Source organism: Homo sapiens, chromosome 1 (assembly GCF_000001405.40).
Source record: "Homo sapiens chromosome 1, GRCh38.p14 Primary Assembly".
NCBI classification, from domain to species: domain Eukaryota; kingdom Metazoa; phylum Chordata; class Mammalia; order Primates; family Hominidae; genus Homo; species Homo sapiens.
In genome coordinates this window covers 33,003,689-33,432,803 of record NC_000001.11, presented here as the reverse complement: position 1 = coordinate 33,432,803, position 429,115 = coordinate 33,003,689, and the positions used below count along the sequence as shown (strand labels likewise).

Genomic DNA, 429,115 nt, shown 5'->3' with positions numbered 1-429,115 from the left:
AGGCTGAGGCAGGAGGATCACTTGAACCCAGGAGTTCAATGTTATAGTGAGCTATGATCACACCACTGCACTCCAGCCTGGATGACAGAGCATAATTCTGTCTCTAAAAAATAAATAAATAAATAAAATTAGAGAATCACTGAGCTAAACAAGTCTGTACACAGATGTTTGTGTTTTTAAACTACTGTGCCTTTAGCTAAACTATCAAATCCCTAAGGTAAAAATGGAAAGACAGGCATAAGCCGGACGCGGTGGCTTATGCCTGTAATCCCAGCACTTTGGGAGGCCAAGGCGGGCAGATCACCTGAGGTCAGGAGTTCGAGACCAGCCTGGCCAACAAGGCGAAACCCTGTCTCTACTAAAAGTACAAAAATTAGCCGGGTGTGGTGGCAGATGCCTGTAATCCCAGCTACTCAGGAGGCTGAGTCAGGAGAATAGCTTGAATCCAGCAGGCAGAGGTTGCAGTGAGCCAAGATCGCACCATTGCACTCCAGTCTGGGTGACAAGAGCGAGATCGGACTCAAAAAAAACAAAAAACAAAAAACAGACAAACAAAAAAAAACAAAAAACAAAGGAAAGACAGAGAATTCTACAGTGCCCCTTACCTACCTGGTGACTCTATTCTCTTAATATATAGCCTCTGTGACCTTAACACATGTCACTTGTCACAAGGTATATTTGCTGTGGGATTAAGACGTAACACCATCATATCTTGAGAGGAGACAAAATTCTATTAGAGAAGGGATTCTAAGTCCAATCCTAAATTAAATAAATCTGATACAATGAGACTAGCTTTGGGGGCCAGATAAACCTGGATTTGAACCCTAAATCTGCTACTTACTAGCTGTATAACGTTGGGCAATTTGCTTAACTTCCCAAAGTCTCGGTTTCTTAATCCATAGAATGGTCACAGTAATTCCACCATGTTGAGAAGACTGAATTTAAAAGTTTCTAAAGTAATGAGCTTCAGTATAAATCAGTGTAACTCAGCATTAGCTCTTAATAGCTGTTTGACCTAAATTATGTCACATGGCCTCTCTGAGCCTCATTTTCTCTCCTTTGTAATACAGGCATAACTATTCTGCCTATTAATCTCAAAGGTCACTGTAAGGAAACAGTAAAACGCTGTACAAATTATGTACAAGGATTTTCTCAACTGCACAGCACACCTGAAATTGTGAGGAGGTGCTAGGAGACCCCTGCTGGATTTGAAAAAACTGGCGATTGTCCCGGGTCTGAAGTCAAAAATGATCTTAGATCTCCACTTTTGCCATTTAATGTTGTTGTATGATCTTGAGCGAATGATCTAACCTCTCTGAGCCTCCACTTTCCCTACTATCTAGTGGGGTTAATAGGACAGACATCACTTTCTGCAGCAAAGTGTTAAGGCACGTGGTAAGTGCTCAATAAATGTTGGCTGAATCTGGATCTCTCTGGCTGAGACAAATCTCTCCATCCGCAAGGTGGGAAAACTGCGCGTGGTCGCCATGTGGCGCTCAGGTAGAGGAGATGCTCCCGGGGGCACCGGGCTCCGGCACCTCCCCACTCCCCCGCCCACCCGCCCGTTGCCATGGCCACCGGTTCAGGCTGGGAGCAGCACTAAGGCGTGTTCCGCCCAATCCCCGCCCTTCTAGGGTGACCATTGGCTGGAGCGGCCACGTGACGCGCGCTGGTATGCTAATATATGGTAATAGCGCCCTCGCCCCTCCTCCGCGGGCAGCGTCCGAGCAGCCAGCAGGGTGCGCGGCGCCGAGCCGAGGGGGCGGGCTGAGGGGCGGCCCCCGGGAGAGAGCGGCCAGGTGGAGGAGGAGCGCGGAGGCGACCGCAGGTAACGGGCGGGCGCGTGCGCGCTGGGGCCAGCTCGCGGCTGACGGGCAGCGCGCGGGGGACACCGGCCGCCGCGCTGCCGGCTTAACCCTTTGGGCACCCAGCTGTCACGGTCGGGCCGGAGCGCTCGGCCGGGACGGGCCGCGCGGGGCGGGGCATTGCCATGGGCACGGACAGGCGGGCGGCAGGCGGCCTGACCCCTGGTCCGCGGCGTGGGGCCCGCGCTGGGAGCCCGCAGTCCCGGCCGGCGACCGGCAGAGCGCGGCGCCCCCGGGCCGGGAACGCGCAGCGAGGAGGGCTGCGGAGAGCCTGGGGCCGAGGCTTGCCGGGAACGGGAACCGGAACGGGAACGGGCCAAGGTCCCGTCAGTGACTCGCTTTCTCCGGGGACCGACCCCCCTCCTGCGGAGAGGCCCGCGCCGCGGCAGCCCGTGGTCTTGCGCGGCCTGCGCCTGCTCCGCTTGTCCCGCAGAGTGCGGTGAGACCCGGGCGTCGGGCCTGACCGGGGCGCCCGCTCCCCAGCCGCGGCGTGACAGCGCAGCCGCTGGCACTTTCGGCCCAGAGTCAAGCGTGGCGTGGGGGGCACCAGCAGAGGGAACCGGGGGTTGCTGGAACTGGGAGGAGAGAACAGTCGTCTAAAGGAAAAGCGGGCCCCAAGGTTGGAGAAGGAGGGATGCCCTAGAAAGGCGCTGGTCCCTTGTTTTCTGTGCTGAGTGATGACCTGACACCCATGGGAAAAGGTCGCTGCTGGACACCTGGATCGGGTCTGTCATACACGGAGGAAGCGGCTGTTCTACGTGAGTGTCTAACAAATTTCTTATAAGGCGAGGTTTAAATTCATCTTCCCCCCTCCCCAGGTCTGCTACAGAAGTGTCTTCTTGTAATTATCCCCCTCCCCCAATTCACTAAGACTGGTGGCAGCTTTAGGCTCACAGTGTAATTTAGCTTTTGCGACAATAGAAATGGTAGGAGGAGAGATGCGCCACTGATACTAAGCTTGCCCTGGGAGTTTCTTGGAAGTGTGGGGTAAAAAATATTTCTATCACCAGTGGGGATGAAAAATCGGCTAATGCGCCCGTGATATCAATAGAGTTTCTTTTGTGAGTCTAAAGTCGTTCCTTCTAAATCAAGAGAAAATGCGGTTACAATTGAAAAGTACCAGAAACCAATTTGATTTTGCAAGTGAAGTGCAAATTCCACTTCCACGTTGCTCTTGATGTCTTTTATCACCCAACAACAAATACTTGGCATATGCCAGGCACTCTGCTATGTCTTGGGGATGCAAAGATGAATAAGATAATTAGTCCTTGTCCTGAAAGAAGTGGTAGGAGAAACAAATGAAATTGCTAGTAAAAGTGATTAACAGCATAATAGATGTGAATGCAAAGGGCTTTGGAAGCACAGAGGAGGGAACAATTAGCTGTCTGAGAGGACCAGGGAAGGCTTTCCAGAGAACACATTTAAGCAAGGTGTTGAAGGATAAATAGGAGTTTACCTTGCAGAGAAAATTGGAAAGGACTGAAAAGGCAGCCAAAGCGGGGGAACAGCGAATGCAGCCACATAAAGAATATGTTATCTCTAGGGAATGGCTTTCTATTGTAACTATGGCTTTTTTTCCTTCCTCTGTAATGTAACTTTCTAAAAGTAGCCTAGAATTTCTTATTCCCAGCACAGTTGTCCAGTGATATTTTTCTTATTGTTTTCTCCCCCATATTTTCCCCTCATCAGTTTTTCTGAGCCTCATTCCTGGTCTTTGTCACCCATATCTTCCCAAGTAAGGGTCCATCATGTGGAGGTTGAATAGGAGTAGTTTTCAGTTGCTCCAAGGGAGAGGGCCTGAAACTGGGCATAATGTTTGGCACTAGAGGCAGCATCTGAGAGGGGCAAATCTAAATCATACAAAAAGAGAATACATGACCATAACTAGGGAAGCAATGCTGAATGTCAAATTTGTGAGACCTGGGGAAATAAGTAGTAAGATCAGAAGCTGGAAGGATCTGGATTAAGAGAGGATTGGAGTGTGAGATGGGTCAGGGCAAGTAGTCCAGGATTGAGACCATGAATCGTGCACATGCAGCTGAGCCCACTGTTGCATGGTGCCAGCTGTGCAGAACAGCGGTGGATCTGCCAGACTGGGCCAGGCCCTCCATAGGCTTTCCAATGCCTCCTCCTTTCTGTTCACCCTCCCTCCTTACTATTATCCTCTTCTCTTCATCCCAGTTTCCACCCATGTCTCATGCATTGGGCTTCTTTTAATGAGGTCTTAGCTAACAGAGCAGAGAAAATCCCATTCTGCTGTCTTAGCATCTATCTCTAGAACTATAAATAGTCCATTTAACCTCATTAGCCATCAACTAGCCAGCCTATTTTTACTTCCTGATCATTTAGAAGCTGAGCAAGGTTGGGCCCAGAGTAGCAAAGTGGACCTCATCCCCAAAACTCTTCTAATATTTGAATCAGATAAAGGCCTTTTTGCTTTGCTTAGACCACATTTATTTTTAGAATGGATTATGGTGAGTTTTTGGCAAATTTCCTGTTTTGAATTATATTACAGATCAAGTCGTGTAAAGAAGGTGTCACTGGGGTGACATGCTTAATACGGTCTGCTAAGATTGATGATACTGTAAGTGCTGGAAAATCATGGGCGGTATTTAAGCAATCTTCTCAGTCAGTGTATTTACTGAACACCTGCTTGTGTGCAAATACTATCCTGTATTTGTGATGTGGAGGAGACAGGAAAATGAGAGTGGTGGTGTAGTATGGGGGTTATTCTCAGCTAAACAAAGATTTGGATCCCAGTTCTACCAGGTACTTGCTACATGACTTTGACTTCAGTTTCTTCATCTGTAATAATGCCACCTACCCAATATAGTTGTGAGGACTAAATGAAATCACAAATGTATAGCAGTCATTTAGTACCTTTTTGAGATGCTTAATGCGTGGTATTATAGGAGTTGAGAAAAGAAAAAAAATGGTGATAATTGAAGCCATATGATTAGCTGAGTTCACTGCTGGTAACAGCATAGAAATAGAATAGAGGATGAAGGACTGAAGCTTGAAGATACATCCCACATTTAGGGAGGGAGGGAGAAGGCATGGAGTCCGTATGGTAGAAAATAAGAAAAGAAGCAAGAGAACCATCTAATGTATTTATCCAACAAATGCATTCTATTCACCACCATTTGTTGTGTACCTGACAGATGCCAAGGCCAGTTAGACACGCTATTAACCATGAGAGTGTAGTATCACAGAAGTCAAGAGAAGAAAAAGTTTTGAGCTGCAGAAATTCGTCAGCAGTTTGAAATTGTACAGAAAGAGTGGGAAACATTCATTATACTTAGTAAACAGAAGGTCATTGGTAACTTTTTGAAAATGATAGCTTCAGTAGAGTGGCGGGGGTGGCCATGGGGATATGAAAAGCCACATGAGAGAGAACTGTGGCATGAGATGCCGATAAGAAGTGGAGACAGCATGCGGATCACCTTTTGTATGTTTGGCAATGAAAGGAAGAAAAGAAATAGAAAAGTGATTAGTGAAGGCAGCACAGTCAAGCGGAAGATTAATTTTCCCTGTCTGCTTCATTATTTTCGTTGACCTAAAATATTATTCTTTTTATTTCATATCCTTAATAGCAAGTCAGCAGTTCATTTCTTAAACTTACTGCTTTGATAACTACCTGAATGTTTCACTGAACAGTAATAGTGTAGCTGTCGTTTATTGAGTGCTCACTATGTGCTAGGCATCGTGCTAAGCTCTTTGTATACATTCTGTTCATTATCCCATTTAATCTTCCCAGCACCAGATTATAACCACACAACCTCTTGGCAGCACGGAAAGACTAAGTAAATTGCCAGAGGTCACATAGCTAATGAGTGGCACAGATGGGATTTGGATCCAGCTCAGACTCTAAAGCTTTCCTGAAGGATCATGCTATACTGTCTCTGAAGTCAGGGCCAGCTTTGTGGGTATGCAGCCTGTGCAGTCTCCCAGGGCCCTGTGTTTAGAGGGGCCCCATGCTTGGTTTAATACTCTCTTGTTGCTGTCTTGAAATTCTTAATGATTTTTAACAAGGGGGTTCTACATTTTCATTTTGCACCAGGCCCCACAAATTATATACCCAGTTCTGCCTGAAGGTATCTGTACTACCTCCTGAGGGTATCTGTACTACCTCCTGAAGGTAGGAAAGCATTTTGTGCTGTGGCCTTTGGTTTGGGTAGGTGGCCTAAGTCCTTGCTATGTCATGCTGCACAATCACACTTTCCTATGGTCCCCTCATTTTGGACTCTGTGAGTTTGCTGGTGTGAAGGGCAAAAGGAAATGCCCAGTCAATATGAAGAGAATAGAGAATAAAGAGGCAAGGAATTGCTTACTTAGACTGACTTCTGGAAACTCATCCACCATGTTTTGAGGGTATTACTGGAGAGAGTTATAGTCCTGATGCTATTGTTACTCCCAGTTTAAATACAACACAAGTTCATTTCTATTCCTTTTGTAGTCAGGTATACCCATTTGTTCATGGGAAGATATGGAGACCATTTTTCAACGTACTGAAACAGAAATTGGAGTGGAACAGGTACACTACAACTTGTCTGCCCTCATCTGGTGCCTTTTTAACCACGTTGATGCCACCCTTTGACCCTCAAACCATGGACCCCCCCCCAGCAGCTTTGAACCCCACTGGTTGCCACCATTGTCTGGAATGCTTCTGTTCTGTCCTGCCTTTGTTGCTTACTCTGTTCCTTCATCTACCCACATGAATCATGAAAAACAGAAACTTCTATTTTCTCTCATTTTTGGCTTTAGGAAAGAAATAGGAAAGTGATTAGTGAACTGAGAACCAATTAGGTTTTTCTGGGTTTCATGGTTATGGTTCTCTCAGAAACAATTTTTACTCATCCTCTTGCTCCTCTCACTTCTGGTCTCTCTGAGTAATGATTTGACCAAGTCCTGACATCACTTGACACTTACCACTTGACCAAGTCCTACGCCAACCAACCTGGATTCCTTTGTGGGGGAAATCAGACAAGACTGAGATTGTGTTGCCTCCTCCCATTACCTGTCTCATCCCCGTTCAGAGTGTTTGTTCTCATTTTCTATGCCCAACATGGACCAGGTAAGCCTAAGAAAACGTGAGAAGAAAAATATGAAGAGATGTCCAATATAAACTGCAGTATACATCATGAAACACAGTTTACATGGCTGGGCTGGGTCTTCTCCATAGTCTCCTAGTTATGCTGTGGCATGGTCTCCATAAGGCACTGTAGTAGTTATCCACTGCTGTGTAACAAATTACCCCAACATTTACCAGCTTAAAACAAAATTTTCTACTTATCTTTTAAGACTCAATTCAAGCATTACCTCTCAGAAGGCATTTCCCAGCTTGCTTTTTAAGAATTAGTAATCTTCCTCTTTGATATTTCTTCGTACTTCAGCATCTCATTATAGCATTTACCACATTGTTATAATTGCTAGGGACCATGTCTTTTTCATACCCTTAACTTCAGTTCCTAAAACTATTTCTTGAATGTCACAGATGCTCAGTAAATGGTTGTTAAAAGAGCTTAAGAATAACTCATACCTTTATCGGCTTTCACTTTATTCTTTATAAAACGTAGGTATATTGCAAAGTATCCAGCCTTGTTTCCTGTGATAGGCTCATATATCGTTGTTGAAGGTTAAATGTAAAGAAACGTTGTATATGTCCAAGACTGCTTGACTTGCCAACTTATCTACTCCAGTGAAGACTTCTTGAATTTATCTTTATCTATAGGTCTCTGTGCCATTCCTAGTCTGAAACCAATTCTGGCCCTTATAGGAAATTATACAGTGAGCACCCCTAGTCCAAAGATACTTGGTTCAATAATAAAATCAACATTTGTTCACTATTCAGATATTTGACTCTTAAATTTTATGAGGGTACATCTGTGTCTGGCTTATTCACTGCTCTTTTCCCGACACCATGCCCTAGTAGCTGCACAGCAAATACTTAGTGAATGAATTAATGAAACTCAATTCTTGATAATTCATGTCCCATTCCTGTTATCCAGGTCCTGACCTCTGATCACCCAGAATCTTAGGCCTGATTCATCATTTCATGTGACCCAGACTTTTTGTTTTGGTCCTTGACTTTTATCTTCCAGGGCCTTATTATGGCTGGATAAGAATCTGACTCCTTGCTTACTCAGAACTAAAGTATCTCTTTGTTTCTTGATCGTCCTAACTAATAATATAGGCCAGATGCCCTTAGAAAAATATTATTTTCTCTACCTGAAGCCAGAAACATTCCGAATACATATTAAATGTATTTAAAAATATTTAAACTGAAGATAATTACATTCAAATTTCTAAAGAAAGTGAACAGGCCCTTTGAGAAACAAGTTTTGGGCAGAGACCAGCGTCTAAAATTTTGTGAGTCTATTAGAATGATTAACTTGTAAGCTTCAGCAAATCAATGCAAATTAATTTTTATACCCACCAGTGAATCAAAGGAGGGGAGGGAATTGAGTGAGTGTGTAAATATGGTTGCTAGGGAAACTTTTCCTGACAGAAGAGAGAACCTCGCAGGAATTTTTACAGGCCCACAGAAGCAATGTAACCTGATCTTTCTCTGTTCTCTTTCTAATGGGGGAAGAAAAGATGTAGAAACCATGGGTACAGATAAAGGTGGCTTTAGACTTTTCAAGAGACTTGAGGAGTAAGTTCTCCAGAACAAATGATGACTATTATAAGGCACCCGTTCGTTTTAAGGAACCATCTGGAAATGAATCTATCTCTAAAATAGTATTAATGAATCAATCTCTATAATAGTATTAATTTACTCAACAAATATTCAGCACTTTCTTTTTTTTTGTTTTTTGTTTTTTTTGTTTTTTTTTTTTTTGAGACGGAGTCTCGTTCTGTCGACCTGGCTGGAGTGCAGTGGTGCAATCTTGGATCACTGCACCACCTCCGCCTCCCAGGTTCAAGCGATTCTCCTGCCTCAGCCTCCCGAATAGCAGGACTACAGGTGTGTGCCACCATGCCCGGCTAATTTTTGTATTTTTGGTAGAGATGTGGTTTCACCACGTTGTCCAGGGTGGTGTTGAACTCCTGACCTCGTGATCTGCCCTCCTCGGCCTCCCATAGTGCTGGGATTACAGGCATCAGTCATGTGCCCGGCCTTATTCAGCACTTTCTAAATAAAAAATATGTATTTTCATTGTCCAGAAGGAAATACAATTATAAGCAGTTGATAATTTGAAAGTACTGCATTACACCTAGTTCTTCCAAGTTTTGCCCCAAATTAATTTTTTTAGTATAGGGTAATGTGAACTTAATTAAATATTTAATGCTGTTTCTAGAAATAAAATTCTGCTTCTGTACAAAAAGCTTAACAGGAGTGTATCTTCTGTTATTTCTATTCTTTGGTTGCTGCTCCTGAGAAAAAACTAATTCATTGGTCCATAAAGCCATACCCCAAAGTAGATGTTCATCTAGTGACAGTGTCATCTTAATTTTAGATATAGTACCAGTGTAGGACACATCCGTCTCCTTGATGGCTAAAATCATGAGATCCTTCTTATTTTAGCTGTACGGGATGGATGGTTTCAGGTCTTAAAATCTTGGCTGTAAAATGCATTTGGATTGAAATATGGAACACTGTCCCATATCTGAAGCCTACCATTCAGTGTCTCCATTCCTTCTCTTCCCACTTTTATTTTGTTTTCAGTTACAAATAAGGCTTGCATTTGTTTGAAAAAGTATATACTTTTTAAGCCCTTTAATACTTCAATGTGCTAGAGTTATGTTCCAAGCACAGTATCTTCCGCTGGCCTGCAGAGAGGCAGTTGGAGGTAAGGGTTCACTGCAGGGACACTAGAGCCATAATGCTGGGGTTCCAGCCTTGCCTCTGCCACTCATGAGCTGTGAACTTCCCAGCCGCCTTCCATCTGTACTCTCTCTGCTCTAGTCTTCTTGGGTATAGTGGGGGAGAATCACAGTCCCTACCTCGAAGAATTATAGAATTAAACAGGTTAATAATGTGAGGTACATAATAAGAATTGTGTAGGTTTTACCTTTCTTTATTTCCTGGGGCCTCCTAGATAGAATTGATATTTGAAGGAAGAGAAAGTTGAGATGTATAAAGGTATAATAACTTGCCTAAAGTATACAGTAAATTTAGGCTCAGACTATTCTCATTCTTAAATTACCAAGGAAGTTTTCCATTCCGCCTAGTAAGAGAGAGAGAAAATGAGAATTAGAATAAGAGGGCAGAACTTGGCTTTTAGGGCATTTTGAAATAGAGGTTACTTCACATAAGATGGTGACACTAAAGCCCGTGAAAATGAAATTGCTTTCTCAAAGGCAGAGTATTAGAAATGGTTTGGAATAATATAAGTAGGGAATGTGGTACTAGGTCAGGCCCATTGTATAACCAGCCAAAAATTTGGTTTCTGATCATGATAACAAAGCTCAGTTGGAAGGGTGTATTGTAGCTTCAAGCCATGACAAAATCTTCTGATTACAGGGATGGGCTTGCCCATCCTTTTAGTATCCTTCTGTCTTTGTTTACCTGAGTATTTAAGCTTTATTTCTATTTTTGGCCTCTACAATCATATTTATTTATTCAACAAACATTTAATAAGCTTCTATACCTCACTCTAGCAGCTGGGGGGATTCAAAGATGAGGAGAACCCAGGCCAGGTACTACAGAGGTTTCTAAAGAAAGAAAGACATGGAAACATTAATTATGGTATTGTACTTAGTACCATAATAGAAGTATGGTCCCTGCTTAGAAATGTTAGGAAAAGTTTTCTGGAGAAAGTGACAGGGTAAGAGGAAGCTTCTCAGCCAGACAGAAGCAATGTCTGCAAAGGTGAGGTTGTATTTGCTTGAGAGAACACATATGGGGGGACCTCCAAACAACCTTTCAAGACCACAGCAGAACATTTGAGGAGGGTCATTGCAGAAATAAGGCTGAAAAGTAGGCTGGCATCAAATCACAAAAGGCTTGGTTTACCAGGCTAAGGAATTTGGACTTTATGGTGGAGGCCATAGGGAGCTGTTAAAGCCCTTAGGAGTAACGAGATCAGATCCGCCTTTTAGAAAGAACACATCAGCAATGTGAAGGGTGGTTTGGGCAGGAGTGAGACCAGAGACGGAATCATGCAGTTAGCGAAGAACCTTTAATGAGCCTTCTCGTCTACTGCCAGTATGTTTACTCTTGAATATATATGTTTGTTCATTCAACCCCAGTTTGTTAATGGCATGTGAGATACTAGACTCACTGCTGGAAATACTGAGAAACAACACACCACCCATGTCTTGGAGTTGCTTGCAGTGTTTTATTTGTCCTAAACACAAACGTTCTTGAGTTTTCAGCTTCTCTTGTCTATCCTCTGTTTCATCTCAGTCCCGGGACTGGGGTTCTGGTATGTTGAAATGAGCTCATTTGGGTTTATCTTGTCTGTACTCCTCATGACATCACCCATAACTCCTTCCTTTCAGCCTTCATATTTCCAGAGTGCAAAGTTCTAATCATTTAATAAGTTCCTGTAGAGAATGCATCCATTTTACATCCCTTTACTTAGACTTCTGCTATTTAAATTCTTATTTTTTTTCTTATTTCCCCCAACCTCAAGTACTGTGTGTCAGCGCTCTTAGTCACACACTTTGCCCTACTTCCTGTCCTTTACTAGCTTACAAAGTCCCGTCTTTATTCCTCTTTTCCTGTTTCCCCAAGGATATGCATACCAGAATTGTAGACTACATTATTTTCTTTGCTTTTCTCATGTGGGTGCCTTTCCCCCATGAGATCACAGTCCCCAGAGGAATAGCTCCTGACAATAAAGAAACTGAAGATAAGACAACATTTCTCCTGAAATAGAAGAGATGGAGTTGTATTAGAAACGGTAGTGTTTATTGCATAATAATAATTGGAATTACAACTTATTGAGTGCTCATAGATGATAATTGTCATGCTAGAGCATAACGTTAATTCTTATTTAATCCTCACAGCTACTCTGAGGTAAGTACTCATGTCATTTCCATCTTACAGATGAAGAAACAGGCTCAAAGAGGTGAAAATAGTCTGGGCACAGTGGCTTACACCTGTAAACACAGCACGTTGGGAGGCTGAGGCAGGAGGATCACTTGAGCTCAAGAGTTTGAGACTAATCTGGGCAACGTGGCAAGACCTTGTCTCTACAAAAAAATTTAAAAATAAGCCAGGTGTGGTAGTATGCACCTGTGGTCTCAGCTACTCAGGAAGCTGAGGTGGGAGGATCACTTGAGCCCAAGAGGTCAAGGTTGCAGTGAACTATGATCGTGCCACCACACTCCAGCCTGGGTGACAAAAAGGAAAGAAAAAAGAAAAAAAAAAGAGGTGAAATAACTTGTCCGAGTTCAAATCATGAATACATTAGCCAGATTTTGAACTGAGGACTGACTCTAGAATGGAAGTTCTTCATTGCTGTGTAATGTAGGGTGAACATGCAGGCTTTGAGTTCCAGTACCTGTGGTCATTAAGAGTGAGCTGATTTTTTTCAATCTTCCTTTAGTTATAACTGCCATCACCAAGTCTAGTTTCTCTTTATCTTCTTGATTCTTACTAGCGACCTTAGTAAGCTGTTTTATTTGAATCATAAGGTCTAGGCGCGTTTCCCTCCCCCAAAGTTTGTGATCAGTTTCATAATTGTATAGATTTGAGTTTGTATGTTAGCACTATTGTGGTGTTATAGTTCATTGTAGATACAATGCTTACAGTTTGGGGACCTATCTCTAGGCGAATGGATTGTGCCTTGAAACATGGTTGCATAACAGGTTTGTTGTAGAGAGAGCTAAATATCCTTTAAAAATAAATGTTGTTTATGTAATAATTTCCACACCACATCAGCCTTCCCTAGTGATAAATAGTAGGCTGAATAATGACCACCCAAATATATTAGCTCCTTATCCCCAGAACTTGTAAATATTACCTTATAAGGAAAAGGAATATTTGCAGATGTGATTAAATTAAGGATCTTGACATGGGGGGGTTATATCTGGGTGGGCGCTAAATACAATCACAAGTGTCCTTATAAGAGAGAGGTGGCCGGGCGCGGTGGCTCACGCCTGTAATCCCAGCACTTTGGGAGGCCGAGGCGGGTGGATCACGAGGTCAGGAGATCGAGACCATCCTGGCTAACACGGTGAAACCCCGTCTCTACTAAAAATACAAAAAATTAGCCGGGCGTGGTAGCGGGCGCCTATAGTCCCAGCTACTCGGGAGGCTGAGGCAGGAGAATGGCATGAACCCGGGAGGTGGAGCTTGCAGTGAGCTGAGATCGCGCCACTGCACTCCAGCCTGGGCAACAGAGCGAGACTCCGTCTCAAAAAAAATAAGAAAGAGAGAGAGGCAGAAGGAGACACAGACAAGGTGGAGACAATGGACATGGAGGTTATATCTGGGTGGGCCCTAAATACAATCACAAGTGTCCTTAGAGAGGCAGAGGAAGACACAGACAACATGGAGACAATGTAAACACAGAGGCAAAGAGTGGATAGATTCTTCCGTAGAACCTCCTGAGGGAGAGCACAGCCTGCTGACCCCTTGATTTCCACCCAGTGAAGCTAATATTGAACTTCAGGCCTCCAGAACTGTGAGAGAATAAGTTTCTGCTGTTTTAAGCCACTAAGTTTGTCATCGTTTTTATGGCAGCAACAAGGGACTAAACAATGAGGGTAGTCACTTATCATACTGCTTAGCTCATTTTGAGAGAAAATATTATGACTTAGTAAAGACAACAACCAACTAATATAACATGTATAATAATAATTTCGGCAAACATGTATGTAGTCTTTACTATGTGCCAGGCACTGGTGTAAGCATTTGAAATGTATTTACTCATTTATTCTTCATAGCAACTCCCATAATGGGGGTTCTGTTTTAAATGGGAAGTGCACAGAGAAGTTAGGTAACTTGGCCAAAGTGATGCAGTTAGTAAATAATGGGGCCAGGACCTGAACCAAGGCAGACAGTTTGATTTCAAAAGGCCATGCTATTAAACACTATGCTATACAGGGCTTTACACTGGGCAAGCATTCCACAAAGGACAAAGTGACAGTGTCTAAAGTCTTTTCAATCTTCTAGCCTCTTCTCCATGTTTTCTGCTGTGTTCACTGTTTTTACCCTTTTCCATTAGGTAGCCTTTATCTTTAATATTTTTTCTCTTCTAAATATCCTTGTGTAGTTTTGGTATCAGGGTAATTCTGGCCTCATGAAATGAGTAGGTAGGAGTTTCTTTTTCTGTTTTCCAGAAGAGTTTATATAGTATTGGCATTGTTTCTTTTTTTTGAATATTTAATGGAATTCACCAATAAAGCCATCTGTGCCTGGAGTTATCTTTGTGAATAGATTTTAAGCCAAGAATTCAGCTACTTTAATAGCTATAGGGCTATTCAGGTTATCTATATCTTCTTGAGTGAGCTCTGATAGTTTGTGTCTTTCAAAGAATTTGTCCATTTCACCTAAGTTGTTTAAGTTATTGGTATAAAGTAGTTCATAATATTGTTTCATTATCCTTTTCATGTCTATAAGATTTCTTTCATTCCTATCACTGGTGATTTGTGTCCTCTTTCTCTCTCTCTCACTCTCTTTCTCTCTCTTGCTCTTGCTCCTTTTTCTGATCAATCTGGCTAGAGGTTTATCAATTGTATTGATCTTTTCAAAGAGCCAGCTTTTCATTTCATCAATTTTCTCTCTAGTTTTTCTGTGTTCTATTTCATTGTTTTCCACTCTTTATTATTTCCTTCCTTTTGTTTGCTTTGCATTTTATTTACTCTTCTTTCTCTAACAAAATAGAAGCTGAGGTTAATGATTTGAGATCTTTCTTCTTCTCTAACACTAGTGTTTTAATGCTGTAAAATTTCCTTTAAGTACTACTTTAGCTATATCCTACAGATTTTGATACGTAATGTTTTTGTTTTCACTAGGTTTAAAATATTTTCTAATTTTCCTTAGGATTTCTTCTTTGACCCATGAGTTATTTTGAAGTGCATTGTTTGGTTTTCAAATATTAGAGATTTTCCTAATGGCTTTCTGTTATTGCTTTCGAGTATAATTCTGTTATGCTTAGAGAATATGCTTTATATGATTTCAGTTCTCTTAAATTTATTGAGACTTATTTTATGGCCCAGAATGTATATTCTGTTGTCATTAGGTGGAATGTTCTATATATCTAAATTAGGTTTGTAGTGTTGTTCAAGTCTTTTATATATGTATTAATTTTTACATCTACTTGTGTCATCAATTACTAAGAGAGGAGTATTGAAGTCTCCAACTATAATGGTAAACTTGTGTTTTCCTCCTTTTAGTGCTATCAGTTCTTGCTTTACTTGTTTTGAAACTCTGTTACTAGGTACATACACATTTAGGATTGTGTGTTCTCTTGATGAACTGCCCCTTTATCATTATAAGATTACCTTCTTTTTTCTGGCAATATTCCTTCCTCAGTCTATTTTGTCTGATATTGATATAATCATTGCAGCTTTCTTATGGTTATTGTTTGCATGGTGTATCTTTTCCACCATTTTACTTTTAGCCAATATATGTCTTTATTTTTAAAGTATGTTTCTGTAGAAAGCATATCTTTGGTTTTTAATCCAATATAAAAATTTCTGCTTTTTAATTGGGATGTGTAAACAATTTACATTTACTATAATTATCGGGATAGCTGGCCTTGAATTGACATTCTTGCTGTTTGTTTTCTATTTGTCCTATCTGTTCTTTGTTCCTTTTTTTCTCTTTTTTTTGGCCTCATTTTGGATTGTTTGAGTTTCTTAATCTTGACCCCATATTGTCCTTGTTATTGCATTATTGCTTATGTGTCTTTGTTTTATCTTTTCTTAGTATTTGTCCTCCTGTTTATAACATATGTCTTTAACTTATCCCTATCTATCTCCAAATAATATATATCACTTTATATATATTAGAGAAACATTAAAACTATATACTTCCATTTTTCCCTTCTGGTCCTTTGAGTTATTGTCATGTATTTTATTTAACATGTTTTATTATTACTTTAAGTAGTCAATTATCTTTTAAAGATATGTAAAAAATGAGGAAACGTGACCTTTATATTTACTCACCTATTTACTGTTTCAGATGTCCTTTTTATTCCTTTGTGTTTCTCTTATCAATTTCTTTAGACTAAATAACTTTCTTTAATATTTTTGATAGTGCAGTTATACTGGAATTATTTATTTCAGTGTTTGTCTGAAAAGTTCTATTTTACCTTTGAGAGATATTTTTACTAGGTAAAGAATTCTAGGTTAATAGTTTCTTCCAGGACTTTAAAGATGTCTATCCATTGCCTACTGGCTTGCATAGTTTATGAGAAGAAATCTGCTGTAATTCTTTTTTTTTTTTTTTTTTTCTTTTTTTTGAGACAGAATCTCACTCTGTTGCCCAGGCTGGAGTGCAGTGGCGTGATCTCGGCTCACTGCAACCTCTGCCTCCTGGGTTCACGCCATTTTCCTGCCTCAGCCTCCCGAGTAGCTGGGACTACAGGTGCCTGCCACCATGCCTGGCTAATTTTTTTTTTTTTTTGTATTTTTAGTAGAGACGGGGTTTCACCGTGTTAGCCAGGAAGGTCTCAATCTCCTGACCTCGTGATCCACCCGCCTCAGCTTCCCAAAGTGCTAGGATTACAGGCGTGAGCCACCGCTCCTGGCCAGAAATCTGCTGTAATTCTTATCTATGTTGCTGTAATGTCTTTTTTCTCTGGTTACTTTTAAGGTTTTCTTTTCATCACTTCAGCAGTTTTATTATGATGTTCCTTGGAGTCACTTTCTGTATATTATGCTTGGATTTATGGATTTCATCAAATTTGGAAAACTTTTAGCTATGGTTTCTTCAAATATTTTTTTATGTTCCCTTCCTCCCCACATCTCTTTTCCTTCTGGAGCTCCAATTTCATGAATATTAGATTGCTTGATATTGTCCCACAGGTCACTGATGCTCTGTTCATTTGTATTCAGTCTCCTGTGTCTCTGTGCCTCATTTTGGGTAATTTCTAATTCTGTGTCTTCAAGTTCACTGATCTTTACTTCTGAAGTTTACAATCTGTTGTTAATCTCATCCAGTCTATTTTTGGTTTCAGATGTTGTATTCTTAGTCTCTAAAAGTTTAATTTATGTCTTTTTTACACTTTCCCTTTCTCTTGTCCTCATGTTCATGTTTTCCTCCACTTCTTGAACATGTGGAACATATTTAGTAAAAGTATTTTAATATACTTGTTTGCTAGTTCTTTCATCCATGTCATTTCTGAATACGTTTTTACTTATTTATTTTTTCTTCTGGCTAAAAGTCTGATCTTCCCATTTCTTTGCATGCCTGGTAATTTTTTATGGGGGACTAGGTATTGTTAACTTTATATTCTTGATGATTAAATTTCATTATATTTCTTTAATTAGTGTTGGCTTTTATTTTGGATGCAGTTATGTTACCTAGGATTACTTTGATCCTTTCAAACGTTGCTTCTAAGCTTTATTATGGTGGGTCCAGAGCAGCCGTTGGTCTAGAACCAATTTAGCCCTCACTACTTTGTCAATATTCTTCTGGGGGTTGTATCTAATTCCTTGTCTATTACAAGGTCTTTCTGCTCAGATAGATGTGAACACAAACTATTTACAGCCCTGTAAGAACTCTGGGAATGGTTCTGCCTGCTCCCTTCCAGTAGTCTTGAGTAGTTTCCTATCATGCATGTGCAGACCAGTGCTTAGTCAAAGACTCTAGGGAGGCCTGTCGATAGAACTCCAGAGTGTTCTATCTTCAGTTCTCTGTCCCACAAATTCTAGTCACTTTGCCCTCCTGGATGTCTAATCTCAGTCACCTCGACTCGGTGAGATCCATTCCCCCTCCCTGTACTGCATCCAGGAACTGTCTGTAGGCAGTAAACTGGTACACTCGTAGGGCTCACTTTGTGTCCCTTTTCTTAGCGATCACAGGCCTGTGTTGCCTGTCAGCCAATGTATGAAAACCATTTCTTTCTATATTTAGTCCAATTTTTTTAGTTGCTTAAGGCAGGAGAGTAAATCTGGTCCCTGTTTCTTTAACTTCTAAATAGAAGTTTCAAACTTATTTTTTAGAGAACTTACATATTGACTACTAGTAGATTCCTTTCTTTAAAGAAATTCTGTCATTTAAAATATGGCTTGTGAATAGTTAAAAAGTAGATCTGCATTTAAAGTAACAAAATTCTACGTGATAAATTAAAAACAGGATTTAGGAGATTTAGATCTTCCCCACCTTGCTATCTAGCATACAATTAGAGAGTAATTCATTGCTATTAGAATGGCAGAGGGTTGAAAAGGAATTTCAAAATAAGGCTAAGGCAGACCAGAGTGTGATTTACTGCAGATCCATGGTTGTACAGAGCTGTAACCAGTTACTGAATCTTGGCTATAAACCCTTTAACTGCCCTACTGTCTATTTAAATTCTTTGTCAGTGGGCTTCAGTGTTTAAATGTTTGCTTTGATAAACATCCCAATATTCAAACAAGGAATAAAACATTCAGAACCATTGAGATAAAGATCAAAACAATAGTGAGAACATCTGACAAATGCTAACTTTTTAAACTGTAGAAGCCTCCACTAACTACAGACTGTCTGACCCCAGAATTAGGATTTTGCTCCCTGTCCTTGCTGGCCACACTGAAAATAAGTGAGGCTAATTACAATAATCTATCCTGGGGCAGGTTATTTGGGGCAATAAATCAACCTCAACTGTTAACCTTTCTTGTGTGTGTGTGTGTGTGTGTGTGTGTGTGTGTGTGTGTGTGACAGAGAGAGAGAATACATATGTAAACATGATGCATGGGCACTTATTTATTTAGTATCTTATATATGCCAGGCATTTTAATCTTCATAACAGCCCTGCCAACTCAGTTTTTAGATATACATTTAAGGGATTTAATGAACAAGCTGAGATCTAGAGATACTAAATGATGAGTTCAAGTTTTTCCATTATACCATGCTGTTTCTCACAATGCCATGCTGTATTACCCTCAGTAGCACCATAACTCAGTTGTCAGTAGACCACAAACACAACATTGGGTCATCCATCTTGCAGTCATGTACTCTGGGCCACAGGAGGCATTCGAAGACAGAGTTTGATGGATAATTACAGCTTTTTTCATTAGGAAAATAATTTGAAGTTCATGGTTTACATACAGTGGATCAAAACAACAATAAAGCAGTGAATACACTTTGTTATTATCTATATAGGCCAGTTTTACTGAAAAAGACTGATACATCCCCAATACCATACCACCTGCTGCTCAAAGACAAGCCTTTTAGTTTGAGGTTGTAGTCACTATTGGCAAAGTCTGACTGTGTTTGCAACTGTCTTTTAAACTTACAATCTTCATAAAGAGCTTCACTTTTGAGATTGTTGCCATTGAATGATTTTTCTGTGACTGTTTACTAGCTGGGCCTGAATAATCTCCTGCACCAGCCACTTTGCCTGCGGTCTCCTTTATTTCATTCATCATGAGGAAGCCACCTCAGGCTCCTGTTGTCATTTCTCTCTGCCTATATGTCAGTATCCAGTGTCAGTGGACTGGCTATATTTCAATACTTCAGTGTTAGATAGTAGCCCTAATAAATGCTTGTCAATTTAGCAACAGTAGTTATCCAATTATTTCTGTTGTCGTGGTACAGACAACCTTGGTTATAACTACTTAAAAGTCCAGGCCGGGCACAGTGGCTCACACCTGTAATCCCAGCACTTTGGGAGGCCGAGGCGGGGGGATCATCTGAGGTCAGGAGTTCGAGACCAGCCTGGCCAATGTGGTAAAACCCCATTTCTACCAAAAATACAAAAATTAGCCAAGTGTGGTGGCACATGCCTATAATCCCAGCTACTTGGGAGGCTGAGGCAGGAGAATCACTTGAACCCTGGAGGCAGAGGCTGCAGTGAGCTGAGATTGTGCCACTGCACTCCAGCCTGGGTGACAAGAGCGAGACTCCATCTCAAAACAAACAAACAAAAACAAACAAACAAAAAAAAAACAAGTCCATATGTAAGGTCCCTGATGATAACCCTGAGTTTCCTATAAAGACAAAAATGCTGCCAGCCTTTACTTTGGCTTGTGACTAATTGGGCATTAGTGCCTTACTTTTGAAATCTATGTCAAGCTTTTAATTCTGTTTCTGAATTTTTCAATAACCATGCTATCCTTCAATTACAAGATTTATGCTCCTGATGCATCATCAATACTCTTTCAAGTTTTGTTTTCTAGTATTAGAGATAAGTTGCACCGAACTTGAGAATTTGCCACTTATTAGGGTAGGGGCTAGATAGGGTACATATATCTGGCACTGTATTAGTGAGGGGTTTTTTCAGTGTGAAATGTGCTGGCCTGTGCAAGGATTAAATCTATAACTTTGGTTTTATTAGGGCAATCAGTGATCATGCTTTCTATATACAGAATGAGGATTCAAGATTCAGGTATTGTTTATTTATTCCTCTTCACCAAAGTTTAGGGTAAAGCTGGTGGTAATTGAATAGAAAAGGAAAAGTGATGTTTAGTGTTTGAATGCACGCGCACGCACGTGTGTGTGTATTTGTACAGTAACACTTTGATTTTTAAGTTATCATATAATTAATAGTTAAGAGAAAGGCTCCAGGGCCAATCTAACTAGAATTCTGGCTCTTCCAGTTACTAATTATAATTGTAACCCTGGTCGAGTTACTTAACCTGTCTGTGTTAATGTATCTTGTGACCTCGATCAATTTACTTTAGTTCTAGCAGATTTTTTGTGGATTCCTTAGGATTTTTTACAAACACAATTATGTTGTTTGCAAATACAGTTTTACTTCTTCCTTTCTAATCTTTAAACCTTTTTTTACCTGCCTTATTGCACTTCCTAGTACCTCCAGTATGATATTGAATAGACAATTGAATGGCCATTCTCAATCTTAGGGGGAAAGCATTCAATCTTTCCCTTAATAAATATGATGTTAGCTGTAGGTTTTTGTTAGATATCCTTTAAGAGATTGAGGAAGTTTTCTTCTATCCTGGTTTGTTGTGAATTGTTATGATGGTTGAGTATTGAATTTTGTCAAATGATTTTCCTTTGTCTATAAAGATGATCAGGCCCGGTGCGAATGGCTCATGCCTGTAATCCCAGCACTTTGGGAGGCCGAGGCAGGCAGATCATGAGGACAGGAGATGGAGACCATCCTGGCCAACATGGTGAAACCCCACCTCTCCTAAAATACAAAAAATTAGCTGGGCGTGGTGGCGCGCACCTCTAGTCCCAGCTACTCGGGAGGCTGAGGCAGGGGAATTGCTGGAACCCAGAAGGCAGAAGTCACAGTGAGCCGAGATCATGCCACTGCACTCCAGCCTGGTGACAGAGCAAGACTCCGTCTCAAAAAAATAAAAAAATAAAACTAAAAGATGATCATATGATCACTTTCTTTATTAATATGCTGATTTACATTGCTAGATTTTTTTATGTTAAACTTTGCCTTAATATAACAACAACAACAACAACAACAAAAAACAGAGATGTTCCAGTATGTTTCTCTGTGCATTTTTGGGGAACTAGCAGTATCTTAAGGTAGTTTAGAATCTCTAGGTTTATTCTCTAGTTGTCTCTCAATTTAAAGACTAAATGTTAATGATATAATAATCAACAGCAATATTTCTTCTGGGAGAGAACAAATGATTATATTGAGATTTCTTGATTAGTGATTTAAGTATATTTTAGTGAAATATAAACCAGTACAAGGAGAATATCATATTTATACTAGCTTTCAGATTATTTATTTCTCCCATAATTCACAGAAAAATAATTTTAATTCTTTTGAGAACTTCCTTTTTAAAGAAATGAATATATTGGGTAATGAAGCTGGCTGGCTAAATAAGACATATAATTATCGAAATGTAATTCATTCCATATTTAGAAATTATTTTGCACTAGTAATCATAATAAATGGAAGTCTCCAGGTGAAGAAAGACTTGGTTCTTCATTGGGTGATAAACAAAACAAGGACCCCCATAGTTAGTGCCTTGATTTATCATGCTTGCTATTTAACTGTGACCATAATATGATGTTTGTTCTCTTTATATAAAGGAAGGTTTTTGTTGTTTGTTACTGAGTATTTCCAGTCCTGTTTAATTATAATGGCTACTATTTTTGTAAAGAAGGTATTTTAAAATCAATGCTTAAATGTAGTAAAAATGATTCATTCCCCCAATGCCAGTTCCAGTCCTACAAATGGAAATAGCACTGAGGAGGACATCAGCTGATTTAATCTTCCATTAAGGTTTTATTTGCATAGCCCTTGATCCCTAAAGGCTTAGTCTGCCCATTGCCTCAACAAACCCTTTGTACAAATAAAATTGAATCAAGCAGATGAGTGAGTAAGTGTGTCTGGATAGCAGCCCTGGAATATCGCTACCCTTCTCATTTGCAAAGCTACATTTCCCAGTCCTTTCTGCATACACACAGGCTGTGGGGTCAAACCCGATTAGGTGCTCTCATCAACTCTTTTACAGGATTGGCCTTTTCAGCTTCGAGAAGCAGCATGACCTGTTCCATTCAGCGGCTGTTCTTAGCCCATTCTTTAGCTCTGTCTGTTACGTTCCCATGGAGTGAGGCTCTGGCTTCTCCTGCACATGCTCCCTGAGAGAGTCATTCACAAAGACAATCTGCTCTCCAAGGAAAAGCAGCAAAGCCAGCTGAGGAAAGAGATGATGGATCATGCCAACCAGAGGGGAAGAGTAAGGCATATTAAAAATGACATCAGTGCAGTAATCCCACAGGGATTAATACAAATTGAACTGGTATGTTTTTCCTGGAAATTCCAGCTCATTCCAGGCATTCATTTTTTCCATAAAGGAGTGGGGGCAGGTTTGATTCTCTCCATGTGACAAGCAATTCAGCAGCAGAGGCAATTAAGCCTTATTGACCGGCACTATACAAAACTACTAAATATTCAACAAACAGACCTTCCAGAGAAAATACATGAGGTCATTATAGTAATAGTTTCCCCTTTGGGTATTCTTCAAAATATTTTTATTTAGTTTGAGTGTGAGAGATAATATAATGCCTATAAGGATAGTTTAAAATGGTAGAAAACTATCACGTTTTAAGTATGTGACATTCTGTTAGCATTATGTGAATAAATTTCTGTCTCTCTGCAATCAGTTCAGTTCACCAAATATATATTATGAGACACCTATCCAATGATGGATGAATGTTACTCTTCTGGTGGCTAAAAACCTATGTATGGACCAAGTGGGACAGACTATAGAATTGGAAGAATGTGGACTTCTCTGCCAACCAGTGATAGATAGATTGGGCCTGGAAAGGGCTGGTCTGAGGTGGCCTATTAGATATGGGAACTCTAGTTTATTTTTTAATAATGAATGTTATTTTTATTACAAAAGTATATATTTTCATTATAGAAGATTTGGGGGAGAGGAATAAGCATAGTCAAGAAAAAACCTGTTATCCTAGCACCCCGAAGTAATGCTGTTAATGTTTTGTTTTATATCCTTCTAGTTTTTTAAATTTATGAGTGCATACATTTTCTTATTTAAAAAAAGATCTTGTTACACACTCTTTCTTAAACTGATTTTATCACCTTACTATGAACCTTTTTGTGTCCTTAAATATGATATTCTATTATATGAAAGTACAATTACTAATCCTTACCAATGGGATTTTAAATCTTCAATTTCCCCTCTTGTAATGACCACTCAGGTAGCTGAATCTTTGTGAACCCCTGGGATTATTTTAAAGATAAATTAATAAACATGGAATTACTGGGTTAAAACCTATGTAAAATACTATGGCTCTAGATGTATATTTTTTAAATATACCCCAATTTATATGTCTTTCAGCAGTGAGTATATGAGAAAATTTGACTTCTAAGCTACTCATGATTGAACAGTATCAAACTCTGTATTTGTATTTACTTACTTGTATATTCTTGCACTCTGATTAAGTTCTCAAACTTCATGTAAAGTAGTTCTCATTGTTCTCAGTATTCAACTAGTGGTCTACAACAAGTAGGTGGGAGATGGGGAAAGAGATGAATTCCTGAGAGTCTGGTTCTCTCCTGGGGCTCTCAAGCCCTGGGATGGTAACAAGGAAGTCAAGAAGACTGGCATTTTATCTTTTTGTCCCAGGTCCTAGAGAAAGGATGAGAGATATACTTAAAACCTACTAAAAACAGGCCAGGCGCGGTGGCTCATGCCTGTAATCCCAGCACTTTGGGGGGCCGAGGCAGGCAGATCACAAGGTTAGGAGTTCGAGACCAGCCTGGCCAACATGGTGAAACCCCGTCTCTACTAAAAAAACAAACAAAAAAATTAGCCGGTTATGGTGGCACATGCCTGTAGTCCCAGCTACTCAGGAAGCAGAGGCAAGAGAATCGCTTGAATCTGGGAGGCGGAGGTTGCAGTGAGCCGAGATCGTCCCACTGCACTCCAGCCTGGGTGACAGAGCGAGACTTCATCTCAAAACAAAAACAAACAAAAACAAAACAAAAAAACTACTAAAAACAGAAAGGGTATCTAATCTTCAAGAGCTTACTGTCTAGTCAGGAGAAAGAACATACATCCATGTGAAGCAAACTAGTGCAGCTCCATTTGAAGCAAACTAGTGCAAATAAATTCATACAATTCAAACTATTTTCTTATTGGTTGATGATTTAAATATGTTATTCTTTTTGCTTGTGAACAGATTCTGACGTGATGTGACAAAAATAGACTAACTGATTCACTCCCTCTCCAGCTTTCCATCACACTTAATCCAGAAACTTTCACTTCCAGTAATGGCGAGCTAGATAATTAGGATGACAAGGACAACTTAAAAAACTGAGAGAAATAAATTTTTTAAATTTTCTTACATGTACTAAAAAGGTAACAAAATAATAAAATAGGCTTGGGCCAAAATCTAGGGTAAAACAAGAACCCACGAGGTAAACTCACCATTCAAAGCCTCTTTCTCCCCCCTCACACCTTGTTTGTGCTCTAGACCCACATGATCAGGGACAGGCCAGAAACCTGACCACAGGTATCAGGAATGCCAGCTCCTGAGAAAGCTAACCTGATGACTACTTCATTGTTTTTAACTTCATCTATTTCTATGAAACACATTGATTGTACCATTTTTTTAAAGTGTTAAGATTATTAGGTATGTAAATTTGCTGCAATTGTTTTTAAATAAAAATACTATCTCTTAGAATAATGAATTTTAAAAATACCTCTCTCTCTGAAGGCATTTACTAGTCTGAATGAAATATCTGTGTAGTCAGGCTGAGTTTTTGGTAGTCTTATAGGGGAAGGAAGACAGGAATCAAAGCTGAGAGCCTGCCCAGGGTAAGAAATCTGATAAACCACCTCCCTGTTTAATCCAGGAATCTCAAGTGCTCCACCTTCAAAGTAAGAGTGAACTAGAAGTAAACCATTACTGGAGCAGCTCAAGTTTGTGTTACTCAGGTAGTCCAGGGAACCTCAAACTTTTGACATAGATAGACTAGGATGGTTCCATACTAGTAGTGGTTTCTGGTGCTTGACAGAATCAAAAAAAAATCATTTCTAGAGAATGGAGCCATTATCTTTGGACATTTATTAACCTTGAAAATATTTATTTTCTAGTATAATGACCAACAGTCAAAGATAACACTTTCACAGAATAACAAGATACCCTGAGTAGTAAACAGCAGAAACAACAGAGTCCCACAGAAACTTCAGAAATTGCAATCATGAGACAGACTGTAAAGTAACTATCCTGACTATGTATAAAGAGATTTTTAATGAGCTTGAAAATATCTGCAAGAAGGGAATCTATAAAAAGTATTGTAACAGATTGTTTTAAAACTAAATAGAACTTACAAAAGTGAAAAATATAACCATCAAAATTATGAACTCAGTGAACATATTAATCAGTAGATCATATACAGCTGAGGTCAGAACTGAAAGATGAGTCTGAAGAAATCATCCAGAGTGTAGCAGAGAAGAGAAAATGATAGATCATATGCAAGATAGGGTAAGAGACATGCAGGTCAGAATAAGAATACCTACTAACATACCCTTATGGAAGTCCCAGAAGATAAGGAAAGAGAGTTTTGGGACAGAGGATATTGGAAGAGATGGTAGCAGAGAATTTTCCTTAATTGATAAAAAACAGCAATCCACAGATTAAAGAAGCCTAATAAATTTATTCTTCTGACAAGTAGACCCAGGCAGAAGGAAAATTTATCTCAGATGGGTATCCCAGAAGGAAAATTAAAGGCATTTTGAGGCAAACAAAAACAGAGTTTGCCTCTATTACATCAAATGTAAATGGACTAAATGTTCCCATTAAAAGACAAAGATTGTCATACTGGATAAAATAATACTATAACTCTCTGCTGTTTACAGAAGACACACCTAAAATATGTCAGTAAGTTTTCAACTGTGGGTGATTTTGCCCTCAAGAAGATATTTAACAGTGTCTGGACTTATTTTTGGTTGTCATAACCTGGGGAAGTGCCATTGTAAACTACAGTGCATAGAACTGCACCCCCCGCCACACACACACAAGGAATTACGTGGCCCCAATATCACGATTGGAGAAATCCTGATGTAAGTAAACAGAAAGTTAAAAATGAAAAGATAGTAAAGAAAATATATACCAAAAGTAAGCCCAATTGCTATGTTAATTATAGACAAAATTATAATGAGTCAGAAAATACTTCTAGAAATAAAAGGGATTACTTCAAAATAATAAATGTCCATTTACCAGGAAAATCTAAGAATATTAAATTTTTATTCATCAAATAAAATGACCTCAAAATACTTAAAGCAAAAATTCCACAACTCTAAGGAAAAAGACAAATTCATTATCAAGGTGTTTTATATTTACATTCTTCTCTCAGCATTTGATATAAAAAGCAGACAAAAAGCCCCAGTAAGAATATGTAAGATTTGAATAACACAATTGTCAAATTTCACTAAGGGACATATATATAACACTGTACTTAACAACTGCAGAATATTATTTTCAAGCATACATGGAAGGAACAGTTATAAAAGTTGACTCTATACTGGATCACAGAGCTAGTGTCAACAATTTCATAGAATTAAAACCACACATAATTATGCTCTCTGACCACAGTGTATTGTTAGCATTCAATAAGAAAAAGATGACTAGAAATACCAATATTTGGAAATTAAGCAGTACACATATATAATCCATCACAGTGGAAATTAGAAAATATTCCTGACTGATAATGAAAAATACTATATATAAACTTTTCAGTAAATAAAGCTGAGCTTAGAGGAAAATTTATGGCTTTAAATTCATCTAAAGAAGTTAGGGGAAAAAACAACAAATTAAATCTGAAGAAGGTAGAAGGAAAGAAATAATAAAGACAAGAACAGGAATTAATGAAATAGAAAACACTTATAGAGAGGATATACAAAGCCAAAAGGTGATTCTTTTTAAAGACTGATAAGACTGCTGCCGGGTGTAGTGGTTCACGCCTGTAATCCCAGCGCTTTGGGAAGCTGAGGTGGGTGGATCACTTGAGGCTAGGAATTCAAGACCTACCTGGCCAACATGACGAAACCCCGTCTCTACTAAAAATACAAAAATTAGCCAGGCGTGGTGGTACATACCTGCAGTCCCAGCTACTTGGGAGGCTGAGGCACAAGAATTGCTTGAACCCAGGAGGTGGAGGTTGCAGCGAGCCAAGATTGCGCCACTGCATTCCAGCCTGGGCGACACAGAGCGAGACTCTGTCTCCAAAAAAGAAAAAAAAAAAAAAGACTACAAATCCTTATAAAGACTGATTGAGGAGAAAAAACGAAAGACAGATAACCAAAATCAGGAATGAAAAGGAAGACATCACTGCCGATCCTAGAGGTATTATAAAGAATACTTTTTTAAATAAATGAACTCCAATTTCTTACTCTGGGTAAACAAAGCCCTGTCTCATCTAATTCATACATTCATCTCATTTTATACAGTTTTCTCTCTCATCTACTGTGCAGCCATTAAACATGCCAAGTTTGTTTCTCTCATAGGGTCTTCATTACCAACTAATGCAAAGTAATGCAATGACTGTCTCCTTGTCTCAGATTTAAATATAACCTCCTCAGAAAGGCCTTTCCTGACCACTCAATCTAAGAGAGCAACCTGTTATTCTTCATATCATTCAATTTTAATTCCTTAATTAGCTCATGCTATTTACTTCATAATTGTTTGCTCCCCACTCCAGACATAAAACACATCAGAGTAGGATCTTTATCTTGCTCATCACTCTATCCCAGAGTGCTCGATAAATATTTGTTGATTGAAGTACCATCTTCTGATTCAGTCACAGAGAGGTAGGCCATGAGGGAAATAAGGAAAAAAGTAGAAACAAGAAATAAAGAAAAATCAGAAACAATTTAAGACCCTATTGTGTGCAAAAGGGAAGTGGAAAGAAGAGACAAGAAAATACATAAAGGGGTTAAAAGAGAGGAAAATAATTAGATAGTATTGCTGTTGTGTTTTGGAAAAACTCTTAATTAGAAGGAAAGGAACTAACTTTATTAAGCTACCTCTATGTAGGAAAACTAAATTACCAGGTGATGTGGGGGTTTTTTTTGAAAGATTTTATTTCAACTTACAGGCATCACCAAAATTATTTTCCTCATTTTCAACCTTTTCCTAGGAAGAAAAGAAAGTGAGTTATTTTATTCTATAGATGGAAAAACAAAAGCCTATTTGTTTTAATCAAGTAAAATTGTCAAGGATGACTGGCAGTGCCATTCACTGAGAAGGAATATTAGAAGAAGTGTTTTGGAGGGAAATCATGAGTTTCAATTTTAACAGGTTAAAATTTAGATATTTTGAAATATCCAAGTAGAGGTGTTGACAAGATAATGGGATACTTCACTCAGAGGAGAGGTCTGAGCTGAAGATCTAAATCTTTGATGTATGGATGGTAATTGAAGCCATAGGCATAGATGTGAGTGTCTAGAGAGAAAGAACAGCATATGAAAAAATGGGGTTTCATGGATGTATCTTAAGGAGCTCCAATATTCAATGGTTAGGTGGTACGAGACAAGCCTTTGAAGGAGACTGAGAAGGAATGGTCAGGAGAATATGGTTTCATGAAAGCCAAGGGTATTTACTGTTTCAAGGAAAAGAATGGTCAGCAGTGTTGAATGCTGCTGAGACACCAAAGAAAATGAGAATTGAAAATGTTTATTACCTTTAGTGACATTGAAGTCTCTGACCTCAGTGAAAGTAATTTTAGCAGAGTGGAGATGGAATCTGAGTCATTTTAACATCCACAGTACCTTTCCGTAGAGTAGATATTTGATATGATTTTTCATTTTCTTTACCATGAAATGTATAATTATGCAGAAGAAAGTATAATGTATATGTAGTATTTGAAAAATAAAGTGAACAACATTTATCCATAACCCAACTTAGGAAACAGAACTTTAGAAGACACCCATATGCTCCTCCCTGTTTGCATCTACCTTCTTCATCTGCCCAGATATACCACTCTTAAACTGTTGTAATAAGTTTTCCCGCCAGGTGCAGTGGCTCACGCCTGTAATCCCAGCATTTTGGGAGGCCGAGGCGGGTGGATCACGAGGTCAAGAGATCGAGACCATCCTGGCCAACATGGTGAACCCCTGTCTCTACTAAAAATACAAAAATTACCTGGGCGTGGTGGTGGGTAGCTGTAGTCCCAGCTACTCGGGAGGCTGAGGCAGGAGAATCTCTTGAACCTGGGAGGTGGAAGTTGCAGTGAGCCGAGATCGCACCACTGCACTTCAGCCTGGCGACAGGGTGAGACTCCATCTCAAAAAAAAAAAAAAAAAAAAAAGTGGGCCGGGCGCAGTGGCTCACGCCTGTAATCCCAGCACTTTGGGAGCCTGAGGTGGGTGGATCACGAGGTCAGGAGATCAAGACCATCCTGGCTAACACAGTGAAACCCCATGTCTACTAAAAATAAAAAAATAAAAAAAATTTAAAAAGTCGGGCGTGGTGGCAGGCGCCTGTAGTCCCAGATACTTGGGAGGCTGAGGCAGGAGAATGGCATGAACCCAGGAGGCGAGATCGCGCCACTGCACTCCAGCCTGGGCCACAGAGCAAGAATCCATCTCAAAAAAAAGAGTTTTCCCTTGCTTTTCTTTTATAGTTTTACAACATATGAGTGACTTCCTAAACAATATACTGTTATTTTTACAATATACTTTTTTAGTTTTAACTGGTTTTGAACTCTGTATAAATGGAATTATACTGTATTCATTCTGAGTCTTGCTTCTTTTGTTCAGCATTATCTTTTTGAGATTTGTCTGTGTTGATACCTGAGATTGTATGTCATTTTCACTGTTGTATAGCATTCCATTGAATTAACATGCCATAATGTATTTTTACATTCTGCTTTTGATTGGTATTTGGGTCATTTCCAGTTTTTTGGTTTTTTGCTTTAAAAAGCAATTCCACCGTGAACATCATTATCATGTCACCTTATGAATATGTGCAAGAGTTTTTCTAAGATAGGTGTATAGATAAGAATAGAATTGCTAGGCCATATCATATGGGTATGTTCAACTCTATTGTGAAATACCAAACTGTTTTCTAAAGTGATTGAATCATTTTTTACTCCTACCCATTCCATGTGAACATAACCATTGCTCTGTATCCTCCCCAGTGTTTGATATTGTCAGTCTCTAGAATTGTTGCCAATTTCATGAGTATGAAATTTTATCCTATTGTAGTTTTAATTTGCATTTTCTTGATTATTAATAAAGTGAAGTTTTTAAATGTCTATTGGCCATGTAGAAAATTCAATTCAAGTGTGATGCCCATTTTTCTGTTGTGTCTTTTACTTTTGAGTTATAGGTATTTTTAAAATATTTTTGATGCAAATTCTCTTTTTGTTATGTGTGATAGAAATATTTTTTCTCAGTGTAAGGCTTGTTATTATGCCTTTGACGAACATAAATTTTTTCTTTTAATGTAGTCAAATGTATCAGTCTTTTCTTGTTTAAAATATCCTTTCCTACTGTAAAGTCATTATTTTGTCCTACATTTTCTCCTAAAAATCTTGTATTTTTGTCTATTCCTCTTAAATATTTAGTTTACTTTAACTTGGGAGGTTTGCTGTGAGGTGGGAGATCAATTTCATTTTTCTATGTGGATGCCTGGTTTTCCCATACTGTTTAATGAGATGTCCAGTCCTCCCCTACTGACCTGATAAACCCATCTGTCATATAGCAAGTGTTCATAAATGTGTGGGTCTATTTTGGGAACTTCTGTTTGGTTCCATTAAGTGGTAAATGTTTAGCAACTAGCTCTTCCCACTCCTTTCCTATACACAAAAAGTCCCGATTTGTAGTATTTGCTGATTTCCATGGTATAAATACTCCCGCAATGACCAGTTTCAAGCTTCCAATGTGATATCACTAAAATGCGGAGTTGGTAAGAGGTGCTAACAGTTAGAGGTCAAGAATAGGGTCTATCCAAAAGATAGTGCTAATGCCAAACTTTCTTAACTAGTAGAGCTCGATATCAGGGCAATTCTCACATTGTCTTCTTTAGGAGTGATCTGCCTATTCTTGGTCTTTTGCATTTCCATATATATTTTAGAATTAACTTATAAAGCCTCTTTTTTTTTTGAGACGGAGTCTGGCTCTGTCGCCCAGGCTGGAGTGCAGTGGTGCAATCTCGGCTCACTGCAAGCTCCACCTCCTGGGTTCACGCCATTCTCCTGCCTCAGCCTCCCGAGTAGCTGGGACTACAGGTGCCTGCCACCACACCCGGCTAATTTTTTGTATTTTTAGTGGAGACGGGGTTTCACCATGTTAGCCAGGATGGTTTGGATCTCCTGACCTTTTGATTCGCCTACCTCGGCCTCCCAAAGTGCTAGGATTACAGACGTGAGCCACCATGCCTGGCCCAAGATGGATATAATTTTTATGTTACAAAAAGATTTATAATTGTACTGGAGTCTGTTAACCTTCAGACAATTCCTTTAATGCTTTTATTTATTTATTTATTTATTATTTTTAATGTAGACAAGAATGAGATGATGATGCGTTGACATACCTCCTTTTTTACTAACACAAAGGGCAGCTATCTGAAGCACATTATTCCAACATGGATCTTTTCAGTTAATAATATATCTCAGAGATCTTTCCTGTCAACATGTACAATTCTTACTCTTTAATGCTTTTGTACTTACTATACTATTTTAACTGCTTCAGAGTATTCAGTTATGTGCATATGTATAGATGTGGATGTGAATGTGTGTGTGTGATAGTGGTTAAGAGCTTGAGTTCTGGAACCAGACTGCCTGTCCCGGAATCCTTCTCTGACACCTTCTATGTGACTTTAGAACAGTTTCTTAACCTCTGTGAGTCTCATTTTCCTCATTTATAATATGGTCAAAGTAGCAATGCCTATGTCATGGAATTGGTGTGAAGATTAAATGAGATAATTCATGTCAGGCATTAGAGCCTGGCTGCTACACAGTAAGTGCTTAATAAATGTTAACTGCTAGCGTTTTCATTCTTGCCTTTGCTGCTATTATTACTCCTAGTACTGCGCTACTGATAAATACTTGATTTGTTTCCAGGTTTTTGCTATGACAAACAATGCAGTGGTGAATATCCTTGTACATAGATCTTAAAATAACTTGGGGGATGTGTATCCCTGAGTGCAAACTCCTATAAACAGAATTGTTGGGTCAAAGAGTATGCAGCTAAAAATATTGCCAAATTGCCCTCTAAAACAGATATTCCAAATTATATTCTTACCAATTGTATAAGAAGTATATTACTCACCTTACATCAGCCCTCCGTATTATTAAATTTCTAAATGTTTACCAATCTTATACTTAGTTTGTCCTGCATCTCTTTAGATATGAATGAGATTAAACATCCTTTTATAGGTTTATCACTTTTTTTTTTTACAAATAATAATGAACTACTTGCTCATATCCTTTGCCTATTTTCTACTAAGTTATATCTCTCTCTTACTGATTTCTAAGAGTCCCTAGTGCCTTATAAATAAAAATACTGACCTATCAATTTCCAGAAACATAGTTTCTATGGAAATTAGATATAACTGAATTACTTATATTCACTTGATTTTTTTTTGTAAACATTTTAAAGCTCCCCCAACCCTGCCCCCGCCAGTCTCTTGAGCATTCCTACCTAAAGTCACTTGGGGTCAGGGACTATAACTTCTATTCCTTTATTTCCACTTGTTCCCTGTCCCTCTAGTAGCACCGGGCTTCTCTGCCAAATTCAGTGACTGGTGGAGGGGCCTTACTATAGAAATTTCAAAAGAGTGGATTTGAGTCATGGTCCTGAAACATAAGCCACACATTAGGTTATGTGAAGGCCTGGAAAACAAGAAAACATGTCCAGAGGCTAAGCAGGCTCCTTCTATTCTAGGCACATCTCCAATGGCAAGATGCTTAAGTCTATTTTAGCCAATAAGAAGATTGACCTGTTCACATGGCATCTGACAGGAAAACGTGGAGCCAAGAACTTGGAGCTTTTTGGAATCCATTCATCTATAAATCTGTGGCGGCTCTTTAGAACTTTTTCCAAATGGGGGCAGTGATAATGATAATGTGACTATAATGTGGCCCTTGTGAGCTCAGTGTCCAAAGTAATAATACTTCCAGCACCTTTTGTAGGGTACCTGCTGTGTGTGAGTACTATTCTAGAAGTCTTACACACATCCTCTTTATTCCTTGTAGGGTCCCTTCAAGGATTGTTCTTTCTGCTTTAAAGACAAGGAAACAGTGACTCAGTGTAGCATAGCACCTTGTCCTAGTCACACTCATAATGCAGGACAGAGGTGGATCCTATTCAGGCCTGAATACCCCAACCCCACACACTGTTTTGTTCTACTGTTCACTTTGTACATCTGTAGTAGAATTTTTCACATTTTGCCTTGTATATAGTTTCATTGTTCTTCCAATACTGTAAAACTCCTTGAACTCTGGACCCAGACTGCCTGAAGAAAGAAACCGTGTCTTTTTCACCTACCCTCCAAGCAACAATCAGCGAGGCTATCGAGGTCAACTGGACTTGCCCCAAGAACACTTCATGGTCAATGTCTGGGTCAGGAATTGACTTTAGCCAACTGTGCCCTCTGTTGTGAAGCCATCCTAGAAACCAGTGCCTCCCATCTGTGTGTGCTTTCTAGCTCTGAAAACTACCAAAAAGTCCCTGTATCTACTGGAATATAGCTTTGGGAAACCAAGAATGCCTGCAGCCCCTCGTTCAGCAGGTACTTCAATGCAGAGGACCAATGTGGGCAGAACTGCACTACCAGCTTGTGAATGAATGTTCAGATGGGAAGTGAGCATCTTTTCCCTTATGTTTTGTGCTAAGAATACTGTGATGTTGAAGCCCAGATACTTTAAGATACATAGACATTTGGAAAATAAAGAAAAGGATAAATGAGAAAATAAAAATCAGCAGTAACACTATCACCCAAAGCAGCCATTGTTAACATTTGGTATCTATCCTCCCAGCTAAGCTATACATTAAATAACATGTACTTAACAATGGGATTATATTATGCATATTACATTTGTAACAAGCTTAGTGCCATTTTGATTGGTTATTCCAAATCTAGGGGAAGCCTATTAGACAAAAGTTCTCTCCTTCCTCTGGCTGTGATTTACTGGGGGTAGAGGTGGGGTTTAAATCATAATTACACTTACTTAATGTCATTTAAAATGTTGCAAAGCATTTCACATCCTGCTGAGGAATCTGATAGTGCTGAAGCAAGACCAGAGTCTACCTCTGCACTCAAGCCTTAGAGCCTTTCCACAATGCTTTTCAGTTTCAGGTTTCAGGAGGAAAGAGAAGCAAAAAGCAGTGCTATCATAAGCAGGGCTAGATGATCTAATGGCAGAGCCAGATGGGGTCTTGTTTTTAGTTGCAATCTGTCTGAGGCATTCTTGTAATATTATTTAACAATTAATTTTTAAGTATTTTTTTACATGCACAGGGAACAAAGTCCAAAAGATTCAAAAGAGTATACGGTGAAAAGCATGCCTCCCCCTACTCCCCGGGAGGCATCACTGTCTGCGATTTCTTGTGTATCCTTATCTGAAGCATTTTGAGTTCAAAGGGCAGGCAAGCATTTGCAGAGGTCATCAAGGGTATTTTCCTTTGTCGCATCAGTATTCTCTGCAGAGGTCATCCTGGTAACCAGGCTTCATAACCCCCAACAATATTCCAAAGGAATATCTCCTTTCAAAGTGCATGGTGGATGTACCCTGAGGCAGAGCCAAAATCACCCACTGAGACCACCCCAAACAAAGAGGGCAGAGAGCTGCCGTGCTGCCAGAGGAACAGACTCAGGAGGGCCACAGCTGAATCTGGACCAGTCTCAGAGTCAGGAGACCGAGGCCTCATCTGGTCTCTGCCATGGATGGACTGTAAGCAAGTTACTTAACCTTTCTGCGAAGTCTCCTCCTTGTCTAACAGGGTAAGATTATAATTAAGAGGATGGCTCAAAACAATTCCTCTTAAGCTTTAATGTGCACGTGAATGACCCAGAGGATCTTGTTGCAATGCTCATTCAGATTCAGCAGGTCTGGGGTGGGGCCCAAGATTCTGCATTTTCAACATGCTCCAAAGACTCAAGAAGTGGCCCTCAACTACTGGCCTGTGACCTGTTCCCGGGACTAAGCACCTGGTAATGTTTACTTCAGAGCTGAGCAGCTCCCTCTGGAGAACCCTGGCATTCAATTTCCTAAGATTTTTATTTGACCTCTGGTGCCTGGTGATGGTGCTGCTGCCAGACCCTGTGCTGAATGCTCTGAATATATGGTTCCTCTCATTGTCCCAGCTACTCAGTGAAGTAGGTGTTGTGATTATCCCCATTTCACAGATGAGGAAACTAAGGCTTAGAGAGGTGAATGTGCTCAATATTACACAGCTGGTAAGAGGCAGAGCAGGCCTTCCCACAGACCATCTGATTCCAGACTCCTCGTGTTAACACTAAACCAAAGAGCGAGTGGCATTCTCCATTTCAGCCTTGAAAGTGAACACCATAGGAAGTGCTGTACCAAGGGGCCTCCTCTTGTGTCTGTGTGGGAGGAGGACGCTGCTGTCCGTCAGCTCAGAGTGTCTCCTCCAAAGAAATGCATCTCAGCTTGCAAAGCCTCTACCTCAAATTTTTGTGAAAACTCTTCAAGGATTCTGACCGCAGCTCTTATCAGTTACGGGGCAGGAAGCCGCCTTCCACAAGCCACTCTCTCCCCATACCAGAGGGTTCCTTGGCTGTGAACAGCACTTAGATTGTGTCAGAGGAAGGCCATGGGCTTTAACAGGCCACATCCATTTTCATTTACCTTCTGAAAGAAGATTAAGGAGAAAATTCAATTTTGCCTAATGCCTCCCCCAAATGGCTAATTTATATGCTAATTAGCAAGATAGGGATCGATGAAACTGGTAATCAATATGATATCCAAGGCAATGGTAATGAAATTCATTCTGAGATGCACTGGCAGTGGAAATGAAGCAATTATGCAGAATAAATGGGGCAGCTCAGGGAATAAGGGCCCCAGATTGCACTTGACTGCATTATTTCCCCTTTTACCCCTCCCCTCACCCTTCCCCACCCCGTTAAAATCAACTGTCCATTCAGGTCCTTTGAGGTACCACGTGCCAGCTTCTCCCTCTCCAAATACCTGATCCTGCATTAACCCTGTGGATTTGTGGCCCACCATGGGGAAATGGAGCTATAGAAAACAGCAGGCTCTGAGAAGACTAGGGATACAAACCCTGGAGGAGAAGCAGGGGCTGAATAGAGGCTCTTAAGCCATAGACTGAGTGGTGAATTCGTACTTTACTGTCACACCTACTGAGGTTGGCTTAAGGTTTTTTAATTCTAAAGCATTATAGATACCATATTGCCCAAAATTTCCACGACTGTCCTAATTTCAAATATTTTGTCCCATGAGGCCATATGTTAAATGACGTGTCCTACATAAGTCCAGTGATAAGTAGGCCACAGTGTTTTTGTATGATTTAGTCTAATACTAGGAAGTCTTGTTTCAATCTGGACATTTATTCCAATGTTTCAGATATTTTGGAGGAGAGGGGAGAGGTGTGATTGCCATCATCTCTGGAGATTTAGGGACCCTATAGTATTCATTTCACACTTTTCAACTAAGATAATTGAAATTTGTCTTTTACCCCAATGTCTGCTCATTGGAATCGCCTGGGTAATTTGTCCCCAAATTTTCTTATGAAAAGTTCTGAACATACCAAAAAGTTGAAATAAGTATACAGTGAATGTCACATGTATCCTATCCAGATTCTACAATTAACATTTTACCATACTTGCCTTATCACATATCTGTCCAACTGTCCATCCCCCATCCATCATCAGTTCATCTTTTCTTAATGCATTTCACAATAAATTGCAGGCATCAGGATACTTCAGTCCTAAACACTTCAGTATGTATAGCATTAACTAGAGTTCAATATTTATTTATTTATTTATTTATTTATTTTTATCTTAAGGTAAAATGTATATACAACAAAATGCACAAATTTGAAAAACACTATTCTGTAAATTTTGACAGAGGCATGCATTGATATAGTACAAATCCCTATCAACATCACCCCAGAAATTCCCTCTTCCCCCTTCCCAGCCATTCCCCACCCCGTACCCCACAGAGGCAACCACTGCTCTGATTTTTTTCTATCATAGATTAACTTTATTCTAAGAACTCCATATAAATAGAACCATGTAGTATGTACCCTTGTATAAGGCTTCTTTTATTCAGCATAGTATTTTTTAAATTCATCCATGTTGTTGCACATATTAATATTTTGTTTCTCTTTATTGATGAATAGCATTCCATTGTGTGGATATACCACAGGTTTGGGGGCTATTATGAATGAAGCTGCTATGAACGTATTTGTACAAGACTTTTTATGAACATATGTTTTCATTTTGCTTGAGTGAATTCCTAAGGATGGAATTTCTGGGTTATAGGGTAGATGAATGTTTAGTTTTATAAGAAATTGGCAGACTGATTTCCAAAGTGGTTGTGCTATTCCTGGGAAGTGCTTTAAAAACGCTGTTTTGGCTGGGCGTGATGGCTCATGCCTGTAATCCCAACACTTCGGGAGGCCAAGGCAGAAGGATCACTTGAACCCAGTAGTTCGAGACCAGCCTGGGCAGGAAAGCAAGACGCCATCTCTACAAAATAAAAAATAAAAAATTAGCCAGGTGCAGTGGTGTGTGCCTGTGCTTCGGAGGCTGAGGCAAGAGAATCACTTGAGCCTAGGAGTTCCAGGCTGCAGTAAGCCATAATTGTACCACAGTTGTACCACTGTACTCCAGCCTGGGTGACAGAATAAGACCTTGTCTCAAAAGAATAATAATAAAATAAAAACATTGCCTCTCTGCTCCCCCTACCAAAAAATTCTTAGTTAATTAGTTGATCAGGAGTGGGGCCCAGGCATTGGTGTTTCCAGCATGCACTGCTGTGGTTCTGATTTGCAGCTGGAGGAGAGAGTCACTGAAGGTTTAACATTTAACTTTAGTTTAAAGACCTTTTGGTGCCTATGATAAGTGCAAAAAGTTGACTTTTTTTTTACTTTGAAAACTGGCTTTCTGTTGCTGTTCCCCTTTTTCCTTTACTTTTTTTTTTCTTTTGCTGCTATAAAGACTTGATGGTGTTCTTGGATTATTTGGACATCAGAGTTCACTTGAGTCAAAAGATCTGCTTTTTAATCCCAGTTTTGCCACTTTGTAACTGTATAAGTTTGAGCAAGTTACTCATCAGTGTCCTTTTCTGTAAAATATGGTTTCTGTTATGTATTCCAAGGCTATGAGGATAAAAGTGCCTGACTCAAAAATTTTCTGAAATTTATTATAGGACAGGAGTGGAAATAGAGTTATCCATTGCCCTCCCCAACCCCCAGGATACATGAGATTCCTTAACTCTGCCTTTCTGAACAAAGGCAGATTGACAGTTCTTTTCTTTGGTTCTATAATATGGCTCTGGATGTGAGGCTGTGAATGTCAGAGGTTGGAGAGCTGTCACCACTTCCTTTAATGATTCGAGTATAATTACCTCTTGTCTTACAAGTATGTAAAACTCCAAATCAGTAGGATAGGGATTTTGAATTGGTTTTCCATTCCTGATGGTGATGTGGGCTGATCCATCTCTTCGTTGTCCCCATGTAACCCACAACACATCTTTGCAAGACTGCTGGGTAGAGTTTATTCTTGCCTTCATTGGCTCTGGATTACTGAGCATCAAGTCAATAACAACAATGACAGCAAAATCAACCTACCTTCTGAAGCCTAGCCTGCTCACTCTGAGGAGACAGGCTTGGAGACTATCTCCTGAGTCCACTTCATATGGTTCTGGTCCACACAGACTGCACTGGTCCCTGAGCACAGAAAGTTGGTGTGTGTGGCTCCTGACAAGATTTACATCAAATGCTCAGTACTTGTTGGAAGAAAAAAAAAAAAAAAAAAACCTCTTGAAAAGGTCTTATAAGTGATGTGGCTTCTCTCATTGTTTTGTTCAACCATTTAAATGAGGATTTTCCAGTCAGCACCAGGAAGAATGCACTTGAGGCCAGCATGGGCACAGATGAGGCTTCTAAATCAGGGTAGAAGTGCCAGGCTTAGCTCCTTTCTAAACAGGAGGGCTGAGGATTCTCTATCGCATCCTCCCAGACAACTACTGAGCATGCAGCATGCATTCTTTGCCTTCCTAGGAAGGTAGGGTTTTCAGAGTATTCGAGGTTGCTCTGGGCGCCAGTTATCAGTGATAACTAACAAAGATCCAGGGAAAATGATGGCTGCTAATGAGCTTCTTTTCAAGTTTATGGCCTCCCTGAGTGTCTGTCTGTGGAACTCTCATGCTTTTGTAAGGGGGTACAGGATAGAGGGGACAAGGGAAGGGATCAGATGGCCTGCTATCTGAAGCATGTGCCTGGCTTCAATAGTCCCCTTTTGGGTTGGTTTATTCTGTAATGTGTCCCCTGAGAAGACAGACTAAGCAGCCTGGGTTACCCTGCAATTTCTCCAAACTATTTGCATGAAATACTGCAGGCAAAAAGCCCAGCCCCTGATTGGCTGTTGCTAGGTAACAACATAATCATCAGGAAATTAGGCTGTCCTTTTTTTTTTCCCAACACGGAGTATGTGTGTGATTGCAGTGTTGTGCAGGAAGAGAGAGGGAGTGGAACAAAGACAGATAAATGGGATGATCTTGAAGGCGGGGACACCACAGCCACAAACCTGCATCCCACGGTAGGACAATCTGCTTTGGGTTGGGCTCTTTACTCAGTCAAACCAATATTGGTACATTTTCCTTTTTAGAATAATGGCAAAGCTAGGAGGGCCCTGCAGACAGCAGGAACAGGAGCTATAATAGAAGCAACTTTGAGATTTGAAGTGCTTTTTAGAAGCAAGAGGTAGTATTTAATATGTGGGAATGACTCTAGTGAAGTGAATAAACGAGTGTGTCTGGAGAATGTATACAGGCAGATAAGAATCCATTAGTATGGCCGTAGAGCACCTGCAAGGAACAGAACGTGAGAACGCGCATGTGAATGAGGCATAACAGAAAAAAAAAGCATGCTTTAAGATAGGAAAGGGAGCCCATAAACTGAAGTTTAGAACTGTATCTGTTATGACTCCGCCAGTGTTTAGCATGTGGACCTCGCGTTAGGACCTCACAGACTAGACAGGTGGATGAAGAGGCAGCAGTCTAAAGAGAGCATTTGTGTATGTGCATGTGCATGTGTGTGTGTGTGTGTGTGTGCACGTATGTGTGCACACAGCTGAAGCACCTAGTTCATTTTCAAGATTGTGTCCTGAATAACAGTGTGCAGAGCCCTGGCAAGTACACAGCCACACCTGGACGCTTCCACTGGGTAATGAATATCCATGAAGACCGTTAGCACTTTCCTTTCCCTCTGTGCTAGCCCCAGGTGGCTTTCTCGCCTCTAACCTCCCTTATCTTGCCTTCCTTTTGAGCTCCCTAGCAATGACCCTGCCCTTACACTAGAGCCTCAGTTGCAATACAGCATACTTCATTGGCTTGCTACAATCCCAGCCAAGCTAATTGCCTTTTGCCATTCATTGTCTGCCAGATTAACGACTCCTCATGTGTCTGGTTGCCCATCGCCTCCTCTGAGATTCCTCTGTGTACTCTCTCTGGCTTGTCTTTCCCTTCTTCTGTCTCCTCAGCTCAGCCTCTCTGAGCTCCACATCTGAATTTTTAGAAGGCATTTAATTTAAATGATAAAATAGAAGCACTGCCTTTTTTTTTTTTTCCTATCAAAGGGAATAGTATTAGGCATGATGCAGAGGGGACCATTTTGTAGGAGTGGTAAAAAATATGCAGATGTATCAGAAACAAGGCAGAGTATGTGCCAATAACCAAGACTCAGAAGAAAAGATCTTCCCAAGCATACAGTCCCGTACAGTGATTTGCTGTCTCCAGTGGGTGAGCCTAACAAGGCTCAAAGCTCCTGCCCGAAAGAAAAAAGCCATCACTAACGTACAGTGGCTCAAATCCCCTTTCTGAGTACATGTACTAAATGGAATGAACTTGATGCTCTGCAAAGCCTTTAGGACTTGAAGTGCAGATCATCTTCCTCTTCTCCAGTGGCGACTTTCATTACCTTTTAGTTCTCAAACATTAAAATAGAGCACAATCTCTGTTCCACTTCTGCTTCCCCACCATTCTCCAAGACAGTGGTTCTCAAAGTGTGGTCCCAGGACCAGCAGCCTCAGAAGTCTGGGGATGGGTGAGGCCCAGCATTCTGTTTTAACAAACCCTCCAGGTGATTTTGTTGTGTGCTCAAGTCTGAGAACCACTGTGGACCTGAAAATTTGCATTTTTAATAAGACCTCACTCTTTGAAAATCTCTGCTCTAAGAATAGAAAAGAGGGGACAATGTGTGATGAGAAAGATCTCATTCCACCTAGAAAGCCCCCTCCCCATTTCCGAAGTCCCAATCGAACCTGTCTTTAAAGATCCACCCAAATGAAACTTTAGCTGATGCAAGTGAAAGTTATCCCTTGACAGCTTCCTGCATTTCAGGGGTGCATAAACCAAGGGCCAAATCCAGGTCACAACTTGTTTATGTAAGTCCCTCAAACTAAGAATAGTATTTACATTTTTTTAATGGTTGGAGGGGGTGAGGAACCGAAGAAGAATGTGCAGCAGAGACCATATGTGGTGTACAAGGCCTAACCTAGATACTCTGTCCCTTTACAGAGAAAAAAAAAAAAAAAATGCTGACTCCTGTTATATTTATGTGCTTTTCTTATTTTTCCTCTTAAACTGTTAACTTCTTAAAAATAGAGTCAATATCCGAGTCATGTTTGTATTGCATTCAGTACCAAACATATAGTAATTGTTCAATAAATATGGGAAGGGGCGGATGGTGGTGGTTGGGCAGCTGACAAGTGTTGTGGGAATCCAAAAGAGATGGACTTTTATACTTGACCACTTTGTGGCTGTCCTATCCATAAAATAAGAACAGTGTTTTTCTCCACCTTAAGTAGATGATGAACATCCAGAAGTTCGTACTAATGGAATTTACTCTAGTAACTAGATGGTGAAAAGCAGTTGGGAGCTGCCCTGCATCTTGAAAAACAAGATTAGTATTGAAAATGTCCATAAATGGATAAGTTAAAAATAAGCAAAAAGCTTAAAATTTCAGGTGGATTTCTGATGTCCAGTAAAAAGTTTTCACAGAATTATATGCTACCATGGTTAAAAGAGCCCCTAGTGATGATGCTGCACGAATTCCACCTGCCCCATGGTTGCCCAGCCTCTGCTTGAACCCCTCCACCGACTAGGAACTCACTTCCTCACAGCCAGCCCCACTCTACTTTTTAAACAGCTCCAGTGATTAGGAAGCACTTTTTTTCTATTCAGTTGAAATCTATCTTCTTATAATTTCCACTCTGTAGTCCTAGTTCTGCATACTTTAATTTGAAAATTAGCTACCTACGTTTCATAAATATGATAAAAGAAGTAGGGTAGAGTTATGCTTGACTGGAAAGAATGGGAGGTTGAGGGGGACCTATCCATTTAGATAATTTTCCCCTGCAAATAGGGAACAGGTTAGAAATACAAGAAGCTAAAAGCCAAGATGTATGCTAACAGAGGAAAGGCAAACTTACGAGTATAAAATGGAATAGAACATTCCAAATACGGCAGGAAGCAAAAGGCCGGTGGTCACAGTAGATCACAGGCTGACCACAGATGTGCATGCTATGTTTCTGCTAGAAAGGAATGTTAATAGCAATTAAAGGCTATTATTTGGGGCAAATGAGGGTAAGGAGGCCCCAGAGCTAGGCCCAGGGGACTCTGGAATTGCTTTGTGATTCCAGAGCTATGAAACAGCTGCCAGGACAAGTTGCCAGGGCAGAAGCAAGCAGGAGGAAATGTCCTGGGAAGGGCTGGGCCCTTTAAGTGGTGGCTGGGCCAAAGCAATGAGGCCTTCAAAAGGGAACGGTCCCAAAGAAGATGGAGGAAAGGAGTAGAGAAAGGAAGCTGGAAGTTCAAGTTATACTCCTGTTTATAATGTAATGTAGGCTTAAGATTAATCCAAACACCCTGAGAACTGATGAAGCATTGCATGAACAATATCCCCAAGAAGAATGTGTGTTGAACATTCACTGCTCTGGATTTCTAAAATGCTTTTACTGCACAGAGCTTGGAGTTGCGTGGGGGATTGAATCTAGTAATAGCAATCACCAACTAGCTTCGTCTCTTTCGCACCCCCCACACCCTGCCAAACACCCACCACATGCACAACCCGTGGCTTACGTCTGTCCTGGTTGTCACTTCTTCCAACTTCATCTGTAGGTGAGGGGGTTTTTTTTCTTTCTTTCTTTTTTTTTTTTTTTTAACAAGAACATTTCTTGGACTTGAGAATGGGGCTTTTGGGAGCCTGGTGGAAAGTTTGTGTCCAAGCCAGGACTAAGAGTGTAGTCAAAAATTGTAAGGGATTAAAAACCCACATGTTTGAGAATCTTCCCTTCTCCACATTCAAGGCACTCCCACGTTACAACCTGGACATGAGCTCCAGATTCAGACTATTCTGATTTATGCCACTTCATAGTTTTATGATCTTAGAAGTTACTTTACCTCTCAGAACCTGCTGCCTCATGTAATCACTGATCTAAAGCAATGCTGGAAGGATTAATCAGGCAGAGGAGACTTGATCATGATAGAATGATGCCCATTCTGTGCTGCACATGGTGCTGGGTGTTTTCTTTCTACGTATTTTTTAGGTGCTTGCATTTTCTTATTTACTTTTCCCAATAACTCTTCATAATTGCTGTCACTGGGCTGGGTGTGGTGGCTCATGCCTGTAATCTTTGGGAGGCCGAGGTGGGCAGATCACCTGAGGTCAGGAGTTCGAGACCAGCCTGACCAACATGGTGAAACCCTGTCTCTACTAAAAATACAAAAAATTAGCTGGGCGTGGTGGCGCATGCCTGTAATCCCAGCTACTCGGGAGGCTGAGGCAGGAGAATCGCTTGAACCTGGGAGGCGGAGGTTGCGGTGAGCCAGGATCGCGCCATTGCACTCCAGCCTGGGCAACAAGAGCAAAACTCTGTCTAAAAAAAAAAAAAAAAAAAAAAATTGCTGTCATTAGCACTGTTTCCCAGATGAGGAAACAAAGGCCTGTGGAGGTTAAGTAACCTGTCTCAGGTCTTCTAGCTGGGGCAGAGACAGGAATCAAGACAGCTTTCTCCAACTATGAAGCTCCTCCTCTTTCTTATAAATTATATTGCCTCTCTGAGCTTGTGCCCAGCATGTGGTGGGCATTCAGGAAAGGTGGGCATCCTCTATCCCCTCTCTCCTGTGGGACAGTTGTTTTTGTTTTGTATTACTTTTCAATTAAATGATTGCAAATGATTTTGTAAACATTGCTAACAGGACCAACCTTATGTGTAGATAATATATGTTGAAATACTTATGAACAGGAAAGGCCTACAAATGTTAGACATGCCCTAATTATTACTCAGAGTGTGATTTCAGGGATACCAGGCAGGGCCTGAGAGAGTTCTAGTTGACACATTTGCCTTAGACTGACGCTGCTGCGGGAGATGACTCTTGTGAGATAGGCTAGTAAACAGAAGGCTATGGGAGCCAAGTGAACTTCATAAGAACTGACTGGCCCAGAGAGGCCTGGATCGGAATAAGCACAAGTAATTCTGCCTCTTGTGCATGGACTTTGAAACCTGTGTTTCCGATCCTACACCTGCCATTTGCTAGCTCTGGGGCTCCGATAAGTTACAGGGCCTCTATGAATCTCAGTTGTCTTGTGAGAAAAATGAGGAAGTAGTGTCTGTACCAGAGGGTGGTTGTGAAGAATAAATGATATTATGTCCCTGAGCAAGCAATAAATGGCAAGAATTATTATCATTTACCAGTGGCTGGCCTGAAAATACTGGCCTCCTAATGGATAAAAGACCATCTACATACCTAATTAAGGCCCTTGTGATGGGAGACACCCCATCTATCCCTGGCAGTCTCTCTTTAGAATATATCAAAGAGCTTAAAGCCCCATTCCTTTAGTCTCCTTATAGGAGATGTAAAGGGAAACTCCAAGGGAGGTAGGCTGTATCCTTGGAAGAAGCTCTGGGGGGAGCATGCTCAGATCTTCACAAGAAAACAGGGCACCCCGTACAGTCACTGCTTCTCTAGGGCACTCTCAATGCTAGTGTTCATGAAAGTCAGCAAAATCCTTGACCCCAGAGTTACAAAGAGTTAAGTGGTACCTGTAGGGCCACTGGTAGGCCTAAGATACAGCCCGATTTCAGGGGTGGAGGAAGAGAAAAAGAAGGCCAGTAAAAAATTTCTAGATAAGTTTTTAGGCCCTTGAACTTTATTCTGAAAGCCTGATAATTAGCCACTTCCCATGATCCCTGTGTTGGCCTAGTCATACTTGTCAGGACATAGCAGCGGCAGAATGGCCAGCATACTACGGTTTAACCATCAGGCCAGTTCAAGGCTGAGCAGGAGCAGGAGAAAATGGCCAACTCTAGAAATAGTAGCTGTGTGTATGTGTATGTGCACATGCACATGTGTGCTGTGTGTGCACTTTGTGTATGTGCTGTGTGTGTGCTTTGTATGTGTGCAGGGTGTGTGTGCGCACACTGTGATGTGTGTGCGCACTGTGTGCTGTGTGCTTTGTGTATGTGTTATGTGCACTTTGTGTGCACACTGTGTATGCACTGTGTGCTGTGTGTTGTGCTCTGTGGGGAGATTTAGTATGGAGAGATTTTGTTTTTAAGATGAGGTCTCACTATGTTGCCCTGGCTGGTCATGAACTCCTGTGCTCAAGCAGTCTTCCCATCTCAGTTTGGGTAGCAGGGATTACAGGTGTGCGTCACCACACCCAGCTTGAAAAGATTTTTATAGGGATCTTTTTTTTTTGAGACAGAGTCTCACTCTGTCACCGAGGCTGGAGTACAATGTCATGGTCTCGGCTCACTGCAACCTCTGCCTCCCAGGTTCAAGGGATTCTCCTGCCTCAGCCTCATGAGTAGCTGGGATGATTATAGGCGCCCACTACCACGGCCGGCTAATTTTTGTATTTTCAGTAGAGACGGGGTTTCACTATGTTGGCCAGGCTGGTCTTGAACTCCTGACCTTGTGATCCACCAGCCTTGGCCTCCCAAAGTGCTGGGATTACAAGCGTAAGCCACCGCACTCAGCCAGGGGTCTTTTTTTTATAGCAGTCTTTTTCGTGACCTTGGTACTGAGATTTCTATGTATAAATCCCCAAAATGCATACCCTTACAAAGGCTAAACAAGGAAGAGCTGACTGAGATTATAACATAAAAAAATTTACTCTGGGCCGGGCACAGTGGCTCACGCCTGTAATCCCAGCACTTTGGGAGGCCGAGGCAGGTGGATCACCTGAGGCCAGGAGTTCAAAACCAGCCTGGCCAACATAGTGAAACCCCATCTCTACTAAAAATACAAAAATTAGCCGGGTGTGGTGGTGCAGGCCTGTAATCCCAGCTACTCAGGAGGCTGAGGCAGGAGAATTGCATGAACCTGGGAGACAGAGGTTGCAGTGAGCCGAGATCATGCCACTGCATTCCAGCCTGGGCGAGAGAGCAAGACTCCATCTCAAAAAAAAAAAAAAATTTTTATTCTGTTACTAGACCCAAGAAAGTTACTAGACCTGAGAACACTGTGCTGACTATAACTGGCTTGGATAGTGATCTTATTATAGGTCTCTGTTGCCCACAGGGCCTGAGACCAGCCGGTCTCAAAATCTAACTTTGAGTTTATTGAAGGAAATGATAGTATCTTTTTTCTCTGAGGGAAAAAAAGTCAACTTCTGTCCTACCTTAATGTACTCTCTTTGTAATCCATGCTTAAGCTGTGCTGGATGTTTTAAATGCATTGTTTTACCTATTATTTAAAACCAATGAAGTCTGCACTCTTGTCCATTTTACAGAGAGGCAAATGAGGCGCAGAAAGGTTACGTAACATGGCCAGGGTTGCATTCCTGTATGTAAACCCTGCCCTGGCAATGTTTGCTCATTTTTATGGAGTAGAACGTCTCTCCCCTTTTCTAAACTCTCTCTCATGATACTTTGCCTTTGTGTGATTTTTGTTTCCGAAATGCTTTCTCCTATTTATGTTGTTTCATTTTCCGGAAGCTCTGGGAGGTCGGGGTAAGGTATTATGATCTCCACATAATGCTGCTGCCTAGCTCCCACCTAGTCAATGTGTGACTGGGTCTAGTCCCAGCCTTTTGGCCAGGACCTTCTACATCTGCTTTTTGCAGTGACCACAGTCCCACACCCATCACTTCAACACCACTCATCTTTCATTTCCCCTCTCCATTCCCAAATCAAAATTTACATGTCCTAGGCCCTGTTGAGAGTAGCCATCTGGACCCACAAATTTGAGTAAAGGTGCTAATGGCTACTAATAGTTTCAAAGGTCCCTTCTCAGATAACATGGTATTTGCACAGTGTGTTTCGGTATTTTAACCTTGGGTTCCTCATCAGGAGGTGAAGAGCTTCCCAAAGAGCTTCAAGCTTTATTCATTCCTCATTTAACAAAATCTTACTGTTGCTGGCTCGGCACCATGTTAGGCATTAGGAATCTAAAAATAATGGAATCACTACCTAGTAAATAAAATCAGCTGTCCTGCTATGCTATTAAAGTTCAGAAGAAGGCACCAAATCTAGGCTGGGGTACAAAAAGGAAGTCCCTAAGAGGAACAGACGTTATAGCTGAACTGCAAAGGGTGAATGCGCTCCGGCCAGGGAGATGGAGAGTGAGGGGCCTGGGGAGTGGCCCAGGCAGAGGGAAAGGTCTGGGCAAGGGGTGAGACAGCATATGACTAATTCTGGAATCAGCTGTGTGGGAGCACGTGGTAGGCAATGAAGCTGGAGAGAAACAGGAAGATCCCTAAACAGAGTGCTGCCAACATTTTCTTTCCACGTGGAGGTATTTTGAGGTTTCAGCAGGGAAGAAACTATGTTTGGTAACTCTTCCCATCTCAAATTCTAGCCCCTTTTTGCAGGGACTTCATTATGACCATCTTATGGCATCAATGATGACTGCCCCTTTTAAATCTCATATTCAAATGGATAGTGGGGCCCCTTAGAGCAGTGGCTCTCATGCTTCATCAGCATCAGAATCTCCCAGAAGGCTGTGAGAACACAGGCTGCTGAGCCCTGCTCCCAGAATTTCTGATTCCGTAGGTCTGAAGTGGTGCCTGAAAATTTGCATTTTTGGAGAGTTGCCAAGGGACCACATTTTTGAGAAGCCTTGCCTTGGAGCATACAAAGCCATGATATTAACGAGGCTGTTTTTAATGCCTTTGCACCCTTTTTTACCATTAGTTTCAGTTGACCTTTTTAGGCTGGTCAGGTTGAGTATTAGGCAGCATAATAGTTCCCTAAGGCCGCCTTAACAAATTACCACAAACTGGGTGGCTTAAAACAACACAAATGTATCATGTTACCGTTCTGGAGGCTGGAAGTATGAAATCCAGGTGTCGGCAGGGCCATGCTCCCCCTGAGTCCTTCCTCGCCTCTTCCTAGCTTCTGGTGGCTGCAGGTGTTCTTTGGCTGGTGGCAGCATAGCTCCAATCTCTGCCTCCATCTTCACGTGGCTGGCTTCTCCCCGTGTGTGCCTGTTTTCACATGGCGTTCTTTTATAAGGACACTGCTTATATTTGATTAGGGGCCCATAGAAGACACAGAATATATTTTGCTCTGCCTTACAGCAGTGAGTCCAGGGCTGCCCAAGTCTAGACAAACTCATCCATCCCGTCCCCAAGCATTCAGCATCTGCACAGTGTGGCTTTCACTGTACATCCCTTCCAAAAGACAGCAAATCCTTCTTTTTCCTCCTCATATTCTTCAACCAACCAGCACCACCTTGTTATAGAAATACTTGATATAACCTGCCTTTTATAAATTAGGAAGAAAACAGTAAGGTTTCAGAAAGTTTACTCATTTAAATTTATAGTGTTTTGCATCACAATGAAATCATTCTGTTTGGATTGCTAGGACTATATGACCAGCTTTAATTCCTCATCCTTCACTTCTATTTTTGTTGGCCTTCATTTACTTACTTTGGTTTCTAGAGACACTAAAGGTGGCAACATGCAGAGGACAGGGGAGAGGGAGGGACCTTTTGAGATGGTTTGAGCTGCATCCATTTGGACTGCTCCCAGTGAGTCAGTGGCTTCAGACTGGAACAAATCAGGACACTTATGTTCATGCAGCAGCCGAGAGGTGTAAGGAGGCCTCCCCCAGGTCCCCTAAGTCTAGGGAGTCTGAATCTTCTGTTATTACTGCCTTATGCCTCTGGCGGAGGGGCATCCAGAAAGGAGAAGCAGAGCCACAGCAAAGGAATATGTTCACCCATCTCTTCAGACTCTCCATACCAAGCCGCCTCATGATAATACCAGCAGCCACGATGGGGCTGACGAGACTTCTCATTTCCTGCCCAGCTCTGATTCCATTAGGAAAAACCTCACCCTGCCTTACCCCAGGGCTTTAGGCTAGATTTGGAGAGAGGTTTTCAGTATCCTTCCCCTCTGCTTTCCCGGAACCTCTGTCACAGCTGTAATCCACAGCAAATGGATTTCCCTGACACTGGGGACAAAGGCCTAGTGTTTCGTAGACTTGGCGGCTCCTGGGAGGGCAGAACCATCAGCGTTTCTCCAGCTGCTGGTCTCAGGCCCTGTGGGCAGCAGAGACCTGTAATAAGATCACTATCCAAGCCAGTTATATTCAGCACATCATTCAAAGTGGCCCATTGCAGTTAGGAGGGGAGAAGTGACTTAAATAGGAATCATAGCCCTTCAGAGCCCGGGCTCATACAAAACCACACAGTGAGTAGGAACCCAGAGAAAAACAGACTTCTAGTTCTTGATGTTAGCCATTAATGAGATTTGGCTGTGATTTATAATGGGAGTCCGCAGGGATGGGTGGCCTTGGGGAAGAAATAAAGAACTAGTTGGAAGAGAAGGAAAGAATAAGAGTAGGAATTAAAAGGAAATTGAAAAGGGGTGGGTAGAATACTGAAAGCCTAGATACTGTGAAAGTTTAAGGATTCAGATTTTCTAATGTGGGTCACCAGAGGGAAGGATGTAAGGAGAGTCCACAGATGCCTCAGTAGCCCTTACTGAGACTGCAGAATGCCTCCGCTACTCTCCAGCAGCCAGAACTTTGAGCGGAAGGAAGGTGTGAAGGGGGAGATATGAAAGCTCTGGTTCAAAAAGGGGAACTGTAGAAAAAAAAGTTTTAAAGCTGTTATATGGGTCCACACTTACTAATTATGTTTTCTTCCAACTCAAGTTCCCTTCTACTAGGAGACCAACAATAAAGTGACATATGGCAGGACCCTAGCTTCTGGTTTCTCTGCAGGGCAAACTTCACCTCTCTCGTTGATAAGTCACCACCACCATGCGGGCAGGAGGTTTCCTGAGGTGCCTTCCATGGTACTGGATGAGAATCAGGGGAGCCATATCACCCCAAGTCACTTACCTCCCCCACACTGGGTCTCCGTTCTTGCATAGAAAAAACAAGGGAGATTATGGTAATTTTTGATTTCTCATACTGGTTGATGGATACACAAGCATATTATCCTTTATATATATATTACATAGAATATTTTGTAAGTATAAATGGACATTAATTAACAATTAGGGAATTAAATTCAGAGATATCAGTTCGTTTTCAACTGAAAATCTAGTATGCTTTGACACGGACTTCACCCAGTGTGGCTGAAATAATGGCTCAAGGTGAAGTTGCAGAGAGGATCATGGGAAGCGCTCTGGCTTTGGAGTCGGACTTGGTTTTGAATCCCAGTTCTATGATGACCTTACATAAATTGCTTAGATATATTTCTCATTGACAAAATTGGGATAATCATACCTATACCATAAGGGAGGTCATAGTATCTATGATAGTGCTTGACAAGTAGTAAGTGCTCAATAAATAATCACTATTATTAGTATAGACACCATTGATGGAAGGTACTGAAGTGAAATCACAGGTGGCTGATGTTTTAAACTAGTTGGTGAGAAATTTGTGGATGAGGTAGAGATTAAGCTTTCAGATGAGGAGTAGGATGGAGTATGGTGCATTTCAAGCAATTTTATTCAACAAACATCTATGGAACGAAGCACAAGGTATTATGGGAAAATATGACATGATCCCACCCCCAAGCAAATCACTTTCTTGTAAGGCTATGTTGTAAGTGCTAGGAGACAGGCAGGCACAGAGTGCTCTGGGAGCAGCCTTTAAGCTGGATGGCTTAAAGGAAGACACTGGAACCTAATTTGAAGGAAGCAAGAGGAGAAGAGTTGGGGGGGTTGCATTCAGTGCATATTTCACAGGAGAGACTCAAGTTGTTTTGAAGATCTAAGGAGTTGGTTACATGAAAAATTGAAGGAAGGCATTTCAGGGGAGGGGAATAGCGTGAGTGAAACCACAGCGGTAAAAACCACAGAGGTAGGAAGTAGCAAGGCAGCCAAATTCCAAATGACCTGGGCACCTTGGTCATAATGCTGAGACCAGAGAGAGTGCAAGTGTGGAAAATGAGGCCAGGAAGGCAAAATGGGTCAGATCATGGAGGGTTTCACATCCCACATGGAGCAGCTTGTGGGGTGGGGGCACTGGGTGGGCCCAAGAACAGAGGTAATTCAACACATGATGCAGGGACAAATGGATATTCACATGCCCAAACATGGAATAACATATGACCCAGAGATTTCACTGCTAGGTTATACCCAACAGAACAGAAGCAAGGACTTATATGCCGTGTTCATTCCATTGCAACATTATTCACAATAGCCAAAAGGTGGAAACCACCCCAGTGTTCATCAACAGATGAACAAACACAATGTGGTGTGTATGTAGGTATACAATGGAATACTATTCAGCTATCAAAGGGAAAGAAATTCTCATACATGCTACAACATGAATGAACTTTGAAAACATTATGCTAAGTGAAACAAGCCAGACACAAAAGGACAAATATTAATATGCTTCCACTTAAATGAGCTATCTAGAACAGGCAAATTCATAGAGAATGAAAGTAGATTAGAGGTTAGGGGATAGGCAGGGGACAAGGGGGACTGAGGAGTTATTGCTTAATGGTTACAGAGTTTCTGTTTTGGGTAATGAGAAAGTTCTGGGAATAGATGGTGGTGATGATTGCACAACAGGTGAGTGTAGTTAATGGTACTGAATTGCACACTTAAAATCTAGTCATATTCTGAACTTTCCTTCTCTATCCTTTACATAAGTGATTGAGAGAGAGAGCAGTCAAGAGAGTGAGAGAGCACACTTGAAAGACAGCCACAGCTATCAAAAGTGTGAGCTAGAACAGAGGGTGCAAGCTGGGGACAGAGAGCAACATGAGCATGCACTATCCAAGAAGTAAGAGAGAGTGTCTGTGTGAATTGAAGAGACAGACCTGCTGATCAAGCCTGGGATGGCAGATGCTCAGGGAGGGGGAGACTACAAGCGACAGGAGAGAGAGCTGGAGCATGTGCAGCAAGGGTGCGGGCACTTGGGAGAGCCACGGGGAGCCAGAGGCAGGAGACTGGTCAAGGGCGAGCAGCCCAGGAGGCAGCAAGAAGGTCGAGTAGGGGAGAGAGCTCATTAGAGGGAAACGGAGCTACCAGTCTGGATCAATCACAGCGGGGCAAGAGGGCAAGAGTGGGAGCAAGAGCGAGGGGGAGGACGTGCTCGTATTCCAGAGAGCCAAGGCAGAGTGAGGGAGGGTGAGCACACTGAGGATGGGCCCACCCAAGGAGCAGCTCTGAGAAATCAGTGGTGAAAGGGAGCATGGGCACAGGTGTGAGAGATGGCAGGGACCAGGGGCAGGGAAAGAGTGGGAAAACCAGGGACTGGGGAATCAAAAACTACTGACACAGAAAAGACACGGGTGGTTGGGGGTGGTAGTGGGAGGAGGGGCGGGACAGTGGGTGGGGGGATGGTGGGGGGCGGGGGGGATGGTGGGGGGACAGGGGGAATGGTGGGAGGGCAAGGGGGACAGTGGGCAGGGGAGACCGGGGGGAAGGGGGGGACAGGGGGGATGGGGGGGGCAGGGGGCGGTGGGGGGGTGGGGGGCAGGGGGGCAGTGGGGGGGTGGGGGGGCAGGGGGGCGGTGGGCGGGGAGACAAAGCCTAGAACTGGAGAGAGAAGAAAGGAAAGGCATGCTTGCCCACAGGAGGAGACAGGCGACAAGAGTGTGGGAAGTGCACTGTGCCCACGTGCCCAGGTTGCTGCAGTAAGTCTCTCTCCCCTGCATGGGGAGCAGTGGCTGTCCTGGCCTGTACAGTTTTTCTGTAAAGGAATGCCATGCTCCCTCAAGACTTTTGTCTTATTTCTTAACAAGATTTGAGTGTACACTCTCCACAGTGTCTGCCCTAGCTGCTACAAAAGGAAAAAAGAAATAGAAATGATAACCCCCAAACTGAGCAGTACTGGGGAGATAGCAACAGGACATTAATGATGACTTTGGCTTTTTGCACTAATCATGCTCTCATTAATGTGAAAAATTATATTTTCTTCCCCTCTTAAATGGGTATACTCTACAAGCAGAGGACTGAATGTCTGTGATGGGATGACAAATAAATATTATTTTTCCATGTAGGAAGGAATGGGTAGAAGGAACAGCCTCTACACAGCCTCTGTTCTAGCTCATGCTTTTGATAGCTGTGGCTGTCTTTCAAGTGTGCTCTCTTACTCTCTTGATTGCTCTCTCAATCACGTGAAGGATAGAGGAGGGAAGGTCAGAATATGACTAGATTTTAAGTGTGCAATTCAGTATGATTAACTACACTCACAGAAATAGAACTGAGACTTGATCATCCAGGATGTAGATTATTCTACCCTCTTAATTTTCTGCCCTATTTTCCCATTTTATTTTTTATATTTATAAGTACTTCAGTTGAGATTTTCCAGTGTGTAATGAAAAGCAAGAAATGAAACCCAATTCTGGCCAACATTTGGGAAAAGGGAGGTGAGACTTTGAACTAAGAGAAGATGTTGGGATTCTGTGAGGTAGTCTGTGTTTGAATGGAACTATCATTTACTGATTTGTTGCTTGATGATCCTTATAATTTCAATTGCACCTCACCTTTACAATTAGTTTTTCAGTTTCTGTGAGATCAGGAATTATACCTCCTACCACTTTTTATGCAGCCTAATTTTCCCTCCCTAGAACATAAGATAAAGTGGATTTTGACAGCGCCAAGACATAGGAAGTACTTGTTGACTTTGCTGCTTCATTGATTCCTGCATCATCATTATCATCATAAGCATCCTTAGCAAGTCAGTAGCCATAATAAGGCCCAGCACTGCGTGCAGCTCAGGACAAAGGGAATTAATTCATGGACAAGCACCTTGCTCTATGGCAGTAAAAGCAGACATATGAACATAAGGAAAAATCACTGCTTAAAGAGTAAGGTCAAGAGTGCAGCTTGCAGGCTGCTACACTGCCTTGGAAATCATAAGCAACTTGCTGCCTGCCACCTGGGAGTGGCTTGGGTTTCCAGACTCCCAACATTCCTGTCTTTTAGACTTTACCCACACTTTTTTCAGCCCACAGTGAAATTCCCCCAGTCTGAAGAAGGCAGCCTGAGCAATGATAACCCTGAAACTGAGCAGTATTGGGGAGATAGCAGCAGAATAGTAATGATTACTTTGGCTCTTTGCACTAATCATGCTCTCATTAGTATGAAAAATTATATTTTCTTCACCTATTAAATGGGTATACTCTACAAGCAGATGACTGAATGTGTGTGATGGGGTGACAAACAAATATTATTTTTCCATGTAGGAAGGAATGGGTAGAAGGAACAGCCTCTACACAGAAATGAGGATTTTTAAGAAAAGCATGGAAAAAGAAAAAAAGAGGAACTTAAACTCAGATCTGGGTGTGCCTCTCCCACCACCCTTTCCTTCTTTCCCAACCCCTCTCCACTGCCAAGCACACAGCCTCAAGGGAAGGTAGAATTTCCAGTTCTGTATTCAGACCATAGGATGGGCCCTGAAGGAATTTATGGCCCTCCTTACTGACTGGGATAGGAGATTCCAGAAGGTTCTGCCATTTCTGTCTTAGGAGAGACCCTATCTATTGGATCTGGGCAGTGTGAACCAGGCCACAAGAGCCAGTGCTTACAGAGCACACAGGATATGCTTGGCACTCTGCTGAGCACCTTTCATCATCACTTTTCTTTATGTTCACCACAGCCCATATCCTGTCACATCTAATTGATTAAGAAACAGGTCAGACAGGTGTGACATGCCAGGATTTCCTGGCTAGAAAGTGGCAGAGCCAGGACAAAGCCAAGTCTTTCTGATTCCACAACCTGAGATTTTAACCAGATTGGTCAGTATGGTACCCTGCTAAGCGTTAGATCCAGAGGGCACTCAGTAAGTACATACCTAATAAAGATAGATACCTCAAACACACTTGAGCTCTTCTGGCTTTGAAAACTAAACTAAATAAACACCTCAGTTTATTTGATTGCCTTCTGGTTTTGTCACCAGGCTGGAGTGCAGTGGTGTGATCTCAGCTCACTGCAACCTCTGTCTCCTGGGTTCAAGTGATTCTTCTGCCTCAGCCTCCCAGGTAGCTGGGACCACAGGCGCACACCACCATGCCCAACTAATTTTTGTATTTATAGTAAAGATGGGGTTTCACCATGTTGGCCAGGATGGTCTCGATCTCTTGACCTCGTGATCTGCCCACCTTAGCCTCCCAAAGTGCTGGGATTACAGGCATGAGCCACCGCACCCGGCCTTCTCTGTAGATTGTTAGTCCTGCTTCTTTCACTAGGTGGCTGTATAAATATGGACAAATAGTAAATTCTCTGATGTTCAGTGTCCCCACCCCAACGATGAAAAGGCTGATAGGGTGAGAGGTGATCCATGAGATCACTGCTAGGGAGAACGTTATAGGAAGTCTGCCTCCTTTCCTAGTTTTGCTTCCTCTGGCAAAATAAACAGGTCATAGGCTTTAGAATCAGCCAGACCTGATCTCAAATCTCACCTAGTGAACCAAGTCTGCCCTGTCCTTCTGAGGGCAAGTGTGTCTTAAGACCTCAGTTCCCAAGTGGTCGGGCATGGCGGCTCATGCCTATAATCCCAGCACTTTGGAAGGTCAAGGCAGGTGGATCACTCAGGGGCAGGAGTTCGAGACCAGCCTGGCCAACATGGCGAAACCCTGTCTCTACTAAAAATACAAAAATTAGCTGGGTGTGGTGGTGGTCGCCTGTAATCCCAGCTACTCAGGAGGCTGAGGCACGAGAATCGCTTGAACCCGGGAGATGGAGATTGCAGTGAGCCGAGATTGTGCCACTGCACTCCAGCCTGAGTGATAAAGCAAAACTCCAGTCTCAAAAAACAGAGACCTCAGTTCCCAAGTGGCCCCACCACAGACTGGAAAGCTGATGTATATACTGCATAGTCGTCACCTGGTATCCACTGAGGACTGGTTCCAGGAACCCCCTTGGATGCCAACATTCATGGAAGCTCAAGTCCCTAATATAAAGTAGCATAACATTTGCATATAACTGACCCACATCCTCCTATATACTTTAAACCATCTCTAGATTACTTATAATACCTCATACAATGTAAATGCTATGCAAATAGTTGTTACACTGTATTGGTTAGGGAATAATGACACAAAAAAAGTTTACGTGTTCAGTACAGACACCGTATTTTTTGAATATTTTTGATCCTGTGGTTGGTTGAATCCATGGATGTGGAACCCACAGATACAAAAGGCTGACTTTGTGAACATTCTCTAGTAAGCGTCTGTCAAAACATTCACTTCTGCCTCTTCCCTCCTAGCATCTGCCTGCCCTTCTGCCATCCGAGCGCCCTGACTGCGCCACACTGCAGGCCATGGAGAATGAGCTGCCAGTCCCACATACATCTAGCAGTGCCTGTGCCACCAGCAGTACCAGCGGGGCCAGTAGCAGCAGTGGCTGCAACAACAGCAGCAGTGGTGGAAGTGGCCGCCCCACCGGGCCCCAGATTTCTGTGTACAGTGGTATTCCAGACCGGCAGACCGTGCAGGTAAGAGTCTAATTGATCTGGGAATTATACTCCTTAATCATCTCCAGGGCTAGCAAGGAGGAGGTGTTGGCATGGTCTGGTGGGATAATCTAGATGTGGACTCTAGAACGGGCATATGGGAGTGAGTTCGTAGATACACATTTGTGTATAGTTACAGGGGGTGAAGGATGCAAAATGGCCCAATCAAGGAGTTTGGAGGACACGTGTGTGAAAGTATAAAGGGCAGACAAGTAACAATAACAAATAATACATGACCAAGAGCTGCTCAGCCACAACCCAGACCCACTCTCTAAATGACCATTGCCCGGTGAAGAACACATCTCAGTTTTTCAGAGACCAAAAGCCAAAGAGAACCCCCAAATAATCCTTTGTCATTGCAGCTTTTTACCTTCTCCCTTAAAGCAGCAGTTGGCAAATGTCATCCAGAAGGCCTTCCAGGTGGCGGCTCACTGCTCCTAAATGCAGTCAGGGCCATGCACTACCATCTGCTGTGTGCCTGACATGGTACTAAGCATTTTGCACGCTTATCCTTTTGGTTATTATTAGGCACAATTCTGTAGTTGAGAAAACTGGGGCTCAGAGAAGGTAATAACTTGTTCAAGGTCATTCAGGTAAAGACAAAAAAATTGAACCTCTCACCCCAGACCTGTGTTCTTAATCACTACAATGTTTTTTTGAGGTTCCTGGATAATACAGGCAGAAAAGAGAGACCACAGCTGAGAAGTGTTTACTCCCAGTGACTTTGCTATTACAGTTTGGATATACTAGAAAAGTGACCTCATCCTGCTTTGAACTTAGGCCCAGATAAGGGAACAAGGGAGAACCCACAACAGACAGTAAGAGGGCCTGAAAACCCAAGTTAAAGAAGATGCCATCAGATACCCTGGACTCTTCCCTCTCCCACTTATTTCTACCTCGTGCTTAGTGAATCCATGTTTCCTGCCCCTACCCTTGTCCCTAGCCCCAGCACCTGGCCCTGGCCCATCATGCATGAGAACCTTAGCTCTGATTTATAGCCACGGCATTCAGATATACCCACTCCTGCCACTCATCACAATTCTAGGCAAAAGGGGGTCTGGGGTCCTGTTCTGGCGAGTGGAATCACCCAAGGTTGCATGCAGAACCATCCTGGGCTCCTCCTGTCTCCCTTCATTGACATCTTCTCATGAGGAAGGGTCACAGGATCTCAACTACATGGGCTGGACTGCTGGGGAGGTCACTTTCAGGAGTCTAATAGAAAGGCCTAGGCAAAGGGAATACAGACAGATAATTCTGAGAGAGCAGGAGAGAAAAAGAATAGAGTTAAAATAAAACAGGGTATCGGAGAGGGGTGTTCACGTCAGAGGAGTGGAATCTGGGGGCAACATGTGGAAGAGTTGGGATGGGGATGTCTGGGGAGACACCAGAGCCCACGGAGGATCTGCTATAACAACAGGCTGTTTTTACAGAACCCCAAATCTGAGCCAGAGGCTGTTTTGTCCTAGAGCTGTCAGCCCTAGAAGTCACACCAACCTGGGGAAAGCCTGACCTGACCCTGGGCCCCGTTCTGGCAAGGCTTGCTCGCCGGGACAGGGCCCAGGGTCAGGAGCTGCCTGTGGCCAGGGATTCAGCAGAGGTAAGGGTAGAAAATAGGGGGAAGCCTGGTGAAGGCCAGTGCAGGGCATCAACTGGGAAGAGATGGCAGGAGGGTGACCAGTGGGAGAAGGGAGGAGAAATGTCTCTGGGACTCACAGGAAGAAGACAGAGGATCTTAGGGCTGGGGAAAGGCACTCGCTGTTCTTTGTTCCTGGGGATGGGGAGGATCAAAGGACAGCCTTTTGTCCTTTCCAGGAGATTGGCCAATCCCATCAGGAAAGAAGGAATAAGCAGTAAGGCCAGGGAATGGGAGACAGCAGCTAAAAAGAGGGAATGATGGAGAGAGAGAGGAAGGGAAAGAATTAAAGGGGGCCGGGCACAGTGGCTCACGCCTGTAATCCCAGCACTTTGGGAGACCGAGGTGGGTAGATTACCTGAGGTCAGGAGTTCGAGACCAGCCTGGCCAACATGGTAAAACCCCGTCTCTACTAAAAATACAAAAAAAATTAGCCAGGTGTGGTGGCGGGCACCTGTAATTCCAGCTCCTTGGGAGGCTGAGGCAGGAGAATCACTTGAACTAGGGAGGCAGAGGTTGCAGTGAGCCGAGATCACGCCATTGCACTCCAGCCTGGGCAACAAGAGCGAAACTCCATCCCCCCTCCAAAAAAAAGAATAAAAGGGGAGTGTGCTGTCCCTGTGGCACTGGCCTGCTCTGTAAGGCCCAGACAACCTTATTCTAAGGGATTGATGGGACTCTGAGAGGCTGTGGGCAGAGCTGGGGAGCAGCCCCAAGTCTGCCTTGCAGCCCCAGCCTCAAGAAGGAGGCATTGCCTCCACCTAAGTTTGCCTGTGGCTGGCTGTTGCTGAAGCTGGAGTAGGCCCCCTGCTGACTTGGCTCTTCCCTCCACCCCCATTCTTTTCCCTGCCTTATTGAGCTTCACTCTCATCTGAGGCTGCAGAGTGACAGAGGGAGAGGAGTGCCTGACAAGCCTGGTGGAGACCCTTCTGTCTCCCTGAGCCTCCCTACTGCCCAAGAGTTGGTTAAAGCACTGGCGTGCGGCTCTGATTCTCCTCACCGAGGCAGTTGATGCAGGAGCAGGCCGTGCTGGGGAGGAGCTGCAGAGAGAGGCAAGATAGACAAAGTTAGACATGATGAAGAAGCTCTGCGAACAGCTGTCCTCCCACTGCCCTAGAGAGTGGCCACAATTGGCTGTGGTGGTGGTCACAGATCTTGGTGTCTCCCGAGCAGTTATAGAGACCTGGGGTGGGCAAGGCATTACTGCCAAAGGGGTGTTCTGTGTGGCAGCTACCAGCCTGGCTCTTCCCCCTCCCTCCCTTCTCAGGTGATCCAGCAGGCCCTGCACAGACAGCCCAGCACGGCCGCTCAGTACCTGCAGCAGATGTACGCCGCCCAGCAGCAGCACCTCATGCTGCAGACCGCGGCGCTCCAGCAGCAGCACCTCAGCAGCGCCCAGCTCCAGAGCCTGGCAGCCGTACAGCAGGTGAGACTTGGGAAGGACCTTGAGGCTGGTGCCAGGCATCCTGGTTGTGGAAGCAAAAGGGAGAGGAAGCAGGCACCGCACCTGCGCTTCACATCCTTCTCTTACCTGCAACCTAAAGAAGTCCTTGTGACACGAGCACTACTGTCATTATCTCCTTTTGGCAGATGAAGGACAGAGCCCAGGGTCATGCAGCTAGTGACTATAGCGGCGGAATGCTAGCCCATGGAAGAAGTGCCGGGGAGCCCCTCTCCTAACCACCTTACCGCAGGTCTAGGGAAAGGACTGTGGGTTCCAGGGAAGCGTTCGTGAACGAAGGGCACTGCCTGTTTAGCTTGTCTGCCCATTGTTGCTCTCTCTCCTCCTTAGCTGAGAAGAACACATTCATTTATCCATTCAGAAAAACATTTTATGTACCTTCTGCATGCAAAGTTTGTATCAAGCACTGGGTATACTGAGCACCCTGTCTTCTTGGCACTTACAATAGGAGACAGCAAGTAAACAGGAACCAGAATAGCCAAGGAAACAAAATATTTAAATCTCTAAGTTACAATAAGCGCCATGAAAGAGAAGAACAGATTGTTCTGACTGAAGGGCAAGGTAGACGGCCTTGCATTGCATGGTCAGGAAAAGCCTGTCTGTTGGAGTAACACTGGAGCTGACACTTGAAGGATGAGAAGCCGGCCATGGGGAGAAGGGCAGTTTGGACACTCCAGCTCATGTCTGCAAATTCTCTGTGGGGGGCGGTGGCTGGGTGTGATGGCAGTGGCCAAGTGTGATGGCGGTGGCCGGGTGTGATGGCGGTGGCCAGGTGTGATGGTGGTGGCTGGGTGTGATGGTGGTGGCCAGGTGTGATGGTGGTGGCTGGGTGTGATGGTGGTGGCCGGGTGTGATAGTGGTGGAGTGGAGGGCTCCACACACCGAAGGCGGTGGCCTAATAGTTGGAGTGCTCAGTGGCAATGCCTTGCCTTATTCAGTCCTCTCAGCAATCCTATCAGGCAGGTACTGTTAGCATCCTCACCTATTCACAGAGGAGGCGGGATACTTGCTGTGGGCCACATAGAGGCAGGTTGGGGGCTGACCTCCAGAGGCTGTTGTCCTTAACACCAGCCTGCAGCACCTCCTGTGGATGATGAGAGCCCAGGAGTGACTGGGGGAGGTCTGGGACTCTAGCAAGAGGAGTTTGTTCTTTCCTAGGCAAGCCTGGTATCCAATAGACAAGGAAGCACTTCAGGCAGCAATGTGTCTGCGCAGGCCCCGGCCCAGTCATCTTCGGTGAGTAGAATGGGGGAGCAGCAGCAGAGTCCACAGCCCCAGGACCAAAATGCCCAAGTTCCCAGACCCAGTTGTGGTGAATCCGTGGCCATGTAGCATCATGGCTGGAATCTATTGCCCTTACCGGGAAGAAAAAGAAAAGGGCATGTCTCTTACTGACCTTTAGGTTAGTAACTCCCTGTCATCCTCCCAGTGTCAGGGCTCTCTGTGGATAGCTCAGTTCTCTCAACATGGGATCCCCCTGCAGCTCTGCACCAAGGTCAGAGATGGGACAGGGCTGGGGGATTGCTCCAAAGCCAAGGACCACAGACGTTCCTGAAGGAGGCTGAATAAACCAAGGAGCAAAAGAGGGGGGAGAAAGAAATGGATGAGGGGGACACAGCTCACCAACAGAACCTCCTATCTCCTACCGCACATGTCTCTCTCATTAGATCAACCTGGCAGCCTCCCCAGCAGCAGCCCAGCTCCTCAACCGGGCCCAGAGTGTGAACTCTGCAGCAGCCTCAGGCATCGCTCAGCAGGCTGTGCTCTTGGGCAACACGTCTTCCCCAGCCCTGACTGCAAGCCAAGCACAGATGTATCTGAGGGCACAGATGGTGAGTACCCATGGCCAGGGCCATGGCTCAGAGGCACCAGGAGGACAGAGGCAGAGAAGCTGGGAGCTGGGAGCTGGAGAAGGGTGGGGAGGAAGCACTAGGGGCAGGGGCAGGAGATAAGGGGTGGGATAAAGAAGGGGGCCTGGAAGGCTGAGTGGGAGCTTTGGTACAGCCTCGAAGAGTCATGAAGGGTGGGGCTCCAGACTGAAACAGAGAAAGTTCCTGCGATGCCACCTTTCCTTCTCCTCCTAGAGTGAAACAGAAGTGTCCCCTTATCAGAAACTCCTCAAAATTAATCAGGATGGGCAGAGTGGTTCATGCCCAGGTGGTCCTGGACACCCAGACATCCATATACTTGACAGAAATGGAGTCTTCCCCTTCCCACCATCCTTACAAGGACTGGCCACCTCTAACTCAAGGGCCAAAGATGCTTTCCAGCTTCAGCGTGCCTCCATTGCCCTCCCAGCGGCCCCCATTCTAATCAGGGTCAGGTGAGCTTGTTTGGGCAGGATATACTCAGGATAGCACCAACTCTTTCCTTTGCACCTATCCCTGAGGGGTGCAAAGGTCCTTAGGAGCCTACCAGGTCCCTAAGATTTAGGAGAATGCCCTGGGAAAATGGCAGCATACTCCCTGGGTGGCAGTAGCATGCAGCCCCAGCTAGGGCTCAGTCACTGTGGGTCGTGTCTCATACCTCCCATTCTGAAGTCTGCTCCTTCGGGCTCTTGACACACTATCCCGAAAGTAACACAGTCCCACCCCTCCCTTTGCTCTTATGGCCAGGACGTGACCCTCGGAGCTTGTCTGGTCTTGCTCCCGCACATTTGTTCTTGGCTCTGAGTTCATCATTTGAGGCGCATCTCTATCCCCAGGGAACAGCCTCTTAGACACAAGGCATGAAATAGACTTCCATCTCCTCGGGAACTGGACAGCCACACTGTGATGCTGCTGCCCAAAGCTGACTGTGTCTGCAGGTTGCTTGTCCCTATGTCCTACTCCACTGGGGTCGTGATGCCTGCCTGTCTGCCTCCCTCCCCAGAGCAGGGCATACACCCACAGAGGAAAAAGCACAGCTGCGCTATCGCAGAGTTCTAGGGAAAGCACCCTGTCAAGGCACCAGCACATCCACACTGATGCAGAGCTAGACTCCCACGGAGGTCGAGGTGTCATGCAGAGAACACCATGGATCCTGCACCCTGCAGGATGGGATTCAGACATGAGGACGGCTCCAGGCGGTCCGCTTCCTCTGCTGTTGTTGTCTCTAGGCCCCTCTGAATCTAACTTTGACTAGAAAATGACCAAAAGGATACATCGAACTTGATCCCCTGGAGGGCAGTCTCATCTTGGCTCAGCCCTGGGTTCAGCAGTGGGTTAGACCTGGAAGGTGGTCCTAGGGCATCCATCTCGCTTCCCAGGACGCTAAGGAGGTGGTGGCTTCAGCGTATCCTGGGGATATCGGTCTCCTCTAGGATGAGCCCCTCACAGAGGGTTCTGAAGGGAACTCGGCTTTGGTGTAGCCCCAGAGCGGCTCTCCCCACCCACCCCTGCACCCAGCCTGGGTCAGGATGCAACGAGCCTCTAGAGAAAGGCAGGCGCTCCCCTTGGACTCCCCCTTCCTTTCTGCTTCTACTGTCCTGCCCTTCCTCATAGCCGCTCCTGGGCTAAACAGTTGTGTCCTGTGGCTGAGTCCACATCGAGCAGGTAAAAGGCGCCTCGTTTCCTGTGATTCCAGGCCCAGCCAGGTAACCTGGTGCAGGTAGCTAGGAGCCTAGGCGGCACTGTTCCTTTGTCCCCTCAGCTCATCTTCACGCCCACGGCCACCGTCGCTACTGTGCAGCCTGAGCTCGGCACTGGCTCCCCCGCCCGGCCCCCCACCCCCGCCCAGGTGAGGACTCCATGCTTGTGGGAGGGCAGGGGGGTGGGCACCCCTGTAGAGGGGCACTGATACTGGGGAGGGGCACAAGGAGAGGCCGGGATCAGCTAGGAAAGCAGGCGGGAGACAGGACACCCCAATGCCCCCAGGCCTGCGCGTCTACCCTGTTCCAGAAGGCCTCAGTCCCTCCTGGCTCTGTTTCGTTCCCTCAAACACAGGTCAGGAGCCAGAGGGCAGCCTGCTGAGGCCAGCATGATTTGCCAGGGAGGGGTGGGCTGTGCTACCCTCCATACTTTACACCTGCCCCAGCATAGCTGGTCTGGCTGCTGCTGCTTCATAAGTGGAAAGTCCCGCTCCGGTTACACACGGTAGTGCTGCTAGGACTCGAGAAAAATGACATGTAAGAGGGAGCAGAGACGTGTCCTGCTCTGCTAGGAGCGCACAGATACTACCGTGGCTGGGAAGATTCTGTGGGCAGCCGGGGAAGGAACCCCTAGCACTCGCATCTCCCCATCCTCATCTACGGAATGGGGAGGGTGATGGGACAGGGCTGGTAGCCGGATTTTCAGAGTCTGGCACAGCCTCCCTGTGTCCAGCAGAGGGCGCCAGGGACCGGGCTGAGTAAGCATGCCGGCCGTCTTGGAAGAGCCGGTGGCAACCTTATTCTGAGACAAGATATTTGCCCGGTGGCCTTCCTGGTCAGTTAACTTCCACTTTTGCCCTGGCCTTTTCCAGTGTGGGAAGCCCCATGCTCCCCCTCACTGGGAATTATTTCTGGGTGGTGTGCATCCAATCCTGAAAGTGTTGGGGAGGAGGGAGGGCAACAGAAGGGACAGAGCCTGGCCTCCCCACCCCTGCCCGCCCAGCTGGGCAGCAGGTCCTTCTCAGAACTCAGCCTCTTCTGCTGCTGGATGCAGTCACAGCGAACCCTCTGGCCCTCTTTAGCAACTCCACGTGCTTCTGGTTCCTCTTCTAGCCCCTAACACATTCTCTCTCTCTGATTTGACAACCTCCTGTTCTATTCAGCCATTCCTGGATCCATCCCTCTCTCCCTCTTAGTTGTATACTGGCATTGCTCCTGCCACATTCTCTGGACTCCCACAGACCCCTCTTTTCCAGGTACAGAACTTGACCCTCCGAACACAGCAGACACCAGCGGCAGCAGCCTCGGGCCCCACCCCCACTCAGCCTGTCCTGCCCAGCTTGGCCCTGAAACCCACGCCGGGCGGTAGCCAGCCTCTGCCTACCCCAGCACAGAGCAGAAATACTGCTCAGGCTTCCCCTGCAGGTGCCAAGCCTGGCATAGCTGACAGTGTGATGGAGCCACACAAGAAAGGAGATGGCAACAGCAGTGTGCCAGGGAGCATGGAAGGCCGGGCTGGGCTCAGCCGGACGGTTCCTGCTGTGGCTGCCCACCCCCTCATTGCACCAGGTAAGGTCTTCAGGAAGCAGGAATCCTTTCCCAGAAAACTCAGGGCCGTGAGTCAGGAGGAGACTTTCACACTTTCCTTTTTCCCATGGATTTGCAAAGATACCAGCCATGGATCTCTCTCTCCTCCCTCCCTATCTCAAAATGTCCATCAGCTCCTGGCTCTGTGCCATGCTTCTGGTCTAACTTTACGCAGGGCAGCCATGTTAGTTGGAATAAAGGAGTCCTTCTGCACTGTAGGCACAGCGATGAATCAGGGTACGCAGCCACAGCGGTGGAGCTGTGGGCACAACCTGGAGTGGCTGGAGGCAGGCAGTTGAACTATTTTGAAATTCTCCAAGACTCAGCAAAAAGGCCAGGGGCTAGCCAGAAGCATGTAAGAACCAGACAGAGAGATGGGAATGTAGGAAGTTTATTTTTCTCATCATTCAGCAAGCATTTGTTGATTAGTATTTGCCAATCATGTTGCCAATTCTAGGTGTGCAGAGATAAATGAGACTCAGGTCCTGCCCTCCACAGTGTAGCTGGGGAGACAGAGAGTGCAGTGCATATGCCATAATAGATCTAAGCTCTGAACACTGTCAGAACAGAAGAGCTATGTGGCTTGAGGAGAGGAGCTAGGAAAGGCTTGCTAGTGAGGGTAACACTTGAGAATAAATCTAGGAGCTTGCTTGTGAGGCAGGTCCGATGAATCCACATGCCCTGCTAGACCCCTTTCCCTGCCTACTAAAACTCTCCCTGTGCTGCCCATTGTAGGCAATCTTTAATGGGAAAATCTGCCAAGAGCCCAAGAAGCCAGGCCTATCGATCTAGGTAACAAGACCACCCTGTTTTACCATAGAAATAAATAGAGTGGCGAAGCACATGGCTTTGCATTAAAGAGAGGGTCACGCTGATCGCATCCCTGAGACAACCACTAACCTCAGTCCTCTCTCAAACCATTTTACCATCCAATCTAATCTGTGGGGTTTTTTCTTGAGAAAATACATCAAGAATATATCTCAATACATCTTTGTCAAAATAAGATAGGATTTTTATTTTTCCCTAGAGTGTGCAGTCAAAAGAAGGGAACCAGATATAGAAGCAAATCCATTCCACTTCATAAATTCTATTTTAGGACTAAGTACCAGGTACAGTGTGGGCACAGATGGTCAGCTGCCTGTCAGGCAGAATGGGTCAGAGATGCCGTCCTTCAGAGGACATGGCACATGAGCCTTGCGGCACGAGCATGTGACCTGACAGACAGAGTGGGGAAGGTTCCCAGGCAGAGAAAAGCAAAGCAGCGCACATGGCACTGAGTTAGGAGGAAACGGGGTCAAAATCCCTCATTCACCTTCTTGAGGCTTCAGAAGTCACCCAGGGGCAAAGGGTCAGTCGCTGCATTCCAGTGGTCACCGCTGAGCCAAGAAAGGCACCTCCCCACGGAGGCCTCACGGCCCTGTGGCTTCAGATGTTTCTCACTGTCTGGCATGGCTTTCTCCAGAAAGTGGCCCAGCCTCTTCCTTTTATGGAAAAAGAAAGTGAGGCTCAGAAGGGTAGACTGGGGGCTCTTTCAATGCGTTGAAAGCAGCTTGGACTACAGCTGAGACCCCAGATGAGCACTTCTTCTAGTTTCTCATTCAATCCGCATGCCCTGGCGGACCATCTGCGTCTCAGGCCTTCCTGAGAACCCCCTTCCAGCCCAGGCCGAAATGTAACCTCTCTCTAAATCTAAGCCAGCCCCCCAAGTTCTAACACTGTTCAAAAGAAAGACTAGTTCTTGGGTTCCTCCTAAGGCTGCTAGGCAACTCAGTTCTCAAGAAAACTGGACAGAAACGGGACCAGCACTCACAGGACGTCCGTCGTGTGCTAGATAACGTGCCCTGCATTGTATGCATCACGCTTCTTTAAACCCTGGAAAGATCCCTGTCCGGTAGCTGTCTTTATCCATTTTACAGATGAGCAAACTGAAGCTCAGAGAGGTTCTCCAGGAGCTTACCACATCCGTCACGCACTCAAAGTCACCTAAGTAGTAAGTGGCAGGACTGGGGGCCATAGCTGGCTGAGTCAAACACTGTTCTTCATCTCAAGCCAGATCGTCCCTCTCAGTTCTTACAGTAATCTGGGGCCTCCTCAGCCTTTCCTGTTTCTGACCCAAAGCTGAAAGTATCTGGGGGGTCTAAGCCTATTGAGGGTTTGCAGAGTCTGGTGGAGACCCCATGTAAAGGTAAACACCAGCAGGTGACAGGCTTGAGGCCCGAGGGCCTAAGGCTAACAGTGCCTGGCTAGAATGCAGTACAGAGACCAGTGGCTCCACAGAACTTTCTATGGAGCAGCTGTGAGCTGCAGCTCCACAAAGAACCTCTCCCCAGAGACACAAAGCAGTGGGCCTGCATTGTTCCTGCCTCCCACCATCCTGTTCATTCTTCCTCTCTCCCACCCCTTCCTCTCTGTAAGCCCAGAGATGGCGCTGCCCCACTCCCACCTCCCATATGGAAGGCAGCTGGGGAGTTTTAGTAGGGGAAGGTCCTCTCAGGGCCTCTGGACAAAAAGACTGAAATCATTCTTAGGACCTAGTGCACGGCAGCCAGGAGCAGCACCTGTCTTGGGCTATACAGTTCCCTGGGCAGAGGTGACTTCTGGCCTCCTGCCCAGCCAACCCACTGTCAATGAACCAAGGGATCTGAGAGCAGGAGAGAAGAGCGTGCTTGAGCGTGTGTGTGTGTGTGTGTGTGTGTGTGTGTGTGTGAAAGCAAGTGTGTGTGTGTGTGTGTGTGTGTCTGGGAGAGAGAAAGCAAGCGAGCGCGCACACATTTTTTGTTTGTTATTGGAGCATTTTTTGAGCTGGCTGGCTGGCTGCCCCCAGGGAAAGTAACCAGTGGAGACTTGCAGTGGGCCAGTAGGAGGGGGTATGGCAGTGAGGAATGTGTTCTCCTGGGGGCTGTTTCCTCCCAGAGCAGGCAGACCCTCCAGTCCCAGCTGGGACTGCTCCCACTGACAGCTGTTTGGGGGCAAAGCCCCTCCCCCATGGCAAGCTCCCTGCTGTTCCTGCTCCTGTCACCTTGGCAACCGGCTTCTTCAGGCTCTGCAAATAGAAAAGGTCCCTTATGCCGAGAATAGGGGTGGGGGAGCAGGTGGGGGAGGGGAGTAAGGGGCGGAGAACAGAGCCTAAGAGGTTGGGCTTTGGAGGGGAAGGAGAAGGGCCTGGCTTGCCCTTCTCACTGACATGAGGACTGAGCAATGGAGGGCAGAAGAGAGGCAGGCAGCAGGGGTCCCTTGGGCCTGGCCTTCAGGGAAGCCGAGTCCTAAGGGAGTGGGCCACAGCCCCAGATAGGAGACTTGGTTCTTGGAGTCCTCATTCTAGTGGATAAACTCCAGGCTTTGGGTGCACACTCAGGCCCAAAGGTGAGGAGAAAGTTGCTGACTGGGAGGGATATGCTGTGATAAAAGGGAACTGTCGGGTTGTTGAAAAGCCAGGGCCCTTTCACCCAGTTGGGCCTCCAGATGCCAGGTCTTTGTTCTGCATCCTCAGCCCGCCTCAGGTCTCAGCTGAGGAGCGAGAACTCTGCTGGAAGGCCACACAGCTGCTTTGTTTGAACACAGAGAGCGTTTTGTGCAGGGGGCAGTGATTTCTGTCTGTGATAGGCTGGACAATGCAGTGTTGCTGATTCCAGGATTCTTGGGTACCCTATTTCCCTCCCAAAGCAGCCTCCAAACTGCAAGCACACTTTTACTTAGGGAATCCAATAAAAACCAAAGCATACAGGTGGGACTGTCATCTGCTAAAATCCCCAACGATTTTGATGAAGGTCATTTCAGCTATCCACTGTAGCACCAAATCTAGATGACTAAGAATCTCTTTTTATGTTAGGAGAAAAATCCACAATCATCAGCTATCAGTGGAGGGGCTTTATATTTTGCTTAACATCTTTGTGTGTACGAGCCTGTGTGCACGTATGTGTGAGAGAGAAAGCAGACTGACACACAAAGGGACTTGGCCTTGCTGGACGTTTCTTCTTTCCCGAAATTCTTCATCCTAGGCTTCTGTTAGACTATTTCCCTGGTTGCTGTGGGCTAATAGTAATAATTACCAGTTAATGAACAGCCATGTTCCACATACTGCACTAAATGCTTTACCTACATATCTCACTTAATCTTAACAGTGATTATTCCACTTCACAAATGAAAGAGGTATGGCTCAGAGTCACTGTCATCCCCAAACCATTTGTCCCTTTAATTATGTAGCTCAACAGATACTCATTTAGCACCTCTTATGTGCCAAACATTATGCTGAACACTATGGGTGTTAAAGAGATGAACAAGAGTTTAAATTCTAATGGGAGCTGCAGACATTTGAGTTGTGCTTTGAAACATGATTAAGTTTCAAGAATGGAACAGGAGGAGGAGTATCTCAGCTGGCACTGGGAAGCACCTAAGCCCAGAGGGGCTGTGTGCGCGTGTGACCATCTGTGTGTGTAAGCGGGACCCTCCTTCCTTTTCCCTTGCCTCTGCCATTAGCTGTGGGTCTCCTAAAACTCAGTCCTGTGCCCCTGTGTTTCACTTACAGAGGAGTTTGTCAGTTCATACCTTTCAGACATCCACCACCTGTCTGCCAGTGACTTCCTAATACACATCCATCCCTGTCCTCCTCTCTTCTCCCCATACATTTCAGCTGTCTATAAATAGACATCACCCCACTGCATACAAGTTTTTTTTAATCTGGAGAATTTGTAAAACAAAAACCATGCATCTTCCTCTCTGGAAAGGCCCCCTCTACCAGTTTCCTGAGCACTGTCCACAATTGCGAGGTCCTCCTGCACCCCAGACTCACAGAGTTATTTTGACTTCACATTCAGATAACAGGTAGTATTTTTAAAATAGTTACCATTTACTGAGCATCTAATAGGCATTGAGCAAAGGCAGTGAACCTCTTTGTGGTTTAAACAAAATACTCCATTTGATACTAACAAGTATGTGCTATGTATCACCATTTACAGAACAGCAAGTCTAAATCCAGAGAGGTTAAGCAATTTATCTAAGATTGCACCACCTGTTGGTGTCAGAGCTACCAGGGAGGCAGAGCGTTACAGTGGGAAAAGCAGTGGGCTTCGGAGTTAACCTGGTTTCAGACCCCAGTTTCATCACCTATTAGTTTAATGACTATGATCAAGTTACTTAAGCTCTGTAAACCTCCATTTCCTCATCCGTAAAACAGAGGTGATTATATTTCCTATGGGCTGTAAATGACTGAGATGGCCTGTGCAAGTGACCGGCACAGAGAAAGCCCTCCCTCATTCCCACGCTCCATCACCACCCAGCTTATCACCAGTTTGTCACCAGGTTCTGATGAGACTTCCTCTTGTTTTGGCTTCCTGCTTTGCTTAAGGCCTGCTGACGGGATGAGGCTGAACTGATCGCCAGGATATCCTACTCACAACTGCTAGAATTATCTCCCTCAGAGACTGTTATTTCCTTCTTGTTTAAAAACCTTCACTGTGGCCAGGCACGATGGCTCACGCCTGTAATCTCAGCCCTTTGGGAGGCCCCGAGACAGGCGGATCACTTGAGGTCAGGAGTTTGACACCAGCCTGGCCAACATGGTGAAACCCCATCTCTACTAAAACTACAAAAATTAGCCAGGTGTGGTGGCTCATGCCTGTAATCCTAGCTACTTGGGAGGCTGAGGCAGGAGAATTGCTTGAACCGAGGAGGCGGAGGTTGCAGTGAGCAGAGATCATGCCATTGCACTACAGCCTGGGCGTCAAGAGCGAAACTCCATCTCAAAAAAACAAAAAACAAAAACCTTCACTGTGTCTTTATGTCCTCCTTGATCAGCTGGAATGCCTAGTCTATAGTAAGGGCTCACTCAATATCATGTTAATGACTTCTGACTATCTGACTTCATGGGGGACCTTAAAGACCCTCCCCCCACTGCCCACTGCACCTGACTGCTCGTGGTGTCCTCATGCAGACGCTCTGTTATGGCCAAGCAAATATGCTGTTGTCTCTTCTCTCCCACTCCTACCCCTTTGTGACTTTCTTGGCCTGTCATATGCCCTTTTCCTCCCTGCCTCCTGGCGTTAACAATCCCTTTTTGTTGTCCATACCTCCAAGATTGCCTCCAGTATTCTCAACTGCCTGCAACTAATACTCCTAGGCTTGCGGTACTCGCTCGTCCTTACTGACTTCTGTTATTCACTTGGCCATCAGCATTTTTGACCTTTTTTGTCCTTACTGACTTGTGTTATTCACTTGGCCATCAGCGTCTTGTAATATGCAAGGCACCATGCCTCACCTGTCAAATGAAGTCAAGTTCCCCTTCACTTACTGCATTGTACAAGTCACTTGGAAACTACTCTCAGCTCTTGCTTGTAAAATAAAAACACTTCTCAATTGCCTCATGGGCTTCTTGTTAGAAATAAATTAGATTTAAATGATAAAAATTCTTTGAGAAGTTCAAAGCAACACACAGATAACAGGTAGTATTTTAAGAATAGCTACCATTTACTGAGCATCTACTAGGTACCAAGTGTTGAGCAAAGGCAGTGAATCTCTTTGTGGTTTAAACAAAATAGTCCATTTGATACTAACAACTATGTGGTATGTGTCACCATTTACAGAACAGCAAGTCAAGATACAGAGAGGTTGAGCAATTTATCTAAGATTGCACAGCCTATCAGTGTCAGAGCCAAGATTTAAACCCAGATCTGACTGACTCTAAAACCCATGCGTTTATCCACTTATGCTATCCTGCCATCCTCTGCCAAGGGCAGGGTAGGGGCAGAGATGCAGATAACATTTTCTTTTATAATGCTCCAAGCTGCTTAGCAAAGTATCCTGTACACAGCAAGTATTTGGTAGTTTTTCCAGAGGGCTGCAGAACAGGCCTAAGAACCTTCAAGCATAATCAGACTATCATAGAGTGCCCCTGCAGCTGGCAACCCAACACCGTTTTGCAAGTTTCTTACAGGTAAACTTCCCTTAGCTCTACTTCCCCTCTCAAACTCCTCCTGACCCCATGCCAAGGGAATGCATCATGGAAAATTTGTGTGGCTATTGCTTTAGGGTTTTCTAAAAGGAGCTTCCTTGTCTATTCTTGTGTATGCAGAGCACTGACCTCTAGAGCTAACTCTAACCTTAGTTACCTCATGAAGCCTAATCACATGAGACATCTTTAGGGATAAGCAGCCCCTAGAAGGTGCTAGCGTAACTTAGACCCAGCCAAAAACTGCCTCCTTTCTGACTCCTCTCTCTTAGACACCTTGGCTTTCAACTATACATGATGCCCTGGAGATCCCTGAATTCACCATAGTATTTTATGCCTCTGAGTCTTCCCGAATGCTGTTCCTTTTGTCATCTTCCTAACTCTGAATCATGTTAAACACTTACTTGCTCTGGGAAACCTTCTCTGCTCTCCTTCCAAAGCTGAATCCCCTTTTCCGTGTTCTCAATATTCTGTGCTTATCACCTATCATAATATTTACCAAATTATGGTGAGAGTATCTGTCTTCCATCTCTTTTACTAAACTGTAATCTCTTCTAGGGACCATGTCTTAGCCAGTACCAACCATAGTACTTGGTGTGTGGTGGGTGCTTAATAAATTGTTTGTTGAGTGAGTGAATGGTTGAAAGTGTATCTTCCCTTAAGGGTAGTGGCTAGTAAAAAGATCTGCCATTCCTCTCCCACAGGCACATTCTCCTTGCTGGTAGGCCAGGTAACATCAAACTCTAGTCAACTATAGTGGACTTCTAGGAAAATGAGTGCATAAGTAGTCCTGTAACTATAACTGGTATGCTTGCAGCTCCCATATACTTTGCGGCAAGAGTCCCAGCATTTCTGGGACAGTGAGTCGTTTCCTGCATATTTGAAGCCTTGAGAACAAGTCTTGTAGGATAAACAAGTCCCACCATGTTGTCTGTCATTCATTCATTCATTCAGCAATATTGATTGAGCATCTACTAAATTCAAGATATTTTGGAGGAAACAAATGTCTCACATAAATTCTGCCTACTAAAAGAGATAAGTCACTTACTGAAATAACTCTGAGATAGGTGTCATCCTTACCTCCATTTTAAAGATGATGACATAGAGGTACAGAGAGGTCAGGTAACTCACTCACCCCATGTCACACAGCTGGTAAGCAGCAGAGTTGGAATTCAAATCCAAGCATTTTGACTCAAGAGCTCACACTTGACTTCTGGGCACACTGCTTCTCTGAGGGCAGTGCAAAGCAAAGCGGCCTGATTGTCATCTCAGAGAAAGGGGAAAGTCCTGTCAGCTGTAAAGACCAGAGAATGGTGACTAGAATTTGATTTGTAGCACTCTAGACAGTATGAGAAAAGGCATATACTCTGTACAGGGTACAGTGAACAGTAAAGATTGCTTGGGTCAAAGAAATAATAAAAATTAAAAGGTTGGTTTATGTTGTAAAGAGATCCTGAATGTCTGCCAGGGGCTTTAGACAACCGTAGACAAAGGAGAGTCCCTGGCGGTTTTTAGTGAGAGATCAGATCTGTGCACTAGGAAGATTAGTTTGCTCTCTCTAAGCTGGATTACAGAGAGAAGAAACTGGAATCAGGAAGACCCTTCCTCTACTGCAGTACTCGAAACAAAAGGATTTTTTTTTGATCCAGGATAATGCTGGAGTTAAATCATGATCTTTGTTTTTATTAACCTCAAAAAGTTAAGGATGTATTAATATATACCCCAAATACCTTTGGGTCTCTGATCTATAAATTGATTCAAGCCTTATGAGCTTGATTTCCAGCCTTGGTGTATAGTAGCCTCGTTTGTCCTAAAACAATTGCTTTCAGTTTTCCATGAGCAGCACAGGGTGGGGAGGGAATGGGATAGGAGAGGAAGCACAGGAATAGAAGCCAGGCAAGCAGTCCCCTTTCCCAGTCTTTTGGGAAAACAAATGTGTGTTGTCCCTACCTATACTCTTTATGCTGTAGAGATTTAGAACCTTTTCCCTCTGTAATCCTTTTTCCTCCTTATTAACCCTGAATTGTAAACTACTTTTCTGCTATAGCCACTCCATCAAATTCTAGATGTGGAAGAGATTTATGTGATCACCTAGCCCAGACCTCCTCTTTCACAGATTAAACTCTGAAGCCCTGAGAAAGAAGAGTACCTTGTCTCAGGCCGCACAGCCAGCAAGTAGTGGGGCATGCCATTGATCCTCTTAGCCTCCCTGACCTGGAACCATCTCCAGCTCCCACCTCACATAGGCAGCCCCTAAGAATGATTCCACATCCCAGGAGCAGGAATCCATGATTTTGCATTACAGGAGAAAAAGTTTTGGTTGCATTTGCAGTGACATGCCCAACATTTGCAGATCATTTTGGCTGTGGGGGCCTAACAAAGTCCTGTGTGGCCTCTTCAGTGTCTCCCAGGTGCCTTATCAACAGTCTTCTCAAAAGTGCCTGATTGTTAAATTCCGACCTATTCAATGTGAGATAAGGAGACACAGCTTAGATTGGGGTCAGTTTATAATCACCAAATGTCTGCTGGCATTTCCACAAAGGTTCCGCCATCAACCCAAACCCAACACACTTCCCTCAACATCACACTGGTGTCCAAGTTTCCCAAACCTGTCATTCAGTATCATCCATACTAAACCCCTCTGGGCCATCCATAGTCCCTCTCTCTCTGACTACGACAGTCAGTCACCAAGGACCATTTTGCTTTTCCTTTGTAACACATCTTATTTCTGTCCTTTCCATTCCTATTGGAATTCTGCTTGGAATTTCACGTTGGGCTGGGATGAGACCATTCAAAACTTGCATGTGAACAGACAAAATTCAAGAAGGAAGGCACCTCCCCTAACTCAGTTTGAAACCTGCTTACTTTGCACCTGTTGCATCACAGGATCCATTTAAAACGTGAGCTCAGGACCCAGAATTCACCTTTATCCTTACTGGCATGAGGCTTTAGTTGTAAAAATCCATTTGCGGGCCTCCAGCTGTGGCCTGCCATGCACTTGGCTAGCTCTCCAGCCGTGGAAGTCTCTGTGGAGGGCAGTTTTTAAACAGGACAGATTCAGCTGAGCTGCTTCATCCTAGGCTGGCCTGGCACTAGCCAGAGAGTGATCTGTGCAAAGACAATCTCTGAGCTGAATTTCCTGAATCCCTACTCCAAACAAGGCATGAGCTAGACACTGAAGGGATACTAAAAAATATAAGAATTTTCGCCCCGTCCGGGAGGGAGGTGGGGGGCAGCCCCCGCCCGGCCGCCGCCCCGTCTGGGAGGTGGGGGGGCGCCTCTGCCTGGCCGCCCTGTCTGGGAAGTGAGGAGCCTCTCTGCCCGGCCGCCACCCCGTCTGGGAGGTGTACCCAACAGCTCATTGAGAACGGGCCATGATGACGATGGCGATTTTGTCGAATAGGAAAGGGGGAAATGTGGGGAAAAGAAAGAAAAATCAGATTGTTACTGTGTCTGTGTAGAAAGAAGTAGACATGGGAGACTCCATTTTGTTCTGTACTAAGAAAGGTTCTTCTGCCTTGGGATGCTGTTAATCTATAACCTTACCCCCAACCCCGTGCTCTCTGAAACATGTGCTGTGTCCACTCAGGGTTAAATGGATTAAGGGCGGTGCAAGATGTGCTTTGTTAAACAGATGCTTGAAGGCAGCATGCTCGTTAAGAGTCATCACCGCTCCCTAATCTCAAGTACCCAGGGACACAAACACTGCGGAAGGCCGCAGGGTCCTCTGCCTAGGAAAACCAGAGACCCTTGTTCACATGTTTATCTGCTGACCTTCCCTCCACTATTGTCCTATGACCCTGCCAAATCCCCCTCTCCGAGAAACACCCAAGAATGATCAATAAATACTAAATAAATAAATATATATATATATATACATATATATATATATATATATATATATAAGAATTTTCACCTCAAAGAGTCAGCCTGCTTAAAATAGAAGAGAGAAAAGCTAGCATAGCAACACATGCCAAAAAACAAATTCCTGTCAGGCACTGTGGTAGGTTCTGGAAAAAGAGATACACAAAGTTTCTGACCGCAAGGAGTTCATGATCTGGAAGACAGATAAGAAACAATTACAACTCACCTTAATAAGCATTATTATGATAGAGGTAGACCCTGGATACTTTAAGAACCTAAACCAGACTGATATAGTAGTTATAACTAGAAATGACTGAATATGACCATGTGCCAGGCACTGTGCTGTGCACATTAAGTCATTTTTCTGTCATTTTCTTCTCATTTCATCCTTTTAGCAACTTCTGTACAGAAACTATATTTTCAATTTTTAGATTGGGAAGCTGAGGCCCAGAGAGTAGTTATTTCCAGGTCCCTTGGTATATAACAGAGGGAACCAGTAATCCAGCCCTGGTCTGTCTGATGCCAGGATCCAAGAACCACCGTTGTCTACTGGCTCTTCCTGGAGAAGGCCTCGCCTGAGCAGAGCCAGAGGCTGGATGAGGACTAGCCACACAGAGCTGGGTTGGGTGGTGGAAAGGTTGTAGCTGTTGCAGGCACAGAGAACAGCAGGTGAAGGGCATGGAGGAGAGCGAGAGCATGTCACACTTAGAATCCAGTATTTCTCTGAACTGCCAGAATGGCCAAAGGGCATCACAGAGGAGGTGAGTTTTTAGTTTTGAGGAGTTGAGCTTTGGGGATGGGGGACAGCTCAAAGAGCCCAGTGTTCCTCCAGCAAAGGAGGAAAGCAGGAATAGAGTGAATGTGTTAGGCCATGGCAATGAGCAGGCCAGGCTCAGGGTGAAAAATGAAAGAGATGAAAACAAGAGACATTGAATTTGGGAAGCCATTTTTATTTGGATGCGGGAGGGGCAGAGTTGGAAGACACAGCAGAAGAGAAGGTCAAGCCATGCTCTCTAACCTGGCCTTTCCCCTTTCAGCCTATGCTCAGCTGCAGCCACACCAGCTCCTCCCACAGCCATCCTCAAAGCACCTGCAGCCCCAATTTGTGATCCAGCAGCAGCCACAGCCACAACAGCAGCAGCCGCCGCCCCAGCAGTCACGGCCTGTGCTCCAAGCTGAGCCCCACCCCCAGCTCGCCTCAGTCTCTCCAAGCGTGGCCCTCCAGCCCAGCTCAGAGGCCCATGCCATGCCACTAGGCCCGGTTACACCCGCCCTGCCACTCCAGTGTCCCACTGCCAACCTGCACAAGCCTGGCGGCAGTCAGCAGTGTCACCCTCCCACACCTGATACTGGGCCTCAGAATGGACATCCCGAGGGCGTGCCCCACACCCCTCAACGCAGGTTCCAGCACACTTCAGCTGTCATCTTACAACTGCAGCCTGCTTCACCAGTGGTGAGTAAGCCAGCCCCAAGGTCCAGGGAGCACACGGGGTGGCCACAGCTCGGACGACCCCACAGCCCCGTCAAGAGGTGCTTCTGGGTAGGCTGACGGGTGAAGTCATCTTTGGGGATTCCAAGAAGGAAGAGAGGGCCTTCCCCAATTTGAGGATGACTGAATCTTAAGGTCCTTACCTGCTTCCCAAGCTCCATGGAAACCAGGGAAGTATCCAAGAATGCAAAGGCTATTTCTGAGAGGCCCCCCTCTCTGTCCTGTCCTTTGACAGCCCCAGCAGTGTGTCCCTGATGACTGGAAAGAAGTGGCACCAGGGGAGAAAAGTGTGCCTGAGACGCGGTCTGGCCCATCACCACATCAGCAGGCTATTGTCACTGCCATGCCTGGTGGCCTGCCTGTACCCACGAGCCCTAACATCCAGCCGTCCCCAGCTCACGGTATGAAGCACAGTGGGGCCCTGGGGGAGGGGAGGAAGTTGGCCTTTCTTGCCATGCCCTGGCACATTTCACTTGGGCATCTGGAATGGGAGGGTAAACTATTACAAGCAAGGAAGCTGGGGGGTTGGAAACAGAGGAGGGATGTGAGAAGATGAACCAGGGATAAAGTAATTGAGACACGGAAGATATTAGAGCAAGAGGGTGGAGACAGAAGAGGTGAAAGTTCTAGAGCCAGACACTGGGGCCTACCTGCATGTCACTGGTGTCAGATGCATCCACATAGACATATGCCAAGTGGAGAGTGGAGGCAGGTGGCCAGTTGTCACAGTTCTCTGCTTCCTTTGGTATGAAAGGGGGTTCTTGATATTGGAAATATGGCAAAACGGCTACCACATCTCAAAAATAAGGGAAATGCCAGGGGGAGGCAGAAGGGGACTCAGATGAGTTCAGCTCACAGGAAGCATCTCTGAGGAAAACTGCTCAGCTCTGGGATCCCCATCTGTCCATCTGTGCGGGCTCAGTTACAAGTGGACTTCTCCCTGCCTGGGGTTCAGGAGACTCTGCTGGGTCCCTTCACCCGGATGGGAGAGGCACAGCAGTACCTCCGCCTTCTGCAAAGATCTATTTGCTTCCCTTCCCCTCTCTGCCAGTTTGCACAGCACTGTTGGCCCAGATCTCAGTGACATTCTGAGCCATGGACCACCTGCAACTCAGGGAGGCAGTTCCAGTCATTGTGCTGTGTTTGCTGAGGGGGTAGGGGCGGGGAACAGGAAAGAGAAAAAGAGTTTAGAAATTGATGGAGAAATAAGAAAAAAATACCTTAGCACAAGGCAGGGCAAAAAGAGTACGAAGGTTCTATAGGGAACAGAAGCAGGATCAAGGAAGAGAATATGGAGAAAGGACAGCAGGAAAATTAAAGGATGGGAAGGAGGTCATCTCTTCTCTCTTTGCACACTTGCAGATGAGAAGGGGTTTTGAACAGCAGTCCATTCCACTGTAGATTTGCTCTAATTATCAGAAAGTTGCTTTTCAAATGAAGTCAAAACCTGCTCTCTTGGAATTTGCCAGCATTGGTCATGATTCTGTCTTGTGAATTATAAGAGTCCATCTTATACAGTGTTTGTAGACAGTTGTCGGACTGTCTCTTGCCTCTCCCCCCATTAAAAAAGAGAAAATCTCCAGGCTAAACATCTGAGACTTTTTTTCATTTTTTACCTATGACAGATCAAGACCTCCATTCTCACCATTCTGGTCAGGCTTGTCTATCTACATTCTACCTTTTCATTAATTTTCCTAACGTTTGGTCCCCAAAATTGAGCACATTAATTCCAAATATAAACAGCTACTAGTCTTTAGAGGCCTGTTTCAGGGGCAGGGCTGTTCCCTAGATCCATGTTTTACGGTAGGGAGGAACCAAAATTTGTTGAACACTTAGTATATGCTGAGTACTGTTCCAAGTCCTTTACTCACTCACGACAGCCCTAGGACATAAGTAGAATCGCCCCATTATTCAGAGGCAGAAACAAAGGCTGAGGGGCTCCAGGTCCCGCGGCTCTGAAAGGGCAGCGCCATGACTCTGACTCCTACGGTAGTCACTCGCTCACCTTCCTTCATCAGGATGGTGCACGAATGGCCCCCGTGAACTCTCCCACCCTATAGGAATGACACTGTTGTTCACAGAGCACTGTCACCTGAATTCCAGAGAGCTGGGTTTCATTTTTGTTTCTGAGGTTTCGTCTTACCTGGAACTGCTGTCATGCCAGCTCTCCCTAGTCTCAAACTTGTATAATTTATAGTTTGAACCAAAATATAATTGCTTACATCTGTTAAGTGTTACCTTGTAAATTCAGCCCATAGTTCCAGCCTAGCAAGAAAACAGTAATGATTAATAGTTAATATTTACTGAGCCCTCTCTGCTAGACTACACATATTTCCTCATTTAATCCTGACAATAACCCTCTGAGGTAGCAACTTTTATCATCCTCATTTTAAAGGTAAGACCACTGAGGCATAGAAAAAAACAAGTGGTGGGGCAGGAATCTTTTCTATCTGAATTCTGCTATTCATTATACTAACACCTCTGCTTAACTTTGCCACCTGTAAATTATATAGCATGTTTTATTTGCCTTTTACCAATTTGCTAATAGAAGTACCATATGGGACCCCACTGAGTACTCATGCCCTGTCTCCGCAACAGTGGTAATCAACATTTTTTGCTCAAGTGTTTGTAATCCAGAAACCCCTAAATGAACTGACATTTGCCTTTCTCCTCCATAAAGCTCTCAAAATTTTCTTTCTGAAATCTAATCATGGTGATATACAAACAAGCATCCTCCTCTTGAGGTCCTATCTCATGAGAGAAGTAAGCTTTACACAGTGGAAACAACTGTCAACCACCCAAGACTTAAATATCCATTCTGTGTATGTCTTTTTTTTTTTTTTTTTTTTTGAGATGCATTCTTACTCTGTCGCCCAGGCTGGAGTGCAGTGGTGTGATCTCAGCTCACTGCAATCTACACCTCCCGGGTTCAAGTGACTCTCCTGCCTCAGCCTCCCGAGTAGCTGGGATTACAGGTGCACACCACCATGCCCAGCTAATTTTTGTACTTTTAGTAGAGACAGGGTTTCGCCATGTTAGCCAGGCTGGTCTCAAACTCCTGACCTCAGGTGATCTGCCCGCCTCGGCCTCCCAAGTGCTGGGATTACAGGTGTGAGCCACTGCGCCCGGCCCATTCTGTGTATGTGTGAATGCCTGCTCTGTGCAAAGCACTGTGGGAAGGGAGGTAGCACACTGAGAAACACGGTCTGTACCCCACCTCAAGAGCTGAAGGTCTACTTGAAACGATGAAAAATGCACAGGAAAAAAATTACAATAGAAAGTAAAATGCGATAAATGCCATAGATGGATTTGAGGTAAGTCATTTAAAAGCTACAAAACAGGAAAAGTTACTGCCAACTAGAGATGTTCAGGATAGATTTCAGGGAGGACGAGGCATTGTTCTAGAGCAGAGGTTGACAAACTACAGCCCAATGGCCAAAACCATCACATTGCCAGTGTTCGTACAGCTCGCAAGCTAATAATGATTTCTACATTTTAAATTTTTTTTTGAAAAAATCAAAAGAATTCTATTTCATGATACATGAAAATTATCTGAAATTCCAATTCTAGTGCCCATAAATAAAGTTCTATTGGAACACAACCACACTCCTTCACGTACATATTGTCTGTGGTTGCTTTCCTGCGGCAACAGCAGAGATGAGTTGTTGCCACAGACCGTGTGACCTACAAAGTCTAAAATATTTACTCTCTGGTCCCTGGCAGAAAAAGTTTGCCAACTGCTGTTCTTGAGTCTGGACCTTGAAGGATAGGTAGGACCTGGACATGCAAAGTTGAGGAAAGAGCATTCCAGGAAGAACTGGTGGAACTTAAGAGAGGGAGGCAGGAAAGTGTGGGCATGTTAGGGAACAGGAGTTGAGGATACAATCCTGTGTTACCCTAGTTTATAAAACAAAATATAAGTGTAAGAAATGCAGAGGCAGAGGAGAAGGAAATATGAATATTAATGAAAAGGGGGGTTGAAAATTTGAAAAATAGAGGAGAAAGGGAGCTAAGTAAATATTCGGGGAATGTAAAATAAATGTAAACAAAGAAGATGGGATGAGGCCTGAGAGTGGAAAGGGGTGGGGGGAGAAGAAAGGCAGGCAACGAATATGAATACTAAGGAAGGCAAGAAAATGGGACCATGTTGGGAACAGAGGGAAGTCAAGAATGGAGAGAAGTGCCTGGCGTGTGTCCAGCACCTTCCTGCGCCTCGCGCTCCTGAGGGTGGGGACTGTGTCACGCTGCACGTCTCTGTACCCCCGCAGCCCCTCGCGCGCGTGCTGAATGAGTATGCTTCGCCACGACAGCGCAGGTTCACCCGGTGCGCTTGGGGAAGATAACCAACACTTACGGGACTCTGACCGTGTGCCAGGCACGGCGGGCCGCCTGAACCCACTTCCTCAATCAGCCTCAACCGCGAGCCCGAGGCCGCTCACGGAGGTGTGACCGGGGCACTCGGGCCATGACTTCCCTCTGATCCTCGGTTCCCAGTGGGAAGGAGAATGACTTGTAGGGTCGTTGTGAACAATAAGTCGGGGACAGCGCGAGCAGGGTTTGGCACGAACTGAGCTCTCGGTGACTGGTGGTCGTTAGTCTTCTGACTGACCCCCAGGCCCCTCAGGGAGTGAACGGTCCAAGGCGGGAGTCGCGGGCCGCCCCGCCAAGGAGCACTTGCACCGGCTATCAGGGCAGCCTCCTCGTGGCGTGGCGCCCGCCTCCCTAAGCTGAGCCCCGGGCGTCCCTAACCCGCCTTCCGGAGGGCGCGAGGCGGGGCTCGCCGCACAAAGGAAGCGCGCGGCCCGTGTCCGCCCCGCCCCTCCCGCGGCCCCGCCCCTCCCCGCCCCGCTCCCTCGCCCCGCCCCCGGCGGAGGCGGCCGCGGGAGCCGTCCCAGACTCGCCGCATTGTCTCCGCGGCGGCTGCAGCCCTCGAGCGCCCGCCGCGCGCGCGCGCGCAACCCCGGCCGCCGCCCGCGCTCCCGCCCCGGCCTCGCGCCCCCGTCCCGGCCTCGCGCCCCGGCCGCCCTTTGTTGACGCCGGCCAGGCCGGTGCGGTCGGATGCGCCGCGGCAGCCCCGGGCCCCGGCTCGGAGGCTCCCGGCGGAGAGGAGGCGGCCCGCCCGGGCCCGGGACCCCGCGCGAGTCGGCGCCCGGCCGAGGGGCTGCGTAGGCCCCGCCCGGCCAGGCCCAGCCGGGCCCTGGACAGGTCAGTGCCGGGGCGGGGGAGGGGTTCTCGCCAGTAGGGAGGCCGGGGGCCGCGCTCGCCGCACTGGAAGTCGGGCACCGCCCTCGGTGCCCCTAACGGCCCGGGCCTACGCGGCTGCCAGGCCGTGCCAGTCGCGGCTCTCGTCCGCGCGGCGCCTGGGAGGTGCCCTGCTCCCCAGCCTCGCTCGCCTGGGGACCCTGCGCGCCCGTCGCCCCTGGAAGCCGTGTCACCTCGGCGCGCCGCAGCTTCCGCGTCCCCAGGCCCCGCACACCCCACCCCAGCCCCAACCTAGGACCGGCCTCCCCGCCGCTGCGACTTCCCTGGGACGGACGGTGCGTTCGGGGACGAGACTGCTGGCATCTGCCGTACTTTATTGGTGGTGGACTCCCTATCTTGGAGGCGCCTGCGGCTTCGCTGGAGAGTTTTGTTTTTAATCTAGTTCAGTCTCACGAGGTTTTTAATTGGATGGAAAGGGACAAGCTGTTCTGTGTCTTTTCTTCCATTTTTAGAAGAGCGTTTTCTCTCCTTCCTATGCCAAATGAAGGTAGACTATATTTGTTGCTTCTTTACATTAAAATCGGGATTTGTGAGATTCTGTATTTAAACTGAAGTCCACAGACAGGGAAATAATTGGCCCAAGGTCAGGTTGCAAACCAGTGGCGACGCTACCATCTGAACTAAGCCCTGGGCCCCGTGTCGGATACCAGTCAGTGCCCTGCTACTGCCCACCCACCCGTCTTCCATAACCTGAACTGATCTCACCCACATACTTTCGGTTCTGAACAACTTTCCTTTCCTTCCTACTCCATACCTACGATATGTACCTTCATGTGCTGTGTACGGAACACACTCTTTTCATCTTTTTCTTCCCTTACAAATCAATGACAGCCTTCCCCTCGGATATCTCCCGTGTTTGATCTTTAATCCCCTCTCCATTAGCATATTGGGCCCAGAGGATCCCTTGCAAAATAAGCTACCTACCTAAATCCATCATATGTCCCTGATTTTTCTAGGACAGCCCCAATTTAAACTATTCCATCCCATTGTCCATCAGCCTGAGTATCTCCATTTTTGGTTTAAAAAATAATGTCACTTTGTACCACAGCCTACTGACCTGGCCTTTTCCAGCCATTTGGCTCTGGAGCATAACTGGGTAATCCAATTATCATTCACCTGGGATTTTTCTTCCCCGCCTGAGTCAACCCAAATGTTGGAACTGCCAGGATTTCTAGGTCAGCATGAACATTACAGGCTAATGAGGCAAGGAAATTCCTTCTTGCTCTTGTATTTCTTCCCACCTCCCCCACCCGCCCATCTTTTATTCTGGTACAGGGCAACAGACCTGTGGCAGACCCTATTGATTAGGATTTAGGTTTAGGTCACAAGGGATGTAGGGCTTCCCATCGTTTTGACTTTAGAACAGAAATAAAGTACCTGACTGTGTTGGTTATCGGGCAAGAGGCTGTCTTGAACCTTAAGATAACCAGCACAGCAAAGCAGTTCTGGTTTCATTCAGTTAGATTTAACATACTTTTATTTGGCTCCCATTTTAGGTAAAGTACTGCCCTAGGCACTGGGGAATATAAAAGTGATTTTAACAAATAGCTCCCAACATCTGGATCTACATTTGGGAGTATTCACCCTTTCTAACCAGCTGATAAACTGTGTTTTCCACTGGTGATTTCTCTGTACCTAAGTTCCAGCCCCTGCAAGGCGGGAACTGGGGCCTCTGGCTTGGCTCACTCACAAGGGCGGGCTTGTTTCGCAGAAGGTCGGGCAGATGGGGAGTGGTGCTCTTTTGGCACCTGCCCTTTCCAGGCACTCTTCATCACATGAGCTCTGCTTCTCAGCCCACCCAAGATCTGTTTCCAGGCTCGTCCATGCACACAGGGAAGAATAGACATCTTTTTCCTCCAGCCTGAATCTTGAGAAAGGGGGTAGTTTCTTAGTCCTTTCTGTTGTACTTGAGTCGGTTTCTCAGTTGTCCAACTATGTTTTCTCTCCTGTTTTCACCCCCTTCTTTTTTCCCCCAAACTGTTCTTTACTGACATGTGGCACAAAGGTGCTTAATGAATGTTGGTGTTTCATCATGTCCCCACCTCCTGGCCCTTTCCACTCTCTCCCAGGTCCTGGGTTAATTTTTAATTTACCTTTGTCAAGCTCACTCCATATATATTATTTACTCTTCCCTCTAAGTAAAGAAGGACCTCCAGCCCCTTTTCCTTCTGTCACAGTCATCATTCTCCTGGCTGTGGGTCTCATCATCTCATCAGCCATTGTTTCTGCATTCTCTGCCTCCTTCAGGGAAGGAGAGCCTCTTAGGAAGGCACTGTGCTGCTTCCCCTGACATACCTGCTCTGTCATTGACTTTCTAGTCTAAGCGGACTGACCCTGAGATTTCTCTTCCTGCCACCAAGCCCTTCCCTCAGCTATGACCCTGTGCCTGTTCCTTGCTCTGGCTCAGCCCCAGAATCCACTCTTTTTCAGACCACATCCTTTTTCCTGTGTTACTCATTTCCTGTCTCAGATACTTTGGATCCCTTGGTTCTGATCTTTCAGGGGGAGAGGGCATGTTAAGAGGAGTAAGTAGATGGATGATCTTACACAATTGAACTCTTCTTACCTCTGGCCTTGTATGCTCTTACATAGGCTGTCCCCTCTCTACATTTTCTTATTTAAGGAAAAACACAGAACATGATTATTGTCTCAGAATTAGGAACCCCTACTGGTGTGCTCGTAGGTGTCTTTTTGTCTACTTTTCTCTATTGTGAATGTGTAAAGGGGATGACCTCACTGCCTTAAACTCTTCCCTTAAGTCTCTGTCCTCCTTTAGGCTGTGGACCTCAGGCCAGGCGTTCAGTAACCATTTGCCAAGTAAAGTTCCCCCACCTCCTCACTTTCATCCAGCATGGATCAGCAAGCCAAAATAAAGTTAAAGTTTAAAAAACCTAGGGAATAGGTTGGTGACTCCAGTTCCTGTAATGCTGCTCATCATTAGTACGGTGTTTACCAAGAGTTTTTCCCTCTTCTTGAGTCAGTCTAAATTTATATTAAACTTCTCCCAGCTGTTCAATATTTAATCTCCAGACAGATTTAGTTCCAGCCATAGAAAGATTCTCTTCTGAAAGGACACCTACTGGAGACGAGAGTAGGGAAATGAGAATGAGGAGTCTTCATAATTGATAGTTTCTCTTTTATTCCCTTTGTTTTGTGCCATTTTGCTACTGAAAGATGATCATGATGATGACTTTCTGTGGTCAGGAGGAATCTCACAAAAGTGGTTGTAGAGAGAGGCTTTTGTGTACCCCTCAGGAGACTGTCCTGGAGTGAGGTGCCCCTCTGAGCCTGCCCACCCTCCCCACCTCCCCCCAGTCCCCAGCCCTATGGGAAAGCAGGGTGAGAACTGACTGCGTTATGCAGTCTACTCTGATGGGGACTTTGTGCCAATGACAGAAATGGCTCTCTCTTTGGGGACTTAACACCTTGTTTCATGGAACCCAAAACTGAACTACCCCTCAAGATGGGAGTCTGAACACATAGATTTATGCTTTAAATGTTTTTAGGGCATGGTTTAAACTATGAGTCACCAGTTAAAACCCTTTTTGAATATGTTTTCTGTTTTTAAAAAAAGTTGCCTATTTAAGATAACTACTTATTCACAACTCAAACAGAGGTAGGCTTCACTTGAAGCAATGACTTATTTAACATTTTTCATTTGAATTACTAGCCACATCAGAACACTGATTTGATATTTCTAAAGGTATTGAGAGGCAAACCATCTTTAATTCTGCTTTATGATGTGGATATTTTGGGAATTGTTAGGAAAATAATCAACCATTTGCATATCCAAGACATAATTATTACAAATTCTGGATTTTTCCCCATCAGTAACAAAAGTCCAGTATAAATGACATGGTCAAGAAATGGGCTCTTTTATCATAGTCAAGAATTATACAATTTAGAATTACTAGTTTTTGAAGAAAAAGTATGCTAAGGAACACAGCATATAATTTAAGTCATAAACCGTTGCTCTGAGATTCATTGTAAGACCATGTAGACCAGCATAGAAAACTTCAAGGTTTTTTTTGTTTCCTTCTCCTTCCAAATTATTTTTATAGTTAGTGAAAAAGGATATGCTTTCCTGTTCTTCCAATTTCCAAATGATATTTAGGTAAGTCCAAAAGAAGAGAACATTCTTTCTACATCTGGTAAAGACATGACTGCTGTTAAACACAGATTGCCAGTGCTCTGAGATGAATCCAGATGTTGAAGAGAGCCCCAGTTTGCTATTATGACTTTAAAACATAAGCAAATGTCTGTTTTTTTCAGATGATTGTCGTCTTAGCAGTGAAATTTATTATCATTTGTATTAAGAAGAGATGACTATTAGATGCCATGCCATAACCAACTCTTCTCCAGTAGATTAGGAGGACCAGGCCTGATACTGAATATTGGAACTGTTGGCAAGAAAATGAAAGTTCGTGACTGCTTGAGTTATTTTTAAAACTCTAGTTGCATGGCTGTTATGTCTCAAATACTATATAATTATCCCTAGTTACTGGTATCTTTAGCATATTTGAAACCATCCATATGTGACCTAAAGCCACACAGCTATATTAAGACATTTTTGAACAATCAAAGCAAATGACACTTTAAATTAAAACAAAACTAATATGAAGCAACTACTTTAAAAAAAAAAATTGGGACCAGGCACGGTGGCTCATGCCTGGGGGGCCGAGGCAGGAGGATCACTTGAGCGCAGGAGTTCGAGACCAGCCTGAGCAATATAACAAGACCTCGCCTCTACAGATAATTAAAAAAAAAAATTACCTGGGCATAGTGGCACACGCCTGTGGTCTCAGTTGCTCAGGAGACCGAGGTGGGAGGATCGCTTAAGTGTGGACAGTCGAGGCTTCAGTGAGCCATGATCGTGCCACTGCACTCCAGCCTGGGTGACAGAGCGAGGCCTCATCTCAAAAAATAAAAAATAAAAAAATTTGATTAAATCCATATTTTGAGGCCTCCAGTAATCAGTATTAATCTGTTCTATCAGTTGACTGGTGGCAAAATAGGGTTGACTGGAAGCTTAGACAATGGTTATAAGGAGGAAAGGAGTAATGTTTCCATGAGCAGAAATGATCAATAGAACTGATTTGCAAGGTATGTAGTATGTAGTCCATAATATAGACAGGACAACTGAGGCTTAGTGTTCCCTCCTCCCAGTCTCCCCTGACATTTATCTAACAATATTAGTGATGCTGCAGTTGATAACCAAAAAAATAGTCATCATATTGGGGAACATGGCTGCCTTTCCCTGTTATCAACCTGAAAATAATTGGAGAGTTTACTAAACATTTCTAGATTTCTTTTGTAAACCGGTAGAAATCCATCTTCCATGAGTTTATCTTAAACTGGGTTTATTTTTAGCCTTTTAAACTAATTTCTTTTCATAAGCTAAATCATCTGGCATTACAAGTTACATAAATTTAGTATTTTCTAAGTAAAGCAGTGCTTCCTTTTATTTGTCTTAAAGTTAACCTTTCTTTTGGTTTCTAGGGTTCTTCTGCACTGTCTGCTTAAAACCCCCCTTTATGAAAAAACTGCATAGAAAGAGAATCTGGTGCTTGTCTTCTTGTCCTTTAGATTAATAGCCATTGAAGGTGACTTGAGACTTTGCTTTGCCCTTTAGGACAGAAGCATTTCTGTTATGTTGCAGTCACAGTGGAGGTAACATTTCTTCCTGAAGCCTGACCTCAACAGTGCAAGGACAGGACTACCGACGTAGACCAAGACGTCTGAGGAACACAAACCTCAGATACCTCAGTTTGGGCCACGGAAAGATTAGCCCTGCTCTGGGGCTGTAAGAGGCCAGACTCAGTGAAAGAGTGAGATTAGAATGATTTCCTAATCTTCTCACAGGTCTCAGTGACGTTGGCACTCCTGTGTCCAAGCTCAGCCTAGTCCAGTGTGTTGTGCCTGCATTACATTATTTAATCCTCACCACAGCTATATGTAAGACAGATATAAGTATCCCATTTCATAGATGAGGAAAGAGGCCTAGAGTAACTTGTCCAGCATTACAGGATAGGATTTAAGCCTAGAGTCTTTTTTTTTTTTTTTTTTTTTTTGAGACAGAGTCTTGCTCTGTTGCCAGGATGGAGTGCAGTGGTGCAATCTCGGCTCACTGCAACCTCTGCCTCCAGGGTTCAAGCAATTCTCCTGCCTCAGCCTCCCGAGTAGCGGGGACTACAGGCGCTCGCCACCACACCCAGTTATTTATTTTTTTTTTTGTATTTTTACTAGAGACAGGGTTTCACCATGTTGACCAGGATGGTCTCAATCTCTTGACGTCGTGATCCACCCACCTCAGCCTCCCAAAGTGCTAGGATTACAGGCATGAGCCACTGTACCTGGCCGCCTAGAGTCTTTCTAATCCCACAGTCTTAACTGCCATGTAGCACAGCTTCTGCGTGTATTCAGTGCCAGGCATTTTACATATATAATATTTACTGAAACCTCCCAGACAGGTAGGTAGTATGAGCCTCGTTGTTACAGATGGAGAAACCAAGACTCAGAACAGGCAGTGAGTGCTTGAAGCCACACACCTTTGATTAAAGGTGGAACAGAATATGAGTCCAGGTCTGGCCCCCAGAGCCCATGCTCTTTCTACTCTGCCATTCTTCCTTTTATCTCCCCTGATCTTAGTGTCTACTGTAGAACCTCTCCCATTGGTTCTAGACATTTTGCGTTTTGAAATCATAGCATGGGCCGGAGCACTATGATGTGAGACTATCTGGGAGCCCTTGACCCTGGCATTGGATACCAGTGGACTGGCCTCCATCACCAGGGTTAAGTAGAACTCTTTGAAAACTCCTCCCTGACTCCCTGCAGCCAGGGCCAGCTATTATTCCCTGGTGTGTTGACCTGGTGGAAGTCACTCTGGTCCTGCAGGTGCTGCTGCTGAGTTTGAGCTCAGGCCCCTCTTGCAGTCCTCAGCCTGTGGGCTGGGAAGCGTTCAAGCAGCTGTTTGGAAATCCCCCACTGCTCCCGTTGTCCTGAACTGCATGGGGTGGGGGGAGGGTGGCTGTTCGCTCCATTGATTCCTTCCTGCATAGCTGGGGGTGGCAGCTTGGAGCACATTCAGCTGTTTACAATTCAGCTTATGTACACTTTAGCTGGGGATTGTGGGTGAGTCAGAAGGGCCGTTCTCTTTGCCTGTGTCCTGAGAGACAGCATGAAAGTCAGCTGTATGGTAATGGCTGCCAGCATGGGAGGAGCCCCCTCCCTGCCAGATGCCTTAACGGGAGCTGGTCAACACAGATGCTTAAAATCCAGTAAGCTCTCCAAACCTTTCAACCCAGACCCAGCAAGAGCATTTTGCAGTGACGCTGAGGGCAAGGCTGGAGGGTCCCCTGGCTTGGCCTCTCCTTCATCCTGCTGGCCAGCCCCCTGCAAGGAACTCAGGTGTGGATCTCAGTCATCCGCAGCCAGTGACCCTCCTGTGCCTGAAAAGCTCACCAGTTTTCTCAGCAAAGAGCCCCACAGGGTCCTTCTGTCACTGCTGTGCCTTCCCTTCTCTGGGAGAGGTCCTTCAGAGGAGGTGCTTCAGAGAGGTTCCTCAGGGAGCCACAGCCTGCTGTGTCAAGGCAAGGAGTCCTTGTCCCTTTGACAGCTCTGCCCTTAGCAGATTTGAAAAGGCTGCAGACATTGGATGTTCCCCCTGCCTTCTGGTATTCAGAGGACCCCAGGTGGGAAGGGTCTATAATTTTCCCACCACTAAGAGTTCATTTTGTGCATGTTTTACAAGATACTGTCTTCCAAATAAATGGCATTCGTTTGTTTTATTCTAAAATGCACACTTTTACAATCTGTACTTGAGACGCACACGTAATCAATGTGTAAATTCGTTGTGGGGGAAATGGGTCATCTTAACAACTGACTGCATTTTAGAATTTGGGAAACATGGTAACATGATATTAAATAATAGCATGTTTTGCCCTCCTGAAGGTATATATTATGTGCTGTTTCCTTTTCGGCTTCTTCAGATATTGAATCCAGCTTGTGCGTCCTGATTAACTAGATTCAGGGATCCTGCTTAGTCATCCAGGAATCCCAATTTGGGAATCACTCATCTAGATCATCCTGTGCTTCCCAACCCAAATGCTCCAGCCCACATGTGATATCTGGCCTCTGCCTCAGAAGGTCCCAGAATACAGTTTACATGTCTTGTCCTCTTTTCCCAAGTGCCCTCGTGCTATCCACGGCTAATCAGCGCAGCCCTCCCTCCACCTGTGTGGCCCACCCGGAAAAGTCTAAAGCACTGGGTTCTAGTGTGGGTTCTGCCACTGCCTGTGTCCAAGCTCAGCCTAGTCCAGTGTGTTGTGCCTGCATTACATTATTTAATCCTCACCACAGCTATATGTAAGACAGATATAAGTACCCCATTTCATAGATGAGGAAACAGGCCTAGAGTAACTTGCCCAGCATTACAGGATGGGATTTAAGCCTAGAGTCTTTTTTTGTGACCTTTTGTGACCTTGGGCAAATCACCTCACCTCTGAGGCCAAGTTGCTTCATCTAGGACATTTAAGATGTTAAACTCAGGGCCTTTCTAACTTTAATCCTCTGGGATCTAGTGCCCCGTGATCCAAAACAATCACTACCCACCCCCTCCCCCACCCCATCCCTAAATTGGGAGGAAAGCAATCTGTTTATCTGAGTCGAGTAATTCACAGTAAAGTGTGAATGACTGTAAGATGTATACTTGCATTTTAAAGAAATTGTTAACCAAATGAATCTCTAATTGATGGACTCTGTCAGGGTCCCAGATAGAGCTCAGCCTGCCTGTTCCCCTCCCTCCTCCCCGCAACTCCCTCTCAGTCACTTTCCTACCCTTCACTTACCCCGCCCTGGGGGAAGGTGTCAACAAACAGGTGTTTGTGAAATCTCTTGCCTTCCTCACTTTCAGTGGCATTAATTTCTTTGGGGGCCCAAATATAACCAAAGAAATTGTAAAGCGTGGCCCCAGATCTTTCCATGAGGACTGGGCACTCTGTCCTCAGCTTACCGCACTGCAGTACGGCCTGTTGCTTGGACCAGGTATGTGCTGTGTTTGCTGCTGTCTCCTGGATATGGTTTAACTGGGCATCACTCTGCAGTGCTCCACTGAGGCGGTTTCTAGAGCAAATGGTTCCTTGGGAACCCTGCAGAGACCACCCTGGCCACATGGCTGGGCCTGCTGAACTGCAGCACAGTGAGCGTGACTTCAGTGCTGGGGGCTTGGAGAGTGTGCTTTGGGTTTTATAGGTGACCTTGTTTGCCATTTGTTGAGCAGAATTTGTTGTAAGAAAATGAGCCATGTTATCATCTACTCTGCTTCTTTAAATTCTTTATTCATTTCATTAGCTCTGTCATACTCCTACTGCAACCAAACAGTAAATAGAAGTCTTTTAAGTTAAAATACATACTCCCTTCTCATGATAAGGTGGAAATCAGCCATTGACCAAGGTGAGGGGGTAGAAGGAAAAGCTCCGTTTGGTCTCCATTGCCTTTGAAGCCATGTCTTCAGGCTATCTTAGGGTCAGATAGAATGAGTGCTAGGCCATCTGAAATACCTGTTGCAGATGTTAGTACAGATTGAGCATCCCAGATCCAAAATGCTCCAAAATCCCAAACTTTTTGAGCACCTACGTGATACTCAAAGGAAATGCTCATTGGAGCGTTTCAGATTTTTGGATTTGGGATGCTCAACCAGTAAGTATAATGCAAATATTCTAAAACCTGAAAAAATCCAAAATTAAAAACACTTCTGGTCCCAGGCATTTTGGATAAGGGATACTTAACCTGTACTAAGCTGTATTCCAGTATAACAAAACAAAACATCAGCACTGGCTCTGAAGTGGCCCAATTGTGCATAACTGGCACCAGCCTGACGTCTGTCCTCAGCAGGCTGGAGAGCCCGTCAGCTCTGGACATCAACCCACTGGTCCTAGGAGCCTCCCTGCCTCTGCCTCTAGAGGTCATCCTGCCTTGCCAAGTGCCTGGGTCTGGCAAAAATGTTTCAAAGGGGACAGGGAATTCAGAGGTCCACCTGTACCTCTTTTCTGTTGAGGAAATCCCCACTGTAACAGGAAGACATGGGCCAAAAAATAGCTCTTATTCTTCATAATCAGGTATCTAGAAATGCCGCTCCGGTAGGCAGGTACCACCAGCCTAGCTGCTCTCAAAACATCATAGCTTCAGAAAGCAACTTGTAAATCTCAGCTAGTGCCAAATTGCTTATCTTGGCACTAGGCAGCCCTGTATTCTATATGTAGACAGTGAAGACTGAGATCATGGATGCCACACATTCCAGTTTAGTGGTCATTAAGCACCTGTCATATTTTGGACATGGGGTTAGCCCCTGAAGATCTCGAGGTGACTGAGTGAGTGGTAGCCCCCTGCCTAGAGAAGTCTGCTCTGCTTAGGAGACGTGACCAGTCCCAAAGCAGATAATTTCACAAACAGGAGCTGAGTAGTCCTTCCTGTTTTCTCCCACCCCTGTAAGGGCTGTTTGTACCAGAGCCTGTGAATGAGACCAGAAATGAGAAACAGCCTAGAAGTTGAGACATATGTTAGGCAAGACTCCGTGGAACATGCTGCTCTGTTCATTCTGACCGGAATACTTGGCCCTTTGTGGTCAGCGTCAACTAAAGGCCAAGATTTTACCTCCCCCTTCCCCCACCGAAGCCTAGCTTTACTCCCCTCCCCCAGCCTCTCCCATCGGCCTTATCCTGCCTCCACCTTTCGGTTTCAGGTGCCTGACTGTATACAGGCATTTGAGACCTGTGGGAATGCCCGGCAGCACTTATAGCCTCTGAACTGGTCAAGGGAATTGAGTAAGGAACCAAATTCAGAGTATTTCTTTGTCTCTTTTATCTGGCCTCAGGGCCAGCAGGGCAGGTTTCTGCAAGTTTCACTGTTAAGCTGCTTTTCCCCAAAGGCCGCAAAGCAGTCTGGGAGAGCGGGAAGCAGATTAAATTAATCTCAGTGTGCTGAGCTTGGCAGGGGGCGAGATTGTGTTCGGTCATTCCAGGAATAGCCCAAACTCCTTTGTTACTAAAGCAGATGAGGAGCTATTGGTCTACAAGATGACTGCAAAGCGAAGTAGCTGTGAACCTTTGTATATTCATAAAACACTCTCCCATCTGTCCCTTGGATTCTGTCTCTCCTTTGATCTGCCCTGGGTTACAATGGGGAGTGGTAGTTTCTAATGTGGTGCAAGAGTTTTTTAGTGTGTTCTCTCTCTTAACAAGATCTTTTTTAAAAAACAACCTCAAATTCCAAAAAGTTTTGCTTCCCAGAGTTAAGCATTGGCTCTGTAGCCTTTGAGCTGGTGACCATATCTGCTCACGAATGTATCTGGCATGAAGACAGACTCTGACCTCAAGAGTGATCTTCTGTCTTGCAGTGAACATTAATAGGCATAGATCTGAGACAGGAGTGGGGGATGGAGGCAGGGAAGTCAAGCAAGGATAGAGGGATCCCACAAAAGACAAGGTCAGAGGGGGGCTGTTTTCTGATGACTATCAGCGAAAGAGGCAGGAGGTGGGAGTGATCCCAGAATTAAGAGGAGAATGGATTAATTCCATGGAAGAATTCATTAAACTGAAACAAGGGAATTAATACTTTCTACCTATGCTCTCAGTCAGAGATGTGACTGTCTTTAAAGCAAACACAGAAAACCAAAAATCTTACCAACCAGATCTCTTACATGACTACACCTGACAGATGATGCTTAGTATTAACTAGGTACCTGATGTTAAAAGATGTGGGCAGAGAGGGCCTAGGATGATTACGAATTTGTAGCCTTTTTATGTAAGAAATACCTGAAAGAACAGAAGGGCTTTGTCCTGGAGGAGAGAAGACTGTGGTCATGAGTGACATCCTTCATGACACCAGGAGCATTCTCAAGCATTTTCTCGTAAGCTAGCACGCACTGCCTTTCACTGGCTCATTAGTCCTCACAGCAGCACTCTAAGGTAGGCGTAGGATCCTTATTTCACAGCCAGTGAAGCTGAGGCTTAGAGAGGGACAATGACTTGCCCGCAGTTGACTCAATGATAGAGACCAGTCTCTAAGCCAGGTCTAAGCCCGTGTCTCTGCCTGTTAGACAAATCTGATTGGCCTTGTTCTCTGTGAGTTTAAGGAACAGAACGAGGATAACTGGGCAGAAATTAATAGAAAGACAGATTTTGGGCTCGTTATATAAGGAATCACTAATGAGCCGTCCAAGGTGGGAACAAACTGCTTCCAGAGTAGTGAGTTTCTTTGTCGCTGGAGGTATTCAAACAAATGCCAGAAAATCATTGGGTGGGCATATTATAGAAAATTTTCAAGCATTGGCAAGAGATCGAACCAGACTTTCCAATCCTATAATTGTATAATCTGCAGTTCATTAGACTCATCAGGGAATATTTTTTACCAGGCTCTAATTGGGAGGAAATAGCCATCATCTAAAAAACAAAATTTTAGCTTTCATAGTAATCTATGTTAGTAATTCATTTTAAATAAAATAGATGTTTCTTAGCATATGCAAAACATAAAAGCAGAGAAAATGTAATTGTGTAAAGGCAGAGTTAAATATTTAAAATTTAAAAGCACAGAAACTTAATTTGATTGAATCATCAACTCAGTCCTCCTAGTTATTCATAGATTGTGAGGGAAAGGGGTTTTTTCTACGTTCTCAAACATGGATGTGAGGGCCATCTGGCTGCAACACCTGTCACCCCATTGATCGGCAGAGTTGATTCCGCTGATCTGGCTGGCTACGCAGGTGTCCCCTTCCTCCTTCACTGCTCCATGTGCGTCCCTCCTGAACCAGCAGCTGGGTCAAAGAGGACGACCATCCCGTAGAGGAGGGCCGTCCCTCAGTCAAGGGCATACGAGTAGCTGCCCTCCCCTGCTAGAACCTCCAGACAAGCTCTCAAGTTCTCAGACACCTTTGCAATTGGAAAGACTAATTCTAAAAGAAAGGAAATGTTTCCATCTCTACAGAAAAGCCAAAGCTGTTTAAAAATTTTTTTTCAAGTGAATATAGGCACTTAATGGAAACTTTCTAACTTACTGGTATAACTGTGTCTCAAACAAACAAAAAAAACTTCATTGGTCCTTTCTCTTAGATGGCCCCTGCTCAGCTCAGAAGTTTATTATGTAGCTGAATTATGGAGGACTGAGTACTAAAGACATGAGTCATAGTCAACTCTTGTTCATTAAAGGTTTATCCTGGTTTAGTTAGCATTAGAACCACCAGTAAGAACATGAGCTTGAGGCTGGGCGCGGTGGCTCATGCCTGTAATCCCAGCACTTTGCGAGGCTGAGGCAGGTGGACCACCTGAGATCAGGAGTTCGAGACCAGCCTGGCCAACATGGTGAAACCCAGTCCCTACTAAAAATACAAAAATTAGCCGGGTATGGTGGTACGTGCCTGTAATCCCAGCTACTCAGGAGGCCAAGGCAGGAGAATCGCTTGAACCTGAGAGGCAGAGGTTGCAGTGAGCATAGGTCGCACCACTGCGTTCCAGCCTGGGTGACAGAGTGAGACTCCATCTAAAAAAAAAAACAACAACAACAACAACAACAAAAACATGAGCTTGAGTGGACCAAGACCCATTATGAACTAGTCATAAACCATCTTTTCTTTCCCCCCCTCCCCCCCCAAGATAGAGTCTTGCTCTGTCGCCCAGGCTGGAGGGGGGTGGCGAGATCTCAGCTCACTGCAGCCTCCACCCCCTGGGTTCAAGCAGTTCTCCTGCCTCAGCCTCCTGAGTAGCTGGGATTACAGGCACGCACCACCATGCCTGGATAATTTTTGTATTCTTAGTAGAGACAGGGTTTCACCATGTTGGCCAGGCTGGTCTTCAACTCTTGACCTGGTGATCCACCCGCCTCGGTCTTCCAAAGTGCTGAGATTACAGGTGTGAGCCGCCATGCCTGGCCCTAAACCACCTTTTCTCAAACGTGTCTGTTTTGACTTTTCCATACTATATAATTAAGCACAAAGAATTCCTATTCTGTGGTGGTATTATGGATCTTTAACATGAAATATGAGCATCTTCATATAAAGTTTTATGCAAAGATTACTTAACAAGTGTGCTGAAATCACTTTTAAAGTATATATCACTCATACCTCACTGGGGTATGCTTTATATTAATGGACTTGTTGCAATAAAGAAATGGCTTTTTCTTTTCTTTTTTAGGAAGTTCCAGGTTAAAGGCAGCCTCAGCTCACGGGGCAGTTGATGGTGGTAGAGAACAGCCCTGGGAAGGGGGCGGGAGAGAGTTACAGAAGTGAGGAGATGAAGTCTTGCACGTCTAAGACAATGAGACAGCTCATGAGAGATGCTGTTTGAAGTGGAAGAGAGGAAGTTCACTGTCGTGTGGTTGTGTATAGGCATGTAATCTCACTTTCTGGAGCACTCTGTTAGGTCTTTTAGAGGAAGGCTAGCAGGCCCATGGGGAAGGAGAATTAGGAAAGGTTGTCCACAGAGAGACAGAGGATCTATGATTTGGTGAGGATCAGATTAGATAAGAAGCTGACATCTGGGCATGAGGACTGATTTTGAGAGCACTCAGCTCAGCAGAAACAGCAGAGAAAATCTCAGCCTCTGCCTAGCAGCCTTCTTAGCAGAGAAATGGAATTTCTGCATATTTCAATGCACTGACCCCAGATGACCAGTCTCTGAATAGTCAAATATACATGATAGCCTTTACTTGGGGTTCAGCACCCACATTCCCTTGGCATCAATTTCTGGGGTTCAGTGTTTTGACATTTCACAGGGCTCTTAAAATCCCTCCTCTAAGGAACCTCGTAGAAGCTTCTCTTTATCACACTCAAAGCCCTATACCTAGCTCAGCTTCTTGTCCTGGTTTTAGATGTCACCTTGAATACTTTTCTCCCTCAAACTGAGTATTAACCTTATTTGTTCAAATCAGTATCGACCAAGGTCTTAACTCCTCAAAGATAGAATTCCCGTCTGTTTATCCGGGTTAACTGTTCATAGCACGGTTGGGAAATGAAGAAACACTGCTAGCTGATTAGCTGCATGCGTTGTTGTGGAACTGACTATACTCATACTTGGTGATGTGTCCATTGAAACTGTGCCACTTTTAAATGGGTCACTGAGGGGAGGGGACTGCTTGGTTTGCATTGTCGCTTGGCCCCACGGTAAAAGCCGGGCGCAGTTTGAGTCCTTGCTGTCCCTCCCTGGGCGTGGACTCTGGTTCTGATCTCCCCTGCTTTGTTTTCCTACTCTCTCTCGTGCAGAGACAGGGCAGGGCATTGTTCATGCACTGACCGACCTCAGCAGCCCCGGCATGACCTCAGGGAACGGAAACTCTGCCTCCAGCATCGCCGGCACTGCCCCCCAGAATGGTGAGAATAAACCACCACAGGCCATTGTGAAACCCCAAATCCTGACGCATGTTATCGAAGGGTTTGTGATCCAGGAGGGGGCGGAGCCTTTCCCGGTACGGACTACTTCTTTTCCCCTTTTTTTTTTAAGTATATTTTGGATGTGTCTTAGAATATTTTTACATTTCCATGTAAAATTTCTGAAAATGTGAACAATTTGCTCTTTCCTTGCTAACTTCCTCCCCCAAAGAATATAGAGCCATTTCTTTCTAGGATTATCTTTCCAAGGTCCAGAAGAGGGGGGTCAGTGATCAGGAATAATTGACAAGACCCTTGGTTAGAAGTTTCCCACACAAACTCAGGTGTGTCCCTGCCTGTTGATGTGTGAACCCTTGGTTAAAAGGGAGTTCACTGTGGGATATTTGGTGAGAGATGATGGGTTTTGGGAAATTAGATTTCATTGAGTTTTGAATGCCAAAACCTCTGAATGGCAAAACTTCGGCCAGTTAGGAACAAAAGGAATTGCACAGAACAGAATTCTCCAGATACGTGTATCAGAAATGAATGTGAGGAAACAGGGTCACAACCTGAAGCTTGTTTTCTGGGGACAGAGCCTTGAAAGGGGAGTTAATGAGATTGAGGGGCACTCAGAAAGGTCACGATGGAAGCCTAAGACTAACAAGAAATATCCACGAGCCACGAAGATGGGTTATTGACCAAAGCACCCAGAGCTGCTTCTGTGCAGTGTGCACTGGAGACAGTGGTGCTGCCCTGTGGGTGTGGAGGAGCCCAGAGCCAGCGGCACACCAGCCTCTGTTCTGATGAAAAGTATCTGGCTGTTGGAGAAGACACCTTTCTGGGATACCATCTGCCTTTTCCTCATTCTTTGGTTCCATGAGTGGTTTGATTAGTCTGCAGAAGACGCGGAGCTTGATTAACTGAGATGGGTGAACTGCTCCTGTAAAATGCCAAAAGACACATAGCTTCTTGTCTTCTTTCCCACTGGAGGTTGTCCAAGGCCAGTGGCAAAGAAATCTGCCTGGAACACCTTAGCTAGAAGTGGCTCTCGCTCTGTTACATCCCTTCCCTGTTAGACTGGGCCTCCTAGAGTAACACTAGAAACCACCTGATCTCATGGGGTGGAGGCAGATTGCATAGCACCCCCAGCATTGCCCTAGAGTCGGTGCCACGTGACTGGCTACCAGGCTGCCTAAACACAGGCCACAAAAGGAGATCTAAACGCGTAAATAAGCTGCTCTGGGGTTCTGACAACTGAGAGTTCATTGGCTCTGTGGCCCAGGGTCTGTTTTTTCCTGCTATACTCTGTGGCGGCCTGTACCTCTGGCTTGGGTCAGGCATTGGGGTAAGGTGGAGAACAGTAAAAAAATCAGAAAATGGGTGCTGAGTCTCTCTCTCGTATGTACAGCCTCACACAGACTCCGCTCTGTCCTTGCCTGGAGATGCGTGGGTACTGGGTCTTGGTGCTTGATCTGGCACTGTGGGAAACCTGATCTCAGCCCTTAGACTCTTACTGGAATAGACATTTTCCTAATCTCCTGAGCCATCCGTTGGTCCTGGACAGAAGCCATCCCTGTACTTTGCCCATTAGCATCTTACCTCGTGAGCCAACCAGCAAAATAGGGCCTTGAGCCCAGCACACTTGGATGATGACATGGGGGAAGGTTTGAGGAGGGCTGGCCTCTGTGCCTGGATACTTTATACGTGTAATTGTGATGAGGATGGATAGCAAGGAAGCCGCTCCCACCTGACCCTCACGGCCTCCGTGTTACCTGTCCTCTAGGTGGGACGCTCGTCCCTGCTGGTGGGGAATCTCAAGAAGAAGTATGCACAGGGGTTCCTGCCTGAGAAACTTCCACAGCAGGATCACACCACCACCACTGACTCGGAGATGGAGGAGCCCTATCTGCAAGGTGGGCATCTCAGACCCTGAATCTCTCGGCCTCCCAGCGTGGCTGGAAAGGCAGGCCTCACACACTTCCTCTCTCTGTTTCCCCAGAGGAACCCTGAGCCAGCGAGTCTGTAAACATTTCCCCCAGCACCTCCTCAGCCTCCTTCCCTCAAAAAGAGGGATAGGGGAAATCACGGGAACCATGTGTCCTCTGCTCCCCCAATCCCCCTCCAGCCAACCACAGGATCCCAAGAATGGCTTTTCCTGTGGGAATCATTGGCAAGTTTTAGGCATGACTGTAGGAGTGGCCCCAGGCAAGTCCTGCCCTTCGTCCCTGCCTTGAGACTGGGGCCAGCTCTAGGTCACAGCAGAGACCAGGCAAGGCTGCTCTTTCCACATGAAGCACTGACAGAGCTGCACAGCTGCAGGAGCGTGGGCTCCTGAGGTCTTTTACTGGGTCAGCAGCCAGCTGCATAGATCAAGGTGTGATGATGCCAGCGGAGCAGCTGTGACAGCATCCAGAGTATTTCCTGGGGGCTCCTGCTTTCTTCCACAGTCATTTGATGCTGATTCTTCCCCACCTGTGTTTTGCCTCAGACTCAGACCACGTGGAAGAAAAAAATGTCAAGTCTACAAGGGGCATCCCCAGACACCCTTGAGTGCATTCCAGGGGTGAGAACCACTGGCATTTTCCATGCTAGAATGCTGCTGTATGTCACAGCTGTGGGAGCAGGAGGACCAGGCAGGATGGAGTAGGGAGGCCCCGTGGTGGGGCTGGCCACAGTCCTGCAGGAATTTCTCATTCTCCACCCTACCCATTTCTATACTTTTCAGAATCCAAAGAGGAGGGTGCTCCCCTCAAACTCAAGTGTGAGCTCTGTGGCCGGGTGGACTTTGCCTATAAGTTCAAGCGTTCCAAGCGCTTCTGTTCCATGGCTTGTGCAAAGAGGTGAGTGGCCCCAGCCCCCTCCATTTCCCCAGGACTGCACTTTATGTCCCACCTCCTGCCATTAATAGTCTACCCCAGGAGGTCCATAGGGGTGGCTTCTCCAGTTTCCTAGTTCCTCGACCCACCTGGAAGCAGGATGGCATCCCTAATTCAACAAGCACGAGAAGCCAGAACCCCTAAGAGCAGGTGGGAGAGAGCAGCGGGAGTCCAAGGAAAAGCCGCAGTGCTTTGGCTCGGCTGGCCCTCCTGGGCTCCACTGGCACCCATTCGCCTTTCCTAGCATTGACAGCCCCTGCCTTGTTAGGGTAAGCCTTACCCAGAACCACAGCTATAGTGTTCCCTTGGTGAGCTCTCGCCCAGCATAGATCACTAATGGTCATCATAAAAACCACTGCCATTTCCTGAGAACCTGCTGTGTGCTAGTCACTGTGCCAGTCAATTGATACGATTATCTCATCTTCAAAATAACTCCCAAGACAGGTATTACTATTGTCCCCTTTATACAGGTTAGGAAGCCAAAGTACAAAGGAGTAGTAGTGCCTCAGATAACATAGCTAATAAGCCATGGGCCTGGGGATTTAGGCTTGTCCAATTCTAAAGCCATGTGTGGTCTTTGTACCACAATGGAAGCAACAGCTGACCTTGAAGCCCTGAAATCCCAGAAGAGAAGAAATCTCTAGGTCCCAGACAGAGGTGTTCTGCATGCCAAGCTAGAGTTCAGCTATCTTCAGCCCTCATTCCCCTCAGGCTGTTGGAGCAGCCAGGCCACTCCCCAGCAGGACAGTGGACAGTAGTTTCCCGTCACAGGGTAACATTTATAGTGGAATAAGTCAGGTGTGAGCTTTCGCCCTGGTCCAAGTCCAGGTGTCTCAAACATTTTACAGACATTATCTCATGTTGTAAGACCAGACCTAGAAAGTGAGTGGTATTACCCCCAACTCCAGATAAGGAAACGGAGGATCAGGGCTTAAGTGACTTAAACCCAAAGTCACACAGCTAGTAGTTAGTGATGGAGTTAGGATCTGAACCAATAGATGGACTCAAAATTTGTCAGACAGCTTGGCTGTGCTCATTCTGCCTACGGCCCATAAGCACAATGACTACTGTGACATCCCCTGTTCCCCTGTCCCTGAAGGTACAACGTGGGATGCACCAAACGGGTGGGACTTTTCCACTCAGACCGGAGCAAGCTGCAGAAGGCAGGAGCTGCGACCCACAACCGCCGTCGGGCCAGCAAAGCCAGTCTGCCACCACTTACCAAGGATACCAAGAAGCAGGTAAGAGGCGGGCAGAGCCTGAAGCTCCATCCCCACAGTCCCCACAGCTTCCCTTCCATGGCCCTCGACACCACGGTCCCCTCCAGCTGCCGACTTCAGCGCACTCTGCTGTGCTCTCATTCCTTGTAGACCTGTCCAGTCGAGCCTTCTGCACCCCAGTAGGTCCCTTCATTTAGACCCATGGGTGCTTACAAGGTTCCCTGCCCCCTTCCGTGGCCTTGCCTCAACATCACCCCACCTTCCAGTTTGCCTCCATCCTTGGCTTCTGGGGCCACGGAAATGGGGTCTCCCCTGGGCTGCTCAGGTAACCTCCTGCCTTACGTGGAGGGCTGGGTGAGAAGGCAGCCTCCACCCTTTGTTTTGCCACCTTTTTGCCTCCCTGAACACGCGAGCACAGAGTTCTTGAAGGTCTCTACCAGGAACATGGGTATTCAGTCATTAAATATTTTTTAGCACCAGCTGTATGCCAGAAACTCTGTTAGGCACTAGGCTCTAAGGACACAGTCTCGCCTTAAAGGAACTCCACAGCATGGTGTGATGTTTTATAACCTTATGTATAATTTTGCCTTATTTTTTTTTTGTCTTAAACCTCCTTAAGAATGGTCCAAAGCTGTGTACGTACAGAAGAAATGTTACATGCTATTTCAAGTGGCTCTGTGATCACCTCCTAGAACTCAGAGCCCTGCTTTAAAACTCATGTTTAGAAAAAGATAATTGCAGTATTGTGTGGTAGACACTACAATACTAAGAGGGACTAACTCTGCCTAGGGTAGGAGACAGGACAGCATGGAAGATGCTGTTAGATCTGGGAACTCAGATGTGTAGTAGTAGGCCAAGTAGAAAAAGGAGAAATACCTCCTTTGTTCATCACTGCTGCTAGAGATGGTTTGTTCCCCCATCCTGAAGAAAACTCTCTGCTCCCAGCCAACAGGCACTGTGCCCCTTTCGGTTACTGCTGCTTTGCAGCTAACACACAGCCAGGAAGACTCCAGCCGTTGCTCAGATAACTCAAGCTATGAGGAACCCTTGTCACCCATCTCAGCCAGCTCATCTACTTCCCGCCGGCGACAAGGCCAGCGGGACCTGGAGCTCCCCGACATGCATATGCGGGACCTGGTGGGCATGGGACACCACTTCCTGCCAAGTGAGCCCACCAAGTGGAATGTAGAAGACGTCTACGAATTCATCCGCTCTCTGCCAGGTAAGGCCCTTGGAAATTCCATGTCTCCCCGGAATAGCAAGGAAAGAGAAAATGAGAGACCCTCCCACCACCAGGAGGATTAGGTAGTTTAGTTAATGACTCAGGTTCAGGAACTGGGGTGCAGAAATGAGTGAGATGAGCTCCCTGCCTATAAGAGCTTGCTTATATTCAGCATAGAATGCAAACTATAAATATTCCATAGCTGTAATTCTGTATATTTTCTGGCATGGGAAGTGATCTGTGTGAAATACAGAGATGATAATGTAATTAACTGTCTCTCTCTCCTGGGAGAGATTAGGAGGGGAGTCAGGTAGAGTGTAGGATATGTGTCAGGAACATCAAAATTAAGAAAATAGCCAGGTGTGGTGGCTCACACCTATAGTCCCAGCACTTTGGGAGGCTGAGGTGGAAGGATTGCGTGAGGTCAGGAGTTTGAGAACAGCCTGGGCAACATGGTGAGACCTGTCTCTACCAAAAAAAAAAAAAAAAAATTTAATTAAGAAAATGTAAACTAAATGACAGTAGACAGACAAGTATGCCTTTGCTGGATGGAGAGACTGCAAGAGGGCGCACATGCAGAGGCATGAAGATAGGGAAGTCTGTGGTATGGCCAGACATGGCACAGAGCCCTGCGTGGTGGAGCACAAGTGGTGGTGAGGCCCGGGATCTAGGAGCCAGCTGTAAGAGGCAAGCCTTACATCATTCACAGATGCCTTCAGTGGGGCCTGGATGCATTACTGTTTTTCTGCCAGTCTCACTCATACACCGACCAGGTCAGGTATTCATGGTAACCACAAGCCTCTTTCTCAAGAGACTGCAGTGTGGTTAAGAGCACAGACTTCTGAGTCACACAGAACTGGGTTCAAATTCTGGCTCTGTCACTTAACCTAGTATGTTATCTCTTCATCCCCAAAATTTTTATTACACAGTTGCTGTGGGTAAGGAATTCAGGAGTGGCTTCCTGGGCCGTTCTGCCTCAGGTGTCTTATGAGGTTACAATTAAGATTTATCAGCCAAGGCTGAGGTCACGTGAATACTGAAGAGCTGTGGGATCTCTTCCAAGGTGCCTCACTCACGTGATTTGCCCTGGGCTGGCTGTTGGCAAGAGGCCTTGGTTCTTGTCTATATGGGCCTCTCCAGAGGGCTGCTCGAGTGTTCTCATGATATGCATGGCAGTGGGATGTCCCCACAGGTAGGGATCCAGGAGTGCAAGGTAGAAGCCACTGTGCCCTTTATGATCTAGCCTCTGAAGCCACGTACTGGCATTTTCACAATATATTTTTTTAATTAAAATTTTTCACAATATCTTATGGGTCACACAGGTCAGTCTTACTCATTGTGAGAGGGCATGAACTGGGAAGCAAGGATTATTGGGAGCCATTCAGAGACAAGCCATGTAGTTCACCATGACCCCCAGAAATTTGTGTTCCTTCCTCATGCAGAATACCCTCACCGCCACCAAATCCCCGACAGTTTGGTCCCATGACAGCATCAGTTTGAAGTCCAGGCTCTCATCATTGAGGTGAGATGAGGCTCCTGGGGTCCAGTTCTTCAAGTATAGGTCCTCTCAGTCTGAAGATCTGAGAACTAGAGAGAGAGGCTATCTGCTCCCTTCCACAAACCCAATGCACAGTGGGACAGCCATAGGATAACCATTACAGACATGCCCATCCAAAAAGGGAGAAACAGGGAGCGTACAAGAGTCGCTGATCCATTCCAGTTCCGAAATCCGCTAGGGTTTATGGTGGCATTTCCTCAATTGGGACTCAAAGCCTGGGAGTGATTTCTGTCTTGGTTCTGCCCTCTGAGTTCTCCTTCCTTTTCTGTGAAAAGTAGCCTGTATTTTCAGTGTAGTCGTTTTCTCAGCCTGCTTCCTCCTTTTTATTTTATATTACCTTTGACTTTTTTGTTTTTTGTTTTTGAGATAGAGGCTTGCTCCATCACCCAGGCTATTGTGCAATGGCGTGATCTCGGCTCACTGCAACCTCCGCCTCCTGGGTTCAAGCAATTCTGCCTCAGCCTCTTGAGTAGCTGGGATTACAGACATTCGCCACCACACACAGCTAATTTTTGTATTTTAGTAGAGATGGGGTTTCACCATGTTGGCAGGCTGGTCTCAAACTCCTTACCTCAGGCGATCCACCCACCTCAGCCTCCTAAAGTGCTGGGATTATAGGCGTGAGCCACTGCGCCCGGCCTACCTTTGACTCTTAAAATCAGTAATTCAGTATTTCTTAAAATAATTGTGGGTTTTCTGGGAATCTTGTTGGGGTCCATTCCATTAGACAAAAACCACACCCAGAATTATCTTCAAGGGTAAGCTGTTGTCTGCATTGGTATTCTTCTGAAGCTGAGGGGCAGCATGGACAGTGCCCTTCACATTCTTAGAAACCCTGCTGTTGAAAAGAGGATCTGCGAGGCATGCCTAGAAAATCCGTCGAGAGCCTTTGGATTGAATAGCTCTTTGAGGCATCACTTTAGATCTTTCTGAAGTCTTCACAAAAAGATTTAAGTCACATCCTAAGTTTAATCTGTAGACCGTGTTTTCTTGACTGTGCCCTGAATTTGATCTTTGCCTAGAAACCATTTCTTAATGTTAGCATCATGTGCCATCTGGAGAGGCTGGGCATTTTTAAAACCGGCAGATCCCGGTTCCTTTATGTTGAACAGTTTTGTTTGTTTGTTTTTACCTTCTCTCTCTCCTATTTTACTGTGAGCAGCAGTAAGAAGCCAAGCAACACCTTCCACATTCTGCCTGAAAATCTCCTTAGCTAGACCACCCACTTCATGAGGTACATTCAACTTACATTTCTGCTACCAACCACATTTTTACAAAATGTTCTTTTATTTCATAACAGAGACCCTGTTTCTTCCAATCTCCACTAAGAGTTTCCTCACTTTCCTTTAGGCCTCCCCAGCAGCTTCCCTAAAGGCCATGAGACTTCTATATACAGTCTCTCAAAGCACCTTAGACACTCACGCTTTCCACAGAGTCCTTCTGGCTCCTGCCTGTGGCCAGTTCTGAGGCCACGCCCACATCTATAGAGCTGTTTGATGTCAGCACTCCTTTTCCAGGTACCAGAATCTGCATTAGTTACCTATTGCCATGATGTAAATTATTCCAGAACTCAGTGACTTTAAGCAGCAATCACTTGTCATCTCAAGGGCCATGTGGGTCAGGAATCGAGTGGCTCGGCTGGGCAGTCCTGGTATGAGGCTCCTGGTGTCCAGTTCCTCTTAGTCTAAGAACTAGAAACAGAGAGGTTATCTGCTCCCTTCCACAGACCCAGTGTATGAGTTTGAGGTCATATGAGGTCTCAGGGAAGACGCCATACAGGCTGCAGTGTCTGAGGTCTGGAGCCAGAAAACCCACTTCCAGCACGGTTCACTCACACGGCAAGGAGGCCGGGGACCACCAGGGCCTTGGCTGCTCTCCACGCATGCCTCTCCAAAGGGTTGCTGGGGTGGCTTACTGGTAGCTGGCTTACTCTGCAGTAACCCAGGCAGAAGAGTGAGGTGAGAACTGCTGTGCCCTTTATGATCTAGCCTCAGAAATCACACGCTGTCACTTCCTCAGCACTTTAGTGGACATGGGTCCGCCCAGTTCATGGAGCAGGGGTCTGAACAGGGGAACATAGGAGGAGGCCCAGATCGCGGCTGCTGTGGGTGAGTTGCACAGCCTCTCTCAAGCTGCAAAATAAGAACAGCAGCGCCTTCCTCAAGGCGTGGTTATGAGGACTAAAAGAAATAATGGATGCAGATAACTAGATCTAGATAACTAGATGCAGTGGCTGCCAGAGGTGAACACTGGCGGCTTGGATTGACACTGTCTTTGGTGGTACCCCCTCAGGCTGCCAGGAGATAGCAGAGGAATTCCGTGCCCAGGAAATCGACGGGCAAGCCCTGCTGCTGCTCAAGGAGGACCACCTGATGAGCGCCATGAACATCAAGCTGGGGCCCGCCCTGAAGATCTACGCCCGCATCAGCATGCTCAAGGACTCCTAGGGCTGGTGGCAGCCAGGATTCTGGCCCAGGGCGCCTCCTCCCGACTGAGCAGAGCCAGACAGACATTCCTGAGGGGCCCAGAAATGGGGCCGGTTGGAGGGCAGGGGCTCTCCCTAGGGGCATAGCTGGTGAGGAGGTCTGGGCACCTCCTCCATGGCTCTCAGGGGCCTTTCATTTCTGTGGGAGGGGCAGAGAGGTAGGTGGCACAGAAGATGGGGCTTTATGCTTGTAAATATTGATAGCACTGGCTTCCTCCAAAGTCCCAATACTCTAGCCCCGCTCTCTTCCCCTCTTTCTGTCCCCCATTTTCCAGGGGGTATATGGTCAGGGCTCCCCAACCTGAGTTGGGTTACTTCAAGGGCAGCCAGCAGGCCTGGATGGAGGCCTAGAAAGCCCTTGCCTTCCTTCCTCCCACTTCTTTCTCCAGGCCTGGTTAACTCTTCCGTTGTCAGCTTCTCCCCCTTCAGCCTGTTTCTGCAGCAGCCAGGGTTCTCCCCCCTACACCCTCTGCAGGTGGAGAGAGAGAAGCTGGGCCCAGCCGGGCCGTGCCTGCTGGCACAGACGCCTTAACGCTGTGTGTATGACTGTGTGACTGTGTGGGAGCCTGGACTGACAGATAGGCCAAGGGCTACTCTCTGGCATCTCCAGGTGTTTTGTAGCAAACAGCCACTTAGTGCTTTGTCCTGGACTCCACTCAGCCTCAGGATGGGGAATAGCCAAGAATGGCAGCCTCAGCGCAGAGGCAAGGTCAGAAAGAGACGGCGCTTCAGAGTTTCCTTTCCAGACACCCCTCCCCGCACTGTGAAGTTCCCCTGACCGCCCTCCTGGTTCACAAAGAGCATTAAGAAAGCTGCGGTGGTCTGAGCAACATAGCCCAAAGGGCTGAGCCTCCTGGCCTGCCTGCCCGCCCACCCTGGGAGTCCCAGTGGTGAGGCTCAGAGAACTGCTAAGGGGAAAGAACAGCTGGAGTTTCTGTTGATGTGAAGAAGGCAGCTCTTGGCCTCCCACTCCCACACTTCTTTGCCTATAAATCTTCCTAGCAGCAATTTGAGCTACCTGAGGAGGAGGCAGGGCAGAAAGGGCGAGGGCCTGCCTCTGACCTGCCGTGTCCTTTGCAGGAAGGAGGTAGGCACCTTTCTGAGCTTATTCTATTCCCCACCCACACCCCCAGGCAGGGTTGGAAATGAAGGACTTTTTTAACCTTTGTTTTGTTTTTTAAAAATAAATCTGTAAAATCTGTCTCTTTGGTGCCTTTCTCCCCTAGGAATGCCTGTCTCTGGGCCCAAATGGCTACTTTTCACCCATACAGACAGGTGGGTCCCTGGGCTGGGGAAGGGACCTTAAGTGGATGGCATATCCTCCACACTTTTCTGGAGCTGGGTCATTTGAGGGTGCCCTCAGCTGCAGTTCACACGGTAGATACCAGCTTTCTTCACACGGTGTCCCTTGGAGTGAGAGGGTCCAGAAGCCCTTTCTGCTCTGCGCCCCCCTACCCGCCATTCCCACTTGGGAGATGATGACTGTTGGGCTAGCAGCCTCTGGACACCTGGGGCAGAACCCAGACTCTCCCATCTTCCAGCACACACCTCTCGATAGAGCTGCACAGCATCCAGAATAGCCTTGGGATGGCTTTGGTTCACTGAGCACTTTTGCATGCTCAAATAGAAAATGATTAGGGCAGAGATGAGGCATCTAAGCCTTGAATAAAGAAGGAGAAAGGGCATTCCAGACCGAGGCATAAGTGCAAAGGCACAAGCATGAACGTGGAAGTGCAAATGAGAGGCAGGTGAGCTGGCTGGATTAGACGTGTGTGCTGCTAACCGTGACCTGTGTTGACCACATGCCTCTGAACCAGGCACTGTGCTAGAAATGAGACTGGGGTGAAGCACAGAATAACCATGTGCCCTCTTGCGTGGAGTGAAATCTACCCCACATCTATGGGGGGAGGGGAAAAAGAGGCAGCTTGGCCTTACTGCTCCTCCCCCTTCATCAGGTTTTTCCCTAAGGGACCATTTCTACCTGTTAAAAATTTAGGTTATGGCTGCTCACATCTGTAAACCCAGCACTTTGGGGAGGCCGATGTGGGAGGATTGCTTGAGGCCAGGAGTTTGAGACCAACCTGGGCAACATAGAGAGACCCCATATCTACAAAAAAATACCAAAAAATGGCAAGGTGGTGCATACCTGTAATCCCAGCTATTCTGGAGGCTGAGGTCGATCACTTGAGCCCAAGAGTTCAAGGCTGCAGTGAGCTATGATTGCACCACTGCACCCCCAACCCAGGTGACAGACAAAAACCCTATTTTTTTTTAAAAAAAAAGCAGGGGTGGGGGTGGTTTGAGGGTCAGGCCACAACCTACTGAATCACAGTCTCTAAAGGACAATTACTTACTTGAAAGTAACTTTCAAGAACCAACACTCACATCTTAATAACTCCTCTTTGGAAAGCCTATTAAAATGGAACTGTCTTGGAGGAGAAACACACTGATTAGTTGATCCCCAGGGGGTAGAACTAGGGACTGGAAAGCCTGTCCCAGGAGGCAGGGAATGGCTGGCAGGACCCTGAGCTGACGGGAGGAGGAGGATGCTGAGATTGGGGAGTGAGCCCTGGGGAGCCCCCAGGCAAGAACGAACGCCCCATGTGCTGCCGCCTCTCCTGCTGCTGGAGTGCAGGCCACGTGCGCAGGTGCACCACTGGCCTATAGGACTCTGGGCAGTTCTTTTCACTTTCTGGACCTTAATTTTCCCTTTATGGAAGAAAATGAAAACCAGGCCCCACCTGAGTTTGTTGTGTGTAGCAAAGAGGGAGGGAACCAAACCTACTCCTAAAAGAAGATGTGGTGAATTTGATTCACACCAATAAGTATCCATCTTCTTTAGATGAAAAGCTCCAACCTGCTGCAAGTTTGCAGGGTGCACCTGCAATAGGCATTTGCTATTCCTGTTGTTTACACTTCACACTGAATTTCACAGACCTATTTCCATCATGATCCACAATTTAAAGAAATATTTCCCAAACTTGTATACACATTTCAATATCTATCAACTGAAACAAACATTTCATGAAACAAAACCTACCCTTACGTACAATATAGAATATTTTCCATTGTATTCCTGTTCGTATTTTAAAAATCTTGGTCACGACCCACTAAACTCATTACACGGCCTTCAGATAGGTCACAACTGGAACTTTAAAAAGCACTGCCCAGAGTAAATCACAACGGTTCAACATCCACGAATTTACATGGTTCTCTCTCCTGGGTGACTGGTGTATGTACTGGTGTACATTCTACTGAGAAGGTAAAGGGCTCCACTAGGTGAACTGTCCAAGGTCACAGGTGCCGAGTGCCCTTCAGATCTGGCTGAGGCTCTGTGCAGAACGGCTTTTCCTGCGTGGCAAACACCATACCTTGATTGCCAGCTGTTCCCAAGAACCAAAGACACTTCCCCTGGGGAGGGAAGAGGAGTCTGTACAAAATGACAGAGCCTCCAGCCAACCAGAACTGGCCTACTCAGACCCACCCTCTTCCAGGTGATTGGCCCCAAAAGGGTTGCCAGCCCCACTCCACCTTGGGGCCAGCTTCCCCCAAAAGGTTGCATCCCCGGCAGGTCCCTCGCAGGCAGTCCATCCTGACTGCTCCTGTGGGTGCAGCTCCTCAGGTAAAGGGGGAGGAGCTGCTTGTTCCAGATCTCCAGGAGCAGGCCATTTCTTCCCCAGCTCTAAGCTGGGAAAGTTTGCTCCAGGCCATCCTACCTGCTTCCCCATATGGCTCTCAAGGAGGGACTCAGGTGAGGGGGGACAATGGTATGGAGAGGAAGAAAGCTTGGGGACAGCTGAGCTAAGAGGGATCCAGTCTGATGGCTAAAACAGTACCAAGGGGAGGCACCAGAGTGAGCCCAGGAGTACCAGCTGAGCCTCCAGTCCTGGGGAAAGGTGGCTCCGAGAGGGGACATTGCCCCAGGAGAAGAAAGACAATCCGTGTGCATGGACACCGGGGTGGGGGAGGTTGTATTCCACAAGATTTTGTAGCCAATGAAAAGCTGGACTCCCCTTGCTTCCCTTAACTCTAAACCCCCTTGGCGAGCCGGAAAGCAGAGACCCGGGGGTACATTCCCTCCCCGACTGTAACTGAGAGCTCCCTCTATCCCCACTGGGACTGATGGTCCAGGACTAGGAACCTGTGCCCCCTTAAGACCTAATGGCTGATCTTTAACCCTTTCTTGAAGCCAACGAGAGTGGGGAGCAGGGCACAGGGTGGAGCTTGAGGGACCACCTTCTGCAGGTAGAACCTGAACAAGAAATGTGGAGGAGTGGACTGATCAGGGGCCTCCACAGACCACGGGCTCCCAGGCTGGGGCATAGGAGGGGCAGGAGGAGCTGGTGGGTCCCACCCAGTCCTGGGTCTCAGCACCCTCCCAGGCCTGACCACAGGAGTTCACAAGACCAACTCTGCCTGTGTGCCCTGGCTGAGGCCCAGAGCCCAGAATAAGCATCGGTTTGCCCTACCCTGGTTGGGAGGAGGCTGGTGAAGAGGGTGGGACAGCCACAGAGGGGGAGAAAGCCCCTCCAGCCTTTTCCTGCTCCTGTAGTACCTTACGCAGTACCTCGCACACCTCCCACAGTGCACCTCCCGAGGCAGCCTTGCCAGCTCCCAGTACGGGGTTTGACCAGGCTTCTAGGAACCAGAGAAGCCCAGCTGCAGCCAGCCCTCCAGGAGCTCAGACAGGAGCTGAATAGAGTGCGAAGGGAAGAAGCCAAGCCCACGGGGAGAAATAACAGGGCCGAGAACCTTGTGAGATGAGCCTCAGGGCTGAGCTAGGCCCAGGTCAAATGGAACCCAAATGCCATGCTGGAAGCTCTGGCTGGGGGATCGGGCAGTCCTACTCAAAGCCCAACCCCACCCATTACCCGCCGTGCAAATGCCTTGGTGTAAAGTGTAAACAGGAATGGCAAATGCCTACTGAAGGTGCACCCTGAAAACCTGCAGTAGGTTGGGGCTTTTCACCTAAAGAACACGGATACTTATTGGAGGAGAAACAAGCTGATTAGTTGATCCCCAGGGGGTAGAACTAGGGACTGGAAAGCCTGGTGCCCCAGGAGGCAGGGAATGACTGGCAGGACCCTGAGCTGACAGGGGAGGAGAGGATGCTGAGATTGGGGAGTGAGCCGTGGGGAGCCCCCAGGCAAGAACGAACGCCCCATGTGCTGCCTCCTCTCCTGCTGCTGGAGTGCAGGCCACGTGCGCAGGTGCACCACTGGCCTATAGGACTCTGGGCAGTTCTTTTCACTTTCTGGACCTTAATTTTCCCTTTATGGAAGAAAATGAAAACCAGGCCCCACCTGAGTTTGTTATATGTGTAGCAAAGAGGGAGGGAACCAAACCTACTCCTAAAAGAAGATGTGGTGCATCTGATTCACACCAATGAGGCCGCCCAGCCTTGCAGAGGTGAGCTGTCACTGAGATCTGCTCCAAGCCTCCATGCATCCTCTCTCACACAGTGACCCTGGCCCAGCCCCCTTGCTGAGCGCTGCCCTGAGGTATTGTGTGTCCCCTGGACAGCAGTATTCACCTGAGTGTCCCAACTCAGTGCTTCTCAAGCTGCAGTTTGCATTTCCTTGATCTTTCCTTCTATGTTCTCAGCGATTGATCCCAGTGACCCAAATGGACCCCTGCTTTCTCCCCTGAGCAACTGCAACCCTAAGCAAGTGATTTAACCTTTCTAAGCCTCAGTTTCCTCATTTATAAAGTAGACATAAGCACAGCATCTCCTTCAAGGGGCTGTGGTGTGCCTTTAACAGGACAGGCACATAATACACTTGGCCAGGTATCCGTCTCAGTGTCTGGGATTATGCATAAGGAGTGCAGACTTAATCTTGAAGAAAATGGAGTTTTAAGCAAAGGAGTACCAGTCAACTTGGAAGAGAGAATGAACACAAATAACTCATTCGTTGTTTCATTCATTTGCTGAACAAATAATTATCAATAGCATGAATTATGAGGCAGAGGCATAATGAGTGAGGCAGACAGTCCCTAGCATCGCTTGGCAGGTACTGGAGGAGAGGTCTGGGAAAGGGACAGAGGCACATCCTGGGGGAGGGACCTAACGGAGGAGATGTCAAGGCCAGCTTCAGACAGGAGGAAGCTGGGTGCTGAGGAATGATGCGGAGCTTGTTGGCTGATGGAAGGAAGAGTGCAATCAGAACAGAATACAGAGGTGGGGAAGCCTAGGAGACTTCATAGTGAAGGGTAAAAGATGGAGACTCGGAGGCAGGGTCAGGAGGCTGTTATAGGAATCCAAGTGAGAAACAAGGAGGCACAGATAGGACAGTGAGGGAGGCCAGGAGGGGAGTTTTGGGCACTAGGAAGGAGGCAAAAGCAACAACTTGGCTGTCGGGAGAGAAAGCAGGGGTCCCACTTGGGTCACTGGGATCAATCGCTGAGAACACAGGAAGGGGAGAGTGAATGGCAGGATGGGGGAGGAGTGAGTAGGGGGACGGAGGAGAGTGAGTGGGAGAACCCCCAGGGTTTGCTGATGGGCTGCATGTGGGGCATTAAATTATTTGTAACAATATTTTTATTTAAACCAGCACATCCGAATTTATACCTGTTTCACTGTTTTAATGTGGCTACTAGACATGTTTAAATTACATGTGACTCACACTATACTTCCACTGGATGATGCTATTCAAGATCTCTTCCTACACTCATGAAAGAACGCGGCTATACGTGACTGCAAAGGCTCGAGTGCACAGGCACAGATGCTTCCCCCTGCCAGAAGCAAGGTCTGCCTCTCCGTATTAGTTATTCCTTCCTTTTCACCTTAACACATTAGGGTCTGTTTTCCAGAGAGTACATATAAATCTACCTCACCCTTTTCAATAGCCATGTTGATTTCTATTATACAAGTTGAGCACCCCTCATCCAAAAATCTGAAATCCAAAACGCTCTAGAATCCGAAATTTTTTGAGCACTGACAGGACATTCAAAGGAAATGCTCCCACTGGAGCATTTTGAATTTCAGATTTCCAGATTAGGGATACTTAGCCAGTAAATACAATGCAAATATTCAAAACTCCAAAAAAGTCCAAAATCCAAAACACTTTTGGTCCAAACTTTTGGATAAAGGATACCCAACCTGTATAGAGATGCCTAATTCATTGATCCAGTTCCCTACTGATGAACCCTGGGGTTGTTGCATTAGTTTGCTTTTTCAGAGAAGGCTATGGGAACATCCTGGGACTAGTCACTGCAGAGTCTCCATTCCTAGCTGCAGGCAAGCTGGCCAGGGGCTGTGAGCACTGACAGTGTTACAGTGGAGGAGCTGGACTTGGGAGGCTTCTCAGGCATGGTTAAGAGATGTGGACGGTGTCCTGCACTCAGCAGGAAACCACAAAATAACTTCAATTTTTTTGTGTGTAAATTGCTAACTTTGAATTTTTCCTTCATTAAAAAAGCAACCTACTGTAAATACATTACAGAAAATTGAGGAGAAAATAAGAAACTAATTTTATTGCACAAACACATTCTTCCTTTTAGTCTTATTTTCTGATGCACGTTTTTATTCTTGCTTAAATTGTAATCAGAGTGCACCTCAATTTTAGATCCTGCTTTTTTCCTTTCATGTTCCTGTATGAGCATTTTTCTACGTGACTGCAGAGTCTTCCTAACACGTTTATTTGCCAGTCCCTTCAGCTGGACACTAAAGCCTTCTTCAGTTATATTTGAGGAGCTGAGATAATGCCTCTCCCTGTGACCCAAAACGCCTTCTCTGTGGGTGCTTTCCAGGCAGCATTCAACCAAGCTCAAGTCTCGCTTGTGTAAGGGAAACAAGCACACACCCATCAATACAACCACCCTGTCCCCTCCAGTTGCCACCCCATCTCTGTCCTCCTTACAGCCCGACTTCTGGAAAGACAGCCCCACTCCCACCCAACCCATGTGCCTCTCCTTAAGTCCTCTACCTCCTCAGTCTCCCTCCCATTCCCACCTGGTCTAGGCCTGGGCCCTGGCCTCCTCTCCCTCTGTACTCTCTCCCTCTCTCCCATAACATCCCTGCCCTCCTGGCAAATCCCAGAACTTTCTCCTGAGCCTGCCTGCCTTCTGGGCTCCAGCCCCCTTCCTCCAACCAGACAACCAGGCATCTTCTCCTTTCTGGTACCTCAGCCCCGTCCCTCAAATCCATGGCCAAGTCTTGCCCATGTGCCCTCCCTGACAGCCCCTCACCACCTATTCCTCCCCATCCAGCTGCCAACTCCCTGGTGTTGCCCCTGATACCTCCCAGGGGCTGGCACCTAACTCATCTTCCTGCCTCCAGCAGTGCCCTCCCTGCCACCCCACCATGGCCAGGCTCCAGATTTCAGCTGGAGTACTTTCAGGTTTGTGGAGGGTTTTTTTGTTTGTTGGTTTTTGGGTTTTTTGTTTTGTTTTGTTTTGTTTTTTCAAATAAAAATCTGACTGAGTCACTCCCCAGAGGAAATACCTTTCAGGGCTCCCCATGACCCTCAAGATGAAGTCCAATTCCCCGAGCCTGACATGCGGGCCCTGGGTGACCTGGCCCCGGCTCACCTCTGCAGCCTCATCCCTCCCTCCTCATCTGCTACTACACTCCACCCTGCAGTTCCACAGACATTCCAGGAGTGAGGCTTCCTCACTTTTGCATACTGTTGTTTCTTTTCCATGGACCTCTCTTCCCCCTCCATGCCTTCTTCACCTGAAGAACTTCTATTAATAATTTTTTAGGTCCTACCTTAGAAGTCAACTCCTCCTCCAGGAGGCCCCAACTACCTCCTCATCTACGAAGGCTCAGGTGCTACTCTCCAATTTGCCTCATAGCATCTGATACTGTTCCCAATCACAGCATTCATTGTGCCGTGTTCCACACATCTGTTTTCAGTGTGTCATGTGACCCATACCCTCACCACTGCCCCCCCGCCCAACTACACCCACATCTTCCTGACTCCGCACCCTGAAGACAGGGTCTGTGTCTCATTCACCTCTGAATCCCTGACTTAGCACAGTGCTTGACGCTGAGCTTGTGTCCAATAAATATACGTTGAATGCACGACTTAACAGAAACTGATGAACATCTTGATGCATAAACTTTTCTCATTCTGAAGATTATCTCCTTTGAACAGATTCCCAGAAGCTTGGAATTATTGAATCAAAGTGGATGAATATTGAACACTTTCAATTCCCATAGCTAAGTAGCTTTCCAAATGGCTGTAGCAATTTACACTCCCACCAGCAAGTGTAAGAGCACCAATCTCACTGCATTCTTGCAGCTTGGCTATTCTCATTATGCCTTTTATTTTTAAAATCAAGACAGGGTCTACCTCTGCCACCCAGGCTGGAGTCCAGTGGCATGATCATAGCTTACTGTAACCTGTAACTCCTGGGCTCAAGCGATCCTCCTGCCTCAGCCTCCTGAATAGCTGGAACTACAGGTGCATACCATCTGGCTAATTTTTTTTTTTTTTTTTTTTGAGACAGAGTCTTGCTCTGTCACCAGGCTGGAGTACAGTGGTGTGATCTCAGCTCACTGCAACCTCCGCCTCCCAAGTTCAAGTGATTCTCCTGCCTCAGCCACCCAAGTAGCTGGGACTACCGACGCGTGCCACCACGGCCAGCTAATTTTTGTATTTTTAGTAGAGATGGGGTTTCACCGTGTTGGCCAGGATGGGCTCGATCTCTTGACCTTGTGATCCACCCGCTCGGCCTCCCAAAGTGCTGGGATTACAGGCATGAGCCACCACGCCCAGCCCCGGCTAATTTAATTTTTTGCAGAGGCAGGGTCTTGCTCCGTTGCCCGGGCTGATCTCGAACTCCTGGCCTCAAGCAATTCTCCTGCCTTGACCTCCGAAAACACTGGGATTACATGCACAAGCCCCTCCCAGCCCTATTATGTTTTTTTTTAAAAAGTGCTCATTTTATAGGCAAAACATACCACCTTGTTCTAATTTGTATATCTTTGATTGCCAGTGAGGGTGAACATTTTTCCATATATTTGCCTACTAAATGCACTTCTTCTTTGAGGATTTACCTGTTTGTGTGACATGGAAACTGTTAAGGCAGGCTGACTTGTTATGAGATGACTCTGGGGTTGTGGAGGAAGTGACCAGGAGCATGAAGAGTGCTGCTGCAATGATCCCGTGACGGAGGAGCAGGCGAGGGTCACTGTGGGGCACGGGGAAGAGCAGGGGGAGCAGAGATCAAGGAGACCAGGTCAACCCGGGACTGAAAGCAGACAGCAGGTGCAGAGCAGGAGGGGTCAGGGTGCACCCAGGTTTCTGGCTTGGCGCAGTGAACTGGAGGAGGGGCTGTGCTCAGAGACAGTGCCCAGGTGGATCCACACACCTGCAAGGCAGTTCGCAGCACTCTTTACTAGACACACCTGCTGAGGAACAGCGACGTGGGGCAGCAGGAGAGGCAGGGGCAGGAGGGTCTGAAGCTGGCGGCCTTCTTGAAAGAGACCAGGGGAGCCAGGTTTTGAAAGGATTTGTAGGCCGGACACGGTGGCTCACGCCTGTAATCCTAGCACTTTGGGAGGCCGAGGTGGGTGGATCACCGGAGGTCAGGAGTTTGAGACCAGCCTGGCCAACATGGCGAAACCCCGTCTCTACTAAAAATACAAAAATTAGCTGGGCAAGGTGGTGGGCACTCGTAATCCCAGCTATTCGGGAGGCTGAGTCACGAGAATCACTTGAACCCAGGAGGCAGAGGTTGCAGTGAGCTGAGACTGTGCCATTGCACGCTAGCCTGGGCTACAGAGCGAGACTCCATCTCAAAAAAAAAAAAAAAAAAAAAAAAGAGGAAGGAAGGAAGGAAAGAAGGATGGATGGATGGATGGATTTGTAGGGGCAGGGAGTGGAGTGAGGAGGCTGCCCAGGTGACGATCAGGGTGTGTTCAGGAAGAATGGTCATCACTAGATAAAGCTGAGTGAACTATTGCAACATGAGAGGCCTTGTTCTCAACGCTTAGCTTGTGTGAAGGCAATGACAGCCCTAAGGCAGGAGTTCTTATTACCCCATCCTATAGATGAGACTGATGTGCAGAGGACCAGACCTTGCCCCAGGGTCAGAGAGCTAATGAGTGGTGGAGCTGGGATTCGAACCCAGGGCTCTGGCCCCCGTGTCTGTGCTCCTTACCACGTGGCTCCAGTTGCTCTAGATACGTGAGTACTCAGGAAGGTGGGGTGACAGTGGAACAAGCTCCCCAGAAGGAGCTTATTAAGATTCTCAGCATTTGGAGCCCTTCCTGGAAAACGAAGTGTGGACAAATCCCAAAGCCCACCTCTTCTGAGCCAAGAATTGGGCTGCTGAGCTCTGCTTGGAGGAGTTCACCTGGCCTGGTGACTGGAGCCACCACAGACACCTGGTCTCTGACCACAGCCAGCCCAGTAACTCTTCTCTAAGTCCCAGACAGCTTTTAACTCCCAGTGACTGAGGCGGGAGGATTGCTTGAGCTGAGTTGGAGACAAGCGTGGGCAACATAGCAAGACCCCATCTCTAAAAAAAAAAAAAAAATACAAAATTAGGCGTCTATAGTCCCAGCTACACAGGAGGCTGAGGTGGGAGGATAGCTTGAGCCCAGGAGTTCAAGGCTGCAGTGAGCTGTGATCACACCACAACACTCCAGCCTGGGTGACAGAGTGAGGCTGTCTCAAAAAAAAAAAAAAAAAAAAAAAAAACTCCGTCACTGAGCCACAAACACTTGTGCATCCTCTCCTGGCCTCTCCTGTCCAAGGTCAGTCCCACCTTCCACCCAGGATAAGTAAGTACCTCAACCCCTAACGTTATCATCCCCGCAACCTGCCCAAGGTCATGCCCCTGCACAAGAAACTGGTAACACTGGCTACCTTCATGCAGAAGAACCAGCTGGCTGGAAGTAAGAAAGACTTTTCATGTATGTGTGCATATAAATATTTGTGTCTATACATATAAATGAGTTACTGATGCCCCCCTCCCGCCCCCAGGGCCTGGAAGAGAATCTTCTGGCGGCAGATCCTACTTACACTTGGCCTCTTAGGCCTGTTTCTGTATGGCCTCCCTAAATTCAGGTAAAAGCCCCTTTCCCCAGCACTTGAGGTAGGACCACAGTCAGGTTTAAAGGGGATCTGTCTAAGTGCCTCCTTGAGGGATGGAGGGCAGTGGCTAACTCAGCTCAAGTGTCCTTGTGAGCTCTCTCTCCTTGTAAGAAGCAAAGCCAGAGGGCTCCTGGCCAGGCTGACATGCTTCTCACGGCTGCCTGCCCCCCGCCCCTCAACCCACCACAGGCATCTGGAAGCCCTCATCCCCATGGGCGTCTGCCCTTCGGCCACAATGTCCCAGCTGAGAGACAACTTCACAGGTGCCCTGCGTCCCTGGTAAGAAGCTCCCATCCCTCCTACTCCAAGGGCACCCCCAAACCCTACACAGCTCTGCCCCATGTCCCTGCCCTCCACACATCTCCCACCCCAGCAGAGCCAGGCACTCTGCCACCAAGTCCAGCAGCCCCATCGGGCCACACATCTCCCAGTCCTCTGTGTTGCTCTGAGCTGGAGGCTTCCAGGGGCAGCAACTAGGTCTCATCGGTCTATGGGTCCCTAGGGCTCAGCACTGGGGAGGTGGCAGTGAACATGCACCAAGTGGGTGGATGAATGGAGCTATTTCCATTTCCCATCCCTGCCCTGGCCAGGGCCCGGCCTGAAGTTCTGACCTGTACCCCCTGGGGGGCTCCCATTATTTGGGATGGCTCTTTCGACCCAGATGTGGCCAAGCAAGAGGCTAGACAGCAGAACCTCACCATTGGGCTGACTATCTTTGCTGTAGGCAGGTAAGGCCTGGGAAGGGGAGCAGTGCTGTCAAAGCTGTGAGTGGGAGGGGTGTGCATGTGATGAAGGAGGCGGGGCACCCTGCTCCCCTGTGCCATGGGATCCCAAAGTGAAGCGAGAAGCAAAGACAACACTTCTTGCCCCACACCCCCAGATGAGCACAGGACCATCCTTCTCCTCCTCCCTGGACACCAACACCATAGAGCCCGCCCAACACAGGCAGCCAGGGCTGTTCTAGAACCACATCTGGAAGGGACCTGCCTAGGGGCTGGGACTCATCCATCTGGAGGCACTGGTTTTGTAGTGAGAAAATGATGGAGTCTTTCAGGTGAGAGTGGTGAGAGGAGGGGAGTGTGACTGGGTAAGTAGAGGGATGATTCACTGCATTCGGTGCCCATTGGAGGTCAGCAGCTCAGGTGCAGGTACATAGGATTGTGGGGGCAGGTGCCAAGCAAGTCTGATGAAGGGAGAGGGGCTGGGGAGCTGAAGGATTGCAAGGGAGTGAATCTGAACTGGGCAGAGGGAAGTGAAGAGAGGAAGGGGGTGACAAATACTGAAGTGGCAAGGTCACCAGATTAGAGGATTCAGTGAGGTAGGACTGTTTTGGGTTGGGGGTGGTAATCACAGTAAGTGAGCTAGAAGAACGAGGTCCTTACAGAGTGGGACAGACACTGATGAAGATCAAGTTGAGGGAGTAGCCATGGGAACAGGTAACTGTGAAGGGAACAGGTGACCGTGGAGGGCACGGGAAAATCACTACAGGAAAGGAGGTCAAGAGAAGAAATGGCAGCGGGGTGCTGACCTCCCCACTATGGATGACAGGGAGTGTCTAAACTGGGTGTCGACCTTCCTGAAGTGACACGAAGGGGACTCTTGGCTGACAGTGGCAGTCAGATCCTATAACCTAGTTTCGGGCAACTAAAAGAGGCATTTCTAAAAGTGGAACTAGTTGCTTTGGGAAGGTGGTGAGAGCCTCCCATTCAGGAAGGATGGGGAAGGAATTTTGTTACCAGATACCCCAGACAACTGTTCAAGGCTCCTCGAACTCTGTCCCCCACACCCTACAAGGGAGGGAAAGCCAGGAGTGCCACTGACAGGCAAGGGGATGAAAAGGACCAAGGGCTGCCCCGTGGACCAGGCGGGCAGAACTGCTGGGCTACTTGGGCCTTCGTCTCTCCCAAGGCCTCGGTGCTCCCACTTCCATCACACATGCGGAGTAGGGCGTTCCTGCCCCAGCCCTAGGGTCAGACACTCAATGTACAGAAAATTCTGGGATACTGAGGTCCTGAGTTCCAAGATTCTGAGTCCAACACCACGAAATGCTGAGATTTCCTAGGTCTCTGATTCCCATTTCCCACAGTCACCAGGAATAGAGCAAGTGCAAGTAAAGGTACAGGCTCTAAGGCCAAGCTGGGTTCAAATCCTGGCTCAACCACTTACCAATGGTACATACAAGTTTCTAACGCTCTTTAGATGAGACAATGCACATTGACATAGAAAGCAGTGGCTGCCACATGATAAAAGTTCAAAGTATTATTAGGCACTGTTACTACTATTTTAAAGTCCTAGGATCCCAAGGTCTGTTCATACAGTATTCCAGGCAGCCTCGTTATCTATATAGTGAAAGACAGTGACTTAAAACAACTTATTATTATAGCTCATAAAATAATTCCCCTCTCCCTCTCCCCGGTCTTCCTCTCCCTGGTCTCCCTCTCCCCGGTCTCCCTCTCCCCGGTCTCCCTCTCCCTCTCCCTCTCTCTCCACGGTCTCCCTCTGATGCCGAGCCGAGGCTGGACTGTACTGCCGCCATCTCGGCTCACTGCAACCTCCCTGACTGATTCTCCTGCCTCAGCCTGCCGAGTGCCTGGGATTGCAGGCGCGCGCCGCCATGCCTGACTGGTTTTTGTATTTTTTGGTGGAGTCGGAGTTTCGCCGTGTTGGCCGGGCTGGTCTCCAGCTCCTGACTGCGAGTGATCTGCCCGCCTCGGCCTCCCGAGGTGCCGGGATTGCAGACGGAGTCTCGCTCACTCAGTGCTCAATGTTGCCCAGGCTGGAGTGCAGTGGCGTGATCTCAGTTCGCTACAACCTCCACCTACCAGCTGCCTGCCTTGGCCTACCAAAGTGCCGAGATTGCAGCCTCTGCCCGGCCGCCTCCCCATCTGGGAAGTGAGGAGCGTCTCTGCCTGGCCGTCCATCGTCTGGGATGTGAGGAGCCCCTCTGCCCGGCCGCCCAGTCTGGGAAGTGAGGAGCGCCTCTTCCCGGCCGCCATCCCGTCTAGGAAGTGAGGAGCGTCTCTGCCCGGCCGCCCATCGTCTGAGATGTGGGGAGCGCCTCTGCCCCGCCGCCCTTTCTGGGATGTGAGGAGTGCCTCTGCCTGGCCGTGACCCCCGTCTGGGAACTGAGGAGCGTCTCTGCCCGACCGCCACCCCGTCTGGGAGGTGAGGAGTGTCTCTGCCCGGCCGCCCCGTCTGAGAAGTGAGGAGCCCCTCCGCCCGGCAGCCGCCCCACCTGGGAAGTGAGGAGCGTCTCCACCCAGCAGCCGCCCCATCCAGGAGGTGGGGGGCAGCCCCCGCCCGGCCAGCCGCCCCATCCGGGAGGGACGTGGGGGACAGCCCCCGCCTGGCCAGCCGCCCCGTCCGGGAGGGAGGTGGGGGGCAGCCCCCGCCCGGCCAGCCCCCCGTCTGGGAGGTGGGGGGGCGCCTCTGCCCAGCCACCCCGTCTGGGAAGTGAGGAGCCCCTCTGCCTGGCCGCCACCCCGTCTGGGAGGTGTACCCAACAGCTCATTGAGAACAGGCCATGATGATGGTGGTGGTTTTGTCGAATAGAAAAGGGGGAAATGTGGGGAAAAGAAAGAGAAATCAGATTGTTACTGTGTCTGTGTAGAAAGAAGTAGACATAGGATACTCCATTTTGTTCTGTACTAAGAAAAATTCTTCTGCCTTGGGATGCTGTTAATCTATAACCTTACCCCCAACCCCGTGCTCTCTGAAACATGTGCTGTGTCCACTCAGGGTTAAATGGATTAAGGGCGGTGCAAGATGTGCTTTGTTAAACAGATGCTTGAAGGCAGCATGCTCGTTAAGAGTCATCACCGCTCCCTAATCTCAAGTACCCAGGGACACAAACAGTGCAGAAGGCCGCAGGGTCCTCTGCCTAGGAAAACCAGAGACCCTTGTTCACATGTTTATCTGCTGACCTTCCCTCCACTATTGTCCTATGACCCTGCCAAATCCCCCTCTCTGAGAAACACCCAAGAATGATCAATAAATACTAAAAAAAAAAAAAAAAAAAAAAAAAAAAAACAACTTTGACATGACAAAAAAATAATAATAATAATTCTGTGGAGGGCCAGGCGTAGTAGCTCACACCTGTAATCCCAGCACTTTGGGAGGCCCGAGACGGGAGGATCACCTGAGGTCAGAGTTCGAGACCAGCCTGGCCAACACGGTGAAACCCCATCTCTACTAAAAATACAAAAAAATTGGCCGGGCGTGGTGGTGGCCACTTGTAATCCCAGCTACTTGGAGCCTGAGGCAGGAGAATCGCTTGAAGCCGGGAGGCAGAGGTTGTAGTGAGCTGAGATAGCGCCACTGTACTCCAGCCTGGGCCACAGGAGCGAAACGCTATCTCAAAAATAATAATTCTGTGTGTCAGTAATTCAGACAGGGCTCAGCAGGAAGGGCTCCTCTTCTCATGCTCTCAAATGTCTGCGTCTCAGCTGGGAGACCAACTGCTGAAGACTGGTGGGGGCCAGCTTAGGCTTCCTCACTCATGGCAGCACCCAAGTTCTGGGACTTCTTATATGGAGGCTTAGAGCTCTAAAGAGAGAAACGCTGCCAGTCGTCCAAAGGGCCAGTATGAGGCAGGAGTGGCAGGCAATTTGCAAGCATCTTCAGTCCAACCTGCCCTGCCCCATCTAAGTTGAAAGATGCTAGGGCTAGAGGGTCCGGAGTTCCAAGGCCGGGTGTGGGGAGGACCAGGCAGCACTGGTGGGGTGGGGGTAAGGTTGCGGTGGGGGTGAGGTTGCGGTGGGGGTGAGGTGGGTGAGGTTGGGGTGGGGTAGGGGTGAGGTGGGGTGAAGTGAGGTTGGGGTGGGGGTGGGGTGAGGTTGAGGTGGGGGTGAGGGTTGGGTGGGGTGAGAAGGGGGTGAAGGCTGGGTGGGGCAGCAGTGGGGGTGAGGTGGGGGTGAGCTTGGGTTAGGCGCGCTGAGGTGGGGGTAGGGATAAGGTTGGGGTGGGGTGAGGTTGGGGTGGGGGTGAGGGTTGGGGTGGGTGGGTTGAGGTGGGGGTGAAGGTTGGGTGGGGTGGGGGTGGGGGGGAGGTGGGAGTGGGGTGAGGTGGGGATGGAGTGAGGTTGGGGTAGGGTGAGATGGGGATGACGGTTGGGTGGTGTGGGGTGGGGGTGAGGATTGGGTGGTGTGAGGTGGGGGTGAGGGTTGGGAGGGGTGGGATGAGGTGGGGGTGAGGGTGGGGTGGGAGTGGGGGTGAGGGTGGGGTGGGAGTGGGGGTGAGGGTGGGGTGGGAGTAGAGGTGAGATGAGGTGGGGAGGCCGGGCCCGCCTCGCTTCACTCTCAGGCTGACGGTGGCGCCGCGCCCTTAGATACCTGGAGAAGTACCTGGAGCGCTTCCTGGAGACGGCGGAGCAGCACTTCATGGCGGGCCAGAGCGTGATGTACTACGTGTTCACCGAGCTTCCGGGAGCGGTGCCCCGCGTGGCGCTGGGCCCGGGACGCCGGCTGCCCGTGGAGCGCGTGGCGCGCGAGCGGCGCTGGCAAGACGTGTCGATGGCGCGCATGCGCACGTTGCACGCGGCGCTGGGCGGGCTGCCGGGCCGCGAGGCGCACTTCATGTTCTGCATGGACGTGGACCAGCACTTCAGCGGCACTTTTGGGCCCGAGGCGCTGGCCGAGTCGGTGGCGCAGCTGCACTCCTGGCACTACCACTGGCCGTCGTGGCTGCTGCCCTTCGAACGCGACGCGCATTCGGCCGCCGCGATGGCGTGGGGCCAGGGCGACTTCTATAACCACGCGGCGGTGTTCGGGGGCAGCGTGGCGGCGCTGCGCGGGCTGACGGCGCACTGTGCGGGGGGCCTGGACTGGGACCGCGCGCGCGGCCTGGAGGCGCGCTGGCACGACGAGAGCCACCTCAACAAGTTCTTCTGGCTGCACAAGCCCGCCAAGGTGCTGTCGCCCGAGTTCTGCTGGAGCCCGGACATCGGCCCGCGGGCCGAGATCCGCCGCCCGCGACTGCTGTGGGCGCCCAAGGGGTACCGGCTGCTGCGGAACTAGCGCCGCCGCCGGTTCCCGGCCCTCCGGCTTCTCCGCCGGCCCAGCCGGCCCGGCCTCACTCCCGCTCCGGGCGTCTTCGGCCCCGGGAAGGTGTGGAGTGGGAGTCACTAGAGGAAGAGATCCTGAAACCGGGCGGGGCCCTTCTGGACGCTGATGGCGCTCTGGAGAGCAGAGAGATACTGGATACAAAAGCCCTACCCGCTTCGTGTGCGCCAGTCCGTGGGAGTGGGAGTAGGAGGGAGAGCTCCTCGCCTTTGGGGAGCTCCTCACTTCAAGAGAAAAATCCCCTTCCCTTAGCTTAGCAGTGAGCGAGGCTCAACTGCAGTAGAGCCCCGAGCTATCAGCCTATAGACCTTTCACCCCTGAGCCTGCAGAATGCAGCTGGTGTCTCTGGAGATGTTTTAGTCCCACCTGCAACCCCTTTTTTAAATGAGGAGACTGAGATACAAAAGAGGAAACATAACTGCCCAAGGACACAGAGGGTCCGAGTCACTGTGATGTCAGCGGCTGGAGAGGCGTGGCTGGCCCCTCGGGATGTCTCTGGGCAGGAGCCACAGGAAGAAACACAGGGGGCACCCCGTCATTCGCTCTGCCCTTTTACCTCCCCTGCTCATAAGCATGGTTTGTACATATTTCAGTAATATTATGATAAATTATTCCTGTGCTGCGAGACAAAGTAGCAAACATAAGAAGCCATGTTTGCTCCTTTCCCTTGCCAGCATAATTTCACAAAACCCTAACTGTGACAGCATATAGCTGTCAAAACAACACAGCTCCCCACGTCCCTTGCCAGAGTCACTATATTCCCTAAAAAAATAAGTGACTCTAGATATATCTCCATATAAGATAATGTCAGTTGGGGTTAATGATCATGCTTCTATAAACTATAACCAGATACACTCTTACATACAAACTTAGATATAATTTTACGCATACTGAAGCTTCACCACCTATATCTAAACTCTAAACTAAAATACTACATTCAGGCCGGGCATAGTGGCTCATGCCTGTAATCCCAGCACTTCGGGAGGCTGAGACATACAGATCACTTGAGGTTAGGAGTTTGAGACCAGCCTGGCCAACATGATGAAACCCCATCTCTACTAAAAATACAAAAATTAGCAGGGCGTGGTGGCACACACCTGTTAATCCCAGCTACCGGGGAGGCTGAGGCACAAGAATCACTTGAACTCGGGAGGCGAAGGTTGCAGTGAGCCGAGATCGTACCACTGCACTCCAGCCTGAGTGACAGAGCAAGACTCTCTCTCAATAAAATAAATAAAATACTACATTCAAAGCGTCTGATAGAACCTTCTAAAGAGCTCCTCCCGGGCCATAGGCCTTGGTCGATGGTCCTCAATAAGACTTCTAAGTGACACTAACTTTAATTATTTAAAAACTTACTTTTATTCTTTAGTTGACATTCCCAAATTGTTATTATGGCTTTTTCTCCTAGACAAAGTCCAAAATGACATTTTCTGGCCTGGGGGCGATAGCAGGGCGACATTTGGCCACAGTATCTGGGAGGGAAGTTTCCACATCCGCGGCAGCTGTCTAGACTTCTGATCCCCAGTGGGGAAACACAGGCTCTGAATAGGAGTGTGAAGGCGTCAGACCCTCCCAGGAAGGTGGTCACAGAGCCAAGGAGATAGGGAAGGTAGCCACTGAAGCCCCTGAGATTTTGTCTGACATTTGGGAAAACTGGGGCCCTGAGAGACTGGGATTTCACCCTGGCTCTCCTGAATCTTTTATGTAGTATTGTCACCAACCTTGCATTTTAATAGCCTCCACTCCCAGGTAGGGCAGCAATTCTTGCTATTTACCAGGCCCAGCTATTGACAATAAGAGAGATCTGTCCTCTCAAAAGCAGTTCAAAATGTCTCCTGTCTAAACTAGATTAGCAAAACCCAGAAGGTCTTCTGGACTCAGGATTAGAGATGAGAATGGGCCACGTGTGTCAGAACAGGCAATTTGGCCGGGCACAGTGGCTCACACCTGTAATCCCAGCACTTTAGGAGGCTGAGGCAGGCGGATCACAAGGTCAGGAGTTCGAGACCAGCCTGGCCAGCATGGTGAAACCCTGTCTCTACTAAAAACACAAAAATTAGCCAGGCGTGGCGGTGGGCACCTGTAATCCCAGCTACTTGGGAGGCTGAGGCATGAAAATCACTTGAACCTGGGAGGCGGAGGTTGCAGTGAGCCAAGATCGTGCCACTGCACTCCATCCAGCCCGGATGACAGTACGAGACTCCGTCTCAAAAAAAAAAAAAAAATTTCTGCCTGTGAGCTGGGGAAGATGTGTGTCCTCCACCTTACCCTGCAGCATTCACTGAGGGCCACACGTGCTGACCCTAACAATTGCTGCAGACCCTAACAATTGCTGGGCCATTCAATACCTGAGCATGAGCCAGCAAGAGATGATGTGAACTGGCTCTTCTTCTGTGTGTGGGTAGACAAGTTCCTTACCTTTGCTGGCCTCAGTTTTCTCATACGTGAAATGTGGATGCCACTCTTCCTCCCTGCAGGGGTTGTGGTGGTGCTCTAGAAAACACAACTTGCCTTCCTCTCCGTGCCTGCCCTTTCTCCAGCATGCTCAGAGAGTGCAAAGGATTTGCCAAAGAACAGTCATTTCCTGTTTTTTGTTTGTTTGTTTTTGAGACAGCATCTCACTCTGTTGCCCAGGCTGGAGTGCAGTGGCTATGATCATGGCTCACTGCAGCCTCAACATCCCTGAGCTCAGGTGATCCTCCCACCTCAGCCTCCCAGGTAGCTGGGACTACAGGCATGCACCACCACACCAGGCTTTTTTTTTTTTTTTTTTGTAGAGGCGGGGTTTCACCAAGTTGCCCAGGCTGGTCTCGAACTCCTGGGCTCAAGGGATCCACTTGCCTTGGCCTCTCAAAGTGCTGGGATTCCAGGCATGAGCCACTGTGCCCAGCCAGTCATTTCTGTTTTAAAGGGGGAATAAATGGCATGCTCAGGAGTTTCCAAGGCGTGGACTGGAGGCAGCCTTGCGTTGTTGGGGATCTTCTTGAGGAGGGAGGGGTTCCAGGAAGCTGCAGGGTGGGCAGCCCTTGGGAATGGCTCCCCTCCTAGTGAGCCCAGAGGCCTAAGGAGGGGTTGTGGGGGTGGGTACAGAGGGACTTGGATCTAAAGCAGGAATAACAAGAGGGCTAAAGCTCCTTCTGCAGTTGCCTCCATTACCATCAACACTGTCCTCAGCACCTATCCTGAGGCTCCCCCAGGGGCAGTGGCACTCACTCCCCACGTGAGCAAGTGAAAATCAGACTCAGTCCCCTCAGCATCACTGCTACATGCAAAATCTCCACCTGTCCCAGCCGCCCCGCCTTGCCATGCAAGCTCAAATGCCACCCCTAGAAATTCCCAAACATCTTCAGCTCTCAGTCAGGGATCACTGATCATAAGGATCATAGATCCCTTAGGGCTAAGGCAAATAGCAGCAATAATGATGTGGACATATATTGGGTCTTACAACGTGCCAGTTCTAAGCATTAGACAGGTATTGATTCATTTAATCCTCACATCCACACTGTAAGTTGGTTACTACTGTTTACCTCATTTTACATATGAGGAGATCAGGCACAGATTTAGTAACTAACACAATGTCACACCACTAGCAACTTAAACTCATTGAAGTGAGAACAAACAGGAGATTAAACATAGCCAGAGGATGAAGACGGACAGGAACAGAGGTTACCACTAGCTCTTGGTCTCCTTGGTCCATTTCTGCTCTTTCTCTGCCGGCTTTGTTCTTCTGCTTGTGTCCAGCTCAACACAGTCACCCCAAACCGCAGTCTACAGGGTTTTCCAGTTCAGGTACCCACCATCTCCTAACTTGTTCCTAATTCATGGAATAGAGAATCTGACAGGAGAGTCAGCTCCGTCCGGTGGTGTGCTGGTATAAGTCTAGCAGTTGACTGGGGAAAAAGAAAGCCCTGATTTATAGTGTTGGCCAATATCCATGGTGTAAATCCCACCATGGCTGATTTCAAGCTACCAGTACTCCCTGAATGCAGAGCTTGGAAGAGGTGTGCACAATTTTCTCACATGAATCAGGACAGCCATTATGCACCACTGGCTGCACCTATGTATCAAGTCAGAGTCAGGTGTCCACCCCTGGCCAATCGGCTGTGGCTGCAATGGGGTCATGTGACACAAATATGGCTGCCAGAGCCCATCCTTTCATGGCAAAGCAGGCTATGGGAGGTCAATTTCAGAGAAAGAGATGAGGCCCCTGAGATTACTGAAAACATGCTGGTTCTTGGCTACCACACATCCATTTCCTCTTCTGATAGTAACACACTCTGGTTTCCTGTTAGGGAACCTCTTGTGCTTCAGAAAGTAAAGAAGGTGAGGGCTTCACCCTCTACTCCAGGCTTAGAGCATGGGCCCTAGGCCCAAGCCAAACAAGCACACAACATGATGCAGTTAGAACCAGGAAGACCCAATTAGACTTTTGCTGGGTGCTATGGTTTGAATGTGTCCCCCCAAAAAAACATATGTGTTGGAAACAACCCCCAGTGCAACAGTGTTAGGAGTTGGAGCCTAGTGGGAGTTGTTGGGCCATGGGGGCTCCACCCTCATGAATGGATTAATGCTGATTATAAAAGGATATGAGGCTTCGAGTTCCATTTTTCTCACTCTCACCCTCTTTTTGAGATGGAGCTTGTTCTGTCTCCCAGTCTGGAGTGCAAATGGTGCAATCACGGCTCCCCACAGCCCTGACCTCCCAGGCTCAAGCAGTCCTCTCACCTCAGCCTCTCAAGTAGCTGGGACTACAGGCGCATGCACCACCACACCTGGCCAATTTTCTTTTTCTTTTTTTTTGTGGAGACAAGGTCTCCCTATGTTGCCCAGGCTGGTCTCAAACTCCTGGACTCAAGTGATCCTCCTGCCTTGGCCTCCCAAAGTGCTGAGATTACAAGCATGAGCCACCAAGCCTGGCCTCACCCTCTCTTGCTCTTCTGCCTTCTGGCATGAGATGACATGGCATGAAGGCCCTCACCAGATGCTGGCACCATGCTCTTGGACTTCCCAACCTCCAGAACTATGAGACTGGAATTTATCATGAACAGAATGAAATTTCTGCTCATTATAAATTACTGAGTTTGTGATATCCTGTTATAGCAGCATAAAACAGATGAAGACACTGAGGCTTTTGTCAGAGAGACAAGAGGCTTGATTGCTGGAACCCTGGGGACTGAGAGACTAGAGCTGCTGACCCCACAGGCGCCTCAGGCTGAAGCTGACTCAGAACAGAGTGGAGAGCTGGAGACACATCCTTTGAGCCCTGAAGCTGGCCTGACCACTGTCCTGTTACATAAGCCAATACACCCTTGTTTGGATTGGACTTTCTATCACTTGCAGCAAAGTCTTGACACATGAGGACTGTGAGGACTCAGGGAAACGAGTTCGAACCAATGATGACCTCCATGGTAGATGACCTCCATGATGACCTTCCATGGACAGTGGAAGCACTGTCCCCCTCACAGTGCTTCCACAGGGCCAGACATGATAAGCTTTTGGGGATTTTATTACTAAATTTCCTTCCTAGGCAGTCAAAACATTGACTCCTATGGGGAAAAAACAATGTATGACAAGGATGTCTTGGACTCCCCCTCCAATCACTAGAATCACTTCCACAAATCAGGCACTCATGATGGACCCCCCCCCCACATAGGTGGGGTGCCCCCTCAGGGAGCAGTGGAAGTGAGACTTATTGGTGGACCTAGTATATCCAAGAAGGCTCCAGAACTAGGCAATGCTGGGTCAGTTTATGTCACTGCCACTATACTGCAGCATGATCCTTAGCAAAGGGCCTCTCTTGGTTTGCTGCCCACTTCTTAGGGAGTTGTGAGGCAATCAACATAAAGCACTCAGTTCAGCACCTGGAGTGAGGCCAGCCCACAGTGAGAGGCCACTTTCTTCCTTCTCCAAGTCTGGGGGGCGGGGGAGGGGAGAGGAGCAATGGAAAGGTGCCCCCCAGCCCTGCCCTCGCACAGAGCACGCCAAACACCACCGCCACCCGGGTGCAGGTACAGTTTATTCTTCACAACAGAGAAATACAAAGAGCAGAGGGTTTGTAATTCCTTTGTTTCTTGCCCCCTTTAGTGTTTTCCCCCCACATTTGATTTTCATTTGCTCCCCACTCCCTTTTTTAAATAGAATGCAAACTACCTTCCTGAAGTGTCTGAGGGGCACCTGCCCTCACCTCCCTGCCTCCAAGATGCAGACTGAGAAGCCAACAGACTGTTTTTTCTTTTTTAATAAGGTAACTAGTTCTAAATATGGTGGCCTGGAGGTCCCATAGAAAAAGCAAAGGGGTGTTAACAGTATGTATAACAGCGTATTTACAGGGAGTAACATGCGGACAAAAAGCTACAATACTGAGTATCAGACGACGCAAGTCAAACAAAGGGCCGGGGGTGGGGGCAGAGAACCCCATGGGCAAAGAAACCCCAGGAAACGTTAAACTGGTAAATCAATGGCGAGTTAAGGCTTAAAAAGTGTATAAAAATAACACAGTTAATATTCAAAACGGAACTCCAGATACAGAATATATAGATGAGTTTCTGTCTAGTTTTCTTTTTTTTCCCGGGGGGATGTAGGGGGCTTCTCTGGGCTCTGTACATGGTTCCTATATACACCGACACGCATGGCTTTCAGATTGGGGTGTGTCTGTGGGGGCTGGGGGCAGGGTCTGCTCCTGGGACCTGCCTCCCCGGGGATCCCTTCCCTGCTGAGGGGCCTAGGGCCTCGGCTGGGGATTCCCACTCCATGGCAGGGAAGACAAATAACCCCTCCCTGGGCACTGCCCCCATCTGGAGGAAATTCTGGAGGGAGGTCCCAGATCCAGGCCCACTCCCTCCCCATCCCCCTGCCCACAGTCTGGGATGGTGGGAGAGGTAGCCGAAAGGTTTCCTGGCCAGCACCGAGGTAGACTGGGGTGGTCTTCAGGGCAGCAGGGGAGGGCCAGGTCTTACCCAGCCCATCCCCACCCCATTTCCCTGGGCCCGCCACCCAGCCCATCACTGCACCCTTTGGTCCTGTGGATCTCCCACCCCTCTCGTTTCTGCCTCCTGAAGCTGCCGCACCCCTCTGCTCAGTGATGCCCAGGGCACAGCTCGAGAGGTGCGAGCCAGGCACTCAGGGGCGAAGGGCTCACTCCGGCTGCTTCCTGCCCCTCCCACCTGGGGGTCCCCTTTGCAGTCCAGAAACCTAGGCCCGAGCCTTCCCTCAAGACCTGAGGCCATGGCAAGAGAAGGTCCCACATTGCCCTCTGGTTCTCTGCGTCCATCTGTCCGATTCTTTAAATTTCTCGGTCTTAGCAGCACCAACTTCCTGGCCAATAAATATCTTTTCTGTTATTTCCAAAACAAACTTAAAAAAAAAAAACGAAAAAAAAAAAAACAGTGAAGCAAGTGAAGGGTGGGGAACAAAAAGAAAACTCAACAGAGAGGTTCAAAGTGCTCTGAGATCGTCTTTGGATGCCACCAAAACAGTCCAGAATCTTGCAGTTGGCCTGGCCGCCCCCGGACTGGACCAGGCAGGGCTTCTGCGGACCAAGCTTTCTGGAAGATTGGGAAGGTCGTGAGAGAGCTTGGTGGTTCCTGGAGGGCCCCCGGAGGGAGCTGGGGCCTGGTGCTGCCTGGGTCTGTGTCTGCCAGTGGGCCGGGTGGGGCGGCGCCTCCAGTGGGCTCAGATGAGAGAGATTCGCACCGGGATGCCGGGGGACTCCGTCCTCTGGGGCGAGTGATGGCTCACCAGGTGCTCCACCACCGTGTGTTTGGACATGTGCTTCATCAGGTAGGTCTCCTGTGGGCAGGGATGAGATTCAGAACAGGGAACCACCAGCAAGGGAGGGAGAAGAGGCTGCAGTTCCCACCAGCAGCCACTGGAGGGCTCTTGGTAGGCGGTTCAGAGGGTGGAGGACAGCCACAGTTTTGCAGGGTCAGATGGGCGTCGGCCATTGGTTCTAGAGACACTGCACTGCTGCCAGTATGAGTGCTGGCTGGAGAGCTCACCCCTCAGCAATGCCCACCTGTGGCTCTCCAGGGCCAGGCCCCCAGGCCCTTGCCACCTGGATGTAGCTGGGTATACTGGCTGAACCTCAGCCCTGTCTGCCAGGTGAAGCACTGTGCCTGCATCTGGCTGGTGATCCCAGTGACAGTGAGGCAGCAGGACTGGGTCTGAGCCTAGCTCTGCTCTTTCTTAGTGGTGAGAACTTGGACAAGTCATCTTGTCTCTCTGAGCCTCAGTTTCCTCCTCTGTAAGCAGGCATAGGGGAGGAACAACCTCAACAGGTTGCTGTGGTGACAAAGATCAAGCCCTTAGCATGGAGTAAGGGTTGAAGGGTCCACTCCTGCCCCAGTCTCTACATTTCCTTTCCTTCCTTTTCTTAAGGTCTCACTGTGTCGCCCAGGCTGGAATGCTGTGGCACAATCACAGCTCACCACAGCCTCAACCTCCTGGGCTCAAGCAGTTCTCCCACCTCAGCCCTCCAAGTAGCTGGGACTACAGGTGGGTACTATCATGTCCTCCACTGGCTCTGCTGGATCTGACCTGAGGCACCAGGACTGGGTAGGTGAGGTTGTGACCCAGGGCTCACTGCAGGCCCAGAAGCCCTCACACTAAGCCACATCCTTCCAATCGCCTTTGCCAGAAGCAGAGGCGGTACTCCCACCTGCCACTCCTTGACTTCAGACCTCAATATGCTCAGAACCCAGCAGAGGAAGCCCTCAAATGTGGCGGCAACATGCTATCCAATACCAGAGGGAAGCAACCTGCAAATTCCTAGCTAGGAAACTATTCTTCAGTGAATAAATAACAAAGAAAAAAAGTGGGGGTAAGGGGACCTAGAGATTAAAAGATCTACTGAGCTACTACGATGCAGGAATCTTATTTGGATCTTGATCTAAAAAGAATAATGTAGGCTGGGCACGGTGGCTCATGCCTATAATCCCAGCACTTTGGGAGACTGAGGCGGGCGGATCACCTGCGGTCAGGAATTCGAGACCAGCCTGGCCAACATGGTGAAACCCCGTCTCTACTAAAGATACAAAAACATTAGGTGGCCATAGTGGCACATGCCTGTATTCCCAGCTACTCGGGAGGCTGAGGCAGGAGAATCGCTTGAACCTGGGAGGCGGATGTTGCAGTGAGCTGAGACTGTGCCACTGCACTCCACCTGGGTGACAGAGCAAGACTCCGTCTCAAAAAAAAAAAAAAAAAGAGGAATCATGTAAATACACCAAATCATGGCATTCGTGACACAAATGAAAATGTCAATGCTGAACGGGTATTTGAGTATCTGATGATGATAAGGACTTTGGTTAATTACTTTTTGATATTCCAAAGGTATTGTGGATATGCTCAAAAAAGGAGTCTTTATCAGAGAGATAAAGTGCAATTTTTAGAAATAGTATGATGTCTGGATTGTACTTCAAAAAATAGGAGTATGGATGAGGCAGGATTGGTTGATGGTGTAGGAGGTTATGGAAAACTTGAGCCTTGGAGAGAGGCAGGGACTGACTGGAGATCAGCTAGCCAAGCGAGGGCTCCTGCTCACCCCTTTGGAGCCCTTTTCCCTGCAGATTCTGTCCTCTTCGCCTCCTGACCCTCCTCTGCCCTTTGAACTCCAGGGAAGAATAAATGTTACAGACTCAGCACTTAGCAAGTGGCAGCCCTGCCCGGCACCTGACAAGTACTGCCAACAACCCCACCTATGATCCATGAACAGCCTCCAGCCAGAGTGACCTTGCAAAAATACCTTCCCTGCCAGGCACAGTGGTGCACACCTGTAGCCCCAGCTACTCTGGAGGTTGAAGCAGGAGGATCCCTTGAGCCCAGGATTTTGATTCCAGCCTGGGCAACATAGCAAGACCCCGTCTCTAAAATATACCAAAAAAAAAAAAAAAAAACCCTTCCTGACAGTCCCCTCCCTGTAGCTTCCCATTCCACCTGAAAAAATATCCAAACTTTTCTAACAGAGCCCCAAGGCCCCAACTGACCTAATTTCCTTTGAGTTCTTGTAACGTGCCAAGTTTGTTACCCCTCAGGGGGTTCGCACTCAGTGTTCGCCTGCATGGAAGCTTCTTTCCCCTCTTTCTCCTCCTCATCCAATTATCCTTCAAGGCTTCACCTAAGTGTTGCTCCTCCAGGTGGTCAATCTGGACTCATCCCCCTTCCCAGCTCCATTGTGTCCTCCCTGCTGTCTTTCAAAACACACTTTTATCACAGTGGTTCTCAATTGAGGTGATTTTGCCCCCCAGGGACAAAGAGCCAGGATGAGAACCCAGGAGTGGCAGGGACAAAAGGAGCTCCCAGGGAGGACACAGAGGGACAGAGCTTCAGGGCCATGCTGTCCCCCAGGATGCAGGACTCCAGAATGCAGGACGGCATGGCCCTGCAGCTCAGCCCCTCTGTGTCATCCCTGAAGACATTTTTTGGCTGTCACCACTTGGGGAGCGGTTGCTACTGGCATCTAGCGGATGGAGGCCTGGAATGCTGCTCAGAGCCCTGCCACGTGCAGGCCAGCGCCCACAGTGGAAAGGTCCGGCCCAAATGTCCATCTGGACTAGGGCCGAGAGTCTCTGCTTTACAGCAGCTACACAATTTCCCGTCAAACAGTTACGTGTGTACTTGTTTAATACTTGTCTCCAACAGTTCTTAATTTCCCTGGGGACAAAAAATAGATCTGTCTGGCTCATCCCAATGCCCGAGCACCAGGCAGAAGTGTTTAGTAAAGACTGAGTGAATAAATAATGGTACTAGCTCAGGTTGATTTGGCACCACTCTGCCAGCCAACAGCCCTGTGAGTTCATCCATTTGACAGATGAGGAAACTGAGGCTCAGTGACCTCTATGTCGGGGATACGGGGTCTGTTAACTAGAATATTAGATCAAACAGAAGCACACACTCAAGCGATTCGCCTGGGGGTGAATGGTATTTCTGGGTGCCAAAAGGCCCTCGTTTGGGGAAATTCCCACCCAGGGACGGGAGCTGAATGCTCTGAGCTTTCCGGGCTGCTCAGGCCTTTCCTGAGATGAGGGTGGCTATGGGCCATGTCACTGCGCCACCTTGTGGCCACAATGGGGGTTGCAGCTTCCTGGGTGACAGGAAGGCGCTTCTCTCTGTAGCTCTGCGGAGCAGGTGAAAAGCCTCCTGCCACTGCTGTGAGTACTCCAGGGCCTCGGAGACTCAGGCTAAAGGTGAGCAGGAGGCTAGGGGCTTGGTCAGGGGTAGCTGAAACCAGAAGTGGGAAGCAAAAGCTCTGGTTCTCCCCTTCCCTGTGATCTCAGGGTGTCACTTCCCTTCTCTAGGCCTCAATTTGTCTGGAAAATGGGAAGAGTCGACACAGATCTGACAATGGGGAAGCAACTGAGGCCTGGAAGACGAAGTGGCTCCCCCGGGGCAGGGCACAGGCCGACCGGCACTCACCGAGGTGTAGGCCCGCCCACACATGCTGCAGCAGTAGGCCTTGGCGTGCTTGATGGCGTGGGCCGAGAGGTGGATCTGCAAAGAAGCGGAGTCCGAATAGGCCCGGTAGCAGTTGGGACACTTGTAGGGCTTGTCCTTGTTGTGCTGGCGCTGGTGAGACTGTAGGGGCACAGCAGGGGGTCAGGAGAGGAACAGGGCTCCCTCACCCCACCCCCTTCCTACGCTTCCTTGTGGGGGTGGGTGGGGGGGCACCAGAGCACCTGGTGGGCAGGAGGCAGGCAGGCACTCACCTGGAGGTTGGAGAGCTGAGTGAAAGCCTTCTCGCAGCCAGGATGTGGGCACTTGTAGGGTCTGTCGCCTGTGTGGATTCTGTAATGGGCAGCCCAGTAAGGTCGAAGTCCCTGACACACACCCCAAGACCGCTCCAGTTCCCAAGTCCTTACTCTGGCCCCTAAGCCTCTCGGTCCCTACCCTGCCCATGCTCCCCAAGGACCAAGAGTGAGCCCAGGCAAGAGCTGGGGACTTCAACGGCCATGGCTCTTCCTTCCTTCTCTGGCCTCCACTGCCAGTCTGACCAGAGCCTCCTACTTCCCACAGGTCCCAGCTGTCCCCAGCCCACCACCAGAGCCCTTGCAGCAACCCAGTGCAGGCCTCGGAGAGGGCCTGATTTGGCTGCCCCTCTCTTTGAAAACCCCACACTACGGACCACATATTGCAAAGAACACAGATGCACAGCTTTGTCGGGACCTTCCCTGCCCACCCAGCCTCCTTCCCTAAGAAGAAGGAGACATCTCCCTCTAATTGGCCCCAGACACTTATTTCCTGTCCCTACCCCATGTCAGGCACATCTCCGTGACAGCTGCATGGTCACCCCAGTAAATGGGAGAATGTGGGACAGCATGGCCCTGAAGCTCAGCCCCTCTGTGTCCTTCCTGAGAGCTCCTTCTGTCCCTGCCACTCCTGGGTTCTCATCCTGGCTATTAACCAGCTGGGTGACCTTGGACAAACCACTGAGCATCAGTTTCCTCATCTGCAAAATGGGTATAAAAATACAGTTCCTATCTCATCGGGCTTTGTGAAGATAACATCAGATAATGCATGTAAAGGGCTTAGCCTAGTGTTGGTACAAAGTAAGCACTCAACGTTTGCCAGTTATCGTTATTCATTCACATTCATTACATTGGGTACCCATGCCCCAGGCACTGTGCTAGGTATTTGGAATATATCATGAACAAAACAGACAAAAGCCACTGCCTGGAGGAAATAAGCAACAAGCGTGAAATAAGTAAATCACATGTAGAAGGTAGTAAGTTCTGTGGGAAAAACAACAAGATGGGGAGACCATGAGTGACGGGAAGGAGGGATACAGTTTTAAACGGAGATAAGGGCCTCATGAGGAAGGTGACACTGGGGCAGTGACTTGAGGGCTGATGACCCTGTACCTGCCCAACAGCCCAGGTGAGGATGGAGCTGTGGACTGGGTGATGATGTCCACAAATGGAGCTCAGCAGCCTGGCATGCACTAATAGTGGCCTTCCCTGCTTTCCACACTCATGCCTTTGCACCATCTCCCTGGGCGTGTCTTCAAGCATCTGTTTGGGCAAATCTGCTGTACCAAGCAGGTGAGCAATGAAATGCCAGCTGGGCCTGCACCTTGTTTGCCTAATTTGTTGAGGAACAGAAGTGGAGGGGAATATCCAGATTTTATCAAAAGGGTGTCCACTCCTTCCTTCCAAGGCCCCAGCCCCTCTCACTGACTGGGTTTGCCATCAGCCCATCAACAAACTCATCAAAGAAACTAAAGCCCCTCTGGCCAGGCCCAGTGTTAGACTTAGAGACACAGGGTTGAGTAAGAAACACTCCCTGCTACCAATAAGCCCATTGGCTGCCATTATAAACACTGACAAAGTCCAAATTCCTTATATGTCATTCAAGCCTTCACCAGGTGGTCCAGCATCCCCTCCCTGCTCGTACGCACCCTACGTCCTGGTCAGATAATGATTCTTCCCTGCCAGCCATGTCTGATAAGTCTCCCCACACCTCTGCTATGTCTGCATCCTCAGCACTGGGACCTCCCCAGCTCTTTTGCCCAGTAAATGTCAGCTCATCCTTCCAGATTCGTTGGCGAGTGGGGCTCTGCGGAATCTCCCGAGCGAACTGCTCACCCCACAGGCTTCCAGAGCACATTCCTCACCACAGAGCCAACCCCACTGGACTCTCAAGGCCTCCCACACTTCTCTCCCCTGCTAGATGGGGAATCCCGAGGGCAGGGACGGGCCCCAGTCTCAGGATCAAGGCCTGGGGTCTGGCCTTCCACAACAGCTGTGCCAAGAGAAGCTGGGCTGACCCAGTTCTGAGCACCCCTGCACATTTCTGGATGTCACATGTTTCAGGATCCCATCCCAGGCTGCTGCACCGTCTCTACAATGGAAGGACCTTAAGGGTCATCTGGACCAACTCCGCCTGAGGCCAGCATCCTCTTCACTTCATCCCATCCTCATTCTCTCTAGGGCTGGGGAATTCGTTTACTTAGGCTCCCCATCACCTAATCCTTAAGGGTCCCCAGGACTCACACTGCCTTTGTTTTAAACCCCACAACCAAGTCCAGGACCAGACGGATTCACAGCCGAGTTCTACCAGAGGTACAAGGAGGAGCTGGTACCATTCCTTCTGAAACTATTCCAATCAATAGAAAAAGAGGGAATCCTCCCTAATTCATTTTATGAGGCCAGCATCATCCTGATACCAAAGCCTGGCAGAGACACAACAAAAAAAAGAGAATTTTAGACCAATATCCCTGATGAACATCGATGCAAAAATCCTCAATACAATACTGGCAGACTGAATCCAGCCACACATCAAAAAGCTTATCCACCATGATCAAGTGGGCTTCATCCCTGGGATGCAAGGCTGGTTCAACATACGCAAATCAATAAATGTAATCCAGCATATAAACAGAACCAACGACAAACACCACATGATTATCTCAATAGATGCAGAAAAGGCCTTTGACAAAATTCAACAGCCCTTGTTGCTAAAATCTCTCAATTAATTAGGTATTGATGGGACGTATCTCAAAATAATAAGAACTATTTATGACAAACCCACAGCCAATATCATACTGAATGGGCAAAAACTGGAAGCATTCCCTTTGAAAACTGGCACAAGACAGGGATGCCCTCTCTCACCACTCCTATTCAACATAGTGTTGGAAGTTCTGGCCAGGGGAATCAGGCAGGAGAAAGAAATAAAGGGTATTCAATTAGGAAAAGAGGAAGTCAAATTGTCCCTGTTTGCAGATGACATGACTGTATATCTAGAAAACCCCATCGTCTCAGCCCAAAATCTCCTTAAGCTGATAAGCAACTTCAGCAAAGTCTCAGGATACAAAATCAATATGCAAAAATCACAAGCATTCTTATACACCAATAACAGACAGAGAGCCAAATCATGAGTGAACTCCCATTCACAATTGCTTCAAAGAGAATAAAATACCTAGGAATTCAACTTACAAGGGATGTGAAGAACCTCTTCAAGGAGAACTACAAACCAGTGCTCAATAATAAATAAATAAAAGAGGATACAAACAAATGCAAGAACATTCCATGCTCACGGATAGGAAGAATCAGTATCGTGAAAATGGCCATACTGCCCAAGGTAATTTATAGATTCAATGTCATCCCAATCAAGCTACCAATGACTTTCTTCACAGAATTGGAAAAAACTACTTTAAAGTTCATATGGAACCAAAAAAGAGCCTGCATTGCCAAGTCAATCCTAAGCCAAAAGAACGAAGCTGGAAGCATCACGCTACCTGACTTCAAACTATACTACAAGGCTACAGTAACCAAAACAGCATGATACTGGTACCAAAACAGAGATATAGACCAATGGAACAGAACAGAGCCCTCAGAAATAATGCCACACATCTACAACTATCTGATCTTTGGCAAACCTGACAAAAACAAGAAATGGGGAAAGGATTCCCTATTTAACAAATGGTGCTGGGAAAACTGGCTAGCCATATGTAGAAAGCTGAAACTGGATCCCTTCCTTACACCTTATACAAAAATTAATTCAAGATGGATTAAAGACTTAAATGTTAGACCTAAAACCATAAAAACCCTAGAAGAAAACCTAGGCATTACCATTCAGGACATAGGCATGGGCAAGAACTTCATGTCTAAAACACCAAAAGCAATGGCAACAAAAGCCAAAATTGACAAACGGGACCCAATTAAACTAAAGAGTTTCTGCACAGCAAAAGAAACTACCATCAGAGTGAACAGGCAACCTACAGAATGGGAGAAAATTTTTGCAATCTACTCATCTGACAAAGGGCTAATATCCAGAATCTACAAAGAACTCAAACAAATTTACAAGAAAAAAACAAACAACCCCATCAACAAGTGGGCAAAGGATATGAACAGATACTTCTCAAAAGAAGACATCTATGCAGCCAAAAGACATATGAAAAAATGCTCATCATCACTGGCCATCAGAGAAATGCAAATCGAAACCACAATAAGATACCATCTCACACCAGTTAGAATGGCAATCATTAAAAAGTCAGGAAACAACAGGTGCTGGAGAGGATATGGAGAAATAGGAACACTTTTACACTGTTGGTGGGACTGTAAACTAGTTCAACCATTGTGGAAGTCAGTGTGGCGATTCCTCAGAGATCTAGAACTAGAAATACCATTTGACCCAGCCATCCCATTACTGGGTATATACCCAAAGGATTATAAATCCTGCTGCTATAAAGACACATGCACACGTATGTTTATTGCGGCACTATTCACAATAGCAAAGACTTGGAACCAACCCAAATGTCCAACAATGGTAGACTGGATTAAGAAAATGTGGCACATATACACCATGGAATACTATGCAGCCATAAAAAATGATGAGTTCATGTCCTTTGTAGGGACATGGATGAAGCTGGAAACCATCATTCTCAGCAAACTATCGCAAGGACAAAAAACCAAACGCCGCATGTTCTCACTCATAGGTGGGAATTGAACAATGAAAACACTTCGATGCAGGAAGGGGACCATCACACACCGGGGCTTGTTGTGGGGTTATACCTAATGTAAATGACGAGTTAATGGGTGCAGCACACCAACATGGCACATGTATACATATGTAACAAACCTGCACGTTCTGCACATGTCCCCTAGAACTTTAAGTATAAATAAAAAAATAAAAAAAAACCCACCCAGCCACAGTGGCCTTGCACTAGCTCCTCCAGCACTGAGCCCTTGCCCACCTCCAATCCTTTATCCAAGCTGTTCCCTCTACCAGGAACACCTGTTCCTCAGTTAACACCTGGCTAAAACCCAACTCCTGATCTGAGCATACAAGTCCCTTTATCAGGGCAGCCTTCCCTGACCCCCTAGACCAGGTCAGGCTCCCTGCGGCCCACCTCGCAGGAAACAAAGACATCGGCTTCCCAGAAGTCTCTGCATGGGTACTTATTTTCTCCATGTCTGGTCACTGTGTTCCTTCAGAGGAACTCCCTTGGGCTCATTCCCCACCATCACCCCAGCGCCTGGCATGGGCTCAGCACAGAGGGGATTCCATAAATAGACACAGACTGAATGAAGGAAAGCAAGTTCTTTCTCCCTGAAGTCAATCATTGACAAGAGAAATAGGTTCCACATTATCAGCGACTTCCATGCTCTGGGTGTATTTCATGAGGGTTTGCTCACTGACTGACCGACAGTCCTCCAGTGGATTCAGCTCCTTCCTCAGGAACCAGCCAAGCCCTCTTGACCAGTAAGTTGCCCCTCTGGCCTCCTCCCATGCACGTGCAACAACTGCCCGGCCTCCCCCTTGACTCCCAGCCTCAGCCTCTCTCCGCCAGGCCTCGGCACGGCTGAAGCTGCAGGGCTCTGACCTGGTCACAGCCCAGTCTGGCAACCTCCATGGTCTCCCTCTTTTTCCAGGACAGAGTCCATATCCCCTTCCCCAGCTTGCAAGGCCCTTCACATTCTGGCCTTGGTTTCTAAGGCCTCCTCCTCTGCCACTGCGCTCCTGAGAGGAGCATCTTACCAACCTCCCCCAACACACATGCAGATGCAGCCTCCCGGCGGGCCTCGAGCCTTTGCTCATGTCGTTCTTCCTCTGACTGGGGAGGGCTGTGGACCCCTCTGTACTCAACCCAGATGATCCCCCGCAACCTCCACCTCCTACTTCCCTCTCTCAAGGAAGTTTCCACATCTGCCATCCTCCTAGGTCACAGTGGCAGGGGCCTGCCTCTGCCCGCTCCTGTGTCCCTGTGCATGGCACCCAGCATGGGGCTGGCTCAGAAAAAGCTTCAGGGAGCAACTGTTGGATAAGGAAGGACCAGGCTACCTGTTCTTTTAGCCACAAAGCTCTTGTCTTCAGTCCCTGAACTTCAAGTCAAGCCTAAGCCCTCAATTCTAACATCAGAATCCTCTCTCTGTAGGGCATCTTCCCACTAGGGGAGCACCCAGCCCCAGCTCCCACATCTGCGGCGATGGGAAGTCCACCCCTGACTCTAGGTGGTCACGCTTCTTTTTTTTTTTTTTTTTTTGAGACAGAGTCTCGCTCTATCGCCGAGGCTGGAGTGCAGTGGCACAATCTCAGCTCACTGCAACCTCCGCCTCCCCAGTTCAGCGATTATCCTGCCTCAGCCTCCCAAGTAGCTGGGACTACAGGCCTGTGCCACTGTGCTCGGCTAATTTTTTTGTATTTTTAGTAGACCACCATGGTTCAAGACCACGTCAGCCAGGCTAGTCTCAAACTCCTGACCTCAAGTAATCCACTCACCTCAGCCTCCTAAAGTGCTGGGATTACAGGAATGAGCCACCACCGCACCCGGCTGGTGGTCACTCCTCTTTAGGCAGCACAAGGAAGCTGAGCTGAAGCTAGTGGCCCTGGACTACCCCACTTCACCCCCCACTGTCCCAGTCCCACCCAGGGGCTCCAAAGACTTGCTCTTCTCTCTTGCCTGGCACTGCCATCCCCAAGTGCTTCTTCTGCAGCCTGATGCCCCAGCCCTTCCTTCTTTCTGAACTGGGCTGCTTCTTGGTGCTCTGCACTCAAATCTTGCTTCTGCCACCTCTTAGCCGGGTAACCTGGGGCAGGTGACTCTGCCTCCCTCAGCCTCAGTTTCCCCCTCTCTAAAATGGGGATAATAGACTATAAGAATTTAATGGGTGTTCATAAAATATTTTTGCAGTGTTAGTTTTTAATACATTAATTTCTATTTAAGTTAAGCAACTTATGAAAACAGAGGAAACGTATTCAATGTTTCAATAAAATTATTAAGGATTCATGAATTATCACTTTTATTTCTCAGCCATGATATGGCTTTTGGCATGTCGTGTTTTTTAACTAAAACAATGGTCATAGATATATGAAGGTTAAACATTCCTTGAGAGGATTCCCCCTCTGTGGCATTTTTCAAATTCATTATCTCTTATGAAGAAATAACAAATTCACACTGTACAGGGATTTTATGGACACCTTGTATATTAAAACACCTTAAGCAGGACCTGGCACACAGAAGTTCTTTAATAAGGAATAGTTGTCGTTGTTATTAGCATTATTATCAGACTTGAAAAAACTAAAAGGACACTTTCCCCTGCTGCAATGATCATTAGGCATGTACATAACATCACTCTGTCAGGAAAAGAAAAACAAAAACAAAACCCCTTTGCACCCTGAATAAACAGACAAATCCAGAGTCACTCTGTCTAGTTCTAGTTCCACAAATAGATAAAACTTTCAGCCATTTCCTATAACTTAACTTCCTCCCAAAACAATGGTTGGTTTGTTTGTTGTTTGTTTGTTTAGATAGGATCTCTGTCACCCAGGCTGCAGTGCAGTGGCGTGATCTCAGCTCACTGCAGCCTCTACCTCCTGGGTTCAAGGAATCCTCCCACCTCAGTCTCCTGAGTAGCTGGAGCTACAACACATGCTACCACACTCGGCTAACTTTTTAATTTTCTGTAGAGATGGGTCTCAACATGTTGCCCAGGCCAGTCTCAGACTCCTGGTCTCAAGCCCTGACTCCCACACTGTGATATCTGCAGGTACAGACGACCCTTACACATACACTAACTGCACGAGACAATGCTGGTTTTCTACCATGAACAGACTAACAAGAACAGAAAATGTTCTATTTTCTCTATAAATCCATGTGGTGTTTATTATGTAGAGGGCTGATCCTTCTGAAGCCTGGACTTGTTCAACACTTTGCAAGTCCCTCACTTTGCTTGTGCCTTCCTTTCACGCTGCAGGCCAATTAAGATGCTCCAACGCCACTCAACCGCCTCACTCCGACCATGCTCCCAAGCACAACCTTCTCAACTCCCAGGGTGGATCTTGCTTGCCCTCTTGCTAACTCTACCTCTATTGCTTGACCGGGGCTGGCTCTGTTTTGGACATGACCTTCTTTTATGCCCTTCATTAGTGGCTGTAACATTGGGAAGATGGATTTGATTATATGATCTGATGCCTGGTTCTCTGCCAAGGGACAAATAAGTAGGAAAGGGCCTCCGTCAAATAGCAGAGGACAAGGAATCTGGAATCTGGTTGTTTCTTCAGCTTTGGCTTTGTTTGTTTGTTTGTCTAAAGAATCCTGGGAGTTCTGGGCATGTGGGACACTCGCCTCTTTGCCACTGAGTTAGGACATATCAGTTTAATTATATGTGCAAGCGTCTAGTGACTTATAAACTGTCTTCCAAATGTTGATAGAATCCTCTTTTGTTGTTTGTTTGGTTTCCTGCCATTATGAACTCAAATTAGTCCAAAAGAGAGAGAGAGAGGGAAAAAAAAAATTGTGCCCTCAGGAATGGAGAATAATCCCTGAGTCAAAGAACATTCTGGCAAAATATTCTCCTCTCCTTCAAAGGCCTGTTAATTTTTTGTTGCTTTTTTTTTGGTCATGTTCTCAAATAATATTTTTAAACAAAGTCTACTTCTTGGAAAAAAAAAACAGAATTCTTCATCATTATTATCACTTGCTCTTGTGTTTATTAGCTTGCCTGTTCTGTCAACTTTGTGCTGTCGCCTTTCTCAGATCCAGGTCCCCACTCAGAAAGATAAAATTGTCAAGGTGCAAATGCAAATACAATTGCTCTTGGCATTTCCAGACGGCTGCTGGGCAACACCAAAGATTTGCTCCCTTGTTTTACAAAAGGAGGGATGCTTACAATGATTGGGTTTTGTATTCTTCTTTTTTTGTTGTTTTTTGTTTTTTTGTTTTTTGAGACAGGGTCTTGCTCTGTCACCCAGGCTGGAGTGCAGTGGTGCGATCTCAGCTCACCGCAACCTCCGCCTCCCAGGTTCAAATGATTCTCCTGCCTTGGCCTCCTAAGTAGCTGGAATTACAGGCACCCGCCACCACACCTGGCTAATTTTTGTATTTTTAGTAAAGACAGGGTTTCACCATGTTGACCAGGCTGGTCTCAAACTCCTGACCTCAAGTGATTCACCCACCTTGGCCTCCCAAAGTGCTGTGATTACAGGCGTGAGCCATGGCACCCGGCCTATGTATTCTCCATGGTTTTAATTAGCCAAACACTAGAGTGACAGCTGCCCTACAAAGTTTGTAGCGTAAGAAAGTTGGCAAATAAAAAGAGAAACTCAACCTCCCTGGGTTAATTTTATACATACATAAACATATAATATGTATAACATATAATATGTTCTTGTGCACTTTTTAAGATGGACCAAAAAAACCTAATCTAATGCACAGAGGCTGGCATAACAAGCATCAACAAAGACATTTCTTTAAGAAGATTTTGTCTCTAGATTTAGAATGCCCTAAACAATTAGTGATAATGCTTTATGGGATTAAAAGACCCTGAAGATGGGCCAGTGCGCTTGCTGCCAATAACATTTTTTTGTTGTTGGTGAGATGGGGTCTTGCTCTGTCACCCAGGCTGCAGTGCAGTGGCATGATCTCGGCTCACTGCAACCTCTGCCTCCCGGGTTCAAGTGATTCTCCTGTCTCAGCCTCCCGAGTAGATGGGACTACAGGCATGCACCACCACACTCGGCTAATTTTTGTACTTTTAGTAGAGACGGAGTTTGACCATGTTGGCCAGGTTGGTCTCGAACTCCTGACCTCAAGTGATCCACCTGTCTCAGCTTCCCAAAGTGTTGGGATTACAGGGGTGAGCCACCGTGCCAGCCTACCATGTTTTTAATTTGAAAAATTGATCATGATTATACCTTAATAGAGGACTCCATTGTCCTCCATTGTGATATTGTTGATTATTACAATTAACTAAGCAGAATCATTTGTTCTAGTCAACAGGTCTGATTTTTACCCTCACACTTGCTTAATTAAAGGCCTCTGCTTTGAGCTAGAAAAGACAAATGCATACAGGCTGCCACGTTGACATCCTCTTCTTGACCAGACACTGCCAGAGGCCAAGGTAGGCTCCAAGAGTCCTTGCTCCAGAAGTAGATAACTTTGAAAGCAGGCTAACTAACCCAGGATCAGAGGAACAGGAATTTTTCCCCAGGACTGGATGAAACTGATTTCACCCTTAATGTTCTAATTTTCTAAAGGTCTTTTTTTTTCTTTATTACTGTCGCTAATCCTCAATTTAGGAGGCTGTATTCAATAAACTGGAATAAAATATTCCTAAAATGGTGCCTTCTTCCTTCTTCCAACTAACTCTTCAGAATTCTGGGGGTGAGGGTGGGAGGGGGACTATAAAAACCTAACATAGATATGAAATAATAAATCATCAAGGAAATGTTCAAATAATCATTCTATTGAAAACAACAAATGTAATTGGCCTTATCTACAAAACTACTAGGAATAATAGCTAAAAACTCTTCAAAGTACCTTTGCTGAGACCCTTTTCTTTTACGATCATTAGTTCTGTAAACAGGATCTGTAAGAATCTGTCCTCCTTCCTAACAGGATATAATTGGGTAAATCAAATTTGTAACCATGGCTGTGCCAGAAATGTCACAGTTAAAGACAAATTTCATTTAATTAGGCATGACAAGCCTGAGAGTAAGAAACAAGGACTGCACTTCAAAAGTGGGAATGAGGCCTCCCCGGGCCTCCAGGAAACCGGACTGGACCTGCTTATGGCTTGTGGAATTTCAGCCTTTAAGGTTATAAAAAGACATCAATCTCTGCTTGTTCAGAAACACTGACAAACGAAGATTCTCCAAAAAAAGGGTAACCGCCACATTACACGTTGTATAGGCACAATCTGGCAGAGGTGAATTGGATGGTTCTAGGTTCCTGATCTCTAATAATATAAAATTTTTTCACATACATACACACATACACAATTCTGGCCTGGAGGCCTTACAAAGTCTCCTAACAGAGTTAACTCTCAAGCTTTTCTATCAAATGCTCTTTAAGAACCATACAACTGGGAGGACTTTATCAATCAACACCTTGTTACATACATCTCTGTACATAAACCTGGCCAAATTTTTTAAAAATCAAAGTAGCAACAAAATCAGAAAATTGCTGAAACTAACTTACATGGTCAGACTTGTGCCTTGGGAGGCATGGTAACGAGAAAACAGACTGACACCTGGCCCTGCTGCCATTGTACCATTTTATTCTTTTATTATTTTTTTTCTTTTGAGACAGGGTCTCACTCTGTCCCCCAGGCTGGAGTGCAGTGGTGTGACATCAGCTCACTGAAGCCTCGACCTCCTGAGTTCAAGCAATCGATCCTCCCACCTCAGCCTCCCAAGTAGCCGGGACTACAGGCATGCACCATTACTCCCAGCTAATTTTGTATTTTTCTGTAGCAATGGGGTTTTGCCATGTTGCTGGTCTCGAACTCCTGAGTTCAAGTGATCAACCCATCTCAGCCTCCCAAAGTGCTAGAATTACAGGCATGAGCCACTGAGCCCAGCCTGCCATTTGATTCTTACTATCATACCCACATATCATGTCCCAAAGTCAGAGAAATAGACAAGGTAAAACATCTTGCACCCAGGGATAAAGGATTCAAAGACAATGGAGATAAACGAATAAATGACAAAAACAAAAAAAGCAAATAAAAAATAGAGCCCTTCTCATGGTGGCACACGCCTGTAATCCCAGCTACTTGGGAAGCTGAGGAGGCAGAGGTTGCAGTGATCCGAGATCATGACACTGCACTCCAGCCTGGGCAATAGAGTGAGACTCTGTCTCAAAAAAATAGAGCCCTTCTGTATAGTATTAGTCCTCAAAACAGAAAAAACCTTGAATTCTTTCTGTAAATTACAAACTCCACAACAAAAACCAGTTTTATCCCTGACTTTTACAATGCTGATATTGGCAAACACGTGACAATGCTCACACAGATGATCATCGTCATGTGAGAAAACGGTGCTGCTTCCCCTCTGAACAGAGGGACTGCAATCTTGGTAATCTTTGGCTTGTTTTTAAAAATACCAATGGTATTTTTATTTGGTGAGCCAGTCTTTCTGATGTCTATACCCTCCTGCACAAACTTTTTTTTTTTTTTTTCTCTTGAGACAGAGTTTCACTCTTGTCATCCAGGCTGGAGTGCAATGGCGCAATCTCGGCTCACTGCAGCCTCCATCTCCTGGGTTCAAGCGAGTCTCCTGCCTAAGCCTCCCAAGTAGCTGGGATTACAGACGCCCACCACCACACCCAGCTAATTTTTGTATTTTTAGTAGAGATGGGGTTTCGCCACGTTGGCCAGGCTGGTCATGAACTCCTGACCTCAGGTGATCCACCCGCCTCAGCCTCCTAAAGTGCTGGGATTACAGGTGTGAGCCACCGCACCCAGCCACAAATTTTTCTTAAAGCATTTATAGCTTTGAGTCTCCCTTTCACACACTCAACTAGACTGTATGCCCCACGAAGGCAGAGATTTTCGTCTGTTTTCTTCCTTGCTGTATCCTCAACATCTAGAATAGTGTCTGGCATAGAGTAAAAGTTTCTATAAGTATTTGTTAAATGGATGAATCATATGCTCTGTAAAAACCAGTTATATTTATTCCAAAATATTTAATAATTGCTTATTTTGTGCCACAAACTGGGGATATGGAAATGGAGGAGACTGAGCTCTTGCCTTCAAGAACTCCCAGTAGATTGAGTGAGGTGGGCAGATAAAGAGACACGGGCGTGACAGCCTACCACTGCTATGATGGACATGCACAGAGCCCTGTGGGGACACAGAGGTCGGGTCCCTCACCCAGCTAGAGCAATCAGGGAGGGCTTCCTGGAGGAAGCTAGACTGAGAGAGGACAAGGGGATGGCCAGAGAAACAGGGAAAAGCGGGAGAGGGGTGTCTCTCTGGTAAAGGACACAGCATGTGCAAAGACCTAGAGATGAGAAACAGTGGGGACGGGGTGCAGTAACAACAGCTGAGGCCAGTGAGGTCCACAAGGGCCGTGACCCCGAGGGCAATGGGCACCTGGAGAAGGTCCTTGCCCCTCCTTGCACTGGCTCCATGTGCCAGGCCACGGGTGCTGAGCTGAGTCGGGCTGCAGCAGGGCAGCAGGCAGGCCACTCACCTGGTGTGCTGCTGGAGGTGGGAGAGCTGCCGGAAGGACTTATCACAGTAGGAGCAGTGGTAGGGCTTGACGCCCAGGTGGATGCGCAGGTGCTGGGCCAGGTAGGAGGCGTTGGCAAAGGACTTGGAGCAGTGCGGGCACTTGTGGGGCTTGGCCTCTGTGTGCGACTTGGAGTGGATCTGCATCTCTGACTTGGTGAAAAAGGTCAGTGGGCATACCTTACACCTGCGGAGCAAGAGACAGGTTCACGTGGGAAGATCCCCCAGACTGTCCATCTCAGGGGAGGCCTTCTACATCAGAGAGACCTTGCACCTGGGACAGGTCTTTCCTGTGATGAGCCCAAGAAGCACAGGACCACCTGGGAAAGACAGGGGACAGTCTCCCAGCCTGGGCACCCTTAAATCTGGAGGAGGAAGCTCTTGCCTGGGGGAACATTACAGAGCCTGGAGCATAGGTTACACCTCATAGGGAAGACAGGCCTGATCCTGGTGAGGGTTTGCCCAGGGCTATATCCCACGGTTCTGGGCAGGAGGCGCTACCACGTGAAGTAGTTCTCAACCAGGCTGCTCATTAGAATCATCTGGGGAGCGTCTAAGAAATACCAACGCCTGCCCCACCCTCCATACTTTCCATCCTCAGAAAATTAACTCAGAATTCCTGGAGATGCAGCCCTGGCATCCGCATTTTCTGAAAGCTCTTCAGGTGATTCTTTAAAATTGTTGTTGTTGTTGTTGTTGTTGTTTGAGACAGAGTCTCACCCTGTCACCCAGGTTGGAGTGCAGTGGCCCGACCTCGGCTCACTGCAGCCTCTGCCTCCCAAGTTCGAGTTATTCTCTTGCCTCAGCCTCCTGAGTAGCTAGGATTACAGGGGCGCACCACCATGCCCGGCTAACTTTTGTATTTTTTGTAGAGACGAGGTTTCACCATGCTGGCCAGGCTGGTCTCAAACTCCTGACCGCAGGTGATCCACCCGCCTTGGCCTCCCAAAGCGCTGGGATTACAGGGATGAGCCATTGTGCACGGCCTCTTCAGGTGATTCTAAGGTGGCCAGGGTTGAGAACACTGCTTAAAGGGAGGAGGAAACCGACTCTCACAACCCCAGGCTGTGGGGGTGGCTGCCAGCCACAGACCACACCTAAGGGTCCAAGCCTCTATTCCCCTCCCCAGCAGCCCTCCCCGAACTGGGACTTGGGATGTGGGTGGGGCTCTCCAGAAGGCCCCGCCCCTCTGGACCCTAGCCCTGCCCCTCAGCCCTAAGGGTCCTGTTTCAGCCCCGCTGCTGGGCTCCTGGAGCAGCCCTGGCTCAAGCCCCAGCCCCAAGCCCACTCGGACCCCATCCCGCCAAGACCCCCACCTGTACGTCTTGCCCTCCTTGGCAGTCTCGCCCGAGGCCAGGATGGGATAGGGGACTACAAGGACAGGCGGACCCCCCGGGTTCTCCGCCTTGATCTTTTTGCGGCCGCGTTCGGACTTGGGGGGGCCAAGCAGGCCGTGGCCCTGGATTGTCTTGATGGAGTCCAGGAGAGGGGGGCTGGTGATCCCTGAGATGAGGGTGGGGGACGAGGCGATGAGGCGGCTCTGGCTGGTGGTGGTGGGTGTGGACGGGGTGCTGGTACCCGTGCCCGTGCCCGCGCCCGCGCTTGACTCAGAAGTGCTCACAGACGGGGTCCGGGTGGACAGCCCCAGACCTGCGAAGACAGGTGGGTGGGGGCAGGGGTGAGCGGAGCTGCAGAGGCCAGCTCAGCTGCCCACCCAGCTATGTGATTTTGGCAGGCGAGCATCCCCTTAACGTTCATAAGTTATTACCCAGGGGTAACTAAATGAGACCTTGTGCATGTGTAAGATGCCTTAGACACCTTAAGATTAAATTGAGTTAGATAACAGGGGCACTTTGGAAAAATTCAAACTATAGAAAAATACTGAGGCACAAAGAAGTTCACTGCCGTCTTATTTATAACAGCAAAATTTTAGAGGCAACTGAAATATGCAACATTAGGGAAGGATTCGGTAAACAGCAATTAATTGCCTCTACTGAACTGCCCATTGAAAAGGAGGTTATGTTTGTTTAAGCAAACTACGTATGTATGCACACAAAAAAATAAGTAGGAAAGAACGTGCCAAAATGTGATATGGATAGTAGATCAGGAGTAATAAAAAAAAAAAAAGAGGCTTAACTGTGCTTGATTCTTTGACAATGAGCGTTTTAAAAACTTCTGTAATAAAAGTTATTCTTTTAAAAATGATAGGACTAGAAACATAATATCAACTGAAGCAAACAAAATCATGAAAATGGTACCTATTGTGTGGTTCTATGTTTTTTTAAAAAAAAAAAAACTAAAAATTTGTGCATTGAAAAAGATAATGTCAAGTTGGCAGGAGAATGTTTTATATCATACACTGGTGGTGGGAGTGTACATTTGCAAAGCCTTAATGAAGCCTTAATGTTAATGAAGGGTAGTCTGGCAACAGCCATTAAAATTTAAACATGGCCAAGCACGGCGGCTCACGCTTGTAATCCCAGCACTTTAGGAAGCTGAGGTAGGAGTATCACTTGAGCCCAGAAGCTGAAGACCAGCCTGGGCAACGTGGCAAAACCCTGTCTCTACAAAAATTACAAAAATTAGCTGGGTGTGGTGGCGTGTGCCTGTAGTCCCAGCTACTAGGGAGGCTGGGGTGGGAGGATCACTTGAGCCCCAGAGGTCGAGGCTTCAGTGAGCCATGATCACACCACTGCACTCCAGCCTGGGTAACAGAACAAGACCCTACTCTTAAAAAAAATAATTAATTTAAATAAATTTTAATGTATACAACTTTTGGCCAAGCAATTCTACTTCTAGAAATTTACAATAAAGAAATATTCCCACATGAGCACAAAGATGTGTGTACATATCCATACAAAATTGTGATCAGACAAAATTGGACACAACCTGTTTGTCCTCAGCATGAGCTTTGTAAAGAGCTGTGGTCCACTCTCATTAGGGAGAACTGCACAGCCACTAAAACAAGATCGATGTGATACAGTGACACAGAGAGAAGGTCGAAATGAGCTGTCAGGTGAAAAAAGCAAATCACAGACATACGAGGCCATCTATTTTAAAGAACACACACTCAAACTACATACGTAGTTTGGACAAGATATATGTGCATGTAAACGCACAGGAATAGATCTGAGAGGAGACACATCAAACTGCTAATTGTGGTTCTCTCTAGGGAAAGAGAATAATTTTTTGGTAAAAGGAGATTTTCATACTTTGTCTATCTGATTCTGTATTATTTGAATCTTTTACCTGGTGAATTTATCCATTTTTAACATCTGTGATTAAAGGACAAAATAAAATAAATTATAAACATATGAAAATTCTTAACAATAGTAGGATTAAGGCTATTTTTTCTCCTTTCAGCTTATCGGCAATTTCCAAATTTTCTATAATGACTATGTATTACCTTTATAATAAAAAGTGGAACATATATGTTTATGACAGAATGGTGAGTAGGAAAAGCAAGTTAAAATCATGGGTACAGCCCTACCACAAGCTCAGCAAAACACACATGAACATTGAAAAGCCAAAAATATGGCAAAGGAAGGAAATGGACCAACAGCCTCTCTGAGCTGCTCAGTTGGGAGCTGGGGATTATGAATGATTTTTTTGTTGCTAGTTTCTCTTTTTTCCAAATTTCCCTTAATATGCTTATATTACTTTTTAATATTACTTTTATAATGGAAAAAATAAATTTAATAAAATCATAATAACAGGGGACATACAGAGTGCGGCTGGGGCCTGGAGAGGTTTACCAGGCCCTGTAATTCTTGGGTCACTCTGGGAAAATGCAGGAGAGAAGGAGAGAGGCAGAAGCACCTGCCTAGCAGCAGGGGCGACAGGGGAGGAACAAAGGCCCAACCACTGAGGTCTCCCAAGAAAGCCTATCCACCAAGCTCCGAGGAGGCCTCCGGTGGCTCCAGCCCCTTGACATTATCCCAGGATGTCCGCCTGGCACCCCAGCCTCAACCTATCCAAGACTGAGCTCACATCTTTCCCCAACCCTGTTCTTTCTCCGGGGATTCCATCACAAGGGCGGTGCCCTGGGAGTCTCCCTCACCTCCTCCCTCCCCTCATGCTCCTACATCCTGTCCTCTCTTCTCCCACAATGTATCTCATATCTGTCCACTTCTCTCCATTCCCACTACCACGGCATTGCCCAGGCCACCACACTCCTGAAGGTCTCCCTGCTTCCATGCTTACCCCCTGACAACCGGGTCTCCACCTAGCAGCCAGACTCGGTTTTCTCAACCCGTATCTGAGTGTTTCCTCCCCTACTTAAAAACCTTCAGTGGTTCCCCACTGCCCAAGGGTCAAGTCCAAACCACTGTGTGGCCTACAGGGCCCTTTTTAATCTGGTCCCTGCTTCCTCGAAGCCTCAGCAGAACTCAGCATCAAAACAGAGTGAAGATACAGGCTCTGGAGCCACACTGCCGGCCTCTGCCTCTTACTAGCTGTAAACCGTGGTTGCACGTGGCTTTACCTTTCTCTGCCTCAGTTTCCTCATCTGTTGAATAGAGACATTAAGGTGAACTGCATGAAACTGCTGTTTTTCTAAGTCAAAACGGTCCAGTGTTCCACCTAATACCAACAGCACACACCTCACAGGCTGCTGGGAGTACAATGAACACTGGTGAACAGACACAGGCGCTCGACTGGAGCTAGCTGTCATCACCACCATCTTCCGGGCCTCCCCACCCCAGACGGTCTGTCCTACTCTTGCTTCCTACACACATACTCCCTCCGCCTGTGCGGTTCCCTCTTCCTGTCCCATTTCCCTGGTTTGCTGCCAACCTTTCCTCGCCTTTTGGCTCCTCCAAGGAAGTCTTCTCTTACCCCCTAAATCTGGTCAGGGTCGTTCTCTGGATTCCCAAAGAATCTCGTGATTTCCAAAGTTCTCTATGTGAACCTAACTTTCCTGGTGAGCCCCATGGGGCAGTGACCGGCTCCTGTCGTGTCCACTGGGGGGAGAAGGGTCCTTCCAGTACTGGGTCGTTGGAAGTCCGGTGCTGTGGCTCGTCGTGGCCAACCCCGCCACTCCAAGCTTTATGCCCTACCCCTAGGCCCTGCCCGCCCTGCTCTTACCTAGCCGGGTCCCATCCTCACCAAGTCCCCCGCTACGCCCGCCCCCTCCTGCCCAGTCCTCACCGGCCCCGCCGGCCCCGCCCGCTCGGCCTACCTGTGACGGTGCTGGTGGCCGGCCGTGCGTGCAGCGCCACGTCGGGCTGCGGCACCGCCTGTGGATGCAGCCCCGGCACCTGCTGCAGCTTGGGCAGCGACATGACGGCCTGGCTGCTCTCGGCGGGTGCCGGCGGCACTAGCAACGGCTGCTGCGACGAGGCCGACGTGGGCGGCAGGTGAGGCGGCCTGATCTTCTCGGCCATCAGCTGCTCCTTGATCTTGTTAATCAGAACCAGGTTGTCCAGCTGCGGGAAGAAGAGGACGGGCTGAGGAGGTCTGGACCACCTCCCGCCCCTTGCCCAGGCCCGCTGGTCCACCCGCGAGCCCCTCGCTCCTCACCCCGCTCCCCGCAGGCCACAGCCAAAACCCAGGGGAAGCGAAGCAGCGCCAAGGAGGGTAGGGCAGCCGGAGGGGCGACGTCAGTCTTACCTGGCTGGGCATGGTGGGAGGAGGGGGCCAGAAGTAGGGGTTGTTAAATCGAGGCTCGGCCATCCTGCGGGAAGAGAGCGACTGTCACCGGGAAGAGAGCCCTCCCCAAGGCCTGGGGCGAGCACCCCTCAGCTGCGCCCACTCAAGTCAGGGCCAGTGTCTGGGATCCATGTCCCCGTGGGTCCCCCAGCCTCACAGCACAGCAGGCCTCCCACCAGGCCAGGAAGCCACATCTCCAGGCTGAAAAACCTGGAATTCAGTGACACCCCCACCACCCCCCCTTAGTGGGCCCCATAGGGCAAAGGTCACATCCAGACCAGAGTACTCTCAACCAGCTCCCACCCCTATCACCCCAGTGCTGGCCAACCAATCTCCATCCCCCAGGAGGGCCCCAGGCTGCTGTGCCAACCCCGTAGGTTCCATACAGAAGGCCCCCCAAGTCCAGAGACAAACTGGGGAGGACTGCAGCAAATTTGTAAATGCCCATCCCTGATCCCTGCTCTTCTGCCCCCTGACCCCTTGAGTACGGACATCCTTCTCAAAATCAGGGGGCAACATGAGGTCACCAGATATAGCCTTTCTGAGGGGCAGTTTGGCAGGACAATTTACAGTGACCCAAATGATTATTGCCCTTTGACTCAAGAAATTGTACTTCTGGAAAGTTATCTTCAAGAAACAGGCCACGTGTGGTTGTTCAATGTCACGTGCAACATCTGACCTACAACGACGTGGATGAGAATGCTGTGGTTATGGAGGGGGCTGAAGAGGCTGAAGCTAGGGCAGTCTGCGGCTCTTTGGTAAAAGTGTGTGACAAACTGTCTGGTGGCCCTCACCTCTGGCAAGTTCCATGGCAGGCCTGTGCGGTTAGAAGGCCTTTTCAACCAGGGCAGTATGAAGGATGGGCCTTCAGGGCTATCTCAGTCTTCCAGAAGGTTTGTCTTCCTGCTACCCTAGAGTAAGTCAAGAAGTGACTTACAGGGACCATGCCTCACAGAGGGTTTCCATTAAGTCTTGCTCCCTGTCAAGTTTCTCGTATCTCTCTCTTACAGAAATCACTTGCCTAACTGGTATTATTGCTTAAATGAAATTGTTTATTTTGACAGGAAAGACCAAAATGAAGTGCTTTCAACCTCTTTTCCTGATTCTATGAGCTTGAGAAACCCCTATTGGAATGGTAGCTATAGGGCTTCGGGAGAAAACCCTCAATAAGGACACAATCTAATCTCAATATTTTAAGAAAGAAATTTTAGATGAATTATCTCTTGTGATCTTTACTTGAAAGTAGGCACAAGAGGTATTATTATACCATTTTATCAGTGAAGAAACTGAGGCTCAGAGAGAGGGGAAGGAGGAGACCTGTCCAAGGCCACAAAGCGAAGGTGCCACAGTCAAAACTAGAAATCAGATTTGCTCAAGCTGGTTCCTCTGGGGAATTTGCTTTGCAAACCCTAGTCTTTGGAAGAGCAAATGCCCATATGCAAATGGCTCAATATCTATATGCAAATGTCCTTACCCCTCACTCCCAGCCTGAGGGCCAGTTTGGGTCAGAGCACCCTCCTCAGGTGGCTGGGGCAGCTCCTGCCCTCTATCAGCCCCCCTGCTCCTCCATCCACAGGCACCAAGATGCTCTTCCCTCTGCCCACCAATCCCTTACAGCCCAACACAAGAAGTACTTCCTGCCTGGAGTTCTCCCTGAATGCTCCAGACCCCTGGGACATATCCTTTCCCAGAACAAACTCGAAACAATAATTATGGTGAGGAGGCTGCAAGTTACCAAGTGCCTCTCTTGTGCCAGGCACAATGACACTGAAAGGCAGGTAGGTACTCTTATCATTCCCATTTTATAGCTCAGGAAACTGAATTCAGAGAGGTGGAGTGACTTGTTCAAGGTCACACAGCAAGTAAGCAGAGAGCTGAGATTCCCACTCTAATCTGCCTGACTCTGAAGTCCAGCTCATCAGTCCCTTACGTATTCAGGGGAATGACGCATCCTGACCACAGGCTTGTGAATAAACCCTACCTTAGGATGACACGGCTGCGACCCCACAGGTGAGCACCCGCTCACACAGCAGTCTCAGGACCTGTCCCAACCCTGCTACTGTCCACAGGGGGAAATGTGGAGGGGACCGAGATGTAAAGCCAGGGTAAGGAGGCTCCACGGCTGGGGGCAGGGAGCTTGAGAATTGGATACACCTGTCCTGTTCATCTGGGTATCCCCAGCACCCAGGCCCAGAGGTTATCAATAATGTGAGTTGCATAATGGAATGAATAAATGAAGTAATAATAATCAGAATGACTTTAAAGACAATCCCATACAATTATCTAGCACTGCTCACAGTTTACAAAGCTCTTCTGTGCCCACTGGCATTCTCATCAGAACCTCAGGAGGATGGCAAGCAAGGAAGAATTTTCACCCTGATTTCACGGAGGAAGAAACAAGGGCACCAGGAGGGAGGCACCTTGCTCAGGCCACATGCATGAGAAACAGGAAGCAGCACTGTGATGTGATGCTGGGTGCTAGCTCTCTAAGCCTCAGGTTTCCTCCTCTGTAAAATGGGGTGAAACAGGCTACCCTGCCTCACTCCTGCCCTGGCCCAGGACTCTGCCCACTGCACCTCGCTGCTTCTCAGACAGTTCTGGGAGATCCGTCTTTTCCTCCTCTTCAGTTCAGTTCAATGCCAAGTTCAGAGCCACTACCCTGATCAGGAGGCTATGGGAAGAGGGGGTCTTGCCCAGGGTACCACAGCTGGGATAGAACATCCTGCCACTTATCAGACCCCTGGTCAGGCAGGGGCCACCCTTCACCCTAGATGGGCCCCAGATCACTTAATCTGATCCACACCACCTTTGCCTGATTTCTCTGCATCATTTTCTGGCTGGTTCTAAGTAATTTAATGATTCAGTCAGTGACCCTAGTCCTGGTATCTACCTACTGTGTGACAGGCACAGGGAAGGCAGGGCAGGGGCCAAACATTTCCTGAGCTCTTCCTGCGTGTCAGACACACTGCTAGGTGCTCATCAACAGCATCTCATGTGAGACTCCCAACATGCCTTTGAGGTGGGTATCCCCTGTGCAGCCCTGGGACCTGTACAAGAGGGTGGGCCCTGGTGAGAGGTGAAGGGGTAAGACAGCCAGGGCCAGGCCAAGCCACTCAGACCTTGTCTAAGGGAGGGGCTTGAAGCCAGAAAGAGACATGGCCAGAAGTGTGTTCAGGACAGAGGGACAAGGCAGAAGGACATTCCTGGAAGAGGTCACAGCTTCAGCAAAGGTGTGGAGATGTGAAAGCACAAGGCAGGCTTGGGACAGTGAACAGCACCCAAAGACACCAAAGAGAGCTGCAGACCAGGGAGGTGGGGAGACACAGGGCACTGAATGCCATGCTAAGATGTTGGGTTGGAATGCTGGTGGTGAGAAGGTGGCAGGAAGCATGCTGGGCCAGGGGAGCAGTGAAGCAGAGGGGACTATCTGAGGACCTGGTGAGGGCAGGGGGTGGAGACAGAACAGCCACCCGGGGGTTGAGTGTGCATACCAGAATGGGCAGAGGAAACACGCTGGTGGCCAGGCCTCAAGCACGACAAAAGCCAAGACTCTCTACTGTGAGCCCCAAGACACAGGGCTGATCCTTACAGGGGAGCAAATGTCATTTTGTTTCTCTTATTCTAAAAGGTGAAAAACAGTGGATGGGCGGATGAACGAAACGCCCCTTCCAGAAAACGGCCTGCTGATGGCAGCTGGCCCATCTATCAATCTGTCCATCCATTCATATTGGACAAATCCTCTGGGCCAAACTGGGACCAGCGCTGGGGAACCTGAGCCAACTGGAAAGAACTCTGCCCTCCCCGAGCCCCAAGCTAAGTGAAGGAAGCAGACAAGTGAGCCATAAGCTTCTGCAAAGAACTCTCACCTATAAGGCCAACCACACACCACCGTGGCCTCCCTGAGGTCAAAGCTTATGGCCCACCTTCCAGTCCTGTCCTCCATGGCCTCCCTGCCACCTGGCCCCTTGGAGAAGGCCTGTGTACCATGACACCTGGCTCCTCACTTTCTCAGCCTCCTTTACAGTCCCTAGCCTCTCTTCCCCACCAATTCAGCTCCTCAGGACAGAGCGGGAGCCCCCTCTCTCCCACCAGCCTCAGTTCCCTGGGTGGCCCAACCACTTTAGAATCTAAATACCAGCCAAGCCCGAAGTCCCCACCTCCAGCCAGGCCTCTCCCTGACAGTCCCTTTGGCCGACTCCTGGGCTGCTCAGACTCTGCAGGCCTGAGCTGGACTTAGTCTTCCCCTATGCCATGCACCTGGTCTGGTCACCCCCAGCTCACAGCGGGACATCCCCATCTGCCCAGATGCTCCTGCAGACACACAGTGATCTACCGCACATCTGCCCAGATGCTCCTGCAGACACACAGTGATCTACCACACATCTGCCCAGATGCTCCTGCAGACACAAAGTGATCTACCACACTCGCCCTCCCTCCCCACTCACCTCACACCCATCTCAGCCATGTCCTCAGGATTCCAGTTCCAAAATCTCTCTCAAGCCCACCCACTCTTCTCCAACAGTCCCAGCCACTGTCGCCTCACCAGGACTGTGGAACAGCCCGCTCTGTTTGCAGCCCAACATACCCGGGTTCCAATCTTTACTCCAACTCACCAGCTGTGTGATCTTGGGCAAGGCACTTGCTCCTGCCCCCCATGTAAGGGATTAGCAGCCCAGAGCCAGGGACCTGACCCAGCCTGGAGAGGATCAGGGAGGACTTCCCAGGGGAGGTGATGCCTGCCTTGGGTCTTAAAGGATGAGTGGGAGTTAGCCAGGCAGAGAAGAAGTGGGAGCATTCCCAGCAGAAGCAACAGCTTGAGCAAAGGCCCCCCAGGCGAGGAGCCCAACAGTGTGAGGGGAGCCACGAGCGTTCGGTGTTGCCTGGCAGATGGGAGATGAGGCTGGAGCCAGCAGCTGGGGCCAGACCTTAAAGGCTGCTCCCTGACTCCTAGGCCTGAAGGCTAGACTTGAAGCAGTGGGTGATGGGACAGAATCTGTGGTTGAGAAAGGCCCCTCTGAGTGCCCAATGTAGAGGGGACTAGAAAGGACAGGAGAAGAGGCAGTGGGAGGCCCCTGGGGAGCAGAGCAGAGAGGCAGGGGCTGCGCCTGGGCCAGGGAGGAGAGCGGCCAAAGAGGCCTGAAGCTGGAGGCCAAGGAAGCATGCAAGGTGACCCCCACAGTGGAGCCCAGGAGGCCCACTGCATACCAATGCTGACAAACACAGCCACAGGAACATGCGGACAGACAGCACCAAACCCAGACACAAATGACAGATACAGACCTGTGGCCCCAAATGTGGACTGATGGGGACCCAGCAGCTGCCGTGAGGAGGAACCCACAGCCACCACGACACAGGAGGCCGCTACAGGAGGGTAAGCACACACCTCCCCCAGGGCAGACCCAGAGGGTAGCAGCGGGGGCACTCAGGGAAGGTGGGACGAACACAATGCTTTAATCCCCCAAAGAACAAACCCTCATTGACAGAGTGCAACCTGGAATCACAGGCTCCTTACCTAGAGTGTCCTTTCCCACTTGGTGAACTTCTACTCATCCTTCAAGACCCAGCTCAAGTGTTCCCTCTTCTACGGAGCTTTCCCTGAACCCCCAGCCAGTCACTTCCTCTGTGTTCCCAACAGCACCTTGTATATGGGAATAACAATAACAATAATAACAATAATAATAATAGTAAAGTGCCAGCTACCATTGATTTCAACATCTATGTGTTGAATATGTCATGATTCATGTCACTGAATCTTCCCAATGACTCTGAGATGCACGTGCAGCACAGAGAGATTGACCAACTTGCCCCAAATCACACAGCTAGTAAGTGATGGAGTTAGGATGCCCAGCACTGGCCCAGCACTACAGGGCCAACTGCACTCCAGTGCAGTTATATTTTCCCGGGTGTCCTCCCCACCAGACTTCAAACTCTTCACAAGTAGGGTTGGTGCTCATTCATTTCTGCCAGCCTCTAGCCCAAGGTGGCCACTTCCAATGGACTGGGAACTGTGTCAAGATATTTACAGCCATTATTTTACTCTCACAATAAACCTGTTGTACAGATGAGGAAACTGAGGTCCAGAGAGGTTAAGCAAGTTGCCTTAGGTCACAGAGCTGAGTCTGAACTTGAAACCGGGTCTGTTTATCACTCCGTCCCAGAAGGGTGTCTCTGAGGCCAGCCCAGCAAGCTCCAGAGAGGGGAACTGAGGGAGGGGGTACTGAGGAAGGTGTACATCAGGTGCCAGGCCCTGCCACCTGGAGACTTTCAGACCTAGACAAATGGACAGAAAGAGGACAGGCAGCCCAGGGAGGAATGTCACAAGACTTACCCACTGCAAGGCAGAAGGGTTCAGTAAAGCAACTTACGGCCATCCCCCAACCCCCGCCCCAGCCCAACCCACAGACATTAAAAAGTGAGATTTGACTGGGCTGGGCATGGTTCATGCCTGTAATCTCAGCACTTTGAGAGGCTGAGGCAGGAGAATCGCTTGAGCCCAGGAGTTTGAGGCTGCAGTGAGCCATGATCACACCACTACACTCCAGCCTGGGTGACAGAGTGAGAACCTGTCTTTAAAAAGAAGACAGTTGCCCAGACCCCATGGTCACATGGGAACTAGCTCTTCACAAAGCAAATGCGAGAGAGCAGGACCCAAAACTATCCGGACACTATGATTACAAAGGAGGCAAAAATAAAAACCTGCGTCAGAAAAAGAAAGCTTCAGGGAGCCACACCCAGAGGGAGGCTGGGAGCAAGGCAGGAGGCAGCTGGGGCCAATCTTGGTCTTTGTCTTTGTTTCTCTGATTTCCAAATTCTCTGTAATGCTGTTCAGCTGCTTAATGAAAACAATAAATTTATTCTTAAAAAATGAAAGAAAGTAGTTGGTAGCCCAGTGCGGGGAACAGATGGAGGGTCCAGAGGCATGGGGCAGGGGGAGGTCAGGGTCAGCTGCTGGTGGGCAGGCAGTTGACTGTTGCATGCCAGGCCCTGCACAGCCTCAGCCTCAAAGCACAACTTGGAGGGTGGGTGTCAGGAAGGGCTATCCGGAAGAGGTGGCATTCAATCTGTACCATGAAGCTGATTAGGATCCTACAGGGTGGGGAGAGAAGAGGGTCTGCACCACCTCCCCTGCCCTGATCCAGGCCCCCTTCAGCTCTGGCCTCAGCTGTTGTAAGAGCCTGCTCACAGGTTCCCCCACTCCACCCTCATCCTCCACTCCATTACTGCAGTCACTGTGATTTTAATAAAATAAAAGATCATAACCCTGCCCTTCCTAGGACCCTCCATAGCTCCCTACTTCCCTCCAGACAATTTCTGGATTGCTTAAGCCTTACATGTGCGGCCCCTGCCAATCTCTCTGGCTGTTCTACTTTGCACTGCCCAGCCAGACTGAACATCTCACAGTTCCCCCAGGGTTCTGCTTCCCTTCTCACCTTCCACAGGCTGCATCCTCTCCCTGGTGCTCTCTGCCCTCCCCATTTCACTAGTGAATTCCAATGCATCCCTCAGGCCCCAGCTTACAGGCCACCTCTTCCTGGAAGCAATCGGGGACTGCTCTGCCTCCATGCCTGAGCTACACTGTGTGCTCTCCTCTCTGCTCCCTTTGTACCCTGCCTTTCCATCATCAGAACCCCTCTCACCCCATGTTCTGTCTGTTTGCTCATCCATCTCTGCTGCCAGACAAGCACTCTGATGGGGAGGGATCATGGCTGAATCATTTATCTTTTAAGCCCTGCACAGTACCTGATAAAAGTTTGGATTAATTACTTACTTAATAATCAGGTGGGGGGAACTGAAAGGGCTGTGGCCTGGATGGAAGGAAGCCCCCTCCCCCTCCTCCAAGTCCCCTCCACCCACTCTGGCACTGTGCTGTCCTCTGTGTTAACACTGTTTACTATTTCCTGTGTCTAAGTCCTGTCTTCCTAATTGACCCAAGTCCTGTCTTCCTAATTGACCCAAGAAGGGGCTATGTGTGTTCTCTAAAGACGAGCCAACCCAAAAAGGATGTTAACAGCTAATAAACACAGAAAATGGTTCTGCTTCCATAGCAGTGAAAATTCAATGAGTTTAACCTGTCAAAATAGGAAAAAGAAATAAGAAAATGCTAACACCCAATACTGGTGAGGGTATGGTGAAATTGGCACGCTCATGTATTATTGGTGGGAGTGTAAACTGTAACAATCATTTCTGAAATAAATCTGGCATGAATTTGTCAAGAGCTCTAAAAATGTCCAAACTTCCTGGCCTAGTGATCCCATTCTTGGTCATCCATCCCTAGAAAAATATAGAAAAAGTTATATGTACAAAGCTGTTTGCGTCAGTGGTTTTTTACAGCAGCAAAAACCTGGAACAGCCGAAATTTTAAACAGGTTCTGTTTAAGTCATGTTACCTGGTGTCATAGTCTATGGTCGTTAATAACAGCTAATGTTACTGGCCTTGTAATGACTCATTTAACACTCACATTGGCCTGTCAGGAACTGAAGGCACAAAGAGATCAGGAAATTTGCCTAAAGTCAAGCAGTTAAGTGTAGGATTTGAATCCAGACAATCAGGCCCTAAAGCCCATACTCTCCACCCTGACACTGGATCCATTAAAAGGAAGGATTGAAACCACTCTGCAGTCATTTAAAAAAATACTTGTGATACAACAATAGTCAGGGGGGAAATGGGAAGATTTTTAAAAACTGCATGTATAGATGGAGCAAGGACATCTATATAAAAACTGGGTGCTGAGAGAAAAGAGGGGAAGAAAACACCAAAATGCTAACAGTGGTGATGCTTCCGGCTTGGAGCAGGGGCAGAGATGAGGTGGGTTTTTACTTATTTCATATCCCTGTTTTCTCATTTTTCTCCATGTCACAGCTGATGGGGCGATAGGCCTGGAAGAGTATTCTTATGTGACTTTTTAAGGGAATATTTTTAATAAAACCAAAAGTTAAGCAACCTTTGACAAAGCAAGACACCCCAAACCCCAGCCTAAGGCCCTGCAAGTTTACCCAGGAGAGTGGGGCTCAGGGAGGGACAGGGGCCTGCTCAAAGTCCCACAGCAAAAGCCTCCAGCCCCACCCATGACCCCAGCCAGGAGAGCAGTCAGGAAGGGACTCCTGGTCCCATCCAGGGGCCCCAGCGGGGAGGACCAAGCCGAAGGAGAGCCTTCCCAGGGCGCTAAGTCTACCGCTTAAAATCCTTCTTGGATTCCCATCACTTTTGGGGTATAGTTCAAACTCCACAGTCTGATGCTCGGGTTTTCGCCAAGAAGGTCCCCTGGCCACACTCATCTCACCAGGTGTGCTCCTTGGCAGCATCCCTCCAGCATCAGGGCCCCCAGAACAAGGTGATCTGATGTGCCATGGCTTTGCACAGGCTGAGCCCCTCCATCTGGGAGCCATACCACCCAGCTGGAACCCTGCCCTCAAAACTCTGCTCAGCTGGCACCACCTTGAGGAACTGTCTGGTTATCTGGTTATTTGTCCAGTCCCCCATGTAGGCTGTGGGCTCCCCAAAAGCAGGGCTTGGTCTGGTTCTTAGTTACAACCCCTACCCCAACATAGCCCCACAGCTCACCCAGGTCTTCCCTCCTGTCTCAACTTAAAGGTCACTTTTGACGTTTCCCACATAGGAATTGGGCTACCCTGTTATACACTCCCATGGTCCCCTGCCTTCTCCCTACCCCACCTTTGTATTAATACCATGCACCTAAATATGCTTTAGGCCTGTCTCCCCATCAGCCGTCACTGCTGCAGCCCCAGAGCCCAGCGCCAGCCATGCAGTAGGGCCTCAAGTGCCTAGTATACACTGGGTACTCAACAGATGTTCACTGAGGGAATTGATGAGGAGGGGTCTTTCCATGTGAGCCGTGAAGACAGACGAGTTTGCCAGGAGAGCCACTGCGGCAGAAGGGCAGCATGTGCAGAAGCTGGAAAACTGTTAACTCCCTGGGAGAGCAAAGGTTTCTCAAACATAATCCCTGCCCCCAGAGAGGGGCAACAGCTACTGCTGCAGTCAGGCTGGGAGGGAAGGGAGGGTAGTGGCAGCATTCTCAGGAGGGTGAACTCATCTCACTGTGGGAAGAACAGACTTCAGGAAGGTGGGACTTACTGATGGGGGAAGGGGAAATTGCAAGAGGGAGATGCCAAAGGAGAGTATGGCAGGTGGAAAGAACTGCATGTGCAAAGGCCCCGAGGCAGGAAAGCACACAGCATCACGTGGGTCAGGGGTATAGTGCAGGAATTCACAAGGGAAGAAGGGTGGGGTGGCTGGAGCCGTTCATAAAGGACCAGAGTTGCAGGCTAAGGTGCTCCGGTGAAAGAACATAGGGGGGACATGGGAGGTCCCTGAGCAAGGGAGGGCCATGGCCAAGGTTTTCAATGGACAAGCTGTATGGGGCCAGAAGGATGGCCTGGAGAGGATAAGCAGATGGTCTAGGAGAGGGAAACTGAGGCTTCTCATGTTTTAGGCTCCTGAGACACGCTCAAAGTTTGCCTCCCATGGCCCCTCTGCCCTCTGCCACTCCAAGCAGCTAGAACCCTGAGCCCCAGCCACTGCACCCCACCCCACTCTCAAGACTTTGGGCAGTCCTGGCCAGCACCAGAAACACACTCCTGGGAACTTCCTTCCCCGGAAGGAAAGAGGCTCCCAGGGTCCTGGATCCAATTAGACCGGGTTTCCGCAGCCCCACGGGGCTGGGAAGGGCTGTTTTCATTGTGATGGCAGGGCTAATCAGAGCAGGAGGGGTTGCTGTCTGTGCCCAGGTCAGTGGGAGCTGGGAGCCTGCCCCTTCCCCTCACTGTCCCTCCCCCTCCCCAACACCCTCAACCTCTGGGCCCCCCATTCCCACCTCCAGCTACCCAGAGACACTGAGGGCGGTTGAGCCTCTCTGGGAGCCTCAGTGCCCTCATCTAGGGAAGGGGCCATGACACTCTCTCAGTTCTGAGAGAATGTTCTACAGGCTTGGAGCACATCCCCCTCCCTACTTCTATTTCTCCTGGGGACCCCCAGCTCCTATCCCCACAGGGAACTCCTTCTGCTTGTATGAAATGATGATGGCAATAATAATAATAGTTGCTTCCTCCATGCCAGGCACCTTAAGATACTTTACAAGCATTTCTCACTCTGGCTCCTAACGACCCCATGAGGTAGATGCTGTGAGTGTTTTGAAATATAACATATATTCAGAAAGATGCTTAGAACATGAACGGACAGCTTAATCACTTACAAAGCATGTATCAGGAGACCTAAGAAGCCCTCACCCTGGGTCCTTTCTCAATTTCAGTCCCCATGTGTCCCCCAAGCTTCTATGGTCATCACTTCTTTGTTTGGGGTCAGGAATGAGGCTCAGAGAGGTAACTAACCTGCCCAAGACCATGCATCTGGTGCAGGCAGAGGTAACAGAACCCTCTGTCAAGTCCATTTTCTCTCTGGGCCTCCTTTCCTGCCTCTATAAGGTGAAGGGGTTCAACCAAATCATAGTCTGGGCTCCTGGACCCTTAAAGGGGAAATGTGACAGCTCAAGGGTTCAAAGTATGGATTCTGGAGGCAGATAGCCCCAGCTCAGGCCTTTGGGATTGTTACCTAAATCTCCAAGCCTCAATTTTCTCATCTGTAAACTGGGGATGATTATGGTATCTCCATGGGTTGTACTGAGGACTAAGTTAGCTAATATGGATAAAATCTTTCGAACACTGCCTGACACACAGTGAGGACTCCTGAACAGTCAGCTGCCATTGCTGTTGCTAGGTTCTCTAAGGCCTAAGGGAGCCTTTCCCAACATTCCAAAGACCCACATGGAAATCTGACCAGCCAGTAATGCCATCTAGGGGGTGGGGGGTGGCAGTAGCTCTGGGTGGCCTTCAGGACCCACAGGGACCATTCTTCTGACTGGCAAAGATCCAGGTCTGAGATTAACTAAAAACAGGAAAGCCAACTGCTGGACCCTGGCTCTGGCCCGGCCCCCAGGAGCTTTCTAGACAGGTCTCAGGGGTCCTGGACAGGGAACCCCTGGCAGGCAGTGAAGCCTGCTTCCCTGCTATATCCCAGGACCTCCAAGGCAGGCAGCCTGTGGGGCAGGCCAAACAGGCCTCCAGCCTGGGGTGCAGGCCAGCAGACAGAGCAGGCCCCAAGCAGGCCACAGCAGCAAAGGGAAGGCTGAGCTGGGCTGGGCAGAGAAAGGAGTGGGGAGGGTGTGGGGTGGACAAATGGCTCGCGGGGAACAGGCCAGGGAAGACCGGCTACAGGCCCCACCAGACTCAGCCTCACCTGCTGCCTCATCTCCTGCAACTTCCCTAGGTCCCAGTGCCACCACCTTCTCTTTGTCCCTGAATTTCTCACCTCCGGGTCTCTGCCCAGGCTGTTCCCTCTGCTCCTCCCCCATCATCAGTCAACATAGTGACCAAAATCTCTAATCTTAATCATCATGTGGCTGGGCACGGTGGCTCACACCTGTAATCCCAGCACTTTGGGAGGCCAAAGTGGGTGGATCACCTGAGGTCAGGAGTTTGAGACCAGCCTGACCAACATGGCAAAACCCCATCTCTACTAAAAATACAAAGATTAGCCGGGTGTGGTGGCACACGCCTGTAATCCCAGCTACTCTGGAGGCTGAGGCAGGAGAATTGCTTAAGCCTGGAAGGTGGAGGTTGCAGCGAGCCAAGATTGTGCCACTGCACTCCAGCCTGGGTGATAGAGCGAGACTCCATCTCAAAAAAAAAAAAAAATCATCATTTGTGTGATCTTTTATATAGTGCCTGTCTACCTCCGCTAGGGCAGGGACCTATATACATCAGTTTTCCTCCCATCTATCCTCAGCATCTAGCACAAAGCCTGGATATAGTAAATGCTCAAGAAATACTAGTGAATGAAGGCAGGAGACAGAAACGGGCTGCCGGCTCCACCATTTCCAGTAGATCCAGGCCAGGTGTAGGTGCAGGTGTGAATGCAAGGGTGTGTATGAGACACACTGCGCAACGGCTAGAATTTGAGGCTATGTTATCTCAAGTGTAAATAAGCATGTGCATGCAAGACTCATCTACATGTAAAAACACACATGTGCACAAGGAGGCCTGAGTGAACAGAGCTGTGTACAGATGAACACCATGCGTGTGGGAGAATGTGCAGATGATCAGGCATGTGGCTGTGTGCTGTTTCCCAGGAGAGTGCACGGTGTACGCTTGGGTATGTGGTCCTCCCAGTGGCAAGAGCACATGCACGTGCTCCTATGTGATGTGCATACCGTGTGTGCATGCACACTCCAGCAGACATGCTTCCTGAACTCCTGGCTCCTAGGGATCCAGTTTAGGACACCTGTGGTGGTATTTCTGAAATAGCAGAGGAGTGCTCCACATTGGCAAGGATGGTGCAGGAGGGAGGGTCAGGGGTGGTAATGGAAAAGGTAATAGTGTGAATATGTATGAATGTATTTGAGTGTGTTGAAGGGTTGTGCCCCCTCTCAAGCAGGTGTCCCCCGACAGAGCCCCAGAACCTGGAATGGCTGCCTAGACTGTCCCCTCAAGAATCCTAAAGCCGGCCAGGTGCGGTGGCTCACGCCTGTAATCCCAGCACTTTGGGAGGCCAAGGCGGATGGATCACAAGGTCAGGAGATCGAGACCATCCTGGCTAACACGGTGAAACCCCATCTCTACTAAAAATACAAAAAAATTAGCTGGGCGTGGTGGTGGGCACCTGTAGTCCCAGCTACTCGGGAGGCTGAGGCAGGAGAGAATGGTGTGAACCCAGGAGGCGGAGCTTACAGTGAGGGGAGATCGCGCTACTGCACTCCAGCCTGGGGGACAGAGCAAGATTCCATCTCAAAAAAAAAAAAAAAAAAAAAAAAAGAATCCTAAAGCCTTTGCCCAAAGTTCAGAAAAGGACCCCAGATGGTGGAGACCCCACCAAGAGTACCCTTGTGGCCACATGCATGAGGCAGGGAACAAGGCAGGACCCCTTAGGCCCCAGAGCCAAATCCCTTGGCCTTCCCTACACACCTTATCCACTAAAGACACTATTCAGCCACCTCCCCCAAATTCCACCCAGCCTCCAAAGCCCAGTTCCAGCCCCAGGTTCTAGAAAGCCATCCCCATCACCATAGCCCCAACCAACTCCCAATGCAGCTGGCTTCCTCAATCTCCCCCCAAGTGCCAGGCACACCCTGTGCATCCAAAAATGTTGCCCCCATTGTACAGGGGTAGCTTCTGCACTAGAGAAGAAGTAACTGTCCCATTGAGCACTTTCCCCTGCCTTTGATCCCCAAGGCAGATACTGCAGCAGCAGCCTGTTGGCCTCTGGGTAGCAGACAGAGATGCACGTGGCCTTGGATAAGGCCTGCTCCTCTCCCTTCCCACTTCAGTTTCCCCAACGGGTAGAATGAAGTTTGGCTAGATGACATCCACCTCGCTCCGAATAGTGCATGATTTTAGATCTCACATGATTCTCCAAGAATTGCATACATAAATGTCATCAGATACAGACTTTATTGGAGAGATAACGGTGTCTCCTTTTCCTGAGTACACCAAGCCTGACCAATTACCCTGGATGAGTGCCGAGCACCAGGCTAAAGAGATAGGAACTCAGAAATCCTGAGGGTTCATGCGGTCTTTGTGCACCAATTTATTCATTCTTACATTCAACAATGCACCGAGGCTGTCTGCCTCAAGGCTGTCTGCCTTTCTTCCCACAACCCAGTGGGAAGAAAGAGGCCACTGAAACCAGGAATCCACAAGGTCAAAGGCACTGGGAAACCATGACACTAACACCACTTCCCAGGCGTTATTCACAAGGGAGGTGCAGCACTTTACACATTGTCAAGAAAATCTTACTAGCAATGAGAACTTTCTGACAGCAGGAAGCTAGGTGGCCTGGTTAGGAGGGAGTTCACTGGAGGGGGGTTTTTTGGCAGAGATCAGAGGCCCTTTTGACAAAGGTGTGGGAAAAGGATTCCTGCTCTGTGCAAGGGTCAAGTGAGGTTGGGCTTCCCCTCAACAGTTGAGGGATTCTAAGGAGTCCCAGAGTGCTAGGTTCAAATCCCAGCAACTGCTCCATGATACCTAAATACCTCTGTGCCTCAGCTTCCTCACCTGTAAATATGTTAATATTTATAAAGGCTTTTAGAACATGGCATGGCACAAAGCGAGCCCTCTGTGATGCTAAATAAGGCAGTGAGAGTCCACTTTGTAAGATTCTAAACCTAAGACTGGATCATCCTATCATGGTAAGATTCCAAGTGTCAAAGGTTCTGAGCTGGAAAGCTTCTCAGATGCTAAAGCTCTGAGACTGGAAGAGACTGGGATTCTTAGATTCCATGATTTAATCATCTCATTATTTCCTGACAACAGCCCTGAGTCTCCCGGGGTGGGAGGAAGGAGAAGACAGCCCTCAGTGTAACTTTATCTCCCAGGCAATGCGCTGCCACACCTGGACTCCCTAGCATTTCCTCACCTCTACAAAAGCCCCAGCCACACCACACCAGAACCACCTGCTCACTCACACGCATGGCGCTTCAGCATGTTCTAATGGTGTAGACAGGCAAGAAATGCGAATAATGAGAGGGTTTCAGATACTGGTGACAGCCACAAGAGAAAAGAAAAAGCAGCTGATGTGAGAGAGTGAGAGTAGGAAGCTATTTTAGAGCAAGTGGTCCAAGCAGACCCTCTGAGGAGGTAACATTCAAGTAGAAACCTGTGAAACAAGAAGGTGCCAGCCATGTAAACACTCAGGGAAAAGCTGTCCTGGTGGGGGAATGTGCAAAGGCCCTGCCACCAGGCTTTGTAAATTCAAGGTGTAGAATGAAACTGGTGTGTGGCTGGAGGTGGCAATGGGATGCGGGGAGCCAAGGTTGAGAGGTGGGCAGAGCCTGGACTATTAAGGGCCTTGTAGGCCCAGAAAGTACTTCAGATATTTTTTCTTATAAATGCCTAGGAAACATTAGAAAAGTTTCAGCAGGGGAATGACAAAGCAGACCAGGGCTTTCAGGGTGCCCAGATCATTTGCCTCATTCTGAAACCAGCATCACGGTTCTCAAATTCATGGCAGGGCCTAGGACAGTCATCAGCAATCCTTATAACTCAGTGGGTACGTACTGAGCTCCCACCACATGCCTGGCCAGGGCAGGGAGACGTGTCATACACTGTCTTGATATCACTCCCAACAACCCATGAGAGATTCACAGAAAGTACCCCATTTTAGAGTTGAGGAAACTGAGGCTCAGAAAGGGAAAGAATGTGCTGAAAGTCACAGAAGCCATGTGACACAATGGGACCTAATCTCAGGACCCAGGTCTACCACTGTGATGGTTTATGGAACTCCTTTGGTGTCTTCAAGCTTTCCATTCTCTGAGAGACCTCCCCTGGGGACTCATGGAGGCACTCAGCAAACACTGCCCTGGCTAGTGCTTCATGCACCTGCAGTCTCACCTCTTCTTCCTTGTTGGCTTTAGAGCCCTGGAGGACTACACTTGTATCTCACATGTCTGTCCAGTGTGGGCTGGGTGAGCTAAGGATTGCATAGAAGGACAGATGGGTAGATTACTGAGATGACTAACCAATAAACTAATTAATGGATAATGAAAGAATAAAGGAATGATCTGGCAACAAATGAATGAATAAAATAGCCCGTGGCAGAAGAAGGAATGAATGGCTCCTCATTTTACAGAGAGATAAGACAGGAAAGTGTCTGCCCAGGGAAGGGCTAGGGCCAGCCTGGCTTCAGACCCGGTCCCCACCTTACCCACACACCTGCTTCCTCCTTTCCATGTGGGACCAACTTGCCTCCACCCCCCAAGACTGCAGATAGCCTATTCCTCAGTCCCTGGGATAAGTTCATGTCTCCATGGAGCGCTGGCCGTTATTCCATGACACCATCACCAGCACCACCATCCACTAGCAATTCCTGCCATCCTGGGGCCCGTGCAGCCTGGCAATGGGTAGAGGGGCTCATTGTCCCTCTGAGTGTCACAGAGGAAGGGAGGCAGGAGATCAGGGTCTGGTTCTGAGACCCAAATCACTGACTTCCAGCCAGTAGCTTCCCCTCTCTGAGCCCAGGTGACCTCCTGACATCTGAGCCTTTTCAGTCTGACATTCTTTGGGTGGGGTGGGCCTCTGGATGTTTACACAGTCACTGGGTTCAGCAGAAGAATTAGAGAGTCCAAAACCTAGAAGAGTCCTTCCCACAGCACCAAAGTCCACCTGGGAAAAGGCCAGGCGAGGAGCCTGCAGGCCTGAATTTAAGCCTCCTCTGCCACTGTTCAACCTCTCTGAGTCTTGGTTTCCTTATAATGAGGTTCATAATCCCCATTAGGACAATTTAACCCTAACTGAGTTTCTGGGAGAACCTGATGTGATAATCACCACACCATACTGTGAAAACTGTGAAGTTCAATTCTCTCAGGAAAGATTATGATGGCGGGGGTAGGAGGGGGTGAAGGGATCGTGCTGTCCCATTCTAGTCCAGTTCTGTTCAAAACGGATCTTCCAGGGGTCCAGGCCCGTCATGGAGAACAGTGGAGGGAGCCCAGCAGTGGAAGCCTGAACACCCAGGTCCCGGTCTCAGTCTCCTTCTACCTGGTAGCGTGACTTCAGGCAAGTCACTTCCTCTCTCTGGACCTCAGTTCCTCCATCTAAAAACCACCTGGCTTGGTACCCTCTGGCCAAGACATGCCATGTTCCACAGCCCTGAACCCCTAACCCCAGCTTTCAACCCCCGACTCTGGCTTCTGGGAGCTCACTCTGTCTAGTGGAGCCAGGACACAAACCAGGAGTGAGACTAGAAGGGTCTCCCCTCCAAGAAATGCTGGGGTAGGGGACACATGAGAGGCTAGGCCCAACACTGCCCCAGTGCCTTGGACAGCACCAGTCACCCCAGACCTTGTGGGCCTGGCCTTCAGATCCCCCTCGGCAGCCTGCGGAGCCAGCAGGCCCTGACCTGTCCAGCAAGATACTTCAGGAACTTAACCGAAGTCCAAAGTGCTTCTACCTCCCGGGCGTAGGGCAGGAGTGGCAGAAAGGAATAAGAGCATACTACAGGGGTGAGGCTCACACCGAGGAGGTCTAGCAAACCAGACTACCTTTCCTGCCCCTTCCCTCAGACGGGACCCACTGGGCCGCAGGCCTGCACCCAACCAAAAGTTCATCATAGGGTGGGGTCGGGGAAGACATTACCACCAGCTGCCACCTCTGGGGGCAGGAGGACCACCAGGTTGGGGAGGGGGCTCTCCAACTGCAAAGGGCCAAGCTCACTTGCCTCAGGGTCCAAGGGTCACCCCAGGGCTTGGGCGAGATTCCAGCCTACACGGGGGGTCCTGGCCACCCATGAAGGAGACAGGCCCACTGCCACACACACAGCTCCCGAAGGTTCCACACTGCTCGAGGGCAGGGTGGTGGGACAGCAGGATTATTTCCTCATGCCAGGGGTCTTTGCTGGAAATCCTGGACCCATTCTGAGCCCCTCTTGCCGGCCCTCTCCCCCAGATCTGAGGATCTAGCTCCTTACAATGCCATGTTTATAGAGCCCCTTCCAAATAAATGTTTCCCAGTTCCCCCAAAACTCCCATCCTCAACCCTCCACATCCGCCCCCCCACCCCCATCCCGCGCAGCTCTGAGGAAACCGGCAGTTAACTTTTCCCAAAAATCCTGCAAAGGCAGCTGGCTGGGGGAGAAATGGGCCTCGAGATCCTTTCGCGGCATTTCACCGCCTTCCAAAAAAAAAAAAAAAGAAAGAAAGAAAGAAAGAGAAGCAAAGCAAAGCAAACTTTCGGAGTTAACTTTAAATTCCCAGCCCTCCCCCCTCAAATCGCCCGGCAGCTTCCCTTTTTTTTTTTCTTTAAAGTGCAATTGCATTGTGTCTCACCTCCCCGAAAGGCTCGCGGCTCTCGCCAAAGAAAAGGAAAAAAGCCAACCCTTCGGGTGCCCCCTCTGCTTCCAGCCGCCTCTCCCACATTCTCAGACAGTTTTATTAAAATTTTCAGACAAAAGAAAAACAAAAATGGCAGCCTGGCTTATTTTTAAAACAGGACAGGGACGCCATATTCTGCAGATCTGCAAAAAAAGGGAGAAATCCGGCACTGGCTGCTCCACCGGGCCGGCTGCAAAGTGCGCGAACCGCGCCGTTTGCAATCCGTTTATTTGCATTATGCCCCATGAATCATTGTTTACCGGAGAATTGCAGCAGGGTTTGAATAGCCCGGCTTAAGAAAACACACACACACGCGCGCGCACACACACACACGCACACACACTCGGAGACCAGCCCCAGACACGCCGCGGGAGACACTTCCTACCCCGCGCGCCCCGCTGCCGCCGCCGCCGCCGCCGCTCTGGGCCGGGCCCGAGGCGCAGGCGGCCCCGGGCCCTCGGAGCGCCCCGGCCCGCGCTGACAGCGCCCGCGCCCCGGCCCGGCCCCCGCCCGCAACTCGGCGCAACTTTCCCGCGGGCAGGCGCCCGCCGCCGCTGGGCCCGCTCCCCGCGCGCCCCGGGCCCGCACGGACCTGGCTGTGCTGGCGGCGCCTCCGGGACGCGGCCGCAGCCCCGCGCCCGGCGGCCCGAGCAGGGCCGGGCTGGGGCTCCGGCACAGGCTCCGGGCTCGGGCTCCGGCTCTGGCTCGCTGCGGAGCCGCGCGCAAACCTTCCGGGTCGCCTGCTGTTCACTTCTGGGTTCTGCAAGCGCCGAGGCGGCGGCGGCGGCGGCGGCGGGAGGCTGGGTCTGCAGCGCCGCGCGGCCCCCAGTGCGCTCGGCGAGCCCCCGCGCCAGGCGCCCGGCTCCGGGGGGGCCGCGTCGGGCCCCCGCCTCTCCGGCTGCGCAGCCCGTCCGGCCCCGGGGGCTCCCGCGAGTGGGCAGCGCCGGGCGCTGGCGACTGCGCGAGAGGGGAGGGGGCCGGGCGGGGGGCGGGGGCGGGCCGCGCGCTGGGGCCCCCACTCGGGCCCCGGGGCCTCGTCTCGCGCTCGCCGTCGCCGCCGCCGCCGCCGCCGCCACCGCCTGGCAAAGTTGCGCTGCGCCCCCCGCCCGCGCCGCGCCGGAGGCAGAGCCACAAAGGAACTCCTCGCCCCCCTCCGCCCGCCTGAGCCGCGCGGGGAGGGCACCGGCGCCCGGCCCTAGGACAGCCCCTTCCCCAGCGCGGGGGCTCCCGGGGCCCCGGCGGCCGTGGCCATTGTCCTGCCCAGGCCCGGCGGCCGCCTCGCCACCCCACTCCTGGGTGATGGCAGGCTGGGGACTTGGGCCTGGCGGGCCACGGCCCTGACCAGGCCGAGCCCGCGCGGTGCCAGGCTGCCCCTGGGGGTCTCCCTCGAAGACGGCCGCCTGGAGGGGACCCCCAGGATGGACCCTCACCCCTGATAACGACCTGCTCAAAATCCAGGCCGATTTTTTTTTTAAGACGAGGACATAGGGGTGGGGAGTAGAAGTTTGCACAGGCCCAGCCACCCCTCCCTAGCCCTAGGCCGGATCCCCGACGGATGGGGCGGCCCGAAGCTGGCAGTGGCTCCTCTCGCAGAGTCTATCAGAGGTGGCACCGGCTGTCCCCCGGCTCCAGACCTCAGAGCCATCTGTGTGACTCCTCCTCCCGCCTCACCCTCCCCAGCCAATCAGTCACCAAGTCCTCCTGATTCGGCCTCCCGAGCTGTGTCAGCTTCCAAACTTACACTTCTACCTGAGGAGGCAGCCGGTTCCAGGATCCCTTCACCGGCTTAGATTTCTATGGCATCCACCACCCCCCGACCGCTGGGCCAGGATGGATCAGGGCTGGCCCTGCCCTCAGGGAGCGCACAGTCCCCCGGGAAGGGCACAGAGATAAACAATCATCTGCCAGCGTTTGTCCTCCAGGAAGCATTTCCAAATTCAGTAAATATTCATAGAGGACCTAGTAAACATCAACCACTGTTTTTAATAGCTGGTTGGCTGGAGCACAGCTATTAAAAAACTGGATAATGCCCCTGCCCTCACGAAGATTCTAGTCCAGCACAGGATGGCAAACACTGTGAGCAACTCGAAGACAGGGCCCATAGGGACTGCTTGTTCTCAATCCCCAAGCACAGTGCCTGGCACAGAGCAGGGGCACAAGAAATCTGTGTGGCATGAATTAGTTGGAATGTTAAAGCATGGCGGGAGAGCACAGAGGAGGCCACTCTTTCCTGGAGAGGTGGAGAGGGCTTCAGAAATTGGCTCTGGGGTGAGCGAGGTGGGGAAGAAAGGAAGGCCTTCCAGTTTCCAGAAATGACGATAATCAGAGGACCAACCCATTGTTGAGAAATTCAATGAGATAATAAATTAATAAACGGGAGAGAAGAGACAAATTGTCTGTGCAGAAGAATTCCAAATAATTTATGTAGACAATCAGGGAGGGGGAGCATCACTCCCTACTCTTTAGGAGTAGGCTGCAGATAGTGACGTCCTCCCCAAGCGCACAATATGGAAAGGGAGAGGAAAGGAGTAACTTTACAGGGAGAGAGCTGATGACTGCTACTCAGACAAGTGATCAAGGCCAAGATCAACAGCCACAAATCATGTTGATATGTGCTTGATACTATGTGATGAAAATGACACTTTACCTTTGTGGTCTTCCTCCCAATAACCCATAACCCCAGCCTTGTGAGAAAAACAGACAGACTCCAAGAGTGGGCTATCCAACAAAATTGCTGGCTGACCAGTACCCCTCAAAACTATCAAGGTCATCCAAATCAAGGAAAGTCCGAGAAACCATCACAGCCAGAGAGGAGCCTAAAGACACGGCCGGGTGCAGTGGCTTATGCCTGTAATTCCAGCACTTTGGGAGGCCGAGGCGGGAGGATCACCAGGTCAGACTTTAAGACCAGCCTGACCAACGTGGTGAAACCCCATCTCTACTAAAAATACAAAAATTAGCCAGGCGTGGCACGTGCCTGTAGTCTCAGCTACTCAGGAGTCTGAGGCAGAAGAATGGCTTGAACTCCAGAGGTGGAAGTTGCAGTGAGCCGAGATTGGGCCACTGCACTCCAGCCTGGGCAACAAGAGTGAAACTCTGTCTCAAAAAAAAAAAACAGACGAACTACTAAATGTAAAAGATATTAGGTAAAAACAATCTAAATAAACTATGGAATTTAGTTATTAATAACAATAATGTGTCAAGGAAAGTATCTACCAAGAATTATAACAAATCGTAACAAATAGTAACATAAGGTATTACTCATAGGAAAATTAGAGGAGGTATATATGGGAACTGTCTGTAATATCATCTCAATTTTTCTATAAATCTAAAAATGTTCTAAAACATAAAGTCTATAAATTTTAAAATTAATACCTTTAATTAATTAAGGCATTAATTAATTTTAAAAGGTATTAATCACGGCATTGCTGAGCAGTTCAATGAAATAATGCCCATCACAGCACCTAACACATTCTAAGCGCTCAAAAAAGTTATGTTATCATCAATATCATCATTATCATCATCATTCTAGGCACTTAGAACAGCACATGCAAAGGCACAGAAGTTTAGAATGGAGAGGCAGATGGGAGACAGGATCCTGAAGGCCTTGAGTGCTGAGCTGGGGCCTTTGGAAGGGATTTATGGGGGAAGGGTACATGCTGGCCCACCTTTGCCCCACGAGTCTCCTCCCTAGCCACCTGGAAAGCTGTGCTCCAGCCAGCCAAAGTGAGCTGCCATCTAAGGCCTTGCTATCTCACTTCTGAGGACTTTGCATATGCTGTTCCCTCTGCCTGGAACACCCTCCCTTGCCCTTTCGCCTCACCTTTTCTGACCACCTTCAATTTATCCTTCAGGTCTTAGCTTAGACATTTTCTTAAAAGCCTTCCAGAACCTTCCAAGATGCTATTAATATGATTTGGTTGGAGGCAGTTGGGGTGAGGTGCAGGAAGCTAGGGATGGAGAGACTGAGCTCAGCTCTTTGCCACTGGCACCCATCCCCCTTTCCCCCCAAATCCAGCCATACTAGATGCTGCCCTGTCTCTGAACACACCATCCACCTTCATGATGCCTGGCCTCTGCTCATGCTGTTCCCTCTGTCTGGTATTCTTAGTCCTTTTCTCCTCATCTCATCTCTGTAGTGAATACTTACTTATCAAGTCAGCTCAAACATCACCTCCTGTATGAAGCCATTCTAGATCCTTCACATAGAAAGGGCACTTTCCTTTGGTTCCCAAGGTGTCCATGGTCCTTCTGCCACACTGCTGGCAACACACTCATCACGATGCATCGGAATAAATGTTTGCTGAATGGATGGACAGCAAGCCCACTGTCATCCTCTCCAATTCTGCAAAGCTTTCCTCTAGGAGGCCCTCCATGGCAGCTCCAGCCCATTAACCCCTCTCCCTTTCTTTTTTTAGCAGTTAGCCCCTAATTGTATTCTAACTATTGTGTGTATAAGAATCAATCTCTTGGATTAGAGTACATTATTTAAGGAAGGAACCATGTCTCACACTTTCTGTTTTTTCACTCATTCAAGTATTTACAAAGCACCTACTCCAGTGTTTCAGTTAGGGTCCCAGGCTCTGGAGAGGCAGCAGTGAGGAAGACCCCAGCTCTGCACAAATAGAGCACTGTCTTAACCAGACTATGCCGCAGTAACAAAGAACTCCAAAATCTCAGTGACATAGCACAAGAGTCATTTATTGCCCACTTGTGCCACATGCCCATCATGGTTTCTCTACTTTAGTCACTCAGAGACCTAGACTGAGGAGTCCCTTCCATTTTGGAGCTGCACCCACTGGAACTTGTGACCTTCTCAGTTACCATGGCAGAAGAAAAGAGAATAGATGGTTTTTCTGGTTGTTGTTGTTGTTGTTGTTGTTGTTGTTGTTTTGAGATGGAGTTTCACTCTTGTTGCCCAGGCTGGAGTGCAATGATGCAATCTCGGCTCACCGCAACCTCTGCCTCCTGGGTTCAAGTGATTCTCCTGCCTCAGCCTCCCGAGTAGCTGGGAATTACAGGCACATGCCACCACACCTGGCTAATTTTGTATATTTAGTAAAGACGTATTTCTCCATGTTGGTCAGGCTGGTCTCAAACTCCCGACCTCAGGTGATCTGCCCGCCTCAGCCTCCCAAAGTGCTGGGATTACAGGCGTGAGCCACCACGCCCAGCCGAGAATGGATGATTTTTTTCAGGCATGGATTTTTCACTGCTTCTGCCTGGAGGTGACACACCCACCCCTTCTCACCATCCATTGGCCAAGACTAGTCACATGGTCCTGCCTACTGCAAGGGAGGCTGGGAAATACAGTGCTCCTCTGGAAAGAGAATAGACTGGACATGGGTGAGCTCTTCCACTGTCTGTCCCAGGAGAAAGAATTTAGCAAATAATTACTGAAGTAATGCTTTAATTAGGTCTCATACGAGGCTGGAAGTGTCTGAGAGAAGATCAGGGAGGGATTCCCAGAGTAAGGGACAATTAAGCTGACACCAGGGAAGAGTGTTTCCAACAGAGAGAACAGTACGTGAAGGTTCTGGGGCAGGGAGGAGTTTGACACATTGAAGGGCCAGAAAAGAGAGGGGAGCTGTGAAGTGACACTCAGGGCTAGATGTCGTAGGCAGGCCCAGATAGGTAAGGGTTTAGGATTTTATCTTAAGGGTAAAGGAAGTCCCAGGAAGGTGTTAAGCAGAGATGTGATATGGCAGAGTTTTCTCCAAAAGGTCCATGTGGTTGCTGAGGAGAGAATGGGCTGGAATGGGCAGAGTAGGGAAGCGGTGGGGGTGCTGGGGGCAGTGAGGAGACTTTCAGAGTCCTACAGGTGAAAGGTGGCAATGGTTTGGACCTTGGCATTGGCAGAGGTGGAGAGAAGTGGACAAACATGGGATTTATTAAGGAATCAGCCCTACCAGGACTTGGTGACTGATAGATGTGGGGAGTAAGAAAGCAGGAGGTGTCCAGGTGACTCACAGGTTTTGCAGCCCTCATAGTGCCCAGCACAAGGCTGGCTCCACTACATTGTATCCCCAGCATGTTCACCATGGGACCTTGACCCTGGACTCATCTGGGACATCTAGCCCTCAGTGTCATTTTGCAATCCCACCTCATTCCACTCCAGATTCCCTGTTCTTTCTGTCCCTTCAGTGTGGCAAGCTCCTCCTTGCCTCATGGCCTTCACACTCCATTCTCTCTTTTGGAAATACTTCTTTCAGCTCCTCTCTCATGTCGGCTTAAATGTCCCTCTCTGTCATCAAGCTAGCTAACCACCTCCTCATTCTGTAGGAGGAGGGGTGTACCTCCGATCAGAACTAAAAACGCTCTCAAGCATCAACCATGCACCTTCTTCTTCTCCTTCTTCTTCTTCTTCTTCTTCTTCTTCTTCTTCTTCTTCTTCCTTCTTTCTTCTTTCTTCTTCTTTTCTTCTTCTCTTCTTCTTCTTCTCCTTCTCCTCCTCCTTCTCCTTCTTTCTTCTTCCTTCTTCTTTCTTCTTTTTTTTTCTTCAACTTTTCAGTTCCAGGGTACATGTGCAGGATGTGCAGATTTGTTACATAGGTAAATGTGTGCCATGGTGGTTTGCTGCACAGATCAACCCATCACCTAGGCATTAAGCCCAGCATCCATTAGCTCTTCTTCCTGATGCTCTCCCTCCCCCTGCTCCCCAAATAGGCCCCAGTATGTGTTGCTCCCTCACTACGTGTCCACGTATTCTCATTGTTCAGCTCCCACTTACAAGTGAGAACATTCAGTGTTTGGTTTTCTGTTCCTGCATTAGTTTGCTGAGGATAACGGCTTCCAGCTCCATCTATGTCCATACAAAGGACATGGTCTCGCTCCTTTTTATGGCTGCATAGTATTCCATGGTGTATATGTAGCACATTTTCATTATCCCGTCTATCATTAATGGGCATTTTGGTTGATTCCATGTCTTTGCTACTGAACACATGCACTTTCTACTTGGACCCCCTACAGTAGTCTTGAGAGGGAGGCTGGTAGGAACATTATCCCCATTTCACAGTGGAAAAAACTGAGGCCAGAGAAGGGAAGTGGTTGGCTACATCTTGGGGCCAGGCCTCTAGCTAAGGTCCTCTAACTCCTGGTTCAGAGTTTCTTTTACTGCAGTGCCTGGTGCATAGTGGGTGCTGTATGGCATTTGCCAAGAGAATAAATGAATGAATGAATGAATGAGCACATGACTGTCTGCCCATTCACTTCTTTACCTTTGCTCATTTTGTTTCCCTCAAAGAGGCTGTAGATTGAGCTAATAGATTAGGTTTAAGAGTCCCAGAGAGCTGTTTGAACCCTAGCTTTGTCATTTAAAGATAGTGACTTTAGGCAAGTTTCTTCCTGTCTCTGCAAATTAAGGATGCAAATACCTACTTTATAGAGCAGGTATTAAAAGAGAACGTGTGGGTTAGGCCAGAGTAATGTTGGCTGCCTGTTCTTCAGGGACCTGTTCCCACCTTGCCTCCCTTGGAAAATCTTCCCTGAGAACACCAGCCTGCACTTACCCACACCCAATAAGAACCTCTCAAGCCCTTCTCATCTGTACCTCCCAGGTTATGACCCAGATGAAAAGTGTCATTTAAACCGCAAACTAGATGCTCTGTCTTCCAAGGGCAGTGGCATAATTCACGTCGGTGTGAAACTCAATCTCTCTGTACTCTCCTTTCCACTTTCTTGGGGGAGTGGGGCAGGAAGGGGAAAACTTCTATCACTTTCTCTGGGGAGACTCTGAGTATCATTTGGCCCTGTTAAGCAGAGATATGAATGGAGCTTTGGGTAAACCAAAACTGTCCATGAGCTGAGCAGGAGATGGAGATCTAACTTGCTCTACATGATAAGCTGATGGGGATAATGGCGTATAAGTCTCTACATGGCATGGTCGTTGCCAACCCTTTCATCCCCAACTAGAACTGTTTTCCCCCTTGGCCTCGGTGCTCCAGCCACACAAGCCCCCTGGAGTTCACAGAAGGCATGCTGATTCCTCTTGCTACAGGGACTTTGCACAGGCACTCCTCTCAGAATGTGCTCCCCAACCATCTCTGCCCTGTCACCTAGCAAGCTCCTCCTCACCCACCATGTGGCTCACAGCCACATCCTGAGGGTGACCTTCTACCATCTTCAGGATACTCTCATAGCTCCATGGACCTACCTTTCCTTTTTTACAGACTTATCTCAGCTGTAATTATTCATTCTGATTTCTAATTGTTTGCTTTGACATCAGATTGTAAGCTCAATACATATCTCTTCCTTCATACAATAAAAAATGACGGAGATTGAATTTTTGAAGGTGAGGGGGCTCAGCAAATGAACAGGTTGAAATATTTGAGCATTATCTTGAAGTGTGGGGGTGATCCATAAAATGGGAGAGCCTGAGAAGAGCAGTGGCCGGCACTGGTGGCTGAAGGACTCTGAAGAGCAGAGCTAGCCATTATTCAACTTGCTCCCCTTTGCATTGCTATGATACAACCCATCTCCTTCAATCTCAGTAAAATAACCTGCATACTGAACGTGAGGTTGGCACAGGGTTGCCTGGCTTGGCACTGGGCAGAGAGGAAAGATGAGCAGAGGAGGGATGAAAGGTGTGCCGGGAGGAGAAAACTGGGGCTGAAAGTAAGCACAATTTTGCAAGTCACTGGAATTTGAAGAAATCTTGGGGCCATCACTGGATTTCTTCAAGATGTGAGATAGGAAATTCCAGTCCATTTTTATCTAAATCTCAAAGGACTAGTAATCTGGGTTCTCAGCAGGAAGAATGCTGTGACTGATTAGCAATGTCTGTTATAGGCAGTGACAACTGGTTACATAGATCTGCAGTTGAGCTTAGTGTTCTCTTAGCCAGAGGGTGAAGACTATGTCTTAGTCATCTTTCACCATCAGTCACCATCAGCAGTGAGCTGGGGGTTATGGGATGGAGGGAGATAGCAGTGAAATGGGCAGGAGGGCAGAGCCTTGACCAGGCAGGGCAGGACATGGGGCACCAGGTCCTGACAATGTTAAATCCTACAGTGAGCTTGGGCAAGCCATGTTGCATCTCTGGGCTTCAATTTCTTCAACTTTGAAATGGGCCAGTAGTACCTGTGGCAAGTTATAAGGCAAGAGCATTAGTGCTTTGAGGTCAGATAGATATACAGGGTTCAAATCTTGGTTAGCACTAGCTTTAGGATCTAGAAAGATCTCAGTCTTCTCATTTATAAAACTTCACAGGTCAGTGTGCCAGGATTAGAAGCAGTACACACCAACAATTAGCAAGCATTTGCTATAAGCAAGGCACCTTGCTGGACTTCTGGGGACTTGACCTCACCCAGAGAAGGGAGAGTGCCCAGCACAGTGCCCAAAAGACAACCAGTGCTCAATGACTGTTCACTCCTTTTTCCTACCGAGTCTAAGGAGCTCATGGGTGTGGAAGGGCTCTATCATCCATAAATTGTCTTCAGAAAGCGAGGCCGATGACAGTAACTACTTACAGCCTTTCCCCCATCTGGGCTGACAATCCTCCCGTGCTGGATCCTCGCAGCACATCTGGACCCAGCTCCCTTTCAAGACTGGCCCGGGGACTGCCAGAGGAAAAGGGCAGAAGTGCCATAATGAAAGGGCTGACAATTACCTTCCCTCTTAATTACCATTTGCAGTAATTAAATAATAATAGCCTTTTGTTGGCCCTGAGAATTCAAAGCAGCCCACATCATAACATCTGGTTCGGCCTTTTGCCAGGAATTGAATGCCCATAGGGACATGATGGGGAAATTGAGGCAGAGGGGGATAAGGCTAGCCATTCTTAAGTCACACAGAAATCAGAACGCCAGCGTTAGGGCAAGGTCCTTAAAGAAACGACTCCAAGTGGAAGATAGCCGCAGCCCTGCATTTTGGGTGCTGGCTCAAACCATTCACACGCTGTGTGGTTTGGGTGGTTCACTCCCCTCTTTGTGCCTCAGTTACTCTATATGTAAAATAAAATGAAGTCAATACTTGACCTGCCCTGAGCATATTTTTCTAGACTTGACTTTGTTCATACATAGTAATGGGAAATTCTTTTTGCAAACTTTGGGTTGCTAGAAATAGAAATCCACCATAGACCAGCAAATAAACAGAAAAAAATGGGTTACCAGTCTACTAATTCTAGAAAGGGTTGAACAGCCGGAGGTCCTGAGACCTCTGCTTTTTGTGTGTGAAAAAAGCAGAGGGCTCAGGAACAATTAAACCAGAGACCAGGACATCGCAAGGCCTCCTTCCTCTCTGCACCTCTTGAACATCAGCTTTATTCTTTCTCCACCTTTCTTCAGAAGGTAAGGAACATAGAGCACCAACAGCTACTCCAACCTTCAGTTCAGACTGTCAGCCACCTACAGGCATCTACCCTCACTGGTCTGGCTTGAGCCAGGCAGCCACCCTTGAACCAATAACTGCATCCAGTAAGGCAGGGTCTATAATGGCCTATAGCAACTTCAGGGATGGAGTAAGAGAAGGGGCCAGTCACAGAGTTAGTAGGAGCCACTAGGCAGGCAACATAATAGTCATCCACTAAAACAAAATTCCTGCACGTGGCCTGCAAAACACTGAAGGGAAAGTTGCTGTAAAATCAAAGCAATGGCATAAATCACCAGGAACAGAGAAATAGCAGAGGCTTCCCTTGGAGGGGAAGGGGAGAGCTGTACCATCTCAGGTGGGCTTGACTTCAGACCTCAGCCCTCTGAACTGGGGACCCAGTCCTATGTGAGCATCCACTCTGATCACTACACCCACCTGGAAAAAAGCAATTCCCAGGCTTTTCCATGGCCTGAGTGAACATCGATTGGTGCTGCCTGCCAGGCCCCTTCTTTGGGAGTGTTCCTGGTGGGGACCAGCGGGTCACATAACCCAAGCCAGGCCAATCAGAATCCTTCTCCTGGTCTTTCCTCGAGAGACACCCAAGGCCACGGCCCCACCCAAGAGAACAGACATCCCATGACAAGAGGGCAGCATTCCCCTGCCTGGTCCCAGCCACCCTGGAGTTGGGCCTAACTGCAAGCCCTTCCCTTGGTTTGGCTATATTGAGTCAATCAAATCCCCCTTTGAGTAGGTGTATTCACTTCCTGGGACTGTTATAATAAACTACCACAAACTCAGTGGCTTAAGACAACAGGAATTTATTCTCTGGAGGCCAAAGTCCAAATAGAAGACATCAGCAGGACGATGCTCCCTCCTCCTAAGGCTCCTAAGGCTCTAATCCTGTCTTGTCCCTTCCAGTTACTGGTGGGTGCATAACTCTGATCTTTGCCTTTGTCTTCCCACAGCTGTCTCTCTCCCCCTCCCTCTCTCTCTCTGTTTGAGATAGGGTCTTGTTCTGTCACCCAGTCTGGAGTGCAGTGGTGCAATCATGGCTCACTGCAGCCTTGATCTCTTGGGCTCAAGTGAGTCTCCTACCTCAGCCTCCTGAATAGCTAGGACTACAGGCACATGCCACCATACCCAGCTAATTTTTAAAAATTTTTTGTAGAGACAAGGTCTTGCTATGTTGCCTAGGGTGGTCTCAAACTCCTGGCCTCAAGCGATCTTCCCGTTTGGGCCTCCCAAAACACTGAGATTACAGGCATGAGCTACTGCATCTGGCTTCCTTCCATCTCTTATAGGGACACTTGCTGTTGGATTTTTGTTCACAGTTGTATGCCTACCCAGGTAGTAATCCAGAATGATCTTCAGATCTCATCTCACGATCCTTAATTATACATGCAAAATCCTTTTACCAAATAAGGTCACATTTACAAGTTCTGGGAGGTAGGACATGGGCATATCTCTCTTTTTTTGGTGGGGGGTGGGCACCATTTAACCCACTATAGCAAGCCTATGTCATTTGTAAACCAAAAAAAAAAATCCCTCGTATATGCCTCAGGATTAGGCATGGATCAGTCCTCCTCATTGTGTTCTGGTCCTGAACTCTGAAGCAACATTTTAATAACTAACTCCAATCCTTTCTGAGAATATGATCCATCTCTGAGCCCCAGGTTTTGTTTTCCACCTGTAAAAATGGGGCAAATACCATCTAAATGGTGGTTGAGTGGATTAAATGAAGGGTCATCGGTCAGACCCAGCCTCACACTTTAAACATCAGAGCTTTTTCCCAGCCTTGATGGTGGACCTGAGCACTCAGGCCCCTGCGAAGGAGAAGCCCTGCTTACAAATGAGCCACCTGACACCTGGTTCATTCATCAAATTCCCAGGAGTCCTGGCAGCCTGAGTTCACCCAGACTAGACCCTGTGCACCTGACAAAAACAAATTTCTGCTTCTGCAGAGCTGAGGGCTGGAGCCTCTGGCTAAGTCTGTCAGCCTTGTAGAATGACAGGAATCCCAAGGCTGATAAAATGAGGTTGGCAGTCCCATGAAGAAAATCCCAGCGATTAAACCCAAAAAACCCAACACAATATTAATAGCTGTTCCTTACTGTGTACCTCCTCCAAGCCAGGCCCACACTCAGGCCCTTGCCCCCACTCCCTTTTAATCCTCACCACAATCCTATGAGGCAGCTCTCATGATCTCCATTTTACGAAGTTGTTGAGGCTCAGAGAGATGAAGCCAGTGATCTAAGGCCACACAGCAGAGTAAATTGTGGAGCCTGAGGCAACTCTGTAACTGTCACCTCAGCCATAAGTGCCTTCCCAGTCTCTCCTCCCCACAAAGGGTGGCATCAGAGCAATTAGCACCATGGTGAGATAGGATTCTGAAATATGAACTGAAGGACTTTCGCTCACAAAATGTCCTTGTCCCCTTGGTCATTCCTCCATGGACTTTGTCTTGTTCACAGTAGTATGCCCAGTGATTAAAAGAGTGCCTAGCACATACTCTGTACTCAATAAACATTTGTTGAATGAATGAATTCAGTTAGTGAGGGCATTCCGGTGGTTAGTGCCTCAGGGAAGAGATGACGTGATAACACAGACAACAAAGGGATCCTGGTCTGGCCTTTAAAGTGTCAAAACCCTAGGCCCAGACAGAAGACTAAAGAGTTGGGAAAGCATGTGATATATAAGGAAACAGTTCATCCCTGATACTAGAACACACATCTCCTGGCCCTGCCCCTCTGGGAATGACGGGAAGGGGAAGGAGAATCAGAGAGGAAGCAAAAACCAAAAACAAAGCTCTCTGCTTTGTAAAAGCACTTGAAAAACAGAAAGTACTGTAGACATCATAGTGATTACACAGGGGAACCTCAATCCTGCTTCCCCCATCCCATCCCTCCACTGACAATTCTTTCATCAGTCTCCAAATCCATGGACACTTTTCCTTTTTTCTGTAAATTACACATATTTTTTTCCATTCTAAAAATGATGCATGCTTATGATAGAAAATACATAAAAGTCGGCCAGGCACAGTAGCTCACGCCTGTAATCCCAGCACTTTGCAAAGGAGGCCGAGGCGGGCGGATCACGAGGTCAGGAGATCGAGACCATCTGGCTAACACGGTGAAACCCTGTCTCTACTAAAAATACAAAAAAAAAAAAAAAAAAATTGGCCAGTTGTAGTGGTGGGCGCCTGTAGTCCCAGCTATTCGGGAGGCTGAGGCAGGAGAATAGCATGAACCTGGGAGGCGGAGCTTGCAGTGAGCTGAGATCGCACCACTGCACGCCAGCCTGGGCGACAGAGCGAGACTCCGTCTAAAAAAAAAAAAGAAAAGAAAATACATAAAAGTCGAAGGAAAACAGGAAGAATCTCCTTCAGGTCCATCACTTATAATAACTAAGATTTTGATGTATTCCCTCCAAACACTTTTAAAAGTTGTGATTTGGGGCCAGGTATGGTGGCTCACACTTGTAATTCCAGCACTTTGGGAGGCCAAGGCAGGCGGATCACCTGAGGTCAGGATTTCAAGACCAGCCTGGCCAACATGGTGAAACCCCCATCTCCGCTAAAAAAAAAAAAATACAAAAATTAGCCGGGTGGTGCGGCGGGTGCACCTGTGGTCCCAGGCACACCTGTGGTCCCGGCTACTCTGGAGGCTGAGGCAGGAGAATCACTTGAACCCAGGAGGCGGAGGGTTTCAGTGAGCCAAGATAGCGCCACTGCACTCCACCCTGGGCAACAGAGCAAGACTCCATCTCAAAATAACATAACAACATAACATAACATAACATAACATAACATAACATAACATAACATAACATAATAACAGTTGTGGTGATTTGGTAATATAAAAGCATATATAATTATTTTGAATATCTCTCATTATAATACATTGTCATTGCGAAAAAAATAGAACAGAAAGAAAAAAAGAAAGAAAACATAAATATTAAACAGAATCCCCCAATCTCAGACACAATCCAGGTTCCTCCCTCCACCTCCTACTGTTTTCTGGGACTTGTGGTTTTGGTATGAATGTTTTTTGAAGGACATATATGGGGAAGGGAGGAGAGGAAGCAGCACTTTGGCTTGTCCAAAACAGGATTTATGACTTAGAAACACAACAACTGCCCATTTTTCTGGTTGCAGCATATCTTCAGTTTCTGAACCAGGAGCAGAGAGTGAGGGGAAAATGAGATATTTACACCTTGCACTTTCTTATCAAGTACAACAGGGGGTTTAATTCCACTTCTCAACCCACCTCCATCGCTTCCTAATCCGTGGGAAGTCTTGATTCTGGCCATGGGTTGATTTTCAATGCTGGTTTTCCGTGTCTTTCTTAGAGAGTTTTTGTCTTTTTCTGGGTCTTCACAGGTATGTTAGTGGGTGTATCACTAACTGCTTGCTAGGATCCACTTTATGTATTATTGACAAATTATAATTTCGTATATTTATGGGGTATAAAGTGATGCTATGTGCAGAGAGTGTGGAATGAGAGAACCCACTTTAAAAGTTCATCCTTATCCTATGTGACTTCTCATGGCATTTCTCCCCAGCAACCACTTCCTCCTGCTCAAAATGCTCACCTCCCTTGATTTCTGTGACACCACGGTCACTGTACTGTCCCTTTACCTTCTGATCTGTCCTTTTCTGTTCATTTTGCTGGTTCCTCTTCCTCGGCCATCTTTCCCTAGGGTTCATTCTTGCTCTCTCTTCCATCCCCTCCATGACTTACACAAGGTTAATTCTCCCTCCCTGATCCACCCCTGCAGCCTCAGGACCACATACTCAGTGGCTTGCTGCACACCTCCCCCTGCTCATCCCTCAGGAATCTGAGATTCCACGTGTCCACAGCCTCCTCATCGCCTTTCCCGGAATTTGTTCTTCTTGCTGGACTGATGCTGTCTCATCCTCTTCCATTCACCCACAAGGGTTGGCTCAGTGTCATCTTTAGCTGTCTCTCCCCTTTACCCCACATACCACTGAGTCCAGCTTAACTTGCTTGGTTTTGGGGTTGGGGGTTGGGGGTTGGTACATTTTCATTGTGAAATAATTTCAGGGCCAGGCATGGTGGCTCACACCTGTAATCCAGGTACTTTGGGAGGTCAAGGCAGGAGGATGGCTCCAGGCCAGGAGTTCGAGACCAGCCTTGGCAACACAGTGAGATGTTCTAATATTTCCCTTTTATTTCTTCTGGCAGCATAAGACCGGCATCTTCTGTTGTTTCTCTCAACTCTCTTCTTTGAGATTTGATCGTTTTTTCTGTGTAAATACTCATTCCTTTATGATTTGTTATTGCATAGTTAGTGGACTTTTCCATGATTTCTATACACCAGTCTTCAAGGAGAAATATTTATTTATTTGTTTATTTACTTATTTATTTTAGTGTAAACATAACTTTGTAAAAAATTTTATTCGTACATCTTTTTTTTTTTTTTTGAGATGGAGTTTAGCTCTTTGGCCCAGGCTGGAGTTAAATGGCATGATCTCGGCTCACTGCAACCTCCTCCCCCACAGGTAGAAGAGATTCTCCTGCCTCAGCCTCCCCAGTAGCTAGGATTACAGGCACCCGCCCCCACACCTGGCTAATTTTTGTATTTTTAGTAGAGATGGGGTTTTGCCATGTTGGCCAGGCTGGTTTCAAACTCCTGATCTCAGGTGATCCACTCACCTCAGCCTCCCAAAGTGCTAGGATTACAGGCGTGAGCCACCATGCCCAATCCATACATAATTTTTTAAAGCTTGATATTTTACTCTCCAGTGATCAGGACTGATTTTTTTGTGTCAGATTCACCTTACCTAAAACTTCACACTTGAAAAGGACAACTCAGAGTGGGGCGGGGCGGGGGAATTGTCATATACAGCAGAAAGCAAAATCTCAACAGATTCCCCCTTTGGATTACCCAGCACTTCAAAGGTTGGGGTTCACTTTTCAAGCACCGTCTCTACTGCATGCACAGCTTCGTGTGGTGCAATCATTTTGCGTGGGAAAGTCTTTCCACTGTCACACCCTTATTCTGCAGCGTCTGCCACCAGCAAAGTGAGATTGAAAAGCATGGGCACATTTTTTCCAAAGTTCTGTAAAGTGTCACGCATGGGGGAAAACGCCAGGTAATCACATAGAATGTCAGAATTGTACTCAGGATCAGTTTCTTTGCCATCACTCTGCTATCACTGCTTGTTTTGAGCCTACTATTTAAACACAGGGATATGGGATATGACGGGTTGGAGGTGCAGACTGCACCAAAGTTAGCTTGAACAAGAAGAACCAAAATGAATGTACTCTGTAAACAAACAAATACATTTTGCAGAGTCTACATATACCAGGGCAAAATGTCTACCTGGGAATTCTCCAGATAAACTTCCACTTTGAACCTAACATTTACGAAAAGATAAGTAGTAAGAATTTGCTCATGTGAATTGTACATATGTATGTGTCTATGTATGTGTGTTTATGTATATATGTATATGTATACTGAATATATAATTATATCTAAAAGCAATGGGAGCAATTGCTCAGATGTTTTAAGGGAAGACTGTTTTATCACTGAATTGTTGGCACATGGTGATAATAAAAAGCACCTCAATTTTAGTCTGTTTTACTACTTTTAAATTCTTAAAAAGCGCGACTCGCTGCCTGCACCCAGACCAGATGATTCCCGCCCTTGGTATGTCACTAATTCAGTGCCTCATATCAGGAAGCAGGTGATTGTCAGTTTGTTCCAATATAGGCTGTGTTAACTTTGATCACTTGATGAAGTCCCCTGTAAAGTTACATGTTTCCCTTTGTCACTAATAAGTAACATGAGGAGATACTCTAAGACCACACTAATGTCCTGTTCCTCATCAGGCTTTCACCCGGGAGTTCTACCACCCTCTGATGATTTTCCAACTCTCATTTCTATATTTAGTAGTTGGCATTCTACTGTAAGAAAAAGCATTCCCTTCTCCCTACTTTATTTCCTTATTCATGTCAGTATGGATACATAGATTCATATTTTTTCAATGGGTGATAGTCTGTTACTATCATTATTTATTTTGGTTTTCAAATTATCCCTGATTTGGCCAGTGGGAGCGTTTTCAGGTTGGTTCCTATGTCCTTCTGACATGTTCCCATCTGATATGATTTTGTTCTGTGTCTCCACCCAAATCTCACCTTGAATTGTAATCCCTGTAATCTCCACGTGTCAAGGGCAGGACAAGGTGGAGGTAATTGGATCATGGGGGCGGTTCCCCCATGCTGTTCTCGTGATAGTAAGTGAGTCTCATGAGATCTGATGGTTTTATGAATCTAGCATTTCCCCTGCTTGCACTTACTCTGTCCTGCGCCCCCGTGAAGCAGGCGCCTGCTTCTCCTTTGCCTTCCGCCATGATTGTAAGTTTCCTGAAGCCTCCCCAGCCATGCAGAACTGTGAGTCAATTAAACTTCTGTCTTTTATAAATTAGTCAGTCTCGGGTATTTCTTCATAGCAGTGTGAGAACGGACTAATACACTATCATTCTTTTGAGCACTTCCCTACTTTCTGATGTGTACCACTATGTATTATTAAAAACCCATGTGAGTATATGTACCAGTAAGTATATGAGTACCAGGAAATGATCTAGGGGACCCCAGAGGGAACATTTGGGGCCCCTATTAGGGCCCACGTTTGGGGTCTTGCCAACAACATTGGAACAGGAGACAGCAAATCTGAGATCTACCTTTAGCATTGTCTGCAACTCCCCACCAGAGTGAGTGTGCTGCCACTGTCTGTCCAGTATAAATACTCTGGCATATAATAATCTATTATTAGTGGTATTTGATAATAGTGCCACAGACACAAATTGGGGGATGGAGTAGGTGTTATCTGGCTCACAGCGGTACTCCCAGAACTAATTCACTGTGTTGGTAGTCTCCATGCCCTCAACCAGCACCTTCTGGGAAACCACTCCTGCTGGGGCTGCCATAACAAAATGCCGTAAGCTGGATGGATTAAACAACAGAAATTCATTTTCTCACAGTTCTGGAGGCTGGAAGTCCAGGATCGAGGCACCTGCATGGTCCGGTTCTGGTGAGGCCTCTCTCCTCAGCTTGCAGAGGGGGCTTTTCATCGTGTCTCCACATGGCCTTTTCTCTGTGTGCATACGTCGAGAGGGAGAGATAGAACGCTCAGGGGGGTGTCTCTTCCTCCTCTCATAAGGACCCCAGTCCTATCGGATTAGGACCCCACCCTTATGACCTCATTTAACCTTAATTACCTCCTTTAAAGGCCCTGTCTCCAAATCCAGTCACATTGGGGGTTAGGGCTTTAACATATGAAGTCTGGGGAGACACAATTCAGTCCATAACAACTCCCTTCGCTCTGGCTACATGACCCTTCCTTTCTAGCTGCATTGATTGGCTGAGGTGCAAGCACCTGACCTAGGCTTGGCCAATCACAGCACCTCACTTTCCTCAGCTATTGTGATTGGTTCAGCCACGGTCACATGACTCAAATGGGCTTTCCAAGGGATTTTATTTTTTAGTTTGAAGCAGAGATCTCTTTTTTTATTTTATTTTATTTTATTTTATTTATTTTATTTTATTTTATTATTTTATTTTATTTTATTTTATTTTATTTTATTTTATGTTATTTTGAGACGGAGCCTCACACTGTCACCCGGGCTGGCGTGCAGTGGTGCGATCTCAGCTCACTGCAACCTCTGCCTCCCAGGTTCAAGTGATTCTCCTGCCTCAGCCTCCTGAGTAGCTGGGATTACAGGTGCCTGCCACCACGCCTGGCTAATTTTTTTGTATTTTCAGTAGAGACAGGGTTTCACTATGTTGGCCAGGCTGGTCTTGAACGCCTGACCTCTGATCCACCTGCCTTGGCCTCCCAAAGGTGCTGGGATTACAGGCGTGAGCCACTGCACCCAGTCACAATTTTTTTTAAATAAAAGGCTAGATAGTAAATATTTTCAGCTTTGGGAGAGAAGGAGTATATGGTCTCTGTCACAACTATCAATCCTGTGTTAAACTCTGCCCTTGCAGGTAAAAGCTCTATGAAGTGATTCATAGATTTCATAGATGCTCATTTTTATTAGCATGTGGTTCCAGCGTCTTTAACACAGCCTTCGAGGTTTCCCTGTCCTCAGCAGCTGACGGAGTAAAGAAAGAGAAACCTCTACTCACATACCATTGGCCAGAACTAGTCACATGGCTCCACCTGGCTACAAGAGGCCTGGGAAATGCAGTTTACTTGTGGGCCCAGGAAGAAGAAATGGGTCTGATGTACATCCAGCCATCCTCTGCCAACGACTCCACCACAGATCATCATGAGGACTGAGGGGAAGAATACTATAAAGACTTAGGACAGCGTCTGGTCCACATAAGCACGCAATAAATGTTAGCTACGATTATTACTGAAGCTTCAGGGGGAAAGAGAAAGCACTCTTTTCCTTTCTGGTAGTAGAGCCATATCGATGTCATCTTGGAGCAGCCTGCAGCCATGGCTGCAACTGTGAGGAGAAGGTCAGCGTAGGGAAGAGATGCTGACACACAGAAAGAGACCAGTGAGATAGTCCTGACTGCACAGAAGTGTCTGTTGCAATCAAGCCTGTCCTTCTGCAGCCTTGGTCAGTCTGCTCTTAACAACAACAACAGTAACAGTACCTGACATCTATTAAACTGTGCTATGTGCCAGATGCTTCATTAAGCTCTTAACAGATAATATTTTTCTAATTCAAACCACAACCCATGGCAGGGGGAGGAGTCATTAAATCATTTTAAGGAGTTGATACCAGCATTTAATAAAAATTTTTAAATTTTATTTTTAATTGAAAAAATAATTGTATATATTTATGAGGTACGATGTGATGTGTGGTTTTGTTCTGTGGAGTTTTTTTTGAGACAGAATCTCGCTCTGTGCCCAGGCTGGAGTGCAATGGTGTGATCTCAGCTCACTACAACCTCCGCCTCCCAGGTTCAAATGATTCTCCTGCCTCAGCCTCCCGAGTAGCTGGGATTACAGGCATGTACCACCACGCCCAGCTAATTTTTGTATTTTTAGTAGAGACAGGGTTTCATCATGTTGACCAGGCTGGTCTCGAGCTCCTAATCTCAAGGGGTCTACCCACCTCAGTGCTGGGATTACAGGTGTGAGCCACTGTGCTTGGCCACAATGTGATATTTTGATATATGTTTACATAGTAGAATGATTAAATAAAGCTAATTAACAAATCGGTCACCTCATGTACTTATCATATTTTTGTGGTGAAAACATTGAGTGTCAGCATTTTTAAGAATAAACAAAATAGACTACACTAGACTAGACTAAACTACAACATAAATTATCAGAGTATATTACATATAGTAGTAAGGGCAAATATTGTGTGTGTGTATGTATATATATATATATATATATATTTTTTTTTTTTTTTTTTTTAAGAGGCAGAGTCTTGTTCTGTCACCCAGGCTGGAGGCTACAGTATCTTGAACTCCCGGGTTCAAGCAAGTCTCCTGCCTCAGCCTCTTGAGTAGCTAGCTAGCTAGGACTGTAGGTGCACACCACCACACCTGGCTAATTTTTTTTCATTTTTTGTAGAGATGGGATCTCACTATGTTGTCCTGGCTGGTCTCAAACTCCTGGCCTCAACCGATCTTCCCAAAGCCTCCCAAAGTACTGGGATTGCAGGCATTAGCCACTGCAACCGGCCTGTTTTATGAGCATTTGTCTTCGATTTATGTGTGTGCTGGGTGATGATATAAAGTATGTTTCTCAAGGTGGGCTGCAGTCACTGTGCTAATTCATTGCGCTAATCCAGCCTTCACCTAGTGAAGGAGGTATTACTATGAGCCCGTCCTATAAATAGGGAAGGTGAAGCCCTGAGAAGTGACCTCACTTGCTGTGGGCTGCACAGTTAGAAGGGGCAACAGTCAGCACTTGCACCCCCAACAGTCTGGCTCCTGAATCTCCCTCTAAGGTCTACCCTAACACCCTTCCAATAAATCAGTAACTTCTCTTTCAGCTTAAGCATCTTTAAGTTGGATTTCTGTGCTGTGCAAACCCAAGAGTCCTGACCAACAGAAGGAGGGAGGAACAGCATTGACAAGACTGACAAAGGTCCGCTGCTTGACCAAACTCTAGTCAGGCTTCTAAACCTTCTCCTAGGTCCACCCCTATGCCCACCCTGGCCTGTCTTCAGCAAGAATCCTGTTAGGTCAGTTTAGCCAGAATTTCCCTTATCTCTGATGTTTCCTCTTAGTAATTTTCCATGCACTGACCCTCACCCTGCTTCCGGGCTATAAATTCCCACTTGCCTGTTCTGTATTCAGCATTGAGCCCAATCTCACTCCTCCACTACAAAATCCTATTGCAGTGGTCCCTACACCTATAGTGACAGTCCTGAGTAAAGTCTGCCTTACTGTGCTTTAGCAAGTATCCCTGAAGAATGTTTTCTTTAACAAGGCACAGATGTGGAGAGAGGAGGCCACGTCCTAGGCTAGGCTTAGCCTGGAGTTTGCTGGAGACCTTCAAAATGACACCTCACTTTTCCAAGTATCTGTTTCCTTCTCCTGGCAAATGAAGATGGCAATAGTGTCTCCCTTACAGGCATCGTGAGGAAGAGAGATAACCTAGGAAAACTAATCATGTGTCTGGCCAGGAGTGCCTGGGGGGCGGGGTGGGACAGGGACAGCACATGCAAAGGTGTGGGGAAAGCCTTGAGCAAGGAGAAATCAGCACAGGAAAGCGGTATTGCAGGGCCTCAGAGGCTGGATGACGAGGAACATGGTCCATTACCAAGCAGAGTCCTGGGAGGTTCCAGAAGAGTAAAGTGAGGAGTTCCCAAGTGTCCTAAGGTACAGACAGACATTTCCTACGAATTAAACTTGAGGAACACACAACACGGTGCCTCCATCACAGGTGACTAACAGAGGAGAGTCAAGCATCTTAAATCTATGACCCGGGACTGCAGGGGGAGTGAGGAAGCCCAATGATCGACCTCAGCTGAGGCCTCAGCCATTCCCAGGGCTGAACAGCAGGCTCCATGCAGAGCAGGAAGCCAGGAGCTGCTCAGAGGGCAGGCAGCTGTGAGGCCTCCTCTGGGAAACCACTCTTTGATCTCCCTGGCAGCAGAGGGGTCCCACTTCCTGCATCATAGAATGCCTGCTCTGGAAGGGACCTCAGAGTACGTGGACCCGACCCCATTGGACAGATGGGAGCAATGCTGCCCTGAAAGGTGCAGGCTTTGGTCAAGGCTGCACAGGGAGCCAGTGGACAAGTCAGGACCAGCATCCCAGCTGCCGTGCTGGTCCTAGACCTCCCTGTTCCTCCTGCTTCCTCTCGCTCAACGGGAAGGCAGCAGGGAGGGCCTGCTCCTTCCGATCTCTCTGATGCGGAGGGTCCATTTCCTGCCAAAGCTGAATGAGTTCAAAGGCCCCTGGATGGTCGGGGGATCTGGTCAGTACAAGATGGGGTGGGGGGTCTTTAAATCACAAAGATTACTTTCTCCTTTGAGATTTTTTTAAGTGGAAAGAAGCCAATTTCCTAGCATTTGTTCTTCTGATGTAGCCCTTGGCAAAAATGATGACACGGCGTGGGTGGGGAGGGAAGGAAACTTAAGGTATTTGAGCTCCTACTGTATGCTGGGCTCTGTGCCATGCGAATATAACAATCTTTCATGGCAGGTGTTAGTTTACTCATTTCAAAGTTGAGGAAATGGAGATAGAGGGAGGTGAAGTAACTTGTGTAGGGTCACACAGCTAGGATTGGAGCCCAAGTTTCTCTGACTGAGGAGCAGTATTTGACTTTAGGCCACATCAGTACCCTAGGGGTTGTATTCTGGGTAATCCAAGTTCCACTGCCCCATTCATTCTTTCAACAAACACTTGGTGAATGTCTGGCAGACAGCAAGTGCTTCAAGTACAGGAATAATCATAAAAATAGATGAGATTTATTGAGTACTTCCTATGTGTCAGGCCCCATTCATCCTAAGTGTTTACATGCAGAAACTCATTTAATTCCTGCAACAGTCATGTAAGGTGGAAACTATTAAATATCCCCATCTTAAGAGTGAAAGTGAGGCACACAGAGTTGAGAGGAGGCATCCCAGTTCCATATTTAGGAAGTGATGGAGCTGGAAGTCAAACTCTTGTGTGCCAGAGTTCACTCTCTGGACCACGGCACTGCACTACCCTGCCAGGCTCCAGAGGCACAAAGTCTCAGGGGAAGACAGACATGACTCCAGGTAACTATAAGAAAGTGTAAAAAGGGGCCAGGCTCGGTGGCTCATGCCTGTAATTCCAACACTTTGGGAGGCCGAGGCAGGCTGATCATTTCAGGTCAGGAGTTCAAGACCAGCCTGGCCAACATGGTGAAACCCCGTCTCTACGAAAAATACAAAAATTAGCTGGGCGTGGTGGCATGGACCTGTAATCCTAGCTACTCAGGAGGCTGAGGCAGGAAGATTGCTTGAGCCTGGGAGGCGGAGGTTTCAGTGAGCCGAGATTGCACCACTACACTCCAGCCTGGGCGACAGAGCGAGACTCTGTTTCAAAAAAAAAAAAAAAGTGTGAGAAGGGATGGGTGAGGGAAAAGCAGGGCATTGCAGGCATGCAGAGAAAAGGCAGGCTAAAGCCAGAATGGGTGGCCAGGAAAGGCCTCTGAGAGCATGTGACAATGCAATCAATGCCTAAAGAATGAACTGTAGTTGGTCAGGCAGAAAGTAAATAGACTATCTTAGGCAGAAGGAGCAATCAGGGGAACTAAAGGATTTTGGTCTGCCCAGGGCTTAGAGTGAGAATGGGAGTACAGAATGGGGACATCTGAAGCTGAGGAGGATGGAAAGGAGCAGAGAGCCTGAAGAGTACTGAATGCCACATTAAGAAGTTTGATTTTTATCCTATGGGCAACTGAGTCTCAGTGCGTGACCCTGGACAAGCCACATAACCTCACTGCATTTCAGTTTTCTTCTTAGTAAATTGGGACTAAGAGAAACTATTTTGCATACCTGTAGTTATTCAGTGGAAGAAATGAGATGATGCATTTGTAGTAAGAACCTTACAAATGTTAGTTTCCAGCCTCCACCTCTGCACCACTGAAATGAAGAACACAGAGAGGCAGTTGAAGAAGCAGACAAGTGTCACAGGAGTGGTGCCGTGTGCCCATCAGGAGGCTTCAAGCAAGGAACAGAAACCCCAACTAAATACGGCTTAAGCCATAAGGAGGTCATTTTCTCACATAATAACAAGAGTATAAGTTCTGGGGTTTGGAAATTCGGTGGCTTAATGATGTCTTCAAGCGGTGTCAGCTTCCTTCCCATATTGTCAATGCCTTGCCTCATGCTAACTAGATGAATGCAGCAGTGCCAGCCACCATCCGCAGACATGACAATGTCCAGTGAAAAATGCATTTCTGGCCGGGCGCGGTGGCTCACGCCTGTAATCCCAGCACTTTGGGAGGCTGAGGCAGGCAGATTACTTGTCAGGAGTTTGAGACCAGCCTTGCCCACATGGTGAAGCCCCGTCTCTGCTAAAAAATACAAAAAAAAATTAGCCTGGCATGGTGGCGTGAGCCTGTAGTTACTTGGGTGGCTGAGGCAGGAGAATCGCTTGAACCCAGGAGGTGGAGGTTGCAGTGAGCTGAGATCACACCACTGCACTCCAGCCTGGGCAACAGAGTGAGACCCTGTCTCAGAAAAAAAAAATACATTTCCACTTACGCATCTTTAAAGGAAGAAAATCTTTTCTGTAGACCTCTTCATCAGACTTCCCCTTAGGTCCCATTGACCAGTATTGGCTTGCATGCCTTTTGCCAAACCAATATCTGGCAAGGGGAATATAATCATGATTGGCTTAGACCAATCGTGACTCATGCCCCAATACTGAGGAGTGCCCTGTCCTCTGAGTGCTTGGCCTCAAGGGAAAAGGACCCAAGCAAAACAGGCCTTTCCAGCCAGGAAGAAGGAGGGATGGATTTACATAGGTCATCAACATCATCTGTGACTCCAAGAACCAAGTCCAGGCTCTGGCCAATAACAGTAATTTCAGTTCCCACCTACTGATGGGCTTAGGCTCCAGCAACCTTCTATAGCCCTTGATGTCAGGACAGGATGAGAAAACATCCTGAGCCTTAGAAGCTGCCTTAGTAGGGCTGAGGGAGCTGGGGTGTGTCCCTTGTACCCCCTTGGTCCAGCTCAGTGCCTCCAGAGGAATCCATCATTCGCTCATTCAGTCCACAAATATTAATTGGACATTTATTTTGTAGTGGGGACACAATGATAATCAAAACCCAGCATGGACCCTGCCCTTACTGACCTCACTCTCTAGTTGGGGAGACAACAAAATAACTACACAGGCATGTGTAAAATGACAACTGCGTCAGTTGTGGACTGACAGGTAAGTGGTGCTATGGGAGGAAATATCAGGGGACTTGACCCCAGCAGGGAGATCGGGGACTGTGGATTCCACAGGTATCTTTTGGAGCCCAGGGTCAGTCACTTACTGGCTGTGCAACTTTGCAATGATAATTTGTTTGACGTCTCCGTGCCTTGGTCTTCATTGGGAAATAGCTAAAGCACGAGAAAATGTCTCTTAGGATTAGTAGAAAAAACAAATGAGATGATGTGGCCATCATGCAATAACTGCAGTTCTAAGAAACCTCATGCAATCAACAAACCAGTAGAATAGCACAATGGTTGTGGCTCTGGCTCAAGCTAGACTATACGTGTGTGAGGCCCAGCTCCGCTTCCTTCTAACTGTTTGACACTGAGCAATCGTCTCATCTCTCTATGCCTTGGTTTCCCTATCTGTAAAATGGAGCCAATAACAAAGAGCATTGCGTGAAAATTAAATAGATCATTATGCAAATCTCTTAGCACAAAGCCATCACACAGTAAGTTCAATAAGCGTTAGTGAAGTTTATTATTATTGTTGTGGTGGTTCTTTTGAAATTAATCATAAAAACGAATGTGAAAATGTGGTTGGGTTAGAGATTTTCAGTCTAGCAACTGCAAAGTCATTCTTCTTGTTGATACCTTAATAATAACAGTGTTTGCCCTAGCAATATGTGTATGGTTATGAAAGTTTTATATCCCTGAGCATCTCTGAGCTTCGATTACATCTATATTTTCTTTCAGAGTGCTGGCCTTCCTATTTCTAGCACCACCAGCACCATCAGTAACACACCTTGAGAAGCAGCCATTGTTTGGATAAACAAAGCAAAACCCAGGCAGCAACCTCACGGCAGCCCAGCCGCAGCTTCCAGGCTGCTTCCAGCTTGCGCTGCTGTATAACCAATCACAAGCCGCAGGATGCAAATCGTGTTCCCTAATTGATCCATCAAGGTATGCACAGATCAGGTTATGAAAACTGGCACTGTGGGAGGAATGTCTGCACGTGCGAACACTTAGCACTGGGCCCGACACATGTGAAGTATTCGGTGAACATCAGCTATTGTTATTAGTATTATGTATCCTACAGATGGTGGGAGCATCAGACTCTTACAAGCTGGAGAGAGCCATGACTGGTTTTGCTTTTCCTTTCCTTGGTAAAACGACTGTAGCCTCTTTAGGTTATCATGTTATTACTACACCTGCTTCATAGGGTGGGTATGAGGATTCCATGAGTTGGTGCGCGGATGTATTTGGAATGGTTCCTGTACAGCATAAGCACTCAGTAACAACAATAATATCTAATACTCATTGAGAACTTTTCAGGTTTACTTTCCAGATTTAATCCTCACCACCCACCAATGAGGTGGGTATTAACACCATTCCCAGTTTACAAGTGAGGAAACTGAGACATTGGAATGTTAAATAACATGCTTAAGTTACACAGTAAACATAAACATCAGCTGCTATGGTTATAGGTTTTTTTCAAAATAGGGCATTAATCTGAAGAGTCAGTAGAAGCACAGCTATATGTTAAAAAACAAACAAAAAAATCCAGCTTTTGCATAGAAGAATGCTTCAAAATGTAAATAGTGCTTATCTCTAAATGGTATGCATGTGGGTAGGGATCCCACCTTTTTTCATCTATCTGTGTCTTCAAAGTTTTCCATTAGCAACATGTATTACTTTTATATTGGTTAAAAATAATAATTTTTAAATGTATGTGGCAAAAGCCTAGATGGACAGAGAGCAGAGGGAGGGACGCGGGTTACTAGACAATTGTAATCGCTAAAGGGGAAGAAGGTGGAGTTTGAACCAGCTGTTGACTGGGGGCTAAGGGGAGGACAGTGTGGATGCAGGTGATTTTAAGAAGGCAGAATAGGGCCGGGAGTGGTGGTTCACGCCTGTAATCCCAGTGCTTTGAGAGGCCAAGACAGGCAGATCACCAGGTCAGGAGTTCGAGACCAGTCTGGCCAACATGGTGAAACTCCATCTACACTAAAAATACAAAAAGCTAGCCGGTGTGGTGGTGGGCACCTGTAATCCCAGCTACTCAGGAGGCTGAGGCAGGAGGATCACTTGAACCCGGGAGGTGGAGGTTACAGTGAGCTGAGATCATGCCACTACACTCCAGCCTGGGCAACAGAGCAAGACTCCGTCTCACAAAAAAAAAAAAAAAAAGGCAGAATAGAAATGACTTTTTGACTGATTGGACATAAGTGAAGGAGCTGCCTGGGATCCACTCATTCATTCCACAGATGGCTAATAAGCTCTTTCTAGAATTCTAGGCACTGTTCCAGGAGCCAGGGTTGCATAAGACAGATAAATCCCAGAGCTCATGGAGCTTCCATTTAAAACTGAGAAAAGATGTCAGTGCGTGTGGGGTCAGATGTTAAGGGTTGTGGAGAAAAGGAAAGAGAGGGGCTAGAGAGTCCTGGGTGGGGTGGAGAGTAGTCAGGGAACCCCACCCCCACCCCCAACCTTCCTGACCCTTAGAAACATTTGAACAGAGGCGGAAGGAAATGTGAGAACAAGCCCTACAGATACCTCGAGGAAAACCACCCCTTGCAGAGGAAACGGCAATCACAAAGGCTTTGCAGCAAGAGCATCTTCAGGGAAGAGCAAGGAAGGCTGGGGTGGCTGCAGAGAGGGAGGGACCGAACAAGCAGTAGGAGATGAAGTTTGTTAGCCATTGCCAGGACTTAGACTCTTATTCTGAGGCATGTGGGAAGTGGCGGAGGTTTCCAGTAGAGGAATGATAGGCTTGACCTTCATTTTAAAATGATCACTGAGGCTGCTGTGTGGGAAATAGACAAGGCAAAGTTGGAAGCAGGGAGGTCTGTTAGGAGGTCTTTGCAATAATCTTGGAGAGATGGTGATGGCTTCCAGAGTGGCAGAGTCACACTGAGGAGTGATTGGATTCTGAATCTTTGAATAGAGCTGACGGCATTTCCTGACTTCTTGGATTGTGGTGCAGAAGAGGAGTCAAGGGTGAGTCCCAAATTTGTGGCCCATGCAACTGGAAGAATGCAGTAAACATTTCCTAAGAAGGGAAAGACTGCCTGAGAACCAGATTTGTGGAAGGCAAACCAGAGTTTGGTGTTGGATATGTTGAGTTTGAGATACCTTTTAGATGTCTGTGTGGAGAGGTCAGCTAGACAAGTGGATGGACTGGAAAGAAGTTCAGAGGAAAAGTCAGGACTGGGGACAAAAATTTAGGAGGCCTCAAAGTATAGATGATATTGAAAGCCTGAGTACCAGATAGGAAGGTCTAGGAGTGAGCATAGCAAGGGAAGGATGACTCCTGGGTTTCAGGCTTGGGCAACTGGAAGGATAATTTTCCTTCTTCAGAGATGGAGGGCACAGGAGCAGGAGCAGGTGTGGAGGGGAAGATGATGTGCCTACTTGTGGACACACAGATTTGGGGTCCTGGAGGACATTACAGAGGGGAAGGGAGTAACCTGGCTCTAGTCGGATGTAGAGGTCATGAGCTCAGAAGAGAGGGCTGGGCAAAAGCCAGAGCCAGGGGGCAACTGAGGTCCCAACAAATTTATGTAAAAGAAATGCAAATCTCCATAAACCTGAGCCCTTTTCACAATTCCGAGTCAGGGCAAACAGGTGTCAATGCAGGTGTTCTAGGGATTAACAGGAATTTGAACTCACAGGTAAATTTCAACCTTTTCTGAGGAAACACGCTCAGTAAATAACTGAGTGGGAAAAAAAAAAGATCCCTTCCCTCTCCATTTCTGAGCACCATCTGGCTTCTCTAGGGCACCTGAATGAGGGACTCTTGAGAGACTGGAAAGGGATCCAATGGGATAGAAACAGGAATGGTAGAGCCAGGAGTAGGTCTGGTGGCCTCTACAATCTGTTGCTGCATAGCAAATACCCCCAGCTTGGCAGAACAAAGCAACATTTTTATTAGGCTCATGGATTTGGCAGTCAGGAATTTGGACAGAGCACTGTAGGAATGGTTTATCTCTACCTCTTGATGTCTAAGGCGTTAACTGAGAAGGCTCCAGTGGCTGGGGACTGGAGTCATCTGGGGGTTCCTTCACTCACACGTCTGGCTCCTGGCCTTGGATGGCTGAAGGCTGGGCTTAGCTGGGAATGTCTCCTTCATGGCTTATATATGGCTTGGGCTTCTTATAGCATGGCAGTTGCGTTCTGAGCAGGAACATCTAAAGAGTCAGTGTCTAGAGAGAGCCAGGTAGAAGATGCCCAAAGGCCTAGCCTCAGAAGTCACAGAGGGTCACTTCCACCATACTCTATTGGTCAAAGCTGACACAAGCCCACTCAATTCCAGGGGATGGGGCATCGACCCCACTTCTTAATAGGAGGAGCTTCAAAGGATTTGTAGCCAATTTTCTTAGTAACAGTTTTATTGAGATATAATTCACGTACCATACGATTCACTCATTTAAAGTATATAGTTCAATGAATTTTAGTATATTTACAGAATTGTGCAATCCATCACCACAACCAATTTTAGAACATTCTTATCACCCCAAAAAAGAAACCTTGTACCCTATAGTTATCACTGTCCCCAGTATTCTCATCCCTTCCCTCAGCCCCTGGCAACCAGTAATCTACTTTATATCTTCAGGGATTTGCCATTTCTGGACATTTCATATAAATGAAACCATATAGTATGTGGTTTTTGTGATTGGCTTATTTCACTTAGCATAATGGGTGTCTTGTTTTGTTTTGCTTTTTGTTTTTGAGACAGAGTCTCAGTCTATGGCCCAGGCTGGAGTGCAGTGGCACAAACCAGGCTCACTGCAACCTCTGCCTCCCGGGTTCAAGCGATTCTCATGCCACAGCCTCCCAAGTAGCTGGGATCACAGGCATGCGCCACCATGCCCAGCTAATATTTGTATTTTTAGTAGCGATGGGATTTCACCATGTTGGCCAGGCTGGTCTTGAACTCCTGACCTCAGGTGATCCACCCACCTCAGCCTCTCAAAATGCTGGGATTACAGGCGTGAGCCATGGCGCCCGGCCTCATTTAGCATAACGTTTTCAAGGTCCATCCATATTGTAGCAGGAATCAGCACCTCGTTACTTTTTATGGCCAAATGATGTTTCATTATATGAATACACCACATTTTGTTTATCCATTCATCAGCTTATGGAGATTTGAATTGTTTCCATTTTTAGGCTATTATGAATAATGCTGCTATGAATATTCATGTGAAAGTTTTGTGGCCAATTTTTAAAAACCATCACTGACTCATGGGCAGGAGCTCCAAGGCTGGTGGACCCCAGACAAGATTTTGACATGTCTTAGCTCTATGCCCTTCAGAAAAATCATTCAATATTTCTGAGCTCATCTGCAAAATGGGACAACAAAATATTCCTGGACAGGTGAGGATTAATGAGCTCAAGGCTGTGAAGTAATTTTTTAAATCATAAACTGAAAAGCTTTGTAAGAGATCTACATGTTGCCATCCCAACAGCACTCCCTTTCTTGGTAAAAGAACCCTGATTTTGGTCAGGTATGTGCCTCCTGGGGGCTTGACACCCACCCTCCCACCACAGTAGACAAATCATAATCAGTCTAAACCAATCACAATAATCCATTGTCTTTGCCTATTTATGGTTTTGGAATGACCTAATGATGCATTACTGGTCAATGAGACAGAGGGGGTCTGCTGGGGAACACTGCAGTAAATGGGTGTCTTAGACCTAAAAATCATGCAAAAGAAAAAACCATCCCTTTTTAGCAAGACATCTTCATGTCTGCTTGTGAAACTGCATAGTAATCAGCTTGCTGAGTGAGATAAAATCTGAAGATTGACAACAAGTTGATGTCAGCATTGAGCTAACCCTGGAGAAGTCTTGCCTCTGGATGACTTATGTGAGGTAATAAATGTCTTTATTCTTTAAGTCACTTATAGTTGGGTTTCCTATAACTTGCAACGGAAAACATCCATACTTAAACACATCTCAGTATCTGTCTGTCTGTCTATCTACCCCATCTACTTTCAGAGAGGATTAGTCTTACCTTACAATAAAAGACACAGGGAGAAATCAATACAAGGGTAAACAAGCAACGATGGGAACTCATGCTTCTGGCATCATGGCATACCAAATACCCTGAATGACCCTTCTGATTAAAAGAGCTGTAGTTATTTTAAATACATATATATTTTTTAAATAAATCAGTTACATGAATCAGCTTACATTTAGGTAAAAGGAGAGCAACAACACAAAAAGTATAAGTAAGTAAAATATATAATATGTCAGAAGGTAATAATGCATAAAGAAAAATAATTTCAGGAAGAAGGATGAGGAGTACCAGGTGGAATAAGTGTGTTACCATTTCAAAGGGGTGGCTAAGGTAGGCCTCATTGGAATGGTGACATTTGAGAAAGGACTTAAAGATGATGAGGGCAAAAGTTATATAAATGTCTGAGAGAGAAGAATAATCAAGTAGAGGAAACAGCCAGTGTGAAGAGTCTATAGTGTGAATGTGTCTGGGATGTAAAAGGAATAACAAAGCCAGTACGTCTAGAATTAAATGAGTGAAGGGAAGAGCAGAAGATCAGTTCATAGTTGTAATGGATATGGAAATCTAGATGGGCAGTAGTTGTTGTCTTCTGGCTCTTGTGGTTTCTGTGGAGAAGTCCACTGTCAGTCCTATTGTAGATTCTTTGAATATATATCTTTTTCTCTCTGGCCTCTTTTAAGATTTTTCTCTTTGTCTTTGGCTTTCAGAAGTTTGACTACTGTGTGCCTGAATATGGTTTTCTTCGTATTCATTCTGTATAGAGTTCATAATTCTTAATGCATCTTATGACTTGATATCTTTCTTCAGTTTTGGAAATTCTCAACCATCATCTCTTCAAATATTGCATCTGCCCTATTTTCTCTTTCCTTTCACTTCGAGATTCCAATTATACATAATTTAGACATGTCCATGTGTTTCATGTGTCTCTTTCATCGTTATCTCTTATAGATCTCTTGCAATTATAGGTCTCTTCAAATTATACATAATTTAGACATGTCCACTGTGTTTCACATGTCTCTTACATTGTTATCTCTTATAGATCTCTTGCAATTATAGATCCCTTCCAATTATGTAAGAAACACATGAAACACAGTGGATACATTTAAATTATGTATCTCATATAGATAGCAATGTAAGAGACACAATGTTATTTGTATTTTTGCATCCTTTACACTCTCCTTACTTAGGTCTGGAAATTTGATCTATTTCCAGTTCACTAATTCTCTCTTCAGTTGTGTCTGATCTGTTGCCAAACCCATCTATTGAGTTTTTTATTTCAACTGCTACACTTTTTAGTTCTAGAGTTCATTTTTGATAATTTCTATAGTTTCCAGTTCTCTGTTGAAATTTCCCATCTTTACATTTAATTTATTTATCACTGTTACTTTAAAGTCAGTGCCAATATCTGGACTCCTATGGGTCTCTTTCTATGATTTTTTTTCTCTTGATGTTTTGGTAAATTCATGTCTCTTTGCATGTTCAGTAAATTTTGATTAAATTTTAACATTGTGTATGAAAAATGTAGAGATAATTTGAAACTCTGGATCATGTTCTTTTTCTCAAGAGAAGATACACTTTTATTTGTGACAGGTAGTAGAGACAGATCACCTTAATGCAGTCAGGGACTAAGCTGATCCAAAGCTGGTCTTCAGTCTCTTTTTTCTTTTTTTTTTTTTTTTTGAGATGGAGTTTCACTCTTTTTGCCCAGGCTGGAGTGTAGTGACGTGATCTTGGCTCACTGCAGCCTCCACCTCCCTGGTTCAAGCGATTCTCCCACCTCAGCCTCCCAAGTAGCTGGAACTACAGATGCATGCCACGATGTCCAGCTAATTTTTGTATTTTTAGTAGAGACAGGGTTTCACCATGTTGCCCAGGCTGATCTTGAACTCCTGACCGCAGGTGATTCACCCGCCTCAGCCTCCCAAAGTGCTGGGATTACAGGCGTGAGCCACCATGGCCAGCCTGGTCTTCAGTCTTTATGATGGCTAATCTACTTCTGATTCACCCAAAATTACAAACTCTGAAAAGTGCTATGAAGGAGGTAAATGGTAATAGAACAGAGAGTAATTTGGGATGGGAGAGAGAAATATATGCAGCTTTAGCTAAGTGTATTAATCCATTTTCATGCCGCTGATAAAGACATACCTGAGACTGGGCAATCTACAAAAGAAAGAGGTTTATTGGACTTACAGTTCCACGTGGGTGGGGAGGCCTCACAATCATGGCAGAAGGTAAAAGGCACATCTCACAGGGCAGCAGACAAGAGAAGAGAGCTTGTGCAGGGAAACTCCTGTGTTTTTTTGTTTTTTGGTTTTTGTTTTTTTGAGACAGAATCTTGCTCTATCACCAGGCTGGAGTGCAGTGGCTCAATCTCGGCTCACTGCAAGCTCTGCTTCCTGGGTTCAAGTGATTCTCCTGCCTCAGCCTCCTGAGTAGCTGGGACTACAGGCACACGCCACAACACCCAGCTAATTTTTGTATTTTTAGTAGAGACGGGGTTTCACCATGTTGTCCAGGATGGTCTTGATCTCCTGACCTCGTGATCCACCCACCTCAGCCTCCCAAAGTGCTGGGATTACAGACATGAGCCACCGTGCCCAGCTGGGAAACTCCTGTTTTTAAAACCATCAGATCTCATGAGACTTATTCACTCTCAAGAGAACAGCACAGAAAAGACCTGCCCCCATGATTCAATTACCTCCCACCAGGTCCCTCTCACAACACATGGGAATTCAAGATGAGATTTGGGTGGGGACACAGCCAAACCACATCACTAGGGTACTCAAAGAAGGCCTCTATGAGAGGTAACACTTGACTGCCAAACTGAATGATGAGAAGGAAACAGCCATGTGAAGATGTAGGTTCTTCCAGACAGATTAAGCAGCAAATGCAAGTGCCCTGAGGCTGAAATGAGCTTGGTAGCTTTGTGCAATAGAAAGAAGGCAGGATGACACTACAAGGTAGATAACAGCTAGCTATTAGAAGTCCTGGCAAAGAGTGTGGATTTCAGGCACAGTAGGAAATTACTGGAAAATTTTACACAAGCAGTGGCATGATGTGATTCATGTTTTTAAAAGATCACTCTGGCGAATGTGGAGAAATATTCATGGGAAGCAAAACTTGAAGCAAGGAGATCAGTGATATGACTATTTGCAGTAATGTAGATGAGAGATGCTGGCAGCCTGGACTAGGGTGCACTGCAAATGAAGAGAAATAGATGGATCTGAGATATATTTTGGAGGTAGGATGTACAGGGCTTGTTTCTAGGTTAGAAATAGGGTTGGTGGGGGGCCAAAAGGACTTGAGCAATTGGATGGATGGAGATGGGGAAGTATGGGGAAGGTATAGTTTTGGAGATAAAGGTCAAGCATTCCATTCTGATGCCATTTCCATGGTATACAAACAGCATTAATTTGATGGCTTTTGGTTGCAAGTGTCAAACTGGCTTAAGCAAACATGAGAAATTGTTGGCTAGTACTCTTGGGAAATACAGGCTCATGGACAGCTCATGAACCTATACTGGGCACCGTAACTGTCCTCAGAACACACATACTACCTCACTCTTTCTTTCTGTCTCCTTGTCGCCCTCTTCCTCCTCCACCTGCTTCTCCTTTTTCTCTCTACCTTCTTTGCTGGGATGATTTAATCCTCCACCCATGGAGGAAACTGTCTACAGTAGGAAGAAAGGCAGCCTTCCCACAGCCTATCCACTGCATCCTACTGCCCATCCACTGCATCCTACTGCCCCATCGTTCATGCTGGGTGAGATTATCCATCTGTTTAACCCTCTAGGAACAGATCAGACACACCTTAAAGTTAAGGACCAGTTCTTACTCCCTCTGAAACACCAGCTTAGTGAAATGAAAAATGAATTGTCTTTGGAATGAGCCAGTACCTGGCTCTGACATTTAGTAGTTGCTTGACCTTGGACAGCTCACTTAACCTCTCTGAGACTTATTTTCCTTATGTAAAAACTAGTGATTACAAATATATACTTGCGCAAGCTGTGAGGATTAAATAAGATCTTGATGAGAAATGCCTGGTATAGTTTGGGCACTCTATGTTTTGAAAACTATGGATATACAAAGACGGCAGCAACCCTGTGGGTATAATCTTGGTGATGTGGGTGTGGAGGAGTGAGGCTGGACTGGTTCCTGGCAGCAGGGAGGAAAAGCCAGTTTGGGACAGGGGTGCCTGAAACTCACTGTGCAGTTTCCTTGGGCAGGCCCACCCCAAACCTGGCTTCAGCCCAAGCCTGCCTGATGGGGGCCCTTCCCAGGATCCCCACCCACAGTCAGGACAGGTCCTGGCCCGTACCTCACTCCTCTGCCTGCGGCTGGGGTTTGCTTAAGCCTCTTACATTCCGGAGGGATTGATAGGATTCCAGAAGCCACACCCACCACCCACTGCCAATCCCAGGGTTAGGAGAGAAACACCGGGTCTTGCCCTCCACGCCTCGGGCTGATGGTCGGCACCCCGCCCCCCAGCACCACCCTTCACATACACACATGGCCCTGTCTCTTCTTCACAGAACAGCACAACTTTAAGGAACCCCAAGGAGCCCTGCCACCCTCTTTCTGCTGACCCTTGCCCTGTCAATCTGATGGGCCACACCCTTCCACATTCCCCACAGAGCATCAACCAGTTTCATTCCTTTCCTCCCTACGAAACCCACAAATTCAAAGAACTTGCCCAGAATTCGTGGCATTAGGAGAACCATGGCTATAGGGTGACCTAACGGTGGCTGAATGTACCCACACCCGCTGGGTTGCTTCACCCAGATTATAGCTCCAAAGACTCTGGGTTCCTGGGACCCCATGTTGGAAAACACTGTTGGACAGATGGGGAAACTGAGGACCAGAGAGCAAAAGGAACTCACCCAAGTCATAGTCAGGCCTGGCTGGGCAGTGGTAGAACCCAGGCCTGCGATGCTGCAAGCCAGACAGACTCCTGAGGCCTGCCCTCAGGACAAATCAGCCACAGATGGCGCCTCCACACCCACAGAGGCACCTTCTGGTGGGTGCATGACATAGTCCAACATGACTGTAGGGGGGTGGGTTTGAAGGAACTGGGGACAAACAGATGGCTCTGCCCTGACTCCCTGACTCCTCAGTGTGGCCTAGGACAAGTGGCTTAACCTCTCTGAGCTTCTGCGTCCACATCTTAAAGTGGAGATCAATCACAAGGTAACTGAGGGTTAGAGGATGTAATGCTTGTAAAGAGTTTAGCAGGAGGCCCAGCATATGGTAAGCAATCTACAAACAGCTGTTATTGCTATCATTATTAATAAAAACAATGGAATAGAAGTCTATAATCCTGCCTTAGCCATGGCACCAGATTGGAGATTGAGGGAAACTCAGGACAGGCCCCCAAACCCCCCACTGCAGAGTCCTGTGACCTTACAACCCCTTCCCTGCCCACCTTTCCTTCCCTACAAAGCCCACAGCCTCCGGGGCCTGGGCCCAGCACTCACCTTCTGCTCCACTGCGCTCTCCCTCTGCTGGCTCTGATGATTCATCCACCCCCAGGCCATAGTCATGCCCATCAGAAACCCATTTTTCCAGTTTCCCCTTCTGAGCCAGGGGCCTCTTCGGCCATGCCTTGTTCCCAGTATAAGGGAGGAGTAGGGGGCCCTGAGCTGGAAAAGGGTATCTAGGGGGAGTTGGGGTAGCAAGGAGGAAGACGGGAAAGGAAGTAAGGACAGAAACAATTTCCTCCCTTGGCTTGAATTAGTCTAGAGCAGCTCTGATCCCTGGGCAGGGATAGACCCAGGTTTTTCAGGTGTGAGAGATGGGGAGAGGTCAGGCTAGAGCTGTGATTTGCCACTGCTGAAAGCATCCTGGAAGTCCCTCCAGCACCTCAAACTCAGCAGAATTCAAGCAGAACTTACCCCATGTCAAAACTGCCCCTACTCCTTGGCTGTCCACACAGTCCCTCAGATAGGAAACCTGGGCATGCCCCGTCTCACCCCTCTCCTGGCCAGCACATCTCACCCACGGCCATGTGCTGGCCTTTTCTGCCTGGGAACACCATATCTTCCTGTTGGGCCCTGCTGCCCATGCTACCTGGTTAGGTCTTCACGAGTCCTCCCCTTCCTCGCTGGGCTCCTGCCCTGCAATCTCCCTCCATACTACCCAGTGAATCTTTCTTAGACACAGAATTAATCAAACATGTGGGCAGGCTTGAGACAGCAGGAGCCAACTTGTCTCTGGTCCGCCGATGAATGAATGGCGGGCAGAGGTTGGGAAGTGGGCTGGGCAGGCCCACTGTGGGCTCACACTCACTGAGCGCCAACCGTACACTTTACCGTCATCATACCCAGTGAAGGTGGGTACCACTGGACCCATTTCACAGATGGGGAAATTGAGGGTACAGAGGTCATGAATGTCACACCCAGCCCCCAGCCAGGAGATGACAGAGTTGGATTTTGAACTCCAGTCTAACTTCAGAGCCTGATTCTCTTCAATGTTTAGAGGTTATCTCTAGAGACTAAGGGGAAATAATTTGTGTTTGGGGCCCTTAAGGGTCAGTGAATCAAGTGGCTTCCTGAGAAAGGAAGGAAGTCTCTTGCGGGGGGGCAGGGGGTGGTGTATGTGTGTGTGTGTGTGTGTGTGTGTGTGTGTGTGTGTGTGTGTGTGTGTATGTCCAGCTCCTGGGCAGACCTGTGCGTCCAGCCTGAAAGTGAATGTTGCTGCCACTGCTGCCCTCCACTGACCAGAGGCAGAACTGTTCCAATCTCTTGGGAATCTGACTTCACAGGGGACTACATTGCCCAACTCCACGGACCCTGAGAAACCAGATGGGTTAAGGTTAAATCCCTAATATACAAAGAGTTCTTAAAAAGCAATAAGAAACAAACAAATTTAATCCAACAGAAAAAAATAGACAAAGGACATAAACAGGCCATTTCACAAAAGAAAACATCCAAATAGCCAATAAGCAGATGATCAATTTCACTAATAACCAAATAAATGATAATAAAAACAATAATGACAAGTTCACCTGTTAGATTACAAATTGACAATGCCTTCTTTTAGAAAGAGTGCTGAGAAACAGGCATTCATGTATTGTCAGTAGCAGTGAGATTGGTACTAGCTTTTTGGAGGGCAATATCAAAAATTTTAATATTCACATTTTTTTTTGAGACAGGGTCCAGGCTGGAGTGCAGTGGTGTGTGTAATCACAGGGCACTGCAGCCTCGACCTCCAGGGCTCAAGTCATCCTCCTGCCTCAGTTTCTCAAGTAGCGTGGACCATAGGCATACACCACCATGCCCAGCTAATTTTTAAATTTTTTGTAGAGGCAGTATCTCCCTATGTTGCCCAGGCTGATCTTGAACTCCTGAACTCGAGTGATCCTCCCACCTTGGCCTTCCAAAGTGCTGGATTATAGGCATAAGCTGCCATGCCCAGCCCCTACATTTTTCTACCTAACTGTTCTGCATCTAGAAATTTATCCTAAAAATGCAAAAGAATATATGTTTAAAGGTGTTTGCTGCTACAGTGTTTATGGTCCATCTATGGACTATAGAGAAAAATAGGGAGCCACTAAAAATAAAGACGTAACTGGATTCTGCTCATGTTCATGCTGATCACGTTTATACATTTATGTAAATTGTATATTTGTATGTGAGTATGTAATCAAAGTAAAACTTTGACAGTAATAAGATAAATATATTTTTTACATAGATATCCATGACATATTATGGAGTGAAAAACTGAGATTGCACCATAGTTAAAATACTATGATCCAGTTTACATAAAGTTGTGGGTGTGTGTTTGTGTGTGTGTGTGAACATAAGGAGTTATCTTGGAAGACTGTTACCAAAATCTTAATGGTGGCTACCTTTGTATAATAAGATTTCACTTAAATTTTACTTTCTCCTGTATACTTCTCTTATGGTTTAAATTTCTTTTTAATGAGTCTATATTATTTTAATAATGAAAACAATAAAGTTGTTTTCATTCTGAAGAAAGAGAACAGTCAGAAGATCTTGCTTCCCCAGGTGGGGGAGCCCAGTGGTAGGATGGGGGTGGCCCTGCTAGGACAGCAAGCTGGTGGTTGGGATATTAAGGTGGGGTGCAGAGATCTGGAGCTGCATCTGACCCAGTGTAAAGTTGCCTGGAATGAGTCCTAGATGGTCAGAGAGGAAAACGCCTGCTGGTCTAACACCCTCTGTGTGAGGCAGGAGTGACAGATTACATGGCTCAGATTGGGCAAGGGAATTGGCCAAGGTTACACAGTGAGCTAGTGCTGAATTGGGCACCAAAACCCAGGCCTTCAGACCCTAGGCCAGGGCTCCTTCCTCACTGCTCTCACTTCATAAGGTGGATCTGAAGGTCAGAAGTTAGATCAGGTTAGGCAGCAGGTTTCCACTGAGATGGTGCTGTTACTGATTTGCTGGGAGTACAATTATCTCCAATTTAGCCTCCTTAGCACTGAGCCAGGAAGTCATTGCTCCCTGGGAACATCTTTGTGCCACGTGCCTGTTCCTGATGCTGAGCTGGAAGCTGGGTTGTAAGGGATGGATGGTGGCCTCTCTCCATCCCCAGTCTTCCTGCCTCCAGAACCGCCTCAGCAATTCATTCTCTACACCACCCTAGGGGGATTCCCTGAAAACTCTACTCCCACGCGTCGCCTCTGCTTGGAAAAGCTCTCTGTGGTTCCCCACCGCCCTTATTCAAGGCCTTCAGTGATGTGAACCCACCCTCCATTTGCAGCCCTTGCCCAGCCCCTCCAGCCACCTGCACAGGGGGCCCATCCTATGTGCTGACTCTACCAAGTCTTTTTACCTTCCTGTACCTTGGCTCATGCAACTCTTTCTATTTATTATTATATTCCTGCCTTCTATAAGTGCGAAGCTTTTGATCCTTCTTTAAAATCATCCTAAATAAATGTTCTTTCCTCCAGGAAGCCTTCTTTGACTCCCAGAGGAATTTTTTTTTTCCTGTTTCTTTTTTTTTTTTTTTTTTTTGAGACAGAGTCTTGCTCTGTGGCCCACGCTGGAGTGCAATGGCACAATCTCGGCTCACTGCAACCTCTGCCTCCTGGGTTCAAGGGATTCTCCTGTCTCAGCCTCCTGAGTAGCTGGGATTACAGGCGCCTGCCACCACGCCTGGCTAATTTTTGTATTTTTAGTAGAGATGGGGTTTCACCATGTTGGTCAGTCTGGTCTCGAACTCCTGACCTCATGATCTGCCCGCTTCAGCCTCCCAAAATGCTGGGATTACAGGTATAAGCCATCGCGCCCGGCCCTTTTTTCTGTTTCTTAAGAGCATACTTTATTCATCTTTGTACCGTCTGTGGCTAGCCCTGTGCTTAGCATACAGTGAGCAGACAAGAGATGCTGGTCAAATGAAGAGTCAACTGCATTTAATTAAACTGTCTCATTTTCCCCTCCTCTCCCACCCCTTTTACTTTAGAATGCAAGGGATGGAAAAACTCTCTAAACTTTTTCAGAGGAGAAGAATATAGGAGGTCTTACATTTCACTTTCAGTATAAGTACAGCACTGGTCTTAGAGTTAAAGTATTATGGAAACGTTTGTTTTTATAAATATATCACAGGTTGGAGATACTGACATATAATAAGATAAAATTATTAGCCCAAGGTTTAGTTGGCAACACCTTGACTGTATTTACTTTTATAATCATGAGAAACATTGCTTCAAACCATGTTTGTTATACATAATAAGCATATATAGGCCCCTGGTTTATGGCAGAAAACCTTTTTCAAAAAATTCGTGACATTAAGAAAACATTACAAGCATCAGCATATTCCTATATATGTGTGCTCAATTTCAAAATTTATTTGAGGATTTGTAGAAAATATCACTCTGAATGTGACTGTGAACTTCATTTTTGCAACACTACCAGGGTACAGAATTTTTATATTGATTTTTAAATTTTTAAAAAATGTTAGTGACTATGGATACTCCATATTCATGGAGTACATAGGGCAATGTACTGATCCAGGCACTCAATGTGTAATAATCACATCAGGGTAATCAGGGTATCCATTGCCTCGAGCATTTATCATTTCTTTGTGTTAGGAACATTCCAATATCACTCTTTTAGTTATTTTTAAATATACAATAAATTACTGTTGACCATAGTCACTCTGTTGTGCTATCAAATACTAAAATACTAGGATATTATTCATTCTATATAAGTATATTTTTGTGCCCATTAACCATTCTCCCCTACCCCACCCTACCCCAAGCTTCCTTCTCAGCCTTTGGTGACCATCATTCTACTCTCTATCTTCATGAGTTCAATTGTTTTAATTTTTAGCTCCCACATATAAGTGAGAACATGAGAAATTTGTCTTTCTGTGCCTGGCTTATTTCACTTACATAATGTCTTCCAGTTCCATCCATGTTGTTGCAAATGACAGAATTTAATTATTTTTATGGATGAATAATATTCCACTGTGTACATGTACAACATTTTCTTTATTTATTCATCTATTTGGGGACACTTAGATTGATTCCAAATCTTGGCTATTGTGCACAGTGCTGCAATAAACATGGGAGCGCAGATATCTAATCAATACACTACTTTCCTTTATTTGGATGTATACCTACTAGTGGAATTGCTAGATCATATGGTAGTTCTATCTTTAGTTTTTTTGAGGAACCTTCAAACTACTCTCCATAGTGACTATACTAATTTACACTCCCAACAGTGTACGAGGGTTCCCCTTTCACCATATCCTCACCAGTATTTGTTATTGCCTGTCTTTTGAGTGAAAGCCATTTTAACTGGGGTGAGATGATATCTCATTGTAGTTTTCATTTGCATTTCTCTGATGATTAATAATGTTGAGCATTTTTTTCAAACACCTATCAATCATTTGTAGGTCTTCTTTGGAGAAATATCTATTTGGATCTTTTGCCCACTTTTTAATCCAATTACTTCATTTTTTCTGATCAAGTTGTCTGAGCTCCTTATATATTCTGGTTGTTAATCCCTTTCAGATGGGTAGTTTGCAAATATTGCCTTTCATTGTGTGAGTTGTCTCTTTACTTTGCTGATTGTTTCCTTTGCTGTGCAGAAGATTTTTAGCTGGATGTGATCTCATTTGTCCGTTTTTGCTTTGGTTGTCTGTGCCTTTGAGGTATTATTTGAGAAATCTTTGCCCAGACCAATGTCCTAGAGAGTTTTCCCAATGTTTCCTTTTAGTAGTTTCACAGTTGGGGTCTTAGATTTAAGTCTTTAATCCATTCTTACTTGATTATTGTATATGGCAAGAGATAGGGGTCTACTTTCATTCTTCTGCATATGGAGATCCTGTTTTCCTAGCTCCAAATATTGAAGAGACTTTCCTTTCCCCAGTGAATGTTCTTAGCACCTTTGTGAAAAATGAGTTCACTGTAGATGTCCCATAGGAATTTTTAGGGGTGTGCATTCAGCTATTCCTGTATGTTTTCCCATGGCTTCAGCTTCTATCTTATTTTGTGTCTTTCAATTTACATGCTTTTTATTTGCTTCTTTTTTCTTATTTCACATTTTTAATTGGATTGATTTCTTTTTAATTCTATTCTTTTTTTCCCTGAACTAGCATGAAGTTAAGTATACATCATGCACTCTTAAAATCTAGAACTCAGTAAAATCCCTAGACTTTTCCAAACCAATACAAAATCAGGTGTTTTCGTTCAATCTTGTTTTTTGTTGTTGTTGTTGTTTTGTTTTTTTTGTTTTGTTTTGTTTTGGTTTGCTTTGGTTTTTTTGAGACAGAGTTTCTGTCTGTTGCCAGGCTGGAGTGCAGTGGCGTGATCTCAGTTCACTGCAACCTTTGCCTCCCGGGTTCAAGCGATTCTCCTGCCTCAGCCTCCCAAGTAGCTGGGACTACAGGCACATGCCACCACGCCCAGTTAATTTTTATATTTTTAGTAGAGATGGGGTTTCACCATGTTGGCCAGGATGGTCTCGATCTCTTGACATCGTGATCCACCCGCCTCGGCCTCCCAAAGTGCTTGGATTACAGGCGTGAGCCAACACGCCTGGCCTCAATCTTGTTTTAAAACCCCCAAAATAGTAATTATTATTATTATTACTATAGTAATCAATACTTATTTAAATTCACCAACACATTTACCAGCTTCTTTGTTCACTTTACTGCTTCCCACCCTTCTTCTGGGATTTTTTCTAACTGATTTATTGAAATACAATTGACAAACAATAAACTGCCCATACTTAAAGTGAACAATTTTGAGAGGTTGTTATGTATATATGTATGCATCTGTGAAATCATCGCCGTGATTAAGAAAATGAACTTCAGGCTGGGCGTAGTGGCTCATGCCTGTAATCTCAGCACTTTAGGAGGCTGAGGTGGGTGGGTCACCTGAGGTCAGGAGCCAAGATCGCACCACTGCACTCCAGCCTGGGCAACAGAGTGAGACTCCATCTAAAACAAAACAAAACAAAATTCTAAAAATTTATATGAATAGTATAATACATACATACTCTTTTTGTCCATCTTCTTTCACTCAGCACAATTATTTTGAGATTCAGCCATGCTATTGCACATATAAAATTTATCCTTTTTATTGCCAAGGAGCATTTCCATTGTATGGATGTGCCACATTTAGTTTATTCATTCATCCATGGATTTGGGACATTAGGGTTACTTCTAAATAAATTGTGACTATTATAAATAAGGCAGCAATAAACATTTGTGTACAAATCTTTGCATGCACGTACGCTTTCATTTCTCATATAGTTCGGCTGTCTTCTCCAAATCTCATGTTAAAATGTAATTCCCAGTGTTGGAGGTGAGGCCTGAAGGTCAGAGATGTTTGGATCATGGGGGAGTATCCCTCATGAATGGCTTAGTGCCATTCCCTTGGTGATGAATGAGTTCACACAAGATCTGGTTGTTTAAAAGTGTGTGGCACCTCCCCACTGCACCCCACCACCTCTCTGTCTTACTCCTGCTCTTGCCATGTGATAGGCCAGCTTCCCCTTTGTCTTCTGCCATGATTGTAAGTTTCCTGAGGCCTCACCAGAAGCCAAGCAGATGCCTAGCGCCATGCTTCCTGTACAGCCTGCAGTACTGTGACTCAATTAAACCACTTTTCTTTATAAACTATCCAGTCTTGGGTACTTCTTTACAGCAACACACCAATAGCCTAATATAGGTACCTAGAAGTGGAATGGCTCAATATACGTTAGAGATACCTAGGTAAATTATTGAGAAACTGCCAAACTGTTTTCCAAAATGGCTATCATACTAGTCATTCTCACACTGCTATGAAGAAATACCTGGGACTGGATAATTTATAAAGAAAAGAGGTTTAAGTGGCTCACAGTACTGCAAGCTGTATAGGAAGCTTGGCTGCATCTGCTTCTGGGGAGGCCTCAGGGAGCTTTGACTCATAGTGGAAGGTGAAGGGGAAGCAGGCATGTCTTACATGGTTGAAGCAGGAGGAACAGAGAGAAGGCGGCGGTGCTACACACTTTTTAACAACCAGATCTCATGAGAATTCACTATCGTAATGACAGCTCCAAGGGAGATGATGTTAACCATGAGAAACAGTCCCTGTGATCCAATCACTTCCCACCAGATCCCACCTCCAACACCAGGGATTACAATTGAATGTGAGATTTGGGTGGGGACACAGATGAAAACCATCTCAGATGTACATTTGATATTCCCACCAGCAATATAAGAATTATCAAGACCAAATCTCCTTTGGATTGGTGTACCTGAAAGTGATGGGGAGAATGGAACCAAGTTAGAAAACATTCTTCAGGATACTATCCAGGAGAACATCCCCAACCTAGCAAGGCAGGCCAACATTCAAATTCAAGAAATGCAGAGAACACCACAAAGATTACTCCTTGAGAAGAGCAACCCCGAGACACATAAATGTCAGATTCACCAAGGTTGAAATGAAGGAAAAAATGCTAAGGGCAGCCAGAGAGAAAGGGCGGGTTACCCACAAAGGGAAGCCCATCAGACTAGCAGATCTCTCTGCAGAAACCCTGCAAACCAGAAGAGAGTGGGGGTCAATATTCAACATTCTTAAAGAAAAGAATTTTCAACCCAGAATTTCATATCCAGCCAAAATAAGCTTCATAAATGAAGGAGAAATAAAATCCCTTACAGTCAACCAAATGCTGAGAGATTTTGTCACCACCAGGCCTGCCTTACAAGAGCTCCTGAAGGAAGCACTAAACATGGACATGAACAAACGGTACCAGCCACTGCAAAAACATGCCAAATTGTAGAGACCATCAACGCTATGAAGAAACTGCATCAATTAAACAGTGAAATAACCAGCTAGCATCATAATGGCAGGATCAAATTCACACATAACAATATTAACCTTAAATGTAGGCCTGGCGCGGTGGCTCACATCTGTAATCCCAACACTTTGGGAGGCTAGCGAGGGCAGATCACAAGGTCAGGAGATTGAGACCAACCTGGCTAACATGGTGAAACCCCATCTCTACTAAAAATACAAAAAATTAGCCAGGCGTGGTGGTGGGCACCTGTAGTCCCAGCTACTCGGGAGGCTGAGGCAGGAGAATGGTGTGAACCTAGGAGGCAGAGCTTGCAGTGAGCCAGGATTGTGCCACTGCACTCCAGCCTGGGTGACAGAGTGAGTCTCTGTCTCAAAAAAAAAAAAAAATTAACCTTAAATGTAAATGAGCTAAATGTCCCAATTAAAAGACACAGACTGGCAAATTGGATAACGGGTTAAGACCCATCGGTGTGCTGTATTCAGGAGACACATCTCACATGCAAAGACACACATAGGCTCAAAATAAAGGGATGGAGGAAGGTCTACCAAGCAAGTGGAAAGAAAAAAAAGTAGGGGTTGCAATCCTGGGTCTCTGATAAAACAGACTTTAAACCAACAAAGATCAAAAGAGATGAAGAAGGCCATTACATAGTGGTAAAGGGATCAATTCACCAAGAAGAGCTAACTATCCTAAATATATATGCACCCAATACAGGAGCATCACGATTCATAAAGCAAGTTCTTAGAGACCCACAAAGAGACTTAGACTCCCAGGCAATAATAATGGGAGACTTTAATACCCCACTGTCAATATTAGACAGATCAATGAGACAGAAAATTAACAAGGATATCCAGGACTTGAACTCATCTCTGGACCAAGCAGACCTAATAGACATCTACAGAATTCTTCACCCCAAATCAACAGAATATACATTCTTCTCAGCACCACATTGCACTTATTCTAAAATTGACCTCATAATTGGAAGTAAAACACTCCTCAGCAAATGTAAAAGAACAGAAATTACAACAAACTGTCTCTCAGACCACAGTACAATCAAATTGGAACTCAGGATTAAGAAACACTCAAAACTGCACAACTACATGGAAACTGAACAATCTGCTCCTGAATGACTACTGGGTAAATAATGAAATGAAGGCAGAAATAAAGATGTTCTTTGAAACCAATAAGAACAAAGACACAACATACCAGAATCTCTGGGGCACATTTAAAGCAGTGTGTAGAGGGAACTTTATAGCACTAAATACCCACAAGAGAAAGCAGGAAAGATCTAAAATTGACACCCTAACATCACAATTAAAACAACTAGAGAAGGAAGAGCAAACAAATTCAAAAGCTAGCAGAAGGCAACAAATAACTAAGATCAGAGCAGAACTGAAGGAAATAGAGACAAAACAAACCCTTCAAAAAAAAATCAATGAATCCAGGAGCTGGTTTTTTGAAAAGATCAACAAAATTCATAGACCACTAGCAAGACTAATAAAGAAGAAAAGAGAGAAGAATCAAATAGATGCAATAAAAAATGATAAAGGGGATATCACCACCGATCCCACAGAAATACAAACTACCATCAGGGAATATTATAAACACCTCTATGCAAATAAACTAGAAAACCTAGAAGAAATGGATAAATTCCTGGACACATACACCCTCTCAAGACTAAACCAGGAAGAAGTTGAATCTCCAAATAGACCAATAACAGGCTCTGAAATTGAGGCAATAATTAATAGCTTACCAACCAAAAAAAGTCCAGGACCAGACGGAGTCACAGCCGAATTCTACCAGAGGTACAAAGAAGAGCTGGTATCATTCCTTCTGAAATTATTCCAATCAATAGAAAAAGAGAGAATCCTCCCTAACTCATTTTATGAGGCCAGCATCATCCTGATACCAAAGCCTGGCAGAGACACAACAACAAAAAAAGAGAATTTTAGGCCAATATCCCTGATGAACATCAATGCAAAAATCCTTAATAAAATACTGGCAAACCGAATCCAGCAGCACATCTAAAAGCTTATCCACCACGATCAAGTCAGCTTCATCCCTGGGATGCAAGTCTGGTTCAACATACACAAATCAATAAGTGTAATCCATCACATAAACAGAACCAACGACAAAAACCACATGATTATCTCAATAGATGCAGAAAAGGCCTTTGACAAAATTCAACAGCCTTTCATGCTAAAAATTCTCAATAAACTAGGTATTGATGGAACATATCTCAAAATAATAAGAGCTATTTATGACAAACCCACAGCCAATATACTGAATGGGCAAAAACTGGAAGCATTCCCTTTGAAAACTGGGACAAGACAAGGATGCCCTCTCTCACCACTCCTATTCAACATAGTATTGGAAGTTCTGGCCAGGGCAATCAGGCAGGAGAAAGAAATAAAGGATATTCAATTAGGAAAAAAGGAAATCAAATTGTCTCTGTTTCCAGATGACATGATTGTATATTTAGAAAACCCCATCATCTCAGCCCAAAATCTCCTTAAGCTGATAAGCAAATTCAGCAAAGTCTCAGGATACAAAATCAATGTGCAAAAATCACAAGCATTCCTATATACCAATAACAGAGAGCCAAATCATGAGTGAACTCCTATTCACAATTACTACAAAGAGAATAAAATACCTAGGAATCCAAATTACAATGGATGTGAAGAACCTCTTCAAGGAGAATTACAAACCACTGCTCAACAAAATAAAAGAGGACACAAACAAATGGAAGAACATTCCATGCTCATGGATAGGAAAAATCAATATCGTGAAAATGGCCATACTGCACAAGGTAATTTATAGTTTCAATGCTATCCCCATCAAGCTACCACTGATTTTCTTTACAGAATTGGAAAAAAACGACTTTAAATTTCATATGGAACAAAAAAAGAGCCCACAGAGCCAAGACGATTCTAAGCAAAAAGAACAAAGCTGGAGGCATCACGCTACCTGACTTCAAGCTAAACTACAAGGCTACAGTAACCAAAACAGCATAGTACTGGTACCAAAACAGATATATAGATCAATGGAACAGAACAGAGGCCACAGAAATAACACGTCTACAACCATCTGATATTTGACAAACCCCACAAAAACAAACAATGGGGAAAGGATGCCCTATTTAATAAATGGTGCTGGGAAAACTGGCTAGCCATATGTAGAAAGCTGAAACTGGATCCCTTCCTTACACTTTATACAAAAATTAACTCAAGATGGATTAAAGACGTAAAACCATAAAAACCCTAGAAGAAAACCTAGGCAATACCATTAAAGACATAGGCATGGGCAAAGACTTCATGACTAAAACACCAAAAGCAATGGCAACAAAAGCCAAAATAGACAAATGAGGACTAGTTAAACTAAAGAGCTTCTGCACAGCAAAAGAAACTATCATCAGAGTGAACAGGCAATCTACAGAATGGGAGAAAATTTTTGCAATCTATCCATCTGACAAAGGGCTAATATCCAGAATCTACAAAGAACTTAAACAAATTTATAAGAAAAAAAACAACCCCATCAAAAAGTGCAAAGGATATGAACAGACACTTCTTAAAAGAAGACATTTATGCAGCCAACAGACATATGAAAAAATGCTCATCATCACTGGTTATCAGAGAAATGCAAATCAAAACCACAATGAGATACCATCTCACGCCAGTTAGAATGGCGATCATTAAAAAGTCAGGAAACAACAGATGCTGGAGAGGATGTGGAAAAATAGGAAGGTTTTTACACTGTTGATGGGAGTGTAAATTAGTTCAACCATTGTGGAAGACAGTGTGGTGATTCTTCAAGGATCTAGAACTAGAAATACCATTTGACCCAGCAATCTCATTAGTGGGTATATACCCAAAGGATTATAAATCATGCTGCTATAAAGACACATGCACAGGTATGTTTATTGCGGCATTATTCACAATAGCAAAGACTTGGAACCAACCCAAATGTCCAACAATGATAGATTGGATTAAGAAAATATGGCACATATACACCATGGAATACTATGCAGCTATAAAAAAGTATGAGTTCATGTCCTTTGCAGGGACGTGGATGAAGCTGGAAACCATCATTATCAGCAAAATATCACAAAGACAGAAAACCAAACACCGCATGTTCTCACTCATAAGTGGGAGTTAAACAATGAGAACACATGGACACAGGGAGGGGAGCATCACACACCGGGGCCTGTTGGGGAGTGGGGGGCTGGGGGAGGGATAGCATTAGGAGAAATACCTAATGTAAATGATGAGTTGATGGGTGCAGCAAACCAACATGGCACATGTATATCTGTGTAACAAACCTGCACGTTGTACACATGTACCCTAGAACTTAAAGTATAATTTTATAAAAAGGAATTGTCAAGTTTCTCCATATCCTCCCCAACAGATGGTATGATCTTAGACATTACAACAGGTGCATAGTAGTATCTTATTGTAGTTTTAATTTGCATCTCCTTAATGATTAATGATGTCGAACATATTTTATATACTAATTTTCCATCTGCATATATTATTTAAGTGTCTGAAAGTTTTTTGCCCATTTTGGGAGAGATGTGTGTTTTACTATTATTGAGTTTTCAGAGTTCTTTATACATTCTAGTTACAAGTCCTTTATCAGATATGTGATATGCAAATATTTTTCCCCAGTCTGTGGCTTGTCTTTTCGTTTTTATAATAGTATTTTTTTCTCTTTTTACAGATGGGGTCTCACTGTGTTGGCCAGGCTAGAGTACAGTAGTTATTCACAGGTGCAATCATAACACACTGCAGCCTCAAATTCCTGGGCTCAAGTGATCCTCCCATCTCAGCTTCATGAGTAACTGAGACTACAGGTTCATATCACCATGCTTAGCTATAATAGATTCTTTTGAATTACAAATTTTCTTAACTTCGATGAAATCCAGTTTATCAATTTTTTCTTGTTTGTTGTAGTCATTTTTTTTTTGTTTTGGTATTATGTCCAATAAATCTTTGCCCAACTCAAGGCCCATAAAATTATCTTATATGTTTTCTTCTAGAAGTTTTATATTTTTATGTTGTACACTTAAGCAGGAAAGATCTAAAATCAACAGGTGCATGGTAGTATCTTATTGTAGTTTTCATTTGCATCTCCTTAATGATTAATGATGTCAAACATTTTTATATGCTAATTTTCTATGATACATTTGAAGTTATGGCTCAAGTTTTATTTTTGTTTTGTTTTTGCATTTGCACATGAATATATAATTTTTCCAATATTATTTGTTTTAAAAGATTATCTTTTCTCAAATGAATGGCCTGCACATCTTTGTCAAAAATCAGTTGACTATATAAACACGGGTCTATATTTGGAATCTGTACTCTGTTCTATTGATCTATTTGTCTATCTTTTATTTATTTATTTTTTTTTTGAGACAGAGTCTTGCTCTGTCGCCCAGTATGGAGTGCAGTGGTGCGACCTTGGCTCACTGCATCCTCTGCCTCCCAGGTTCAAATGATTCTCCTGCTTCAGCCTCCCAAGTACCTGAGATTACAGGCACCCACCACCACATCTGGCTAATTTTTTTGTATTTTTAGTAGAGACAGGGTTTCATGATGTTTGCCAAGCTGGTCTCAAACTCCTGACCTCAGGTGATCCACTCACCTCAGCCTCCCAAAGTGCTGGGATTACAGGTGTGAGATACCACACCTGGCCCTGTTTGTCTATCTTGATACCAATACCAAAATATCTTGACTACTGTAGCTTTATAATGTCATAAAGTCAAATAAGTCCTTCAACTTTCTTCTTTTTTTTCAAAGTTATTTTTTTCTATTTTAGATCCTTTGCATTTTTTTCTTTTTTGAGATAGGGTCTTTATTTGTTGCCCAGGCTGAAGTGCAGTTGTGCAATCATAGCTCAGTGCAGCCTCCATCACCTGGGCTCACGTGATCCTCCCACCTCAGCTTCCCAAGTATCTGGGACCACAGGCGTGCACCACCATGCCTGGCTAACTTTTTAAATTTTTAGTAGAGATGAGGTCTCACTATGTTGCTCAGGCTGGTCTTGAACTTCTGAGCTCAAGTGATCCTCTTGCCTCAGCCTCCCAAAGTGCTGACGTTATAGTTGTGAGCCGCTGTGCCCAGCCATTCTCTGCATTTTTTAGAATTTTAAAATTAGCTCATCCATTTGTAAATACACACACACACACACAAAAACACACAGGATTTGCATTAGGATTCTCTTAAATATATAGATGAATTTTGAGAGAGTTGACATCTTAGCAGTATTGAGTCTTCTAATCTAAGAACATGGTATATCTTCCCATTTATTTGAGTCTTTAATTTCTCTCAGCAATGTTTTGTAGTGTTCAATATATAGGTCTTCCACATATCTTGTAGATTCATCCCTAAGTATTTCCTATATTTTAAGGCTATTATAAAAGATGTTTTTAAATTTTAATTTCTGATCGTTTGTTGCTAATATATAGAAATACAATAGATTCTTACATATTAATTTTGTATCCTGAAGCCTTACCAAACTCACTTCTTATTCCAATGGGACTGGCAAGAACCCCTAGTACAGTAACGATGAATAAAAGAGATGAGTGCAGACATCCTTGATTTGATTCTGATCTTAGAGGAAAGCATTCAGTCTTTCACCATGAAGTATGCTGTAAACTGTAGGTTTTTCATAAATGCCATTTGAAATTGAAGAAGACACAACTAAATGGAAAGACATCCTATGTTCATGGATTAGAATTAATATTGTTAAAATGTTCATACTACTGAATTCCATATACAGGTTTATTCCAATCCCTATGAAAGTTTCAATGGCATTCTTTACAGAAATAGGAAAAGCAATTCTAAAATTTGTATGGAACCACAAAAGACCACAAGTAGCCAAAGCAATTTAGAGAAAGAAAAACAAAGTTGAAGGCATCACATTTCCTGATTTTTAATTATATTATAAAGGTATGGTAATCAAAACAGTATAGTACTGACATAAAAGACAGACACATAGACAAATGGAACAGAATAGAGAGCCCAGAAATAAACTCAGTCATATATGGTCAACTAATTTTTGACAAGGGTACCAAGAAGACATAATGGGGAAAAGACAGCCTCTTCAATAGATGGTGCTGAAAAACTAGATTTCCACATGCCAAAAAATGTGGAAACTGGACTCTTATATTATACAGAAAAAAATCAACTCAAAATGGACAAAGGACCTAAATATAAGAACCAAAACCATAAAATTTCTAAAAGAAAACACAGAGGAAAAGCTCCTTGACTTTGGCCTTGGTAATAATTTTCTGGATATCACACAAAAAGCTCAGGCTATAAAAGCAAAAATAAATAAATGGGACTACATCAAACCAAAGAGCTTCTTCACAGCAGGGGAAACAGTCAGTAAAAGGAAAAGGCAGCATACAAAATGGGAGAAAATGTTTGCAAACCGTACATCTGATATCCAAAATATATAAGAAACTCAAACAATTCAATAGCAAGAAACAATAGCAAGAAAACAAATAACCCAATTAAAAAATGCGCAAAGGACTGAAAAGACATTTCTTCAAAGAAGACATTAAAATGGTCAATACGTGTATGAAAAGGTGTTCAACATCACTAATCATCAGGGAAATGCGAATCAAAACCACAAGGAGATATCACCTCACACCTGTTAAGATGGTTATTATCAAAAAGATGAGAGATAACACATGTTAAGAGTGTGGAGAAAAGGGAACCCTTGTACACTGTTGGTGGGAATGTAGATCGGTACAGCCATTGTGGAAAACAGCATGGAGGTTTCCAAAGAAATTAAAAATAGAAGTACTATATGACCCAGCAATCCTTCTTGTGGGTATATACAAAAATGAAATAAAATCATCATCTCATAGAAACGTCTGTACTCCCATGTTCATTGCAGCATTATTCACAATAGCCGTGATATGAAAACAAACTAAAATATCCATCGATGGATGAATGGGTAAAGAAACCATGGTGCACATATATGATGGAATATCATTCAGCCTTAAAAAAGGAGATCCTGCCATTTACCACAACATGGATGAACTTGGAAGACATTATGCTAAATGAAATAAGCCAAACACAGAAAGGAAAATATTGCATGATCTCACTTATATGTGGAATCATCAAAAAAAAGAAAAGTCAGAAAGATGGAGAATAAAATGGTAGATGGGAAGGAGTAAATAGGGAGATGTAGATCCAAGGATACAGTGTTGTAGCTATGTAGGATGAACAAATCTGGAGATCTAATGTAACACATAAGGACTATCACTAATAATATTGTATTATATTTGAGATTTTTGTTGAAAGAATGGATTTTAGGTGGTATTCCCACAAAAGGAAAGGAGTAACTATTTGAGATGATGGATATGTTAATTTGCTTGACTACATTAACAACTTCGCCAAATGTATGTATACCAAACATCATATTTAAGGTATTTATATACCTTAAATATATACAATAAAAATTTTAAATAAAAAAGTGATCTTCACTGGGCTGAGGAACTCCACTATTGTTCCTAGCACATTGAGTGTTTTAATCAAGATTGAGTGCTGGCTTTTATAAATTTTTTTTCTGCATCAATTAAGATGATTATATAGCTTTTCTTTCTCAGCCTGTCAACATGATAAATTATAGTGATTGATTTGGGATGCTTAAACCAATCTTACATTCCCGAGGCATAGTATCCTTTTGGTCATGATATAGCGTCTTTTTTTTTTTTTTTATGGAGTCTCGCTCTGTCACCCAGGCTGGAGTGCAGTGGCGCAATCTCGGCTCACTGCAAGCCCCGCCTCCCGGGTTCACGTCATTCTCCTGCCTCAGCCTCCCCAGTAGCTGGGACTACAGGCGGCCGCCACCATGCCTGGCTGATTTTTTTTGTATTTTTAGTAGAGACAGGGTTTCACCATGTTAGCCAGGATGATCTCAATCTCCTGACCTTGTGATCCGCCCGCCCTCGCCTCCCAAAGTGCTGGGATTACAGGCGTGAGCCACCACGCCCGGCCTGATACAGTGTCTTCTTTATATATTGTTAAATTCAACCTGCTGGTTTTATAGGATGAATTGGAAAATATTCCCTCCTCTTCAATTTTATGGAAGATTTTATTTAGAATTTGTATTATTTCCTTCTTATATGTTTGGAAGAATTCCTCAGTGAAGCTGTCTGGACCTGGAGTTTTATTTATGGAAAGGCTTTTAAATACGAATTCAATTTATGTAATATTTGAGGGCTATTCAGGTTATTTATTTCTTCTTGAGTGAACTTTGGTAGTTTTTATCTTTTGAGGAATTTGTCCATTTCATCTAAGTTATCCAACTTCTTGGCACAAAGGTGCTCATAGTACTCCCTTATTATCCTTTTGATGTATTTAGAATCTGTGGTGATGTCACCCTTTCATTCTTGGTATTGAAATAATTTATATTTTCTTTCCCTTTTTTCCCAAATCAGTCTGGATAGAGATTTGTCAATTTTACTGGTCTGCTCTATGAACCAGCTTTTGTTGTCATTGATGTTCTGTATCGTTTTTGTTTTCTATTTCATTGAATTTTGCTTTCATCTTTATCATTTATTTCTTCTGCTTACTTTACATTTAATTTTCTCTTTTTGTTGTTTCTTAAGGTGAAAGCTAAGGCCCTTGATTAATATAGAGCATTTAGTGCTATAACTTTCCTTCTATGTACTATGTAGCAGCATCCTACAAATTTTAATATGTGTATTACCATTTTAATTCCATTCAAAATATTTTAATTTGTCTTTTGATTTCTTCTTTAGCCCATGGATTGTTTAGAAGTATGTTATTCAGTTTCTAAATACTTGCAGATTTTCCAGAGATCTTTCCATTATTGACTTTTAATTTTATTTCATTGTTGTCAGGAAATATACTTTATATGACTTGAGTTCATTTAAATTTATCAATCCTTGTTTCATGCCCCAGAATATGGTCTGTCTTAGTAAATGTTCCGTGTTAGCTGAAATTAATGTGTACTTTGCTGATGTTGGATGAAGTGTTCTATAAATGTCTATTAGATCAAGTTGGCTGACAGTATTGTTCAACTCCTGTATCTTTACTGATCTATGCCTACTCTTTCTATCAACTTCTAATAGAAGGGTGTTGGAATCTCCTACTATCATTGTGGCTTTGTCTCTTTTTCCTTGCAGTTCGTTCTATCAGTTTTTGCTTCATGCATGTATTAGTTTGCTAGGGCTGCCATAATACAGCACTATAGACAATGTGGCTTAAACAAAAAAAAAATTATTTCCTCACAGATATGGAGGCCAGAAATCCAAGATTAAGATTTCAGCAGGGTTGATGTCTTCTGAGGCCTCTCTCCTTGTCTTGTAGATGACGGTCTTCTCCCTGTGTCTTCACATCATATTCCCTCTGTACCTTGTCTGTGTCCAAATTCTCTCTTCTTACAAAGACACCAGTCATAGTAGATTAGGGCCCACCCTAATTTAACCTGATTATCTCTTTAAATATCCTATCTCCAAATATAGTCACATTGGAGGTTAGGACTTTATGATTTTGGAAAGGGTACACAATTTAGCCCATAACAATGTATTTCAAAGCTCCCTTATTAGTTGCTTAGGACTTCTATGTTCTCCTGATTAATTGACCCCCTTTTCTTTGTGAAATAACTCACTTTATCTCTAATAATAACCTTTACTCTGAAATCTACTTCATTTTGATTGGCTATGATGTGATATATATTTTTCCATCCTTTTACTTTTAACCTGTTTGTATCTTATATTTAAAGTGGATGTCTTATAAGTAACATATAGCTGTGCCTTGCTTTTTTATTCAGTCTGAAAATCTATACTTTTTAATTGGAGTATTTAAATCTTTTACATTAATGTAATTCTTGATATGGTTGAGTTTGAATTCTGGCTATCTGACTTCTGTTTGTCCTATTTCAATTTTTTCTTCCATTTTTTCTCTTTTTCTGCCTTTTTTGGATTGAGTATTTTTTCTTCTCTTTCTTTTTTAAGAGACAGGGTTTCACTCTGTCACCTGGGCTGGAGTGCAGTGGCACAATCATAGCTCATTGTAATGTAACCTCTAACTCCTGGGCTCAAGTGATCCTTCCACCTTAGCTTCTTGCCTAAGGTATTTTGTCACAGCAGCAGGAATAGATAAGACAACAGCCTACCTTCAAGTGATAGTACACCACCTCACAAACAGAATATGACCCTTATAACAGTACACTTCCACTTAGCCCCTCCTGGACTTTGTGCTATTGTTGTCAGATATTTTACTGGTTTTTTTGTTTTGTTTTGTTTTGTTTGTTTGTTTTGTTTTGTTTTTGAGATGGAGTTTTGCTCTGTTGCCCAGGCTGGAGTGCAGTGGCGCCATCTTATCTCACGGCAACGTCTGCCTCCCAGGTTCAAGCAATTCTCCTGCCTCAGCCTCCCGAGTAGCTGGGATTACAGGCACCTGCTATCACACCTGGCTAATTTTTGTATTTTTAGTAGAGATGGGGTTTCCCCATGCCAGGATGGTCTCAAACTCCCAACCTCAGGTGATCCACCTGCCTCAGCCTCCCAAAGTGCTGGGATTACAGGCATGAGCCATCATGCCCGGCCTAGATATTTTACTTTTACTTATAACCCCACAGTAACAATGCATTGTTATTGCTTTTGCTCTAAATTGTTGATTATCTTTAAAGGGATTTAAATAATTTTTAAAAGGCATTATTTTTTACCCACATAATTGCCATTTCCAGTACTTTTCATTTCTTTACATAGATCCAGATTTCCATCTTGTATCATTTTCTTTCTGCTTGAATAACTTCCTTTAACATTTCTTGTAAGTACAGGTCTGCTGGTGATAAATTCTTTCAGTTTTTGTATTTCCAAGAAAGTATTTATTTCCCCTTCATTTTTGAAATATATTTTCAATGGGTGTAGAATTCTAGCTTGGTAGATTTTTCCTTTCAGTACTTTAAAGATGTTGTTCCACTATCTCTTAGTTTGCATTGTTTATAATAAAAAAAAATCTACTGTCATTCTTTGTTCCTCTGTGTAATGTTTCTTCTTCCTTTAGCGGTTTTTAAGATTCTCTCATTTTAACTTGTTTTGAGCAATTTGATTGTGATGTGCCTTGGTGTATTTTTTCTTTATGTTTCTTGTGTTTAGGTTTGTTGAGTTTCATGGTTATGTGAGTTTATAGTTTTCATCAAATTTGGAAATTTTTCAGATGTTTCTTCAATTTTTTTCTTTTCTTCCCTTCTCTCCTTAAGGGACTCCAAATATACATATGTTAGGCTGCTTTAAATTATCCCATGACTCACTGATGCTCTTTTTATTTGTTTTTGTCTTTTTTCTTTCTGTGTTTTATTTTGGATAGCTTCTATTGCTGTATCTTCAAGTTTACAAATCTGTTCTTCTGCAGTGTCAAAACTGCCATTAATCTCATCCAGTATATTTTTCACTTCAAACATTGTGATTTTCATGTTTGGATGTTTGATTTGAGTATTTTTAAAATATCTTCTATTATTCTGTTTAACATGTTTAATCTTTCTTCTGGCTTTTTGAACATATGGAATTCAGTTACAATTGGTGTTTTAAAGTCTTTGCCTCCTAATTCTATCATGTGTCACTTCTGGGTCAGTTTTGATTGATTGACGATTGACTTTTCTCTTTTTAAATTTTTGATACAGGATCTTGCTCTGTTGCCCAGGCTGGAGTATAGTGGCATGATCATGGTTCACATCAGCCTCAACCTCCCAGGCTCAAGTGATCCTCCCACCTCAGCCTCCTAAGTAGCTGAAACTAGAGGCGTGCATCACCATACTCAGCTAATTTTTGTATTTTTTGCAGAGATGGGGTTTTGCCATGTTGTCCAGGCTGGTCTCCAAACTCCTGAGCTCAAACAATCTGCCCACCTTGGCCTTACAAAGTGCTGGGATTACAGGCATGAGCCACCATGCCCAGCTTTGACTTTTCTCTTCTTTTTTATTTTTGTTTTTTAAATTTAATAGAGATAGCATCTCACTGTGTTGCCCAGGTTGGTCTTGAACTACTGGGCTCAAATACCCTGGTCTCCCAAAGTGCTAGGATTTAGGATTTATAGGCATGAGCCACCACACTTGGCCGACTTTTCTCTTCTTTATACATAGTATTTTTCTGCACTTTCACTTGCCTGGTAATTTTTTATTGGATGCTAGACATTGTAAATTTTACTTTTTGGGGGGCTCTGGATAATTTTTATATGCCTATAAATATTCTTTAGCTTTGTTCTTAATGTAGTTAAGTTACTCTGAGATAATTTGATCCTTTCAGGTCTTACTTTCAACATTCTTGGCAGAACCCCAGTAGCATTTAGTCAAGAGTTAAATTCCCTTGTTACTGAGGCAAAACCCTTCTGAGTGCTCTACACAGTGCCTCAAGAGTTATGAGATTTTTCTACTGTGGCCGGTGGGAAGATCACTATTCCTGACTATATGTGAACTCTGAGAATGTTTTTCTCTACTCTTTTTGTAAAGTTCTTTCCCAAGGCTTGGGTCATTTCCTCACATGCACATGATCAGTACTCAGTACTATGAAGTGCTCTCCTTTCTGGGACTCTGCCCGGCAAACTCTAGCTTCCTTGGCTTCCTTGGCCTCTCAGCTCTGTCTCCTCCTCTCAGAAAGACCTCCAGGGTTAGCCTGGGTTCCCTCCCCCGTACTGTGGCCTGGAAACTCTTTCTAGGCAGTAAGGTTGGAAACTGTTTAGCTCACCTTGCTTGTTTCCCAGAGATTGCTCCCCTTTTTGCCTAATGTCCAATGCCTTGAGAACCATCGTTTCATATATAGTTATGCACTGCATAACGACTTTTGATCAATGATGGACGCATATGTGACAGTGGTCCCAAAAGATTACAATGGAGCTGAAAAATTCCTATCCCCTAGTGATGCCATAGCCATCTGTATTAGTCAGGGTTCTCCAGAGAGACAGAACTAATAGGATATATGTATATATATGAAAGGGAGTTTATTAGGGAGGATTGGCTCACACGATTACAAGGCAAAGTCCCACAATAGGCTGTCTGCAAACTGGGGAGGAGAGAAGCCAGTAGTGGCTCAGTCTGAGTCTGACAGCCTCAAAACAAGGGAAGCCAACAGTGCAGCCTTCAGTCAATGGCTGAAGGCCCAAGATCCCCCAGCAAGCCACTGGTGCAAGACCCAGAATCCAAAGACCAAAGAACCTGGACTCTGATGTCCAAGAGCAGGAGGAGCAGAAGAAAGCATCCAGCACAGAAGAAAGAAGGAAGCCAGACAACTCAGCAAGCTAGGATATCCCACCTTCTTTCACCTGCTTTGTTCTAGCTGGCAGCCCATTGGATGGCACCCACCCACATTGAGGGTGGGTCTTCCTCTCCCAGTCCACCAACTCAAATGTAAATCTCTGGCAACATACTCACAGGCACACCCAGAAACAGTACTTTGCCAGCCATCTAGGCATCCTTCAATCCAATCAAATTGACACCTAATATTAACCATCAAAATGTCATAGTGCAATATATTACTCACATGTTTGTAGTGATGCTGGTGTAAATGGCCTACTGCACTGCCAGTCATATAAAAGTCTAGCACATACAATTATGTACAGTACATAATACTTGATAATTATAATAAACAGCTGTTACTGGTTTATGTATACTATGCTATAATTTTTATCATTATTTTAAAGTGTACTCCTTCTACTTATTAAAAGAAAAAAAAGTTAACTGCAAAACAACCTCTGGCAGGTCCTTCAGGAGGTATTCCAGAAGAAGACATTGTTAGCATAGGACATGACAGCTCCATGCATGTTATTACCCCTGATAACCTTCCAGTGGGGCGAGATGTGGACTTGGAAGACAGTGATATCAATGATCTTGACCCTGTGTGGGCCTAGGCTAATGCATATGTTTGTGTCTTTGTTTTTTATTTGTTTGTTTGCTTGTTTGTTTGTTTTTGAGATGGAGCCTTGCTCTGTCACCCAGGCTGGAGTGCAATGGAGCAATCTTGGCTCACTGCAACCTCTGTCTCCCAGGTTCAAGCAATTCTCCTGTCTCAGCCTCCCAAGTAGCTGGGATTACAGGCGCCTGCCACCATGCCCGGCTAATTTTTGTATTTTTAGTAGAGACAGGGTTTCACCATGTTGGCCAGGCTGGTCTCGAACTCCTGACCTCAAGCAATCCACCTGACTCGGCCTCCCAAAGTGTTGGGATTACAGGTGTGGACCACTGCACCCAGCCTGTGTCTTTGGTTTTAACAAAGAAGTTTAAAAAGTAAAACCTAAGAATAATAATTTAAAAAATACAAAAAGGCTTATAGAATAAGGATATAAAGAAAATATTTTAGTACAGCTGTACAACGTGTACATGTTTTAAGCTAAGTGTTATTACAGAAGAGCCCAAAAGTTTTTAAAAGTTTAAAAAGTTTATAAAGTAAAAAAGTTACAGAAAGCTAAGGTTAATTTATTATCGAAGAAAGAAAATTTTTTTATAAATTTAGTGTAGCCATAGTGTACAGTGTTTATGAAGTCTACAGAATTATGCATAATGTCCTACAACTTCACATTCACTCACCACCCACTCACTGACTCACCGAGAGCAACTTCCAGTCCTGCAAGCTTCACTTGTGGTAAGTGCCCTATAGAAATATACCATACTTTAATCTTTTATGCCATATTTTTAGTCTGCCTTTTCTATGTTTAGATATGTTTAAACACAAATACTTACCATTGTGTTACAATTGCCAACAGTATTCAATACAGTAACATCCTGTACAGGAGCCTAGGAGCAACAGGCTCTACATGTAGCCCAGGTGTGTAGTAGGCTATGACATCCAGGTTTGTGTAAGTATCCTCTATGATGTTTCAGTAAGGACAAAAAACACCTAAAGGTGCATTTCTCAGAATACATCCTCATCATTAAATAATTATCAATAATAACTGTTTTGTCCAGTTTTATTTGTTGTTCCAGGTGAAAAGGTAAATCTGGTTCTTATTCTTCCATTTTGATTGGAAGATTCTTCCCCTCTGAGCTGAATTTTTTTCTTGCTAAAGTCCACCCTTCATAAATTCTTTGAGCAAAAGTCTGAGATTAGTTAAACCTCAGTCTGTATATATCTGAAAATGTCTTTATTTTGCATTCATCCTTAAATGCTGGTTAACTGAATGTAGAATTTGTTTTTCTGATCACTTCAAAGGTATTAGTCCACTGGCATCTATTGTTGCTGATGAGAAATTGGCTTCAGGCAGAACATCATTCATTTGTGGATGTTTCATTTCTGATGGCTTTTCAGATTTTTTTATTTTTATTGTTTTTCAGTCTCTTCAATATGTCTAGAAATGAAATTTTTTATTCTACTCAGAACTCAATGTGCCTTTTCATTCCAGAGGCTCATTTTTCTTTGCTTGTAGAAAATCCTTCATCATTATTTCTTAGAATGGTGCTTCTTCTCCCCTATTTCCTCCTTGTAGAACTACTAATCTAGTATAAATTTTGGAACTTCTCATTTTCTCCTCTATGATTTTTATCTTTCATATTTTCCATTACTCTATAATACTGAGCACTCTCTATGTGCCAAGAACTATAAACTCATTTAATCCTCATAGCAACACCATGAGGTAGGTACATTATAGTATATTATAACATTATAACATTATAGTATATCTCCATTTTATAGATGAGAAAATTGATACACAAAAGGCTTAAAAACATACCTGAATCTCTATTGCTATTAATAGTAAGTATCAGAGATTTAATACCAGGTGTGCGGCTTCAGACCCCATGTATTTTTTTTTTTTTTTTTTTTTGAGACAGGGTCACACACTCGTCACCCAGGCTGGAGTGCAGTGGTGCAATCTCTTTGCAGCCTCGACTTCCCAAGCTCAGGTGATTCTCCCACCTCAGCCTCCCAAGTAGCTGGAACTACAGATATGTGCCACCATGCCCGGCTAATTTTTTGTATTTTTAGTAGAGATGGGGTTTTGCCATTTTGCCCAGGCTGGTCTCCAACTCCTGGGCTTAAGCAATCCACCAGCCTCAGCCTCCCAAATTGCTGGGATTACGGGTGTGAGCCACCGTGCCCAGCCCACTGCACTAATATTCCATACTATTATAATTTCATCTCTTTGTGCTGCTTTCTGTGCTGCCTTCTGGGTAATTTCTTCAGATCAATTTGAGTGTACTAATTCTCTCTCTCCATCTGTGTCTAATCTACTCTTTAAAACATCTATTGCATTTTTAATAGTTCATTTTTGCTATTTCTATTTGCTTCTTTTTTCATAAGCTCTTCTTCTTGCCTTATGTCTTCGATTCCTAATTTTATCTCATTTAAACATACTTACATTAAAATTTCTCAGGTTGTTCTATAATCCTAATTTTTGGCGTATGCACCACTAAGATCTCCCTTCAAGAAAGAACTTGCTCTTCAGCCACACAAGTGCAGTTGGCTGACTACCTCAAGCTGTTAGTACCGTTACTGCCTTCAAGATATGCCTCCGTTTTTTAGTTAAGGCTATGCTCTTCTTCGGCAGTCCCTAAGCAATAACTTTATGAACATGGCAGGTGTACTATAGTCTTGCTATTTCTGCTCAACAAGGGACTTTCTCTAACAGGCGGTATTTGTTCTATAATCCCCCTTTGTGTTAGCCAAGACTTTATCACATTTGCGTCCCATCTAAGGCTCTCTGCCCAATCTTGATTCTCCCCATTTTGTCTTTTACAGGCATTACCCCTCAATAAACCCCTTGCACTCCTAATCCCGTCTCTGCATTTACTTTCTGGAGGACCCAACTAAAACAGCATGTGAATTATCCAGGTTATTTCATCTTCTGACTTTCTTTCCTAGCAATCCTTTTCCTCTCATACTTTGTAATGTTTTTTACCATGAGATTATCTTCAGTGGGAGTTGTTTTCTATAGAAGTCCTGTGTGCCCTGCATTGTGGAGGAGAATCACAGGTAGTTTCACAAGAAGATCCATTAGTTTAACCAGTTCCAAGACAAACTTTATGTCAATTTCTTAGCTAGGGTTCCCCCAAACATCACTGCCACCATCACACAGTTAATGCAAACATGTGAACTTAATTCTCACACCCATACTAATGCAGATTGTGATTACAATTGCTTCCAGGTGACTCTTTCCTAGCTCTTTTCTAGCTCCACCTGAGCTTTTGAGCTCAGCTATATATTTTTTAATGTACTTTTTATATTTTACCTAGCATTTCTATTTATTTAGCGTAAGAGATAAAAGGAACTTCTTTTCTTTCTACAGTACCCCATAGTCAATGAAAGTAAACCCTGGAACCTGCATATATATGCGTATATATATATATATATATGTGTGTGTGTGTGTGTGTGTGTGTGGAGAGAGAGACATATATATACGTATATATTTCTATATAATTTATGTTCTTGGTCATACTATCTATTTTTTAACTTTTTATTTTGGAATAATTATACATTCATAGGAAGCTGCAGAAGACTCCCGAATACACTTCACTCAGTTCCCTTCATTCAGGGAATGTACTCAGGAATCTGCATTTTAGCAGGTAATCAGAGGACTCAGATGTAGGTGCAGGTTGTTGCAGATGCTATCAGTTCCCCATCCATATCCCTTGGACCTTTCCTACCAACTGTTAGCAACCACTCTTAACCAATGACTCTCAGCATTGGTATATAAATACCCTGGTTCCCTTACCCTTCATATGCGTTATTTCTGAGTCATGTTTTGCACCATTTCCCAGAGTCTCCCTGCTAAATTAACCGTTAATAAACCACTGTGGTAGCACTCTTATTGTCTGCCTTCCTTTTCTTTATCAATTCCCACTTCTCTACCCAAATAGTCACTTTCCAAATAAGCTAATTTAACTCAAATCTTTGTGTGGCGGTCTGTATCTGGTCTTCTAAGCTCAGATCAGAAGTGGTCTTAGATCCCAAGGATGGAATCTAGGATTGTAAAATTTGTCGGCCAATGGTAATAAGATTCCATTATTGATGGTCTTTAATATATTGTAGAGGCCTAGGATGAATTGGGGGACAAGATACAGATACAAGGGGATACAACCATTTATGAAGTCTCTCTAACATCTGAGAGATGTGGAGGCAATGGTAGTTAAAGAACTGGTGGAGTTTGTTGGTTGTTGTTAAGTACCATTGAAGTGCTAAAGGAGGAAAATGATAGGGTCAAATTAGTCAATTACCAGCCCAGGGGATGGTATGAAACCTAGAAAGCCACTATGACAGCATTTTAAAATCCCCTAATTTCCTACAGCTGGAGGGCAGATAGGTCTGAAAACCACATCCAGAACCTAATGATGAAAGTAGTAGAAGTGTCCCACTCCCGTTTGCTAGAGGATAATAGGCTTCCTCCTCTTGCCTGGAAACTATGCAGAGGCCTCCCCTAAGGCAGATGCCTTGCAAGATGATACTTGCCCTCTTCAAGATCTGCTTCTACATTCTCTTGCGTCTTCTAGGTCAATCACTAGGGTTAAATCTCATCACTCAACCATTGAGGAGGTACTATCTCTGCTTAAAGAAACAGGATTTTGGCCAGGCTTATGCCTGTAATCCCAGCACTTTGGGAGGTTGAGGCAGGTGAATCACCTGAGGTCAGGAGTTCAGGACCAGCCTGGCCAATATGGTGAAACCCCATCTCTTCTAAAAATACAAAAATTAGCCAGGTGTGGTGGTGCACACCTGTAGTCCCAGCTACTTGGGAGGCTGAGACAGGAGAATCACTTGAACCTGGGAGGCAGTGGTTGCAGTGAACCAAGATCGTGCCATTGCCTGCCTGGGGGACACAGCGAGACTCCATCTCAAAAAACAAAAACAAAAACAAAAACAAAAACAAAAAAAAGGATGTTTACTAAAAGAACTGCAGGACCTGCCTAATAGATACCAATAAAAAGCTGGAAGATGTGCCTGCTTTGGGAAGGGAAGGAACATAGGAAGAAGGGAAATGGAACATAGGGATGGAGAAGAGAAGAGTTGTTGATAAGGACGAAGTCTCCTGAGCTTCTGCACTTACCATCCTGGCAAGAACACTTGGAGCTGGGATGGTTCAGAGGACAAAAGGATCAGTGTCCAATCAGGAGGTAGAAACTACACCACTAATTTAAATAGAGATCTAATGTAGTGTATTCTTAAGTAGGTATAAAATTATTAAGTAGGTAACTGCAAAGGTAAAAAGAGAATGCTAAGTTGTCACAAAGATAGCAATGACAAAAGCAGATACCATGCCCACGGCTGGTGAAACAAAATAAGAAGTGGAATTATCAAAATTTAGAAGCTTACAAGAGAAGTTCCAAGAAACCAAAACTCAGATCTCTGAGGAGGAACACCAAAGTGTTGGAAACTGGTGCTAGGAAGTGTTGGGAAACTGCAAACTGGATTCAGCTGCTGCTAAGGAAAGATGCTGCTGATGCCAGGGTGAAGAAGCGTTGCTAGGGTGATGCTCACAGGAACAGGAAGCTGACAGGAAGTCAATAGGAAGAAGCAAGTCCCTCCTTCCTGATGCTGCGACATCAATTCCCTCCTGCCCTCCTCATTGGCAGGCATAACAGGGAGCAACTGGCAATGCTGGAATGTGAATTTCTGAACCCCAGCCCCAGCACTACACAAGTTGATACAGAAGGGTGGTTGTGGCGCTAAGAGGTGACAGCTTAACTACTGACAAGAGTTACAATAAACAATGTAGAAATGTGTGAACTGACATAACTGGAGAAAGGAGTCAAAAGTTCAGAGGAGAAATGTATTGCCTAAAACCAAAAGACCACCAGCTTAGTAGCTTAGTATGTTTCCAGTACACCTTCACTGGAGCAATAAAGAATGAGCTCCTGAAGGGGCACTGACATCATTGAGCAACTCAGTGGTGGCTGCCCCTTCTATATTGTGTTGTAGCTGCTAGGGAACTGGAGTTCCTACTGTTTCTTAATGGTGACAATAGGATTCCAGAACAGCAGAGGCCAGGTAGCAGCACTTAACCATCAGACACATAGTGTATGGAATTACCATAATGGGCAGCAAAGTCAGAAACTCAACCAAGGGGCCCTTACCCACAGAGATCTGTGGGATTGCTAATAGACCCTGAAGTTCCTAAGGGCGAGATCAGTGGGTGACTAGCAAGGGTATTGCTGCCCAATATAATAAAAACAGATCAAGAGCATGTAATGTGAAGACTGAGGTGAGCCATCACAGTGGAAAATCACTATCCCTCACCCATTTTTCATGCTTAAGCTAGTCCTCAGACCCAGTACCACAGTAACTGTACACAGGAGAACAAAAATATCCAGATATTTCTATAGTTGGGGAATTCAGAGTCCGGACTGACACTGATTCCAGGGGATCCAAATTGCCACTATAGCCCTCCTGTTAAAGTAAGGAGATATGGAGGCAAGATGATAAATGGAGTCTTTGCCAAAGCCCATTTTACAGTGAGTCCAGTGGGTCTTCACACCCTCCTGTGACTATTTTCCCCATCCCTGAATACTTAATTGGGATTAGTAAACTCAGCAGGCAGTAGAAACCTCACATCGGTTTCTTAATCTGTAAAGAAACTGGTGAGGGTCACCCAAAGCAGAGGTGACAACAGTATGTGTATATATATATATGTGTATGTGTGTATGTATATATATACGTATATATGTGTATATATATATACGTATATATATACATATATATATATATATATATATATATATATATATATATGCTGGAATGTGAATTTCTGAACCCCAGCCCCAGCACTACACAAGTTGATACAGAAGTGTGGTTGCGGCGCTAAGAGGCAACAGCTTAACAACTGACAAGAGTTACAATAAACGATGTAGAATATATATATATGGGGGATCAACTGATTATATAGCCAGAGTTTCCCATTGTAAGTTGTGTACTGTCAGATCCACCCAACTGTATAGTCGAGTATGTGCAACAGTAATCCATTGAAGGGTGGACATGGAACGTTGTCATGAACTAGGCCTGAGCAGGACCAGAGGTCACAAATAAACTACAGAAGCAGGCCCAGAATCCCCTGTTGTGATCCCTGCATTGGAACCTCTCCCCTCAGCTCACACTTATGAAATCATGAGAGATTCCTGATGACCAGGTGACAGAGGAGGAAAAAGCTTAGGCCTGGTTTATGGACAGGTTGGCACAATAGGTTGGTGGAAAACAAAAGTGCACTCTTACTGCACTACAGTCCCACTCAAGGGCTCCTGAAGAACAGCCATGTGGAGAATTTTTTGCAGGGGCAGAACTTTAGGCGGTGCATTGAGTCATCAACTTGGTGCAGAAAGAGTCGTGGCCTGAGGTCAGGAATCCCAGGCAGTAGTGAACAGTTCAGCTGATTGCTCAGGGACTCGTGAAGAGCAAGACTGCAAAATTGCAGTTAAGGAGGTCTGGGGAAGAAGCATGTGGATTGATCTTTGAGAGAAGACACAAAAATATGTGGGTCTCTGTCTCATTTCATTGTCTACCAGAGGGTGTCCATCGCAGAGAAGGTGCTGAACAATCAGTTAGATAGGATGATTCATCCAGTGGAAATGAGCTTATCTCTCTCCTTAGCTGCCCCAGAGCATGCACAACAGACCCATAACTGAGAAGCCATGGTAAGAGGGATGGAAGCCACGCATGGCCCAACAGCATGGGCTTCCTCTGGCCGAGGCTGACCTAGGTATTACTACTAAGTGTCCAATCTGTCAAAGCACAGGCAGGGCTGAGCTCTTGACATGGTACCACCCCTCAAGGAGGGCACCCAGCCACATGGTGCCAGTTGATTACACTGGACCCAACCACCCTGGAGGTGCTGTGACTCTTCTATGACTTCATGGGACTGATACAGATTTGCCTTCTCTGTCCACAATGTCATGATCAGCAGCACTCTCTCAGAGTTCCCAGGGTGTGCAGTTTATCATCAAAGCATTCCCCCATAACATGGCCATGGAGAAAGTGAGCACATGACCATGTTATTCACTGGTCCTGCTATTTACCATACCAACCAGGGCTGCATCCTGAGAAAATGCTGGAATAACCACTTGAAGGCATAGCTAAGTCATCAGCTTGAAGATAGGGTTGAGAACCTGTCCTTACATGTTTGTTTGTTTGTTTGTTTGTTTTGAGATGAAGTCTCATTCTGTTGCCCAGGCTGGAGTGCAGTGGCACAATCTCTTACTTCAACCTCTGCCTCCTGGGTTCAAGGGATTCTCTTGCCTCAGCCTCCCGAGTAGCTGGGATTACAGGCACCCGCCACCACCCCCGGCTAATTTTTGTATTTTTAGTAGAGACGGGGTTTCACCATGTTGGTCAGGCTGGTCTCAAACTCCTGACTTCGTGATCTGCCCGTCTCGGCCTCCCAAAGTGCTGGGATTACAGGCGTGAGCCATCACACCCTGCCTCCCTTACATGTATTTCTATACTTGAGACAATAGCTATTGTAAGGGTGCTACATCCCCAACAGTCAGAATACATAGGTCTGGAAGCCAAGAAATGAGTGGCCTCTCTCACCTTTATTCCCAATGACCCACTTGGCAAATTTATGCTTTCTATTGCCAAAGCTTTAGGCTCTGTTGAACCAGAGATCCTAGTTCTCAGAGGGTAGGGAGAGATCACTTCTACCAGAGGACATAATTGTGGTTTTACTAAACCTAAAATTATATCTGCCTCTGGTAATTTTGGGATCCTCATGACAGCAGACCAGCAAGCTAAGAAAGGAGATTCTGAACAGGCAGGAGTAAGTGACCCCTGCTGGACCAGGTGAGGGGCATCTAGAAAGGGTAGTAGAGTCGGAAGCTGAGCATCAGTTACACTTTAGGACCAACTACAGCAGTGGGGTCTGGAGATTGTCCCTCCTCTTATCTGTTATCCTTTCTACCTCTTCCTCTTCCTTCTTCTCCTCTCTTCTTGTAACAAATCGTGACTTTCCACCACCCAAAGAAGCAGTGACAGAACATGAAACTTAATATGAATGCAAGTTTATCTGAGCAGGTGCAAGGGTGAACTGTGACACATACTGTCAATGCCCTGCCATTGTCCCTCAAACCTGTCAATGTATTCCCAAGACTTCCAACTGCCAGCATCCACATGGTAGCTAAGGGATCATTTTCCCAGAACTACAGAGAGCTGACTGTACACATCACAGTTCACAAGTGCCAAAGAATTAAACACCACCAGGGAGCAGCCTCAACACTCAAACATGGTGTATAAATACCCCAGCTCCCTCACCCTTTGGGTGGGATGCTTCTGAGGCATCGATCATTCTGAGGTTTTGTACCATTTCCCAGAGTTTCCCTGCAGGATAAATCTTCAGTTCCCCTTTGTGATAATAGTGCACCCTTATGGGGCTGCCTTCCCTTCCCTGTATCACCTTCCCACTTCCCTATTAGTGTTACTTATGCTCCCCAAATAAACTATTTTCACTTTAGTCCTTATCTTAAGGTCAGTTCTTGGAAGAACCCATGCTAAGACACATGTGGCTCAAGGACTATGCATTGAGAAGCACTAATTTAGAGAGTGAACTCATTTCTTTTTTTTTTTTTTTTTTTTGAGACGGAGTCTCGCTCTGTCGCCCAGGCTGGAGTGCAGTGGCGGGATCTTGGCTCACTGCAACCTCCACTTCCTGGGTTCAGGTGATTCTCGTGCCTCAACCTCACAAGTAGCTGGAATTACAAGCACCCGCCACCACGCCCAGCTAATTTTTGTTTTTTAGTAGAGATGGGGGTTTCACCATGTTGGCCAGGCTGGTCTCAAACTCCTGACCTCAGGTGATCCTCCTGCCTTAGCCTCCCAAAATGCTGGGATTACAGGAGTGAGCCACTGGACCCAGCCACAACTTTGTTTTATGTGTGTTTCTGCTTAGAGACCCTTATTTAATATATAAATTGTTGATTCACTAGCACTGAACTCACAGCCAACACTACTGTAACTCATGTCTGAACAAAGCTTATCAAGCACACGTATTTTCTCCTTAAGGCACATCACAGCCTTCTTGTGCTTGAGAACACCAGAGAGCACTTCAGCACAATGCTTGGGGCCATTTTAAATAGCAAAATCACCAACAAAAAGGCACAAAAAATGAGAACGGTTCGCACCAAATAAGTCACAAAAAGAATACTTGTTTACACTATGACAGCTGAGACAAGAAGGCAGGGTGTCCCTTTGTTCACCTTCAGCTGGGAACATATGTGTGGGTAAGTCAAGATTTTCACCACTGCACATAAGTATGTCCACAAATAATAGCAATTGTGCCTCAAGTATTGATTTGAAGGTTACAAATAAATTTTAGAAGTAGGTGATTTTGCAAATATGGAATCCATAAATAATGAGGATCAATTTTCTTTATTTTTTCTGATTACAAAAATATATATAATAAACAGAGCTATCTAATGTAAAAGTTAAAGTCCCCCATAATCCCAGCCCACAAAAGAACACAATTAGAATATAGTTCTATAGAATTTTTGTTATGCAAATAATGCCTGTGATTGTGTCTAAGTCTGTGGGTGTCTATGTGTCAGTGTATTTGGGTCTTTCTTTTCTTTTTCTCACTCAACAATAGCTCTTGGATAGCTTTCCAGAAAAAAAAATTCCTGATGTTAATTTCTGGAGTATGAATGGAAGCAGATGGCATACACTGCAGTCAGGATCTCTAAGTCTTAGTTCAGACCACTCAACCACATCAGATGTGGAGAGAGCAATGACTTGCCAAATGTAAAGATAATCAACAGTTTTAGTGTTCTGCATCTTAATGGAGATGGAATAAGGTCAAGAGAAGAACTGCTCAGAGGATAAAAGGACTGAACACTGGGAAGTAAAGTGAAAGAGAAGAGACTGGGTCGGGCACGGTGGCTCACACCTATAATCCCAGCACTCTGGGAGGCCAAGGCAGGCAGATCACTTGAGGTCAGGAGTTTGAGACCAGCCTGGCCAACATGGTGAAACCCCCTCTCTACTAAAAATACAAAAATTAGCTTGGCGTGGTGGCGGGCACCTGTAATCCCAGCTACTCGGGAGGCTGAAGCACAAGAATTGCTTGAGGCTGGGAGGTGGAGGTTGCAGTGAGCCAAGATTGCACCACTTCACTCCAGCCTGGGCAACAGAGCAAGACTCCATCTCAAAAGAAAAAAAAAAGAGTCTGTGACTTTCAGCCAGAGAAAACCACATACTATGTCCTTTGGAGGAGATTAGACCTACATATTAAGACTATCTACTGAAAGGATTTAGACAATAGAGTAAAATAGTACCAGAGCCTCTTCTAAAAACAGCTGCAAAATTGGCTGGGCGCAGTGGCTCATGCCTGTATTCCCAGCACTTTGGGAGGCAGAGGCGGTTGGATGACCTGAGGTCAGGAGTTTGAGACCAGCCTGACCAATATGGTGAAACCCTGTCTTTACTAAAAATACAAAAATTAGCCAGGCATGGTGGTATGCGCCTGTAGTCCCAGCTACTAGGGAGGCTGAGATAGGAGAATCACTTGGACCTGGGAGGCAGAGGTTGCAGTGAGCCAAGATCATGCCACTGTGCTCCAGCCAGGGTGACAGAGCGAGACTCCATCTCAAATAAATAAATAATAAAAACAGCTGCAAAATAGTATGGAGAAAGCTGGGCTGCTGCAACAAAAGACCCAAAATACAATGGCTCTTAGAAAATAAGTTTACTTCTCACTCTGTAGTCCATGTCAGGGTGGCTGTACTTCATGCAGTCATTCAGGAACCCAGGATCCTCCCATATCTTTGCTCCATCAGCCCTTTTGAAGCATTATTGAAGCTGTGTCCCTGGTACATCTATGTTCCAACTCAAGAGAAGAGAAAATGGAGCATGGGAGAGCAAAAGCTTCATGCCTTAAGGTCTATTTCTATTTATGTTCTATTAGAAAGATTTTAGTCACCAAGTCTCACTCGGCTGCAAGAACAGCTGGGATGTATGATCTCTAGTGGACCAGCCATTCCTCCGACTGCTACTCTACTACATAGAAGAACAGGAGGATGAAGTTTAGTGGACAGCTAGCAATTTCCATCACATCTCCTTTATTTGAGCCTTGGTATCTTCCTCTATAAAACGGGGATAATAATATAAACTAGTTAAGGCTGCTTTGGGACTGAAATCCAATAATATATGTGAGAATGCTTAGCAAGCCCTACTGTGCCTGATAAGAATTTCTCATTGATTTTGCCCTCTAGACTGCCAGCTCCTTGGGAGCAAGGAGCATAGTTTATTCCACCTCCTCACAAAGACCTGCTTGGAGTCAGCATCAGTAAATACATGTTGAATAATGAAGTCACTGTTTCATCCATCATCAAGCCTTTTTTTTTTTCATTTCATTTCAAATGCTTCAATAATTTAGACTCTGCCCTGTTCACTTTCCCCACCCCCTCATTAGGGGTGCACGTCAGTATATCAGTTGGGATTCTCTGGGTTGCAAAGTGACAATGCACTACTGTTAAACTGGCTTATGCAATAAGATGGACCATCTCACATATCCTGAAGTCCAGACTCTGCATCAGAATAAAAGCTTCTCTTCCCTAGGACTCTCTTGGCCTTGCCCTCCCTTCTGTATTTGCTGCATCCTCAGACTGGGAGCAAGATGGCTGTTGCAATTCCAAGCATTGCCACCAAACATATCCCAGCAAAGGGGGCAGACTGTTTTGCAAAGTAAAGAGACCATTTCCTGAAAACCCCTCTCTGCCATAGGCTTCCCCTTTAGTTTTTCAGGCTGGACCTGCCCAAACCGTCACTGGCAAGAGGAATGAGACCACCATAATGGACTTGGACCAAACAAGACTCACTCCATGAGACCACCATAATGGACTTGGACCAAACAAGACTCACTCCTGGAAATGGGCTGGGGTCAGCCTTCCTTGGGTCACTTGGGGAAGGGGGCCACCTGACCAAAATCAGGGCTCTGCCCATAAGAAAATGTTGAGAAACTGCTGTTGCATGAGCAACCAACTATTTTTCTCGCAATGATGGAGATTCTGGGCCAGATGAGGGTGTGATGGAGAAAGTGTTAACCATAGAGAACTAAACTGAGAGCTTTTTCATAAACTGTACCTCAATAAAGTTTAACACCAATGAAGATATTTCTGGAGGAGGCAGAAACTGGTAGCCACCCTCTATGGCTCATTTCCCTCACCCCCGTATCCAACCATCACCAAATGTCACCGTGTCTGTACTTGCAATACCCTAGTCTTCTCTCCTTACCCACTGCTGAGGCCCCAGTTCGGGTCTCACCTCCTGCAGGCACGATGACAACAGCACCTTAGGGGTGCCCAGTCTTTCCTTCCTCCTGCAACCCAGGGCGTTGATGCGGTTATTCAGCTACACACCTTTACTGTGTGCTGAGTGCTGTGCATCCGCAGACACATTGGAAAAGCTCCCTGTCTTCTTCACCTTGCAGATGGTATAATGATTATCTCCAAGACTTCCTGAAACCCAATCGGACCAGGTCATTCCCTTGCCTGAAAGCCCCATGCCTTCAAGAAATTCTTTACCATGACCCACAATGCCCTCCAGCCCACCCAGGCTCCTTCTCCACCCCACCCCCAACAGTACAGAATTACTAGCACTTCCTTCACTGCGCCCTCCCCTTTCACGCCTCTATGCTTTTGCACAGGCTGTCTCCTCTGCCTAGAAATCCCTTATCCCCTCTCCATCTGGCACACAAGACAAGTTCTCCTATTACTTTTTCTCCCTCTCTCCTGCTCCACCCCTCACCGCCTTACACACACACACACACACACACACACACACACACAAATACAGCACTCCAGAATTGTTTGCCAATGGAGGCAGCCTCCGGGGCCAGATGTTAGCCAGGGCTTTCCAAACTTCTCCCCAAGCACTCCTTAAGAAAGTGAAGAGGAAATGGGACCCCAGGGCTTAGGAGTGTGAGGGCCTTGAACTCGCTCTAAGCAAGCAGGGCATTTCAAGAGTTTTATCTTTATATTTTATGCAGAAGTTGTATTCCAAATATATTCTTGTTCGTTTTAATACAAAATATGATTTTTTCTACATCTTCAAATCGATGATCCAGAAAGATGCTCCTTGTTTATTTGTTGTGCTCTCAAATTAGCTGCTCCGCCTCGCCGCGGGGACCCTAAGCGAGACCTGGATGCAGTTCCAAGTACACACCCCGAAGGAACAGCTGGGCTTCGCTTCCCTGGGAGCTGGAGGATGGTGGGGGTGGGGCGGGGTCAACCGGCTGGTGGCCCCGCCCCTCCCCCGCCCGCTGCGGGGGCGGAGTTGCTTGGGTCCCGCCCACGGGGGCGGGGAGGCAGCCGCGGCCACCGGCAGCTCGGATTCGGCTGGTTCCGGGTTGAGAGGCTGCGCTGGACCGAAGCGGTGGCTGCTAAGCTCGCGGGGGTAAGGGGTCGCGCTGGGCCAGGGTTTGGGGCCGGGATCCGGCAGCTGAGCGGGCCGGCACCCCTCCTCTTCTCTGCCGGTCACAGCCAATGTACGGCTCGGCCTGGCTGCCCCCTCCCCCAGGATTCCCCATCCCCAGCTTCTCGCCCTCCCCGCACCGCCCCCACCCCGGGATTTCGACCCCCTTAAGGGCTCCACCCCGCTCCGGGATCCCCTTCTCCCAGCTCCTATCCCTTAGGACTGCCCCGCCCCCTAGAACCTCCCCGTCAGGATCTCCGTCCCTCAGCCGCTCACAGCCTCCTCCCAGCGCCCATCGCCTTGAGCTGCCCACTACCTCTAGACTGCCCTCCCGGGCTGGCGTCCCACGGAGTCTCAGCCGCGCACCCCTTCCTCGCGTTACCCTCCTTCCGGACAGCACCCCCTCCCTTCTCCGGTAGCTCCTACCCCTGCCTGTGCGGGCCTCGTCCCCGCGCCCAGCCCTCGGTGCTGCCTCCGACAGCGCCGCGCTCTCTCAGCCGCCCCCCTGCCCCTCGGGCCCCCCTCTCTGCTGCCCCTGGCGCCATGGCGTGCAGCCTCAAGGACGAGCTGCTGTGCTCCATCTGCCTGAGCATCTACCAGGACCCGGTGAGCCTGGGCTGCGAGCATTACTTCTGCCGCCGCTGCATCACGGAGCACTGGGTGCGGCAGGAGGCGCAGGGCGCCCGCGACTGCCCCGAGTGCCGGCGCACGTTCGCCGAGCCCGCGCTGGCGCCCAGCCTCAAGCTGGCCAACATCGTGGAGCGCTACAGCTCCTTCCCGCTGGACGCCATCCTCAACGCGCGCCGCGCCGCGCGACCCTGCCAGGCGCACGACAAGGTCAAGCTCTTCTGCCTCACGGACCGCGCGCTTCTCTGCTTCTTCTGCGACGAGCCTGCACTGCACGAGCAGCATCAGGTCACCGGCATCGACGACGCCTTCGACGAGCTGCAGGTGCGCTACCCGGCCTGCCTGGGGAAGGGGCGGGGCCGGGCTGGAGGTGGGGCCGGGCGGGGGGTGGGGTCAGGGCTGGACCGCGGGCCAGGCCCAGTCAGAATGGTCCTGGGGCGGGGCCGCCAGCAAGGTCAGGGCCCTATCAGGAGTAACGCGGGGCAGGGAGGGGCGGGGCCGCCGCATGGCGGGGCCGTGGGGGCGGGGCCTTGGGCAGTCCGGACCCTGAGGGATCTGAGACAGACCTGGAGTACCGGCTGGTCCGCGGTTAGGGAGAAGTCGGGGATGCGGATGGGATGGCGGAAACAAGTGAGATCAGAACTGGACCAGATACTGGGCTGGGGCAGGGTTGTGGACGAACCGGAATCAGAGTTGGGCAAAGGCAGGGCCACTGTCAGACTGAGGGCGAGGTCGCGAGGATGGGTCTGTATTAAACCGGGTAGCTGAGCTCTGGCAGGCTGGGGGTTCTGTGGGGGCGGAGACCGGATCAGATGTGCATCAGGACTAAGAGGAGTACGGGGGCTAGAATGTGCTGGACAGGTGAGGGTGAAACCTAATAGAGTGGTATAAGTTAGGGTGCCAAAGTGCTGAGAGGGCAGGTTTGAGTACCGAGGGTTAGGCCAAGGTGTATGAGGGGTTAAGACTGAGATCAGGTCCGGATACTCTACAACAAGTTTAGATTTAAGCCAGAGTAGAGGCCAGGTTGAGTGGGGCCAGGACTTAAAGGTAAAGATTTGGAGAATAAGGCCCAGATGTAAGGTGATTCAAGAAGGGAGGGGCTAGACCTCTAGGAGTCTCTAGAGGTTTTTGATGACCTCTTTGGCTCTGTCCCCCACATCAGGACTTTTGAAGACTAAGTGAAACGGTACATGCAGAGTGACCTGAGCATAGTTGGCATAGAACTCTAATCGGTCTCCCTTAAGACTTCCTGTCTTCACTGACAAACTCCTACTCAACTTTTATTGAGCCTTGCTCAAATATCCTCTCCGTGAAGCCTTCTCCAAGTTCCACTGGTCAAACAAACAAACAAACAAACAAAAACATTAGAACTGCATTTCCCCAAATGCTCTCTATTAATAAGTGTGGGAAATATAGTATATTTTTTATACCCACCCCCTTGGAGAATTTTCAGTGTGCATTTGCATATTAAAAGCTTAGAGAAATTTTGTTGCAAATAAATCTATTTTACTGTGTTTAATAAAATGGTTCCCAAGCTTACTTGGGCCTGGAATCCTTTTTTCAAGCTAAATCACTTAAATCCAGCAGCCCCATGTACCTGGCTTTGGGATACTAGTCGAGCACGTAGTTCTCCAAGGCCAGAGACAGAATCTTATTTCTCCTATCTATGGCCCCAAAGCCTGGTGCAAGGCCTGGCCCACAGTACACACCAATAAAGGCCAAATGAATGAACGAAAGAATGACCAACCCTGGCCTAAGCTGGACCACACTGTGGAGCGTTTGGAAGCAGAAGGTTTTTGGCTCAAACATTTTATGAAAATGGAGTGGGCTAACTTGGGAGGTAATGAGCTCTCTGGCCTCGAGATACTCAAACAGAAACTAAATAATTACTTTCCCCTGTATTGTAGGGGCTCCCAACCCCTCCACACACTAGTCTTTGAGTAGGCCTGCACCCAGCAGATGCCCATGGGCCTCAGGAGAAATGGCCCATGTTCACCATCGCTCCTTCCCTGTCCCTTTTATCTCAAAACTACAACTGACTCCCTTCCAGTCTAGCTGTCTGAGGATGAAGGCCCCATCAGAGGGTGAGCAAGGGCCTGGGCCTCTGGGAGCCTGCACAAGGCTTGGCCCTCCACCCCCAGAGCCATCGTTTTAGGCGCTGCTGCTGTCCATCTCCCCGTCTATGGAGTCACATAAGCAGGAAGAGTTTGAGGGGACTCTGTCTGAAACCATCTGTCCAACCTCTTCATCATGTAGGAATGGAAAGTGAGGCCTGGAGAAGTTATGTGACTTGCCCAAGGCCACACTTCCAGACAGTGAGAGAGCCAGGGCTATAGGGCACAGCCTGACCCAGATCCCTCTTCTCTGATCTCTCCCCTCCTTGTCTGACCTTCTAGCCTCTGCTTCAGAGCCTTGGTTCTCCTGTCTGCAAACCAGGAAATCCAAATTACTGTATGTTGGGCTTCTGTACTCTATCCCATGACCTGGGGGACACAGGAGAAATTGAACATGTATTACCTACAAATATTATTGAAATGCTTCATTATTGGGTGAAAAGTAAAACAGGACTGCCACTTGCTTACTCTCTAGTGCACTGTTGTGGGGTTGGACATACTTGGGTTCCAAACCTGCTGTGGGCACTGTGTGCACCTTGGTGAGTCACTTCATGTAAACGCTGATGCTCTGTCTGTACAATGGGGTCAGGATGCTTCCTTCCTACCAGGACTTTTGTGAAGCTGACCTGGGATTAACCTGCTATTTGAGGTTCAAAGGCACACAGTACGGGCTGGAATAACATACAGCCCACCTTTTCTCTTTCTGCCTGTGAGAGCTCATGTGCCCAGCTGAGTGAATGCCCAGACTCTCCTCTCTGGCCCGAGAAGGAGGCCTTGCTTTAGTGTGTCCTCTGGGCTTGGCAATTTGGTGGCAGAGAAATCTGCCTCCCATCTAGAGAGGATGTGCTGCTGGGTGAGATTCAAGGCACCCTCCACCCCACCTGCCTCTCCCTCCATATGGGGAAGGCAAGGCTTATTAGCTATTTATGCAGCAGAAATAAGGCTGAACCCACCCTCACATCCCCTTCTCTCCCAGCAGCTGATGGAGCTGGGGCCCTTCTGCAGAATTACAGACTCAGAGCCATGCAGATGATCTGGTGCCACATCCACTTGACAGATGGGGAAACAGGAGAGGGAGAGGGAGGAAGGGAACTTGCCTAAGGCCTCGAAGCCAGAGGAAGCTGGGCCTATACTCAGCTGGAGTCTCCCAACACCCTACCTAGCAGTTGGCGTGCAGCTTTTACATTTATTATAAATCCTTGAGGCATCAGAGCAGAGAAATTAAGAGCCCTGCTTTGTACCCAGGTAATCTCAATCCTGGCTCTACCATTTACTGTGTGACTTTGGGAAGATTATTTACCATCTCTGAGCCTTGGGTCCTTCATGGACAGCATGGAAGTAATTATATTAGGATTAAACAAGATGATGTTTATAAAAACTTAGTACTGCACTTGGCACCTAACAGCACTCAATAAATGACAGCTATAGTAGGTTACATCGTACTCGGCATTATTGACATTTGGGGCTAGATAACTGTTGTGCAGGGCCATCTTGTGTGTTATAGGAAGTCTGGTAGCATTCCTGGCCTCTACCCATTAGATGCCAGTAGCAAACTCCACCCACCCCGCAAGTTGTGACAATCAAAACCATCTCCAAGCATTGACAAATGTCTCCTAGAGTCAAAATCACCTCTAGTTGAGAAACCTGACCTAGAAAAGTCCCACTGAACTTTAAAACTTCAGGTCAAATATCACCTCCTCTGTGAAGCCTTCCCTGACCTACTAAGCACAATTGCTTTGTACTCCAGATTACATCACAGGGGTCAGATCCTGACATGCTGTGTGTCCTTGGTCACGTCACTTTGCTTCTCTAAGGCTCCTTCTCTAAGGTTCATCTATAACAAGAGGATATGATGTTCCTGGGAAGGATGTTGTAAGGGTTAGGGATCCTTTATCAGAAGTGCCTAGTACTGTGCCTGGCATAGTAGGCACCCCAAAACTATTTTTAAATGTCTTTATTCTGATTATAAAATTAACATAAGAAGCAGAGCTGTATAATGTAAAAGTTAAAGTCCCCCCATAATAATACCCCATGAAACATGGCAGGAGTTACTATACAGTTCTAAGGATTTTTATGTAACCTGTGGGTGTGCATGTGCGTGTGTGTGCATGCGTACATGCATGTGTGTGTGCATGTGTGTGCATTTGTGCATGCATGTGTGTGTGTGCATGTGTGTGTGTGTGCGTGTGTGTGTGCATGTGTATGTGTGTTGGTGTCTTCCTCCCCACCTCCACTGCTGAGTACCTGGACCACTGAGCAAAGTGGAGGGAAGGAGCCCATTTCCAAAGAGTTCAGGGCTTCTCAGCCAATATTCATCGAGCCCAGTCTGAATGCCTGGGACTGCACTAAGGGCTTTTCTTGCATTACCTCATTTAATCTTCATAGCACCCTGTGGGATGGGTATTGTTATCTATTTCTTCTACTGATGAAGAAACAGACTCAGAGGAATTAAGTGACTCATTTGGTCACGCAGCTGGTAAATGGCAGGGCCAGGATTGGAAGCCAGTCTGACTAGGCCACATACCGTCCCTGAGCTACCTCTGAGGGCTGGGTAATTGTCTCCCAGCCACCCTGCCTGTCCTGTATTGACAGGGCTAGGCCATCTGTGCCAGCTGACGCCCCGAGGGCAGGTGGTTGGGACGTCATCTTGGTCAGAGCAGACGTGGCATCCGGCTCTCTGGCCGTCTCAGGTTCCTAACCCCCAGAGAGGGGATCCGATTCAGTCTCAGCCGCCCCCTCCAGGCCTCATGTGACCATTGGAGCCCTTCCCAAGGCTTCCTTCATGCCAGAGAAGACAGCAGTGGATCAGCCTTGGACGCAAGCCCTGGTAGGCAGGGTATGGTGATCCAGTGACACCAAGGCAGCCACCCAAGGAGGGAGGGGGCTGGGGGCTAGGTTCAAATTTCGGCTCTGGTTTCTTCCAGGAGAGGGGGTGACACCCTCTTACCCAATCTGAGAAATGGAAGTAAGAACTAGCCCTCCTGCTTTCTGTATAAAGAGAGAGAAAGAGTTGCTAAATATCCAAAGAAATGAGAGATTCAGAGGCACTTTATTTTGTAGCATGGACAGGAAGGCAGCTGGGTTGTCTGTGTTGTGGGGAAGTGGCTCTGCTGTTACTTTTCCAAGGAGAGGGCAGGATTTCTATGCCAACAGCAGCCTCTGTGAGGGCAAAGCTGGCTGTGGGTCAAACTCAGAGCTGGCCGCTGGCATCTCCACATCCCTCTTCACAGGTGTCTGGGCAGCCAGGATACCTTTGCTGAGCACGGGCCACAGTGTAGAAGCTTAGGGCCAACATTGGGGACCCCAAGATGTTTATTTTATAGAAAGAAAAAAGACCTGGTAGGGACTAACAATGATGAAACAATGACTCTATAAAATTATAGCCCAAGTTTTGGAGGCACAAAGTAAGTTATGGGGCACTTACTGTGTGCCAGGTGCTGTGTTATAGGCATTTGATTCTCACAAGGATTTTTTCGTTCCCTACTCCCTGAGTGGGACTGAGATCAGTACCATCTCACAGATGAAGAAAATGAGGCTGAGAGATTCAGTAACCTTCCCAAGATCACACTGCAAGTAGGAGGAAGAGCTGAGATTCAAAGTGGTCTTTCTGACTCAGAATTCACCCTCCTTCCCAACACGCCAACTGTCCCAGGGAGCACCAAATGGGGAGGAACCTGAGAAACCATCTGGTTGACACGCTCCCCATTTTGCAGATGGGGAAACTGCCTTGCCCAGGGTTAGACCAGAGCTCAGCTCTCCCGACTCAGTCCAGTGTTGTTTTCCCAGTACCATTTACCTTCCTGACCTCCATCTCTGCTTGAACACTCAGAGGGATGAGGCAGATTTGGAGGTGAGTTCTGTCTTGGATTCAGGGATTCCTTTAATAATTTCTGGGCTGGGCGCAGTGGCCCACGCCTGTAATCCCAGCACTTCAGGAGGCCAAGGCAGGCGGATCACCTGAGTTTGAGATCAGCCTGGCCAACATTATGAAACCCCCATCTCTACTAAAAATACAAAAAAAAAAAAAATTAGCTGGGCATTCGTGGCACACACCTATAATCCCAGCTACTCGGGAGGCTGAGGCACGAGAATCGCTTGAACCGGGAGGCAGAGGTTGCAGTGAGCTGAGATTATTCCACTACTCTCCAGCCTGGGTGACAGAGTGAGACTCCATCTTAAAAAAAATACATATACATATACATAAACATATACATATACATATACATATACATACATGTGTGTGTGCATATATATGTATATGTGTGTATATATATATATATATATATATACACACATATATGTATGTGTGTGTGTGTATATATATATATACACACACACACATAATTTCTTTAGCCAGTATCTGTGCCATGGCTACAGAGGGCCAGCCCTGTGTTGGGCCCAGGAGAGAACTACACAAGACCTGGCCCTGTGTGGTCCCGAAAGATAGGCCCATAAACTGGTAGGTTGCTGTAACTGAGGCTTGCTCTGTTGAGCTGAATCCTAAAAGATACGCTGAGTACTTCAGGCCAGGGAGCAGAAAGAAAGATGTTATGGACAGAGGGAACAAAAACATGCACAGCCTGGTGCAGATTGTTCCACGGACTGGGTTCAAGGCTTTGACAGGCAGTCATGCTCTCCTTCTCTCTCTCTCCCCCAGCCTACCTCTCATTTAATTCTAACAGTAACCCTATGAGATGGATCTCATTGCCCCATTTTATAAATGGAGAAACTGAGGCTCAGAAACTGTGCCTAGCTGGGCACAGTAGCTCACACCTGTAACTCCAGTACTTTGAGAGGTCAAGGCAAGAGGATTGCTTGAGCCCAGAAGTTCGAGACCAGTGTGGGCAACATGGCAAAACCCTATCTCTATAAAAAATGCAAAAAAATTAGCTGGGCATGGTTTCATGCACCTGTAGTCCCAGCTATTTGGGAGGCTGAGGTGGGAGGATCACTTGAGCCCAGGAGGTTGAAACTGCAGTGAGCTGTGATGGTGCCACTGCACTACAGCCAGCCTGGGCAACAGAGTGAGACCCTGTCTCAAAAAACCAAAAAGGAAAAACAGAAACTGTGCCTAAGGGCCTGGAAAGGGAGAAGGGAGAAGAAGGGGGAAGAAGAAAGGGGGGAAAAGAATATAAATGTATTTACTACCTCTGAATTGTACACCTAAAAATGGTAAAGATGATAAGGTATATATGTATATTTTACCTCAATAAAATTTTTTTTAAAAAGAGGCTAAGCACAGTGGCTTATGCTTCTAATCCCAGCTCTTGGGAGGCCAAGGTGGGAGGATCATTTGAGGCCAGAAGCTAGGAGTTCGAGACCATCCTGGGCAACACAGAGAGACCCCATCTCTACAATAAATTTTTAAAAATTATCCAGGCATGATGCATGCCTGTAGTGTGAGGTACTTGGGAGGCTGAGGCAGGAGGATTACTTGAGCCCCAGGAGTTTGAGGCTATAGTGAGCTATGATTGCACCACTGCACTTCAGCCTAGGTGATAGAGTGAGCCCTTGTCTCTAAAAAAATTTTTTTTAATTAGGGAAAAAAAAAAAAAAGAAAGAAACTGTGCTTAAGGTCAGAAAACCACTAAGTGTCCCTGAAGCTGAAACTTGAACTCAGGTTATCTGAGTGTGACCAGGGACAGGCATGGAGGTGAGCACACATGTGTTCAGGTGGTTCGTTGTGGCTAGAGGGGAGGGTGTGGCAGGAGGAGGTAAGAATGGAAAAGCAAGGCTTGACCAGCTCAGGAAGGGCTTTGAATGCTTGAATGTGCACATACATGCACACACACACATACACACATACACATGCATGCGCACACAAGCTCACACACACACATGCACGCACCCATTGAGCTTGATCCTTACTTAACATGCTAGGAAGCCAGAAACAAATGTGAGCAGGCAAGTGCAGCCCGGCCAGGTCTGCATTATGGACCAAGCACTGTGGGGCAGTGTGCCAGGGGAGCTGGTGGGAGACCCTAGAAGCAGGGACTGGCCAGATGTTGCCAGAGATTGTGTGGCTCAGAAGTGCACAGGGAGGGTTGGGGCTCAAAGATATAAAATAATTCCAGTCTGTTGGGAGGACCAGGAGCATCCGGTTCTAGGTATAGATGAAGGATTGGGGTTGGGGGAGGAAAGGGAGAGGCAAGTTCAAGTTTGTCACGGTCAGGTTTCTGGCATCCTTGGGTCAGAGAGGGAAAGAGAGAGCAGTACCCAGACATGGAGAAGAGGAGAGGCTTGAGCACCTATTGTGTGCAGCGCCATGCTGGGCCGTGTCATAGGTGCCATCTCACTTTAGCCTTCATCACAACACTGTGAAAGCTTGCGGAGGTGAGCCCTGAGCGAAAGTCATGCTGTCAGGATTTGAACACAGGCTTTTCTGATGAAGAGTCCCTGAAGCCAGAGCTGAGATGGCTTTCCACAGCTGCTTTGTCCCCTGGACCAGAGGGAGGGATGGCCTCACAGCAGGAGAGATCTGGCCTTGGGAACATTTGAGCCCTGCCTCTCTGTGCCCCCCAACTCCTCTGTTGCCCCAGTCCTGGCTTCTTCATACCAATAAAGAGCCCCAGAGCCTCAAAGCTGGCATATTTGCATAACTGTGTGCTCAGGGCTGCGCAGACTCCACAGCCCCACCCTCTGAGGTGTGTCCTCCCCACTCACCTCATCCTGCCCGGCCCACCCCCGCTCCGATGGGGCCCTGTGGAATCCAACTCTCCCAGGCTGACATTCAAGGCCTCCTCCAGTGCCCACCCCTACCCTAGCTAGCCCCAGCTGGCCTTTCCAGCTTGTGACTCCACCCACCTGTCACATGCCTGGCTGCAGCCATCCCCAACCACCCCGACTTCCTGCACACGTGAGGGTGGGCCCCTACCCAACCTGTTCTCCCCACCTGCAATGCCCTGGCCCATCCTGGAGACTTGAAGGAACCCTGGCCATCCATCTTCCTTTGTCCTTCCATCAGAAACAAACTCCTTCCTTGAAGCTCCCCCCGTTCTGAGTCCCAACTTTACATATAGTTACTATGATGATAATGACAACTAAGATTGATTGAGCTCACCCTGTACGTCATGTCAGGTCATGAATTAAGTCATTTCATTCCCAGAGCAAGCCTATGGAGCAGGTGCTGTTAGGCCTTACTTAATAGATTTGAGGTCCGGTGCCATGGCTGATGCCTGTAATCACAGCACTTTGGGAGGCCAAGGTAGGCAGATCACTTGAGGTCAGGAGTTCAAGACCAGCCTGACCAACATGGTGAAACCCCATCTCTACTAAAAATACAAAAATTAGCCAGGCGTGGTGTCGGGCGCCTATAATCCCAGCTACTCAGGAGGCTGAGGCAGGAGTATCACTTGAACCTGGGAGGCAGAGGTTGTAGTGAGCCAAGATCGCACCACTACACCCCAGACTGGGTTACAGAGCGAGATTCTGTCTCAAAAAAATAAAAAATAAAAATAAGACCTTACTTTACAGATTTGGAAACCAAGGTGGAGGGAGGGTGCTGTGAGCACAGCCAGGTGTTGTCAGCTGTTCTGGATCCTAGCAGGCCCTCCATGTTTATCCTGTTCTTCTTTGTATTTTACCTATTCAAGTTTCTTCCTCCTCGACTAACTGCAAATTTTTCAAGGACCATGTATAGGCCCACCCCTGGAGCGGCCAGCACAAAGCCTGACACTCATTGGGTACTCAGAAATTTTTGCTGCATTGATTTGCATGGGAGGTAGGGAGGCCAAGAGATTTTGAACATGGATTTTCGGAGCCACTGAGAGCCTCCCCTCTGCCTCTTACTAGCTGTGTGAACTTAGGCAAGCTGCCTAACCTCACTGAGCCTCAATTTCCCCCTCTGTGAGATGGACGCAATAAAGACACTACTAACCTTGTGGATTGTTGTGAGAATTAGGTGACAAGATGCCTGTGAAATTCAAACCCAAACCACATCCGCCTCCAGCCCCTCTGGTCCTGGGTCTCTGCCGTTACCAGTGTCCTTCCTCAGGGTTAAGCTGTATCACTTGAGAGTTTATCAGGCTCCAGTTTCCTGTGTGACCTCTCTGCTGGAGTAAAATTTCTAGTTTGTTCTCCTGTGTCAAGCTGTGTGGCCGTGGGCCAGTCAGTCCCTTCCCTTGGGCCTGTGTTTCCTGTCCTGGCAATCCAAGGGGTTGGACCAGATGGTCCCTGCAGCCTCTTCCTGCTCTGGCCATCTGAGAAGGGAAGGAGGGGCCACCTGGACACAGTGAGGGATGAAGACACAAAGAAGCGACTAGGGAGCCGCATACGGGACACAGTGACCGCTCTGTCTCCCGAGCACCCAGGGTGTGCCAGGCTCTGTGCCCTGTGAGGCTGAACACTTCTTACCATTGTCTCACTTTATCCTCCCAACCCTAGGAGATATGATTATCCCCATTTTTCAGACAAGGCACTGGGGCACAGAGAGGTTAGGTGACATCCTAGGGTCACACAGCCCAATGGGTGGTAGAGCCAGTCTTCTAACCAAGGAAGGAGACACGTTGGAGCGGGAGGGGTGACACAGCTCAGGCAGCCTTCTAAGTCCTACCTTCTGGACTCTAGGGTTTGGTTTTCCTAAGTTAGCTGTTTCTTTGGGCTCTGCACCTAGCCCATCCAAGGAACTCTGCCTGCTGGGGGCCTTCTCTCCCCTCCCACCCTTTCGAGGTGAACTCTGACTCAGCCTAGCCTCATCCTTGGGCAGGGACATCCTGAAGACTCAGCGAGGCCAGGGGTGTGTGGCCGTGTCCTAGGTACTGAGATTGTGAAAATCTCCCCTTTCCACAGTCCTTGCCCTCAAGAGCCCATAATCTAGTGGGGGAGATTTTTGTTGTTGTTGTTTTAAAGATGGGGTCTCGCTCTGTCACCCAGGCTGGAATGTACAATCTAGTAGGGGAGATTTTTTTTTTTTTTAAAGAGACTGGGCTGTGTCACCCAGGCTGGAGTGCAGTGGCACGATCTTGGCTCACTGCAACCTCCTGGGTTAAAGCGATTCTTGCTCCTCAGCCTCCCAAGTAGCTGGAATTACAGGCATCCACCACCATGCCTGGCTAATTTTTGTATTTTTAGTAGAGACGGGGTTTTGCCATGTTGGCCAGGCTGGTTTTGAACTTCTGACCTTAGGTGATCCAAAGGTCTCAGCCTCAGCCTCCCAAAGGGTTGGGATTACAGGTGTGAGCCACTGTGCCCGGCCTAGTAGGGGAGATTGACAGGTAACCTTGCAATTAAAATGCAGTGTGTGCCATCAGGGTACAAGTGTGGGACACTGTGCATGCAGAGTTTGAGACATGTACTCCCAGGGGAGGTGACATTTGATCTGGGTCTTGAGAGATGTGTAAAGGCCTGGAGAGCCCTGCGAGCTGCTCAGTGTGTCTGCAGCAGTACTGTCCACTAGAACTCTCTGGTAGAACGGGCAGTTCTGTGTCTGCACTGTCTGATACAGCAGCCCAGGTGGCTGGCAAGCACTTGAAATGTGGCCAGTGCAACCGAGGAGCTGAATTTTCCATTTTATTTCATTTTAATTAATTGCAATTTAAATAGCCACGTGTGTCGTATTGAACAGCACACGTCTGGACCAAGAGCTAGGACTGGAGAAGAAAAGGTTGGGGCCAGCAGTAGAGCCTTGAATGTCACCCTAAGGCTTTGTGCCTTTCTTCCCAGACAATGTGGAAATCTGCAGACTGGCACAATGGGGAGAGTGAGAGGGGGAAGCATTTATACATCTGCCCTTTAGAACAATCACTGCAGCTGCTGTGCAGGGCACTTGGAGCAGCAGGAGAGCTAGAGGCAGGGAGGAGCCTGGGGCCACAGCCCAGAAAAGAAGTGATAAAAACCGAACCAGAGGCAGCACGCATAGAGAGGAGAGAACAAATTCCAGAGCAAACCTAGTGACTGGATTGGTTTGGAGGCGGTAGGAATCAAGGATGACTCTCACTCCGAGGTTTCTGGCTGGGATGGAGTTAGGGGAGGGGTGCACTTCACTGAGATGGGGAATATGGGGAGAGGAGCAAGTTTGGGATCTCCTAACACGATCGCAGCATTCCCCATGATGTAAGTGTCTGTGTCCCTGACTGTCACCCCAACACATGCACACCTCGTGGCATCACGTTTAGGACTCACACCTCATCTCTCCCCATCCTTGACACAGCACCATGTGGGGCCCAAGGTCTCAACACATGTTTGTGGAATGGGCAAATGAGTGTTCTGATTCTCCCGGGATCCAGGAGGAAGGAGCAAGCCCGCTGTCCTTATTCCCTGACTGCAAAATCAGGGAGGAAATGTCCAGGTTTCTCAAGTGCCCTGAGCAATGTGAGGAAGGCAGACTCCAAGGCAGTTTCTCAGAAATCCTGAAGAGCTGCCTGGGTGGCTGGGTCTTCTGTGGACCCATGGGGGCCACCAGGGGGAGAATTGTAGCACTTGGCCCATCTCCTCAACATCTGCCTCTCAGCCACACTGTGTCCCAGGCTGGATAGCCCAAGGCTGTCAGAGGCACCTGAGGAGCGGTCTTTCTACTCTCTTAGGCAAACAAGATTCCTCTGCTCCGAGGACTGTATCCGCTCAAGCTGCACACGAATGTTAGGAATGACTTTCAGCTGTTAGTAACAGAGCCCTGGCTGAAGTAGCTGCAGTCAGATGGGGTGCGTTTCTCTCTCATGTAAGACAAGTCTCTAGGAAAGGACTCCAGGTGGGTGTGCTGCGGCAGGTTGCACTGGCTCCTGAGAGCTGATTGTGTGCATCTCATCCCAATGCCAAGTCCAACTACTACTTCACACTGATGGCTTGAAATCCACTTGAGTGGGAACATTTACACCATGGAAATTGGCACTGTTGGGGATTTAAAAAAAAAAGTTTTTCTCAGACAGCCAGCTTCCTAGCATGTCACTGAGTAAACCGATGGTGTGGCAGCCCCACAGTCATCAGGGACTCGGGCTCCTTCTTCCTTCTACTCTTCTGGTTTCAGCTTGTGACTTTGGTCTTTACAGTTGCCTCATGGCCTGAGATGGCTGCCAGAGTTCCAACAATTGCATCAGCATGGGCTCTCAAAACAAGCAGCTTGTATTTTTCTATCTTACCCCCATTTTCATGGCTGGCTCCTCCTCATCCTTCTGCTGTCACCTCCTCAGAGAAGCCTTCCCTGGCCACCCTACCTAAAGTCCCCTCCATCTCACACTGCTTTATTTTCTCTGCAGGACACACCATATTGGTAACCTCGCTCCTTTATTATTTTCCTTGTTTGTTGTCTGTCTTCCCCACCAGACTAGTCCCTATGATCAGGGACTGTGTCTGTCTTGTCCTTCGCCATAATCCCAGTGCCTCAACAGTGCCTGGTACATAATAGTTGCCCAAGAAATGTTTTTTAAATGAATAATTGATAGTAATCAAAGATAATTTTGTTTCCTGCATTCTTCCATCAGCATGTCATCATGAATATTTTCCCATGTTGCTGCCTAGTCTGTAAAATTAATTGAACTAGACATTTACCAAGGCCCTCCCTGGTCTGACAAGCTGAATGAGTGGGAGGGAGGTGGATGTGAACAGGTAAGTCAGCCTTCCTGGCACTGCTCACAGCCCAGACTGACTTGGGGAACTCAGAGGCCATTTCCAGGAACTTCATTCACGCAGCAAGCGTCATTGAGTCCCATCTCAGTGCCAGGCTGTTGCTGGGTGTGAGGTATATGGAGAGGGAGCAGTAGGAGCCACCCTGGAGGACTTGTGGGCCAATACGGGGACGAAGAAGAGACAGACAGGAGAACAACTGGCGATAATACAATGGGCTAGATTCCCAATGCCTGCAGACAGCTGGACCCTGTGCTAGGGAGCACTCACCTCCACAACCCATTTATCACTTGACAAATAATCACTGAGTCCCTGGGCATAAGGCAGGGAACAAGCCAGACAAGATTCCTACTACTCTCATGAAACTCACATTCTAGTGAGGAGATAAGCAATAAACACACAGTCAAATATATTCAGACAGCAGAAGGCGCAAGGAAGACCGTGAATCCAGATGTGTGACAGGGTATGAGGAGGTGCCACTGTGCGTGGGGCGGTCAGGCAAGACTCTTCAAGGAGGTGGCATCTGAGTTAAATTAATGGTACAAAGGAGTCACCGTGAGAAACTCTGAGAGTGGAGGCCACCAGCCAGAGGGAATAGCCAGGGCATAGTCTGAAGATTGGAACGAGCTCAAGATGGTGGAGGCACAGGAAGAAGGCCACTGGCTGGATGGGAGTGATGGGGGAGGGTGTTGGAGACAGAGGTGGGATCAGAGGGTGCCCCAAACTCAGCAATCAAGATGAATAGTATTTAATGCAATATTTCTTAAATCAAAATTAATGCAAAAAACCCACGATGAACAAAATTCAACATTTCAAACAAGGCCAGGATCACTAACAATGCTCTGCTGAGCCACACTGGAACCTGAGACAAAGGAAAAATCAGTGAGGCTGATTGTGTTTTTATTTAAAATTTTGATATCTTGTGTGTTGTGGATTTGTTGTTATTCATCGCAGGAGTCATCATGGTAGAAAACGTGTCACCTGGCATCAAGATCATGGTCTCCACAACCAGGCTGTCCGGGTTCCAATTCCTTCTTTACCATTATATGTTTATCTGTATGCTATGGGGCCAGTTTCTTGACCTCTCTGTATCTTTTTCTCCATCAGAAGATGGAGATAATAATTGTGCCTCCCTTAGGGTTACTGAGAGGCCCAAATGATTTAATATAAGCAAAGAGCTAAGAACTGTGCCCAGCCCACTGTAGCCCTCGGAGAATGTTGGCAGCTAGTCTGTAGCATTGGACTGGTACAGCTTTGGTTCCTTAGAGCAGTGGTCCCCAACCTTTTTAGCACCAGGGACCAGCTTCATGGAAGACAATTTTTCCACAAACCGCAGGGGGTGGGGGTGGGGTGATGGTTTCAGGATGATTCAAGCACATTACATTTATTGTGCACTTTATTTCTATTATTATTTCATTGTAATATATAATGGAATAATTACACAACTCAACATGATGTAGGATCAGTGGGAGCCCTGAGCTTGTTTTTCCGCAGCTAGACAGTCCCATCTGGGGGTGATGGAAGACAGTGAGTGATCATCAGGCATTAGATTCTCATAAGGAGCAGGCAACCTAGATCCCTCCCATGTGCAGTTCACACTCCTGTGAGAATCTAATGCCACCACTGATCCAACAGGAGGTGGAGTCAGGTGGTAATGCCAGCGATGAGGAGCGGCTGCAAATACAGATGGTTTGCCCCTCCCCACCACTGTTCATCTCCTGCTGTGCGTCCAGGTTCCTAACAAGCTATGGACCAATACCCACCTGTGGCCTGGGGGTTGGAGACCCCTGCCTTAATTCTAAGCGGGGATCCAGGGCCAAGTGTGGGGAGCCAGAGAGTGTGTATGTGGAAGTCGATTGTCACAGAAGCCTCTAGGGTGGCCAAAGAGGAGGAGGTTGTTGCAAAGATGCAGGTGAAAGATACGGACGGGTTCTGGAGGTGTTTAGGAGACAGACTCTACAGGACTTGCTGGTGGTTGAACTGTGACGGGAGGCAAGTGTTGGAGGTTGGGGACAGAGACCAGGCTAACCCCCAGCGCCTGGCAGTGGTCAGGGCTGAATGCCTGGGCCAGGCATGGCCCCTGCCCCCATCCCGGCCCTGTGTGTGTTTCAGAGGGAGCTGAAGGACCAACTTCAGGCCCTTCAAGACAGCGAGCGGGAACACACCGAAGCGCTGCAGCTGCTCAAGCGACAACTGGCGGAGACCAAGGTGAGCCTGGCCGGGGCGCGGAGGTGGGGCCGGCAGAGATGAGGGCAGGGCTTCGAGGGGCGGGGCCAGCTGGGGAAGAGGGGCGGGGCCTCGGGTGTGCGGTGGAAACCTGGCTTCAAGGAGCCAAACCTGGAGTGAGAAGGGCAGGGTGGGGAAGAGGGTAGGGCATCCGTGAAGTTCAATGGGGCGGCACCCACCCCATCATGACTGGCGGCAAGGATGTGGGCTGGTCCCTCGGTTAAGGACGGGGCCATTTCTCCCTTCCCACTTTGGGTGGAAGTTGAGGCGGGTCCCGGGACCCTCCGGAAACCCCCTGCCTCCTGAAGGGCTGGGGAATGTGCTCAGTCTCTTTCTCCTCTCCCCTTATTAAAACCGCCCAACCCTGGTGTTGTGACACACACTTGTAGTCCCAGTCTCTTCAGAGGCCGAGGCAAGATGATGGCTTGAGCCCAGGAGTTTGAGACCAGCCTGGCCAATATAACGAGATGCCTTCTCTACAAAAAAAAAAAAAAAAATTGAATATAGCCAGGCGTAGTGGCACATGCCTGTAGTCCCAGCTACTCTGGAGACTGAGACAGATGGGAAGATTGCCTGAGCCCAGGAGTTTGAGGCTGCAGTAGGCCATGATCATGCCACTGCACTCCAGCCTGGGTGACAGAGTGATACCCTGTCTCTAAAATGAATGAATGAATGAATGAATGAATAAGCCCATTGCCTAGGAGTCAATCCTGAGCATGTCCCCTCGAAGCCCTCCAGAGGTGGCCCAGCCCTGGTATCATCTCCCCTTAAGCTCAGGCCATGGGATACAGACTCTGAAAGGTAGGGCCAAACTCTGCAGTCTCTGGCTACCGTGGTTTGGGAAACAAACAAACAAACAAACAAACAGACTTTTCCACTGACTTGAGAAGGACATGGGTTCTGATCCCACCACTAACTCACTGTGTGACTTTGGGTAAATTGCATGCTTTCCTGGGTCCCCAGCCTTCCCATCTGTCCAGTGGGGACTGCCAGGCTCAGTCCAGCACTCTGGGACTGGAAGGTGCCGGGTGGAGTCCCCACTATACAGAGTGACTCTGTGTCGTGAGGCCTGGGGTGATTTCAGGCTGACCCCGCTCTGTCAGCAGGAGCTGCGGCAGAGCCTTAGGAATGCGCTGGGCCTCTGGAGGTCATCCTGGGGCCTGAAGACACCATTGGAAACCCAGATCTATGCCCCAGCTTGGCCACCAACCCACTGTGGGGTCTCAGGAAGGTCATGACAAACAATTCTTCACAGAACATTCCAGAGTGCCTCTGGGCAGGACCCTCGGGGGCAACAGATGATAAACAGTCACAGGATGCTGGCCTCATTGCTTCTTGCAGCCTCAGTTTCCCCAACTGTCTGGTGATTCTGTACCTCTTGGATGATGAGAAGCAAATGGAAGCCTCTCTCTGTATGAGAGCGGAGTATTATGGGCTGTTCCTTCTCCCCAGCAGCACTCTCTTCTCTCCACATCCCACACCCTCTTTGTTTTTCTCCACTGACCTCTTCCTCCCCCGCTTTCCTGTCCATCTGTCTGCCTCTGGGGGGTCCTGTGGGGCCACATCCCCCTCGAGTTCCCCCAGCCCCACTTCCTGTCTGGACTGGGGTGTTTATACAAGAAATGCCTATGGATGCTTTGGAGGTCATATTTCACCTGGTGCCTGACTCGGCTTTCCTGCTGCGCCTGCCCCTCCAATGGCCTGGCCTGAGGGCCTGTCTGATCTCCCTCCTCAGGCCCTCTGTTTTCCTTGGTCGGCGCCCTGGCGGGGTGATGCATTCTTGGCAGGGTGTTTTTCTGAAAGGGCCCCAGCACCTCCAGGCCCTAGGGTGTTCCAAGGGATGTGGTGGGTTGGGGTGGGGGCTGTTTCCCCAGCCACAGAGCTGAAAGGAGGGGGTTGGGGAAAGGGTGACTCTGCCCTGGAAAGAACTAGAATAAATGGGGTGCACCAGTTGAGCAGAACTTTTCTCTGTGCTGAGAATTGTGTTCCTCTTCATTATCCTGCCAACCTCACAGAATGTCACCTCCACGAGAGCAGGATTCCCTAAAACCTAGCACAGTGTCTGGCACACAATAAGTAGTTATAAAAAAAGTGATTGAAAGGAAAAAAAAATCGGCCAGGCACAGTGGCTCACGCCTGTAATCCTAGCACTTTGGGAGGCTGAGGCGGGCGGATCACCTGAGGTCAGGAGTTCAAGACCAGCCTGGCCAATATGGTGAAACCCCGTCTCTACTAAAAATACAAAAACTAGCTGGGCATGGTGGTGGGTGCCTGTAATCCCAGCTACTCAAGAGGCTGAGGCAGGAGAATTGCTTGAACCCAGGAGGTGGAGGTTGTAGTGAGCCAATATCGAGCCACTGCACCCCAGCCTGGGCAACAAGAGTGAGACTCCATCTCAAAAAAATAAAAAACAACAAAAACAAAAACCAAAAAAACAGGAAAGAAAAAAAATCGTCCCAGGTAGGAACTGTTGTTATCTCAATCTTATCAGTGAGGCAACTGAGGCACAGAGAGGTTGAGGGACCAACCTGAAGTCCCACAGCTAGAAAATGGCAACTTGGGAGCTTACCATCCAGTCCTGTCAGAGCCCAGTGCATAGTGCAGCTGGGATGTCTCCTGGGGTGTCCTGCAAGAGCTATGGCTTTGTAGTCAGCAAGCCAGGTAGGTCAGTAGGACTCATCGGGAATGTACTTGGGGCTCCAGGGGTGGCTGTCACTCTGATGTTCCACTGCTGGCTGCCCTGTCCCTGCCTTCCCCCCTTTCCCTCCCATCCTCTCTCGTCCTTGAGACATTGAAACCCCAGCCTGGAAAGAAGCTGGAGCCTGCACCCAGCTCTACGGAGCAATCTCAGACAAGACTCTTCCCTCCTTCACCCCTCAAGCAACTCCTGATTGCCAGCCTTGTACCAGGCTCTGGGATGGGCACAGGGGTGCAGAGCCGAGGGAGATGTCATTCCTACCCAGCAGGGGCCCACTTACTAGCCAGGGAGACAGAAAATGTGGGACAATGTATTAAGACTGTTGACAAAAGGCTCTGGGAACATCCAAGTGCCTGAAAGAGAGGAAAGTTATCTCTGAAGAGGTCACTTTCAAGCTAGGTCTTGCAGGATGAGTAGGAGTTTGCCAGTTGAATACAGGGTTTGGGTAGGGTCATTCTAGGCAGGTGGAGTTGCAATGCAGTGGCGCTAGGGAGGTAAGCTAGGGTTAAATTGAGAAGGTCCTTGAATGCCAGACTAAAGAGTTCAGCATTTTACTATGTGTCAAGGAGCTAAAGAAGGTTCCTAAACTCAGGATCATCTGTGATTCAGTTGGCACTTTAGAAGGATCACTCTGACAGTGAGTTTGCTGGCAAAGACAAGAGTTGACTTGTAGACCAAGTGAGTTGGAAAGACCTGTGGGACCCCAGAGGGATGTGTTGGGGAGACTGTTGGAAAAATGGGTGTGGCACTCAGGAGACAGGCAAGGCCATCTATATGGACTTGGGAACCATCCTTAAAGCAGTTCAAGTTGAAAATGGGGGCAGGTGTTCAGGGTGAGGATGGAAGGCGCTGACCTGGATGAGCCCCGAGGAACATGGGAGGCAGAGAGGCAGCAGTCACAGAGATGGGAGGCAAAGCAGAACTTTCAACTAGGAGAGGGTGGCGAGTGGGCTAAGTGCTGCAGAGTGGTCTAGGAGGAGCCAGAGGAGTAGCTGCGGAGTCTGGGCGCCTGTGGAGGGCAGCTCCAGGTGGTGCAGGGACGACGGACCCCATCTTCCCCATCAGCAACATGCCGCTGCAGAGGCCTCCACCCTCCCCGGGTGAGGGGGCTCAGGAAGGCCACGGCAGCCTGGCCGTGCATCCCCAGACTCTCGTCCGCCCCCCTTTGTCTGCCTGGCGTTCTGGGTGGGCATGCGCAGCGAGGCTGGCCCACCGCCAGCAGTTCTTCCTGCAGGCCAGCAGCCGCGCGTCGGGGAGGGAACAGGCCCTAATTGAGCCTTTGTAGAGCCTCCCACAGAGCCCTGGGCACTGAACACAGTGGGGTTTCTGACTCCATGAACTCCCAGCCAGAATCCCACAAAGTAAAATTGCAGAGGCAGGCCCCACATGCTGCTGCAGCCTGGCCGCACTTCTATAGCCCGTGTCGTCCTGACGTTAAGCCCTTCCTCATGCGGCTCCCTCTGCCTGTTCCCCTGACCCCCAACTGACATCCTGCCCATCCCTCAGGCCCCGGCTCAGAACCCGTCTCTCAATGAAGACTTCCGGGAAACGCTTATTAGAATTGCAGTCTTCAATAACCAGGCTCTTTCTCTGCGCCTTGGAGTGCGCACAACAACACCCCCTCATTTCATCTTCACCACAATCCTACAATGCAGTTTTTGTTACTCCTTTCACAGATAAGAAAACTAAGGTTCACAGCTCTTAGGCAACTGACGTTGCCATAGCTAGAGACCCAGAGCTAGAGTCCTTACGCAGACTGTCAGGCACCAAACCTGTGCCCTTCACTACTTCACCCTTCCTGAGCCTCACAGTGCCCTTGGGGGCAGAGAAAACCATGAAAGTTCATGCTTACCTCCCTGATCCTGTCTATAAACACCAGTCCTTGCTCCTTAGCCAGAGGGTCCTAGAGGTAACAGGAGACAGCGAGTAACCACCAAGGTTTTCTCAATACGTTGCAATTTACAAAGCTCTTTGATGTCTGTGATCTTGTCATCTTTCCTTGAGCCCCCTGAATGAGCCCCATGAATGATTTTTTTAAAATAAAGACTTCAGCCGGGCACGATGGCTCACGCCTGTAATCCCAGCACTTTGGGAGGCCAAGGTGGGCAGATCACCTAACGTCAGGTGTTTGAGACCAGCCTGGCCAACATGGTGAAACCCCATCTCTACTAAAAATACAAAAATTATCCGGGCATAGTGGCGGGCTCCTGTAATCCCAGCTACTAGGGAGGCTGAGGCTGGAGAATCGCCTGAACCCAGGAGGTGGAGGTTGCAATGATCCGAGATCGTGCCATCACACTCCAGCCTGGGTGACAGGAGCAAAACTCCATCTCAAAAAACTAATAATAATAAAAGCAAAAAAAATAAAGACTTCACTATGTCCTTGAGAGAACATCTTCACCCTGTCCCCTAGCCCTCACTCCAGCTCCCTCATCCCTCCTACCCCCAAGCCAGAAACCTGGGCATTATCCCCAGCTCCTTTCTCTTCTGTACCCCTCTAGCCAACACAGCAGGGTCAAAGAGGCTGCCCTCTAGATGTTTCTCAAACCGTGTTCCTCACCATTGCTGCTGCTCCTCTAGTTCAGGCCTCATTTTCTCACCTGGGCCATTTCATTAGCTATTTAATGGACCACATAGAACATGCCCATCCTTTCCTACCACCATGCTTTTGCATGTGACATTTCCCCCACCACGCGTGCCCTTTCCCACCCTTTCCTCTCTGTGTGTCAAGGCTCTCGATTTCCTCCTCTCACCCAGAGATCACCCCATCTGCTCCCCCAGCCATAACCCCTGACGACTGTCCCCCACAGTCTTCCACCAAGAGCCTGCGGACCACTATCGGCGAGGCCTTCGAGCGGCTGCACCGGCTGCTGCGTGAACGCCAGAAGGCCATGCTAGAGGAGCTGGAGGCGGACACGGCCCGCACGCTGACCGACATCGAGCAGAAAGTCCAGCGCTACAGCCAGCAGCTGCGCAAGGTCCAGGAGGGAGCCCAGATCCTGCAGGAGCGGCTGGCTGAAACCGACCGGCACACCTTCCTGGCTGGGGTGGCCTCACTGTCCGAGCGGTAAGTGCCACCCGCCGGGGCCCTCCCCGGCTGACCATCCCCTCCTCGACCCATGCTGGGCAGTGGGAGTGGAGGCAGATGGGATCCTTAGCAGAGAATTCTTTCATTCAAATCTTCATCAAACATTTACGGGACATCTGCTATGGGTAGGAGCATGAAGCCTTGAGTATGAAGCCAGTGAGGCTTGAACTAGAGGAGCAGCAGCAATGGTGAGGAACACAGTTTGAAAACCATCTAGAGGGCAGCCACTTTGACCCTGCTGTCTTGGCTCTAGGGGTGCAGGAGAGAAAGGATCTGGGAATAAAGACTTCATATATTTACATTATTATATATGTAATATATTCTGTATACATTATAGATAGTAGGTAGCATTTAATAGTGTTTACAATCATAATATAAATATATTACATATTATTTTATTTATGATAATGTTGGCATTACGTGTTACTATATAAAGGCTTTATATTACTGTAACCCTCTCAGTCCCTTTGAAAGTAGTTACCACTGTCATCATCATTTCATGCATGTAGAAACTGAGGCTCCTGCTGGGCACGGTGGCTCACACCTGTAATCCCAGCACTTTGGGAGGCCGAGGCAGGTGGATTACCTGAGGTCAGGAGTTCAGGACCAGCCTGACTAACATGGTGAAACCCCGTCTCTACTAAAAAAAAATACAAAAATTAGCCGGGCGTGGTGGCAGGCACCTGTAGTCCCAGCTATTCAGGAGGCTGAGGCAGGAGAATTGCTTGAACCCAGGAGGCAGAGGTTGCAGTGAGCTGAGATCGCGCCATTGCACTTCAGCCTGGGCAATAAGAGCGAAACTCTGTCTCAAAAAAAAAAAGAAAAAAAAGAAAAAAACTGAGGCTCTGAAAAGCTACATCAGTTGGCCAAGGCCCCCCATCTGGTAACTGGTAAGCCAGGATTCAAGCCTAGGTCTCTGTGACCCCAAATCTTCCCTTAGTAGTAATAACACTTAGTCATTGGTTTGTTGGTGATCAATACTGATTGCTAAGATCATGAATTTGGCATTGACCGTGACCGAGCACTGTGCTGAGCATCTGTATATGTTATGCCATGTAATTCTCACAAAAAGCCTAGAAGGCTGATGCTAGCATAGCACCCATTTTAAAGATGAGAAGACTGAGGGAATGGTTAGAGAGGCCAGAAGCAGCACAAGCAGGCACTTGAATCTGAGTCCCACAGACTTCTCACTCATGACCACATCCTATGCCAGCTGCCCTGAAGGTGGCTGCGGGGCCCCTGGCATTGGGGCAGGAATCCAGTCCCTGGTGCAGCCCCCTTTCCTGCTCTCCTTCCAGGCTCAAGGGAAAAATCCATGAGACCAACCTCACATATGAAGACTTCCCGACCTCCAAGTACACAGGCCCCCTGCAGTACACCATCTGGAAGTCCCTGTTCCAGGACATCCACCCAGGTAAGGCATGGGTTATCATGGTCCAGAGCTAGGTGGGGCATGTCCCAGCACAGCCCAGCCCCCTGTCCTAAACACAGCATGGGGCAGTTGGGGTGAATGAGCAGAGTGCCTTGCTGAGCACCTAGTGTGTTCCAGGACCTGTCCTGGGCACCTGCACAATCACTCAGCTCAGTGGACCTTCATAACACCCCAGGAGATGGCTGGGCGTGGTGGCTCACACCTGTAATCCCAGCACTTTGGGAGGCTGAGGTGGGTGGATCATGAGGTCAGGAGTTCGAGACCAGCCTGGTCAACATGGTGAAACCCTGTCTCTATTAAAAATACAAAAATTAGCTGGGCATGGTGGCGTGCACCTGTAATCCCAGCTACTCGAGAGGCTGAGGCAGGAGAATTGCTTGAACCCAGGAGGCAGAGGTTGCAGTGAGCTGAGACTGAGCCACTGCACTCCAGCCTGGGCAACAGAGCAAGACTCCATCTCGGAAAAAAAGGAAGAAAAAAAAAAAACATGAGATAGGTTCCATTAGCAAACCCATTCTCCAGATGAAATGACTGAGGCCTGGACACTTCATAGACTCCTTCTATACAACAGGGTACATAAGAGTTCACATCAGGAACTGTTCTAGGTGCTGGAGATACCATAGTAAGCAAAACAGGCAAAAATCCCTGCCCTCACGCATCTTACATCCTAGGGTGTGAGATAGAAAGTAGACAAAAGTAAATCAGAAAAATACAGAGCATATTAGATACTGACAAAGAATAAGGAAGGGGGCTGGGAAAGGTGAGACAGGATGGAGATTTTAGACAGGTGGTCCAGGAACCAGCCCGCACTGAGAAGGAAGCATTAGAGTCAAGGGCTGAAGAAGAGTGAGCCACGTAGGTATCTGGAGGAAGAGTGCTCCTGGCATGGGGACAGCAAGTGCAAAGGACCTGAGGCAGGAGCACATCTCACTCTCACCAGTCTCCCTCTGTTTCCCAGGCAGGAAGAGCAAGGAGGTTAACGTGGCTGGAGGGAGATGAGTGAGAAGGAGGGTCAAGGTGAAGAGACTGAGAAGGTAGCAGTGGCCAGACACCACGAGGGTCTGTAGGCCATTGTGAGAACTTTGGATTTTATGCTGAGTGAGATGAGAGCCAGTGGAGGGCTTGGAGCCATGAAGTGACGTGAACTGGTTTAAGTTTTTTAAGGATCCCTTTGGCTAGTGGGTTGAGAATAGACCGAAGGGGGTGAAGGATGGGGGCTGGGAAATGGGTTAGGAGACCACTGCATAATCCAGGCAAGAGGTGATGTGGGCGTGAAGCAGGGTGGTGGTAGTGGAGGGGGTGGGAAGGGGTGGGATTTAGGACATATTTTGTAAGGACAGCCAACAGGATTTGCTAGCGGATTAGCAAATCCAGGTGTGAAAGAAAGAAGACGAGGGAGATAGTAATTATTTCAGCCAAAGTGACTAAAAGGATGAAGTTGTAAGCCTGTAAGGTTTGTGATGCCAATTAGTTATCTCAGCACTGATGCTGAAAAGGCAGTAGGGATGACAAGCCAGCAATACAAAAGGAAGGTCAGCACCAGCATCATTAGCATATGGACAGCTTTTAATGAGCCTGGACAAGATCACCTAGGAAGTGGGGGCGGATAGAAAAGACAGAGGGCTGCCCTAACATCAGGAGCCCCGGAACACTCCTAGAAGTCAGGGACAAGAGGGGGACCCAGCCAAGGAGACCGAGAAGGAGCAGTCAGAGGGATAGGAGGGCAACCCAGGTATGTCCTGGAAGCCTGGAGGAAGCATTTCCAGGAGAGAGTGGCTAACAGTGACAAAGGCTGCTGAGCCAAGCATGGGAGAACCCAGAAGAGACTATTCTCCAGATTTAGCAACAGGGAAGTCATTGGTGGCCTTGATGAGAGCTGGTTGGGTGGAGCAGTAGGGGCCAAAGCCTGGTTGGAGCTGGTCCAAGAGAGGTGGAGGCAATGCTTTAAAGGAGTTTTCAAGCGAAGGAGAGAGAGTGTGGCAGTGCTGTTTTTTATGATAGAAGAAATACAGCATATCTGTGAGATGATTGGAAAGATCCAGTAGAGGGGACAGAATTAAGGATGTAGGAGAGGAAGTTGCAGGAGTGACAGTCTTGACTGCAGCCCAGCCTTGACTGCGATCTGCTGCATGGCTGAGAGCCAGCTTCTGCTGGGAGCCCAGACAGTTCATCTTCAGGAGCCCAGAGAAAGTAGAATAAGTGGGCACCAAAGCCAGTGGGGCAGTGGTGGGCGCTTGGGGGATTCTCTTCTGATGGCTTCACCTTTCTCAGTAAAGCAGGAAGCAAGATCATCAGCGGAGATGGGAGCAAGGGATGAGAGGTTTGCAGATAGAGAAGAAGGTCTGAAACAGGTTTCTAGTAGACTTATCAGGTGTTGGGACTGGGAAATCAGTGCCTTCCCAAAATCACAGATCCCCCCCAAGGGCAGATTCAAACTGACTGGCAGCAGAGAACCCTGTGTGTTCCTGAGTCAGGCACGATGTCCTTTAGAGGAGAGACCTGGATAGAGAAGTGAATTCTCCCTGAGAAGTGGGAAGTGTTATTATCCTCATTTTTTCAGAATAAGTAACGGAGGCACAGAGCTGTTAGGAACTTGTCCTTGGTCACGACTTGGAAATGCTACAGCCAGGACTTAAACCCCAACGTCGGGCCCCAGAGCCTGTGCCCTTCCTTACCTACTAAGCTCACTGGCCATTCTCTGACCTCACACACACCAGGAAGGAGGCTGGGGAGACCAAGGCTCAGGGAGACTCACTGACTCCCTCAGGTCACACAGGGGTCAGAGTTTCTTCCATCTGGCTGGATTCATTCTTCTGTTCCACAAACATCAAAAGTCCCTCAAGGCACGTTCAAGAGTCAGGGGAGGCCGGGCATGGTGGCTCATGCCTGTAATTCCAGCACTTTGGGAGGCAAGGCAGGCGGATCACTTGAGGTCAGGAGTTCGAGACCAGCCTGGCCAACATGGTGAAACCCCGTCTCTACTAAAAATACAAAAATTAGCCAGGCATGGTGGTACACGCCTGTAATCCCAATTACTCGGGAGGCTGAGGTGGGAGAATGGCTTGAACCCAGGCGGTGAAGGCTGCAATGAGCCGAGATCGCGCCACTGCACTACAGCCTGGGCGACAGAGCGAGACCTTTTGAGATGGAGTCTCGCTCTGTCGCCCAGGCTGGAGTGCAGTGGCGCGATCTCGGCTCACTGCAAGGTCTGCCTCCCGGGTTCACGCCATTCTCCCGCCTCAGCCTCCCGAGTAGCTGGGACTGCAGGCACCTGCCAAGACGCCTGGCTAATTTTTTGTATTTTTAGTAGAGACGGGGTTTCACCGTGTTAGCCAGGATGGTCTCGATCTCCTGACCTCATGTTCTGCCCGTCTTGGCCTCCCAAAGTGCTGGGATTACAGGCGTGAATCACCGCGCCTGGCCACTTTTTTTTTTTGGATACGGAGTTTCGCTCTGTCAACCAGGCTGGAGTGCAGTGGCGTGATCTCGGCTCACTGCAACCTCTGCCTCCTGGGTTCAGGCGATTTTCCTGCCTCGGCCTCCCAAGTAGCTGGGATTACAGGCACACGCCACTGCACCCAGCTAATTTTTGTATTTTTAGTAGAGACGGTGTTTCACCATGTTGGCCAGGGTGGTCTTGAACTCCTGACCTCGTGATCCGCCCACCTTGGCCTCCCAAAGTGCTAGGATTACAGGCGTGAGCCACCGCGCCCAGCCTCAAAAAAAACAAATTTAATTAAGAAAAAAAAAAGATCTAAAGATGGTTCCATATAGCTGAGCAAGATAATGGAAGAGAGAATGAGAAGCTGGCAGGCCCCAGATCCTACAGGGCCTTGAATGCCAGGCTGAGGTGCCTGGACTGCCTCTCCGAGCTGTGACAGACATGGAGCAGGTGGCAGCTGAGGCTAGAAGGCTCCCCAGGCTCCCTGCTCCAGGGCTGTCCTGGGTCAGTGACTGGGGAGGGAATCGGAGCCTTGGATGCACTTTTGCCTCCCAGAACTTAGTCTCAGCCTCCCAAAGTGCTGGCATTACAGGCGTGAGCCACCACACCCGGCCCATCTTTAGATCTTAAATGAGCCATATTCTCCCTCATCTACATGTTTTGTATTCTCCCTCATCTACACGTTTGCACATGCCATTCCCTTCGGCTGCAGCCCTCTACACAATCCTTAGTCTTTGATGGCCAACTCTTACTCTCCTTGGCATCTTAGTTTATAAAACCTTCCTCTGAGAAGCCTTCCTGGATTTCTCAAGGCAACCTGGGCTTACATGGTCTCACTGTTTTGTCATTGTCTGTGTGGCTGTCTCACTCACTAGACTGTGAACTGTGAGGGTCAGGGGCCAGGTCTGATTCACTCCCAGCAGCTAGCACAGCAAATGTTTGTCGATAAATGCATAACAAAATGAATGGATCCTAGTCTCAGTTCTGTTTCTAGAATAGCGCCTCAATAAAATAGGTGCTTAGTAAGTATTTGCTGACTGAAGAAACTTGCTGCACAGCCTTGAACAAGTCACTGCCTCCTCTGAACTTCAGTTTCTTCCTCTGAAATAGGGATGCTAGTGTTCCCTTCTCAACTCCCTCATAAGGGAGCAAAGGGATGTGGAACTTGCCATCACCCCAGTGCAGGGTTTCTCAACCACAGCCCCATTGACACTGGAGGCTGGACCATTCCTTGTTGCAGGGCCCCGCTCTGTGCTCTGCAGGATGTTTAGTGGCATCCCTGGCCTCTATCCATTAGATGCCAGTAGCCAGTAGCCACCCCACTCAGTTGTAACAACCAAAAATGTCTCTGGACTTTGCCAGATGTCCCTGGGAAGCAAAATTGGCCCAGTTGAGAACCACTGCTCTAGAGAAAGCTGCCTGCCAGAGAGGAGCTGAGGGAGGAACAGACTGTGCTCCAACATCCTGCCCAGAGCAGAGGCCCCTGGGGAGTTCAGAGAGCAGCAGCCTGGTTGGCTGGGCCCCTTTCTTTGTCTGTGGGGCCTGTGAAGTCAGTCTGGCTCCTCTGCCAGCACCAAAGCCCTTTATGTCCAGATGGGAGGGGTGCCCCCAGGGACCTAGCCCATGGATTCTAGCAGCTTCCTGCCTGCCCCTCCCCTCCAGCTCAGGCTTCCTATTGGGTCACCTGAGAACCCCATCCAGCACCTGTCACTCCCCTGCTCTGGCACTTCCACCCTCCCCCACCTCCCACCCCTCTATCCCACCCCCAGCCTAACATTAGGAAGCTCTCCTCCAACTGTGACCTTCTTACCTACCTGGTCTAAATCCCCCAACTCCCAGGCACAAACTGCCTCCTCAGCCAGGCCAGGCAGCCCATTGTCCCAAGGACACCAGGAGCAGCCTGCCTTGCTCCTGCCTTCTCCCCATCCTGGGCTGCTCTCCCCGCCCCCTGCTAATCTGAATCCAGTCATTTTGAGTCCCGGCACATTCCTTGCCTAGCTGTGTGACCCAGAGCAATGCACTCCCCTCTCAGAGCCCCAGTTTCCTCATCTGTAAAACAAGGATAGTTGCATTTCTCTCCCAGGGTAGCTATGCAGATTAAATTATTTGTTTGTAATAATGATCCTGTAACACTTAGTAAGTACTTGATTCCTGTCTGTTTATTGTTATTATCATCATGAATCGACAGATGGTCCCCAGTCTTTTTTTTTTTTTTTTTTCTTTTTGAGACGGAGTTTCACTCTTGTTGCCCAGGCTGGAGTGCAATGGCACAATCTTGGCTCACCACAACCTCCGCCTCCCAGATTCAAGCGATTCTCCTGCCTCAGCCTCCCAAGTAGCTGGGATTACAGGCATGTGCCACCATGCGCCGCTAATTTTTTGTATTTTTAGTAGAGACAGGGTTTCTACATGTTGGCCAGGCTGATCTCGAACTCCGGACCTCAGGTGATCCGCCTGCCTCGGCCTCCCAAAGTGCTGGAATTACGGGCGTGAGCCACCAAGCCCAGCCTCCCCAGTCTTGCTGAACAGGCTTTCTGGGGCCACATGCTGGGAAGAGCATGATGTGAAAAGACCTCAGCTGAAGTTCCAACTCTGCTTCCTCTCCAAGTGGCAGCTTGAGCAAGCCACTTACCTCAGAGTTGTCTCCTTGGAGCCTCAGTCTCCTCTTCTGAAAAATGGCTAGAACAATTTGTGCCCCTGGGTCTGTCGTGGTGCTCCCATGAGCTAGTGAGTGTGAGAATGTTTTTGCACATGTCTGCCCTGTACATCTGAGGGACTGAGGAACCTGGTTTTTTAAAGGCCTGGCCAGAGGAAAACGCTTACAGCCAGCCTTTCATGTTCTGTCAGGCCTCTGCATGTTCGAAGCCTCTGTTCTTGAGAACAAAGAAACACAATCCACTCACTGCCAAGCAGCTGTGCTGGGCTGTGCCCCGGGAGGGCTTTCTCCGCTGCTTGGGCAGAATGTGATTGCTCAGTGGTGGCCGGGAAACATCTCCTGGGACCTCCACAGTCCATGATCCTTCCTGAATGCCTTTGACCTCAAGGTCTCAGAGATGCTTAAATGAATGGACAACACACCTGGAGACCAGACGGGCTGCCTCAGTGTCTGGCTTGTTTTTATAAATCTTGGTGTCCCGGGACTTAGAAATGAGCTCTGACCTGTAGAATAGTGAGCCCCCAGGGACTGCGCTTGTTTTGCTGGGCCTGTCACCTCCTGGGGATGAGGGACAGATGGAGGAACTGACTTCTCAGAGGGGGAAGGGGTGTTGCCATGCCCCTTCTAGGTCCCTTTCTGGTCTGAAGGTTGTTACTCCTGTTAGCCCTAGCCTCGGGGAGGGAGCCCCAGGAGCCAAGACCCTGTGTTAATGATTCGTGCAAGGCCTTGGAGGTGGCTTCAGCCAGGGTGCCACACCCTGCCCCAGCCTCACCCCTTGGGGTATAGAAGTCTCCTAAGAGTCAGGCCACACCCCCGCCTAAGAGAGTGGCAGGCCCTGCCCCTAGGCCGGCCCAGTGAGTGGCAGGCCCTGTACCCATCCTGTCCCCTGGGCTTCAAGCAGCACAGGTCCGCTCGCCAGGGCTGGCATTCACTGGGTCAGGATTTCCTCCAATCTGCAGGCTTATCTTTGTCTACTGGTCTCAGACCCACGGAGAGCCCCCTTGTCTCCCTCCTAGGGTGCCCTCCCACTCATCAGTGGCACCACAAGTGGCTCACATTGTCCTACATAAGCTACAAGTCTGAAGCTGAGCCCTTATACCTGCTTGAGGGTACCCCCCGCCCCGCACCAGTCCTTCTGCCCTGAGCCTCGGTTGCTGCCTGTTGCTGGTCTCAAATCACCCAGGCGCCTTAGATATCATGCCTAGGTTCCCCCAGCACTCTGAACTGCTGCTGTTCATGCCTGGGCACTGTGCATCGCTCTTCTGCCCCTCCACTGTCACACCTGAGTGTGATCCACATCCCACTGTCATAGGGGTGGCCCACCTATGTCTGATTAGGTTCCTCTTCTCAATCTAGCTCTTCCCCCTACCACACACTCCTCCTACAGCTCCCTCCCACTCCCACCTCCCGACCCCACTGTGGGAATTGCCCACATTCCACCAGGCAGGGGCCCCCTGGTTCTGACAAGCTGCCTGTGGCCAGTCAGACCACAGGGTGAAACATCCAGCCACCAACTCAGTGGCCGTCCTCTCTTGGTTCCCCGTCTTCTATGTCCCTGGACAGAGGATTGTGTTTCCATTGACCCCTCTATTCACAAGGCTAATTACTTCCATACAGCCCTCTAAGTCCAAAGGACAGAAACAAAGAGGGTAAAATGCAAAACTAAACTTACTCCTGGCAAAGATCATGGAAGGAACTTGATATAGGTCACTGGTCCAGTGGGTATATGAACAGAGGCACAGTTCAGGGACTGGCTGTAGCTCCCTGTTGGGGACAGTCCCCATCATTGAGGCATCTTATTTCTGCACATCAGTGCAGCCAACAGAGGCAACTGAAGTAGGGAGAATGCTCCAGCCAAGCATAACCATGTCCCCACTTCGCCAGTAAAGGAAAGAGCCAGAGAGCTGGATGTCCAAGACCCCAAGGAACAGAGGCAATTCCTTCTTCCCACTTTTCCTCATCTCTGTCTTGCTGTTGCCTGGAAATGGTCATTCAGGCTAAGGAAAGCCAATCCCAGTTTCCTCCTTCTCCTCTGGCCAGTTATCAGCTCCCTCAGGGAGCAGAGAGTAAACAGAGGTCTTAACAAGGGTTCATGAAATTTTTAGTCAGACCTGCTAAGCCGGTGTGGCCAGCCCAGAGCCAGGTGATGCAGCCCATGCCACCTGCCCAACACAAACATGGCCAGTTTAATTTGGTGAGTCTTTCCGGAAATGTGCCACAAGCCAGGCCCTGGGCTGGGCTCTGGACACACAAGGGAGAGCCCCATTAGACAGTACACGGTCCTTGCCCTCTTGGTGCAAATGGGGAAATAGGGCAAAATGTGATCACAGAAGATAATACCCCACGCCAGTATCAGGGCACAAATAAAGCTAAAGAATTTCAGGCCAGGTGCAGTGGCTCACACCTATAATCCCAGCACTGTGAGAGGCTGAGGCAGCAGGATCACTTGAGGCCAGGAGTTCGAGACCAGCCTGGCCAACATTGCGAAACCTCATCTCTATGAAAAATTTAAAAATTAGCTGCGCATAGTGATGCATGCCTATAGTCTCAGCTACTCAAGAGGCTGAAGCAGGAGGATCACTTAAGCCTAGGAGTTGGAGGCTCCAATGAGCTATGATGACACTACTGCACTCCAGCCTGGGTGGCAGAGTGAGACCCTGTCTGTATTTTTTTTTTTTAAAAGAATCCAGCACAGTGGCTCATGCCTGTAATCCCAGAACTTTGGGAGGCCGAGGTGGGCAGATCACTTGAGGCCAGGAGTTCAAGACCAGCCTGGCCAACATGACGAAACCCTGTCTCTACTAAAAATACAAAAAATTAGCCAGGCGTGGTGGCGCGTGCCTATAATCCCAACTACTCGAGAGGCTGAGGCATGAGAATCACTTGAACCTGGGAGGTGGAGGTTGCAGTGGGCCAAGATCATGCCACTGCATTCCCGCCTGGGGGATAAAGCAAGACTCTGTCTCCAATAAATAAATAAGAAAAAGAAGAGGCAAAAGGAATTTCAGAGGACAGAACGAGCACATCTGCTGGGTGACCAGGAAGGCTTCCCAAAGGGTGGGCCTTTTGAATTGAGCCTCTGGGGGTGGTTGCAACAAGCAGAGAGGAGGAGGTGGAGGGAACCGTGTAAGCAGAGGCTTTGGACCTAAGTGGGGTAGGGGGCAGAAGTGAGAGGTTGGCTGGGAGAAAGGACTGGCGCTAGATTGCAGACGACCTTGGTTAGTCCTGGCTCTGCCAATATTTGCAGGATGACCTAAGTTTGTCATGTCTCCCCTCTGGGTCTCAGTTTCCTCATCTGTCAAATGGAAGAGTTGGCCTAGAATTCATGGTTTTCAATCTTTTCAGACCCATTGTCTACTTTTCATAACAAATCATGTGTAATATCTCAAAGATAATATAACCTTTTTATAATTTCAAGTGTAACCTTTTCACAATTTCAAGTGTTGTGTGTGTATATGTACATAGATACATACTCTGACTATTAATATGAAGGAAAATAGAAGGAAATTATTAATAATAAAATATTTTGTATGTCAACATGTAGATGCTCACCCACAATCACACTAGAAAACCTAACAAAGCAGCCAGGTCCTCTCGTCATAGGTAAAACACCATCCTGCCTCAAATGCCTATACAGGTAGGTTGTCTCAGTCAGTGGTGTTGCCCTTAGGGATGTATTTTCCAACAAAGCAAACAGTTCTTAGGGAAGTTCCAAACAAAACAAATGCAGCCTTCCCTTCATTTACACAGTGGTTGCATTCTGAAATATTCAGTATATATTAAAACTGCAAAAAAAATTTCATGTTTATACATGAAATGGAGTTAGGTTATAGTTTCTTATCCTTATAAAAAAGATTTTTCATCCACATGAATGTCTGCTGGGACACGTGAAAATCACTGGGAGTCGGGGAAGGTGTGGGGCAGAACTTCCCTTTGCAGAACTGTCCTGTCCATTTCGTGGTCTTTAGCATCCCTGGATCCCAGCTGTTGTTAAGACAACCTGAACACACTCACCAATTTCCCCATTCCCCCTAGGGGGCAGTAGCAACTGGATCATCTGGAAGCTCCCTTCCAGCTCTAAAATTCCCCAATTCTAGGCCTCATTCTGGTTAATTCAACAAACATTTGCCAGTGCCCACTATGTGCTCCGCCCTGGGCATCAGGCAGTGAACAAGCAGCTGTAGCCCCTGCTCCCCTGCAGACAATATCTGGAAGGACCTTAACCACCACCCTTCCATTCTACAGAGGAGGAAGATGAGGCCCAGAGAGGGCAGACTTGTATTCAAGGTCACACAGCAGGTCAGAGGCCTCCTGCGTACCAACCAGAACTCTGCCCTCAGGAAGGCACTGCATGGTGGGTCCACAGCCTTCTCCCCACTCATCTTCTCTCCCTCCTCCAACCCCCACAGTGCCAGCCGCCCTAACCCTGGACCCGGGCACAGCCCACCAGCGCCTGATCCTGTCGGACGACTGCACCATTGTGGCTTACGGCAACTTGCACCCACAGCCACTGCAGGACTCGCCAAAGCGCTTCGATGTGGAGGTGTCGGTGCTGGGTTCTGAAGCCTTCAGTAGTGGCGTCCACTACTGGGAGGTGGTGGTGGCGGAGAAGACCCAGTGGGTGATCGGGCTGGCACACGAAGCCGCAAGCCGCAAGGGCAGCATCCAGATCCAGCCCAGCCGCGGCTTCTACTGCATCGTGATGCACGATGGCAACCAGTACAGCGCCTGCACGGAGCCCTGGACGCGGCTTAACGTCCGGGACAAGCTTGACAAGGTGGGTGTCTTCCTGGACTATGACCAAGGCTTGCTCATCTTCTACAATGCTGATGACATGTCCTGGCTCTACACCTTCCGCGAGAAGTTCCCTGGCAAGCTCTGCTCTTACTTCAGCCCTGGCCAGAGCCACGCCAATGGCAAGAACGTTCAGCCGCTGCGGATCAACACCGTCCGCATCTAGTCCAGGCAGAAGGAGACCACAACCTCCTGGGACCACTGCCACCTGCAAGAGCCCTGCCCAGGAGATAGAAGACCTGGACTCCAGCCCACCGTGGCCACTGGAGACCTCAGGCCAGTTGTTTACCCTCCAGCCTCCAGTCTGTAAAATGGAGGTTGCATTCCCTACTTCCTAAACTCTCTTCCAGCATCGATGTTCTGTAGCTCTGACCTTGATAGGGATACAGCTTTGATCCAAGGATGTGACATGGCTTCTCCTCAGGGCAACCCCTGCCCAACCCTCATCCCCATCTTCTCAGGGGCAGGGGACTACCTTCCAGTGTCTCCCTCCAGCCCAGCCCTGACCTCAGGAAGTGTCAGAGCATGGCCAGTAGTTGGCAGCCCGAAAGACACACAGCACCCTCTTATGTCCCATGGCCTAAGACTTACCCCTGACCAAGCTAGTGATGGGCCATTTACCCTTGACCCCAGTCCACAGTGGTCACAGGTAGTACCTGGTCCTAGGGTTGCCTGAGAGCCAACCTCTCCTGCCACCCCCACACCAAGAACTATATGGTTCCTACTTCTCCCACTGATCTGCTGGTCAGTGATGATGCTGTGGCCTGTGGAAGGCACCTGGTAGTTGAGTCCACACATTATAGTCATGTGCCACCACCTTCCTGCCCACAGGCCGAGGGACAGGGTGAGGGTATACCCAAAGCTGATGCAGAGCCCATTAGCCTAAAAGCAACTGCAGGACAAGCCTCCCTGGATGATCGAGGTCCCCAGTAGCTCTGAACAAGAGTCCAGCCAACCCTCTTCAGCCAGGCCTCTGTGACCTGCTAGGGTGCAGGAGGCTTCCAGAAGCAGTTGTTGTAATTAGGACCCAAGCACTGGGAGGGGCTGTTGGCTGGACCCCTTGTCAGACTTGGCATCTATCTCAGTTAGGATCCTGCTGCAGAAAACAAGAGCCACTTGTAGCTGGTTTAATTAGACAAGGATTTACTACCTGGCCCCTGGTGGCTTGCAAAATTGTTGGAAGAGCTGGAGAAGCAGACTCTGCTGAATTTCCAGGAACTCCCAGCGCCAGATTCATCATGTCTGTTGTGACCAGGAAAGCTGCCCCCATCTGCAGGAAGCCACTATGCCAGAAAGCTGCTGACTGCAGAACTAGGCTCCCTCTGCCACGGTCCGTGCCAGCCAATAGATGTCCTGAGGCCTGCCCCTCTCCCACTTCACTCAGTTCCCAAATCTAAATTTTTACAAGAGATTCTGTTTGGGGGAACTTAAGTCAGATCCAGAACCTTGGCTGCAAGGGAGTCTGGGAAATGTCATTTCCCTAGAAGGAAGTTAGGGTGGGTGGAGCAAGCCCCACCTGCGTTTTTCTGCCACAGCATCCAATCGTGAAGAACTCGGGAGAGGGTGGAGTCCACATCTAGGGTTGTCCTGCCCCTTGGCTCTATCCCTGCCCAGAGGTGGGAACTGGAGGAGTGGGCTGCAAGACTGAGCCTAAATGTCTCCCCGGCCTTGACTTTTCTTTCTAGTCCTGGGGCCTAGATTCTGCACTTGGGGTCTCTGACACAACACACCATCCCAAAGTAGCCGGAAGAGCTAAACACAGGGGGTTCTTAAAATGGCTGCCCCCGCCACCCGGGCCTCCCTTGGGCAAAAGGAATTGTCAGCCCTACCCCAACCCTTCAACTACCAGAATCTGGGCCACCCCAGCAGTATTTTTATTTAAAATGTTGCCCATTTTATGAGTTATGATCAATTTGTATTAAATTAAAGTTACAGATGTCAGTAGCCAGTTCCATTCATTTTGACAAACACACAGGCCCACCCAGCTCTGTCCCAGGCAGTGCACACACATGAGCATAGCTAATCCACAAAGCAGCCCGGCTGGGTAAATGGTATTATGCTCATTTTACAGAGGAGGAAAATTGAGGTTCAGAGAGAAGCCAAGACTTACCTGGGGTCCCATATCCCATGCTGGCAAGTGCCACACCACAAACCTGTCCAAAAACTTACCAGCCAGGGAAGGCTGTCAGTCTTTACCTGGAGGAGAGGTGGTGGTAGTCTTGGGAGCAGGCAGCAGGCAGCTCATGGGGCAGTGGCAAGAGCCTGGTCTCGGGAACCACACAGACCTCAGCTCAAATCCAGGCTCCATCACTGTGTGACTTTAGAAAAATGACCACCCTCTCTGGGACTCAGTTTTCCCACATGGAAGATGAGGATACCAATTTCACATAATTTATTGGTAAGCTGTAAAGTGCAGTGCACTTAAGGAGGCCCTACCCTATCCCCCCAGCTGCCTCCCAGAGTCAGTGCCTGGAGCTGTATGGGTTTCCTGAACCTCTGGGCTGGCTCTGACCCAAGAAGTCTGTCTTTCTCCTTATGGGCTGTGACGGGTATGGAACCACCTAGACCAGGACCATCCTGAGGTCCATCCCACCTCTGACTGATGAGGAAGCATCCTGGCTGGGAGTTAGGACAGGCTCTGCATGTGGACACACAGGCTGTGCACACTTAAGTGGAAAAGACTGTCGACTAAAGAAGAAATATCAAGCTTTTAAAGAATTAAAGTTCACTTTACTTAGAAGTCTTACTGAGTACTATAGACAGGCCTAGAGCCCAGCAGCGGCCCTTTAGAGAGGTTCTATCAGTCGGGCCCAGGACAGTATTTTAGCCCACTGCTTATATACAGGTGGTGGAGGTTTAGTACACGCAAAATCACATCACACTTGCTCAGAAGTAACATTAAAGCCACCGGGCGCAGTGGCTCATGCCTGTAATCCCAACACTTTGGGAGGCCAAGGCAGGCGGATCACCTGAGGTTGGGAGTTCAAAACCGCCCTGACCAACGTGGAGAAACCCCGTCTCTACTAAAAAATACAAAATTAGCCGGGTGTGGTGGCACATGCCTGTAATCCCAGCTGCTCGGGAGGCTGAGGCAGGAGAATCTCTTGAACCCGGGAGGCGGAGGTTGCGGTGAGCTGGAGATCGCGCCATTGCACTCCAGCCTGGGCAAAGAGCGAAACTCCGTCTCAAAAAAAAAAAAAAAAAAAAGAAGTAACATTAAAGCGGAATCATATATCAACGTTTGCATGTAAGAGTGTGTCTGGGCTATAGATTACAGAGGCATAATCATGAATGCCATCAGACACTATCTTCTGTACAGGAAAAGGCAAGGACTAGGTTTATTTATCTTTTAAGGAACGTAGTGACTCAGGCAAGAGACATGGGGGCCATGCCCACTATTCTGTCTTGTCTCCAAAGTATCCCTCCACAGAGCCGCACATGGTCACAGAGTCAGAGGCTTGTGAAATTATGCTGGCAAACAGAAATGAGGGAAGTAGCTTCTTCCATTTGCTACTGTGTCTCCCAGGCCACTGGGTGCTCTCTGCAGTGTGCAAGGGAGTACAGCACCCCTGGGAGCCCAGGACTGGTGTTGGCTTTCTGTTAAGTCATTTTCACCCTAAGCCATTCTTGGCCTCCTCACCCACAGAATGAGGGAGGTTAGGCTGCAGGCCACAGGTGGATCTTCATCTACAGCCTGGAGCTGGGGAGAGGGAACCACCCCAGTCATTGACTCGCCTGGGTTTCTAGGAAGAGGAATGAGAACGAGGATGGGAGAGGGGCTGTTGGCAGGGGTGGGTGGAGAGGTCTCTGATTGTCTGATGGAGAGCAGCCCAGTTCACAGGGAAGTGACTGGGGTGATTCTGAGACTAGAGTATCCCAAGCCCTCCCCCATCCTCTCAGATCCCTGTGACTGCTCTAAAACCACGCCCTCTCATTTTGGCTCAGTGGATCTGTCTTTGCTCAGCCTTCTCCCTCTGGGGTCGGAGCACCCCCTCCATGGCGCATTCCACCTTCTCCCCACTCAGCCTCAGCAGCAGCTCCAAGAAATGCTGGCCACTTCCCAGGCTTTACTCACAGTTTCCACGTGTGTGGAAGTAACTATAGAGGCCAAATTTGCATTATCAACTGGGGACTCCTGGAAATGGGGGTGTCTCCAAGAGATATATTTGATACACGTCCAGAGAATTCCTGAAGGAAAGAATCTGGGGTTGTCAGGCTGATATCATGAACCCCACATTTAACACATTAAGTGAAGAGAGGGGACAAAGGCCAGGCTTGGGAAGGAAGGAGGGATCAACAAAGCCCTTACCCAGGACAGATAAAAATGATAGAATGGCAGTAACCCCATTTGGAGCCCCCATTTGTAGTCAGCAAGCAAAGTACTGGTCCTTTTTACACCTTATCTAACCATCGAGACACGCCCCTGTGGTTGGTATCATTATCTCAGTGTTTGAGCAGGGAAACGTCACTTCCCAGAGGACCCACAGCCAGTACTCGGCAGAGCTGGAAATCAAACCCGGTCCATCCAAAGCTAAAGCCAGATGTCTCTTTACTGGACCTCTCTGGAAATGCTTCTCAACTTTGATGATGGCTCCAGTGACAGGCAGCAGCCACCAGGACTGTGATCTCCCTGGGATTTAAAGTGGGAGGTTAAACCAGGCTCCACGCCACTGCGGAATTGTGCAATTGTAAGTCAAGTCTCAATTGTGAGCCAAGCTTCTCCCAGGGTCAGAGGTGGAGTTAGAAAGGCCCCATGTGACCCTGAGCAAGTCTCTCTCCTTCCCTGGTCCTCAGTTTCCCCATCTCTATTGGGGAAGGGTTAGGTATCTATTCTAGTTGATTAATTGCCAGGGCCTGAGCTCTGATGGTCCAGGATTCTGTAAGTCTAACGTTAGGTCCCACGGCTTGCCCTGCTCAGCACCTAATAAGGCCATTAGCTCTGGCTCCTTCTCTCTGGGGTGGCAGCAGGGACAGAAAACAACAGAGATACATTCTCTTGGCAGCACAGAACTCAGCTCAAGGGTTCTGGGGATGGGGCCTTCCCTCCTGCCAGGGAGGCCATCTCGAGAGGCTGACTGCTCACACCTGGGCAGCACTCTGTCTCCTCCCCTCCTGCCTGGGTCCCAGCTCTGTTCACCACCCCAAAGCACATCACCACAAGGTCAGTTGCAAAGGCCCGGTATCACAGGCTTAAATACAGAGGGCTAGGAGGGAGGTGGGAGGTGGGAGAGGAAGGTGGAGTACTAACAAAGGTGTTGAATTATCACTGCCCATCAGGACACGGTTATTTCCCCTTACTCTGGGACACCAAAGATTCTACACAATCTTCCTATAATCCTGAACCACAAAAGGGAGGCACAGCCTCCAAAAAAAAGTAGGAGAGGGGAGGGGGGAAGTACTTTTATTTTGAAATGTGTTCATTTTTCTTTGTTTTATTTTCTATCTTGATGAAAAGAATATATTTTTAAACCTAAATACAAAATAGTACAGTTTTCTATTTTTTTTTAAGTTCCAGGATACATGTGCAGGACGTGCAGGTTTGTTACATAGGTAAATGTGTGCTATGGTGGTTTGCTGCACCTATCAACCTATCAGAACAGTTTTCTATCTGCTTTAAAAATTTCAACAGTTCTATCATATTTCTATTACAAAATGCTCCCCCCTCCCTTGAAATTAGATGAAGAGGGGGAAGGGTTGACACTGTGGACCAGAGACCCAGGGACTTCCTACCCTGATGTCATGATAAGGGCTGGGGAAGGGCTTTCAGGAAGCTGGCATCAGAGGCACAAAGCTTCAGGTCCTGGTGAGCTTCCCAAAACTGTGAGACTAGATGTGATCGAATCTGAATGCTGGAAGGGTCTGAGTGATCCTCCAGTCTAACCTGAAGCCCAGAGAGGGTTAGTTTCTAGCTCCACATCACACAGCATATGGTGGAGCTGAGATGAGTACTCAAGTGTCCTGGTTCCCAGTCAGCACATAGGGGAGGGAGATTGACTAACTGAGAGGGCCCCAGCCCAGGCAAAGAAAAGGAACACAGGCCAGGCTGGAAGGGACAGGGCCAGAGCTTAGGAGGGAGGTGCTCAGAGGAGAAGGGTCCCACATCTAAGAAGGTCTGCGGGGGTACAAGAGGGCCTATCAGAGTTGGGGGCTGCAGCTCCTCCGAGAGGAGAAGGAGGGGGCAAAAGGGTGATCAAATCAGGAAGTCCTCCCTGGGGTGTGCATGCCAGTCAGCATCACGGGCCCCAACATGGCTGATGAGAGACCCCTGATCTCAGCCCTGCCATTTACATAGAAGAAAACTGAGACACAGATGCAAAGACAGCAGCCTGCAGGGCACAGTCAGGGCCAGATCCAAGTCTCCTGACTCCCAGCCATCGGCTCTTTTCATGCAAACTTCAGTCTCCCTCTTGTGGATTCTGGTGTCTCCTCCTACCCCCTGGGAACCTGGAGCCTGAGCAGAAGGAGAAGGGGAGAGAGGAGGGTTCCAACAACCCCAGGCACCAGGAGCTGGGTGCCTTCCTCTGTTGTCCTCTCCAAGGAGAAGAGAGAGCTGGCCTGGACCTCCAGGGCAGAGCCACTTCATACCTGCCCACACCTGGTCCTCCTTTGCTGGCAACAGAGTTCAGAGCTAGCACCAGCCACAGCAAGGACAAAGCCCAGCCCAGGCAGCTGCTGGAGCTGCAGGGAGTCCCAGGTAAGTGAAAGCATTGGGACTGATGGCCCAAGGGGGTTCCCTGATTTCATGGCACTAGAGAAAGCCCTGGGATATCAGGTGGTTTGAATGTTTTGAAGTCTTTTTCCCCAGAAAAGAGGCTCTTGCCCCCTCACTCCCTGCAGGCTGAGCCCCTGTGCCTGCTTCCTCTGCTTACCACATACCGCAGGTCAAAGGCCCTCCCTGACCAAGCTGCCAGATCTGCCAATCAGAAGCGAGGTCCTGGGGCCCAGCAGCACTGTTCTTGCCACTGGGAGAAGGGAGAAGCAGATATGGGACCTGAAAGGTCACCAAAAAAAGCAGACAGGCTGGAGGTTTGTGCCTCTCACCAGGGTGGGGCTGTGAGTCGAGACCTGGGTAAACCCCAGCTCCGTCTCTGACTCACCAATGACCCTGGACAGCTCCTTCATCGCCACCGTAAGCATCCCTGTTCCTCATCGGCTGAACAAGAGGGACAGGCAAAGGTTCTAGCCTGAGGCAGCTTCCTGGAGTTTGTCCATTGGTACCCCTCTCTCCCCTCTTTCCTCTTAGGGACCCCCCTCTGCCACACTCCTGGAAAGTCCTTCCCCACTTCTTTCATTCCTCCATCAAAATTTACCCTCCGGTGTTCCTCAGGTTAACTGGCTTACTGTTTAAGATGTCTCCCTGTCTACAACCTATGCACATTTATAATAGGAACCACTCCCGGAAGAGTAGCTGATGGTGGGATCTTAGAAACCCTGACAAGCAGCAGAGGAAAGATTATGGGGAGGATAGAAAGAGATAGGGGACTTCTCATGACACCATATGGCAGCTCTACAGCAGCTGCTGGTGGCTCCTGTCTTTCCAGCTGATCTGTCCCACTCTTGCCCCCATCCTCAGCACTCAGCCCTCCCCACCAGCAGCCCAATACAGGCTAATGGCCACGCACCACAGCCTTTCTGTTTGCAGGGGCTTCCTCTGCAGGAGGAAAACAACCTATGCATATAATGTTAGAATCAGACATGTGGACCTTTATGATCCCACGTGGAGAATGATAAGCATATTTTTGGCCTTAATGAATCTGCTTTTGGAGTACTCTTCCCCCTACCTAATGCCCTCCTTTTCCTTACTGTTGAAATCTTACTCATCCTTCATGTCCCACTCAAGGCAGGCTGTGTCAGTCATCCAGGTCCAGGAGATTCACTGACCCTGGGCTTTCCAAGAAGGACTCTGGGTCTCCCACTGCCACTAGGCATGAGCATCTCAAGATGGGGATCCTGTCCTATGGTTTTGCATGCTGGGTGCAGAGAGAATGTCAGAAAATGTTTTCTGGCTGAAAAGTAGCTAATGTCAAGCTGTAATTTTGAAACTACCCCATCTCCAAGATGGGAGGGAACTTACAGACCAGAGATAACCCCTCCCTGATGATGCTGAGCCCCCAGAGCGACCCTCACTGATCATTCCCCCGACACCTAGATTTTGTGCAGGGAGAGCCAGGGAAAAGAGGCAGAGACTAGGAAAGTTATTTGTTTGCTTTTTTAACAAATTATAACATAACTTGTGCTCATTTTAAAAAATGAAAATAAACACAGTAGAAATTCTCATTCTCCTTCTTCCCCAGTCCCAGAAGTCAGCAGCTATTAACAGTCAGTGCGAGTCTTGCAGGCATTTTTGCTTACACATAAACAAATGTCATTTTCTTTTACACAAATATGATCATCTTTCACATACTGTCCATCTTTCTATGTGTTCTGTGGTGTAAGTAGAAGCCCAACCCTTTCCCCTGCCACCTCCCTGGACCTCGGGCTCCTCAGGCTCCTACAAATGAAATTATTGGTCAAAAGATTTTCTCATTTAAAATGTGTTGCTTTCCTGGGTCGTTTTATTTTCTTGTAACATGCTCATTATGGAAAATTTGGAAAATACACAAGACACAAAGGAAAAAAATCATCCATCAGCCACTGTCCAGAGATAACTGCTGCTAGCATTTTGAGGATAAGGTTTACAGTCTTTCTTTCCTTTTCTTTTTTTTTTTTTTTTTTTGTTGTTGTTGTTGTTGAGACAGGATCTCGCTCTGTCACCCAGACTGGAATGCAGTGGCACGATCACAGTGCCTCAGCCTCCCAACTAGCTAGGACTATTATTGGGCGTGCTAATTTAAAAAGAAATTTTGCAGAGACAGGGTCTCGCTATGTTGCCTAGGCTCATCTTGAACTCCTGGTCTCAAGCAACCTCTCCACTCAGCTTCTTAAAGTGTTGGGATTACAGGCATGAACCACTGCACCTAGACCAGCCTTTTTTCTACGTGAGTCTATTCTACGTAAATCAAACCACTTTGCCTATTGTTCCATAACCTGTTTTTTTCCACTTAATAAAAGATTGTTATTCCATGTTAGTCTACAGCATCAGTTTAGTATGCTGTGTGACCTCAGGGCCACCTTAGAAGCCTACTTTTCCTAACCCCCATTCTGAGTAGGGAACCTGCCGCAGCAGATGCCCAGAACGCTCTTGCTCCAGGGTGTAACCTCTGCCTACTGGCTCCCTTTCAGGAATAAAATGCCCTGAGAAGTCCCTGAGCACTTGCCTCCTCCACCTCCCCTGAGCTGAAATCCCAGCACCCCACTGATGGTTATGCAGTCCCCCTGCAACTTCTCCGGCGCCACCTACCGGTGCAGTAAGTAGAAGCCCACCCCTTTCCCCTGCCACCTCCCTGGACCCTCAGCTCCTCGGCTCTGCTGCCAACCCAAGACCCAAGGTGGGGAGGATGGAGGTGGGGGCCTGGGTGGTCCTGACTGTGAGGCAAGGGAAGCCCTCTGGACTCAAGTTGGGCAAGCGACAGTGCCTCTTGCCCTTGTACCGTGGCCAGCTTTCCCTCAGAATGATGAGACTGAGGAAGGGACAGGGGCAGGTAGGTATCAGAGGTGGGCCAAGGAGGGTGCTGAGCCACTTGAAAGTTTTCTGGTTCCCAAAGCAAATACCCAGCTTCCCAGCCCAAGCCCATACTCTGCCCAAGGAATTTACTAGCCAAATAGTGTGGTTAAGTGTGATGTTGGGCAAGATCCCCCCTCTGGGGATCTCAGTCTTCTTACCAATTATACAAGGGGAAATATAGCCAGGTGGTTTCTAAGCCACCTTCCCAGCTCTGAAACTCTAAAACCCAACTGGAATCCATGTTTTCAAATGCTCTGTTTTCTCTCAAAGTCCCTGTACGCCTCATGATTAGTTGAATCCAATTATAGACCAGGTCTGGTTTGAAATATCATTAACATAATAATTATTATGGGCTGTCCTCTCATTTAATCCTCACAACAAGCATAAGAGGAGATACCATTTTTATCCTCTTTTTACTGATAAGAACACAAGGTCCAGAGAGTTAAGATGACTTTCTGCTTACGTGGCAGAGCTCACATTTGAACCCAGGGCTGTGTGACTCCCAAACCTGTGCTCCTTATTAGCCTCCAGTCCCCATACTACCCTGTGATGGGTGTAGGGATCATTCTTCCCTTGCTACAGTTAAGGAAACTGAGGCCAAACAGAAGAGATGTTTTCCTCAGGGTCACATAGCAAGTTCATGGCACAGCTGGGTGAACCCAGGCTCTGTGTCTCCTGGCCAACCGTCACTCCCCCACTCCCAACAAGCACTGGCTGATTTTCTTTTCTTTTTTTTTTTTTGGAGACTGAGTCTTGCTCTGTCGCCCAGGCTGGAGTGCAGTGATGTGATCTCAGCTCACTGCAACCTCTGCCTCCTGGGTTCAAGCAATTATCCTGTCTCAGCCTCCCAAGCAGCTGGGACTACAAGCACGCACCACCACGCCCAGCTAATTTTTGTATTTTTAGTAGAGACAGGGTTTCACCATATTGGCCAGGCTGGTCTCGGACTCCTGACCTCTGATCCACCTGCCTCGGCCTCCCAAAGTGCTGGGATTACGGGCGTGAGCCACCGTGCCCGGCCTGGCTGATTTTCATAGACAGTTGTTGGGGAACCGGAAACAGCCCCTGGGGCCAGGCGCAGTGGCTCAGGCCTGTAATCCCAGCACTTTGGGAGGCTGAAGCAGGAGGATCACTTGAGGCCAGGAGTTCAAGACCAGCCTGCCCAACATGGCGAAACCCTGTCTCTACTAAAAATACAAAAAATTAGCTAGGTGTGGTGGCATGCACCTGTAGTCCCAGCTACTCGGTAGGCTGAGGCATGAGAATTGCTTGAGCCTGGGAGGCAGAGATTGCAGTGAGCCAAGATTGTGCCACTGCACTCCAGCCTGGGTGATGGCGAGGCACTATCAAGAAAGAAAGGAAGAAAGAAAGAAAGACAGAGAGAGAGAGAAAGAAGGAAGGAAGGAAGGAAAGAAAGAAAAAGAAAGAAAGAAAGAAAAAGAAAGAAAGGAAAGGAAGAGAGAAAGAAAGAGAGAAAGAAAAAGAAAGAGAGAAAGGAAAAGAAAGAGAAAGAAAGGAGGGAAGGAAGGGAGAAAGGGAGAATGGAGGGAGGGAGAGAGGGAGGGAAGGAAGGAAGGAAGGAAGGAAGGAAGGAAGGAAGGAAGGAAGGAAGGAAGGAAGGAAGGGCTGGCCCCTGGGCTGGAGTCAAATGCCCAGAACTGAACAGGGATGGGGGCAGTCAAGAAGAGAAGGCCATGTTTGCTCAGACAAGCTTGGGTCCACCTTCCCCAGCTCAGTCCAGACAAGTATTGGCTTTGGGCAAGTCCCAAAGAAAGAAATACATTACCGGCAGGGTGGGGAGGGAGGGCTGGGCCTGGGGACCCCTCACTGTGCTCTTCACTCCCTCACTCCCTCATTCAATCGCTTACCCAACAATTCCTACAGCTTGCTAGGCACTGAGATAGGCAACAACAGCCGCATCCCAGGTCTATATCAAAGAGCTGATGGTGACCAGGCAAAGATAGCACATAGGTTGAGGACTCAGGAGAACAAGAGAGGCTCTCAGGAACTCAAGAGAAGAGGTTCCTCCTGGAGGAGGTTCTGCTGAAGCTGAGACCTGCATGCTGAGTAAGTGCTGGGCAAAGTTGTCCAGGAAGGAGGAACAGCATGTTTGAGGGACAGGAGGCTGGCAATGAGGCTGTGTGGCTGAGGATCCAATGTGAGACCAAGGGCAAAGCAATGGGCTGTGGGCCATCCTGAGGGCAACAGAGAAGCCTTGCTGGGTTGCTGTGAGAATGAAATGAGTCGAAATAATAGTAATGCCTAACGACAGCTAGAATTTATTGAGGGACTGCCACGTGCCAGGTGGTCTCTTACTGGGGTGGGCCACATGTCTGGCTCATGGTAAGTGTTCAGAGCTTGCTTGTGGGGAAGCACATGAATAGCGTGAAGGCCTGGCAGCATGCGGACCTGGGTTGTTTTTGTTTGGTTTGTTTGTTTGTTTGTTTGTTTTTGAGAGAGTCTTGCTCTGTCACCCAGGCAGGAGTGCAGTGGCGCCATCTCAGCTCACTGCAACCTCGCTTCAAGGTTCAAGTGATTCTCCTGTCTCAGCCTCCCAAATAGCTGGGATTACAGGCACGTGCCACCATGCCCGGCTAAATTTTTTTTGTATTTTTAGTAGAGACGGGGTTTCACCATGTTGGCCAGGCTGGTCTTAAAACTCCTGACTCAGGTGATCCACCCACATCGGCTCCCAAAGTGCTGGGATTATAGGCATGAGCCACGGCGCCCAGATCCATGAATGGTTTTAATCAGGGAAGGAGGGTGGTCATATTTATGTGGAGTGAAACACAGCTGGAGGCAGGGAGGGAACCCAGCGGGAAAGCAGCAAGGCTGGTGAGGCTGAGGCCAGGGGTGGGATGGAAGAGGAAGTAGAAGACGGAAGAAATGAGGAGCCAGGGATTTCTCCTGGGAGCACAGGACTGTTTCAGAGCTGACAACTCATCCTCGCTCCCCTATTTCTCAGAGTCCCAGAGAGGGCAGGCGCAGCAAGCTGGCAGCTGCTGTGGGCCAAGAACCCAGAGACCCGCATGTACTCCTAGCACCAAGAGAAAATTCCTGCAGTCTCCCATGCCACAGCTTCCCTGCGTAAACATGTCTGGTGCCAGGGAGCTCACTATCTGTGCAGCAGCCCATCCTACTACCGGATTAGGAGGTCTTTCTTTCCATGGGTCCCCTTGTGTCTCTGGTGGTCCTAGCTCTGTCTTCTGACCCCCTCCTTTCCATAGGATAGTCCTTTAAAGGCCCTCCATTTACTCCTTTTCCAATGACTCCTTCCCATTCTTCAACTAAATAAACAGAGGCAGTATTATTGGATTCCTCTGCTACCTAAGCGCCTTAGCTAACATGGGAAAAGAGTCCACCTGCACTTAATTCTTGGCCCTGCCACTTAACCAGCTGTGGACCTTAGGCCAGACACTTCACCACGATAGCCTCAGATTTCCCATCTGGAAAATAGGAACAAAAATACCTACCCTTGCTGGGTTGCTGTGAGGATCAAATGAGTCGAAATAACAGTAATGCCTAATGACAGCTAAAATTTATTGAGGGACTGCCACGTGCCAGGTGGTGTCTTACGGGGCTGGGCCACATGCCTGGCCCACGGTAAGTGTTCAGAGCATGCTTGTGGGGAAGCACATGGATAGCATGAAGGCCTGGCAACATGCGGATCTGGGTTCAAATCCTGCCTCTGCCCCTTATAAACGTTTTAGCCTCAGAGAAGCCAGCCTTGGCATCACAGCTTCACCAGCTGGTAAGTGGTAACAGCAGAGGCAGCTCGCCAGGTTGAGTAAGATAAGGCATGTAAAGCATCTGGTGGTATTAGGATCACATCTCTCCCTTTGGGTCCACAAGCAAGTACCCAGCACCTTCTAAGTGCCAAACACTAGGGGAAGAACAATTGGCCACTTGCCCAAGGTCACTCAATCTTTGCCTCTCAGCCTGCTTTTTCTCTGCACCATGCCTCCTCCGTGTCGTGGGAGCCCAGTGTTGTGTGGGCCAAGGCTGCTGAGGGCCAGAAGCACAGCCTGCCCTGGGGGAGCAGTCCACTGCCCTTGCCCTAACACCCCATCTCTTTGGCCAGACGTGGGTGGCTTACAAGCTGCAGTGCCCTGATGCCCCATCCCTTTGGCCAGGCATGGGTGGCTTGCAAGCTGCAGTGATCACCATCCCGGCCCTGCTCTCCTCATCCACTCTGCTGGTCATCAGCTGTATAAATGGAAAACGTGCCGCCGGTGGTCCCAGGTCACCTGCCCCAGCCCACCATCCCCATGAGGGGCCCAGGTAAGCCATTCAAGGTCCACGATGACAGGGAAGATCCACTGCTCTTTTACTCTTGGTCTTATTGTGCAAAACACCCAGGAAAGGCCCTATCAGATCTGTATTGCCCAAAGGTGTGACATTTAAGAGTGACATTAAAAAGAGAAACTCTCCTTCCTCTCTTGAGGCGACAGGGACAATGTGCTTAGCTGGATAAAGCCTCGCAGAGGCCATGAGCACTGTCTTTGGCCTCACAGCCTCCGTTGCCCTTGTCCAGGATCTGTTGAATGTTACTCACCAAGCCCTTGGGTCAAGGAAGGTCCATTCTGCTGCCCTGTAACTGTAACTGTAAGTGACTATGGGCCAAGGCTGCCCTCGACCCCACAGTGTCTCTCTCCTGACCCACTGGGCCTGATGGGGCCTCCGCAGGGAACCTTACCAAGGAGCACAAAGCCTCCTCCAAGGAGTGCACTCCTGGTTTCACCCCAGCTGAGGTGTGGCTTATCACATTATCCAGGGCTTGCAGCCCTTAGAATTTTCCACTTCTCCCATCTTAAAACATTCCCCCATGCTTTTCTGAAGTATTGGAGTTACAGGAGGTGCCTCTCATGCCGCTAATTTTAAAAGCCCAGAATTCTCATCACTACCCAAGATCTCAGGACATCTAGTCTGACTATGTGTCAACCACAAGGTTCATGGTTTCTTCCACTCATCCAATGACACTCAAGTGCGTGCCATGTGCCAGGAGTGCCAGGTGGTGAGTTTATAACAAATGAGACCCAGAATTAGTAAGCCAGTGGTTAGAAAAGAACAATGACAACAGAGTATGAGAAGTGCATGTATGGGATACAGGGGTCTGTGGGAGCATAGAGAAGGAGCAACTAACCAGTCAGGAGAGGAAGGTTAGGGGGAGCCTCCAAGAAGTGGCATCTGAACTGAGACCAGAAGGATGACTAGGCACTTGCTGGAAGGAAGGAGTGAAAGGATAGTCCAGGCAGAGGGAACAGAAAGTACAGTTTAGGGGTTGACAAACTATGGCCCACCTCTTGGTTTTGGAAATGAAGTTTCACTGAAACACAGCCATGTCCAATCACTTATGTATTGTCTCTGGCAGCTTTTGCTCTGCAGGGCAGAATGAAGTAGTTGCAAAAGAAACACTAAGAATTACAAAGCAAAAGAAGTATTGACTATCTGGCCCTTGACAGAAAAGGTTTGCTGACCCCTAGAGACTGGAGAGCTCACGCTGCCTTTTAGGGAACATAGTGGCTGGAGGGTAAGGGTGGGAAAAAAGCAGTAGGCAGCTCACAGTGCGTTCTTCCCATAGCCGTAGCAGCTGGATCCAGAGTAGATACACCCTGATTTAAACTGAGCTGATCAGAGTCTGTCTTCTCAGAAATTGGAATGTGGGATGTCAAATTCAAAAATGGAGCCCGGTCACATTAATGCCTGTGAAGCTCTGCTGCGAAGGCCCCTCGAGCCTGCTCCTTGCCCAGACTGCTCAATCAACCATGCCTTGATTCAGAAGGCCCTTGCAATCAATTCCCCTAACATTTAATTTTCATTTCCCCTCAAGGTTTCTGTTACTTTCAATGAAAAAAAAACAAACCTTTCATTAACTAAAATTAAAGTCACTGAGAGAGATAAAGTTGGTAGGGAATACAGATTTAGTCAGTGAGGTCCAACATAAATATAATGTGAGGTATATTTAATAGATAATTTTAAATTTCCTAATAGCCATATTTTGGCTGTTAAATTTTCTAATAGCCAAAATAAGTAAAATCTATTATTTAAATTAATTTCACTAATTTAAAAAGAAATGTGTGAAATTAATTTAATATATTTTAATTATTTATTTTATTTCTTTTAAACATACAAAATGTTATCCAATGATAATACTAAAATCAATATTCAATATTTAAAAATTATTGAAATCGTTTACAATCTTTTCTTTTGAACTACATCTTTGAAATCTAGGGTGTATTTTACACTTATAACACATTCAATTTGGACTGGCCACATTTCAAGTGTCTCATAGCCACAGGAAGCCGGTGGCTAACATAACAGACAGCACAGATTTAGACCCTCAGAGCCCTGCAGGAGTGGCTAAAAAGTCCTAGCCTCAATCTTACTGTTTCTCTGCAACCAAGTTATGAACAGTATGAAGGCAGGGACTTGTGTGTTTACTTGTTTGTCCCCAGTGCCTAGCACAGAGAAAGCACTTAGTAAACATTTGTGGAGAGAATGGCTAGATGAAGAGGAGAATGGTATACCATACACTTTGACAAGTAAATCAAACTCAGGAAAGAGAATTCCCTCCAGCTCTTCCTTGATTCTATTTTTCTGCATTATTTCTTCCCCAGCTCACAGTGGCTGTTTTCTTTGACCAACCTTGAGTCTGCTTTGTTGATCTATCTTGTTGTTGCCAGAAATCTCAAGGAGCCACTTTTAAAACTCATCCCCAGTGACCTGCATGCTGGCAGCTCTAGCAAATACCATCCCTCACATTACCAAACACTGGCATTGCTCTCTCCTCTGCCTTATCCCTCCTTCCCACATCCAACTCCATTGCCAAATGTCTTCTGTTCTTTTTCCAGACATATCTCAAATTCATCTTCTGCTCTTCACCTGCACAGCCACTGCACAATTCAGGTTCTCATTATTAGAGAGATGGCCTACAACCACCACCCTCTCCTAATTTCTCTACTTCTGTCTTTGCTTCTAATCCCTCTGTATTAGTTATCTATTGCTGCCTAACAAATTACCTTAAAATTAGGTAAAACTTAAAACCACGAATATTACTTATCTCCCTTTCTGAGGGTCAAGAACCTGGGTATGGCTTAACTGGGTCCTCTGGCTTAGGGCCTCTCACATGGCTGCAATCAGGTGTTGGCTGGGGCTGCAGTCATTCTAAGGCTTGCCTGGGGGAGGATCTACTTTCAAGCTCACTCACAGCTGTTAGAAGTCCTCAAGTCCTTGCTAGCCGTTGATTAGTCATCTGTTCTTTGACACATAGACCTACCCACAGGGCAGTTCACAAGATGGCTGCTGTGTTCCCTAAGAGCAAGTGAGCAAGAGAGCAAGAGAAGGTGCCCAAAACAGAAGCCACAGGGAGTTTTTGTAATCGAATCTCAGAAATGACAACCCGTCACTTCTAACATATTCTATTCATTAGAATGGAATCAATAAATTCCATCCATACTCAACGGGAGGAAATCACACCAGGGTGTGAATACTGGGATGTGAAATCATTAAGGACAACTCAGAGACTGCCTACCGCATCCTCTTCCTTGCCTCCTAGTGCACCATCTAAAGTGCAAAGCTACGGCCAGGTGCAGTGGTTCATACCTGTAATCCCAGCACTTTGGGAGGCCAAGGCAGGTGGATCACGTGAGGTCAGGAGTTTGAGACTAGCCTGACCAACATGGTGAAACCCCATCTCTACTAAAAATACAAAATTAGCCAGGCATGGTGGCTCATGCCTGTAATCCCAACTACTCGGGAGGCTGAGGCAGGAGAATCGCTTGAACCCGGGAGGCAGAGGCTGCAGTGAGCCAAGATGACCCCACTGCACTCCAGCCTGACCAACAAAAGCAAAACTCCGTCTCAAAATAAATAAATAAATAATGTGCAAAGCTGACCTCCTCTCTCCCCCGCTCAGAAATTCTGATGACTTGCTGATACTTCGGAACATCACCCTTTATTGTCCAAAAGATCACCAGAATGGGTAAATAGTAGAAAAGGAGAGCTTTATCGGTGATATTAGTTTGCAAACCAGGAAGAGAATCTCCAGTGTGGACCAAATGTGTTTTCTCTTCGAGAAGGGAAGGAGCAGGTTGGGTTTTATGCCTCACAAGGTCCATATTTACACAAAAGAGTCATACATATTTAGCAGATTGTGGGGGAAGACTATATATATTTATGAGGGGAGCTGAGTGCATGCACAATGCGTAAACATATATGTAACACTCATCCCATGCTCACTTTGGGGCAGAATTTTAGCATTAAAATGAGGTAGAATTTGACTCTTTATATCAAAAGATGAACCACAGGACCCAAAGACAGTCTGTGTACCGCCTTTATCAGCTGGTGAAACTGGCTTAAGGTCTGCAGTTGCTTATCAGAAGAGAATGTTTGTAAGGCCGGTCCTCTGTCCAATCAGAGTTGTAGTGGTCTTGGGTTGTAAATCAGAGTTAGGAGGGATATGATGAACCCCCAACCCATAAGTAACTTTAACTTTGGTTTCTTTAATCTTAGGGTCTGTCTTAGTTGATAAGAAGTGTCTTCTTAGATCACTTCTTCGTAATATGCCCCCAATCTCCATTCCATTCTTACCTTCCATCCTATACTCCGGTTCCCAGAAAGGGCTCTGAATCATCAAACTACCATTCCCTTGTACACGCCAGTGCCCTGGTCTGGAATGCTCCCCTCAACTTCCCCAGACTTTTCTACCTGGCCAACTCCTACTCATTCACCAAGACCTGCTGCTTTTGCCACGCCTGTCCTAATCCTGGCCGGCAGCTTTATCTATCCCTAATCAGACCTCCCTTGGTGCCCTGTGCTTTCCACTAACACAGCACTTACCACACCAAATCACAATTATCTCCACTTGGATATCTGAAAAGATCTCAAATGAAACATGTTCAGAAGTTCATTTCTACTGATTTTTCCATAAGTAGGATTTAGTAGGAGGTGGATCTTGAAGCCATCCATTCTGACTTCTCCCAGAAGCCTTGCCCCTGGTCTGAGAGACAAGTTATAGGACCTCACCAACTTCATTAAAATTACAAAAATGCCCAGAGAGCAGCCACTTTGTAATAGGATGCTACCAAATAAATACATCTGATGCTTTAAAGGCAATTAGGATCATAACAGGCTCCCTGTAGACACAGGAAGAGGGTGGGGCAGGTATAGTGATTGAGATTCAGATTAGGCAGAGACTTTCCCAATCTGCCTCCACTAGTTGCTATCTGTTCTAGACAAGTTACTTCATACGTAAGCCTCATTTCTCAATTTGTAAATGAAAATAACTTACCTGGTTACTGTGGTTACCATGTGTCAGGTGCTGTTCTGAGTGCTTTAAATACGTTAAATTTTTTGTTCTTTTGGAGACGAGGTCTCACTCTGTTGCCCAAACTGGAGTGCAGTGCCCCACTCACGGCTCACTGAAGCCTCGACCTCCCAGGCTCAAGCAATCCTCCTCCCACCTCAGCCTCCAGAGTAGCTGGGACCGCAGGTGCTTGCCACCACGCCTGGCTGATTTTTTTTTTTTTTTTTTTTTGGAGAGGTGGGGAGTTTCACTATTTTACCCGGGCTGGTCTTGAACTCCTGGGCTCAAACAATCCTTCCACCTTCGGCCTCCCAAAGTGCTGGGATTACAGGTGTGAGCTACCGTGCCCAACCTAAATATGTTAAATTTATTTATCTTTAGAATAATGGTATAAGGTAGATACTATTATCCTATTTTACAGAGTCAGAAACTGTGGCAGAGAGTAACTTAGGCCAGGATACACAGCTAATAACTGGCAGAACCAGGATTCCAACACAGGCAGTGGAGGGTAGGAGTCCTTGTCATTAAGACGCACTGCACAGGCCTGTGTCGATTAATTGAATAATGCGAGTGAAGGCGAGAGCAGGGCCTGGCAAGCAGTAGGCACGCTTGATTATTTTAAAATGTAAAACTCCTTGGCCTAGAGATCAAGAATTATTTCAAAGACCTTTATATTCTGCGTGAACCCAGCAGGTGTTTTCCCTCGCATATGAAATTGATGGTTGAGAAGGACATCGGAGACAAGTCTTAGGTTCGTACAGCCTTTCGGTTCTTTTACCCAGATCCTCCGTTTTTAAGTAGAAGCGAAAGTAGCTGATGCGCAAATAAGCCCACTTCCGGTGTTACCCTGGGCCTTTTTCCAGCTGAGCAGAGATAAGGTCGCCCGCTTCCCACGCCGCCTCAGTCCCGGGTTGACCCCTTTCCCGTGAGAGCCCCGCCCTCGGCGAAGGTTCGGTTTAACATTGGTTGAGGTTGGAAGACTGAGCTGCGCCTCTCCGTCTTTCAACCAATGGACTTCCCTGTTCCTTCTCACCGTTTGGTAAAGTCGGTCCCTCCTCCCAGCCGCCAGAGGGCGCGACATCGCGTGGCTCGAAGCCTAGAAGGCTCTCGAATACGGAAGTGACTTTACGCTACCGGAAGACCGTGGCTTCAAGGGATGGGGGCCGTGAGCTGGGGGTTCCGGTGGCTGGAAGCTGAGCAGTCATGGTTCCGCCAGGCAATCGTTTCCACTTCTGAGAGTCTCATATGCTCAGATGAGAAAACGGAGGCTTTTGGAGGAAGGAGCTTCTCATATTTACACAGCGAAAAACTCCTCAGACAAGCGCGCTTCCCATACGACTCACCAGGACAAAGGGACGATCCATGAGGGTATTTGCTCAGCCTGAGGAATCCCTGAGGCAAGTCTCACAGAACTGTGCCCATTCCACAGATGGAGAAAGCGAAACCCAGAGAGGGACATGCAGCGTACAGGGACTTGCCAGAGTAGGGTTACCATATTTAGCAAATAAAATGCAGGATGCCCAGTTGAAGTTGAATTTCAGGTAAACGACGAGTAATGCTTTAGTATAAGACTATCCCAAATATTGCAATGAGACACGTATGCTAAAAAATTACTCATTGTTTTTCTGAATTCAAATTTATCTGGATGTCCTGTATTTTATTTGGCGATCCTACCCCAAGGTCACCTAACTGAGTGGAAAAACAGAAAGCGCTATTGGGGGGGTCCTACGTGCCTCCCTGCCTGGGGCTCACTAGTGTATGGAGCTGGCTTGTTCCCAGGTGCTATTCTGAGGTTATTTTAAAGGCCCCCAGCTCATGCCAGTCAATGGTCTTCCTAGTGCAGGATCTAGACCTATTCAGGAGCTGACAAGGAGCCACATCCCCCACTCCCATTCAGGGGTACCGCACCACCACCACCCAAACTAGTTTATTCAAAAGACACTAAGTGTCTACTCTGTGGTAAGCACAGTCTTAGGTTCCAGATCACACTAGAAAGTAGGAGAAACACTCCCTGTCTTTATGGAATCAATAGGATTAGATACGCAGGAAGACAAGTATTTAGAGAGGAAAACTACAGTACATTGTGATCAGTAGTTCTTTAATAGGGACAAATACAGGATGCATGAAAGCCCGGAGATGGAACCCCTAATGAAGGAATAGAAAGTAAGAGAAAGGAGAGAGACACCCAAGCTGAGGCCTGAAAGATTCATTCCTTCATTCAGTAATTTCTTGAACATCTACATGAAGGACAGTATTCTAGGCACTGTGGACCCAGCAGTGAACAAAATAAACAAATCTTTGCCCTCAGAACTTAATTCTAAGTGAAATGTATAATATGTTAGACAGTGATCTATGGAGGAAAAAGTAAGGCTCTGAAGGGGATTATAGAATGCTGGGGCAGGAATGGAAATGTTACAGTTTTTTTGTTTGTTTGATTTAGAGATGGCATCTCACTATGTTGCCCAGGCTGGCCTCAAATTCCTGGGCTCAAGTGATCCTCCTGCCTCAGCCTCCCAAAGTGCTGGGATTACAAGAATGAGCCGTCACTCCCAGCCTGAAGTGGGTAGTCAGGAAGTTCTCACTGAGAACATTACATTTGAGCAAAGACCTGAAGGGATGAGGGAGAGAGATCTATGCAGAGATTTGGGGTTGTAAGTGTGTCTGGCATGTTACAGGAAAGGAAAGGAAAGGAAAGGAAAGGGCGTGTGATGAACAAGATTCCAATATGATAGCTTTCTAAGGGATTTTCAATGATAATTTTGACCATATGATTCTTGCCTTAAATATGGTCTTTAGAGCCTCATCCCTGTAAAATATGACCACATAAGTTGGTGGGGGCTACTTTGAACAGGATGTTTGGAAAAGGCCTTCTTGAGATGGCAACATTCAAGCCGAGGCCTTTAAGATGAGAATGAGCCAATGCTGGAGTAGCTAAGGGAACAGCAAAGGCGAAGACTTGGAGGCAAGAAAGAAGTCAGTAAATGTGAGAAACTGAAATGTGAGAAAAGAGTGGCATGAGATGAGGTGGGAGAGGTGGGCAGGGGTCTCAGGCAATTTAGCTTTTTTTGGCATCGCAGCGGAAATCAACTGAAGGGCTTTCAGCAGAGGACTGACAATCAGATCATTTTACTGGTTGAATTTACACAGGCTTAGCTGTTTACCTAAAGGTGCCAGGAAGAGGGTTTAAAATGGAGCAAAGGGATGAGTGGAACCCCTGTCCTCTTGCCTCCCCTTTGTTCCCTTTACAGCTGGAATGAGATGGCTTGGGCAGGTGGGTTTCCTAGGTGAGAGATGACTCCCACCCAGAGAGCCACCATCTCCCTCTGAGCTGGGGTGAACAGAGTTGACAACTTGCGTCTCTCTGACCTCCTCAAAGTTTCCTGGTTGGATCCCATTACTGGGTATATACCCAAAGGATTATAAATCATGCTGCTATAAAGATGCATGCACACGTATGTTTATTGTGGCACTGTTCACAATAGCAAAGACTTGGAACCAACCCAAATGTCCATCAATGATAGACTGGATTAAGAAAATGTGGCACATATACACCATGGAATACTATGCAGCCATAAAAAAGGATGAGTTCCTGTCCTTTGTAGGGACATGGATGAAACTGGAAACCATCATTCTGAGCAAACTATCACAAGAACAAAAAACCAAATACTGCATGTTCTCACTCATAGGTGGGAATTGAACAATGAGAGCACTTGGACACAGGTTGGGGAACACCACACACCGAGGCCTGTCGTGGGGTTGGGGGACGGGGGAGGGATAGCATTAGAAGATATACCTAATGTAAATGATGAGTTAATGGGTGCAGCACACCAACATGGCACATGTATACATATGTAACAAACCTGCACGTTGTGCACATGTACCCTAGAACTTAAAGTATAATAAAAAAAAAAGTTTCCTGACTGGGTCTGCCTTTCAGACTGTGGGCAGAGGTGAAGGAAGTACATGCCACTACCAGCCCTGAAGGTCTCCTCCCTCCACCCCTTTTGAGTATACTTTTTTTTCTTTTTTTTATTTTGAATACACTTTCAATTAATCTTCCCAAAGATCCTGACGTGCTTCTTCTGCTCCAGAAGCATAGCGGGCTCCCTACTGCCTACAGAATTAAGTTCAAACTCCTGGCTTTGTAATTCAAGGTCCTCTGTGACCATGCTGCACTGTGAGCTCCCTGAGAACTCAGAGGAGTGCTAAGTCCTGGACTAAGTACTTTATACCCATTTTCTTTTTTTATTTTTTATTGTTTATTTTTTTGAGATGGAGTCTTGCCCTGTCGCCTAGGCTGGAGTGCAATGGCAGGATCTCGGCTCAATGCAACCTCCGCCTCCCAGGTTCAAGTGATTCTCCTGTCTCAGCCTCACAAGTAGCTGGGATTAGAGGTGCACGCCACCATGCCTGGCTAATTTTTTGTATCTTTTTTTTTTGAGATGGAGTCTCACACTGTCATCCGGGCTGGAGTGTAGTGGTGTGATCTCAGCTCACTACAACCTCCACCTTCCAGTTCAAGTGATTCTCCTGCCTCAGCCTCCCAAGTAGCCAGGATTACAGGTGCCGCCACCACACCCAGCTAATTTTTTGTATTTTTAGTAGAGACGGGGTTTCACTGTTTTGGCCAGGCTGGTCTCAAACTCCTGACCTCGTGATCCGCCTGCCTTGGCCTCCCAAAGTACTAGAATTATAGGCGTAAGCCACCGCTCCTTGCCAATTTTTTGTATCTTTAGTAGAGATGGAGTTTCACCATGTTGGCCAGGGTGGTCTCAAACTCCTGACCTCGTGATCCACCAGCCTTGGCCTCCCGAAGTGCTAGGATTACAGGCATGAGCCACCACAGCTGGCCTTATACCCATTTTCTTATTTAATCTTCACAATAACCCTCTGAGGGAAATAAAGTTATCAGCCACATTGTACAAATGAGTAAACAGATTCAGACAGGTTAAGAGCATGTTTATTCAGACAGATTCAGACATGTTTATTCATTTGCCCATCCAGCATATACTTTTTGAACACCTACTCCGTTCTAGGTAATAAGGACACAGCAGTGAAAAAATAAATCAGGTTTATTCCAAGAGCCTAGAGCTCACATTCTAGAAGGGCTGACAGTTGCCCTTGTGTTATGGAACACATTATGGAGTTATGTTATAGAGTATGTTGAGTGGTGGTAGGTACTATGAAGAAAAAGAAAACTAGTTAAGAGAAAAGAGAGAGACTAGGACATGCTATTTTCTAAAGGGTGATCCAGAAGGCTTCACCTAAAGAAAACATTTGCACAGAACCTGAATGAAGTGAGTGAGGCCCACAGATAACCCAGGAAGATCATTCTAGAGAGGGGACAGTAAATGCATGCCCAGCAGTGGAGTGTTTGAAGAACAGAGGGGAGGCCAGTGTGGCCAGGACCCAGTGCGTGAGAGGGAAGTGTGGGAGTCAGAGAGCCAGCTGGCCAAGGACTTTAAATTTCATTCTTGGTGAAACGGAATCCCAGGAGGTACGGCATCTGGCTGCTGAGTGGAGGATGGACTGTGGAGGGGAAAGGGGAAGAAGGGGCCAGTCCTGAGTATGAGAAGATGGAAGCTCAGATCTGTTAACTCCTTGAAGGAGAGAATGAGAGAGAGTGAGTGTGCGCGCAGGAGGGGCTTCAGGAGGCACAGGTGGGTTGTAGGGAGGCATTGGGAAGAGGATGTTCCTCAGGTGATGCCCCAGGGAAGGATGGGTCTGTGATAGGCCAACAGGAACATCTGACTTCCAAGGCAGCCAGGAGGCATGAGGAGCCACTGCCAGTGGGTCGCTCAGCAGGGAGCTTGGAGGAGGCAGTGCCCATGCAGCCAGGGGTCCAGGAGACCCCTGCTTAGATTCGCCTGCACAAGCCTGAAGCCCCTTACCATTCTCCACATTTCAGGCTTTTTTCTTCTCTTTAGAAAAAGATTGAAATAAGAAACAAAAACAAATAACTGGGAAAAAATGACTATTAACTATTATCCTCAAGTAAGCCACATCAAGTTCTGCGTGTATCTTTCTTGGAAAAGTAAATTTCACATCCTTGCTGCAAATGGAACATGAAACACTAGAAAGGCTCCAGTGAGAAATCCATCCAAACTCCATGACAGCCACTGTCATTTCAAAAGCCACAGAATGCCCCCTCAGTGGACTTGCTCAGAAGAGGGAATCAGCTACACCTGGGTCTCACTGTAGCCAGCCATGAGATCTTCCCAGGATTCCTGCGCTTTTCACAGCAGATGCCTGGTTCCAGCAGAAAACCTATGTCCCTCTCCGCAAAAGAAGTATGAGTGCTTGGAGATCTGAGATGGAAGAAGTCTCAGAGTCTGATAGACAATTACTGGCATGGTAATACCTGTAAATCGTGGCTTTGATGGATCACGGGGTAGTAGAGTAACCCTTTCTGATTGCCCTGAGTCTTTTGATGTCCCAAGCTTTCAGCCTATTTATTGTCAAGATACCGAAAACTAGATCCCACCTGGAAAAGGGAGACACCCCTGGCTTTGAGAAAGCACCTCGTTCACTCCAAACCCATGCCACATTGCCTCATGAGATGACCTCAAAGCCACGTACAGTTCCCACCAGGACTGGCTGAGATACTGAAGCAGGATGGTCAGGCTTACCTAGAGAGAAGCTCAAGTGAAGATAGAAAATCCATCACAATACAATGTCCAGAATAAGCAAATCCATAGAGATGGAAGGTAGATTTGTGTCATCAGGGACTGGGGAATGGGAAAAATGGAGAGTGACTGCTAATGGGTATGGGATTTCTTTCTAGGGTGATGGTTACACAACTCTGAATACACCAGAAACCACTAACTTCTCCACTTTATTTATTTATTTCTTTATTTGAGGCAGGGTCTCGCTCAGTCGCCCAGGCTGGAGTGCAGTGGTGCAATCTCGGCTCACTGCAACCTCGGCTCACTGCGACCTCCACCTCCCTGTTCAAGTGATTCTCCTGCCTCAGCCTCCTGAGTAGCTGGAATTACAGGCACATACCACCACACCTGGCTAATTTTTGTATTTTTAGTAGAGACGGGGTTTTGCCATGTTGGCCAGGCTGGTCTCGAACTCCTGACCTCAGGTGATCACCTGCCTCAGCCTCCCAAAGTGCTGGGATTACAGGTGTGAGCCACTGCACCCAGGCTTCTGCATTTAAAAGGGTGAATTTGATGATTGCATATGAATTACATCTCAAATCTTTTAATTGCAGCAGAAAAATATTTAGAGTCCCCTGCAGCCACTGAGGGGGACTCTAAAATCTGAACTCCTTTGCTCAACAGCTCACACACCCCGGGGCATAATTTGGGAACCCGGCAGTGTGAAGGAGCCTTTGTCCTGATAAGCACTGCCAGTCTCAGGGGATGCCAGGGCTGTCGGCACTGGACACAGCAATACTCCGTGGCCAGCCCTGTTCTAACAGGCACTGCCCAAAGAAGCAAAAGCGACCACCAGGTGTCTGCTTTACTCTGACTGCCTTGCCAACCTGCAGGGAGAGCAAGGGTGCAGGGTCCACTCAAAACCTCCCACACACCCATTTCTTGGCTCTGTATCTTCAGTATGAATTTCCACAGCTGTGTTAAATACTCCATTGCCCCTACTCTGGGCCAGGCCTTAAGCTGGGTGTTGGGCTGACCCAAAGGCCATTCACCAGTTATGAGCTACGTAACTGCCCATCTCAGTCCCTGACAGCAGCCCCTTCCTTATGGCACCAGGCCTGGAGGCCCATGAGGAGGAGAGAGATGAGTCAGATAAGGTGAGTACTAGTGGGGGAGGCACACGCTGCAGCCAGGGCTCAGGACTAAAGCAGAGGGTGTGGGCTCATCAGTGAGTGATGGGGAAATCCTGCCCCAGGCCTAGCCCAGGCTGCTTTGTGAATCAAACTGCCAGATTCCGCTGCAGTTTTTAAAAACCTAAATATTTATTTATTTGCATTATATTTACAAAGGTGGGAAGGAGACCAAAGGAGACCCCAAGAACACCCCCACACCTGGCTGACCAGGCCCCTTGCACTGCAGAGGAGGCAGACACAGCTGGAAGGAACAGGATTTATGTTGCATACTTGAACTACAGCGAGTGTAAGACTGGTCCTATTTACAGGGCAGAAACACTGCAGGTGGAGCGCGGGGGTGGCAGGGTGGGCACCAGAGTCCTGGCCAAGGGTACCCTTGCCTGCCATCTTCCCCACCTCTCCCAGATGCATCTCTGAGGCCCCGCTGGGATTCTCCGGGGGGAACGAGGCCCACTCACATGATGCTCGCTGGGGTGAAGACAGGGCCCACGCACAGGGTGTCTGTGATCTCCCAGCCGCAGGACAGAGGCTTGCACACACCCTCCACGTCATCCTCCTGTTCTGCAGCCATCAGCTGCCTTCGCAGCGCTTCCCTAGGGGTGAGAGAGGGGTGCTGCAAGTAGCCAGCATGGGACTGGCAGGGCCCTGTACCTGGAGACGCAGCCCCATTGGGCAGAGGGCTCTCACGTGAGCCCGAGCTCAGCTGAGGGCAGGGGCAGGGACAGGCTGCTGACCCCTCCCCAACTGCTTCCTACTCCCGTGTGGTCCCCACCCCTCAACAAGGGAAAGAAATCCACATGTATCGAGCATTTACTACATGCCAGACATCATGCCAGGCACTTATATTATCTATTTGTATCTTCCCAAAAACCCCATGAGGGAGGCATTACCATCCCCGTTGCATTGATGATGTAATCAATCAGTTCCCCAGAGAGAGAAGTGACCTACCTAAGATCACATCCCTAGTAGGTAGTAGAACTAGGACTGAACCCAACTCTCACTCGAAAGCCCACATTCATCATACCCCAGGCTTGGGACTTCAAATAAAATCATATCCCATTCTCTCAAACAATCCCACAAACTGCTTCTCCTCCTACATACCCATGTTGATCAATGGCTCCACTATCAGAGTTGTAAACAGTTGGCAATCTTGTTCCCACACCCAGTTGAGCCCTGCTGAGCCCAGCTTCTGAACATCCTCATGTGCCCCATGGTCTCCATCCCCATGGGTAACACCATTTCAGTCTCCCTGATCTGCTCGTGCCCTCTCCAGACAGTTCTCAGCCAGGACCCAGATTCATCTTTCCAAAAAACAAATCCCTGCCCTTGAGCTGCCAGCCATTTCCCTCTGCTCTCAGGCCCTGCAAGATCTGGCTCTACCCGCCTCTTCCACCCACTCCTGGACACACTGGCCCACACACCTGAGCCATCCACTATGGCCACCTTTTGGGCTCTTACACATGTCCTCTCCCCAGCCTGGATCCATCCTTGTCTCTCTGCCTGTATCATCAACTCTCATCTAATTCCTCCTTAGCCTTCAGGTCTCAGCTTTGGTGACAGTCCTGAGACTGGACACAGCAGAGGAATTGAATGTGCCTGGGCAAACTGCTCCTGCTTTCTGTGGCCCTCTCCCTACCCCAAAAGAGGGACCCTTCACCACTGACTAGCTGCGTGACCTCAGAAGAATGACCTCTCTGTGATAACGCTGACCCCCACAGAGTGTTGTGTGGGTGAAATAGTCATACGACACCTAACGTAAGGCCTGATGTCAGGGTTCACTGGATGTGACTCCCCCATCTTGCATGCCTCTTGCCTCACTGGATCCCAGCACTAGCCTGGTGGGGCAGGCAGGGCTACTGTTACGCTTATTTTCTAGATGGAAAGACCAAGGCTCAGCAAGCAGGCAGACCAAGTCTCTCCTGTGTCACACAGCAGCCACCTAACTGGTCATCTCTTTCTGCATCTGCCCTTGTCCTCAGTCTATACAGGAACTAGGGTGGTCTTTCCAAAGTGCAAATCAGACTGTGTTATGCCCCTGCTTCAAACTGGTCCATGCCTCCCACTGCTGTCAAAGCGTGTCACTCGGCCTTCAAGCCCTTCCCAGATCTAGCCCTGCCTCCCTCTGCAGTCACAGCCACTCTCCATGCGAGCCTTGAATGCACCACACTTGCTCTCCGTTCCTTTCTTCTGGGAAGTCCTACCACCCACTCCTGTAGTTGACTCCCACTTCCTCAGGGAGGCCTGGGCCTCAGGGAGGGCTCTGCACTTCCACCAGGCACAGTATTATCACAAGGGCCTGTCTGCTTCTCTGTGCCTCCCTCAGGGCTGTGAGCTCCTCTAGGAAAGCCCAGCCTCACTTATGGCCACAGCCAGGTGCCAAGCACATCCCTCACGTGGGACCAGCAGCCAACAGCTACTTGTCAAGTTGGATTACACAGAAGCAGAATCTCAAATCTCAAGTTTCCCTCGTTTCTGCCCAGTTCCTCCCCATACCCCCATTTTCCAGCAGGGCCCTCTTACCAGGCCACCCGGGACATGGCATAGGTGATGTGGCAGGCCTGGGTCCCCCAAAAGGGGGAACCCATGCCCACAGTGTAGGCGCCCATGTTGTCAAAGACCAGCCAGTCCCCTACGTGTAGTTGCGGCAGCCACAGGCCCTCAGCCACGCAATCACAGCCATCAACCGCCGGGCCCCACAGGCTGCTGCTGTACAGGGGCTGCTCCGTGGATGGTTTCTGTAGGAAGAAGGGATGGCCATGCCAGCTCTCCTGGGCATACAACAGCCTTGCCACTCCCTCCCTCAAAAGCCTTCTATGGCTCCCATAGCCAACAGGATAAAGTCTAGATGGGCCTCCTAGCTTAGCATTTAAGGCCCTTCCCACTTCTCTGCATTCGTTGCCTCTTACACTCTGAAGTCACGAATGCCTGGCCTTAAATCCAGGTTCCAGCAGTTGTTAGCTGTGTGACCTTGGGCAAAATGCTTAATCTCTCCATGTCTCAGTTTGCTCATTTGTAAAATGGGGATAACAACAGTACCTACCTCGTAAGGTTACTGCAAGGATAAATGAGTTAGTGTATGGAGAGCATGTAGAACAGTGGCGGCACACGGCGAGGGTGCACAGAAAGTCAGCACAATTGTAACTTATTGTTGTGATTGCTGTTGTTACCACCTCTGCACTTTGGTCTTCACTGGCCTCTTTCCAGACGTCGATATGTCCACACCTCTACAGCCCTTCCCCGACCCTCAAATCTAGCCTGTCTTCTGAGCCCAGCCCTGGGGCTCCCTCGTCTATGAAGCCCTCCCAGATGTCCTCACTCCATGCCAGGCCCCACAACAGGAGCCAGCAGTATACCAGGCTAGACTCACCCTCCCTCAGGCCCTCAGTCTAATGAGAAAGATGGACTTCCAACAACAATCACAGGGGGACCTGGCAGAGGTCACAGAGGACCCCACAGAGTAGACACAATTACTCCCATTTCAGAAAAATGGAGGCTCTGACAGCTTAAATGACTTGCCCAAAGACACAACTACCAATGACATAAAATTTAAGATTTTTTCTTAAATGATTTCCAAATCCAGAAATTTGTAACAGACTCTGGACAACCAAGTTATCAGTGCCATTTGCCACAGTGTAGGCAGGGATCTTGCCAGGCAGATCCTAGAGTCACCACTGAAATGTGGATGATGATGACTGTGCCCTCTGAGAGGCCTCTTCTCCCATCACTGCACTTGCTGTGCTCCAGTTACTCCAGTTGCTCTGGGCTCCCCAGGTAAACCCTACTTCCCTTCCCATACCTCCTACTTTCCCCCATGCTATTCCCTGAGGCCCCAAATTTGCAAATTCCTATTTCTCCTTTAGATCTCAGCTAAAATGGCTTCAGGGAAGCCTTTCCTAAAGCTCCATGCTCCCTCAAGCTTTGCTTTCGTAGTATTTACCATAATTCATAAATATTTGTGAAATATCTGCTCAGGCCTGTCTTCCCTGAAGACTATAAATTCCATGAGCCCAGGGGATGTGTAGGTCTTGTCATCCCCATCTCCTCAATGCCTAGCAGGCTGGCATCCATTAGGTGCTTATTCAAATAATATTTTTAAATAAATGAATTAAAGAATGGGGAATATATGAGTGATGAGAAAGAGAAAGAATGACAAAGGGGAGAAAAAGGATATGAATGGAAGCCATCCAAAGGGCATAGATGGAAGCAACAGAGAAGACCAGCAGAGAAAAAAGGAAAGGCGTTTCAATACCTTAGCCAGAGCAGGAATGAGTAAAATTGAGAAAGAAAAGTCGCAGTTTCCATAAGCAGAAATAGTGCTCATATATTTGATAAAAAGTTAATAAGCTATTAGTCCCATTAATAAAGAAAAATATGTACATTATGTAAGTTAAGAATGATAGCTATCCAATCTTCAGGAATTCATTCATTCAACAAGTACTTATTGAGCACCTACTAATTGCCAGGCTGTGATCTAGGAGCTGGAGATGCAGCAGTAAACACACACACAAAATAAAATTCCTGTGGTCATGAAGCTCCCATTCTAAGAAGGGGAGACAAAGGAATACTGTATATCCTTGTTCATATAACTGAACATTCTTGTTTATAAACTTTTTGTTGATGAATAAAATTAACCTCAAGTGGTCTGAATTATTTCCCTTAGCCCCACTCATTGAAAAACATTAAGCTAATGTTTAAAGATGAGTGGAGGGGATGCTCTATAAATGAATCTACAAGGATCTTTGGGAAAATAAATTTTAAAGATTCTTCCATGGTAAAGAGAAAAGGCACCCTTGGATTATAAGAAGTTAGCATTCCCTCACTTGTTATTAGTGGTGTAAATTTTAAAAAATTAGGTGAAAAAAGATTTTAAATCTTCACATGACATAATGCAAAGCTACGCTTTTACTATTTATGTATCTATTTAACTTTTTTTTGAGACAGAGTCTCACTCTGTCATCGAGGCTGGAGTGTAGTGGTGTGATCTCAGCCCACTGCAACCTCTGCCTCCTGGGTTCAGCGATTCTCCTGTCTCAGCCTCCCGAGTAGCTGAGATTACAGGTGCCGGCCACCACACCTGGCTAATTTTTGTAGTTTTAGTAGATACAGGATTTTGCCATGTTGGCCAGGCTGGTCTCAAACTCCTGACCTCAGGTGATCCGCCACCTCGGCCTTCCAAAGTACTGAGATTGCAGGTGTGAGCCACTGCACCCAGCCTATTTTTTTTTTTTTAAGGAATCTGTGAAATAAATATTCTAAAAGCTGTGGCAACAAGCTTGTAAATCTCAGCTATTTTTACAAGTCTGAGTGGAAATGGACAAGCATCTGCAAAAATCCAAGATGCCCAGTCTGCCAGCCACTAGGCCCCTCTGTGAGAGAGGGCAGGGGGTTCCTCATTTACAAAGCATACCACCACCACTTCATACCTTATCTGGGAGGCAGGTGGCATGATTGCATTCCCATTTTACAGATGAGAAAACTCAGAGAGGGAAGGTGACCTGCCCAAGGCTCTAGGGGGAGTTAGTAGAACTCTGGGCAGTCCCAGACAAGGAGCCTCCTGGCTGCACCTAGCTGCCTTCTTCAAAGGCACATATGTCTGACAGAGCCACAGAAAAAACAAGGTCAAACATTGAAAAAGGTGCACGGCCTTGATGGAATCCCTAAATAATTCTTCAACTTTTAAAGAATAAATCAATAGGCTGGGCGCGGTGGCTCACGCCTGTAATCCCAGCACTTTAGGAGGCGGACACGGGCGCATCACTTGAGGTCAGGAGTTTGAGGCCAGCCTGGCCAACATGGCAAAACCCTGTCGCTACTAAAAATACAAAAATTAGCTGGGCGTGTAATCCCAGCTACTCAGGAGGCTGAGGCAGAAGAATCGCTTGAACCTAGGAGGCAGAGGTTGCAGTGAGCCAAGATCCAGCCATTGCACTCCAGCCTGGGTGACAAGAGCAAAACTCCATCTCAAAAAAAAAAAAAAAAAAAAAGGCGGGTCGCGGTGGCTCATGCCTGTAATCTCAGCACTTTGGGAGGCTGAGGTGGGTGGATCACGAGGTCAGGAAATCGAGACCATCCTGGCTAACACGGTGAAACCCCGTCTCTACTAAAAATACAAAAAATTAGCCGGGCATGGTGGCGGGCGCCTGTAGTCCCAGCTACTTGGGAGGCTGAGGCAGGAGAATGGCGTGAACCCGGAAGGTGGAGCTTGCAGTGAGCCGAGATTGCGCCACTGCACTCCAGCCTGGGCGACAGAGCGGGACTCCATCTCAAAAAAAAAAAAAAAAGAAAAGAAAAAAAAATCATCCAGTCTGGCCAACATGGTAAAGCCCTGTCTCTACTAAAAATACAAAAAAATTAGCCAGGCATGGTGGCAGGCGCCTGTAATCTCAGCTACTCAGGAGGCTGACACAGGCGAATCATTTGAACCCGGACGGAGGTTTCAGTGAGCTGAGATCGCACCACTGCACTCCAGCCTGGGTGACAGAGCAGGACTCCATCTCAAAAAAAAAAAGAAAAGAATAAATCAATAATTCGTACAAAAATATTTTAAAAGACAAAAATGAGATAAAAAGAAAAAAAAACCCTATGGCCAAAATCTCACTTGTGAATATATAGGCAAAAACCTGACATGAAATCTTAGCTAACCAAATTCACAGTCATATTATCTCTAAAATGAAAGGTGCAGACAACAGGAGAGAAGTCAATCACTGGCTTCATAACATGGAAAATATAGATCTACAGTTCAAGTTTAATTTTCCCAATACATGTCAACATACCATGAAGTAGCCCGTAGCATCTATTCTTTATTAAAACTACAGACAAAACAAAACCCCACAATGAAGAGAGACTATTTTAAATAATGATCCAACTCTGACTTCATTGAGATACACTGAAGTTCAGCCCTGTCATTTTCCAAATGGAGAAACTAGAGAAACAAGGCTCAGAGAGATTAAGTAGCTTGCTTTGCCTAAGGTTACTCAGCTGGTCTATGGCAGAGCCAGGTCTCAAACCCATGTCTTCTGATTCCAAGTCTGAAGCTTTCTGTCATCATTCCCATTTTATATATGATGAGAAATGCTAGCAATAGCTATCAGAAAAAAAGAAACAAAAAAGCATAATACATAGAAGATGAAGAAATAAAATATTACACTGCAGATAACGTATTTGCCCACCTGGAAAATCTTAAGGGGGTGGGTGTGGTTACTAGAGGAAATCAATGAATTTTAGAATGCAAGCCAGCATCTCAGCTCAAAAACACAGGGAAAAGTTTTCACTCACAATAGTAGTGAAAGCATTAAGCTATTACATTCTTGGATGTACTTGGGCCACAGTAATACTTATTCAAATAAAACAATAAAAAAATAATAAAACCAGCTGGGCGCGGTGGCTCACGCCTGGAATCCCAACACTTTGGGAGGCAGAGGTAGGCAGATCATGAGGTCAGGAGGTCGAGACCATCCTGGTTAACACGGTGAAACCCCATCTCTACCCCATCTCTCCAGGCATGGTGGCGGGCGCCTGTAGTCCCAGGTATTTGGGAGGCTGAGGCCTCCCAAGAGAATCGCTTGAGCCTGGGAGGTGGAGGTTGCAGTGAGCTGATATTGCACCACTGCACTCCAGCCTGGGCAACAGAGCGAGACGCCGTCTCAAAAAAAATAAATAAATAAAACCTTCATGGAAGAAATAAAAGATATGAAGTTTACACTGTCCTAGCTAGAAAAACTTAGTAAAGCAAAAAAGAGAATTCTCCCTAATTTAATAACTAGATTAAATAAACTATTACTAATTAAAATCCCCAGGATGTTTTTCTAAACATTAGAAATAATGTGATAAAAGAATAAATGTGAGCCTATCAAAGAATAATAATAAAGCAAATGACAAACTCAGTTTTTGTTAAATAATTTATACAAAAGAATATTTGTATCATGTCTAAGATATAACGAATGACAATAAAATGAATATCTGTGTACTTACCACCCAACTGAAGAAAGATAAAATTTCCAGTATCTTTGAAACTCCCTATGTGCCCACTCCAATGACATCTCCTCTTTCCTAACCTCTTTAGAGGTAACCACCATCCTCACTTTCATGTTCATCATTTTCTTACTTTGTTTTCCATGAGTGTACCTAACCCTAAACAATGTATTGTTTAGTTTTGCACACTTTTGAGATTTATATAAATTATAGAGTATGTAATCTCTACAAGTTCACAATACACTGTATAGAATTCACTGTACAGAATACACCATAATTTATGTTTCTGCTACCCTGCCAATAAACATTAAGGTCATTTCCAATGTTTTATATTATAAAGATATATATGTTCTGATATATCTCCTCGAACACACATGCCAAGAGTTTCTTTACAATATAGGCCTAGGAACTTGCTGTAATGTAGGACATACATATGTGCAAATTTATCTGAATAATGCCTACTTGTTTCCCAAAGTAGTGATACACCACTGCCACCTAGCAGTGCCTAAGGACCCAACTACACCATATCCTCACCAACAGTTGGCATTATCATGCTTTTAATGTTTTTCTAATCTAGTTGTTATGAAATGGTATCTCGTTTTCACTTTTATTTGCATTTCCTTGATTACCACTGAGCACCTTTTCAGTTTATCTTCTGTGAATTGCCCGGTAAAGTCTCTTGCCTGTATTTCTATTGGGTTGCTTTTTTCCTTATTTTCTTGAGATTCTTGTTTGTCTCTATTCCTTACTTAAGAATTCTTCAGGCCGGGCGCCGTGGTTCACGCCTGTAATCCCAGCACTTTGGGAGGCCGAGGTGGGTGGATCACAAGGTCAGGAGTTCAAGACCAGCCTGGCCAACATGGTGAAACCCCACCTCTACTAAAAAAAATACAAAAATTAGCCAGGCACGGTGGCGTGTGCCTGTAAACCCAGCTACCTGGGAGGCTGAGGTGGGAGAATTGCTTGGACCTGGGAGGCAGAGGTTGCAGTGAGCCGAGCCACTGCACTCCAGCCTGGGCGACAGAAAAAGACTCCGTCTCAGGAAAAAAAAAAAAAAATTATTCATATATTTTGTCTACTAATCTCTTATCAATTATATATGTGTTTCAATATTCCCCCCAGTTTGCCTCAGCTGGTCTATTTCTTATGCTGGGATCAAAACTAAACTATTTTAATTACTTTCTGTGTTAGAAGTTATATTATCTTATTTCTATTCTTGTAGTGGTTACTCTATACATTTACATTTTAACATCTCAACGTGGCATTCAATAGCTGTACCATCTATTCTTGATCAAAACTACAGAAAAATCAAAACAAAACCCCACAATGAAGACAGACCATTTCAATAAGGAACCAACTCTAACTTTGTGAAGATACACTGGAATGGCCTCACTTCAAAAAAAGAAGCAACATTAGTAATTAAAGTTCAGCCCCCTCATTTTCCAAGCTAGAGAAGTAAGACTCAGAGAGATTAAGTAACTTGCCTAAGGTTACCCAGCAAGTACATGGTAGCATTCGCCTTAGTGGCCTTCACAGTTCAGCCCTGGCCTGCACCTTCCAGCAAGATTCTCCCCCACTCAGCAGCAGGCTGCTTCTGTGCTGCATGGATTGTTGCAGTAGTCACCCTCTGACAAGTTTGCCACTGGTGGACTGCTGTTTCTGTGACACTGCAGCCTCTCCTCAAAGGTTTCAATATCAGCCTTGGAGGGAGGAGCCCTCCTCCTCTGTGTTTCTAAGTTCCTGCCTTCTTCACTCTCCCTCAGGACCAGGGGTGGTAGCTGATTTTACCCCTTTTAGTAATTGTAATGAACCACCTTTACAGTTAACCATTCTTTATGTTAAAATTTCCCTGTTCAAATTACTAGTGTGACATTTGTATCCTGATACAGTCTCTTCCTGAAACTATGATTGGACATTATGCCTTCTGACTCTATGCACCATTTCCTTAGCCTTTCCTATTTTATATCTTTTTGTCTCTGTGCTACATTTGGATACTTTCTTCAACTCTATCTTCCCATTCTCTCATTCTCTCTTCTGTTGTCTCTAATATGCTGCTTACCCTGGCCATAATTTCAATTTTCATATTTTTCATTTCTAGTTCTATTTAATCCTTTTTAAAATCTGCTACAACATATTTTTATATTCACTTATTCTTTGGTCATATTTTCAATTTCTTATTTCTTCAAACATTGTAAAAGAATGTTAGCACCTGATAATTCCAATATATGAAGTAAACGCAGGTCTGATCTGCTACCTATTGCTTTTGCGGTTCTTCCTCACGATGACTTGTTTCTTTGTATGTTGTGATTTTTGACTGTGAGCTCATGTACTTTGAAACCTTATCAGTGAGAAGCCTAAACTGAAGATTCCTCCTCCAGAGAGAATTTGTTTGCTTCTGCTAGATGAAATTATTTTGAGGCTTAAGGTTTTTCAGACCATAGTTAATGTGAATTTGGGCCATAAGCCCAAAAGAAGGCTGGCTTGTGGTTACAAAATCTCAATTTTTTTCTCTCTTCCAATCACTACCAAGATCAAAACAGTGAAGTTTTCTTGCTGCCATTCTCTGTAGAATGGGCTTTTTTCTCTAGTTGACTCTTACACTAAGGATGTACTTCTTTTGGGTTCTCAGCTCTATGTAAGGGCATCCTATTGGATTCTCCATCTTGACTAGGCCCTAGGAACCCACACAGATATCAAAACTGAAGGTCAATGCTACCATGATTCAGCATACACTCCAAAACAAAAATCCAGTTTCAGAATTAGGTTGCCATTTAATACATATTTGGATAATCACTGTTTTGTATGCTTGGGACACACTAATAAACAAAATACACAAAGGTCCTTGTCCTCTTGGGGTTTACAGTTTAGCAGGGGGGAGGCAAACAAGTAAATTATATAGTATGTTAGAAGGTAATAAGCACTACAGAAAAAAAAAAGAATAGAACACACAACACCTAAGGCACAATCCATAAAAGAAATAATTGATAAACTGGACTTTATTAAAATTAAAAATTTCTGCACTGCAAAAGACAATATTCACCAGGCGTGGTGACTCACACCTGTAATCCCAGCACTTTGGGAGGTCGAGGCAGGCAGATCACTTGAGGCCAGGAGTTCGAGACCAGCCTGGACAACATGGTGAAACCCCGTCTCTACTAAAAATACAAAAACTAGCCAGGCTTGGTAGTGCACACCTGTAATCCCAGCCATTCAAGAGGCTGCGGCAGGAGAATCGCTTGAGCCTGGGAGGCGAAGGTTGCAGTGAGCCAAGATCTCACCACTGCACTCCATCCAGCCTGGGTGACAGAGCAAGACTCTAACTTAAAAAAAAAAAAAAAGAAAAAGAAAATGTTAAGAGAAGACAAGCCACAGACTGGGAGAAAATAGTTGCAAAAGACACATCTGATAAAGGACTGTTATCCAAAATATATGAAGAACTCTTAAAACTCAAAAATGAGAAAACAAACAAGTAAAACTCTGTTTAAAATGGTCAAAGGACTTTAACAGATACTTCGCCAAAGAATATATACAGATGGCAAATAAACATATGTCATCAGGGAAATATAAATTAAAACAACAAATACCACTGAACACTTACTCAAATGGCCAAAATTCAGAACACTGGTAACACCAAATGCTGGTGTGGATGTGGAGCAACAAGAACTCCCATTCATTGCTGGTGGGAATGCAAAATGGTACAGCCGCTTTGAAATACCGTTTGGCAATTTTCTACAAAACTAAACATATTCTTACCATATGATCCAGCAATTGTACTCCTTAGTATTTACCCAAAGGAGTTAAAAATTGCTTGTCACACAAAAACTTACACATAGATGTTTATAATAGCTTTATTCATAATTGCCAAAACTTGGAAGCAACCAAGATGTCCTTCAGTAGGTGAATGGATAAACTGCTGTATACCCAGATAATGGAATATTATTCAGTGCTAAAAAGAAATGAGCTATCAAGCCATGAAAGGAATGAAGGAAACTTAAGTGCATATTACTAAGTGAAAGAAGTCAATCTGGGCCACGGTGGTTCATGCCTGTAATCCCAGCACTCTGGGAGGCCAAGGTGGGCGAATCACTTGAGTTCAGGTGTTCAAGACCAGCTTGGCCAACATGGTGAAACCCCATCTCTACTAAAAATACAAAAAGTAGCGGGGCATGATGGCACATGTCTGTAATCCCAGCTACTCGGGAGGCTGAGGCAGCAGAATCACTTGAACCCAGGAGGCAGAGACTGCAGTGAGCCAAGATCACACCACTGCACTCCAGCCTGGGCAACAGAGTGAGACTCTGTCTCAAAAAAAAAAAAAAAAAAGTCAATCTGAAAGTCTTTAATCCATTTTGTATATGGTGTGAGATAGCATCCAATTTTATTCTTCTATATGTGGATATCTAGTTTTCCTAACACCATTTATGGAAGAGACTGTCCTTTCCCATTGTGTGTCCTTGGTACGTTTGTTGAAGATCAATTGACCGTAAATGCATGGATTTATTTCTGGGCTCTCTATTCTATTCCACTGGTCTATATGTTCGTTTTTATGCCAGTACCATGCAGTTTTGCTTACTTTATAGCTTTCTAGTATATATTTTGAAATCAGATAATGTGATGCCTCCAGCTTTCTTCTTTTTGCCCAAGATACTTTGGCTATTTAGGATGTTTTGTGGTTTTATACAAATCTTAGGATTTTTTTATACTTCTGGGGAAAAGATCATTGGAATTTTGATAGGGACTGCATTGAATCTATGGATCGCTTTGGGTAGTATGGACATTTTAACAGTATTAATTCTTCCAATTCACAAACATGGGGTATCTTTCCATTTATTTATGTCCTTTTTTATCTCCTTCATCAATGTTTTCTAGTTTTCAGCGTACACATCTCTTACCTCCTTAAATTTCCTAAGTAATTTTTTGATGCAATTATAAATGGGATAGTTTTCTTGATTTCTTTTTCAGATAGTTAGCATATAGAAACATTGTATGTTAACTTTGTATCTTCTAATTTTCTGAACTTATTAAGTCTAATAGTTTTTTGGTGAAGTCTTTAGAGTTTTTTTGTTTGTTTGTTTTGTTTTGTTTTTGAGATGGAGTCTGGCTCTGTCGCCAGGCTGGAGTGCAGTGGCGCCATCTCAGTTCACTGCAGCCTCCACCTCCCAGGCTCAAATGATTCTTGTGCCTCAGCCTCCTGAGTAGCTGGGATTACAAGCACCCATCACCGTGCCCAGCTAATTTCTGCATTTTTAGTAGAGACAGGGCTTCACCATATTGTCCAGGCTGGTCTCGAACTCCTGACCTTAAGTGATCTGCCTGCCTCGGCCTCCCAAAGTGCTGGGGTTACAGGCATGAGCCACTGCGCCGGCCTTTGTGTGTGTGTGTGAGATGGAGTCTCACTCTGTTGCCCAGGCTAGAGTGCAGTGGCATGATCTCGGCTCACTACAACCTCTGCCTCCCAGGTTCAAGCAATTCTCATGCCTCAGCCTCCTAAGTAGCTAGGATTACAGGCACACATCTTTACGCCTGGATAATTTTGTATCTCTAGTAGACAGGGTTTCACCACATTGGCCAGGGTGGTCTTGAACTCCTGACCTTAAGTGATCCACCAGCCTTGGCCTCCCAAAGTGCTAGGATTACAGGCATGAGCCACCACGCCAAGCCTTAGAGTTTTCTATATATAAGATAATGTCATCTGCAAACAGAGACAATTTTACATCTCCCTTTCCCATTTGGATGACTTTTATTTCTTCCTCTTCTCTAATTGCTCTGGCTAGGACTTCTAGTACCACACTAAATAGAAGTGGTGAGAGTGAGCATCTTAGTCTTGCTCCTGACCTTAGGATCCTTGTTGAGTATAACATTAGCTGTGAGCTTGTCATATATGGCCCTTATCATGTTGAGGTACATTCCTTCCATACCTAATTTGTTGAAAGTTTTTATCATGAAAGGATGCTGAATTTTGTCAAATGCTTGTTCTCCATCTACTGAGATGATCATATGATTTTTATCCTTCATTGTGGTAATATTATAGTACATCACATTTATAAATTCAGACATGTTAAAATTTCTTTGCATCCCAGGGATAAATTCCACTTTAAAAGGATCATGGTGTATGATCCTTTTAATGTGCTATTTAATTTGGATTGCTAGTATTTTGTTGAGGATTTTTGCATATCTGTGAACATGGCCTGTAATTTTCTTTTCTTATGGTGTATTTGGCTTTGGTGTTAAGGTAATTGTGGTTTTGTAAAATGAGTTTGGAAGTGTTCCCTCTGCTTCAGTTTTGTGGAAGCATTTCAGAAGGATTGGTATTAATTCTTTTTTACATGTTTGGTAGAATTCACCAGTAAAGCCATAAGGTCCTGGGCTTTTCTTTGTTGGGAGGTTTTTGATTACTGATTCAATCTCCTAACTCACTATTGGTCTATTCAGATTTTCTGTTTCTTCATGATTGAGTCTTTGTAGGTAATATTTGTCTAGGAATTTATCCATTTTGCCTAGGTTATCCAATTTCTTGGTGTATAGTTATTCATGCTAGTAGTGGTCTCTTATGATCCTTTGAATTTCTGTGGTATCCTGTAATGTCTCCTCTTTCATTTATAATTTTATTTATTTGAGTCTTCTGTCTTCTTAGTCTAGGGACACACTTGGTAAGTGCTATTGCAATACATTCCAGACAGATTCACACTTTTGAAAGCATAACAAACTAGAATAAAATGGAACAGCAAGTAAGAAAGCCCCATCTTGGCAATAAAAGGAGAATCTCTCTTCATGGACTGGGGTAACTGTCCTGAATTTTGCCTGCCAAGATTCTTATAAAACTCCCATGATACTTGCCTCCTCTTGATTCCACCCTATACCAAATCGTATCTTGCATTTGTGAAGTGCTCATACACATTTGTTGAATTGCATCTTTACACACTGATATGGTTTGGCTTTGTGTCCCCACCCAAATCTCATCTTGAATTGTAATCCCCAGATATTGAGGGAGGGGCCTGTTGGGAGGTGATTGGATCATGGCGGGCAGTTTCGCCCATGCTATTCTTATGATAGTGAGGGAGTTCTCATGAGAGCTGATGGTTTTAAAAGTGTTTGGAAGTTCCCCCTTCACACCTCTCCCTCCTGCAGCCATGTAAGATGTGCCTGCTTCCCCTTCTGCCATGAATGTAGGTTTCCTGAGGCCTCCCTATCCATGCAGAACTGTGTCAATTAAACCTCTTTCCTTTTTAAATTACCCATTCTTGGGTATTCCTTTTTGGCAGTGTGAGAACAAACTAATACACACACTAAATATGTATTATTTTAGAGCACTCAATGAACATTTAAAATGTTTCTATATTTAAAAGTCCACCTAACACGTCAGTATTTAAAGAAAACCATATGCTCACAATATATAAAACTTTAAAGTGAAAAACAAAGTGCACTATGACACTTTTTTAAAAAGTAGAAATCAAAAACAAGATTGGTCTTTCAAAATGTTACAGCATTGTAAATTAGAGATTTTGGGCTTAGTTCTCTCTCCCCACCCAGCTCTGATTATTTCCAATATTTTAGAAGTATATTAACAAAAACACCTTTTAATATCAGAGCAGCTAAAACTGGTTAAATCATGACATTAGTAAACGAAACGTCTTGCTTATTCTTAGCAAGACTAGACAACCTTTTAAAAAAAATTATCAGGTCAGGCGTGGTGGCTCATGTCTGTAATCTCAAGGTGGGAGGATTGCTTGAACAAAACAAGGAGCTCAAGACCAGCCTGGGCAACATGGCAAAACCCCATCTCTGCAAAAAATACAAAAATTAGCCAGGCATAGTGGCATGTGCCTGTAGTCCGAGCTATTCAGAAGCTGGAGTGGGAAGGATGGCTTGAGCCTCGGAGGTGGAGGCTACAGTGAGCATGACTGTGCCACTGCACTCTGGCCAGGGTGACAGAATGTGACCTTGTGTTAAATAAAATAAAACAAAATAAAATAGCCATTAAACCCAAAAAAAGTAGAAATCAAAGTACATTTAACAATAGTCATCTCTGAATGGTGGGATTAGTGAATCATTTTATTTTACTATTTGTGTTAAATTTTTTCTAATAAACATTCTATTTCTATAAGACTATATATATATATATGTAATAAAGATAATCTATAACAGCAGAGCACAAAAGAAAGTAACAGATTTCCTTCCTATTAATTACAGCAAACTTAGTTAAAACAAAATAGTGTGTCAAAACTTCTATGAAAGAATAACAAAGAATTACAAAACTAAAACAATAAACCAATAGAGTGAAAAAATATTTGTATCAAACATCATATTAAATACATGCACACATGCATATGCAAGCTCATTTCTATGTGCAAGAAAAAACTTCAAGACCTCCCAAATTAAGTGAACAGAGGATATAAAAAGACATTGACATCAAAATAAATAAAACAATAAACAAAAACAAAATGGTTTATCCTTGTCAAAGACATAGAAATGAAAGAAACAATGGCCGGGTACAGTGGCTCATGCCTGTAATCAAAGCACTTTGGGAGGCCGAGGCGGGCAGATCACTTGAGGTCAGGAGTTCAAGACCAACCTGACCAACATGGTGAAATGCCGTCTCTACTAAAAATACAGAAATTAGCCAGGCATAGTGACGGGCGCCTGTAATCCCAGCTACTCGGGAAGCTGAGGCAGCAGAATCACTTGAACCCGGGAGGCAGAGGTTGCAGTGAGCCAAGACTGTAGCACTGCACTCCAGCCTGGGTGACAGAGTGAGACTCCATCTCAAAAAAAAAAAAAAAGATCTATTTAATTCCAACATATACTGAACCTACTGTATGCCAAGTTCCGTACTAGGGAAACAGATATGAACAGATGTGAGACCCTCAAGGGTCTCACAGTTTATTGAATGATTGATTCATCCATTCACAATTCATTCAACAGATATTTAGTGAGCACCTACTATATGCCAGGCACTGTGTCTGGTGCTGGGAACTCAGAGGAAACTAACTGGACAACGTGGCTGCCCTCATAGAGCCTACCTGCTAATGGAGAAGACAGACTATAGGCAAGTAAACAAAAACAAGATAATTAACAGATTACGATGGGTTGTGAAGAAAATAAGCAGGGTATCAAAATTATCTGACTAGGGGAGGTGAGCCTACTTTAGAGAGGGCAGTCAGGAAAGGCCTCCCTGACAAGGTGACATCTGAGCTGAGACATAAGAAAGAGAATACAGCAGCTGTCTCAGGGGTGAGTGGAAGAGCATTCTGGGCGAGCGAATGCAAAGGCCCTGAGAGCAGAAACAACTTAGGTGTTACAAAAACAGAAAGGAGAGGAATGGGACTGGAGCAGGTAAGTGGAGCTGAAAACAGGGACAGGAGTGAGGGCAGAGGTGCCTGGGAAGATGGCAGGAGCCTTGCTCGTTGTGGTAAGGAGTCTAGGTTTTATTCTGAGAGCAATGGGAAGCCACAGATGGTGTTAAGCAGAGGAGGGGCATAATCTTTGGGATTTTAAAAGATCATTCTGTCTGCAGCGTGGAAAATGGGTGGTAAGCAGGTAGTAGTATGGGGGTGGAAAACCAGTTAATGGCTACTGCAGTAGCTCAAGCAGGAGGCAATGGTGGCTTGCATTAGGGTGGCGACAGAGGAAGAATTCACTGAAACCAAAATGTATTTTGGAACTACACTCAAGAATTGCAGGTGGACTGCATGTGGAAGGAGAGGGAAAGCAAAAATCAAGAATAATGCCAACTTTTTTAGCTTCAGCAGTTGGCTAGTGGCAGTGCTATTTAGTGAGAGAAGTTTGGGGTTGGAAATCAAGAGTTCAGTTCTGAACAAGTTAAACTTGAGATGTCTGTGAAATCCCAGTAGGAATCTCAAGCGGGTAGTTGGATGTGCAAGTCTGGAGCTCAGGGGTGTGATCCAGGATAGAGATAGAAATTTGGGAGTGATGATAGTATGGAAGATACTAAGAGCCTCAGTCTGGAAGCATTTACCTAGGAAGCGCATATAGACAGAGAAGATCAAGGACTGAGGCCTGAGACAGTCAGCACTTAAAGGGTGAGCAGGAGAAGTGCCAAGGAGACAAGGTGAGAACAGCAGAAGAGTAGCCAAGGCCCAGGATGTTGCCACAGAAGCCAGGAGAGGTGAGCATGAAAACAGAGGAGGACCAGCTGCTGGGACAGAAGAGCCATATGGAAGAGCTAGCAGCGTGGAAGTGACTTTCAAGAGCATCTTCCATGGCATCATGGAACAGGTACCTGACTGGAGAGGTTGGAAGGGCTAAGGGAGCTGAGTGAGCAGGGGCAGTGGGTACAGACCACTCGGTGGAGAAATTCAGACATGAAGGGGAACACCAACTTACAAAGTCCCTGGAAGAAGTTCCGGGAAACACATTTGGCCAGTAAATATACAAAGAGACATCCAGCTTTGCTAGTGATGAGGGAAATGCAAATCAAGACACAATGAGATATCATTTTACATCCATTCCACTGGGAAAATGTTTTCAGTCTGGCAATACTCCATGCTGGAGAAAATGCAGAGCCACCGAGTCTCTTACACACTGCTGGTGGGATTGTCAGTACAACACTTCAGAAAATTGTTTGGCATTTTCTCATGAAGCCAAACATTCACATGCCCTATACCCAGCCATTCCACTCCTTGCTCACTCATCAGAGAGAGGGAAACAAGAATTCACAGCAGCAGTATTCACAGTAGCAAAAACCCAAAGACAGTCCAAATGCCTTGAGAGGAGAATGGACAAATAAACTGCAGCATACTCACCAAAAGAGCGCTACACGGCAATGAAATGAATGGACTCTAGAGACATGTAGCAGGGTGAGTGGTTCTTAGACTGTGATATGAGGGAGAAAAAGCCCAAACAGGTTACATGCATCAAAATACCTTTTTATAAAGCAAAAAAACAAATATAATAAATTATAAATACACTCGAGGAATAGATTTAGATGTGATAAACCTATACTGAAAAAGAAAGCCAGAGAATGATAATGCATGAGTCAAGATAGTGACGACTTTGCATGGAAGGCAATGTAGGTTAAATAATAAGGATGCTTATTACTCTAAAAGGAAAACAAAGACAAGATCTCCCATGGAGTATTTTTATTCCAAAGCTGATTGAGATGCTATTCAAACCTCTAAATCTACCTAATTTCAAAAAAAAAAAAAAAAATACCAGGCAGAGAAACATGTTCAAAAGCACCAAAGGGAAATTCAGGAAATTCACCAATCAGGAAAATCAAGAATGCAGGAAACTCCACAGGAAAAACAACTCAGTTTAAAATTACCAAAGAAAACAAACAAACAAAACAGACTTAAAAAGAGGGTGGGGGCCAGGCACAGTGGTTCATGCCTGTAATCCCAGCACTTTGGGAGGCTGAGGCTGGACAATCGCTTGGGGCTGGGAGTTCTCAACCCGCCTAGACAACACAGGGAGATTGCATCTCTACAAAAAAGAAAAAGAAGAAAAGAGTATGGGGAAACCAATGGGTTAAGAGAGAGACATGGTGCCGGGCCCAGTGGCTCACACCTGTAATCCCAGCACTTTGGGAGGCCGAGCCAGATGGATCACTTGAGGTCAGGAGTTTGAGACCAGCCTGGCCAGCATGGCAAAACCTCATCTCTACTAAAAATACAAAAATTAGCCAGGCATGGTGGCACACACCTGTAATCCCAGCTACTCGGGAGGCTGAGGCAGGAGAGAAGCTTGAACCTAGGAGGCAGAGGTTGCAGTGAGCCGAGATCACACCACTGAACTCTAGCCTAGGCAACAGAGTGAGACTCTGTCTCAAAAAAAAAAGAGAGAGAGAGAGATGGCAACCAAATGCACCATGCAGACCTTCTTTGCCTCCTGATTTCAGCAAGTTAATATAAAAACCATTATGAGACAGTTGGGGATAGCTCAACACCGATGATGGGGGATACTATGGAATTATTCATTTTTTAATTTGATAATGGAATTGTGATTTTTTAAGTTCCTTATTTTTTAGAAACATGTACAGTACTAAAATATGTTTTAAAAGCTCCAATAATATTTGTTCTGTACTTTTCTCATACATGGTTGTAGCTTGTATACTAATCACACACACACACACACACACACACGTGTTTCTATCCAACAGGACTGTACTTCCAAAGCACAGACAATTCCTCTGCAGACCTCAGCACGGTGCTTTGAGTATTGAGAGTACTGCTTTGAGAGTACTGAATTATTTGCTGAATTTATAAAAATAAAAACCAAAAAGAAACACACAAAAAAGGGCCAAGCATGGTGCAATAAGAAGTATATCTTGAGCCAAGGATTATGTTTCATACAACTTTTTTTCTTTTCTTTCTTTTTTTTTTTTTTGAGACAGAGTCTTACTCTGTCGCCCAGGCTGGAGTGCAATGGCACAGTCTTGGATCACTGCAACCTCCGCCTCCCAGGCTCAGGTTACTCTCCTGCCTTAGCCTCCCAAGTAGCTGCGATCACAGGCATGTGCCATCATGCCCGGCTAATTTTTGGATTTTTAGTAGAGACAGGGTTTCACCATGTTGGCTAGACTGGTCTCGAACTCCTGACTTCAGGTATCCAACCACCTCTGCCTCCCAAAGTGCTGAGATTACAGGCTTGAGCCACCACGCCTGGCCTCATACAACTTTTTATACCCAGGTCTAAACACAAAGTCCCTGGGAAGGAAGAGCAGGTATGCAAAGAAAGATGCCAAAACTAATACTTGTAAGGGGACCTTCTTTGGGAAAGAAGGTACGGATACCCCCAGCCAGGCTGAATCCCTCTGACACACACTCCCAGCACCACAGGAGTTAACTTATTATGTGTATTGTCATCTATGCAATGTCTTATTCCACCGCCAGGCTGTGGGCCCCACTCTGGAGGCGCTCACGTGGCCAAACTTGAAAAGCAGTTAAGAGCCTAAAGGAAGAAACCGCAGCATCGTTCAGGGGAGGAACAGCACAGACCACAAAGAGAGTCAAACATCCCAGTGCCCAAGTCAGGAATGCCAACTAGAGATCAGCCAAAGCAAAGATCCCGGTGGGGGGCGTGGCAGTGGGCTGGGACCATCATCTCCTCTTCTGAGGAGCCAATGAAGGGAGTGGAGTGGGTGAGAGCCAGCATGCAACAGGAAGACGAGTACTGGAGAGGCAGAGTAACGGGGACTCAACAGCTGCCCGCTCTGTAAGCTGGCTGGCCTGGTCCCTTCTCAGTGCAGTAGGATGTGGGCTACCACAAGAATGCAGGCAATGCTAGTGCGTCAGAGTAGAGAGCTCAGCATTCCTCAGCACCTTGGGGAGGCCTACTCTGACCAGCAGATGTAACCACATTTAACCATGGAGTGAGGCTCCATCAAGCACATCTAGGGTGCCTGGGTACCTGGAGGAAGGAGGGAGGGAGAGAGGGGTTCCCTAGGCCAGCACAGGGATAAGGGGCAGGAAGAGCCACAAAGTGGAGTTGATTTTCAAGACCCCTCTGACTGACTTTTGAAAAACTGGATAGGTTGGGAAGGGAAGGAAAAACATAATGAGTGCTAGTTAGGCACTTCAAGGCATGCAAGGAAAGTTTCTTTCCAGGAAGAGGGGCTGCACAAAGGTCAAGAGATGGGAAGAGGCCAGGCATGGTGGCTCGTGCCTGTAATCCCAGCACTTTGGGAGGCCAAAGTTGGTGGATGATTTGAGGTCAAGGGTTAGAGACCAGCCTGGACAACATGGTTGAAACCCCGCCTCTACTAAAAATACAAAAATTAGCCAGGCATGGTGGCGGGTGCCTATAGTCCCACCTACTCGGGAGGCTGAGGCAGGAGAATCACTTGAACTCAGGAGGTGGAGGTTGCAGTGAGCCGAGATCACACCACTGCACTCCAGCCTGGTTGACGGAGTAAGACTCCATCTCAAAAAAAAAAAGAGAGAGAGAGATAGGAAGACACAATGGAGAGGGGAAGATAAAATGATGTCTGGTTTTCTTTATCCTCTCAAAGATGCCCATTAAAATTGCTGGAGGCCCTGGGCTGGGTTCCACAGGCTAGGAGGAATGTTTTATGTATTCCTGTTCCCCTGTTATTACAGAAAAACCCACTGTATATGAACTGTTTCTACTTCCAGGAATTTACCACAGAGCTGAAACCTCAACATATATTCACAGTGCTCAAAAAGAGGAAACCAAATAGCCAACCACTAGAGTTAGATTGGTTAAAATACAAAAGCATGTTGTCAAAGATCAGTTAATGGCATGGAAAGAGCTACACCCCATATAAATGGAAAAAGCAGGTTACAAAACAATATGATTCCAATGTCATGAAAAAAGTATAAGGCATTTTTTAAAATATGTAATGCTCAAAGAGTGTGGTGGGATTATGGGTGATAACCTTCGTCATCCTTGTTGTCTATTATCGACAATAAATATGTTTGACTTTTTAAAAATTAGATAAAAACACAACAAATGTTATTGAAATACACACACACAACTGAAAACAGGCCCACGTGGGGTAAGCTCACCTTCTGCAGGATGGGGGTAGGGCAGATGTTGTCAAACAGGACTGAGTTGAAGATCCCATACACGCCCTCATCAAGGTGGTACACGATGGTCTTGGAGGTGGAACCATTTTCCTCTGCAGGAGGGGAGGGTTCAGAGGCAGCACAAGTAGCAATGTGAGGGGGTGGTAGTGGGGCTGACACAACAGTGGGCTCAGTAAGGAAGCAAAATGGCTACCCATTCCTCAACCATGAGGCGAGGCCTACAACAAAAGCCATCAGCAGCCATCCTTCCAATGACATGGGTTCACTGCCGTGTTAGGAACACTCACCCCTGCAGCCAAGCAACCTGCCCAGGATGCACTCCCCTGCTTGCATCTGAGCCCCTAGGTGCCCCAGCAAAGGCAGAAGAGCAGCCCACCCAAACTCAAGACCCCAAAAGGTTAAGCCACTTGCTCAGAGGCACATGATAGGGCAGTGGATGAGCCAGAATGAGAAGCCAGGTCTCTTGATTGGATCAGACGGGACAATCCCCCAGGTCTATAAAGGAAGCCAGAAGAATGCCACACACGAACACAGGACATTCTACCTGGAGCCCACCACCCTTCACATGAATTCTCTCTGGGGAAAAGCGCACAGTCCTGAGGCTCCCCTGCATGAGGGTCCCAGAGCAGAGGGCAAGCCTCAAGATCAGAGTCCCTGACACCTGTCACTCACAGGCTGCTATCCCTGACCTATCTGGAAGGGGAGGGAAGAGCACTGATGTTGGTGATGTGGGCCCAGAAGCGCTGAGTCAGCCTAACCTGAACTTGAATCCCCACACTGCCCCTTATCAGCCATGTGACCTTGGGCTAATGACTCAGCCTCCCCCTGCCTATGTTGTCATCTGTAAAGTGGACTCAAACAAATGTAAGCTGTCATTAATTATTTTCATTATATTATGAGAAGCAGTAGGGTGAGTAGGAGCCTGTATTTTGGAGAGGAGACAGACATGGGGTCAAATGCAGGCTCTTACTAGCTATTAAGCAGTTCACTTGTATTCTCTTTGGTTCTCGGTTTCCTCATCTGTAAAATGGGGTCAACAGAGTATCTATTCTCTCTAAGGTTGTTTTGCTCTCAATCTTCACAAAATATGAACATGCCTAGGAAAAAAGATGCTAAATAAATGTCTTGGGGTGGGGCGACTTGACTGAAAGTTTCCCTAAAGCAAGAACCCATTCATTCTCCAGATTCCCCCATCCTCTGCCACTGGGTCTAAAACCAGATCCTGCTCAGCCAACCACTATCTGAAGCTTCAGGGGAGAACAGGGCTCCACTGCCCACCTGGCACCTACCCTCCCTGCCAGGCTGGTCTAGCAGAACCTCCTTCTTGGCAATGATGCTGACTGCCACAGTGAAGGCCGAGGTCACGTAGTAGCGCCCCAGCTCAGCAAAGATGTCCACGCCACAGCCCTCTGGGAAGTACAGGTCCAAGGCTGAGTTGATCACGGAAGCAATCTGGTAGGAGGAGAATGGGGAGACAATTATGTGTTTGAAATGTGGGCTTTATGCTGAAGACTTGCTACAGCTCCAAGTCTATTTCTTGAAAGCTGCTTTGATTTCCGGAAGAAGGATTTGGCAGCTGCTAAGGCCCCAGCTGATAACTGTGGACAGCTGGCCAAGAAGGTAGGAGGGGGACAGAGCTGGGTAGAGAGCCTCGTGCTTGTGTAAATCACCCTCCTCCATGGCCCCACAATGGGAAGGAGTCCTCTTCATATCACACTTGGTACTCAGATTCCAGAAGCCCTGATGTGGATCTTTCTTTCATAAATAACCAGTTTGTTAAATACAGTTGACCCTTAAACAACACAGGTTTGAACCGTGTGGGTCCACTTATGCATGGATTTTCTTCTGCCTCTGCCACCCTGAGACAGCAAGACCAAGCCCTCCTCTTCCTGCTCCTCCTCCACAGCTTTCTCAACTTGAAGACAATGAGGACAAAGACCTTTATGATGATCCACTTCCACTTAATGAATAGTAAATACATTTTCCCTTCCTTATAATTTTCTTAATAATATTTTATTTCTGGCCAGGCATGGTGGCTCATGCCTGTAATCCCAGAACTTTGGGAGGCTGAAGTGGGCAGATCACTTGAGGTCAGGAATTCGAGACCAGCCTGGCCAACATGGTGAAACCCCGTCTCTACTAAAAATACAAAAAATAGCTGAGCATGGTGGCTTGCACCTGTAATCCTAGCTACTTGGGAGGCTGAGACACGAGAATCTCTTGAACCCAGGAGACGGAGGTTGCAGTGAGCCAAGATTGTGCCACTGCACTCACGCCTGGGTGATAGAGTGAGACTCTGTCTCAAAAAAAAAATTATTTCCTCTAGCTTACTTTATTGTAAGAATACAGTATATAATACATATCACACATAAAATATCTGTTAATCGGCTGTTTATGTTATCAGCAAGGCTTCTTGTCAACAGTAGGCTATAGTAGCTAAGTTTTAGGGGAATCAAAAGTTATATGCAGATTTTGTAGTGTGTAGGGGGTCGGTGCTCCTAAGCTCTGCGTTGTTCAAAGGTCAACTGTAATATACTTGATTACAGAAAATTCAGAAAATACAGAAAAGGAAAAAGAAGATAAAAGTCACTCCAAAGTCTATCAACTAGATGAATCTAATTATTGTTAACTTTTTGGAGTAGTGTCTTTAATTATTTTTTATACAAACGCTATTTTTTATTATAACCATGGTAGGTCTCTGTATATGTTTTTGGAACCTGTTTTACTTAATAGACTGTGAACGACCTCCCCACATTAAGGAAGTGTTTTCATCAAAAGGATGTACCATAATTTAACAAATCCTGAGTATTAGATGGACCAGGGAAGTCCACTGGACTTCTGTTAGGAACAAAGCTAGAACAGTCATCTTTGAGGCAAATTCTTTGAGACTATCCCAAATCATTTCTGTAAGGTCAATTCCTACATGTCGGTATTCCCGAAGGAGGCGCCTTCCAAGAAGAGGCGACCTCTAGTGGTTGGAGTGGGAACTGCTAGGACACATTTTTCTTAACTTCACCTCACAGTGGGTAAGGAAAAGGGAATAGAGGAAGAGAATGGACAGGCAGCAGACCAAAGGTTGGTTTTCGTTTCCCTGCCTCCCCACCCGATATCTCATCAGCCCACCTTAGGGTGAAGAGGCCTATCCCGCCCCTTAAAGAGCCTTACGACTTATGTAAATGTGTCCTGGTTATGCCTCCAATTGGCTGAAGTGCATGGCAGGCAGAACCAGGTTCTGCTTTGGGCTCAGGAAGCAATGTAACCTCTGTGAGCCTTGGCTTGCTCAGCTGTAGCACAGGGTTAATAAGCAGTGAGATCACCCAGGTAAGCACCAAGCACTGCATGCAGTGCATAGGACCCACGCACGGTGGTCTCCCTCCGATCATCTAATCCCTCCCTATCCTCCCCGCCATAGAGCCCAGCATGACACTCCCAGCTCCAGGGTTACCTCTTCAAATCTCACTTTGGCCCCTTCTGTGCCAGGGAAGCCACCACCAAGGTCCAGAACGTGCATCTTGTGACCCAGCTCGGTGCCCATTTCAAACACGAGCCGGGCGTCTGCGATGGACTGAGCATAGGCCTGAGGGTCAGGACAGCCACTGCCAATGTGAAAACTGGGAAGAGAGGAAGAGCCTCGGCTGACATGCAGGGCTCCAAGTGCCACCACCTGAGCCCCAGCCAAGAATGACATTGGGCAGGCACATGAGACACTGTGCCCATTTTACAGATGCAGTGACCAAGGTCCTGAAATGTTCAATGGGTTGCCAAGGGCCATATGGCAAGGGAGAAGTGGACAGGAGGCTTGATCCAAGGGCTCCTGGCACTTGGTGCTCCTCCCATCCCTCCTTCTGGGATGAGAGCCAGGACCCCCAAGTCAACCAGATCTGGCTGTGCCTCCCAGTCAGCAGGGTGGCCTTGGCAGCTTACTCAGCTTTGTTTTAGTTTCCCCACCTATAATGCGGGGACAAGACCCACACCACACAAGGCTGAGAGAATGTGCATGAAGCACTTAGCACAGCACCTGGCACACCTAAGTACAGAATAAATGAAGCCCTATATTAGGTAGTTCATTGTTCATTAGGTAGTTCATTATTACTCCTTCCATATCCCTGTAAGAAAAGAGGCACACAGCTGGGTGCAGTGGCTCACACCTGTAATCCCAGCACTTTGGGAGGCCAAGGCAAAAGGATTGCTTGAGCCCAAGACTTTGAGACCAGCTTGAGCAATAAAGTGAGACCCCATCTCTACAACAAATAAAAATTAGTCAGGTGTGGTAATGCACGCCTGTGGTCACAGCTACTTGGGAGGCTGAGGCGGGAGAGAGAATTGCTTGAGCCTGGGAGCTCAAGGCTGCAGAAAACCATGATCATGCCACTGCACTCCAGCCTAGGTGACAGAGTGAGACCCTATCTCAAAAAAAAAAAAAAAAAGAAAGAAAGAAAAGAAAAGAGGCCCCTCAAGAGTGTAGCTGCAAAACCTTTGTCCTACAGGCTGGTAAGACTCCCTCAAAGCCAGGTCTCTGGATGGAACTTCCTGGGACAAGACCTTCTGGGGACCCTGGGACTGGGGAAGGGACCCTTCTAAACTTCCTTTTCAAACAGAGGAAATTCTCAAATGGAAGAATTCCAGGCCCAGGGACAGGCCCTACTCAGAGGCCCTGGGGAAGGTCTCATATAGAATTAATTCCTGGGAAAGAGGCAGGGAGCCTGGTGTGGGAGGGGATGGCAGGGGTTCCCAGTGCTCACCTCACACCCACCACCTCCACATGGTGCTTCTTCGCATTTTCAAGCAGGTGTCTGCAGGATTTCAGTGACACTCCAAACTTTAGGCTCAGGCAGCTCAGGGAGTGGGAGTCATCGGTAGCAATGCACAGAACCATCCTGATGAGACACGCAGTGCCCCTCTGCTGGACAAACCCTGTCGCCCCACCCCAGCCACATCTCTCAATCAAGGGCTGTGAGCTACATGGCTCAGAGCCACCCAACCCCACAGGCTCCCTGACCCCTCCCTCTCCCTACACAGCCAATCAACCTTCAAGTCCTGTCCAATCCATTCTCTAAATGTCCCTGACCCATTCCTGCAGCCCCTGCGCCCTGGTCCAGACCTCACCAACTCTCCTGGGGCAGCTCCAGTCCCTCCAAATCAGTCTCCACACCAGTTAGAGCTTTCAAACTTGTCGTGTATGAGAGGAACCATTTTTAAACAAAGCCTTAAGGAGAACCCATTAATACGATGGAAGCTGCTTTGGATGGACTGGAGTGGCCCATCACCTGGCCACCCCCTTCACCCCAAGGCCCCTCCTGGGAAGTCCAAGGGTGTCCAGTAATCATGTAAAAGGCACAGCCAGAGCAAAACGTCCAGCCCTGACCCCTTCGAAAGTCCATTTGCATCGGCTCCCCGCCCCCGACCAGGATCTCCTTCACCCCCTACACATAGCATGCGTCAGCCACACTAAGTTTCTGCTTACGCTTGAATGTCCCATGCTGTTTCCAACCTCAATGCATTTGCTTACGCAGTTCACTATTTATGCCCCCTCCAAATTCTATTCATTCCTCAAGGCCTGCTTCAAATGCCACTTCCTCCGTGGAGCCTTCCTGACCACTCCCTCGACTCTCTCAAGCCTGTGACTTTGGCCTCCATAACACATGGGTCTCACTCTGCCTAGGGCTTTAACCAGTTATTTCTGCCTTTGTTCTAGCTAGACCCTAGCATCCTGGGTTCAGTCCAGGAGTACCTGCCCCAACCTCCTGCAACTGTGGCTGGGTCCAGGACAGGGTGACCTGCCCCAGCTCCACCCCCTCACCCCACCCCCCCCTTCACTCTGAAGCCCAGCCTTCCCTCAGCCCAGCCTCCCCACAGCCCAGCCTCCCCACAGCCCAGGCTCCCCACAGCCCAGGCTCCCCACAGCCCAGCCTCCCCATGAGTGGTTCTCAGCTTACTTGGCACTGGGGTGGCTCTTTACCACCTTTGCCAGCTCCATCTCATTGTCAAAGCTCAGCAGCTGGATCCCATGCTTGGCAGCATATTTGATCTGTGCAATTTGCTTACAGGGGTTGGCGCAGATGATCTTACTGGCAGGGATTCCAATATGCTGGACCAACTCCATCTCTGCCTATGGGGCCCCAAAGGTGGTTGTAAGGAGGCACCAGGGCCTGCTAGCCCACGGAGCCCAAGGAAGCACAGATGAGGGCAAAGTCATAGCTATGCATAGGGAGGCCCATAACAGTGGGCCTTGCTCTAAGACAACAGATACATAGATATCAGGACTTACATGGATTCACCATTCTTTGATAAGCAGGGCTGCCATGTACAGCCATGCGGGTGGTACACTGAACAATCCTGGGGGTGGGGAGTTCCCATTCAGAATGAATACAGAGTAGATTTGTATATTTATTAAAACTTCCTGGCAGTAAAGCATCTCATTCTAAGAAAATCAGTATATTTATTATAACAATTAATTGTCTTAAGGAAAGGGTACATTTTCTAATTTACACAAAGGCATTATATGGACTCATGGTAGCCCTGACAACAGGCTTCTGACACATTTTCCTGGCAAATTTAAATGTTTAAATATTACTTGGAAAACAGTATGGAGGTTCCTCAAAAAAAAAACTGAAAATAGGACAGGGCGCAGTGGCTCACGCCTGTAACCCCAACACTTTGGGAGGCTGAGGTGGGCAGATCACTTGAGGCCAGGAGCTTGAGACCAGCCTGGGAAACATGGCAAAACCCCATCTCTACCAAAAATACAAAAATTAGCCAGGCTTGGTAGTACATGCCTGTAGTTCCAGCTACTCAGGAGGCTGAGGCAGGAGACTCACTTGAACCCAGGAGGCGGAGGCTGGAGTGAGCCGAGATCACATCACTGCACTCTAGCCTGGGTGACAGAGCCAGACTCCATCTCAAAAAATAGAACTACCAACTACCATATGATCCAGCAATCCAATACTGGGTATACATCCAAAGGAAAGGAAGTCAATATGTAAAAGAGATATCTGCACTCCCATGTTCAGTGCAGCATTATCCACAATCGCCAAGATACGCAAGCCACCTAAGTGTCCATCACAGATGAACAGATAAAGAAAATGTGGTCCACATACACAATGGAATATTATTCAACCTTAAAAATGCAGGAAATCCTGTCATTTGCAGCAACATGGATGAGCCTGAAGGACATCATGTTAAGTGAAATAAGCCAGGCACAGAAAGACAAACATGCATGATCTCACTTATATGTGGAATCTAAAAATGTCAAACTCAGAGAAGCAGCATAGAATGGTGGTTGCCAAGGGCTCGGGTCAATGGCGAGGGGGCAGTGGGAAGAAGTTGGTCAAAGGATACAAAGTTTTAGTCAGGAGAATTAAGTTCAAGAGATCTAATGTACATCATGGTGACTATAGTTAATAACAATATATGGTACACTTGGAAATTGCTAAAGAATAGACCTTAGGGGTTCTCACCACAAAAAAAGGTAAGTATGTGAGTTAATGCCTAATTAGCTTGTTAACCATTCCACAACGTATACATATATCAAAACATCATGTTGTACACCATAAATATATACAATTTTTATTTGTCAGCTTAATAAATAACAAAAGCACTGCTGGTGTATTAGAAAGTCCACCAGACCAAGGATCTTTTGGACAGAGATCACCCCACTCCAAAGGCCTACTCTGTGCACGGCCCTGCACTGGGTGTGCAGGGTGTGCGGGCTCAGCCCTGCTCCTCTTGGGGCCTCCTCTTCATCCCCTTTACTCTAGAACCTGTGGGCACCTGATTGCTGCATTAATGATATGAACAAATGATGATGATGATGATGACGACAGCAACTGTGTTCATTCAGCACCTACCACAAGCAGGCCCTGAATTAGATGGTTTACATCGGGTGTTAGCATACTTTTTCTATAAAGAACCAGAATAAATATTTTAGGTTTTGCGAGCCACACAGTCTCTGTCACAACTTCTCAACTGCCTTTGTAGCACCAGAACAGCCACAGCCAAAGCATAATTGAATGAATGTGGCTGTGAGTCAATAAAACTTCATAAAATTAGGTGGTGGACTGGATTTGGCCTTCCATCCGTAGTTTGCCAACCCCTACTTTGGATTCACCCTTTTATTCAGTCCTTGCCAATAACCCATTCAGATGGGTATTAGCTCCAATCTACAGAGAAGGAAACTGATGCTCAGAAGGGCTACGCAGAAAATAGGTGGCAGAACGAACTTTCGAACTCAAGTCTGACTCTCCACGAATAAACAAGAGAAGAGAGAGCCAGTTTTGAAACATGGTGAGAGGCATAAGAGTCATTTTTAGCCATCCTGATTTTGTAATAAGAGTCTAATTTTAATTTAGCAACTTTTCAGCACTAGATATTTATAAGCATTATTTCATTTAATCCCAATGACTATGCTATGAAATATTTACTGGCTACATTTTATGGAGGACAAAATTGAGTTCAGTGAGGTCCACCTGTCTGTGGTGACACAGCCAACCAGTAGCAGAATGGGACACAAAGGTCAAGCTCCAGAGCTGGGCTTGCTGCCACCACAGCTTGCTTCCCAGGGGCAGATGTGGCCTACCCCGAATCTGAGTGGATGTGGACCTGTGTTTTTGTTCCCTGCCTCACCACGTGAGGTGAGAGGAAGAAGCAGTGTTAGCACTTTAGCACTTTGGGGACCTGTGATTGAGCTTTGATTATAATTTTTTTTTAAATATATATATTTTTTAATTAGAGACAGGGTCTCACTACATTGCCCAGGCTGGTTTCGAACTCCTGGGCTCAAGCAGTCCTCCTGCCTTGGCCTCCCAGAGTGCTGGGATTACAGCTGTGAGCCAAGGCACTCAGCCTAATTATAAATATTTAAATAAGTGTTGTCATTCATTGAAGGCATATCCTATGCCAGTCACTGCATTAAGTATTTTATATACATTCTCATTTAACCTTACTAATAATCTTATAAGGTGGGGAACAGAGGCTCAGGGATGCTAAGTGATTTGTCCAAAATCACACAGCTTCTAAGTGGCACAGATGGGATTCTAACTGTCAGACCTTAGCACACCAGCTCTTAACCTCACTGCTGTAATGGGGAATGCAACCTCAATGCTGCACTGACGGGTATTTTTGAGCATCTATTGAGTTGCCAGGCTCTGTGATAGGTGTTAATAAAACAAGTGGTGACTAAAGCACATAGGGTCTCTGAGACCATGGAGCTTTCAGGTTGGTGGGAAAGATAGGCAGGGCAGTCCCAAATGAGCGCTGAATAATGATGGAATTACAAGTGGTTAAGAGCTGGGAAGAAAAAGTACGTGCTGCAAGAGACCTGGGTGTGAGAGGCAAAGGACAACTTCAGGGTTAGATATTTAAACTGAGCCCTGCAGGAGGCCTCAGCCAGGCCAAGAGGGAAGGAAAGAATCTAAGAATCTTTCCAGTAGAGGAAGTGGTCTGTGCAGAGGTTCTGAGGCAAGCAGTGCTGAGCACTTCAGCCTGATCAAGGAACAGAGAATGCTGCAGTGGCTCAAGAAGAGCAAGTTAGTGCAGTGAGGACGATGAGGTCAGAGGGAGAGGGGCAGAGCTGCCAAGGAAACATGTTTTACCCTGCATGTGATGGGAAAGAGTCTAAAGGGTTAGGAAGGGAAACGACATGGTCAGATTTGCATTTTAAATATAAGGTCTACATGTCTATCTGGCTACCTGAAGGAGGGCCCAAGGGGATTCTGGGGGAATAGACAGTGACAGTCAGTGGCTATCACCATCGCCCTGGGGGAGATGACAGAGCCAGCTCCAGAAAAGTGGGGAGATGTGTTCTGGAGGTGGGACTGGCAAGCTGGGTGATAGATTGCATGTGGTGATGAGGACGAGGACGTCAGAGGGAACTCCCACACCCAGCAGACTGAGGGGGCCCTTCATGACGGGGAAAGGGGACATCAGGAGCACATTTGAACATGCCGGGTTCCAGGCATCTCCTCGTATCAAGTCAACTGGATATATAGGTCTGAGCTGGAGATTAAAATGTGGGAAGCAGTGGCATATTGATGGTATTTAAAGCCATGGGAGGAGATAACCCTTCTTCTGAGAAGAAGGAGGGTTTACAAGACAGGGAGGCCTAGGAATTCAGAAGAATGCTACCATTTAGAGAGTGGCAGAAGATGGGGAGAGATGGTACCCGGGACCTGCAGAGGTGAGGATGGAGAACGTTTCCAAGGGATGGAGAGCAATATGCAGATTAGAAAGCTATTCCTGTAAATGCAAATCTCGTCTCACAGCGAGACATGTGTCTGGACAGGAAGGAGCTGTCTCAGCTATAAGAAGTGCCTGATGAGGTGGGGTCGAAGCAGTGTTCTCTTTCATCTTATACACTTCTGAAGCCTTTAAAAGTAGGACCATATGTTACTGTTGAGTCTTTTTTTTTTTTAAAGAATGCATTGCCAGTCGGGTGTGGTGGCTCATGCCTGTAGTCCCAGCACTTTGGGAGGCCAAGGCAGGTGAATCATGAGGTCAGGAGTTCAAGACCAGCCTGGCCAACATGGTAAAACCCTGTCTCTACTAAAGAAACAAAAAATTAGCCGGGCATGGTGGTAGGCACCTGTAATCCCAGCTGCTCAGGAGGCTGAGGCAGGAGAATCGCTTGAACCTGGGAGGCAGAGGTTGCAGTGAACTGAGATCACGCCACTGCACTCCACCCTGGGCAACAGAGCAAGACTCTGTCTCAAAAAAAAATATATATATATATGGCTGGGTGCAGTGGCTTATGCCCGTAATCCCAGCACTTTGGGAGGCCGAGGCGGGTGGATCACCTGAGGTCGGGAGTTCGAGACCAGCCTGACCAACATGGAGAAACCCCATCTCTATTAAAAATACAAAATTAGCCGGGCATCGTGGCACATGCCTGTAATCCCAGCTACTCGGAAGGCTGAGGCAGGAGAATCACTTGAACCCGGGAGGTGGAGGTTGCGGTGAGCCGAGATTGCGCCACTGCACTCCAGCCTGGGCAACAAGAGCGAAACTCTATCTCAAAAAAAAAAAAAAAATACTACATATCCACCAAAACCATCCTGGTGATTATCTATGGAGACATAAAGCTGATGTCCTAGTTTCTTTTGGGGTGAATGAATCAATGTGTTATTTGCATGTATTATTAGTTCACAATCCATGTTTAAAGTAAAGTGCTCACTGGATGTTGGTAAGTGCTCACTGGGGATGTTGGTAAGAGAAAATTCTTTGGAGTAGTGAAAGTGGAGGCTGGGAAGCAATGGCTTAAGGAAGGAGTACTGAAGGAAAGAAAAAATGGGGGCAGACAGGCAAGTGCAGACAACTTGGTTGAGTTTGGTCACGAAAAGAGAGCAAGGGATTGGGCTGGAAGAGGATGTGCTGCCCAGCAAAGGCTTTTTAAGATGGGAGGATGCTGAGGGAGACAGAGGGCAAGCGATTGGGACAGGAGAGATGATACAGTGGTCCTCGGGCAGGTGGCTGGGTAGACCAGAGTCCCCGAGCAAGCTGTGGCCCTGGCCCCCGTCCAACGCATGTCTGTCTGCACATCCAGCCCTAGCTTACGCCAGGCCCTTGGTCAGTGTCCACTAAGGCACAACGCTGTTAAGCATGGCCACCCACTACAGACGACCAGAAGAGGGCAGCCTTGGCCTTCCAAGAAAAGCTGTAAGTCGGGGAGCCACCTCTCCAGAAGCGCACCAAAGGGTCTGCATGATCCCATCACAGGGAGGGGGCTTAAGTCTCTCCTCGCCCCTGCAGTTGGCTGAGGGCATCCATCACTGGCTGAATCCCAGCTCAGCCATCCTCTCCCCAGCCACCTTGGAAAAAACAGAGTCCAAGGCAACTCAGCAGGACTCAAGCTGCCACCACCCTGATGCGGAACCTCCATCTCTCATTTCCTTATACGTTAAATGTGTCCTCACCAGGCTACGGTCAGAATCCCCATTAAAAAAAATAGTAATTACCTCACAGGGCTGTTGTGAGAATAAAATGAGATCGTGTACAGAAAACACTTGGCAAAGTACCTGACACAACAGACACACTCAGCAAAGGGCAGATGCTTCTCCAGTCCCCGCTGTCATCAAGGTCTCTCTCAGCCTTAACACCTCACTCTGCCCTTTCTTCTACAGAACCAAGCTCCTCCCCCTGGGGTTCCTGAAGCAGAAAACTCTAGGCAGTGGGGTTTGGTCCTGTTCTTCACCCTAGACCTCGGGGACTGAAAGGATCCTGCTCCTTTTCATCCCACGTGGAGGCCCAGGGCACCGCAGGAAGAAGTGGGAAACGAGGACGTCCTGGCTCTGCTACCCACAGATGGCTGACCCCATGGTTTCCTCAACTGTAGAACGGCAGTCTCTCCCACTGTGTGCCTCACAGAGCTTCGTGGAAGACATGCACAAAACGAGGTGTGCAAAGCATGAACTAGCCCAAAGATAAGAGGAAGCACCTCATCTACCATGAAAGGCATTAACATTCGGTCCCTGCTACAGGTTAACCTGCTCATTCTGACCATCCCGGCCAAGTGCACACCTCTCCCCAACCTGGAGTCGCTCCAGCCCTGTCATCCTGCCCAGGACTCCAGGAGTCCTTTCTAGAACTCTCCTCACAACATCCAGCCATATTACGCAACCATTACTAACCACCAAGAAAATAGTGCTAATGACAATATCACAAAGCAGTGCCCACTGGACTTGCTCCCACCTCAGGGCCTTTGCACCTGCTGTTCCTGCTGCCTGAAATGCCCTTTCCCTGGTTATCTACCTGGCTTGATCCCTTGGCTCTTTTGGGTCTGTATTCAAATCTCAGTGAACCATTCCCTGGCCAAACTATCTAAAAGTACAATCCTCTCTCCCAACATTCCTTACTTCCCTTTCCTGCTTTCTCTCTACAGCATTTTCCATCTAAAATACTAAATATTTTCTTTATTTCATCTTTTTTTTTTTTTTTGTAAACAAGCTCCATGAAGGAAGGGCTTTTGTTGTTTTATTTTGTTCACTGCCAAATCCCCACCTAGAATAATGCTTGGCCTCAGAAGAGATGCCCAATTAATATTTGCTGAATCAATAAATGAGATACTTTCAGCTCTACTTAGTTGAAACTTTATAGCTTAAATGCTTTTATCTAGCAAGGACAGAATAGAAATAAATAAACTAAGCATTCAACTCAAGGACAGCAGTCTATCAATTCTGTATTGCTAGCCCTGCCTAGCACAGTGACTACACGCTGTAGGAGTTCAGTAGATACTGAATGACAGTAGATAAGTAAAGTTAATCTAAAGTGGCTATGCGCGGTGGCTCACGGCTGTAAACCCAGCACTTTAGGAGGCTGAGGCGGGTGGATCACCTGAGTTCAGGAGTTTGAGATCAACCTGGCCAACATGCTGAAATCCTGTCTCTACTGAAAATACCAAAAAATTAGCCAGGTACGGTGGTGTGCACCTGTAATCCCATCTACTCGGGAGGCTGAGGGCAGGAGAATCACTTGAACCCGGGAGGCGAAGGTTGCAGTGAGCCAAGATGGCAACACTGCACTCCAGCCTGGGTGACAGAGCAAGACACCATCTCAAAAAATGAAAAAAATAAATCTAAAGAGAGCAGGAGGGAATGAAGACAACAGCAGAAATCAAATTAGAAAGACAGAATTGGTGGCAACAACAAAACTACAAGGACTAGTTAAGAAAATGCACCGCCACACATTATTATGATTATAAAAGGAAAAAGAAAAGAAACCAACAATATGGAGACGCTTTTGTTTTAATTAGAAGAACATCATGTATAGCTCTGTGCCAAACAAATTTGCAAATCTCCATTAAAAAGATGAGCTTTCTACCAGGGACAAAGAAGATTCCAATCTGGAACTTCAAGGCTGACAAATTCCATGCTCGTTTCTCCCTCCCTCATCCCTTGAGACCCCTCCTGAGTGGGTGGTCTTCCCAGAGGGCAAGGACCAACTACAGGTACCTCTTGCTCCCCAGAGCCCACCTGGACTAGCCTGGCCATGTGTGTGTTCAGTGGGCATGGAGGGTCAGTGCACCGTGCGGGCAGGGCTCACCTTGTTGGCACAGCTAAAGCCCAGCCCCAGCTGGGCCAGAACCTTCAGCACACCTGGGCTGCTGTTGCACTTGACAGCATAAAAGGGCCGGACTCGTGGCAGGCACTTCAGAAAGCAAAAGTGCTTCCTCACTATGGCACCCAGGTCAGCCACGAAGAAGGCAGCTACCTCGTCCTGAATGACAAGAAGTGGATGAATGTGAGACCCCATCCAGCTCGCACCCTGTGCATGCCATCCGTGATCCTTCCAAGTACCTGACCCAGGTTCAGTACTGGCCACAGAGCTACCCTGCTGCTAAGTTTTCTGGGCCTCCCCAAGCCTACAGGGCAGAAGGCAAACTCCTCAGCCTGGCATTCAAGGCTCTGATCTAGCCCCAATCCCTCCCCTCAATGCGGCTAAAACTCCAGCTGTAGGCTGGATCATTTTCCCACCTTCAAACCTTTGTTCCCACCATGTCCTGCAGAATACCCTCCCCACTCCTGTGTCTGGCAAAATCCTTAAAGTTTCACTCAAATGCCACCTTCCCCAAACCAATAAGGCAACTCTGCTTTTAAATGCTCCCACTGCATTTGCATATGCTTCCAAGGTATCAGAACTGCATATGCATCTGTCCATTCTAGAAAAGGGTAAACTCCCTAAAGGCAGAAGCTATGACCTACAGCTCACTGCCTTCCAAACACAGGTGCTCAATGAAGCCTTAAGCTAGTCCCACTGACACTGCAACCTATCCCTATGGACAACTGTTCATTGTAGATGTGCTAAAGGCCAAACATGTATGAGGCTGTGGGTGAGACCACATTACTTAAATGTGGAAGGGACCCTTCCAGAGTTGCTTCCCTGGGACTCAGTTTCCCTTTCATGCAACACTTTTTTACTCATGCCCACTTGGTGCCAAACGTTATGCTAAGGGACAGAGATGACCAAACAGTACTGTTGTTCTGAAGGAGCTTGGGTCTGGAAGAAAAGGAACCCCTTAAGTACTTACAAGTCCATTCAGCAGATGTTAGATGGCAGTTTCTACAAGGTGCAATGCAGGGGCATGGAGAAAGAAAATAGAAAATCTGCCTGGGGCGATCAGGAAAGGCAACACTGATGAGAAGCAAGGAATGACTAGAAAGGGGTAAAGAGGGGAGAGGCTGAGAGAAGGATGCTGCAGGCAGAAGGAACAGCCTGGGCAAAGGCATGGTAATAGCATCATTGGGCACACAGCATCATTGGGAAATGCAAATTGAGTCATTCAGCTCCGAAGGAGCATAATATATACTGTGGGGAAAGCTGGGAATGGGGCTATGGAGGCAGGGAAGCTCTGACTTGATCCTGTAGGCAGTGGAGAATTGCCAAATTCAGATTTTGAACAGGACTATGATACCTTTGGAGGGGGTGGCATGAGACCGGGAGATCAGGGGGCCTTTGGAGAGAGGAAGACTGAACTAGAAAGCGAGGTTCCACATAAGCACACTGGAGGCTTATTTAAGGAGGCAGAATTCACAGAGCTTGGTAATGCCTAGATGTGGGCGGTGAGGGAGAGGGGGCAGCAGGAAAGGAATCCCCCGTTTCTGACCTTGGAGGGCTGGGTAAAAAGGCAACATAGGAGGGGCAGGTTTGGGGGCAAGGACAAAGAATTGGGGATAAATTGAGCCCCTCTCTTGCAAATAGCAAGGATTGCGTACCAAATAAGCGAAAGGATAAGATGAGGGCCCTAGGGACCCTTCCTGAGGAGGCAGCTGATCTGTACAGGGGACCGGGGACCCACCCCCATTCCCAGCCCCTCACCGTGGTGGCCTGTGAGGCCCCCAGAGTGAGTTCCTTCAGCAGGTCTCGGGTACTGAAGCCCTCCTCCACCATCACAAAGTCCGATTCACTCAGGTAGCCAGCCATGCCTTGCAGGAGGAGCTGACGGGCTGGATGGAGCCGCTGCTGCAGCCGCCGCCTTAGAAAGTATGCAACACACTGCGGGGCGAGGGGAGATGAAGGGAACCGCTGGGGGGCCGGCTCTGCTGCCCCACTCGCCTCCCGAGGCCAGGGATCCCAATCCCGTCACAACCCGCCCCCAGCACAAGCCCGGGGTTCACTGGGCAAGGGTGGAGAAAGTCAAGAATCCCGGATTTCAGACGGAGACAAGGCACCGTATGCCCAAATGTCACTGCCTCTCCGAGTCAGTTGCTCCCTCTGTAAAATGGATGAATTGTTTTGGAGAGCCTTCCCAGTTCTGAAATTCTGGATTTCAGGAAAGAGTGAGAGAGAGATGGAACAGAAAATCTGAGAAACTTGGGTGGGGAAGTTTCCAGGGCGCCCCCAGTCTTGACCACGCCCACCTAGAGGGTAGCCGGTGGCCACATCAAGGCGTCTCAGCCTAAGAGCAAGAGCTTAAGTTCGAGTCCGCTCTCTACTGCTTGACCTCGGGTACCCTCTGACCCTTTCGGAGCCGCAGTTTCCCCAATTGTAAATGGGGGCTGGACTGATCCTGAGGTGCTAGAATTCTAGGCGTGCCTGGGGACGCCACGCGGTGGGTGGGGGCCGCAAGCTCCTGGGAGAGAACGGAAGGCCGAGGTTTTTTCTGTCCGAGTGACTCCTACAGAGTGCAGGGCTGAGGTCCCCCCAACCCCCAGGGCCCCTTACCAAACTCCGTCCTCCTTCGCGGGGGCCAGAGCCAGGCGCGCTGCTAGGGGGGGTCGCCGGTGACCTCGAAACTTGTGCAACACCCCGAGGAGGAGTGGCAGTTGCGGAGCCGAGGCCTCTGCTGACAGGAGGCAGAAGGGGCAGGGAGGCAGGTCAGCACCAGGGCGGAGGGCGTCCGCTCCCCGAGGCTCCCCAGGCCACTTTCCGCACTCGCCTTAAAACGCATTTACACGGCTTCGGCCCATAGGTCTCCCCAGGGAGTGAATCGGATCCTCGGCGCCTCCGCTCTCTCGCTTCCCCGGGCTCGGGTCCCGCGGCCTGCGCCCCGCCAGCCCAGCAGCCACAGACCCCCACGCCCCGCCTTCCGCCCGCCGCTGGCTTATATAACCCCGCCCAGGCCCCGCCCATAGTGCCGAGGCCCTACCTCCGCTTGGCCGTAGCCCTGGCAACCGGGTGCCGCCATCCCATTGGTCGATTCCGACATAAAGCATTCAGCTCTGCTCGCCCTTACTGTAGTCTTCTCCCCCGGAGGCCTGGCGGTGGCTACCTCACGCTGGAAGTCAGAACTACAGGGCCGCCGCCACGCAGGTGAGACACTTAGACCCTGCATCTTAGGTCTTAGAGAGTGGGCAGGACCAGGAAGCCTTTTCTGCCTCTGCCTCAACTTACTTCGTGGTCCAGCTCTTGTCTGCGTCAGGAACTGCTCACTCATCTCTCGAAACCCGGTTCCAATGACATGTCCTTGTATTACTTTTGTAATAAAATTCTTTTTATTTAATTGCCTCTTCCAGGCATCTTCCCCGACTCCAACTCAAAACGCATCTAAAATGTCTTCAGAGAACCTTTTTGTGACTTTCCCAGTTCAGGGCAATCCCTCCCTTTATCCCATCCTGTGAACCCGGCAAACTCTTACTCATCTCTCAATAGAAATGTGTCTCCTTCTCCAAGAAGCTTTCCCGGACTTCCTCAACTCAAAGCATTTCTTCTATACCGAAAGCTGCTGCTCACCCATCAAAGTCCTGTATAATGTCACCTCTGTTGAACCTTCCATGACTTGCCTGGCCCCAAGGAACACAGCATTTAGTCTGTCTGGACCCCTCACTCATTTGGTTCTTGTTACCCATAGCGTGAGATTCCTGTTGTTATTTTACACTTCTTGTTTGGTTACACTTTGCATCTAGTTTGTGATTTCCCAAGGGCAAGGACTGAATACCCTGCTCAAGAGCCTGGTGCCTGGCATAGACAAGAATGCTGAGGAAGATTCAATAGCTGTGTTACTCAAAAGCTGATATAAAAGTTCATCTGGAAAAGTAAGTGTACAAGAACAGTCAAGACACTCTTTTTGCCCAGGCTGGAGTGCAATGGCACGATCTCAGCTCACTGCAACCTCTGCCTCCTGGGTTCAAGCGATTCTCCTGCCTCAGCCTCCCAAGTAACTGGGATTATAGGCGCATGCCACCACGCACAGCTAATTTTGTATTTTCAGTAGAGATGGGGTTTCACCATATTGGCCAGGGTGGTCTTGAACTCCTGACCTCCAGTAATCTACCCGCCCCGGCCTCCCAAAGTGCTGGGATTATAGGCGTGAGCCACCGCGCCCGGCCAAAACTACAGTCTTTAAAACAGTATGGTGCTGGAGCAGGAAGAGACAGTGGTAAAACAGAACAGGGTCTACAACAGTCCCATATACATTGGAGATTGGTACACAATGGAGGCAGCATTTCAAATCAATGAAGCCAAAGGGCTTTTGGTCTACCATATGTCTTCATGTCCCCTGCTAGGCTGTGGGCTTTTTTTTTTTTTTTTCTCTTTTGAGACAAGATCTGGCTCTGTCACCCAGGCTGGAGTGCAGTGACATGACCTCAGCTCACTGCAACCTCCACCTCCCAGGCTCAAGTGATCCTCCAACCTCGGCCTCCCAAGTAGCTGGGACTACAAGTGCATGCTACCATACCTTGCTGATTTTTGTATTTTTTGTAGAGACAGGGTTTCGCCCTGTTGCCCAGGCTAGTCTCAAACTCCTGAGCTCTAGCAATCTGCCTGCCTCAGCCTCCCAAAGTGCTGGGATTACAGGCGTGAGCCACCATGCCCAGTGGGCTGTAGACTTTTTTTTAAATCAGAGGCACTTCTTGTCCCGCCTTAGTATCTCCCTAGGACACTGCACAACCTAGTTAGAACATGCTCAGTACACAAATGGTGTGGGGCAGGGACCAGAAGCAGGAGAGCCATTTTCTGCTCCCTACCCAGCTGGGACATATAATTGCTGGGTGTCCTTGGCTGAGTCACCCTAACTGGATCTGGGTCACTTCTGCCTGGCTTGATTTCCCCCTGTGAACTGAGAGGTTTCAGACTGATTTCTCTGGGCCCTTCTGCCTGGAACCATCTTGTTTTCTATGCATAGGAGTAGTATTTCAGGAGGCAGCTTTATAGGACAGTCATTTGCAGGACCTTTCTTTGAGATTAATAGTCATTTGCAACATAGTATGAGAACAAGTATCTACCAATCAGGAAGGGTAGATTAGGACGGCCATGGCAGAAACCCTAAAAGATTATACTGAGAGGGCCAGGCGCGGTGGCTCACGCCTGTAATCCTAGCTGAGATGGGAGGATCACGAGGTCAGGAGATCGAGACCATCCTGGCTAACATGGTGAAACCCCATCTCTACTAAAAATACAAAAAAAAATTAGCCAGGTGCGGTGGCGGGAGCCTGTAGTCCCAGCTACTCGGGAGGCTGGGGCAGGAGAATGGCGTGAACCCGGGAGGCGGAGCTTGCGGTGAGCCGAGATCACGCCACCGCACTCCAGCCTGGGTGACAGAGCAAGACTCTGTCTCAAAAAAAAAAAAAAAATTAGACTGAGAGGAGAGGAGCACCCGAATAACTTTGGCTCTACTTTTAGTTAAATCATTCTCTGAGCTGTCTGCATTTGGATGTCATGGTCTGGGTCTGCCCTACCAGCTTTTTTCATCACCTAGTAGGCACATAATAGGTACATTCAATATGTTTACTGAATGAATCAATAGAGGTAAGAAGAAACGAGCCAGAATCCAGTCTGTCCATTTGGAATCTATCAAGAGTAAGTAATCAGAGCAGAAAAATCTGCACCCTGGACTGAGTACAGATAGGCTGTGGCTTTTTCTTTTTTCCCTGCTTGTTATGTGATGTCATTGAAACTCCATGACAACCCTATGTCACAGGAGCCACATTTGTTCTCATTTTACAGATGAGGAATATAAAGCTCAGAAAAGTTCAATAACTTGCCCAGGATCACACAGCAAGTAAAGGTGAAGACTAGATTTAAATACAAGCCAATTCTGACCTTTAACCTTTATGCTTGACTGCCAATCAGTGGCTGAGAATTCTGGCCCCAGCTAAACAAAAGTTACACACTCATCCTGCCAGCATCCAACCCAAAAGCTGGTAGCTTCTCTTCTGCTTGTCTCTCATGCTACTGCTGTTGTAGCATCTATGATTGCTGTGCTGAGCCCTCAAGAACATGGAGCAGAAGCAGGATAAAAATCTTCTGATCTCTAGTCAGAATCATGTCAGCCAAGTCAATCTATTCTTCATAAACCAAGAGTAATCATAGTCACAAACGTTGCAATAATAAAAATGCCTTATTAGTACATAGAACTGGAGAGTTTGAAAAATACTTTCCTGTTCATCATTTTATTCAGGCTTCCCAAAATTCCACCAGTATTAATTTCTTAGGGATGCCATAACAAAGTACCAAAAATGAGTGGCTTAAAATAACAGAAATGTATTGTCTCCAGTTATGGAGGCTAGGAGTCTGGAGTCAAGGAGTTGGCAGGGCCATGTTCTCTCTGATGGCTCTAGGAGAGAATCTTTCCTTGCTTCTTCTAGCCTATGGTGTTAGCTGGCAATCCTTGGCGTTCCTTGGCTCGTAATGCATCACTCCAGTCACATGGCCGTCTTCTCCCTGTGTGTCTTCATATGATCTTCCCTCTATATGTGTTTGTCTCTGGGTCCAAATTTCCCCTTTTAATAAGGATGCTTATCATATGGGATTAGGGTCCATCCTAATGACCCCATTTAAATTTGATTACCTCTGCAAAGTCCTGTTTCCAAATAAGGTCACATTCTGTGGCACTGGAGGTTAGGACTTAAAAATAACATTTTACAAGGACACAATTCAACCCATAACACCACCAAACACTTCTTTTTTCATAATTGACCAAAATATAGATCCACGATGACACCTAGTTGCGAGGGAGGTGGGAAGACGTAGTCTTTATTTGGGTACATTGCTGTTCCTCCTACCCCCCAATAAAATCAAAATACTAATGAAGACAAGGAGAGAAGATATTTTGTGGTAACTAGTAGGGAAGATTATTTCTCCCTTTTAAAGATCAGTATACCACCGGGTGTGGCAGCTCATGCCTGTAATCCCAGCACTTTGGGAGGCTGAGGCAGGTGAATCACTTGAGGTCAGGAGTTCAAGACCAGCCTGGCCAACATAGTGAAACCCCATCTCTACTAAAAATACAAAAAATTAGCCGGGCATGGTGGTGAGCACCTGTAATCCCAGGTACTGGGGCAGCTGAGGTGGGAGAATCAATTGAACCCAGGAGGCAGATGTTGCAGTGAGCCAAGATTGCACCACTGCACTCCAGTCTGGGCAATAGAGCAAGACTCCATCTCTAAAAAAATAAAAAATAAAGATCAGTATATCAGTTGCTATGGTTTGAATGTGTCTCTCAAAAAGCTTGGGTTGTAATTTAATACCCAATGCAACAGTGTTGGGAGGTGGGGCCTAATGGGAAGTGTTTAAGTCATGAGGGCTCCACCACCATAAATGGATTAATGCCCATTATAAAAGGGCTCAAGGCTGTGAGTTCAACCTCTTGCTCTCTCTTGCCCTCTCCACCACCTTCCACCATGAAATTATGCAGCAAGAAGGCCTCCACTAGATGCAGCTCCTCAGTCTTGGACTTCCCAGCCTCCAGAGCCATGAGCCAATTTTCTGTTCATTATAACTTACACAGACTCAGGTATTCTGTTGCAGCAGCACAAAATGGACTAAGACACCAGTTCAGAATGATTATGGAATTTATTCCATAGGGAGAAGTAGACAGAGAAGTAAACAAACATTATTTGAGCACCTGTTGTGTGGCAGACATCATACTGAATGTTTACAAACACATGATTGCATTTAATCTTTAGATAACCCTGTAAGACAGGCATTATTAGCCCCATTTTACAGGTGAGAAAATTGGGATTAAATCCTTTGTCTAAGGTTACCCAGCTAGTGAGTATCAGAACGGAAACTTCACTCTGGTCTGTCTGACTATGCCAGTGAGATGGGCTCTGAGAATAAGGCATGAAGCTCAGAACAAAGAATGCCAACACCAGGCCAAGAGCAAACAGCAGGAGACCTGAGCAGTGGCTGGAACCCAGGTTCAGACACCAGATAAATTGGCAGAAAGGGCACCAACCCAAAGTCACCACTGCAAACTCTTTGAAGGCATCAGTGAAATGGAGACCCTGAAGTAACTAGAAACCAGAAACAAAAAAGCAGCCTTAGGACTTTGCAAGGTCAGAGCTACTTGCAAATTAAGGATGGAAATGAATCGTAACAGTGGCCACAATCTATTGTGCATCCACTATGCTCTAGGCACTAACAGCTAAGAACCCTAGAGAGGTTACTATCATGCAGCCTTGTATTAAGATTTATATAACTCTGGGCCAGGCGCAGTGGCTCATGCTTGTAATCCCAGCACTTTGGGAGGCTGAGGCAGGTGGATCACCTGAGGTCAGGAAGTTGAGACCATCCTGGCCAACATGGTGAAACCCTGTCTCTACTAAAATACAAAAAATGGCGGGTGCCTGTAATCCCAGCTACTGGGGAGGCTGAGGCAGGGGAATCACTTGAACCTGGGAGGTGGAGGTTGCAGTAAGCCGAGATTGAGCCACTGCACTCCAGCCTGGTGACAGAGCAAGACTCCATCTCAAAAAAAAAAAAAAAAAAAAAAATTTCATATAACTTTGACTGGGTGCAGTGGCTCACGCCTGTAATCTCAGCACTTTGGGAGGCCGAGGCAGGCAGATTACTTGAGGTCAGGAGTTCGAGACCAGCCTGGCCAACATGGTGAAACCCCGTCTCTACTAAAAATACAAAAAGAATTAGCCAGGTGTTGTGGCACATGCCTGTAATCCCAGCTACTTGGGAGACTGAGGCAGGAGAATTGTTTGAACCCAGGAAGCAGAGGCTGCAGTGAGCTGCGATTGTGCCACTGCACTCCAGACTGGATGACAGAGTGATACATCTCAAAAAAAAAAAAAAAAAAACAGAAAGAAAGATTTATATAATTTTTAACTCAATAACCCTAAGAGGTATGTGCTGTTTAGTAACCCTATGTTGCAAGGGAGGAAACGCATAGAGAGGCTAACTTGCTCAAGGTCACACAGAAAATAAGGGGCACCTCTGCACTATATACACTTTCCCCATCTTCACAACAAGCCTGCAAGGTGGGAACTATTATCTCATTCCACAGTGGAGGAATCTGAGGCCCAGCGAAGCCAAGTGATTTGCCTAAGATCACACAGCTGGTAAGTGGCAGAGCCTGGACTCAAACTCAGGGCTGTGCCCTGGTGAGAAATTTGAAATGGAAAGGCCCAGGATCATGTTAGAGCAAACCCTGGGGCCCCAGCTCTTCAAACGCTGAATTCTAATTGTTAGAGCTGTCTGTGTCCCCTTGATACAGGAGCAGGCAGGCAGAGGCCCTGCCTGTACCTTGGAACCCAGCCTAGGATCAGCACTGAGAAGACAAAGCTCAAGTGTGTTGACTGAATTGGGGATTATACTCACAACTCTTCCCTAGACAGACAAGATGCTAAGAGGCTGAATGTGGTAATTTGGATTTATTTGTGTTTATTTTCATTCTCTTTTAGGCTACACACAAATGTGAAAAAAAAAATAATAGTGTGTAACAATTAAGGAATTCATACAGTTTCTCTGAAGCCAGACCGGAGTCATTTCTAACAAATGTGATGAGAAAACAACAACTATTTAAAAAAACAATACTCAGCTGAAAATTCTCACTTTCTCCAGCTGCTGTCTTCAGAGCCACCCGGGAGGGGAATAAACAAGGCTGTTGACTACAGCTCTGTTCCACATTCTCTGATGGTTCTCAGGCTTTGGCCTGCATCAGAATCACCTGGAGGGCTTGTGAAAACACACATTGCCAGGCCCTTTTCCAGAGTTTCTGATTCAATAGGTTTGGGGTGGCCCTGAGAATATGTATTTCTTTTTTTTTTTTTTTTTTTTTTTGAGACGAAGTTTTTGTTCTTGTTGCCCAGGTTGGAGTGCAATGGCGTGGTCTCGGTTCACTGCAACCTCTGCCTTCCGGGTTCAAGTGATTCTCCTGCCTCAGCCTCCCAAGTAGATGGGATTACAGGCACCCGCCACCATACCCAGCTAATTTTTGTATTTTTAGTAGAGACAGGGTTTCACCATCTCAGCCAGGCTGGTCTCGAACTCCTGACCTCAGGTGACCCACCAGCCTCAGCCTCCCAAAGTGCTGGGATTACAGGTGTGAGCCACCACGCCCAGCCAAGAATATATAGTTCTGACAAGTTCCCAGGTGAAGCTGATACTACCAGTCCAGGAACCACACTTTGAGAGCCCCTAACCTAAACAGACCTGAAGCACAGCAGGCAAAGAGATCAAAGCTGTGTACCTTTGAAAGAAGGCGTCAAGTCCTTGCCCCAACCCCTCTCTGGCAAGGAGGTCTGGTGGGCCAAAAACCAACCTGGGCTGGAAGGCTATACTATCTCTAGACAATAGGAGCACATCCATAAATATACACACTTACTATGTACCCACAGAGATTTACAACAAAAAAAATTGTTTTAAATAGGAGTACACACTTCAGGGGTATATAAGCTTGAATCCATCTCCTGGGGCAACCCTCATTTACTGTGTGACCTTGGCAAAGTTACTTATCTTCTGCGAACCTCACTTTATTCATCTGTAAAATGAGCATAATAAGACTGCCTGCTTCCCAGGGCTGCTGTAAGAAATCTGTGAACATGTAAAATCTCCTGCTTAGTGCCTGGCATGTGCATTCGCAAATGCATTCTATTTTTTTTAGAAAGAGTCTCGCTCAGTCACCCAGGCTGGACTTCAGTGGCACAATCTGGGCTCACTGCAGCCTCTGCCTCCCAGGTTCAAGCAATTCTCATGCGTTAGCCTCCCGAGTAGCCAGGATTACAGGTGCACCACCACACCTGGCTAATTTTTGTATTTTTTGTATTTTTAGTAGAGATGGTGGTTTCGCCATGTTGGCCAGGCTGGTCTCGAACTCCTGTCCTCAAGTGATCCACCCACCTTGGCTTCCTAGCAAATGCATTCAAAACAGTAGCTATTTGCATTATTAGCCTGAGCCAGAGTGCATGGGGCCAGAGAAGAAAATTCAGAATGGTTTCAGAGGATACAGCTGGGGCAGGATGAGAGAAGCAGCCCCACAGGGAGGTTTAGGAGGTGAGCTGAGAAACACCCAACAGGGCCCAGATGCTCAGGAAGTGGGGCAGCACAGTATGGGGTAGGGTAGAATTCCATTTCCCCTTGGGTTTTCACAGGGGCAGAGGTTGATGTGCAGAGCATTGAGTCATGCAAGCCCCACCCAAGCTGGACCTCTTTCTAAATTGCTATAGTAGTCATGTTCTCTCGGAAAGCTGTTCACTCACGCCAAGAAAGAGCAGACCCAGGCAGCCATGTCTACACCTCAGGATGCTCTGCTCCCCTCCCCCACTGCTGAGGGACTCATAATTGGGCACCACATCCCTATGCCTCCAGTTAGCTGACCAATCAGAGACACAGCGACTGGAGCTGGGTGAAAGAGTGAGATCTGGGGTCAGTGGAGTCCACCTGAGAGAGAGCCAGAGTTTGCCTCTGTCTCTGAGGCTTCCAACCATGCCTGGTGTCCCTGAGAGATTCTGAGTCCTTTCAGCAAGCCTCCTTCACAGAGGCAGCACAGCAGAGTCCTCAACCACAAGGACACAAGGAGTCACGCTTCCTACTCTTCAACCCAGGCTCCACCATTTATCCAATAGTGTGACCATGGGGAAGTTACCTAACCTCTCTGCACCTCATTGTCCTCATCTGTAGGATGGAGATCATAAAACTGCCTACCTCATGGGGTTGATATGGTAAGCAAAGAGGTAACCATGTGCTCTAGTCTGAATGTTGGTGTCCTCCCAAAATTCATATGTTGGAATCTAATACCCAATTTGATAGTATTAAGAGGTGGAGCCATTGAGAGGTGACTAAATCATTAAGAGAGGCCCTTGAGTCTTTCACCATGTGAGGATACAGCAGAAAGTGTCATCTTTGAAGTAGAGAGCAAGTTCTCACCAGACATCAAATCTGCTGGCACGGGCTGGGCACGGAGGCTCACGCCTGTAATCCCAGCACTTTGGGAGGCAGAGGCTGGTGGATCACTTGAGCCCAGGAGTTCAAGACCATCCTGGGCAACATGGCAAAGCCCTGTCTCTACAAAAAATACAAATAATAATAATAATAATAATAAGCTGGTGGTGGTCGCATATGCCTGTAGTCCCAGGTACTTGGGAGGCTGAGGTGGGAGGATCATCTGAGCCCAGAAGTCAAGGCTGCAGTGAGCCATGATTGTGCCACTGCACTCCTGCCTGGGCAACTGAGCAAGACCCTGCCTCAAAAAAAAAAATCTGCTGGCATGTTGATCTTGGACTTCCTATCCTCCAGAGCTGTGGGCAATACATTTCTGTTGTTTATAAATGACCCAGCCTCAGGCACTTTGTTATAGCAGCACAAATGGACTAAGACAGGACTCTTATGTGGTTGTAATCAGATGGCAGCCTGAACTAGAGTCACCCAGAGGCTCAACTAGGACACTGGGATAGCTGGGCCTTTCTCCCTCTTTGTGTATGTCAGGGCCCCACTATGGGGTTTTCACTTGGTCTCACAGCAGGGGAGCTGGACCTCTTACCTGGTGGAACAGGACTCCTAAGAGCTCAAAGGCAGAGCTTGCCGGGTCTCCTGAAAATCTCAGGTTCAGAACTGGCACAGCATCACTTTCCCTGCATTCTACTGGTTAAAGTGGGTCAGAGAGTTGTCCCAGATTCAATGTGAGATGGGACTACACAAGGCACATATATTGGGAGGCGTGGTTCATTTTTGGAGACTAGCTGCCATAAAATCCATCCAAAATCTATGTGTCCACTGTCCCTACCCTGTCAAAGTCATCATCCCTAGCCTGGATGTCTGCAATAATTTTCTAAATAATCTCCCTGTACTGCTCTTAACCTTCCACCAATCTAGCCCAAACACTGCAGCCAGGGTGTTCTTATGAAGGTGATATCAAAATGCAAATTAAGTAAAGATTTTGCCTATTAAAAACCCTGCAATGACCTCCCTTTGCTCTTGGGGCAAAGTCTCAGATCTTTAACAAAGCCTACGAGGCCCTTCATCTGGGACCCTGCCCCAGCCTCACCTCTACCGGACACTCTCCTGGCCACCATTTTCCCAGCCTTTCTCCAGCTGCTGCTGCTGCTGCTGTTTCTTTCTTCTTTCTGCTTCTTCTTTTCTTCCTCTTCTTCCTCTTCCTCTTCCTTCTTCCTCTTCCTCTTCCTTCTTCATCTTCCTCCTCCTTCTTTCTTCTTTCTTCTTCCTCTTCTTTCTTTTCTTCCTTCTTCCTCTTCTTCTTCCTCTTGTTCTTCCTCTTCTTCTTCTTCTTCCTATTCTTCCTCCTCTTCCTCTTCTTCCTCTTCTTCTTCTTTCTCTTCTTCCTCCTCTTCTTCTTCTTGCTGCTGCTACCTCTCTTCTTCTTCTTTCTCCTTCTTCTTCTTTGAGATAGGCCTCTCTCTCACACCTACATGTAAGCTGGAGGGCAGTGGCACAATCACAACTCATTGCAGCCTCAGACTCCTGGGCTCAAGGGTCCTTCCACCTCAGCCTCCAAGTAGCTGGGACTACAGGCATGTGCCACCATGCCTGGCTAATTTTTTTTTAGTGATGAGGGTCTAACTATGTTGCCCAGGATGGTCTCGAACTCCTGGGCTCCAGTGATCCTCCCCTCTCAGCCTCCCAAGTAGCTGGGACTACAGGTATGAGCCACCACACCCAGCATTTCCAATTTATTGAACCTGCCATGTTTCTTCCTTTCTTGGGACCTCTGCACTTGCTGTTCCTCTGGGACATTTTTTCCACCTCTTCACCTGACCAACTGCTGCTCATCCTTTAGGTCTTGGCTGAAATGTCCTTTCCTCAGAGAGGCTGTCCCTGACGCTTTGGATCACTAAACGCATTTCTTCATTTTGAGTAGGGGAAAACCCAACTCAAACTGTCTCAAGCAAAAAGGGCATTCATTGCCTTATGTGACAAAGTCACTGAGGGATAAAAGTTGACACAAAGACTAAATCCAAGAGCTCAAAAATGTCACTGGGATCTGTTCTGCTTCGAGTCTCAGTGCTGCCTTCCTTGGAGTGGGCTTCTACCTCAGGCAGGCTCTCAGCAACCCCCCCCCACCACACACGCTTATCCTCCAATCCACCCTGGACCCCAGCCACTGCCTCCTAGGCCAGGTTCCTTGATGTGCACATCTCTGATTGGCCAGACCTGGGGCTTGAGCCCCTTGCCCAAGATGAGATCAGCCCCATTCTTACAATATAGAATGAGAGTGGGGAAGGTATGGTTCTCCAGTAGAAAAATGGGGTGTTGTAACGTGAAAAGGGGGGATGAATTCTAGCCAGGAAAAAAATGCCGATGGATTCTCTTATTCTGTTTATCAGCACCCTGAGTGTTGCCCTACGTACTGGGGCACTCTTTTTGTCTTTTATTATTGTTTGTTTATTTTGTTGCTGTTGTTGTTTGGGGGTTGTTTTTTCTTTTTGTTTTTGTTTGAGACAGGGTCTTGCTCTGTCCCCCAGGCCGAAGTGCAGTGACACAATCACGGCTCACTGCACCCTCTATCTCCCAGGCTCTAATGATCCTCCCACCTTAGCCTCCTGAGTAGCTGGGACTACAGGCATGCACCACCATGCCTAGCTAGTTTTCAAATTTTTTTGTAGAGAAGAGGGTCTCCCTATGTTACCCAGGCTAGTCTTGGACTCCCGGGCTTAAGTAATCCCCCCACCACTGCACCCAGCCCCAGGGCACTCTTTTGCCTTAGGATCTTTGCACAGGCTACCCCTTCTGCCTGAAATGCTTTTTTAAAAATATAATAATATAAATCCTTTTTGCTTTTTTTTGTTGTTGTTGAGACGGAGTCTTGCTCTGTCGCCCAGGCTGGAATACAGTGGCACAATCTCGCCTCACTGTCTCTCGGTTTCAAGCGATTCTCATGCCTCAGCCTCCTGAGTAGTTAGGATTATAGGTTCATATCACCATGCCCAGCTAGTTTTTTGTATTTTTAGTAAAGATGAGGTTTCACCATGTTGTCCAGGCTGGTCTTGAACTCCTGACCTCAAGTGATCTGCCTGCCTCAGTCTCTCAAACTGCTGGGATTACAGGCATGAGCCACTGCACCCGACCTATAAATCCTTTTTTTAAAAAAAGTTTTATCTTGAAATTCATACAGAAACTTTCCAAAAATAGTATATATCTTTCACCCAGATTCCCCAAATGTTAACATGTTGACAATTTTGCTTTCCATTCAAATATATATATTTGTGTGTTTGTGAATACATGGATGGATAGATATGGATAGACAGAGGGATAAATTATTTATTTTTTCTAAACTGTTGGAGAGTAAGTTGCAGACATAAAGCCACTTTACACCTAAATATGTCCATGTGTATTTTGTCTAGAATGTGTTTCTGAAGGAGTGGCCTGCCCTTCCACACCTGTAGGTGTTTCTCGTCAGGTGGGACGAGAGACTGAGAAAAGAAAGAGACACAGAGACAAAGTATAGAGAAAGAAAAGTGGGCCTAGGGGACTGGCGCTCAGCATATGGAGGACCTGCACCAGGAGGACCTGCACCAGCACCGGTCTCTGAGTTCCCTTAGTATTTATTGATCATTATCTCTGACATCTCGGAGAGGGGGATGTGGCAGGACAATAGGGTAATAGTGGGGAGAGGGTCAGCAGGAAAACATGTGAACAAATGTCTCTGTGTCATAAACAAGGTTAGAAAAGGTGCCTTTATCTTCCCATTTTAGGGGAAAGAATGAGCTGAACCTCCTATGCAAAGTGGAATGATGATTCTCATTCTCCTGACAAGAAATAAAATAAGTAGCCTCCAGGCATTCCTTTCCACCAGAGGAGCAATTGTTTTTTAAATAGCCCTTTGGTGCCCAGTCTATTACTAAACCGTATGAGTCATTTTTTAATATTACTGCATGTGAGTTAACACAATCTTCCCAAATTAAAGTTTTAGATGGGCCCTCAAAATTTTTAGGGCATGGTTTTCCTGCAGGTTTATATTGAAAGTATGGGGTACCTCCCATTATTCCCCCTTTCATTTGTTTTAAAGGAGAAAGTGAGTGGCCAGAGACTAAATGTCCTGGTTCTTCTGTAGCTGATCTCTCCGGAAGATAAGCAGCCTAGACTTGAGTTTTTAGATGGATACAACCAGGTGCGTGTCTGAGGCACAGAGGTGGGTATTTATAACCTATGGTAACATTAAATGCAGTGCCTTCTTCTCCTGGTTGAGCAAGGCAATGGTCATCTGTAGCTCTAGGCATCTACACACTATTGTTAGTGTAGATTTTTGTAGGAGCATCAATCTAGGTGAGAGGTCAAATAAGTGGAGGAAAAGGCACATAAGCCCAATAAGAATAATTTTGTGTAGAAGGTAAATTAGTGTGAGAGGAAACTGGTGAGACAGAAAGTATAAGGAGGAGAATCATTAAATAAAACCTATTGTAAATGAGATTGAGTGCTGAAGGAGGAAGAGAACAGAGGGATGTTATTTTCAGGCTAATAGAAATGGTGAGATTTTTAGGTTTGTAAGGAGAAAAAGAGAGGTAATTAGAAGTGGGATTAGTTAGATGGGTCTCCATTGCCATCAGGGAGGATTGAATCAGACCCATTGTGATTTGGTGTGCCTGCTTCTGAGGAGTCGGCACAGATCTCACTACGTCTGAGGGCAGTCTGTGACACAGACGTCTTTTCTTTGTGGTTTTTGTTTGATGATCTCCTGGTGAAACACAAGCATATTCTCTTTCCTACGTTAAGGAGAATAAGAGACAATATTTAAAGGTTTGGGGAAATCCTGTAAGGCAGTAATTACAGCAATTAACTCTGCCTTTTGAGCAGAGGCATAAGGGGTAGAAATAAGCTGTCTGTAGGTCTTAAATAATTAATGTTACCTAAAAGTTTTTGGAAGTCATTTAAAGTTTTCAAAGAAACTCTCTTAATTTGAACTTTTTGAGGTTGAATACGTTGTTTATCGACCACCATTCCTAAATATTGAACAGGAGTGGTCTGTTGAATTTTATCCTGAGTGATGTGTAATCCAGCCTCTGTAACACAGCGGCTTAAAATTTGATAACAGTCAATTAATTCTTTATTAGTTGGGGTAGCAATTAAAATATCATCAATATAATGAAGAATATAGGCCTGGGGAAATTGGGCTCGAACTAGTGAAAGCACTTGTCCGACATAAAGCTGGCAGATTGTAGGGCTATTCAGCATTCCCTGAGGAAGTACTTTCCATTGATAATGAGCTGCAGGCTCCTGATTATTGATAGATGGTACAGTAAAAGCAAATTTTTTACAATCCGATTTATGTAAAGCAATATGAAAAAACAATCTTTAAGACCAATAACTATGAGAGACCAATTTTTAGGTATTAAAGCAGGGGCAGGCATGCTGGGTTGGACAGCTCCCATAGGTTTAATTACAGCGTCAATGGCCCATAAATTGGTTACCATACGCCACTTGCCTGATTTCTTTTTTACTAGAAACATAGGAGAATTCCAGGGGGAAAGAGAAGGTTCCACATTTCCAAGTTGTAACTGTTCAGAAACCAATTGAATTAAAGCCTCCAGATTTTCTTTAGAAAGCAGCCACTGCTGAATCCAAACAGGTGTGTCAGATTTCCATTGTAAAGGGATAGGATCAGGAGGCATGGCAGTGGCCACCACTAAAAAGGATAATCTAAACCATTACTGTCTTATTTTATAGTAATTGGGAGGGGTTTAATAATCCCTTCATGCTTCGGACCGAGACCTAGCCCAGGAACAAACCCATGTTTTTCATCATATGCCGACCGGGAACACTATAAGAGTTATATGGAATATTAATTTTAGCCTCAGTATCTACTAGGCCCTCAAAACTTTTTTCCTTGAATGTGTATGGTGAAGGTGGGCCGTTGTTTAGAAATTGTATTAATCCAATAAGCAGCCTTTTTACCACCAGAGTCTATCCCAGAGCCACGTGTCTTATCTCCTTTGTTTAAAACGATATTAGGTAGTAAAAGCAATTGAGCCTGTTTAACAGTAGTAAAAGAAACAGGAGCTTGGCCTGGGGCACGTAATTTATCCCAAGCTCTCATACACACCTTTGTTACTTGTTTTGTGGTAGGAGCATCAAAGCCTACTTGGGCTTAAGTATCAGAGAAACTATTGGAGCCTGTGAGCTGAGCCTGAGTAGTTAGAATGCCATTAGTCTGATTTAGCTGAGCCTGAACATGGGCCTCCTCTGCCCACCAGGCTGAGATGGGGTTAGAACAGCTTTTTGCCAAAAGGTCCAAGTCTAAAGGAAGTAAAGTGACCTCCATACAAAAAGTTTGTAATACCATTTTAACATAAGGAGAAGTAGGACCATACTGACTGAGTACAAGCATCCTTAAATTCTTTTAAAAAAAGTAAGATTGAGCAGTGCATATCGACACAGACCGGTTGAGGAACCGAAACGACAGGAGGGTGAGGGGCTGTAGTGGATGGGGGAGGGCCTGGAGAATTATAGGTAAATTGTAGTTTGGTCCTGGAGCCATTTGAAGAGACAAGAATTAGCATATCTATGGTCCTGGGCTGTGTGAGTCATGGCCGCGGGAGCTTCAAGTACCAGTTCTTCATGAAAAGAAGATAAGTAGGGGGTAACTTTAAGCCAAAGTCACCAGAGTTAGACATTGAATTTTCAGCATCGTTAGGTGGGGGAGGAGTAGCCGAAGGAAGAGGCTGATCAGATAATGAAGGCCGTGTGGGAGAGGAAAGTTGAGGAGGTATTAGGATGGCACGTTCCAAGGCCTAATCACCCCAAACAGTGACGGGAACATAATTCCCTGCTGGGACCAGCTCCCAGAATGTTGAACCAACACGATCCCATACTTTTACATATACGGTTCCTTTTTCAGGAAACCAAGGACAGTATTTTTCCAACACCCTGAATAGAGTGACCATATTTTCCATGGTTACTCAGACCCTTCCCTGTTTTAACAGGTCTACATCTAAGGTTCCTTTTTCTTCTAATTTTAACGTTTCAGTATATATCACCTCCTGTAATTGATTATAGTCAACATTTTGTGTTGACCGAGCCATTACCGGCTCTGCTACATATTTACAATGTGAACTTTCCATTCCTTTTCGGGATTCTATCCCTGCCTCTTCTTCACAATCTATTACACAGCTTTCAGGGGCATCAGAAACTGAAATGCTATCTTCTTCTGTTTGAAACAGTTCTAAAGCTACTTTAATAATGACCCAATCATTCCATATTGTAAGTGGGATGATTTTACCCTCCCTACTTGCTTGTTTTAATTCTTTGCCAATTTTTTCCCAATCTTTTAGATCTAAAGTTCCTTGTTCTAGAAACCATGGACAGAATTGTTCTATTGTTTGAAATAGCATGATTAGAGTTTTTGTAGAGACTCTAACTCCCCCTGTTTTTGAAATAATTTTAATAGAGCTAAAAGGCATATTTACTTTTAGTTTGCCCCATTGTTACCCTAGGTTCTTCCGAGCACACAAGCTTACCACAAGGCTGACTGTAGACTTACTCGGGAATCTCTCATTGACTTGTCCTCAATGACCACGCTCGAGCGTACCTTCACCCTAGAGAAAAGCCCCACGTTGGGCGCCAGATGAAGGGGTGGCCTGCCCCTCCACACCTGTGGGTGTTTCTTGTCAGGTGGGACAAGAGACTGAGAAAAGAAAGAGACACAGAGACAAAGTATAGAGAAAGAAAAGTGGGCCTAGGGGACCAGCACTCAGCATACGGAGGACCTGCTCCGGCACTGGTCTCTGAGTTCCCTCAGTATTTACTGATCATTATCTCTACCATCTCAGAGAGGGGGATGTGGCAGGACAATAGGGTAATAGTGGGGAGAGGGTCAGCAGGAAAACATGTGAACAAATGTCTCTGTGTCATAAACAAGGTTAGAAAAGGTGCTGTGCTTTGATGTGCACATACATAAACATATCTGGTGCATTAAAGAGCAGTATTGCCACCAGCATGTCTCACCTCCAGCCTTAAGGAGGTTTTTCTGTTATCTCAGTAGATGAAACATACAATCGGGTTTTACACCGAGACATTCCATTACCCAGGGATGAGCAGGAGACAGATGCCTTCCTCTTATCTCAACTGCAAAGAGGCCTTCCTCGTTTACTAATCCTCCTCAGCACAGACCTTTTATGGGTGTTGGGCTGGGGGACAGTCAGGTCTTTCCCTTCTTACGAGGCCATCTCTCAGACTATCACATGGGGAGAAACCTTGGACAATACCTGGCTTTCCTAGGCAGAGGTCCTTGCAGCCTTCTGCAGTGTATTGTGTCCTTGGGTACTTGAGATTAGAGAGTGGTGATGACTTTTAACAAGCATACTGCCTTCAAGCACTTGTTTAACAAAGCACATCCTGCATAGCCCTAAATCCATTAAACCTTGAGTCAACACAGCACATGTCTCTGCGAGCACAGGGTTGGGGGTAGGGTTACAGATTAACAGCATCTCAAGGCAGAAGAATTTTTCTTAGTACAGAACAAAATGGAGTCTCTTATGTCTACTTCTTTCTACATAGACACAGTAACAGTCTGATCTCTCTTTCTTTTCCTCACATGTTTCCTCCAGATATTCCCATGGCTCACTCTGCACAAAGCACACCCTCACTTCCTGCAAGTCTTTGTTCAAATGTCACCTTCTCAAGGAGGCCTACCCAATCACCCCTTTAAAATTTCAACCTGCCTTTCTGTGCACTGCTGTCACTCTTAATCCTCTTACCACTCTCTACTTTTTCTTCTTCGACAACACCTTTCACTTTCTAGGATACTTTAAAATTTATAGGTTAAATCTGTTTGTAATTTAAGCTCCCTAAGGACAGGAATCTTTGAACTTTTTGTTTACTGATATATCCCAAGCCCTTAAAGCAGTGCTTGGCACACAGCAGATGGTCCATAAATACCTATTGAATGAATAAATAAATGGGGTAACCCAGGGTCATAGCGAGTAAGTGGCATGGTGCTTTCATCAGACCCTATCATGGGTCAGCTACTGCTCTCAGAGCTCTTCTGTGACATCCTCTCGGGCTGCCTAGGTTCTCAATGGGCCCATCTATGACACTGCTTTATGTAGCCTCTAGCCATTGTGGGGTTGACCCAAAACAAAATTATGAGCTCTCAATTTTGCCATTGTTACCTCTGATGTTTCTTTTTTCTTTTTGAGACAGAATCTCCCTCTGTTGCCCAGGCTGGAGTGCAATGGTGCAATCTTGGCTCACTGCAACGTCCACCTCCTGGGTTCAAGCAATTTTTCTTCCGCAGCCTCCTGAGTAGCTGGGGTTACAGGCACATGCCACCATTCCCAGCTAATTTTTGCTTTTTGGGTGTTTTTTTTTGAGACGGAGTTTCACTCTTGTTGCCCAGGCTGGAGTGCAATGGTGCAATCTTGGCTCACCTAAACCTCCACCTCCTGGGTTCAAGTGGCTCTCAGCAACCCCCCACACACACCCTTATCCTCCAATCTACCCTGAACCCCAGCCACTGCCTCCTAGGCCAGGTTCCTTGATGTGCACATCTCTGATTGGCCAGACCTGGGGCTTCAGCCCCTTGCCCAAGATGAGATCAGCCCCATTCTTACCATATGGAATGAGAGCGGGGAAGGTATGGTTCTCTAGTAGAAAAGTGGGGTGTTGTAACATGAAAAGGGGGAATGAATTCTAGCCAGGAAAAAAATGCCAATGGATTCGCTTATTCTCCTGCCTCAGCCTCCCAGGTAGCTGGAATTACAGGCATGTGCCACCACGCCTGGCTAATAATTTTTGTATTTTTTTAGTAGAGATGGGGTTTCACCATGTTGGCCAGGCTGGTCTTGAACCCCTGACCTTGTGATCTGCCCGCCTCGGCCTCTGAAAGTGCTGGGATTACAGGTGTGTGCCACTGCTCCCAGCCTGATATCCCTTTTTCACTGCTTTCCCCACTCCAAAACCACTCTTTGCCCTAATGTTTCTCCCACATGGCAACTATTTCCATCTCATATGGCAAGGGGCAGGGCAAAGTGGTGCAAAAACACTGGGCAGGGAGTCCTTAGAAAGGACCCACTTCCCTCTTTGGGTCTCAGTTCCCCACTCTGAGATTCCCATGATCTCTGAGACTCTTGGTGACTCTGATAGCATCTGCCAGTCTAATACCTTTATACATTGACCTAGGGAGTCTGGGTTGAGATTTGTGGACTTTTCCCTGATAGCAGAATGTGTGGCTCATTCTCCCATGAAAAGCATCACAGGGAATAGATGAAAAAAGTGTTTTCAAGTCTATGGTTACTGCTTCCCTGCCTCTGGGTTTGAGAACTAGACAAATCTGGATTTCTATCTAAAGCTGCCACATCACTTAGTAGTTCTATGACCCTGCCAACTTGCTTCAGCTTTCTGAGTCTCAGTTTTCTCCACTGTAAGATAGGTTTAATAATATCTTCTCCAGAGGGTTGTTGGAAGGAGCAAATAAAAAGATGCATGCAAAGCACTTTGCCTATTACCTGGGACACAGAAAGTTCCAAAAATAGCAGCTGTTATTAGCACCTGTCTTAATCCATTTTCTGTTGCTTATAACAGAATCCCTGAACCTGGGTAATTTATAAAGGAAAGGAATTTATTTCTTAGAGTTATGGAGGCTGTTAAGTCCAAGGTGGAGGAGCTGCATCTGATGAGGACCTTTCTGCTGGTGGGGACTCTCTGCAGAGTCTCAATATGGTACAGGGCATCACATGATGAGGGGGCTGAGCAAGCCAGCTCAGGTATCTCTTCCTTTTCTTATGAAGCCACCAGTTCCATTTCCTGATAACCCATTACTCCATCAATCCATTAATCCATGAATGAATTAATCCATTCATTAGGGCAGAGGCCTCATGACCCAATCACCTGTCAAAGGTCCCACCTCTCAATACTGCCACACTGGGGACTAACCTTAACACGAGTTTTGGAGGGGACAAACATTCAAACCATGGCAGCATCTGAGCCCTGAGTGGATTCCTGCTGCAGCTGTGGCCACATGGTCAGGGAGCATTTCTGGAGTCCTCTCTGCATAGTAAGTGTGGGCCTGAGCCCTGTGTGCAGCTGCTGTGGGGCTGGTTTGGTGGGCGGTGTCTGCGGCTATTTTGGAGACACCAGTTCCTATTGTCTAGACAGAGTTCCCTAAGGCCATCATCTCCCCAGCATAGAGGCTGAGCCCAGAAGTCTGAGTCATAGAAAGCACTTGAAAGTCCCTGGGAAAGCCATCTGGGCCAGGAGCACTTAGAATATTTTTCCCTACATGTTTCTTTTATTGAAATATTATATTCATCTTTTATTGCTGCATAACAACTCAAAACTTAGTAGCTTAAAACAACAAACATTGATTATGTCACCCAGTTTCTGAAGGTCAGGAATTAGGAGGCAGCTTAGCCATGTGGTCTGGCTCAGGGTCTCCCATGAGTTTGTGGTCAAGCAGACAGCTAGGGCTGCCAACATCTGAAGGCTTTAACTGGAGCTGAAGAATCCACTTGCAAGCTCACTTACATAGCTGTTGACAGGAGGCTTTAGTTTCTTGCCCCTCGGATTTTTTCATAGGGATGCCCAACACATGGGTTCTCCAGAATAAGTGACCTGAGGGAAAGGGAGATTGAGACCAAGACAGAACTGCAGTGTCTTTTTTTTTTTTGAAATGGAGTTTCACTCTTGTCTCCCAGGTTAGAGTGCAATGGTGCGATCTCAGCTTATGGCAACCTCCACCTCCCAGGTTCAAGCGATTCTCCTGCCTCAGCCTCCCGAGTAGCTGGGATTACAGGCACCTACCACCATACCTGGCTAATTTTTTTGTATGTTTAGTAGAGATGGGGTTTTGCCATGTTGGCCAGGCTAGTCTTGAACTCCTGACCTCAGGTGATCCACACGCCTCAGACTCCCAAAGTGCTGGGATTACAGGTGTGAGCCACCACGCCCGCCCTGCAGTGTCTTTTATAACTAATCTCAGAAGTGACACCCCATTACTTCTGCCAAATAGACCAACCTGATACAGCGTGGGAGGGGATAATACAAGGGCATGCACACCAGTAGGCAGGAGTCTTTGGGGGCTCTTTGAGGTTTTTTGTTTCTTTGTTTTGAGACAGAGTCTCGCTTTGTCACCCAGCCTAGAGTGCACTGGTGTGATCTCGGCTCACTGCAACCTTCCAGGTTCAAGCGATTCTCCTGCCTCAGCCTCCTGAGTAGCTGGGACTACAGGCGCACACCATCATGCCCAGCTAACTTTTTTGTATTTTTGGTAGAGATAGGGTTTCACCATGTTGGCCAGGCTGGTCTTAAACTCCCGACCTCAAGTGATCCGCGCACCTTGGCCTCCCAAAGTGCTGGGATTACAGGTGTGAACCACCATGCCTGCCTGGGGAATCTTTTGAATGCCACCTGCCATGGACATAATTCACATATGATGAAATTCACAGATCTTAGGCGTACAGTTTTATCAGTTTTAACAACGGAATATGTTTTTTTTTCGAGATGAAGTCTTGCTTGCTCTGTCGCCAGGCTGGAGTGCAGTGGCTTGATCTTGGTTCACTATAACCTCCCCTTCCCGGGTTCAAGCAATTTTCCTGCCTCAGCCTCCTGAGTAGCTGGGATTACAGGAGTGCACCACCGCATCCGGCTAAATTTTGTATTCTTAGTAGAGACAGGGTTTCACCATGTTGGCCAGGCTGGTTTCGAACTCTTGACCTCGTGATCCGCCCACCTCAGCCTCCCAAAGTGCTGGAATTACAGGCGTGAGCCACCACGCCCAGCCCAACAATCAAATATTCTAATATAACCCATATTCCTATCAAGGTTTTGAACATTTTCATTATGTCAGAACATTCTCTCATCCCCTTCCCAGTCAATTCCCCCTCACTCCAAGTAACTACTGACCTTATTTCCATCTCTATATAATCCACAGTTTTGCCTGGTCTAGAATGTGATAACATTGGAATCATAGAGTATGTACTCTTTTGTGTCCAGCTTCTTTTGTTCTGCATAATGATTTGAGATTCATCTATGTTGTTGTGTATCAATGGTTCATTTCTTTTGATTGTTAAGTTAGGCACTCCCACCTTTGTGTGGTTCTCACCCTTATTAAATGTGCCCTGTAACATGACATCTGGCAGTTAACTCTTCATTTCTACTTCTACTAGACTGTGACCTACTAGACTGTGACCAACTCAAGGACAGAGGTTGTATGTATCTCATTTATTTCTGGGTCCCCAACATGAGCTCAGTGCCTGGAAGGCAGTAGACCTGGGAACTGTCACATCCTGGAATTTGGGAGTTGGCTTGATGGGAAGTAGGGGACTGCAGGGAGTTGAGGGGCACTGACAGGACACCTGATCACTGGGGCTGGAAATCACTCCAAGACCCACCATTCACAGGCCCCATGAGCTCAGAGGGCTCTCCAACCAGAAGTTCCAGGACAGAGAGGGGGTTCCAGCCCAATAAACACAGAGTGGGCAGTGAGTCCACAGCTGTTACTCTAGGGCTCGGTCTTCCGGCCACTGGAAAACTCACCAACTGGGGACGGGCCTGAAAAGAAAGTAAAAATCGATTTTCTCTCACTTGTTTCTCTTCCCCTTTCACCCAGAGGGTGCACCTGACAACTAGACCCAACCGTCTGGCAGAGTTTGAAGCCCCTGCCCCCTCCAGCCCCACCCTCTCATGCTGCTCACACTGGCCCCACCCTCAGCAGGGCCATGAGGATATGAGGGTTGAGGCTCCAACACCTGCAGGCTTTCTGGAATCCCAGAAGCCCTAAAGCATAGACTTAGGGGTCAGAGCTGGCACTGAGTTCCTGCTTTACCACCCTCTGGTTGTGTGGCCTTGGCCAGATTACTTCCTCCTCTGTAAAACAGGGCCATAATTCCAGCTAGCAGGGTAGGTAAAGGGCTACTTACCTGACGGAAGTAGAGGGCTAAGTGCTGTGGATGGCAGAGAAAGGATGGGGTGACTTGGTGGTGGGAGGAGCCTGTGAGACCTTCCGTGTTTTTCCAGAAAGGTAGAATTAGCACCAGAGGGCCAGGCGCGGTGGCTCATACCTGTAATCCCAGCACTTTGGGAGGCCAAGGCGGGCGGATCACCTGAGGTCAGGAGTTCAAGACCACTCTGACCAACATGGCAAAGCCCTGTCTCTACTAAAAATACAAAAATTATCTGGGCATGGTGGTGCATGCCTGCAATCCCAGCTACCTGGGAGACTGAGGCAGGAGAATCGCTAGAACCCGGGAGGTGGGGGCTGCAGTGAGCCAAGATCACACCACCACTGCACTCCAGCCTGGATGACAGAGCAAGACTCCATCTCAAAAAAAAAAAAAGGCCGGGCACAGTGGCTCACGCCTGTAATCCCAGCACTTTGGGAGGCCGAGGCGGGCGGATCACGAGGTCAGGAGATCGAGACCATCCTGGCTAACACGGTGAAACCCTGTCTCTACTAAAAATATTTTTAAAAAATTAGCCGGGCCTGGTGGCAGGCACCTGTAGTCCTAGCTACTCGGGAGGCTGAGGCAGGAGAATGGCGTGAACCCGGGAGGCGGAGCTTGCAGTGAGCCGAGATCGCACCACTGCACTCCAGGCTGGGCGACACAGCAAGACTCCGTCTCAAAAAAAAAAAAAAAAAAAAAAAAAAAGAATTAGCGCCAGAGTCCACAAATGAGAACAAAAGCTGAGAAATGCTCCACCTTCCAAGCTCAGAAGCTCCCCTGAAGGGTTGATAGGAAGTGCTATTTCAGCAGAACTAGCACTATGTAGTGCTGTTCTATGCAGGAGCTATGCAGGGCTTGTGAAACGAAGCCATCTGTCCCTGTCTCCCTCAGGGTAGGGCAGGCAATTCCCCCAAGACAGGTTTTGCAATATGACCTTTTTACTTTGTCAAGGGGACCAGTCAAATTCTCCTCCTGGCCTTGGTGACTGCTACTAACCCAGAGAATGCAGCAGAAGTTACAATGCACCATTTCTCAGGCTAGGCCAAAAGAAACCTTGTAACTTCTTCCTTGGTCTCTTAGAAAGCTCAGTTTACAGGCACTCATTTTTGGTACCCAGGTGCTATGCTGTGAGAAGCCAAGCCACATGGGGAGGCCACGTTTAGGTTCTCCAGGTGACAGTCCCAGCTCAGGCACTGGTCATGTGAGTGAAGCAACCTCCAGGTGATTCCAGCCCCCAGCCATTTGAGTCTTCCCAGCTAAGGTCCCAGACATCATGGCGCAGTGTATTAGTTATGCACTGTTGCATGGCAAGTTACCCCCAGAATGTAACAGCTTAAAACAATAAATATTTATCATCTCACACAGTTTCTGATAGTCAGGAATCCAAGAGTAGCATATCTGGGTGATTCTGATTCGAGGTCTCTCATGAAATTGCAGTTAAGCTGTCGGCAGGGCTGCAGTCATCTACTTTCTCTGGGGCCAGAGGATCCATTTCCAAGCTCATTCATGTGGCCATTGGCAGGAAGCCTCAGTTCCTCTCCAGGTGGGCCTCTCCATAGAGGCAGCTGGCCTCACAACACGGCACCTGGCTTCCCCAAGGGAGTGATCCAAGAGACAGAGAGGCAGAAGCCACAATATCTTCTTTTTTTTTTTTTTCTGAGACAGAGTCTTGCACTGTCACCCAGGCTAGAGTGCAGAGTGGCACAATCACAGATCACTACAGCCTCTACCTCCTGTGTTCAAGCAATCCTCCTGCCTCAGCCTCCCAACTAGCTGCGACTACAGGTGTGAGTCATTGCACCGGCTAATTTTTTTTTTTTTTTGAGACGGAGTCTCGTTCTGCACCGGCTAATTTTTAAAAATTTTTTTGTAGATACAGGGTCTCCCTATGTTGCCCAGACTGGTCTCAAACTCCTGGCTTTTCTCAATCAAGTAGAAGCGATCCTTCTACCTTGGCCTCCCCAAGTGCTGGGATTATAAGTGTAAGATACCGCGCCCAGCCTCACACTATCTTCCACAACCTAGCTTCAAAAGCGACATACTATCACTTCTGCTATGTTCTATTGGTCACACAGACCAACTGATATGGTGTGGCAGGGGACTACACAAGGGGGTGAATACCAGGGGGGAGGGGACTTTGAGAGCCATCTTGGAGGCCACCTACCGTAAGCAGAGACCAGTCATCCCCACTGTGCCTTGTGAAACTCCTGACCCACAGATTCCATGACCATGATGAAATGGTGATTGTGTTATACCTCGAAGTTGAGGCTGATCCGTTAGTTACACAAGCTAACTGGAACAGAGCTAACTAGGACAGTAGCTAACTGGAACAGAGCCAAAAGAATCATTCATCAGGTGTGCGGTGCCACCAGAGGGCATCTGACTTCTCCTTCCCTGATGATGTTTGCTGAGCAACTACACTTGCCAACCTGTCCTGGTGCTACGAAATAGGGGAAAGGGCATGGAGAGGGAAGGCCAAGGATGTGATCAGGTGGCAAGGAGTGGCAGAAAGATGGATTCTGAGATTTTTTCTGAGACAGGCCTGTGTCCACAGGCCCCAGGCTGGGGCTGCAGAGGGTAGATGTGATGGGGCAGCAGGCCTGCGGGGGGCAAAGAGGTGCACTGTGAAGGGTGAGCCAGAGGCCACCAGCAGAGGAGAGCAACTAGGCACCAAGCCCTTTTGCAGCGTGCTACTCCATCACCCCGTGTCTACAGATAAGGAGCTGAGCAGCTGTGATGTCTGAGAGGACAGGAACACAGACACCTCGCGAGAAGCGAAGAAGAGGTCAGCCAAGGGCCAGCAGGGGACATCTAAGGAAACAAGTCCTTTTTTTCCTTCTTGTTTCTCCCCACCAGAGGGCAGACAAGAGAGAGCAGACCCATCTCCCCTCCATGCCATAGGCCTGCCTGCTGGACTGTGAGTCCCAAAGGAGACTGACCTTCGAAAATGGAAAGACCAAGTTAATGGCTGAAACAAGAGACTGCATTAATAACTAAAAACGACTGAAAAGTTTTGGAACCAGCTGGAGATGTCATCAAGGGGGCCAAATGTCCGTCAGGAAAGGGGATGACAGATTACAGTTGGTAGAAATTATTTTTAAAAATAACTGTTAGGCCAGGTGCTGTGGTTTATGCCTGTAATCCCAACACTTTGGGAGGCTGAGGTGGGTGGATTACCTGAGGTCAGGAGTTCAAGACCAGCCTGGCCAACATGGCAAAACCCCATCTCTACTAAAAATACAAAAATTAGCTGGGTGTGGTGGCATGCACCTGTAATCCAGCTACTCAGGAGGCTGAGGCAGGAGAATCGCTTGAAACCAGGAGGCGGAGGTTGCAGTGAGCCGAGATCCCACCACTGCACTCCAGCCTGGTGACAGAGCAAGACTCCGTCTCAAAAAAAAAGAAAAAGAAAAATACAAAAATCAGCTAGAGGTGGTGGCACCCACCTGTAGTATAGTCCCAGCTACTTGGAGAGGTCGAGGCTGAAGTGAGCTGTGATCGTGCCACTGCCCTCTAGCCTGGTCAATAGGGTAAGACCCTGTCTCAAAAAAAAAAAATTTTTTTTTGTTTGACGTTTACTTTAAGATTTTGATTTTTCTCAATCAAACTTGTCCCCAGAGTTATTGTTGTTATTGTCCTTGGCTGCTCCTCTTTTATCTCATTCATTCGCTCACACATAAGCACTTATTGTATGCCAGGCACTGTATTTGGCACTGGCCCTGGGATGCTGTGATAAGCAAAACAGACTCAATCTCTGTCTTCATGGAGCTTATAATCCTCCTGGAGAGGGAGATTTTTTTTTTTCTGAGACAGAGTCTTGCACTGTTGCTTGGGCTGGAGCGCAGTGGCGCAATCTTGGCTCACTGCATCCTCCACCTCCCAGGTTCAAGCAATTCACCTTGCCTCAGTCTCCCAAGTAGCTGGGATGAAAGGCACCCGCCACCATGTCCAGCTAATATTTTTGTATTTTTTTAGTAGAAATGAGGTTTCACTGTGTTGGCCAGGCTGATTTCAAACTCCTGACCTTGTGATCCGCCCATCTCAGCCTCCCGAAATGTTGGGATTACAGGCGTGAGCCGCTGCGCCTAGCCTTTTTTTGTTTTTTTTGTTTGTTTGTTTGTTTTGAGATGGAGTCTCGCTCTATCGCCAGGCTGGAGTACAGTAGCATTATCTTGGCTCACAGCAACCTCCGCCTCCTGGGTTCAAGTGATTCTTGGGGCTCAGCCTCCCGAATAGTTGGGATTACAGGCACACACCACCAACCCAGCTAATTTTTGTATTTTTAGTGGAAACGGGGTTTCACCATGTTGGCCAGGATGGTCTCTATCTCCTGACCTCGTGATCTGCCCGCCTCAGCCTCCCAAAGTGCTGGGATTACAGGTGTGAGCCCGTCCTGAAACGTAGATATTAAATAGTTAATCGCATAAATACAGGCTATGATAAGTACAGTTAATTAGAAGTATAGCCAATTAGTCACACATCCTGTCCATTCAACTTCCATATCTCATAAGCCTTCTGCCACTTCTCTCCATCCCGGATGTCTCTGCCTTGGTTCAGGTTATTTCTTTGGCTGTGATCTGTTACCATCCAGCCCTTTCTCCACCCTTCCCCCAAGAGATCTTTCCAAAAGGTAAACTCTGTTGCACACAGCTAATTGTTCCCCAGCATCTATTCTTTTTTTTTTTTTTTTTTTAATTTATTTTTTTATTGATAATTCTTGGGTGTTTCTCACAGAGGGGGATTTGGCAGGGTCATGGGACAATAGTGGAGGGAAGGTCAGCAGATAAACAAGTGAACAAAGGTCTCTGGTTTTCCTAGGCAGAGGACCCTGCGGCCTTCCGCAGTGTTTGTGTCCCTGATTACTTGAGATTAGGGATTGGTGATGACTCTTAACGAGCATGCTGCCTTCAAGCATCTGTTTAACAAAGCACATCTTGCACCGCCCTTAATCCATTTAACCCTGAGTGGACACAGCACATGTTTCAGAGAGCACAGGGTTGGGGGTAAGGTCACAGATCAACAGGATCCCAAGGCAGAGGAATTTTTCTTAGTGCAGAACAAAATGAAAAGTCTCCCATGTCTACTTCTTTCTACACAGACACGGCAACCATCGGATTTCTCAATCTTTTCCCCACCTTTCCCGCCTTTCTATTCCACAAAGCCGCCATTGTCATCCTGGCCCGTTCTCAATGAGCTGTTGGGCACACCTCCCAGACGGGGTGGTGGCCGGGCAGAGGGGCTCCTCACTTTCCAGTAGGGGCGGCCGGGCAGAGGCGCCCCTCACCTCCCGGACGGGGCGGCTGGCCAGACAGGGGGGCCGACCCCCCCCCACCTCCCTCCCGGACGGGGCGGCTGGCCGGGCGGGGGGCCGACCCCCCCACCTCCCTCCCGGACGGGGCGGCTGGCCGGGCAGAGGGGCTCCTCACTTCCCAGTAGGGGCGGCCGGGCAGAGGCGCCCCTCACCTCCCGGACAGGGCGGCTGGCTGGGCGGGGGGGCTGACCCCCCCCACCTCCCTCCCGGACGGGGCGGCTGGCCGGGCGGGGGGCTGACCCCCCCACCTCCCTCCCGGACGGGGCGGCTGGCCGGGCAGAGGGGCTCCTCACTCCCAGTAGGGGCGGCCGGGCAGAGGCGCCCCTCACCTCCCGGACGGGGCGGCTGGCCGGGCGGGGGGCCGACCCCCCCACCTCCCTCCCGGACGGGGCGGCTGGCCGGGCGGGGGGCCGACCCCCCCACCTCCCTCCCGGACAGGGCGGCTGGCTGGGCGGGGGGCTGACCCCCCCACCTCCCTCCCGGACGGGGCGGCTGGCCGGGCAGAGGGGCTCCTCACTTCCCAGTAGGGGCGGCTGGGCAGAGGCGCCCCTCACCTCCCAGACGGGGCGGCTGGCCGGGCGGAGGGCTGACCCCCCCACCTCCCTCCCGGACGGGGCGGCTGGCCAGGCGGGGGGCTGACCCCCCTACCTCCCTCCCGGACGGGGCGGCTGGCCGGGTGGGGGGGCTGACCCCCCCATCTCCCTCCCGGACGGGGTGGCTGGCCGGGCTGAGGGGCTCCTCACTTCCCAGTAGGGGCGGCCGGGCAGAGGCGCCCCTCACCTCCCGGACGGGGCGGCTGGCCGGGCGGGGGGCTGACCCCCCACCTCCCTCCCGGACGGCACGGCTGGCCAGGCGGGGGGCTGACCCCTCCACCTCCCTCCCGGATGGCACGGCTGGCCGGGCGGGGGGGCTGACCCCCCACCTCCCTCCCGGATGGGGCAGCTGGCCGGGCGGGGGGCTGACCCCCCCCACCTCCCTCCCGGACGGGGTGGCTGCCGGGCGGAGACGCTCCTCACTTCCCAGATGGGGTGGCTGCCGGGCGGAGAGGCTCCTCACTTCTCAGACGGGGCAGCTGCCGGGCGGAGGGGCTCCTCACTTCTCAGACGGGGTGGTTGCCAGGCAGAGGGTCTCCTCACTTCTCAGACGGGGCGGCCGGGCAGAGACGCTCCTCACCTCCCAGACGGGGTCTCGGCCGGGCAGAGGCGCTCCTCACATCCCAGATGGGGCGGCGGGGCAGAGGCGCTCCCCACATCTCAGACGATGGGCGGCCGGGCAGAGACGCTCCTCACTTCCTAGATGTGATGGCGGCTGGGAAGAGGCGCTCCTCACTTCCTAGATGGGATGGCGGCCGGGCGGAGACGCTCCTCACTTTCCAGACTGGGCAGCCAGGCAGAGGGGCTCCTCACATCCCAGACGATGGGCGGCCAGGCAGAGACACTCCTCACTTCCCAGACGGGGTGGCGGCCGGGCAGAGGCTGCAATCTCGGCACTTTGGGAGGCCAAGGCAGGCGGCTGCTCCTTGCCCTCGGGCCCCGCGGGGCCCGTCCGCTCCTCCAGCCGCTGCCTCCCGGGCGGCGCTCGCCGGCGCGGCGGCAAAGACTGAGACAGCTCCGCTGCCCGCTGAACTCCATCCTCCCGGCGGTCGGGCGGCGGCGGCTGCGGTCGGTCACGGCAGCGGCTCCGCTTCATATCTGCAGCTGGGGCCCGCGGGCGTCAGCGCCGCGACTGTCCCGGCTCCGCACTGCCCCGGGCCGCAGCGCAGCCGCGCCAACCACCACCCGCGGCCACCATGGCCGGACGGGCTCCCTAAGCCACCGACCCCAGCCCGCGGCGCCTTCGAGCCTTCTGGGGCCTCCGGCGCCGCGACCTCCTCTGCTAGTCTTTTTAAATGTTAATGCTCTCCCTATTCTTCCTTTAGTAATAGAGCCTCTACCTGTTGGCTAGGCATATGTCTGTCCAGAATAAAAGCTATGTTTCCCAGTACCCCGGCTGCTAGTCGTGGCATTGTAACTAAGTTCCGGTCAGTGCAATGAGAATGAAAGTAACAGGTGCAATTCCAGGTTATGCCTTTAGAGGGAAGGGGGGCATCCCCCACTGCCCCATTACTCCTTCCTGCTGGCTGAAATGCAGAAGTGATGGTAGGAGCTGGAGCTGCCCTTTTGGACCACAGGAAGGAAGCCGCATGTTGATGTCAAACCAAGGAGACAGAAAAAGCCAGGGTTCCCTGATGGTAGAGCCACCATATCCACTGCCCCTTGCCTGCCAGGGTTTTGACATAAGCAAGAAGTAAGCACCTATCTTGTCTAAGTCATTGTTATTTTGGAGTCTCTGCTATAGTAGCTGAGTCTGTTTCCTAACCACAGTAGTTTCCTATTATCCAGTTTCCCTTTCTGCACTTTCACTTACCAAAGGACAAATGTGATCCAAAAATATTACATGGGAAAATTCCAGAAATAAACAATTCATAAGTTGTAAATTGCATGCTTTTATGAGCAGCATGATGAAATCTGGAGCCATCTCACCCAGGATGTGAATCATCCCTTTGTCCAGCGTATCCATGCTGTATACACCACCCACCAGCTAGTAGCTTAGTAGCGGTCCTATTTATCAGATCAACAGATCACAAGAAGGGTGAGCAGAGCACAATAAGATATTTTCAGAGAGATAAAGGGATTACATTCACATAATTATAGTGTATTGCTGTAATTGTTTTATTATTAGTTATTGTTATTAATCTCTTGCTGTGCCTAATTTATAATTTTTTTTTCTTTTTGAGGCAAGGTCTCATTCTGTCGCCCAGGATGGAGGGCAGTGGCACAATCACAGCTTACTGCAGCCTCAACCTCCTAGGCTCAAGCAATCCTCCCACTTAAGCCTCCCGAGTAGCAAGCACTACAGGTCCACACCACCATGCCTGGCTAATTTTTGTGTTTTTTGTAGAGATGTGGTTTCACCATGTTGCCCAGGCTAGTCTCGAACTCTTTACCTCAAGCGATCCTCCCTCCTCAGCCTCCCAAAGTGCTGGGATTATAGGTGCGAGCCACTATGCCTGGCCCTAATTTATAAATTAAATGTTAGGCCGGGCGTGGTGGCTCACACCTGTAATCCCAGCACTTTGATTCCCTCCACAAGGATTTCCTCACAGGCCATGTCTAATGTGTAGCATTTCCCAGCTGAGGGCGTTTTTGTTGCTGTTAATATCATACGCCTTTTCTTGGAAGCTGGCGACTTTTATGGAAATCGGAATTTCGCCACAGTGACCTCAAAACAGTAGTAGAAAGGCTTTGCTTGTTCAGGTGGCTTGGACTTAGCCAGTTCTTTAGAAAACCACATCTCATGGTTGTGGTTTGGTTGACAAAGGAACAGGAAGCATGTTACAAAAATTGGGAAGCGGTCCTAGGTCAAGTGGGCTGTGAAGCCCAAAAAAAGACACAGGAGAGATGCACGCTGCCAGGTAGGGGGGAGTTGGTCTGTGTAGGTAACTGGAACTTAAAGTCCACAAACCCCCTGGAACTCAGTCTACATCTCTACTGACCAAGGTAAGTAGGTCTTGGCATACTCAGCAAGAGCTTCCTGTCCAGCCTCTTTGTCTGGCCCTCACGAGGGATAGAACAGTTAGGATGCATGAGGTTTTGCTTTAGAAGAAACAACTGGGGAAAATTTAAGCTACTGGACCTCTGTAGCTTAAAAATAACAAAATAAGGCTGGGCGCAGTGGCTTATGCCTGTAATCCTAGCACTTTGGGAGGCCAAGGTGGGTGGATCACCTGAGGTCAGGAGTTCGAGACCAGCCTGGCCAACATGGCAAAACCCCGTCTCTACTAAAAACACAAAAATTAGCCAGGCATGGTGGCGCATGCCTGCAGTCCCAGCTACTCAGGAGGCTGAGGCAGGAGAATTGCTTTAACCCGGGAGGCGGAGGTTGCAGTGAGCTGAGATAGTGCCACTACACTCCAGCCTGGGTGACAGAGCAAGACTCCATCTCAAAAAAATAAAAAATAAAAATAAATAAAACCCTTGCTCATACTACCTGCTCATTTGGATTGACTAGGGGGCTCTGCTGCAGGTGGTTTGTCTCTCAGGGACCTAGTCTGGTGGAGGTTCCATCTCAACAGTCTGCCATGACTGCTGAGGTGAAAAGAACATGTGAATCCTGCCCTGGCTCTCAAAAGCTTCTCCCTTGAATTGTCATGCACGCTACTTCTGTTCTCATTTCACTGGCCAGTGCAAGTCATATGCCCTCACCCAAGTTCAACAGAACAGAAACAAATAATCCTTTCACAGCAAGAGACATCAAATATTTGTGGAAAACAGTACAGTCTGCCACAAAAGAAAATGCTGTGTGGTGGGAGACTTCACCGGCTGTGTGATTTCAAGCAAGCCAATTAACCATGCCGAGTTAAGCCTCAGTTTCCCCATGCATCAAGTAGGGATATAATAGTTCTGGCAAATTAGCCAGGTGTGGTGGTGTGCACCTGTAGTCCCACCTACTCAGGAGGCTGAGGCAGGGGAATCACTTGAACCTGAGAGGCAGAGATTGCAGTGAGCCAAGATCATGCCACTGCATTCCAGCCTGGATACAGAGCAAGACTCCATCTCAAAAAAAAAAGAAAAAATAGTTTTGACATAGCAAGTGTATTGTGATGACTCAGTGAGATTGTATGTAGAGATCTGATCACAGGGCTTGGTACCAATCCTTGCTCAATAAATGGTAACTTTTAAAAATTAATCGGTGGAGAACTCTGATCACCACAGGCAAGAGTAAAATAAAAGTCACTTCCTTCAGCTGAAACTGCTCTCATGTTAAAGGGCAAACTCCTTGAGGCCAATTCCAAGGGATTTTTCTCAGTCCTCACCTTTGACTCCGCCAGGAAGGAAGATTGTGCTATTGTTCATGAATATTCCCTGCCTCACCTACTGAGTGCCTCTCAGTGGAAGAAGTACATTCCTGGCCCCATTGACTGCAGCTTGTCCATGAGACTTGCTTTGACAAGTACAATGTAAGTGCATGTGACCTGTAGCATTTCCATGGCCTGTGCCATTTCTAGGCAGAAGGTTTAAGGGCCAACAAGAGATCCCATCATTTTCCTTTTTTCCAGTCCTGTGCTAGTAAACATTTAACAACTGGCTCTTCTAGAGGGAAAATATTTGCCACATTCTGTAGTATATGTACTTCCACCATAACTGATTTCAAGCTACCAATGTGACATTACTGAGCACAAAGTTGGGAAGAGATATACACTATCAGCTTTCTCTAATGCAAGTTATACCAGCATACCAGTGTACCTTTTCCCTCTCTTCCAAGAACCGAACCTTCAGCCTGCATCACCTGCAGCTAACATGTAACCCTTTCTGTAAGCTGATATTTTGGGGTTATTTGTCGCTGCAATATAACTTAGCTGAAGCTGACTAATACACTCCCAGAAACTTTTTATTTGGCTTTGGTAACACTCCTTCTTCATCATTTCTATCAATAAACACTAATCAGTGTCCCACTACATATGAGAGACAACATAGCATAGTGGTTAATAGAATAGACTGGAGAGGCAGACTGGAGAAGCTTTACTCACAGTTTCCAAGTGTCTGGAAGTAACTATAAAGGCCTAATTTGCATATCAACTGGGAACTCCTGGAAATGAGAGTGTCTCCAAGAGATATATTTGATGCATGTCCAGAGAATTCCTGAATGAAAGAATCTGGGATTGTCAAGCTGATATCATGAACCCCACATTTAACAGAGTTAAGTGAAGAGATGGGACAAAGGCCAGGCTTGGGAAGGAAGGAAAGATCAACAAAGGCCTTACAGGGCAGATAAAAATTGATAGAATGGGCTGAGGGCATTGGCTCATGCTTGTAATCCCAGCACTTTGGGAGGCCGAGGTGGGTGGATCACTTGAGTCAGGAGTTCAAGACCAGCCTGGCCAACATGTGAAACCTCGTCTCTACTAAAAATATAAAAATTAGCCGAGTCTGTTGGTGGGCACCTGTAATCCTAGCTACTTGGGAGACTAAGGCAGGAGAATCGCTTGAACCCAGGAGGCAGAGGTTGCAGTGAGCTGAGATCGAGCCACTGCACTCCAGCCTGGGCAACAGAGTGAAACTCTGTCTCAAAAAAAAAAAAGGGGAAAGAAAAAGAAAAAGAATGTGGTGGCCGTGCACGGTGGCTCATGCCTGTAATCCCAGCACTTTGGGAGGCTAAGGTGGGGGATCATCTGAGGTCAGGAGTTCAAGACCAACCTGGCCAACATGGTGAAATCCCACCTCTACTAAAAATACAAAAATTAGCCAGGCATGGTAGCAGGCACCTGTAATCCCAGCTATTCAGGAGGCTGAGGCAGGAGAATTGCTTGAACCCCGGAGGCAGAGGTTGCAGTGAACCAAGGTCACACCACTGCACCCCAGCCTGGACAACAGAGTGAGACTCCGTCTTAAAAAAAAAAAAAAAAAAGGATGTGGTGGGTAGAATGAAATTTCAGGTTTTCTTCTTTAGTCTCTAGTCATTCTCTGATTCCTTTCCCCTCAAGTGTTGGCTTCCCAGCTTTTAGTCGTCATTCTTCTCTCCTCTCTACCCTCCCACAAAACAAGCTCATCTCCTCTATGTCTTTGACGCAGGTAGTAATAGTTAACATTTACTGAGTGCTTACCATGAGTAGGGCACCGTGCTAAGTACTTTACATCCATTATGTAATCTGATACTCACTGTGATCCTGTGAAGTGGGTATCGGCATCCTGATTTTGCAAAGAGAAATTGAGGCCCAGCAGGGTTAAGTTACTTGCCATGTCACATAAGGTGCTTTGGGCAGTGAGTATCAGAATGCCGACATAGATGCGGTTTGAACATTAGGGGTTTATCTCTCATCACAGGAAGTGTGGAAGAAGGTGACATCTGAGTTGCTTAATTCAGCAGCTCAGTGATGTCAGACCCTAGGTCAGCTTCCCTCTGAGTCTCGCAGCTCTCCCCTCCTGGTCCCAAGATAGCTGCTACATTTCAAGCGCTGCATCATCCCTGAGGCAGGCAGGAAGGGAGTTTTTCTTCTTGTGCATCTCTTTTTCCTGGAAAGCAAAGCCTCCCACAAAAGCCCCCAAGAGAATTTCCCATAGGACCCTGTCTCCTCTCCCCCTTTTTTCTTTCCTTACCCTCTTGAGTTGTAACTCCAGCCAGACTGACCCTCTTTCAACTCTGTACCAAACAGAAGTCTTGGTGGCTAACCTAAGCAGTGAAGGAATTTATTGAATACTGTGAGGTTTTCACCAATTCCAAACATGAGTAGGAACCAAAAGTAATTAGGCTAAGAACACAGCCAAAGACATGGCACAGGAAAAGCCTACCTGGACAGCCACCACTGGCCACGGTCCACCCACTGAGGCTGGACTCTTACCTCCCCACCAAGAACAGGCCCTGCCCCTTCCTCTCTCTCCCTCAAGAGTCAAAGTCCTGGGCAGGACATCCCACTGGCCAAGCCTGGTCACGTGCTCACTCCCCTGTTGCCAAGAAGGCAGGCAAGAGTCTGCCCTTTCAGCTTCTGCAGGGTGGCTCTGTTTTCCCCCAAGTTCCTTGCAGTGAAGGATTTCCACAACACAAGAGGGGTGTTCCTCTGCCAAATATCACAGTTCCCCTCAACTTTCTATAATATTTCTTTTTTTTTTTTGGAGATAGGGTCTTGCTCTATCCCTCAGGCTGGAGTGCAGTGGCATGATCTTGGCTCACTGAAACCTCCGCCTCCCAGGTTCAAGTGATTCTCATGCCTCAGCCTCCCGAGTAGCTGGGATCACAGATGCTCGCCACCATACCTGGCTAATTTTTGTATTTTTAGTAGGGATGGGGTTTCACCATGTTGGCCAGGCTGGTCCTGAACTCCTGACCTCAGGTGATCTGCCCACCTCGGCCTCCCAAAGTGTTGAGATTACAGGCATGAGCCACCACGCCCAACCTCTTGTCATAATCTTTCTTAACTCCAGGCCTTTGCACATGCCATTCCCTTTGTCTAGAATACCCTTCTTCCCTCTCTTCCCTAAGCAAATCCTCCTTGTTCTTAAGGTTTCATCTCACTTACACATCATTTCCCCTCAAATCTGAGCTGGGGGCTCCTCTATTGTGCTGTTACTGAAGCCTGTACCTTTCCCAGCACAGACTCCGTCAATGTCTTATTTGTTGTTTTTTTTGTTTTTTTCCCCCGCTTGACTGCAAGTTCTGTAGAAGTGGAGAGTTTTCTTTTCTTTTCTTTTTTTTTTTTTGAGATGGGGTCTTGCTCTGTCACCCAGTCTAGAGTGCAGTGGCACAGTCTCAGCCCACTACAACCTCTGCCTCCTAGGTTCAAGTGATTCTCCTGCCTCAGCCTCCTAAGTAGCTGGGATTACAGGCACATGCCACCACACCTGGCTAATTTTGGTATTTTTAGTAGAGACAGGGTTTCACCATGCTGGCCACGCTGGTCTTAAACTCCTGACCTCAGGTGATCTGACCGCCTCGGCCTCCCAAAGTGCTGGGATTACAGGTGTGAGCCACTGCGCCCAGCCCGAAGTGGAGAGTTTTCTAAAGGTGGAAACCTTGCTTTTGTTTTGTTTTTAGAGACAGGGTCTCGCTCTGTCACCTGGGCTGGAGTACAATGGGCTAATTATAGTTTATGGCAGCCTCAACCTCCTGGCAGCAAGTGATTCCCACACTTCAGCCTCCCAAGTAGCTAGTGTAAGAGTTAAGAAAGAAGAAAGAAACACGAAACGTGACTTAACCCCTTAAAGACAAGCTTATTTTAGAGAAAAAATAAGGAGTGCTTTCTCTTACAGAGATATATATTGGTTTTAGGGTGAGGGGGCTTATTACAAGCTTGGAATGTTTATGTGTTGGGGAGAAGTTTATGGCGGGATTGGAATGTTCTGGGCAGAGGGGAGGTTATCTTGAGGCTGACATCTTTTCAGCAGGTGTGGGGTTATATTCAGGGCTGGCATCTTCCCAGCTGGAGGGGGGTTATTTCGGGGCTAGCATGTCTCTGGTTGAGGAGGAGTTTGGAATGTTTCTGGTTGGAGATGTTATTTGTGGTTTATGGTCATGCTGACCTAAGCCATTAGGCTGATGCCCTTTGGATTTAGACGGTTTTTGATTAAGGTGAATTTTAAAATGGCCGTGCTTGTCCAAGATGGTGATACTCCTGCTCTATCAGCTAGAACCAAAGGTGCATACCACCACACCGGGCTAATTTTTTAAATTTTTTCTGGGGTTCTCACAAATTTCAAACATGAGTAGAAACCAAAAGCAATTAGGCTAAGAACACAGCCAAAGACATGGTACAGGAAAAGACTACTTGGACAGACATGACTGGTCATTGTCCACCCACTGCTGCTGGACTCTCACCTCCCCGCCAAGAACAGACCCTGCCCCTTCCTTTCTGTCCCTCAAGGGTCAAAGTCCCAGGCAGGACCTCCCACTGCTCAAGCCCAGGCCATGTTGCCCAGGCTGATCTCAAACACCTGGCCTCAAGCAATTCTCCCACCTCGGCCTCCCAAAGTGTTGAAATTACAGGCATGAGCCACTGTGCCTAGACCGACCCTGGCCTCATTATTTACCACTGGATCCTTAGCATCTAGCACAATACTAGACACATAATAAATGCTCATTAAATGCATGTTGAATGAATCAGCTAATGAATGAATGAGATGAATACTAATGGCACCATCATCCCCCCCAGTCGCTTGGCCCCTCAACTCAGTCATTCTTATCCCCATCTGGTCTGGTGTCAAGTCCCATTAATTCTACCTCCATAGTCTAGGCCTGCATTTTCTTTCTCCTGGGCCTTTGCAATAGTTCCCTGCAGAGGACATCTGTTGTTTCTGCCTGCTCAGTATCTCTTTCTTATTTTGGAAACTGCCACAATTTGCTTCTGGGAAACTACTTCTTCCATTCTCTGTAGTCTGGAGGGAACTGTCAATTAAGGTCCTTTACACCATTGCCAAGGGATGAACAGGAGATCCAAGCCAAGCCAGAAATTAATGTCTTGAGCAGAATGACAGATATAGAAACTGGTTGGAACTGAGTCATTTAAATCATAGCATCCATAAGAAATTGTTTGTTGGGTTTTGGGGTGGTCTCACCCACGTTTAGACCCAAATGAGGGGATAACCACAGAAATAAGGCACAGGGAGATCAGAATATCACTCTTTTTACTGACAAAGCTGCTTGACATATGCATTTACTGAGAGAAAAGTGGGGTTATGAATTCTGGACCCCCAAGTTAAACTTTTCCTCCTGATCCCAGGCAGTGCTAGAAAATCATCATAGCCCTCTTTTCTCTTTCTTTTTTTTTCTTTTTTTTTTTTTTTTGAGACAGAGTTTCACTCTTGTTGCCCAGGCTGGAGTGCAATGGCACAGTCTCAGTTTACGGCAACCTCCGCCTCCCGAGTTCAAACGATTCTCCTGCCTCAGCCTCCCGAGCAGCTGGGATTACAGGTGCCCGCCACCACGCCCAGCTATTTTTTTGTATTTTTAGTAGAGACAGGGGTTCACCATTTTGGCCAGGCTGGTCTCAAACTCCTGACCTTAGGTGAACCACCCACCTCAGCCTCCCAAAGTGCTGGGATTATAGGTGTGAGCCACCGTGTCCGGCCTCTTCTTTTTTTTAGATGGAGTCTCGCTCTGTCACCCAGGCTGGAGTGCAAGTGGCACAATCTCGGCTCATTGTAACCTCCACCTCCTTGGTTCAAGGGATTCTCGTGCCTCAGCCTACTGAGTAGCTGGGATTACAGGTGCCCGCCACCACGCCCAGCTAATTTTTGTATTTTTAGTAGAGATGGGGTTTCATCATGTTGGCTAGGCTGGTCTTGAACTCCTGACCTCAAATGATCCGCCCACCTCAGTCTCCCAAAGTGCTGGGATTACAAGCGTGAGCCACTGTGCCTGACCAATCATAGTCCTCTCTGGGAGGGCTAGACTGTGGGAAATGTATTAATAGAACATGGAGGAAGAGGGCAAAAAATCGTGCTTCTTAAGGGCAGGCACATTTGAAAGAGAAAAAAGGAGGAAGAGCTGAGTTGTGCTCAGTTCATTCTTCCCATACTCACTAATGAGATACAGGTTGAGTATCCCTAATCCAAAGTGCTTGGGACCAGCAGTATTTCAGATTTTGGATCATTTTCAGATTTTGGAATATTTGCATATACTTAATGAGATATCTTGGGGATGGGAACCAAGTCTAAATATAAATTCATTTATGTTTTATATAGACCTTATACACATAACCTGAAGGTAATTTTATACAATATTTTTAATAATTCTGTGCACAAAACCAAGTTTGTGTATACTGAATCATGGGAAAACAAAAGTGTCACTTAGACACCCCTCTGGAAAATCTGTGGTTGTTCGGCGTCACCATCATTCATGACTCTGAATTTATATGCTGTATCATTTTTCTTACACTTATTCACATTTATCAGTTAAAAAAAAAGACCATTAATACAGTGAAAAAGTAATGTGTTCAGGGTAAGTAAGCAGCATAGTAGCATCATCAAAATAATACCTGGAGATGCTGAAAAAACTGTGTTGTATGTCTGTGTTTTGACTGCAACCTGTCACGTGAGGTCAGGTGTGGATTTTTGTCTTTTTTCTTTTTTTTTTTTTCAGAGACAAGGTTGCTCTGTCACTCAGGCTGCAGTGCAGTGACACCATCATACCTGGCTGTAGCCTTGAACTCCTGGGCTCATGCAATCCTTCCACCTCAACCACAGTGGCACAATCATACCTGGCTGCAGCCTTGAATTCCTGGACTCAAGCAATCTTTCCACCTCAACCTCCCAAGTAGCTGGGACTACTGGAGTGCACCATCATGCCTGGCTAATTTTATTATTAGTAGAGACCAAGTCCAGGCTGGTCTCAAACTCCTGGCCTCAGGCAATTCTCCCACCTCAGCCTCCCAAAGCGCTGGGATTACAGGTGAGAGCCACCACACCACCTGTTAGTGTGGAATTTTCTTTCTTTCTTTCTTTCTTTTTTTTTGATACGGAGTCTCGCTCTGTAGCCCAGGCTGGAGTGCAGTGGCGCAATCTTGTCTCACTGCAACCTCTGCCTCCCAGGTCCTGGTTCAAGCAATTCTCCTGCCTCAGCCTCCCAAGTAGCTGGGATTACAGGCATGCGCCACCATGCCCAGCTAAGTTTTCTATTTTTAGTAGAGATGGGGTTTTGCCATGTTGGCCAGGCTCATCTCGAACTCCTGACTTCAGGTGATCCGCCCGCCTTGGCCTCCCAAAGTGTTATAGGCGTGAGCCACCACACCTGGCCTACTTATTCCTTATATCTAGATTACCCAACGCAGCCCTGGCTCCTATCACTTCCAAGGCCTGTGGTTGTACAACTGAATCCTCTCAGCGAATTTTGTTTTTGCTTGATGTAGCTAGAGTCTGTTTCTATTGCTTGTATCCAAAGAATATGTACTAGTTTCCTATGGCTGCTAGTTTCCAATTACCACAAACTTGGTGGTCTATATGAACGGAAATTTATTACCTTAAAGTTTTGGAGGTCAGGAGTTCAAAATAGGTCGTATGGGGCTAAAATCAAAATATCTTCAGGGTCATGTTCCTTTGGAGACTCTAGGGGAGAACCCATTTCCTTGCCTTTTCTGACTTCAGAGGCTACCATCATTTTGTAACTGAAAAGCAGGTTAGTTGCTCACAACATTCAGAGTCCAGTTAAAAAGAGCAAGGTCTGGGACGAAAAAATGAATTTATTTTGAAGCTAGCTTGTGGAAATGGCACGAAGCATCCTGCCTTAAATGTGCCACTTCCCTTTTGGAGCAGAAAGCGGGCCTTTTATAAGGTGGTGGGAGGAAGTAAGCAGGGGGAGGGCGTCTCCGTTAGCTCTGGTGGCTTAACTGCTGGGCAGTTGACTTAGTGCCTTCCTGGGCAGAAGTAAGTTATAAAAGTGGCCAAGTGGACACGCTTTCAACATTCCCTCTTGGTAGGTGTGAGTTCGAAGCAATCCCCCAGAGGGTAGAAGTTCCAAGGTGAAAGTTCCCTAGCGGGCATGCTTTGCTCTGTTAACTTTCCAAGAATTAGATGAACTTGCCTTGAAGGGAGTGTCTGGTGAAGAAGTTGGTAAAATTTCTTCTTTAGAAATTCAAAGAAATTCAAAGATTAAATCAGAAGTGGGAGCAGGAAGAAAGGAGAAGAGAAAATAAATTTTAAAAGGAACTGGCCGGACACGGTGGCTCACTCCTGTAATCCCAGCACTTTGGGAGGCCCGAGACAGGCGGATCACCGGAGGTCAGGAATTTGAGACCAGCCTGGCCAACATGGTGAAACCCCATCTCTACTGAAAATACAAAAGTTAGCCGGGGGTGGTAGGGGCGCCTGTAATCCCAGCTATTCACGAGGCTGAGGCAGGAGAATCTCTTGAACCCAGGAGGCGGAGGTTGCAGTGAGCAGAGATTGCACCACTGCACTCCAGCCTGGGTGACAGAGTGCGGCTCCTTCTCAAAAAAGAAAAAAAAAAGACTTAACTTGTGATTCATTACACTTCAAAGTGTATTGAATAAATCTTACACTTTGTGTCTTTATGGATAGTCTTCCTTACTTTCCCTCCTGGGAGCCCTAAGTCTTGTCACAATCACTATAGGGATTGATGGTAGAAAGGGAAGGCTGCTCCTACTCCCCTTGCCTGGTCCCTGTGCATAGAAAATTTCAATAAACTCTGGTCTTATTGGACTGAAGTGAATTTTGGCCACAGAGAGGCTTCCTGCAGCTTGTTTTCCCATCCCTCTGCCCATAAGCCCTGTAATCTCTAGGGCACCTGCTTGTCATCCTCAGTTGTTTTTGTTTTTGTTTTCAGAGTCTTGCTCTGTCACCCAGCCTGGAGTGTAGTGGTGCCATCTCAGCTCACTGCAACCTCCACCTCCCGGGTTCAAGCGATACTCCTGCCTCAGCCTCCCTAATAGCTGGGATTACAGGCATGCGCCACCACACTGGGCTAATTTTTTTGTAATTTTAGTAGAGACGGGGTTTCGCCATGTTGGCCAGGCTGGTCTCGAACTCCTGACCTCAGGTGATCTGCCCCCCCCTCAGGCTCTCAAAGTGCTGGGATTACAGGCGTGAGTCACTGGACCTGGCTCATCCTCAGTCTTAATTGTGAGTCTGCTACTGTGTGACTTTGGTCACTACGTATCTTCAGGCCTCAGCTTCCATTCTGAATAATAGACATAACAATCCTTTCTTCCTTCAATGTCATTGGGAGTATCCAACAAGATTAAGCAGGTACACTGTAAAAGTCCAGCGTGGCGATGAGAAATGAATGTTGACTTCTGTGTGGTAAGGAAGAGACCACAGCTGGGCTGGGCACAGTGGCTCACGCCTGTAATCCCAGCACTTTGGGAGGCCCAGGCGCGCGGATCACGAGGTCAGGAGATCAAGACCATCCTGACTAACACGGTGAAATCCCGTGTCTACTAAAAGTATAAAAAAAATTAGCCAGGCGTGGTGGTGGGCACCTATAGTCCCAGCTACGCAGGAGGCTGAGGCAGGAGAATGGCGTGAACCCAGGAGGTGGAGCTTGCAGTGAGCCGAGATCGCGCCACTGCACTCCAGCCTGGGCAACAGAGCGAGACCACGTCTCAAAAAAAAAAAAAAAAAGAAGAGACCACAGCTGAAGGGATAGCAAATTCATCATCAAGATGTAGAAAATGAGTTGTTAGGAGCCTGTGGGGAAACATAATCGTTTCATTACACACTCTTAACTAAAGGTCCAAAGAGGCCCTTGGAGCTGGATGAAACTTTCACACACCAAAAAGCTGTAGAAATTATTTCCCTATCCAAGAGGGTCATCTCTTTTGAGAAAAACTATCTTTTCCTGACTTTAAAAGGTTAACGTTTTTCTTAATATAAAGGTAAAACTTGTTTTAAACTTAAGTTTTTAAACTTATTAAGAATTTACCATAGAACTTTAAAAAATCTATTAAAATATACAAAGGAGAGGTGCTCCTCTAATCACACTACACAGCGGTCTACACTTGTAATAAACAAAATCGGGATTTTTTGGGGGGGGAGTGGGACGGAGTTTCACTCTTGTTGCCCAGGCTGGAGTGTAATGGCTCAATCTTGGCTCACTGTAACCTCCGCCTCCTGGGTTCAAGCAGTTCTCCTGCCTCAGCCTCCCAAGTAGCTGGGATTACAGGCATATGCCACCACTCCCAGCTAATTTTGTATTTTCAGTAGAGATGGGGTTTCATCATGTTGGTCAGGCTGGTCTCGAACTTCTGACCTCAGGTAATCCGCTCGCCATGGTCTCCCAAAGTGTGGGGATTACAGGCGTGAGCCACCGCGTCCGGCCAAAATTCGGATTTTGTTGTAACTGCAATTTTGTATCTCGCTTTGCTAACATTTTCCCGCATGATTAAATTATCTTATACAACAGGGGTATTCCAGGATACAAATTGGTTGCAATTTATTTAACCAATCTCTTATTGTTGGACATTTGGAGTATTGCCTTTATTTTATGGTTTTTCTCGGGCTTTTGGGCTAAGTGTTGCAATTAACAACTTTGTTACACGAATCTTTACTCATATCCTTGATTTTATCCATTGAATTCGTGGAAGTGGAATTGCTGGACCAAAGGGTATTTGAAACATATTACTAATTTGTCTTCTAAGAGTGATTTTACCCATTTAAACTCCCACGCGCAATTTAATAGGATTTCAATGTTGTTGCTGGTGTCGTCAACTGTCAAATGCCGAAGTATACCTTCCGGCCTGACCTCCTGTCCTCCTTCGCGTTTTCCCGCCCACTCCGCACACCCGCCACCCTTAGTACATGCTGGCCCGCCCCTTCCTTATCCCGCACCAATTCTGTCCAATCAAAAGCAAAGTTCCTCAGTATCGCCGTGCAGTTGGTAAGGTGAAGAGTCCGTCGTGCTCAGGGGCGGGCGGAACGGGCTGACGGACGCGGCTATGGGCCAGTGTGAGCGGCGAGTGGGACGTGCGTGGCGTGCGTGCGTTGACCTGGGAAGCACTGGACCTGTGAGGCGTGCGAACTGGTGGCAGTGAGAGACTTCGGCGGACATGGCTCCCAGCGTGCCAGCGGCAGAACCCGAGTATCCTAAAGGCATCCGGGCCGTGCTGCTGGGGCCTCCCGGGGCCGGTAAAGGGACCCAGGTGAGCGGCAGGACTGGGCTTGGCGGCGGAGCCTGCTGAACTCCAAGGTCAAGGCGGCCGGAGATCTAGAAGCCCTGGACCTGCCCGGAGCGGGCCGGGGACTAAGGCCTGCGGGGAACGCTGGCCGGGGTCTCGGTTCTGGTGGGGCATTTCGGAGAGGGTCCAAATTGGAGGTCGGGGCAGTCTGAGTTAGGATTGGAGTGCCCGAGGGATTCAGTGTTGAAGTGTTGGGTTAGGGAATGTGAGGGCTGATTAATTCCACTAAGGGTCTAGAGACTGGAAAGGTTTGAGGGGTAGAGTGAGCCCTGGGCCGAGGCATCTAGATTACAGGCTGAATGGAGGCAATTAGCTTTATGGCCCAGGTTACCTGCGAGTTGGAGGTGAATTGTCCAGAATCAGGGTTACATTCCAGGCACTGGAGGTCGGGAGATTTTGATAATGATTTATGACTTAGGGGGAGGGGAGGAGAAGCATCTCCAACACGTGGGGCAGAGTGAGAGGTGACATGTGCTGTGTGAGCCAGTTGAATTGAGATGGGAGGAAACCTAAGGCTCTCCCTGTTTGAAAGTTGGGGGTGAATGTGTAGAACTGGTTTATAGCCTGGAGACCCATGAGTCGCAACCTTTGAGTAGTGTCCACAATAAGGGTTGGGAGTGCTCATGGGACCTGGCTTGGAGTTAGGACCTGAGGCTACTGAAGGCTAAGCAGCTTGGGATGACGCAAATGATTTTAGATGAAAAGGAACTTGAATTTTTTTTTATTTTGTTTTTATTATTTTTGTTTGTTTGTATCTTCCTTCCCTTTGGTTTTTATTTATTTTTTCCTTTTTTTATTTTGTTGTTGTTTATAGGGAACTTGAAATTTTAACTTTATCAATCAACAGGTTAAAAAACAGGCCCAGAAAGGTCAGGTGGCTTTCCCAAATTAGTGAAATGAGTTTCATGAGCCTGAGACCTCAGGAACCATGGAGTTAGAGTCTGAAGTTACCATCTGCCCTAGCAGGCAACAGGGGCCTCACTTGGGATCTGGGCCCCTTCTAGATCTGGGACATAATGGGGCCATAGATTAGGGTTGGGATCGATGATCTCATTTCGGATTTGGAAGCCCGCAGGTTGGATTATTGATGTCCCCTTCTTGCTTGGGGTCTGGCATTGCACCTGGGGCCCTAAGCCTCTGGCTCTTGCCTGTTGTTAGGCTTCAAAGAGGGAAGTCTGAGCTCCCAAATGAAAGGGAATCTGAGGACTGCCCTGTGCCCGCTTTTCTCTTCCTAGCACTTGCCAAGTTTTAAAAATCTTGGCAAACAGACCATCTTACTCATTCTTGGTACCCCTTGTGGCACCTAGCACATTACTTGGCCCTTGATGGGGTTAGTGGAAGTGGATGAATGTCACAGATTAATGTGGGTGATAAAGAAAGAAGTTCTGGAACACTCCATTCATTCCTGTGACCTGGGCACTAAGTCAGAAAATACAGCTTTCTTTTCTCTCCACAGACTGAGATGATTCTTCTTTGGAGCTTACCTGTACCTGATCCCTTTATCCTTTATCCTCAGCGTTGTTGACATCTCTTTCCTGTTGCTGCCACACTCATTTATTGGGTAATCTGCAGCTTAGGGAAGTTTAATCTTAGACTCTGCAGACTTTTGCTGTGAGTGATCAAGTATAAACAGTAGCTCAAATGCTTCATTGTTTTTCTTTTTCTTTTTCTTTTTTTTGAGACAGGGTCTCACTCTGTTGCCCAGGTTGGAGCGCAGTGGTGTGAGCTCAAGCAATCCTCCCACCTCACCCTCCCAGGTAGCTGGGAGTACAGGCACATGCTACCATGCCCAGCTAATTTTTAAACAATTTTTTGTAGAGACAGGGTCTTGCTATGTTGCCCAGGCTGGTATTGAACTCCTGGACACAGGCGATCATCCTGCCTTGACCTCCCAAAGTGCAGGGATTATAGGCACAAGCCACTATGCCCTGAGATTTTTTTCTTAACTCATATTGAAGTTAATAATTTCAGTAATTATGGAATGGACAACCTATACTAGTATAGTACTGGGACAAGGGTTTTATAATTTAGCTAGCTATGTAACTTCCGAGCCTCAGTGTTCTTACCTGAAAAATGGGGATAATACCTACCTTGCTCATTCAGCATTTCATGAGCACCTAACATTGGGGATATAAAGCATTGGGCAAGACTGATAAAGTTCTTGCCCTCATCAACTAAACATTCACAATGATACTGGAAAATTATGATATATGTGTGTGTGTGTGTGTGTGTGTGTGTGTGTGTGTGTGTATCAAGCACCCACAACCTAGATGACAGCCTGCTATATAGTAGGTACTCAATAAATTTTGACTCCCTTTTATCTTAGTAACACATCTCCCTTCCCCTCCTTCAACTTGGATGTTTCAGTGTAAGACATGATTTATTCAGGAAGTTTAGAAGAACATTATACTAATGAGTTGATTGATAAGGGTGCATGAAGATGAGAGTTGGTCAGAGAAGGCTTTGTAGAAATAGAGGAGATGTGATTAGAGCTGGGAGTTGAAAGGATAAGATTTACACAAGTCATTTAACCTCTGTACACTTTCCAGAGTTGTAACAATAGGAATACTGGTGATTGTATGTATTTTTGTGGAGTTTAAAAAAAAGTTCAAGCCTGGGCAACATGGCGAAACCCCATCTCTACAAAAAAATGCAAAAATTAGCCAGGCATGGTGGTGTGTGCCTGTAGTCCCAGCTATTCAGGAGGCTGAGGTGGGAGGATCACTTGAGCCTTGGAGGCAGAGTTTGTAGTGAGCTGGGATCTCACCATTGCGCCCCAGCCTGGGCAACAGAGTGAGACTTTGTCTCAAAAAAAAAAGATCTTAAATCAGACTTTACAAATGGTAGCCTACAATAACATTTAGCCTGCAGAGACATCTCATACACCTTAACTTTTTATTATGAAGAATTTTGAATACACAAAAGAAGACAGGATGGCATAATGAGCCCTTACCCAGCCCCAACCATTAACTGGTGGCCTTCGCTCCTCTAGCCATTCTCCCTTCACAAATTATTATAAAGCACCTCCCAGGCATCATAACATTTCATTTGTAAATAATATTAGTATGTATTGCTAAAAGATAATTTTTAAAAACATAAGCATAATATCCTTTAAAAAATCAACAATTTTTATTCAAATTTTCTTTTGTGTTACCAATGTGATAATTTTAAGTTTCTTTTATTTATTTATTTTTTTACAGACAAAGTCTTGCTCAGTTGCCCAAGCTGGAGTGTAGTAGCCCAATCATAGCTCACGGCAGCCTCAGTCCTCCCACCTCAGCTTCCTGAATAGCTGGGATTACAGGTGCATGCCACCATGCCTGGCTAACTTTTCTAGTGTTTTAAAGATGGGGGTCCTGCCATGTTGCTCAGGCTGGTCTTGAACTACCGGGCTCCTCCCTCAGCCACCCAAGTAGCTGGGACTACAGGCATGTGCCACTGTGCCCATCCTTTCTTTTAATTTATAAGTTCCCCTTCTCTTTTTTTCCTGGGGTTTTGCCGAAGAAATTGGATTATTTTTCTTTTCTTTTTTTTTTTTTTGAGACAGAGTCTCGCTCTGTTGCCCAGGCTGGAGTGCAGTGGTGTGATCTTGGCTCACTGCAAGCTCTGCTTCCCGGATTCACGCCATTCTGCCTCAGTCTCCCGAGTAGCTGGGACTACAGGTGCCTGCCACCACACCCGGCTAATTTTTTGTATCTTTAGTAGAGACGGGGTTTCACTGTGTTAGCCAGGATGGTCTCGATCTCCTGACCTCATGATCCGCCCACCTTGGCCTCCCAAAGTGTTGGGATTATAGCCGTGAGCCATCATGTCCAGCCCCAGAAATTGGATTATTTTTCCTGGGAGTATTATACCACTCTCTGGGAATTTTCAGTTGTATTCCCCTGGTGTACTTAACATCTTCCTCTGCCCTCTCTATTTCCTGTAAATTGGTGGTTTATACTTAATTAGTATATACTTAATTCAATTTAGGTTCAATTTTTTGGCCCAACTACTTCACAGGTGGTGGGTGCTGTGCTCTCCCTGAGGAGGCACATGGTATTTCCTTGTCTCTGGTGTTTATAGTCATGCTGTTCAGTGTCTAGGTTCAGTAATTCGTTATGGATGGTGAAATGGTGGTATTCTAATTATATTGTTCCCTGGTCATTTATTAGCTGAAATATTTCTATAAAGAGAAACTTCCCCTCATCTACTGTTTCGTTACCCCGTGATATGGTTGGTATAGAAAAGTCAGGATAAATGCTTGATTTATTCTCTTTGTCAGCTTTCAAAATAGTAGGTTGACCACAGAGCGTTTTCGGTTATGCAATTTCTCTTAAAAATCCAGAGCTCCAGTTTCTCTTGAGAAACCAGAAGACCTGGCAGTGATGCCTCCATTCCAGTGTGGCAGCAGTCACTTGCAGTTGTGTGGCATTGCTGCTTTGGATGGTCTGTGTGTCTTCCTGTCCCCTGCACGGTCCTCTTCACTGCCCATTGCTTACATTTGACTCATTTCATACAGTTGCATTGCCTGCTTGGCTCCCACTGGCAGATGTTTGCAATCTTACATGTAAAATCCCTAACCTGGGGTTAGTGCCTAGTGCCTGCTCAGTAATGTTTGTTTTCTTCCTGCTATACTTTGTTATACCTGCGTAACTCAGTATTTTATGTGCTTTATGTTGCATGACTGAAATAATGTTTCCTTTTAAAACTCCTCACTTTTAACTAAAGTAGTTAAATATTTCAAAACTACTCGCTTTTGCATCAATGTAATGTTTTAAAACATCTATAATACCTGGGTTTGTTATTTTATTTAAATAACTTTATTTCCTTGCCTCCCTTTTGGGGTTGGATGCTCCTTCGGTGTGGTCAAAACCAAAGGTATGTTTCTTGGTTTTTTTGCCAACCCCTCCTCATTTCTTCCATGTGTCAAACTTATGCCCAATTCTTCGAGGCCAGGCACGCTTAGGCAGTCTTATGGGTCAGATGCATCAGTTATGTCATTGCAGTGATACTTGCAACATCTCTGAGACCCACACTCTTATTTCCCCTTTTACAGTTGGAGAAACTGAAGTTTGAATGGCTTGTTCTCTAGGCTACATAGCAAGTAATTTACAGAGCTTGCATCTGAATGACTCCAAAGCTCCTGCTCTTTCTGCTGCTATCTACTGCCCCAGGTTAGATTTTTCTCCTACCGTGTGCATGTCAGGAGGGTGTAATAATTACAACATAGTCACCCATTGCTCAGTTACGTGACAGACCCCCAAGCTAAAGATTTTACATGTATCATCTGATTTAATCCTATAACACTAGGAGATAGGTCCTTTTTACTGACAGAGAAACTGAGCTCAGAGGCTTTATCTTGCCTCAGGACACACATGTAGTAAGTAGCAAAGGTAGGATTTGAACTCATGTCTGTCTGACTCTTGAGTAGTCATTAATTTACATTGTTGCTGTGTAATCTAGATGAAGAGGCAGAAATGAATATGAATGGAAAAATACATACAAGTGCAGGGTGCCAGGTGGGAAGCATCAGATGAGTGACTTTGAATGTTGGGTTAGTTCAGGGATAGAACAAGAACTACAATTTGCTGAAGTTCTCCTGTTCATCCTCCTGTCCACCCAGTGAGGTTGGTAATGATTTCCTCAGTAAGTTAAGAGACATCTGAAATGCAAACACAGGTTTCTGTGATTAAAAAAAAAACAACTTAAGCTATAAGATACCTAGAAAAAGTGAACAGCTTGATTTATTTTACAATGTGAACAGATTTGTGTAGCTTACACCCATTATCAAGAAACAGAATATTGCCAGCACTTTGAAATCCTCCTTGTGCTCCCTTCCAGGAGGATAGCCACTAAGGCTCTTTGGGTTGTTTGTCTTAAAGCCTTATAGTGTCATGGCTAAGAGCTAGGGCTTGGTAATCTGGCCTGTTGCCAGTTCTTTTACTAGCTCTGTGATCTTGGGCAACTTAGCCCCTGAGTTTCATCTGTAAAATGCAGTTAAAAATAGTTCCTACCTCATGGGTTTATTATGTATTATACATACTAAGTACCGTAAAACAATGCATGGAAAACTGCTTGGCATGATGCACATGCTCAAAGTTAGCTAATGTTAATATGAATCCTCAGCGGAAGAAGGGGTAGTTGGGGAGGTGTTTTTGTTTTAGGAGACAGGGTCTCACTCTGTCACTCAGGCTGGAGTGCAATGGCACGGTCATAGTTCATTGAAGCCTCGAACTCCTGGGCTCAAATGGTCCTCCCACCTCAGCCTCCTAAGTAGCTGGACTATAAGTACCTGCCACCATGCCCAGCTAATTAAAAAAAAAAATGTAGAAATGGGGTCTTGCTGTGTTGCCCGGACTGGTCTCAAACTTTTGGCCTCAAGTGATCCTCCCAAAGTGCTGGGATTACAGATGTGAGCCACTGCTTCCAGCCCAGTTAGGCTTTTGATGGGAGAAATGTACTCAGAAGTATACTACAGAAAAGGCTTAGACCAATATTGGAGCAGAGAGGGCATTCCTGTGGAGTGAGGAGCTTGTGTTGAGGTCCTTGGAGAGGCATTTATGCCGCGTATTTGGGAACCATGCGTAAGAGCAGTTTGTCTGCAGTGGTGCAGGACGTAAACACAGGGCACTTGTGGAAGTAAGTTGGGAGGGCTTGGCAGGTTTTAGAAGTTGATTGTGGAGGGCAGCTGAGTGCCAGGCTAAGATATTTGGACTCTTCCTCTATTGTACCACAGAGATGTTGAAGGCTTCGGAATGTGTATGTTTTGGAGGGTAGGTAGCATATCCAACAGTGTTTTAAGATATGATTCTAGCTGCATGTGTAGGAACATTGACAGCAGGAGTGACAAAGACTGGAGGCACAAAGGTAATTGTGCCAGGCACAGTGATATGCGCCCATAGTCCCAACTACTCCGGAAGCTGTGGTGGGAGGATTGCTTGGGCACAGGAGTTTGGGGCTATAGTGTGCTATGCTGATCAGGTGTCTGCACTAAATTCAGCATCAGGCCAGGCACTGTGGCTTGTGCCTATAATTCCAGCACTTTGAGAGGCTGAGGTAGGCAGCTCGCTTGAGCTCAGGAGTTGGAGACCAGCCTGGGCAACATGACGAAACCCCATCTCTACAAAAAATACAATAATTAGCCGGGCATGGTACTGCATGCCTGAGTCCCAGCTACCTGGGAGACTAAGGCAGGAAGATTGCTTGAGCCCGGGAGTTTGAGGCCACAGTGAACTATGAACATGTCACTGCACTCCAGCCTGGGCAATAGAGTGAGACCCTATCTCAAAAAAAAAAAAAAAAAAAAAAGTTCAACATCAATATGGTGACCTCCCAGGAGCAGGAGACCACTAGGTTGCCTAAGGAGAGGTAAATCGGCCCAGGTCAGAAAAAGAGCAGGCCAAAATTCCCATGCCGATGTGTAGTGGGCTAACACTTGTGAAGCCACTGTGCTCCACCCTGGGCAACATAGCAAGACCTCATTTCTAAAAAAACATAAGAAGAAGATGATGGTTACAAGGTGAGAAGACTGGTGAATTTGGGATTAAACCAAATCTCTAGGACTGATAGTTTCCCTTTATTTCCTAGTTGTCAGGCCCTATGCTGGATGTCTTTGCATACGTAATCTTATTAAATCCCCACAACAGTTCAGCAGATAGACACTGTTTTCTGTTCTATGGATAAAGAAAACGAGACCTTAGAAAAGGTAATGTAATTTGTTCAGGATGACACAGTGAATAAACGGTAGAGCCCGTTTCCTAACCCAGATCTATACCACTACAAAACCCAGTCTCTGCCACTACATCAGGGCTTCACATACTGTACCCATCAGAACCTGAGGTGCTGCTTGAGAGCCACTCAATCATAAACTTTAAAGGTGGGCCTAGGAAATGCCCTAGATGATTGATAATACACTGAAATTTGAGAACCACTCAGCCCACCATGCTGTCTCTCTAGTGGTTTTAGCATTCCCATAATTACCCCAGAGTCCTCCACCCCACAGAGTTTTCATAGAGGTGATGAGCCTGTTTCTTGGGCTCAGCAACAGTTTTTGGCTGACAGCAACAGACTATGACTGAGTGTGGGCTTCAGACCCCTGCTCTTCAAAGTGTAGTTTAGAGCCCAGCCACTCATCCAGGCCGGGAAGCTTGCTTAAAATGCAGGTACTTAGGCCCTACCCTATTGAACTAGAATCTGCATTTTTTTTTTTTTTTCTTGAGACGGAGTTTCACTCTTGTTGCCCAGGCTGGAGTGTAGCGGCACGATCTCAATCCCAGCTCACCACAACCTCTGCCTCCCAGTTTTAAGCGATTCTTCTGCCTCTGCCTCCCTAGTAACTGGGATTATGCCACCACGCCCAGCTAATTTTGTATTTTCAGTAGAGACGGGGTTTCTCCATGTTGGTCATGCTGGTCTTGAACTCCCGACCTCAGATGATCCGCCTGCTTCGGCCTCCTAGAGTGCTGGGATTACAGGCGTGAGCCACCGCGCCCAGCCGGAATCTGCATTTTAACAGCATTCCTCCAGTGATTTAGAGTCTGTGAATGGCTGCTCTAAAGCATAAGTTTGAAGTGTGAGGGGACTATAATAAAGTTATTTCATTAGGTTTCTGCAGCCTGTAAATAAAGACTAATGCAAAGAAGAAAGACCATGGAAGGAAGCCTTTTATTTATTGAATGCCTGCTGCGTGTCTGATGTTTTTGGTACTTTATTTCATTTATCCTCATAAGAACCCTGTGAAGTAGTCATTATCCCCATTAAACTGATGAGGAAACTGACACTCTGAGAAGTTAAGTACTTAGCCCAAGATCACACGGCTACTGAGTGCCTTAGCTAGGAATCAAGTGTAAATCTGTCTGACTTCAAAACCCATGCGTGCTCTTTACAGCCTACCACATTGACTCCCAGGCAGCCAGCAGGAAATGAAGGAATTCGTTTTCTTTTTTTCTTTTTCTTTTTTTTTTTTTTTTTGAGACAAGAGTCTTGCTCTGTCACCCAGGCTGGAGTACAGTGGCGCGATCTCCGCTCACTGCAACCTCCACCTCACGGGTTCAAGCAGTTCTCTGCCACAGCCTCCTGAGTAGCTGGGATTACAAGCACCCACCACCACGCCTGGCTAATTTTTGTATTTTTAGTAGAGACGGGGTTTCACCATCTTGGCCAGGCTGGTCTTGAAGTCTTGAACTCCTGACCTCGTGATCCACCCGCCTTAGCCTCCCAAAGTTCTGGGATTACAGGCGTGAGCCACCATACCCAGCCAGGAATTAGTTTTCTTCCCTATTGGTGTGTGTTCTTTCATCTAGCTGTAGAATCCAATCACCTGGAACAGTGCATAAGAGTCCTGCAGTTTGGGAGTGATAAAAATAGAACAGGTTCTGTGCTAACAGCTCTTCTCTGTGGTGTTTTGGTCAGCCTTTCCACTTGAGCAAGCCTGACCTCCAAATTGTTTACCCAGGTTAATTTCAACAGCAATGAGAAAGATTGGCAGAAAGCACTCTCTAGATGTACGGCCACAGTGCCAGCCTGGTTTTTCATTGTCAGGGCTCCTGACATTCACTGATTTTGCAAAGTACAGAATTTTGGTTTTTTGGGTTTGTTTGTTTGTTTGAGACGTAGTCTTGCTTCTTCGCCCGGGCTGGATCTCGGCTCGCCGCAACTTCCACCTTCTGGGTTCAAGCAATTCTCCTGCCTCAGCCTCCCAAGTAGCTGGGATTACAGGCACGTGCCAGCACGCCCAGCTAATTTTTGTATTCTTAGTAGAGATGGGGTTTCACCATGTTGGCCAGGCTAGTCTCGAACTCCTGACTTCCGGTGATCCACCCGCCTCGGCCTCCCAAAGTGCTGGGATTACAGGTGTGAGCCACTGCGCCCAACCCAGAGTACAGAGTTTTTTTTTGTTGCTGTTTTTTTGTGAGATGGAGTCTTGCTCTGTCTCCAGGCTGGAGTGCAATGGCGCAGTCTCAGCTCACTGCAACCTCCAACTCCTGGGTTCAAGCGATTCCCCTGCCTCAGCCTCCTGAGTAGCTGGGACTACAGGCATGCGCCACCATGCCCGGCTAATTTTTTTATATTTTAGTAGAGACGGGGTTTCACCATGTTGGCCAGGATGGTCTCAATCTCCTGACCTTGTGATCCACCCGCCTTGGCCTCCCAAAGTGCTGGGATTACAGGCGTGAGCCACTGCACCCGGCCAAGTACAGTTTTTAATGCCTTCTCACTAGATTCCATTTTGCTATGAAGTCATTTCTTTGCTTTAACTGAATTGGTCCATGAATCACAAACCAGCCCTATCTATGTACCTTTTATTGTGTGCACCTAAGCATGCACCTAAGAAAACTCCCAATTACATAAAAATTAGCCAGGCACGTGGCTTGTGCCTGCAATCCCAGCTACTGGGAGGCTGAGGCAGGAGAATCACCTGAGCCCAGGGAGTTCGTGGCTGCAGTGAGCCGTGATCGTGCCACTGCACTCCAGCCTGGGTGATAGAGTGAGACTCTGTCTCAAAAAAAAAGAAAGAAAGAAAGAAAAGAAAACTCCCAGTGAACTGATTTGTTGGAATCGGGATCTAAACCTGCTTAGTTTATAAAACAATTGAACGGAAAAAGCTAAAATTGAGCTCCTTGAACTGATTATATTCCTTGTAAATTCTGCATTCTTTTTTTCCCACTGCAAAGCCAGTGTTGAGCTGTCTAGGGTCTCTTCCTGTTCTAATTCTGCATTCTCATGTATAATTCACCAAATATAAGCTCTTTAAGTACATAGTCTATGCCTTTTATTCATCTGTTTCCCAGGCTCCCGACAGGGTTCTTGGGAAAGGCATTAGTAAATGTTTTCTTTTTGTATGAATGAATATAGGATTAGGACAGGGGTTATGGTAACAGCCAGTGCCCACTGAGCGCTTACTATATGCCAGGGCCTGCATATACTGAATTCTGTATAATCTTCTCATCAACCCAGTGATACAGATACTATTACCATCTCCATTTTACTTAGAGGAAATTTGAAACCTAGAAAGGTGAAGTGACATCTTAAGTCAATTTTACATAATGGTTAGTGGACCTGGAGTCTGCAAACCAGCAGTTTAACTCTCAAGCCTGTGCTCTTGACCAAAACACTATAATGCCTCCTAAAACTAGTATGTAAGTGCTTATTATTTGCCAAGTGCTCTTTGTATATATCTCAGCTAATCCTCACAGCTACCTTCTGAGATGGAGCCTTTTTTGCCTTCATTTTAAACAGATAAGGAAACTGAAAAGTGAGGTGGCCACCATAGTACAGCTACTTAGTGACAGGGAAGGAGGAAAACCCAGTTCTGCCTGGGGGCAAACTGCTCCTAGTTGCCTCCCTGACCCAGTAGCTGTAGTACATGACAATTGTACATTCATCCCTTTGGCAAATGTTTATTCAGCACATGTTATGTGCCAGGTGTTGTACCAAGTGCATTATATACATGATCTCATTTAAACCTCACAGCAACCATGTGAAGTGTTGGTACTATTTTTATTCTCTTTTTTTTTTTTTTTTTTTTTTGAGACGAAGTCTCACTGTCACCCAGGCTGGAGCTGGAGTGCTGTGGTGCAATCTCAGCTCACTGCAGCCTCTGCCTACCAGATTCAAATAATTCTCCTACCTCAGCCTCCTGAGTAGCTGCAATTCCAGGCAAGCGCCACCACACCCAGCTAATTTTTGTATTTTTAGTAGAGACGGGGTTTCCCCATGTTGGTCAGGCTGGTCTCGAACTTCTGACCTCGTGATCCGCCCACCTCAGCCTCCCAAAGTGCTGGGGTTATAGGCGTGAGCCACCATGCCCAGCAAGTCTTCCCATTTATAATGGGGAAACTGAAACTTATGTGTCACTAGTGTGTTGAGTGGAAATAGTGATAATTAATATTTATGACTCCTTCCTGTGTGCTAGTTGTACTGTTTTAAGTGCTTTACATATATTATTTCATGTAATTCTTACCATAACCCTATAATCAGTATATGTTAGAATGTAATATAAGGTACTTTTATCCCCATTACAGGTAAGGAAGTAGGCATTTGCCCATGTTTACATAGCCAGTAAGTGGCAGGGCCAGGTTCACACCTAGGCAGTCTGACTCCACAGCCTGTAATGTAATTGAATCTTGGTTTTTGTCTTCCTCTCTGTAGGCACCCAGATTGGCTGAAAACTTCTGTGTCTGCCATTTAGCTACTGGGGACATGCTGAGGGCCATGGTGGCTTCTGGCTCAGAGCTAGGAAAAAAGCTGAAGGCAACTATGGATGCTGGGAAACTGGTAGGTTTGGTGGTACCAATGAGTGTTGATATTCCTCAGAATCTAGATCTGCACTGTCCAATATGGTAGCCACCAGCCACAGGTGGCTATTTAGATTAATTTAATTAATGTAAAAATCAGTTCCTCAGTTGCACTAGCCATATTTCAAGTATTTACCAGCCAACGCTGATACAGAACTTTCCATCATCAAACAAAATTCTGTTGAACAACCATGTGCTAGAGGGTGTTTTAACAAACTGGCAGATTATAGGAAATTTTTTTTCTTTTTTTTTTGACAAAGTCTCGCTCTGTCGCCCAGGCTGGAGTGCAGTGGCGCAGTCTTGGCTCACTGCAACCTCCACCTCCTGGGTTCAAGCGATTCTTGTACCTCAGCCTCCCGAGTAGCTAGGATTACAGGCACCTGCCACCATGCCTGGCTAATTTTTATGTTTTTAGTAGAGATGGGGTTTCACCATGTTGGCCAGGCTGGTCTCAAACTCCTGACCTCAGGTGATCCACCCTCCTTGGCCTCCCAAAGTGCTGGGATTACAGGCGTGAGCCACCGCACTTGGCCTTGTAAGACTTTTTAGAGTGCAAGTTATTTTGTTTGTTCTGAATTTATGGCACTCATTCATAGTATTCTTGAAGTTTTTCTGTGCTGGTGTGTTTTGTTATATACCTAAATTTTAGAGCCAGAAATGAAACTGCTGTCCCTAGGCCAGAACTCAGAGATGTATTCAAGAGAGGATTTAGGAAGTCACAGAAGTGTTTTTTAACCTGCTTTATGGCTCTGTGTGCTGTTTCTGTAACAAAGCAATTACTTCGCAGTTGTGACAAAGGTAATCCTTCTTATCTGGGGACGATAATTGCATTTTCTCTCTTTTTTTTTGTTCTGAGACCCAGGCTGGTGTGCAGTGGTGCAATCATGGCTTACTACAGCCTCGACCTCCTGGGCTCAAGTGATCCTCCCACTTCGGCCTGATGAGTAGCTAGGGTTACAGGCACACACCTCCATGCCCTGCTACTTTTGTTGTTGTTGTTGTTGTTGTTGTTGTTGTTGTAGAGATGGAGTCTCACTGTGTTGCCCACACTGGTTTTGAACTGAGCTAAACCCAGGAGCAGTCCTCCTGCCCCAGCCTCTCTAAGTGCTGGGATTACAGGTGTGAGCTGCCATGCCCAGCCACATTTTCTCCTTCTTTAGGCCAGTTGACCTGATTGGACAAATACAATCTATTATTTTCTGGCACTAATCAAAGATTGCTAGATTAATTATAACTGAGTTATTCTGGAACTTGGCCTCTGAGAATCACCTTCAGAAGTCATTTTGTGCTTGGTCTTCTGGTCTTTTTTTATCTTAGAATGTTGGTTGGGGAAGGAGCTGGACTTTGCTTTAATCCTCAAGTTACCTTCTGTTAGGCTTTGAGATTCTGTAGCTGTATCAAATGATACCTCTGCCTGCCCATTTCTATCTAGTTTTCCCTTCATGTAATTGAATCTCTGAGTCAAACCAGAAAGCTAGATATTTTGGACTTTGAGTTTTGACAGAAGACTCTGTACTAAGAAAAAATTGAGATGTGGCAATGAGATTGCTTATCTCCAACCTTCACTTAGTTGCAGAGTGTGTACTTTGTCCCCAAGTTCACAGTTAGCACCAAGAAATAAAAGCATTAGCTGCCAAGATGGGCAGGCTTCACTACAGGCTGGAGACTTTTCTTTCTATAACAGCCCAAGAGAAAAACCAGTTTCTGAAAACTGGGAGAAGTCCTTATTGGGGTTTTAGAGAGACTCAGAAGTATATTGGCTTAGGGCTGGACATGGTGGCTCACTCCTGTAATACTAACACTTTGGGAGGCTGAGACAGGCAGATCACTTGAGGTCACCAGTTCGAGACCAGCCTGGCCAACATGGTGAAACCCCGTCTCTATTAAAAATACAAAAAATTAGCTGGGCATGGTCGTGTGCGCCTGTAGTCCCAGCTGTTTGGGAGGCTGAGGCACTTGAATCACCTGAACCTGGAAGGTGGAGGTTGCAGTGAGGGGAGATTGTGCCACTGTACTCCAGCCTGGGCAACAGAATGAGACTGTCTCAAAAAAAAAAAAAAAAAAAAAAAAGTGAGGGAAGAGTGTTGGCTTGGCTCTTCAGTTCCTTGGTTCTGACCCAATCTTGCCAATTCAGTGAACTTCTCTGTTTCCTCATGTCCAGGATGGCCCAGATGTGTAACCAAGTACACACATCAGTCACGTTACTGTTAGCCTAATGACAGCTGTGGAACAGGGAAAGCTGATGCCTGTGTTTTGGTCAACCCCATTCTCTCCTGGCACTCTCTCAGGTGGTCTGTCAGCCATTTGTCCTCACATTTCCTGTGCCTTGAGGATCACTGATTGCTGATAAGCTGTTATCTGACAGTTTGGACTCTGGACTCTAGTGGCAGGAGGGACCTTCAGGACCTAAGATACAAAGCTCTCCTGGTGAAGTAACAAGTAATGGAATCTGTCTTCCCTCACCCAGATTTTTGGGATACAGGAGAATTTCAAGAGACGAGAGTGTGTATTTGGCAACCACAGAGATAAAATTATGAAACTGGATCTTCCAAATGGAGCCATTTCACGTTTGCTTTTATTTTTGCTTCTTTGGGTCCAAGAAAACTTGCTGTTTAGTAATAAGGTTATATACACAAACTTTTGGCTGTGGAGTTGGGCTAATGTCAGTCACCTAGGTAATGGATTTAAACCCAAGGCTATTTTGTTCCTAACTTCCAGGTGAGTGATGAAATGGTAGTGGAGCTCATTGAGAAGAATTTGGAGACCCCCTTGTGCAAAAATGGTTTTCTTCTGGATGGCTTCCCTCGGACTGTGAGGCAGGCAGAAATGGTGGGTAGCTTAGTTTTTATATTACTACTGCATGAAACCAAATTCTTGTCCTTTGTCTTTCTTAATTCCTTTGAAGGAGATGGGTCTAACCAAGCTCTGGTAGCTTAGGTGGGCCACACATTCTTTTACAGCTCGATGACCTCATGGAGAAGAGGAAAGAGAAGCTTGATTCTGTGATTGAATTCAGCATCCCAGACTCTCTGCTGATCCGAAGAATCACAGGAAGGTATTTGTCCCTTGAAGGTCCCTTTTCATGCTTCTCAGAGCTTTCTCAAACTCTGAGAATTGCTCTTGCCTAATCCCGGCCATGAAGCTTAGTGCCATTTCAACATGGATTGATTTTATTTGGTGACATCCGCTGAAGTGGTGAGATGGGATCGGGATATGGAAAGAAGAGCAAGGGATTTGAAGTCAGACAGCATCTCATTCTTGTCACTTTTTTTTTTTAGATGGGAGTCTAACTCTGTCGCCCAGGCTGGAGTGCAGTGGCGCAGTCTCGGCTCACTGCAACCTCCACTTCCTGGGTTCAAGCAGTTCTCCTACCTCAACCTCCCAAGTAGCTGGGATTATAGGTGTCTGCCACCAGGGCTGGCTAATTTTTTTGTATTTTTAGTAGAGATGGAGTTTCACCATGTTGGCCCGGCTGGTTTTGAACTGACCTCAAGTGATCCGCCTGCCTCGGCCTCCCAAAGTGCTAGGATTACACGCTTGAGCCACTGTGCCTGGCTCTTATTGCTTTTTTTTTTTTGAGACAGAGTCTTACTCTGTCACCCAGGCTGGAGTGCAGTGGCGCGATCTTGGCTCACTGCAACCTCTGCCTCCCCGGTTCAAGTAATTCTCCTGTCTCAGCCTCCCGAGTAACTCGGACTACAGGCATGTACCACCACGCCCAGCTAATTTTTGTAGTTTTAGTAGAGACAGGTCTTCACCATGTTGGCCATGCTGGTCTCAAACTTCTGACCTCAAGCAATCCACCTGCCTTGGCCTCCCAAAGTGCTGGGATTACAGGCTTGAGCCACTGTGCCTGGCCTCTTGTCACTTTTTAACTGTGACCCTAGGCACATTTCTTAACCTCTCTGAGGCTGTTTCCTTATATGTAGAAGGGGGTTGATAACACCTGCTTTGAGAAGCTATTTCACGTGTTAGGTAACATAAAATGCATAGTTCAAAGCCTTGCCTATATTAGGTGCTTAAGAAATGTTAATGTCTTTACATGTGTATCTCCTCCATTTTAGTGCTCCTTAAATCTGATTTCAGCTGGAGTTGCCATACTTTGCTGTAGACTTTTTATTGTAAAAATAATATAACCATCTGTACAAAGTTTAGAAAATGGAGGAAGAATTTGCTCATAGTACAGCCACTTTGTGTGTGTGTGTGTGTGTGTGTGTGTGTGTGTGTGTGTGTTTTAACATGTTTGTTTCTCTGTAATAGCATTGAACACAGAAATGCCTCTGCTTCTGGACACGTTTGTTCTGACAGACCAACACTGCTTTAGCCTACAGTTGTCTCTACCCTGTTTCACTAATCACTGCCATCTGCTTTGTGCCTTCCAGAAGTATGACAGAAGCTTTCAACTGCAAATGGACCCTCCATTCCCTTCTTTATTGTGGGCTGTAGCTTTTTTATGTCTTTGTCATTTTAATGGTGTCTCAGGAAAGTGGTCAGCCAACCATCTTGAACCAGACATCCATGACCATTACTTTTAATTGCTGTGTAATATTTCACAGTAGGTTAACCATTGTTTACTTATTTCCTTATTGTTGTACATTTATGTTTCTTCCAGTTAGCCACTGTTAAAATGATACTATGGCCATCATAATGCATGTAAATTTTTGGATTAGGGAAAAAATGTTTTCTTATTTCAGACATTATTACTTTGATTTCCTAATGAGGTTGAACATCTTTTCCATGTGTTTGTAGTCCATACCTTCAAGAAGAGACAAACATGTGAATAGACAGCACAGGGTTAGCACTATTATCCTGGAAAGCGATATGAAATACAGTGGACTCTACCTTATATTCATTTTCTTTTCAAATGTCCAGGTTACATGTCTCCGGCTATTCCATAGGCTCCTTTAATGCAGGAACTTCTGTTTCTTTGTATCCCCACTGGGCACAGAGTAGACAAAGTTGATGTAGGTCGAGAAGCAGTAGGGTTAACAGTAAAGACATCACTAGGCCTGGGGTCTCTTAGGCACTAAGCACGTATTAGCAGAATCAGGTGATACTGGAGACCTTTGATTCTATGGGCCCAGCTTCCTGAGTACCTGCTTCCTGCATAGCACAGTACTAGACCCTGGGAGCAGAGGACCACGAGAGGCTCTAGGATAACCATATAGTGATGCCCATCTCTGACCTCAGAGAGTCATATATGAAACTTGGGCTGTTCAGTGTAGTAGGAAGTCCAAGAAGAAAGCCTGGGGACAGGGAAGAAAGGCTGCCTAGGATAGAGATAACATTAAACTCTTCCTCGATGAAGAGTATTTCAGAGAGCCTTTCCCAGAAGGGAGGAGAAGCCGGAATGATTATGGGTTGGACTTTCGCTGAGGCTAGTAGCAGACGTGTCTGCCCAGTGGTCTGGGGGGCAGGAAGGTAGAAGGAATGCTGTTGAGAAGAGCTTTACTGGGGAGATCTGCCAAACCAAAGAGGGTAGACTTGACGGAGTTCAGGACTCATGAGATAGTCTTGAGCCACTGGGTATTGTGGCAAAAACAGTATTCTAAGAACATTAGCTTGGTCCTGGTGTACAAGGTAAATTACGGCAAGGAGAAACAGATAAGGATACCATCTAGGAGCCTGTTTATGATCCACATGATGTGGTGGAGATTTCTAACTGAGGTTGGGTGGGAGAGAACAGAGAGATTCTGAAGAACAAACAGCAGGATTGCTGTAAAGGGTGAAAGAGAGAAGATTCATTCCCTCCATTTGGAAGTAGGTGGTTAGTGTGACTTCCTCACAGAGAGAAGGACCCCCGTCCTCACAGAGCATGTCACTGCTGAAGGTGTTTTTCCAAGTTTACCCAACAGATGAGTGGCAGGGTTAGCCCTGGAAGCCTGCTTTCTGCCTCGTAGTCCAAAATGTTGATGGTTAGAAGAAAATGAGGCAGGAACCAGTCAGTTTAATATGGATCTTTTTCTTTTCTGTTTTTTTTTGTTGTTGTCATTGTTGTTGTTTTTGAGACAGAGTCTCACTCTGTTGCCCAGGTTGGTCACAGATGTCGGCTGTTTGAAGATGCTGGGGAATGCACCCCGGACCTCACACAGGATCTTTTTCAAGTCTGAGATGATATGGACCCATTGTAACAATCTTCTGAATTAGCTCTGACCTCACTTCTAGTAATTTTGAGTCATTGTTCTGTTTCTTGAATATGAATAGTTGGTGGTTGTGGTTTTTGTTTTTAACTTATTCAATATTGGCTCTCTCAAATCCTAATTATCCTACCAGTTGGCTCTCCGGTATTATCTTAATACCTGGTACCATCCCAATTTTGTGGATGAGAAAACAAGTGTTTAAAGTGTCGCACTGAATGTTGGGCGCAGTGGTTCATGCCTGTGATCCCAGCATTTGGTAGGGACCTAAACAGGAGGATTACTTGAGGCCAGGAGTTTCAGACCAGCTTGAGCAACATAGCAAGACCTCGTCTCTACTATAAAGCAAAAAAAAAGTTAGCCAGGTGTGGCAGTGTGCACCTGCGGTGGTGGTCCCAGCTACTTGGGAGTCTGAGGTGGGAGGCCTGCTTGAGCTAGGGAGGTCGAGGCTGCACTGAGCCATGATTAGGCCACTGGACTCCAGCCTGGGTGACAAAGCAAAACCCTATCTCAAAAAAATAAAAATAAAGTATCACACTCACGGTAGCAGTGATTGTAGATTCCCAGTCCTGATGATACCTCCAAGCCACGCTCAGTGGCTCATGGAGCTATTTTGGTTGGTACTTGAGAGCAATCCCATTTTGAGAACTTGGAGAGTGGGGTTTCTTTCATTTACCTTCTGTGGAATGAGCCTTGTATTGTTTTAAAAAGTGGTATTTGTGAATGGCAAAAGAGCAGTGTGTGGGAGTCATATTTGTTGCAGCCTGGCTGCTATGTGCCCTGTGCTCTCTAGAAGGTAAAAAAATATCCTGGTCCGTATCTCATGCCCCTAGCCCCTCCCAAAGTTGCTGCAGCTGAGCCCAGCAGCCTGCTCTCTCCTTTCCCTGGGTCTCCCAGTGGATGCCATTTCTGAATGAATGCATCAGAGGAATCCTTCCAGGCACTCAAATAATGGAAGGTGCAACCTCACAGTACATGACTGCAGTCACAGGAACCTTTACTCCTCTGTCCAGTTGGCCTTCCATATCCATGGTTCCCTCATCTACGGATTCAAGCATTTGTGGATTAAAAATATTCAGAACAAAACCACCAATAAATATAACCCAGGAAAGCTGAAGAAAAGAAAAAATAATACAAATTTTAAAATTCAGTATATCAATTCTTTACATGGCATTTACATTGTATTAGGTATACATAATCTAGAGGTGATTTAAAGTATGCAAGACAACCAGCCTGGGCAACATAGTGAGACCTCATCTCTACAAAAAATTAAAAAACTAGACCGGGCGCGGTGGCTCACACCTGTAATCCTAACACTTTGGGAGGCCGAGGTGGGTGGATCACGAGGTCAGGAGTTCGAGACCAGCCTGGCCAACATGGTGAAACCCCGTCTCTACTAAAAATACAAAAAATTAGCCGGGCGTGGTGGCAGGCATCTGTAATCCCAGCTACTCAGGAGGCTGAGGCAGGAGAATTGCTTGAACCTGGGAGGCAGAGGTTGCAGTGAGCCGAGACCATGACACTGCACTCCAGCCTGGGCAACAGAATGAGACTCTGTCTCAAAAAATAATAATAAAATAAAATAAATTAATTAAATAAAATAAAAGAATTAGCCAGGCATGGTGGCGCATGCTTGTAGTCAGCTACTCCAGAGACTGAGGCGGGAGGGTCACTTGAGCCCAGTAGTTTGTGGTTACAGTGAACTATGGTCATTGCCATTGCACTCCAGCCTGGACAACAGAGCAAGACCATGTCTCAAAAAATAAAATAAATAGACCAGGCGCAGTGGCTCACACCTGTAATCCCAGCACTTCGGAAGGCTGAGGCAGGTGGATCACGAGGTCAGGAGATCGAGACCATCCTGGCTAACACGGTGAAACCCCGTTTCTACTAAATATACAAAAAATTAGCCAGGCTTGGTGGTGGGCGCCTGTAGTCCCAGCTACTTGGGAGGCTGAGGCAGGAGAATGGCGTGAACCCAGGAGGCGGAGCTTGCAGTGAGCAGAGACCGCGCCACTGTATTCCAACCTGGGTGACAGAGGGAGACTCTGTCTCAAAAATAAAATAAAAATAAAAGTACACAGGAGGATATGCATAGGTTATATGGAAATGCTGTACCATTTTATATCAGGGACTTGAGCATCTATGGATTTTGGTATCCACAGAGGGGGCTCCTGGAACCAATCCCCCCATGGATACCAAGGGATGACTCTATAGCTTATTTTCTCTACTGTCACCTCCCTCCTGCCCATAACCCAGTGCCACTTTATGCCAAATGGACCATCTTGTCCCCCCAAAATATGCTGTGATTAACAAAAAAGAAAGTAGCACATTTTACAGAGGTGCTACTTCAATAGTCTAAATAGAATTGAATAGAATTTTTATTTATTTTATTTTTTTGAGACAGTCTTGCTCTGTCACTCAGGCTGGAGTGCAGTGGTATGATCTCGGTTCACTGCAACCTCCACCCCCAGGTTCAAGCGATCCTCCTGCCTCAGCCTCCCAAGTAGCTGGGATTACAGGTGCCTGCCACCCAGCTAAATTTTTCATATTTTTAGTAGAAACGGGGTTTCGCCACGTTGGTCAGGCTGGTCTCGAACTCCTGACCTCAGGTGATCTGCCCCCCTCAGCCTCCCAAAGTGTTGGGATCACAGGCATAAGCTGCTGGGCCCGGCCCAAATATTGCTATGCCTGCCAAATGGTGAAAAATATTAGGGAGCTCTAGTCTAATAGACCTTCATGAGAAAAGCAACCATTAGTTAAATAAGCAAACAAACACTTGGTTGGCAGAGAATTGAGAAACCACAGAAGTGAAGCAAGGCCTGGCTGCTGAGCAGAGCTTGGCCTGCCTCCTTTCCTTAGGTTTCTAGGCTCCTGTGGTGTGGCCATTCCCAGTCAGGAACATGGGCTTGTTGTCTGTAGGGACTCAGCACAGATGCAGCTGCCCACTATACATTCAGTGCCAAATAAATGCCTGTTCTTGAGCTCTATATTCCATGACTTGTTTAATAAGTCATTTTTCCCGATTACTTGAATATTGCTCCATAAGGGTTAGGCTATCTTTTATCTGTGTGATTGAAAAGATGTGTTCCATTATCTGGCAGTGTTTGCATCCATGGGAATTATTTTTCCTGTTAGTACCTTCCTGGTTTTGTAACCAAACTAGGTTAGAAAATAGAGTTCATTTCTTTGTCCTCTGTCCCCCATAGCACTTTGTACAAATCTCTGTTAAAGGATTATCACGTTTGTTATTTATTTCCACATTTGTCTCTCCCACTAAGCACTACTTGTGAGCAGGGATCATTACTCATTGCTTTGTAGCTTCTGAATTCAGCTTAAGGCTTGAATGGAATACTTATTAATGTTTGTTAAGTAAATGGGTGAACAGAATGGATGGCTGTGTGAGACCAGCACCAGAGTTCCTTCTCTCAAGTCCTGAATTAGGTAGTTATGCCAGCAGTTTGCTCTTCAGCCAGATACTCATAATAATGTTTGGTCAAAATAGAAAATATACTCTGCCGCTGGCATAAGCTCTCCTGGAAGCCCAGTTATTTAGCTGGATTTTCTGCTGGGTGCTGGGTCCTTGCATCCAGCGTCCCTATCTCTGCTTGTCATTCTGGAGCCCCCTAGAGTGGAGTGCAGGCGCGTACTGTCAGTTAACCTAACTCATATTCATTTGCTGTCTTTCAGGCTGATTCACCCCAAGAGTGGCCGTTCCTACCACGAGGAGTTCAACCCTCCAAAAGAGCCCATGAAAGATGACGTATGTAAACTCAGGACAAAAAATTTCCTTTTCTTTCCTTCCCCTTTCTTCACTGTTTTTCTTTTTCCTTTATTCTTTCCATCTTCCTTTTATTTCTACCAATATTACTAACTTAGTCATGAAAAATAACACTATCAAGTAAATCACATGGCCTGTGTCAGATCTATTCAGTGTCTCCTCAGGTGGTTTATTGCTTGGCCTCAAGGTTGCTTCCAGTGGTGCTAGCTTTTTGCAGTGCCCAGATTGTACCTGTCTTCTGTCAAGAGCAGCCCCTTTTCTGGCATCATGGCCACCTAAGTGATCAGCTAATCAGGAGAAGCTTTCTTAAAAGCCTACAATTGGAGAGTGGGAAGAGTGTGGCACTGAAGAGAAGTTTGATGACCAGTCCTCCAGAAAAATATTCTTTTTATAGTTATTGCTGCTGTACTGTGTCCTGGGGTTTCATACATGGTCACTGCACCATTTGCCATAAAGAGTCTATATGGTTTGTTTTAAAGCATGCAGGCAACAGTAAGAATTTCCTGGGTTTACCTTTGTCCTATGAAACAAGTTCATCAGGTCATTCAGGTTCTATAAATACAGGTTCCAGAGCCGTTATGGCAACTTAGTCACATTTTGCAAAGTTGCTAATTCTACCATTGAAAGTTCTTATTTTACTTGCCACTTTTAGAATGTTGATGGGTGACACTCTAGTAAATACACTAAATATTTAAGCAACTAAGATTACAATTGCTAATGTATCTTTGATTTTGATGTATTCTGGTCTTAGGGGCCTTTTTGACTTCCTTACTTTTGACCCTAGAAGTGTTTATCTTGGAAGCTGAATCGCCTGAGCACAAAGATGAGAAAGTCATTGCCTATCTTCCCCTCATGAGCCCCTTTCCTCACAGTTGGTGTTTCTGACAAACTCTCTGACTTCTGTTCACCAGCTGCTCTGCTCCTGGGAGTAGCAAAGTTCTTCACTGGAGAGGGTCTGGATTGCCTGTCTTTGTCTCTGATGGGCTTTGGGAACAGACAGCATCCTGGGCAGAATGGTCCCATCTCAAATCTGCATCTGGCATGGAATAAGAAAACCTTGCTAACAGTCCCAGCCTTTCATTGCTGTCTTCCTGTTCTCAGATCACCGGGGAACCCTTGATCCGTCGATCAGATGATAATGAAAAGGCCTTGAAAATCCGCCTGCAAGCCTACCACACTCAAACCACCCCACTCATAGAGTACTACAGGAAACGGGGGATCCACTCCGCCATCGATGCATCCCAGACCCCCGATGTCGTGTTCGCAAGCATCCTAGCAGCCTTCTCCAAAGCCACATGTAAAGACTTGGTTATGTTTATCTAATGTTGGGTCCAAGAAGGAATTTCTTTCCATCCCTGTGAGGCAATGGGTGGGAATGATAGGACAGGCAAAGAGAAGCTTCCTCAGGCTAGCAAAAATATCATTTGATGTATTGATTAAAAAAGCACTTGCTTGATGTATCTTTGGCGTGTGTGCTACTCTCATCTGTGTGTATGTGTGTTGTGTGTGTGTGTGTGTGCATGCACATATGTGTTCACTCTGCTACTTTGTAAGTTTTAGGCTAGGTTGCTTTACCAGCTGTTTACTTCTTTTTTGTTGTTGTTTTGAGACAAGGTTTCGCTCTGCCACCCTGGCTGGAGTGCAGTGGCGTGATCTTGGCTCACGGCAACCTCTGCCTCCTGGGGCTCAAGCAATTATCCCACCTCAGCCTCCTGAGCAGCTGGGACTACAGGTGCATGCCACAACACCTGGCTGATATTTGTATTTTTTGTAGAGACAGGATTTTGCCAAGTTGCCCAGGCTGGTCTTGAACTCCTAGGCTTAAGCAATCCACCCACCTTGGCCTCCTGAAGTGCCAGGATCACAGACGTGAGCCACTACACCCAGCCCAGCTGTTTACTTCTTTAACCATACTTTTGATTTTATTTTTTGACCAAAATGAACTAACCCAGGTAATCTTCCAGGGACCGCAATTCCAGAACCTCATAGTATTTCTTCCATTTCCAGCAGCTGATTAGAAGTCCAGGATCATGTGAAGTCAGGCAGGGTCACAGTTCCTGATGGCACATTATGGACAGAGAATTCCATTTTGTTTTCTAACCCATGATGAAAACCCACGTGAGTCAGTGTGTGAACAGGGATCATTAATTTTTTCCCCCTAGGTGGAAGGAAAAAGGCACTTACTTTGCAGGTTACAGAAATTACTGGGAGAGGATATCGTCATAAAAAGAGCCAGGCCAAATTGGAATATTTTTGTGATCTGCATCATGATGCTGAAAATAGCAATTATTTGGGAATTGGGTTTGAAAACTGAATTGTTGCCAGAGAATTAAACCAGGTGAAAGGTCCTTTTGAATTCAGATTGTCTTCTGAACATCCAGGCTGATCATCTGAGAGCAGTCAAATCTACTTCCCCAAAAAGAGACCAGGGTAGGTTTATTTGCTTTTATTTTTAATGTTTGCCTGTGTTTCCAAGTGTGAACAAAACAGTGTGTGATCTATTCTTGGATTCATTTTGATCAGTATTTATTCAAACCCAGTCTCTCTCCAGGACATAAAACTGAAATCAGATATGTTCTTTTTAAGCCCAAACCCTCTCCTTTCTAGATCCAACCCTTCACCCCTAATTTTATGATGGCTATAGCCATGGACTTCCCCAAGAAAAGATCACCCAGAAATAAGACCACCTGTGACAGTTACCAGCTTTTATTCATAACCTTAGCTTCCCAACTATTGAGCATTTTCTAAGGTCCCTGCTGTCTTTTGGTCTCTGGTTTGATTTGTGGCAAACAGATGAAGTAACAGACTGCTATGAAGGACCACAAAAACGGCAGCCTCTGGAAAAACCATTAGAAAGTCAGTGGCAGATCCAGTAAATAATATCGCCAGCCTCAGCATAATCTGCTGCTGACTCGATTCAGTGGACTCTAAAGTGCCCAGCCTCCTGACCTGAGCTCTCCTGCCATCTGTGAGACTACCAGAGGTCTTATCTGCTGTCCACATGGCAACTGGGCATGAGTACCTGGCCACCTTGCTTCCCTCTTTGCCTGGTCCAAGTGAGTGTCTGCTGCCTCTGTCCTGCCTTGTTTTCCTGGCTCTAAACCAACTCCACCCACTCTTAATGGAAACTCAGTCTGGCTTTGTGTGTTTCTGGGAAGCACATGACTTCTGGGAATGGGCAAGGAAGAGGAGTGAAACAAAAACTGTCAGCTATGTGTGCCTGGTCTGGGATCCTTCTCTGGGTGACAGTGGCATCATGAATCTTAGAATCAGCTCCCCTTTAACTAGGGACAATTGTAAGCACTTGGCCTCAAAGTTGAGGTTCTTGAATGTTTGCTAATTTTATGTGCATGATCCTTGCCCAAATATTTGTCATCCGTCCACATAGATTCACGTGTGCATACAACATGTACAAGTAATATTTGGGCTGCCCATAAGAACTGGAAGATTCATAGGGAATGCATATACCCTTCTCAGTATGGTTAGGATTCTGTTTTTGCTTCATTTAATTCCAGAGTTCCTCAGCCTCAGCAGGTTCTGCTTTTACCTGTCACAGAAATGTCCAGTGTTTAATGCATTTGGTTGCTGGGGCTTACATGCCAGCCTCCTCTGATATGTACTTGGTTTTTAAAAACCCATTTTGTTCTCTCTTGTTTCCTCTCTATTTCAGCCTAGTATCAGAAGGCCAGGCGAGACTGCAACACTGCTCATCACCCCGCGGCGTGATCCCTGCTCTTAGGTGCTGGGCAGAGGGGAAGGGTGGTCAGGGTGAGGATGGTGAGGGAGGGCTGGTGAGGGGCTCAGAGGAATACTTGGAACAACAGCAGTGTTATTGTAGTGTGGCAGTTTCTTTTATACATAGGTGAGAGTTTTTAAAGTGTAAGGGAAAAATTAATTTTTTAAAAAACACCATGCTTGGAGGGTGGGGGTAGAAATAGACACAATATTATTTCTAAGGAATCGGGTTTTCATTTACTCTGGACTGGTGAAAATATTTTTTAAAGCCAGTGCTCTAAGACCTCAGCTTTTATCTCAGAACCCCATGGGTTCCAGACCAAGAGTACAGGAAATCAAATTGTTGTCCTGTCTGTCTATAGCTTGGAACAGGGAGCTTTGATTACTGACTCCGGTTCCACACACTGTAAGATCAAAAAACCATCTCCACATTTGAAAGAGATGTAAGGTGTATTCATAGGGATGGTGGCTCAACAAATCAAGCAAACTGGAATCAAGGGGAGGGGGAAGGGAATGAAATGGAAAGGGAGGCTGATTCCCTTCCCCTGACTTACCACTAATTTACTAGGCTACCTACTTTCATGAGTAACCTCTCACAGCTACCCAGCACATGCCACAATCCTATGCTCTTGCCTTCTTTTATCTGCACTGTGTGAAGGGACTCTTTTAAATAAATGAGCAAGTGTCCTAAGCTATGTCATCCAAAGATTGTCCTTTCCATTCTCAAATCCTGTGACTGGGATCACTCAACAGCACTGTGATGTATTATTTTCAATGAGGTGCCTTTCTTAACTGACCAAATGCTGCCTTGTTTGGCCCCTAAATCAATAAAATATGTTAAAATTTGTATCCCCTGTTGTGGCATTTTTTTTAGATAATCTAAGCTAGAAAAATGACATTGAATTCTGGACCTGGCTGGAAGGAAAAGAAGCCCTTTCTTGTCGCTGGCAGCTGTGTGGTAGGGAGGTCCAAGTATGTGCATATGAGATAAGCCTGCAACCTCTTGACCTTCAGCTCCTATGCAGGCTTCTCTTGAGCCCAGAGACAAGGCAGCTTGGTCTAGTGGAGATAGCACTGTGCTTGGAGTTCAGGGGACCTAGGACAAATCCCAGCCAGTTAGTTATTCACTGTGCTCCTGTTTCCTCAGCTGAAAAAGGAAGTTGGTTATGCCACCTTCTTGGCCTTAATGGCATTAAATGAAATTTATAGGAAGAAGGTTTTTGCTCAGTACCTGGCATGCAACAGACATTGGATAAATGTTAGTTGGATCCAGATATACACAGAAAGATATCTGCTTCCTGCCAGGCTGGATAACTGTTGAATGGACACTTGTCCATAGTCTAGAAAGCCAGTGCTTCTAATCCTTAAGCCAGATCTTTGACTACCTTTTCAGTTGCTTCTTTAACACTCTTTGTTGCTTCTCTGTGTGTCCTAGTTTAAATTCATTTCCTCTCCAGCAAAAGTGAGCTTAAATAATTTCTCCAAACTAAAGCTCTCATGTTTTTGGAAGGGCTGCCTTTGCAAGTGAGGTTTCTGAGAAATGACTGTTGTTCCCAAAACAAGAGGGAGCTGGGCTGGAAGCACCACTATTCTTCTTTAGGCATCTTGTTACAGAGAGAGGCAGGGTCTTCACTGACATATTAAATCCTGTTCCCTGAACCAGCCCCTCCCTCTTCTGCTCCACTTCCTCACCTGTGCAGAGTCATTTTCAGGTGTTAGCCTTACTGATTTGCACTGATCTGTTTGTTCCCTGAGCTTTTTAAATACCCTGTGAAAATTTTCTTTCCTCCCTTGGTCATCATGCATCTAATTGTGGGGAAATGTTTGTCAAACCAACCTGCAAAGCAGCATGGTGTAGTTGAGAAGAATAAACAGAGAAGACTGGGTGAGCTATTGTTTGTTTGCTTCTTTGGGCCTGGGTTTCCTCATCTAATCTGCAAACCAAGAATGCAGACTAGTCCTACCACTCCCGGAAGACTGACGTTGTGCCAGGTATTATGCAAAGGCTTCATGTAACCCTCGACTTCACGTAACCCTCACACAGCACCCTGTGGAGTCAGAACTGTCCTTCACTTTTATAGGTGAGGAAACCAGACTCAGAGAGGTGAAGTGGCATTCCTGAGGTCATGCATAAGAGGCAGTCAGGACTGAAACACAGTCTCTAACACTTATCCGTCCCCTTGATCTTGTTGCTGAAGTGATTTAATTACTTGCGTAGCTCTGCACACAGGAAGGGCTGCTCTGAATAAGAGCTCTTTTCCATGGACACTCAGCGCTGCCGGAACTGATTTTGAAGAAGTCACTGCCGGCTCTGAGGGCCTAGGGTATGTGTCTTAGGATCTCCTGTGTGCACAAAGTGTCACTGACAGAACACAGCAGGATGGAGAGCAGCCTCCTCAGAAGCCTCACAAGTCTTTCCTCAGATGAAGACAGAGCAACGAGTCAGAAGACAGATTTCAACAGCGACTTCACCATGCGACCTTGGACAAGTTATCTCACCTCATCAGTAGAATAGGAATGATCCCTACCCCTCAAAGGTGCTGATGACACTAGTGACCAAGATACTCATGTGGGTTGGACTGCCCAGGACACAGCAGATGCTTAGTAAACACAGATGGAATTCAGAGGGAAAATGTAGGCATTGAAGAAAGTTGTCTTACTGACCATCCGGAACCAGGCTAAGGATCCCCTAGAAATCATAGACCTCTGAAATTATATGCAGAATTCTTTATGTGTTTTCATAATTAATAATAGTCTAACATATTAAATTCTTAGCTGTGTGAGAGGTTCTGCATGCATTATCTCATTTATTCTCCTCGATAACCCTGTGGAGGTAAGTATTGCTATTATCTCTATGGTATGTCTGTAGACTTTGAGATTCAGACATCTGATAATGGCAGAACCAGAGCCTGAGTCCAAGTCTGGCTCCACACCCCAGCCTCTTAACACTGTGCCAATTGCTTTGACACTTTGCTGGGGAGAGATGAAATGATCTCAAAGGCACTCATGATACAGAAAAGGCTATGAGCCATGGATCCAAACAAAAGGAGAAACTCAAGTAGGTTTGCTCTGTTACAGTGAAGGACCTGCCACAGGTAAGACCTTTTTCTATTTTGCCATCCTCCGTTGTTTCCTTATTGTTGGTACTAAAGTTCCAATGTGCTGGATTTGCATAGCTCCTGGAATCACCCGTATTCCAGAAAGGCTGGAGGGGTGAGTTATGTTGGGGGAAGGAGCCGGTTCCCATCTCTTGTCCTCCACGATTATCTCCTGGTTCTGGATAAGGTGGCCAGGAGAGGGTGTGTATGTAGGCTGTTGAGTCACAGGCAGCCGTCTCAGATTGCAGCTCTGTGTAGCTGATGGTGTTGCATTATTCATAACTCCAGGGGGAGCAGTGTGCTTCTGATGTTTTGGGAATGCAGCAGCTTTGGGTTTAGAGTCATCCATGGCAGTGTGATGATGAGCTGCTCTCACAGAGGGCCCCTTCCAGGTGCCCAGTCCAGATTGAGGTGCCCCCAGCAGAAAACAGGTGGAAATGGAAAGACAGAGCATCAGAGGGCAAGACAACATGGGCCTAGATCCTGTGCAGGTAGCCCTCAAGCCAATAAGCCAAACAGATCTGCACTTTGGGGGTAAAGTTGCTATGGAGCAAATAATTTGATTGTGTGGTGTTCTGTAAGGGTTTTGCAGACAAATTCCTCTGAGCTTAGCTAGGAGTTCATTATGCTTCCTGTTTAGCTGGTCTTCTTTCTTCTACTAAATAAGAAATGCTTCATTTTTGGCCGAGCACGGTGGCTCATGCCTGTAATCTCAGCACTTTGGGAGGCCGGGGCATGCGGATCACAAGGTCAGGAGTTTGAGACCAGCCTGGCCAACGTGGTGAAACCCCGTCTCTACTAAAGATACAAAAAAATCAGCTGGGCATGGTGGCGCCCACCTGTAATCGCAACTATTTGGGAGTTCGAGGCAGGAGAATTGCTTGAACCCGGGAGGCGGAGGTTGCAGTGAGCCGAGATCGCGCCATTGCACTCCAGCCTGGGCAACAGGGTAAGGCTCCGTCTCAAGAAAAAAAAAAGAAAGAAAGAAATGCTTCACTTTCTACTGTCTTCCTTCTTGCCCTGGCTGTGAGGAAACTCAAAACTACGTCTTGTGTTCAGTTGTTAATCATTCCTCAGCCATGGTTTCTTAATAAAATTTCAACGCCAGCCCAATTTTAGTTCTGTGTTTAGCATTTTTGTGCTCATGTGTGTTGTAAACTGCCTTGAGTCTATTTTGGAAGAGAAGCAGAGTGTAAAGGAAGGGCTAATTATGCAGTACAGGAGGTCAGACTGCAGAGAAGAAGGTAGCTTTGTGAAGGAAGTGGGATCTGGGTGACTCCATGCAGAGGGTGGCAGCATTCCAGCTGAGGGCACAGCACAAGGGAGGGTACAGCGGCCACTGGTGCTCTGGGCTGCTTTAACCTCAAGCAGGGGTCCCCAACCCCCAGGCCATGACTACCACCAGCAGGAGGTGAGCGACAGGCAAGTGAGCATTACCGCCTAAGCTCCACCTCCTGTCAGATCAGCAGTAGCATTAGATTCTCATAGGAGCACAAACCCTATTGTGAACTATGCATGCGAGTAATGTAGGTTGCCCGCTCCTTGTGAGAATCTAATTAATGCCTGATTATCTGAGGTGGAACAGTTTCATCCTGGTCTGTGGAAAAATTGTCTTCCACGAAACTAGTCCCTGGTGCCAAAAATCTTGGAGACTGCTGACCTAGAGAACCCCTACCAGAGTTCTTGGGAAATCTGTATCTGATTAGAGATAAGTTTTTCAAACAAAGCACAGTGACCGTAGAAGGGAAGTTTTTCAGCTCATGAATAATGTCAAGAATGCAGAAGAGCAAAAGACAAGGATACGTACATAGAGATTTGATGGACCGCTTTAAGCTCAGCCCATGTGCCACTCTTCCTCTCTCCCCTAAACACACCACAGTCTGTGCTTTGACCATGAATCAGGCGATACTTTGCTGTGGGGCTGAAGTGGGGGAAGTCCTTCAGTTTTATTGTCAGCTCTCTTTTCCAGTCATGTGTCTAGTGGTATGGGCATGAGTTCTGAGGATGACAAAGATGGTCTGTGCTTAGATCTTGGCCCTGACAGTAGCTTACTGTGTGCCTTGAGGGAGACACTTAACCTGTAAGCCTCAATGAACTCATCTGTAAAATGAGGGTCATAGCACTCATCTAGAAGAGTGGTGAAGTTCATATGAATTGAGAAATAGCAGCTGCCCAATAAATGATCCTTTCTATGTCCTTTCCCAGGGCCATTTGCTGAGGAAAAAAGGACCTTACCATGGCTACCAGCTATTTCAGGATAGGTATCTTTACCCATTCCTATTCCTCAGTGCCACCTCATCCCCCTTGGAATTCAGTACCAAACCCGAACAGGTTGCTTTTCACTGGAGTGTTTCCTGAGCTGCCAGATGTGCCCCTGAGTGGAGATGGGAATCAGTGTTATCTTCCCCAGGGATGCTGATTCTACTCCAGGCTGGCAGGAGACATTGTGGTCCTGACATGGCAGCCAACCAGATAGCAATGGTCTTGGCACCCCCAAAGCTTACTGAGAGTAGGACATTCTATAGTTGAAGATGAGGGGAGCATCTTCAACTGCTGAAACCACACCTTGGCCTGGCTGTACCTGCTCCTATCTTGAGGCCAAAATAGGAGGGAGCACAAAAGAACATGGTGGGGTAGATCTGTGTGCACGTGACACCAGTGAGGTGCTGGAGTGGGCCGTGAGAGTCTTTAGTGAGAATATGTTGGCTCATGTTTTGGAAACCTTTGAAAATTGTCCTGTGGTAAGGGAATGAGAACAGTACCTCTCTCTTTGTGCTGTTGACAGGATGAGTTCATGTCTGTCAGGTGTTTTAGAACAGTGACTCCCATAGTGCTCAGTAAGTGTTTCCAAGCTAGCAGCTCTGGCTCAGCAATTCCAGTTTGTACATGTCCCCCAAGGAAATGACTAAGTATGTGCAGAAAGCATTCTTTATAACAGGGTTAGAATTGGAAACAACCTAAATTTCCAACAAAAGGGGAGATTGGCTGATTGATTCATGGGATGGAATAGTATGTGATCACGAAATAAGTCATTTTAAGACAAAGATTTTATGGTAAATTTATTAAGTGAATAAACAAAGGTTTTAAAACAATACAGAATGGAATATGCTTTTTTTTTTTTTTTTTTTTCCTCCTAGAGACAGGATCTCCATATGTTGCCCAGGCTGGTCTTGTGCGCCACCATGTCTGGGTAAAGAATGGATCTATTTTTAAAAGGAAACTTTTTATTTTGGAGTAATTTTAAGTTTACAGAAAGGTTCTAAAAATAGTATAGAGAGTTTCTGTATATACTTCACCTAGTTTCCTCTAATGTTAACATTTTACTTAAGTATGGTACATTTGTCAAAACTAAGAGATTAACATTGGTATATTACTAGACTGACTATATTTGGTTTTCAGTAGTTTTTCTACTAATGTCTTTTCTATCCAGGCTCCAACCCTTTATACCACATTGCATTTTTTTTTTTTTTATTTAAAAGTGTATGTACATAGAAAAGCATCCGGGTGCATATAGATGAAAATGTTAACAATGATCATAGCTGAGTGGTTGAATTAAGGGAGATTTTTGTTTTAAAGTTCTTAGTATGTCTTCTAATTTTTCTATGTTTAACATGTCACATAATTTTAAAACACAAAACTAACAATTCAGGCTGAGTTGGTGCCCTCTGATTACCCCTTGTATGGCTATACTGTGTATGTTTAGCTGAGTCTTTTCAACACTCAGCTAAAGACGGCAAATGAATAAGTCTGCCTCATCCCTCTTTCCCTATCATGCAGCCCAGGGCCCGGCACAGAGGAGGCACTGATAATATCTAGTTGAATAATGGGTGAAGTCAGAGAAGTTTATTGCTACCAACTCTCGGAGATAAACTAGTCTTAGCACTCTTTTTCAGCTTAAGGAAACCCAGGCTTATGTTTCCCCAGTTTAGTGACCCCAGCAGGACAGGACCTGTTTTTAAAGTTTGCAGTCTCAGGGCTGACT

The 429,115-nt window shown here is 46.8% G+C and overlaps 6 protein-coding genes, 3 long non-coding RNA genes, 1 other non-coding gene and 1 pseudogene across 65 annotated transcripts, besides 46 other annotated features; 7 read left to right on the top strand and 4 right to left on the bottom strand.

Annotated features, from left to right (window-relative positions):
- Positions 1,506–2,025: a silencer, noted in NCBI's record as "silent region_624". NCBI's record gives its function as "represses an Ori minimal core promoter by ATAC-STARR-seq in GM12878 lymphoblastoid cells {active_cell/tissue: GM12878}" and the evidence as "EXISTENCE:reporter gene assay evidence [ECO:0000049][PMID:35858748]".
- Positions 1,709–109,178, top strand: PHC2 (polyhomeotic homolog 2). Of its 10 annotated transcripts, NM_001385119.1 has the most exons (16): positions 1,709–1,828; positions 2,567–2,623; positions 57,211–57,438; positions 60,357–60,515; positions 61,710–61,787; positions 62,219–62,383; positions 64,182–64,268; positions 65,376–65,688; positions 77,551–77,966; positions 78,238–78,403; positions 98,512–98,714; positions 100,400–100,529; positions 101,342–101,456; positions 102,592–102,733; positions 103,658–103,934; positions 107,785–109,178. In NM_001385119.1, exons 3-16 carry the CDS (start codon positions 57,265–57,267, stop codon positions 107,937–107,939), a joined length of 2,580 nt encoding a protein of 859 aa, NP_001372048.1. In that variant the 5' UTR covers positions 1,709–1,828; positions 2,567–2,623; positions 57,211–57,264; the 3' UTR covers positions 107,940–109,178. The 10 variants fall into 10 exon arrangements, with proteins under 10 accessions (NP_001372048.1, NP_001372050.1, NP_932157.1 ...); NM_001385121.1 differs by lacking the exon at positions 2,567–2,623 and having other exon boundaries at positions 65,382–65,688; NM_198040.3 differs by lacking the exon at positions 2,567–2,623 and having other exon boundaries at positions 77,551–77,963.
- Positions 65,166–66,069: an enhancer, noted in NCBI's record as "H3K4me1 hESC enhancer chr1:33832336-33833239 (GRCh37/hg19 assembly coordinates)". NCBI's record gives its function as "activates a minimal SCP1, AML or CMV promoter by ChIP-STARR-seq in naive H9 embryonic stem cells {active_cell/tissue: H9 hESC(naive)}" and the evidence as "EXISTENCE:reporter gene assay evidence [ECO:0000049][PMID:30033119]".
- Positions 67,458–69,616: an enhancer, noted in NCBI's record as "VISTA enhancer hs1388". NCBI's record gives its function as "enhancer in: neural tube[7/12] | midbrain (mesencephalon)[7/12] | forebrain[8/12] | other[7/12]" and the evidence as "EXISTENCE:transgenic organism evidence [ECO:0001131][PMID:17130149]".
- Positions 68,362–68,656: a silencer, noted in NCBI's record as "tiled region #7215; K562 Repressive non-DNase unmatched - State 23:Low". NCBI's record gives its function as "represses a minimal TATA promoter and a strong SV40 promoter by Sharpr-MPRA in K562 cells {active_cell/tissue: K562}" and the evidence as "EXISTENCE:reporter gene assay evidence [ECO:0000049][PMID:27701403]".
- Positions 69,559–82,452, bottom strand: PHC2-AS1 (PHC2 antisense RNA 1). The gene is made up of 3 exons (NR_125978.1): positions 82,357–82,452; positions 73,730–73,943; positions 69,559–69,738 (listed from the first exon to the last, which is right to left on the bottom strand). It is a non-coding gene; the product is annotated as a PHC2 antisense RNA 1 (long non-coding RNA).
- Positions 76,039–76,559: an enhancer, noted in NCBI's record as "NANOG hESC enhancer chr1:33821846-33822366 (GRCh37/hg19 assembly coordinates)". NCBI's record gives its function as "activates a minimal SCP1, AML or CMV promoter by ChIP-STARR-seq in naive H9 embryonic stem cells {active_cell/tissue: H9 hESC(naive)}" and the evidence as "EXISTENCE:reporter gene assay evidence [ECO:0000049][PMID:30033119]".
- Positions 82,719–83,648: an enhancer, noted in NCBI's record as "H3K27ac-H3K4me1 hESC enhancer chr1:33814757-33815686 (GRCh37/hg19 assembly coordinates)". NCBI's record gives its function as "activates a minimal SCP1, AML or CMV promoter by ChIP-STARR-seq in naive H9 embryonic stem cells {active_cell/tissue: H9 hESC(naive)}" and the evidence as "EXISTENCE:reporter gene assay evidence [ECO:0000049][PMID:30033119]".
- Positions 82,744–83,263: a silencer, noted in NCBI's record as "silent region_623". NCBI's record gives its function as "represses an Ori minimal core promoter by ATAC-STARR-seq in GM12878 lymphoblastoid cells {active_cell/tissue: GM12878}" and the evidence as "EXISTENCE:reporter gene assay evidence [ECO:0000049][PMID:35858748]".
- Positions 89,966–90,574: an enhancer, noted in NCBI's record as "OCT4-NANOG-H3K27ac-H3K4me1 hESC enhancer chr1:33807831-33808439 (GRCh37/hg19 assembly coordinates)". NCBI's record gives its function as "activates a minimal SCP1, AML or CMV promoter by ChIP-STARR-seq in primed H9 embryonic stem cells {active_cell/tissue: H9 hESC(primed)}" and the evidence as "EXISTENCE:reporter gene assay evidence [ECO:0000049][PMID:30033119]".
- Positions 95,940–96,238, top strand: RN7SKP16 (RN7SK pseudogene 16; annotated as a pseudogene).
- Positions 100,312–100,411, top strand: MIR3605 (microRNA 3605). Its single transcript, NR_037400.1, has one exon. It is a non-coding gene; the product is annotated as a microRNA 3605 (primary transcript).
- Positions 102,220–102,720: an enhancer, noted in NCBI's record as "H3K4me1 hESC enhancer chr1:33795685-33796185 (GRCh37/hg19 assembly coordinates)". NCBI's record gives its function as "activates a minimal SCP1, AML or CMV promoter by ChIP-STARR-seq in naive H9 embryonic stem cells {active_cell/tissue: H9 hESC(naive)}" and the evidence as "EXISTENCE:reporter gene assay evidence [ECO:0000049][PMID:30033119]".
- Positions 102,721–103,221: an enhancer, noted in NCBI's record as "H3K4me1 hESC enhancer chr1:33795184-33795684 (GRCh37/hg19 assembly coordinates)". NCBI's record gives its function as "activates a minimal SCP1, AML or CMV promoter by ChIP-STARR-seq in naive H9 embryonic stem cells {active_cell/tissue: H9 hESC(naive)}" and the evidence as "EXISTENCE:reporter gene assay evidence [ECO:0000049][PMID:30033119]".
- Positions 109,179–111,705: 2,527 nt separating the features above from the next.
- Positions 111,706–126,038, top strand: A3GALT2 (alpha 1,3-galactosyltransferase 2). Its single transcript, NM_001080438.1, has 5 exons — positions 111,706–111,728; positions 119,914–119,997; positions 120,214–120,303; positions 120,615–120,752; positions 125,351–126,038. The coding sequence occupies exons 1-5, from the start codon at positions 111,706–111,708 to the stop codon at positions 126,036–126,038; spliced, it is 1,023 nt and encodes a 340-aa protein (NP_001073907.1).
- Positions 121,330–121,530: a silencer, noted in NCBI's record as "peak168 fragment used in MPRA reporter construct". NCBI's record gives its function as "represses an SCP1 promoter by STARR-seq MPRAs in K562 erythroleukemia cells {active_cell/tissue: K562}" and the evidence as "EXISTENCE:reporter gene assay evidence [ECO:0000049][PMID:32103011]".
- Positions 126,039–132,084: 6,046 nt separating the features above from the next.
- On the bottom strand, positions 132,085–305,282 carry ZNF362 (zinc finger protein 362). 8 transcript variants are annotated; one of them, XM_047447108.1, is made up of 9 exons: positions 304,355–305,282; positions 193,869–193,983; positions 156,641–156,704; positions 156,210–156,456; positions 152,347–152,680; positions 150,993–151,217; positions 137,789–137,867; positions 137,499–137,657; positions 132,085–133,874 (listed from the first exon to the last, which is right to left on the bottom strand). In XM_047447108.1, exons 2-9 carry the CDS (start codon positions 193,958–193,960, stop codon positions 133,758–133,760), a joined length of 1,317 nt encoding a protein of 438 aa, XP_047303064.1. In that variant the 5' UTR covers positions 193,961–193,983; positions 304,355–305,282; the 3' UTR covers positions 132,085–133,757. The 8 variants fall into 8 exon arrangements, with proteins under 8 accessions (XP_047303064.1, XP_047303063.1, NP_689706.2 ...); XM_047447107.1 differs by lacking the exon at positions 304,355–305,282 and adding an exon at positions 194,108–194,225; NM_152493.3 differs by lacking the exons at positions 193,869–193,983; positions 304,355–305,282 and adding exons at positions 162,192–162,317; positions 176,150–176,312.
- Positions 132,472–133,421: an enhancer, noted in NCBI's record as "H3K4me1 hESC enhancer chr1:33764984-33765933 (GRCh37/hg19 assembly coordinates)". NCBI's record gives its function as "activates a minimal SCP1, AML or CMV promoter by ChIP-STARR-seq in naive H9 embryonic stem cells {active_cell/tissue: H9 hESC(naive)}" and the evidence as "EXISTENCE:reporter gene assay evidence [ECO:0000049][PMID:30033119]".
- Positions 133,853–134,033: a silencer, noted in NCBI's record as "fragment chr1:33764372-33764552 (GRCh37/hg19 assembly coordinates)". NCBI's record gives its function as "represses an EF-1alpha promoter that drives an FKBP-Casp9 reporter gene in an ReSE screen in phorbol 12-myristate 13-acetate-treated (for megakaryocytic differentiation) K562 erythroleukemia cells {active_cell/tissue: K562(+PMA)}" and the evidence as "EXISTENCE:reporter gene assay evidence [ECO:0000049][PMID:32094911]".
- Positions 136,998–137,508: an enhancer, noted in NCBI's record as "H3K4me1 hESC enhancer chr1:33760897-33761407 (GRCh37/hg19 assembly coordinates)". NCBI's record gives its function as "activates a minimal SCP1, AML or CMV promoter by ChIP-STARR-seq in naive H9 embryonic stem cells {active_cell/tissue: H9 hESC(naive)}" and the evidence as "EXISTENCE:reporter gene assay evidence [ECO:0000049][PMID:30033119]".
- Positions 163,669–164,170: an enhancer, noted in NCBI's record as "H3K4me1 hESC enhancer chr1:33734235-33734736 (GRCh37/hg19 assembly coordinates)". NCBI's record gives its function as "activates a minimal SCP1, AML or CMV promoter by ChIP-STARR-seq in naive H9 embryonic stem cells {active_cell/tissue: H9 hESC(naive)}" and the evidence as "EXISTENCE:reporter gene assay evidence [ECO:0000049][PMID:30033119]".
- Positions 168,771–169,271: an enhancer, noted in NCBI's record as "H3K4me1 hESC enhancer chr1:33729134-33729634 (GRCh37/hg19 assembly coordinates)". NCBI's record gives its function as "activates a minimal SCP1, AML or CMV promoter by ChIP-STARR-seq in naive H9 embryonic stem cells {active_cell/tissue: H9 hESC(naive)}" and the evidence as "EXISTENCE:reporter gene assay evidence [ECO:0000049][PMID:30033119]".
- Positions 175,562–175,856: an enhancer, noted in NCBI's record as "tiled region #4113; HepG2 Activating DNase unmatched - State 1:Tss". NCBI's record gives its function as "activates a minimal TATA promoter and a strong SV40 promoter by Sharpr-MPRA in HepG2 cells {active_cell/tissue: HepG2}" and the evidence as "EXISTENCE:reporter gene assay evidence [ECO:0000049][PMID:27701403]".
- Positions 176,322–176,381: a silencer, noted in NCBI's record as "silent region_622". NCBI's record gives its function as "represses an Ori minimal core promoter by ATAC-STARR-seq in GM12878 lymphoblastoid cells {active_cell/tissue: GM12878}" and the evidence as "EXISTENCE:reporter gene assay evidence [ECO:0000049][PMID:35858748]".
- Positions 176,824–176,923: a silencer, noted in NCBI's record as "silent region_621". NCBI's record gives its function as "represses an Ori minimal core promoter by ATAC-STARR-seq in GM12878 lymphoblastoid cells {active_cell/tissue: GM12878}" and the evidence as "EXISTENCE:reporter gene assay evidence [ECO:0000049][PMID:35858748]".
- Positions 188,063–188,647: an enhancer, noted in NCBI's record as "NANOG-H3K27ac-H3K4me1 hESC enhancer chr1:33709758-33710342 (GRCh37/hg19 assembly coordinates)". NCBI's record gives its function as "activates a minimal SCP1, AML or CMV promoter by ChIP-STARR-seq in naive H9 embryonic stem cells {active_cell/tissue: H9 hESC(naive)}" and the evidence as "EXISTENCE:reporter gene assay evidence [ECO:0000049][PMID:30033119]".
- Positions 211,877–212,661: an enhancer, noted in NCBI's record as "H3K4me1 hESC enhancer chr1:33685744-33686528 (GRCh37/hg19 assembly coordinates)". NCBI's record gives its function as "activates a minimal SCP1, AML or CMV promoter by ChIP-STARR-seq in naive H9 embryonic stem cells {active_cell/tissue: H9 hESC(naive)}" and the evidence as "EXISTENCE:reporter gene assay evidence [ECO:0000049][PMID:30033119]".
- Positions 212,796–213,396: an enhancer, noted in NCBI's record as "H3K4me1 hESC enhancer chr1:33685009-33685609 (GRCh37/hg19 assembly coordinates)". NCBI's record gives its function as "activates a minimal SCP1, AML or CMV promoter by ChIP-STARR-seq in primed H9 embryonic stem cells {active_cell/tissue: H9 hESC(primed)}" and the evidence as "EXISTENCE:reporter gene assay evidence [ECO:0000049][PMID:30033119]".
- Positions 220,664–220,723: a silencer, noted in NCBI's record as "silent region_620". NCBI's record gives its function as "represses an Ori minimal core promoter by ATAC-STARR-seq in GM12878 lymphoblastoid cells {active_cell/tissue: GM12878}" and the evidence as "EXISTENCE:reporter gene assay evidence [ECO:0000049][PMID:35858748]".
- Positions 221,498–221,667: an enhancer, noted in NCBI's record as "experimental_7061 CRE fragment used in MPRA reporter constructs". NCBI's record gives its function as "activates a minimal promoter by MPRAs in K562 erythroleukemia cells, with activity observed for the introgressed 1:33676823 variant allele {active_cell/tissue: K562}" and the evidence as "EXISTENCE:reporter gene assay evidence [ECO:0000049][PMID:34662402]".
- Positions 240,455–240,624: an enhancer, noted in NCBI's record as "experimental_7054 CRE fragment used in MPRA reporter constructs". NCBI's record gives its function as "activates a minimal promoter by MPRAs in K562 erythroleukemia cells, with activity observed for both the introgressed and non-introgressed 1:33657866 variant alleles {active_cell/tissue: K562}" and the evidence as "EXISTENCE:reporter gene assay evidence [ECO:0000049][PMID:34662402]".
- Positions 250,587–250,896: a silencer, noted in NCBI's record as "silent region_619". NCBI's record gives its function as "represses an Ori minimal core promoter by ATAC-STARR-seq in GM12878 lymphoblastoid cells {active_cell/tissue: GM12878}" and the evidence as "EXISTENCE:reporter gene assay evidence [ECO:0000049][PMID:35858748]".
- TRIM62 (tripartite motif containing 62) lies at positions 250,761–287,405 on the top strand. 2 transcript variants are annotated; one of them, NM_018207.3, is made up of 5 exons: positions 250,761–251,779; positions 267,238–267,333; positions 272,860–273,116; positions 274,436–274,551; positions 285,077–287,405. In NM_018207.3, exons 1-5 carry the CDS (start codon positions 251,372–251,374, stop codon positions 285,625–285,627), a joined length of 1,428 nt encoding a protein of 475 aa, NP_060677.2. In that variant the 5' UTR covers positions 250,761–251,371; the 3' UTR covers positions 285,628–287,405. The 2 variants fall into 2 exon arrangements, with proteins under 2 accessions (NP_060677.2, NP_001317412.1); NM_001330483.2 differs by lacking the exon at positions 250,761–251,779 and adding an exon at positions 256,254–256,396.
- Positions 251,127–251,196: a silencer, noted in NCBI's record as "silent region_618". NCBI's record gives its function as "represses an Ori minimal core promoter by ATAC-STARR-seq in GM12878 lymphoblastoid cells {active_cell/tissue: GM12878}" and the evidence as "EXISTENCE:reporter gene assay evidence [ECO:0000049][PMID:35858748]".
- Positions 251,787–251,986: a silencer, noted in NCBI's record as "silent region_617". NCBI's record gives its function as "represses an Ori minimal core promoter by ATAC-STARR-seq in GM12878 lymphoblastoid cells {active_cell/tissue: GM12878}" and the evidence as "EXISTENCE:reporter gene assay evidence [ECO:0000049][PMID:35858748]".
- Positions 252,069–252,238: an enhancer, noted in NCBI's record as "experimental_7044 CRE fragment used in MPRA reporter constructs". NCBI's record gives its function as "activates a minimal promoter by MPRAs in K562 erythroleukemia cells, with activity observed for the non-introgressed 1:33646252 variant allele {active_cell/tissue: K562}" and the evidence as "EXISTENCE:reporter gene assay evidence [ECO:0000049][PMID:34662402]".
- Positions 254,338–254,507: an enhancer, noted in NCBI's record as "experimental_7034 CRE fragment used in MPRA reporter constructs". NCBI's record gives its function as "activates a minimal promoter by MPRAs in K562 erythroleukemia cells, with activity observed for the introgressed 1:33643983 or rs3766820 variant allele {active_cell/tissue: K562}" and the evidence as "EXISTENCE:reporter gene assay evidence [ECO:0000049][PMID:34662402]".
- Position 254,422: a transcriptional cis regulatory region, noted in NCBI's record as "Neanderthal adaptively introgressed variant 1:33643983 (GRCh37/hg19 assembly coordinates) or rs3766820 in the experimental_7034 CRE". NCBI's record gives its function as "modulates activity of the experimental_7034 enhancer by MPRAs in K562 erythroleukemia cells {active_cell/tissue: K562}" and the evidence as "EXISTENCE:reporter gene assay evidence [ECO:0000049][PMID:34662402]".
- Positions 259,896–260,065: an enhancer, noted in NCBI's record as "experimental_7027 CRE fragment used in MPRA reporter constructs". NCBI's record gives its function as "activates a minimal promoter by MPRAs in K562 erythroleukemia cells, with activity observed for both the introgressed and non-introgressed 1:33638425 variant alleles {active_cell/tissue: K562}" and the evidence as "EXISTENCE:reporter gene assay evidence [ECO:0000049][PMID:34662402]".
- Positions 266,009–351,651, bottom strand: AZIN2 (antizyme inhibitor 2). Of its 31 annotated transcripts, none has more exons than NR_146648.2 (12): positions 351,296–351,651; positions 350,450–350,626; positions 349,662–349,786; positions 348,677–348,850; positions 340,582–340,754; positions 339,388–339,522; positions 338,091–338,256; positions 335,935–336,097; positions 334,625–334,737; positions 330,902–330,971; positions 314,688–314,902; positions 309,312–312,760 (listed from the first exon to the last, which is right to left on the bottom strand). NR_146648.2 is itself a non-coding variant. In NM_052998.4 (12 exons), the coding sequence occupies exons 4-12, from the start codon at positions 350,552–350,554 to the stop codon at positions 312,622–312,624; spliced, it is 1,383 nt and encodes a 460-aa protein (NP_443724.1). In that variant the 5' UTR covers positions 350,555–350,626; positions 350,992–351,203; positions 351,296–351,416; positions 351,510–351,651; the 3' UTR covers positions 309,312–312,621. The 31 variants fall into 31 exon arrangements, 28 of the variants coding, with proteins under 28 accessions (XP_047299413.1, XP_016855663.1, NP_443724.1 ...); NM_052998.4 differs by lacking the exons at positions 330,902–330,971; positions 349,662–349,786 and adding an exon at positions 350,992–351,203 and having other exon boundaries at positions 351,296–351,416; positions 351,510–351,651; NM_001350398.2 differs by lacking the exon at positions 330,902–330,971 and having other exon boundaries at positions 351,296–351,416; positions 351,510–351,651.
- Positions 268,160–268,892: an enhancer, noted in NCBI's record as "H3K27ac-H3K4me1 hESC enhancer chr1:33629513-33630245 (GRCh37/hg19 assembly coordinates)". NCBI's record gives its function as "activates a minimal SCP1, AML or CMV promoter by ChIP-STARR-seq in primed H9 embryonic stem cells {active_cell/tissue: H9 hESC(primed)}" and the evidence as "EXISTENCE:reporter gene assay evidence [ECO:0000049][PMID:30033119]".
- Positions 268,893–269,625: an enhancer, noted in NCBI's record as "H3K4me1 hESC enhancer chr1:33628780-33629512 (GRCh37/hg19 assembly coordinates)". NCBI's record gives its function as "activates a minimal SCP1, AML or CMV promoter by ChIP-STARR-seq in primed H9 embryonic stem cells {active_cell/tissue: H9 hESC(primed)}" and the evidence as "EXISTENCE:reporter gene assay evidence [ECO:0000049][PMID:30033119]".
- Positions 291,079–291,678: an enhancer, noted in NCBI's record as "H3K27ac hESC enhancer chr1:33606727-33607326 (GRCh37/hg19 assembly coordinates)". NCBI's record gives its function as "activates a minimal SCP1, AML or CMV promoter by ChIP-STARR-seq in naive H9 embryonic stem cells {active_cell/tissue: H9 hESC(naive)}" and the evidence as "EXISTENCE:reporter gene assay evidence [ECO:0000049][PMID:30033119]".
- Positions 292,279–292,878: an enhancer, noted in NCBI's record as "H3K27ac-H3K4me1 hESC enhancer chr1:33605527-33606126 (GRCh37/hg19 assembly coordinates)". NCBI's record gives its function as "activates a minimal SCP1, AML or CMV promoter by ChIP-STARR-seq in primed H9 embryonic stem cells {active_cell/tissue: H9 hESC(primed)}" and the evidence as "EXISTENCE:reporter gene assay evidence [ECO:0000049][PMID:30033119]".
- Positions 302,194–302,273: a silencer, noted in NCBI's record as "silent region_616". NCBI's record gives its function as "represses an Ori minimal core promoter by ATAC-STARR-seq in GM12878 lymphoblastoid cells {active_cell/tissue: GM12878}" and the evidence as "EXISTENCE:reporter gene assay evidence [ECO:0000049][PMID:35858748]".
- Positions 304,791–305,990: an enhancer, noted in NCBI's record as "BRD4-independent group 4 enhancer chr1:33592415-33593614 (GRCh37/hg19 assembly coordinates)". NCBI's record gives its function as "activates an origin of replication core promoter dependent on BRD2, P300/CBP, MED14 and CDK7 cofactors, and independent of BRD4, by STARR-seq in HCT116 cells {active_cell/tissue: HCT116}" and the evidence as "EXISTENCE:reporter gene assay evidence [ECO:0000049][PMID:35650434]".
- Positions 304,844–305,263: an enhancer, noted in NCBI's record as "active region_707". NCBI's record gives its function as "activates an Ori minimal core promoter by ATAC-STARR-seq in GM12878 lymphoblastoid cells {active_cell/tissue: GM12878}" and the evidence as "EXISTENCE:reporter gene assay evidence [ECO:0000049][PMID:35858748]".
- Positions 305,221–305,724: an enhancer, noted in NCBI's record as "H3K27ac hESC enhancer chr1:33592681-33593184 (GRCh37/hg19 assembly coordinates)". NCBI's record gives its function as "activates a minimal SCP1, AML or CMV promoter by ChIP-STARR-seq in naive H9 embryonic stem cells {active_cell/tissue: H9 hESC(naive)}" and the evidence as "EXISTENCE:reporter gene assay evidence [ECO:0000049][PMID:30033119]".
- Positions 333,166–333,235: an enhancer, noted in NCBI's record as "active region_706". NCBI's record gives its function as "activates an Ori minimal core promoter by ATAC-STARR-seq in GM12878 lymphoblastoid cells {active_cell/tissue: GM12878}" and the evidence as "EXISTENCE:reporter gene assay evidence [ECO:0000049][PMID:35858748]".
- Positions 339,849–340,506: an enhancer, noted in NCBI's record as "H3K4me1 hESC enhancer chr1:33557899-33558556 (GRCh37/hg19 assembly coordinates)". NCBI's record gives its function as "activates a minimal SCP1, AML or CMV promoter by ChIP-STARR-seq in naive H9 embryonic stem cells {active_cell/tissue: H9 hESC(naive)}" and the evidence as "EXISTENCE:reporter gene assay evidence [ECO:0000049][PMID:30033119]".
- Positions 348,209–348,708: an enhancer, noted in NCBI's record as "H3K4me1 hESC enhancer chr1:33549697-33550196 (GRCh37/hg19 assembly coordinates)". NCBI's record gives its function as "activates a minimal SCP1, AML or CMV promoter by ChIP-STARR-seq in primed H9 embryonic stem cells {active_cell/tissue: H9 hESC(primed)}" and the evidence as "EXISTENCE:reporter gene assay evidence [ECO:0000049][PMID:30033119]".
- Positions 351,430–351,689: a silencer, noted in NCBI's record as "silent region_615". NCBI's record gives its function as "represses an Ori minimal core promoter by ATAC-STARR-seq in GM12878 lymphoblastoid cells {active_cell/tissue: GM12878}" and the evidence as "EXISTENCE:reporter gene assay evidence [ECO:0000049][PMID:35858748]".
- LOC105378635 (uncharacterized) lies at positions 351,808–354,920 on the top strand. Its single transcript, XR_947163.2, has 3 exons — positions 351,808–351,883; positions 352,477–352,605; positions 354,518–354,920. It is a non-coding gene; the product is annotated as an uncharacterized LOC105378635 (long non-coding RNA).
- An 18,977-nt stretch (positions 354,921–373,897) lies between these two features.
- Positions 373,898–376,300, bottom strand: LOC124903969 (uncharacterized). The gene is made up of 2 exons (XR_007065697.1): positions 375,996–376,300; positions 373,898–374,242 (listed from the first exon to the last, which is right to left on the bottom strand). It is a non-coding gene; the product is annotated as an uncharacterized LOC124903969 (long non-coding RNA).
- Positions 377,382–377,676: an enhancer, noted in NCBI's record as "tiled region #15304; HepG2 Activating DNase unmatched - State 4:PromP, and K562 Activating DNase unmatched - State 8:EnhW". NCBI's record gives its function as "activates a minimal TATA promoter and a strong SV40 promoter by Sharpr-MPRA in HepG2 and K562 cells {active_cell/tissue: HepG2 | K562}" and the evidence as "EXISTENCE:reporter gene assay evidence [ECO:0000049][PMID:27701403]".
- AK2 (adenylate kinase 2) lies at positions 395,921–424,864 on the top strand. 9 transcript variants are annotated; one of them, NM_001319141.3, is made up of 8 exons: positions 395,921–396,068; positions 408,237–408,362; positions 411,101–411,211; positions 411,343–411,437; positions 418,210–418,282; positions 419,402–419,597; positions 420,682–420,730; positions 421,971–424,818. In NM_001319141.3, exons 1-7 carry the CDS (start codon positions 395,976–395,978, stop codon positions 420,684–420,686), a joined length of 699 nt encoding a protein of 232 aa, NP_001306070.1. In that variant the 5' UTR covers positions 395,921–395,975; the 3' UTR covers positions 420,687–420,730; positions 421,971–424,818. The 9 variants fall into 9 exon arrangements, 8 of the variants coding, with proteins under 8 accessions (NP_001306070.1, NP_001306068.1, NP_037543.1 ...); NM_001319139.3 differs by lacking the exon at positions 420,682–420,730 and adding an exon at positions 401,143–401,260; NM_013411.5 differs by lacking the exon at positions 420,682–420,730 and having other exon boundaries at positions 421,971–424,864.
- Positions 395,943–396,102: an enhancer, noted in NCBI's record as "active region_705". NCBI's record gives its function as "activates an Ori minimal core promoter by ATAC-STARR-seq in GM12878 lymphoblastoid cells {active_cell/tissue: GM12878}" and the evidence as "EXISTENCE:reporter gene assay evidence [ECO:0000049][PMID:35858748]".

What these genes read in the sequence shown, in the direction of transcription:
- AK2 (NM_001625.4), top strand. Translation starts at nt 395,976, where the DNA reads ATGGCTCCCAGCGTGCCAGCGGCAGAACCCGAGTATCCTAAAGGCATC. An exon ending in CTATGGATGCTGGGAAACTG is followed by an intron (nt 408,363 to 411,100) that starts GTAGGTTTGGTG and finishes CCTAACTTCCAG; the next exon opens with GTGAGTGATGAAATGGTAGT. An exon ending in CTGTGAGGCAGGCAGAAATG is followed by an intron (nt 411,212 to 411,342) that starts GTGGGTAGCTTA and finishes ATTCTTTTACAG; the next exon opens with CTCGATGACCTCATGGAGAA.
- TRIM62 (NM_018207.3), top strand. Translation starts at nt 251,372, where the DNA reads ATGGCGTGCAGCCTCAAGGACGAGCTGCTGTGCTCCATCTGCCTGAGC. An exon ending in ACGCCTTCGACGAGCTGCAG is followed by an intron (nt 251,780 to 267,237) that starts GTGCGCTACCCG and finishes TGTGTGTTTCAG; the next exon opens with AGGGAGCTGAAGGACCAACT. An exon ending in GTTCCAGGACATCCACCCAG is followed by an intron (nt 274,552 to 285,076) that starts GTAAGGCATGGG and finishes CAACCCCCACAG; the next exon opens with TGCCAGCCGCCCTAACCCTG.
- ZNF362 (XM_047447108.1), bottom strand. Translation starts at nt 193,960, where the DNA reads ATGAAAAGCCCCCTCTGCAAGCTGAGGAGAGAGGCCTCACCAGAACCG. An exon ending in GACTTCCAGCCTCCAGAACT is followed by an intron (nt 156,705 to 193,868) that starts GTGAGAAAATGA and finishes CTCTTCCCGCAG; the next exon opens with GATGGCCGAGCCTCGATTTA. An exon ending in CTCCCACCATGCCCAGCCAG is followed by an intron (nt 156,457 to 156,640) that starts GTAAGACTGACG and finishes TTCTTCCCGCAG; the next exon opens with CTGGACAACCTGGTTCTGAT.
- A3GALT2 (NM_001080438.1), top strand. Translation starts at nt 111,706, where the DNA reads ATGGCTCTCAAGGAGGGACTCAG. An exon ending in ACAGGTGCCCTGCGTCCCTG is followed by an intron (nt 120,304 to 120,614) that starts GTAAGAAGCTCC and finishes TGCCCTGGCCAG; the next exon opens with GGCCCGGCCTGAAGTTCTGA. An exon ending in ACTATCTTTGCTGTAGGCAG is followed by an intron (nt 120,753 to 125,350) that starts GTAAGGCCTGGG and finishes CCGCGCCCTTAG; the next exon opens with ATACCTGGAGAAGTACCTGG.
- PHC2 (NM_001385112.1), top strand. Translation starts at nt 57,265, where the DNA reads ATGGAGAATGAGCTGCCAGTCCCACATACATCTAGCAGTGCCTGTGCC. An exon ending in CCAGCCGTCCCCAGCTCACG is followed by an intron (nt 78,404 to 98,511) that starts GTATGAAGCACA and finishes TCTCTCGTGCAG; the next exon opens with AGACAGGGCAGGGCATTGTT. An exon ending in ATTCATCCGCTCTCTGCCAG is followed by an intron (nt 103,935 to 107,784) that starts GTAAGGCCCTTG and finishes GTACCCCCTCAG; the next exon opens with GCTGCCAGGAGATAGCAGAG.
- AZIN2 (NM_001301825.1), bottom strand. Translation starts at nt 350,554, where the DNA reads ATGGCTGGCTACCTGAGTGAATCGGACTTTGTGATGGTGGAGGAGGGC. An exon ending in GCTTTAGCTGTGCCAACAAG is followed by an intron (nt 340,755 to 348,676) that starts GTGAGCCCTGCC and finishes GGGGCCCCATAG; the next exon opens with GCAGAGATGGAGTTGGTCCA. An exon ending in AAGAGCCACCCCAGTGCCAA is followed by an intron (nt 339,523 to 340,581) that starts GTAAGCTGAGAA and finishes GTGTCTCATCAG; the next exon opens with GATGGTTCTGTGCATTGCTA.